The 517,954-nt window shown below is 36.8% G+C and overlaps 9 protein-coding genes and 1 long non-coding RNA gene across 22 annotated transcripts; 8 read left to right on the forward strand and 2 right to left on the reverse strand.

Annotated features, from left to right (window-relative positions):
* The first annotated feature begins 8,111 nt into the window (after positions 1-8,111).
* LOC111609359 lies at positions 8,112-73,283 on the forward strand. 2 transcript variants are annotated; one of them, XR_002753086.1, is made up of 4 exons: positions 8,112-8,217; positions 8,378-8,461; positions 56,089-56,185; positions 56,388-56,482. It is a non-coding gene; the product is annotated as an uncharacterized LOC111609359 (long non-coding RNA). The 2 variants fall into 2 exon arrangements; XR_002753087.1 differs by lacking the exons at positions 56,089-56,185; positions 56,388-56,482 and adding an exon at positions 72,885-73,283.
* Positions 73,284-85,233: 11,950 nt separating this feature from the next.
* LOC102217539 (ephrin type-A receptor 6-like) lies at positions 85,234-272,115 on the forward strand. The gene is made up of 17 exons (XM_023337586.1): positions 85,234-85,840; positions 97,784-97,848; positions 124,844-125,507; positions 175,716-175,871; positions 181,913-182,248; positions 228,315-228,439; positions 231,382-231,544; positions 235,690-235,798; positions 248,333-248,403; positions 253,334-253,459; positions 255,468-255,653; positions 260,995-261,056; positions 261,969-262,178; positions 264,788-264,937; positions 268,109-268,302; positions 268,554-268,703; positions 269,861-272,115. The coding sequence occupies exons 1-17, from the start codon at positions 85,765-85,767 to the stop codon at positions 269,973-269,975; spliced, it is 2,958 nt and encodes a 985-aa protein (XP_023193354.1). The 5' UTR covers positions 85,234-85,764; the 3' UTR covers positions 269,976-272,115.
* Positions 272,116-273,053: 938 nt separating this feature from the next.
* On the forward strand, positions 273,054-277,986 carry LOC102217790 (ADP-ribosylation factor-like protein 6). 6 transcript variants are annotated; one of them, XM_023337588.1, is made up of 9 exons: positions 273,054-273,332; positions 273,522-273,572; positions 273,689-273,750; positions 273,828-273,896; positions 273,980-274,074; positions 274,836-274,965; positions 275,367-275,422; positions 275,575-275,587; positions 277,600-277,986. In XM_023337588.1, exons 1-9 carry the CDS (start codon positions 273,210-273,212, stop codon positions 277,637-277,639), a joined length of 639 nt encoding a protein of 212 aa, XP_023193356.1. In that variant the 5' UTR covers positions 273,054-273,209; the 3' UTR covers positions 277,640-277,986. The 6 variants fall into 6 exon arrangements, with proteins under 6 accessions (XP_023193356.1, XP_023193357.1, XP_023193360.1 ...); XM_023337589.1 differs by lacking the exon at positions 275,575-275,587; XM_023337592.1 differs by lacking the exon at positions 273,980-274,074.
* A 256-nt stretch (positions 277,987-278,242) lies between these two features.
* Positions 278,243-285,516, reverse strand: fbxo47 (F-box protein 47). Its single transcript, XM_005807681.3, has 10 exons — positions 285,324-285,516; positions 284,086-284,247; positions 283,920-283,996; positions 282,847-282,921; positions 282,452-282,560; positions 281,950-282,123; positions 280,615-280,764; positions 280,355-280,497; positions 279,256-279,415; positions 278,243-278,498 (listed from the first exon to the last, which is right to left on the reverse strand). The coding sequence occupies exons 1-10, from the start codon at positions 285,514-285,516 to the stop codon at positions 278,398-278,400; spliced, it is 1,344 nt and encodes a 447-aa protein (XP_005807738.2). The 3' UTR covers positions 278,243-278,397.
* A 4,773-nt stretch (positions 285,517-290,289) lies between these two features.
* cldn14 (claudin 14) lies at positions 290,290-294,312 on the forward strand. Its single transcript, XM_005807663.3, has 4 exons — positions 290,290-290,424; positions 290,514-290,761; positions 290,893-291,142; positions 293,511-294,312. Exons 3-4 carry the CDS (start codon positions 290,909-290,911, stop codon positions 294,012-294,014), a joined length of 738 nt encoding a protein of 245 aa, XP_005807720.1. The 5' UTR covers positions 290,290-290,424; positions 290,514-290,761; positions 290,893-290,908; the 3' UTR covers positions 294,015-294,312.
* A 3,498-nt stretch (positions 294,313-297,810) lies between these two features.
* LOC102235754 (high-affinity choline transporter 1-like) lies at positions 297,811-307,998 on the forward strand. Its single transcript, XM_005807664.2, has 9 exons — positions 297,811-297,932; positions 298,870-299,124; positions 299,306-299,419; positions 300,753-300,908; positions 301,001-301,149; positions 301,981-302,124; positions 302,314-302,467; positions 304,073-304,290; positions 304,370-307,998. The coding sequence occupies exons 2-9, from the start codon at positions 298,941-298,943 to the stop codon at positions 305,021-305,023; spliced, it is 1,773 nt and encodes a 590-aa protein (XP_005807721.1). The 5' UTR covers positions 297,811-297,932; positions 298,870-298,940; the 3' UTR covers positions 305,024-307,998.
* A 26,700-nt stretch (positions 307,999-334,698) lies between these two features.
* On the forward strand, positions 334,699-360,276 carry gcc2 (GRIP and coiled-coil domain containing 2). Its single transcript, XM_014471965.2, has 24 exons — positions 334,699-334,886; positions 335,157-335,219; positions 335,998-336,082; positions 336,157-336,236; positions 336,312-336,416; positions 336,500-336,992; positions 337,907-339,678; positions 340,675-340,738; positions 340,829-340,929; positions 341,522-341,620; positions 342,522-342,641; positions 344,083-344,247; positions 344,991-345,095; positions 346,539-346,701; positions 347,524-347,624; positions 347,799-347,876; positions 348,218-348,355; positions 349,020-349,141; positions 350,052-350,228; positions 350,746-350,954; positions 353,951-354,178; positions 354,862-355,001; positions 357,555-357,756; positions 357,940-360,276. The coding sequence occupies exons 1-24, from the start codon at positions 334,881-334,883 to the stop codon at positions 358,011-358,013; spliced, it is 4,890 nt and encodes a 1,629-aa protein (XP_014327451.1). The 5' UTR covers positions 334,699-334,880; the 3' UTR covers positions 358,014-360,276.
* Positions 355,008-356,871, reverse strand: tmem223 (transmembrane protein 223). The gene has a single exon (XM_005807678.2). It carries the CDS (start codon positions 356,707-356,709, stop codon positions 355,942-355,944), a length of 768 nt encoding a protein of 255 aa, XP_005807735.1. The 5' UTR covers positions 356,710-356,871; the 3' UTR covers positions 355,008-355,941.
* A 2,749-nt stretch (positions 360,277-363,025) lies between the features above and the next one.
* LOC102236009 (LIM and senescent cell antigen-like-containing domain protein 1) lies at positions 363,026-399,610 on the forward strand. 7 transcript variants are annotated; one of them, XM_023337076.1, is made up of 11 exons: positions 363,026-363,192; positions 386,737-386,896; positions 389,317-389,383; positions 389,494-389,614; positions 391,085-391,234; positions 391,707-391,857; positions 394,117-394,209; positions 394,926-394,974; positions 395,094-395,169; positions 396,264-396,451; positions 397,964-398,051. In XM_023337076.1, exons 1-10 carry the CDS (start codon positions 363,164-363,166, stop codon positions 396,406-396,408), a joined length of 1,041 nt encoding a protein of 346 aa, XP_023192844.1. In that variant the 5' UTR covers positions 363,026-363,163; the 3' UTR covers positions 396,409-396,451; positions 397,964-398,051. The 7 variants fall into 7 exon arrangements, with proteins under 7 accessions (XP_023192844.1, XP_023192845.1, XP_023192842.1 ...); XM_023337077.1 differs by lacking the exon at positions 363,026-363,192 and adding an exon at positions 367,686-367,761; XM_023337074.1 differs by lacking the exon at positions 363,026-363,192 and adding an exon at positions 370,454-370,705.
* A 1,349-nt stretch (positions 399,611-400,959) lies between these two features.
* On the forward strand, positions 400,960-434,609 carry LOC102218559 (E3 SUMO-protein ligase RanBP2). Its single transcript, XM_023336510.1, has 29 exons — positions 400,960-401,161; positions 404,382-404,449; positions 404,536-404,647; positions 405,801-405,953; positions 406,063-406,293; positions 407,869-408,011; positions 408,758-408,953; positions 410,266-410,406; positions 411,453-411,612; positions 411,699-411,880; positions 413,179-413,375; positions 414,326-414,449; positions 414,537-414,698; positions 415,143-415,280; positions 416,401-416,532; positions 416,643-416,870; positions 417,584-417,667; positions 417,862-418,003; positions 419,680-419,774; positions 419,860-424,321; positions 428,071-428,256; positions 428,654-428,740; positions 428,837-429,012; positions 430,116-430,362; positions 430,462-430,551; positions 430,639-430,793; positions 431,604-431,877; positions 432,594-432,934; positions 433,799-434,609. The coding sequence occupies exons 1-29, from the start codon at positions 401,090-401,092 to the stop codon at positions 434,102-434,104; spliced, it is 9,084 nt and encodes a 3,027-aa protein (XP_023192278.1). The 5' UTR covers positions 400,960-401,089; the 3' UTR covers positions 434,105-434,609.
* Positions 434,610-517,954: the final 83,345 nt, after the last annotated feature.

Below are 517,954 nucleotides of genomic sequence, written 5' to 3' on the forward strand. Positions count from 1 at the left end.
AGCAAATAAAAAACTCTGCAATTGATCTTGCAGCTATTTTCATGGTCAGTGCTTCTCTCTGTCCCCTTTGTACCCCATTCTTCACACTACTCAGAGATTAGCTTTCCCTGAGTAGAGCTCACTTCAGCAAAATGGTCTCATTAATGGCCAAAGAAGCTTGGCTGAGGGCAATCTGAATCTGTCTGCGATTAGTCCACACAAGACATTTAATCTGCCTTGTGCATGATGGACACTGCTGGAGAAATTGAAACCATCTATGGTAGGACAGCCCTCTGTTATTACAATAAAGAACAGTTATTAAACTGTCTGAAGCATGGGGGAGTCAATCCTAATAAGCTCAACAGTGATGCCCCTCCTCTGTCCTACTATCTGTACTGTCTGATTTCCTCATTTTTCTATCATCCCTCCACCCACCCACGCACACACACACACCCCCACACACACACACACACCCTCTCTCTCTCTCCAAACAATTTTTTTTGTCAATATCCCACACATCTTTCACAAATCCTGTGTCCTGAGGTGTATTCATTTATGCTTTGAAGTTTCTGATCAGCAATGAATATCAAGTCAGTCGATGGGCGGCATTATAAGGTACCAAATAGGAGTTTTAGAAACAAACATTCAACCTTGTAACCAATTTCTTTGTCTGAAATGGTAACCTGAGAAAACATGAATAGTTTCAGACAGTTACTGAACATAAAAAGTATTTTAAAACTCTACTTAGAATAAATGAAAACATGAAGAGCTGAGTTATGGTGAAAAATGTAGTGCAGGTCTACCTTCAGGTAAGCATTTCTGGCTCTAGCCAGTGCAAGTCTAAGTCCAGAATATTGTAGCTCGAAGAATGGCAATTTCTCAATAAAGGTTTACACATTATAAAGACATATTTCAATGCAAAGAAATCCCTGTTTTGTATCAAAAATATGTTTATGTTATGAAACTGTTAAAGATGACTTGCATGTCAATAAATGTGTGCACCAGAATTAGCAGCCTGGCTGAAGTGTCCACCTGAAATAGCTGCTGATTCATGGGTCAGAGAGAGCATGTATTTACCAATACCTATTTGGTAAATACATGTATGTATGTACAAGTAAATACAAATAGGTATTTACCAATCCTCAATTCTCCACACATCACTCAAGGGCAACAGAGAACAAAGAACATAAAAACAATGCCTACCTTGTGCTTCACCTTTCCCGACAACAACCACTCAAAGATGTCCAAGCTACATAGTCATGAAGTGAAATTGCTTATTACACCTTTGTGTAGTTGTGTTTTCATTATTATTTGTTTTTTACATTTTAGTGCCATATGTGACTGGTTTGCTTCAGATATTGTAAACTTTTGGAGAAGCACTAGAAAATGTATTCCATAAGGTCAAACTAAATATTTGTTTAGGGTTGTTAAAGTGACTATTTAGCTATTAACATTTTAAAAAGCCAGAAACAAGTATTTTTAAAGCCACTGCATACTGTTGCTCCTCCAGGCTGCCTAATTTGTCACCAAGCGGGGTCTTGCATACAATTCATAATCACAAGGTGATTTATGGTACAAAAATCCCTGCAGGCTAGAACTCCCCTTGCTGAGGCATAGTATTACTAATGGAACTGTGTGGAAAGCATGAAGCTGTAGATTTGTTTTAAGGTTGTATCACTTGGCAAAGCATTGACAGATATACAGTTGATCACAGAGAGTCTTATACACTTTTGATCAGAGTGTCACTGTGGTCACACTCACTGATCATAGATGAGTTATTGACCCTCCAGAGAGCAGTGGCTTTTGTTAAACAACTGCAATTCATCACATGCCTCATGGCTGGAAAAGACACGTGTTTCATCACATGTGAATTCAGAAAGAATAAGGAAAGCCAAGAACCAATTTTACGTCCTTCTTTGGACAGAGTTTGCTGACATTTCATTGAAGTCTCTGTGGTTTAAAAGTAACCTACTATCCTTCCTCCAAATTTCCTGATCTGGTATTGAGACTAGATTTGCCCTGAAAAGGTTTACCTCTGCAGAAAAGATGGCACGTTGGTGGCTCTTTTAGTTTGATCATTCTTGGAGTCATGGAATGCATGTCTACTTTTGAATATAAGTCAAGCAAAGCTTTTCTTTGTCTTTTTGGCTTTCAACAATGTAACTTGAACCTTAAATGATAAATATTGTGAAGCGTACTTAATGAGTTTTAGAGATAACCACTTACTATGGTTTCGTTCAGAAATTCTTGAGTTTTAACACTTCTGTGACCTCTGCCTAAAATAGTTGTATAAAATTGTAAACTTGTCATATGCCCTCTGGTGGAGGATAGAGGAACCACAGTTGGAATCAAAACCAGTTCGATGCAATGGACAAAATTGTTTTGTGAGAATCATTACCTTTTTTCAGATTTATCGTCATTGTGTAATGTTTCTTTCAAATGTTGGCGTAATTCCCACCTAAAAATGTCAATACTTTTTTTGAAAATTGTATTTTTCTTATCTGGCAAAAGATTATTTTTTTCAACTTGCAACAAAAAGTATTTGAAAAAATACAAAAAGCTTTTGTAATCTATGAGTTTTACTTAAATTCCTTTAATTTAATAATGTTGAAGTAAATATATACTCTCCTGATTGTGTAGGAGCAGAACAGTGCAGTTTTTCAATCACAAGCACCAATAATTAATGCACCTTATTGCAACTAAATCTTTATCTGCAAGCAGGTGTGTTTCTGTGTCCTTGTGCTGTCAGACATAGATCTGCTTTTGTTTGTTGAAGCACGCTGAAATATTTAATCTGTAATGCAACTACAAGTGTGTCCACAAGGTGAACTGAGCTCAATTAGGAACCACAAACAAAATGTGTGTGTTCCTCACTGCTGTAGAAGAGAGATTCTAATCAATAACTGCCTCTCCAGGCAGAGCTATTAGCAAACAGAACCATGCCTAATAACTGAGGCCTGACCTTTTTCTTTAATGCTTTCTCTTCTGAGCCTACGGCAGTAGTGACGGTATGACAGAAGTGCAGCAAGGAGAAAAGGTGAGCGTTGTTTTAGTAGTTTGTAAATGTAATGCAGATTGATCACTGTCTTTACAATCTTGCATATAATATTCTTGTTTGCCAAGGCTGTTGGGGATAAAAAGGACAAGGTTAAGGTTCTAAAGTGAAGTGATTCATGGATCTGACAGTATTTATTTATATTGAGTCATTATATGCTTCTCTGGCATTTTTACACTTAAGGTAATCGTCATATTTCAAACAAACCATGTGCCATACATAACATGAATTTGCATAGACAAGAAGGATCTGTTTTATTACAAAAACTGCATACCCAGAACACTACAATAAAAATTACACACCAAAATGTCACTCTGCTCTGAAGTCAATCTGTGCAACAAGATTCAAACAAACAATCTTAAACTGTAACTTTCCATTCCAATGTTGCTGCTTCAGGAAATGTTTTATCTTAAGTGAAATACCCATGCCTAGGCTACTTCATCAGACTGCCTTTAAAACTCTTGTTGTCTCTGATCTTCGTTCTTCCTCCAAGTGCAGCGTTCAATAATAATATCACTTTCATGAGTTTTGTCTTATGAGGGGTAAAGGTTTGATGGTGGCACAGGAAGACTCACATTTATCTTTAAGATTAATTGACTCATGTTTAGATGACAGCTGACAAACAGACTCCACTGAGAAAAACTGTTCTCTGGTCAGAACCAGCTCCTCTCTTCTAATGCTGAGTGTTTGTCAGTACATATCCATTCATATATTTGTCTTCTTTTCTCTTGTGAGATTACATTTTATTGTATTTTCCAAGTTAAAAACAAATTTAATTATGAATGTTGTTGGACAAAATTCGGCATATAGCTGTGAATGCTGTTCAGAACACAGCTCTTAATATTTATAGGACCTTCCTTTAAGCAACTCTTGTTCTGCCAAAGTTCCTATTTTGTTGTTGGATTACATGTTGTAAGTTTAAAGTTACTCCAACATTTTCATATTAGCACTACAAAGACAGCAATCATTTTATGTGGCAAATGATGACTTGCTTTTATTCTTGTCTCTGCAGCTCAAACATTCCTATTCACTCTCTCTCTCTCACACACTTTGAAGCCCAACTCATTGGCATGCCGTCAACTTGAAGCAGGAGTGTGAGAGGCAAGGCTCAATCAGCATTAGATTTGACATTGCCCCTGAGACACTGGTGTGTAAATAGGCACTTCACAGGAGTTTACACAGTCATTCACAGCTCTATACCATAGGCATAGGCTCTACACTCCTCAAACTGACTTTCTTGCCAGAGAAGGGTGTTCTTTTCTCTTTTTTTCTCCTTAGGAGCATTTAAAATTAGGCTGATTGCAATGCAGTTGTTTCAAGAAGGATACTTTGATGAATATGCAGTGATGCCATAAACAGCTCAAAATAAAGTAGAGTTACGCATATAACAAATGCGTAACATTTTTTGTACATTTCTGGAGAACATACTGTTTTCCAGAAATCAAAACATTACCAAAATTAATTTCTAACAACATGATGATATGTTGTATAAATACTCTGATTACTCTTAGCTAGTAATCAGGATAAATGTCCTTCTAAGCAAAGGAAACAGATATCTGAGAAGCAAACCATAGCAGGGGTAATAATCTTTTGACTTGATGAAGAAGAAGAAATTTTTTACACAAGTTGGTGGGTTTCAGTTTAGTGTAAAGGCCCATGTTGGCTTTCACAATTTACAAAATCCCCATTAGCAACTGGTAAAAACTGAAATATTTGATCAGCACAAACAAAAAACAGTAACTTGGACATCCACGTTGCTCAAGTCCTGTACTAAATGAGATAGGTAAGTTAGAGCTGCTGGTGCAGGACTTTTAACACACCACACCAAGAATTGTCATGCTGCTTATGAAACCTCATGAGTCCGTACATAAAACTACAGTTTTTCATGTGGCAACAAGAAGAAAGAATGACCCGACAGTCTTTACAATGTTTAGTCTGATTTTCATTTCAGATGTGAATTATTTAGGCAATCAAAGTAGATTTTCTTCCCAATGCTCTTTGGTGGCATTTGGCCGCACCAACGCAAACAAGCCATCTTGTTATGAAGGAGGGGGAAAAGGGAGAAGCACAGGAGCATACCAAGTCAATTGCAATGGCTAAACAGAGCCAATGGTTCAACTGGAGAATTGCAGAAAAGATGAAACTGAGCTAAAGAGATGATGGATCTAAGATTTTCCAGAAAATCTTCATATTGTCACCTTCCTAAAATAATGGCCTACATCACTTTACTTGCCAAAAGTGATGGTTTTGTCTAAAACATCTTTTGGAAAAAAAAGATGGTGCTTGTTTTTCCCTTCTTTTTTTTTTTTTTGATTTTTGCCAAAATCACTTTTGGCAAGAAATGACTTAGCGAAGGTGACAATATGGTATTTTGCCCACACCACAAGATCATAAGGAGTGGTGTGGAGAACACTTAATTTTCTCCTCATGTGAGTTCCTTCATCTTTAAGGCACATATTATCAGGATGCACAAGCTTTTCCCAAGGAAGGTATGCCTAGCACCTTATCTCTGCTCGGAGTATCATCACAATTGTTCATAAATAAGAAGTTAAATCAATCTGAATGATTTAATTTACAAATTTTTTTGTTGGCATTTCCCAACCCTGGTCCTCAAGGTACACTGCCCTTGATGTTTTAGATGTCTCCCTGCTTTAATACACCTGATTCAGAAGTTTGCAGTTCAGCCAACACCTGTTAAGTAGCCATCAATCAAAATCATGAGCTGAAGCAAAGAAAAACCTAAAACATTCACAACAGTGTGTCTTGAGGACCATGGTTAGGAAACACTACTCTAGGCATATATTATAAGGACGCACAAGCTGATAATATCTTCTGGATATTATCAGTGCACTGGTAATATCAGTGTGCTGAAGAATGAAACCTCCTTTAAAGGAATATTTACCTTTAAAGTAGGTAAATATTGAACAAGTTGTTCTGGATTTGAAATGGGAAGTCAGTCTGGACAGAAGCTTGTGTTTCCCCAACATTATGATCACAACACTCTGAACTGCCAGCGTGGCTTTGGTAGATAGCAGCAAAGAGTTAACGCTTCAATGCAAGGACAGTGTTGAGGGAGAAACTAAAAACCCAGCCAATCCCAGAATGCCTGGACGTTGAAGTTGCTCCTTGGGGAAGTGGGATACAGGGGATTAATAGAGACTTGTATGATCCACCTCTCCTCCCAAACAGATAGGAGCAAAGAGTCACTTCTTACCAGGAATCATCAAGTCCCTGTCTACTGTAGCAGAAAGGAGAAACAATTGCCTGTGGATTAAATGAAGGGAAAATACCTCGGCTGTAAGATGAAACAGGAGGGTGTGAAGCTGAGGGGAATGCTCTTAGGATGGCAAGTAATTGTAATACTTTGTGTGAGTAAACAATTTTTTGTCTGCTTTCAACTAATGCGGCACTACACACCAACTTACTATGTGTCACATTATTCTGTACAAAACTCCTAAAACCAAAATTATAATAAAGAGAGAAATTTAACAGAATAATTATGTGGATTTTAATGAATCCATACCAATAAGAGAGGAGAGTGAAAGTGTGTGTTTATGTGCCTCTGTGTGTACATATCCTGATGGACATGTGGACTTGGACTTTTTTACCAAAAAGAGCAACAGATGCGTTGATTCAGAACATTAATTGTGGTATTTTCTAACAAGTATCACGTAATGTCAGCCTGACTTTTCTGCAGCAATAAGCCCTCATCTCATTGCAAACAATGCAATCCTTCTAGTTGTCCCCACTAGCATGCAGCCCCCACATTTATAATAACACGGCTTACTAATGTCTTGAGTGAGGTCTGTTTGACACAAATTATAAATTGAATTTTGTTTTTTATCTTGATATTGTTTGGTGTTAATTAGTTACCGTTCCAAAACAAGAAAATGTCCAGATCTCCCTTTCAGTAGCTATTTTTCCTACTCAGGCTAAAGACTTTATGTCTAAAAGGAAAGATGTAGAAACTAAATTGTTACTGGAAAGAAATAATGTCTTCTGGGCTCATATTTGCCCGCTGACTTTCTTTTCAAACCCCTGGCAATGTGATTTGAAAATATTCTGAGGAGAAAAATAAAAAGGAAAGCACTTTCTCCGAAAGTGTTGTTCTAGCCGGTATTCCCAGGAGGCCAGGTGCTGTTGTGAGCTCACTCACACTAGTTCAAGGTTTCATGCTCTACCGCTTACATCACTGGCATTTCTTGTTATCTATGAAGTTAGCTGAAGTTTGACTCAAATGACTACTTTTTCAGGGTTTTGCTGTCTGTAAAGTTTAGTTGTGCAATTTTATTGAGTTTATTAATTGTATTGAAACTGTGTTTTAACTTTATGGTTAATTTTTATCTTCCTGTGTTGTGCAGAACCAAGATTAATCAGTATGTTTGTAATGTTGTGATATTATTGTTTTTTTGTTACTGGTTTGTAACATTTATTTAAAAATGTTGCACCATTTGATGCTTAATTCTCAAGGCTTTTACATACATTTATTTACACACACAACACATACGCTCACACACACACCACATATTTGTGTTGATCTCATGTATGTTTTTAAAACTTAGTTATTGTTTTTTATTTTCCTTAAAAAAATCTCTTACTTGTATTATTGTTTTATTTGTGAAATATATTTAAATCACGTTAACAAATCCATATTGAAACTCTATTATGACTTGGATAAATAAAAATGATTGGCCAATGCCATAGTTCACTTCAGTGATATTTAGTGTGTTTGTCTTTAGGTGAACAAAGATGAAGGTATACAGCAAAATTACGTTCAATGCAGATTTAAAAAAGAAACAAGGTGCTATAAGGTGCAGAGCACCTATTATAGCCACAAGCTCCGCCTACAAGAAGATTAAAAATAAAAAAAATAAAAATCACTTCTAACTCAAGTAAACTCTTATCAAATATGCAAAATGAAATAACCGTAGCACTTAGAAATAAATAAATAAACAAACCTGTGACTAAAATGCAATGCTCAATTTAATAGAAAACACTCAATACGTCCTGATGACATCATTACGCCATCACGTGACTTCCCCCCCCCCTGGTGCGCCACAATCTGGAAATAGCCCTGTTCGAAAATTTGATCCCGGAAAATGTTTGACACCGAAAATTACAAGTTAGGATGGATGTGATAACCGAGGCAGGAACACCGCGCCAGTTTGACCTGAAACAAAAAAGTAAGTTGTCTGCACGGTTGTGCGAATGTTTGTGTGCTTGCATGTTGCACGTTGACACGGACATTATTTTATGACTACGTCGCAGCTCTTGACGGCTCCTCCGTCACAGAAACACAATATTCATCTGAGTAATTAGGTCATGTGTTCAATCCCACTGCAGAACACCGGCGCCAAGGCCTGGATTTGAAGACCCCTGACAAGTGTTTCAACTGTTGCGTACGACTCAAAAACAATTGAACTGAAAGTAAGTTAATAGGATTCAGTTTTAATCTCATGGGCTTTTAGAAATATCAGTCTGACCAAAGATATTAACCAACATAAATATATTCACTTGCACGTACAGTAACATCCCTAAAACTTCAATTTAAATGTTGATGAATAGGTCTACAAAGGAAAAAATATTAAAATATTCATATAAAGTTTATAGCATTTTAGTCTACAAAAGGTTGTTTGAATACCATTTCCATATATTGAACTTTTTAATTTGCCTCAACTGTCAAGGCATGGAAAGACTTATTGCCACATCAATCAAATGTCCTAAAAATAAACAGCCCAAGAACAGCTGTGGATTTGTCTAAATTTGTGCATGCATGTGTCTTCAGGAAGTAACAGCCAGTGAAGTGGGAGAGTGTAATCTCAGTTGTGGTGTTAGCAGATGGAGAGGGAAAACCACTGACAACACAGCTGGTCCTATGCTGTGCTACTCATAATAATCATCAAATTTTCCATAATTTCAAACCTCAAGGTTGCTTGTGTAAATCACAACAGCAAATCACCCCACACATTTTGATTTATTTATTTGCTGGTTACCCAGGGCAAATTTCATACAATTTGATGTGACTTACTTTCGTGGTACAAAGATGACAGCTAGCTTTCAGAGCCCCTTTAAATTCCCAGATTTAAGGTGAACTAGTTGCTGTTAATTTGTCTCTTTTAAAATAAACAAAAAAGAAAGCAGGGCTGCATATTGGCACAGTTGGTAGAACTGTTGATATGCAGCAAGAAAGACCTGGGTTAAATAAAGAGCAGGGTGTCTTTCAGCATGGAGTTTACATGTTGGGGTGTGTAAATGTGTGTTTTCTCTCGGTTCTTTGGCTATTTCCCACAGTACAAAAAATGACTGTTAGATTAATTGAATACTACAAACTGCTTTAAGGTGCGAGTGTGTGTGTGTGCGTGGTTATTTGTCCTGCATGTCTCTATCTTGCCCCATGACAGTATTACCCTAATTCTCACCCGGTGACCATTGGGGATAGCCCATGGCCATACAAGTTATAGAAAAGCGATGGATGGATGGAGGAGAAAACAACCCACAAAAACTCAGAAATGCAGAGATGCAACATTTCAGCATGTTCACACTAAAAACACTCTAAGCAGAGTTTATTCAGATATTGTCAAAACACCCTGTTACTTTGGTAACATTTACACCATCATTGCATAAGAACAGCTATAAAGAAAGAAAAAGGTTCTTGTAGAAAGAAAGAAAAAAAACTGTGTGTATAAAAGCCTGACTTTGTGGTGCAGGCATAGCAGATCATTTGAATGCTGAATATATTATGGTAAATGCAGGCTTTAGTCAGGAGCCTTGACTTGCATACATTTCATGTTATATTTATTTCAGAATGATATGTTGCTTGCATCATTTATTAAAAGCTTCATGCATAGTGATCTGAAAGACTTTAGTTCTGTTTTTTCAGCTAGGTTTTGATTACGTTCGTATTAATTCTTTTTTCACATTGTAGAAGATCCTTGTGCTTACTCAGATTCTGTTTCATGCTTTACTGTGTTTACCTGTTATTTAGACTACAGTTTCATTTATAGTAGACTCTGTAGAGTTCATTTTTCTACCCTAGTTAAGCCATTACTTTCCCTCAGTACCTCGAGGCCTGAACATATTTTCCACAACAGTCATTATTTTAACTGACTTAAAGTGGAACAAGGACACTGTTTAATCTGGCCAGAATAGTTCATACTTTATTGATAAATTTAAGCGTGGCACTCCTGGGACGTTCAGTCAGCAGAAAAGTGGTAATGACATAATCTCCTCATAAACCACAGCCACTTCAAATTTCCGACCAGTCATGCAGTCACTTTAGGACACTGTATGGTATTTATTTTTTTTTCACTGATTATATGTCTAGAACAAGTGCAAGAAGTCTCATTTTTTTTCCACATCCAGTCATTAGATTCAGCAGTTTCACGTCCAGCAATAATTCTTATCAGTTTTTAAATGGTCTGGTTGAATTCAATCACTGTCAGATCCTCCTCTTACCATGCAGTCTTGATAATATCTTCTAGTTGGACAATACATATTATTGTGCACACACGAAGGTGACTGACAGCGCTAAGACCTTCCCCCTGGCTCTGATTGGTTGTTGCTGACCGGGAGATGGCTCTAGGACCACATGGAGGAGGCAGAGGAATTCAATTTTAAAAGTCTTTGTCTCGTGCTATAGTCACAACATGTTGATAGTTTTTACAAATGTGTAAAAAAAAAAAAGTTATATCAAAGTTACCTACTGCAGTTTTAAAACAAAATTAGGTAAAAATAATTTCTTTTTTTTTTATCACCACAGCAAAACTTGATTTATAAAAAATATTTTTTTTTTTCCCCTGGGGTTTACGAAGTCAACATAACTATTCGTTTTTCAAGTTTTGACAAACTGGATGTCTTATGACCTGTAAAACCACTTGATAGTACAGGAATACACAATGTGTGCATGAGAATTAACAGGTGTGTCAATAAAAAGACAATACCACTTAAAAATAAAACTACTGACTTTTTGATTAATTCACAAATTCAACATTAAATGGTATTAATCAATTTCTTATATCCATACCATATTTCTGATTAGGTAAACAAAACTCCTGTTCCGAAAATGCTAAGATGTTAAATGTTCATAAGTTAAATTAGTCTTAAGTATAATGGTGTAAATTCAATATTATTCTGTGTTTTAGACAAATTGGATGGCACACATCTAATGTTGGAATAGTAATTTCAGGCAACAGAGTCTTGAAACTTGACTTAGGCTTGGCAAAAATAACTTGGGGAAAATCTTTGATAACTCAGAAAAAACTTCAGAAAACTGTCACTCTTATAGAACTAAAGTTGCCTTAATGCTGATAGTGTGTTAAAGTCGTAACTTTTGTTTTGTTTTTGGTATCAAAATCCCACATACATATTTATTTTTATGAAGCTCCACTACTAATGAATAAGTATGTGAGCTTCATTCATGCATTCATTTCTGTTAGCTATTGATCGAAGGAAGACCACTATTCTGCAGTAGTTCCGCAAGGGAGGTGTATCGACTAGAACAGGGAACTGCATGTTGCTACACTAAGGAGAAAAGATGAGCGTGTCTATCGTGTTATGATGGATCACCGTGAGCTTCAAAGGAGCTAATTGGGTCTTGATGAGGCTAGTGTTTTACTGAGAAAGAATAGAAAGCTAGATTAGCACATTAGCAGGGATAATCAATGAGAAAATGAAGGTGTGCATTTGGTCTTTCTCCTGTTTGCTGACCATACACATTTTTGCATCTAGAAAAACTGCTCTCAAATTTGTATCCTTATAGATAAAAAAATTGTGTATAATAAATAATGCTCACCTTTTATGAAGCAGTAGCTCAAAAAAAGTCTTTACCAGAGTGCACAAACTAGTTTGCTTGCTAACAGTTTAAAGAGCAATTGTATATTTGGGCAGGTCTTGCAGGTTAAATCTGGTAATATGTATAGATAGGAGAAAATAAGAAGACCTAATGAATATCGGTAGTTTGTATGTGGTAAGGATTTTGAATTTTATGGCAAAATGTTTACTTGAAATAGTCTTTTTGTACTTTTGCCATTTTGTCAGATGTTTTGGGGGATAAAAAGGGGAAAATTCCTCATTTCTTACCTGCTATGCATTAATTTGCACCATTCTTGGAAATTTTTTATATGGACCTTCAGTCAATCAGTGACTGAAGGCCCATCTATTTATCGGTAATGTTCCACATGCAGATATGCAAGTGCTTTTATTAAAAGCCTCAATCACCTTTTAATGTGGAGTAGCAGCAGTTCTTCTCCATGGTCGCCTGTAATTTTAGAACGTCTCTCCTGGTCTCACAAGCAGGTCTATACATCCTACAGTACACTGGAATCTCATTTCATTGCACGCAGGATCTTGTTCTTGCTGTCATGATCTTCACTTTGTGATGCAACTCTTTCTCTTTTCACCACAACAGATTGGATTAACGTCTTCAGTGATGTACACAAAACCACCGTCTGTCTATCCATCTTCCAATCCATTCTGCCATTACTTTTGAACAAGACACAAACCTAGTTTACCTCCTGTCATCGAGTCGAAGAGTGACCACCAAAGCAGAGGAAGCAATACACCTTTTTCTAGCGAAGAACTATAGCTTGAGATTTAGTGGAGCAGACTCTTATAAATGTATTTACTACATAGTTAACTGTAAACCAGTGTCTTTATGTGAGGCATGTAAACTATAGAATTGAAAGTTTTTTCAGTTATCTGCATAACACATATGCAATGCTTAAGGACTTAAGAATGCAAGTTAGTTAGTTTACATGAAATAGGGGTTGGAATTACCAATTTGCACAATGACTACAAACTAAATTAACAAACAAAAAAAAATCTGCAAAATTTCCTTTGCTCATTTTAACAAAATTTCTAATGTAGGACTGGGTTTCCTCTAATAAAAATTAAGTACAAATCTTGTTAGTTACTCTATTTTGGATATTTATGTCACAATTTGTTTCTCTCCTTCTGTCAGCAACTTGCAAGTTCTCTTAATTGCTGACAACTGTTAAAGGCTAAAGTCTAGGCATGAACAATTTTAGGTTTCAAATATTGTTACAGCCGTCAGTGATTGTAAGGTTCAAACTCTAGAGAAAACTTGTTCATCTACATTTTAATAAGCTCCACTTATTAAACACCAAGATCTACATTATTAACTGAATTAATAAACAAAACAAATCCCATTGTCATAATGTGTTAGGTGTTGATGTAAGGCTGTGACTCAATTACTAAAATTGACTAGAAAATATTTACAGCATAATTGAGTTTATTGAAATGGAAAAAGCAAATTAAGGTTGGGAATTGTGTAACTTTGAGATTCAGTCGTGTAGTTGACTGAAGTCTCCTTTCTGCATTCAGTATACAAAGCTGTGTCATGACCTCAAGCAGTACTGCTTTTCTACAAGTGCTGACCACAGCACATATTCTCACAATACTGTCAATTTCAGGTGAGAGCTATGTCTGTTTATTCAGATTAAGGGGTCCAGCCCTCATACAAGAGTCAATATTGCATCCATAATTCAGTTGCCATGAACAGGAACATTTACAACATACACCAGGATATCTGGATTAGTTTAAGTATAAGGGAGACATAGCTTGCCATAGGCATCAGGTTCTTGACCCTGAGGGAGGAGACATACATGTTGTATACTCTTCTATTCTTACCATACACGGTTGTTTTGGTTATGCCTAAATGCTTCAGACTATTAAATAAATTTTGATAACAGACAAAGATAACACACATAGATAACAATGCCTTTTCAAAATTTTAAATTCAATCGTTATGATAAAAAAGCCATCCAAACCAACACCGTGTGCCTTATTTAGTCATGAATAACTGTAATTAGCCACAATTTTTGTTTTTGGAAACTGGCCATACACAGACCTGTTTCCTGGATGAAATTCAACAACAGATTATAAACAAAGTCATTAATCTCAATCAGTTTGTTGTGGGTTAGAAAGACATTTGGGACTTTAATGAAACACAGTGAAAGCCACTATCCACCAATGGTGAAGACAGAGGGAAAGCCTACCAGGATTGACCAAAATATCAAAATTATTGCATCAACATCACCAATATATCATAAAAGAATCAATAATGACATATAAAGCACTATTGCTTTACTTGTCAAGTTAAGGTCCGTGTTTATGATTGAACAATATGAAAACAGTATGCAAAATTGCAATAATCCTAATGATCTTTCAGTTGCCCAAAATAGCAAAACAAGAGATATTTCTTTACATTTCTTCAGATTAAAGTCATTTCCACATTTGCAAAACTAATTTCTCATTTTACAGTCCACTAACTACTGTATATTGCTGACCAATTGTTTAAATATGTTTTTATTCTTGTTCATTTCTTTAGGTAAGCATTTTTCACATGCTGAAGAAAATTTTTGTATTCTCCATTTTCCAATCCTTTCAAAAGATGTGTTGTTGCATGGATGTAAAATGTTCTTATTAGAAGCATTGTTGGTATATGAATGCTGACCCAGAAAAATACGTTTTGAAGGTTTCCCAACAGCCAGTAAATAATTAGGCTGTTTAGATTCGTTTTTAGAAAGTTATAGAATGGCTGAATATGGCCAAAGTCTAACAAACCTACATGGTGGGTTTTTTTTAGAATATGAGATAATATGCTAATTTACCACAAGGTACTCGGGTCCCTAAAACATGAAACATCTAAAAATAATCTCATTAAAAGTAAAAGAAAAAAGAAAACAAAATTCTATGATGGATGAGGAGTTGCGTGTTTCTACTTTTCTCAGTGGTTTCTATGGAGAGTGTAAGATGAGCAGTGGTGCAGTATTCTAATTTAAACTCTGCCTGAACCCTGCATTTGAATTCTTTTGAAATCCTCTACAGCCTAGTCATGCAATTTTAAACGCATCTATACAATAGTAGCTGCCTTTCATGTCTATCAGCATATCCCGTTTTCCCACACACTGTGGCACATTTCAAAAATAGATTGACTTGAAATTTTCATCAGGTTTTACCCTCATTTCCTTCATGTCTTTTTCACGCATCACCTTTCAGCTGATCCCAAAATTCATCCTTTTCTCATTGTTCTCATCAGCTCAGATAAATAAATATGCAACATAAATTATTGTGTCTGTATGTATATATATATATTAGTTTGACACATACCAACTGCAGATTCTTGTAGATGAAGCAAAAGCATTTCCTGAGAGACGACTAAGCCATACCAGAAATGCACAGAAATGCTTTGAGAGATATGATAAAGATTCCAGTCAGTACAAAGACTGAAGCACCCAAACTGGATAACAAGAACACCCAAAAGAATCTGATGCAAACATGACATAGACATCTGACCATAACGGCATCAGCTGTCTGGTTTCCACAGCTAAAGAAATAGGATGTGTTGTAATAATAGTGGGGAGACTCCATTGTACTACTGCATTAATATTTTGCATTTTTATCTCAAAGGTATGCAGCTTTGTACAAGGAATGTCCAAGAACATATGTGATACAATAGCATAGTTAGATCTCTAGAAACCATCCTGACACAGATTTTTTCGATATGTAGAAAGTTTGTGTGGAATAAGCAACAGAATGTACCGCTACTAAAGTATTAAGTGAGTTCTGTTATGGAAATAACTTGATGATACCATTATGTAACCATATGCTTTCATAAGCAGATGGTCTCTTTGCACTCATGATTTGCTTAGATTAGTGTTCTGAATCCTTGAAACGGCTGACTTTGTTGTGTTATGACTACAAAATGTGGGGTTGAATGTGCTCCTACTTTGAATAGTTCACATGTATTGGGACCGGTGCTGTTGGAGTCAGTGTTCAACTACGTAAGGTTGAACACTGAACCTTACTGAACCTCACTGAACCTCACTGAACCTTACGTAAGGTTGAACTTTACGTAGTTGAAATAACTTTCAACTACATAAAGTTATTTTAATGCTTTCACACCATTCACCATTATTGTTTTTTTTTTTGGTATTTATTAATCAACTGATCATTGGACTTGGAAAGTTCAAATATGAGTGACCCACAGGGTAAGATAATTATTAGCCTATTAGCCTAATTAATCAGAAAGTAGATCATGATGTCACAACTCTTTCAGCTTGATGTGTCTAGCATCACAAGGTGAATAGATCTTTATTAAGTCAGACTTATCAGTCTTGCATTATCTTGCATATCATTTAAAATGGCAGTGGTATTATCAGGATATTGCTGCAGTATTTGAATAACAGCTGAGTAAATGCTATAGCAGTAATGTGCATGCATGATAACATGGCCAGAGTGACTCTGGGGCTCATCAAGCATAATGGTTTGGCATTATTTAACAAAAGTCTTTGTCTGGCTGGCTTATCAGGTGATGAACTTATATATGCCACAGTTAAAAGTGTAAGGAAATGATGCTGGAGCATTATTTAACTTGGGTGATATATCTTATTAGGCCACTGAAATATAAGGGATATGTGCAACAGTGTTGGGAGTATTAGTGGTCTTATGTGTACATCGTGGCCTTTCATGTAAAGAGCACCCATTATCAGTAAAATGTTAAAGGTTAGCATAATATAACCTATGATTAATTTTCTTCTCATCATTATGTTTCCAAGACACTCAGTTTAATATATACTACAATAAATGTGGATAATTTAACTAAATGTACTAAAAGATTAAAGCTCTTCTTTCCCTGGTTTTACTTAGTAACCTTCAGTTATTTCATAACTATGCATCGCCTTTTTTTCCTTTTTCCAATTTTTCAACTGTTTTTACTGTCCTCAATCTCTGGCAAGATTGACAGGATGAAATTAGCCATGTGTAAACACTTTATGCATCCATTTGCATCCCATCATCCCTTTCATCACCCATCTCCAACACCTATTCCTAGGTGTACTTTTTTACACATTACTCTTTTTCAGCTGTTTTCTGCATTTTCACAGCTTGAATAGTGAGATCGGGGAAGAGAGTATTGTGCTGTTCCAATTCAGTAATGACTGAAGGTCACCTTTGGAGATTGAGAGGTGGAAATACACAGTCTCCAAGGAGCTACTGTGAAAGTTTTTAGGCCAGAATACAGAACTGTATGTATTTAGTGAGGGTGCTAAGGTGGGATTTGCAAGCTTGCTACAAAACCTCAATTAAGTAATTGGCATTTAGCGTTCAGGAAAAATATGGTGCTTTTCTATAAGTTAATTTCTTTCTCATTTTATCTGTCTTCACAGTAAAGTATAATCCAAAAGCAGGTATTGCCAGATTTATTCATAAATATTTAGCTTCCATAGCTTGATATACTTCACCTTTTTCAAATCTTGTTTTTTTTTGTTGTTCTTACTTTGTTTGTAATTGAGTACCTTACTGTACTGTTGTGTGTTCAGTTAGCCATTTTAAACTGCTGCAGCCATGCATGTGATAAGTGTGGGGGAGGAACAGTTTTATAGTCCTATTACCCTAACTCTGGTACTATGAACAAACTATTAGTCTCACCAGCCCTGACATTAATGCCCAAATGAGCAATAATCAACACAGACACTAAACCAGATGCACGAGTATCTCAAGGTTGTAAAGAAAATTAACAATAAAATGAAAAGTTCAGGGGTGTGATGAGTGTGTGTGGGAGTGTGCACACATGCATAAGATCTAAGAAACAAACCAGTAAGTCTCTGCAAGTTCCTCACCTTTCTCTCCTTTTCTGCATTTTAAAGACCTCACAGAGGATGTCACTACAGATTAAAAGTACTTAATTACAGCCATTGTAATGGCATGTTCTGTTTTGCATTAGGAACATGGGCATTTTAAGTATGAAAGTTGAACTGTTTATCCCTTGTAGTCAGAATTTCATGTCATTAAATCAGTGTACATAGTATTATAATACAATAGGGCTGGTGTAAACGAATATTTTAGTAATCGAGTAATCTATCGATTATTCTTCCGATTAATCAAATAATTGGATTAAAAAAAAAAGATAAAGTAAAACATTGGTAAATCTAACATAACAGCAGTGTCACTATTGGATATCAACATCAGTCCAATTTTTCACATTTGAGCTTCCCTAACAATAACTTTTCTGTAGTTTAGAAAATTAACTTGTAACAATAACAGCTCACTTTCTAAGTTAACCTGAAGAAAAGTTATACAAAAATCTGAAATTATGTTCAATTCAATAATAAAGAGGCAGGCTCACAAATATGCTTATAAAAAAATGTCTATACTCCAGCTTTTCATTTATGCATTAATCTTAAGTCAATTTAATAGATGAACTCTCACGTTGCCCAGACATTTATAGCTTTTGTGTTTTTGTTAGCAACGGGACTTAACACCTTTGTTTGTCACACACAAAAATATCTACCAGCTAAGTACCGTCATGATGAGCTCCATCACCCATTTGTTGAGACCAGGATGATATGAAATAAATTTTCTGGTTTGTCCGTAAAGCTACACTGACGTTAATTATCTAATGCGCAGCCGTCCGTAGTGTTCAGTCTATCCACTCACCTAAATACACCTGCAGCGCTCTTCCCCACTGTTTTCTCTGAACACGCCACCAGGCAGCAGCTCCAGGAGGAGAAAAGCTGCCGTACTCCAGGCATCGCACCAGTCACTTTAAGGATGCTTATTGGTCCCCCGAAAAATGACAAAGACCCAGACATTATCATAAATCAATAAAATCCTCCCAGGCCGAACTTGAAAACTGGTCGTTATGCAGCTAATATTTAACTTTTGTCAACAATTCAGGCAGAAGTGAGAGCGCTGGGCAACGCAAGTAATTTGCCGGCCGGAACACGGTGCGCTAAATAATAAAATATAATTTAACAAAGCTTCGAGGCAGTTAAATTTTCCTTGAGAAATTTTCATAATCGAGGTACTAGAATCACTCGAGGAATCGTTTCAGCACTATAATACAGTGTTGTTCAAAGAAGTTATTCAAATGTGTGTGTTCATGAGTGGATTTGGTTTAATTAAGAAATTTAAATTTGACAAAAGTGAACTTGAACTGACTGCAGATCGTTATTTATGAATCAATAAACAGAGCCATATTCAAGAGCAAAAGATTTGTAATCCTTTAAGTAAAAAAAAAGTGGATGCAACAAGGTACAAATGAGGTGACTGTATGTGTACCTGTGATACTGTATGCACACTTACACATTTGTGTTTGTTGGCACTAGTTATTGCTCTTTCTCTCTAAAAATCATAGAACTTTAACTCGTTGGGCATTCCCCTTGGAGCTTCACTTTGTTTGCTTTCTAACAATTGAAACCGGAGAGTATATAAATCCAAAAACATTTGAAACATCTGTAATTGAAGAGAACAGGATAGTATTACGTAAAGAAGTGTAGTTTCTGAAAACCAATCAAAGTCATTCTCAGCAATGTTTTGTCCTGGTCTATTTGTAGTTAGAATGTATTTAATAAAATAACAATGACTGATGGGAAACAGTTCATGTTGGGTCAGTGAATTTAGCTTTAGAATTTAGCTGCACAGTCAAGCAGAAACGCATAACCTACTCCACCTCAGTGAAGAGAGGTCGCCCTAAGGCAAAGGTCATATGTTTCTGCCCTACTTAAATTTTTGCAGCTGAATATCAAAATATAGCAGCCAAATAGGGACATGATTCAAAGTTACATAGACTGAAAATTGTAAAATACATATTAGAGTTTACAAACAATTATGCAATTAAGACAACCGTTTGATTGCTGCATTGACCTGTCAGAAGCACAAACTATGTTGGTGATTTTGCATAAATAATTAATTGCAGTCCTTTGTCACCTGTTTTTGTCTTACATTCTAATTTATTTCTATTGAAGTGTGATTATTTCTTCCCTCTTTTTGCTTTTGGACTTCAGCCTTATTTCTAATTCACTTTGCTTAATTAGCTCTACTATGAGTGAAAGAAGTGCTTTATGACTGGAGCGAGAAACGTTTTATTCTAAAAGAACACAATGACAGTGCTACTCTACAAGATGTATTCTTTTTCTACTGCATTAACACATCTTTCAGTTTACACTCAGTAGTTGGTGCCAGAGAAAAGCAAGCTGCTGCACATTGTTTTCCTTTGATATGATGTTTTCTACCATGTAGGGAAAAAAGAAGTGACTCAATATTTCACTTTTAACTTTTATTGCAGTGATCATTTCACATCTACTGTAATGTTGCTGAACTCAATACACAGTACTTTTGTGCAATATTTTTTCTGATTTTATTGCAGTCTGTGCTCATTAAAGAAAATGTAGTAAGTATGGATGCTTTGAGATTAAAGATAATGTTCACTGGGACCTTCTCAACTTCCTACATTTAAAATGCAGTCTTTATGGTTGGTTTATCATTAATTACTCGTTAATTTTCTGGGGACTTGTTTATGCATTCCATTAATGTCCATGTATTGAACATTAAGCGTAATTGTTTTTGATAAATACATGACATCATATCCTAGTCAAGTGTTACTACAGGAATCAGTCCATAATTTAAACATCTGATTAATAACAAAATCTGTTTAAAGTTAAACATAATATTATCTCCATTATGCATCTACTTATGAAACATTGCATATTTTTTTCATGCGTCCTCTGTTTGCTCATAAACATGTGCTTAATTGAGTTATCTCAAGTAATAAAAAAATGGAGCAATTGAAAAGCTGTACTTTCTTCAAAATATGCCAAAGAAGAAATAATTTATTTGACTGCTATTACAGAACATGATCTGTTGGCAAGATTTAAATATTATGTCTTTATAGCTCTTTTCATTTGTGAATTTATGTCACGAGTCAGACTGACCTTTTTATTTAGAGGCTTGCTGGTTTAATTGCCAACTTCCCCAAAAGCACAATATTGAGATTCAGATTGCCCTATAAAATGACCATGACTTGTTCGCCACTTTGGATAAAGGCAAATTTTAAAAACTGATCATTATTATTATTATTATTATTATTATTATTATTATTATTATTATTATTATTATTTTCATTTCCGCTTTAATATTGATGTACTTCACAAATGCACATTTTGGATTTTAGCAGATGCATCTACTTTTCACTTCAAGTAAAATGATAAAATCATGATGCACCTACAGTTCTTCTCAGTTACTTTGGTACATTTTCTAGATCAGAATTGAAATTCTCAAAGCTACTTGTTCAATCCTCAATGCCCTTGTGCACTTCAAAAAGCTGTTTCTCATGTCTTTTACCAAGCTCCAAATGCTTTGGAAAATTCATGCAAGTGATTGTGCATTATGTACGTGACCATGCATTTTCAATTGCTTATTTTGATCATAATGTTTTATATGAGTCTTTGCTGAATAATTCCAACCTTCACATTTAATCACAAGTTTGCTGCAAGTCTTTACATGCAATTATTGAAAAATTTACGTTTTTATTGTTTACACTGTAATTTGTTGACAGACGATGCCAAAAAAGTGGTTGAAAACTGTTTAATCACAAAATCTAAATGTTTAATGTTTTTTTGTGATTTGTTTATTTTTCATGCTTTACGGCTTTTTAGCTCTTCTAGCTTTAAAATATGCTGTCACATAACCATTAATGAAGTTTTATCAGTTTCATAGTAGTACCAAATTCCTTTGCCACTTCATCTGTCCTTCTAACCTTGATGTTTGGTCCTCTGCTGTTAAGCTGAATTCTTTTGGATTTTGTTCCTTAATTGCATTTTGTACCTTTATGCTCTTGGTTTTAATTTCTTCTGTTTTCAACATGCAATTTCTTAACTGCATAATGTGTGTGAAGTGGAAATTAATACGCATTAGACAAACAGACAGATAGAATTGCTTACTTCTGCAAAAGGCAGTCAAAGACTATCAAAATTAACTTTGCATGTGCACAAAATGTGAAGTTATATACGAGTCATTAAATTAAGACTGGGGATGTAAGTATTATATGCTCCAACTAGCACTTCAGACATGAATGAACTTGTACATTATTCTCATAAACAAGTTAAAATTAAAATATCCACTTGAGTGACTTTTTGGCTGAGCATTCCTTGGTGACTTGCTTTTGCTTGTATTGCACCTTGACAAGACTTTCCCAGTCTTATCATGGTGCAGCCTTACATATAAATTGATCCATGGCCAACTCACTGCGGCTGCTTTTTTCTCCCCTCTGATATATGAGCATGACTGCACTCCTTTGTAGGGGGACTTCTTCAGCTGTCAGGATACTGTGAGCTTAAACACATCCTAATGACTGACAAGCTAACAGGATTTCATGCAAATCAGGTAGTGGTACCAGAGTTGAACCCCTGCATCTGTCTCACTAAATTTATCTCTGTGCTGCTTACATCATTAGCCACAGGATGTCTATGGTACTTGGATGCTACAGCTATAAAATACATGGAACAAGCGCGAACGACAATAGTGGTGGTAAAAGTATCCAGACCCCTTCAACTTTTTTACATTTTGACATATTGCTACAACAAACTGCAATGTATTTTGGTAGATATGTATGCATTTTTCCTTCATCTTTATCATTGTGTTACATTTATGTTTACCACATAAATTCTTGAAAATAGATGTAGTGCATTTCATAGTTGTACCATTGAAAAATGTGGAAAAACTTTTGCAAGACCCCAAAATACGCAGCAGGTTTTTCTCCAATGACTGTAGGAACATTTTATCTGTTATATATACTGATGACTGTTTATTAATCATGGGAGAGAGAGTGGTAAAAAATCTGTGTGATGTACTTCAAAACTTTGGTTTCACTCAACATTTTAAACTGGCAACAATCACACACTCTGGTCTTGAACAGATTTTTACAGATTTTTAGAATAAATCAGTGGATGGATATACCATAATTTCTCCAGCTAAAGTTGGCCTTTTATCACCTGAAGAACATTTCCAGGACAAAAGGAATAATGTCTCAGCAAGATCATGAGAAATTCATCCATGCGTTTATCTTTAATCAGATTACTGCAACAGTTTTTTCACAGGCTCATCTAAAAAGTCAGACAGACATCTGCAGCTAATCCATTCACTGCTGCTCGCATTCTCACTAAAACTAGGAAAGTAGAGAACATCACCCCAGTTCTAAATAGAGATTAGATTTAAGTTTATGGCCCAAGCCCTACCTGAACCGAACCCAAAATTTTGCTCCTGGGTTGGGCCAAAATTAATTACTTGATGGTTGCGTCATGCCGGCTCAGGTTTCTGTGGTGCGTTTTTTAAGTCTGCAATATATACAGCCCAGAGAAAGCCAAAGGAAAATGCATGATGTAAAGTTGTGTTAATCTACTTAATAGCATATTCTGTATGTTATGCCTATTCACACAGACTGAATATGTCTTGTCATTGTGGAATGATTGTGCCCTATAGCTTTTTACACATCAATGTCAGTCACTACGTAGATTTATTTTTCTAAATTTTATTTATCTGGAGCAATTTTACTAACTTATTACTAGTAAATATAAGTAAAACCTATATTTTAAAATCAGGATTTTTAGTACCATAACAAAGCCAAGAAGCCCTAGCTTTGGCAGGATAATTAGACCCAGTACAAAACCTTTCATCTATGCTTTGCAATCTGAGGGTGTCATCTTTTTTTTTTTTAACAGATGGCACAAAAAACAGGAGTGACTGAATGCTAATTTAGCTCCCCCATCTGTTTTTGCTTTACTTTCAACAGGCATGTACAAAGGGAAAGTTTTTTTTTTTTTTTAAAGGATCACAAGGACAAGCAGAAAGGCCGTCGGAACATATTTTTCTTCCATAATATATTTTGCTTAAATTAAAAGTCATATGTTTGGTAAAAGAAAAATATTGCAAGAAAGCTTAAGAATTGTGCCATGTGTGAATTATTATGGTGCTTTTGCCAATTTGTTCGATGCAATTGATCATATGACGTATTGGATTCAGTTCAGATCACCTTAGTTTTTTCTTTTCCTTTTGGTGTTTGGTTCTGATACAGCTTTTCTTGCTCATCTGCAGCTTTTAATCTATATTAATGTATACCCACACAACCTCTCCCAAAAGTCACCATTTAGGATTTTTCATCATGCAGCTCTCACCAAACCTGAAAAGGTTGTTATAATTGCATTAACTTGTGACAACTGTCAGTGATATTAAAAGAAAAAAATATCTGAACATCTACATCATAGGTAAAGTACCAAATAAAACAAAGATCAAAATAGTTGTGAGATTTTGTTACAAAAAAGAATGCACCGATGACTTTTGTGAATTTCAGTCAACAGTCCAGGAAATGTTAAATATTGGGCAATGGACCAAGAGCGTTTTAACATTGTGTTATTTGGAAACACAAGTTGTACAAAAGAGTGATTGATAATTATGGAATTACAAGCACAGATTGAACGACTCCCATCACATAATCAGTTTATCCTTATTTTTCTCAGTTCAAGCACTTCAAACGTCTGTAGAATGATGTCAATCATGTGCACAATGTTGAGTTTAATACCTTTTGTACATTTATAATATGCAGTGCACAGGTCTGTGCTGTAAACCAGTGGTTCCCAATTCCGGTCCTCAGGCCTCCCTGCCCTGCATGTTTTAGGTGTTTCCCTTCTGCTACACACCTGGATTGAATATATGGGTGATCAACAGGTTTCTGCAGCACTTGATGGTCATGCAATCATTTGAATCAGCTGCTCTGGAATAGAGGCACATCTAAAACATGCAGAGCAGGGAGGCCTGAGGACCGGAATTGGGAAACGCTGCTGTAAACAATGCAGGTATTGGAATGAGATTTCAATTGATGGCCAAAATGGGCTTTTTCTGAACTGCAATCATCTGAATGAGGTGTGTTAAATCTAAAACATGCAGGGCCGTGTGCTTTAAGGGTCCAGGATTGAGATTACATTGGGCTATGTAAATATAAGAATATTTTTAATATCTTCACCTGACTATTCGTGCAGTAGGATGATTTTGATCTTATGTAGCCAGTAAATCATGGTTTTAGGTAAAGAATGCAAATGAACAAACATCCAGAAAATTCTACTAGAACAGCTGAATTTCATTTATGAAATATATTTGTTTATGAACTTAGGATATATTTATTGTAAAGGCCTATATAATTCTCTGCAACTGATGATGGATCTTGGCCCTAAAAGACCTGTTTTGATTCAACTGATTGGAATTGAATCAAAGTTTTAATTTAAGGCTATGCAGGCTTATTTCAGTTTTCCTGTGTATCACATGTTCCCTTGAATAGTCTTGTTGTTTTTCAGAAGAATTATACTAGAAGTATATCACATTAATGTTCTTTTCATGGTTTTTGGGGTTTTTCTTTTGTTATTGCAAACATCTTGCATTTTAACAGCGGAATGTAATTTTTTTGTTACTAATGTATAAAACAGCTTTGATGATGAAAACAGCGACATTTTTATTAAAAACACCCAAACACATTCGTAACTATACGGACAAGGTCCCACAAGCAGGCAAGTGAACCAATTTGAGGAGTGGGTCCCCACTGGCCGTTAATGAGAGCTTATAAACCCGGAGAAGACTCCATCTTCTACAATCTAGGGTCAGCAGGGCTACAGTCTGAAACCAATGAATTAAACATCAGTCTATCTGTCTGGCAGGTATAAATATTTCTCTTCCATGCTGACTCTTGCAGTGTGACACAGGGCCAGAGTCCTTTTACAAAGTCCCTGACACAATTTGACATATGGGCGACAATAATGATTATATATGTAATGGGACACATGGCTAACAGCAGCTGTGGAGTAGGTTTCATATTAAGTTTGCAAAATTATGTCCTACAGCAGAGATGGAGTGGAGTGGGTGTACTTTGTGAAGGGCTGGTGTTGCCAATTGTTCTTACTGCTCATCTATTTGACAGTATATCTGGTGTTGCCATTGTGAAATTGTTACATTATGTTACATAACTGTGACATACATTACATTATTTGAGGCATTCTGTCCTTTATTTAGCAGCAACCTTTACATTTGATACGGAGGGATGGATGAAAAAGACAGTGATGAATCTACCTCCTGAAAATTGACTAAATTGCCAGAAATTATTGTAACTGATCTGATACAAAGCATTTTCTCAGATGTGAATGCATTTCGAAAGGGAGCTTGTGTTCATATGCAAGTGTTTATGGATAATGACATTTTTAAAGAAATATAATTTAATGACATTTTCTTTTATTGTCAGTCTGAATGTCGTGTGCTAATCACATTCTATGTGTCAAATCTCACTAAAAACCATTCAAATTCATGCTGTTCATGAAATTGATTAGACATATTGTAGACAACTCCGGCTTCCTCCCACAGTCCAAAAACATGACTGTCAGGTTAATTGGTCTCTCTAAGTTCTCCCTTGGTGTGAGTGTGTGCATGGTTGTTTGTCCTGTCTGTCTCTGTGTTGCCCTGCAACAGACTGGCGACCTGTCCAGGGTGTTCCCTGCCTCTCACCTGGAACGTTAGCTGGAGATAGGCACCAGCACCCCTCCTGACCCCACTAGGGATGAGGATGTTAGAAAATGGATGGATGGATATTGTAGACATATTGTTGAACTTATTGTTTAATTAGTAGATGAGTGGTGTGTGGAGCTCATTTTCAAATGACTGTAGGTTCAAGCATTCAAGGAATTATTGGAGAAATCACTCCGACTAATCCTCTAAAGCCTGGAGTTAGTTTTTATGAGTCATGGTGCAACTATGTATCACACAAGCTGTGAAAATTTCCATGTTTTTTTCCTCGTTTTCCTTAGTGCTAATAACAAACTTTATGTTTGAAAGTGTTACAGTTTCAAGTTGCAGCCTGAAACTAATCTCGTTTGGTCAGCTGAGATCCTGCATAGTCAAGCTTGGGTGCAATTTGGATGCGTGTGTGTATTTCCCCAGCTGGGAGACCAGAAAGTTACAATTTCTTTATGCAATGAGCTTCCATATGGTGCTCTGATTATTTGTTGCAGCTGCTTGGTGAAATTTTTTTGGAACGCTAATCAATGACATGACGGTGACTAATTTAAATTGAAGGGGGCTTTAGCTCTGCAGGACGGATATACTTAAACCTTTCTTCCCCATGATGCATCCAAGACCCCGAATGACTCTTGATCTCAAAGTACAGTGTTAATCTGGTGTGAATGTTCCTTAAGGTTTGAAAGGTTGTTTTCTCTTTTGTTTCCAGAAAATATTGTTCCATACCTGGTCAGTCTCAAACCAGATTGTATTCATACTTCTTATTCTCCTAACATTTTGGTTTGTTCTTGTCTCAGTTCATCCTGAGGTTTGAGAAAGAGAACAAAGGCCTTTGTTTGAAATCACAAGGTCGAATGGAGGTCAAGCCAATAGAGGATCAAAGCATGTGTTCCCAGGCGGTGAAGAGGAATGAGTGCCTTTGATCTCTACCTTACTGTGGACAGGATGGTGAACTCCTGCTTGATGCTTTGGATCTCTGTTTACTTTACCTCTAGGGTACATTTTTGAGAGAGAAATGTATATACACTATATTAGGAAGGAGAACAAGTACATGATTTTACTGAACAGAGAGACCAATTAAAAAGGAGTAAACGCAACCATGCATATGTGAAATTGTAAAAGCATTGTTTAAAGGTGTTATGTTAGCTGTTGACATCATTCAAGTCCCAAATAGGAAAAAAACATACCCTTTATGTTATGAGACGTAATATGATAGGCAATTTTAAAAACACTAAGCTCGACCTGAGCTGAACAATACACTCACTTAGCTTAGCTATAGCCGATCTTAAGAAAAAATGGCACAGTTTAAATTTATCTTCTGCGATTACTGTCATTGAGCAGGGTACAGAATAAACATATAATAAGAACCTAGCAAAGCAGGATAAAGTGTAGAAGGCTAAAATATCAAAAATCAACAGAGTAGTTAAGCAAATGATAAGTGGGATAAATATAATATTTTTTAAATATAAATATAATATTGGAGTAAAAGTGGTAGGTACATTTAGTACTATATGTTACCACACTTGTTATCATTGAGGCCTTGCAGCAAAAAAGTCCTGGATTTGAATATGTTGAGCTTACATGTTCTCCCTCTGCATGTGTACAAGCGTTCCAGCTTTTTCCCACCATATAAAAATGTGTATATTAGGTTAATTGGCTGTTATAAAATGCCCTTAGGTGATGGAGAGTGTGTGTTGATGTGAACAGGGTGTACCTGAAGGTCTCACCCACTGACCACAGGAGACAAGCGCCAATTAATAATTCTTTCAACATGATGGACTACCCAACTATTGTTGCTGGACTCGTCAATCCCTTTATGACCACAGTGTACCCTTCTTCGGAGCGCAACTGCCAGCATGTCATGGAGGTCACAAAACTCAAATCCTCTCAAAGTAGCTTAACAAACCTATGGCTGTGTGCAGAAATTTGAATATTGCAATTCTTGCTAGTCATCTCAGAAAGTAAAGCAGTCATTTCATAGAAATCCGTTACAAATTATACATAAATATTTCAAGCTTTTATTTTTTGCAGTTTTAATGAGTGGCTCAAAGACAAAGAAGACCCCAAATTCACATTAAACCAATTAAAAACAAATGTTGTAAGCACAAAAGTCAGGCTTCTGTAAAGTATGTACATCTCTACGTACTCAAGACTTGCTTGGGCCTCCTCTTTCTTGAATTACTGAGTCAATGCATCAATCAGCCTCTATGCCTCGTGATGGAACCCCAGATTGTTGCGATAGCTGCCTTCAGGTCATCTGCCTTGTTGGTTCTAGTGTCTGTCATTTCCCTCCTGATAGATTTTCTATGAGGTTAGGGTCAGGGGAGTTTGTTGGCCAATCAAAAATGTCTATCTGTCTGTTTTAGTTTTTTGTGGGGACTATTTTTTTACCTTGCACAGAAAAAAATTGAGATCATTTCATTCCTTATGTGGACGAGCCTTACCTCTGTCTCCTAAGGACAAAATTTAACCTTAAGTGTAAAGTGCAAAGCTGGTGAGTTCTGGTCCACTGAAATGACCCAGTTCATCATGAGTGTTTACAGTAATGCATGCCAAAATGCAAGAGGGAGACTGAGAAAAAATAAATTTTTATTTACCCAAACTGCTTCTGGAAAAGTAAATATTTGTGTTCCAGGAGAAGCAGTTATCTTCTACTGAGTCAAATACTCTTCCAGCTAGTGTATCCAGCAAGTTATACTATTTCCAATTAAATTAAACACTTCACATCTTGACCCAAATTCCAGCAACAAATTGTATAATCCCAAACTAGGGAATATAATTTTAAAATGGATTATTTGATAGGTGGATAGTTTAGTTATTTAACATAGCCTACATTAGGATTAGAATTTGAGATGGATATATGGTGTTTAACGAGATTAGGAGAGTTAATGGGTGTGCAGGTGTGTGGGCGTGTACGTGTCCAGTGATATTGCTTGAAAGTTATAGCATGCAGATTGCATTGTCTGATTAATGGAATCGACATAAAAATAAATGAAAAATTAAATGTCACTACAGAGTATTGGATTTTATTTAAAACTCTCCATATATTGGCTGGCAGTTTTAGTATTAGGAGTCATGTCAGATTTTTGGATCAAATGTTGGTCATCATTTCATCATTTAGCCTCATTAAAGCAATAGGGGAGAAAATGACTCTGATTATTGATAGATGATATTGGCAACAAGATACCCAGACTTTCATGAATCCAGCCACCTGCCACATCCTGGCACTATCCTCACTTTTCAGCAGCTGCAGTGCTTGACAACTGAGTACCACTGGCATTAATACGGCTTCGTTTCTGCACCACAGAGGCAAATATTGCGATGGTTTTGGCCATGAAGAAAATTTAATGGACTTGGGCTTTAGAGTTGAGCTGTAGTCTTTTCATTCAAAATACAGTTCTGATAAAACTTTTTGTCACCTTCCAACTAAAGACATCTAAGTTTCTTCTTGGCATTTCAGGCAACAGAGCAACACAAACAGCAAACACAAACAGCACACAACATTCTACCACATGGATGTGTGTTAATCTAAACCATTCCATCTGTAGCTTTGGCTCCAAGTTTAGGGTCGTTGTCCTGCTAGCAGTTGAACATCCTCTCCAGTGTTAATATCCAATATATCTTTACAATACAGATAAAAAGCTGAAGGACTACAAGTTTCAGAAGATCATTTGTACCCACAGCTATTGGAGATTTTTAGTAGTGACTGTTAACTTATGACTTAAACCAGCACAATGGGTGATGGGGGATATATTTAACACTAGATATGAGGTTTTTTGTTTTTATACTTGTGAACTACTGGGCAATTTGAACTTTCATCTTTTTGGAGATAAGTAATGAATAATTTAATCTGTATAATTTCATCCATCTAACTAGTTTTTCTGTCCCACTGAAGAAATTGGGCATCACTGGTTGGTCACCAGATTATTGCTGTTTTAGTCCAGTCGGTTAGGTTTGGTGCAGTTAAGCCACGCTCACTGCATGTTGAGAGAACAGATGTAATAGAGATTTGTGAGATATACAAAGTTTTTAATGTCTGACCAATCCTTCCTTTAAACTTCTCTATTTGTTCACATAATATTCTCTAATTTTGTGAGACCTCCACAAAATAACTACTAAGATTTAATTACCCACAAATACTCCATTAACACTATTTTATTTAGAAGAAATAAATAAAAGGGGAACAAAAATGGTTCTTTCTCAGGCTCAAAAATAATTAACCACTAAAGCTAATTGACAGCATTTAAATTTGCTACATATAAAGTAGATTAACAACAACCTGATTACAGCACTGTTTAAAAAATAAACTTTTATGGTTTAAACTGAACTAAAATGTAATTTATTACAAGTTTAGACAAAGAACATCGAGGATAAATTCTGCAGACTAAGGCAATCAGTCAAGTAGTATTGGTTGTAAAGTATTTTTTAAGAAAACCAACTATTGACTTAGGGTGTATAAATTAATAAAAGATCATTCTTTAAAGCACTGTTTCACTGACAATAAATGCATAAATTGTCACAACTGAGAACTTGCATTTATTTTTTCCAAAAATAAATACCAAAGCTGTAGCACTAGTTATATTAGTGTTGCTATTTACACTTACAGTCTTATATCATTTTAATTCTTTATTTCTCCTATAAACAGAAATGTCCCACATTTAGTTGTTTTTTTATTATTTTTATTTCGCTTTAATTTGCTGCCCATGCCTGATAGGAAAAAAATATTTATCAAAATAGCTTGTGGATATTACACTCATTCAATAAACTTAAATGTTACTAATAAAAGTCCATTTATTTCAATAACTTTATCACTAAGTGAAACACAGACATAGATTAATTGCACATAGATGGATATTTGAAAGCCTTTGTTTCTGTTAATGACAATTTTCCACTTACAGAAAACAAAAACATGACATTTAAAATTACAATATTACATCAGAACTATAAATTACTATTTTTAAAAGCAGATTTTTTGTTTTTAATACTTGCTTGAAGGTTATTTTGAAAAGGTACGGAGGCCAAACTAAGCTCACAACTGAGCATTTTTATGATAGTGAGGAACACTAGTACATGCATGGGTGAAGACCTTCATAACACATATAGATTTTATTTTTTTATTTGAAAGGGACGAGGCAATTTCCCTCCTTTTTTTTTTTACAAATTTTGTCCTACTTTGTTTTGTTCTTTGACAAAAAAAAATCCCAGTTAAATACACTTAATTTTATGATTGTACCATATCAACATGTAGAAACAACTGAGGGTTTTTTGGAGGAGAATTTAGTTTTAATAATTTACTAATTGTCTTAAACTATTCTTGCTGAATAGTTTGGACAACTTTGAGCAAATGGTGCATTATTAACTTTTTTCAAAAAAAATAAAAAGAGAGAAACAAATAACAGACAGAAGTTTTTCCTTTTTTTCACTCTTTCTTGTTTTCTACAACTTCAAAAACTCCATGCTGCACTTTTACAAATCAAATTTCTGGCACTTTTCTGCCTAAGCTCTCAAGCAGAATTGAAGATTGAGTTTTCTTTACATGGATTCCCAGACAGAAAAATGCTTCCTGGTCTTAATCAAAAGTAATTTTTTTAATGGCTTGTGGAAAAAAATCTTTCTTCACATACACAGTAGCATCTTTCCTTACAAATTTGTCTTTGCCATCCAGCCTTCTCTAAGAGAAAGTACCACAGTATGGTAATAAGTGGGATAATTATTTTTCATCTTATTTTTTAGGTAAATATGTCAATATGGATTTAATGTAGCCTGGGTTTTGGATAATAGACAGCACACTATTTAGATTCTGAGTCTGAATTGTCAATTTTTTTCTGTTCTGATTATCTTAGCAAACATAATATGGGCATGATCATAGTAATGCATTTATCTTATCAGGACAGCCATCAGGAGACAGAAGTCTGCAGACAGCAGCAGAGGACGCTCTGTGTCTTTATTCAGCAAACCTGATCCAATCTTAGAATAGAATGATGCATGCAATGAAGGGTATTGCTAAAAGCTGTGTCCATTTTTGCCCCTGATCCCTTTAGCCTGTGCAAGATTCACACCAAATTCATTCAACATTTGTTTGGCTTGCACCAGTGAACTCTGTCACCATCAGAAACTGTGACATGTGAGGATGAGTTGGGCTAAAGCACTATGCCCCTCCCGTAGAAAAGAGAGAGCAGCTAGTTAAATTGCTTCTTGTCACGCAACCCTCCTCTTCATTTTTATTTATTTATGACTCGGTTACTCAAAGGTAAGCCATTGTTACTAGTTCTTCTACAGAGTGGGTTGTAAAACTGAAAAAGCATGAACATATTTAGCAGATGTTCTTATTACTTCAGATAATTGAATGTAAATATGTTAGAATGAGACAAAATTGAACCATTTTCTTTATAAACCCAGCACATTATCTTTGGATGTAAAACAAAACTATTTAAAGATTTAGTTTTACTTCATTCAGATCATTAAATGATTATGAAAATATAATATATTAGTGTTGTCATAATGTCAATTATGAATGTTTCTAGTTGATTAATTTGTTTGTTTTTAAGCACTGGATTTAGGTAGTTATGAATATTACTTGAAAATGGTGTACAAATGACAGTATAAGTAATTTGTTTACCAAAAAATAGCACAATTTATTGTCTTGCCAAAGTGAAGCAGTTTCTTTAAAAATAGATATTTCAATTTCATATTTTAGAATGGAGCATGTAAAACCAGTTCACAGTGTTTCCCTTAAAAAATATCTTACTTCTGTAAATACTACTTTACAGTAGATAAAAAAATTGTAAATTCATGAGAAAATAATACATGCAACTCATGGCAGTGGATTTAGGAAACAGTTTGTTGAAGGTTGTTATTTTCAACACCTCGGCAGTGCAGTGTCAAAAACTAAAGATTCTAATCCTAGAAAATCAGCCAAGAAAGCTTGATCGGTAAATCTTTAATTGAACTGGCTTGAGCTAAATTGTGCATAAAGGCACTAATTGTTCATGTGAAAAGTGTGACATTAACAATAAAATTTAATAATCCATAGTTATTTTTTGTTATTCACCAATTAGTATGTAGAAAACATGCAATGTGGACAAACAAGCAAAATGTGTCACAAACTAAGATATTGGTTTTAAAAATAAATGAGTAAATTAACAAAAAATGACATTTTTTATGTGTGAAAGGGGTGCATAATATGAAGACAGACAGCAAATAGAGTAACAACAAAATTTTGTATTTTAAAATATATGGATTTGATAACAAATTTGGTTATTTCTGGAAGAGTTCTAATGTTATTCCTTAATTTGTTTAATTAGAAAAAAATAACACATTTTGTATGGAAGTAGAATAAAACTAATCCTTAAAATCACAACTTATGGCATGTTTTGTGACATCGTTATTTTCTTCCTTTTCCTCCTCCACTGATGTGTGTATTTCTCCGGTGGCATGCTTGAGGAGGTCTAGCCGTTGTGATGTAGTGATCTTTTGGCAGTTGAGCAGACTTTTTTCTTGACGATAAAGCTACAAGCAGGCGTGATATGTTTGTTTGGTTCTTCCAGATTACTAAGTAAGAAGATGGAAGGGGATAGCGGGATGTAGTCCAAAATTTGGACCTAAAAATTGTCTGAGGCGAAAATATTTAACACACCAAAACATTTGAATGAAAAACCAACACCTGATGATATTATTATGGCACAAAATATCCAAATCCATTAATGTTTTGATTTACCTTGTCATTGAAATGAATCTTAAAATGTCTGCTTTAAAACCAAAAGATATCAGTGTCCTGTTCAATGTTCAGCAGCTCACATGGATCAAATCAGGTTAAGGGTGTGTTTTCATTTTATTTTCCTTCCTCTTTCTGCCCTTCTGCACACATCTGTCTCACTGCCTGCATGTGGAAGACTGAGTTGGAAGTGCAAATTATCCTCTCAGCATGCCCTTGCCCTTGCAGCCCTGTTTTGATCGTCCACCCTCCTCTCCGACGTGTTTCCCTTACGCTTCTTTCTCTATCATAAGCACCATTTAATCTGCAACTGAAAACACAATGTACACAAATGAAAGGCTCTAATTGATTTATACAGCATAATTACTCCATTCTGGAGCGTCTCATAAAGGACAAACCTGGTCCCAGAGCCACTAATTAGAAGGGAACAGGATTCGCAGCTAATGCAATTCATTATTTCCAAATTAGAGCCTGATAAGTTGTCACAATGCAATAATCAGACAAATCTGGGGTGTTGTTTTATGTTGTTGGGGCTCTAATTTTTTTTAAAGAAAAGAAAGCAACTTAACATTCTTTTACTCATATGCCTTCCTAATTAAGATGAAAATTGCAGGTGACAGTTTGCAGACTTTCAAACAACAACTATGTCACATAGTTCCTTTTCGCCGATGCACTCTAGGAATAAGTATCCTGGTCAAATTAGAAGTAGAGCAGAAAATACTTTGGCCTTTTTAAGTAGTTCAAATATTGCTATATTTTAAGATAACATTCTTTTCATCTATAAATTAAATGTGATGTGATTTTACAAGCCTAAACATACTTAACTAACTTAATTTTATAACACATTTTTTGTTGACTGATGTTATTGTAGATTACTTATTTTTATGTAGATTTGATATAATATTAAATCAAATTCTTTTTAGCTTCTACAGCTTATATTTACAGTAGAGTGATCATAATAACCTCAGTTTTGAGTTTGGCTGCAAAGGTTAAGGAGCAAACAGATAGGCTAATGCATGCAAACTGCAGTTCCTTCAGATATATAATCATACATAATAATACTAGATCTATATCTTTTTTTATTGAAATTGAAAATCAGGAATAATGGGGCAGGCATGTTAAAAATCCTAAAAAATCTTTACCTAATTTAATTTGAAAATTTATAGGAAATACTTGTGTGTCAAATGTGACTTTTATACCCTAGAGTTGTTCATTTCAATCACATTTAATTACAAATCATTACATAAAGAAAAATGTTACACTTGTCTCTAACGAAAACAAATGAAGCCTAATTGAGCAGCAACACATCACAGCCATACTGTGTGAAAATCAAAAATAACATCAGAACATAATTTTCTCACCCAGCAAGCTTTCTCTGTGGGATAATTGCTTTTTCTTTTTACATTTGTGCATATTCATGTTCCATATTTGTGTGATTGTAAGAACCCGCATCCTCTTGTGACCTGGTTTATGAAGAGCCATCCTGTGTGTGTGTGTGCGGGCGTGTGTGTGTGTGTGTGTGTTTAAGTAGAAAAAACTAATCCATTCCATGCCTGATGTTTAGGCTATTAGAACAAGCAGCCATGGGGGTGTGGCTGTCAACACTCATTAGCAGGGCTGTCACTGCCGCCACTCCAATAATTACTGCCACTGTAAACTCACAAGTCACCACAATCAACACATTGGTACCGGAGTTAGCAGCAAAACACTGAGCTGTAACCTTCGGAGCCTGTCAATTAGAGAACTGGTAGCAGATTTATTTGAAAGTGAGCTTCCTTTTATATTTTTTCCAGTGGGACCAGAGGCCCATTCTATATAAATACGGAAGTGTCAAAGGTCTTTGATGTCTTGATATATTCATGGCAAGTATGATGTTTCTGAAACAATTTTTTTGTCAGGCTATAAAACAATAGATCTAATGTATGATTTTAAATAATCTACCCATTTCAATGGACAAGTAATCATTGATCAATAACAACAGGAACATAATTATTATTCCAACTTTTCATCATTTCCTCTATTATGCCGCTTTAATATTTTTTGTCTGATGTTTTATGGGAGTTTTTTTTCACATACAGCACTATAAATTGCCTTGTTGCTAAAATGATGTAGTATACAAATAAACATGCCTTGTCTTGCTTGACAGGTTTAACAGAAAGAAATTGATCCTTATGCTTGAAAATTATTGTTTTTGCAGAAATCATCTTTATGGCAGAAAGTAGGATCTTATAATTTAATGCTTCTTGTATTTTAACAGAATTTGACTAATTCAATCTGATTCTGAATAACATGGGATTGAAATAAATGGGATTAATATAGATTTAATTGGATCAAATAATATGGCATATATTTATGCATATCCTAATTCAGGTAATGTATGCAGTCGAGTCTGATTGGTACTGGATGATTGCATTATATTTACGGTAAATTAATTGAAATGATCTGCATTGAATTTGGCTTAAAACACAATTAGGTTCAAAATTATTCATACCTCTAGCACATTTATGAATATGAAAGAGATCTCTAATTGTTTTCTTTAGTATGTATTTCAAAATCAAGTTTGTTTTATAAAATCTTCATCAAACTTCCCTTCTATTAGCTTTCCTTTTAATAAATAGTGAGTTTCAGAATAAATAATATCTGAAACTCCAAGGTTCGGATACCTTTATATGACATCTTTTTGCCACTGTCATTTACAGTTTTTTTCTCTCCTTTGTGTTTCCTGTGATGTCTTTGTTCTAAAGACTTTATATTTTGTTTTAATTTGCTTGTTTGTAACAAGCTCTAAATACATTTATATACTTCACTCCACAGAAACTTGGAAAAGCTGTGCTGTCTTGTTTACCCCAGATATTGTTTTGAATAGGCAGGCCCTGAGCACATTTAGGTTTTGTAATTTGACATTTCTAATATGCATGTTCTCAGTTGTTTTGGAGTAATTGGTCGGCTTTAATGTGCTAGATGCTCAAAATACAGCACACTATGAATACCAATGTGGCTTTTCAGCATAAAGAGACGGGTTGATATATTGTAGCTGACAGCCGGACAATATTAGGTTTTCAGGAAGGATTAAATAGTGGATACAAATAAGGGATTTTTTTTCTTATACTAATGCCTATAAATATGTCCTTTTAGTCTTGCAAATGTTGGAAAGAATTAAAAATTATAATAAGAGGTGGTAACATATTTCATTTTACAGCATAGCACGAATCTCAGGTTGTCAGATTTGATTATCAATAAAATATACAATGGATGTAGAAGTAATAATACCTCCTTCATGCATTTTGCAAAAATGATACCCTGTAAAAACATAGCCTCAGCTTGATATTTTTTACACTTCAGGGCAAGCTTTTTATTGCAAGAAAACTTGCATCGAAGTCCAAGTGCCTTCTTTCTTTGATAAGACAATATTAGGCATAAAACAATATGATAAAGATCAAGACGTACTCTGGACAGGTCAGTGATAAAAATAATAAAAACAATATTCGAAGCCTTTTTGTAAGGAGCTGCAGGAATCCACAGCTCAGGTGGGAGAATCTGTCAACAGGACAACTATTGCATTTGGACTCCACAAATGTATTATTTTTGAAGAAAGTGGCCAACCAGAAAATTGCTGTGGCACTAAGCTACAACAGATCCAGATCCCAGTTTTCCACAAACGAGGGAACATTTTTTTTCTAAAATATTCAGAACCTTCTTCCACAATAAACATGGAAGAAGGTTCCCAGATGAGGTGAAACCAAAACTGAACTTTGTGATAAAGTCACTTTATCAACATAAACATAAAAAGTTAAATGTCAAAAAATATTTCACATTATTTAGTTGAATTCTATTTAAACATTTTCCAAAGGAAGAAGACATCTCTTCATTCTTAGCATATTAGATATGCAGCCAAATATGTCATGACATAGAGAGCAAGAGAATGACTTAAAGCAGAACTGAAAGTAATGAATGCCAGAAAGTGGGGGGGGGCACTCAGGGTAAAACAGGCCAGCAAGGCTGAATGAGAAGAACCACAGTGAGGTCGAACCAGGGTTAGTGAAGGCCCAGCGGCCATGGATCCGTTTCTGGGAGGACTGACTCTGATAAGACCCAGGTAGCTCATACACTGCTGAGGTTTATGGGGGCACCAAGATAACAGCCTGCTGATAGGACCAGCCAACTCAGCTGGACCGCAGATAAGAGGCAAGGTCTTACTGCCCTCGACATAAACAAAACTTCTAATTTTCACAGTATTTGCAACAAGATCTTGTCACTATTTTTCCTAAAATGTTCAAATTAATACTCTGGTTGTTTTTATTGTTGCTCTAACAGTTTTGGGTGCATGCAAATTGTTCTTCATATTTATTTAACTATAAAAAATACCCACTGACAGTTGTTTTTTTTTTACATTTTTATGTGGATTTGACATGTAAAACACTATCGAAAGGTAGAAAAAAATTATTTCTTAGTAGTAAAAATTTTTTTAGTTTTGAATGGAATAGAGTGGTTTCATGATAGAGAAATACATGAGGCAGTGCACCAGGAGGCCTACATTTACTCTCCATCTGACTCACTGCTTTCTGTATTTACTTTGGTTTCAGATATGCTTAGACTTGTAGCCTTACTTTACTTGTGGGTTTACATTTTGTTTGATCAAGCCAAACATCTAAACCAGGCTTTAACACTATGCAGTTTGGATTAAGACAGGCCAAGAGTGCGGAAGAGATTCTTTTCTAGGAAAGGTTCAGAAAACCTTGCTATTTTTTACAGACACTACTTGAGATGACTTGCTGACAAAGAAAAAGTTATCTTGATAGCACATTATCCATATCAAGAATATAGTACCATATTTTTCCAAAAGCTGCACAAAGCAAAAAAATATTAATGTTGAGAGAAAAGGCATGCTTTGACATAAATCATATTCTTTAATCCTATTTGTTTAGGAATTTGTCTGACTTACGTTGTTATCTTTCAGGTACTATTTGATTGCTTGGTGGTTGCAACCAAAAAAACAGAGAACTGACATTGCCTCTATTGCCCAGTAAAAAACGATATGTTAGAACAACCTACAAATTCTGGGTGGTTTCAGTTTGGATCACCCCAAAGGTTTGCTGGAAATTTGGTTGTCATAAGAAAAAATGATGTTTCTAAGTTATATTCGCAATAATTAAACTATAGAAAGCATTTTTATACTTATGTTACTGCTAGTTTATTTTTTTTTTAAAAGTGGTGGATATGAAGTGATTGTAAAATTTTTACTTTACTGTATGGAAGTTGTTCAACTTGCATCTGGAAGGGAATTGTAAAACAATGGAAATACTTGGAGCTCAACAGTGAAGATAATTCTTCAAAATAATGGTCAAAAACTGACAAAAGCTGTTAATACATGAATGTATTAGACGTTAGGATTAGTGACAAAGAGTAATAAGGTGATTTAAGTACTGTCTAATCACTGATGGGCTTATTTAAGGTGCTAATTGTGAGAAAAGAATAGACAAAAAAAAGTAAATTGGGATGTTGTTTTTCTAAAGCTATGTTATTTACAACATAGACTGATCTCTTACATTTAAAGCTGCGTTCTTTTTTTCCTTTCGCTTTCATACTGAGAATAGAACTGAAACAGAGTTGTCAAGTCTCTAAGCCCCAAGGACAAATGATATTAGGTAGAAAATGTTTTAGTTTGGCAGAAGCATGCTGGTTCTCTGATCCTTTCCATTTAAAATTCACCTCACTCTGCATGCTCCTCCTACCAGCTCTGCACCTGCTGTTTGAAGTTAACCCAGCCTGCTGACTGACTGCCTTGTTACCTTAATAGTTTGAATATGCAATCCGAGTGATTTATTACCAGCGAAGAAAATACCCCATACATGTACTTGTGACATTTGCTGTTTTCATTTTTTTTTTATGATAAATTGCAGCAAGTCGTGCAAATTTAACTTCCATGACTTGCTGCTCCTGTTCAACATCAGCTAAATCATTTCTGTAAATTTACACTGTAGACATAAGAATAAAATCAAATGCATTAGGTTTCATTTATTCACACTCTAAAAATGAATGCATTTAAGATGGATTGAATGCATAAATTTGAGCTATGTGTGTGACTTCGTGTGTGTGCCTCTGAATAAATTAATTAGACTTTTTAACAAAGTATGGGGATTTTTAAAAAAGGAGCTTTGTACTTTAAAATGTTGAATGTCAAGGCAGATTGTTTTGCTGAATTGGTTAGAACAAATATAGATGTATAATATGTCTGTTCTGTGTAAATTTGTTCCTAAAGCTGAATCCATAATATGCCTACTTGGAATGAATATCACACAATGACAAGTAATATCATAAATCTAAAATTCCCAATAAAATCAACAGAAGGAGATGTTGAAATTAAACAGTCTTCAGAGAAGTTTTGCTACTCATTGATAGTGAAGGAATAGTCCTATAATTTAATTTGTCAGATCTTTCATCAATGTTATTTAATTTGGTGAAAAAAACAACATTCTTCACTGTTTCATTTAACTTTTGGTTCAATTAATAACATAAAAAATAATAATTTTATGCACTTTGTAAAATATATTTGAAAAGATAAACATTACAGAACAGTAAATGATGAAAAACATGATTGCATGTGTCCTGTCAACAATGCATCCTACTTCCTAGTCCACATAATTTAAAAGCATGAATCAGTTTGTCTGCCTTGTTTTAGATCAAAATGCAGATTTTCGAGGCACTGTTCAGTTGAGATTGTTTTTAGTGACTGGTTAAATGTATTTAAAAGCAAACTTCTTGACAGTGGCACTACATGCTTAGTTTGAAGTTGATAAGAGTGAATGTACTGGTATGGTTAGCTGCTGAGTCACAAAACTTGTTCAAGATGAAAAGTTTAACCCTGGGTTCTGAGCCACATAACACAAATGGAGAACTGCCACTCTATCTGCTCACTCAGTGAACTCTTAGCGAAAATGTGAACTATTTGAATAATAGGTAAAGATTTATTTGTCAAGTCTAACCTGTTATGTTCATGTTAAGTGCATGGATTAATGTGTACAGGAATAAATTGTGTCTCATTTTTAAATTCTATTCCTCTGCTACAAATGTCTACTTGGATAGCTTCTTGCATTTCCATAGCTCCTCCCTCCCTGCTCCAGCACTGGGCACAACTGCATGGCTGGGAGAGTCTACTGCAGAAAAAGTCCAGTGCACTTCATTATTGATGGCAGCATGCAGCCCTTCCAGTAATGGCTACAGTAACAAGTAAACTTATGTGAAAGGAACTTTGAGCAGTTCCATATGCAGCCAAGAAGAGGAAATATATCCACAGTCGTGTGGCTGTGCTCCACTGTACAGCCTGAAGGAAGAAATTTGTGCTCAGAAAGTTTGCTGGCAGATGTTTTGTGCAACTGTCTCATTTCATGCCCTCCTGGTTTGTTTTTTGCCAGGCAAATTAAAAATTACTGAAAATTAATATATGAAAGAATAGAAAAATCATGCTCTGCATTTGAATGTTGTACCAAAACAAGACGTGGATTTAATTCGAAATGATTATGTCAGCCTCTGATAAACAACATTTTAGTTATAATTACTGGGAAATTTACAAGCTAGTAACAAGTAATGGAAATACATAATCCAATAAATCAGTCTTGAACAACTCACTTGGGAACAATGTGAGAGATCTTTAAATGAAATATGTTTTGCTCTCTTGACAGATACTTCATTCTGTGCTTTCTTAAAAAAATAGACTTCATTTTTCTGTTTGAGTTATTTTTACCCAGAACATCGTTACAGCGATTTTTCTGGCCTTCTTAACTTTTATGAATTTCCATTTTCTTGTTTTTTGCCACATCATCAGTATTAACCTGTTTTCATCCACTTCTCTTTGCCATCTCTGTCTCGCCTTCTTCTCAGTCACCTTCACTCCTCCTCCTCCTTATCCACATCCTTCTACTCTGCCATGTTTTATGGCTAAAAGCTGTTATTCCGCTCGGCTGCAGCCCGACTCCTCTCTGTAATATTTCATTCATCAGAACAATTAAAGCGGAACATTGGTTTCCAGGGTGATAATTAGGGTTTGATGAGTGAACCTGAACACCACCAGGACAAGACAGCTTGATTACTCTCATTTGCCGGTCTCTGTGCTATTCCAGGGTTATTATCCATTGTCTTGTCAAGCAAATAGAGGAAGAAAACAGCCATGAAATGGAGAGAGGTGAGACCTAGAGAGACAGATAGAGACAGAAGTGTGGAAGTGGAAAGAGTCATGGGAGAGTTTGTTTGAGATGAGTGGCTTGTAATAGGAGCAGGTCTTTCAGATAGTGATACACCACATTAATTCTGTTTCCTGCTGCTCTTCAGTGAAACACACATGGCATTTCTAAACCTCTGTATCGCAGAGGAGAACTTCAAGTTTTTGATCTATCAATTTGATTTCACTATTGTGTAAACTTTATTACATCAATACATGCATACACAGCTAATTGAATTGACTCTTATTAATTAAGTAACCATTTATCTATATATAGAGGATATATATTTACAGCTGTGGAAAAAATGAGCCCCACTGCACTGAACCCCATTGAAAACCTCCTGGTTATTCCACCAAATGTTGATTTCTGAACTATTCCTGAGTTAAAACATCAGTAGTGTTGTTTCTAAATGAATATGAACTTGTTTTCTTTTCATTGTTATTTTGACCATTTTACCTATAAAAGTAAAACCAGAGAGACTGATGTATATATACACGTATGTGTGTACTGTCTAATAATGAAATGAAATGAAATTAACATTAATTCAATTAAATTTTCCTGATTAATTGCTGAATCTGTGCTTTTCTTTATTGCACTCACCATCAGCAGACCTGTTCTTAGATTTCCAAGCTCTTACGTTCATTGATGGAAATTCTAATAATCTGTATTTTGCTCTTGCAGATTTTACAACTTCTTTTGATGAATAAATTAATTTAAAGCAAAAGCAATTGTGTTCTCTGTCAAAGATCAACCCTTTAGACTGTTTTTGTCTGTTAGTTTCCATTTTTTATATTCCATATTTTAATTTCGTCCTCAGCTGATCATATTTTGAAAGTCATTGAAGCAATATATATTCATCTATTCAAAATATGAAAGTTTTTTTTCAATTCACTCTCAAAAAAGATTAAAGTCTGCATGAACTACACAGCATTAGCATCGTTTGGTTTGCCACATGGCTGCATTATTCTGCTAGACATCTAGTGAAGTTTTGGTTGGGAAACTGATCAGTTGTATCTGGTTGTGGTTATACTCATGCATGTGTGTGTGAATGCATGTCAGAAATTTCCTAAGTCATTGTGCACATTGCATTCCTTCGGAAGAATAACCAATCTATCAGGCATTACCTATTCAAGGTCGAGGCTTTGGAGGATCAGCCAATGAAGGAGCTGTTTATTCTTGATCTATTGAATTCGAAGCAGCAAGTCAGTATGTGCGTCGTTGTCTTTTGGAGCATAAATTATCATGCAAACATGAACACCAAACTTGTGCAGTGGAAGTTAAACAAAAGCTTAAGGCATTAGCATTTGTCTGTTAAGCAGCTGCCATCTCACAACATGCAGCGGTGATGTCTAAGCTGTCGGAGATGTTTGAAGGTACAAGTGATCTCTCTGTACAAACACAAAACGTCTTTGCTGCCAAGTGGAAACAAACTGCTTCCAGTCATCCCACTTTTGTTTTGTTAAGGTCAGTTGAGTGACATTGTGTGGGGTCGTGACACTTACACCTCAATAGTAATCACTTCAAACTTAGGACGCCCCATTTGCTTAACGATTAGGCACAGTGAGGAGGCTGAAAGAATTTCGCTGCTGATTCAATGCTATAATGAGCCTGCTAATTAGAGTTAAATGCTAATGAACAGTAGGTATTGCAATTCAAAACCAAGGTAAGGATTTCCAGTTAAACCTAATAGAACGGGGCATCTAAACGTCTAGCGTATACGGCATTCAGTGAAAATTGCTATAATAGTAAAACGATTGTAAGTAGCAATGTAAAAGGTTAGCTTTTTTGGAAGAAAATATTGGTTCCACTAATTTATTTCATAGGGAATCCTAAAATGTCTAGAATATGAGAAGACGGTAGAAATAAGCTGAGAGGGGAAAAGCAATAATTAGAAGATCGAACGGAAAGGATTGGAGGGAAAACAAATTGATGTGGAGTGAGGATGCAGAGCTTTTCTGCGCATAAGAGAAAGAGAACAAGAAAGGGGGTGGCGTTTCCCCCTGCAGCAGTCTGTCGGCTCAGTGTTCACGGTGGCTGAGCAGAGTGGAAGGCACAGCCGGCCCGCAGGGAGCACTTGGCACGCCATCAGCTCTGCACCGGGCACACTCGCCGCCCAGCCAGCACAGCCCAAACACACAAGCTTTGGCGATCAAAACAACACCAAACAAACACACACCAAACACACTGATGACGTGTGCGTGTGTGGGAAAGGGTGGGGGGGCAGCTTCTTAGGGGTGGGTACAGAGCTGGCAGAAGCATAGTAGAGCTGAGGGTGAACCTCATCCTGTTCTGCTACTTAGCGACAGATGTGAGATGACCAACTGAATTATTTAATTATTTTCATTGTCATTTTAGTGAATATTTGGTCCTTAGTACATAAAAATAAATTGCTGTGTTTAAGTAAACTACTTAAGGTTTTGTGGATAAAAGGAATATCCAAAAAGGTTGTTTTCTAGTTTAAAGATTTACTGCAATTAAAAAAGAAGCTGAACTTTCAAAACCAGAAACATTTTGCCTTATGTCATTCCTATGATTTATATTTATTTTAACAATGTAGTGAACTTATTTGTCCAGCTATATAGAATGAAGGACAGCACTCCACTCCCTTAAATTGCTGCTGTGCACTGTCAGCAAAAGAAGTAAAAATCCCCTAAAGTTTCCACCTCTTTAAAGCTGCAGTATGTAACTTTTATTTTTGTTAAATAAGTTTTTTTACACATTTCTTAAAACTCTCACTATGGCGTAATAGATAATCATAGATTAGAAAAGAAAATGTCTTCTGACTGTGCTTCTATTGCCATTTGCAGAAATACACAGTTCTACCAATCAGAGCCAGGAAGGCGGTCTTAGTGCTGTCAATCACCTTTGGGGACATGTTACTCACATCCACTTTCTAATCAGAAAACCTGTAGTGATTTTCTAAATTGTCTCCCTCCATATTTATAATTCCAGCTTTCATCCTGTGTATTGCGCTTTTTGTGAAATCCCTTGTCTTGATTTCCATGTGAAACATTCTGATTTAAAACATAAATGAAAATACCTACAGTGGCTCACAAATGAATGTTGACATAAATAAATACAAACTGCCCCCAAAAAACAATAGTATTGTTCTAATGTAACAAACTATCACAAAATACAATGAGTACGGAGAGCCACATAAATCACACACAATTATTGAGATCAGTAGTATTAGATTTATAATCTGTGTTTGAACTTTGTAATTCCAGCAAATTTTGGAGAAAGAGTTAATACTTGGAGACTTGGTCATGCAGCAAGAAAACAGCCTTAAACATATTATTCCTTACAGAAAAAAAAAGAACAAAAATATTTCTAATGAGTGTCGGTGCTTTGAGAAGAAAGGATCTAAAGTACACCTTTAATTTAAATAAAATTCCCTATTCCAGCAATGTAAATAAATAGGGTAATTCCTCCAAGCTTAAGTGAGAAGACCGATCCATTAGTACCTACCAATTAGTAGTTACATTTTCTATGCATTGCTGCAAAAAGTGGATAACTTCACCTACTGAAAGCAGGAATTAATACATTTTATTCATAACACTCACAATAAATGATCCAATGATGTGTTCACTTCTGTAGAACTTCACTGGGCTGTCAAAATCTACTTTTCAAAGTTTCTCTCCATTATTTTAGATGAAATCTAAGAAGCTGTTCAGTTTTTATTAGCACATTTTCATTAACTACATTTTGAAAAGAACATTGTCCATAGGATTTTGAGGTCATTCAGAAATGTTATATGTCAAAGATTATGTGAATACACCATATTAAAGTTGAAAAACCTAAAGTCAGGTAAAGAGATACTGTTTGCTTTCTGAAGAACAAAAAGCCGCCTGCCATGACCTCCCACCCAGACTTTCAGTATAAATGATGGCATCCTGAATCATCCATGTAATTGTACAGGGCATCAATAATTTATAAATCCATTTGATATCTCTCCTAGACACAACACTTGCATCTATGACAACTCGATATTTCTAAACATTACATCATTTTAATGTCATCTGTAATTCTGAGAAGAGTCGTATATTTTCATTCCACTTGGCATCTTCTTAAAGCAACGACTCTGTGTTGCCCCTCTGCCTTCAGTCAACACAGCCTCAGCAAATTGAAAGGAGACAAAAAGCAGCACCTTCAGGAATCTTCCCTGGGGGTTTGATTGGGTTGATTTTCAGTTGATTTCAATCAGCTCCTTCACAGCACTAAAATCACTCCATCTCCAGGCGCCAGACAGAAACTCTTAAAATTTCTAAAAAAAAAAAAAAAAACATAAAAAAAAACATGCCAACACAGGTGGCAGTGGGAACCGAGACGTAGGTTTCAGGTTCCCTTTGGATTACATAGATGATGGACAGAAAATATCTCTTCATTGCAAGTTGAGTGTTTGGTCCAAAAATTGAAAATAGGAGTTATTTTGTTGCTTTTCTTAGGCAGCACTAAAGAGGTCTCAGCTAGATAATGATTAAATAAATATTTTAGAATTGGTATCAATTACTGGATGTTACACTTTGACATTTATTTTCAGCACCATTGCTTTAGTTAAAATTGATTCACTACCAATTAAGTATGTCTCATATAATATCATATATTGGACATATGTTGGATCGAGTTCTAAGAAATTTCCACAAACAATTTAAACAATTTAAAATTGTTTAAATTGTTTAAATTTAAATGTACACAATTTAAATTTAAATTGTTTAAATAAAGTCTATTTAAACTTAAATTTAAACAATTTAAGTTTAAATAGACTTTTTACAAATCTACAATTAGATTTGTAAAAAGTCAAATCTAATTTCTCAGATTTGACTTTTTACAGGTAAATGTCTGATTAAAATGAACATTGTTCTTTTATTCTATGAACTACTTACAACATGACAACATAACAAATAATGAAAAGATGAAGTGCTTTCAGATCTTAAATAATACAAGGAAAACAACAACACTAATGTTTTAACTCAGGAAGAGTTCAGAAATCAACATTTGGTGGAATAACCATGAGGTTTTCAATGAGGTTCAGTGCAGTGGTCTCTTAATTTTTTCCATTGCTGTATATAGTAACATACAGCATCCTTTTTCTATTTTCTGTTTGGTCTCTGGATCAGGTATCTGTATATTGTGGGGGGGAAACAGCAACTTAAGACAATAACAAATAAATAATTGAAACAAGCACTGGCTTCTGGACCATTTTCATCATTAGATGTTCCAGTTGTCACTGAGAAATGCAGTACAAAATCCAAGGAAGTGATTTTTGTTCATGAGTTTTCTTAGCTAATTCTTAAATAAATCTCAAATCTAGCACTATAAAATAGGCCAGGCTGAGAGTAGATAATTATGTAGCTGCTGCATATTGGTATATGGATGCGTAAGTGAATGTTGTTCTGGAGTAAAGCACTGGGTGGTTTTTGTAAGATTAATAAAAGCACTATACCATATGAATTAATAAGCACCTTAAACTCTAATGCAGTGTAATTTAATGAATATTTTCTAACAATTTAGGCTCGGAACTAGTGAGCAGAAACAAGCATTCGTGTCCTTCTGAGTCACTTTTTTCCTGAAAAGTTTTCATACAACATGTCTTCAAAGTACCCATCACCTCTCACTACCCAGAATCCAACAGCAGTCAACCATGATGCACTAATTAATTAACAACTTCCTTTTTAATCTAATTAAACAGGTTGTCAGCCCAGGAGTCCAGGCTCAGGAGTATCATCACTCACCTTTTCTTGGATCCAACCCCACGCAGTTTGACTTGTTTATAATTAGACAGGTGTGGCCATTTTGATTGCCTTTTCTTCACCTTAATTAGCAGTGGCTAATTAGAGGAAACGAATGGCAAGCAGGGTGCTACAGCACCTCATCCTCCAGAGGAGTGAGAAGTCACACAAATCAAATGTTAGAAATCTTGCTTTTTTGCAGAAATTACCACTGCAGCCACATTTTTAAATTTTAGTTTTTGCAGGTCCAGTTGCCTTGAAATTATAAGGCCAATTACGCATCATTCTCCAAAGGCCACTTTCAGGACATTTATGCATTGTGTCTGATGCATGCCTATTGGAAAATAACACTGCTGTGGTAATAAAGAATTGGCTAACTAAAAAAATATTTTTTAGCCAAACAAATGGAGTTGTGTAATAACAGACAAAAAATGTAGTGCATTAGTTCATAGGACAAGAAATCAATAATGAAAGACTGAAAAAAAGATTTTGTTTTTGTACATTGCAGTAGATAAGTGCATGAAGAAAGCCTGGAGAGTACAAAGGAAGTGGTGAATGGCAGGTTTAAAGGAAAAATATCTACATTACATTATATGGTGTGGAAAATATGCAACAAAATATACATGAGACCATGCACAGTGTAAGGGGAAGTTTGGCTGAAGGACAAGATGAGAGGAGATGATGAAAGGAGAAACCTGCCTGAAAAGTGAATGGAAAAAGAAAGGAAGACTTAAAAAAGGGAAGGAAAGGAGGGAGGTGACTGACTCTATAAGAAGAACCTTGGGTATTTCTTCAGCATTTGCTATTTTCAAGAAGCTTTTCAAGCTGTTTACACTTTTTATACTCGATTAACATCTTAACAGCAACAATAATTGTTAATAGGATCCCTTTCACTCTCGGAATAGTTACAGCAGCAGTATTTTTAAAGTAGGTTCATCATGAACCATCATCAGGACTTACATTTTGCCTCTGCTCTTAGTGGTACAAAACGGCAGCGGTATTAGGACTCATGAATTATGCAGTATATTTCAATTTTGGCTTTGCTAAAGACCATTGAAGCAGTGAGAGCTGGATAGACAAGAACTTCTTTTCCTCCATTAATAAATCACTATCTGAACACACACATACAAATACACAAAGAAGTGCTGCCTTTGAAATTGCACATACATACGCAGAACCTTTACAGTTCATTAGCAAAGAATGGTCTTTGTATTTCAAAGCTCTGTGTGCAGAGTTACACCAAACTAGGAGTGTTCATAAATTGGAATACTAATTTACTATGTAACTATCAGTAGACATCCATTTTGTAGAGCAGATTTCACCTTCACTCTGCAACCAGTTCCGCCACACTGTTTGTCTATCTGCTGACATGAGAGAAGAAATTTCTTAAAAAAGACATAAATTTTTATATGCACACACTTGAAACCACTGTTTTTGTCAGCCTACATCTTCTACATTCATGTTATTGAATTGAGAATTGGCAGAAAATGTCACATAGCATAGATATTATAATAAACCATCAGTAGTAAACCGATAATATGGTCAGATGTGACCAGGATTTAACATTTTGTTCTGCATTCAAAAGTGAAGCAGAAATCTGCCTTCAATACACAATGTCTACTGTGAAACATGGTGGTGGCAGCATCATTCTCTGGGAGTGTTTATCTTCTGCTGGACAGGGAAGGACAAGACAAGACTTTTAGCTTTGCAATTTCAGGGAAAAATTGTTCTACAAACTATTAAATCAGCCATTCTATGGTTCTTAAGACTTTTATGTAGAAATTGTAAAAAATAAAAATAACTGCATTTATTAAACAAATGTATTGATATTTTGTGCTTCTGTCACAACATATAAATATATTGAAGTTTAAATTATTAAACAGGAAAACTTGGCTGTGTATAGTTAGGTTCCATAGCTGCATTTTTTTTGTTGTTATTTTGCTCAGATTGTTGTCATAGTTCTTTTCTTATATATATATATATATATATATATATATATATATATATATATATATAAAACTCCTTCATACGACAGGGTAGTCATATGAAGGAGTTCACCATTGGATCTGCTGCAGTGAACCATCAGTCAAAATTAATAGCCTCATCAAGCATTCAGAATGGGCATCAATTAAAACCAGTGAAGCTCAATATTGTTTTATAGTATATTTACATTTTAAAGCTTGATTTAATTAGCCTGGGAGCAAAGATCTTTAACTATGGTCCTCCCTTTTTCAACACCCATATGTCACTTTCCTGCATAAAATATTGACATAAACGACAGAGTTGGGCTTTAAGAAACAAAGTGAATGCAGGACAATAGTTCAAGATCATTGTACTATCATAGGTCAGAATTTAGGTAGAGTAATAAATGCTAGGCTTTTTTAAATGCTAGGTTTTTTTGTTTGACTTTGAGTATTTTAATGATCTACCAAAGGATAATTCAAAACATTTAATTTTGAATTATTCTTTTTTTTTAATAATGTTGACTATATGGGTGATATGAATGACAGTGATCAGTGAGGATTTTCTTAAAGTTGACCACAGTTAGCTGGTTTTTGAGAAATGATCACAGGGACTCAATGGATCAAATTAACAATTATGATTCTTTAGACAACGTAATTTTAAATTTTATGTACAGTGTGCCATCAAAAAGAAAAATAAAGTCCACCAGATCATGCTTGGATTGTAGAAAGAATTTGACCTTGCAAAACATTTTAAATACTATTTATATAGTGTTCCTGGGGAGAAACTGCAGCTAACTCCTCTCCCTTTGATCACAAGCAGCCCGGCAGTTGAACTGTTGCAGGATGATTCACAGTCAGTAATACAACAGATGCTCAATTTTTTATTTATTTTTTTGTATAGACAAATTTCCAAAACAATTGCAGGGAGGATTAAATAAATAAACTCCTTCTACAATCTACTGCTGATTTTGGCACTTCTTTAAATTTCCATCTGTCCTTGATGCATTTCTTGTTAACAAGTGACCACCATGCTGCCTTTCCTTTCACGTGTCTCTTGTCTGAAAGTCTTTAGCTCGGTGTGTGTGCAGATGCAATCACGCCCACCTCCTGCCAATGTTGAGCAAACTCTACTGTCAAGCCAACACAATTTTGTGGAAAATGTGTGTTTTTTTTTTTTTCCGGAGGTGACAGTCCTGGCATTAGTTGGACTCGGTTGGATATCCTGAAGGCTCTTCCTGGTTCAGTTCAATCACTTAACTTGAAGCATTATTTAGTTAGAAAACGTTCTTTGTTTTCATCATCAGCAACAGAACTCTGGCTTTAAGCGTTTCCTGTTCCCTTTCTGTAGCACTGAGTATCTGAATAATATTGAAATTAGCCATTCTTTTCTGCTTCAGCTGTGGTTATTATAAGAGTGTATTAATAAGAATAATGATTTTTTTATTGGTTCAAATTACAACCACATTTTTTATTGTCTTTGACTCATTTGTTGGAAATTAAAGTGTTTGCAATAAATTGCAATACATCTAATGTCTTTGCAGAATAACATAAAAAAATTAAATTGTTAGCCCAAAACTTGAAGTCCTACAGTTTACGATACATATTAATATGCATCACTGTACAAATACAAATTTGTCTTGACAGAGCATAATTTCCTAAAGGCTCATTGTTGTTATTAAACATCCCCCTGAAAGCGCTATTTAAAAGTGCTACTACTAAAATATGAAGTTAATAATATTTACAAAGGTGTTTCTAGACTTGGTTACCACATAAAATGTATCATTTTTTCTATTTACATTATATCTATTTATATATGCTTATGTATTATTCTAACAACTAAGTATATTTGCATGTATAGTCTATTATAAAAATATTGCACAGTGACCACACAAGAAGATATTTCCAAATTATTACATATTACAGAAAACGACACTGCCACTGTGTATGCGGTTTTACCAGGAAAAACTTTTATAAAAGAGCTTTCTTTGCAACATGTTTCTAATATGAACACCCAGTGGGCCTCTAGATAACCACAGTGCTGAAACTTGTTGCTGCTTTTCTTCATAATATTATAGACTTATTTTCAGGACTGGGTCATTGAGTAAGTTGGTAGGTCAGTCAGTAAGACAGTCTTATTGATTAAGTATCTTTCCCAGCCAAATAATCATAATATCCCAGCAAAGAAACACCATACATATTCACCTTAGGTTGTATCATAAAAGTCTGATAAAATCAAAAGGGTTTTATCTTCATTTTTAAATGACCCTCAAAGTCAACAAAAGAAAGGCCCTGTACCGTTCAGTTTAAAGTTTAAAGCTTTGCATAAGAGACAACCAACAAATACAAAGTCTAGGAACAAAGTGTGAGCAGCAGGTTTGGTGAAAAGATAACATCCTCACATGGCCATTTCAAGCTCTGTAAGTGAGTGAAAGTACCTTAAAACCTTAAAATCTGCTAGATTATTTAAGAAGAAAGTAATGTTTCTGAGATTTATCTTTTGACCAGTGATAATTTGCTTATGCCAATTGCAACACTGTTTTTAACGAGGCAAAAAAATTCCATGTTTATAAGAACCGAGTAATCAGGTGCTTTTCAATCAAACTAGACCAGTTGATTTTAATTATATCCTAATTAAAATGGGGTGTGCTTTAGTTTTCCATTCACTACCTTGTTATCACATGTTGTCACTCGGAGAAAAGAATTTTAAAAAACAAAATTACAAGATAATGAAAAAGCAAAATGAGTTCTTCATTCATTTGGATTGTGTTTATTTGAAAGTGGATTGTCCCTTTGTATAAGATAGCAACTACAACAGACTGAAAGAAGTAAAAAGTAAAATAAATATATGGCCAAAGAATAACCATAGAGGAGGATAATGCTTTAAAGAGCAAGCACTTAGAGGGAACAGTCCATTAAAGGCCTAAGAATGAGGAGAGAAAAAGAAATGGATGAGAATGGGAAAAGGATTAACAAGTGAAAAACCAAAGAGAGGACCACTACAGGATGTGTAGTTGACATGAATTGTGAAAAAGCAATGAGAGGTGCACACCGTTGTGTGCATGAAGGCAAATAGAAGAAAAAGTGTGGCTGCTGTTGAAGGAGCAAGAGAAGCACACGTTTCCTGATGGACGAAGGAGGCAGAGGGAGACAGAGGGGAAAGCATATATTAAGTCAATGGGATAATGATGTGTCAAAGCGTGACCAAGCTGTGAAAATGGGAAAATGTCTTTCATCATCACTAAAGTGTCCTCTCCCTGACCCCTTCAGGTGAAAATTAAAATGGTTGGGACTCGATGGAAAGACTGTTTCAATTTACCTCCAAGTGGAGCAACATTGATTTGAGGTTTGAAAGCAGGACCCGGAGGCTTACAGACACAACAGACCCGTCTTCCTCTCTCTGGCTCTCTCCTTCAGTTCGTCTCACTGCCTCATCCTCTACATCTGCAAAATCAATCTCTTTATTAGGTCACATGATTCGAAATGTGTTCACCTGCCTCTGTGTCATCTGTATAACTGTACTATTTATAGTGAACTATGTAAATATTTAACAAGTGCAGCAGATATCAGAGCTGAGTCAGTGAGACAGCTGTCAAATCAGTGTGACATTCTGTGTAACGTAACAAGGCATAAAAGTGGAACAGATAATATCACAGATGATTGGCTAAATTGTAACCCCAAAGTAAGAACATGCCTGCAAAATTTGAGCAATTATTCTCCAACCTCCTGCCAAGTTTGAAGTTGAATAGATACAGTAAATGCCTGCTATAATAAAGACAAGAAAAAAATTAGGAGAAAGTTCTTGTTGGTATACTTAAAGAACACAAAAATGTGTTTCTAATTTTTAGAAGTATTACTTACAGGAAGTATTATTTCCATGGAAGTTATACTGTTCTGTAACATTTTTTTTAATTGTGTTAGCTCAAAAGGTAAATATTATGCTGTAAAACATCCCATCCCAACCTCGCATCCCAACCTCACTCTCCCTACCAACACACCCTAATCTTTGTGATCGCTAGATAACACCTAATGAGGCGAGTCATATAATAGTCCTTATAATAGTCCAAACAAAGCAACAACATTTTGAAAAGAAAAAAATACAGACTCTCTTCAGAGGTGAAAAACAAAAACTAAGTTGTAGAGCTGACTCCGATGTTTGGATGCTTTTGGACTTTGTGGAAGAAATATAATTAATAAATACAATAACTGTAGTTCTTTCATAATGTCTCCTACCTTACACACTGAAGAGGATTTTTCTGAGCTGTCTTAAATGCTTTGTCACAGGCCTTTATGTGAGCTTTAAACTCCATATGAAAAACTAATTTGTTTCTAAATAAAAAAAATAGAGAGAAACAGAGAAGAGAGTGCGAGAGAGAGAGACAAATTTCCATCTCTAAGCCAAACTTTGGGAATTCATGATGAGTAATGATTCTTGTGTTAATGCCACCATGGGTTATTCCCAACTTCTGTATTAAAATCATTTGTGTTTTTAAAAAATACAGTTAAGGTTTGACCAGTCTATAGGTCAATCTCATTAGTTATGTATGCATATATTCATTCATTCATTCATAGAGAATTTTGTCCTTCTTTTTTGCCATCAGGGAGGTGTAATTTTGCATTGGAAAGTTGATAGCCTGCCCTTACCAAGAAGTCACAGCGACACAGGACATATGAATGCTTTAAGAGAAAAGTGTGACACATATTGACTCATGGTAGGCTAGAGACAGTATTGATTTAACAGTCAAAGATCCAGAGACAGACATATTGTGAGGGACGAAAGGGCAAACGTTAGCTCCCCGACTGAATTTTAGAAAACGTACCTGCTTTTATAAACTCTTCATTGGATCACTTTTAATTACATGGTAAATATCAATTTGTTTTTATGTGTACATCCCTCTCAGTGCCACTTGGAGGGTGCGCACCTATATCCAGTGGTCAAATCTTGAGATATTGGACACACCCTGGAAAGATTACCTGTTTATCACAGTCATATTTGATAATTAATATATTATTGAATGGTTCAGTTATTTCAGGGACTCAATTATATAGATTAATTACACATATACTGATGTTCGCAGGTCTTTTTTTATTAATTATAATGATGTTCCACTTACTGCTAATTAAAAAATTACCGTTAGATTAGAAAATTACATAGGACGAATAAAAATATACTAATGCAGAAATGTGAGCTTAATGACAAATGTTTAATAGTTGCTTGGAGGTTGTGTGTTAAAGGTACATTTAATATCATAAACAAGTTTAATTGCAATGAGTATTATAATTTAAATGACAGTATACATGATTTATATATATATATACGTATATATATAAAGAAACGGTATAGAGAAGTGTGACTGACACCATTTTAAGGCACAACTATGTTGGTGTGAAATCTGAATTCATGGATTGTTTTTGACAGAGATAAACACATTTCAACTGCTCATATGTCTTGATGACACATTTGACTTGCAAGTCTTCGGTTCATTATGGTCAAGCACAGCGAGGTTAATGGCGGCCACATCAGCAGGTGACTTTGTCATGCGGTGGACAATTGATGATGCAATTACTTTCTAGGTAACACTGAAGTCGGTGTCCTCGCTGGCATCATGTCAAAGGAGTGATGTATCTCTCCACATGCTGGACTGATTTCATTTGTCATTCCTATCCAATTCTTTGTGGAATTTTCACAAAATTTAAACTCTTCTACTGTATCTGAGTAGTATACTTGGTACATGGAAAATAGACAACTTTCAGAAATACTGAAATGATTTCAGATAATGATTTAATGAAAGATTGACTTGTGACCTCATAAACCACATCAGATTCATGATGATGTTCCCACTTTGACCAGAGGACAAGACTTTTTCAGTCAGCTTGGATGGAAAGAATGTGAAAAACAATTTTACCACATCTTCTTGATTGGAATTAGTTTTTATCTTCAAGTGGTCTATTCAAAGACAGGAATATGCTTTGAACTAAACATTTCCAGTGTAGCTCTGGCTCTGTTTGTGGTTGTTTTTCTGCTAGAATGTGAACATCTGCCATATTCACAAATCTTTTTCAGGCTTTAATTGATTTTTTCTTCCAGTTTTGCCAACTATCTTCCCATTAATTCTGACCAGCTTCCCTGCCTCAGCTGAAGAAAAGCATCTGTCAACAACATGTTTCAACAATGTCTGTTGGAGGTAATATGCAGTGTTAGTTTTTCAACATACATGTGATTTTACAAATAGCTGAATACATGGTTTCATCTCAGTTTTGATCTATGCATAGCACATTCTTTAAAATGTTTCTGTATTCCCCAAATGACTCGAGTAAAAATAGAAAATATGTCCACTTATAGCTTTGTTCAATCAAAGCCCTTCTTATTGCCGCTCTTCTATGAAGGATCTGTTGGGGTCATGGCTAACCGTTGACCCCTCCTGGAGGACCAATGGCCTTTTAGCCAATTCCGAAAATGATGCTCTTCTATCCCTGCCTCAGTTCAGGTAAAAAGTCTTATCTTGCTTTACAGTTGTGCTATTCTTTTTCAATTTTCCCAATAATGGATGGTGCAGTTATTCATGGGGCTGTTTCATGGTTTGGATATTGTTTTTAATCTTCACACCTTTGCTCATTAGTCCTCATGATGTTGTTTATTCCCCAACAAACTTCATGGAACTACTTTATTTTTACTATGACTAATTTGCACAACAGTTGACTATGTTTACTAATTTGGTGACTTTTGGAGGCAAATGGATTGTCAGATTAAAAGACAATAGGTCATTTTCAGATCTTTTTTCTAAGTAAAAATCATAAAAACATGGAATATTTCCCTGCCACTATACATACATACACTATGGGAAAATGTGGAAAGACTCAGGGATTTTGAATCACTGTGCAAGGCACCGCCTCCTTATTTTGCTATCCTTATTTCAGTCACGTAACAACAGCTCACCCTCTTGCTCAAGTTCAACTTTTAGGTAAACTGGTCCAATGACAGGTCAAGAAAAGACTCTGTCTGGTCACTGGGTGTGTTGATAAGGGTTTGAATAGCCCACCCTTCACCTAATTAGAGCCTTGTGAGACCACCCGGGTGGCTGCCAGCAGTAACCTGCAATATTAGCACAACTCAGCCGTGTGAGGCTTGCGTGTGTGAGTGGAGCACTGACTTTATTTCGCACAGCAGGTGGGGACTTTTACTGTTATTACCTGTAGTCCCTTATGCAGACAGATGCCCACTCAGTTGGGGGCATTCAGCTGAGCAACACGCATTCCAGGGAGTACACTTGAATCCTCCTACATATGCATGAAAGTGTTTGTAAATCACTGTTTGTATCTCCTTCAAACAAAAGGTGGGTTTAATCTGGTCGTATCACATTGGTGACTGAGCATTTATCGTTGTCCCTTACAGTACACTAAAAACCATTTGAAATTTTAGGTTTATTTTAAAGAGCTTTCCTGCTAAACAGCTGGTTCAGCAGTTTCTTCAACCTCAAAATATAGCCTTAAAACAAATAAAACTATCATGAGTTATGAGTATAACACTAGCTAGCCAAAAAGATAAAATAATCAGCAGATTTGGACAAAAACAAGTATAAAAAGATTTATGTGTTCATTATCTCTCCAGAGATGAGGCTGTTATGCAAGAAATACTGTTTAGAAAGAGTTGGCAGAAAAAGTTAATAATGGTGATGTCTGTAGCTGCAATAAACCCTTTAGCACTACAAGGCCATTTAGCGTTCTTAATCACATGAATTGCTGAACAAGACTAACCATTGCTTCCAACCCATTGCATCTTCTCCAAATTTATTTATTACATCAAAACAGTGGACATTAGTACTGACTAACAACAGACAAGGGGAATATTGAGTTAATTGTTGTTTCATTGGTCTCGGTAATTTCTCCAAGTATCAGTGTGTTTCTGGCTGTTTGTGTCTCTTGCCCTGCGATGAACTGGCAGCCAGTCCCGTGTGTTGCCAAGCTCTCTCCTGATGGCTGCTGGAGATGAATATCACTACCTCCCACTCCTTAACCGACTAGACTAAATCCTGCAGACTGACATTTTTGTTTTTAAATACAAACAAAAAAAAAAAAAAGGAAAGGGAAAATAATCCAACTTCTGTTAATAACTCTTCAACATTTTTAAAACAGTTTTGGATATAAAACCAAACTTTATCTGCATGTAACTCAATTAATTAAAATTATATTGTTATCCATTTTACAATTCATGATTAAAAAGTCTTTATCTTTGTTTACACATTTGTTTACCCTAAGGTACAGTCTGTACTGCTGTGCACAATATTACAACTTTGTTACAATTTTAACACCAACATAAAATTTGCAAAAATACATTTTCCCCTGGAATTTGTCTGGGATGATATGGTCTCTGGTTCAAGCAAAGAAGACAAAAAAACTTGGGATGAAGAGTTTTGTCTGCCTCTCTATTCAAGTAGTTGCTATTATCTTAGTTCAGCTCTTTGATTATTTGACAGTTTCTCTTTGTGTGTGTGAAATAAACTGTGTTTATTCTAAACCTTTTTATTCTAAAATTTTGTTATTGACTTAAAAAAAACATGCAATGTTAAGAGTCAGAATGTTGTCTAATGTTTGCGTAAAATCTACAGATCTAAATAAAGATGCCAATTAATGTGTAATTAATCGGAAAAGTTAAATGAAAAAGAATCAGTGAAAAAAAAAACTATAAGTGTTGGACACAACAAGTTACATAAAAATTTGCTTGAATTGTTATTACAGTGGTGATTGTTAAATAGCCTTACTCCTGCAGAATACATATGAAAACTACTTTTTAGAGCCCCTTTGAAATTAGCCAGTAATTAAACCTCTAAAAACTTAAATGGAAATTACATGTTTAGATTGTTTTTCCAAGAAAATTGTTTCCTCATTCTTCAAAATGGCTTAGATGTAGCTCAACATCTTTGCCTCATTTATTTTCAAACCATGATTATGCAAATTGCCTCCGCATTCATATCTTCTGTTGCTCACAGTGCTGTTCACATAAAAATCTGCTCGAAGACAGCCAAAACTGTGCTACGCTACACAAAGTCAAGTTGTAATTGGAGCAACTCAGCCATACATGCCTGAAGCAGAAGCCAGCTATGAAAAGAAGGAAGGGAGAACTGGTCAGGATTGAAAAACTATTTGTCAGAGCGACGACACATCTTAAATGTTGCACCAATTTTTCTTAAAACTTCACAACAATCAAAGAGATAGGCTAGGCCTTTAGTTAATTAATATTACAGAAATGGTAACATGTTGCCAATTTAAAAAAAATACTCATCAGCTCTAATAAGTCACTTCTTGAATAATAGCTTTTTTCCTCAGCCATGTTGCTTCTTTTGATAAAACAGCGATGTAAAGACAGGATTATATTATTGAAACCTTTGACTAGAAATAGAAAATAACAGCAAGTGATGTTTATTTTTGGTGTTGAAAGTACTTCATACAGTTAACTTTGTCAGATTCCTTCTGTTACACAGACATTTGTTTGCATTTGCATAAAAAAACAACAACTTTAGAGTTACATTTTGCATCAGACAGTTCTCACAGCCTATCTGTTCTCTGTAAAATTCATGTTTGTTAACAAGAGTTGAACTGAGGTTAGAGTAAACATTTGCCCTGCACTGTCTCTTATTTCTGTTAAGTGGTTGCAGAAGATTCTTGCTGACTGAGCTCTCCTTGCTTGTAGAATGTGTTTGAAGGGGACTGTACTGTATACATGGAGGCTGTTTTTCACACACTCTGATCTTCACACTGAGATTTGCAGCCTGAATGATTATGCATGTCGTAATTCAACACCAGCTCTTAGTTATTAAATTTACTGGTCAACAAATGATATTTCTAACTAACTCAACTAAAACTGAATGTACCTTTGTAAAACACTAGCAAAAACAAGTTTGGTTACTCATATAATACTTCTAATGTTTGATGTTTTTGCATAAGAAATGAAATTCATGTTTAAGTGTTCTAGTGAGCACAAGCGCAATCCTACAGTTCTGACAATTTGGGGTATAATTTTCTGTAGTATAACTTTTAATTTTTGTATTGCATTTTGAACATTATGTTATGCTCTAATATACACGAAAGTCTCAAATGGGTGACATGCATTTGTATCCATTTCCCATGAGTCAATAATTAGTAGAATAACCTTTCACTGCAATTACGGCTACAAGTCTTTAGGGAAAGGTCTCTTTTCACACCTAGAGACTAAAGGTTTTGCATATTTATGCTTGCAAAACTTCAAGCTCAGTCAGAATGAATGAAAAATGTCTGTGAGCATCTTTCTGTTATTGTTTTTAGTCTTATCATCACACATTCTCTATTGGATTCATGTCCGGACTTTAACTTGGTCTTTGCAACACATGAGGATTTTTACTCTTTATCATAATCATACTATTGTAGCTCTCACTGTATGTTTAGGCTTATCCTGACGCACCACCACAGCCTCAGATCTTTTTTTACTTACAGACCTGCCATGTATTTAGCTTCATCCATCTGCTACTCAAAAAAAAATAATAGTAACAGCATGCAACAACCACCATTACAGTGGAGATAGGGCGATATTCCAAGTTGTTTGTCCCTGTCACATAATGTTTAGCCAAATACCCATAAAAGGTCAAGCGCATTATTTTTTAATAATTCTGATGTGAAGTTCTTGCTCTTCCTGGTGCTGTTTGTGTACTAATGTTCACATTACAATTACATGCTCAATTCCCATCGCATGAAATCTTAATAAAAATAATTTTTTTAATTTGCATTTGTAATAAAACAGAAGTGCGCCTATGTGAAAGTTTCAAAGGGCCTACCCATAAAAATCTAACATTTGAACTATTTTTCAGAAGCTCAGACATTCTTTAAGCTACTGTTGTCAAAGTCAAGGAAGTTACTAAATACAATTATTTCCTGTTGGAATTGAACATGTAATAAACAGCCATGTCCTATCTTTCATGACAGGAAGCTAAACACTCTTCTAAAGCTCACAACATGAACATTTCTGGCTTTAAAAGTGAAAACAAAACCGAGACGTGACAATTTGTCATATCAAACAGTCTAATTTTTTTGTCTTTCCCCCTGCCTCAAATTTTTCTTTCATCACTCTCTCATTACTCACATAATTCTGTTACCTAGCACCAAGATGAGACATCAATTCCTCTGCCGCTGAGAATTGCAAATTAGCTTTGAGTTAGCTCTCGAGGAGATGGGAGGAGACGGGAGTGGGAGGAGGAGGAAAGATAAGCTGATGAGTATGTTTGAAATTAGCCCTTACCCACAGAGGGAGAGAAACAATGCTGGGAAATTCGAGAGAGTTTCAGTGACAAATTAGACAGTTTTAATGTCATGAGCGACGACTTGCACCAGAGCAGCATGCTGTGTCGACTCCTTTCCAGTGTGATTGGGGTCTAGCAGAGCAATCCCCAGTCAGGAAAAAATTTACATACCGTGGAGCTTCAAACTGGTTTTCCAAGGTCAATGGAAAGGAAAGGAACACGTCGCCCCAACCCTGCCCTCCACCCCCACACTCTTATGTTTTTTCTTGTTGCATTCTTGTTGTGTTCCCTTGCAATAGTTTTTGCATGTCCTCACAATAAATTAGCAAATTCACCCTGGTCTATGTTGTATGTAGTCACGGTGATAAAATATGTTAATTTAAAATAGTATATATGTACAACTTTAAAGATCCTCAGTAAATTTATGTGCGTTTTCCACATAAGTTTGTGGTGCGTTTATGTCCTAAAGAAAAAGATGTTATAAAACTTCAGATATCTCAGAAATGATGTGTGAACATAAATGTAAAGCTTTACAAAAACCTTATATTTTAGCAGGAAGACATTCGGTATTCGAGGTGCCACATGAACTGACAAGTAAATATATAATTTTTCTATGAGAATGCAAACACATTTTTGTGAGGAAGCACAAAAACTTAGCAATGGAATGCAAAATTATTGTGAAGGAAAGCAATAGGAAAAAATATTCTGTGTCCCCCAGGATGCGTCTGAAGGAAGGAATAATGAGCTAAACAAAAAGAAAATGAAAAACAACATGTCTGTTATTGACAAAGAAGTAATATTATCAAAAAAAGTGTCTTGTTTAATGCACTAAAGTAAAGTAAGGCCGACCTAAATTAAATCTTAAATGTGTTAAGAACACCTTTAGAAACATCACACTCCTCACAGCACATTTTGTCAAACACTACCTGCTTTTGATATGAAGAATGTCCCTCATTCTTAACCAACAAAGGCCAGACAGGGACAGATTAAATTTCCAAGCATAAATAAATATTGTGAAAAGGTCACCTTTCCATCTGTTATTTGTGCAACCTCTGAAAGTAATTACACACAGAATGGTGTCAGCAAAGCTGTTTGTGCACTTCTGTTGTCTAAACAGCATATCTCCCAGGGCTCATTTCATATACACCTTTCAACTGTGAAATAGTAAACAGACCCTGTAATATATGCAAATTTTGATTGGTAGCACCCATAAAAACAAACTTACTGTCATTCATCATAAATGTGTAAAAAAAAAATAAATAATAATAATAATCAAACAAATATGTGAAGTGCTTTCTTTAAAAATGTGCAAAATTTTCTTCTAAGGAACAGGTAATTTCTTTCTTGTATTTTAATATATTTTTGTAGTATATCCAGAGATCCTACTCTAAACACTACTAGGTAAACATGACAAGCTCTTAACATTTGAATTAGCATATGTAAAAACATGCATCACAATAATGAGGTAGAAATATTCCTCAAATGCATTAGCAGTGATGCAAGCATTGTAAATAACATAATAGGCCATGTATTCCCTGCAGCGCAGCATTGCGTGCTTTCCTCCTTTTAGGGGAGGCTAGAAAAAGAGGTCAAACGTGACATCAGGAGAAAGCGAGTGATGGCACCGAAGCAACACACTGTACTTTGAGGAGAGAGAGTGGAAGAGAAAACGAGGGAGAGCGAACTTTCTCGTGGGACTGATTTTAAAGGCCAAGTGGTTTTCTTCGCTGTCTAACTTGAGATTCAAATTACACCGGCTTTTCTGACAGGCCGATGTTTTCCTCAAGCATTGCTTTTCATAGTTTTTTTTTCTGCCAAAAAAGGAACTGATATGTCAACAGCAGTTGCCAGAAAGAAAATGGGATTTTATTCAGCAATGAGTATATAGATATTAGAACTTTTGAGACTTTGAATCATTATAATTAGGCACTCAAGATGGCCAGCAGTGGATTTTACAAACATGGACCACATTTACCACCTTACCAATTTGAAGAAAAAAATATATTTGATAAAAATATATAATGGGTACAAATTTATGTGTTCCAATCCCCCACTCTTTTTTTAGCTTGGGTTTAAGAATGCCATAATTTATGTAAGAATGAGTATGAGTGCTTGAATTTAATGAATTAATGTTTTTGTCACAGGTGTATTCTTCACTGAATGTTACTTGTGAACTGAAAATGATTGGAGAAAGGAACATAACCTTGAAAAAGTACCGTAAATGTAATGTAAATGCAGTCCAACCACCACATGTATGCCAACAATGCAGTAGTAAGGCCTGCCAGTACTTTTAAGCCTTCTTTTGTGGCACCCAATTGTAAAGAAGGTGCAGTATTCTAGCTTTAACCATCTTCATGAAAATTCATCAGAGCTACACGTTACATCCCTAACATAGATAAAAACATAGAGTGTGTGTGTACACTTTCTAGCAGCAATAAAAAGTTGAAATATCCACTCTGGGGTTGTGTGGTAGTGTCTTGACACCCCAGGATTGCAGTTTTAAAACCTGAGCAATCTGTACCAGAGTCTAATGTGAAGCAGCTTGTCGTAAACTCTTTGTTGGCCTCACAGACCGGCAAGCATGATGCTAATAACATCAGTGTTGTTAAAATTTACTGTGTTTCTACTCACCAGAGACAGATCCCTCATTGATCAGAGTAAATCAACTCTCACCAAACAGTAAAAACATCATCTCAAAGTGATGCAGCTAATGATCTGCCTCAGCTGACGAGACCCACCGTCTGAAAGGCTGCTACTGCTCCTCCTGCTGTATCGAAGCCACATTGTCTGTCTCCTTCCTCCCCCATGGCCTCCTCACACTTCATCTAATAATGGGAATTTACTGCAGGTCTTTTTTTTTCTTGCTCACTTGGCGAGATAAACAGCCTGATGAATCAGGGGTAATGCACAGGCTTACGGGCACAGACAGCACGCAGCCCACAGTAAATATCTGCAGACAGGATCGGATTTCAGCATTAGCAGTGAGGAGATGCATTTATTTGCCTCTCACCAGACTCGTAACAGCACTGAGGCTCAATTACCACGTCTGAGAGGTGCAGATAATACATGCAAACGGCACCACTCCCAACCATTACCAGCACATATATACAGTTTGCTTTTCACCCTGTCTGTCTGAACTGCACTTCATTGAACAATGTTTGTAACATCTATAGTTGAGTGATTATTTTCTTAATGAGGTGTGGGTGTGCTGTATGTTTGCCTGTTTGTGTGGTTTTGAGTGTTTTTGTTTTTCCCAATGTTACTTTCAGCCACTATATATAATAAATTATGGCTGTATAACACTGAATTCTGAAACAATGCATTTTTTCTTTCAACTTATACTTTTTATTTACTTTTTATTGACCATTAAGAATGTATTAGGGCTTTGAAGATAAAGGTCAAGAAGTTGTCTGAAAATGTAATTTTCTAAATTACTTTATCTTCTCAGGTACTTACTTAATTATCATAATTTACTACAACAAATTTACTGCAAGAATTTATTGATTGCATTCACCTTTACTTTATTTAATTACAGTAAATAAAATTACATGTCAAACAACTGTGATGGAATGGCGACACAAGACAGATGGATAAAACTCATCAGAGACTCATCAGTCCTGATGAGTCTCAGTTAGGTCACTTAGCTCGACTTTGTACTGTAAAACTAAGACCGAGCCTTCACCTGAAGACAACATGCAAATTCTGCAGAAATGCCCTGGACAAAACTAAACATGACCAAATTCTTTGAGAAATTTTCACTTATCAATTGTGCAGGAGACAGAGGCATACATATTTTTACATTTTTGTTAAAAAAAATCTAAAGACACTTGTTTCTCAGATTAAAAGCATCTTTTTCAAAGGGGATATTAAATAAACTTTTTATTAAACTGCATTTCTGAATCTGTCTGATGCAGTATTCCAATTATAAAAGTGTAAGACGAAAATCACCATCATAAAAACTTGAAATATTAGCCAGTGTGCAAATCTACATAATTTGTTTAATAGTGTAAATTGAGTGAAATAAGTCATGTGTTGATGAGTTCTGCAATATTGGTTCCTACAAATTTCTATTTTATAAACGCATGCAAAAAAAATGGCAAATCAAGTTTTATGTATCTGAAATTGTAAAAAGAAAATGTTTTGCCAATATGAAAACCAAAAATGGACAACTTAATGAGTCTTTGGGTTTTTACTTGAACTGAAGGAAGAAGCATCCATTTCCTCTGCAAAGATGTGGTTGTGCAACTTGTGTAACAACCTCAGCAGTCAGTGTGCAAATATCTGCATTAAGGAGGTAAGATTTGTTATAAAAGTGCCTCTGTTTTCATCACCTATTCAATCTCTAAAACTACTCCGTTAGGAATCAGAATGTGTTTGTGTACAACTGTGGATCTATATCATTCAGATTCAAATAGCAAGAAGTTTGATTTAAGTCTTAATAAAAATTGTATTAAGCAACTTTTCTTCACTGTTACTGAGAGTTTATTTGGTTGTTTCATTCTGTGAAAAGGCCTTGCCAAGCCAATATCTTAGTCACAATGCAGGATTTGCCGCCTGGGTACATTGTCAGCTCCCTCCCCCTCCTTTGCCCACTGGATGTCAGCCCTGAATTGTGTTTTGATGTTTCCTCAGACCTACAATTGAGCTCTATTCTCAGCAGCCAAAACAGACATTTGTCAATTCATATGCATCAGGGCACTTTTTTACCCCCCACCCACTCCTCTCCTGCTACTTTCTACCTCAGCTGTGTCTTCCTTCATTTTAACTCTGCTGCACTCAGTAACTGCAATCCAGTGTGATGATTTCAGTGACCATGAGCCCCCCCGCTGCGAGCAGTGTCACATGCGATTACCATTATTTATAAAACTCACTCAGGCTCGGTTGCGCAGGCGGCCTCTCCCGGCCCCTAGTCCGTACACACTACAGTCAATATTTGCACGCAATCCTGAACTGTTGAGAGGTTCCATGGTGGTGAGAGCCTCCATTACATGAAATATTCAGGGCGCATGGAGACTCCCATGAGGCGCAGCGCAGGGTTTTTACTCCGATTTGATTATACGACATGATTTTTTCATGAGCTATGACAGTCCTGTTGAATTAGAGTCAGCTCTGAATCTTTGTGATAGTCACGGAAGCCAGAGAAGAGGAGGAGCAGGCTGTCCTCTTCCCTGACTCTGTCATTAACTCTGAGTCTGACAAACAGGGAGAACACACTTTACAAGATGCAGAGGATCCCTGGTTAAACACACAGGCTACATTACATATGGACCTGTACTGGGCATTATTCCCGTGTCATATAGATAATAGACCATAGTTTCTCTATCTAATAATTACTACAAAATCCCAATGTTTTGTTGATTCTGGAAACGATCCCATTATCTCTGATCAGAAAGTGTTTCTTATAAATGTTTTCTTATTATGTATATAAAAAAGATATATTTTATAAAATTACTTTAAGAAACAACATAAATAGCTAAGATTTTTTTATGTTCATTAACTTTTCTTTATAAATTAGGTATGCAAACTATGCATGAAAGTTTTTTATTGGAATGATGTTTATAATAATAAAATTATGTTCATAAATCAAACAAATTCACAAAAAAAGAAAAATACAGCAATTTAGAAATAAAATACAGTGCTATGTTTTAAAGTGCATTTATAAACATGATATGAATACATATTTTTACTTTGCTATGATGTGTACATTTTATAAATACAACTAATTATAACAAGTCTTTTTAATTAAGTAAATATAAGTTAATTAGTAATGTAAAAGCAAAAAAAGTATCTAAAAAAATACTTGAAGATACACAAACTTATGGAGGCAGATAAATGAAGCAATTAGCCTTTATTATTATAATAACAAATAAACTTGGTCCATGTTTTATTGCACATGAAAGACTTATGATCATAACGTATCTCTGAATGTAAATTGTAACTTTTTACCATGCATCTGTAATACAATCCTGTTTATCTGTTGCAGTTTATTACAAGCATTGCATCACAAATTTTCACTTTGCAATCATCTGTAGATGTCCATTGACTCTGTTCCTTTTGTAAGAACACTAATAAAAGTTAAGGAAGAATATGAAGAACTAAGTGTTCAGCTTGAAACTGAGAATAACCCAGAAGACATGGAAGTGGGTGAGGAGGGGAGGAAAGAAGCAGTAAAAAGTAAAGAATTCAACAATAACCCTAACAGTTCTGCTATTATGAGCATGGGAATTATCATTAAAGGCATGTAATGGCTGAATCCGTCATGCTACCACACAAAAACAGTCGATGTTTAAACGACACGTACAGTAGCGAGTCACTGCACTGTGGTGATCATAGGACTAAACAGAAAAGCCACACACAAACCTAAACCATGCTACTGTAATGTAACTGTTTTGAGACGATTATATTGTTACAGTTACTGTTTTGAAACCCCACATTTGTCTTGTGAGAGATATTTTAATGCAAGTTTTTTGGAAAATTTTGCAAATTAAATAATATTTGTGTTTAATCTAAAACTAAAATGATTAGGTAGAAATAATAGCTTCTCTTTTTATTAGTTATTTCTTTAAAATAAAAATTCAGCTTTGGTAAAATAATCAAACCTTAATAATTTTGAGCATAAAAATAACAATTTGGTCTTTGTCCAATAAATATTCCCCGTATTATAAATATGGTGGGCTGCCAGGCTTTACTTGTCTTGGGCCATGCTAAGCATTGTTTGTTTAAACTGTTTTTTATTTTGCACCAGTAACCATGATAAAAAAGGCTAGCTCTACAGGTGGTACACTGAACTTAGACTGTGTTTACAACCTTTCACTCAAAACAGGCTATGTACTAGCATTTATATGATCCTTCTGTGAAGGTTGTGTTTTGTTGTGCAGTCCGCACTAGCACATTTTTACAGATTTGACTTAAGCACGCATTAATGTGAGCACATAAATCTTTGTGAACATAGAATAATGTGCACTTACTCAATACACATTGTGGCAAACGATGTTGGTTCTGGGTGTGGTTTATTTCCTTCCATACAGTTTCAAATGCAGACAATCAGTCAGCTGGCTTGGATAATTAACCGATTACACTTGTAAAACAAAAACATTACTAAACAAAATGGGTGGATTTAGGAACAACCAAGAAAACTTGACACAAGAAATGCTTTATTTTTGTACCCCGAGAATATTTAGTAAAGCATACAAATATTTTACATATTATTGTCCATTTTAGATTTTTTGTTTATTTACTTGACTTTTAAATGTGACCAGCATGCCTTGCCACTGGCCACTGGCTGATTACTTAAATAGAATTTAACTGAAGAAAAAAAAAAAACAGGTATTTATTTTAATTGCATTTTTTAGTTTTTTCCTATTTGTCAATTATGTCTTCCAGTAACATCATGAATTTTACATTTTTAAGCACTAGATAATGGGGGGAGGGTCTGCTGATGAATTTCCATAGCACCTAAATTCAAGATTAGCGAGTTTTCGGTAATCCCTGATCTCTATTCAATTTGTTTTGTTGAAGTATTTTATCTTTTTCTATATTTGAAGAAATCTTGATCAATTCTCACCATTTTTTTGAATTTTATTTGTTTGTATTATATTTCAATAATTTTCAATGATTATTTTACAAATCACATCTTTTGAAGAATTTGTAAGACATTTAAGAAATTAAAAATTAAAATTAAGTGGGGGTGGCAGAGCTCTTTGATAAGTTTTCACTTTGCTGTTCTGATGCTTGATGAAGAGGGAAGTGATATTTTCACACACTATCTGCTTCTTACCGGAACAGCCAAGGTCATCTCAACACCTGCCTTTGGTCCACTGCACTAGATGATTGTCAGCTGTATCCAGCATTGTCGATTTGGCCTTTTGATTTTGTCTCTCTTACACATATACACACACGCGCCCGCACACGCCCGTGCACCCACATACCTGGTGAGAAAATATTGGCTTCTGGCCTTAACAGGCTAAATCTTGGCTTCCCAGACACAGACTTGGTTGTGTGTGACCCAGCTTGAAACAATGATTGGTTAGGGGCCACCAGTGTGCACAGAAGGACGGCAGTGAAGGCACATCTCTAACACGCTCTATCACATCTGTCTTTGAGAAAATTCCCCGTTCAGTACTGCTAACTTCATAACGACCCTCTCTGGCATCATATTTTCCATAATGGCCTTTATCTAATCCATTACTTGACTCTATTTCAAAATATTATCTTGAAAATTAGCCTTGGATATTCACAACATATTTCCACACAGAGTGGATCACTTTTAAATGCCCCTGAATTTGTGTAAGCTGGAAATAAATTTAAGATGAGCACAAATGGAATTACTAACAAAACAAAGCAGTCAGAAGTACAAGTTGTGACACTTTTCTAAAAACTGAGGGGTTTTTTTATCGATGCAACTATTTAGCACCTCATGACTAAAGTGAGCTGCATGTTATGAAAAATGTTTGCTTGACTGTCTCGTGAGAAGTGAAGGAAAACATTGTTGTTGCTCATGTCAAATCCAAGGGACAGAATGTTCATTCATCATCATGTCTCTGTTTTGTGAAGTCCACCAGTCCCTGCTGTGCCAAAACACTCACACTGGGAAAATGCTCTCTGGCTTTCAAGCTTCCTCTTTTTTTATCTGAGTGTAATTATGGTCACTATGGCTAAACACCTAACTTAAGTAAGTAAATATTAAGGTCTTTGTCAGTGCACTTACACATGGAGTTAAAAGAAAACAAATCTCGCCATCTTTTACAAGCAGGGAAAAATACACAGTTTCACTTAGCGTTCTCTACAATAGATTCCATCCAATTCAGCACACTGAGCTCCATCTGGGTGAATAAAAAATAAAGCAAAATATCTCTGCTTACAAGAATGTTCCAGATGTCAATAACAAAGTTTTAGTCACCTGATGATAAAACACATTTTCATCAAAACTCTGTCGGATCACTACAGCCGAACATTTGTATTATTCCACATCCCCACCTTTATTTTTCACATAATTAATTTTACAGTCACATTTGGTATTATTTAGTCAAATTTATCAACCCTACAACTGTGTTACTATGTGTGTTACTAGTGCACACATAGTAACACTTATTTAAAATTTTGTTAATGTGTTAATGGTAATTCTGAGTCTAGCTGTATTTAGTTGACCTCTTTTATTGGCTCAAAATATTTTTGGACCTTTTTTAAATTTTTGGTAAAATAAAAAAAAAAGAAAGATTTTTATTATGTCTCCTGTGTGTTCACTTCTCTGTCCCTCATGCTCAGTCTATGTCTTGGCAAAAACAGATGGAGCTCTGCTTGGAAATTCTGACATTTATGATAACCAGATATTTTCTCAGATATCAGATTATAGCGTGAAATTAGAAATGGATTGTTGTTACATAAAAGTCTTTCATAAAATATCTATATATACAGCACTACTGCTCTCTAATTTCTCTTTTTTATATGTTTAAGGTTTAATTTGAGACAATCTGAAACAATTTTTGACATGTTTTTGCACAGTTTCAAACAGAACAAGCTACAGACTATGGATAATACAGTCTTGAGCTCTCACAAAGCTTTAAAACTATCCGCCGGCCATTACAAATCTTTGATTCTTCCTGGGAACATCAAGCCTACCCATGCAGACCCCTATTAATCAATTTTGTCAGGAGAAAAAGGTCAAGTTTGCATATTCTCAATTGTTGATAGCCGATACTTACTGTTCCTCAAAGCGGACAGCGCTTTAGGCAGCCTGCTGCTCTGAAACAAATCAAATGAATTGCTTGAGATCACTGCTCTGTGTGATGACTGGAGAGACAACACCACTATGCCTGATTGTGTGACTTAAGCGTGGGTCAGAGGGAGAGAGCTGGCAAAAGGAAAATGAGTCTGACATTCATTCCCCTTACAAGCACTCTGTCATAGAGTTGCTACATGAAGTTATATTGATATATTAAAAAAAATTACTATGTACAAATTTCTCATAAATCGGTATTAGTGGGATATATGATTTATGAAAGGCCTTTTGCCTTTCATAAATCTGAAAGGAAATGGGTCAGCACCAAGATTTTTTTTTTTTGCTTTCAGGGGCTTTTTGTCAACAGTGTATTTATTCAGCAGTAACTTGATAGGAAGAAGGGCAGAGAGAGCAGTGCAGAACAAAGTGCAGTAAATGGTTCAGGGCCAGAAATCGAGCCTGGGACCGCTGCTTTGAGGACTGTAGTCTGTGCATATATATATTTACTCGACCACCGAGCTGCCTGGTGCCCATAATGTAATCAAAAAGGAATGTATTTCCGTAGTTACATATTAAAAATGAAGCCTTAGTAATGTACAGATTTATTACATGAAAAGTAATATTCTCCAAGCATTTTTCTCTGTTAATTCTGATTAGTGGGTCTTATAATTAAAACTCTTTATTTATTTCCCTAGAAAAATTGTTTTTTTATGAAACCCACAATAGATTTTTAGTTAGAAAAATGTTATGTTATGGTCTTCACAATGATCAGGAATAATACTAATCGGACAGTTTTTCAGTTGGCAATGAGCGACCCCCTTTAGAAGACATGTAACCTATAAATCATTATCTCTGAAGAAGATCAGTATTAACAAAGTGCTGAATCCAATCATATCAATGAAAAGTTGAATGGAAGGAAAAACTGAGGCAGAAAAAAAAATTATAGCAATGTGAATAACACAGCCTTGAGAGATTTATAAAGCAAAACCTATTCAGTAGTTTGGGGTATGATTACCAGACTTCATCTGGAATCGGAGCTTTAAGGGCCACCACTAATAAATATCTCTAAGCCATGGGCCACACAACCTTTGCCACTTCTGAATCAACATCTCTCCTGGGCATCAGACTGCTGCTCAGTTGTCCAAAGTCATCTTCTCAGATAAAACAAATTTTACACTTCACTTGAAATTTATTTTGCTAGGAGTCTGGTGGAAGACTGAATAGACACCGAATCTAATTTATATGAGGTTCAGTGTTAATTTTCTACAGTCAGTGATTATTTAGTCAAGGCTGATTTGAGATGCAATCTAATCATCAAAATTGATAGAAATAAACACTTGTTTAGTGTAATGAACCAAAATATGAGCTTTGCTTTTTTATTTGAACTCCTGGAATACATCAACTTTTCAATGATGTTCTAATTTATGACACATACAATGAAACATTACTCCAGAATCAATATGATATAAAGCCAATGTTTCAATCATATTCACAGGGGATTTATAGCAGAAGTAACTCCTACCTACTTCCTATGCATAAACAGTTATCCAGAGTGTAGCCAAGCAGTTTGTTAAAACTGCTGTGTTATTGCTGGTCTAATTCAAGTGTTAACAGCTTCATCACTGTAGCTTTGGGGCGTGGAAAAATGAAGAATACGGAGTGTGGTTATCTATTATGGAGCTAATTATAGGAATATGCCTTGGGCTCAGCAACTGTCCCTGGCGCCAGGCAATCTGTAATCTATCTCAAAACTTTAGAGTACTTTACAAGGTTAGAAGACTGATGAAACAGATATCATAGCAAGTGTATTTTATGTTGTATTGTCTACTAAAACTTTCAAAACAAAAAGTGAAAAATTGGTTTTGAAATTAGTTTGATTGAAACCATTTTTCCTTGCAGGTGCATTCATATGTGGCTATTTAAGGGTGCAGCTGTGTGAGTGGAATAATTGCGAGACCGCTGATGAGAAGAGCCTGACTTGGAGAACATCAAGATATTTTAAATAAGTCAGAAGCTTTCCAAGTGGTTTTCCTCTTTTTTTCTGTAAAGCTTTTACTTCTATGAAAAGTTGCAATTACTATGTCAACTGCAATATTAGAAAAAATCTCAAGCTAATTATTTACTCTTGCTCAGACAGTAAGTAAGAAGATAACTGGTAGACAGCAACATAAAAACAATGTTGATATCTACATATTGGGGGAATCCCAGGTTACAGAGTAACTGTTGCTTTTATTGGAGGAGGTCTGAGGGGGATTGACACATGATGTAGAGGTAGAGTAGACGCCCCATGTACCATGGCTGTTGGCCCTCAATATAGTACTCCTGATTCCCAAACCTTCCCCCCTTTTCACTTCCCATTTCCTGTCTGATTCTGAAAATTAAAGCCAGTAGTGCCACAAAAAACCTTCTTAAAAACATGATAGCAGCCAGCATAACATAGCATGACATATTTGTGTTTTACTGTTTACGGTTAATCAGTGTCTGTGCGTTTTTATTAAGTAATCCATTGCTTGCTGTTTTGTTGTGGTATGTGACATGACAAGCTAATTTTTGCTTAGTCTTTGAGCATCAAGGTGGAAAAGGATCCATATTCATCTTGGCACATTTCACAGAAAGCAGAATAGTAAGAAAGTTAAAAAATCATCAGTCTGTTGTTTAAAAATGGCTAGTTCACCGTCTCTGTAACATCGATTAGAGACTATCCTAAACCATCCTAAAGTGTTAATGGTAATCTCAGTACTCAGTTATTTAGACAATTGCCCTGACTTGTTTTTATTTTATTTTATTTATTTTTTCAGTTGTTGTTTGTCTTTGTTTTCATTTTGTCTTACTGGTAAGAGTATACGGCCCCTTATACAGTGATTTGTCAAATATATACGGTATATGTTTTATGCTCTTGTGTATGATTTCAGTATGTTGCTTTTTCTAAAAACTTAATAAAGATATATATTTAAAAAACATTCATTAGAGATGATCTAAAAGCCAAGGAGCTGTTTGGGATTTGTGTCAGAAAAATGCCTTTTTGTTCTACCATTACAAGCATAAACTTTTTTAGGACTTTGACTGCAACTATGTGATTTAGTCAGATGAGTCAGTTTCAAAAGATTTAAGGAGTAATAGCAATTTTAGCTCATCAAGTCAAATCATCAAAAATTCTGATATTAGTTTCCTAACAGCAGTTTATTTGGATAAAACAGAGCGGTGGAGCTTTAACTTTTATCAGATGAAACTGCTGAGTGTCAAAAACAAATCTGGATTTCATTTGAAACCCTGGCTTTCTATCACACCTCAGTGACCTTATTGCACGGTATTTTCACATCTGAAGGGACACCAATTTCACATATTTGCATGACAAACTGACCCATGGGATTGTTTTTAGAAGGAAAACAGTTCCAGTTCAATGCACAGGGAAAAAGATCAGAAATAAAACTTTATCCGAACTGCTTTTCTTAACTCCATGTTGGTGTGGCATCTTTTCATAGTCACATACCGTGTGTACCCTTATCATATGCCTAAGATTAGCTTATCATTAAGCAATGCTGTTGGTTGTTTTAGAAAAAAATCATGTTTGATTCTGCAGATCATATTTCTATTGACAAAAGGTTTGCGGTGGACTCCCAGTATTTTTAGGATTTAGGGACCACAGCCAGCTGTCAACTATTAAAATCTGTGAATACTTGACACCCCCTCAAAAGATGCTCATACCTGCCTATTTTGATAATATTTACAGGTTTTCTTTTTCCTGTTCTTGGGGTATAGCTAATCAATGCCAAGGAAAATAAATGGCACTTCTGGATTGACTCCTTTGCAATTGCCAGCCAATAGCGTATCAAGCAGCATTGCACCTAGGTATTTCAGCTTCCCAAGCAGCGTTTTCCTTTGAACATCTTAGTTGTGCTATATGAAAAAAAAAACACAGATGGGTTTTCCATGAACTGTAGGCATGTTCCACAGAAAAAATGTCTTAATAAGTGAATCCGCAAATACTGAACTGCAGTTAGACAAGAGTCCGCTGACTTCATAGTACCCAGTGAATTAGCTCTGAAATGTTTGAGAAGTATTTATCTGACACAAAGTGTGCTGTTGTAACAAAAAATGTATAACGGTGCTTCCCAGGGAGCTAAAGTTTCTTTTTTTTCTACATAATGCAGCATGAGTTAGAATATTGTAGCCAAAATGCATTTCATGTATATAGACACAGATATATAGATTCTTAAAGATGAAACATTTATAAAGTCAGTATATAACTTAATATAATTTGATCAACTATTTTCCTTTGGCTGCCTGCAGCAAAAATGTATATTTTCTTTGTATGTTGGACTATAGTGAAATTGTTTGCACGTTTGCTGCATGTAATGCAGCCTCTCAAACTTCCTACCTTCTTATACTTCAAGCATTGATTATGATGATTATAGGAGTGTTTATTACACGAAGTTCAATTGTAAAATGCTAAATATCTTGTGGGAAAACCTAATTCTTCACAACTGTGTTTTGTTTTATTTTTCGCCAAAAAAGTAATCAACCTTCAAACATTTCCTCTTGGCATATTTCCAAAAATAAATGTTAAAGTGTGTCATTTAATGTTTCTTGTAATTATTTGTGCTGAATTGGAGTCGGTGTAGTTTTAAATGTTTCAGATCTGCCTATTTAACTGTGTATCTATTCATATTTCAAAATAGAGGGTAACTCCATGGAGAGTGACGGCAAGATATACAGAATATTGGAAATAAGAAAATGTTTTTATTTCCATGATTAGAGCAGAGACTGGCAGTTGTATGAAGGTATTGTTACTATTTTGTTTATCTGGCTGCAGCAAAGCCTCTGACTTCACACAAACACAAGGACACACCTGAAACAAGATTTCTGGACATGCTTGGCATCACACATGCACAAGCTTGCACCTGTTGATGTGCTACTGCAGGTTTTTCCCTGTCATTGTTTATTTTCCTCACGCCTTTGATTTAATTGAGTTGGATGGGTCCCTCTAATCCCTCAGGTTATTGGAATTATGCTAAGGAAGAAAAGTTCTGGCTAGCTCGGGCTTTGCTTTCTCTCAAATTATTTCCAAGCACTTTGTTGGAAAACAGCTACTTCATCCAGGTTATTTTATTGAACTTATAAAAACGAATAATTTATTATTATTAATTATTGTTATTATTAATAATGTACACAATGCATAAATAATAAGGTAAAATGTGATTAAGAGATGTTATTTTGCCATTTTTAAAAGCATTTTTTTTTCTGTTATTACCTTTTCTTATATATTAAACATCCCAAATGTTTTAAATATTTTTATTTTATTTTTTTGACCTAGTATCTCAATATTGCTGATTAACACGTTGGACAAGACAAATACTAGACATTGATGGAGTTGCAGGAACATCTTGCAGCCTCTACCAGGTATGACCCCAGTCTCTAGACAAATGTAACTCTATCTAAAATATTAATTTCAAACTATTGAGGCTAAGTTATACTATTACTGGAGTTAGTAATTGTTAATAGAAATATTAAAAGTTTTTTTTAAAAAAGCTGTATGTTGGATTGACAGCACAATAAAATCTATTCGATTTATTGGTTAATACAGTAGTTCATAAATAGCTTGACAACTGCTTTAAGCCACCAAAGGTTTTGTCATTTACTTTGGGTAAAGTACTGTTAATTTGCCGCAAGTTTGCTTGAAACGTACATCACAAAACTGTGTTTTTGTTCCCACTTAGCTTGTGCTGTCAATCTTGTATTTCCTGTTATTTTATTGGTGTCCAATCCGAATGTCCAATCATATGTATGAGGTAATTAGTAATGATGAGAAATGCATTATCCTCAGTGAGTTTAAAACAAAGTAGCTCATAATTCTTTGTTTGTTGGAGGCACCTCTATAACTAAAAATCATAAGTAAGCATACCGGATCAAAACTGACTAGTTTTTGTTTCTCCTGTTTACCAGTAATTGTTTATTAGTGACATGCGAACATTCCCAGGGCCCTGCCCAGAGTACAACCATCACCTTGACAGAGAGTTAATGTCTAGCTACTTGGGTTGAATGCTACACAAAGAAAAACAGGGTGTGATGAAAGTAAGGATTACGTTTGTTTTGTTTTTGATGAGGGATAATAAAAAAATATTTTAGGGTTTTAAATATTCTTAAGATACCTTGTGGAGATCATTTCTTACGTCTAACTTAATTTCCCAATAATAACTTTGTAGATTTTCATGCATATTATGTTAAGGAATACTTGTCCACTACCTGGCTTGCATCCTGACTTTCAGAAGTCCTTTGATCAACTCTGTTTTTGAACAGCGGCACAATTTGTCTTTTCTTTTTACACTAAAACCTTCTTCCAGACAGCCAATCGTATCCTCAAACCCAGAGGGGTCATGAGAAGCACGTTCTAAAAAGGCCTGTCTGACATGATTGACTCTCCCAGGTTCCCATAATGGATGGGTTATTTTATACACCATTAATCCATCTATTTGTCAATTACAAATGGAAATTTTTGGAAAGCGGGTAAGGACAGTGACGTGCGGAATTTGGAGGGGGACAAGTTTCAGGAACTGACAAGTCACTAAGCACAACCTTGCATCACTGCTGACTGTAATTACTCAGCCTGTCTGAAAACTAATGGAAAGACTCATCCCACATGAAGGGATATTGTGGCTAAATGTAAATGATGTTTATTTAGATTACAGTAAGCACTGTTAATTTTATTTAGGATTTATTTTGTTTATGCCGTGCTGACGTGTCAGAGTGCTGTGCAATACAAACACATGGCAGACTACTCTAGTTTTTTTTGTTTGTTTTTTGTAGCATTGTCCTTCCACTTCACATAGTCTATCTGTACTCTGTCCAAATCAAATATATCAAGTCTGTGATATATTACCATTTCCCAGTATTAGCACTGGGAAATGGTAATAAGGCTAATGGTGCAAATCCTTTGGCAAGGCATTAAAGTGAAACTTTAATTTATACAGATTAACTGTATAAATAGGCTATTTGGGGGTTATATCTTTATGTTTTTGTGCAAATGTTCACACTTTTGTGCAGTTGAATTTTCCTGTTGGTTGCAGCGGTCCGGGTTGGTACAACTTGGTCACAGCCCCACGTTTGGGTATAAAAGCTCATCCCTCATCCCCTCCCCATCTTTTTTTATCTTTCAGAGGGGGGATAGTTACACTTTAAATAATGACTCTATGACTTGGACACAAGATTTGAAACATTGTCAAATTAAATGTTTAAGATGTCATAACGTTTTTTATAAAAGCCACTTGAATTTTATTTTCCAGCCATGTACCTTAGGCTGCACAGCTGAATTGCAGCAAAGTTTGCATGTTCTCCCCAAGTACTTTGGCTTCACAGTTCAAAACATCACTGGTAGACTGGCCTCTCTTAATTGTCTTTGGGTATGAGTGTGTGCACACATGGTTGTTTATCCTGTGTCTCTGTATTGGGCTGTGACTGACTGGCGACCTTTCCAGGGTGTACCCTGCCTCTTCCCAATGACTGATGGAGATAAGCACTTTTTTTTCTCATTGCCTTTATAAAATACATGTAAATATTTCCACAGGAGACAATAAGATTGCAATAGAGTACAATAAACTTTAGAAACAGGTCAGTAGCATCAAATGAATGTAGAAGGCCAAAGGCAGATGGAAAAACAACTATATCTGCCTTTTTTTCTTCTGAGATGACATTTTGGAGGTAGTGCAAAGAAAAAGGTTTACTAGAAACTATTGTCACTTTCTAGAAATTACCCCATCTTGCAAAGTCATCCCATTTCCTTTCCTCGTCTCCGAACGATGTGCGGAAGTCTCTTTAACAGCTGGAGTTAGCGACACACTGGCTCTCCGGGCTGATGAGCTGCTCTCTCTATTTGCTCTGCTCATTCTCCTGAGCACCTTGGCCATCCAGATTAGAGCCTATGGCCCATTAGGTAGCCAGGGAGGTGGGCAACATGAGTGTTGTAGCACAAGTGTGTATAAGCGTGTTCATGTCTTTCTGCTGTAATGGACGCCACAAGTCATTTTTGGGAATAAAAATATATTTTAGCACTGTGCCATACTTCATTCTTCAAGATATCTGAAATTCTCAACTCTGAAAGATGTTAGACAGAAATAATTTTATTTTAGGCAGACTGAGGAAGTTTGTGACAATTTTTTATGCTAAGTGATCTTAACAATTAAAACTGTTTTATCCAAAACTTAAATGACTTCATTTGCATATATGCATGCGTGAGGTAAGTCTTCAGACAGAATAATAATTGAACCTAGCTTGACTTTTAAGTTTCTGCCTGTTTTGTCATGCGACATTGTGAATTATATTGATACACTGTCTGGACAAAAAAATAAAGTCACCACCTGAATTTAACTGAGCAATAGGTATGAGCTAACTTGTCCTACTGCTAGGACAATTTTCTTGCAGCTGGCAACAAGTTATTTAATTCCAACTGTTGCAATGAGTAGCTCCTCATTTCTTAATTAAACAACCATGAGAAAAGACACTTTCTGTGGTTCTGGAAAATATGTTAATCTGTTTAAGACATCTGTCTCAGATCCTTGGCGTCAGGCATAGAAAACATCTAAAGAGATTGTAGAAACTGCTAAAACTGGACTGAGAACTGTCCAACACACTATTAAAAACTGGAAAGCTAGTGGCAAGTCATTGTCTTTGAGGAAGAAATGTGGTAGGAAAAAAACCCCTGAATGATCATGATTGGTGATCACTTCAACATAGCCCTGAGGTCTACTGTTGTTTTTATTCAATATGATGTCACCAAATGTTTAAAAGTACAAATAAGAGCATTTCCACATGCACAACATGAAGGGAACTCATGAGATTGAGACTGAGCAGTTCTGTAGCCGTAAGAAAACCACTAACTTGTGAGGCTAACCAGAGAAAAGGGGTGCAGTTTGCAAGACAGCAAGGTTAAATTATTTTCATTTATAACTTATATTTAGGATAGAAGTTGTCTGTCATTATTTTCTTTATGTGTGTAGAGCTTGATTTGAAAAAATGCCAGTGTTGAACTTATTCCTTAATCTGTTGTATTTAATACCCAAACATTATCAGGCAGGTGTTGATGGTCAATAACAGAGACTGAAAACTTTTTGGCTATTATGTCCTGATTATGTCCTGTGAAAGATCTCTGGTGCAATTCACTGTATTATTATTGCACACCATTTAAGACATTCTGATTGTTCTGGATATTGAGGAGACATGATGTTGTTGGTTCTCGGATAAAACATCGAATCTTCAAGTCATGTCACAGTGGCTCCATTCTCAGATAAATCAAGACATTTAGAGTTGTGTGACTTTAGTGGTTTTTACAATTACGAGTATTTCAACCAATAGGAGTTTGCTTTCCAGTTTTCATCATTCGTTGTGTGATTATCTTTAGGAGTATAATTGAAGATTAAAAATTATAGTGTAACAGCAACAGTAAAATTTAAGCTTCTTCATTAGCTGAGAAGTTAAAACTCCACTGCTGTGTGCTTAAACAGTGAAGTTTGGGTTTTAACAACTTCACTAAAAATACACCTTTACATGCACACCCCTCCCAAAGTCTCAATCCAAATGTGACAATATATGTCAATGTAAAAAAAATCCACTGAAATTCTCAATTTTTGCTCCATTTTTAGTTACTATGTAAATGATTTGGACTTTTTATTTTATTGTTGGGAGCCACTTTGTTGCTTTGTGTAGCCAGGCACTTCATTACAAAGTGGATTTTACTGAACCTATTAGTGCTATAAAGTCTCGTAGTCTTTGTCAGTTGTGCTGATGTGGTTCTGTCCCAGCTTTTTGCCTGTGATGAGTACAGCTGGATGAGGGCTGCCCTCCTCAAATGGGGGAAATCATACCTCACAGTTAGGCCTGCAATACTCTACAGTCACACCTCATTGACTACTATTACAGCAATGGAAACCAGATCATTGCTGAGGGGGTGCCACACTAAAGGACCTGTTCTCGACCTTCTAAATCATCACTCAGTCATATTGCTAGTTGCACTGTTTACAAGAATGACAGCTGATTTAGGATGTTAGCAATATGTTTATTTTTCTTTCATTTAATACCATCTTATGAGATAAGAAATACCAGTACAGAACATTACTATTTCAGAGACAATGGGTCATGAAAATAACAAGATGCTCTTTACTTGGAAAGGTTGCAGGATGCTTATCCAGTAAAGGTGGATGCACTAAAACGGAAGTTAATCCTCAAAGAAAATTAAATAAATGTAGCTGGAAGTTAAATTTCAGTTTCAAGTTGAACAAAAACCCTGAATATACACCTAAAGCTACATTGAAATGGTTTGAGTCATAGCATTGCATTGGCCCAATCAATGTACCCACATAAATTCAATCAAAATTTCGTGAACGGATTTAAAAATTTATCTTCACTGACATTTTCCAGCTAATCTTATCGAGCCTGGGCTACATATAGAGGTATAATTTATACAGTGCAACTGTTGGAAAATGCTTTGTAGACATCTGTTTTCAAGAGATTCGCAATTGTACCATTTTTTTCATAGCTGAATTACATCCAGTGTCTGACATTAATAGTTTGTTATACTTCTGTAGAGCTTGTGGCCTCTCTCCAGCTATCGTAGACACAATGAGACAGCTGTGGTCAATACATTCTAGTCTAAAACTCTCTGTCCTCCAGTGTGTTTACACATGGTGCCACGAAAAGTTGTTGGCAGCTGCTGAGCATTGTTTGGTGATTGGCTGGCAGCTAAGTGATGGTGACGGACTGTGATGTTGATGTATTTACCTCCCCTCTGCTGACAGGAAGCTGTTCCTACATCTTGATTGACTGGGCTTCATCTCAGCAGCCAGCATTGCTTTGTTTAACCGGGTCAAAGTGAGGAGGGTTTGCTTACTCACTCAATGAGATGTCCATGAAGATGAGTAGAAGACCTTCACTAATCTTGGCTGACATTGGCATGTTGGCAGCGCACTGTTGCACAACAAAGGATGAATATAAACTATAAGTTTTTCAGATAAATCTTATATCTATGAATAAATCCAAGGTGGAATGACTGATTCACATCTGCACCTGGTGGATGTTCTATTATGTGACTGAACACTTTTCATGTAAGCACGATTATACTCTATGGAAACATTCATCTGGATTTGTAATAAAGAAATGTTTCTAAATCAGAGGAACTTGAAAATATTTGATTTTAAAAACAATTAAATAAGGTGTAAATCCCTCTTTTTAAAAAAAAAAACAACAACAACATAGTCAGCCTATAGTTATATGTTCCACCATTTAAATATTCCTTGCATGACAAAATGTTTTGACAATTTTTTGTTAGCTCACCCCAATTCTAACATTTTTGGTTTGCTTTACTGGCAGCAAGTTAAAAATGAAGGTAGAATTGCTGTGCCAGTACTGCTATGATGCTAATTTATTAACAAAATCAAAGTTTATAAATCAAAGTCAAGTTGATTGGGGTTTTATTTGGTTTATGCTTGTAATCTTTTCAGCAGTTTTATTGTAAGACAGTTAACATATGCCAACTGTTTACAGAGTGGCTCAACAGATGCTGCTTGCAGTTGATTATGTCAAAGACAGTTGACATGCTCTTCTGTAAAAGCCCTCATCCACACAGACTTAGAAAATGTAAGTCAAGGAGAGAAACTACAATCTGTCTTTATTTGAGTTTAAAATAAAATGAGTGCAAAATCACTTATAAGTTCAATCCATTTTCTTGGTAAAGTAATAGAAAACCAACGGTTACAACATACATGTTAGTGATTAAGTGCAAATAAATGATTAGTTTAAAGCAGTGTGGCGTTCTGTCAGTGAGGTAATTCATTCTATTAATGAAAATCAGCCGTCAAACTGGTGACTTTCATTAAAGGACAAAGGCAGCAAATGCATAAACTGGTTGTAATGCGTTCCTGTCTGAAGATCTGAGCAAAATAAGTTGTTCCAAACATCATGTCTTTAAGTCTACAGTTACTCATAGCAGTTGTTATGTTTATTTTCTATTTTACCAAAAGGATTTGTACGAGTAAGAGTCTGTGGCCCAACCAGAAACCAGGCTTGAATTTGGCATAGAATTTGTGAAGGAAGCTCTAGATTAGGGTGATGGCAAGGAGGCCATTCCCAAAGCTAAACTGTCAAAATCGCAATAGAAGAATGCAAAAAGCTGTTCACAAATTTTGGCAAGGTTAATTTTGGATGGACTTTATTGGTGTAATGTAAATAAAGAATTTCTATTGATTCCTGAGAGTCAGTGTAACATACCATTTACAGCCAAATTGTCTCAGTTAAAATGATTTCAAGTCCTTAGAAATGGAAACCAAAGCAGAAAGTTGTTTGGGGGAAAAAGAGAACTCCTACAGCTGAAATAACTAAATTGGAAAATAACATTCCATGTCATGGATAATTAATCAATTTGAATACATCAAAACACCCGATGTATTCATAGCAACAATGACACACTCATGAAATTAATGTTTAAACAAGATGAAAGTCCGTAAATACGGACTTTCAAAATCAGCAGCTTCTGGGTTTCAAACCAACAAGAATAATCTGATGAAGTGGCCAGCCTCATCCTCGGACCTTAATCCTAAGGACAATATGTGGGATTATTAAAAACTTTACCCAAAATGAATAGAAATTGTTGAATGCAGTTTAATCATCCAAGGCTGGAGAACATGGCATATACTAATTGACTCCATGAAACACTTGAAGTTCTTCTCTGCAACGATGGTTCTACATCTAAATATTAGCTTAGTAATTCACAAAAAACTCATTCTTAAACCATTTTCTTTTTCAGTTTATACACTGAGTTTGAAAGATAAAAATGCTGATGGTACTTTTTAAAGAACCTTGTATTTTTTCCCTCACTTCAGAGTGAAAATATAATATTTTCTGTATGTTTGGATTTGGAATAAAATGTGCAGTGTTCCCACTGCAGTAGAATGTATGCAAAATTATCTTTTTTTTCTTTTAGGAATTTTGAACTTTGTTTCTTAAGTACAATTTTGAACACTGCTGTATGTTCAGTATGCAATTATTTATGTTATAAATATATATACCTACATTATAAAATAGGAAACTAACAACTGACATCTCCATCAAGATGGATACTTGATGACCGTTTCCCTTTTAAGATCTTAAGATGAGCAGAGCACTTGAAATAATAGATGTAACTACATCTCAACGTGAAAAGAGGTAAGTTCTCAGCCCGAGAAAAACTGAAACATGTTTTGATTTTAAAAAACTTAATCTATAAGTCATTAAGTATATAATTTGTCAGTGATTCCCTTCCACTGCAATATAAGCTCAGACTATATTTATTTTATGCTTTGAAACTTTTAACCCACATTACGTACATTTATTTTACTTAATCTGTACATGGCACACCTGTTTTAAGGAATTAATCAATTAAAAAAAAATTACATGAATACTTTTTATTTTTATTTTTAGACTGGAATATCTGGTGTTCCAAAACTTTGACACATCTGTGTCCAATCAAGGAGTGGAACTATTATGTAAATCATCAAATACTGAACGTAATTAAAATCCGTACATCAGCAGTGTGTATACAGGGACCCAGTTCTGCAGCTTTTTTTTTAGCTACTGCAAAGGTAGAGAGACCTGTTACAGAAAAAATGTAGCTCTTGGCATGACAGATGGCAACATCCAAAGCTATTTGAGCGCTGCAGGCGCAAATGATTAACGCATGACAGGTGTGGTAGTTGGAAGGAACAGTAGTGGGCGGTATCATAAAATGAAGATTGAAGCAAAACAAGGAAAATAAAGCATTTAACAAAATAAAACCTGAAATTGAGGGCTAGGATTAACAAAATACAACAGACCAAATTTATGTTTTTAACTTTTTCTTTCAACTTTAAGGTTGACAGCAGCGAAAGTGATTTTCTTTATTCACATTTCCATTTTCTTCACATAAACGGCCAAAATAAGGTAAAACAAGTAATTCCTGGTGACAACTTCATGAGAGATCCAGATGTCAACGTGTATTCCAAGAATTTATCAGCTTCAGATTTTGTCAACCTAAATAACATCTTACGTAACATCCGAACACGAACTATTACATTAAACTTCAGTCAAAATGGGGGGAGGGGGGATCATGTTTAACATTTACCAGTCTTTAGGAAGCTCTGCTTAAGAACCAATGAGATGAACGCGCGCACACACAAACACAAACACACATCCCATTGCCTTGTCAACTAACCCCCTCTAGTGCCGAGCATCCTGCACAGATGCGCGCAGTCCCACAGCATCGCCTCCACTGTTGCTGCTGTTCCGCTGCATCCCAATCATTCCTCTGTTCACCTTCCACCATCTCTCTGCAGCAGCGGACCGAGCTGGAGCTGCAGCCGGAGCTGGCAGTCCGCGGCGCCCTGCCGTGCCAAACACACGGTGTCTCCAGTCTGTCACGACTCTACGCGCTTTAAACTGCGTTTTAATGCCCATTTCGAAACACTAAAGAAGGTGGAGGGTGAAGTCCGTTTAGAATCTGCAAAGTTTTTTTTGTTTTATTAGCGAAGTGTTTTTAGCCCCGTCAGAAGGTCCGAGTTCACTTCAAATATTTGTGGGACTTTATTCAAAAGCTGTCAATCTAGCGACGGAGCTGCGGCAGCCGCCAGGTGAAAAGGATGAGCCACTTCTTGTTCCACCGCACGGCCGCTCGCTCCACACGGGATCAATTATAAGGACCAGAACTAGTGGACCTAAACGGACCCAGAGCGCTTCATCGCTGATCTAACAAGAAGTAAAGCCGCTGGTAAATACTGCCGCAGACATGACTTTTGGAAACAGATTCTTCGTTTCACTCTTTCTTGGAATTACGATCAGTAGTTTCAGCCGCTGCAATCAAGGTAAGACAGCGCACTACGATCCACTCAGGACCACCTGGGTTAGTTTCTGTCCTGTTGTACTTTTGGACATATGATTCAGTTGAACAGCAGCGGATGGTATTTGGAAGTTGTGGATATTTTTTGATTTACTGGTAGGCAGAAATACATCATGATTCATTCGCAGCCTGACAGTGTAACAAAGTCATCACAAAAGTCGTGCATCATACAGACTTTATACAGACTCTTATGAGCTAAAGAAAATGTCAGTCGAACAAAATAAATGGAATAATTTGACTTTTCCTCTGCTATAGTTTATATTTGAATTAAATATTGCAGTTGCCTTTGAAACTAAAACTATTAGAACATTGCTGCATCCTCATTTTAAGCATATTGAAATATTGGTAGTCTGCACAGAAATGTAACATGTCAAAATTTAAATATAAGTGAAGAGACATCATAAGCCCAGAAGGATGGATTCCCTGTAATTATTTCTTGTGGAAGTGAAAAATTACTTCACTTTTCTGGAAATTAAATGAAATAACTTTACTCAAAAATTCTACATTACACAGACACATATATGGGGGACTGCCAAAAGATCAAATCGTTAAGTAGGTGACCTGTGTAAGTTTCTTTGAGTGCACGACTTCAGTGTGTCACTTTTATAGAATCAAGTCCACTCAATTGTATTGGAGTAATATTCAATTTGTTCACAAAGCATTCATTTATGTGGACACGGACAAACAAATATAGGAGCCAATAGATTCTTAATTTACTTTTTCATAAAATATCAAAAGTGGGACAACATGTCTGTCTTTGTGTGTGTTCCTGCATATTTACCCCCCACCTTCCAGACACACACACAGCCTGCTGCATCAGAACGGTTTAAAATAGTCCTATTGATTGTGTGGAGAGAGCACTGTGGGACCTGCCCCCCAGGTTATATTTTATTGTTCTCTGTGTTCAATAAGAGCGATGCTACTCCCTGTTCTCCCAGACAGCTGCTACATAACAGCCTCACTGTGTGTTTTTCTGCGCCACAGATTGAATGATTGAACTCATGTCTGCTTTCAGCTGTAGTTTAGTCCTTCATATTGACTGGTACGAGACCTCAAGTGGCACAATTGTAGTCGCTGCCCAACACAAGGCGGTGTGGCTCAGAAGAAAAGTAAAAAGGCAAAAACTCATATGAATGGACAGAGTTTCAAAACAAGAAATAATTTGGCGGAACACAAGCGGAACTAAATTTTGAGTCCCGCAAGTAGAACTTTAATTTGTGACATCTATGTTAAATTATATCACAGTAAAGAATACTTGGAGAATATTTTAGTCGTATTAATTTGGGTTTCGCAGTCCAGTTTGTCTGGAAAAAGACAACTGTCATTCAGTTGAGGTTGTGGTAGCATGAAATGTGACTAGTTTCATTTGGACGTTCTTTAAAATCCTAAAAACAGGTCTATTTTAAATTAGCAAGAACTACAAATGTCAAAATGATCTATGCATAAATCTGAAAATGAAAGATTTATGGGTTATTTTTAGACTCATTCTTGACAACTACAAATTAAAAGTTTTGAGATAATCTGGGTGATCCTAACCCCCCCTTGGATCCCCACCTCTGCTGGGCTGCTGCTTAGTTTACTTATGCCTTAGGCCTGCTCTGATTTTTGGCCTGTGCTTTTATAAAACTCTGTTTTATACTACCACCATATTTACAATGACAATTTAAATAAAAATGCATAATACATTTAATTTAAAACAAAAAAGCAACCAGTTTTCCTGCTGCTGTCCAAATAAATAAAACATATATATTAACATATAAAATAATATTAATGATATTTAGTTATCGTTATGTTTTTTTGAAGTGAGACATGCTTACTTAGGCTATGAGTGTTTCACACAACATTCAAAAAAGCAGTGTAGAAAACGGTCTTTCAGCCAGCTGAACAGCTGTGTTCAGCAATGATTGGGAAAAGATTCCCACCTGGTTATTCTGTGTTGGAGAAAATCCCAGTCACTCTGATGCTTTCCCTGGTATTTCTTTAAAATGACTGTAAATCATTGGTATTGTATGACGCGTTATGGTTTTGTGACTTCTTTTGCCAATTTTGGGAGCAGCATTCAACTTCAAAACTGAGAAGCTTTTTCTTTTGCCTTCTTTTAAAAACCTCTAGAACACATGTCTGTCTTGTTCTGCAACAGTATTGACCGTGTTTAGTCTGTAGGTTGGGGACGAGCCCAACTCCATCACACAGCAGCAGAGATCAGTGTTTTTTGATCCGTACTTTCTGACAAAGACAAGTTGAACTACAGAGATTGGGGATTTCACTGCCAAAATGGTCACAATGTTGGCTGCTGGAAGAACAATAAAAACCAATCACTTTTTGCTTCTTGCTCGTGTGCTTCCTGACTGAACAACAAATCCGTCACCTGAACCCAGCAGGGACTGCAGACAGTTATTAACAAAGCTCTACTCACTCAAGGCTGAACAAGCCTATGTGCTACCCACTAACAGATCTTCTCTTCACATCGGTGTTTACCAGTTTGTCGTCTTGCTAAGTCAGTAGTAATGGTGTTTGTTGTAATCTAGTCTGTTTTGCCAAATTATTTATTTTTAGTAACTTGAGCTAAGTTTGGAGATAGATACAAACTTCCAACATAGTTTGTTTGCTTGTTTTAAGAGCTTTTGCACATCCAGTCAGTAGTCCTCCTCAAGTAAGTTCTCTGCGTGAGAACAAATGTTTGAATGAATTAAAAAATAAGTAAATGCTGTTTGCAATTACATACTTGCTGTTCTTCAAATATGCATTGATCTAGCTGGGAAAGCAGCACACAAATAATTATTCACCTCTCTGCATTGATTTATGCGGATGGCTGATTAAAGCTTTTGCTCTTACAAAGCCGAGTCTAGCTGAGTACAGCTATAACCATCACTACACGAAGGAGATATTCACAATTAGCATGGAGTCAAAGAAAATCAATCAACCCACAAATCCACATCAGACTGAAAATGTTAACTCTGCAACTTTCACTTTGTTAATATTCAGGTTTATATATTTGTATGGGCCGTATCACCAAATCCCCACTTGCTGTCTCTAAATTGAACAAAGATTATTTATGATTCCACTGTTTTCCTAATTTATTTTTACTTTGTAGAAATCAGATACAGCAAAATCTGCTGCTTTCTGTCATAACATCTACTTTAATAAACAGTGGTAGAATAATGCTGAGTCTCATGGAACAGTAAACGCATTTTGAAGGGTTGTTTATTTTCTTGCAAAACTTTGCTTTTGTCGCTGGTGTTTTATTTTTATTGATTTGAACTTGGAGGAACATAGTGGTGCTGTGGTCAGCTTTGCAAAAGTAGCCATTTATTATGTTGCTGGTCAGCTGGGGGGCTGCCTTTGTAAAGTTTGTATGCTCATGTTGTTTTATTTTCTGCTTTAGCTGCTCCTTCTTACTCCAGAAAGACAGAATGTGGTTGAATAGTCTTTTTTTTCTTCTTTTTGTGAAGAAAGTTTTGTGTGGAATGAGCATGAACCAAGAGTAATCCTAATTTTCTAAAATGTAGGAAACAAAAGAACATTGTTCATTCTCTTGTTTTTCTTGGAGCTAGATGGAGATTGTGACAGGACACCTCAACAATTCTTTCTTATCATAACTTTTAAAGCAGCAATTGCTTCTTTTGTAACTGTTTATCTCTATTTTATCTTATAGGATACAATATTTTAAAATATAAAAGTTTTTCTTCCTTTCTTTGACGATGTCTCCTTAAAATTTCCAACAAATTGAAGAAATGGTGCTTAATAAAAGGCCGAAATCAATATTTCTTCAATTTCTGTCTTTTTCACCAGACTCCTGCATTTCATGTTAATTTGCTATTCTAAACTGATTACATTCCATTCAAGGTTGTCTGGCTTTTTGTGTTTGTCCTTAAAGACACACCAACAAATTAATTTTTTTAAACAAATCTTTATTTTCTTTATTCATCGCTGACTTGTTTGCTGTCCTCGACCTTTTATTATTGACGATTTGATAAAATAAGTTTAGTGTTTCCACTTGTGATCTGATACTTGTGTAGCACTGTTGCATTGAGGGTTCTGGGTTCCGATTGGTCTCTAAATTGTCCTGAGGTATGAGTGTGCAAGCATGGTCCTGCCTCTCAGCCAATGACATTTTGAGGTAAGCACCTGCTTAAAAAAAAATTGACTGGGATTTTAGGAGACACACATTTTAAAGGATGGTACACTTTCCCCACTCAGCTCCACCAGACTACTGGCAACAGCAATTGGCAAACTCCTGCTGGAAATGCACATCTGCATAAGAACTACTCAGTCCAATGCTACCAAGCATGGTTAACGGCATAATGGAGTAGCCTTTTAGTGATGTGCTGAAGGTGGAGTGCTGGAAAGAGCAGGCACTTATTAAAGAGACAGAGGCCAATTTCAAGGCGTAAAATTGCAAAGTCAAATTTCTTTCAAGTTATGTTTGATACATGCAACATTTTTATTAAAACTGAAGGTAACATAGTTACCCTATTGTGCTGTAAAATGTCACTTATGTGCCTGGAGAATGCATAATACTGTACCTCCCCTTTAGCACCTGCTAAATCTTAGCCACACGTGTCAAACTCCAGACCTTGAGGGCTGGCATCCTGCAACTTTTAGATATGTCTCTCTGCTAACACATCTGAGTCACATAATGTGGTTTTTGCTATGACTCTGTTGAACTTAAGTGCATGAGAAGGTAATTCAGTCCTTTGATGCAGGTATACTAAGACTTGGACACCTAACAGCTGCAGGACAACAGCCCTCGGGGTTGGAGTGTGGCTATATATTTATAATGTGAAGCATTTTGAACTGCCTCGTTGCTGAAATGTGCTTTACAAATAAACTTGATTGATTGGTTGATTGAAATGTTATTTTCCTGTTGGGAGGAAAATAATACTAGATTTTATGCTATGTCTTAGTATCAAATCTTTTCCATTCTCTTACAGTTTTTCTTGTGGGACTAAACTATGTTTGCTTTAACCATTTTCCTGTTGGCTCAGAACAATTTTTCTGTCCCCGCTGAAGAAAAGTGACTCCACAGCATAATGCCGCCCCCACCATGTTTTACTTTGGGGAGGGTGTGTTCATTCACATATTACGCATTAGTTTTTCCACCACAAATGGCATTTTGCATGCAGGGAATAGTCATGCTGGTCTGAGGAGAGCACCTCCTTTCACGTATTTTGTGTGCTCCACATGACTTGTGCCAAATGGCATACAGGATGTTTTCTGTCTTTCTTCTACAATGATTCCCTTGCTGCTGCTTTTTTTTTTTTTTTTGAAAGGTCAGGTTTGGGGAATGAACTAATGATTATCCTGCTGACCAGTTCTCCCACCTGAGTCTTAGATATCTGCAGCTTCCCCACAAGCATATTTTCTGCTTCTCTCATTATACTGTAGATTAAGTGGATGGTATTGGTAGGTTTACTGTTATGCCAAAATCTTTTTGGATATTATTTGGACCAGGGAATGTCTCAATATCCTCGTTAAACCTCTCTACAACACCTCTCTCATGGTGCTGTTTGTTCACAAATGTTTTCTCAAAACCTCAAGCCTTCACAGAGCAGCTGTATGTGCTGAGATTTAGTTGCACACAAGTGGAGTCTACATCCGAAACTTTTTTTATGTAAGGGTACAGGGAAAGACGAGAGGAATACATATACACGCTAAAAACCTAACTTATTTATATTCATTACTTATTTACTACTTGCTACTTTTGTAAACTATTACAAGGCACACTATACCTGAACAAATCTGAGCATTTTGAAGTGAATAGTGTGGATATGTTTACTATATCAATTGATGTTTTAGCATATTTTGTCAGAATTTTAAAAGAAAAAATAAAAACAGGCCATGCTTTGTACCTAATTTGCCTTTTAAAACTATTTATGACTAGTATTAAAATGCATTTGGATGCTTTTCTCTCACAGAATACACTTCCCAATTTTAGTGAAACTGTAAGCTGTGTTTTGAGTACAGCTGTTTGCATATGTTAGTGATGGTAAAATGAAGGTTTCTGTTTCCAAACAACGTTTTTGTTTTTTTTTGCGGGGGAGGGTGGACTTAGTGATGTTAGTTATTTTAGTTGTATAAGCATCTCTTTTATCTCTGTATTTAAATACTGGTTTCAGAAGCAGTTGCAGAAATATATGCACTACCGAACCAGGTGCATGTGCAGCTCTCAGATCCCTGAAAAAAAGTGCAGGGATCTCTTAATACGCATTGATAATTCACGCTGGTATGTCTTCAAAATTAAAGGCTTCTTCTATTGATTCTTCATCCAAGATGAAAGAAAATTATTCTGACACACTATGAGACCTGCCTACTTCAATTTATCATCATAATCTTCCCTTTAAAATGCTAATTTAGGAAATAATTAAAAATTCAATGCTAGACAGAACGACAAACAGCCTCAACAGTTCATGCCTTCTTTCCACAACTAATGCTATGGTGGCTACCGGGTGATAACATTGGTGGTCGACATTACTGTCACATATGGTGACTGGACACTAAATGATAATCAACAATGGTTAAGTATTTAACTATTGACTTTTTACCAATGAGTCCCCTTTGCATGTTTTGTTTTAAACACACATCATTATGAAATCAGCCACTTTAAATGTTTTTTTTTCTTTGTCCTTTATTATGTTGTTGGATGCATCTTTTTTTGTTTTGTTTTATCACAGTGATCAGAGAGAGAGTGTGTTGAAAATTCTGTCATGCCTGTCAGATTCCCTCTGTTATGGATAGTTTTCAATTTCACAGCATATCATCTTTTCATCTGTTGAGAGCCCAGTGCTTTGTTTACACCGCTAAATGACAATGTGCAATCCACAGTGAAACACTTGTCAGAATCAATTTTCACAAGTGTCTGTTCATCAAATGTTGCTGTTTGTGTTTCAACATGGCATGCCGTTTGCTGCTTAACGGAATGAGCATGTTGTAAACAAAAAGTTGATATCAGCTGTAAATGTGGGTTGCAATAATTTTTGAGTAATATATATTTAAGTGCATCATAAGTGTGATATTTAAAAGAAATAAAATAAGAATGGCCGTCGTTGAGGCTTCTATTCCATTTAGAAAAGTAGTGATGTACACATCTGTCGATAGCGTTCACTACTGATTTCTGAACACTGAAATACTGTTCCAATTCAAATTTACCTGAAATAACACTTTGATAAGCCACATTTGCAGGAACAGTACAGCTATTTTGGGGTGTTTGTGTGGCCTGTGAGGGGTGTGGACCGGACAGGAGATGTCATCATTCTACTTGGGCTTCATATATTTATGGGCTGGCCAGCACATGTTCTATTTATATCCAACTAGAGGAAGTCCCAGGGGACCTGCAGCTCCAGGCAGGGTCTTATGGGTGCCTTGCCCAAAGATAACTCTTATGTAGTGGGAGAATGGATGGATGGATATTCACATGCAGGCAGTTTTAGGCTACACTGGCAATGTTCACAGGACCCAAATATATACACTACCAAACCAGGTGCATGTTCATAAAGACAAGTGCTTATTACTTACTCTTTTTTTTTTTTTTCTTTTTAGAAAAGTTTGTACTTTGAGTCATGTCAGTCATTCTAGCAATGAAAATTGGTGTCAACTTTTAAAAAGAATATGCCATCTTACTAAGCAGCTTACAATGCAGGAATTCACACCAATAATATGCATCAGGAGGATGTTGACATATTCTGAGCACATCATGGCTGACTGAATATTGACCCAATCTGCCAAGCAACAGCCTTTATTTCACTATTATTTAGCAGAAGATCTTGCAACTTAACTCAGCATGACAATTTAAGGAAGATAACCATACAGAAAAACTGTAAGTGGAAAATTATTTGATCTTTATGAAAGATTTGTTGGAGATGTTCCTCTATAACTTCATGGTCTTAAATAATTTAATGCTTTCAGGGTGGGAAGAAAAATGATGATGTACAAGATCAAATTCTATAGAATCCACAAAGGGGGTAAAACTGAATCATAGACTAGTAAATGTCTACCCTTTTCGTAAGCTATCATGTGCTTACGGGAAGCGCATAATAACTTTTCAATTTCCTAAAATTGAAAAGAAAATGGTCACATTTGTACAATTTCAAACCAAAAATTAAATAGAACAATCTCAACAAAAGTGCTACACAACAATGATAACTTACAATTATGTCAAAAATAATAAAAAATAAAAAGCTAAATCTTAACTTGTATCTGAAAATGTCATTATCTCCACAGCTACTGTTAACAGCTACCGTTAATAAACATATTAATTCCTGTGACCTACAGTTTCAAAAGCTAAGGCAAAGACTAAGCAAATGATTATTACAGTGAGTTTGCTAAGGACTTCACTTTAATTCTGGCATACACTTCAATAATGAAGTTCCTTTTTGAAAAAGAGTAATATCCTGTCAGTGTGATGGGCAGTCAATAATGTGGAGAGTACAAAAAGTAACACCCATTGATTAACGTTTAGATCAGATTCAAAAACTAGTAATTAATGTAAGATATTGGCATAAAGATCTCAATGGTCAGTTCTGTTTCCTTGCACTTCTGCAGTGTAGTGTTATAAATAGAGGAGATCAGCTATGCTAGTTATGATTTTAATTAAAATTCTCTTCTGCAGATTCTTTTTTGTGACAGTTATTCATTGTGATTATGAGTAATATGAGAGCAATCCATGTCACTGAGTAGATCGCCTGTGGTAGTTTGCATAAACGTCTGTTGCTCTTATAGAAAGCCACTACTTGGGTATCTGTACTCAAATTAACACAGGAAGCTCAATGTCTTTCTAGTGCAACTTTCCAGCTCCAAATCAGAAGTTATCTCTATCCTTTCAGGTCACAACAGCCTACAGTCACTTTTTTTCTGTAGCAAAGTTTACTTTATAAGTAGAAGTTATCTTATTCTGGTGTGTATCGTGGCTTATTATAAGAAATTTGGTCCTTTTCTAATAACTGAGCTGGTTACCTGCCCATAGTAGTCTATTGGTATTCATTACCAGCACTGGCAGGGTCAACTGGTCCTGCAGTCTACCAGTGATGCAGACAGGGCGCAGACCTGTCATCAGTTGGGGAGAAAGAGACGCAGAGATGCTGGAACAACCAGCCGACAGAGGAAATATTAAACTTGCATTACAGAGAGGCTGTGGCTGGAGGATAAAATGATCAGCATGAAGTCTGTTCTTTCTTCACTGGACAGGACAGTCAATCAATAGAATAATCTGTTGCAATTTCATATAGATCAATGTCCATTTTCTATAATCTCATACTGCTCTAACACAGCATGAGTCATTAAAAGCTCCCAGTTGCTGTTCCAAAGAAATTGTTCAGTTTCTAGTTAAATCTGTGCTATATAAATATCCTGTGTTGCCCATGATTTTTTTTTTGGTTTCTAATGCCTTTGTATGAAGACTACATGTAAAAAAAAAAAAAAAAAAAAATCAACGAAACATAAAATGTGTTGACAAAAGCTTTGGTTCTAAAATGTAATTTAACTGTTCAATAATCAAGAACATGAAAACTGTATTGCAAATAATTATTCATCCTATCTATGACTGGTTTTAAATTGTTAATTTCTCAGTTTGAGATTACATTGATCTTGTTTTTAAGCAATCCTCTGAAGGTCACTTCAGATATTTCATATGTTAACGTTTGTTCTTTTTGGACTATGATTGGATCCCTTTTTCTGCTCTGTATTTTCTGCATGACAATATTTATATATAAAATATTTTGTAATATATGGAAAACCTAGGGAGAACATATTTATATATCCCTATAAGCCCTGTTTATAATTTCAGTTCCCATCATCTATTCCCATAAGTTAAAATGGCCTATTAATATGTTAATGCATTCTTGGACACAACAGGGGTTCCTACTCCATTATGCAGTTTGTCTTTTCTCCATCCTGCATATGTCAAGTTTTTGGGTTGAGGAACAGTGAGAAAAAATATGGTCCTGGAAAAGGGCTTTAATATCAGAATATGTTCTTTATAGACAATTATTTATATCAAATCTGTTTTTTTTATATCTAGCATAAAATAATATACACAGACCATATTATGCTTACATCTAGCACACACCATGGGAGTTTGGACAAGTAAACTTGTAAATATTTCTTTGTTATTTATGGACAGAAAGATGGCCATTTAAAATGTTTTTATAAATGCTGGCATTAAAAATAATTAGGACATTATGTAGGTGTATTGTCGCATATACCGTGTACTTGGCTTGTTTGACAAGGTGAATAGAAGGGCCTCATTTAATATTTATACATTTTGAAAATATGTTGCGGTTTTAGTCTCCTGGTTATTCCCTAATGTTGCCACAAGTGAGGGCAAAAAATATTTCTATCAGTTCACTGGATATGCTGGCATCTAACCAAGAGTAAATTCAAGAAGTCATGTCTTCTACTTTTCACTGTACATGACTTTTCTTGAGGAGAATTGCTTTCCTCTTGAATTATTAAAATCTACTGTCCTTGAGAGCCAGAAAAAAAAGTATTGACAAGGTTGGTGATATTTTCCACACCAGAACTGCATTGTCTTCTTTTTATAAACTGTCCTAGAAAGTTTAACTTCAGCCAGAAGTGGCATAATGCTTTTGCAAAAAAAAATATATATATATATTGGATGATAAAAAGCATCTTTCTTTTCCATATCCATATTACAAACCAAACAAACATGACACTTAACTGTCTTGTGAATTGAACACTGATTATCACTTGACCTTTTGCACCTGTTATGAGGTGGAGTATATTAGAAACCAAGGGAAAATTTTGTTTTTTTTGAAGGGCCGTCTGGTGAATGCCAGACAACTGAGTCAGAGATTTTCCTCTCCTGCTGTTCTTGTGGGTTGCTCCCAGTCTGCAGGGAGCAGACCCTGTTTGTAAATATCAAACAGGGTCTTAGGAAGATAGGAAGTCAAGGTTGGAGGTCTATTACACCAGATGCTGGTTCTGATGGAAATGTGTCAAAATGCACAGTGCATCACATTTTTTGCATATATAACTGGAAAACCACATAACAAGCAAGGTGCCTATGTATGCACATTTTTATATTTTCAGTTCAGTCTGTATTGCTTCTAAAAACATCCCAAGAGCTTAAAATAAAACAAAAAACAGTCAGCCATTTTTTGACAATAAGTTAATGTTTTTTGGTGTCTGGAAAATTAGCCATTTCAAGAACCTGCTGATTGCTGAGTAACATTGCACCATTACTAAAATATCTCGTTCTTTGAGGAGCACAAAGTAGGCTTCTTTCAGAATGGTCGGATTAGAATCTCCTTACCTAAGAGTGATTTTGTGCAAAAAAAAAAAAGAGTAATGAACATGTTTTTCATAGACCGTTCCCAACCTTTTCAAGGAAACATAATAGTCCACCTTTAAAGGATCTCCTCCTAACCTTTTGGTGCCTGATACCAAAGCATACCTGCAGTGAAATCCATCCTTGATAGGTCACTGCAGTTTTGGCCATAAAGTAAGAGCGAACAGTTGATTTGGCAGGTGGTCATAATGTTATGCCTCAGCAATACATAGGATTCTAACTGTAAACATTAGCATAATGAGATACACAGTTCGACACAACAGGGCTAATACAGATGCATCTAAATTATTTTATTACACCAACAGGCAGCACAGGAAGGAATTGTTGCTGTGGAAGGCAGAAGTGGGAATAGATTTCTGACAGCAATCTGATTTCAGTCCTTCTGCCCCCAAAATGTATCACACATGACAAAAATTGTTGCTCCCAGTGTAAGTGCTGCCAGTCTTCTTTATATTGATCCAAAAATCTAATTTTTGTCAATATAAAAATGTCAACATTAACACATTCATGACTGCTATTTCAATTTCACTGCACATCGATGTCTTTTTCTGGGCTGTCAGATTGCTTAATGTGTTGTCTTTCTCTCTTTGTTTTCTGTTTCAGTGGTGTTGCTGGATACAACGTCTGTGCTTGGAGAGCTGGGCTGGAAGACATATCCAATAAATGGGGTAAGAACAGTGCCTCTGTTTGCTTTTGGTCTTACTGTACAGTTTGCCTAGTTCAAAACATAGCCACTGCAACTTTAATGAGATCAATTATAGTGATGTGAACTGTCTTAGTGGCCTCTTTCATTTATTCCTTCCTCTTGCATCAGGGTCTTCTTTTCACATGGGAAACGTTGTAATTCAGGGGTAGATAATGAATCGGTGTCCCTTAGGAAGTTTCCCATTTGTTGTTCTGCTTCTCACCTATGAAGGTCTGTCATTGGCCTCAATTTATCTCCCAGTGTTCTTTTCAGTCTTTAAATGTTGCCTATTTATAGATCAATATTTAAAATACTTTTGAAATGTTGTGTTATTAAACATTTGAAATCAATTATAATAAAACAAATGTAAATCTCACCATCATTTCTCCTCATATCATCATTTAAAAAGACAATTTAGTGGAAAAGTATGCTCTTCAATCTTGCTTTGAATGTATCATTATCTATTTTTTCTCAGTTAGCTCTAACCCCCCCAACATAATTCCCTTTATAGCTTTAAAAATAAGTGCCTCTTTCTCCCAAGGACAAAATGCTATTGCCAGCTGATAGGAAGTATTGCCACTGATTGGAAGCTGCAAAGCAGATGCTAGCTTTAGCATTTCTGGTGGTTTGCCAGTCAATGTTCTCCAAGTGCGTGCAAATGATTTGTATCCTGGCTGTCACTGTTCCCTTGCCTTACCAATGACCTAAAATACATACAAACAATTCATTTTGGTGGGCATGTCTTTAAGACTTTTGTAACAGAGTGTTGTCAGCCAACACCTCAGAGAGATCTTTCTTAGTCAACACAACAGGGTAACAAAAACATCTTCCTTTTTTACCTCATAAATAAATAGGTTGTCAAGTTTAAAGGAGATACATTTATACCCAAGGCCCAGAGTCTTGGCTTTCAATTCATTAGGGAATGTCACTTGTTGGCACAGTATGGTGGGCTTGACTTTGATGAAAAATATGTTAATGTCCCAAGATCTCATGCCACAAGCTTCCATTTCACCTCTAACAATGAGTCATTTTTTAGGTTAGCATAGGGGGATCTGTTATTTTCCATATTTGCATAAGTTATCGCTCAGAAAATAAGCAGGGCTCAAAAAGTTGGTTGATATCTTGATGAGTGAACAACTTGTTGTGTATTTGAAGACTTTTCTTCATCTTCCCTCTTTGTAAGTTGACAAATGATTACAGGTGCGTGCACGTAGGCGAGGAAACGGTACGTCTTTGCAGAGACGAGAAATAATGTTAACCTTTTGAACAAATTACACAATATTACACAAGAAACAAACACTTTCACCAAAACATTCTCTGTTTTCTCTGTACATGGAGTTGGAGTAAAAGAGACATAATGCATAGGGGTGTAAGAAGATCTCGCGTCATAGGGATCTCACAATTAGATATGTCGAGTGAAGCATTTCAAGTTGCTGTCAGCATGTGACCTTTTCTGGTTGAGTAAAAATAAGAAAATAGAAACCCTAAAAATATATGCGAGTCCAATAAACTATATATCAAGGACTCTTATTTTGAAGTAACAAAGGAAGGGGTCTTTTCAAATAGTTTTTGTGGTAGCTTTTTGAGGGCTCAAAGAAACTGCAACAGTTTAGCGACTACTGTGAATCTATGGTGAATGGCATTTATTCCGACGATGTTAACAATGTTTTGGTTGTTTGAGCATCCCGTCTGTGCTAATCTAAAGTGTCATTGAGTCTGGACTCCATTTGATAATCTGCAACACTAAATCTAAAAATAACTAGACTGGTCAAGCCATACCATAATGATTACATGTTAAGACACTGTTTGACATTTGTAAAACACTTTTTCCAAAATAAATTAATTTTACTATTATCCAAATTATTGCTGAAATCTGAATCTGTCTCATTGTGTTTTATGAGCTGGATGTATTGGCAGACCTTTAATTAAAAGGCAAGGTTTTTATTGTCATTTTTTTAACTATATAAAAGCTAATTCATATACTCATTCTAATCTAGAAGTTTTTAATGAACATTAGGTTTTTTTTCAAGAATAATAATTCAAACTAAAGAGAAAATTAAAATTACATATTGAATATACTTTTGAAATGTGGGAGAAGGGGAAATGGACTATAAACTTAATTATTTTTTGGTGATTAGCACAACTCTTGTCTTTGGGTTCAGACTGATCATATGCTGAGGTGATCGCCATCTTTCTCCCCTAGAACTTTCTGTGTTTCTGCATCCCTTTCCTCATGGCCCTCAGTGGCCCATATCAGGGTTATAGATGTGATTACATCATGTAGGTCGTGGTGACAGTCGCCCACAGCGGCAAGGAAAGGAGAGAGAAAGAGGCAACTGCCTCCATGATTAAGCTGTCAGTCGTCTCCTCTCCTCACTCATCCTCAATCCTCCAACTTACTATTAATATTTAAGCCATCGAGGTGAGAGGGCCTGGGGGAAGGTGTGCAGATCCGGAGTGGTAAAATAGTTCAAAATCCCCATCACTAACTGGGAGCCAGTAGGAGTAAGTCAATCTCCAGCATATTAGACACAGCCCCGGTATCAGTCCAATACAGCAGCCTACCTATCTGACACATACAGTTGTTGTAGTTTTGGAAACACACTGCTGTCAATCTGTCCTGCCTAGAGCACATCTTTAAAGGATTTCATAAGCAGTAACTTCTTTATTATGATGTCCTGATGATGACTGTGAGAAATTATAGATGGTCATATAATGTCAAATTCAAGGTGATGTGAAGGTGTATAGCTGCGGAGGAGTTTGATCGAATAACAGTAACTTTTTACAGTAGAAGTGTAGAATTGTCGGTGATGAACTGGCATTGAGTTTCCTGCAAAAGTATCAATACCACTTAAACTTCTTCAAAGTTTGTCACATTGCGTATATAAATTTCTGGTGGAATGTGATATGATACACTGAACAGTGGATAATTGTGAAGCTTAAAAAAAAACAGTGCATAGTTTCTTGGAAAAAAATCAGAAATATGTAGCATTTAGCCTTCCGTATTCTATGCTTTGTAAAAAAGAAATACCTCGAGTTTCTGTGTCTGGACTTTAAATAGACCATTTTAGGACTCTCTAATGTTTTGTAAAAAGCTATTCTACCTTTCTTGAACGAATACATTCAGCACAATCACATCACCATCTTTCATAATAGATAAAGTGTGTTCAATATGATTAATAATGTTTTCCACCATGCTGAATTTTATTTGTAGGCCATAGTTTAATTTTGGTCTCATATGGTCAGAACACCTTCTTTCATGTGTTTAGATGAAGTTCAGTTTTCTGCTTTGATGTGTTTTGATTGAAAAAAAGTATATATTTATATCTATAGTCACAGTATGAGCACAGGGTAAGAGGGTAAAGCAGTTAAGCTAAAAACATAATGCAATGTTCAAACAAGACAATTGCTTGTATGATCTTGTGATGGGCCAGTGACATATACACACCTCTTGCTTATTGATAGCTGGCATGTTCCATCAAAACCTGTGACTCTGAACTGGTTAAACAATGTGTATAACAGAAAAGCCAAAACAAAACTGCATGTTAGCCTTTTCTTTTTCTGCTTCCCTTTGGTGCCGGTTTTGCAAGAAGTTGTGGATAAGACAGTTTTGAAAAAGTTTATTAGCGATTCTGAATTGTAAATTCTTGACTTCAGGCATATTTGTGTGCAGTTATCACACTTGTCTCAGAAAACTTTTAATTAAAGTGAAAATTGCATTGGAAAGTCTGAAACGTTTCGGTTAATTATTGTGATTAGTGTCCCACCATCCGCACATTGTGTGTCTCTGTAGCGCCACGTCTTAGACATCAGAACCAAACTGAAAAGCCGCGAGCAGATGTTTACTTGCTGCAAACAAAATCAAACATTTTTGCCATGGCTGTATTTTGTGACAAGGTGCCCTTTCTCTGTCTTATTCCTGCTTTGCTAAGATGGTAAATAGACCTGTTTCAACTATCCGCAAGGGAAACCAACCAAAGTGGCTCACTTGTTAATGGCGTGAATGTGAGCATTTCCTCGGAGTTGGTAAACACATTCAACCTCAAAGGCTCTAGCCATTAAATCTGTGCATACTGAACAGAAATCTCACTCAAGGCTATTGAAATCTATTCTAGTAGAACTTGATAAATGTGGAGTGGAGAAGACAAAAAGAAGGCATGCTGATTTATTATTGACTAATGTGTTGGGAAATTTTTATGTGGGAAAGATCTCTGCTTTTATGATGTTTTGTGCTACCAGTTTCATAATTAGTAAATACTGTAGTTATGAAGCACAAGGTACCAGGGGGTGAACAAAAGACAAAAAGGTTGAGAATAGGAATAAGGCTGCTTTGGTATATGCATGCAGCCACAATAAGCTTCAGTCAGTGGGCAAATACAGTGCTGAAATATGCATGAGTCCTTTTCCCAGTGGTGAGTGGTGGTGTGGGAAGGGGAGTGAAGCAGTGAATGGAGCAGCTTATTTATTAAATTACATAAAAAGGCTTTAAGGGATTAGAAATGCCTAATGTTGCCTTTTGTTTTCACTAATGCACGCTGAGAAAAACAGGTTGAAGCCCAGAAAAAGGGTTGTCCATCACGAAAGCAGGGGGTAATCCTATTTTCATTTATTGTTTGAGATTTCAAGCAGTCGATAAATTCATCCCCCACAAAAAAAATACCCAAAGGCCACTTTGCAACAAGGAAAAATGTCTCATGATTATGTGTGAAGAATGTGCATCCTGTATTGCATTGTGGAGCAGTGTATAAAGTGCTGTCGCACTGTTTTCTAGATTGCAAATATAGAAATTTATTACATTCTGCATAGTGCATATTACATATTGGAAAAGCAAGCAGATTATATGGAACATCAATTCTGTCCTGTTTTTAAAGCTTCTGTGTAACTTTTAAAGTGCTCACTGTTGGAATAGTGCATATGGATTAGAATGAAGACTGTGCAGCCAAATGAGTCGTGCATTTGCCTATAAATGTCAGAGTAAAGCATAGAAATAATACGTATAATTTTAGTCGGATTAATTATCTCATCTCGTAAGTCAAGGCACCTGTTCTTGTTTTAAACATCCAGCATCCTGAAAATCCTCATTTGAACTTTGTAGCTTGTTAAAGAATTGTTGAAAAGTTTCATATTGGTTATTTTATGCTAAATTCTCATAGACCCAGTCATTTCAAAGACATTCCAGTGCCCTGTGTATTTACAGATTGAAATTTGCATTGTTTTTAAGTAGAAGAAGATTTTAAAACAACACTTATAAACAATTCTATGCCTTGATAAGAAAAGACAAAGATTGGCATGACAAAAAAACAGCAGAGATTTATCAATATTGCAATGGGTCATTCACCCTGAAATATTTTAAACTAATCTGTATTTTGTGTGAAGTCTTTTTTTTTTTTTATAGCTGGGCATCAAAAAAATTGCATTTGCAAACAAACAGAAAATGAGAAATGGATCCAAAGAGAAAAAGATGAATAGAGACAAAATACAATGGAAACAGAAATTGAGACATCCAAAACATCGTATTAAACATTCCTGCAGGCTTTGAAAACCATCTCAAGCCTCTATACTTTCCCTTAGTCCTAATCCTTAATCTTTTTATTACGATATTTAACCACAGTAATTGATTGCGGCTGCTTGACCTAAGGCTTATCTCAAAGCACTTCCTCCCTCCCTAATACTATTAGCCTTGAGAGTGAGACTGAACAACAGGGAGAAGAGGAGGGAAGAAAATCTGTATGTCAATGTCCTTCATAGCTCAGATAAACTTCTTTAATGTCTGCTGTCGAGTGGTGGCCAGCAGCTTTGTGAGAGAGAGTGAGAGAGGGAGATAAAAAAAGGGGAATAATCCGGAATCATTCCACCTCTCCCCATGGAGGCTCTAATATAAAAAAGGTATGATGATTTAGCACACCAGTGTTCATCTCAGGGACCTCTGCCATAACCAGGCTTAAGCAGTGCTGGGGGATCCCTTAATTGGCTTGTTTCTTGTCAGGGACACGCTGAGGCCAAAATCTAATGCGCTCCACTCGGCATCTTGCTGACAGCAGAACATATCCTGACAGCTTTTTGGGCTAACTCTCACCGTGTGATGAATACAGCGAGTCGAGTTAGAGAACGAGTGGGAGGGAGGGACAGCATGGATGCAAATGGAGGGAGAGAAACGGAGGGAGGGAAGACTGACGAGAATATTAGTGCCAAGCTGAATGCAAGCGTTGAATATATGAATATAGAAGGTGGGGGCAGGCAGGAAGAGAACATGAAATGTGTGTACTGCAAGACGAGCTGAGCTTAGACAGCAGAACATGTGTTTATTTTTAACAGTAAAATAGCTGAGGAATTACAAACAGGTGAATAGGAAATCGTAAAAGTCAAATATTCCCATGTTTTTTAGCTAACTAAAAAAATAAAGAAACACAACTAACCATTGAGTTATTTTTTAAAGTGAATACATCACTTTAAGTCGCATTGTTTTTAACACAAAGAACTTGACATTTTGACTGTTAAATCCACATATGGTTTTCCGTATTATAACACTGTATGTCATAATCTATGGATGTAAATGGATATTTCTTATATAGAAAGGATGTCAAGCTTCTTATTGACATTTGTGAGCATAAAGTTCATCTGTTAAAAACTGTTTTCTGTAATGGCAGTTATTACTTTTTATGTATCTGCTGATGTCTGCAGATCCTATTCACTCAGTGCCCCCTATAGTTCGATGGAAGTTGCTTTTTGTGTAGCATTTGCTCGATAATGCTTTTGAGGCCAAAACGCAGACAGCAGAGACTGACTGAATGGACAGACAGTATTTAAATTGTGCTCTAACAGCTTCATCATAGAGGAGAACCCTCACAAGTAAAGCACAGACTGATTATTTTGGGGGAAAAAACGGAGAATTGCAGAATATTGCATAGCTTCCCACTAATAAATATTCTTATGGTAGGAATGAGAGTGCTGATGCTTGTGCACATTAGAGAAACTGTGCTGATCAGAGCTGAAAATACAGCTGACCTGAATCCTGCCAGAATTGAACTTTTAAATTACATTTTCTTGCACTTGGTCATTCACTGCTGTGGTAGATTCCCTTTCATTCCTGGCAACCTGGTTTTGAACAGATTTCCAAGTTTTGAACATGAAAATTACTTGGGGAAAGTTGTACAAATTTTAAAACAAAGCAATTGGTAGCATTATAAAAACCAACACCAAAAAAAAAGCAATGGTTGTGATATGTATCACTTATTTGCATAGTTATTTAAAGAAAACTGGATATTGTTTCAACAAATCTATTTTCTGAAGATTTTGAGAAAACATTTTTTCTTGAGACTTACGACTCCTTTTGCTGTCGAAGTTAAACTATCCTGGATATTTATGTTTTAGTAGACGGTAAGTTTTATCCCTAATGCTCTGGTTTTCTAATTAATCATGGTCACCAAGAAATATCCTATTTTTCTTTTAGGGCCAAAGGTCATAATGAAGATGGATGCTGGATTAATATACCATTGGTGTTATTTGCCAGTTCATTTTTACAGTTTCTAAACTTAGAGTTAGCTGTGTATGATTCCTACATAACTACTTTTTAAATCTTGTTGTACTTCTTTAATTTGAGCCTAATACTCTCCACTGTCCCGGAGTGTACAACAAAAAAAGGTTTAAACTCTTTACAGAAAGAAAGGACATGTAGTTGTTCCAGTCTGAATAAAAAAACATTCTTGTCTCTCCTCAAATCTTCCCTTTTTACGAGCAACCATGCAGAGTTTCATCTTAACCTGCAGTGTTTGTCTCTGGATTTTCTGTTTCTACTTCCCTCCCGGCTGACATTTGTCTACAGTACTTGCAGTATTTCAGTAGAAAATTGTGTCTTTCTTTTCTTGATGTAAAGTCCAGAACAGCTGTGTATTTTAAAATCAATTATTGTAAAACTATAAAAGATGTTGATAAATATTTAATTACAATACATCTAGATCCAAGTGACTCAATTTGGCTCCATAACTGAATGGCACTCAGCCACTTGGGAACCTCTGTTTCAGAGAATAAAATTCAGAGTATTTCATATATTATATCAGAGCAGGAAATGGGGGCTGTAATTGCAGGTTAGCACTGATCTTTCTCCCAATCACCTCACAGCTCTGCTTTCTTTTCAGGTGTATGAAAGAAGAATCCTCTTTATTAGCAGCTGAACAGTTACTGAATTTCCAGTAGGAGCGATTATCATTTCCCACTGTGATTGGAAGAATTACATAAAACATGTGATTGAAATCGCCTAATCAGGCATTTATACAAATATATATCTAGTATAAACTAATCAGTCAGATACTTATGTTTAATCTTTGAAAGCTTATACCTTCACCAGTTATTGTCAAACTGGTGCTTTGTTCAAAAAATATTCTTCTTCACCAAGAATTTGCATCTTTCGTAAATTGTTAAAAGCTTCTTTTTATGTTCTGTGCACAGCAAAGGGCCGATGAGCAAAAGCTAAGAGGTGATCTGCTGACACATATTCTCATAAAAACCGCAGTTTATATGTTACATATTTACGGCAGGGTCTTTTCATATTTCTTTTTCACATGCACAAAACCCAAACTGCATTGAGAGAACACTCTTCTACATTCAGAAAATCCAAATATATATCCACACCGGCAGCAAATCTGTTGTACACTTAAAGAACAGTTCTGTGGCCTATTTAGAGGGAACTCGTCCAAGGTCACGGTGCTTAATCTCTAGTAGGCTATTTACTCCTGTCTGTTTCACTTGACTTGCATCAGAAAATATAGTGCAGTGACAATGACACATTTCAGCCGTGTTTCACACCGGAACCTCTAATCGGCTGTTCTCCTGCTGCAGTGGTCACTAGCTGATTGTAACTTTAGGGAAATACATTTTGGTACTGTCAGTATATATGACTATTGTATAGAAAACAACTGATTCACAGAATATCAGGTGCTTAAAATATGTATTTTTGCAGCAATGTTTTAGTGTCCTAAGCCTCAAGAAGCTTGTGTTCCTCATCAAGCTAAATGGCAATATGTCCTTTGACATGTTGCACGTCAGCAGAACAAAATACCTTTACAGATATTTAAAATATAATTTACCAGAGCAGCTTTAGAAATTGTACTGTGCAATTTTAAATGTAAACAAATCTGGCTTAAATTTTCTTGCCATCAAATATGAATGTGTATTAGCCTCTGATATTGCTCAGGGAGGAGACTTTTTCTGTCACCCCTAAACATCTTTCTTTGTCTCCCAGATTATACGTATTTGATTGAAACAGGATTTTCCTTTGCAGCTGTCTATATAGTCCTGTAATAGCTTTGTGCCTAGCAGAGCAATCGCAGTGCTCCATCAAGCTCTGACACATCCATTTGTCACACTGTCTGTGGTCAGATAGAAAACCAAGGAGAGATGCACACATCCACACACATGCAGAGAAAACTGCATCACTCCATGAATTGTATCTTAGTCTGTACTACAAATGGTCTTATCATATTTTGATGTCGCTTACAAAAATGAATCTTCACTGGTGATTGTGTTTGGACATGAACATGCTGTGACCCGCTGAAAGGCGTTGAAGAAAATGCAACGTGAAACTTTGAATTGAAAAAGGAAATGTTCCGAACTGAGATGGATCAGCACCCAGCCTAAAACTGATATTCAGCTGGGCGGATGGAGTCAGAAAAGAGACGAAATAAAACAGAAGGCACATTGTTTGATCTTTGCACAATTTCCCTACTATCTCCAGAGTATGGGGTCCTGTCAGATTTTTTCTTCGGTTCAGCTGACCCTAAATATTTTCTGTAGGTTTTAGGACATGTGCTTTGGGTTATTTTCCTCTTGTAATGTCCCAATCATTGCAGCTTCTCAACCTTACACAACAGCAAAATTTGGTATTTTCCTGACTAAAGAAAAAGAACTTAGATTTATATAATATTTTTATTGTGTTACCAGTCTTGCAGGGTGCGTTTAAATGTGACATGTTCTGTAATACTACAAAGAAATGAAGATTTGTGTGTTTTTTTATTTACCTAAAATTGTCAGGTGGTGAGCTTTTAATTTAACTTTGATGATCAGGAGTGGACTTATTACATGAGATTTCACTTGAACAAACTTCATATTCTGAGACTTATCAATCCAATCTTATTATGTATGTGGTAAATCTATTTTTTACATAAATAGTATGTGATTCTTGTTGGGTTTTTTTCTTGAAGCAGGAACTACACAATGCAATATTACTTTCTTTTTCTGAGTTTACAACTTTTGGTCCAATTTGTTTGTTCCACTTTGGAAACATACTTTTTTCCTACTGCTTTGATATCTTTGTGCAAAGGGTTCCTTTCAACTTGGCTAGCCTATTGTGCTGTCTCAGTTCAATATTTTCAATAATTTTGCTTGCAAAGCTTAGAAAATAAATGTTCTGATTCATATAAAAGCTCTATATCTCTTTAAATTGACCATGAACCTCAATTAAATAGCTGGTGAAAGGCATGAATCCTGGCACGTTGAAAATTGAAGTGATTTCCATATTTAAAAGGTCAGATGATTTGCTATGAATTAAAAGCTTATCCATATTCACTATTGGAATTGACAAAGGTGGGCAGAGATCCTCCACAAGTCTCTAAATCATATTTTAGAGACTTCCTTTTCTTCGAGATGTATAGATTTGGGAATGATGATCAGAAAAGTTGTAGCAATGATGTATTTATAGGGATTAAAGTAACCTTCAAAAGTGTATTAAAATACTAAATGGCAGACTGATGCAGGACACAGAATGTGTGAAGTGTACTAGTTTAATATGAGTGGGGATCAAAGCTGTTTGCTTGGAACTACTTCGAGCTGACCTCTAGCTAATATTTGTACCTCTGATAATAGGATGGTTCGTTTACAGCCGCAAGTTAGCGTGCTACATGTATACATGCAAGTAAAAGTTTGTTTGTTTCTGATTGTAATTCCCATAACAATTATTTCTGAATCCAGCAAGATTACTAATTGCACTGTTGGCTAACACTGTTCTGTCTAGATGACAAGACAGTGCTTGGCATATTGTGATGTTGTGGTTTGTATCTGAACTAATGTGAAACAACAGTGGAACTACTGGGGGCTGCTGCCATGTAATTACCAGTAAATCATTTTGGTCACTATGGAGACCAGGGAGTCCGTTATATTTCTTAGACAAGTCTCTTTAATGTTTGCTTGCTCAATGTTGTGTAGTGATGTTTGATTAAAAAAAGAACCCAACAATTTGAGTTCAAACATGTCTGTATGCAAATTCTTGCAAGTAATGAACACTTTGTCATTATGTAAATTAAAGCCAGAATCAATAAGTTTAACCATCAACTGATTCGGTCAAACTGAATGTACTTTGGATTATCTATCACAAAAAAATATTTAGTCCTAATTCATCACCACAATTCTTTCAAACTTTCCATCATTTACATTTAGAAGATAATTGACTTTATCTGGAACAAGTAATTTTAGTCTTCAGGAATTGTTGCAGTCTATGGTAGTACAAAAGTCACATGAAGAGTAACTATTGACAAATGTTTAATTGTTTTCCAGGGCTTAGAATGCATAAGAAGTTATGTTTGCAAATAACAAGAACAATGGGGTTTTGTGCAAATAAGGAAAGGTCCTCTAACACCATGCCTGTAAATTTAGCAATACTGACCTGGCTATTGTCCATGAAGTAGTGTTTATTTTTAACTATAAATTTGAAACACTGCTTTAGATTGGAAACTTTATCCCTGACCTTCAAGGCGTGTTCATTTTCATTGTCGTGTTATTTTGGAGTATGATGGCATTGCAGGTGTGAAAGACGAAACTGTATCTCTTTGCAAAGATTCACTTAAACTGATCAGTTTGTTCTCCTTTCAACAAGCGGGGAATGGTGCAAGAGGAGACATCTAGTTTAATTTTCAGACCCTCTCAGACTTGAACTTCTGTCCTGTACGAGAACATTAATGGGGATTTTGGGGTCACAGAATGGCTCCCATTAGAGGGATATGGTTTCACTGGAGATGGGTGTTTAGTCTAGCCACGTCTGTAAACCCACTTAACATTTTATACAAGTTCTTTGGATCCCGAAAGCCATACCCTCACCACATGCTTTTTCTGTCGGTGTTTTTGCTGCTTTCACTGTCATAATTGATCGAGTAGGCCAGACAATCGCATCTCGTCTCCACTTATTTCCAGTCAGGCTTAAACAAGCCTGACTGGAAATAAGTGCAGACTGGAGTCTGATGGCCTTGCAAAGGGAAGATGGATGTCTCCTGCTGTTTCCATAAAGACGGGCAGGCAGGTGAGACACTTTGCGCTAAATTAAAACTCTGGGCAAACAGTAATTTCCTGTAGGAGAAGTTGATAAGCCTTGAAAGAGCTGACAAAATCCCTATCTCCATGCAGATTAACAAAGATTCGGCTTTTATTTTAAATTAAACCAGCACAACTTTTTTCGTGGCGGATTTTTTTTTTTTTTTACTGATTTTACTCTACTGTAAAAGTATTTTCTCCCTTAGAAATTTCTTTTTACTGTGTTTTTCTTATACTTTAATAGTTTCACATCATTGGGTTAGCTTTATAATAACAGAAGCATGACCTTTGAGGAGTAGAAGCCTTCAAATGACGTTTTCATCCAAGGTATAAAAGCTTTTCAAACCACCCGTTTTTGAAAATATTGTCAAATAAGTGACATGAATATTTTCCCCTTTTAACAGTAGAAGGTAAAATTAAAGCACCGATACATAGGGAAGTCCTAGTTTCAATTAGTAGGAGAAGCATCCAGCTAAAGCTGAGAGCTTGTTCCATCAAGGTGGATGTTTTGGAGAAGCCTAGTCAAAGCCCAGATCTAAATCCAATTGAAAGTCCTAAAGGAGAATGTTTGGTTATCAGTCTGTGACCCTAAACATAAGCATACTTTAACACAGCAGCTTACACAACATGTCAGATACTTTTGGAGCAGCCTACTCAACGTCTTAATCAAAACAATTCTGTAAAAAAATGGACCAAAATTTCCTCAGCCATGTAAAACACAACTTGTTGACTGAATTGTTGGTGACTTGGGCAATTATTTTTCACAATGAATCAGAGTGGTTTGGAAAGCTTTTTGAAAATATTTTGATTTACTCAGATTATCCATGTCTGATATTAAAATCAGTCTTATCTGAAACATAGAAGTGTGGAAACAAGTAGAAATTAGTTTTAACAAGGCAGCCTAGTACAATCTCTTTTGGATAGTAAGCTAGAAACCAGAGATATTGCCTAATCTTTTCTTTGTCTTCCCTTCTTGTCGCTGTTATATTATTTCCTCACCTCCATCTTGATATCTTCCTCTCTTTTCTTCATATTATCTGGATTCTCTTTCTGCCTCTCTGACAGCATCTTCTTAACAAAAAGCAGCCGAGTGTGAAAGCAGGAAAGAAGCAATGTGTTTTGGGTGCGTTTGACTGGTATCCTGTTTGTCTGCAAAAAGAAAGATGGTATAATTAACTAAATGATAAATTTTAAATCAAGTAAGATTTGTATTTGTTTCCCTTCTTCTAATAGTACTTTGCCACTTGTTATTGTTCCTGTCAAATTAATTTTTGAAAAGTTTTTGTTTGGAAGTAGTCATCAAATCAGCAACAGCAAGGCCTTGTTTGACCTCAGATTTGTTGGCTCAATTAATTTATCATAGGTGTGGAACTGATTTGAACCTGAAAATAAATCATTTTATGTTAATTCCTAATGTACAATGTAGTGGAAAAGCAAAACAAAGCAATTTTTGTCAAATGAAATTAATTCTACGGCGTCTTTTATTATTGACTTTGCTCAAGCGTACATCCATCAACAGTACTTGATGGCAGCACATTACTGCAATATTATTCCACCTCAATCAATACAATAATGTTTCTGCAAAAAGGGTTGCTTGTGAGTCAAGCCAATAATGCAGATTAAAATTTAATTGAATTTGGAATGGGAAGAAAAAAACAATAAAATGAGAAGGCAGTGACCTTTCCTACGGTTCAGAGAGATATCTTTATCAATGACTTCAGTGCTCAGCTAAAACTGACACCAGTTAGGACCTTGCATGTAGTGTGCTGATCTTGAGAATGTGTACAAAAAGGTCAGAGACAGTTATGTGTGCAGCAGTTCCAGCTTTTGTAACATTTTTTCAATATTTCAATTTAATTGAATTCTAATTACTTTGTTGACCACAAAGAAAAATTAAATGTTGTTGTAACTCCTTTAATTAAAGTTGTTGTAGATGGTGATGGGTGTAGGCAGGAAAGGTCTACTGTAGCAGTCTGTACTACAAAAAACCTGAAGAAGCCTCTGACTGAAGACGCTGTATTTTTTTTACGACAGTCTCATGAAGAGGATGGTCACGGTTATCCATAATTTTCTTGATTTTCTGAAGAATTGTTTTTTTCACCATCATCTCCAGAGGTTCCACAGTCGTTTGCTTTTCCGGCATCGTTCGTGGCTATGCTAGCTAGCCTTAGCGTTCATGACAGGCTCCATTGTGAAGAACTAGTTGGAGTGCACGAGAGAGCAAGGGGGAGTGTGTGAGCATACAGAGTGATTGGCATATTGTTTTAAAATAAACATATCGTTCATATAAAAAAATTAATTTAATTTTACAACTATTTAGATGTCACATCTTTTTATTTTCACTTTACAGCTGTGCACTACCTTGTCTTAGTCTATCACATTCAAGCTCAATTAAATACAGTGAAACTTGTGATTGCAATGTGACAAAAGATGACAAAGTTCAAGCCATCTGAATACTTTTGGAAGGTGCTGAATTTCTGTGTCTCGTTGCCATTTTTCCACCTGGGCAACCTGTTCTTATCGAAGTTGTACATGGCTTTACCCTCCCACTTCACCCACTGGCACAGTCTGTGTATGTGTGTTCGTCATACCACTGTGTGCAGCCGTCACTGTGATCTCACATCAGTCAGAGGCTGCTGGGCCACACATTGACATTCCAGACTGCCTGCCTGCCACTCTGGCAAAAATAGATATGTAAAACGACAAGTTCCCTCCCCCTCAAGCTTTCCCACGCATAGTTTGTCTGAGCTGGTGGGGAGAAAAAGAGAGGTCTCTGGTCTGTGTCAGCTCGGATGAGAAACAGTCAGCAGAGTGTGTAGAGGAGAGTGACACATCACCGTTTAAGAAAATGAGACAGAGGAAGAGGTTGAAAGGAGACAGGGTTCATACCCTTAATCGTTGTTCGCTTTGATTGGAAAGTGGTTATGTTTTTAATGACTGGAGTTTCTGTGTCAGGTTTAAGATTTTGTTTCCAATAGGCTTTGGAAATATAAGTTGAACTGAAAAAAGAATTGTATCAGTTTGACTGTACCTATGATATTCAGGAGACTGGAAGGGTTTGTTCTCTGTGACAAGAGGTCAGGGAATGGATCCAGAAAAATAAAAAAGTTAAATTACTTATTATTTGTTGATTTACTGACTTTGTACAGTAAACATCATTTTTTGTGTGACTCCAATTCTGAAGATTTTTCACATGTAGTTATATTTCTTGCTCTAACAGAGTGGAGATGCATAAAAGGAGGCAACGAGGAACTTCACCTCAGAGTCCGCTTTCTGTAAAACAGGTCAGATTATTACACACCAATCTTAGCTTGGTGTGATTAAAGACAATTGCTTCATTGACAAATGACACATTTTGCAGATTTTTCATTTAAGCTTCTTATACAACATTAAATTATATTAAAATATGCAAACAAACAATGAAATTCCTTTTTAAAATAAGAATTTGTTTTTCTCTGAAAATGTAATGTCTTAACCAAAACATTGCTTTAGTGTGTGCTTGATCAAAGAATGCATCTGCAACTAAAGAATAATACATGTAACATTAACATGTAAAAACCTCAGCCCTTTCTGCAGGACTTAACTTTAATACAGTATATGGATAATCTATTGATTATGTTTCCGATTAACCAATTAATAATTGGATAGCAAAAGGTGATTAGGAAGAGATTCTTCTTCTAGAACTGGGTAAAACTAAAACTAGGCAAGAAGCTTTATTGACGGGAAATAACCAATGAAGACAGTTATGTACATTTATTAAACAAACTTCTTGGATGCGTTTACATTTTGAAAGTTTTGCAGACATTGAATGATTGGCTCATTCATTTAGCCCTTTGAGATTTAAAGATATAAAGGGCATTAAAAATAAAATATTTCATTATTATACTACTTATATTTTCTTTCTCTTAAACCATTATGTGTTTTATTGTAAGTATTTTTGGATCTATTGTTATTCCTGCTTGCTCTGTTTTTAGAATTGTATCCATAATAGAATATTTGTTGTATTCTCTCTCTCTTTTTGTCTCTCTCTCCATGATATTGTTAAAACACTAAAGGCAGGTAAACCTGGTCATGTAATAGAAAGATGTTTTAGTTCAGCTCGGAGTGCAGAGTTCAGGCATAGCTTAATAACAGACCCACTGGTGATGGGGCAAAGCGTCTGACTCAAGGACACTATCTGGTGGTTTCTGATATAGTTTGTGAATTAGAGCTGTCTTCTCTTCAGGGCCAGCCTTTGATTTTCTTTTGCTCCTTGACTTTACCAAATGAGACTTGTCAAAATACAAATTAGCTTTTTTCTTCTTCTTTTCGATTGAAAGGTTAAAGGTAAAGCTTTGCATCTATTATTGTCAATCTTGATTGATTTACAACACAGGCAGAGTGATCTGTGGCTGATGTAGCCGTATGATGGATTGGAACCTCTTTCAGAGGCCATAACTGTAATAGATTTTATACAGTACTAAATGGCATAAATGCATTACTGCAGCAGTTGGTGCTAAATTGAATATCAGATGCCTCGGACTTAATGTGGAGGAAAAGTAAAACATGTTTAACCTCCAAGCATGGTGCTTTAGCAGTCTCACAGTCTCCTTCTGATATACATTGATGTAACTATCTTATCATTTTTTTATTGTTGCTCTGACATTTATCATCCACCACTCTGCTGTCTTTTTAGGGGGAAATATATGGAAGATGTGTGACTTTACAAGGCAAATTCATTTTGTATAGATGTGATGTATTATGTGGGAATCAATAAAACCTTGATGGATAGTGCTTAGCATCACATGGTGTGAAATAGATGTCAAATTGCTTCCTTTTCGCTCTCCTTCAGTTTCTCTTTTCTTTAATTTACCAACCAGGGTGCTTTAGGACGTTTCATAAGATTGCATTTCTAAAGAATACGAAACTGATATCTGCTCTTTCTTAAAACCCCCTGTGTTCAAACATACATTTTCTTTCTCCCAACTCAAACAGAGTGATATGAGGAGATGGCCCACAGTGACACAGAAGGCTGTGAGTATAATAACATAAGCTGTAAGTGAGCTTCTTTGTGCGCTTTTCTCCAGCTGAAGTGCTGTGATAGTTTACTCAGTTGGCTGAAGCTTCTCATGTTGCCTGGAGAAGTATTGCTTGTTCAAACAAAAGTTTTAAAGTTGCAGAAAACAGAAAGCAAAGGGTAGCCTGTTTACAGTCACTGTGTAGACCCATAGTAATTATGGAAAACCCTTGCTGTGGAGAGTCTGTGTGTATGTCTCGATTTTTTTTATGAGCAAATAAATCATGTTAGTGAGAAGGAAGAGTTTTTGTTCCAACTCTGTTGAACCTGCAATCATATTTGTTTCAGGACAACCACAGCATCCTAAAAGGGTTTTATTATTCATGTTTCTACCAGCTGACATTAATTTTCAGGTGCCCTTGCAACCTGACCACAATGAACCCTAGAGGGAACACTTTATCTTAGTCTTCGAAGTGTTATGTTGACCTTTTGAGGTGGTCATCACACAAAAGAAACTAAATGACCCCCAAAGTGCAGTCTAACAACAACTGTTGCAAGGTTTGAACTCTATTTTCAGTGCCCTTAAACCTCTTTGACTTGACTGACTTGACCAGCATGTTTGATAGCACCACTGGGATGACTGATGAGTCCTCTGGCTCCACCCTGTTTCTACCCATCTGCTGTGATGGATGTGGGAACGAGAAGCGCACAGGGTCTTTGGATTTCATTTACTCAGTCCTGTTTACCTGCTGTTATTGATTTAGGGGTGTGTTGTTAATATACATAGGATCTTGGAGTGGTAGCGAGTGTGTGGAAGGGAATTGTGGGTTTTGCTTGATTTTAATTTTTAAATTAATCAGCAAGGGGGACGCAGACACACAGTGATGTATTAGAATGGTCTAGTTTGGAGGGTAGGTCCCCTCACAGCAGGCTTGGATTATGATTGCAGCTGGGTGATATATTTGGAAATAGTCCTTTCCTCTTGAAGGAGACACATCCTTTACTGATTTCATTTGCAAAGCTTTATTTGGGTGCACCAGTCTCAAAGATATTAAATTAAGGCAGTACAAGTCAACAGGATTTTTTTTTTTTTTTTTTTAATCGTATAAAATAATATAGAACCACCATCGTTTAGCCTTGCTCCCAAGTTTAAAGTTCTTTCCAAATCAGATATATTCAAGGTAAAGATATCTATTAAGTTGTGGGATATGGCACAATACCAGCATGCTGTTTGTCTTCCACACCATTTCTTCTCCATGCCTTTATTGGTGTTAGAATCAAGGGTGAAGGCTGTTTTCTGCTTCCTGAGCACTGACCTGTAGTGAAATGAAATTGTAGAGATGACAGTCCCATTTTTCACTGGCATGTATTAGACAACCAAAGTCTTTGAGATGAAAGCGGATTTCATTGTCAAAAATATTGCTACCTTAATTTCAATAATTTGAGTGGAAATCGGCACTGATTTGTACCTTTTCAGAATGTCGATTATAGCAATTTCCCCCTGAGGGAGATAACCTGAGAGGTATGTCTACTTTCATTTCTACAGTAGAAAAACTTTTTGCTCCTTTTTGCAAATTTAGCAAATGTAGCAGTATTTTAGATTTCTGTAATAATGGTTTGTTGAAAAGGATTTAATAACTCTCCTGGACTACTCAGGTTAGCCAGCCCCAGAGATTAAGACTAATCTAGTTAGAAAATAATTAAAGTTGACTTCTGCTTTCTTAAAAACGTCAAATTAAAAAAAAAATATAGTGGCTTTAGATAAACAGCATTTTATAATTTGATTTCCCTTATTTTGCTCATATTTGTTGGGGTTAGTGGTTACAGTTTGGTCAAGAGATTCAAAATACTTTAATATAGCTTAAGCCATAAATTGTTTCAGTGGACCAGTGGTGCTCCCATGGTCCTGCTGAGTGTGTTATCTGCTAAATAATAAGAAAAATCTATGCTCTGTTGTCAGCTGAGTGTATAATCAGTGATTGCAGTTATGTTTATAGACACTCTGTTATTTTACTAGGACGAGTGGGTTGTTTAGGATTTCTGTTTGAAAGTTTTTGTGTGACTTAGCAGCATTTATAGGTACGAAATGTCAGAAATGCTGTTTGGCATCATAAAAAGATTTCACAAACACCTGCTGATGTTCACAAATTAGACTGGAGATATTTAGACATCTGATTGTGGGATGATGAACAGATACTGGGCTCTGTGATGTTAGACTAAACAAAATTACTCATCCGCAATAAGTCGTCTGCAATAGAACAAATTAGGAATCTAAAATATAGTGAAAGAGAAACATATATGGCACTGTTGTAGCTTTTTAATGCAAATCTAGCTTAAACATCAGCTTGTATGTTTAGCACTGAGAAACAAAACTTTCAGTTAAACTCATTTGTTTTTTGTTTTTTTTATTTTGTTTTAGGTAGACCAGAAAAACACTCTGACTTTCAAGGTTGCTAAAGCCAAAGTGCACATCTTACCCATTTTTAACTGTGAACCCTGATAAATAGTGCCACAATTAAGCTGCATTGTGGAATTAATCTCCTTCTGAAATTTTTTGAAGTTAATAATGTTAAAAGATTTTCTGACATGTTCACTGTTGTTCAGTGCAGTTTTCCTCAATGTCTAGGCTTGCCAATATACCTCATCAGCAAATCGTTAGAAATTTAATTAGGAGTCCTAAAGCACTCAATGATAATTTATTTCCATAATTCCCAAATCAAAGTATTGAATTTCCTGTTGACACTCGGTTGAGCACAATGACCTGTCTGAGGTTGCCAGATATTGATGGAATCCCCATTTTAAGATTCACTAGCCCCTAATAAGATCCCAACAGACCAGCTTCTTTTGATACATATAAAAACACAAGTATACTGGGCATAATGACAGCACAGAAAAGTAGAGAAATATCTTTTATTATTCCTCGGCGGGGAAATTCAAGTCTACCAGCAGCAAAGTGACAGGCAAATGGAAGGATGCAGAGCCATGTAAAATAAAATAAGAGTAAGGACAAATCTAAAACAAAAGAGAACAAGAAATGTGCAATTAGTAAAATAGTATATTCATATTTGAAGAAGTGTGCAGGTGAGTATTATAATTGAAAAAGAATTAGGATATTCTTAATGTCATATTAGATATGACTATTCAAGTTGTACCATTTTAAAACGTGTTTAAGACCTTGATGAATTAAGTGCTTAAATTGTAAAAATGTTGACCATTTTCTCTGCAACAAATTATTTTACCTACAGTCTTCTATTGAAGTTTGCAGTTTTATATCCTTCTTGTTTTGTTTTTTTTCTTTCATAACAAAGACCTGACATCTAGTTTCCTAGTGAGAAATGATACTTCATCTACCGCAGTAGTAACGATTTGTGTATGTGACTGTGCATGCATATGCTGTTGGAAGGTAGAGGTGGTGTTTCATCATCCATCACAAACAGAAGCTGTAAGATTAAATACAAATCTTTCAACCCCAATGATAGCGGTAACACAGACATAAAAACACAGTCAAACAGAAACAGACAGAAAGCATGAGGACGACAGATAGTCAAGGTGTTGGGAGATTGCATAGAATTAACAGAGGAGACTCACGGGAACTGGAAGAGAAGGAAAACGGTAAGAAACAGTGGAAAAATGGACGAATGAAGGATGAGTGAAAAAGTGGAATATAGGAAAATATAAAATAAATTCCCCCAGTCCAGGAGAAAAATAAATTGCATTGTCTTGTAACACAAATTTTCACTTCACTGTGTGCAAAGACTTTCATTAGTATTCTGCAAATTTTATAACATGGTTTTTCAAAACCATAAGATTGATAACCATGATGAGTTTACTCCCAATACTCCAATGCCCTAGATTTTTACGTTGTCTGTCATTTTTACTGACAAGGTCAAAAAAATCCTGTCATAGTTTATTTTTACCTGACAGTTTTTAAAATGATTGCGACATATTCCATTACATTTAACCTTCATTCAACTTAATTAACAGAGAATCCAAATTGTGCCATCACACATCATCAGATGAATACATGTAACTTTTCATCGCCACAGTTATTAAAACTATAAATTGTGGCTCCAGTAACTACATATTAGCAATGAAATTAAACAAATTATGAATGATTTGCTCATATATGTCATCACCCTGTACTCTGACTATGCCATTTTAAAACACAAATCTGTTTTGCATTAAGGGCAATCCTAATATTTATCCATCCATCCATCCATTTTCTGTTTACCCTTGTCCCCAAAGGGGTCGGGAGGGTTGCTGGTGCCTATCTCCAGCTACGTTCCGGGCGGGAGGCGGGGTACACCCTGGACAGGTCGCCAGTCTGTCACAGGGCAACACAAAGACATACAGGACAAACAACCATTCACACACACACATACACCCCTAGGGAGAATTTAGATAGACCAATTAACCTAACAGTCATGTTTTTGGACTGTGGGAGGAAGCCGGAGAACCCGGAGAGAACCCACGCATGCACAGGGAGAACATGCAAACTCCATGCAGAAACACCCCGGGCCGGGAATCGAACCCAGGACCTTCTTGCTGCAAGGCAACAGTGCTACCAACTGCGCCACTGTGCAGCCCCCCTAATATTTATTCCGAGTGTAAATTTCTAAAATTTAATTTGAAATAATCAAACACATATTGCTTGCCAATTGTCCTTTACAGTTGCGACACCATTACTTTGATATTTTGATGATGATAGCAATTCAATAAATATTATATCTCTAAATTAGACTGACATTATAATTTCTTACACAAACTGACTGTTCTTACTACTTAGGTGAAATCTTATGGCAGTTGACTTCATTTACACATTTACAATCTCTTTTTCACAGTCAGTGTAAGATGAAAAGAATGATTCAAATAATATAGCACACTGTCGGTAAGTATCTTCTATTTTTTGTATTTTCTTACATTCAAAGTGACTTAAGACGATGGGAGAGCACACCTGCTACCAACTGCTCTGCTTCTCTCACAGGTTGTGTGTTTGCAGCATGCCACAGCAGAATCATTTCTTGCTTTATGTAAATCTGGGAAGGCAACTGGACATTTCATTTTGAATCTTGAATGTTTATTCCGATCGAGTTCCCGGCAGCCCAAATGAACACCTGTGACTTAACTTTATTCTGTGCCAGTTCTATGTCCTGTTTGGGTCCCTTTGGACATTTGTAATTCCTCACTGAAATTGTTGAGAGACCCCACTGCTTCCTTACTGCAGCTTGGAGAACAAACATGGCTTATGACATTTTTACATTTATTATTTTGCTACTTTTTACAATTCAAGTGTATTTCTGCTATAAAACTGTATGGACATCGTCCCGTAACACTGAAGTCACAGCTGCAGACTTTATCTTCTCTGGTTTCTCACTTTCACTATTGTCATTATACTAAAACATTTCTTATTTTTATTTTCTTTATTCTTTGAATTTGGCTGCCAAATTTAAAACTGGACAAGCACACTATAAGTTTACATAAACTTATCATTGTATGAATGCCATATGTTTTAACCTTTAATTATGCTTTTGAACTGTTATATACAGTATATATATAATTCTAATATAACATCCAAATTTATGAATTTTTGAAAACACAAATTGGACGCACAACTTTGAACTTTTATTGAAGTTAGTCAAAGTTATGGGGTGTATAAATGTGTAAACTTGAGTTATATTTTTGACTCATTTTGACCAATCGAACCAGTACAGTCAACATTTACTTCTAAAACAATTCAAATTATTCTGTGTATATCCATTTTACTCTGACATGGGAATTATTTAAATTTATCTCTAAAAGGCCAAAAAGGCGGTTTGACATTCATGTCTATGTAAAGTGTAATTCTGAGCAGCGCTATAACTGTCCATGTCATCACGTCTTCCTACAGTTAAACAGCAAATCTTTAAAAGTACTGCTCTTAAACCTGCCCTTGGTTCAGGAATATAACACTTAACTTTGAGAAAGTGGGCCATAAAATTTCAGTCATAAATTGCATTAAATACTTTTTCTTTATATCTTTTTATCCAATCAATGGGAATGTTTGGGATCACTAAATGTTTAATTCTGATGAAGAGAGGCCATTATTATACTAAAGTTTAAAGTACAAGTTTAAAATGGGCTCTGGGAGTCACAGTGTTAATAAAAGAATCCCTGCCCTGGGCAAAAGGCCAGTAAAATGGCTGACTTTCTTATATCTGTGAGATGGATTATAAATGGCTTTAACTCAGGCTGCCATCAATCATCTGCATTTTCTCGGTTTTCTCAAATATGTATGTCAAGGCAGGATGGTAAGGTAGATGGAGTGTCAAGGAAAGGCTTTAAGCTTTTTACTTTGAAACAGAAGTAAGACAACTCTTATATTACAACTTACAGCAGCACACAAACAAGAAAGTGGTCTCATGTGTGGTGGTCTACAAATTACCCCTTTATTCTATTGCCTGTATAGATAAGTTTTACTTTTTATTGCTTTGTAATATGGCAATAAAAATTAATTCAGTTTGTTACAAGAAAAATCACATGAAATTATTTAAAGTAAAATCATCATTCATTGATAGACTTTCAACAACTTCACACAATCTTGGATTTCTTTCTCTTGTGAAAGGTATTCAGTTGGGAACTGAGCGTTAGCTGTTTATTAGAGGATCCTAGAAACAATGTGTTCCTATCACACTGGATTGTTTTACTCCTTTGAGACAATTTACTCAGATGCTGCTGTCTCAGTCTTGCCGTCATTGGATGATATCCACCCTGGCATTTAAATTTGTTTCATTGAAATCTAACTTTAGTTATTACCTTGCAGCATCTGAAGAAAATTGTTTTTTGGACACAAACCTCCACACAATCTTGGAACTCTTTGTTTTTCTCTTCTCTCAGCCGCCTGGTGTCTTATTTTTCCCCCCTCGTCTCTCATCTCTCATTCAGCACTCTACTGTTAAAGAATGCAATCTAATAGGGGGAATGCATTCAATTTTAGACCAAGATATTAGCTATTATCTGATATCCATTTACAGCAGAGGTGGTGGCCTTGTGATCTATAAAAAAAGTATCTTGAATGAAATGCTGAGAGCTATCTCTGACCTTGCTTTCTGTCTGCATCCATGTGGTAAGCTTTTTTTTTTTTTTTGCTGGTTTCCTGAAATAAATTTAATGAAGTTTTTTTTCTTTTTCGATAATTACTTTTTTTTTATTTGAGAAGAATTGAATTATGTTTAAAAACACAATGAATCTCATATCTTATACCCTTCTGTTAAAAGGTTTTGCTGGCTAAAAATATGCTAAAAGCTAATTTTTACCATTTAAGTTCTACCCCTAAAATTGTGGTAGAAGTTTAGCAAACTATTTGTTGATATTGTTTACATTATTCACTGATCCATCAGATATTTTAATTTTTTTTTATAGTTTTAGTAATGAAGGATTTATTCAGTCTATCTTTGGTTTGATTTCTCCAGCCCAGATTTGTTGGACTGCTGGTTATCATTTGATGTCATGTTTTTATAAAGTATCATTGCATTTTTCACAAACACAACATCGGTAAACATGTTGTGTTTACTGATGTACCAGCTTCAGGTGAGTTAATGTGCAAAATTATAATATCTTTATTTATTTCTTCATTAGAAAACTTTTTAAGTAAATTTTTCAACACAAACTAATATAAAGTTCAATACATTTTTTTGGACAGAATGTTTCATTATTTAGTTCTTTTTCTAAAGCTATTTTAAATAGTTTTTATTAAAATAGATTTTTCTCACCAGTCCTATCCATAGAAAACAATTTCAAAGGGGGATTATAACACAACTTACCATGAATGCAATTTAATTTTGTTTCATGACATCTCAGGATATTAAAATGCTACAATATTTCCTTTCTGAAAAAACATATTATCCAGATGCGTTTAGCGTGTGACTTTGTCTGGTGAAGTAGGTTTATAAAAATAACATGACCTCCAGATATAAAAGTATGTGCTTTAGACTTGAGAAAAAAGGGAAAAGTAAGACAAAAGAAATATCTTCAATGCCTTTTGGCAGTAAGACCTTCTTAGAATGAGAAAATCATGATTTAGGACTCGCCTTTATACGCTGCCCCAGAAAGTTTTTTCTTTTCTTTTTTTATTGCAAAATCAAGTTGAAATTGGAAATTAACTTGTGTATATATTTTTAAAAAGCCTTAGTTTGTGAAATGTTTATCTGACCGGCTTATCTACTGGAATTGTTCTCCATAAAAAAATCATTAACTAGACTGTAGTTTGTAGTACTCTCTTTATATTTTATCAGTTTTTTTCCTTTGTCCTAAAAATTACAGTGAGAGATTTTAGACTAAATTTATAGTGAGCCTGGGATGGACAATATCACATCTAATCAAAATCAATTTCACTGTAATTCTGGAATTACACCTTGAGGGAAGAGCAGATTAAAGCCTGTCGCCTTTAGATGATTGAATTAGAACATGTTATTAAAAAGGATAATGAGTATGCGAAAGCAAACATTAGGCTTTGATTACTGCTCTCAACAAGAGGTAATATTTAGCTAAGTGAAAAACAGCTTATTAAATGTGCAAGCTTATCAGGCAAATATTGTTAAAATAACCAGCAGCTCTGCAGCCAAATCTCTTAACTGTGTTAGTCAATAATGGGAGCATTTTTGTGCAGTTAATTGGAACAGTCTGTTCTTCTGTCTGAGCCTCAAAGTGGAAACCTGAAGTGTGTTTATGTTTGTGTACATGTGATTCAGCCAGTTTACTTTTAATTACCGAATGATGGTTAAGGGTGTGTGTGCTTGCGTAAGGTGGTAATTAATAGCCTTGTACTTGATTCTGTGAATAAAACCTCCCAGTAAAATGCTCACATATCTTGGTAAAAACGGTGTTAATTGCAGTGTTTGGATAAAATCAAGGCATAGTGAAAGCATGACGTTTGAAAACGATGCATTTTGTTCGTCTTTAAGTTCAGTGACCAGCTCTTAATTTACATCGCGATTAGAACTTTTTGCTTTGATAAAAAGTACAATCTATAGCAATGTATGCGATAGGATGGTTTTAATGGCAACTCAAAGTTACAAATATAGTTCAGCTATAGAGCAGTGGTAGGCTGAAGTAGGCTTTGTGTAAATAAAAAGGGTACGTACAGAAAGGCAAACTCCGTAGCTTGCACCGTAGAGGGCCCGATGCTGCATTGTAAGCGAAGTGATTTGAGAATTCCTATTCCCAAACAGGTAATTTGAGTCTTGCAGGTGGATGTTTGGTGGTTATAGGGTCACCCTTGAAGCCAGTCCCAACTCTAATAAAACCAGAGAGCAATGCAGGACCACAAGGCTAAAAACCCCCATTAACTTTCTTCCCTTCAACATGGGGACAGGTAACCTAATGACCCTGCAAAGCTGCCATGCTCCCTGATCACATGACTTGGGAGTTTCAGGGTTGATGACTTGGCACCTGAAGCGAGACATCATTCTAGGAGAAAAATATGACCTGCACCTGAGGAAATAAGAGTGAAACAGATTTCAATCTTAAGAAATAAAATCTAAAGCCTAGCTACAAGGATTTTCATGCGTTATACGTTATGAAAACCATCACTTTTAATATAATTTGTAGCTTATAGCTTCTGATCTAAATGTCTAACTTATTTTCTTCTCCCTCTTACCATCCTCTTTCATCATGTTGCTTTCTCTACGCCTTTCTACTATTCTTTATGTAGTGGGACGCCATTACGGAGATGGACGAACACAATCGACCCATCCACACCTTCCAGGTTTGCAATGTGATGGAACCTAACCAGAACAACTGGCTTCGCTCCAACTGGATTTCTCGACAGGCGGCCCAAAAGATCTACGTGGAGCTCCGCTTCACCTTGCGTGACTGCAACTCCATCCCCTGGGTTTCTGGCACCTGCAAGGAGACATTCAACCTGTTCTACCATGAGATGGACGAAGCTCACGGTGTCAAATTTAAGCCCAGCCAGTACACCAAGATTGACACCATTGCTGCTGATGAAAGCTTCACTCAGATGGATCTGGGAGATCGTATTCTCAAACTCAACACGGAGGTGCGGGAGGTGGGACCCATGACCAAAAAAGGCTTTTATCTGGCTTTCCAGGACATCGGCGCCTGCATTGCATTGGTTTCAGTGAGAGTTTACTACAAGAAATGCCCATTCACATTAATGAACTTGGCCTCGTTTCCAGACACAGTCCCTCGTGTGGACTCTTCCTCATTGGTGGAGGTGAGAGGAGCATGCATTGATCATGCTGAAGAAAGAGACACACCCAAACTGTTTTGCGGAGCAGACGGAGACTGGTTGGTTCCCCTGGGAAGATGTGTTTGCAGCATCGGGTATGAGGAGATTGATGGCTCATGTGTTGGTAAGTCTTTGAAACTGCTGTATTTATATTTTATTCGCAATATTGTTTTGGGTAGATAAGCACCCACTGCTGGATAATTGTTTTTTAAACTCACAGGGAGTCTCTGATTGACTTCTCACTACAAAGAGTTTGTCCATACATTTATATACGTATATATATAATTGCTATTGATTTCCTAATTTCTCTAGATTTGTGTGTGTGGTATTTTCCCTTCACATTGACAACTTTTAAATTAGGCATTTCTTTTAGAATTAACAGCCTAACCCTTTGGGTAGCATTATTTCCTTGAATCGAAGCTTTCTGAGGAGTTAAATTGGAATATTAAGCAAGAGGAATAGAGAACTTTACACATGCTCTCAAGAGAGAGAGAGACATTTTTCATGTCTCTCTCTCTCTTGTGCGCGGTCAGCGCACTAAAACATTATATCTGCCTTTAACTTCAATCAGAAGTAAATTTTTATTTTATGAAGGTAAGGTCTTAAAATTAGCACAACCTGTACCTGTTATTCCAAGCATCACATAAAGTCTGTACATACGACTTTCAGTGTCTTATGTACATTTCCCACATGTCTACATATTTACTCAGTTATGACAAAGCACACAGAGGTTTGGAGGTAGGGTACAATGTTTCATACTACAGCAAAGACGATTGTGTATTTTCACTCAAAGTAGAGCAATTGGTTTGCATTGTGGCAACTGACATTAAAATCTTATTTTATTATTTGCTCTCCAAATTTGTGTATCTCCTTAGTAATTATACACTCCCTCCATTTTGCTGCTCTTAAACACTAAAGACATGTTCATACTCTGCTGGTATTTTTTTCTACTTTAGCTCCTGTCTTACCTTCCCATTAGCATGACTTTTCAGTTTACTACCAGTATTACTCGCCTCTCTGGAGAATAAGTTAGTAAAGTGAGAAGTTTTGCCTTCTTCTGGATCATAAATTTGCTGTCAAAGAGCTTTACTGTTGCTGAAGCTGCATGTTTATATATGTATTAGTAAATGCTTGTGCATGCACAAATACAGAAACATATTTTACAGTTTAGAATATAATCCCATGAAATTTGTTTTCTCCTAAAACATGGCATATGACCATACAGCACTTTTTTTAAATCTTGATTCAGATTTTTGTAAGTGAGGTTCTGTTAAAAGAGCATAAGCAGTTATTATCTTGCAATAGTTGCATAATGTTTTTGGTGTCTTCTTATAGCATAAATTCAGATTAGTTGGCCCCAGAGGCTGCAGCTCAGGCTGTATCCAATAAAGGCCAAGACCTTTATAGAGTAATCAACCGATAGAAAGTGTGGTAGTGAAATAATCAATAAAATGGACTTCACTTAAACTGCTACATAAATTGTCCTTTTTATAGCCTTTCAGTCTTTTTTCAGCCTGTTATCTGTCTAAGAAGTCTCTACCGAATTACTGTTGAGGCACCTTTTCCTACCTCCAGTTAACATGTAAATAATCAGTGGCTTCTAAGTTAATAACCATCAAATGCAAACATGATTATGATAGTGATTAATGAAGTAGTGTTTGTATAACCTACTAGTTATTTTTGGTTGGTGTCAGATAGTAGATGCTTGGCTTCAGCCTCCAGAATCTACTATTTGTACTGAATGAAGACTTCAAGCAGGTAAGATATTAACTGCTTTCGATCTTTGATCAAAACCTCATTTCAAAATGCCTAAATTACCCATTTTAGGTATCAAATTTCACAATTGTTTTAGTTTAAGGCTTTTGAGAACTGTTAGGATAAGTATGCACATGTTTGATTGTGCTCTTTTAGATATAATACAGACCTTCAAGAAAAGATAAGACATTTTTCTATGAATTTTTGACTCTGAGTAACCGATAAGAAAGTGTTTTAGCCAGTATGTCAAACTTTAAAACCTACGTTTATCTAAGAATCAAAGCCATTTCAGAAGGTTTTGTTTCAAAAATGTTAATCTATCTGAAAAAATGGTGCAGGGGTACCTATAATGAGACACGCTTGTATGTATGGTGTTGTTTTGTACATCAGTGTTCGACCACCAACTGTCCGAGGGGCTATCTCAGTGAGAAAGATTACCTCAGCCAGCTTGGTCGCAGTTTGATCCTGAGCCCTCTGATATGAGCTTTAGGTTATCACTGGCAGTACCACTCACTGGGAATGCTACTTTCAACAAGGAACCAATGCAACTTCTTTTTAACCAGGCAAAGGCCCGATGTCAGGTCATCAGATACACATGTCTGCAGATCTGCAATCTGCAAGGTACCTGATGTGCTTGCACAGACAGTGGCATCATAAACCTCTGAAAGATTCTTGATTTAAAGGTCAACTCCAGACTGTATGAAAACAGATATCGCACATGTGTGGACCTGGATAACTTCCTAAATTAAACAGGATGTATGATCAATATCACAAAGCTTTGAAACTAATTACCCTTGAAAGCAAACAACAGCTTTGTTCCCTGACAACAATGATCTATAAGTCCTCTGTTCTCACAAACTGCTGCCTTGCTTTGCCTACTGTAGAACAACTCTTTCTAGAATTCTCCCTGGATCTTTTCCCTCATCCAGAACCAGATGTCTTTGTTGAGCTGATTACAATTTGTGGAGTGACACAGGTCGGCTAAGCCTCCACGCTGCACCTGCAGCTGCATCGTAATCAAGAGGGCAGAGGTGAAGCTGCAGCTGTGATTAGAGTCCAACTGTTCCAAAAATGCTGCCTTTTTTCATGTGCACTCCTTTGACAGTTTGTAATATTCTGAACTGTTTGTTACAAAACACAGCGTGTAAAGGTAGAAAATCCACTTTTTAAGGAAGAAATAATTACAAATTATTTTTTGCCAATACAATTGTGTTAGATGCTTTTTCTTTAAAGTGGTGTAAAAAATGTTAAACATCTACTCTTCGTAAGCTCTGTGATGTCAGCCATGCTGAACTTACAAACTGTATTATGTAATTTCACAAGTTGTTGCACTATTTGCTCTTTTTTGTGATTAAAAAAAAACCCATCCTAATCAAAACATCAAATTGAGCTACAAAGCAAACCTTTGTCATTAACATATGAAAATATTAGCAAAATCTAAATTGTCACCATCATGCATTCCTGTTCAGCTGTATACAGTATATAACAGAATTTAAATCAACCTTTGTTTCCCCTAGTCTGTGCTCTCTCTGAAGCAGATTTCACAGTTGACTAAAGTTTAGCCCTTTGGGCAATGTGATGGCATTTTACTGCAATGTCAGCCCTGAAATGCAGCTCCCGATCATTGTTCCAGGACTCAGACAGGCTTCGTTATTAAATGCCTCCACACAAAGGAGCACTGGAGCACCTTGAGCATTGAAGGAGAAGGCTGAGGTGGCATGCTTAGCCAATCTTTCAGTCCCCACTTTACAATGAGCTGTTTTGTTAGGAATAGAGGCTGTTTAATTAGGCTCAATAAAGGAATTAGTTCTGTTTTTGTTTTGAGACATAGTTCAACTTGGTCAGATTTTGGCTGTGTTTGGATAGACAGATGACAGTTTTTGTGCTAACGTTCAATGATTTCAAGGTTAGACATTGCTTTTTTGTTTTTAAATACAAAAGATGCCAAAGTGATGATTTTGTTTTTGTAGGTTTTAGGAGATTCTTTTATTTCTTATTTTACAGCAATCTGCTTATTGTTGGTCATTTTTGTGATGAAAACTCTTTATATTAACTGGCTGGGACTTATTTACATTTCGTTGTAACTTATTTAAAAATAGTTTACGACATGTACTGAGGGTATACTCAGTACATGAGTACTGAAGGTGGAGCATTGATCCCGTTCCACCTTCTTTGCTTCTCATCCTCTTGTCGTCCACCGGCTTACTGTGCAGGAATGCACCGACCATCTGGTCTTTGTGGTTTCTCTATTCTTTCAGCATTGTTGTTCTGCCATTTCTCTAGTCAGTTTCCAGGACGTCAGTTTCCTGATTCTTTCTTAGCTGCTTTGCAGTAAGTGACTGTGCCAATATTTTGCTGGATCTGTTAAACTAGGTTCTTATATCATAGTTTTCTCTACATTCCCTTTAGATTTAGGGAGAGTAATTGCATCTCCTTCCATCCTTCGAAGCTCACCCTCATTTTACTGCAGGTAAGATGAAGACTTAAAAAATCCAAGCCACATAAGACAGACTACCGTAAATGCAAGATGTGCAGTTAAAAATACCAACTTAACCTCTTTGCTCAACATAGCAGGGCTTTTTGAGATTTAGCGCTACTGTGGCAAACAGATTTAACACTCTAGTTTTGCCGTTCCTTTGCTGGTACTGTCTTATGTCTGCTGCCTGTTTAGTATTCTGGATTTTGAACTTGTTTTTCTAGGCTAATTATTTTTGCACCATCCGATCTCCCAGCCTGCCAGCATTCACTTAAGCCATACTTCATTACCATCACACTAACAAGAAATGGGAGTTATTGCATTTGTAAAGTTTTCTGATTCCCACAACATAAGCCCAAGTTTCTGAATAAGACTGCAGGACTCTATTTGAACAAGCAAACTCTTACAAAGCATGAGATATAAAAAATAAGATAAACATTCCTAGTAAGAGCTCTGTTACAGTTTTAATAAAGGGTTCACTTCTGTAGAAAGATATTTTTCAACAAAAATAAATTTCCTATGAGTTTAAATTAGTCCTAAAGTCCACAGTAATTTTTTAAAAAACTTTTTCTTGAATACTATTTAAACTCTAAGTGTGTTGTAGAGTTGTCATTTCACTTTTTACCCAAGAGAGCCATCTGTTTATGCACATTTTCCAGTGTTAATTTGAAACCACCGCAGAACAAAGCATTCTGCAGAGTGAACTTCACACCAACTCGGTTAGTTTGACTTAACACATCAATGGTGCTGCTAACTTACTAATTTAATTAAATTTCAATTTAAAAAATACTTTACTGATCCCATAGGGAAACTAAATGTTGGTTCAACTCATAATATTCAGGTTGTAGATGCTAATGGCTGCAGAAAGTAAGGATCTGCTGTAGTGACCTGAAGAAGAGTCTGACTGAAGACACTGTTGTTGTATAACAGTCTCATGAAGACGATGATCAGGATTGTCCATGTTGTGAACAATAGACTGATGCACTCCACAAACTAGATGGCATCAAGAAGAAAGAATATGTTGAAATCCTAACATCTAAAAAAATGAGCCTGGAATTTAAAGATTGTTACAAATGGATTTTCTAAATGGACAATGATGCTAAGCATCTCAACAAATGTGCTATAAAGCTTCTTCAGACAAAACGTCAATGTTACTTAGTGGCCATCACACACAAACCCTGATTTGAATCACAGATAATTTGTGAGTACATTTTTTAAAAGTGTGTGTGTGAAATAGATGACCTACAAGCATGACTTAGAGTAAAAACTTGGAAACACCTTGAAAAACCTGTGAAATCATTTGATCCAAGTGAGATAGTGTAAAAGCAAATTCTACCATGACATTTATGTAAACATCTGAATTTTGAGAAAGTAAAAAATGTAAAAGTCTAAAAGAGTTGGTCGCTCATTATTCTGGCATTTAGCAAGCTTACCTAGTACTGAAAAAGGAAAACTAAAATATCAGTGCGGAAAAGTGTTTGTTTTGCACCAGATATTTACTGTGCAAGTAAATGTCTGATTTCAACAATATTTGACTTGACACATCAGTCAGAGTATTGACTTCCCAACTTATTATCATTTCGTTCATTTGTTGTAATCCATTCAGCAAAACCCAGTGCATGTTCCTCAATAAAGATATATCCAAAAAGAAAAGTTGATTTATAAGCTAATATAGTTTAAATCAAATTAACATATTAAGATTGGCTACCAGTTGTTTGATAATATGTTTAACTTTTTAAGGATTGTTGCTTCTCAGGTTTAGCAAATGTATTTAATAAAATTTAACTGCTGAACTAAAAGCAAATAACTCACTGTTTAAATTCTGAGCATAGTTTTATTGAGACCCCTGTTGCAATTGAAAAAGACTCGAGTCTTATAAATCCTACTTTTGGTCAACTTGGTTGGTGAAACCGAAGTTTCCTGTAAGATTTTACTTCAAAAAGAGTATGGTGTGAAAAGAAGTAAAACAAGCAATTTATCTTCATTACAAATTTTTGTCTACACTTCATTATGTGGTGAAAGAAAGTTTTCAGTAGAGTTGTCAATGCATGACAACTCTACAACTCTGTCATGTAAATTGCATGCAATTCATGCATGAATACAAAGATATCAAACATAAAAATATTTACATGTGTAAATATTTAGTGCATATACTGTAGGTTCTGCATGTGTGTGGGTGTGCACGCATGAGTCACATGCCAACACAGTCTGTCCAATCCAAAAAATGTTTTTTTATGATTGACACACACACACTCACATTTCACACATTTATTTTCTCGGAATGTGTTTCTCCCTCTCCTCCTCCTTCCATCCCTCACACTGTAAGACAATCTGGCTGATGCTGTTATCGCTCTGTGTTTACAGCAGCCCTTGTGTGTTTGTCAGGCTCTGTGGAAGAGCTCTCAGCAGTGCTATGAATAATGTAATTGCCGCGTGTTTGGGTGGGTTTATTTATATGTGAACTCCAGCGAGTTTTGTGTTTGTATCAGAGCGGATCTGCCCTGCAAAGGGTTGAGGCAAACTAGCTGCTATTTATTTACATTGTAAAATCTTTCTTTGCCATATGTTTGGAAAATGATTGCATTCCACATCTTACGTATCAATCAATACCCTGTGGAATAAAACGAACACATTTAAATAATATTTTGTGACTTGACGTTTTCTTGCCTTATCATAAACCGCAGTGCGAAAGTTGAGTTATTTCTCATTTTGAACAACTTTTCTTTGAAGCTTGCTTGTTTTCTTTAAAGTAGCCTCTTGACATTTCTTCTGGTCCTTTTTTTTATAAATAGATTTTCTGCTTTTTCTCTCATTCACTTGGCCATATTCCAAGTAATGTTTAAACTTAAATCTAACCTAAGACTCATTTAAGCAGGAAATTCTTAAGAAATTCATATTTTTTATAAACATTGTGCTGTCCTTTTCTTTATTAGAATGTATGAGCAATACTAAAGATATGTTTTATTAACGCAAGATTTCATTTCACCAGCAAAAGTGTAATTCTCAAAAATCTTTGCTAAACCTTTTCATATTTTTTGAAAATATATATTTTTAGACGCTCTCCTATCTGTTTTTGGTAGTTTTATTCAATTATTTGTTTTCCTTTCTTTTTTTAAGTACATAATACAACATATATTGTTCTTGTACGGGAGAAGGAATGGCAGAAAACAAATGAAAAATTAAAAAACTGTAAAGACCAAGACCAGCTTAAGAGATAAATGAAAGAATCCCATTCCATGGTTAAAGCCAAAACATAGGGATGAAGGTTTTCCAGGACATTTTTAAAAAAGTAGAAGTACAAAGTGTTGGAAAGAGTAGAATTTACTTAGAGACAGACATCTATTTCAAGATGTCAAATTACTTTATGTTTGATCTTTTTTATAGCTGAAGGTAACATAGTCTTGGCTGTCCTGTAAAATAGCACTATGTGCCTAGTAAATACATGCCACTCCTTAAATAAACTGATTTGCTTTCAATTTAACAGCCTTAACCACCTAACCACTCTGAAGAAGAAAACATTTGAAAAAAATCTGGTCTTCAAAATTAGTTTTTAATGTTAAATAAACTGATCCAAAATATTTACCTTAAATGTATTACATGCTGGTAATTGTGCAGATAACAGGAATAGCTGCGTTAACAGTAAGCGTTGTGCTTCCATAAACATCTTGATGGAATTTTCACTGATAAGACATTCTCAATTACAGCATGAAGACAGTCAGACAACAATTACAGCACATATCCTTCAACTTGTCAGCCATCTAAATGAGATGTCGCACACACATCAGGATGTGGTGGGTGAGGACACAGAGACGCGCATAATCAATTACATGAAACACACAGACAAAGATGGAGAAATCCTGAGCTACTAGCATTATGGTATACAACAATCATACCAAAAATAAATCTGCTCACATCAGGAACAAGAAATCAGAGTAAATAACATTTTGCTCATTGTTCTTACAAACAAACACATGGAAACCCACCAGGAGGCTTAGGTTGGCAGCAGCAATAGAGCTGTTTACAGATGGGCTACACGGCAGGGAGACGCTGTGACATTTCAGAAAAGTATGGTTTTAGTTTAACAAGGATGGCCCCTCAGGCTTAATTGGGAGAGTCTGGAGAGAGCGAGAGAAACGGAGTGTACTATGGCGGCGGGTCATAACATGTCATATGAATTTAATCCCCACTCACTCAGCATCGCCGCTGACTTGTCATATATGACAACATTAGATATTCAGCTATTTCACAGGGGAAAAGTTTTACAGCCTCACATAGCATTGTCTTGAAAATGTCACATCCAGCTTATACATTTTAATTGCTCTATATTTTTTATCCTTGGGGGGCAAACGCCACACTCTGTACAGGAAGCTGCCTTTTTTAACTTGATCTTAACTTAAAAATGAGCCTGTTCTGTTATAAAAACTACTTAATATTAATCTTTTTTTATCATTGTATGATGTGCAGTGGGTGCAAAATAGAACTTGTAATTTTACTGTTGCTGTCTATGACTTCCTGTGATGAACTAGCAGCCTTTCCAGGATCTTCCTTACCTCTCGAACAATGACTCCAGGAGACTCTAAACCGTGTTTTTATTTTACTTATTGCTGCAAAATGGCAATAAAACAATAATAATTCAAACTTATCACACAGCTAGCACTTATCTTAGCTTATCTTTGCCTGTGAAATAAATATTTAAATTTTAGTGACTTACTCTTTCAACCAGATATTGCACATTGTTTACTTCATAGAAATTTTCTTAATTTTTTTTCTAACTCAATTTTGATCACCATGGCTTTGACGTTGATATTCTTTGAAATATTGTCTTCTGATTATCCAAGCACCTTTATGTTTAGGAAAGTTATCCTTCTCTTCTTATAAACTACCTTAACACATAAACCTAATTTTCACAGCCAGAATCACAGTGATGTCAAGTGGTGCAGAGGGCTGTGATTTGCAATGCTAAAGATTTAATTACTCTGTGAATTCTTTAAATGCTATTTGCAGATTTTATTTTTTATTATTTTAACTGAAGGGAACACGTGAATGCATACGTTGCTAGGGTAAACAATAACACCTTGATTTAACCCTTAATTATTGCAACAAGCCACACTTGTTTTTAAGTTGAGCGGCATTGTAGTGGCTGCTTATTCGTTTTAATTTAAAGCCACCATATTGTTCAATGAATTTTAGTTTCTTCTTGTTTACGTTTGTTAGTTTGGGTTTTAGCTGACTCTTTTCTGTCCCACAATATGCTAATGTGCATCTGTCGATGAATTGAAGAAATACTTACAATAATCCACACAGGGTCTGATGAAATTTACTTTTGCTTTGAACAGATATCAAAACAATTCTTCAGTCTTGCACAGCAATCCACATGTAACGATCAAGAAACTGTATGGAGCCAAGCCAACTACGTCACATCCAATTTCTGATCTACTGTCACACAAGGCTTTTCATATGTTGCTTCAAGTACTTCCACCAGGTACAAAGTTCTCGATTCAGCAGTTGTCCAGGGTTCAGTTCCTATACCAAGTCTGCATGTCTTCCCATCCATTTCCTGTTTAAACACTATAAATAATGACATAAAAAACCTTTAAAAAAGATTATTTCTTTCTTTCTTCACCTCCATGGTTTATTTTGTCACTTTGAAACAGTACTAAGCGTAAAAGACTCAAGTGTTCCCTCATCGAATTGTAATTGAGAACAAATATGTAATGGGGGATTATTTAATTGCCATTGTCAAGAAGCACTGGGTTTATGTGTCACCCAGAGATCTTTTAATCTCTTTCCGTTTTTAACTGTTTAAAGAATGAATTATGCAGATAGGAGTTTTTGTGAGTCCTAGTTGAGACGTGAACTTGCCGTGACTTCTGCTTGGCTTTTCCCCCTCTTTGCTGCGAGTTACTTCAAAGCTGGAAAGTGATCAAAGACAGCTGAGTTAAAAAAAAGAAAAAAAAACCTAACATACCGGCACCCTGCTTACGTACATGTAGCTTCTGCCTGTCTCCATGCGGCAGGCTCTCTCTGTTAGAAAACAAAAGCAAGCGACACTGTCTGATGTTCCGTCTTTTTCTCTCCTCAAGCGCACTCCTGTCAGACATTGCAACATTTCAATTGATTTCCCTTTTCCTTCGTGTGTGTTTGTTCTATTTTAGAACGCAAGCAGAGAGACTGAATTAGTCATTAAAGGCTATGTATAATATGACATGGCCCAGATAAAACATCACAAGCCTTGACTGAAGAGCAGACTTGTCATAAATGAAAGTATATTTCAGGAGCTGGAGACAGCCGCTCCCAAGTTAAAAGAGGAGCAAAAAAAGAAAAAAACTGGGGTTATTGAAGGTTCAGCATCAACGATGACTTTGTGTTCAGTAACAATTTAGTTGCACCAAAAACAAAAAGTTAATTACTTAATACTCATTTGTTCTGCAATAGGAACATAGATGCATTTTATTTGCCAGATTTTGTGTGAATCATTTGAAAGTAGTCCTTGCTAGGAAGAAGCTTTGATATTGGTTTTGGAGAGTTGCTATAATTAAGACATCTGTACTTCTATCCAGCATTTCCTTTTGCATGCCGATGGGTTGTGTCCATGAACCAGACTTGTAGCTCCATTGACAGAAGAACTCAATAATGTGTTTTCAGGCTAATTTCACAGCTGCACACAGAGATTACTGCACTCTCCATACTCAGTCTAAGCTTGGCCATGCCTTCACTTCTTTACTCCAATATTCAGTTGTGTAATACTCACATGTGCATCAGACTAAGCTGAGTTTTAGCATATTGACTTTCAACCAGATATACTTCTTGGATGCCCAATTATCAACATATTTCCGGAGTTTGGATTTGCAATGACAGGTCTAATAGAGTTCCACATAAAGATAAAGTTTTTCCACTTTTTCGGCATTCTTTCATTCAGTAAATTTCTGCACAAGAAAATACTGTTTTCAGATCTTCCCATCTATATCTCTTGTTGTGAATCTATTGCATATGTAATAGTGTAGGTGGAATTTCATACATATGCTTTGGTGCCATGTTGGCATGAAACTCCAATACTTACTTTAAAATACATGTTTATTGTAAGCCTGGTGGGTTGTTTTCAATTCTTTTAGACATGGACTAGAAAGAAACCAATACGTAAACCTGTGAGATGATAAATGCTAATGCCAATTGAGTTGGTGGAGTTTTCTCAGTTGAGTCTTTGGAGAATAATGTAGCACCTGCACGTATTGAAACAAGAAAAACATTATCCAGTCTAATATTTTTATCAGGTCTTGGACCACGATGGTGTCCTGTGGCACCATGTTCTAAGTTAAATCAGGGCATTTTTACAAGGTTATACTTGGTAACCACAGTCACATTAATTAGACTCATTCATCTAAAGAAAAAATATAACTTTGGCAAAAATTCAAACTCACTTGGATAATAACATATCTATCATACCAAGACTAGCTTGTGGTTAGATTTTAGTTTCACTGCTTGCATCCGGTTGTGTCTAATAATACCAGCAGTAATGGTATCAGTGTATAAATGGATATCATGATACATAAACAAACAGTGCTGTAAATAAATAGTTTATGCCTCACAGATTTCTTCTGTTTAAATATTTTTTGAATGGCTTGTTTAAGGTATTTCCAAAGCATATGAATTGGATTAAATTTGAATTTAATATCTGGAGTGAAGTCTGGCCATTGTAAAACTTTCATTTTGAATTTCACCTGGTCTTGCTGGTATGTTTCCAAATGGACTGCATATCTCATGTTGAGGGTCTTGAAGCATCTTAACAGCCCCTGACCATCACATCATCAACAACAATCAGCATGATGTTCTTCTCTAACACGCTACTTTGATTCATGCCCTCTAAAAGGAGGGCTCATTGACAGCGTATATGAGTAGCAGCCCAGTGAGGCCACAATGTTCTAAAATCACATTTTCTAAGAAAACAGGTTATTTTATACTGAGTAAAATGCATTGCTTTCATGTTGTGGAAGTATGATCCACAACATGGAGCGTACTTCCGGGACTAATTGTGGCTTGATAAGACACACCAGTGTAGAGAGCTGGCAGAGTAGGAAAGATTGATAAGTTTGTGACAGTAAAAATAAAACAGTGGAGGCAAATAACGCAAGTAGCCTTCAGTAAAAGACCAGGAAATATAGCAAAGGTTGCACAGCCCTTAGATTTGCAAGCTTGTTGCAAATTTTTAACAAAATAGTAAAAACTGCATACCTTTTTGAAAGTGACCAATGAGTATTTAAATTTTTTTGTCTAAAAATGCACATTTCATTGAATCATTTGCATTTTTGTTCTTTTGAGAATCACACACTGAACAGTTTTGATTAAATGTTTTCAGATGAAAATTGTTTTAAGACTTGATGCAATAAAATGAGCTGTGAGCAGTTCATTTTGATAACCAGGTGATTATATGGAGAATACATGTTGGCAGTGACTTGTACAAATACATAATAATATATCTCGATTTTAGTAGCATTGTGTGAAAATTTATGTTCATGACAGAAAATAATTGAGAAGCACTGGCTTTAAGGAAGACGAACTGAGAACATATTTTCCATCCTCTATATTTGATGGTGTAAGACACAACTTTATTTTGTGTGGTTTTTACAACCATGATGGTCTGAATTTTTCTTTACAAAATGACAAAATAAGAGCATAAGTATGAAATTCGGCTTTAACAAAAATGTCAGCACAGTGACAGTAGCATCACCTCTTTTTCACCCTTTCCTTCCTCACCCTGTCATCTTATATGTGACCAGTGCAGAGAGTGGGCCAACAACCCGAGGGTATGAACGCTTTAACTAGCAGTAGGTGTCTCTCAATCTGCCAGACTGCGACAGCCAAGCTTGTTAGTCACACTGGTGGAACTGCACACACACAAACACTCGTGCACAAGTGTCCTCTGGATAGACTTAATCCAGTCATTGAATGGGGTGAGTGGTGATTGCAGAACTGGGTCAGTTCTGGAGAAAACAGCGGTGTGAAGTCGTCTCACATGGGTTGGATTGAAGCCTAAACTCTGTTTGACCCCACCAAGTTTAGTCATAAAGTGAAATCTCAAAATTTAAATCTGTTCAAAGTAATGTTTACAGCTTCAGTGATTATGCTAAAGTGTGGGCTTAAGCCTCAAGAAAAGTATTCTTGACATGGATTAAATAGAGACGCTGTAATTGGGTTTCTTCATGCTGAAATCAACAAGACGAGTGACAGTTTATGCATGAGAAACTGGTCTGGATTGTGATTTATACAACACTGGCTGTAGTAAGATATGTATAAGAGTGCTTTTTGTTTTATCCTTTAAAATTCTTTTCACTCAATTTTGAGTAAACTACCCAGATCTACAGTCTACGCCTGTCACAATAACAAATTTTACTGGGCGATAAATTTTTGATACATGATAATGTTGCTTTGAGACAATTTTCAAGCAATATGATGATAAATTCATAATAATGCAAGAACACATTCTCAAAGATGAATAAACTTTACATTTTAATGAACATTTAACACTGGAACTGGAAGACATTTTAAATATCCAAAATAAACAACAGAAATTATAAATATGAAGTCTTTGTAAACAAAATTGTCCTTCAAAAAAAGGTCTGGTTGAGACCAAAGCACCAAACTGAAGTCTTTTGTCATCCAGTTTTGGTAGAAAGAAAAAAACAATAAATCATGGAAATGAAAATTATTGAACTCATTTTAATTTATGATGCGATTAATTGATTTATTGTTTATTGTGACAGGCCTACATAGAACCAGTCATTAATGGTTACAGTCACCGTTGTTTGGGGTGTGTCTCTAGAGACACACCCCAAACAACGGTGACTATCTGTATTCTGTATTTCAGACTGAATTTTTACCCTTCCATCTTTACAAAATAGCTCAAGCTCAGCTAGATTGGATGTAGAGCATCTTTGAACTGTAATTTTAGAGTCTTATCACAGACTCTCAGTTGGATTTCAGTCCGGACTTGACTTGGTCATAATATATTTTATCCATTGTAGTCTGGTTCTGTGTTTAGGGTTATTTGACCTGCTGGAAGATGAACCTCTGACCCAATCTAAAGGCTCTGGAAGAATATAACAAGATTTCTTCAAAATTGCCCTGCATTTATCTCCTTTGGCTGAAGTCTAGCTGCCATATCTAACAACGGCTTTCTTCCTGCCGCTCTTCCTGATCTTTGTTGAGCACAGTTCTTTTGTTGACAGATTCTCCCACCTCAGCTGGGAAACAGTGGAGCTCATCCAGAGCTACTATTAGTCTCTTGGTTGCTTCTCTGATTAATGCTGTCCATGTCTGAACTGTTGGTTTAGGATGCCAGACATGTGGTGGCACATCTATGGTTGTTCCTTGTTCTTTTGCTTTTTGAAGGACAGACTGAAGATTTATTAGATGTTCAGTGCCTGCAATATTGTTTGATAAATAAACCCTGCTTTAAACAACATTATCACTGATCAGGGTGATGTGTTCCTTGGTTTTTATGATACTGTTTGTTCACTTATGGTTTACAAATTATATTTTAAATAATAAATTTGAGGTTTTCACAGGTTTGCTTTGTTTATATTGAAAGATACAGTATTTGCATGCAGATGAATGTTGCTGGCTAATCAGGTTGCAGTGGGTGTGGTTGGACTGGACAAACAAAAAATTATTGGACTAGCATATTGGATATGTTTTTGACTGAGCTTGGAGGGGGGTGGCATGGAAATATTCTTATTAAGCAAAGGGGATCCCAGCAGAAAAGGTTTGAGAACCACTGAAGCAGGTGAATTGTAAAAGTTGGTGGTATCAGAGTAAAAAGTTGTGAAATTAATTGCACCTTTCAGATTTCTTTTTTTTTTTTTTTTTGGAAGACATTATAGGAAAAACAGAAAGCCAAAGCCATCATTGTTGCTACAATTCCCAACTGTGTGCAACTTTATATTGATTTATTACATTAAATCCCAAAAGAATTGACTGAATATGTGGTTGGAACATGACAAAGTGGAATGAGGTTTAAGAGATATGAATACTTTTAAAGGGACTGTATATTGTGCATGATGCAAAATATGTTAATTTCTTTTGTCAGAAAATGTTTAAGCTTTCCTTCAAGTTTCTGCCCTCCTACATTTTGAGTTTAAGTGCTCCTGCTGGCCCACAAATCAGTAGAATGTTAGACTATTGCCCATTTTAAAACCAATTTACACAACCATTAGTCTTTACAATGAGAACACTTTGTGCCATAAGGATTCATAAATGTATCAGATAGATAGTTTTGCAGGACGTTTTCACATCTATATGTGTGAATTAACTTTTTATAAAACGGTAAAGGGCAAGAGACATAGAGAAACAAGCACCCCTTACAGTTTAATATTTTAGTAGTTGTGGTATGAAGACAATAAAAAGAGATTGTGTACATTTTCATCTTTACTCTTTATGCAAAGCTTTAAGTGTCACTTTGCCACTGGGTGTCATTTGAAATGTCTAGTAGTGCTTTCATTATGGTTTATGTGTCGTATCATTTTCTTTACTTAAACTTGTGTTAATTTATAGTTAATTATGTGTGGGGGGCTTTTGCCGTGGGTTTACTTTGTTATCTATCAACAGCTGCAAGTAGGCAAATCTTCCCACTGCTTACCTTAAAGCTTGTGTGTGTTTACTGAGCAGCCAGAGGCAAAGACTGCAGATGTGATTCATAAATCAATACAACTTGCTTTATGGGGAATTGATCTGACTGTGTGTCCCTCAGTGACACAAAATCTCTTTTGTAATTCTGAGTGACACTGGGAAACAAAGTTATGAAAGTGAAAGAGAAGTATTAAACTGTACACGTCGTATTTTAATGTCGCCACTTTTGCTAACTTTAGTGTCAGCAGAAGTGCCGACACTAAAGTCAGCCATATTATCTTCATCTTCTAGAAAAATATAATATAAAAATGTTTAAAAAAACAGATTGCAGTCTTTTGAATAATTACATTATTAAAACCTAAAGATCAGCCAGTTTTAACAATATTTTGTTTGGTTTTTTACAACCAAACACAATATTTGTTATTTGAAAACCATAAGAATTATAATACAATATGCAATGCATTCACATTCTCATCTGTTGCGAATGCAGACAGTTTTAACAGTGTAATCATTTGTCTCAATTCTCTATGTAGATGTTTCCAAAAATAGTAAAAAAAAAATTGCAGTAACTTAAAGAGAAAAAGATCAATCACAACAATCTATTTTGAAGTGACAGTAAAGTTTATTTAATTATGGTTTGTATATTTAGAAAACACAAGTCCTTTTTTTAGCTTCATCTTCAGAAAATTATTGTAAATCCAAAATTCCCTAAATAAATTTCCGTTGTACTTATGAAAACACTCCTATTATCATGTAGAAAAGTTTGATAACACCCTTGCTGGTTTGGCGTTGTAAAATATTACAAAGGAGTCATATCATTTAACATCCAAAGATGTCAAAGAATTTTGTGGATTTGTTTCTTACTGAAACAAGCAGAAAAAAACACATCTAGAAATATACTGTTGATAAAGTTTTAAATGTTGGGATCATGAATTTTCAATCACCATTTTTGTCACGTTACACGTTTGAACCAGGTAAACTAGGTATCATAATTCTTTAAGAACATATTGATGAAATTTGTTGTTTTATAAACTCAACATTTCAAACGGGTCTTTGTTCTCCAGATTAAACAATATATTGTAGACACATCTGGTTTTAACCGGCATCAACTATCATCTGTTGTACAACATTGAAATTCTTTAATAAACACAAGACATGTTGATTGATTATTTTTTTATTTTGGTGATGAAATTGGTCTGACCTTTTTTGTGCTTTGTGCTACATGTGCAAATTTTGACTGATGGAGGAAAGTGTAAAGCATGCAGAAAACCCCGACAGCCCAAAACAAAAACTATGCAAACTCCATGCAAAAAAAAAACAAAAAACACACATTCCTCTTTATGAAGTTAGTTCTGTTAAAACTAAAAATTGCTGGCAGCTGCAACTTTAAGGAATAAAGTTTCTGCAGTTCTCTAAACTTTTAAGTATAACCAAAGTAGATACTTAGTTTTTGGTTAGCTTTACATTATTTATAAATAATGATGTAATTCTGATGAGGCAAACTTTCTCTGCAACAAGTAAAAGCCTTTAGATTAAGACGGTGGTTAGCATCTGGTGGACAGCAGAAGACTCCACTGTATCAGATCTAAACCTCTCAGCCAACAGTAGTCTTTCTGGTGTGTTGCACACATACACACACTGCCCCTCTCTCTCTTTTTCTCCTCTCCCTCTCTCTTCCTCAGTTTGTCATGTTTTTCATCTTTCAATCAACCTAAGTTATAAAAGAAATGGCGCTGAAGGTGAAAAACACTTGCACCATCTGTGGTTTTCACATCTCCTGACAACAAAGAATGACAGAAAGGATACAAATTGATGCACAGAAACTCTCAGGGTCTCAATCGGGTTGACTGCTGAAATGACTGCAGTCCACTAAAGGGATGCTAGAGAAAGGATGTCATTAGTTTTTTAAATGTTGACGTATAAACAATAATGTCCCCCATGTGTAAATCTCAAGCAATTTAATAATTCTTAGAAGTAAAGAACTTAGCGGCATAAATGGTTATTTGTAAAGGCTGTACATTTAGACTCTGTGGTGTAATTTTCTTTGATGCAGTCCTGTTCTGATAAGTGTGTGTATACAAGGAGCTATGGTGTGAAAATCAGCATTCTCCTGTTTCACCATGTTTTTAAAGGATCCAACATGTCAATGTACATGAAAACTTATTCAAAACAGATTATTTATCTGAAGAAATGTCATTTGTTATTTGAGTTGCAGTGCAGCAGTTCTGTTCCAGTAGCAGACATGTACAACTTAGATGACGTGTTGGCATCACGGCATTGAGGCTGAGGAAATTTTGATGAGCGAAAAACGCGACAACCTGGCTTAGATGATGATCAAATCATGTATGCAAGTGTTGCATGCGTAGGAAAGCAATGCAAGAATGCCGTTTTCTTAGGACACAAGAAACTGTGACACTGCTCTGCCTCTCTGCCGATGGCACAACTTAATTGCCCCACTGAGGGGCAATAAAGGATGACTTTATTCTCTTTTTAACAGTAAAAAATAAACAAAGGGAAGATACAGAATTGTGTGATAGTGTATTACTCAAAACAAAACTTTGGTTAAGTTCATTAGGAATAAAATAATTCTTTGTATTAATCAGTTTAAAACTGCTGCTCACTTATTGCCAATCTCACATTAACATGAACCTAAATTATCACTCCTGTCCTTGTGTCTGTGCAGTGGCTCCAAGTTCAACTTCAGATACAGTTTAAACTGCTGTTATTTATTTTAAAGCCCTAAACAGCCTTGCACTTAGTATCTGAACTTATGAAAACCCACCAGCCCAGCAGAGCTTCACAGTCTGCTGGTCAATATCTGCTGGAGGTGCCTCACTCTAGGCCAGGGGTGTCCAAACTTTTTGCAAAGAGGGCCAGATTTGATAAAGTCAAGATGCCTGGGTGCCAATAGTTTGTTCAGACATTTTTTAACTACAAAAGTGTCATGCAAATACACACTGTTATAAAACAATTTTCATTGTCACAATTATCTTTATTTTTCAAATGACAAAATAACCAAATATAAGCCACTCAGGCAACTCTAAAAGCAGAAATTCTGCTTTTCTTTCATATCTGGAGAGTCAGATAACATTGAACAAACTGTATAAAATACCTTAAATTTACATGAGTTTAAAAATATCTTTGCCTCAAGAACATTTTAAACAGGAGTTATAAGTAATGCAAAATTGTCTGTTATTATTAAATTTTAAAACAAGTGAATTTTGCTCTTGTCATTTACAATATCTTTCAGAAAGTAATAGTTTGTATCACATCTACAGGTTCATAACCAAATCTTACTCAAGAGTTTAATAAAAATAAGTGCCATAAATCCAAGTGCATAAATGTTCTTTTGGCTTTTCACTGCTGATAGTGACAGACGTTACCGTTCAAAACACTCAGTTTTATGTCCTCAACTCTCAGTGCCACACTGTTACGTGCCAGGCAAACATTCGCAAATTCTTGCTTCTTCTCAGGGCAAATGTTCTCCACCATTTTCATAACACAGTTTTGATAAATGTATCTTCAGTAAAAGGTTTGCCATGTTTAGCTATTAACATTAACATCGTAGCTTGCTTTGGTGGTATTTTCTTTTGACCCAGGCCCAAAGAAATCGCTGTTGTGATGCCAGGGCAGCTTGGAGCTGCTTCAGTTTTTCAGCACGGTGACTCTTAGCTTGTTGTATGTGTTAGCATGTTTAGTCTGGTAGTGTCTCTTTACGTCAAAATCCTTAAACAAGGCAACCGTCTCATTACAAATTAGACAAGCACAATTGCCTTGATTTTCAGAAAAGAAGTATTGTAATTCCCATCTCTCTTGAAAGCGGCGGCCCTCACTGTAAACTTTCCTCGTTTTCTTTGCAGTGGCCATGGCAGAAATGAGTGGAGAGGGGTTCGCTGCACGGAGGCAGAGACTGATAGTATTAAAGTGGTGCTGCCACCATTTGGTGAAAGGAGGAATTACAGTTTCAAGTTTTATGATTTATTTATTCTGTTTCACAGTGCAGGCGGGCCATAAATAATACATTATAAGACCGAAGCTGCGGGCCGTATGAAATCTGACCGCGGGCCGTGATTGGCCCCCGGGCCGGACTTTGGACATGCCTGCTCTAGGCTTAAGCAATGGGGGAAAAGTTCTTTTTCTGTGGTTGGCCCAACATCCTGGAACAGCTTTCCCTACGATTTACGTGGCAAACTTAAGGCTCATTTAAGTTAAAAAGGCTTGTTTGACTTTTAGTATTTCTTTATGTTTTCTTTTAACCTGGTTGTACTTTTTGACGCTATTTTTGTTTCACTGTGTTTTGTGTTTATTTGATGTATTTTGTAAAGCACTTTAGTCAGTGCAAGGTTTTGTTGGAAAACGCTATAAAAAGAAGGTCTGAATGATGAAATGGTTCATAAAATCCAGAGTTTGATTAACAATTTAAAGGTTACAGTTTTCAGTTTGGATCACTTTTTTTAATGTTGACAAACGTCCAGAAATAAAAAGCTTACCAATAAGTAACTCACCATTTAGAGTTTTTAAAATATTCATTTCTCTTATGAACGTGGAACAACTGACACAACAAGGCAATTTGGTTATGTGTAATTTTCTCTTTAGCTGACCAGCTGCTCCCCAGTGTGTGTGAAATAGGGCCCATTTGGTCATTTGAAGTTCCTTAGAAATTAAGTAGAATTCATTTGGACAAATATAAAATATAATAATATAATAAAAAAGGACAGATATTGCTGATATTATTTTTTTATGTAACATTTGGGGTTTTAACTCAGAAGCCATGGGCAATATTTAGCATGTAAAACCTCATATTTTCTTTAGAAAAATATACACTTCCTGTGTAAATTGAACCAAGTTCCCTGGTCTATGACCTTTAGTGTTGAAATCTTGAATCTGACACAAGGGCGTAAAACTCCAAATCTTTAGCAATGAACTATACCAATGCTTAAGTTATACCCATTGCATTGTGTGACTTTTAACTGAGAGAGAGAATAAGTTATTTTTCTTTCCCAAATATTATTCACTTGCGATGACACCGACACAGATGACAATTGGAGTAGCAGACTTGGGTAATGGCCCAAATTTTTAAGAAAGGATCGTAGAGTGTTCCAGTTATTGAGGCATCACACTTTTCTGCCTCCCTGGGAATTAGACCAGAGGATTTACTTATACTTATCTACCAACCCTGAATAGGAGTATCTAGTTTATATACAATGGATCAACATTATTGGACTACGTTTTAGACTCCTGTTCTCCCAACCCAGAAATAGAATTAGACCAGAGGATACTTAGCAACCCTGAACAGGAGCACCCCGTTTACATACTTTAGATCAACATTAGATTCTTTTTCTTCTTTTGCTCTTTCCTTTGGTTTGTTATTTTGTTTTTATTTCCTTTTAATTCCTGCAAAGCACTTTTTATTGCCTTGTTGCTGAAAATGTGTTATATAAATAAAATTACCTTTACCTGTGGAATCTTACTTAAATCTACAGACAGGATCTTAAGGCACAGCTGTGGAGAGGAGGGTGTCCGGTTTGGGAACCTCAGAACGTGATTGTTTTGGCTTCTTAAGGACTCCAGTATGTACTAGAACCACTCGCTGCTAAGTGTGAAGTGGTTGAGATAAGAGCCCTACGACCCTCTCCTATTGCATAGGTCATGACTGAAAGAATGAGATCCCAGATACAAATGGCCAAAATTAGTTTCTCCCAGAGGGTGGCTGGACTGATCTTTAGTGATTGTGTGAGGAGCTGTACCAACTCAAAGTAGAGCCGTTGCTTTTCCGCATCAAAATGACTCAATTAGTGATTCGGGCATTTGGTCAGGATGCCCTCTGGCTGCAGGTTACCCATGCATGCTTGCTGGGAAAAGTTCTAAAAAAGTTCAGACTAGAAAAGCTATGTGCATACATATATCCATATAAGAGTAAACATCTACATGTATATTTAAGGTTTAGTGTGTGCCAAGTAGCAGATTATGGCAGTGGTAGGCAACTGGGAGGTGTAAACTGTCATTTGACAAAATTGAAAAAAGTGTAAAAGGATGTTTAAAGAACATTCATGCATTATTTGTTAGTCTTTGAGAAGGTTTATGAAACATACATTTCCTGTATTAAGAAATTGTATACTGAATGAAAACTTGATTCAATATTTAGCAAAGGTTATGTCTAAATAAAATGCATAAACCCAGGTAAACTGGACATTTAGTTTTCATTCTGATCACAGAAGAAAAACTGAAAAATGTGAAATATGACATCAACACAGTTTGTTAAATAATTGTTTTTCTGAAGTTTACCATCTGTTTGAAGTTGAGACTTAAGATAAAACACAATTATTAGCATCAAATCTAATGAGAAATGATCTGGTAATGAGTCTGGAGAGATCATTTACAGTAAACTAATTACACATGTTAGGATACAGCTTGCAGTACACTCATGCTGTTGCTTTGTGCCCAGTTGTCAAAGCCTTACACAGAGACCTTTTGGTTCATTGCATTGGTTAACAGCATTGATGCACAGTTCAGTGCATCTGTTTTCCCAGGAAAATGCTCAGCTGCATATCTTACAGATCAACACACAGGAAAAAAGAAGCTGTTTTTGTATTTCCTTTAGTTTGTAGATGGACAGTTTTCACAGATCTACAGGGTTGCTTGCTGCAGAGAGATTTTCTTTTGTCTGCCCAAAGAGACTAGAGGGAACACATGTCTGTTTTTGCTTTGTTACTTTATAGAAAAGAGGTAAACTTAAGTGTTTAAAGGACAACAGGAAAGGAGCAAATTTTACTCGTAGGTCTAAACATATTTTGTAAGGTATTAGACATGCTCTGAAGACCTGGATTTATATTTTATCTTACCTTTGTCATACTATTGCGTATCTGCTCTATGTTTTAGTCAGAACATTACGCCACCTTAGGTAAACAAGACTTCAACATTGTCATCCTATCTCTATAGTGCTGTTGTATTGATAGCTTAAGCAGCAGACAAGCAATGCTACCACTGACTCATTGGACTTATTGGTGCATAGGAGTGCACCTATGTATCGGTGCCGATTTCTTTAATTTTGGGAGATCGGTGATCGGCCGATTTTTACATGTGAAGCCGATCTTATCCACCGATCTTGTCTACCTCGGCAAAGGTCTAAAAAATCAACCACTGTCCTCTTCTGCTCTCCTGTGAGAATGGTGTGACTGGTAAACCGGCCCACTAGGTCATGACTGAACGTTTGCAGTTAACAATAGCTACCCCACTGTTGCCAATTCGGCAACTTTCCTGCTATATTGAGCAGAATTTCAGACAAGAAGTTTTGTTATGGGCCAAAATCTGAATTGGCAGGTGAGGCTTTTTAAAAGATTGGTAATCGTCCAGAAAATTGCAATCTGTGCATCCTTACATGTCAATAAAACATAAGCATCACAACCGCGCACTATGCAGCTACGAGTAAGACTGCAACGTTCAAAACTATTCAGGTTTTCTTCCTGCATCGATGATGTTTGACTCACCTCTGCATGTCAATTGCTTCAGTGACTAACTGAAAACAAGCACACCAATTACTTTTAGTTGTTTGACCACTAGGGGGCGCTTAGGGAGTAAAGGACAGTAATGTAAGCATAGATTATAAAATAAACCTGTAACACAAATTCAATTGCAGTAGTTATGCAACAGTAAAAGTAATGTACCCTGTCCTGACAAAATAGAACCCTGAGATTTTTTTACACTATTCATCCAGATACAATGTAATGACTTAATGTTCCACAAAATGCTTTTGATTTCCTCACATTTGGACACACACAACATTCACTGCAAGAAGGAAAACAGCAACTTTTGTGTGAAATGAATTACAATTATTAAATTAAATTAATTACAATTCTGCAAAGATGAGTGAGCCAAAATCCTTCACAGGGCTCTAAAACACTCATTGCAAATTATCGCATTATTGATTACAGTTGTTGCTGGTAGGAATGGCACAACCAGTTATTAGGTTTAGGTTTCTCAACAATGAGAAGCCACAGCGTTTGGATTTTTTTATCGCGTAATGATAAACACCTTCATTTAAAAACTGCAATTTGGGTTTACTTGGGTTGTTTTTGACTAATATTTAAATTGATTTGATGTTCGAAAGTGCGGAAAATTGACAAACATCAAACACAGGAAATCAGGAAGAGGGCAGCATTTTTTCACATGACTGTACAGAAAAATAAGGTAAAATCCCATATTGCTAAGTCCATATCTGAGTTTTTTTTTGGGGGGGGGTTGTTGTAATTCCACAGATTTCTGGCCATCAGGTTCTTGCCATGTTGAAGACCAAATAGCCCCAACACAAACACGCCACACAGAAACACACTCCATCTCTGATTTGTCTGCCTGATAGTGTTGTCAGTGAGAGTGGATGTCAGAGAGAAGGAATCTATTACCGGATCGATTTGGCTGTGCAATTAGGTGGCAATGGGAATTTCTCATTTCACTTTTTGCCTGTGACATGCCTGTCTCAGGAGCTTTGAAGAAGGGATAAAGTGATACACTAAGATGGTTGGCGGAAGAATAAAGACGAGACGGGATGTGCGTGGAGGAAAAAGAGGATGAGTGTAGTTTTGTTCCTTTGAGACACGTGGGAGGTGTTTTAGCTGTCTATAGAAGCACAAAAAAGAAAGTGGCGAGAGATGGGATCAAATTCATCTCAGAGCACATATGGGAGCAAAATTACACTTATGCCTATTTCCTTTTGTGGCTAGTTCTAATCTTTCCTTTCAGACTCCTCAGGCTCCTTCTCCAGCTCATCTTCTTTTCATTTCTTCCTGAACTTTCTATCTAATTGAACACTGAAACAAATATAGGCGGTAACTTTCTACTTGTTTTTCAAGTTTTGTGTCCATTGTACTTCATGGATTGACTGAAATTGCGAGCATTAACAATAACATTTTGAAAATAATACTTTTTAATTTACTCTTCCAAATACAAATTATCCAGCTTTAAGTAAAAGTAAAAAGCATATTAGCCTCTATATCGCTACTGAAAACAAGAAAGCCTTTAAACATCCCATAAAAATGTCTATGCTAATGGCAGCATCAAAGTGAGTAAAATACTCATCTGATGCATCTGTCACTACAGAGACTCACCTAATGGCAGTGAACATTTTGCATCAAGGCATAGCCTGGCAGGACAGGAGAGGCCAGCGGAGAGATTTAATGAAGTTTCCTCTGCCGACTAATTGAAATCTTTCTCTCACTGGTTCTGTCATTAAGTAAGGTTTTAGCAGGAAGACAGAAGAGAAGATAACCTGGGACCCTTTATTTGCTACAATGTTGTACACAGTGTAGGTGTGTGGGTGGAGAGTTTGATTTATGGACACCGTGCATGTTCACATGTAGTTTTCCTAACATTTCAAAGCAACTAACAGTTGGAGTTAAAAAAAAAAATAGGTGGAGTGGCAACTAAAACAGCCAAAACAGATAGAAAATGTTATCTAATATTCATTCTTCTCCATGCCCTCTGTGTGCCTGTGGATAGGCTAATGGGCTGCGGCATCATCTTCTGACACAGGCATTTTTCTAATATGTTTGAACTGCTGGAGGACTCCACTGGGGTTTAATTGCAAGGGAAATAAACAGATATGTACTTAATTAAATCCCCTTACAGAGCCATGTTGTTGAACATTTACATTTTATTCAGAGGTGGAGCTTTCCCCGATAACTACTCCATGATATAGAGAAGAGCCTCTCAGCTGTTATAATGAAACCTTTCAGATTTTTTTCTCTGTTGTGGAGACAGGGGCTGGCTCAAGGGAGCTTTTTGGCTCACTGAACTTGTCGAAAAGCTGCACGTTCAACAACTTTTAAATGATTTCAATATGCTTATTTTGATACACTATGTGGCTGCTTGAGGGACTACCTTGCCCAAGAGCTTTGTGACTGTACTGAAGTTTATTACATGGTATTTCAACTGCATCACAGTTGCATTATTGCTAAAGAACTTCACCTAAACTGAATAAAATGCAGCATTAACTTGTGCAAAGTTCAATATACAGTATATCTCCCTCTATTTGTCATCTCGATTGACACTTTTGATACTAAGTTTTTTAATATTTTATTTCAGACTCTTTAAAGTTCAATATTAGGAACAGAGATTGAAATTTTACTATCTCGTCATATCACTCTCTCTTTTCTAGGTTCACTGCTTTTTAATCTATATGTCAGCCTTTCTCAAAGTACGGACTCTCGTCTGGATCTGAAGCAGACAGCACATCATTTTTGACTCTGGCCATGGTGCGAAAAATGCTGGTAGAATTGTGGAATTTGAGTTATGAAAATATAGAGTATTATAGAATTTGGTCATTTGTGATTTGGTGTAACAAAGATCCAAGTGTCCCATGTGTAAGTGAAACCTTACAGCAATGTGGAAGATCAGTAAGTCTGTCCAGTGACCCACTCAACTGAAGCTCTGCTCTCCCTCAGTCTGAGACCTGATGGCACCATAACACTGTTCATTAATAACTATGACTTTAAGAGGCAGAAAGACAGATTTGTTAGAAAGTTTTGTCCACTCTAATTGAAACTCAAAAGAAAACATTTTCTGATTCTGGTCTGAATTATTAATCAAAGCAAGTCATCACAAGGAAATGGCTTGTGTTAGTCCGAAGTTTCTGGAATATAATTTTTTATGCATTTTTTTGTGTATTTTTTTCCAGGTTGACTTAGAAAGTGAACTATTATAATAAAAAAATGTAAGCTACAGTAGATCTGTTAGACATTGACATCCAATGTTAATGTTGCAAACATGGCAGTATTTACCAAAAATTATCAGAATATGTTTCCTTACACTTTCAGCTCCATGCAAAAGTGACCACACTGCAAACATTGCTTCTCTGCTTTAGAGAAGGATTAACTTCCCATAATCCTTCACTGCATCACTGTTTTTGCCACATGATTGAACAAATACCACATGTGTTTCAGGACTGGAGCAACTATCCTCTTTTTTGGGAAATCAAATAAACTCATGTTAACTTATCTACTTAGCTCACACATGTCCCTGCATTGATGATCTTAGTACAAAAAGAAATTACTCCATCATTTTTTTCTTTGTTGGACACTTATTAGTAGGAAAAAAGACAGAGTAATTCAGTTTTGTACTAAGATTATCGATGCAAGACATCCCTTCCCACTAACCTGCTTCCTACAGTTTTAACTCAGGAAGAATTAAAACATTAGAAATCAATATTTGGTGGAATAACCATGAGGTTTTCAATGAGGTTCAGTGCAGTGGCCTCTTAATATTTTCCAGAGCAGTATGTACTTTTTGGACAGTGTGATGTGCTTTTTTTCTGTGGTTTTTCTTGTTAATTTAGATTCAAAACAGTAGGTCATTTGTTGGCTAAATTCCATGAAGCAGTTGACAAGGCTGATGTGTAAATTTGACATTACTTTCTAAAATTACAAATACATTTTTATTTATTTATTTTTAATATTTAACATGCTCACATAGCTACAGTGCCTGTAGGATATACTACAACGGGAAATGCCCCATGTGGTGGATCCATTTATCCATTGGAAGCCGCGTTGCTTGGACCACCAGCATCCAGCTGTGGCAGTGACAGCTTTAATTTGGTAGCTGGCGGTCAACATGATTAGCAAACTGTGGGAAGCTTTTACAAAGTGGACCAACTAACTTTACCACCCACAGTGAGGGAGGAGAAGAGCATGCAACCAACAATGAGAAGGGCTAGAGCTGCTATTAACAAATATTATTTCCATCATTTATGAATTTCGTCAGCTTTCCTCAGTCATTTTTGACACAAGAAGCTCTCCCTTTAGGTAAAGATGAATAAACATTATAAACAAATACTGTAATGATTTTGTTTAACATACTATATGATTTTATGTATCACCATTAGTAAGACGTTACCCATTCAAACACAAGTATGCACATCATTCATGCCTTCATGCAGACTCTTTGCTTCATTTTCCAGTTGGCAGGGAGTTGATGTGTTCAGATATGATTTATTGATTATGTAGAGCACATTTGTATACCCACTGTGTTCAGTTAAAAAGTAATAACGTATTTAACGCCCCCTGTTCCATGCGAATGTAATAACACTAAACTAATTATGCAAACTGGGGACAAAAGTGTGATTTGTAAAAGCTTAAGCTACATGCTGACTCTACACCACCTTCAGATAAACACTGAGTTTAAAGCTAATACAGTAAGAAGTGATTAATTCCTTGAAATATTTACTTTTTAGTCTAATAGAGAATTAGCCGTGAGGCAGGGACACTGTTTGCATTTAATAGAGAAACCAGATACATGTAAAGGCCATTCTCTTGAGGTGGGAATTTTCTTAACACTTATTTTCACTCTTTCAATCACTCCAACTTTTTTCTCCAATAAACCAACAAAAATGAAACACAAAAGGTTTGGATGTTTGTGCAGTACAATCAATAAACAATTTTGGCTCAGCATTTCACACTGTTTCTTCACCATAGTGGATGAAATCTGTCATGAATTTCCTCCTCAGCAGTAAGCTCAAAGGACTAGATGACAATGCACCGCAATCATATGGAAATACATTTGAATTCACATTTGTAGGAATATTGATAACTACAATAAATATAAAATAAATAACTTCGTTCATGCCTGGAAATATTTGTAGATCAACTAGAAAAGTGTTTCCCAACCCTGGTCCTCAAGGCACACTGTCCTACATGTTTTAGAGGTTTCCATGCTCTAATGTGCCTGATTCAATTGATTGCAGTTCAACAAACGAGTGTTAATCAGTCATCAATTCAAATCAGCTGGACTGAAGCAAGAAAATACCTAAAACATGCAGAGCAGTGTGTCTTGAGGACCAGGGTTGGGAAACACTGAAGTAGAAAATGTTTTTGTCTGCCATAAAGAATTGTGAGAACAACCTGAACCTGCTGCAAGGAGTTATTATACGTTTTCCAAATCCTGCTGCATTGTGCATATGATGTTCTGTCATTGATGATTTTCTGCAGACGTCATTACAGAACAGTCTGAAATAAATTGGTCTGACTTTGGTGATGTTTTCGACAAATAACTAAACACCTGTTAAGAATGCCAATATTAACTTTTCATCTACAAGCTTTCATCTAAATTATTTGACAATTCAATAGTTAAACTTTATTTTAAATGGAATGAAGTAAATTAATTTGATCAGCTTCACATTAAACATAGCAAAAAGAGTTATTCAAACAAATCTGTGTCTAATTGTTAGAAACACAGCACACAGACATACCTAACTTCACAGAGTGCGGTCAGCAGATTGAAAACTTACTTTTGCTTTTTCTTTACCTTCACCACATCAGCAGTCCCTGTGTGTCGTCTGTTAAGCTGCTCATCATGCATTGTGTTTGTGTTGCTGTGCTGCATCAAGGAAAACCTACAGACCTTCCAAACCCCCCAGTTGTCATCGCCTAACTTGAAGTACTCTTGTACTTTGGACCAAGTGGGCTTTTAAAAACATCCAAACACATTTTGGACCAGGTCTATTTGACAGTGAATTTTATCTGTTATATTCTTTTTGAAAGTACAGATCAGACAGAGTGAACCAATGGCTGGAACAAAACATGACTAAGAAACACAGGGCATGCTAACACACACACAATTTTGATATAAACTTAATCAAATATGTCGATTATGTTGCACGCCTTATTATTTTGCACTTATTTTGTTTATTGATTTCATTTATTCAGTAGAAAAAGTATGGCCGGTTTTAGTTGATTCCTCAGGTCTCGCAGTAATCGGGCACAGGGGGTAAAAATGTGTCTCATAAATTACAAGGTTTGGATGATTTTTTTTTTCTGTAATAAATAAGATATTTATTTGAAAACTGCATTTTGTATGTATTGTAGTTCTATTTCTAATAAATTCTAATTAGTTTAATATACAGTATTAAAGTGTGACAAAACTTTAAGGGGGTAAATATTTTTACATTACCTTTATAAAGAGTTTATTTAAAACTTTTTATACTAGTTAGCTGTTTGCTTATCTTTGCTGCAAAGAATAAAAATTACATTCTTCTAACAGGATTGTATTTTAATCAACTAACTGTATTTATATTAATCTGTATGCTCTCTTAAATTAATGAATTTTGCACAGCAGAAAAACTAAATCTCATATAACATGAAATTTACACGTGACAACGTATTTGTATATGTTTTTCTCAGCTCTGAAGATACAGAAATACATGGATGCACTCACAAATATTCACCATCTGAATGATTCAAAGGCAACAGCTTTTTTTCCACAGTTATTTCTGCTTTAGACCAGTCAGGATTAATTTTTCTTCATCGTATGCTGTTATCGCTCCATAATAGAAAAACATATTAAACTGAAATGAAAAGAATTGCCCAGGATTTGAGGAAATGTGGCATCCATCAGCTATTTTTCCTCCTTTCTATCGGTGGTAATTGATATTTGAGGCCTCGTTTTGTGCCCAGGTCTCCTTTTCTTTAAATGGGCTTTTGTTGCGCAGAAAAAACAGCTGAGGAGGTGGAAATGGAATTGGTTGTGTGTCGGTGCATGAGCGAGTGGGATTATCCCAGTGTAATGTCAACCTTATTAAAAACGTTTATTCTTTATAGATCAGGAAATTGGAAGCTGAAAAGGATATACTCCTTGCTGGTGTCTGTATAGGTGTGTGTGCCTTGGGAGAATTGCATGGCCACAAATTAGAGCAGTCTGCTAACAGTGGATCACTAGATATTTACTCTGGCTTGGTATTTTTACAAAGTAACTTTGTAGATAATCATTCTGTGTTTGATAGCAGATTCTAACAAACATAGAAAAACATCTTCGGTTTACAAAATAATTTTAGTTCTTTTGAAATGTGCCAAAGCTACATACTGGCACACTGTCAAATCAAAGCTGGAGGCATGCTTCTGATTCTTTTTGTAAGGATTTAATTGACAGATCACCAGCTTTCTTGCTTGAGATGACATAAACAGAGTTCTGGATATAATTTTTTTTTTTTTTTAGAAAGTATGACAACACATCCTCAGTTTGTTGCAAGCAAACTGATTGATTCTTCTTTACCAAAGTCAGGAAACTTTCATGTACTGTGTAATTTTTTCAAACCACCTATAAATTATTTAGTCAACCAATGGTACAGAAATGTTTCTCTTTAAAGTGGATTTTCTCCTAATTCTTGTGTTGCTTTTTCTATCTTATGAAAGTATACTGAAACAGTTGCAGTCTCAAAACTGCCTTTCCATTACTACAATTTAAAGACCTTTTAATAAGAGACCACAGAAAGTGCTGGAGGGACCAGAGTTTTTTCCTGGGTGAATGCAGTGCAGTGCAAGATATTAGTGACATGTCTCCTCAGAAACTGAACTGCTAGCTTGGTACTGAAACAGATCGCCTGACTAATTAGCTAGCTAATATTTTCTTCTAACCTTCTTGTGTGTAGGGTTAGAGTTACTCCATGAACAGCAGATTATGTAATATTATAACATCCACATTTACTTTAGAACTGGTAGTTTTACTACTTTTTTATTATAAATTTTCCCTAGTCCTATGAGTCTTAAACAAAATCCAGTAGATTATGTGATGTATTATTGTTTAAACATTATGATGTATACTGCAAAGATTTCCCTCGTATATATCCTTCTACAAGAATTTCTTATATATTGTGGTGGTCTTTAAAAACAAAAGCATTGTGGACAAGCAGAGGACAGAAATGTTATTTTATGCCTAAACAAATAGTGCTTTTTTGTTAGAAAAATAGATAAACAAATTAATCAAAAACCTGACACAGGTTACAAAACATCCAACATACTATAGCTGATTTGTTTTTATTTATTTTTATGTGGCATGCTTTTTGCATGTTATGAATCAGGTTATTTATTTATTACATTTTGGGCTGTGACATTAACATGTTGATTTTGACATGTTGGTTTAATCAAATTTAGTGCATTAATTTTAATGCATAACTTTTACATCCAACTATCCCGAGGCGAAACCTTTGTATTTTGTTTCTGGTAAGCCTATGAATCTCACGTGATGTCCACAACAAAGCTGCTGGGGGTTAATTTTTGCTTCAAAAACTAATCTGATGAGACGCCAGATAAGACTATTGTTGTGTGCAGATTTTACAAAAGGGAGTTGGCCCATTACTGAAGTTATTCAACCCTGAAATACCATCTCAAGACATATTTCAACAAGCACAGACATAACAAACTCTCAGCGCTCACAGCACACATTTCTAAAGAAGCATTTTTTCCAAATGGTTCCATGAATGATCAGGGATTCCTGAAACACTTGAAAGTCGACTGGCCATTATAACACCTTGCATCAACTTGAGGTTTAATAACCTAAATGAGTAAAGAAACATTAAATATTTTGTCATTGAACACTTATTCAATAATTTAGCAGTAAAAAAAGGTATTTGAATTGAAAGTGTTAATAATTTTGTCAACATAGTTTTAGATTAAAATTGAATAAATTGTGACTAAGTAATTATAGATTCTGCAATTAAGACAACAAATTTTTTTAATCAAATGCCACCATAAATTATAGTCGTCTAAAACATACTGCTTAGACTTTTAAAAGCCTGAGTCAGAAATAACATCTTAAAAAAATCCATTTACACTTAGACAATTAGCAAGAACTCCAGCTCCTTGAAAATGTGCAAAAAAAATAAAAAATAAATCTGGGTGGCTCAATCCTTTTGTATTGTGCTGTCATTTTTTTCTACCTAAAGAAATAGCTAAAAAAGAAGCTGAGATGTTTATAATTTTCCCTTTTGTAGGTTCTGACTGCAGGACTACACGGGTGCTTGAGTGAGAAGCACATAAAATCAATGGCACTCAACAAACCCTTGTGTTGTTGGCTGTTATGTGTTATCACACAAGCATGACAGCCGCTGAAAAGATAACAAAGGAGCCTCAGAGCCATAAGCAATATATTAGATCAAGTCAAGCCCACAACAACCACTTGAGAGTGGCAGCACTAAACACTGATTTTAACACGTACACCCCTACACTTCAGTTTAAATATTTTGGTAAGCACAAGCTGTATTTTTATTCATCTATTGGAATAGCTTGTTGGAAAATTTGATAGAAAATATCAACGGAGATTTTTTTCTTTCTTTTGTGCTTTTTTACAAATTAACTTGAGTCAGCATGAAGCTCAATATTGTTAAAAGTTATCAGTCACACAAGACTTTCTGTTGGAACAAGTTTGACATAATTTTGAAGTGTATTTTTAACTAGTGATGTTTCAAACTGTGTGAGTAAAGAACTGATTGACGTGTATATAAAAAACAACCAATATCAGATTAATTTAATAATGTAAGGGTTCCCAAATCAAAAACGATACTTTAAAATCAGTGTTTCACAGTAAAAAAGCAGGCATAACACTCCTAGATACAGTAACTGGATACCACATGGATGGTGACGTCTCTGGATCCATGGTGTCTGATGGATTGTTGTTGTAAATAGAGCGTTATTTTTTTTTCTTTATTGAAAGATATTTATAGTCTTTCAATATGTTGACTATGTGACTAGTTATCACTACAGCAGAAAAATGATGGGCTGACCACATTTGCTACAAAGACCATATATGCAACAAATATTGGTAAGAGGTCAACAGGTCAGAGGTTCGGTTTTCTCCTCACCCAGCCTTTCTGTTGGAACCACACTGCCCCAAGACTGTAAAACCAGTGCAGTAATGATTGTTGGTACACTAACTGCAGATGAACTTTGACTTCGAGTGGTTTTACATTATGTTACAACTCCATTATAATAGTGTAGTTAAACCATGATGGATAAAGCAAATCCTGTAATGTGGAAAAAAGTGAGACTGTGGCAGAGCTTGCTAGTGGAAAATACTGTAGGCTTTACTACTGACAGGGTTGTTGCCAGGAACACTTTGACGCATTTTTGTTTCATATAACATTAATACCGGTCAGAACCAGAACAGAAAGTACTATATCTACCTGAATGCTCCCAGAATTTTAATCTTTCCAATTACAGTTACAGTTTTTGTGACAAAAAGTAACTAATACTTTAAATAACTAATGTGGACTGAAGAGCTTTCACGTTCCTTCTGAAAGTGTCGTTATGACAGCAGTGGTCTCCAAACCACTGCTGTCATATAATGCAATTTTAATTTAAAATGTGAAAATCTTGCTTTTGTTACTTTTGTCTTGAGTAGACGTTGTGCATTCCTGTTCAAGTTCAGCATTCAAAACAGTGATTTTTTTTTTTTTGCAACTTTCAGTTTCTCACTATGTTTTTTTTTTTCACTCTTTTTACTTGATTTCAGTTATAGAAATTAATGGTCATGAATAAAGCACTCAACTGAAGTAGGCAAATGTTTAAAAAAAAAGAAAAAAATGAAATCTCTTTTAGAGTTCTTCAATAAAAACTCAAACCAGCTCTTGGCAATAAAGAAAAAACCTTTTTTTTTCTTTTGGTATGTCTTTCACATTTTACTCCACCACCTGAGTCTAAGAGAATGTCACTTAATTTCAACATTATCATTGAATCCAATTTGGATTCCCATCTTTGCTCTTTGCTTTCTCTTCTCACACACAAACACCAGCTCTTGTTTTCTTTGGTCTTTCCCTAACAGCCTGTTTTGAGTCAGAACAGATATTTTAAGAAGCTTTCTCTTACTTCTCATTGACACTTTAGGAACACATTTGATTGCATGAGTGCATTTTTAATTGCAAGTCGGCTCACATTTTGTGTGCTGGGAACCTGTCCCTTATTTACTGTTGATGGTGGCAAGTCACGGGCAGGTGCAGATAATCCCCTTACATTTGTGCTGTAAGGTGGAAACCTATCATGGATATTGTGGGAGTCATCTTTTGTATTTGCTTTGAGATAAGCGCCACCTACACGTGCTTAACTTTAATGTCTCCTTACATTTTACTTTCTAAAATCCTGTAAAAGATAAGTTGCTCAGCTTACCTGTTTTAATATTTAACAGTACAATAAGGTTAGCTTTAACAATGCTTTCTAAAGAGTGTAATGTTGAACATCTCATATGTTTTGAGTGTGGTGAAACAAATTCTGTCTTTTTATGTTGCTGTATATGATTTGGTCAACTGACTGGCACATTGACTTTGAAAGAGGGGAAGATTCAATCTCCTGTTTCTGTCACTTGATAAAACCAGTTTTGATTTGCACTAAGTACTGAAGTAACCGATCTGAAACAATGTGACAAAACATTTGTCAGTTTGAAAATGTGTGTGGGATTTAAGCCATTGTACAGACTGTGTTGTCTGCAGATCATTAACAAGAGATGCTTGTGTTCCAATTGTCCTCATTCTTCCCTAATTACTGGGAAATGTTCCCCACTAGTCTCATGAAGCCCCTCTCTATCATCCCAAATGACTGCATTTGGAGTGTTCCCTGTCCTTTGTTAAAAAATATTTATTTAATACAAAAATGCTTGCGGGACCAAAAAGGAGGTGCAGGCTATCCATAACCTGAAAACAACGATTGAAATTTATGGGTCCCTAAAGGCTACATTTCAGGAAAAAAAAGGTGACATGAATTGTTTGCTGCTTCAAAGAATCGGAATTACTTTTTTGTGTTTGTGACGTTTTCTTTTCATAGTTTGTGTTTTTGTTGAGCAATCTAACCTTTCTCGGGAAAACAATGTAGATATGAAAAATGAACCTCCCATTATCTTTAAAAGTAAAGATACTGACACTTGGGGGTAAAAGGTTATTTTAGTTTTAACTTTGGAACCACTAAATAACAGGAAAGAAGACTTGAAATCCCAATTATCCTTCATGGCATCTGAACTGCAGACACCAGGATTCTGAAATTTCTTAGTGAGAGACCATCGACACGCTTAGCTTTACAGTTTTTGTTATGGTGACTAAGAGGCTGAAAGGAATCCATTACATGTGAAACTGTGTGCATATATTTTCTACTCCCTGAATGTGCAGCAGTGATCATCCAGAATGTTTTGTCAATGTACATTAATTAAGGTTTAAAGTTTTTGTTTTCTTATCATTCAACCTAGAATATCTATTGAAACAAAGCATATAATCTTAAATATCATCATCAACATTTGATGAACAGGACGTATGATCAAATAAGGCAAAAATAATAAAAGATTTCAGCATTTCAGCATTTCTTCAACCCTATAATGAATGGGTTCAATGATTTTTTCTTCTTTTTTTTCTTGTTTCGGCAAGAGGCCTATATTGCACATTTTGACCAACATCTAAAATGTCTACTACAGTTTTTTATATATATATATATATATTTTTTTAATAGCAGTGGTTTGGCTACCTGGGACATAACTTGATATACTGTGAGCTGCTATGACGCTGTTCCCCATCTTACCGCATGATAGTGTATCCAAAAGTATTTTTTTTATACTAGAGTAAGTGTGAAGCGATTAGGCTAATTTTGTGAAACATTATGTCACATTACATGTGTGTCTACAACTGCTTTGTCTGCTGCACAAATTGAAAAGAAGAGGTCAAAACAGACCATGCTGCGTGCTAACAAGATAGACTTGGTTAATTTTTTTCCGCCATCTCATTTTTCTTTATTTATTAAATTTTTCCTTCATTAGTGACTGCCTTAGTACCAGCTGATGAAGATTCATCAATATATGCAGAGCTCTGGAATGCCCCAGTTGGTCAAATAACTATTTTCTGACTTCTTCAGAAAATGGGTCATGAAAAGGCCTGCAGTCGCCTCGTCTTTCCATTGGAGCCAACAAATATAGTCTCTTGCTCAGTAATTGTTGCTTTTCTGTTATTTATTCATAACTTTTTTTGCTCGTGTCAGTTTGCCTTGAGTTCTGTATGAGAATATGAAACAAGAAATGGACCGAATTTAATAGAAGCGATTCATGCACCTTGTCTTTCACTCTCCTTTATTCGTTCTCCTTTTTGACAACATTCTTTTATGCTATCATGTATTTTTGGGTGCAAAAGGTTGATCTATTTGTGTATTTGCAATCCTTATAGTTGCATTACAAAAATCCTACTGAATTCACTTTGAATTTTGCCTATGTAGAAAGAACTATCAAAAAAAAAGTTATTTTTATCTTTTTTTTCCAATTATCATTATACCTCTCCACTTTTCTATTGGGCTTGATTGATGCTTAGAAGCCGTATCCCAACGGAAAACAAAAAGCTTTCCATGTCTGCTCATGGTATTTAATTTTCAAACATTGGTGAGTTTACTCATGCTCCAGATGCATCTTAGAAATGTTCTCCTATGCATCCACTTCATTCAGTTGGCCTGAAGCTCTCTAAAGAAGAACAAAGTGTCGACAATCATCCAAGGCATTAAGTTGACTGAGCCAGTTTAATTTCGCTCCACCTTCATTATGTGCCTGGTGCTTCTAAAGCACCACCGTGTCGTTATCTCCCTCTTTTGTTTCCACACTTTTTGAAAAGACATTTGCCGTTGTTTATTTTCCACAAGAAGGTGCATATGCTAATGCGACCTCTTCTACAGACGATTTGCTGTCAATTTAACAGCGTGTTAAAACCACAGTCGGCATCAATCAAGTGGAGGCAAGGCACACAGGAGGGAAAGGTTTTACGCTAATTGTCATACACCTTATAATAAATACATATAGCCTCTATGTGTTAAAACACAAACACTTTCTCTCTTCCAAACAGAAATATGGCTTTGAGGGAGTCATACAATCAAACTGTGAAAATTGTTAAACAAGATTGTACAGGAAGCTGTTAACGAGGGAATGAAACCAGAGTCAGTAACGGTACAAGAAAATCAAATTTTTAGTAAATGTAGCTTTAATTTCCAATCTGCCATTTTGTAAATGGTGAGATTAAATAACAAGACAATCTTGAAGTGATGTCATAAAACACCCAGCCTCAAACAATCTGCTTTCAATGAACTCGCATTCAAATAAATAGTAAAATAATATTCCAAACATCTCCACTGGATCTAGCTACAGAGATGTCACAAAAAATAAAATAAGCAATATAATGGAGAACAGGTAGCTTTGACTGGACTTTATTCTGAGTTTCTGCTCCTAAAGTCCAAATGTCAAAACAAATAAAATGTTGATGATGCCTAATTATGAAATGTTGACATATCAATTGATACTTTGACTCGTCAATGGCTGAAAATAAAAAAAGCGGTTATTTCATTTTATGAATACACTTTGTCTTGCAGAGGGATTCACACCCTCTTAGCAATTTTACACTTTCTCATGTTTACAACCACAAACATATAATTGGCAGACGCCACAAGGTATTGAACAATTGTTAAGTGAAAGTAAGCGGATGTGTGGTTTTCAAACTGCATTGCTAATAAGTCCTGAAATTTGATATTCTTAAATGAAATACCATCCAGCAATTTCCTTATGAGGTTTCCTAATTAGTAATTAGTCAATGACTGTGTAATTTACTCTCATATGAAAACAGCTACTTTATGAAGGCTGACTACAGTGAGAAAACATTAGTAAAAAGGAAGTGTCATGAAGAGTAAATAGCAACTCGGAGAGTTCACATAAGCACAAGCAAGAATTACAACAATAAGAAACAGTTTTCCCTCATATTTATAGATGTAAAAGCATAAATCACACCCGACCGATCACAACACCTTCTTTCTAATCTGTGTAGAGACACTAAAACACAGCAACAAGCAGATGGGTCAGAGGATGAGATAAAAAGCTGATATGCTCATAACTTCAGATGTGAAGAACCTATTAAAGGTCAGATATTAAATCTAAAGTGAAATGCTGCTATATACTACTGTAGCTAAGATAGAATATTAGCCTATTTCACTAAATTATTTCCAACTTTCCACTGCAAGAGCAAGGAACAGACCAGATCAGCAATAAAGTTGTGGAGAGGTTTAAATCAGGGCTAGGCTGTAAAACAAATCCAAAGCTTTTCAGATGTCAGTGAGCACTGCTTAATTTTTCATCAAAAAATAAAAAAATGCAAAATGGCAAACCTACAAAAATATAGCCGTCCACAGAAAACCAGCCAAGATGGCAGCTGTGGAGAAGCTACAACTATTGTGAACTCGTCAAATCCGTACTTTTTAGAAGAGTGTAAAGAAACAGATAGTGCAACACATGAAGACAAAAATGTTGCCATTTGTGAACCATGATAGTGGCAGCATCATGCTGTGGAAATTATTTTCTTTGCCTTGGACAGACAAGCAAGTTAGAATTGATGGGCTGATAAATTGATTGTGGTTAGAACATGAGAAAATAAAAGAAATATCACAAATGCTGCATTATTTTATAATTTTTACAATCATGATTGCAATGCTTTTCTGGTGACATTTAACATTTAATCCTAGCTCTCACTATAGAAAATTATCCGTTCCTTGTGTTAGATGTTTATGTATCTGTTATAATTCAAGACAATCTGACAATTTAAAAAAAAGGTTCAGCTGCTTTCAATCAGTTTAGAATGAAATGAAGCTTTGAAAGAAATACTACTTTTCAATTTTGACACATTTTCGGATAATTAATTTTTTTAAAATTACAATAATTGGACATACTTATCCTTAAGCCTTAAGAAATTATGTTTTGGAACCAACCTAAGCAAGAATATGCAGCTCTGGAAAAACGTAACAGCCCACTGCACTGAACCCCATTGAAAACCTCCTGGTTATTGCACCAAATATTGAATTCTGAACTCTTCCTGAAAATGAACTTGTTTTCTTTGCATTGTTTAAGGTGTGAAAGCAGGTTTTTTGTTATTTTCACCATTTCTCATTTTCTATAAATAAATACAAAATTTTTGCTTGGACATGTTGTCAGTAGTTCATAGAATAAAAGAACAATGTTCATTTTACTCAAACATGTACATATAAAGAGTAAAATCAGAGAAACTGATCATTTTTAGTGGTCTAATTTATTTTCAGAGCTGTAGCTTCAACTTTTGTTTTGCATATTTTGTTATGCATTATAAGATGTCTTTCTTCCTGTCCACAGTGTAAAAAAAACCCAACATCATCAGCAACATGCTCATTGTTTTACTTTTTGCTCCACTAACTATATTTTTTTCTGGTAAATGCTCATAGGGCCCATAAAACAACAACCACCCCTGGCAAAGATTTACTGCTGTTTCTAAATGTTGGCGATATCCTCGCAGACAGAAAGCACCATCTCTGAGCCAGTCAGAGGATTGTCTCACATATCCAGTTCAGACTACATAAACAAATCTTTACTATCCACCCTTAAGCCAGTTATAGGTTGCATTTTGTCTCTAAAGTAAGATTTAGAGACAAAGCGGACTCTCAATTTGAGTTAACTGATGGATTTTGAGAGGTTTACTACTCTGTTAGTTCATACTGCCCAGTGCTCTGTCTGTGTTGCCATAAACACGGCTATAAAGGGATCAGTGAGGCTGGGCTCTGTAAAGTTCATAAAAAGATCCGTGCCTCTGATAATGTCACTGATACAGAGTAAGAAACGTTCACCCTTGAATTCTCCCATCTAGCGCCGGTTAGACAGTCTGGTTCTTACTCCCTCCTCTATGTGTTTTCATCTTCAGTTGAATGTCAGGTTGTAAATTTGCTTTTTATCTTTTATGGAGACTTCCTTTCTCTTTTTATCTGAAAGTTCAATCTAAAAACCTGAGTTTATACTTAAATGTTTTCCTAAATTAGAAGTGAGTAGGATCATTGACTTTGGAAGACAAAGATCGTATTACACCATTGAATCAGTAAATGTCAAATAAGTTCACAGTTCTCAAATTGCGAGAATATATTTCTGGATCAATAGAAACAGTAAATATCTTTAGTTGACTATGGACTGATAAGCTTGAGAAGTAAATCAAGAGCTTCTATTTTTTTCAAAATAGGAAGATTGGAGGAATCAACTATATAAGTGTGCATAAACAATAAAGAAGTTTATAGGAAGAATATTTAAACAGCTGAAACACTGAGTTCCTTTAAATCAAGACTAAAAACCCACCTGCTAAGAATTGCTTTTGAACCATAGTAAAAGAAAAACTGACCAACATATTCGATGTGTATGATGGCTCTCATCAAAATGTAATATTTGTTGACTGCATGGTATTTTCTTTATAGCTTCGTAATTTGGGGTTTTTATTATGTAAAGCACCTTGAACCGGCTTGCTGCTGAAATGTGCTGTACAAATAAACCTGACTTGACTGAAGCCAAACAGAATGGGTGTTTGAACTATAACCAGTCACAAGATGAACCCCTCCTAAGCCACTGCCACCCCATTTAATTGACTTATACAAGATATGCAAAATTTTTGCAACAAATGAACATTAAGATATTTGTACTCCTCACAATGTAGTGTTTGACTTATTGCTATTACTCTCTTACCTCCTTTTTTGTTCACACTTAAGATAAGATGAATGTTCTTACACCATGACATAAAGCAGTTCACCAATCTCACAAACTATGATCCATTTGTCAGGTAGTCATTGATTCAAGCGTTTGTTGAAACCTCCACCTGTGTCTTCAGGAGTTTCTAACAAAGCAAATCAGGCTGAAATATGTTAAATACACTGGAGAAATCAAAGAACAATTTTGAGTTTCTTGAAGCAGGTTTCTGATGGTGTCTTCAACTTCAAATCTGCAGAACCTTCATAATGCGGGATGTCAGGACAAAAAGTCTACAGGCACTGAGGACTGATGAGTGAGTTTTCTTTAAAAATGTAGGATGTCTTCCACCAGGCTGGACTGGGTCAGGCATAGGTTAAAGAAGTGCTGCAGAATCCAACAGAGCTGCTGTGCACAGGTTGAAGTTGAAGTGCCAAGGGTTTTCTTTAAGTGAACCGATAAAGGAATGTGTTCAGTTCACTTGCTCGATCAGCTTGAAGTCTGTTCATCCCTGAGCACACATCTCTTACATTGTTGTTTGCTGGACCATGCTTTCCATCTTCTTCCTGTACACCTCCTTCCTGTCTCTAATCGTGACTAGAAGGTGCTTCTGTATACTCCTGAATAATTCTCTCTGTCTTTTCTTGAAGGTTTGATTTCCTACTTAGTGTTGATCTACTGCTTTTTTTTTAAGGGGAGGAGTCTCACTGCTCCAGCAGGAATGATGTTTCCACAAAGAAGTTTAAATAGTTGATTGCATTATATTTAGTTTTTACTCCGGTCATTTATATTTTATTACATTTGACAAAAAGCAAAATAGAAGAAATTTGTAAGGGGGAAACCTTTCTTTGATGAAGTGTATTAATTACTTAGTTCACTCTCAACCAAGTGCTTTTTGTTGTCTTTAGTAAGCTTAAAGGGCAATACTATGTGTATTCCAGCCACATATTGGCATTTTGTAGCACAATCAAGTAACTGTCACCTCCAGTTATAAAAAATGCTGTATATAATAAATATCAAGTCAAGTCAAAGTTTATTTATATAGAAAATTTACAGTCAAAGTGCTTCACAACAATCACCACATCACAGGTAGATAAATGATAAAACACAAAATAAAATTATAACTTAAAAGAAATTTGACACCTCGAAATTGGGCTTCTGTCTCTTTAAGAAATTCTTGTCTTTCCAACATGAAGTCATCACAACATCTCTCCTCTATTAACCCTTTAAAGCATTTTTACCAGCATGAGAAGTAGCTTGTATAATGAGCTAATCAGATGCACAGTTCCACCAGCTATTCGCTAATTGCTGCTGGCTGGTCTGATGGAGCTGAATGGGGAAGTTGTAGGGGAAGGCTGCTAGGTCCACCCTTTGCTTTTTTTTTCTTTTTTTTACAGCTGACTGGTTGCCATGGAGATTAAATGATTTCTCAAACATGCATGGAAGTATCAAGGCATGCTTTTGACGAGGGAATAACATTATAATATGATGTAAAGCTCAAGAAAGTCGATTTTACACAATACTGCCCCTTTAAGGCATAATTATGTTTCAGTGTTTCACCATGTTTTTGGCATAATTTCTAAAGATAATTTAAAGTGTTTTTTTCCTGGCATGATTGTGGCATTTAAGCATAGTTCGCACATTTTGAGTAGTACAGTTCAGATCTTTCCGAAAACCTAATGTTGTCCTGTAACAACAGAACACCCTGCTTCTAACCAGCAACCCAAAGAAAGCGTTATGACCATTAAAAAGGGGACATTACACAGAGTGTAGACATTTATATGTGACAGATTGACAACATAACCTTTGCGTTAGTGAAATGCTGAATATTTACTGTCACAACAGTGAACTAGCTAGTGATAATGTCTGAAGCTGATTAATGATGCTACAGTGCTGATAATGATATTTATTTTATAATTTGACAAGGAAGGGAAAAAAATCACACATTTTGTAGCTTCTGATATAGATATAAATACCTTGCTGAAGCTATCACTCTGAAGGCTGCTTTTCCTGCATCACCAACCACTCGTCACTTCAACCGAGGTGTGTTAGAAAGGCCTACTAGTGCTCAAGTGCAAATCAGAGATAGGACTCCTTGATTCAGCTAATGAAGAGAGTGTGGAAGTGTGATGAGCAGGAGAAATGGACGGGAAGGCAGAGGAGAGGATTGCTATTTCATTTTGAAGTGTTTGAGAGTGTTTTTTTTTCTAATTACATGTGAAACTATTAAGCTTAGATCTGAGAGTGCCATTGCTGCTTCTTTTTTAAGCAGAGCTTAAAAGGATGCGTTACTTTTCATCATCTCTAGTGTCAGTAGGTGGTGCATAACGCATTACAACTAGAAGCAGTGCAAATGAATGTGAAAGCAGAGATGTACGTGTTATATTTATTTATGTCAGTGACTGTCCCTGCTCCTGGCAGTCGGTCTTGTATTGTTTGGAAGTGGACATGAATGCATGTCACATGAGGAAAGAGAACGGAATTGTGATTGGTATAGAGAAAGATGGGGTGTTACTATTTCACCATGCCACAGATGCAGTATGTGTGAGTAAAACACACACCGTGTCAGCAGAGGCAAAAAGCAATAAAGACTTTACTTGGATTGCTTTATAGATTTCAAAAGGGAGCTCTGAGGATGGTAATATTTGTGTTGGAATGAAACTAAAAATAGAGCATTTCTTCCATTTTGTTTTCTCCCACATGCTCACTAAGTTTCAGGCTGCATCTCGCTTGTAACGCCACCATCTCTGCAATGATCTCTCATCCTCTGCATCGCCTCCTCACCACACTGCCTTTGATTTCAAGAGCTGAACTATTCTGCAACATTTGTTGATGTGGATCTGCAAGTAAATGCTGCAGAATTGTGCTCCTCTTGGAATTGTTCTTCTTCGCTGCGACTGCCAGGAGAGGAACCCACCATCATCTGCTGCATACCAAAAAAGGCTCAAAGTGCATACTGCCTATATCTGAGGAAATGTTGAGTGGAATGTTGTAATAATTGATGTATTAAATGCAGATATTTTAAGAGAAAATATATTCAATTTTACTCTTTAGTTTCATTCATCATCACATGATGAATAAATTTTCATCAGTCCAGATAGAACAAGTGTGTAGAGTAGAATGAAATTAGATTTTATAGACTAAACATTATATTTGTGAAGTATTTACAAAATACCTATTTGTGGTATTTTGGGGATTTGTAAGTTGTAATGCTAATTTTACAGATTTTTTTACCATGTAATCTGTAGCAGCTTGCCACCATTGGAAGTCTCATTAATACACGTTTTGCTTTTTATACACTAGAAGCAGAATGTGAAACTAAAGTCTCATGAATGTAAAAATGACAGCGGTTCTCAAATTTTTATCTACTGATAAAGCATCTTTCAACATAAGTGAAAGATGTTTGTGATCCTGAGTATTGGTTGATCGAACCACTAATTTATTTAAACAGAAGTATAACAATTGCACAGACAGCATCAGCAGTAAATATACGACTTATGTATTTACAAGTAAAATTTTTCTGTCTTTTCTACTATTTATAGCATAAGTATGTATAGTTAAGACACGGCATGTTCCAGATCAGGACCAATTTTTACACTAATTCTTGGATTCTCTGCTGTGGATAATGTACAGTACCTTACCTCTAACTCCCTTTCTTCCTACTTAAAACACCTTTGAGTAACATGTCCTTTATGCTCCGTTAGTTCAGAGATGTGCACTTCTTCTTGTTCAAAGGACATACTTGTTGGCCGTATTTAAGGAGATGAACAGAGAAACTACACATTGATATGGATTGCAGGTCTTGTTGAGACGTACAGTTAGACAGGCAGGGGCAGCAGACAGGTCTGCTGCTCATATATGATATGCCTGCCAGTTTCTCTGGTGTTGTTCAGGTCCAGTGATTATGGAGTAGAGACCTTTTCAACCAATCTGCTACCTTTGTGTCTCAGGGCACTGTCCAGTGCTCTGAGCCTTGGGCTTGGAGATGTTCTGGGTGACTTCCAGATCTCATTAACCTTGAGTTAAAGGTCTTGAATTACATCAAAGACTCAAAGGCCAGAGGGTCACGATACAATTTTCACATCCTGCTCAGCTCTGGTTAATTCTCCTCTAAGGTGTATGGTATACGCTTGTGTAACCTGATCTGTTAGTACTGGTTGTTGTCAAGTAGGTGAACACAATATAAGAAGCTGATCAACTATTATTTAAACATGTCAACAATGATTGTCTATAATGTATGTAAGTTTAAAGATAAAAATGTTTATTTTCATATAGAGGTTCATGAATAAGTTGATTTCCTTAAACACATTTTCAGATACAAGTGACCAGTAGAGACATAAGTAGATCATTTGTGTTAGTAAATCTTTTAAAGGTACTTTAGGGGTTGGAGGAATTTAAAAATGCAGAATTGTGAAATTGTTCAAGGATAAATTGTATCATAGACAAGTTTCAGGAACAAGAAACTATTTTTGTAACCTTTGGAAATGATGTGTTCATGTTCTTTATTGCTGCAGTCAGTGAACAGTTCTTTATACTTCTCTTTAGTTTAGTGTTTTGGGTAAGTTCTGTCGGTCTCGGTCTGTCCGTAAATCTTTCTCAGTTTACATTTAGGGTCATTATTGTAACCTTTTTTATTTTATTTTCAAAGTTTGGGCCTCTTTGGGACTCACCCATGAATCACTGTTTTTGTTTCAATATGCAGCTCCTGTTTCGGTTCACCTTCCTCTATTGCTCTAAGTCAGCATCAAGAACTTTTTGTTCCACAATCTTCAACAACTTGAGCATATTAGTTTTGGAAAATCCCAGAGGCCTCAGTTTTGTAACCATGAAACTTCTTGACAAGTATTTTTGAATAATTTGATTTGTTCTGCAATGCCCTAAAGCCTTTGGGACTGTCCTGTTTTTTGACTTCAAACTTTCTGATGGTGTTGGACAGCTGTCTGGTTTTATTTTGAGATAATAAACCATTCCATTTGTCTTTTCAACACTGGAATATTAAACTAAGACATCCTGTTTTTGTTCTATTTTTATTGTGTTTTTAAAACTGTTTAAAGTCTGCAATAGAGTTAACCTTTCTAGGGATGTCACAATCAAAACTTTGCTTGTTTCTGTTTGTGTTTTTAATTGAATTTCAGTTCAATATAAGCCATAAATAGTTAGTGCACTGTGAAAGATTATTGCTAAATTACTTACGCCCTTTGCATCCAAATTATGCTTTAAAAAATAACGCAACGTAAGTTTCAATGTTCTGCAAAAAAAGTGCAACATTTAAGCTAATAAAACCTTTGTCTAAGTAATTAACAAACGAATTTGTTTCACTCTGTCCTCAATTTTTATTCTGTTCTTATGCATATATCTTACATTGGTAATTTTTTATGATATTTTCTGCTCAACTGGAAAATATTGTAGTTTAATGGTAAATTATCCTCTCAATTTTAATGTCAGCAAAGTAGGTTGTTGCCTGTTGAGTAAAATCTCATTGGTGGATCAATTTCAACATTTGATGATCAGATCAACCATTTATTTTTCCAGCTACAACCTCCAGGCTTCATGCACATTCTACACACTGTCCTCTTGAGTTCAGTTTGCTGTTTGTCACAGTTCTTCTTCCACAGGTGTAAGTGTTTTTGGTGGCTCAGTAAATGCACGTGTGTGAACCCCACTTTGTACTCCAGCTCAGATGACGCATGGTCACCCACTGTACAGCATCGTTGTGGCCTTGCTGCAAAGCTCATCTAGACAGATTGCAGCAGGACACAGTGGTTCAAAAAAGGAGCATCCCCTCGGTTCAGCGAAGGTCAGGCAGAGGCATCATTAGGTTGACAGAGTCTAAAACTGGGTCTGCTGGGGTGTGGGAGTTGACTGACGGTTTTTGACTCAAGGACATGTTGGTATCAGAGGTTAATGATGGAGGCAGCCTTGATACGCCGTGGGGGATGTCACTTATCATACTAATACAGATTGGCTGTGGGTGTGTTTGTGTGCTGCACACCATGCATGTATGCCCACATCCAACTGAAGAAGCGATGACCAGTATGGAAGCAATCCTGTACACTAACATCTTAAAAAGCCTTATAATTGGCATCTGCAGCTTTCTTTCTTCTGTCCCCTGTGTGTGTGTGTGTGTGTGTCTGTGTATCAGTGTTATCCTTTCTGACTGTGTCCTAATTGTTCTTATTTGATCAGTTCAAGCCCTGGTTTCAGGCTCTTCCTTGTCCTCCCCACCGCCTCATTTGTTGCAGTTAGCAGTGAAGAAACTCCTTGTTGCTTCAAGGTGATTCCTTTCAAACAGCGGAGTTTGTGTTACCAAATTCAATTATTCTTGTTAATGAGAAAACAGCAATGGCAATGTGACCAAGGAGCATTTGAAGAAAAGTATTCTGAAGGCTGGCCCTTGTCACTTAAAAAAAATCAATATCAGCGAACTTGTTGTAGCATTTAATGAACAATAAAATATAATATTATAAAACTTCTTGTAAGCATTTTTCGGTTTATCTATCTTCTTAAATTTGCCAGTAGAAATGCCAGCGTGTTATTGAATAAAGGGCTACAATATTTTTTTTGATTGGATTATAAAGCATTAAATAATAAAAAAAACTCCAGTTGCATGCACTTAGGATAATCTTTAAATAGAAATATTTATTTTTGACAGTTTTTAAAAAATGTGTAGCAAGGACTAAAACAACTCCTTACAGAAACATGATAGATTAAACAATTGCTTCTGTTAGGAACAATAATTTATTGCTTTACTAGCATTTCTCTGGTATCCCTTACTCCCCCATTATGCTATTGTGAATCTGCTTTGCATTTCATTGTTAAATGAAGGTGCACTACCTTTAGTAAGTAATGCCACACTGTGGCTACCATATATCAAAAAATAGCATAGCATGGGCCCTCCAAGACATCCCACTTGTGAACCACTGCTACAGAGTTTATCTATGTTCTTCCTCAAAAGTCACAGCAATGACCTGACTAGTGAATCTCATGTTGCAGTGGTCCAGGAGTTTGCAACTTCCTGTCTTAATCAACTCACCATGCAGAATGTTTAGAGCAGCTCCAACTCATAGCAGTGTGACCTACTGATTTTTTAAAAAGGCTATTTATCCTCTTGGGGCATTCATAAAACCTTGCATATCCGTGTTCAGCTGGTCTATTGATCACTCAATATGAGAAAAACAAGAAGATAATGTTAAAAGTACCCTGACGTAATGCAGTAGAACATTGTGAATTCTACACCCTCTACACTTGCACTATACAAAACAGAGGCACATCTAAAGGATCTCCTGTACTTTAAAGACGTGACGAGGCTTGATGTTCCAAAAAATAACCTTTATTTCCACTAATACATGTCTCTATATACACTGGCATAGACAGTAAGATACTGTAGGTGTGTGTCAGAAGCTTAGGAGGAATAAAGGATATAGGTTGAAACATACTTTTATCTGGGAATCATTTGTAAGCTTGTTTTTTCATTTGATTCACATTCTAATTTTTTTTGGTCATTATTATACTTACTAAAATATTTATCTACCTAACATTTTCTCTGTTCCCCATTTATTCCACTCAAGGACAAAGAAGCTATGTTAAAATTGAGAGAAAAATAACTGAACAGTGTAAATGTTTTCATTAATGTTTTCATCAGTTAAGAGAAGGAAGAAGTTTTGTGTTTGTGGAAAAAAAAAACATCAATGCACTGATCAGACATAAAAGTTGTGGAGACCTGCTAATGATGAGCACAAAATAGCAAACAGAAAATAAACAAGAGAAATATCATGTTTGTTTTTGGTCATTCAAGAACTACCATAAACATTATCTTTTGCTTTGACTCTTAATTCATATTTACACTGCAGTTGTACATCTTTCCCACATCTTCAACTCAATAAACCTGTGCTAGGTCAATAAAAAACTTGTCCAACATATATGTTTGTGGTATATTTATTCATATTAAAAGATCAGTGTTGCAGGCAGTTAGTTTTTTGGAAGTGCCTGCTGTGTTTAATTGAGGAGTAGCTCGAAGGTTCTGTATAAGAAATCATTACTTTAGTGAGTGTTTTCTCTTTTGTGTGTTCTTTCTGTTTGGTTTGAAGATCCTATTACGCAACTACAGCTCATCATAAGCTACTGTACAGAGTTTCATAATTAATGTGCAGATACACATTACAACCTGTGGCCAGGTTTCTTGAAGCTCGCTGTTGGCGACCACAGAGGTTCTTTGTTGCAACATTTTCCAGGGATCTGATTATCCACTGAGAATTACATGCCAATAATAAATATAAATTGGGAAAAGAAAACCTTGACAGTTATTATCAATAGAGTTAACACTTCTTTCTGTTTTTAATGAGCGTGAAAACAAAATGGATAAGTTCTTGGAATTCAAATCAGGAAATGGATCCTTTCACCTCTCTGTAAATACTCTGAAAGTTGCAAACGTGGAAGTGTGTCCCTTTGTATCTTTCTATACTCCCCCACATAAGGTCAAAGTGCCAAGAAATTATCCTCTCTAAAAGTAGGCTGCAAATTCTGAAAGCAATTAGTTGCACTGAATTTTATTCAAGGGAGTCAGAAGAAAGGTGTCTAAATACAAATTAACTCCATACTTGCTATTATTCCAGTATTGTTTTTGTTTTGTTAAAATGATCTTCCATTATCTCCTGCAGATTAAAAGTATCCCAAAAGTATATTTACATTTTAAATTGCAGAGATAGTTTGTTCAGGTTGATGTACATAAAATTTAGCAAAAAGTTTAGCTTTAGTCTCATCTGACCAGAGGTAGTTCTTCCGCATGTTTGCTGTGAGCCCTACAGGATTGCAAAAACTTTCTTTTAACACGAGCTTTCTTCTTGCCACGCTTCCATTAGAGCCAGCTGTATTTATACTTTGACTTAATTAAACACAGGTGGCCTCTGTATACTAATTATGTCTCTTATGAAAGCAATTGGTTGCACTGGTAAAGGGGGTTGAATACAAATGCATACCAAATGTTCCAGATTGTTATACATAGAGACATTAGAAAACATTGTATACTACTCTATACAACTTCACAAATATCGCTTGTTTGTGTTTATAACCTGACAAAATGAGAAATTTCTACTGGTGTAAATACTTTCACCAGGTCCTCTGCTTGTGTTCGGCCTCTTTACTAAACATCCGTGACATGGTGTACCCACAGACTCACATTGTATCCTGTTGTCTCTTTGTTCTGCTCAGCATGCCGTCCTGGGTTCTACAAGGCATATGCAGGAAACATCAAGTGTTCAAAGTGTCCTCCACACAGTTTCAGCTATGGAGAAGGAGCTTCCATCTGCCGCTGCGAAAAAGGCTTCTTCAGAGCCGAGAAAGATCCATCAACTATGGCATGCACACGTAAGCTTGGCTTATTTTCTCTATATATTTTTTAGAACTTTTTGTGTGAACCTATATATCTGATGCTGCCGTTATGCCTGAATTTCCCCTTTGTGGTACATTAAAGGACATTTCTATTCCCTAAAACGGAAGGCTGACAATTTCCCTGTATGGATTTCCTTACTGGATGTGCTTCTCAGACAGATAAGCACCTTAGGTAATCTTTGATTGGTTTACAGCAAGGGAAATGATGAGGGGAATCGTCCCAGAAGATTTACAAAGTTGAATTACAAATCTACAGCATTGTCAGAGATAGAAAATGTCTTTATGTATTTCTGACTGATTAAGCTTTAATTATTCCAGTGTAAACTCATATTAAGTATTTCAATCTTTCTGTGTGTCTGACAATCTGGAAAGGTTTATTACTTTGTCTTAGGAGCTTGTGGATTTCGCCTGAATTTGCCAGGGCCATAAATCCAGCCTCGTCATTCGGACTTATCTGGTGTGAAGCCGAACATTAGAGAGTCTCTGGATGAATTACATGGCTTTTGTTCAGCTGCCTTGTCTTCATCGATGATTCACTGACTGTCATTACGACTTCATATTTGCATTAAATTACAGTTTAACCGGACTAATTCTCCTTTAATTAAAAAGCCATTTGGCTGTCGCCGAGATAGACGGAGGCCACGTCTGAGAGCTCTCCGGGGTGGAAGAGCGTATTTGTCTTTCATGGCAAGACAACGCAATGACACTATGGAGATGCTTTTAGTTTACAGTACTCTGTAAGTTGCACTGTTTGCAAGAAAAATGCTAATCACTAGGTGGGTAGTGATGCGTCCAGCTCAGGGGACTATTCATGATAATGCATGATATTGGGTTTCTGAAATGAATTGTCAGCAATATTTTTTGCAAATAGCATACAGATTTCACAGTATAGAAAGTGTTTTAAAGATTGTGTGCTCACTGTAGAGTTATCCAGTTCAGATTAGATTAGATATTCAGATTCTTTGAAATCCAGAGACAGAATCTTTTAGTTTCATCCCAAACTTTAGGAACATTAAGACCAATAGCTGCCTGCAGTCCACAACCATTTTTTCTAACATTGGCAGTGAATTTAAAGTGGCATATGTTAAAACCTGTTGAAAATGTAACAAAATACAACCAGTTGATCTTCCTTAGATAGCAAACTTTTTACCTACTTATATAATGTTTGGGCTTTCATTGTGTAGCATTTTAACTTGACTTGATTCGCATTGTACCCGAGTGTAACTATGCCACATCTACTGCAAATGTAGTGCTATGACCAAAAATAATGAATTTAATTTGATTAAATATTGATTCATAGCTGCAGTAAAAAAAAATAAAAATCTTTTAGGAAATGCTTAAATACAAGAAACAGAATACATGTTTAGATTTTTAAATATACTTTGCAAAAATTTGTTTATGGTGACCATTTTGTATTTATCAGTTATCTAAAGTATTTAAAAATTGTAACTTAAAAGATATAAGTAAGAAAATGTTGCCTGAAAGGTTGTTTCTTCTATTCACTGGCTCCCTGTTAAATTAAGAATAGAAAATAGAATAATATTGAAAATTCTCACCTTTCAAAGGGAGGCTATCAGCTGAGCTGTTGCTGTCAATAACTTCATATTTCTGCATTCCTTGATGTCTGTGTTCTAGCCAAAGTAATTGAATGTGTTATTGCTGTGACTAACTACAGAGAAATTTCAAAACTTAATCTTGACAAGGTTTTTTTTATCGCCCACTTTAGAAAATGAAACTTACACATTAAATAGATTCATTACAAATTAAGTGAAATATTTCAAATCTTTTTTTTCTTAATAATGTGATTATTATGGCTTGCAGATAATGAAAACACAACGTTATGTCTCAGAAAATTAAAATGTTACATAATGCCAATTAAAAATACGTTTTAAAGTATAAAATAGATGTTATGGTCATATAATAGCCCACACAAACATCATGGGTAAGTGTCCAGAAAATGTTCATTCAGACACAAGGAGGGTAAGCTACAAAAAGTCGATGAAAAGGAAGCTGCTTGTCCACATATTGCTGTATCCAAACATTATTCCTGGAAACGTGAGTGAAACAAAGACATGTGGTAGAAAAAAAAAAAGTACACCAACAAAATTAATTCATGAATCTGGGGATGTTTCACAAGGAGTCACTACCCACAGACCAATTCTACAAATGTCTCATTATTGATGTCTAGTTCAAAGTCAGGTGAAACTTCAGGTGAAAGAAAAGTTTGCATCTAATTTGGTAACAGGTCCCAGAGTTTGGTGGAAGAGCGGAAAAGCGCAGTCTTCATGATGCTTGAAGTCCAGTTTTCAGTCTGCGATGATTTGGAGTGTCGTGTCTTCTGCTGGTGTTGGTCCTCTGCGTTAGACTTTTAAATTTGTCCATATAATTGAACTGAACTGAACATGTGTTTTCAAATAATAACCAGATGTATTTGTTTTACAAAGCACCTAAAGACACAATTTGCTGTGGATTAATTTGAATCAGAAGTTTACAAAGACTTTAAAACATTTGACTTTGTGAAAAATATGACAATTGTCTTGAAAAATATTATCCCGGTCATTTATTTGGCATCTAGCAAATATTCTCTTCTATTCTCATCAGACTTATAAATAGAAGAGTTTAGCTTGATTCAATGTCAGTGAGAAAAATATCTATTTATCAGAATGTCTGTCGTCACAGAGTTGAGTCTAATGCAGCATCTACAACATTTTAAACTAAAATAGACAATTTTTTTCCTGATTGCTGACAGTTCTGAAAAGCTTATTAAAACAATAAGTGAACCCAATGTTCACTTCAAAGAACTTCGAACCCAGCTTAGTGTGCAGGGTTGTAATTAAGTATCTTGTTTATGGCTTGTCAACAGCTATTCTTCCTCAGGCGAACTCCAAGTCTTCAAGGCCACTTTTTGCCACAAGTACAAATTCTGTCTGAAAAGCCTTTTGGGGGTTTTGACAACACACAAACTAAACAGAGTTTAAACTGTGCTTGTGTAGCATATCTACTATTCCAACCAGTGAGCTCTTGTTTACTTGCAGAATGCATTTTAATTAGAGGTTAAAAAGTCAGTTCATAAACTATTTACTTGACTGTAAAGTCAAAAGACACAGAAAATGGAGATTAAAGAGTGAGAGGAAGACAAAGGCAGAGAGGAAGAAAGCGAAGATGTCACAAGAGGAAAGATAAAGGCGGGGGAAATGCGTAAGGACTGTATGGAGTAGACAGTGTGAAGAGGGGAAGGAAGGAGGGCGCTGATACCAATCTTCCCCTCAGAGGAGAATAGGGGCTGATTGATGGCAGTGGGATTGCTCTGCAGGAGGGTAGGTAGGTGGATTCTCCCTGATGGAGAGAATAGAGCAGGTGAGATAATGGCTGAGGGAGGAACGGAGAGATAAAGAGAGAGAATGGACGCACTGACAGGAGTGGTGGATCGGTAGGAGGAGCTCTCCTGTCTGCTGAGATTTTTAGCAATGGTAGAGAGAGAACATTAGGGAGGGATGTGAAGGAGAGGGAAACATCCCATTGTCCTGGCAGACAGTGAGCTTGGCAGGACGGGAGTGTTCAAATCCCTTAGGCCTTTTAACTCCACCCTGTTGACAGCTGGCTGCCTGCTAGAGCACAATGCTTGCCCTGACACACAAACACTTACATCCAGGGAGCACAAAAAAGACCACAACAAAGGCGATTGTGAGGGAGGTACTGTAAAATAACTTGGACTCTTTACTGCACTTGAAAGAATTGGGAAGAAAGTGGAATGTTATGGAACTTGTGAATACTGTGTTGGGTTTTAGTTGGCTTCTTCAGAAAGATGTTTACATGGTGTTTTGTTATTTAGGGAAGTTTGAACTTTGGTTTCCAACTTCTGTTGGATCTCAGATTGAAAGATAATGCATTTTCAATGAGAAAAACCTGGGTGTGAAAGTCAACAGAGGCCTTTCTTCTACTTGTATTTTTGTGTTGCCCTGTAAACTCTCAACCTGTCAAGGATGGAAGGATGAATGGATTGATGGATGGATGGACTTTACATTTCCAGCTCCTCTGCATTATGTGCAGAGATTTTTTGTTTTGACATTTTGCTTCCAATTCATTATACTTTCTTCTAACATCTTGCAGTAATTTTAAACAAAAGGGTGTAGATCTTTTATACATTCTTTTGTTTTGTCCTTTAAACTGCAAACACACCCATAATTACAACACGAAAACCCCTCACAACTCAACTGTTTTCACCGTCACCATTTCTGTGTACACACATCATAACACACACAGCACTAATGGCTTATTGGTGACCTCAGGACAGTGTTTTGGTGAACAGAAAGGTCAGAAAGTCCTCTCAGCACTGGCTGTTGATAATGCGAGTGGCATAGAAAAGCTTCAAAAGCTTGTGCACTTCTGGGAGTATCCTTATTGTCAAAGGTGCTGCATCTATTGCTGGTGCCGCAGATGGTGCTGCAGTTATTGCTGAAGTCTGAATTGCTTTGACCAGCCATAATCAGCCAAACATTGCTGTTTATGAGAGAGTCTTGCTCAAAAGTGCAGACAAACAGCAGAGTAGCTGTTTCGACTGAGTGGTAGTAACTATCAACAATTACCAATTGTTTGTTGAAAGCAATACTCTGCTGGTAATTTTAAAAAAGCAATGAGTTGAGATCTCTTTTGCTGAATCAGAGCCATCATACAAACACCAGAGTCACCCGTCTGGAGGAAAAATTGCAGAGTCTACAGATAGAACAGATGTGCAGCTTCACTTTGCAGATGTATACATTGACAAATCTGCAAATGTTATCAGGCAGCTGAAACATTTCAGGTAAAGAAAAGAAAATCTCATTTTCTTCAGCTTTTTTGGTTATTAGGTAAAAACTTCCTATAAAGAAAAGCTATAGACTAGCAGTTTAGGGTTGTTTCAATATCATTTGGTAAAATCAGTCAGTGGTTTGGTTGTTTATTGCTTTTGAACAGTTATGTTGACACATTGTTTAATTTTTATGACAGAATGTTAGCATTTTCTTCTGATTTAAAAAAAAACAACTCCTCTAGCAAAAACAATCAATCCATTTTCTCATGTGATCTTCAGCCAGTTTGTCACTAAACATCCACAAAAAGACAGTTCATTCCCATTTTAGGTGATAAAAAGAACCAAAGTTAACAGTCAGAAATGAAATGATATTAACACTTCTTTTTTAATCTTTTCCATACGTTCACTTTTACATCATATTTCAGATGGCATAAAGCATTTTTGATTAAAGACTTCTTTAAAAACATATAGACGATTTCCACTCAAAGGAAGGTAAAATATGAAGACACTGTATAATACTGTTAACATTTTTTTAGTATACTCTTATAGCCTGCAAGAAAACACAATGACGTGAGGTTCTTTACTAAATAATAAAATCTCTTGAGAGCGTATAAAAGGATAAAAGTGTCTACAAGGTGCTGATGGTAGGATAGAGATGAAGGGGTTTGTAAATTACTCCAAAGAAGTTTAGAGTAGATTATGTAGAACATAAAACTTATGTTTTATAAAACATAAGTTTTATAAAGTTTATAAAACTCATCTTGGAGTGATTTTTTTTCCCCAGTAATGCAATAAAACAAATCATATTCTTCCATACTCCAGAGAGGTATGGAGTAAGGCAGATAAGGTAAACGCTGTATGAGCTGTGACGTTATGCAAATATTTCAACAATTACGTTTTTAGGAAATTATTCAGTGTAAAATTCTTGCTGCAGAGAGTTTTGGCAACGTAAAATAGCAGATCTGTATAACAGGGGAAAGTTCAAATAATATAAGTTTACATGTAGAGAATAAAGCTGTCTAAGAACACGATATGAAATTACAGAAATTTTATGTGAAATATTTGAGAAGGTATCTGTTATCTGTGTTTCTTGTTATGTTTAAACCACAAACTATAGTGAATTTTATTATGGTTTAATGTAAAAGCATGTGAGCAGTAAAGGCTTGGTTCAGACCTGAACTGATGTGTTTGTTATGCATCAGTGATTTCTTTCTGTTTTTATCGACAGGCCCTCCATCTCCTCCTCGCAACCCAATGTTTAACATGAATGACACCTGCCTGATGCTGGAGTGGTCGCCTCCCAGTGACACTGGGGGTCGCCGGGATCTCACATACAACGTCCAGTGCAAACGCTGCGGCCCTGGACCCAACCAGTGCCAGCTCTGTGAGGACGAGCTTCGCTTCCTGCCGAGGCCTTTGGGCCTGACCAATGCCACTGTAACCGTCACAGACTTCTCATCACACGCCAACTACACCTTTGAGATTGAGTCACTAAACGGTGTGTCGGACATGAGTACCTTCCCCCGGCAGGTTGCCATCATCACCGTCAGCACTGACCAGGGGGGTGAGTATATGAAAGTTGCAGTTGTTTACACCAACGCAGCGCCTTAGATCTTTTCTACCGCCTTCACTCCACTCTTAGTAACCATCCTCTCACTGCCTTGCTGCATTGTATTGAAATAAGCATAAATACGAGCTGAGTTAGATTGCTTTTAATGGCTGGAGGCTGAACATGACTGCTTTATAGCTTATTTGTTTAGCTTTGTCAGTATATTTAGCTGCCTTAGCTGATTTGCTTTAAAAGCTGGGTAGATTCTGAAAACATCTAATGTTTCTTAAACTACAAACTAGTTATCACCTCATTAGTGTTTCCCGATTCTAAAAATAAGTGACAGGACGGTTTCAGATTGTTTCATGACTCGTAAACCTCTATTTTTCTTACGTTGAGAATCTATTTAACTTTTTAAATATCTTCTAGAACAGTGTATGTGACAATTTGCAAACACTACTGTCCCACACCTGAAATAGTTAACTTGACAGACACCCATTGCAAACACATTCCTGTCGGTTTGCAGTTGTATCTGAATTTAATCACTTGCATCGTAGAAGCCGTACTTTGAGATTATATCCATCTGAGAAGGGATTGTTCAAGGACAGCATATGAAAGAAATGTTCTGGGTTTTCAATATCTGCAGAAGGGCATAACCAGAGGAAAGAATTTGGGAGAGATGGTGGTAAAGATAATGAAATACAATTTTGTTTCAGTCTGAGAGTGAAATGTCAATGAAGGAATTCAGATTTCTGTAGATGGCAATCGGTTATGGAACAATGTTCGCAACTTTTGCATTCTCACTTCATGCAAATGAAATTTTCCATCATATTTTTAAATTTATCTGAGGAGTTTGTAGTTTATAAATTCAAATTAATACGGAGCCCTGAGAAAGTCTGCAAGGAGTGTACTGAGATATTTTGTGTGTACTTTCTTGACTTGGTGAAAAAGGGCAGCAATGAACATTAACTTTGCTTTTCATGAAATATTTCATAAAAGCAGCATTGCAAACCTTTCAGCTAAAGGAATGAAGTTTCATTCATCTATCTCCTGTTTAATATAAACATTTGATATAATATTAAATATTTAAATGATTTAAATGATTAAATATTTGAAGGGCTGTTAAAAAGATACAAGTTGTTAAGTTAAATGAAGTACTATTTAGTATGAATCCAGATAAACTTAAGCTAATAGTTAATCAATTTCAAGTCACTTTCAAAGCTGATCTTTGCAGCATAACAACATTTGAATCTTAAAATTTCATAAGCACTCATTTGTTTATTTTTTTTTAACATTTTTTTTAAGAAATGGAACTATACACTCACATTGGCAATTAGCCTTAGCTTTTGAAACCTACTAATCAGAATTTATACTAAATGCCAACTCTTGAAATGTTAACTGCTTATAACATTTTCATTTTTATTACTTAGAAATCCTAAATTAGCCATTTGATGCATTCATAGCCTCAAATTATTGCTTTGCAAGGAATACTTCAACTAGTAAATTGGTAGAAAAACTGACTGTATCTGGCCTCATTTCTGAATAAATCAGTCAATTGCTTAATTTACAACATTGAGAACTTTTAAACTGTATGAACTTTTTGTCTGAGGTTTTCAGACAAATATTAACCCCTTACAGTCTGAATTTGTGTAGAGTGACAAAAAAATGTGTGTTTTGTACTGTCAAGCAAATGCTAAATTGAGCAGGTTGTTGATTTTATAGAGCATATGCAAAATGTTTGGCAAGAAATGCATACATTAAAAAAATAGGCATGGCTATTCATACCACCAACTGCTAGATGGTAATTGATGTCAATATTTCCAATGCACATTCATTATTAACACATTTATAATATTATGCACTAACCAGCATTCGTGGGATACAGATGCTGCTTTGCATTTTGAGGGAAATTTGCACAATTAGTTGGGTATTTAAGAAGAAGTTTTTGACACAAAATTACCTTCATTTCTTGATGTTTGTATTGCTTAAAAAGCAATAGATTTTCTGTATGTTGCAAAATATGAAAGAGATATTTCTGTTGTTTTGGATTTTCATAGTCCAAATCATCATTTCCTGCGGGACTGTGTTTGGTTTATTGCATACTTATTAACTGTCATTTTCAAACAGTTTTTGTCCACCTCCCTATGCTTACCTTCCTTTTTCCTTGCTTGTCCTCCTCTTTCCCTCTCTTGTGTTCTGTTTTCAGACATGTTTGTTTTACCTTTCTTCTTTGTTCTCTCCTATCCATATAACCTGCATGTTTCTGCCTCTGAGAGCATCTGGGAGAAATACATTTTCTCATACAGCCAAAGTACATTAGCTGCATTATTCTGTGTCTCAAAGGACAGCTCTAGATAGTACATGCGACTCTGCGTTACACACAGACTTTTTTATTTGATTAACATGCCTTGTTTAGAACATAGTCAAAGCTGGTCCCTTAGCTGTAGACAAGACGCATTTGAACACTAATATAGCCAGCTGCTGCTATTTAGGATCCTCAGGGGAGGAGGTAGATTTATGGCTCGCTGTTAGTGATAAACAGCCTAATGCTGTACTTTTAACACTGTTACGTTTTCAGAAAGCAGAATTTGATCAGTGCTGTTAAATTTAATGAGGATCATTAAAGGGGTATTGATCACACAGCTGTTTGTGTTGGTGTAACTGAACAATGTTCTTACCAGCCTGCGTGCTGATGGATATATAAATATGGTGCATAAATATTTTAAAGTGTTTGTGTATATTTTACAGCGCAATTCTTGTGCTTGAGGAAGGGAGTGAAATGTTGGTGTTTTTTTAAATTATCTACATTTTGTCTCCTAATATTCTAAGCTCATGATTACAAAGGGGTTAGTTTAAATCCACTTTTCAACATTCTGTCAAGTTAGAATCACAAACTTTAATGTATTTTAGCAGGGTTTTAGGTGATAGACAAATGCAAAGTTGCACATATTTGTGCAGCGTGAAGAGAATGGAACAAGGTTTCTACAATTTTCTTCATTAAAAGTCAGACGTTTTGTGCATTTATCCTATGATTCTTTAAAATAAAAATCCAGCAACCAAATCTGGCTACATTCACACAGCAGCTCTTGATGCTCAATTCAGATTTTTTTTTCTTTTTTATTTGCTGAAATCTGATTATTTTTGCATGTCAATCATATTTCTTGCAGATGCCACTTCAGTCAGATTTCAGTGTGAATGGCTTACAACCTCAAAGCGATCCAGACTTGCAGAATCGCAGTGCGTTTACAGAAGTAATAATGAATGTCACCGTCTATGTATTGATTTTGAAGTTTTTCAGCAATGGGAGCTGATAGTATTGCCACAACTTTTAGCGATGGTCTTTTGTGGAGCATTTGAACAGAGAGAAGTCTGTTTGGATGCATTGTTGGACCAGGAGAGGTGGGATAGTGAAGTGATTTGCTTCAGTGACATAGCCTTCTTTTATAATCTCATAATTATAATTTTCAGCCATTATTTTCATCTGGATTTACTGTGTCTAGCGTCTTCTGGTGCAGAATAATAATGCATGTCTCACGCCAATGAGGTGAAAGTTGGATGAAAAGTGACATGACAGTACAGACTGCAAATGCTTTGAGAATAATTGTATCTGATTTAATACCATATATGAATGTAGCACAAATCAAATTTTTTTCTAGCGTGAACAAAATTGTTATTGGGCCTTCCAGTTTTGCAATCTGTAAACTGGACATTTGGTTTTATGTTACCAATGACTTTGTTCTTTCCACTCTTCCATAAAAGCCACATTTGTGGCGCGTGCAACTAATGGTCGTCCTGATGGATTTCCCTGCAGTGAATCTCTGTAGTTCCTTCAGAGCATCGACGGGTCACTTCACTGCGCCTCTGATTAATATTCGCCTTACCCAGCATGGTAGAAGTTTGTTTTTGCAGTTGTGGTTGTAACATCACAAAATTGGAAAAGGCTTGATGCATCTAAATACTTTAGCAAGGCACTGTTTGTATCAAGCATACATTCTTTAGGGCTTCACACTTAACTAAATGGATCCTAAAATCTGATGCATCCATTCCATCTTGTGGCTTGTTGAGAAATGCCAATTTGCCTCAGTGTCAGCAGTCTGAAAGCTGCAGTTGCTTTTGAAAAGGTTGAAATGAGCTAAAGTGTGCCTAAGGTCAGCATATTCATCCCAGTCAAAGATAACCATGCAAACCATCAGACGAAAAGCAACATTTGCATGCAGCAGTAATATGCATGCATGCTTTGGCACAAACAGAACTCTTTTCCCCCCCTCAACACATCCACCTAAACTGCTCTGTGATGGGCTTGTTTGGAAAAGTGCACATAAAATTCATATACACCATTAGCATAGTGTTGCCATCAGCAGAAAGCAGACAGCCATGTGAATTTCAGTGTTTTCAGGAGTCTGCTGTAATAATATACTCTGACTATAAATAAATTAAACTCTGTCATTAAAATGCAGATGGACATTTTTGGTCAGTGATTTGTTCCAGTAAAGATGTGATTTGCTGTACTGAGAAGACAATAAAGAATTATAATTCACAAGGACAAACAACATCTGAGGTTTTTAGTGAGAAGATAATGTCCTCCAATTTGAGAATGAAATAGATGGCATATTTTAAAATTTCGACATGGTTTCTGAATTTACTCATTTATTGTCAGCTTAATGGCAGAAAGGATTCTCATTTTGCAGGGTGACACTTTTTTTGGTCTGATGTCCCTGAAGATGTTGGCAAAATATTTTTACTGAACTTTGCTGAAAAGATTAGTGACAGAGGCACATAGAAAATCAACAAGAGAACAAGTGGCAGACGCGGAAAATAAATTGAGATGATGGTTAAAAACAGGGGTGCCCAAAGTCGGTCCTCTGTATGTTTTAGTTCTGTCCCTGGTGGTAGTAGCAACCTTTTCAGCATGTCAGTGTTCTTCATAATCTAATGATTATAATCTAATGAGCCATCATTGGATCCAGGTGCGTTAAACCAGACAGAGAACTGTGATGTTCTCTGCAGAATGCCGGCCCTCGAGGACCGACTGGGCACCACTGCTTTAACCCTTTCATGCATGAATTATGATCCTTTGTGTGAGGATTTTTTTCCAATTTTCCTTTTTATTTTCTTAAGTTATAAAAAAAAGGTAGGAAAAAAAATTTCTTTTTTATTTTTTTAGGTGATCAATTGCAATCTTCTCCAAATGCGAAGTTGTTATTTGAAAAATACATCAGTAGTATTGTTCTCTAGGGTTTATCTGATGTCACAATATTTTTTTTTTTTTTACCTGCAAGACTCATCGACAGTAGAAGGAGGGACCGGGTCGGTTGGCATGTTTATTGTCTGTCTGCCATTTTGGATTTAACAAAAATAATTTCTTGGATTTGCAGCTGATGGCCAGTAGCTGATAGTGTATTTTATGATGCATTAGTGTCCACTTCAGTGGTCTGTGTGGATTTATAACATAAAAATTCACAAGAAGCACAAGAAAATAGCTTTTAGATAGCTGTCCACTGTAGTGACCGCTATGCATGAAAGGATTAAAAGGAAGGAGAAAATTAGATTTAAAAAGGAAAAGTACTTTTACAAATGTGAAAACAGAAAAAGTATGGCAAAATAAGAGAAATGTGAAAGAAAACTCAATTTAAAAAGCAGAATAAAGGAAAATGATTGATTAAAAGACTAAAGAAGACAAAGCCAGAGTAAGAACCAGGATAAGTTTGCTAACATTACGTTTGATCAAGCAAATAAATTAATCCTAGAGAATACAGTTGTACCAGGCTTCTATACTGTTGCAGGCTTTAGCCAAGCTGAAACATTTTAACAAAGTATTCTGACCTTGCTTGCAAGACAGATACATGAATCAATAGCTTATTGGCAGAATAAATATGTTTGAAATAAATCACTTTGTGGGCATAAAATAACCGAGGAAAAAAAGTTTAATTTTTGATTATGTAGTTAACTGTATTTTTATATCAGCTTTTAAATATCTGTCTATGAAAGACTGAAATTGCTTAAGTTGTGTCTCTTCCACTCTGTTAGGATTTTATGCTGTTCTCCCCTTCATTGGTTCTGACCTCAAAAAATTTTTAATATTTCATAACACAAATAGTTGTGAGAAAAGTTCTAAATAACCTGAAACCATTTACCAAGAAATGAATAAATAAGTCATAGACTCTATAATGACATTTATACATTTATTTATTGATGTACCATGTAGATGTTTTGGAAAAAATGATTAAATCAAACAGTTTTAGCTGTTTTATACAGTTACATGAACTTGCAAAATTGTACTGCAGTTGTACCGGAGATAACTCTGAAGTGGTCTACTTCACTGGACCCCCTGCGGTTTGCGTGCCACTCAACTTGCTCTACAGCTGACACCATCTCCCACACACTGCACGATGCCCTGTCCTCTACACCTACGCTAGGCTACTGTTCATCAAATTCAGCTCAGCATTCAATACAATCATTCCCCAGCAGCCGGTCGCCAAATGCTTCCTGCTGAGCCTCAACACACCCACCTGTAACTGGATTCTGGACTTCCTGACAGAGCGACCTCAGTCGGCGCGCATCAGCAGCGCAGCATCACAAACCATGAGGCTGAGCACAGGTGCCTCCCAAGGTTGTGAGCTCAGCCAACTGGTGGTTATGTCGCCTGACTACACTGCATGAATCCAAATATATATTATATATATACGACACAACTGTCACGGGGCTCATCAATGACAGCAATGATGAGTTTTACAATAACCTTTTCCTGAATGTGACAAAACCAAGAAAATGGTGGTTGATCTGAGTTTTCAGCATATTATTAACGTCTCATTAACAGCTCAGAGAAAAAGAGTCAGGACAACCAAGTTCCTCAGCAAGACTAGCGATATAAACTCTGTGACGAACACACGGCAAAGTCTAGCTTGTCTGAGACGAGCGAACCTACCATACCAGACCGATCCCGACATGCAGAATTTTTGTCTTCTCAGGTCTAAAAATTCCTCCAGCTGCATCTGATCCAAAATGGTGCTGTTCGCGTTCTGACTAAACCCAGGAAGATGGAGCACATCACCCAGTTGTAAAGTCCCTACTCTGGCTCCCAGTAGCTCCGAGGATAGACTTTAAAATACTGTTGTTAGTTTATAAATCACTGAACAGTTTAGCACCACGATACATTTCAGACCTTCCAGAACCTCTCGGGTCTTCTGGTTCTGCTCTGCTCTGCATCGAGAACCAGAACCAAACGAGGAGAAGCAGCATTCAGCTTCTATGCACCACAAATCTGGAACACTGAAGTGCCTTTAAATCTGGACTAAAAACCCACCTGTTTAGAGTTTCTTTGGAAACACAATCAATGAAACATTAATAAACAATCTGATGTGCAACGACAGCAAAATGTAATGTTTCATTGTTGACTTTGTATTTTTGTATTTGTGTTCTTATGATGTAAAGCACTTTGAAATGCCTTGCTCCTGAAAGGTTCTATAGAAATAAAATTGGATTTCATGCAGTGTAGTTTGGTCTACAACGCAGTGTGAGGACAGCTGAAACGATCATACGGAGCACTTTCTCCTCCATCCGGAATATTTTTCTGACTTTGCATAGCCTCCACAATATTCACTGACCCCGCCTGCCTTCTCATAGCCTGAGGTTCTGAAGCATCAACCAGAACTGTTTGGTTCTGTAACACGTCTTTATCCCCTCAGTAATGCACACCTCTCTGTGCACTTGCACTTTAGATTGGCTAGACAGTCAGAATGAACCCTCCTTCCATCCACTGGCTCTTCCTCCGCAGTCGCAGAGTAATACCACTTTTTGAGAGGTTGACTTTTGGGTGTTCTATGAAGTATAGATTTAGAAACAGTTTTTCAAGGTGCTGTGAAATGTTTTTTCCAACTATAAACATTTTTCACTCTCGTATTTATCTTTTAGGATATAAAATAGTCAAAGTTAGATTCTACTCTCAAGGAATTCCCCCTGCCTTGAAATCAAAACAACTGTTTTTATACAGCAGTAGCATTAAATGAATAGCATTTAGCATTTAGCAGCTTCCCTGTTCGAGGCAGCCTTTCTTCTGGCACCATGCCACGCTATAACTAACTATGACAAATTAGCCACATACCTAATTACTAGCTTGGGAAAATCACAATGATGTTTATTAGGCTGGGCATCATAAAGCGGCGTGCCTGTGCCCCAAGACCAAAGCTCTATACTAGAGAAACACTAATAATAACAGCTATACAAATTGGCTGAGTGAAATGACCAGGGCCCCAGAGGTGCTTAGCTGTGATGGGGTGAAGAGGAAGGTGACTTTCCGTGGATTAATCAATATGGCTATCCAAAGTGCTGCAGCGCTGGGGTTTGGATACCGGTGTTTCCTGCCACAGACGATATTTGCGTGTGTGTGTGTGTTTTATAGCATTTCTCACTTTGTAAAGCCGTTTTTTTATTTCAACAAATACTATGTTGTGAGGACCCGTGCTCCTTATGGGCCCCAAAGCTTGGGCCCCACATAAAGAAGTGCTGTTTTTGGATTAGGTTATAGAAATGCATAAAATATGAAAGGTGAAAGCAAAGTCCTTGTGAAGAAAAATGTAATGTGTGTCTAGATTTAGCTGAGAACCTGACTCCATTATGGGTTAATAGGAAAAAGCAGCCACTGATAAAAATGCTGAATACATCATGTTGCTAACTGGGTTTTTTTCTCCTCTCTCTGGACATATAGTTGTGGGTGAGAGGGTTTTGGGGGGTCCTACATCTTCTAGCAATGAAATGTGTGTGTTTTTCTGTGGGTGTGTTGGAGTGCCGTTAGATTGCTGACACCGGCCTTGTGGAAAGAGCAGTCATAAATAGAAGCTTCATGCTTGCTGGCTTATTAACAGTTGATTTATCCGACTCTCTGCGGGGAACACGCGCCCTTGGCACCCGAGCCCAGAGATCGGCCCCGGGGGGCCTCAATTACCCGATGTCGTGGGTATTTGAAGATGTGGTGAGGGGAAATCTGGTGTCTTCGTGTTACGAGCGTCGCACGCGCCTCACATTGCTGTGTACGCCAATCCCAGGGTCATCTTCATCATCACTCTTTCTCTTCACTGGCACACTCGCATTCACACCCACTCTTTATGCCTCCTGTGGTGGGAGATACAAGGGGGAATAATAGGATGGGAAAAATTTATTCGACAGCTCTCTTTCTCTACACTGATTTATCAGAGCATTCCCTCCAATGATGTGCCTTTATCTTTCTCAGTTTCTCTTGTCTCTCTGCTCCCTGCAATTTTTCCACATTAAGCACTGCTGTGTGTTTGACTTGTGTGTTCATCACACTGTACTGACAAGTACTAACATTATACCCAGTCATATTTTACAGGGTTAAGGCTGCTGTGACGCAGTGCTTTATTGCAGCAAGACTGAAGTTTTAAGACCTATTATTTAATCATAATGTTTGGCCTTCTTTTTATTCCTTCCCGTCAAATACTGCTTTATGTGTAATGCTGAACAAAAAAATCCTTGAAGAGGTTTTTCTTGTATTCTGTGCTAATTCTTTTACTCTATGGACGTATAATATCAAGTGGGTTCACGGTGTTATATTTTTCGACCGAATTATTTGTTTAGCATGTTCTATAAATGTTTTGATTTGTTTTAATGTTTCATTCTGAAACATCTGAATGTGACAGTTAAAAACTTTTTTGATTAGATATTTTTAGTAAAACACTCAAAAATCAACAAATGAAATGTTTTGCTGTCTATACTGTGGGACAAAATTAATTTTATAATCCTTTTCTGTATTTTTGTCAAATTTCTCTATGAAATATAGTATTTTTTTGTGCCAAAACTGTGATTATGGGGAGTTGAACTGAAGCAGTGAAGTCACCAGTCTGGTTGTTTGTTCAAGCTGTTAAGAGTATTGAAGTACATAAATGATATATATTATCAGTAAATATCGGTTATTGGCTAGAACAGCAATTTTAATATTTCGTATTGATATTGGCCTAAATGTTCCCTATTTTAAGCTCCTTTTAGCACAGTTAAAAAAAGAAGTTGTAAAGTATAACATAAGTATAAAAAAAATTGCAAATGTAAATTTAAATAATTTTTATTTTTAATCATGTAATCTCACTGAAATTTTTAGAATTACTTTATTCACCTTTTTCTAAAAATCACAATTTCCGCAATGTCTTTAAGGTCTTATTGTTTAAGTAAAATAAGAGAAGTTTGGTATTTTTCCATTTTATTTCTGTGAGGAGTTTGATCTGTTTATTATGCTCTGATGCTGCGTTTTCCAGGGGTGTAAATGTCACGGGACAACTGGAAGCTATTTCCTAATCAAAGTGAGAAATACAAGAGAAAACGAAACTTGGTTCTGTGTCAAACAAGACTGAGTAAGAACCCAAGGTTATATTGTTATATTAGGGGGTAATTATGTGAGAGGAACAGCAATAGTTTTAATGGTGTGAGATTATGCTACTGAAGTTAAATATTGTATTAATTTGGAATTTGCCTTGAGGCTTTTTACCGATCTTTACCAACAGATGTCAGCTACTGTGGGGGGCGATGTTGTTCTTCTGGAATAAATCAACCTACTTGTTTGACTTTATCTCATGTAATCACATAAAATATGATAAATTAGATCTCTACAGAGTTTTCACATGATTTTGGTCTTGGACAGCACTTCAGATTTTTCATGGAGCAAAGAGAGAAAAATGTTGACTTTTTCCCAGTTTCCAGTTGTGCTGAAGTTATATGCAGTACTGAATCTACTCATTGCTGTATTTGGATTTTAAATCCTACAAAAATGACTGAAATGAGAAGTAAGTGCTAATGGAGGAAGCTGAGCATGTAAATGTTGCTAATTATTGTAGTAGGTGATGGAATTAATAAATGTTGTGATGTTTTCTTGAAATGTTAATTAAAACTTCTGTTCCTGTGAATATTACGTCACGTCTTTTATAATGGTTAACACTTACAGGTGTCAATTGTTTTAGGTAAAAATGGAAAATTAACACATTTTATGAAAACGAGTCTTTGAGGCAACACATTTAAATTACATGTCATTAAGATAAAAATAATCCTGGATCATGGTTCTAGATAAATATCCAAATATTTTAGATAACATTTCTCAATATCAATTCATATCTTTTTGAAAAGGTTATGATTTAAAATCTCCATTTCTATTAAATGTTAAATAAAAAGACCTACACTAGATTCTTTTATGCTAAAGCTGAAGGACCAATCTGGTCAATTTTGTGAATAAACTTTATTAGATTACTCGTATGTTCTCTTGTAGTGGACGCAATATTGCAACACTTGAACCGGAAACAATTTTTTTACTGGTAAAAACAATAAAGTTATCTCTCAAGTGTGAAACTGTGGTGGTGAACATCACAATGATCCTTATTCAGCATCTCAAAACTGTGTGCATTTATTACGTTGTTTAGTTTTAGTCTTTGGGGAAATATGTTTTATGGATTATAGTGTTCTGCATTCTCAGTCTATCTTTGCTGTTCTCTTGATTGTTTGCAGTGAATTGTTTACTGATAAATGCAGAAAACAATTGGTTTTGTTTTATGTAATAAAGAAGTTAAAAATGTGACTTGGAAAAAAATTCAGGATGGATAGGAATCAATCACGTCTCTCTCCTCATCTTGCTAGTCCTATGAATACCTCTGAACAGCTAATTCTGCATCCCTCTCTAGCCCTGCAGTTGACCAAAATTATTAACCAAATTTAATTTTTGGTTAAATTACGACAACCCCTGGTCGGCCTGTGATTGTGTGTCGGCCCACTGGAAATGTCCCAGTACGCCAGATGGCCAGTCCAGCACTCAATACTGGACTGAACTAGGCCAACCAGTTCTGCTAAACCAATTAAAAATAACAGACCTTTGATGGACATACAGTTAAATGCAAAGTTATTAATATTCCTGGCAAATTTATATTTAATATTATTTTGATCCCATAAGAAAATATGTGGACGCTTGGTGGAAGATAATGAGTTTATGTACAAAGAGAATGATTTTTTTTTTTAATGATTTTAACAAAATCAGCATGTTAAAATTATAGCTTTTCCCCACCAGTTTTAAATATAAAGGGTTTATGACAATCAAACATGTCCTACAATTCCTTACTATCTGAGATTGAAATCACTCTAATCTCCTTCCTCAGATTTTGCAGCAGATTCTAATCAAAATGTTAATATTAATTCCAATTATAGGAAACATATTGGTAAAATTAATTACTTAAGATTTACCTCTGCTTACTGGGATGGATAATTTTGGACTCATTTTGTACAACTAAATGAGTTAAAGAATCTGATCTAATCAACATTCAGTGTTGAACTTTCCAAAGTATTTTAACTAAATAAGATTACCTTTCATAATAATTTTAATCCATTCCAGCTACAAATGGGTTTCATATAACCAGAACAACACAGTAACACACATCCATTATTTTTGGAAGCCAGTTTAGTAATTTGAAGGAGTTACTGTAAGATTTAAATTAAGGTTTCATTTTGGGAAAATCATTGATTCCATCTTGGTTTGATTCCAGGTTGGTTTTACAGTGTATGGGAAGAACAGTGTGTTCTTTCTGTCCTATTATCATTTTGATCAAAATGCCTACTTTTGCCTGCTGAAACAAAAAACCACAAAAAGAACAGCTATTAATTAAATGGTAAGTGTAAATCTACCTGTATTTTAAATCTAAAGTATGTTGTATAACACGTTTTTTGTTAGAGTAACCTTTGTGGGTTGAGTGCACTTCAAAAGTGTCTGAACTGCCATTATGGCTGCAATTTACTCTCAGTGCTCTATTTCTGGTTGTGGCCTGTGAAGCCCTGATGAAACAGGCAGAAGCTCATGACAGCTAGGATCTCTAACCCTTCATGTCTTTTGGCTCTTGCAGCTGCTGTCAACTGTCCTGAATGATACTAACAAGCAGCTGATAAGTCTGAACATCCACCTTCACTGACCGACAGAGACCTTTCACAAAACACGACACAAAAAGAATTCATAATGTGTAATGAACGATCAGTTAACATTTATTGTTTTACAGCCAGAATCTGTCAGGTTGATGCTCCATGCGATAATTTAACTCCAGCAAGCAAGAAGAGGTAACTACTGTGCAGATATATGAGATCTTTTTAAACTGTCAGTCAGGATACCAGAAATAATAAAAAAATTGATCGCTGTAATCAGTCAGTGCTGAAATACATATTATTCTGGGCAATAAATTGTCCCAGAAATTATTGTCTCAAAACAATAATATTGTTTTGAGACAATAATTTTCAGATAAAATACTGTTGGTACATAATGCAAGAGCACATTCTCAAAAATCAAACAAACACTCAATTCTGATGAATATTTCACACTGAAAACAGAACAGAAACAACAAATAAAATGAATTATAAAGTCTTTGTAAACAAAATTTTCCTTCGGAAAAAAGAGCTGGTTGAGACCAAACCACCAGACTGAAGCTTTTTGTTATCCATCTTTTGGTGGAGAAACAGAGAAAAACGATAAATCATGCAAATGGTAATTATTGAGTTTGTTTTAATTTACAATGTGATTCATTGATTTATTGATTCATTGCTTATTGGGACAGACATACTGAATGACTAAACTGTTTAAAAATAAATTTAACAAACAGTTGATAATTTATCTCCCTATTTTTGTCTTGCATTTTTCACTTCAGATTTACATATTCCACTCTTTTTATCGCTTCCAATACTTTTTTAAAAATTCCTGCCTCTAGTATTCCCATTAATAAGATTGCTTTTATGAACGGAACTTGGCAAGTTTTATTTTGTAAAGAATTTTAACACATTCGAATTCAGGAAAATTTCATTGTATTATGCAATAGCCGTTTTCAATTTGCCTAAATTAAATGAACTGTTACGTAAAAAAACAAAAACTTCAGATTCCGTATTTAATTTCCCTATCTGTGTCATCTTTAATTTTACTATTTGCTGATGTTTTTTGGGCACTTTAGCATTTTTTTTACAACCCTGTCCATATTATCTTTATTTCATCCCAATTATATTCATGTTTTTCAATTGTAAATATAGTAAAAAAGGGATTTTTACTACATGTTGTACAGGTAGGATTGTGCCGCATTTGTAATGTTTGAACTTTGCTGACCTTACAAGAGCATTTCCTCAGAATATGTCAGCCCTCTAGAAGGTGTGTGTAGAAGAATCAACCCAATATCCTGCCGTCTCTGTGCTCACTTCCCATCCTCCCTGCCGGAGCCTAATCAGTGTGGAAGCTGAGCTCGGCCTGCTGATTGGTGGTGGATCTTTGGGATGAATCACAGCAATGAAAGGGATTTTGCTGGCACAGAAATTCTTTGTGCTTTCTGAATACTCATTTCCTTTTTTCTGTTTGAGTCATCATCCAACAATGCTATTTATTTCATATTCAGATATTTGCTTTGATCACACAAATTCCTTTGCTTTTTACAAAATGACAAAGATGATCTCTTTTATCCTATAAGGCAGTTGAGCTTTATAGCAGGGGAGTCAAACCTAATTTTTGTTTTGGACCAAATCAAGATCATGAATGCTCTTTAAGAGCCAGTTGTGACAGAATGTATTGATAAAACCTGCTCACAAACTGGTAAAATGTCAATGAATTCTTAAAATTAAATAATATTGACCATCTTTTTGGTCCCTCCAGGATTTTGTGATACTTTTTGTGATTTTAGATTTTTTTTTCTTAATTTGAAAAGATTTATGACAGCAAATGCGACTTTTTATTACTCGCTTTAAATCATGGACTATAATCTGACATCAATTAAGGCTCATGCAGCTGTTCAGAACAAGTAAAGTTTTGACAATCTTTGAGAAAAATCTGCAATAAACTGCCAATAATGTATTAATGCAAAAAAAAAAAGTGCAGGAATTTATTCCATTTGCGTGAATTTCAACAATAATTCTCAAGAAATTGGAGGGATTGATTGATATAATATGGCAGTAAACAGATAAAAACTGCATTAATTTGATTGATAATATAAAATTTAAGCACACTTGGTATTTAGTGTAGAATCTGGAGGGCCGCATAAGAAGCTATGACGGGCTGGATTTGGCCCACGGGCCTCGAGTTTGACACATGCTTTATAGTGAAGCTTGATTCCTTTATTCAGAGGAAATTAGTGTTAGTGATGTGTCTGGTGTTGCATCTCTTTAAAAAGAGTTGCAATTTTTTAGTGAGAGCTGCAAGTACAGGTGCAGATGTACAGGTTGTGAAATCTAGTGGGTTTGACAAACCTATTCTAGCTCATATATGCACAGCATCAGATCTATGCTCCACATTTTTTATAACTTTGGACAAAAGTTTACTTAAAACCATAGTCACAGTCAACTTAAATGTCATATTATTTTGGGCTTTTATTTTGAATTTTGGGTGATTAGGCAGCTTGCATCTCCAAAAAAATGTAACAATAAAATGGTGTAAGACATAAAATTTCCTGTGAATTTCCTTCTGAAATGTATACAATCATACATTCAGAACTACAAACCAACTATTTGGATAAATGTCCCTGAGTGAGTTTTACTGAAACCACACTCTTTTTCTTTTTTTTTTTTATCAGAAATGATGTAGCTCATTTGTTTATTTATTCATTTGTTTTCTTGCCTTCAGTCTACTTTGAAGTGTGTAAATTTTTAATAAGGTTGAGGTAGCAATTATTCCATGAGCTCACTATTATTTTTGCTTTATCCATCACAAAACCTGTTGTGGTGTGTTTGGGATCTTTATTCTGTTGGAACAATTTTGTCAAAATCTTAACTACCTTGCTGTTGATTTGGTGGAAAATGTGAATGAATTTAGAGATAGTGCTTTCTATTTTTCAACCTGTTATGAGTAGAGCTGTAGGATTACTGGCAAAATAAATAAATAACTAGACAAGTCGATGCTATGTTGCACTGTGATGCACTTTGCTTTGTTATTGGAAAAGAGCTTTTTAGATTTGAAAGCCTTATGTTGACTAATCCAAACAAATCTCCTCTCAGTAAAACGAGAGCAGAAAAGCTAAATTACTCTAGTAAGAGACTTGGTGTATTTGTTAAAAGTATCTGCAAATTTTAGTCAAAGTTGGCGGTGTTGATCTTGGAACATCTTTTTAGTTGACAACTTTACAATGCTTGCTACTTGACTTTGGACAGTAGCTCTGGCGTTTCAGAATCTTTTGCTTTATGATAGTTTTGAACCTTGGTGGTTCTGACTTTGTACTCAATATCCTAACTAAATGGTGGCATTTTGGATCAGATGAGTTAAACTTTGACTCAAATGGTTGTTACAACTGAATAATAACCCAAACCAACATGGTTTTGGAATGAAAAAAGCAGAGTACAGTATCATAAAGTTACTGTAACGGCCTCAACCACAACAACATTAAGTGTTAAAGTATCTTTTGAGAATTGACTCAATTTATGGTTGTAAGAAGTCTGTGGTTTTTCAGCAATTTGTAAAAGAACGTTTAAACCTGTGCAGCAAATTTTTGCTCTTAAAATTCATTGATGATGTTTTTTGTATAATCATGCCACATTTAAAAAAGGATGGTTAAAATGCAACATCAAAATCCAAAACTAACATAATATTTATGTCCCCGGTACATGGGTGTGACGTCATGACCAGCGTTTTCTGTATGTCCTTGCAAAGATTCAAAAAATGCAGATACAGTATGTATATGTTAATACTTGCTGTACATATATTAATATATACATACTATATCTGCATTTTTGTAATCTTTGCAAGGACTGCTCTAAGTTGCTTTTTATATTGACAGCATGTTATATTTTATTATTTTTCTTTTGTCTACAATTGCTACTCAGTGGTGGTTGTTGTGTGTCTTGTCTCTATGCTGTATCTGCGAAATAATTTCCCTGCTGGGATGAATAAAGTAATTCTATTCTATTCTATTCTATTCTATTCTATTCTATTCTATTCGATGTCATGGTCATACATACTGTAGTTTAGTAAGACATAAGCTGCTACTTTTTTCACACACTTTAATCAGTATGAAGTGGTTAATATCTGGGTTTTTACAAAACATTTGTCGAACGTCTGGACTGCTGCATGATGACAAAATAATGGTTGTCAAAGCAACCTTAGAAAGCATCTCTTTTCTCTTTCTGTTCTTTTATTACGGCTTAATTTTCTTAGAAAAGAAAGCTTCTGAATTGTGTCACGATTTTCACACTAGTCAAACTTTTCTGCCGGACTCGCTCTAAAAACAGGTTTCAACTGCTGCATTTAGCATTTTCTCAATAGGATCTGTTTTATAGATGTTGGCTGCATTAAAGGTGAGTCATGCACCAAAATAAAAAATGTGAGGAGACATTTCTGAAATTATATAAATCTGCGAAGACAAGGAGACACTTCTCTCTGTAAAACATGATAAAGATATTCAAATAAATATAGCTGTTAAGTATACATGAGTCAGATTTATGTCTTTGTTCATTTATCAAATTCATCACTATGTGAACTGCATGCATAATCCCTTTTTTGAAATGTCTCAACACAACGTTCTTCCATGAGAGTTTGAAACATTGGTCAGCAGTGCACAAGTTCAGATTAAATGATGGAGGATTCATAAAACCATGTATAACTTCTCCTTTTATTTTTTGTCATAGCTGCCACTTGAAGTCCGTTAATGGCATCATATTCTAAATTGCATACTTAAAAATGTGCATTTGATTATAAAGAACACAGTAAAAGAGGAATGTCTCATGAACTCATGAAAATTAAGTCAAAAACATTTTTAACATTTCCTACTCTTCTTTTATCTGGGCGTATGACCTGCAAAAGTGAACAGAAAGAAAGCTAAAGTTAGTTAAAATTTTGCTTATTCAATATTTTGTTTATATTTCTTACATTTTGATTGGTTTTCAACTTCATGATCCACATAGAAGTCTCTTAGAGTCGAAATAAAAAAATCAGCATTTGTAATCTACATCAACAATCTGAACAAAAATGCTTTTATAGTAGTCCTCAAAATTCTCCTTTAGCATCAGTTGTTTGTCAAGTCGCTAAGAAGGCGTGACTCTTCTCTAAATGTAGCAAAATATACCTGTCCCATTTACAACATGAACAAGTGTGAAATCTTTTCGCTTTGAATTTTGATTTTGACATTTCTGTCTAATACTTTACCAATACTGTCAGTATTAAAACATTTTTTTAAATAATTTAAAAATGATCAATAGTGTTGCAGTCTTCTGAGATAACTAATTGTACAACGACCCAAGAAAGAAACATTTTTCCCGATTTCTGGTAATGCTAAAACAATGAGTAACATTATTAAATATTTTTTCTGATGTTTGTTTATGTTCACTTTGGTCACCAAGCGTCTCTTGTCTTTATTAAGTAGATACGTAACTTTCAGCAGCTGGTATGTTGTACACTTTCATAAGGTTTGTAAAGGAAAACAACTTTGAAACTCTTCCATTAGTGTAAATGCTTTGAGAGACGTTGTACATGGTGTTCGGTGTGTGTGTAATCCGGTTTACTCTTTCTGGGTTCTCCTGACTTTTATTACAGTTAATTCCTCAAGGCGAGTGTGTTGACCTACACGCTCGTTATAAGCAAAGCCTGTCTTTAGCTCTATTCAAAAGACTAAAATATTTTTTTTGTTATTTCTTAACACTAGTAGGACTGGAAAAAAATGTGTCCTTGTAATGTTCTAGTAACTATAAGGCTGAAATAATTGCACCTTTTTAAGTAAAAATGAATTGATACATACTGAAAAATGTTAAATTTTTAAAGGAACAGTGGTCCTTCAACTTGTACTCTGTCCTTTTTTATACAACGGTAAATGTTTTCAAAGAAATTAGCCACAACCTTATAAATCCTTGGCCTCAAGTTGTGTAATTTCCTAGTATATTGACAAAAGCCCAATGTCAGCTGACAAAGTATGTCATTTTTTTTCTTAAGTCGTTTTCCATCAAAATGTCAGAGGTAGCTTTAGTAGCCTTTAGCTTTGATTATTACACTCATTCACAGTCACACAGTTTTAACAAGCTTCTGTAATGTCACAAGATTTATTTCCATCCAGTGTTGCAATCATTTTTGATGTATTGTATTGATGATGGGAAAGTCTGACTGTTAAATCGCCAGATTCTCAATGGGGTGAAGATCCTAACTCCTAAGTGACCAATTGTTTCTAGGTTTTGTTTGGCACTTCTTTACACAATTACAGCTGTGTTTCCACTTTCCTTAGATGGTTTCTCTGCTTGATGTATCCTAAAGATTTGAGCCCTTTTTTAAACAGACTAACATCTTTTGGTGGTGTTGGACATGATTGGTCAAGGAATAAGAAGCTACTTATTGCATCAGCTAGAGTTAAATAACTTTTTAACACCTGAATTACTCAGCAGTTATGCAGTACTTGTAAGAGTCTCAAATCCTTATGCCTAATTAAATTCAGGTGCTGATGTCTTTTAAATATTTTACTTTCATTCAAATAGCTGGATGAGTTTCTAAAGGTGATGTCATATGAAGAAGAGGCTTTGCGTCCAGCTATGTTTTTCACACAGGTTGATAAATTGTGTGTTTTCTTATCCAGACCTGCTGTGCTTATCCAGACACTTTGACCATTTTGCAGCTATTTGAAACGCGTAAACAGCACACTGTGATGAGCACTGACACCTTGCTGTCACTACAAACATGAAGACTTTTACTGCTTTAACTCCCAAGGCACTTTCTGAGAGTTACAAATTTTTTTTGCTGTCTTGTGCATTTTAGCCCAAAGCATGACAGTTTTTTTTTTGTTGTTGTTTTTTTACTATAATTCAGAAACAGTATTGGCTGTAAAGTCAAACTTAGAATGACATACAGCATCTTGCAAAGGTGTTCACAACCGCAAACATTACTGTGTTTTATCAGCACCTTCTGTAACAGACAAACGCAAAGCAGTATATAAAAGTGAGGTGGACAAAAGCGATGCACATTTCGTCAAAAAGTGGCTGATTTTCGTTCATTAAATTTTTAACCTGCCTAAAATCCAGCCAAGCAACTGCCTTCAGATTTGAACAACTTGTGGAGCATTGTTAAATCCATCACCTGAAGATAGGAGAATATATAAGCCTTGAGAGCTCTCTATTCATAGTGAGATTAAATTACACACAAGTGGACTCTTCAAAAACCAGATGGTTGCATTTGAAGTATCATAGTAAAGGGAGGTCAAAAGAATGCACAGATTTTCATTTTTTTAAAAATATTAAGAGCTTGGACCAATTTCCTGTCACAAGTATACTTCTTTGTGTTCATCTATTATATGAGGTGAAAAGAAAACACTAACCAAAAATGATCAAGTTTTAAGGGGTAAGACTACTTTTGTAAATGTTTTAGTCCAAATGCCTGAGCTTATATTTCTTGGAAGTTTTTTCTCTGATTATGAACAGATATATTTGTATGGGGAGGTTAACACAACTGTCTTTAACTTACTGAGAACAGCATTGGTCGACATCATCTTGCATAAAGGACATAAAACATTTACATTGTTTTGATTTTTTTGCCCTGTTTTGCTCATTTAATATCACAAAAGCGGGATAAATGCATTCAGCTCAAAGATATTCCACCTTGGCTGAAATATTTACTCAGCTCAGTGACTCATTACCACAACGTATGGCATAACATTGGAGTGAATTATTTTACACTTTTGTTTGTTTTTTTTTCTTTTCAAATTCATGCAATAGTTGTGACACTACTGTAGGTTTGTGTCCCATTTAACTTCAGAACTTAACAAAAATTGCCTGGTTTTGTCGGAACAAAACAGAACAAAAAATGTTACATGACCTTTCTGTTAGCATGATAAAACATATTTACTTAAAACCCCCAAATAACCTGTCAACCTTTGAGAAAAGATCAAGGAGATAAACTGAGTTTTTTTTTTCAAGAATATTGCTGCATTCGTATAAAAATTAGCATGATTGAGTGCACTTGTCAGGCGACACCGCTGTATGTATTAGAGCAGTGGAGTGCTGTGCTTGCAATTGTTCAAACAGCTCTGTATGCACAAACACACCCATGCACAAAAATGCATTAAAAGTACACAACAGAGCTGTGTGAAAAACCCCGCACCTGTAATGAAGTGATAACGCTGAGTAAGACAGATGCACACAAAACGCACATATACACCCACACAAACACAAAGCCATTATGACTACAGCTGTGTTTAACTGGCGGCGCTGAGGAGTCATGACCCTAATGGGTTGGGATTGTTGCATCACTGGTGATTACTACTGAAAGCCTGTGATATATGGTGCCTATAAACAGACAATAAGGGAACAAATTCACTCTGAATCATGATCTGAGATAATACCCTGCCAATATATTTACAAATTAAAGCCATCTACTTATCATATTGAGGACATTTAAGTTTAAAAGCTAATCTCCCACCATTTTCTTGGTCATTATGCTCCCAATGCTTTCTTTTCTGTAGTTCCATTTTTATTGTTCGGAGTCTGTTTATATCGTTTATATCGTAATAGGCAAGGCAACTCAAAGCGCTTAAGTTAACAATATGCATTGACAAATCAGATTCAGATTAAACTGATTTTGGAAATAAAATCAAGTAAGCTTTGTTTTTAACCTTGTTTTAAAAGGTTAGAGTGGGAGCAATCCTGGAAGCATATTCTACATTTTTGTTGCATAAAAGCTGAAGGCTGCATCAGTATGTTTAGTTCTGAGTCCTACAGTCAAACATCCTACAGTATGTTTGATTCAAATGACTTTAAACATCTTAATGGTTTATAGCATTGAAGAAGATTGGGGACGTAGTCTGGGCTTATACATCACCAACTTGTTTTCTGATGGTTTTGCTGCATAGTTTGGCAGGTTGTGGCATAAATACTGCCATTGTTGCCGTTTTCTGTAACAGCAACAATTTCTGTTGCATTTAGTTCTTCCCAACTAGACTTTAAATTACTGTGAAATTGTTTATGTTGCCATCAGTGATGAAATAGACCATTACTAAGTCATTGTCTGATACTTTATTAAAGCTGATAAAATCAATGCCATATAAATGCCATATTTGCTTGACAATTTGGTAGCTTGCTGCTTTTTATCAATATATCAACTAGCTCACCAATTACTCTCTGGATGTCAGGCTCTTCTTTACTTCTTCCCTCTATGACTCAAGTTTTTATTGACTTCATCATCTAAAATAATTCCTGTTTTGTGAAGATTTTAATGAGATGCTTCTTAACATTAATGATCCAAAAAAATGAATAATTATCTAAAGTGTGTGTAGCAAGTAAAGTAGTCCTGAGCTGCTTGAAAGAATGTCCCTTAGTAAATGTCAAAGATGAAAAAAGCATTTAAAAAACTTCCAAAGAAAGCCGTCAAAGCTTTACATGATTTTCATCTTACTTACTTCTTAGTTTTAAAGGAAACTTCAGAAAAGTGACCCTTAGACCTGTGCTTCTGTGCAGGAATTCCTTCCCCTGTGTGTTAATGCCATTCAGACACCTTATACATTATTGATTGAGCCCCCCGATGGCAGAGCGTCTTAATGTTTTTCTCCAAGTGTCACGTAGAAGTCACATCTATTAGTTCTTGTATGTGTGTGGGGGCATTAAATGATCATCTGATTGGTTATTCTGCTCCATGTTTGTGTATGTGTGTATAAGTTTAGCAGCTCCACAGATGGATGGCACACGAGCCTCAGTGCCAGTAAATCCCAACAGACTCTCCAGTCCTGTTAACAGAAGGTTTTCCTGTCAAAGTGTCCTTGAGTAAGACAATCAAGCTCTGCTTGGTCACTTATGATAAGTCAAATAAAACCCTCCACAGTGTGAATAAAATATTTTGTGATTATCCTTGCTCAAAGAGACTCTGAAGAAGCAGACAAATCAATCTTGTCAAACTGATGTCAAGTAATAACGTTTCCTCTAAAATGTGTCGTGACTGACAGGTAATACAGTCCATTCTTTAATTTGGCTTTGGTTCACTATTAGGCACTGATTAGCAAGCATTTCAAATTCAGTCAAAAGCATTATCCTCTATGTTAATGGTTTATCTACAATGTGCCAACCTTTAAGTGTTCTCTGAAACAATTGTGGCAAAACTAACAAACCCATTTATGGGATCACAGATTTTACTTTCTAATCTTTCTTCAATCATAAATGTACATGCAGGTTCTAATAATGAAGGAAAGGTGATATCTCCAATGTGATAACATATTGAACTATTCATTATTCCTTTGCAAGTAAGATTTAGTGTCTTGTACACCTGGTTGTCATCACCATTTTAGAGGGTCAAAATGTATCGGAACAGTAGTTTGATAGATCCACTCAGGGAAATATCACATCCTTTGCAGAGCTATTGTGTTACCATCTCCCATGTTGAGGTATCATAAAATGAATATTGCATGCATTTAAACAAAATAATATGGAATAATAAACATATTATTCCAAAATAATCAAGTCTGCCACGATTTTAAAGTATGCTTAGCTATCTTTTATTGTGCGCTCCTGTTTTGTACTGTGCATGTGTATTAGGTTAAACTGCATGGAATAAATTACCATCACAGTCTTGCTTGTTCTTTTTTCTCATACTTAAGAAATGGCTGACACTTTCGAAATAATAGTTCAATGATCTATACGCAATCTATCCATGCCCAAAGTGGTAAATAGTACCGTAGTTCAAATGAATCGTATCGCCCATGAACGTCACATCACTAACTTACAACCTGATCCCAGAAAAGCGGAAGATATTAACTACTATATGTTAGGAAATGTTTTCTTTCAGCCCAAAGAAAGCCTGACGTAAATTAGTTAGCGCGTTACACTCCACTGCTCGGACCCGACTGGTCTGTGCAGCCACAGCAGTACACCCAGGCTGGGCAGACACAGTTCTAAAACTCAGCCCATCAAAAACTGAGAAGTGTTCCTTCCTGCAGACATAAATGCCTCAAATCATATATGTTGTCCTCACCAAAGTCTTTCTGGTGGATGTTGTCATCTTCAAAGTAAGGATGGACGCCTGTTCGGTTTAGGATGTCCGTTTCCTGCCACTCTCTTACCGTTGATAAAGAATCCATCCACATGTTTAACTCTGGATAAATATTTCTTCTCTCATAGCCTTTACCAAGCAAAAGTTACCCACGCTGGCTCTTCAAATATAGGAGAGCATTTTGCCTAGATCTGTGAACAGACCTTGGTTTAGGGTCTCTTTTTCCCACAGCTTACTACAGGTGTGGGGAAAGGTGATGTGATGGAAATTAAAGTTAGCCATTCAATCTTTTTAAACTTTCCTCTTATTACAAAACTATGTAACTGGCCAATAAAGCCTGGTATGTTCATCAACTGTGACTGTTGCCCCAAACGAGTAAACGGTTCAGATTTACTCAAATCGAATTCTATTCTATTCTATTCTAAAACAAGCTGAAATCATTTAGCAAAAAGAACAAACAAATCACCATTTTCTCAGAAATGGATGGTTTTTATGGCGGTCTCATTTCTGCTGGGCCAACTTGTTTCTGCTACCACAGTTTTGGACATGTCCCAAAAAATCTGAGGTCGCCTCAGTCAGCTAAAAATAAAATTGTGCATGCTACAGTGATGTAGAAGGGTAATGCCAAGGAATTATTTACTAGCGGATCTTATGCAAGGCAATAACATGTGATATACTAACTGAGAAGAAGTTTATTTTTGGTAAAGATATGCATAACTGGCTATGTAAGGTTGTTTTAATAAGACTATTTTGAAATCTGACAATATGTAAATACTACCCCTATTTGGCAGACTGCGATAAAGTCTAGCTTCTTAAGCGTTTTCTATACTTTTCAGAATTTGGTTCACAAATGCAAAAGGTTACGCTTAGTTTATTTTTTTCATTTAAGCCCCAAAACACATTAATTGGTGACAGACAAGGCCATTAGGCTTTATGGCAGTCATGACATTTCCATAATCCTAAAATGTGAGAGAAAACTTGTCATTCATTATCTATTTATTATATTGTGTTCTTTATTATCCCACAGCTATTATTTTTAAAAACCATTGTATCAGGCTGGATAATTAAGCAAACCTTAGCACAAAACTTGAGTGAGTGAGCAGAGAAAGCTTACAATAAGGCACATTAACACTATCTCTCTTTTGGCACCCTGTGGATTTTATGACTGCATGCCATTAAGTCAGTTTCCCCAAGGGAATCATTAAATTTTCATCTAATAGGAAAAATTATTTGAGTGAAGTTTATAATTGATGGGTTTAGAAAACAGGCAGAAGCAGAGAGAGGGATCTGAATTCAGTCATGCAATGCATCTACCTACCATGTTGTCATGGACTGCCGGAAATGAAGGATACATGCTGCGCTCAAACCAACTTGTCTTGCTGACCTCATGGAAGAAAATGTGTGTAAGAAAAAAATCAGCCAAGGGACAGATTAGACAGACCCTTTTGTCTACTACCTTCACTTCCTCGTTACCCCCCGTGTTTTCCTCATGTCCCCTCGCTGGCATCCTTCTATGGATTTTTTTGGTTTGTGTTTTTGCCATTGCTTCCTGTGATTTTTGTAACTAATTCTTCATTATCTTTTCATTAAACCTCCAAATTCATTTTCCGCCTCCATCTCTGCACTTGGGTCCAACATTAACCATTTAACACATCATGACAGAGAGTCTATGACTGAGATCATATTAAAAGGCAGAAAAGATAAAACGTTTAATAAAGATATATTAAAATATACCAGAAGTGGAAATGATGGATAAGCACAATAAAAGAGGACAGGCATTATGAACTATTTTTGTCAATTTAAAATAATGTGCAGTCACATTAGACAGAATTTATAATTAATTTCTTAGTGTATTTAGATAAAACTTTTTGTCATGGTTGTTAAATTGTAGTCTTCGGTTGGTGGGCTGGATGTTTGGGGAGTTTCAGGAGCTTTGGTCCCAGTTCCAGTCAGTTCTCAGTTCCTATTGCAATCTGCTCAACTCATGCACATAAAACTTTTCAGACTTTTTTTTCTAAACAGTTGTGAAGAAAATGTGTCATTTTCTTCCACTTTTCAGTTACCTTGTGTTGGTGTTTTGCATGACTAGAGAAATGCATTAAAAAACCCATTTGTGGTTTTAATATGACAAAATATAAATTAGTTGAAGGAGTTTGAATACGTTTGTGAGACACCACATTTAGGACACAGAGTGGAAAAAGTCTGAGTTCAGAGACATGGATTTGATGAGGAAAAAAGTAATCAAAGAAAAGTTTAGGATGATCTGGTACCACCAAAGTCAGAACAGAACAGTGGATGCTCTACAATCAGCAACAGAGCTAAGAATGACCTAGAGCAAACTCCAGAGCTGCAGTTTCACTTCACAACAGCATTTTTTAGAAAGTAATAGAGATGAGAACACAGTCATGATACCTGAAATAGCTGCTAGATGGAGCACACTTCAGTAATCATTACAGCCTTTGCTCTTCCCCTGCAACATCACACATGTTGATGGATGGATGCTATCTGTGAGAGAGCAACAGCTAACCCACTCAAATCCCACTGAGCATAATATTTTAAGCACTACTTTTTTATATGATCCCCCACTGAGAAGCAAAGTTTTAAGGCGTATTTTTGTTCAGTCCCAATGGAATCACCTTTGATTGTGCTTGTTTTATGCCTGCAGAAATTTGCTGTCATAGATTTCTCATACAACATGATGTTTAGTGTACTGAAGAGTAATTAACTAAAATATTGACCTACTTGGCTACCGCTACATTTTGTATTCAAATTCAGCAACAATTCATTTGAGCTGTGTTTAGTTTGTCTTTTACTCCTTATGCAAGTTAACTGAAATCCAATGTTTGTCAAACATGATTTAGTCCTGAGGAAAAAAAGGTTACATGTTACATAGATTTCTCTTTGTAATTTGAGTAAAGGAGGTTTTTTTTAGTTGTTTCTCAAACTGCTGCTTGCTTCTAGTCATCATGACCTTGTGGTAAAATCAGCACTGAAGAAGCACTCACCCTTTTTAAATTGCTTCACTTGCAGGATTTAAAGCATACAGCAACACAGTGAGAGACAACATACAAAATACTTGCGAGGACTTTGAGCAAATATTCCTGGAAACCTGAATGATGCTAAATTTAGCATCTGATTCAGCATGTCCTTTCTAGAATTACGGTACATGAGAATTTCACAGCATTTTAAGCTGTGCATTTGGTCATAAAATCAGCCAGAGATGTAAAATAATCTGTACTCATTACAGGGGGGGTGACAATACTGGAATCACAAAAATCAGGACAGATTATAAATGGTATATATATAATGTGTGCTGAAGAATCATTGTAGAATAAAGATTCTACAGAAAAGTAAATTCTTGTCTAAATCTAGAAAAATGGATGAGAGCAACTTATTTTGCAGAATTCTCACAGTGTAAATGTGTCTCATCTGCCAACTGTTTTATCTACTGAAATGGTGGCACACTAACGATTTAAAGTGTTGTCGTCGAGTTTTGTTGACTCAATCTGTTAGCAGAATGATGCAGCTCAATAACTGTTTTTTTTTCTTACTTCAAAATAAGAATGCCAAAAATTAAAGTGAAGGCAACTGAACACACAACCAACTTCTAACAAAAAACTCGGAGTTGATCAACTGCAGGCCTCCAGATTTGGCAAAGGCTCCTGGATAGGATTTGGAATGTCTTCAAGAAAAACAAAGCAAAAGTACGGTTGCTTTCAATTTGACTCGGAAATAAACAAATAAACAAAACTGAGAATAAACAAATAGGGTGGAAAAACTTCAAGCACTTACTGTGAATCCAGGGCTTTTAATGTCTCCTGCCATGATATTATAAACATGAAAATAAAAAGATGTGCAGTCTCATTTAGACTCATGCTAAGTTATGCAGATGCTCTGTCTGCACTAATAAAGTGCAGACATGACACAGCGTTATGTGCCACATGTTTGCACATAACGCTGTTCCCACATGTGCAGCTGCGCTCAGGAATCTCATGTATAAATGTATGTGTAGATTATCCGTGTCATACAATAATATAATAGCAATTTTAGTAAACCCTGTTTTTAGTACAGCGAGATTTTTCTCAAGATTGTGGAAACATTGGCGTCATCATTTATTTGTAGCTCAGTGACTGTCATGTTTCTTTTTGTTTTTTCTTTTTGTTTTTACTATGGACCTCTCTTGTGTCTGAAATAAAGATTGATTGATTGATTGAAAGATTCTTTCACATTAACATCTCAAACACCCGTTGTGGCTCCAAATGATAATTTTGAATAATTACTTGACCACTTGAGGCATTTACATTTTGTGGATAGTGCATGACATTTCTTTCTTATATTTTTAGCTTGTCATTAACAATAAAGACATTAAAAAATAAGGTTGATACAGTTAAGCACTGTGGATTTTAAACTCTTCACACCATACAAAATGAGGGTGCATCAAAAGTTTCTCACATATTTCATAGATCTGATAGGATTGGATGCTTTTTGTTTGGACCCACATTATACTTTTTTTTAAATATACCAAAATACATTGCAAGATTTTTTTTTTAAATCTGTGCAACATCAGCTTTATGCATCAAAATAGCACATTAGACAGCGTTTAAAATGGATATTTAAAACAGCACCTGTGCCGTTTCTGTTGAAGGACAATCAGGAAGATGCAAAGCAGGAGTAATCATATTTATCTATGTTCAGCTTCGCAAATGTAGGACAAGGACATAAAATCTAGGACATCCAGCCTGATTCAACATGCTGAACAAGGCAGAAAGTAAAAACCAAACTTTTAGCTGCTGAATGCAAACATTAGGATCATAACGAATGACAGCAAAGTCAGGACGCCAGATGTGATGCGCAGCCTTAAAAAGTGTTTACAGACTATATTAAATGACCTAAAACTATAATGCTTAGCTGATTCTTATCATAGGGGCCCCACATAAGGCTCAAAGCTTGCGCACAAATTTTGATTCTGTAGTTGTTTTAGCTTTGTTTCTGTATGCATGCTAATCTCGCAAGGTATTTTTTTTCATGAGGAGCACCTGTGTGTGATGAGTAATTACATTTTCTCGTCTCATATTGTTATCCAGGCTAGAAGGCAAATTCAACCTCCACTATTACCTGCGAGTATGTGGGGATTTAGGTGTGATATTGTGCCTTGAAAATTAGTTTTTTTTTTCTTCTCTGGATGTATGAATATTAGAGTTAAATCTAAGCTTATTGATCTGGGAGTTGGAGCTGCAGTGTTCATGGTTTGACTGCATCCATGTGTTTCATTATGTTTTGACATCCTTGTGTTTTTGTAAAATTATGATGCAGATTTGTGTCATGCCCTCACATTTATTTAGGTTTAAACTGTTACTTTTGCATGCATACTCATTTGTAGGTATAAGAAATTATTTATATCCCTTAATGTTATTGATATACAAACACACACACACACACACATTGGTAGGAAACTTTTTGAGTGAAAGCAATAACGGGGATTTCTAGAAGATGGATATTTGCCAAGAGAGAAGAATAACATCTCTGTGTGTTTTTAGTGTGCACATTTGTTCACGTCTGTCTCGGTCTGTATGTGTGTGCGTCGGTATGACAGCTTTTGGATCACCACTTCTTGGTCAGCTGATTCTCCCCCATCTGAGGTCCTCAGCGTGGATTATAAAACCAATCAGCGATCCGTGATTGCTGCAGCCAACCCGTGATTGGATCGTAACCTGGCCCCTGCCATCAGATCTGCAAAGTGAAAGACTGAGAGATGAGAAGAATAAGATGCGGGGAAAGAAAGAGATGAGAGAAGAGATAAATAAAGACAGCCATCACAGAGAAGGAGGTAGCAGTGGCTGGATGAGAAAAAGAGAAGCAAGAGAGAGAGAATGCGAGAGCAGGATTTTTGGCATTTCTCATCACTTTTACAACATATTTAGCACAACTAGCAGAAAAACATCGTCTAAAGTGTTCCCTTGTTTAGTTACTGGTTTTAAATGTGTAGTTTAAAGTACATTTTTCCTCAGAATTTGTCCTCACAGCTTTAAGACAATCTCTCTCTGTGAGGAATTTAAATATGTTTATATGCAGAACATGTAATTTCCAGCAGCAATTACCTTTTGAAAGGTTATTGTGACCTGCTTGCATTTTCATCAGCATATAGAGGAAATCAGATTAATTTATGTACTCAGCAGGTTAACCTGTGTGAAGCTACTTCTTTTCAGTTCACTGCACAAACTGATTTTGTGTTTACGGATGTAGTGTTTTCCTCATTGCATGTTAAAGCTGAGTTGCCCAAATATTTCACACTGACTGAAATGAGGTAAAGAATTAGAAACTGTGAGAGAAAATATGTTTTTTTTTTTTTTTATGTTTCAAGTATTTTTAATAAACGTTCAGAAATAACGTAAAATAAGCTAAAAATCTTACAAGTGGTTAAGTGACAAATTCTGGAAATGAAAGCAGCAGACACCTATTTGAACTTTTTAGGTTTTTTCCTCTTTCTGCTTGCTATTGCTCTTGTAATAGTTAGTGCATGTAATTAAACTGAAGCTCAGTTATTTTTACCTTTCTGGTGCTTCGGATGCAGCTTCATAACGCTTTGGTTTAGAGCTGGAAGCAATCTGCACATCTCTTTTAATCCTGAAATCATCCTTGGCCAGCAGGACAGAAGGCACAGCAAAGTAAGAGAATGAAACTGCTGAAAATATTTTGCAGCCACAATCAAGTTGTGCAAACTTCTGCTCCCAGAGTATCTAGTCAAATGTTTCTTTTCTTAAAAGTTGTCAATCACATGTAGTCTCAATATGTAAAGGCTGCTGTAATGTAAGATAAAATCACACAATTATAATAAAATAATGATTTTTTTTTTTTTTTAAAAGCTCTGTTTATTCACATATATATGTTCCTGGACCATTTAAAGATGCTTTTGAGGCATTGTTTTTCCTAGTTGGAATGGCTGCACAAAATGTTGCTGTAATGAATTTAAAAAGAAAGATTTGATTGCACAGATATGGTTGATTTGTTTTCATGCTGGTAGTCTGGCTAACTGGAAGCGGTTCTAGTGCTTCGCACAAATCAGAATAGTAGAGAAGGATGATTATCTCCTAATTATTCAAAATCATCTCAAATCAATAGCTAGGTGGATTAATCCGCAGGTGTTTCAACAGGACAATCATTCCAAAACCTGATTCCAGATGGATAAAGTAGGCTACAAGTTTCTGGAAGGACTGGTCTGGGTAATGGGGTCCTCGGTGACCTTTTGGGGTCATGGAGGCGGGAGCTCGACTGGAGTCTGCAGCTCCAAGGAGGAGCTTTTGGTAAATATGCGGGGCTTTGTGAGAGCCCCGCATGGCTTGTGAAAGAATCAAGGGCAACACTCCAGGTGTGTTTTCAGTGAATTACATTAAATATAACTTGAAAGTCTGGCTCCTTAGAAGTATTCTTTAAATAATTTCAATCTCAAGCTGTGCAGCCCTGGTACAGACATACCCCAAACCTGCTAATTACAGCAAAAAGTGGCTTTGTAAAGTTTTGACTCAGGGGCTGGGAATACAAAAGTATTTCACATTTTGTTTTGTAAAAAGAACAAAACTGAAGAGTAATTCATGAAATGTATCCTCATATACGCTACCTTCTGTTGGTTATAAACCTCATACAACACATTCAGGTTTGAGATTGTTAAAAAGTGTTAAATTTTAGAAGTATAAGTAATTTTCAGATACTTTATACCTTTTTGGTCATCAGAGGTTGAAGATTATGTTTATTATCTTTACAGTAATTGGAATAAAAAAGCATCTCATTCTTTCTCGAAATAGTGCTTTAAATGGTTTGTGTCATATTCAGGATGAGCAAACTAAGTTTGACGAATTTTAAAAAAAATTATAAATCATTTTTATCCTGTGTGCTGTTTTAGTCACAAACATTTTCATGGCTAAAGCAAGAAGAGACAATATCCCCAGTTTTATAATTCCTTAAGCTAATGTCCCATCTACTATTGCAAGCATTCCCCATCTCTTTGCAAGTGCTGGACAGTAACGTTCTTTTTTGCCCTGCCTATTATTTAACCCCATGAATGGAGATGGTGGGAGGTATAAGACAACACACACAGAGGGTGTTCCCTGACCCATTTTGAATCCACAGCGGCCAGGTCAAAATTCTGCTTCCAAAGTCAAAGAGCCCCAGATGGCAGCATACCTAGGCTGATCCACACCTTCGCTCAACTGGAATTAGGACGCCATGTAGTGGCACTGGGAAGGTAATGAGTGGGGCAGTGATGTTGGGTCCAAGGTTGGCAAGGCTTGGGAGGATGACTTGCTGGCTAATAGGCAAGCAGATGGTTATATTCTCTGCAGGTTGTCCAGGGAAAATCACAACGGTTCTGAGATAAGCTTTTGTCCATCTTTTTGTCCTTGTTTGGCTGCAGATTAAATTCAAACCCACACAGCAAAAATGGGAATTTGCTAAAGTGGGGCAGCATCAACATAAAAGACACACAGGAGTTGTGTTAAAAATTTACCACCCTCATTCAGTGGAGCAGTACCAATTACACTGTCACTCTTTTAAAAAAGTTTTTCTTTAAGTTCCCTTGGTTTTCTGTGTCTAGCATGCAATACATCATTCAAAAACTCTTAAGATAATCTAGTTTTAAAAATAATTTTACTACCTACATTTTAAAAGCTGTAGTCAAAGTTGCATTTGGCACAGTTGAGCAAATATCAATAAATTGAGCAGGTTGCACTCAGTTATAGGTACTCTATGGTTACATTGACAGGTGTTCTGATTTTTTGTTGAAATCTGACTTTTTCACGATTGTTTGTGCTACTAATTAAAAGCAACCGCAATCAGACCTCTGTCCACAGAGGAAGACATCAACACAGATATCATACACTATCGTATTCAGGTTACTACACAAAGTGGCACAAATCTGATATTTTGTGGGGGTGAAAAGATTGAAATCTGCCTGTTCAGACAACCATGAAAAAGTCAGAAATGGATCACTTTTGCCTGCGGTGCTGTATTTTTAATAACAGAAACCTAGTTTTAAAGTTGTGGTGCAACTACTTTTAATATAATAAATAAATAACAGGAATCTTGCGTCAGAATTAACTTCTGTATATCTGACGTAGAGAAAAGTGTGGATTATTTATTTATTGCAGTGTTTTCAGTCCATTGCCTTATTAGGGAGGAAAAAGCTGGCAGAGCACTGCAGGAAACTTGGACCTGTAGTTGCTGCTCTCTGTGTCTCAATAAAGGTCTACGTTAAAGTAGATTAGCATTTGAAGAAAGGTAAATACTATCCATCTCAGGTCAGGCCAATGTGGTCAAAAGGACTTATCAGGTGCACTGCTGTCAGTGCAGAGACCTTTGCACAGACAGTTAAGGGGAGGATAAAGTCACATTTGCAGCACAATGCACAAGGTATTGAACTTCTGCTATAGTGTGATTAATACATCCACTGTTTTAAGTATCAATGGCCCCAACCTTGGATCATGAAGAACCGAGTTGCTAATATGACAGGGAACACAACTCGAATCGAGACTGTTAGTTTAAGCAGAGTGTGCCTCTCTGCGATTATCCTGCAGCCAGGTGTTTGCTTACTGCGCTTACTGGGAAGTTTATTTCACCTGCTTCCCATGGGGGTTCATTTCACCTGAGGCATCTGTTCAACTATGCCCATTATTTGACCTACAGCACCTCGTAATACCAGTGTCTTTGACCTGCTCCTGCAGCACATATTCATAAACTCACTTACATGGAAATGCTGAATTGGTGGTCACAAACAACAGATGCCAGGTTAAACAATCTTAACACAAGAGGGGACGATTTTCAGCTTTGCATTTTGATGAAAATGCTTGAGGAATTTCATTAGTGCAACACTTGAGGTGTGGAAGATCAAGCCGCACTTGAGCTGAGTTCAACAAATTCAAAGAGTAGGTCAGGAAGGGGCGGGTTATCGCAGCTGTGCTCAGTTGGGAGATCTGTAAAAACTGTCCTTTTACCTGTTGATTTGTATTCTGGTTTGCTGGATACTGCATACAAATAACCACCTGCTTCAGGTGGTTTTTATCAGGCAGGAGGGCTGCGGCCAAAGTCATTGCTAATAAACTGCAAGGACGTGTGTACTGTACTCAAGTTTATCTTCCAAGGAGGTAAACCTCTAAGTTCCTTCCAAGTAATCTTGGGAAATATTTTTTTCACACTATAAAAATATAAAAAACGTTTTTCTGTCAGCAATGATTACTTCTTAATAAATTTTTGGGGATGCATTGATGGATGGAGTGCCTGCTCTTCATCTTCAGAACCACACATGGAGAAGCAGCATTCAGCTTCTATGCACCACAAATCTAGAACAAACTTCCAGAAAACTGCAAAACAGCAGAAACACTGAGTTCCTTTAAATCTAGACTAAAAACACACCTGTTTAAAGCTGCTTTTGAAGCATCGTAAATGAAGCATTAATCAACATTCAGCTGTGTAACGACAACACTTGACAAAATTTAATTCTTCAATTGTTGACTGTGTTTTCTATGACTGTAGTTTTATGATGTAAAGCACTTTGACCTGCCTTGTTGCTGAAATGTGCGACAGAAATAAACTTGATTTTTAAAATCTCTTTGCCTATTACAGTAACTTGATCTACGTGACTGGAAAGTATCAACATAAATTAATCTGATAGGAGTTAAATATTAACTCGTATTTTATAGAACTGGATATTAATTGAATCTGTAAATTGTAAAATTTCTTTAGAATACTTTTGTTGTTGACTAAATTGTTCATGTAATAATAACCAATAGTTCATTGCCTCAAGGGTTGTAAATATTTTACAGACATCCTAGCAACAAACTATAAGTTACATTTTCAGAGATTTGTACCTCGCAAAGTTATCATAATATCCATTTTCTCTTAAAATACTTACTTTTGCATTTGAAGTACCAAATGAAAGGTAATGTTACTCAAAACGTTCTGATAATATTTGGTCTGTTTGAGGCGACTGGGCTCAGATAGACTGCGCTCAGTCTATCTGAGCCTCAGATAGAGGCTCAGACCCCAAACATTGAAACATTGTATGCTTCAATGTTTGGGGTCTTCACTAAAATACCTACAGCACTGTGGGCTATAGGATCATATAGTATATCCTCAGTCAGCTCCTATAGAGTCCTCCAGACATACAGTAAGTCACCCATTCACCAGTCAGTGTTAAGAATAGCTTTTCCCACAGATCGCTATTCAGCAGTGTTCAGAGCAGGTGGGGAGTTTGAAGGGATAGAGATTAGCTCTTTCTACCCCAGAAAATGATTTATGCTGAGACTTTTATCAGGACGCTTTTCCCCTCACGCAAAGATCATTTCCCCTGACTTCACCTCACAACGGGCACTATTTTAAGCATTGCCTCATTAATACAGACTGATTGGATTCATTGTTCTGCAATCCTGATGGATGTCCTCTGAAGTTTCCTCCCTCTTAACTCGCATCTCAAACTGCTCTTCAATCTTCGGGTAGAACTTCCTTTGAAGAATACCAACCCATTGTCTTCTGAGAGTTCAATAAATCAGCTGCCAATGTCTTTTGTTGGTCTGCTTCTTTTAAATGAAACTGCATTATTCGCAATCCTTTACCTAAATCATAATGGCAGAAGTTCAAACTGAAATCTCTATCTGCATTTATATAAGACTCACCGTAAAGGCAATTTGCATAAGGTCTTACAGATTCTGCTCTCCTTTCACTGTATAATCAGGTATATGCATACATCATATAATCAAGACTTCTCTTAGATTATATTTTTAATTAGATTCATCTTGGCCTATTTGACCCCTGATTGATAACTTTATGTTAAACTTGGCAAATCTCTCACTTTTATTGTTAGGATCTCTGTACTTTAACTCATTCTTTGACATGTATATATAAGAACACAACCTACCAACACATCATTTTTTCCCCCCGTTGTGACCTCTTCACCAAACTGTGTAATAGTTGAGTGTTTAACTTTAGGATGAGTTACTCTGACAGCTGGTGTGTGTATAGATGGCTCTGCTTGAAATTTGCTCCATAGGAAAGAGTGTTCCACTGCAGTAAGTCTGCTGTGTGTGCTACACCAGGGTCGGCTGCTATTTATACTGTATCTCCGCTGCTGCAGCACTTCGTTCCTCTCTCTGTGCACTCCCACTGGGAGAGGAGATGAGGGGAGAATTTGAAACTACCCAAAGTTTATACTCTGTGCTCATGTTTGATTATCGCTCTGTTTTTTATGTAACAAGTCAAAGTTGCTTTTCAACGAAGATTATATCTCTGTGTGAACGAGCGTCTTCTGAGAACACTGAAATTTTTGTTGATTTTATATATTTTTCAGGTGAAGTGTTCTTTGTATCTTCACCCTCTGAAGTTCAAATGTGAATAAATTCACTAAGCCAAGTTGGCATTCAATAATAAGCAAAATATAGCTCAAAATAATAGGGACAATCTCATGGAAGTGGTGATAAATTTGTTGGTAAACCCAGCAAGAAAAAGAACAGCTTTCAGTAAAGGAGAGGACAGTTGTTAACGTAACAGATTGAAATACCAAAATGGGTATTTTAGCACAAAATTCAAACTTAAAAACAAGGAATAATACAAATTATGAAAGTATATGCTCTCTGTTAAAGATAGTAGCTAAAACTACTGTCTCATTTCCTCTCTTCTATTGCCTTTTTATTCTCACAGATGCAGAATTATGCACCCTATCATTCTTGTCAGCCTATATTTGCATCACTTTCCAATACTGGATGCTTGGTTTCAAGGATAATGAAGCTTTTAAATAAAAGCATGAGAAATGGACAGGTTGCTGAGGACAGGGACCGGCAGGGAAATCAGCTGTCAGCAGCCAGATACGTCTGCTCTTCTCATTAATTACTTTTGGGGAAAGAGAGGTAGAGGCCAAATGAGTATTGATTATGGTGGGCCAGTATAGGACCAGTTTCACTGGCCTTTCTCACACATCATTGCCTCTCCACTTCCCCATTAAGTGGAAACAAGAGGGATCAGTGGCAAGCTGGGACCTTATTAAAGACAGGACCTGGTAGTGGTAGACAGGCTAGCTAGCACATAAGTCTTCTCAACATAGGCAACATTTTGTTCGACTTTGTATCTGTCTGTCATTTAATCCCTTTTCTCTGCCTGTCAACGACAGGATGACTGTTTAAACTTAGTAAGGTTTTTGCAAGTCAGAGGATGTCCGATTCAAACATCCCACTGGATTACTTTTTTGCTTGCTTTTGTTTTTCTTTGTAACTTTCTTGTTTTCAACCCACACTGAAACCTGGAGCAAAAAATAGTCCAAAGCTCACCGAAATACTTTTACTTCTCCCTTTAACAACAACAACCTCTGTTTTTGTTGCATGACTGATGATTTTAATTACCTTTTAACTCCCTGTACTCAGCAGATACACATAATAAATGGTGCACAAAGTTGTTAAAGCAACCATCTGGGCTCTATTGAGCTTTTCGACACTGTCATGAGAAAGGCAGCCACCGTATCTGAGGTGGATAGCAGGTGTGCCACAGGATAACATGAAACTATCTCACTTAAGATTTGGATGACAGCTATTCAGAGTCAAAGGAATCTCATCTATTTTTCTTATCTGAGGAGCAGTAAAGAGGCATCAGAAGAAGACGGTCTGTATATCCACAGAGGGGGCAGAGATTGTATGTGAGATTGCTGAACAAATTACTCAGAGAAATGTGATGCTACAATGGAATGAAATGAAAGCAGACATATTAATTAGATGTATATATAAAGTATAATGGCAAGGATAATCTTGATCAGTAACACCAAAAAAGACTGATGTAAAGAGAATATTTCAGTATTTCTTTAATTGTTTGGTAACACTTTATTTGAAGACTGACATAATACTGTCATAAACATGACATAACACCGTCATGAAGCGTCATTCACTAAATAATAGTTTTAATGCAAAGTGGACACTTTCAATGGATTTTTAATACAAATTCTAATACAACTTTGCATTAAAAGTGTCATTATTTACCGAATAATGCAAAATTGGTTATTTTAATGCAACTTTTAGTACAGCTTTGCATTAAAAGTGTCATTATTTACCGAATAATGCAAAATTGGTTATTTTAATGTAACTTTTAGTACAGCTTTGCATTAAAAGTGTCATTATTTACCACATGCCACTTCATGACAACAGTCATAGCCATTCATGAAGACGCCTTCGTGTTCATAACAGGTGTCAGTCTTATGCACACTCCTTCAAATAAAGTGCTACCAATAATTTTTCCTTATATTTCTTAAGGAAGCACAATATGTGGCATTTAGCAATCCATCCATGCTTTACATTTTCCTAATTCAAAGTGGTGAAGAGGACAACCTGGACGTCTCTCAGTAGTTTTTTGTATTTTAGTGGGGAAACCTAAGGGATCCCCAGTCCAGACAGGAAATACATGCACTCCAATGGATTGTTGTAAAAATGACTGCATTTTTAAAAATTGTATCACAAAGTCCACTTCTACATAGATTATAATTTTTTGTATTTTTCACCAAGCATGGTTCTTCTCAAATTTTGGACATTTATCTTTTTCACATGATTAAAAGGTTAGTTGATTGGTCATCCGTTGCCTTCACTACTCAAAATATTGCCATCAAAATTTTGATATCACATGAGAAAATGGCTAAAAATGGACAAACCAAAATGTGAAAAACTGAAAATGTGAACGCTTTTCTAAACATAATCAAAGAGTCACACTTCTAGTTGGGTGGCAGTATCGGTTATTGCATTTGCTTGAGCTGTCACTTGTTTGAGTTAAATTTCATAACCACTCTATAATTAAGCCCAACAGTTTATTTGGCTTTTGTCAGGCGTCTGCTGTTTTTATGTAAGATTGGAGTTTATAACACACAGCGCATGACCCACAATGCATTGGAGGTAACCTCCAGATTTAATGAAGTGTAATGATGATGCTCCCTAAATTAGAGTGCATGTCATTTCAGTTTTGCTTATCGTTTGTGTTATTAGCACGCAAAAACCCACAGGCTTACTTATACTAACAGAGACATAGCACATTCAGTAAATGTGATTTTCCTCGAGCTGATTACTTGAAGTCCCGTAGGCAACGTTGTAGATGGAGTAAGGCGTTTCCGAATCACCTCACGTACCTGACATTGGCAGGCAGTGTTGGGAATTGAGCCGAATGTTATCGAATTGAACAAATTTAAATTAAATTCAATCGAACTATAATCAAAGTTTGTAAATCTTTTAACGTTCATGTGATTGGTTACACAAACAGTATCCTCCTATAAAAAAAAAATCAAAAGGAGATCAGATTGGACCCGACATGAGAAAAAGAACCACCAGACACCTACACAAAAGAGACGCATCAATATGACCGTTGTAAACAACAGCTCCCATATGTGTTTCTCTTTAACGCCATCTCTTTATCAGCATTGAATCAGTGGACTGTTAGGACATCGTTTAGGCTCCCACACAACATCAATACTGGCTCTATTGATTTTTTTTAAACAGTTAATGGAAGCCTTTAGGGTAGGAAAGCTAATTAAAATCATATGCAGGTCAAGCTCATTTAAAGACTCCCCATTAGTTTATGTTGAACTTAACCACGGTTGACTGAAAAATCCATCCATGGGGCATCATAATTGACTTATGTTTCTAATGGCTTTTCAGTTCTCCTTCATACAGGAGAAAGATGGGGAGTTCCTTTGGCAGATTTCATGTAGCAGGTTTAATAACCCACAAATGGAATCATTAAAGACAATTGGCGTGTGTATTTGTGTCCTCAAAGTATAGTGTCAGTGCCTGAAGAAAGTGTTTACAAAAGCAGGAAAAGCAGAAGCTGCTGAGCAGTACGCCCCCTTCTCAAACACAAAATCCTGTTCTTAGAATTATGATTTATTTATGATCAATAATAGGAATAGAAAATTATCCAGGAAGAGATGAAGAGCAAGCGATGGAAGATAGATTCATTATTACATTTAATTTGGATGCATGTAGCTTTAAAAATCAGTACCACTTAACTTTTACTCTACACACTATTACAGTGGACCCTGGTTTTTGTGGCCACATCCACCCAAGAATAGCTGGAATCCATAAATTCTTGAGAAACTCTCTAAAAATGTTTATGCCCATCATTTTTTTATTATTTCAAACACTAAATGTATCTTAACATGCACAGTGGAAACTGTCTTTGCACTACCACAGAAACTAACATCTGCACTCGTCCTTATTTCTGCTTTTTAGGGTTCAGCCAATGAGCACCAAGGAAAATAAAATAAATGGTGCTCCTGGATTGGATGCTTTGCAAACACCAGTGAATAGCATCTCACGTAGAATTGCATTAATGTATTTCAGCTTCCTAGACTGCATTTTTTATCTTTGAAATATTTACATTTTTCTCTATGAAGGAATCCTTGGCAGGTTTTCTGGGAATAATTTGGAGCTACGATCCACAGAAAAATTCTTCACAAATACTGACTGGCTGTGGTCCACCCAACTTCCAAAAAGGAGTTCCTTTATGAATGTTGGATTAAAATACGTATTATACTTCCTTGAACAGTTTATTTAGGGCTATACAAACCATATTAATTAAATGTTTTGGACAAAATCATGCTTAGGTGATGAGGTCATGCCCATTTTCAGTTTTTTAGGGCGTCTTGTCACTTTAAATCCAAATAAGATGCTGGTGCCCCCCCCCCCACCCCCACCCCACCCCACCCACCCTCCCCAACTCTTTAAACTCACACGTGAAAATGGCTGCAACCAGATGCGCAATTATACAACCGTTCATCTTTGAAAAGCAGAAGTAGAGCCTCCTGAACAACCAACAAGAATGCAGCTAGTAGTTTCTGGATGGTAAGTCAACAAAACAACACTTGTCTTTTCCAGCAGCCATTGTACAGCACAAACAGTGGTGAAACAATTTGAGCAAATGTGATAGAGCTTAGCTTGGGCTGTTGGGTGATGGGCAGAGCTCTGTTGAAGTTGCTAGGTAACGGGCTAGGCTTTGCTGTTGTTGCTAGGTAAGCGGCAGTGTCTGCTGATTTATGACAGAAGGTTTTTGAAACAGTTCATTTTCCAGACACCAAGAAACATGACCTTACTGTCAAAAAACCGACTGAGTTTTGTTTTTTGTTTTTTTTTAGCACTTGGGCTATTTTTAGAAGGAATAAAGACCCAAGTGGAAGTACAAAAACATGCAAAATGTGAATTTTGCACCTTAGGTCTCCTTTAAGTGTCTAAAAATGATTTGTTAATCAGTCTTTCAGGAGTCTAAAGAAAGAGGTTTTACAGTGGAATTCCAACTTTTATTGTCTAGCAATAATCTGAGAGGGGAAAGCTAAATCTATGGCACAAAGTTTGATCACCCTTCAGGTTTCAGCAGCAGTCGCCCCATTAGGATTAAAAAGAATGCTTTGCTTTGGTCAGGCATTTGCTGTTGAATTTTCATGAAACCAGCATGTTTTCTGCTAAGCAGTAACTCACGACCATCTTTATCAACTGGAAGGTTTGTCAGCATCGTTTTGAAATGTTGCTTCTGTCTGGTCACGCTTAGCCTGGCAGGCTATCTGTTCTCAATCATTGTATATCTGAAGGTTTACTTCTTCAGATCATGGAGAGCTGGGTTGATAAGAGACAAGCCTTTAAGAAAGTCACTGACACTGAGCACACGTCCATTGCATGGGGAAAAAATAACAAATTTAGCAGGAAAATAGATAAGCAAAAACAATTAAAACAAATCTTTTGAAGTGGTAATAGCTCCACCATTTCATGTTGTGAACCAAAACTCATACACTAATAAATACAAATATTTAATTAAAATAGATCATCTTTGAATCTCCTAATTTAGACTCTAATTAAATAACATATTTTGGAGAATTGTTGTTTCTCTTGTGCTATTGTGTGGGCTGGAAAATCAAAATGTTCATGGCGAGCTCTGTTTTGAGATCCAGAGTGAGCCTCCACATTTCTACTGGCAATTATTTTCTTCCAGACGGACAATAGTCTCCAGCAAACATATTGTTTTGTCACGTCCCAGCTTTCAACTCTTGTGCGCTCTCTTCTCATGGGAATCTCTTAGCTCCCTTGTTTATTTTTGTGAATTATGTGGGAGCCACAGCGGAGGGCTCATTTGAATCTGCTAGTCAGAGGGAGATTAAACTTAGGCTGTGTTTATTGTTTCCTATCGGGAGCCAATATGCTAACAGCAGATGCCAGTGGTCTTGCTGTGCCTTAGTTTGACGGATGCACAACATGACTCTCACCACAAACCTCTGCAGTTGCGCCCAACTGGCACAGGCAGCAGAAGAAGGACAAAAAAATTCCTGTAATGTCTGGGCTTTAGCAGAGTGCTTCATTACACAGTTAGATCAGATAAAATCCCCCGAGATGAATTTTCTCTGTTATCTTGAATAAGCGAGGAGGAGTGAACTGGTCATATTAGAGGTAATATGTATTAATAACAGATAATAGCATGTCAGTAGCTTTGGCTGATTTTATTTCCTGTAAAGTAGGGAATTATTTTCTACTTCAGCTGCTTCATATTGTTTTTAAGACAAAAAAACCCTCTCGTATGCATGCATGTACGCTTACACACAGAGAGACACACTCTGCCCTTTGAGCTTAATGACTATGCTAATAATATAAGCTGTCTCAAGTCACGCATGACATTATTTTGGTCAAGTTTTGCTAGCATTTCAGACTACTTACGAAATTTTAAAAAGCCTATTAAGGATGGGTTATTAAGGAGAAGCCATGCATTAAAACACATTTAATAATGTGAACGCGGCTGTTTTTCTACTCTGGATCCTACACCTCTGTGTTGCACTACCAGTACTTTATCAGTCATGTTGACTTGCCTTATTTCATGGATATTCAGTTTATTTATATAACACTAATTCACAACATGTCATCCCAACATTTTACAAAAAATAGTCAATTGAAGCTCAGTTTATTCTTTTCTTAGGGAGTTAGGTATGTTTCATTTTTCTGTGCTTGGCAAACATTTGAATGTGAAAGTATTCTCTTTTTTTCTGTATGTTGTCTTTAAATAACCTACAAAATGACAAGCTAAGAATAATCTAATTTCAGTAATTTTGGTTCAAATGCATACTGATTGGAGGGACCTGTGTGGTTTTAACAAAACAGGGCTGGGTGGTTGACATGGGTTGTAAACCAAAACAAATTATGAAAGTCACTGCTTGGTTACAACGGAATTGGCTGAAAAGAATAACTATTGATATAAATTAATTAACAAATAACATATGGTTAAATTAATGAGATTTTTTACCCATCCTTCCCACATTTTTACCCTATTTGTCCTTGCAAAGTCATGAAGAAACTCAGTGTTTTCAAGAGACAGGTTGCATCTTGGACACAAGATAACATTGACAGTCTCACAACTGAATTCAATAGAACCAAATAAAACGTCCATAGAGTACAGCAACTAAAGAGCTACCTACTTTCTCACTTCAAATAAAAACATATATTCATATTTAATTAAAAATGGTGGCCACAAAGATCTCTAAACTAAATCCTAATACAGTATTTTAACGCACAATTGGGTAAAACTACAAAAAATGTGTCCTGCTACATTATCTCAGTTTTTGTGGATATATTTTATAAATACAGTATAACTTCTAAGTTAATTTAATTTTTTTCAAAGAACATTGAACTGCAGTTTCTTTTTGTATGCAATATATTATCTTTCAAAGGTCTAAGAAAGAAAAGCTGATTTCAGCCATGAAATGGTTGATGTTATTCACACAGCTCTTCCTGGAATTAAAGACACAGGCAGGTGAAATCCAAGGTATTTTTGAATTTATGTGAATAGCAGCATTTTTATCTAGTTCTATCCAGTTTTTCCTCATTATTTCACTCTTTTTCATACTGAACAAAAAATTAGATTTTAAACAACTCGGGTGAAAGACAAAGCCTGCAGGGAGTCTTAAAAAGATTACTTTTTTCTAATTTAGCTTCCATCAGACATAACACTGTTTTTAACATCTAACAAGCTCAAACCCAAAGCCAGCTATAACCTACCCTAACATTTCTCCACATTAATGTTTTCTCTTCATCTTAAGAGCGTACATTTCCCAGATCTCTTTGTGACATCTGCAAAACATCTTCAACCAGGCACATGAAAAATATTGACTGAGGGTTAAGTTTCCCTTTGGGTTTGCTTGAAAAAAAGCAAGCTTACATTTGCATTCACATAACAAGTAAGCTATATTTACTAGATGATAGAATGTATATTAATAAAGCTGTTTCATCTGCTGACTTGTGTCTCCTGGGAGCAAAATGCAATTATTTATCCAGAAGAAATTCATAAAGCAGTTCACTGCAAGAAAAATAAGCATGCCTTGCTCAACATATTTTTGATTGAAACTAGATTAAGTTATCACACAGAGACTGATGATTTTGTACACCAACTTAAGACTTTTTGAGACAGAAATATTGATAACTACATGATCATATGGCAATTTTCACTAAAGAGTGTCAACCATTGGTGCTTCTGATTCACTAAATAGAATCTCTGTATTTCACTTTTGCTTTTTAGAAGCTCCTCACTATTCATTACCATTTTATCACATTAAACATTCACTTTACTAAGAGACTTTGCCACAATGGTGGCTCTGTGAATCTATGCATGAAAGAGAGTTAAATGCTAACCTTTGTATGCAGTTAGACTGTGTTAGCTTGCTACTAGACAGCCATTTTGAGAGAGATCATCAAAATGTAGTCATTCACAGTGCCTTGCAACAGTTTTATACCCTTTAAACATTTTCACTTTTTGTCACACTACAAACTTCAATGCATTTTAATAGGATTTATGTAACAGAGCCACACATATTAGTGCATATGTGTAAATATGAAAAGAGTTTTAAAAGTATTTCAAAAGGGTAGTGGGAAGATGTCTTCATACCCCAGAACAACTTTGTGCTACTTTCAGTATAAGTCCGGCTGTATTGTAAAAGTTTTTGAGGCTTTTTTGAGAGCTTATTTGTCCACAAACATCATGAAGATCAAGGAAAGCACCAGAAATTGCAGAATTAAAGTTGGGAAAAAGCTCAAAGAAGGATTAGATTATTAGCAATATCCCAAACTTTGAAAATCTCAAGGCCACTATTCAAACCATCATCAAAAAATAGAGAGCAAACCAAGACATGGCTGTTCACTGAAACTAAGAGGCCTGGTAAAAATATTTACCAGCCAGCCGGGAAATCACTCAAACCTTGCAACTATACAGTGTAAATCTCCAAAGTAATGCTTTATATCTAAGCCTACTCATATGTTTGACAAAACATTCAAATCTAATTGAAAATCTGTGGCAAGACCTGAAAGTAGTGTCGGGAGTTAAAACAGTTTTGAAAGAAGAACTGGCAACAGGTATTTGTCACCTACAACCCAAGTAACACAACAACCACATAACTTTGATAGACTTATTTGGACATAAACACATTTTTAGTTCTGTTTTGAAAAAATTCAAGGTTGTACAAAATGTTTGAAAGGTAGAGAATGGATTGTGCAAATTAAAAGAAATTAAAACAAAAAGTGATTTCTCTCACATCTGTTCTAAAGGAAAAGAAAGGGAAAATCTGATCTTAGTATTTAACAAAACTTTCATAGTTGCTGTCTACCTATAGTTTTTAAAATATTAATAATTAAAAACAAGGATGACAGTGAAATGCAAAAGAGTTCAAGGTGAGTTGTACTGACAATTTTCATTTACATCAAATCACTTTCCAAATAATCCACTTATTGTTGATAAGAATAAATCGCATTGCAGGTTGCAGACATACCTTACGGATATTGAATAAACAACATTATTATCTCATTGGTGTCTCTTACTAACTCTGATCTTTGGATGTATTCTCCATCTACCATTACATTGATGGAGCAAACAGAGAAATGCCAAAAAATAGTGTTTCCTTCTGAATTTTGTGTTTTAAGTTTTTGTTTGAAGAGGCTGACTTATTAAAGTAGGTGAATTCATTAGACTGTTAAATAAATTCATTTTTGCAGCCAATATTTGCTGATCTCGCTCACGCTCTGTGTATGCTTTCTACCCAACAGCCCCGACACGCAGCCTTAGAAAGTTTTATCGCCAATGTCAATAGAGTCAGCACACAATAAATTATGTCTGCTTGGTGTGTTTACTGAACAGGTCCATCTCTGGTGGGAGCTGTAAAGAAGGACTGGGCTTCTCCAAACAGCATCGCTCTCTCCTGGCAGCAGCCCGAAGAAACAATACTTCCCATCATTGACTATGAAGTCAAATATTATGAAAAGGTAGACTGTCACACTTCTTTTGCATAACTATTGCCGTGACTTATCCCTCCCTTATGAAATGTTTCTGATACAAAGATGTTAAAAAAATAGACATTTCTTGTCTTGTCACTTGAATGTGCAGTGAAATTTGACTCCTCACAATAACAGTCCTTAAGAAACTCACGTCTTGCTCTTGCTGACTGATGTTTTCATCTAGTTTGCTAAATTGCTAAGCTAATGGTGGCATGTTTTCACGTTCTTGATACAAGTCACTGGTAATTTACCTTTAACAAATATATACATTTTAATAAAAAAATATAGTTATGAATATTATTCTCCTGCTTCATAAACCTAGTGTTTTGCACTTGTAGTGTTTAAGCTGCGCGCTGAGCAACCTTTCATAATACTGACAGCTCTCTTTTCACATGATGCAACAGCCATTACTACCTTTCACTGTGAATGTCAGCATAAAAGGTGAAAATCATACTGAATGTATAAAATAAATTCCAACTTTCTAGGAGAAACACATTAACGCACACTACCAATGATTTGTTATAGTTTTTAAAGTGTGTATACACAAATTGGGTGTAATTTTCTTGTCTTTATTTGATGCAGAAGTGAAAATCACTGACATTCTCACAATAACATGTATCCATAGCTAAGGGTCCTGAGTCAGAGATCAGGAAAGTATTGTTAAGTATTGTCAAGTATTGCTATACTTGACAATATTTTCTTCTTTTTTAAAATATATAAACATCAGTTGAGTTTAACATTATAACCACTGACTGATAAAGTGAAAAACACAGAGTACCTCTTCATCATGGCCTTTGTTACCTGCAAGGAACTATTTTTGTTCTCATGTGCTAGAAGAAAGAGAAATGGAAAGCACAATTATTTGAGAAAAGTTCATTTCCAAACTGAAACAGCTAAGCAATTGGGTCATTATTTAAAACTGCTGCTCTTCTGGGCTCTTCCCAGTCTGCAGTGGTCAGTATCTATCAAAAGTGGCCCAATGAAAGTGCAGTGGTGAGTAAGTGACAGGGTCATGGGTGAGCATGGCTCATTGGCACATGTAATCCCGTCCAAAAAGCAAGCCACTGCAGCCACTGCTCAAGCTGCTAAAGAAGATAATGCTGGTGCCGAAAGATTTTTTTTTTTTTTTGTGCATAAAAATGTCCTGTTCTGCAGCTAAACAGGGTTGAAAAACTCCAGACCAGTCAGCCTCTTTAAGCAGAATAGCGCCCTTCACCACCAAGCAAACATTGAAAAAAGTAGCAGTAGTTTAACTTGAAGTTTTAGGTTTCCAAATTCCTTAGATTTATTTCCAATCCCAAATTTTTGTGTGGATCCATTAAGACTACACCTTGAATGCTGCATTCAATAAAACCTAAACTACACTTTATTGAATTAACAACCAATTCACAATGGTTTAAACCAATCTTTAAGATGTATTAACATTTACAAACACAAATTACCAATAATAACTAAGCAACGATAATCATGTAAATGTTCTTAGTATGGAAAATTAAGGGCTTCTTGCGAAACATTGAGGTCCTTACATGACCTAAAGGTCAAATTCAATTTAAAAGTGTGATCCAGACTTTGATTAGTTTTTACAAGCCTATTTATCGCTTCACATTTTCTTTGAGATGGTTCAAGGAATGACTTCTTAGACCTTGTTTCAACACTCAGCTGTCTCATTCCCCAAATTGATGCCTAGCACTCTGAAAATTCAAATGATTAATCACTACTGTGCAGCAAAAGGTTAAAGGACTGCAAAGTATGCTCTGCAATTTTCTTACTTAATAATGTAAGTAATAAATGGCATTTATATAAACAGTGGAGATTGTACCAGCGGTACTTAAATGAGGGCTGAACTGCCAGAGAATTGCTTGAAGGATTATTTGAAATTTAGATCAAAGTTTGACTGTAAAAGGCATTCTGGAGGATTTGAAAGGATGTGAAGTTGTGATGTCCTGCTTTGATTCTGCATCTCAACAAACAGAAAACATTTTCTATCTGCTCATCATAAATAAATTGAAACATCCACTAATTAACCCATACAAAAAATATTCTATTAACAATTAGCCAAGTAATTTACTAAACATTAAGGACTGAGTTGTACACATAGATGGAAGACAAGAGCCTCTTTGAACATTTCAGAAAATCAGCTAATCATCAACACAAACATGGCATAATTATGTCATGTTTTTTAGTGCATAGAGGTGAAGAAAATGGTTTCTTCTAGAGCAGATGTACAAGTATTGTATTGTACGCATATTTCTAAAAGTTCAAGCTGTAGTTTTTGACATAACTTTCACAATGACTGATGTCAGAATCCTTAAAAAAATAATGAATATTCTTCAGTGCATGCAAAACTTATAGCTACATAAATCTCCAACTCATATAAACTCATGCTTATAAAAGAGTGTTTACAAGTAGTACCAATACACATTTCTGAAGTTTTTTTTTTCCTGTCGTTGTTTTCAATATGTTAATAAATGTGTAAAATATTGCCTAGAGGTCTAATGAAATGTGTCATCTTCCATTTCATGTCTCTGGAATGTCTTCTACTTAGCTATTCACAGCAACAGTTATTATGCAGAACATCTGGTAAAGTGTTTGTAATACAGTTTTGTGAGGAAATTATCTCTTCGCTGTCATTTTGTGTTCCCAAAAGGGATCAGAAAGCGAGCTTGAATGCAGCCTAGAAGGCACTTCTTGTTGCCACTCCCTCATTCAACATCTGTCACCGAGCTGCGGTGAATGTGACAGTAATTTGACAAAACTGTTTACCGTGATTTTGATTAGGGTAAGCGTCGCTCTAAAAGACCAGGGATTGTGGAAAAGGGCCTAATTTAAACTGATAAAATCTCCCTAAAACTGCATTCATATCTGGTCAAAACTGGTTCTTATTTGCTGAAATAAATATTTTTTATTCTTGCTCCACTTTTTCCTTTCAGGAACAAGAGCAGTTGAGCTACTCGTCAACACACACCAGAGCTCCCAGTGTGATCGTCTCGGGTTTAAAACCAGCAACCTGGTACATCTTCAGCGTTCGTACCCGGACAGCTGGTGGATTCAGCTCCTACTCACCAAAATATGAATACCAAACTACAGGTGACTGTGAGTACTCACTATTTGTTGCAAATATTAAAATGTAAACCTCTTCATGGTGCTGCTTTCTGTTCATTGGTTGTCTCAAACACAGACCTTTTTTGCAACAACACAATTGAAAGGTAAAATTTGGAGAAATTATTATTTAAAACATCCATCGCCCCTATTGCTAGCTCTTTTTGGACAATAAAAAGTTGGTCAAAGCTTTGACTAAAATTGTCATTCTCTGACAATGCTTGACTAAAATCTCAGCTTTGCTGTTTTTTGTCATTTCCTCTTTTTATTCCATAGTCAGGAATATGAGGTTCTTGCTGTAAACAGCAGCTCAGAGTCAAATAAAGTTCATGTTGCCTGGAGGAGCATCCAGGGAAGCTCACAGCCTGAAGGTCACAAATAAACAAATATTTATACAAATGCACTTGTACTGTACAGGTGCTATCACGAAGCAAATGTAACTGTTTCAACACAATGTGGGAAAGATGCTGAGCAAAGAAAACAGTTTGGTATTATTCTAACTGGTTACTATAAATGTGACATTTTATCTAGCATTCAACTATGTAATAACTTTACTTATCTTTAAATTCAAGAATAAAAATATTACATTAATATACAAAGTCACATTTACGTATATAAAGTCAGGAATGGGGAGTTACTTGGGCAACAGTCTCTAAATTTTACCAAATAATTTTTGTCTAGTTTCTAGTGCAAACATCTTTGTACACTTGAAATAAGACAAACTTCCTTAAAGGTAACTTTTCCGCAAGATGTGGAACATATCAAACAAGTGTCTGTGTCTTGCTAAAAAGTTATTTGTAAGTTAGTTTTGTCTTATTTCAAGTGTACTGAGATATTTTACCAAAATACTCGGTAAGATTTTGTGTTTTTGCAGTGTGTTGATGAATATAGCGTAAAATAATAATGTTATTTTACACAAGCAGTACAAAATAACATTGTATGAAGGAAGAAATGATAACAAAAAATAAATAAATTCAATAAAGCACAATCTTTGCTGACCTCTGCTGCAAAATCTACAGCAGAGGTTAGCAACACTGGTCCTGGACTGCCACTGTCCTGCAGGAATGTAACTTTTTGTTACCAACTTCAATCAGAAGGCTGATGCTTCTTCTTGCTGTATCCAGGTCAGGAAGTTTTGCAAAAGGTCATTAACTTTTCATTTAATTCAGATGTGTTGGAGCAAAGATGCATCCAGCAGGACACTGCCACTGGTACTGCAGGACTGAAGTTTCAGACCTTTGATCTACATTTTTGTTAATTTTCATGTATAAACCAGAGCCACTGCAGCACAGCTAGCTGCTACAGCAAGATTACAATAAAATACATTTTACATAATCTATCCTCTAAATTAAAAAAGACAGCCTAAAACCACGGTACGCACAAACATGCAGTGAATGGAGTCTATGCTCAGCATTTGTTGTCCATCCATCCATCCATCCATCCATCCATACATACATACATAGATACATACATACATACATACATACATACATACATACATACATACATACATACATACATACATACATACATACATACATACATACATACATACATACATACATACATACATAAGCCTTTCTAGAAGTGTGAAGCTGAAGGGAGTAAAAGTAAAAGGGGACAATGAAACACAGCTGGTCTGTAAACGGCGACGTATATGATGATTTATCAACTGTAGTGTTATTAACATCCCACCATACAGTTATGTGTCAAGCACTTATATCTCTAGGAATCTATCTAGTTCACTCTTCTACTAACTTCCCTAGAAGTCTCCTTCAGTTTACAGTAAGGATGTCAAACTCCAGTCCTTGAAGGCCAGTGTCCTGCAAGTTTTGAATATGTTCCAACTCCAACCCGTCTATATGAAAACATTTATCTTCTGATGTACTTAAGATCCACAGAGTCCTGCTAATTACCCAATTATGTAAATCAAGTGTTTCAACACAGTTGAGCCCTCGAGGACTGGAGTCTGACACCTGTGGTTGAGGGAAAGTAGGAATTTTTTTAATTATCAGAAACATTAGAGAATACAAACAGAAACCAAACTTTGAAGGAGGAATAATTAAATTGTTTTTGGATGAATATATTTTGTTGTAAGAGCCTCACCTGCTTCTGATACGAACTTGGCACGGGTTTGTTTCCAGTATCAAAATGTAACAAGCTTTTTTTAACATTAAGGTTTTAAAACCATACCTTCGGTTTGTTTATGTCATTTTGATGAGAAGCTACTTCCCCTCCCTCACCTGTTGCTGCCAGTTAGCTAGCTGAAAGAGCGCTACTACACTTTTCCTTCACTTAAAACATACATAAATGAGTTAAAATGTTTTCTTTAGCAAGCAGCACAGACCGAGAATGAATGTTATTGGTCATTTTATAATTGTAACAAATAATGTAGCATACTATTTTATCTCCAAATGTGGTGATATAATGATAACACTGTATTTTTACTCACGCTAATCATATTATAACTAAGTGGCTCATGCTTAATACTAAGACATGCTAATTTTCAACCCATTTGCTATTTATTTTTAACAAAGTGGGAAAAAAAATTTAAAAAACTAAAAACACCAATGTTTTTGGGGGGTATCTTTTAAAAGAAAGCCAGCAAGTAGAAAATCAGTTACAAAAATTGAAGTAAATGATGCAGAAGGGACAGAAATTTTCCTACAAATATTGTCAAACAGATGATTTTTTTTAAACAAATCTGTGCATACAATTTACAAAAATACAAAAACGTCCTGCACAGAAAATCATTTGCAAAACTGCAGATTTCTACACTGACTCTCATTTTTTATTTTTGTTTACTTTCACCTGGTGAAGCTCAAATATTTGATTTCTTGTTCATAAACTAAAGCTCAGTTTTAAAGGCAAAAGGATATTAAGAATTTTTCTACTTCTCACTAAGGAGTTTTTCTTTTCACAGCTAAAACCCTGGATGTTCTGGAGAGTGAATTTAATTTAGCGTAATTCTTTAAACCACAGAAACTAATAACTAAATACAGTCATCAAGGGAAACTGACACTACTCCTTTTCTGTTCAGTGTGTTTTGAATCACAGCGTTCCTTGTATGTTTTTGTCAGTCGTAGCTTTATTGCGTGCTCATAAAGTACAAAGGTCCAGCTGCCCTTTTATGTTGGGTCAGGTTTTATTGAGAAAGAGGTGATTTGGCTTCACAGTGGCCCTCTGCTTCCAAAGCTGCAGAGTTTGGCCTTATCTGCAGATCAGAGGCTGCACGGCCAAGCCTTTGTACTGCCTGGCCTTTTATCTAAAAGAGGAGGCAGGTTTGGCCCCTGCCGCTCTCTCCCTCTCTGTCAGTCTGTCTGTCCACCTGCCAGTCAGTGTCGCTGCACTCGTTTTTTTTTTTTCCAGCTGCATGTGTTTCTGCCACTTCTTTCTTTGTCTTTATCTCCTTTGTCTTTCACTTGTCATCTGTTTTTGCTGCGTCACCCCTCTTTGACTGGACCTCATTCCAGCACTGTCAATCTAATGCATCTGTTCAGATGTGAAAAGTGTGTTAAGCTGAGATCTGTCATTTGTGGTCCGACCGTCATCACTTTCACTCATCCTCTCCCAGGGTGCTGTGTAATTATTTTTATTAAGTGAAAGGGACACATTTCATACACATGCTTTCCATGCTCTTGGCATTACACCTACATACACCCACACAAGCCTTAATCACCATGCTCCACCATCTCTAATTCATATTCATTAAGCGTGAAATATTATAGAAATAAGTTTGGTAATAGCAATCATCTTTCAATTATCTGGGATTCGTTAGCCTTCTGACAAGACACAGAAAAGGGAAAATCATGAATATCAAATGGGCCCAATTTTAACAAATCATCATGGACTAAATCACAATTTCATGAATGAATAAAATTAATTAACCAGCAGCAGGCAAATGAATCATTCCAAATAAGAAAAGCTGACAGTTTTTTTTAGGACAAAGAGCTGATCAAACATCTCTCAATAATATCTGCTCATCAAACGAATGTGAACGGTGTTCGCGTGCTGCATTGAATTTAAAAAAAATCTTATTTCTTCTCAGTTTCCTTTGTTTTTTTATTTACTTGTTCTTTCCTAAACGTCTCATTTATCTCTTTGTTAACCCTTTTTTTCTGCTTTTTCCAAACCTTCAGCTTCTGACATGGCTTCTGATCAGGGCCAGGTGTTGGTCATTGTAACAGCAGCAGTCGGTGGTTTCACCCTTCTCATCATCCTCACGCTCTTCCTCCTCATCACTGGAAGGTAAGATCAATAACAAGCCTTAATTTATGCTAAAGAAACTGCGAGTGTCAAACAATGTGTTTCTGATATAAAAGCTTGGAAACTGTTTTTATTTTTTTACAAACTTATATGGAGAAATTATTCAGTTTTGGTTCAGTTTATATATTGATTGTTTCTTTGGTTTTGCATACAAACTCTTGCAAAAACAATTTATAGTCCTTGAACTTTTTATTCGAGAAAAACAAGTATGCATTTAATTGAAATTGTATAAGATAAATTAGTTCTGCACCCTTCATGCAATAGTAGAAGGAGGAAGATCAATCAATCAATCAATCAGTCTTATTTGTATCATTAGGTAGATCTGGTTACAGTGAGGTGAGTTAGCTTTGTTGCCAGACAAGAAACTTTAACTTTTGCCTGGATTTTTAAGTCATGTTGGAAAAAGCATCAAATTGTCTCTTGAAATTTTAACATTCAACGCCTTCTCAAACATTTCCAATGGAAAAAGAGCAAAAACTTTTTTTTAAACTGTCTTTGGAGCAAGAGCACATATTTAGCTAACACCTACTGTATGTCTCAATACTGTGCACTGCTATGCTTCTGTGTCCTGAACTCGGCTTCAGATGTAAACCTAAAATAAAATATAATGTAGATTATATTGTGTAATATTGCATTACATCAATTCCACAGCTTTCAATGCCTCTACTCTAAGAAGAAAGTGTATTAATTTATAGTGCAGGAAGCAGACAGCACAGGTACATAAACCTTGCAAGAGAAGAGAGGTAAATCTGTCAAAACACATCCAAGCGCATTCACACTCTTGCACATACAACCAATCTGTTTTCATCTATGTGAAGATGCGATGTGCAACTGTGTGAGGGGGGAAACATTTCTCTCACTTTTTTCAGAGGTGTGATGTGAAGGTATGGTGACTAAATAATGTGCCATTTCAGTCTGAACAGCTTGGACAAAAATAAATGGAATACCATCAACTCAAACATAGTTTTTCATATGATTTGCATTTTTTTTATTTCTTACACTTTAAGCATGGAGCGTAATCTGCAGAGTATTAAAATGCAGGAAAATATGCATTTACGGATGTAATTATAGTAAAATCTGTTGCATGATTCAAAAACAAACCAAAATATATTAAAAACCATTTGTTCAAACAAATAAAAGCAAAAGAAATATAATGATTTGCTCATCTTATCAACCACGGAAGATTTTCTTTTCTCTGCTGAACCAAAACCCATTTTAAAAAAACAGGAGGCAAACTTACAAAAAATGGAAATAAAAGTAGAAGAATAATCTTTGTTTCCAGTTCCCAAAATTATAGCAAGCTTTTCTATTCTCTGATTGTACCAACTCACTAAAATTACGCCACAGGGCTGTTCATTCTTTTCATTACTTTTCTTATAATATGCAAACCATTCTGCACCGGACCCTCATTAGAGAGATAATATTTCAGCAGCGATTGCATGAGACATTTTTTCATTTTCTCTGGAGAAACAGCAGAATCAGAGATGTGTCAATCAAGCCTTTTGAAGAGATCTAATCATGTAAAGAGAGCGAAAACACCTGTGTGGGTGGTAAAAAGGTTTGCCAGGGTCTCCAGATTTAGAACATGTTCAGATTGTCGAACATTCAATATTCAACATGATCCAATACTGGCGCATATGAATATTTAACATAATGAGATCAATTCTAAGAACCCTTTCCTGCCTTGTGAAAATTCCTAACAACTATTCAGTTTTATAAATGTTTGTAACTTTTTTTTAACAAAAGTTGGTTATGAAAATATGCTATCTGCTAAAACCACTAAATCACTGGATTATTGAAGCTTTTTCCTTTTCTTAAAGCCAGAGGTTGACTTCCATTCATCATGGTTATGAATGTTGTATTAAATTTGAGCTTCAAATATTTTTTTCAAACCAACCAGGATGGACGGTTCGTGCAGTTAACAGTTTTAATGAACTTTAAAAATAATAATTTTGTGTGAATTTTAGCAGCTTACGTTCTTTTTGAAATCATCAAGAAGCTTCTGACATAATTTGTAGTTAACCACTCTTCTTAGCAAAAGTTGTAAAATGTATTTGAATTAATTGGTTGACTTTGCATTAAGATTTTGAAGGTATGGCATTATCAGTATGTGGAACAATAAAAAAACAAGTATGAATACTGACAAAAATAATAATAATGAAAAACAGGTAAATACAGACATACGATGATCAAGTAATAGTCATTAACTATGACTATTAATATTAATGTAATTCATATCACCATCGTTGCTCACACACTCTCTCACACACACACACGGTTAATAATACTCACTCTTTAAAACACAATACTTTGTTTCTTTTTCTTTGTTCTGTGATAATATTTTTAGTTTTAGTTTTTTTGTCATGTATTTTCTACTTAGATATTAAATAAATTTTTATTAAATAATAAAAAAAAAGATTTTGTTGGTAGTTCTGCAGTTAAGCCATCTGCTTTCACAATGCGCTACTGCTATTAAGTAAAAAAAAAAAAAGACCCACAGCATGATACTTCCACTACCACGTTTGATAATTGGTACGTGTTTATTTGGTTGGACTTCTCCGAATATCCAAAAAGCAAATTTTTTTCTGTCATTTAACCTTAAAAAGCTTTAATTCAGCAGATATTAGACTTGTCGGAAGATGCAAATTGATTTTAATGCAAGAGCATTTTTCTCTGCACTACACTTACAAATACATCATGCATGAAATGTGACCCCAACTCAAACAGAAGTGAAAAAACAATTTAATTAAGACTAAACTGTGACTTCTTTAAACTGTCTTCTTATGCATGAAGGAATCCCTTCATGCATAAGAAGACAGTACATCTCAGTAAATTAGAATACTCATTTTAATTCAGTACCTGGGCAGATTTTTTGCCTCTTGCAAATGAGATTTAGTTCTTAATCTGGTTTCGGCCTGGTTAAATAAGGTAATTAATACAAAATATTGATCTATTTAACACAATTTGATATATTTAAAGTACTGTATTTTTGTCTGTCTGCAAACTGCACACTCAATACTTGGTCTGGGCTACTTTTAGAAGAATTACTATATCAATGTTGCATAATATGGTGGCAATTAGTCTGAGTTGCTAAGGAAGGCCAGGTTGCATCGTCTGTCTTGTTGTCTGTTGCTGCTCATCTTCCATTTCACTCCATAGATTCCCAACCCTTTCTTAGGTAGGTTGGATTTTATTCCTCTCCACTTTTCCTTCAGGAATCAGCAAAAGTCCAGTCCCTGTCTTTGCTTCAGGAGTGGCTTATCCTCTCTCACACAAATTCTTGAGCAGGCTTTGCTTCACAAGGCTGCAGTTATCCTTGTTACTTTTGCTGCCTTTTGCTTTTTACTTTCTAGTTAACTTTTTTTATCAGTATGCGTATCGCAGCACTTTGTGAGCAGCTTCTGACTTGCTGTACTTGTGGGGGAGATCTGTGATGGTCGACTGGTTAATTGTCAAGTTAGTAATAATGCCCATAATTGTGTACTCCATAAAATGACCATAGCATAACATTTACACTAAAAATGTACGTATTTGTGTAATGTCCTATTACAGCAATGTAGCAGGAAACAGTGGATATCCGCATTAACAATAGCAATTAGCTGTAAGTCATAATATTTAGAAGATGTAAATCCATAAAATGTCTATAAGTACATCTCAAAAACTCAAAAAGAATATTACAAGAACGTCCAGGGATTTATTCATTTTGCGTGAATTTCCACGATAATTCTCAAGAAGCTGGAGGGATTAATTGATATAATTTGGCAGTAAACAGATATAAACTGCATTGATTTGTTTGATAACATAAAATTTAAGCACACTTAGTATTTAATCGAGTTTATCGAGTTTGACATGTGACAAAGAACAAGCTGGCAAATAAACTTGCTGGCAGATAATCTGTTAAAAAATTACAAAGTTTTTGTTGATACTTGAAGTTGCAATAAAATAAAATTTCACACCCATTTGTAGTTTAATGCCAGACTGAATTCATCACATCTCAGTTTCTAACCTGTGTTGATTTTTTTATTGTCTGACTAAAAGTGTGAATTTCCTCTGAGAGTTTATATTTACTGGTTAACCCATTAAACCATCTGTCTACAGAAGTGCTATTTACTAAAGCCTAACCTTTGAAAAACAAATTCAGAGTTTTTTTTTTTTACCACAGAAGGATATATAATTACTATTGGAAACGTGTATAATTGTTTTAGCTCTGATGTGGATTTAATGAATTGTAAATTTTGCAATCAAAACCTATTTGTTGTTGGTAAGATTGAAAAAACTACATAATTGTAATTATTCAGCTTTACAGCCAGTCCTTGCACTGAATTTCTTATATTTTTTAAATGCACCATCAATGTGTGTTTACTTAAGTAAGACCTCACACATGCAGATGCAACAACTAGAGTCAATGCTGCAGGCTTCTTTTGCAGTATACCTTTTTATTTTTATTTTTTTTTAACTGAATCCTTCTAAAAGCAGCGTCAGTATTTGGAGTGTTATTCAACTCGCTCACCGTCTCTCATTGCTGCAATCCCTCTGCCCTGTGTGGGAGGGACTTTCACTTTTACTCAGTTTTAGAAAAGCTTCAAATGTCGTTTTGCTGCCAGAGACAGATGAGAGCTTTCACTCATCCGGCCCTGAAACGGAGCAAGAAGAGGAGCTGAGGAACGCTTTCCACCTGAAAAAAAAAACACCTCTGTTTATATCTATTTATGTGAAATGTAGAGTGCAAACTTATATCAGAGCAAAGGTGCCACAGTTGTAAAGATGCAGGCAAGGAGAGGAGGTTTACATAATGTACTGGGTTTGCTCAGAATTATGTCAGTCTCTGCAAGTGCTTTTGTTCCTTTCATGTCTTCTCCGGTTGTCCTTCCTTTTGTGCCCTTGGTTGCTACAGCAGCTGTGAAAGATAAGAGGCCAAGTGAAAAGTAGTTTGACTTGCACTGATGCTTTGATTAGGTCCCTGAGCCTGTTTGTTTTACCGAGCTCTGCAGGCTTGCACAGAACAAGCCAATATGTACTGTAGCAGTGCTAGGCAGGCCAGAGAACGCAGAGAGATGCCAAACTCTTTGAGTGTGATTGCTGTCTTTGTACGTGTGTGTGAGGCCTCTTTACAAAATGAAACCCAGTGAGACAGAGACGGATAAAGAGGATCAGTGGTGAGGACTGGAAACGACTGATAAAGGCACATGCCACCAATTCTTTAATGAACAGCTTGACCCCATCAGCAGAGGTCAACGGTTGCTTTCCAAATCCCCTTCTTTGTCCTCTCAGCCTGTGGTTATCGGATCTGTCTATCAGTGTCCAGAATCCCACAAACTTCACTTAGCCAAAACCCAATCTGGCAACCTATGGCCCGTGGCCCCTCTGACATCTACTCTAATATGGCAACCCGGATTATGCTAAGTCCTCAAAGGCGAGGCAGCCCACATGTGATGCTGTGGCCACACGCACAATCATGCAAGAAGTTCTTCAGACACTTTGTGTAGATTTTCACCTCTGACCTTTTCTATCACTGCAAAAACAGAACCTTACTGAGTACTTTTGGTCTCGTTTCTACACATAAAAAAAGACAAAACTAACTTTCAAGTAACTTTTCAGCACGAGATAAAAGCTTAGATATAGTCAATAATCTCTTAATATTGATGAAAAAGTATTAGTTCTAAGTTAAACAATCTGCCAGTGAAACAAATCCTTTTTTCCATATTATAACTTATAATAACATGTCATTATACTGTACAGCTCTGGAATAAAATTAAGACCACTTAAAATGATCAGTTTCTCTGATTTTACTTTTTATAGTTATATGTTGAAGTAAACTGAACATCGTTCTTTTATTCTATGTACTACTGACAACATGTCTTGGAAATTTTAAGCAAAAATCTTGTATTTATTTGCAGACAATGAGAAATGGTCAAAATAACAAAAAGATGCATTGCTTTTAGACCTCAGGAAGAGTTTAGAAATCAATATTTGGTGGAATAACCAGGAGGTTTTCAATCAGTGGGCTCTTATTTTTTTCCAGAGCTGTATATATGGGAACTTATATTTTCTCATATTCATGTATCTCATCAATATTAAGGAATTATTGACTTAAACTCCAATATCTTGTTGCACAGTTACTTGTAAGTTGGTTTTGTCTTATTTCACGTTTATTAAGATATTTTCACCAGAAACCAGACCAAACATACTTGGTAAGATTTTGTGTTTTTGCAGTGATAGAAAATGTTAGGGGTGAAAATGTACACATTGTGTGAGATGGAAAAACTCTTACAAGCTTTATGCAATGCTCAAAGTTACACCTTTTTCACGACTCTCCATGTTCTCTGTGTTTCATAAATCTGCTTTTTTTTTTTTAAAGTTATGTTTTCATTGTTTGATCATTATAAACGTAATGTATCTTGATCCAGAACACTTACTGAAAACGATTAGTTTCTTCAGACTTTACAGATAAATCATCTCCATATAAGTTATTCTATTCTCAGTCATTTTTTGTGGACATATGAAGTTTTTTGGATCAATATTTTACTGAAACCTCACCAGCAGAACCGCATGTCTGCACCGACACAGCTGACCTCTGTCCGTCCGCTCGTCCCCAGCAGGACAGCAGCGCGTTCGGTCTGGATCACAGTGATGTGAATCCTCAGAGCTGCGGGAGAGGCAGGCCTGTCTGCAGCAGTGACAGTGAAGACAGGGCTCTCCACTGAAGTGCCAGTGTCACAGTGGGAGCTGTCTGTTTCTGTTTCTGTCCCGTCTCTGTTGGGTGTTGGGTCAACCCTCTGGACTGTTGTCTCCTACTTGGCTGCCATTCATTTGAACGATGTCTTCAGTGATTTGTTATGTTATTCCCATTGGGGAGAAACCCCATTGAACTACAAAACAATCAACTCAGAGTTAATACCACTGTCAGCAATGGTTTGTGTTTTTAAAGTTTATTTCTATGAGCCCTTATTGAATAAATACTAAAACTTGAAATGCATTGACCCGTCTTTACTAGAAAAAGAAAGACAAATTGGCAAAGTTAACTTTTTAACGATCAACTAAAAGTGAAACTTAGATCCTCCTTATACAAAACAGGCTGTAGAATTATATGTTCTATCTAATAAATGATGAAATATGAGAAGTTTTATTAGGAGATCCACTTGTGGGAGTGAGCGTCCCTCATGCACATGGTCATTAATTAAGTCCTCTACTTGCAAAATACATTTTAAAATTCATCAGTGATACGGCCTCAGAGAGAGGGCTCAAAGCACCTTTCATTCTTTATACTATTATTTTCCATCTCACTGCCTTCCTGCAGCACTGCCACCTCCACTTCTCACAGCTATAAATACTTTATTCGACCTGCCATGTTCAAACGAAGGCATTGCGCAACCTTTAGTTAACAGGAAGCCACGTCTGAATAACAAAAATGTTTTCTTTCCTCACCTTAAAAGCTGTAACTTAGCTTAATGTCAAACTGAAACAGATATTCTTTAAACCACAGGTCGCCAAATTTGAGGTCTGACTCTATTGCGGGTCATAAATCATAAAGTGTGGTGTTTTAAAATAAGTCGATGATCACTTTTTAAGAAGTGGTTGTACTTTCTACTGCAGCAAAAAAAACAACTAAATTTAACACAATTTCAGTAAAGCATAAAAGTGTTTTAATAGCAGCAGATTGGTTGAACTTCACAGAAACATTCAGTGATATCAAGGCATAGTGTGACTGCTGCACCTCGTCAGTTTAGCTAAATAACCTCTTAACTTTATTCTAATGCAGAGCACAGTTTGCTATTTTTGCTGTTATTTTAATCTATTAGAATCTGAGTGTCTTATTTTTCAGAACTACATTTTTGTTCTTACACTTTACATTTTTTTTTATTTTCTTATTTTTACTGTTGTCGCCATCTTTGTCACTTTGCAGCTGTTGCACCTGAATTTCCCCAGTGAGGGACAATAAGGGATATTTCTATGCTGTCATATTTTAATACTTTCATATGTGTGTAAAATTGTTTTTGGCTTTTTTCTTCGTATAAAACTATTTGTCTACCTACCAAGAAACTCATTTAATTTGATTATCTTTATACTAGTTTTGTTACCATATGAGAAATGTTTAAGTTGGGAATTATATTTGTCATATGACAATAATAATAATAATAACTATTATTATTATTATTATTTGGAGTTGCATTCCACACAGACACAAAACATATTTTGTATTTTTCTTCCTATTTTACTTTACATTTGTTCTTTTATCTTATATTTCTTTTATGCATCTGTATAATTAATTATATTAAACACATTAAGATAGACATTTTTCAATATTTATATAAGACACAATCTGACTGAATTCCACAGTTGATCATAAAATAAATAAACTACCTTTTACATTATTCACTATGGCTTTAATTTCAACCCTCTGTTCAATGATTGTTAGTTATTCTGTGTTGCGATTGCAGCTTTCAAGGTAGACAGATGAAAGAAGCTCAAAACTCTGAGACTCCAAAGAGTCCAGTGATACTAAATATGTCATGACTGATTACAGTGAAAAAATTTTAAATATCAATACAGAGTTGATATTTTTTTACCTCAAGGTCCACATCATCTGTGTTAAATGATTGGCACTATTAACTTTGACGCCAGTGAGTTTATGGCAGTTACTGATCTTTGGTATAAAAATAAAGCAATCATGTGCCTCATTCACTTTCACATCTCTGTGAATGTTAGTCCAGTAACATCCCTTTTTATCTTTTAGCTGCTTGTTTCATGTTTTTGGGGGGAAAAAATACCTTTTTTTTCTAGCAGTCAGATTGCGATGTGCTTAACCCTCCTGTTATGTTCGTTTCTAGGGTACAGCAAAAATGTTCGTGGGTCAATTTGACCCAGGGAGTGTTTAATCATGCAATAGTGTCAGAAACCAAAAAATTCCTCCAAAACATTTTTGTATCTGATTATTAACTCCAATACTAACCATTTCAATCAATATTTGTGCAATGATGTTTTATTATTTCTCAGAAATTAAGGATCAATGACGACAACCTGCTCATTTACTCATTTGGACATAAAAAATGGAATTTAGATTTTTAATGTCCACTGAAAAAAACCTAGACACAAAAAAACAATAATTTCCTTGAAGTTGACCTTTGGTAAATTATTTTATATTATACTTTTTTTTTTTTACCAAAGGGTGATCTTTATAATTGAACTTGAGACACACATACTGTTCTGGGTCAAATTGACCCGCTGATTAAAATCAAGATAAATGAGTCATGCAGAGAGTATTTATGTTTTTCTCCACTTCTGCTGAGTGTCACTCAGAGTGGGTGGAGTTTGTCCACAGGAACAGAAAAGATTCCCGTCAAAGGTTGTGTGAACACCTGCTTTTTCACAGTTTCCTAGTGAAGTAAAGATAATAGTGAGAAAGTGGGCTTGTGTGTGTGTGGTTGCGTGTGTTTGTGTGTGAGTGTGTGTGTGGTGAAATATGGTTCATAACTGCAAGGAAACATATAGAATTGGACATTATAAAATCTTTTTTTGCACTTTAACCTGACTGCCAGGGTCAAATTGACCCGAACAGTATCGATGTAAAAAGTAGACCTAGGGTTTGGTACAAATGTGTAAAATGAATAAATTTTCAACTTATGTCTAGAGTGCACCTATTAAGACAAATAGAAAACGTTTCATGCAAAAAAAATGCTTCTATTTATTTTTTTTTAATTTGTAAATTTTAAAACGGGTCAATTTGACCCGGAACATAACAGGAGGGTTAAATCAGCTGAACTGAGGTTGCATCTAAACCATTTAGCATCTTTTCAGCTGAATTAAGACTATTTTGCACCACTGAATCCAAAAATGACATCCATTTTTCTCAATCAGGTCAGGTTTTAATTCTGATTTGATTTACAGAAATCCGATATTCTGACTGAATTGATGACATTTTTGCGACACCATCAGTTCATTTCCGTTAATATTTCTCATCCAAAAGAAGGTTTCAGGAGAAAAAAAATATTTTCTAACAGAGCGTATTAATTAAATGTTACAAACTTGGATTTCTGTAAATTCAGTAATAAACTCCTGTAAGGGTAAATTGTACATGCAAATTGAATATTACGTCTTCATTGTGCAACATGAACTTCCATTTCTTCGAGCGCCTCGTGTGTGTTCAGCAGCAATCAGCCATCATGGCTGCATCCCAAACTAATATGTAGGTTAGTTCAGAAAGTTGACCTGATTGAGCAAAATCAATGTGATTTCTGGATTCAGTGCATCAAAATTACCCCAAAACAGTTTTTTAAAAAACTCAATTTTTTGGCTGTTGACCAGTGTAATTACTGTTAATGCACCGTACTGTTTTTTCTCTCAGCTACTTCATTGAGTCAGTAGCTGAATAAAGTAGCTACTGCCTGATTAAAGTCAGTAGCTACTTATGACATTGATTATGACATTAATCAATGTCATACATTTCATTATGACACTGATTAATTTGAAATTTGAGAGGCCTTCACTTCACGTTGGTGCTAAAACGAAAGGCTTTGGTAAAAATTCATCTGCAATTGGATCTCCTTCCAGACAACAACCCTCCACTCAAAACATAAGCAAAGAATGAATAAAAAAAAACTGAACATTTCAAACTGTTTACAAGCCTTTAAACCACACGAGAGAATAAGGTAAGCTTGCTTCTGCAAGCTTTTGCAGCGGTGTTTTATTGCAAACAACTCTCAATAGGCTATTCAGAGTTTTATAGACAACATTTCAGCTGTGACTTACATTGCAGCCTTTATACCCGGCACCTTTCTGCAAACATGACTCATGCAGGGCACTTTTTGCTTTCTCCCATTTTAATTTCAGAGCAAGGATCTATTTGAATCAAATCTTCTGAGATCCTTTACAGATGCTGCCATCTAATCTTGTGGTTTTTCAGACTTTTCTTGGCAGCCGCTTTCTGTTTGTTGCTTCCTCGGTCTCTCAGTGCCCAGATAAACACCTCTAGCTCTCGCACACAGGAGGACGAGACAGCTTGTGCACAGTTACATATTTTCAATAAAAGTGTGCTCTGACAACATGACAGTCTTTGTCATTGTTCCTTGTGGGTAGGAGATTGGGTGTTTGTGTTTATCAAGCTTTGAGATGTTTGGTTTGCATTATCTGAAATTTGTTGAAAATGTAAAGCTCTACCTTTTGTTTGCTTTTTTTAGGATAAAGTTGAATGTGATTTTTGTTCAGATACGAAACTACACTGGTTGTATTCCATCACATTATGCTGTCTGATTCTGCCTGAAAATATTTTTTAGCAGGAAATACAGTATGTGATATACTATATAGTGATGTGTGTCATGAATGTACAGCTTATTTGCCTCTGAGATGTACTGTATTAATGATCCCCCAATTACTTCGGCTTGTTCACATCAGGTATTTTTTTTTACTTTTACTCCTCTCTAACACATTTTGGTGTGAGCTTGTTACTGCAGCTTCAAATCTACACCTGTATGGTCGAGTATGTCACTTTAAAAAAGTGAAGGCAAATTATTGATAGTCTTTGTCATGACTCTTTAGGGTTTTTGCTTCTTTCTGATTTATGATTTGAAGTGGAGATGGAAAAAAAAAGTGCTAATACACAATCTGGAAAAGTCTGTACTTGTCTGTAAATATCATCCAGGTCTGGTTAAGTATAGAGAAGTAAGAGAGTATGAAAAAATGTTTGAATATCCAAACTCTGTTACGTTTTACAACTAAGAGCTGTAACTATGTGTTCAACGATCTCTTATTTTTTAGTTTGATATCCATCCAACCATCCATCCATCCATAAATCCATAAATGTGTGGAAACACTGCTAACATCCTCGTCTTTGTTGCAGAAACCTGTCACACATTGGCAACTTGCTTTGTTACATTTTGAGAGCAACAGTCAGCAACTCCAGACCTTTATGCCTCTGTCCCACAACTTCTAGTTGCAACTATTCTCCAACATACCTGAATCAAAAGGCTGATTTATCTCCTTGGAATGATGGCATGTTTTGCAAAAGATTGGTAATTAACCATCCATTCGTTTCAGGTGAGTTGGAGCAGGTATGCATCCAAAAAGTTGCAGAGTTGTTGCACTTCAGGAATGGAGTTGCAGTCTGCTCTTTAACAAAAATGCCCATAGTGAATCAAATGACTGGATGATGGTTGTTATGCATTGGCATATAATTCACCTAATAAGGAATCCCCTTCAGTATTGTTAGGAACAGTTATGACTTCAGCAGGAGAAAGTAATAGTTGTTATTTTTGACCTGCTCTATCCTGAGGCATATGACAGCCTGACATTTTAGAGGTGTTAACAGAAGTAAAACAGAAGGAAAGTGTAGATTTATGTTTTCCTGCTCATTAGAAGGGTGTCTGATGTATTATTTCTCTGTAACAAAAATGGATCCTGTTTGATACCAACACTTAGTCTGAATTTACAGTTTGTTGATGGCATTGCTTCTTTTTTATCATTTAACACATCATTTATAATTTCCTCAACTCTTTTTCTTCTTTCAAATTGTCTGTTTTCCAGGTGTCAGTGGTACTTCAAGGCCAAGATGACCTCAGAGGACAAACGACGGACCGACTATCAGAATGGACTTGGTAAATCAATTTGCCCACCTCATAGTTTTGATTTTTAATTTGGATGGTTAATCTTTTGGTGAGACGCTGTGAAAGGACATCTGCCTGGTGAGGATTTAGCTTTCTGTGATGTGCCACTGCGGTCTGCCAGTAAACAGAAAGCAAAAGAGCTGAGAGACATTCAGTGAGTCACATTTAGTATCTAGCCACCTGCTCTTTTCTTTGCATTCAATATGCAAGGAGCATGGATCGCTTCCCATGTGGATCTGGTCCTCTGCATAGTAAGTTCATGTATGACAGAGTTCAAAATGGGATTTTTTTTCAAGGAAGAAATGCTTTTTTCTTCAAGTGCTGCAGGAAATGATTTATTCTTAACTTGCATTTACTACTATTTTCTTTTTCTTTAAAACACAACTTTTTATTGCTGCCACCAAGAGTGGCTTGCAAAAGTATTCATAGTTCTTGAACTTTACTACAAAGTAGCTAAGATTTGGAAGTAAATTAAAGCACAATTTTATTCATCTGCCTCTACTGCAATACCCCTAAATAAAATCCAGTAGAAAAAACTCATTTAGAAGTCAAAGATGAATCCAAGTAACACACCTGACAGGTCAAGGATAAAGTTGTGAGGAAGTTTGAAGTTGGTCTTGATTATGAAATAATCTCAGAAGCTCTTAAAAATTCACAGAAAACAGTTTTAAGATACATAAAATGTTTCCCACTTTATTTTCCAAATGCTTCTGGTAAAGAAAAAAATTAAACCCAGCGTTTTACTTTATTAAAAAATATATATTTAAACATACTTATATATACAGTATATATATATACATATATATATCTTTTTTTTACATATTTGTTAAATCTATGTCAAGACGGTATGATTTGTACCACTCCCAGTCAATTACAACCAATGAAAGCCCAGTAGAAGGTCTTAGCGCTGTCAATTATGCCCATGTATGCACTGCTAAATATACTAATGGCAGACAAACAACTTGCCATTCCAGGAAAACTGTTCATCAGTAGCTATGCTAACTAGCTTTGGCATTCACGACACACTCTGTCAGGTATAAGCTGTAGCGTAGCACAGAGTCAGGGAGCGTGTCTGATCAGTTCGTACTTGAGGGTGATTGACAGCGCTAGGACAATCCTCCTGCCTCTGATTGGTTGTTTCTGACTGAGTGGTATATATCTGTAGTTAGCACTGGGAGAAGGCAGAAATTTAGATTTTTTTTCCATAGATTATCTGTCTTATACCAAACTGTCACAACAAAATGATAGTTTTAGCAAATAAGTAAAAAAAATGTTTTATAGAAGTTAGATACCATAGCTTTAAACACTGTAGTTAAATCATGATTTAATTAGCTGGTTGAACAATGTCTGAAAATGAAATGTGTGATGTAATTGCCCACCTACCAGGACACGGTTGGTGTCCACCTAAACCAACAAGAGGATTATTCAGAGAAGCAGCCTAGAAATCATGGCAGGTCCAGCTGCAGAAATACACAGCTGCGGTGGGAAAATGCATCAACACGACACCAATTACCTGTTTAAGACACAACAAACCTGGCCTTTATGGATGAATGGCAAAAAGACATCAATAGTTGAAAGAAAGACTGAAGATGATGCGCTTAAAGTCATGCAGGAGACATGGCAAACGTGGAGAAATGAGACAAAAATCTAACTTTTTTACCTACAACTAGAATGGACATTTCCACTCCTGAGGACGTGTGTTTTAGATGTTCCCCTACTTAAACACAGCTGAATCAAATGGACAGGTAATTAGCAGGCTGCTGCAGAACCTGGTGGGAGGCTTAGGAGATAAGTGAGCTACTTGATTCAGGAGGGCTGTTGCAGAAACAAATCTTAACACCCAGGATACAAGCTCTCAAGGAGCGCACGCCAAATATGTTGTAGTGAAAGATGGAAGTCGATGCTTGTAATTTTCTTCAAGAACAGCAGTGAAGTTGGTCAGAGGTGACGGGAAGATGAATTCGGTTCAACACAAGATAAGAAGAATCCTTAAGAAAAATCTGCTATAAAAGACATAAGAGTGTCTTGATGCTCCCTTTCTTCAGAACCATGGTCCTAAACAAAAAATGCTGCAATGAAGCAGGTTAAAATCTGGTTTCTCCAACTCCATTTCTCCAGGACATCCAATTTTATATATGTTATATAACACCCTTGAATTTAAAAGAAGCTTATTATGCTTACTTGAACAGGTTAGGTCAGGTCTGTGAGCTTTACAAACCAAGACAATGAGATTTTTGTCCGTTCAGTTCTGGGGGGGGGGGGTTAGCTGTTTTAGGGCCTCTTGTCGCTTTACATCCAAATAAGTTGCTGCTGGCCACGACCACTAACTCAACATTTACATTCGCACATGAAAATGGCTGCAAACAGATGTGCAATTATACAACCGTACATCTTTGAAAAGCAGAAGTGGGGCCTCCTGCACAACCAACAAGAATGCAGCAAGTTGTTTCTGGATGGTAAACAGAGCACTTGTCTTTGCCAGCAGCCAGCAATACACCATGTTCCAAGTTATTACGCAAATTGGATTTAAGTGTCATAAAGATAAAATTTTTTGTTGTGCTATTAAATTTATTGATGGTATTGTGTACCAGGGCTCTTTGAAGGAGGTGGTGGAGTTATTTTTTGGGCCAAAATCATGGGGGGAGACCCCCTCAGAGTCCCTGAAGGTGTGAAAATGACCTCAGCAAAGTACACTGCTCAAAAAAATAAAGGGAACACTTAAACAGGTGTTTAACACTTAAAGTGTTCCCTTTATTTTTTTGAGCAGTATATATGGACTTTCTGACTGATCACTTTCTTTCTTTCATGATTCAAAAAGAAGAGCCATACCTTCTGTTGCAAAATCATCTTCATGACATGGTGCATGACAATGCACCATCTCATGCTGCAAGGAATACCACTGTGTCATTGGCTGCAATGGGCATAAAATGGAAGAAACTCATGGTGCGGTCACCATCCTCCTCTGACCTCAACCCTTTTGAGAACCTTTGGAGTTTCCTCAAGCAGAAGATGTGAGGGTGGAATGCAGTTCATATCAAACCAGCAGCTCTGGGAAGATTTTCTGACATCCTGCAAAGAAATTCCAGCAGAAACTTTCCACAAACTCACAAGTTCAATGGAAGCAAGAATTGTGCAGGTGACATTAAAGAAGGGGTTCAATGTTAACATGTAACTCGGTCTGTTAAGATGTTTTTGATTGAAATAGCTTTTGATTTTAAGTGACCACTTAATGCTGCACATTCAAAGAATGACCGTTTGCAGTTCTTTATAATCCATAAAATGTTTAGAAAATCTGCTGTGCATAATAATTTGGAACAATGCATTTGAGTTTTTTATTTTTGAAAAAAATACTGTTCTCATGGGGAGCTTTGTGATTTATACTGTAATAGTTCATGACTTGAAAATTGTACTGACCATCATTTGCATTGACCATTTAAAAAAATCTGAGAAAATATCACTTGCATAATAATTTGGAACACGGTGTAAAAGTTGCTGACCAAATGTGCTGGAGTTCCACTTGGGTTGCTAGATAACAGGGCAATGCCTGCTGATTTGTAACATTACATTCAGAAGGTTTTTGAAATAGCTCATTTTCCAAACATGAATGTATTACCACAAAATGACTTGATGTTTTTGTCTTTTAAGCGATTGAGCTGTTTTTAGAAGCAGTATAACCCAATGGAAAACATGAAATGTCCACATTAGATCTTTAAAGACCAAAAATTTAATATTCAGGCTGTAGATTGTTTCCATCCAACTGAGCTTGAACTATTTTATTCTCCTTTTGCTTAGAGTAATATTTATTTCACATTTCCAACTGTGATTACATTGAAATCACACGTTTCAGATTTTTATTTGAAAAAAAGGGTAAGAATTATTGCTTCATAACGCAGTCAAGCCCTTTTGTGAGCCCAATTTTACTTTCCTCATTTTTTAAAGTTACTGTGAATAACAAATCATTACAGTTATGCAAAACTTTGTGTTTGATCCATGGAATCCCAATAAAGAACATTGATGTGTGTTGTAAAGCAACAAAATTTTAAAGGTCTTAAGGGTACGAATGCTTTTTTAATTCAATATGTGTTTGAGAGTAGAGAGAAGGGTAAAAATAGGAGCAAAGTCAGAGAAGGGAAAAACACAAGGTTAAAGATACAAAGAAAAGGGTAACTTGTTTCAAAGTCAGCACATCACAGAACAAAGAGGAATGGGGAATATTTTAAGATTTGAGGCCAGAGAGCAAGGGACTTAAAAAACAGCAAGAAAAAAAATGTCAACTAAATTTTTTGCTGTACCACAGAGGTTTCATTTTTCAAAATAATTCACACTTTTTTAAAAAAAAAGATAGCATGTCTCTCAACTGCCCCTAGTTGAGATTGAGTGCAACGTTGATGCAGATGCTTTAAGAGAAACTCGGGAGCTTGTGAGATTTTTCTCCATGCGCCTGATTGTTGTTTTTAGTTTGTTGATACTGTATTGATCCCTAAAAGGAGAACAACAACAACTTCTTTCAAGGGCCTGCTCTCCTGTGGGAGGTTGGGGTCAAGGCCTGAACAGCAGCAGGCAGTAAAAAAAATTTACCTGTTTGCTCAAGGACACTTCATCAGGGCGGCTTGTTGATTGAAACAAAGTGAAAAACTTGTGCCAAGTTAAATGACTGGCTCAGCGCTCAGGGTGCTGCCCTGCTGCTTTTCAGCAAAAAGACCTGTGCTCTGAAGAGGAGAAGATATTGAACAGTGTACTGTAGCTGGAGCCCCTGCCTCTCCTGATCAATAGCAATGGTTAAATGTGTCTCTTTGTGTCTGAAATGTTTCTCTCAAGAGTGGCTAAGTCATCGTTTAGTTTCATACCATGATCCCATAGTTCATAAAGGCAAAATTAGATATTGAAAATATATAATTCTACTTCGCCTTTTCCCCAACAGTCCCTTTTCCAGGAATAAAGACATATGTGGACCCCGACACATACGAGGATCCCACGCAGGCCGTCCATGAATTCACTAAAGAAATTGACCCGTCCAGGATCCGCATTGAGAGGGTGATCGGAGCAGGTACAAGCACACGCCTACACGCGCTTCACACTCATCTGACGCTACGTTTCTGAATCACATCGACCATGTGGGCAGAAGAGTACCATTTCACACCTGCTGTAATAACAATAGATTCAAACATTCACAGAGATTATCATCTCTCTTCCACTGATAACAAACCCAACAAACTTCCCGCTATTTCAACGTAAGAGACAGAAGTTTTAGTCATATCCTCACCGCACACTGTTGGGGTATTAACACTTTAATAGACTTAAGGAACAAAAATGTGTTGGGATTTATTTAAGCCTCCTTTTTTTATACCTGCAAGAAAAAAATGTGATAAAGTTTAACTAATCAGAGAAGTTGATAGTGGAGATTAGATGGGAACTGCAACACTGCCCCCAGGTGGCAGACTTTGCTCTCAGCTCACAGTTTTGATTTTGTTATTATTATGCCTTGTTCTTTTGCCATTTGTCTGAGATTGGCTCTTTATGGTGGACAAAAACAACAATGACTGATTTAGGTTTCCCGGGGTTCAGATACTCCTGAAGTGACACACCAAAAGAATTTCAGGGATCTAAATTTATTTGTACAATCATCTCATCTTGAATGTGAACAAAGTAAAGGAGATTTTTGTATATTTCAGGAGAAACAGGCTTAGGCCATCCCTATTTCCTGGACTGGAGACGCTACAGTGAAGCTTTCTACAACAGGGGTGTCCCAACTTTCTAATTTTCAAAACTAAAATCACCAAGACGTTGTTGTTTTTTGTTTATTTTTTTACCTACTCCTCAATAAACTAAGCATGAGCTATTTTCATTAAATAAATAAGTTTTGTTTTGTTTTTTTCTGTAAGAATGGGGTTGTAGATCCAAAACTGAAAAAGACATTTAATTTATTCTCAGCAATAAAAACAGAATCTAGATCAGTCTGCCTCTGAAAACAAGTTTTAATTTAAAAAGCATAATTTAATCTGTTCTTGAACTGTGATCCAGATGCCGCACAAAATCAGTCCACAGGCAGCAAATGGCCCACAGGCCCTACTTTTAGCACCCTTGGTCTACAAAAAGGGACAAAGCAGGACGGATTTGTTGAGGAAGCGTAGCAAGATGCTGCAGATCTTCTATACGTTTAGAGCATCATGTCTTCTGCAATCATCTGCTGGGGCAGCAGCATCAGAATCAGGAACCTAAAAAGGCCCAACAACAAAGGCTGGTTCTGTTCTGGCTCTGTTCTGGGGATGACTGTGTAACCTCTGGACATGATGATGCAAAGGATTTTACATACAATCAAGACATTTATGCATCCTCCTCATGAGACTGTCATAGAAAAACAGTGTCTTCAGTCAGAGGCTTCTTCAAATGCTCTGTAGTACAGACTGCTACAGGAGATCCTTTCTGCACACAGCCATCAGCAAGAATTAATATAATTAACAAAAACTCTTTATATCTCTTTAGGATCATTGCAGTATGTTTTAATCAAATTTGAATCACTGCTTTATTTATTTATAAAGTAAATGTAATTCAACCCCAGTTACATTTCGGTGCCTTATAATTTACAATTAGATGATGCAATAATTTAACAATACGTTTACAAAGAATGGGTTAATAGTACAACTGAAAGGAAAGTTGAGAAAATAAAAACCAGTTAAAATTCAGTGTGTCCAGCATTTTGTTTTAAATGTTCAAAGTACTGAGCATTATGTGCTCATTGATTTCTGGAGGACACAAAGGAGACATAAATAGATAAAATAAGACCTAAATAAATAAATAAACTTTGGCGCTGATGCAGCTTCTCAATCAGCTTAAATTTATATTCATAGAAAACATTGAAAGAGAGCTTCAAAGCCCCTGGTGGTGCCACTGGGTTTAGATTAAAGTCAAGTTCAGGCAAAATAATTCAGTGTAATCACCTTTGAAATGCTGGAAACATGATGGGGTGTGTGTGTGTGTGTGTGTGTGTGTGTGTGTGTGTGTGTGTGTGTGTGTGTGTGGGCGTGTGTGCGCGCGTGTGTGATCGTGTTTTGCAGGTGAATTTGGCGAGGTGTGCAGCGGCCGCTTGAGAACGGCGGGCAAAAAGGAGATTGCGGTGGCAATAAAGACGCTGAAAGGAGGTTACGTTGAACGTCAACGGCGGGACTTCCTGCGGGAGGCGTCGATCATGGGCCAGTTTGATCATCCCAACATCATCAGACTGGAAGGAGTGGTCACAAAAAGTAAGAGGGTGTTAATACATTACACATGAGAAATAAAGAGAATTGTTTCCACTACTTCTGGGGTTCATCTTGACTTTAAGGAGCAGATCAATAGCTTTGTGCAACAGTTTCATCCATTTCTATTTCTATTTCAGTGCACAGCCCTAGAAGAATATCTTCTCACTTTGAGATTTTTCACATTTAGCCACATTATAATTACAAACTACATCAAATAACTCAAATTTGCATCAGTTTTTCTTTTTAAAAGATCTAAATCAGTCAAAATGGATGGAGTACATGGACACATGTTAAAGAAGCAGCTGATAGATAACTTGTTGTTTTGTATGAAAGACAATAAAACAATAACTCAGTTTCTTCAAAGTGACTGCCAACAACTAGACTATAAAAACCATCATTTTGATTTTTGTTCACTTATATGGAATTTTACAAACAAAAACGAATAATTAATTAAGCAACTTTTCTTCAAGCAATATTTGTCTGAGGCAAACGAATGCCGTGTTTGCTTTTCTTTTATTCGACGTATCTGGTTTTCTGTACATCTGTGTATCTGACATGCATGGCTATGTAAATCTATGTTTCCATTGTTTGTTTTAGGAAGAAATGTCTTGTAATCTGAAAAGATGTGCGAGAAAACAATGAGAAAGTGAGAAGGTGCAGTGGGGGAGGAGCTGGAAACTTGGTAACGAGCTTTGTTTTATGGGACTCACCAGGCGCAACATATGGTTGTATTTACAGGGGGTGTATAAACTGAGACATCACTGTGAATATAAATGTGTCCCCTGAAGGGTTTCTGCCTTTCTCTGCATGCAGATAGAGGACAGACTTCAGCTCTGACCCTCCTGATGACGACTCCACTGATAAAGGCTTGTAAAGCCAAAGATTGCCAATATTAAATTAGAGCGGCTCAATGCTGATATTCCAACAATAGACTTAAATGTGGTTCTGATAATCTATTATCTTGAATAGGACTGAGTGGGGAAGAAAATCCCTCCATGCGGCAATATAATTATATAATGTGATTATTATGGTGAAAGACATATGCTGAAGGTTGACGCTTAAATCTTTAACAACTTTAATTTACTTAATTAGAGTTGTAAAGTTCGCCAATTTCCTAAAAGGTCATAATTTAGTTTTAAAAACCTGAACATTGTCTCCTCAGTTCACAGAATATTTTCCTGCAAGTTTGAATGTAATCGAGATGTTTTGGGGTTTTTTGGCCAACATGAGGCAGGACTGTTTGTTGTTTTTGGTTAGCTGGGGTTTTGCTCTGAAACTCTTCAATACTATTGTTTCTTGGTCTCTCTTTCTTATTGTTGAGTAATTGATACCGACCTTTAGGTGTTGCTTTGACTTCACTGGAGATTTAATAGACAAGTTTTTGAATCATTTTTGTACAGTCAATCGTTGTTCCATGTTTTTCCCCCCCCATTTGTTCTTAATAGTTCTCAACCTTAGAAACTGCTCTGCAACTTTTTCTGGACTGATTGTGTTCAGTAAATATTTCTCTACTATGTATTGATATTTATTGTATTATAAAAAATGTCATATCATGATTAGAAATTGGGAAAATAGTAAATTGTCTGTCAGTCAAGTCATAGTTGCACAATTACCTAAAAATATGGAAATACATATTAAATACTTTTTATGATCACTTTTGCTATTGTCACAACAAATACCATAAAATATTATTAAATTGTAAGTTTATGTCATCCAGCAACTTCAGATTTTGTAGCTTTTTCCATTTTAGAATACAGATTAAATTGAATAAATTGGATGTTTTTGGTTCCAGGTCTGACAGTCAGGACATGATTTCCCTAAATGATGATAGAAAACACCAACCTAGAACTAGGATATGCTTCAGCATAATGTAATAACGAATGAACAATACTTTTATCACTTTACTTTCCTGGATAAAAGTCTTTTATTTGAAGAATACAGCTTATGGGACAGTGGAAAACAGCACATCATTGTTTAATAATTGTCTAAATTACACTATAGGTAGCATTTACTCTGAAACCACATTTTTATTTCGTTCTGCTTTTTATTGAACCTTGAACCTATTAAAATATTAATAACTTTTCTTGAAGAGTAGCCTGGGGGAGTTTATATGCTCGTTTATTTTAAAAACTGCAGGAACATTATGATAAATCCGTCAGTGCCTTAAAGCGCAGCCCCACTACCGTCATTAAGGAGGATGTATTTTATTTTTAAGATTTATAACCTTCATCTGTGAGTAGAGGGGGAGGAGAGTAAGAGGAGCAACCTGATTCCCAAAACTGTCTGTGGGATTTCCACTCACGGTACAATATGCACATCAAATCATGCAATCAAAAGCCTTTTGTGTTTGTCAGTGGGGCATCACACTGCATTTATTTTGGGTAAACTCTCCCTGTCAGCCTGTCTGCCTGGTTTGTCTTTTCTTCATTCTCTATCACTTCCTCCATCTGTTGTTGTTCTTTGGAGACTAATTATGGAGACTATTGTGCTGTGACTGCCTGCCATACCTGCTATGAAAAAAACAGGTGACACATTAGATTGTGGTAAACAGGTGTGTTTGTTTTTTGTTCAGGCGCTGTGCTGCGTAGCTATATATTGGTTCCAGATCTTCCTAATTAGCACAGGAAAAGCTAAGCTTGATCGAATAATTTCCTTTCTGTCCCAGCTGGATTTGTGTGACTAGAAAGCATCAACAAATTTAGGGAGGTATTGATATGATACTGCAAAATGTTTAAAAAAAGCAAGAAAGACTCTAATATTTCAGGGAAGTTACGATTTTATGACAGAACAGCGCACTTCCCAACCATCCAGGCTTATAGCCGTATCATCCTCCGACAGGTTTGGGACCTATTTTGCTTTCATTTATGTTCAAATAAAAAAATCTAAGATGTTTTCCCCACTGACAAGAACTCACTTTAAGGGATTGCCTCATCACACAAAATGCACAACATTAAATTGGAGAAAATAATGGCAAGTTACCCAGCCGACATGAGTTGGAAGAAGTGGTCAGGGATGTGTCATTGGCAGTTTACTTGAATAAAAAAACACAAGTTGCTGTTCAAAAGCTCATGCTTCCACCATCTGCTTTTATAATTATGCTGTGCTTTGAAAACTGGCAGCTGTTTTATTATGAAAAGCTTTTTGTTAGTCAGAGGTACCTGGTTATGCTGGCCTGTCTGGCATTTTCTAGTCCTACTTTCAGTTCTCATCTGCTTTTTATTAAATATTAAATAAGTTTGAGGTTTTGAAGTCCACAACTTTTTTTGAATGATTTCATGGCGAGTTAACATAATTTTAAACACCCTTTAAAATGATAAGATCAATGTGAACATAGATATAGACATAAATAAGCATCACTAAGGCAAGGTAATATTTTAAAGTTCAGAGGTAGAAAATAAATTACTAATATTAGTTACTGTTCAGTTCATACCAGAATCAGAGTTTTTGGAAACTTTATAGCAGATAGGAATCAGCTCTGTTAAGATATCTAAAGATTGTCCTTATTTAAACCCAAACAGAACAATGTAACTGGAGTAAGATGAGAAGAGAAGAGATGCTCCTTACCCTCTGCTGCCTTCTTAAATATTTAATGTGATTGAGTGGTTGAGAGATGTTGCTTTTACATTATCTGTAAACTGGAAACTTTATCTGCCCGGGAAATTTTCCAGTATATGTCATTAATCTTGCTTAATAGCAGCCGCAACCCAAAGATCCACAAACTGGGTAAATTAAACATTGAATTTTTTTATTTATTTTGGATTAAACTTATTGCTATGGATGCATTATTGTGGAAACTGAAAATGTAAAGTAGCATCTCCTAAGAATGCCTCCATCCGTTAACAATAGTTTCAACTGAACACATAAATTACCGCAGATATTTTATTGTCATAATTTTTGGCGTATTATGTACAGTGTTCACCATTAGGGAGACTTAATTTGATATTATATTTCCTCCGTTTTTCATCCCCGAGCACAAGAAATATTTACTAGCGTTTTCCTACATTGTGTATCGATATCCGTGTTAATGTTTCATCTCTCTTTCTTTGTCATTTTTACGTTTTTGCATTTGCTGAATTACACAGTCACAAATGATAAATGAATATTGTAAGTGATTTACAATCTTACTTCTTGGTCTGAAAAACGTGACATCAACTTTTTCATTTTAACTCAGACTTTTTATTTCTTGTGTAAAAGAATATGTTGAAAAAGAGGCTTTTTCAACACATTTTCCATTATTTTATAAACCAACCAATCAAGTTTTACCTTTTATAGGTCATGCTTTGAGATCTCAGTATTCCATATTTTCTTGTATTTTTAAGAAAAAAAATACTTTAAATGTAAGAGTTAAGACAATCACTTCAGAGCAGAGTTGGGTAGTTCCTAGTTAGTCAAACACATTTACTTTTAGGAGTATTTTTACTACGCTGTACCTTTTACTTTTACTTGAGTAATTTTATTATGAAGTATCGCTATTCTTACATTCACTGAATGAAAAACAAACATGTTTTAACCAAAAATTCACCAGACACAGAAACACATCTGCAGCTTTTGTTAAAGTTTCATCAGTTTTATATTGAAAGAAACTGATTTGGACAAAAACTATTTTTTTGCTTGATATTATTATTTTTTATTACTTTTGTATATTATTGTCACTTTGTCCTAAAGATACCAAATTTTCCACTTAACTTTATATTTTTGGTCCGTCTGATGATGTAACTTTTAAATATTAAATGATTGATAATTTGATCAGTTACTCAGTACTTCAATAAACTTTTTACCTTTTGACTCTTACTTCAATAATTTCTGGCTCCTTTTTACTTTTACTTGAGTGCAATTTTTGCGTACTCTGCCCTCCTCTGCCTCAGAAACAAACTGTTATTTCTATTTTCTTACAGGTTAGTGTCGCCTTATCAGCAAACCAATTTTGACAGTTTCCTTCCAGTAACTCACACCACTGGGATCCTCTGTTCAAATCAGCTAACTTTTGCTCTTCACACATGGACTAAATATTGATCAGGTCTCATGTTGCTTGCTGAATATTTTAAAAGAAAAACCATGTTTGCTTGATGGTACCAATCTACCCCCATGTCTCACTCAGATTTAAACAATATTTTCTTTAGTGCTGTATTTTCCAGTGGGATATTAGTCCATGAATGTTAAAACCTAATGGGTCTCATACATGAATGCTAAAACTAGATCACTGTTGAGATTTACATGGAAGTCTTATTTGTGTTTTGACATAGTTTGTTGCTCACCACTGCATCCTTAGTTAATAGCAGAGTAAGTTTTAAAAAATCTATTTATTTGGATGAAAATGATTTGTGTTGTTCTTGTGTGTTTGCAGGCAGGCCTGTGATGATCGTTGTGGAGTACATGGAAAATGGATCGCTGGACTCGTTTCTTAGAGTGAGTGTTCAACATATTACACCGTTATGATTATGTCCTCATGAGCATGGCCTTAACCATAAATATATTTTAGTGCCGTGGGCCTATCGTTGTGCCAGCATCATGGTTATACCTTGGATGCAGATACTTTTATGACTTATGAATAATGGAGCATATTTACTGGAGCATATTGTCATGTCATTTTATTGCTAACATAATTCTGAACAACCCACTTTCTTTCTTCCAACATATTTTGTTGGTGTAAAAAATCCCATTGAAAAATTGTTCATGCCCACGTTTGTTCTACATTTTGTCATGATGCTAACACAAGCTTTTATGTATCTTGCTAGAATTTCTCTGCAGAATTTTGAAGTGGAAGAAAATTGCTACATAATTTTAAAAATTTGGTACAATTAGAAATCTAAGCAGTGAGATGTGGATTTTTATTCAGACACATTGAATATATTAAATGGAGCCTCTTTTATCAGAGCACAGGGGGATAAAATCAGTGAAGAGGTCTGACTTTTTTTTAAATAAAAAAATCCAGTTTTTACTGAAAAACTGGATTTTTCAATGAAAATCAGTTAAATAAAACCCAGCCAGTGTCAAGATATAAATTTAATTAAGAAGTGCTACTCATTGATTGCTTACATTCAATCTTACTACCCTTTTTGCAAAGGAGAATCTGTCAAAATGCTTCCAAATACGCAAACATGGTAGAAACATAAACAAACGACAAATGCATACTACAATTTTATTTGTGAAAAAACCCTTAAAAGTATTCTGTTTTCTTCCACTTCAGCGTTGCGCACCGTTACTTAAAATCCCAATAAAGTCCATTGAAGTTTGCTGTTGTAACATAACCAAATGTTACTAGTTCCACCAGCATCTCTGTCCCTTTTAATTCTCAATGTTTCCCGTTTTGTGTGGCAGCAACATGACGGTCACTTCACAGTCATCCAGCTGGTCGGCATGCTGCGTGGCATCGCCTCGGGCATGAAGTATCTGTCAGACATGGGCTACGTTCACAGAGACCTGGCAGCCAGAAACATCCTGGTCAACAGCAATCTGGTGTGCAAAGTGTCAGACTTCGGCCTGTCCCGAGTGCTGGAGGACGACCCAGAGGCTGCGTACACCACAACGGTACTCCTGACTCCAGACACAGAAATGACGATGAGACGTTTGCATATTACAGCAACTCACATCATGAATGAGGATATTACTCTCGTCTTCAGGTTATTCCAGGGATATAACTTCTCTTTTAATCCAACTAAAACAGATTTCACCGTAAGCTAGAGATAATCCTCTAAATGCAATGTGCATATATTTTGTTTTCCCTTATTTCAGAATCTCATTATTTAGCTGGATTTACCTTTCAAAGTTGACAAGTATAAGAACTTGAAAATAGATATGTAATGTATTTTTAATCAGAAAAGCTTCTTACCATTTCATAAATAGTATGACCAGTTTTACTAGCTTTGAATATGACATAATTTGATGGCATATGTAGTAAGGCTGCGTTCACACTGCAGACTGAAGTGACCCAATTCAGATTTTTTTTTTTTTTTACGTAATGTGATCTGTATCTGATCTTTTCATGACAGTCTGAACAGCACAGGTTGGACTCATATCCGACAGGTATCCAATTCAAATGCGACCTAACGTTCAGATCACATTCATCCGAACTGAACGCCACTGATGCTGGAAAAATCTCACTATTCTGCGCCCTGATACGCGCTAGCAGGACGTATAACAACTACAACGGACTATAATGAGGATTAAGTTGTTAATATGCTGCTCCGGTCGGACAACAACTTCAAATGCTCCACCTTTAGCCTCCATGTTTACTTCAACAAACACTGAGCACTTCTTCTTTTTATGACGGTTGGCAGAACACTGAGAACGCTGATGCTATTGCGCCCTCGACTGCGGATGCGGGACACTTTCAGGTCCTTTGCCAGTTCAGACTGAAGAACACATACAGGTCGCATATGTGTGGCAGTGTGAACGGCACCGGCAAAAAAATCCGATTTGACAAAATTTTGGAATTGGGTCATTTAAGTCTACAGTGTGAACGCAGCCAAATGATGATTCCACTGAAGGACAAATGTTAGAATAAGCAAAGTGATGTGTCCTTCACTACAAGATGATCACACCTTGGCATTTACTTACATATTCTTTAAAAGTTGGTTTCCAGGACTCTTTTGCTGAAAAGAGTGTGTTTTATATATGTCCCAGAGCTTGGTGTTGACTCCCATCTCCTGGTTTGTATTGAGGTTTTTGTGTGAAGGAAATGGTGTGTTTATGGCTCAGAGTTGAACTCTCTGTTCCACAAGTCAGTGGTTAAACTCCAGAGAGGGGAAATGAAAGGCAAAGGTAAAGACGGGATAAAATCTCATGCCAAAGCAAAATCTTCAGAATATGGAGCTTTTTTGGACAACAGTGTCAAAAGTGATTGGTTTAGTGTTTTTTAAATGGCCTGATTTGTGCCCGAGTGTGCTTTAAAAACTCGCAGGATGTGGTCCATTTCAAAGGTTTCAGTTTTCAATTTTCAGCCTTTGTGCTTAGGCCTTTTCACTTTGGAATAATAACATGAATCCTACAGTTAGGTGTGCACACCGGTGTGGAAACAACCTTTTGAAGTGAAGGTTTAAAAAGAATATATCTAGTGATTCGGAAATAAAATGTCATAAGAAAAATTTTGCTGTAAATGCTCTTCAGAAGTGAGCACTTTACTGTAGGCAATAACATTAAAACGACTCACAGCTACCAAGGAACCATTTAGGATCTTGTAAACCTTTGGTCACATAATCCTTTTTGTTGGATTCATTTCACAAAGATTCTAAATATAAACAAAAATTGGGATACCTGAGATGCTTTGAAGATTTAAATTGAATATTTGGCGGTAGAATTTGAAAAATAAAAGTGCAGTGGAAATCATTATTCATTGAAGTGACAAAGTCAAAGTAGCAATAATATCTACAGTACATACTTTAGTACATTTTGGTTTGTGGCATCTTTTTAGAGACATTTAGTAAAAGTACTAATTATGTGAATATTTACGCTGCAAATAAAACCGCTAGAGAGACATTGTCTAAAACAAAAACTTGTGCCATTGTCAAAAAGTTTTTTTTGTTTTTTTACAACAAAATGAAACAAACTCTTAAAATCAGACCTGAGGGGAAATATCATACTTTTGTATATTGACATGGACCCTACTTGTCATGAAAACCACACAAAAAGAAGAAAAAGTTATTGATTAGCTCAAGCAATTTGCTGATTTTTTTAGGCTAACATTAGCATGTTTGCATTCTATTTGGATATGACTTGTTGATAATTCAACTCAACAAATTGTATACAGCTGTAGATATTCAGGTTTGGACAAAACCTTTTCACAAAGCACTTTGTTTTGAATGTCAAAAAAGAAGTTTTGCCTTGTACAGTTTCACTTTCACTTTGAAATTATGAAATTGATGAAATTGATCTTGGAAAGATCACGTTTGTTGGGTAAAATTGAAAAAAGAGCCAAAACTGTAATCTATAGTCTGTGCTTGTGAAGAATTGGCAACTTAAAATTGATTAATGCCTGACATGCAAAATACACCAGCAACAGGTATCGGATCAATCCTGATTAAAAATGCCAAATATTTAGACCCCAGGGATTGGTGTGGCACACCCCTATTTATAAGTGGTTATTATTAAATGATCAGCAACTCAACTTATGCTACTTTGTCTTATGGTTTTATCTAAAGGGAGGTAAGATCCCGATCCGATGGACGGCTCCAGAGGCCATTGCATACAGAAAGTTTTCCTCGGCCAGTGATGCGTGGAGTTACGGCATAGTCATGTGGGAGGTGATGTCCTACGGAGAGCGGCCATACTGGGAGATGTCCAACCAGGATGTGAGTATTACGCTCCATTCATGTTACTGAAGAAGTGTCAAAAATTTTATAAGAAACAGTTTACATTGTTTTTATGGTTTAATTTTTGAGATCAAATATTAAACAAGCATTTTTGTGTTTCCATTTGGGTCTCAACTGCTTCTAAAAACAACCTAAGCATTTAAATAAACACACAGACACTTTTTGGCAATAGGTTAGTGTTTTTTTGGCAACTGGAAATTGAACCATTTCAAAAACCTCCTTACTGTTAAGTCACATTCAATAGGCACTGCGCCGTTACCTAGCAACCCCAGCCAGCCCTGACCGTTACCTAGCAACCCAAGTGGAACTTTAGTTTGGTAGCTAGCTGATTTTTACCAATGGCTGCTTGAAAGAACAAGTGTTTTGTTGTGAACTTACCATTGAGAAACCATTTGTTTTATTGTTGCTGGTTGTGTGGGAAGTTCTGTCAGTGTAAACTATGAGTTGGGAGGGCGTGATTGGAGCAGCTTATTTGGATTAAAGTGACAAGAGGAAGGAGCTCAAAATAGGCAGAACTTGGACTAAAATCTATTAATCTAAGGATTTTGTGCATGAAAAATGTAATGAACACATTTTGTACGGCCCACACACCTATCCTAAGCTGTTCAAAGAAGCATAATAGGTCACCTTTAAGTAACTAGAGTTTAAAGTTTAATAATCCTTACTTTGTGTTAAAGCAGCGTACGAGGAATCCATAAAACCTGTTCAAGATATTACGTCTTGTTTATTTCAATCTTTTCAATCTCTGTGAGCACGTATTGCTCAAATGAGGACTTTGTTTTCTTTTTTAGAAATAAAGGTTGTTGCCCTTTACGCTACTCTGCAGCAGCTGGCTTACATGAAAAACCTACCTCTAAGAGGCGGGAGTTTAGGAGCAGAAATACATCCAAAAGGATAGAAAAAGATGACGAAGAGAGAATGGAAGTTCAGTAGAGGTCAGAGATTCCGAGGACTTCAGAGAGTCCAGTTTAAAGCTGCGGATCAGTGTGGCTGAGAAACCCACTGATCCCCAGGCTGCGGTCAGGGATTGGAGGGACCACGGTGGAGACAGATTCATCCTTCTCTCCGCTGAGTGTGAAAGCTCCAGCCTAATCCCTTTGACCCTTTACACACAGACTCATGCGCATCTATACGAAAATGCCCTGCATACACACACGAGATCCCAGGGTTTGGGAGGGATTTGTGCTGTTTGGGAATTGCTTAGAAGTGCTTTCCAAGGCAAAAAGGCCAGCCAAGGCACAAAACTAGCCGAACGCTATCTCCTCCTGGTCAGCCACTTATCGCTGCACCGCTGAAGGATACATGCAGATAGTCGACTGCCTTGTAGAGAATCTGAGAGATGACATATGGAGGTTACAGCATGTTATCTTCTGTGATAATACAAGGATTTACACTGAGAAGGACACGTGGGAATTGATTGATGGAGCAGTTTGAGAACAGCATCAAAAAGAGGGACAATAAAAATATAATCACCTATATAAATCTGGAAAGACATCTTTCACACACTTTTAAATGTTTCCTTAAATGCTTTTGCATCTCTTTGTTGATTGTAACCATAAAAAACAAATCAAAAATTTTTTTTAAGACTTTGCTGTCTGTTATTAGTAAAAGTGGTTGTTTTATGTGTTTAGTAATCAATTAATTGTTAACTGCAGTGTATAGAATAAAAAAAATGTCAATTGCTGAAAGAACTAAATATTCAGAGCAGTAATTCAGCCAAAACTGTACAAAAGGTATAAACATTTTTGCATTTAAGATAGAAACACCTTCGTCTATAAATAGATTTTGGCCAAAACTCCTGAATTGACACAATGTTGGCTTCACACAGTTCAGATTTACTAAAGGAATGCTGTGTTGTTGCTTTTTAGTCAATAAAATCTTTATTTTCTTATATGCAATAGTAATTAAATCGTTTGTCTATTTGAATATTTTAATATTTCTAATATTATATATAATAAGCTAAACTGGTTAAGTGAAAAATCTGTGGCATGTGCTATTTTTATATTATATTAATCAACTAATTGTCAGTGTAATTGATAGATTAATCAATTAGAAAAATAATCTCTTGCTGCAGCCCTACTTTCAGAATATATCAGTGTTCTGGATATGCATGGACTCTTAGTTTGGTTTAGTTATTTATTGAAAACATTTACATTCACATGATTATGATTAGATAACTGTCTGAAAAGGAGTTAGGCAGAAGTATAAACTTATTTGATCCTTCCCTCTTTCTTTTATGTGTCTTACTTCACACAATTTTACTTAAAGAAAAGTAAAAAGTACATATATTGAAAGTGAAATAAAGAAAATTCTGTTGCTTTTATCCTTATCTAAGACCAACTTCACCTTGACCAACGAGTTTCTTTTGTATCCTGTTATTATTTTTGTTCAAAATTCAAAGAAAGGAACGATCAAAGACCTGGGTTAGATAGCACAACTGCCTGGCTTTTTTCTCAACGTGACCTCGGGTCAAACAGAACTCCTGCTGGAGTCAAAAGGCTGACAATCCATCCAGTCAAGAGACAGAAAGATGAAAGTGACAGAACATGGTTGGTTCCAGAAAATAAGTTGCCTTTTCTTCCCAATGTTTTCTTCCAGCTGATGTTTGGCTCTCTGGTTCTCCTTTTAGGGGTAATTTCTTATTCAGAAAACTATTTTCTCTTTGTTTGGAGCAGTGAGAATGGAAAGGAAACTGTGAAATAATTAATATAATGTGTTTTATTTGCTTGATTGATCATAAATAAGTCTTCATGTAGAAAAAAATTAAAAAATCTCTTAATTTATTCCTCTTAAGATTTAACCTTGACAGGTAAAGAATGAATGTCTCCGACTGATTTCTTGATAAGTAATGGTTAATTTCGGATACTTTATCAGTGCTATGTTAAAGATTCAACTGAACATAAATTGCGTGAAAATGCTCTAAATAATTAGTAGATAGAAAGCAGCGTCCTTGGGCCTCATAGAAAGAGTGAAACAGCAGAAGAATCTGTTCTCCAGAACATGAGCTGAGTAAAGAAGGCAAACAAAAACCTCCCTCTGAGAGAACTCCAACTTTTCGACCTAACATATTGATTTCTTTAGCTAAGTCGATTCTTACAAAGTGGCCTTTTCTCACGTTAACCCTTTTATCACACCCAATTATTTCTCCAGGTGATTCTGTCCATTGAAGAGGGCTATCGGCTGCCGGCACCGATGGGCTGCCCTGTGGCCCTGCACCAGCTGATGCTACACTGCTGGCAGAAAGAGAGGAATCATCGACCGAAATTCGTGGATATCGTCTCCTTCCTGGACAAACTAATTCGTAACCCCAGCAGCCTGCTGCCGCTGGTAGAGGACCTCCAGAGGTACAGTGCCGCAGATGTCCTGATGAAACATTAAAAGGAAATCAGCTTGCTTTAAAAGGATATGTTCAGGGAAGGTTTTTCTATCTCTGAAAGTACTTTCCCCTCTGGGCAAAATATGAGGGGGGATTTGTGGTTTCAGGTAGAAAGCTTTGTGTCGTTTCTGCTGGTTTTCACATTCTCCTGTCTGTGGTCTGAATTCATGCATGATCTAACATTAACTAATCTTCTGTTTTTTTTCCCCCTCATATCAGTCTACCAGAATCCCCGGCGGAGGACATGGATTACCCAATGTTCATCTCTGTTGGCGACTGGCTGGATTCTATAAAGATGAGTCAGTACAAAAGCAATTTTATGGCAGCAGGCTTCAACACATTGGATTCTGTGGCGAGGATGAGTATTGAGTGAGTCAAAGTGCTTTAAAAAAATCATTACCTAATGACAGGAAGAAAAGCATAAAATCAAAAGCACAGATGGGGATATCCTGACTACGTTTGCTCTGTGTAAATGAATAAACCTGTATTGGGTTTACTGTGCATTCTCTTGTTGAGTGGGGTTTATATTGCCTTGCCAAATTGTTGATTTATTGTTGATTTCCCTTGAGATCTTTTAAATTTTGTCACCTTAAAACAACAAACATGAACTTTTTTATTGGGATTTTGTGGCACAAACCCACACAAAGTAATTTATCTGTGGAAGAAAAAAAAATGACTTGGATATTAAACTCTGATAATCCTCAATAAAATTCAGAGCAATTAAAAGACTAATGAAGAGTATGGCTACCAAGTGTAAGATTAACAATTAAAGACAATCTATTATGTGAAATTTACATTTTGCACGTTTTTGTATTTCCATTTTTGTCTCAGCTTTAAAAAAAAAAGTCAATGTGTTTTTTGGCCATGAGTTAATGAATTTTGGTGTCTGGAAAGTAGGGCTGAAACGATTCCTCGAGTGATTCGACTACCTCGATTAGTACTTTGCTTGCTTGTGATTCTCTGCTCACATGTCAGCAGCTATTGTTATTGTTATTTAATTAAAAATGACTAAATTAATTAAATACAACATATAAATACAATTGAAAACAATGGGTGGATAATTTTTATATTTAATGGTGCAGAAGATAATTTTTGTTTCTGCCAAAGCAACTCAAGTCTATTTTTCCTGTATTGTGCTTCTAATTACAAATAACCCTAAAATGTTATCAATACTCACAAAACATGGTAGTACAACTTATTATTTTTAATTCCATGTGTTAAAATATGATTGGAGAGATCATTCAGAATCTGTAAGTAACTCAAAACGCCCCGAGTACAGAGAATATGGTTCTCATTAGGTTGAACAAAGAAAACAAGTCCATTAAGAGACTGATAATTTAATCTCCGGTTGTATATATCAAGATGTTGTTTTAGGTGGTCCGTGAGTGTTTGTTAGATGAGTTAAATGGTCCCCAGCCTGAAAAAGTTTGAGATAACTGCTGTAGATAAATCAAAACAAACATGCCGTCATAGTTGAAGTGTTTCTCTGTTTGTTTCTTCCGTCTGTGTTTCCCGTCTTGGCCTAGAGATGTGAGGCGTACTGGAGTGGAGTTGATCGGCCACCAGAGGCGGATCATCAGCAGCATACAGACCCTTCAGTTTCAACTACTGCACGAACAGGAGAAGGGCTTCCATGTATGAGGGCGCCCATTTTTGTTGCAGACTGGGACGGACAGGTAGTCGAGACAGGAGGAAGTGAAGTCTAACCCAGCCGAGGGACGGTCTACAGCCTGTGCCTGAGTGTCAAGTCCTCATCTCATGCAGGGCGTCATTGAAAGAACTATTCCAGCATAATTCTTCCTGGTCTCCTACTCTTCCCTTTGGACTTTTTTTGTACTGAACACCCCATCATTTCGTACGCCTGGTTCTGCCAGACTACTTCGGCCTGATTGACTCCACAGACTGGCCCAGGCCCTCACTTAGGGGAATGTAATGCCTTGTTGCAACAGCCGTACTTTTTGTGTGTGGAGCAACAATACTAGAAATGTAGATTTGCAAATGTAATCTACCGAATCTTTGGACTTTGTTTTCTTTTTCTTGCTCATGTAGCTGCTATCGGGTGTGCAATCTATCTGTTTTTGTCCTTTGAAAAGAGAAATAACCTCAGTATTTTTTAGTTTAGAGTTTTATTATTTAATATAAAGGTTTATTTGGATTGTTTTAGTTACCTGATGTCCAGAGAATCTGGTACACTAATACTTGAAGGAAGAAGTGAAAAGTACGATATAGAGATTTACTGAATGTTTAAAAGTGTATAGACAGTTAATTATTATTATAACCTAATATCAATATATGTGCAGTCGTGTATGTGAAAGCCCTAGTAAATCTGGAACTTATTTAAATGTTTTATTTATTTAAAAGATTTTTTTTTTTAAATCTAAATCAGCAATACAGTATTATGCAGTCACCTCAGCATCTCCGTGGGAGATGAATCATGAAATGACAGATTTCCACCGGTTCCTAATGTCCTGCAGAAAAATCACCCTGCAGGTCTGACGGTTTTTAGTAACCAGTGTAGACACAGTTGTGTGATCAACTTTACTTGGCTTTGTTTCGCTTTTGATTGTGAATGTTAAACATTGCCTGAAAAACTCCACAAACTCCACTGTCTTACTATATGAATATTCACAGAATTTAGGTATTTCTAGTTGTTTTTCTTTATCTGGAGAGCTAACAAGGACTCACCCGGTTCTTCCTGTCTCATCATGTCGTTTTGCCTCTACACACACACTCAAACACAGCCAAAAGCCTGCAAAATTCTTCACGTTTGATTTGATTTCTACAACTAACTCGGCTTGTGAGGATAGAGGAAACAGACAATTTCTGGTAGATTTTAACAACTGCTTGTGCATACTTTGTGGTCATGTGAAGATTGTAGCAATTGTGGCAGTAAGCTTAGTTCGATATAAAGTGGGAATAGATAGGTTGGCAGAGAACAACTAATATTATGACTGTTTTGGCCAAGAAGAAAGAGAGGCACGCAACATAAGCAGCAGCATTATATTTCATCTTGTGTCATTTTAACATGAGCAGAAACACACAAACACACACGGAATGCCTTACAGTCTGTTAGCCATGCAAGCCAGAAACACTTTATAGAAGTTCACAAGTTTTAGTGCAGTCACAGGACCTAGTTTTTTTTTGTTTGTTTGTTTTTGAGTCGTATGAAAATAATTATCTGCAGCTTTTATAACTCACAGATTAAACCCAACTGGATCTGGAGATGTGTGCCTTTTGGGTCACAGCGAGGTCGGTCATGCACACACACACACATCCACGCCAACACACACACACACACACGCTCACAAACACCCACCCCTCTACATGAATTCTGAGGTTATCAGATGCTGTTTGTTTAGCATGTTCTACTGCTGAGCAATGTTAGAACGTTCTTTTGTACAAAGTACAAGTATACTTATTATAATTCTTGTATTTTATTTTTCTATCATTTCCAAAGAGATGTTGTAGATCTTGCACACTGTAAGAGGCAGTTACAGCGGATATTTATTTGCAAATAAAGATGAACGGTTCTGGTGGCTGACTGCTCATGGGATTTTGATATATTTCCAGGAGAGAGGGTGACAAATATTTTGTCAAAGTTGGCTTAGAAGATGGAAAACCATGTTTCAATAAATTTTTCAGTGAGTATATTGCGCTTAAACCAAAACCAAGGAAATTTTGTCACCTTATGACCACAGACAGAAGTGTCATAATTTTATGTGGAAGACCAACATAAAGTAATGTGAAGTGGAAGAAAACTGATAAATATTTATTACGTTTGTAATTTTTTTTATGGGCGTGTCTTTACCAACTTTTCACATCTAATGAAGTTATTCATTTTAAGCGACCCAACCTCAGTCTGATCATCTGTGATCATCACTACTTATCACCACATTAAAATGTATTGATCTCAACCATTTCTCAAGTCTTTTGCATTTTCTAAAAGTTTTTCTTATATAATTTTCTTATATCTTTGCTCCATTAATCTTTGCATTAACTTTCCAGTTTCCCTGCTGAAGAAAGTTCTCCAACAACATGTTTCAGGTTGTCAAAGAAGCAGGAAGCCTGAATATGTACGCATTTTAGGTTTTTATCTGTGAACCAATTGAAAACCACGTTTATTTTTCCTTCCACCTCATAGTTACGCTTTATTTTGTGTGTTCTCACATAAAATCCCCAAAAACCTAAATCAAAGTTTGTGGTTGTAACTTGACAAAATGTGAAAAGGTTACAGAGGTTCTATTATTTTTTACAAGTTATTGTTACTTAGTTTAATTTTTAAGGTCCACTCTTCATTTTGTCTCATCTTTCCTTCTATTATAAAGTTTATGTAGCATCACAAGTATTTGAAGCTGTTGGACATGCATGTTTCAAACATCCTATGGAAAAGTTTCATATTTGCTGCTGTGAAAAAAATGGGTCAAAACTGTAACATGTCAGACCAATGATTGTCCCAAAATGAGTAATTATTTTAATCAATATGTGAGTCAGTGGTTGCAGGAAAGAAAAGAGCTGCATCTTCTTCTGTTAGGTGCCATGTTTCTATAACAGGCCCCAGCAGCCTAAAGGGGGATCCTTCAGAGTGTTACAGTGTAATAAATCAAATGCATCAGGATTGGGGGCCTGCAGAGCTCCACACTCCACGAGCAGGCCACCGGGTGGTTCACTGGATTTAATTCACCGTAATAGGATTACCTGCCACAAGCTGGCGATGGCCAGGCAGCATCTCATCTATTCACAGCGAGAGCGGTGGAGCCTAAGTTTTATCATTAACATTCGCTTTAGAGAAAATCTGCAAACACGTCCTGATCGAATCGGGCCATCTATGGGGTAATGTGTTGAAAATCTAAATGGTGTTGCATCAAGCCGAGTGAAATGGGGCTGCTTGACAAACTGTCAGGCTGGCTTGGCCTAAGGAAGAAAGAAGTCAACGTTTTGTGTTTGGGTCTGGACAACAGCGGCAAAACGACAATCATCAACCAGCTCAAACCATCTAATGTAAGTTTTGAAATGTTATTCTAACTGCCGTTTTCTTTCTTCAGCCTCGTCTTGAGAATAAACACAATTACTTAGCTGATAAATTATCTTAAAATCCATTAAAGTATACATTTGGATGCCTATTATTATTATTTTTTTTTATTATTATTATTTTATTATTATTATTTCTTTGCAATCATTCGTTTTCAGCATCCAAATCATTTAGGTCCATTGTCAGAAGAGTGGAAACATGTTAGTCAGGTAAAGCCCACGTCATACCTCCCTTTGTTTCATAGTTGACATACTTTTGCTATTACTTGTCTTTATTTGTGTGTTCGCATGTGTCTGTGCGCGTGTGCAAATGTGTGTGCATGTAGACAGCGGCTCAAGAAATAGTCCCGACAATTGGCTTCAACATTGAAAAGTTCAAGAGTTCAAGGTAAAACGCAAAAACATTTCAGTATCAGAATCTGGCTGATGTTATGTCACTCATTGTGTTTTTCTTTCTGCATGCAGCCTGTCCTTCACAGTCTTTGACATGTCAGGCCAAAGCAGATACAGAAGCCTATGGGAGCATTATTACAAGTAGGGCACAAAAATAGACAATGTGTGCATATTCTACATGCAAGTTTTCAATTATTATATTGGTGATTGATTATTTTTAATAGAGAAAGCAACGCAATCATATTCGTCATTGACAGCAGCGATAAACTGAGAATGGTTGTGGCAAAGGAGGAGCTCGATAATTTCCTCAGCCATGAAGGTATTATAAATATATATGTATATATATATTTTTATTTAATTTTTTTACCTAATTCATAATTAGAGAGACGTTTTAGTCTAAGAGGTATCCAATATGGCCACTACATGAACTTTTACAACTAAAAGCTTACATGTATTTAATCCAAGCTTGTCTATTGAGATGATATTTGCACTGTTACAAAATTAACTGCATTTATTTTTGCTTTCAATCATTTTATAGGGTTTGTGATCAAGTCAGACTTGGAATTTTGATTTCCAACTTTAATTATTAAAAATCTTTATTAAGTGCTGTGATGCTGGTTCTCATCTGATCATTAAGAATGCAAATGTAACATTGGAAAAATGTGCATTTTATGAAATCTTTGTGTTGCTTCTGTTTTGTACAGTTTGTCTACATTTGCATCAAGTCTTTGAAATTCACAGTGTCTCACTGTGTCAGGATAGAGGACCTGACTTTTACTGCAACATTTGTATTTTGTTTAATTTCTTTTCTATTTTTAAATATCAACTGACCATTTGGGGATGAAAAAAGTAATTTTCAAAATCTGCCCTGATGCTTTCAAGCAGTTATCAATTTTCATCAGCATGACAGAGCATATGCATAGTGTAAGATGACATAAAGTAGGTAGATAGCAATCAAATTGCTTCATTGCTCTCTCAAATTTGATCCAAAGGTATTGCTGGACGGTCATTTACCTTAGGCTACAGATGCACAATGATGTGATTGAGGAATTAGTGTCTTATCCTCATCTGTCTTCCCAGATATCTGCAACAAAAAGATCCCGGTACTCTTCTTCGCCAACAAGACAGACCTGCGGGACGCTCTGTCTTCAGTCAAGGTCTCGCAAATGTTGTGTTTGGAGAACATCAAAGACAAACCCTGGCACATCTGGTAAAGTATCAATTACCCTGCTTTCACCTTGATGAGTCATCAGTAGAAAAGCTGCTATGTTGTTAATTTTATTGTACAAGGAGGAGAAAGCAGCCAACTTACTCACCATAAACTCAGAGAGTAAAGCATGTTTACTTGCTGTTCATAATCAGGGACAGACTTTCCAATTTTGCTTCAGTCATGGTTAAACATGGCAGAGAGACTGAGCCACATGGAGTTATTCAGCAGCTTGGCTCACTTGCATACATGTGTTTTCCTCCTCCTTGTTTACTCATTAGACAGGTGGAGGCCGAATGGATTAAGAGCTGGACAGCTTTAAACAGTCAGGGTCCAAGAAAAAAAAGGCTGGAGAAAGGGAATGCTCCATAAACGACTTAACCGCTACACATTTTGTTTTTCAGTGCCAGCAATGCTATCAAAGGAGAAGGTCTGCAGGAAGGGCTGGACTGGCTGCAAGGTAATTTTCCCTTTTTATCATCATACAGGGATAATGGAGAAAATGGGTCTCAGAACTGAAATGCCAGAACAGTCTGTCTATCATTTATCCCTTTAACTAACTGGCAATAAGTTGTTCTTTTTGTTGTGATTTTGTTTCTTTTAAACTCATAGATCAAATTGCACAGTAAGTACCCAAGAGCTAAAGCTTGTCAATGTGGAGTGATGTACATTTCTGTAGGTGTCTTTGTCCGAGTTAGGTAGTTTGAGTCCACTTTAACTATTTAACACAAAAGCTTTTGCTTTATTGTATATGCCGCTGCAAAAGCAATCACATAGTAACCAAATTAATACTACAAACTTCAATATATTTTGGGGGGATTTTATGTGAGACAAAGATGTGCACATTTGTGTAAGTGGAAACATATTTGTGAAAATGTTTTGTGTTTTTATTTTTGCTGTTTTTACTAAATGTTGCATGCATTTGTGTTCAGCCCTATTTACTCAGTTGCTCTGCATTTTAGTGTCCATTTAAAGTCTCTTAATTCATAAACAGAGTCCTGTGTGTAATTGGTTAATTTAATATAATTGGGGTATGTTGCTGTGCTCTGTGAAGGCAGAACAACATAGAGAAAGTTAATGAACAAACTGCATCATGGAAAACAATAAACAAACCCAACAGCTGCTCCAAGGTATGGCCGTCCATCTGAACCGGCATGCCTTTTGTGGAACATATAAACTCAGAGAAGTAGTCATTAAACCCATGGTATTGAGTGAATACCATGGGTATTATGCTTTTAACCTTGGGTTAATACCATAAATAGAACTTCCAACATAGTAGCTGTGCGCTTAAATGTAATTTTATAAATAAAACTAAAGCAGTTTGTATCCGTTTACGGCCAGATTACATCAATCAGTTCTTCCACTTTTTTTCTTTTTTTGCAATTCCACAATCGTGGAAATTCCACTTTTTGGTTTTTCAGTAAAAATGGTCAAAAATATTGAGCTTAAGAGAGTGCCAACTCCCGCCTGCAGGTGGCAGTATTTCTTACTTCTACTACTGTACAGCGCTGTCTCAGCTTTCCTTGATGTCAAGTTATAGTCGGTACGGCGAGTAACACAAGTCACATTCACCGTTATACGTGAAATTTGTTGCAATTGTTTAAAAATTAGCATCACAAAATCAGTGATTTTAATTGTAAAATTGAAAAACATTCAGAAAATCCTGTGAAAAGTTTTGTTTAGTTTTAAAAAGCAGTTATCGAATGCACACACAGTTGTTTAGATTTTAACAGTTTGATAATTGGTTTTATCTATACATTATTAAACACTTTGAGAAAATTCATGATCTTGATTTGTTAAAAAGTCTAATCAATTAGTAACTCAACTACTGAATTACTAATCCAATTATCAATAATTTATATTTAAAAATTACATCATTTTGGTCCATCTGATGGACCAAAATGGGGAAATTTTGGTATTTTATGGGCAAAAATGACAAATAATAAGAAACAATAACAGATTAACAGAACAATAGCAGAATCAGGCAAAAGAAAATTTTTCCAAATCAGTTTCTTTTAATATCAAACTTTAAAAAATAACTGCAGGTGTGTGTCTGTGTCTGGTGAATTTTTGGCTAAAACATTCCTGTTCTTAATCCAGTGGATAGAGAATCCAGAAATGTTACTCAAGTAAGAGTAGCGATACTTCATAAAAAAAAATTACTCAAGTAAAAGTAAAAAAATACAGCATAGTAAAAATACCTCTAAAGGTTTGGGTTTAAAAAAAAAAGTTACTCAAGTAAATATAATTGAGTAAATGTAACTAGTGTTACTACCCAACCCTGGTTGGAAGAGCCTCATTTCCAGCCTTAAATTTAACTTAAAATGTGTAACAAGACTTTCTATAATATAAGCTACAGAAACATAAAGTCCAAAACATTTGCAGCAGGTTGTTCAACAATGTACAGATGAGGATGCTGAACATAAATGCACTTTTTTGCCAAAAGATGCAAACTTTACATAAAAAAAGTTCCCAGTTTTTTTATTTCTCCTTGAGTAATGCTGTTGCTGTCTTACATCCCATTCTCACCACAAATATTAGTTTCCCTTCAAGAGCTTTGTGAATCCAAGCCGTCAGTAGATCATTAGACTGAAGTTCAACCAGACTCTAAAGTATTTTCCCCCTTTTCTCCTGCAGATCATATCAAAACAATGAACAAATGAATGACCAGGCGTGATCGGGACGCAGGGACGTGCAAACTGGATCTGACTCGGTGTTTCAGGTGTTTGTCACTCTTGATGTCGTAAACCTTAAACTTCAATGTCAAATAGTCAAGCACATTTTCTCTGAGCTGCACTTTTAAAGACTCAACTTCCCTTTAAAGCTGAACGCTGCAATCTGAGTCAAGTGATTGTTTGAAGCACTTGTCATCAACTCCTTATACATCACTACAGAGTGTGCATGCAGTCTGAATGTATACATAATCTGGGTTATTCTCTACATGCAGTGAAGCAGCTTTTTTAATCTATTCCAGTTTTTATCTATTTTTTTATTTTTGTTTTCTGAAGATGCTGTTAAAGTCAAATGATGCACTACTTGGAAATTATTAAAAAAAGCTTATTTGCTCAGTGTATGCAGTGTTTTTTTTATAAATTAAAACAAGCTGACAAGAAATATTAGAAAATACAATTTTATTAAATCACATGTTCATGTTTATCATGTTAATTTACTGGATAAATTAAATAAATACAATGCAAAAAAGTTTTTATGCTAACAAATAAATATTAAATACTCATATAATAACACATCCAACAGAGCTTATGAACTGCATTGTAAAATTTCAACACACTAATAGCTGAATAAATAACAAAACTGTTTAACAAAAGCATTTAAACAGCATGAAGTGGTTCGGTTTTGTTTGTGCAGTTCTTTTAATTAGACGACCCCCTTCATTATTGACATTTGTTTCCATATTTTGCCTTCTATAAATCCTTCTTATTTAAGGAACATGTGGAGCAGTTTAGTGTGAAAGCGAGCGCTGGAGTCCAGGAGGATGCAAAAGGTCTGGAAAGTCTCTCTGTCTTCAAAGTTGTTCCCTGGAGACAGAGAATTGTTGTTGACATTTTTAAATGCTTTTAGGACGTGTTGGAGCTTTTTTCTGGGGCAATGTTACTGCATCTACAACCATATAGAACCATAAGAAATGAAAAGAAAATATGTTTTAAAAATCTGCAAGCAAAGTCAGTAGAAGTTCAAGTTTACAACAACCAGCTTTATTTTCTTTTTACTGGTAGATGCAGACTAGATCTCTCTTATTTTCTGACTTTTCCCTATTATCAGCTTTCTCTGCTTAAAGATGGCTGACTTATTCACATGAATAAATCCATTTCAATGTGGCTGTCCAATTATACCATTAGGAATTAGCATGAGTGAAGCAGAAAAGAAAGGCTGGATCCAGTCAAAGACAAATTAAGCTCTTATGTAATGGCTTTCCACTGAGATAATGCAAAAGAGGAGGTGAAGCTAAATGTCGTCTGTCTGAACACTCACACACCCACACACACACTCACTTGAGCAAGGTCTAAAAACAATTCCTCTACCTTTTCTCATTTTATTTTTGTAAATATTGAGTAAATTTCTGAATACTAATCCTAAATCTGGACTTGGAACAATGGTGTAAAGGGTGCAATATTCCTACTATATATTCCAATATACATATAGGAATTAATCATTTTATCAGATATTTTTATCTTCTATTTCTATATATATAACTATATAGATATAGGAATATATAACATTCCCAGTATATATTTTAGTAGGAAATATATTCCTGTTTAAGCTGCTTTAACCCACCTGCCACAGAGGACTCGTAGAACTCTCTCGTGACTTCAGAGAACATGTTCTCCAGGTGCTGGATGAAGGTGAACCTCTCTGGCGCCGTGCTGAACACCTTGCAGATCTGCTGAACCAGCTTCACCGCCCAGCTCATGTGGTAGCCGTCCTTCTCGCACACCTGAACCAGGAGAGGAACAAACACAGCATGAGACGGAGCGATTAGCGCCTGCTTACCAACACATGCAAGCCTGCCGCAATAAGCAATCAATTAATTCGCAGGATAAATAAAATGAGCTCAATTATTTCCATTTTAAAGATTAATATTTTATTATTTTTGTTTACAAACGTCAACATATATTTTATTTAGGGTTTTGGTTGTGTGTGGGTTAGTTTTACATAAATTTTTATATAAAAAATTTATATGAATTACATATTTATATTTTTTAAATGTCTAGACATTTTATCTTGATTTTTATATATGTATGTAAATATATATATATATGTATACATATATATATATATATATATGTATATATTTTGTTTTATTGAGGATATTTAAAATGTCTTACTGTTCATGTTAAGTTAAAGGTTATTTGTCTTTGACAGACCAAACTTGCATTATTATCCAATGATCAATATATTACTTGAAAATGGTCTCAAAACAAAATTTGTTACTGTTTGTTCATGTTACCAAAGAATTTAATTATTTTCTTTTTGACACACAAAAAAGATGTTTTGTGTTATGATTTGTTTATTCTGTTTGACTTTAGTTGCTTTGTCACAAAAAGATAAGTTAGGAAAATTTACACTAAAATTAAGACACCAAAAATAAGCACTATTGTTGCTTCCAGATGGGCAGGTCTGAATATTTTAAAATCTGTACAAAAAAAAAAAATTAAATTTTCACATACATTTTCTCAGATTTACAAAAAGAGAAAATATCCAGTAGGTGGAAATAATGTGGCTGACACTGTCCTGTCATTGCCAGAGGACAGACCCTTCCGACAACAAAAAGAGCGTAGCAAGGTGTCCCGAACAAATCAGATGACGAGTGTTTGTTCAGTCCTAGTTCTCCTCTGAAGGCCGAGTTCATCTCCAGATAAATCTGTGGTCTCACCAGGATGATATGAATGATGACCCTGGAGATCTCGTCCAGTCGTCCATTGAGGGCCTTGCTGGCCAGGAAGGTGTAGCAGAGGCTGCTGCCGCACAGAACCAGCAGGCGGGCCACGTTCTCCAAGTACCACGGCTGGGGGATGACTGCAAATCAAACATGCACACGTCACCGTTTTGCAGCTAATCCTTCAATTACCTGAAATACTGTCTAATTTCAAATCAGTAATAAAATATTTTCCATAAAATCCTGATGTAAAATACCAATGAGCTCCTCCAGGATTGACAGCACTGAGTCGGTGCTCCAGCCTTTGACTTGCAGTGTGCCCGACAGCATCAGGATGCACTTGGCCAGATCCCACAGCGCGCTGTGCGGCAGACCCCGGTCCACCAGATCCTCCCAGCCCAGAACACCTGCAGGGAGGACAGGCCGTATAAACGTCACACACCACAGAAACCATCAGAACACTTTCACCTTCTGCAATGTAACTGCATTATCTAACAATCAGTGAGTACTTACTAGTTACATTTACTTCAATAATTGTGTTTCCTAATTAGTTAAAACACCGCAATTGTGAAATTGTGTTTTTTCTGAATATCGCTAATGTTATAAAACACAACTCTTCTCTCTTAAAGAAACTGATGTACTTTCTTAAGTCTGTTTCATTATTTTGTGGCAAAATTCCAAACAATTAGAAGAACTATTAGAAAGAATACCCAAATATATTCAGGGGTGGGTAGTAACTAGTTACATTCACTCAATTACATCTACTTGAGTAACCTTTTTTTTTTAAAAACATACTTTTAGGAGTATTTTTACTACTATTTTTACTGTACTTTTTATTTTTACTTGAGTAAGTTTTTATTCAGTGCGTAGAAAATCCAGAAATTTTACTCTAGAAATACTTCATGATAAAACAAATATGCTTTAAACAGAAAGACACAGACCTGCAGTTTTTATCCAAGTTTCATAAGATCTTTTATTGAAAGAAACTGATTTGGAAAAATTTTCTTCTGCCTGATTTTGTTATTTTTGTGTTACATATATGAATTATTGTCATTTTCATCCTTAAAATACCAAAATTTCCTTTTAACTTTATATTGTTTATCTCAGGAAGAGTCAGCGCTCCATCCAGCTGCAGCCTGTGGCAGAGTTCACGCAGAACTGTGGATTCACAGGAGGAGATTTACCTGGGTCTGACAACCTTCATCCGTAATGTTTCTCCTCGCTTCCTTCTGTGGGTTAACTCACTAGCTACCGGAGTTAAATTGGCTCCCACAGATCACACCCGTTAACGATCGTTCTCCTCGTTTCCACAACATGCCTGTAACATCTGCCCAGGTCAGGATTTTGCGTCTCGAGTTAAAAGTTGCAAAGGAGATATTTTTATCTTCTATTTCTTTTACTAAGCCATTAGTAATTAGAAATTTTTTTAGTGCTTATTATATTCATGGCAGCAGATTTCAGTATCTCTCATAGTGTGGATAAATTATTTTACAGCATTTAATCATTTCAGCAGCCTGAAAGAGTCTGACATGTCCTAAAAATGTCGACACCCCAACACTTTTAGTCGCTCTGCTGTCTAAAAGTGACCTCACCCTCATGCAGTAAAGGTCCAAACAGGATGAACAGTAGGTGGGCTTGGCTGACCAGCGGCCACGGCTTCAGCAGCTGAACCAACCAGAACTGTCCATCTGGCTGGTTCTGGCATGGGTCCAGCAGAACTTTACGGCAAAACAGACGGAGCTGCAGCTCCTGGTAGCGCTTCAGCCCTGAGAACAAATACATTTACTGCTTTTTTAAAAAGGAAATTTCAGATTTTGCCACATTACGACCAAATACTTATCTGTGCTTAGGCCTGTAATGATCAATTGTCCCAATAATTACTGCAATAAACAATAAAATTATTGTTTTGAGATAATGGAATAATAATCAAGTTCGTCCTCTTAAAGAGCTATAAACTTTCGTTTTTGTGAACCATACACATTAACGAACCATATGATTATTTTTAAATATAGGTAAAATTAAATGTTCCTCTCCATTGATTACACAAAACTGATCACTTATTGGCAGATTTTCCACACACTCAAGGGAACGCACCTGGTTTTGTGGTGAGTAAAGCTTCAGTCTTAAGCAGGAGGTTTGTTTGTTCACAAAGAAAGCAGAACACTCTGTGGCACTCCAGCTCATCCCATCCTGCAATCAGGGTCTGTGAAGCAATCAGTGTAAAATCACAATTATTACCCACATCACCCCATGTTTGTATTAAATTATCGACTGAATTGCTGAATCTGATTTTAGGTATTATGACACAGCACAAAAATGAAAGATGGATTATTTATTAAATGGGTAAATATGTGAAATTAAAACATTTCTGTAGCACCACGTCACTTTAACAAGCAGACTGTCTCCACAAATGTAACCTCCTTTAATTAATTTATGTTTTTATTTACATTTTTCACAGAATACCCAGCTTTTAGAAACAAGGCACTCACCTGGAGCAAGACGCCATATCGGGAGAAACCAGTGCAGTCTGGTGTAAAGCACTGCTCCAACATGAAGCAGGGTATCTAAAATGCCACATCATTTTATCAGCGACATAAGATGCTAATTATTTGTTTATATTACATTCAGGCTGAAAGGACAGAATCAGAAAGCCAGAAACAACAGAAAGAGTTGCTACTGATATGTTGCTCTCTTCTGAATACACTAAAACAAAAATACAGCAAGCTAAGACTGGAGAGCAAAACATTCTTTCAGACTTAAATAAATAATTAAAAAGCATGAGAAGAAAATAAAAAAAAGCCCACAGGGGGAAAAAACTGTTTTTCAGTCTAGTTGTTCTCAATCTTTGAGATTCTGTCTCTCCAGGTCAAGCTAGATGAAACATTTTTTAGTGCATTAAATACTTTTTTATATGGCACAAAGCTGAAATTTTGCAATCATCACTTACAGTATGTTCCTTTTCAAAAATGTCAGGATACAAAAAACAACATAAATTAAAGCATTTCAAAACTTTTCTCTCTTCATTGTAACTCTTCTGTAAAATTCAACATAAAAAGAAAACAAATCTTGTTGGCAAAAATAAAATTTCAGCATTCAGTGTATCATCATCCCACATCTTGACTTGGAAATATTTACTCAGTCTACCTTAAAAAATTATCTTCAAATCTCTCAGATGGTGAGAAAATCTCTCACCCTTGATCATCCAAAAACTTAAACCTATTATTTAGCTGTTTTTGATTTAAACTTAGACTGCTGTTGGTGTTGAGAAATGAGATCCAATTTCATTTTCACCTTCCTAGCAAACACGTCAAACGTTCTGAGGCGCCTCAAAAAAATGCTAAATGAAAAAGACTAAATGCTGCAACTGAAGTAAAAAATTTATCAACAAACTATTCACTCAAGGATGTGTGCACTTACAATATGTAACCAGGTTATTTTGCCGTTAAATGTATTATTTGTCACAAACCAGGCATTTTATTAAGGTTGTAAATAATTTTAAAATACTAATAATGAATCAGAACATTCAACTACACCGTGTCCTCTTTCCTCTTTTCATTCTTACCTGTGAAAACTTGCTAAATATGAACTTTAACCTGTCTTTTGTGGGTAGGAGAAGGGTACACCTCTTGAACAACAATCCTGAAATGTGAAAAAAAAGGCTTGAAAAAATAAAAACAGAAGATATAAAGAGAGAGAAATAAGTTTAGCTTACAAAGTGAGTAAATTACCCAGGTGTCTGTAGTGCTCCAGCGTGGATCTTTGTTCTAACAATGTGGGGTTGTGAAAGCTCTGGATGATGGTTTTATTCCTCCAGGCCTGGGAGGAGATGTAGCTCACAACACAACTGGTGAGTTCCTTTGAAACCATGCTGAACACGCTGATGTCCACCACTGAAACACACACAAGTTAAAAAAAAACATCATATTGTTTTACATTTAAAAGAAGCAAATGTTACTAATAAAATGTACACTGGTAAATGACGTTTTACAAGTCCAAAAGACTTTTAAAACATCGTTCTGGAGAATAATCTGCTATATCATGGTTTCCCCCAGTGCATTATAAGTCTGGGGGGCCACCGGGCTTTACTTGTGCCTCCACCAGGCTTAGCATTGCTTATTTATTTAACTCTTTTTAAAATGTTTGCATTTTTTTAAGATTTTATAGTTGGTATTCAGGTGTTACTCTTCCAATCTTTCAATAACACATGATTATCAAGTGATATTTTCAAATTTCCTGTCAACTTTCAACATTTTTTAACTTAAAACATAACGAGCTGCTGGAAGAATGACTGCTTTAGCACCAAACCACCAGGCTTAGCAAGTTTTTTGTACATCATAACAACAGAAACAAAGACATTAAGTATATCCAGTAAAACTTGTAAAATGCACAAATACTAAACTTAGGCATATTTTGATAAAAACTATATATTTTGATAAAACTATATGCCTAAGTTTAGGCATATCTTGATGCCTAAACTTTGGCATATTTTGATAAAACTACAACTGAATTAGACGCTTAAAAGCTAATTCAGTATCACCACAACATAATACTTTAGCATTAAATATATTACTTTTGAATAACTGAACTTGGGGCTTTAAGAGACAATACTTCAGTGACTTAATATTTAACAGTGGATGAATATTTGATTTGTGTATTATACTGTTATCTTTCTTTTTGAGTTACATACAGTAGAAAATCATAAAGAAATCAACACAAATATTAATCAGGTGAATATTTTCATTAAGTGTGTATGATTACTGTCCTCCATGAATTAAATTACTACCATAAATTACATTTTTCAACAATATTGCTATTTAATTAAACGCATTTGTAGCCTATATCTGTCCGTGCTGCTTTTCCAGGAATGTACTCATAAATGTGAGATATTCTTTTAATAATTTAACGCCATTTCTATTATAAGTCTAACGGATGTGTTAGTATTGTGGGTTCAGCGCTTTACACGCACCGGACATTTGATCCAGGATCATGTGGAACACCTCAGCAGGGAGGCCGTTGAAGAAGCCCGCGGCGGAGGTGCACTGGCTGCGGGTCATGACGGTTCTGACGGGCCGAGGCCGCTGGGGAGTCTTCAAATGATGAGACTTGCGTGTCCAGGAGCACTTCCTAGCATTGTTGGTTGTTTTTCTCACCTTTATCATTCCTGATAACCTTACTGTATTTAAACAAGTTGATCAAATTCAAGCTAAACGAGTTTTGACGACGTTGAAAGGAAGCTAGCAACGCAACATCAATAGCTCCGTAATTAAGACAAGCTAACAATGCTAACAAGACTAAAACATTACATTCAAAGTTGTTCACTTTACGTGTTGATTAAGTCTCGTAGTGACTGTCATACTTAACAGAATACACTGTTAATATTTAAAATAATCTGACCTGTTTGCTAAAAAATGTCAAATAAAATATGAAACCGGCAATAAAGTCAGCTGAGTACTAAAGTTGCTATCTAATGATACATCTCAGCACAACGGCGCGAAAATGGCTGACTTTCATCTTTGCAGCAATTAGGACAAAAAAAACATTGGGCAGTCATGAAACCTCTGTACTCTTATATAAACTAAAATCAAACAAAAATATTTAGTTATATAAGCAGATGTATATGGAAGGTTTGTCATTTTACAGAAAAAGGAAACATATTTCATAATTTAAAGTCATGACTATGGAATTAAAGCTGCTAGATTCAAAGTCACACTTTATGGAGAACAATTAGTGCCAGAAAAAACGCAAAAAGTCTGATTTTAATCTCATATTTCAGATACCATAATCCTGACTTCAGTTTCAGAATTCTAACTTTTACACAGATAAGCACAGTTGTGGAGGCAAATGCAAACAGCGAAGCAAAGCTAATTCAAGAGGAACATGTCCGATTCAAGAAATTTATTTTTTACAAATGTTTATTACCTATTTTGAGATTAAAGTCAAAATTCTGGGATTAAAATCAGAATTCTAAATTTAAAAAAATTCTGAGGAAAAAAAAGTGAATATTTTGAGAAAAAAGAGAATCTGAATTTCTAGATGTTTAGTCTGAATTTTGAGATTAAACTTAGAATTCAAAAAAACATCAAAATGCTGAGATTAGATTCAAAATTTTGAGAAAAAAGTCAGAATTCTTAGAAAGAAATATCAGAAATTCTAGATTTGAGTCAAAATACTAAAAAAAATTAGAATTCTGTCAAAATTCTAAATAAAAAGTCAAAATTTTGAGACTAAATTCAAAGAAAAAGTCATAATTCTGAGAAAAATCAAATCTGATTTTCTAGACTTGAGTCTGAATTTTGAGATTAAAAATCATAATTCTAAAAAGTTTTGGGGAAAGAAAGCAAAGTTCTGAGAAAAAATATCTGAAAGTTTAGATTTGAGTCAGAATGAATAATTTTTTGTAAGGGCCTAATCCGTTTTAGTTTATGATATTCATATTATTTATTCAAAGTGATATTCAAAGTTATTACAATTAAAATCATAATTAGGAGAATAAGATTAAAAGCACATCCTTTTGATTCTGACAGTCATAACGATGAATTTCAGTCATATTCATGATACCCATATCATGAATATGTCATTAATTGTGACTTTCAAAGTCACAATTATTAAACTGACATTCCTAATTATTAGCTTCAAAACAATAGCTGTCATTAATTGTGACTTTCAAAGTCACAATTATTAAACTGACATTCCTAATTATTAGCTTCAAAACAATAGCTGTAACACAGAAAATCACAACTTTTAAAGATTCTGAAACATACTAAATGAAAGGATCTTGAATTAATTTATGTGTTTGTTGATCAGGTGTGAATAAAGTGCAGCTTTCCCGTCATTTAAACCCTTATAAAGGATTGCCTGTCCACATCTTCGCAGTAGTGTTGCAGTGTCACCCTCAAGCGCTGAGAGAAGCAAACCCACTATATGCTCAGCTGCTAATCACAGGATTATTCTGTTTAACTAAGACTATTAAGTGTTCCACTTTCAAATGGCGTCTCCCACGGGCAGACCTTGGAGAGGATGATCCCTCCGCCGCAGGGATCACACAGACAGCCGAATGCTCCCTGAGCGACCCAGGGGAAGGGCTGAGAAAATGCCTTTGTACGGCAACAGGATGTCACGGTAGTCTACGCTCGGGACACAGACGAAGAAAGAAGGATGAACATCGGGAAGAAGACCTCATCTGGCTTCTTATACCGCACATAAATTCAATCAGGTAAACTTTCTGCACCTTATGCTGCTCTGCTCTGCTGCTGACTGTTTTTACTGTTTTAAAGTTGTGAATCACGTCTGTCGGACGCTCTTAATCTCCAAAAAGAAGTGAGGACAATTTTTCTTCTGTGTGGCGCTGCATGGCAACACTTCTCTCCAAATGTGACATTGGCGCTTTTCATCTGCTTGGGACTGTCTCTCAGGCCGTCTCTTACATGATGTAGCAGACACTGATGGACATAATGTCAGTGATCACGCTGATGATATCGAAAACTGGCCTGTCACGTTGCTGACAGTCCTGCAACTCTGGCAAATGGATATGTTGCTTGACAACTAAGATGACACAATCAGAGCGGAGCTTGTCCTGACGGTTATTTCAAACATTTTTGGGTGACTCAATCATCTGTACCCATTTAAATATGAGGTGGGTAGAGTACCCGAAAACTCTACAAGTAAGAGTAGCACTACTTCATTTTTACTAAAGTGCTGCGTAACAAAAAGAAAAATTATGTCATCAGGCTGACCAAAATATAAAGTTATTAGGAAATTTTGGTATTTTAAGGAACAGAATGACAATAATTTATATAAGTAATAAAAAAGTAACAAAATCAGACAAAATACAATTTTTCCAAATCAGTTTCTTTCAATATAAAACTGATTAAGGTGTGTGAATTATTGGTTAAAACGACCCACGTGTGCAGAAGCACGTAAATATCACACATCAGCACTCTGTTTACAGGAGCACTAATGGATGAAACTGCTTATGGGTCGATTATAAAGTTATTCTGCAATCAAGCCGACAGAATTGTTACAAAATCATAAAAAGGAAACTAAGACAAAATAAAGCACAAAATTGGCTGTGGATAAGTCTGTTTGGTTTTGAAGTCAGAAAGAGAAGTGATTTGATTGTGATGTGATGCTCTTCCCTGACTCAGATTTCTTTCATAATTTCATCATAATTTAATCTGTTAATCTGTTGAAAACTATCGGATATGTTTCCATTTTAGTGCCACATATGGAAGTATGATTAAACTCAAATGAAGGAGTCGGATATGGGTTGATTATGGGCAACAAATTTGATTTGAGTGACATTTGTCTCTGCTGTGTGAATGTAGCAACATATTTTCAATGAATTTTACGTCTTTACTTTGATTGGTCCCTTTTGATACATGAAAATGATTTGATTCAAACCATTTAATTGTAGCTTTAAATCCCTGCTCCAATGTCAAAACCTTTTCTTCCAGGATTGTAGCTTCATTCATCTTCCCATCAAATCACACCTTCTTATCTATCCTTCCCTAAAGAGGGGACTACCACAGCATAACTCTGCCACCACCATGTTTCAACATGAGGATTGTGTGTTCAGGGTAATATGCAGTGTTAGATTGGCCAAAAGGTTTTATTGTAGTCTCGTATATCATCCTTTAAGCTTTTTGGTTTTGTTTCTGACATTTCTGTTGTGATTCCTTGGTCTTCATGATGCTGTTTGTTCACTGATCTCTAAAAACTCTTAAAAAACACACAGCTGGACTCAATTTATTAATTAGGTGAAAGCAGGTGACATCACTGCAATACTTTTATGGATTTCAGAGTAAAAGGGGCTGAAGACAAACCCACACCACATGTTTCAGAGTTTGTTTACTTTGGGGGTTTTGTTGGTTTTTTTTGCAAAAATCTAGTATTTTCCTTCCATTTCACATTAATAAAGTTTGTGGTTGGGACTTGCCTAAATGTGGGAAGTAAATTAATACAAACACTCTAGCAGGAAACTGTTATGTTGTTAAACTGGGCTGAACTCATGGTGTGAAAGTGAGACAAGATTCTTGTCACAGCTTAGCTTTTGTTCCTGATGATTTCCTGTCATGCCTTCAGTGTAGTCGATCATTAAGTAACAACAAAAGGCCTTGTGTCACTGAGATTTTATCCAAGCAGTGCCAGGTCTAACAGAAAAAATAACCAGGCTTTGCAAAGAGCCTTTGTTCTCTGAGGAAGTCAAGACAATGAATTTGTTCTAGTTTCCTTTTATTTGGAGATTAAACACAGTTTTCTGTCAATATTACTCAAATAAACATGCACTTTCCTTGTCATATTTTACTAAAAACATTTAAAAGGTAACAAGAGTAAATCATTAGAGCTTATTGATAGTTTAAGGTAGCCTGGGCTACAAGTTGTATTACTTTTACTTCTCTGTTTGGAAATGTGTAACAGAGTTTCAGACCGTGCAATCCCTGGAAATAATCCAACCTGACCCAAAATTAAACCAATTTCTGTGCTTTTTCTATTATAACAGTTCTGGACCCAGCAGCTAGAATCTGTCTGCAGATAATTCAGGGATAAATCATTAAGTAAGAACAAAAGTGCTTGTGTCACTGAGATTTTATCCAAGTAGTGCCAGGCCTAACACAGAAAAAATAACCAGGCTTTGCAAAGAGCTTTTGTTCTCTGAGGAAGTCAGGACAATGAATTTGTTCTAGTTTCCTTTTATTTGGAGGTTAAACACAGTTTTCTGTCAATATTACTCAAATAAACATGCACATTCCTTGTCATATTTTGCTAAAAACATTTAAAATGAACAAGAGTAAATCATTAGAGCTTATTGACAGTTTAAAGTAGAAAGGAGCTATAAGTTTTATTATTTTTACTTCTCTGTTTGCAAATATGTAACAGAGTTTCAGACAGTGCAATCCCTGGAAATAATCCAACCTGACCCACAATTAAACCAATTTTTGTGCTTTTTCTATAACAGTTCTGGACCCAGCAGCTAGAATCTGTCTGCAGATAATTCAGCCCCTCACCTTCAAACGCCCTGCAGAGCGGTGAAATAAGTTCACCGACTTAAAGTTGTGCTCTCAGCTCAGGTGGGTTTCTGTAAATGTTTAATTTCGTCTTTTTCCTGAGGTGTGGCGAAGAGCTTAACAAATATACTGCTGTGGTTTTGGCCCTCCAGAGGAGAGAGCGTTTACCAGGTGAAGCTGAACGCTGCTCTCATTAGTCACACATGCAGCCACCTGCCACTCACCAGAGACCGACGACGCCGGAGCGCTGAAAGTTTCCACAGCTATTTCTGCACACGTTCAGAAGAGACACTGGAGGAATGGCTCGGGCTCCGTGACCGGTGGTAAGCTCGGAGGAACATGCTGCTGCTCCGGGGACGATAAGACGAGTAATCCTGACTGAATTTCTGCCCTGGGAACTGTAAGTAATCTTGTGAGTGTGTCTTATTTTTGTTGAGTGGTTTTTGCACATTTGTGAAATAATCATCACCTGCAGTGGTATGAATGTCTTCCTACTGAGTGATTTTAACTACTAACTTTGTCACTTTTCAGTTCCAGCGCTTCGATCATGGCCAGCATGGCGGTCCAGCTCCTCGGCTTCTTCCTAGGACTTTTGGGCTTTGTAGGAACCATTGTCGCAACTTTGCTCCCCCACTGGCGCAGCACAGCCTACATGGGGTCCGACATCATAACAGCCACCGCCTACATGAAAGGCCTGTGGATGGAGTGCATCTGGCACAGCACGGGCATTTACCAGTGTGAGCTGTACCGATCTCTGCTGGCGTTGCCCCCTGACCTGCAGGTACTGAAGGTTTATCCACATGACTTGATCATTGCAAAAACACAAAATCTTACCAAGTACTTTTAGTCCAGTTTTTAGAGCAAATGTCTTAGTACACTTGAAATAAGAGAAAACTAACGTACAAGTAATTTCTCGGCAAGATATATGAGCTTCTTTTAAGTCAATAATTCCCTAATATGGACAAAAAAGTTCCATTGGTAGATTTTTTTTACTTATAACAAAATATTTTCCCATATTTTAGTGAAATAATCTTCCAATGGAACTAGTACTTTTTAATTAATATTAAAGAACTGTTGACTTAAAACAAGCTCCTATATCTTGCTGAGAAATACATACATGCATAGATACTAATTGTACATTAGTTTTCTCTTATCCCACACGTACTAAGATATTGGCACTAGAAACTGGACTAAAAATACTTTGTAAGATTTTGCGTTTTTGCAGTGATGTTACTGTGAGAACCAAAGATGTACTGAAAGGCTACACTGTTTAAAAAGACAACCACTTTTTTCCTCCTCTGTCTTAAATTAAGAGTGTTTTCAACATCAAATAATCCGGTAGACTCGGTTTGATTGGGGACAAAAGTTGCAACAATTATTATGTTTTCAGCTGGTATGGTTTGCTTTCACACTGCATTGTGTCAAACAATCCAAACCCTTTGAAAAACCTCTTCCACCCTACACCCTGTGGGGGCGCTGCACCAAATAACCAAAAACCCCCAAAGAAGCGTCACTTTTTAGCGGTTGTAGGATTTCTCTTTTGACTCTGGTTAAATATTTCTCCCCGTAGAGCTAGACGTGCGCATTTGTTTTCTTTATTTACCCAGAATGCCCTGCACTACAGTTTGTTTCCTGCTTTTGGAGCGGTCTCCGGTCTGCTTGTGTCCGCATATGCTTTCGAACTGCGCCAGAGTTCACTTCACCTGAACCGAGATCTGTTCAGAGTTTGATTCACTCCAAACGAGCCAGACATTGTAGAAGCTAGAAAAACTAAAATTCTTTTGTCTGGGCGGTTAGTCAGCTTTGTCAACTTTTTTTGATTGGGGACAAAAATTGCAACATTTGTTAAATTTTTCAGCTGGTGCGGTTCGCTTTCATACCACACTGTGTCAAGACACACCAAACTCATTAAAAAACCTCACCTGTGGTGACGCTAAAGTACGAACCACTGATGGAAGCGACATGAAATCCTCAGAAAAAGACATGAGTGCAACTTCATTCTTCACAAAATGTAAACGAAAATGGAGTTGCGTCCGATTTTAAATGTGAAGTGGTAGCATCATGTTGTGTGGGCGTTTTTCTGCATGAGGAGCTGTTGCTCTTCACCAAAAAGATGGAAAGAACCTTAGTGGGAAGCATTGGAGCCAAATCGCAATACTGGATCTTCAGATTCTTCAGTGTGTTTACATCTGAAACCAGAAGTTTACATACACATAAAAAAAAAAACACTTAAACTTTTTTTTTTTACCATGTAAGGCTAAATCAGGCGAAACTTCTCGTTTTAGATCGGTAAATTATTTCTACTTGCCAATAAGACAATATGTTTATATATTTTTAATACTTTGCAAAAATCTGAAAAGAATTCACATGATCATAATGGGGTATTTGTGTGTAGACTTTTCAGAAAAGATATTAATTTAATGCACTTACAAGAATACTTTCCATATTCACTGTATTGTGAATGTTTTAGTTTAAATGGAGAAAGGTTTATCATGTCGGAAAATATTTTACATTCAGACTTTGTATATTTCGTACAATGCCTTCGAGTGCAAAGAAAAGCACTTCCAAATCAAAACTATTGTTATTATATGTTTATCAGTGAGTATTAGCAGTCAAACAACACAACTGCTTTCAGAAAATATGAGCTAAAAACTCCCCAAATATCACAGTTAATTACTTTGAGACTTTCAAGCAAATAAAGCATAAATCAAATAAAGAACACACAAAAACTGCATAATGAGTCTGTTACATGTCTATTGTTGAATTAATTAGTCCCCTAGTGTGTCTTTTCGTTTTGTTCTGCTAAAATCAGTGAAGATCTGAAGACTCACCTGATTTTATTTTAGGTATTATTACTTTGTTTAGACATTGAGCAACTGATTTGTTGTTTTTGCTCCAAAGACCGATTCATTAGCTCCATGTCAGTACTAAGAAAACACAGAAAAAACTGTCACTTAACTAAGATGAATCACACTGCATCAAATAAATAACTTCTCTTATTATATTTTGGTGTCACTACTTAGGAAAATGGTAACTTTAAATGTGAAATGTAGGTGGGTTTGGGAGGAAAAATGTGAAATACAAAATGACAGTGTCTGCTTTATTAGAGAATGAACTTTCAAACTTTAGACTTTGTTTATTTTTTATAGGCTGCTCGGGCTCTCATGGTGCTCTCCTGCATCTCCTCCGTCTTGGCCTCTCTGGTGGCTGTAATGGGGATGAAGTGCACCCACTTTGCCCAACATTCAGTGGTCAAATCCCCCCTGGTCCTCAGCGGTGGGGTCGGTTTCCTCTGCGCCGGCCTCCTCTGCCTCGCCACCGTTTCTTGGACCACCAACGACGTGATCATGGATTTTTACGATCCCTTTCTTCTCAGTGGGATGAAGTACGAGATCGGCTTGGCTGTGTATCTCGGCTACGCCTCGTCCTTCCTCAGCATGACCGGTGGACTGGTGCTGTGCTGGAGCAGCAGAGAAAGGTCGCAGGGTCGCCTCCGTGCGCAGACACATCAACCTTCAGCTCCTCCACCTCCCTTCAACAACCTAAACCCCCCTGCTCCTCTCTACAGGCCTCCTGAGGCGCTGAAGGACAATCATGCACCCTCGCTTTGCTCCCTTTCTAGCAGTGGATATCGGCTTAATAACTATGTCTGAAAACATGGAGATAATAACACATATCTTTAAAAAAAAAACACCATGTCAAACCAAAAGAAGAATACCTAATTTTTCTGCTTAAAGACTCCGTTTTGAATTGAAAGCAAAACTCTTGAATTATTGAGCTTTTAAGTAAAGGAACTGGAGCGCTTGTCCTGTTGTGATGCATCAAATTGGCCAGTAGGTGGCAGCACGTTACAGGAAACAGAGAAAAAAACGGGCTGTTGAAACTCCAGTTTCTGCAGCACTGAATACATACAGTAACTGTCCTGTCACTTTCCTCTTGTGGCCTTTTAGTCAAAACTAAAATGTTCACAGTCATTTATCTATTTCATTTACATCACAATAAAATAAACATCTATTGGTGAAGATTAACACGTTCTCCTTGATGAAATACATTTGGTTAAAAATGTTTTTTTTTTTAACAATGTCAAAAGTAAAGTTTGGCACAAGTCATGTAGAGTTAAACAGCAAACTAGACTTTTTAGGTCATGCAAAACGCTGTCATTTTCACAAATAGAGTCTTTTGTTTTCTCAGAAGTAAATGTTCATCCAATTTAGTTTTTTTAACATTTGTTCTGTTCTTTCTTTAGCTTCAGCAAATATGAAATAAAACTATGTTAATAGGTATACTTCTGCTGAGACTTTAAATTTAGAGTCAACTGGAAGAAATGGAGACTGCATCTTGTGGGGTGATGGCTTTCCTTTGTTCTTTAACTCCAGTAAGTATCACATTTGAATCCCTTTTTTGGGCATTTTCATTAAATTCGGTTTATTTTTACAGCACAAATTCAAAACATTTGTCATCTAAATGCACTTTATAAATCAAAAAGTCATTTCAAATCAATCATGCAGACAGATTCAAAGTAAAGCAGAAGCATTTCAAACCGATTGTAGTTGTCCAACTAACTTATTTGAAAATATTGTTTGTAAAAGTTAAGTTTTCTGTCATTACAAGAAAATAACTTATGAGGATGTCCTTTTACAGATGTTCTTAAATTTTATTACCATTTTGTTTCCTTAAGACTTTCTAATTCTCCTAATATCCCTGTGATATTTGCAGGAACCACTAGGTGGCAATAAAGATCTGCAGAGAGAGCAGTCTGTTACATCTCTGTACTGCATATGATGTAGCTTATGTTTAATTGTTGTTGATGTTTTTAGAAGTTTGTTTGTGGATATTGAATGATAATCACTTTATGCCTCCTTCTTCCTTCCTGTAACACTGTGGAAATGTTTCCGAGGTGTATTTGTGGAAAACCCTCCAATTAGAGGTGGCCTCTATCTGACCGACTGTCAGCCGCAAAGACAGGAAATTACAGGACAAACATGTCAACAGTCGCTTAATTTGTTTCTACCTGTCAGATGAGACTAACATAGAGAGATAACGAACAGCGAAAAAAGAAAATAAACACACCCACCCACAGAATTGTATTCACTTATGGGGTATGGTTGTTATTGAAGTTATTTATTATAAAGATTTTACCAAGATCTTCTGTCTCTATTGAGTCAGAGAGAAAGTAATTAAACTAATTATAGACTAAACATGTACGTTTATCTAATAGTCTGATTTCGTGAATAAAGACAAAGTCTATCAGTGAGCAAATAAAGGTATAGTAAACGTCACAGTTTTTAACTCAAAATATGTTGAATATTCCCAGTTGGGATATTTAATCACATCTAATATAGTTTCCATGCTAAAAAAAATAAAAGAGAAATCTGCTAAACTGTTTGAATCATGGATTAAATAAATCAAAACGTCCTACAAAGTCTATTTTATGACTGTTATTTGATGAACTATCCGTTATGCTCTATAAATTCACATTTTAACCACGTTTTCGTCTTTCCTACTTGTTTATTCACATATCCTGAAACCAAACCCAGTCCAACTCACTCCACAGGACCAAACAAGAGGAAAAACTGTAAATGGGCACCAAATTATTCTTTAATAATAGCGTTAAGGAATCATTTCCAACCCATATTTAAATATGGGTGGGTTGGACACCTCAGTGATGTAGCACACCTGGTAAGAGAGTGAAAGAACAAGAACCAACACTTCAGCAATGCATTGTCTTTCTCTGCCGTTCCACAGAGAGCGTGCAAACAGGTAGAGGTCAGAGTCAGGTCAGTCATTTTATTCAGGATGTGAATGAATTAATCTTTCAATTAAATGTTCCATTTTTGACAAAGAAAGTTGACATTTCAAGCCATCACATTGTTTAAACTAGTAAGTTTGAGAGACTGTCACCATAAACCAGAGATTTCAAAGATGATGTCAACATCAGCGCCATGCACAGCGCCGACAAATCTGCTTAAAAATTAAACTTAGGATCAGATGATTTAGGCTTGAAGCAGATTTAAAATCCAATTTTGTGAGATGACAAAAGGCTTTTCAACCAGCTTAAACTTTAAACATACTAACTAATGACTTCATTTGGACTGTTGATTAAAAGGTGATTGATATCTAACAGATTTCAACATTCAAACAGCCTAAACGTTACTATTTTACTGTAGGATTACAAGAATCTAAATCAAACTCCACATCCAGAAAAGAGACACAAAGAACCATTTGGAGAACTATCATACTTCACCATTTGTTATTTTATTTGTGTGCAGAATTTACAAGATGGTGAAAAAGACAGAAAAGGGACTGCAGCCGGTACAACATGTGGGTGAGACGGTTTGGATGAAGTTGCAACAACGTCCAGCTTCTTTGACATTTGGACTGACACAGAGGACAATAAATGTCAGCTTTACTAATGTATCATTAACAGACTTTTATTTTGTTTTGTGCTAAAGTTAAATCAAAGAAGCAAAATGTGTTATAATGTAAATTAGCTGATAAGTTGTAATTCTTTTCCAGCAAAAATGTACTTAAACTAATTTTGGGTTGTCTTTAATCTAATAACAAAACTTGCTCTAAAGGTTTATTTTCTTAAGTAGCCAATCACTAAGGCTGACATTCTGTATCTTAAGATGATATGTTCATGACCCCTGACCTCTATAATGACCTTTGACATGCAGAATTTCTCTTCAGACTTCCTTATCTTTATTTTAGGACATATTTTTTTATCATTATTATTATTTTAAACTTGCATGCTGTGATTTGGGACTTGTATTTCCTTACTTTCGACTTGCATATCTTGAGTTTTACGCAGATATCTTGACTAGACTTGAGAGTTGAGTAACTTGTGATCTCCAAATGTCTCGCTATACCAACCCTCATTAAAACCACAACTGTCTGCGGAGCTTATATTTACATTGTTGATGATTTTTTGTTTTGAAGGCAGTCCTGGTGAGTTCAAATGCAGCATCAGACGTTGTTTTTTTTTTAGCAAGATTTGCTCATGTGTTGCTGCTTACTAAAGAACAAAAACATCCCAGAAGTTTAAAGTGAACTAAAAAAACAAAAGTCCTCTTTGTAAAAGAATTACATGTAAGTAAATGCGTCTTCGCTAGGAGAGAAAACGCGAACCAGCGGCGCAATACCGTTAATCAGGCCTGAGATGTAACCTGGCAAAGTGAAGGTTTCAACCACTGCCAACATAATATTGGAAAGCTTTTCCGGCGAGGTAGTACGTCACGCCACTCTCTATTAGTTGCTATTTTTGTCCAGCCCTGGAAGACATTCATCCACCATCTACCCACCCTGACAACTCCCAATAAACCCACCACTCCCATTCATCTCCATCCCTCCAACCCAGCTCCACCCTCTTTCACCCTCCCTCGCTCCTTCTCCTCTCTGCGGATCTTACCGGGCAGCTTTGTGAGTTAAAAATAAAACTGCTTCGTTGAATCGGGGTTTGTGCGCCAGGGAGGAAAAAAAGTGCCGTTATTTTTACCAGGATATCTTTGTTTTTGTTCTTTTTTTCAAAAGAGTTTGTGTCATCTGTTTAGACCAATCTCTCCAACAGAAAGGTAAGAAATTCACTGTTTGCTTGTTTTGTTTATTTAGATTATTTATCTAAGTGGAGTGTAGTGCAACTGCATTTTGACCGTCCTGACAGATGATTTAAAGAGATCAATAACGCCTCATGGAGAAACAGTATCAGCACAAAAAGGCTTAATGCGCCGTCCTGGACTGAAACTATGGATTCACCTGTTTTAGTTCTATTTTAACAAAATGCGTGCATGTTGAAGTCGTCGTTTTGTGCTTGGGAACGACAACTGGGCTTTTACGCATGGAAGTAAAAATGTAACTGCTAAATTAAAAAAAGCTTATACATGCCAAAAGCTACAAAGAGGAACAGTAGAGAACGCAACAAGGCGCGCCGAATGAATACGTTTGGATTCATCCTTTGTTTTCCTGACTTTTAAACTTGTACATTGATAAAAAGCTTTTCAGGCGCAAGGAATAAAGATGTTCATATTTTCTTTTTTGTTGGTGTCCTTCAGGGAACTGTAGCCCCCCGCAACCACTGCAAATGGTACCCATATTTTAAACGACACTATACGCGTTTTCATTCTGAAATGCTTGAGAATTTGATCATTTTTCCTTTTGCAACCAGAAAATTGCTGAAATTAGGCAAAATTATGTACTTGGTAGTTTTTGTTGGGAAAATTCTTTTTATAATAAATAACTACTTCAATCTATAAAGTTGTTAAAACAGGTTTTTCCATATAAAGGGGTTATGCGTAAAATAAATACGCTTTTCTTCCAATACTTTAACCGCGCAAAGTCATTATAATGAGGAGGTTGCGAATTAAACTACAATGCGCAAATAGTTTCGGCCAGTTCGGACTTGGGCTTCTGCATATATTTTGTTTTTATTATAACATTTAATCAGGTTTGTCTTATTGGTATCAAAAGATCAAAACAAAGAAAATGAATTAATTTCTTTCTGTTTCCTTTTAGTTTCCTCTATGAGTTTCCAGTCCGTCCCCAGTAGCACTTGATCCCAGTGGGAAGCTGAAGAGGAGAAAAAAATGACGATTCACGTCGAGGGTCTCGTGGCCATCGTTCTCTTCTATGTCCTGATTCTGTTCGTGGGGATCTGGGCCGCGTGGAAGAACAAGAACTCTGGAGTCGGTGAAAGCGGAGACCGCAGCGAGAGTATTATGGTCGGGGGCAGAGACATTGGGCTGTTCGTGGGGGGATTCACGATGACGGGTGAGGTGAAGGGCTATGACGCCGATTCATTTGTTCACGTGTGCCTGTTTTGTCCAAATAGTCCGTATTTTACGCACGGACCTAAACGGAAAGGCCACGAATATTCCTTGGCTCTAAAAGTCTAAAATGCAAAAAAGAAAGTGTCTTAAAAATATTTTTCTTCTTTTTTTTTCTTCCTCAGCCACCTGGGTGGGTGGGGGATATATAAATGGAACAGCAGAGTATGTCTACCTGCCAGACCAAGGCCTGGCCTGGGCTCAGGCACCCTTTGGTTACGCTCTCAGCTTGGTATTAGGTGAGAATCATTGTTGTAGATTATAGTTTTGCTTTATTTTGAGCCACGTAAAAGGAAAAAATGCACATACCTTAAGTAGGTAAAAAAGGAACAAAGAAAATATATACATCCACTTATACACAAATATACAGTAATATATATACAGTAAGGACAAGACATTGTCTGAGTCATCCAATTTATGTTTTATATAACAATATGTAGCAGCTCCCCAGCACTTGAATTACTCAGCCAGTCTCAACGGGTGAATTTAGCATTTAATTTTCTTTGATGAAGATCCACCATGATCATCACAGTCACCACAGTTACCTCAGTTACCTCAGTCACCGTGAAAACTAAAACATGTACAAATATTAGAATACAAAACATAAACTTACAATACAAACAACAAAACAAAATGTACCTCTCTGCTTTCACTGGGGAACATTAAGTGTTGATTTCGTTGTGCCAAACACATCTTGACAGTTCAAGTCAATCCTTGGCGCAATGATTCTACCAGCCTGACCTCAGGGCCTGACCTCATTAGCTACCGCAGCCTGTGAGGTACATACAAAAACCCCCAAAACATTACAAAGTGCAAATACCATTAAACAAAACAAAATATAAACCACCAACAATGCTAATCAAGACAGAAAAACATCCATAAACAATCTGCGACATTCTTAATTTAGAAAATTCACTTTGAATAATTTACTCTAAATAGTTTACAAATTAAAATAATTCAGACAATTTATTTTAAAGCATTACACAATGCTTTATTTAATTGTAAACAAGAACGCATTTTGCTCAAAAAAAGAGTGAAAAGATATTTACTCCTCTCCCTATATTCATATGTATAAATTGTATAAAGTTTCATTTGCATGTCTTATGCATTCTTATAATGGTATCTGAAAAGAAAAACATAAAAAAGTTTCTTCATAGTTGCTGTGTCAGATTAGCTTGGCCATTGCCTTTCTAGAAAAAAAAGTTCTGGTTTCCGCACAGTGTGGGCTCTCTCCTTATTTTTACTCCTAAAAGTGTTTTTTTCCAAAAAGTTACTAAAGTTACTGTAATTGAGTAAATGTAACCAGCTACTACCCATCTCTGAGTACATGGGGCTGGTTTTTACCAAGCTAGTGTCAACACTACAATACCCTATCAACACTGCAATTTTTGAAGTGACTATAAAACCAACAGTTCTTATGTGACAGTACATATTCCCCACTCTGTAACTACACTGTGTGTTGCATCTTATTATCTAACTTAGGAGACTCTGGATGCTGTGATAGTGCATGATATAGTAAACACACCACATCTGAATATTATTGAATATAACTGAATTTCTGACATTCCTCAGGTGGGCTTTTCTTTGCTAAACCAATGCGATCACGTGGCTACGTCACGATGCTGGACCCTTTCCAGCAGCTCTATGGAAAACGGATGGGGGGACTGCTTTTCATTCCTGCCCTCATGGGAGAAATCTTCTGGTCTGCTGCCATCCTATCTGCCCTGGGTGGGTTTAATCTGCTCTTTAATTTGCCTTCCTGCAAATTTGAGATTTTTAATTTTTACTTGACTCTGAATGGTTGTACTGCCATCATGCAGGTGCCACTCTGAGTGTGATTGTGGACATAAACATCAACATGTCTGTGGTGATCTCAGCGCTCATAGCCATCTTTTACACGCTCGTTGGAGGACTCTACTCTGTCGCATACACAGATGTGGTCCAGCTGTTCTGCATCTTTTTGGGCTTGGTGAGTTGTAAATTAATATTTATCACAAATCAGGGATTAACTCTGCAGTGACGAATATGTTCAGGAGACTAAGTTCAGATGAAATAAAAAAAACTTTTAAATCTTACATCATATAGTGTTGAATTACTTTGCAGAACACCATCTTAATAGCTATAATGCCAAACTTGTAGTTTTCATGATTTTTTTATCTTCACGATGCTGTTGGTTCGCTGATCTTGTGTACTGGTGAACTCTTTCTACTAAATACGTGACTACAAAAGGCAACTTTTCTCATTTTTATTTGTGAAACATTTTGAAAACTACATCTCTGGAAAAAAAAATTAAGAGACCACTTTAAATGATCAGTTTCTCTGATTTTACTTTTTATAAGTTTATGTTTGAGTAAAATGAACATTGTTCTGTTATTCTATGAACTACTGACAACATGTCTCTGAAATTCCAAGCAAAAATTTAGTATTTATTTGCAGAAAACAAGAAATGCTGAAAATAGCAAAAAAGATTGCGTGCTTTCAGACCTTAAATAATGCAAAGAAAACAACAATACTAATGTTTTAACTCAGGAAGAGTTCAGAAATCAATATTTGGTGGATTAACCAGGAGGTTTTCAATGCAGTGGGCTTTAATTTTTTCTGGAGCTGTATATATTTTTTTTCTTCCACTACATCCATGCATTAGTTTGTGTTCATCTGTTACATAAAAACCCAGTAAAGTACCAAGAAGTCTATAGTTGTTGTAACCCAACATTAAGTTAAAGGGCATGAATAATTCAGCACGGCCATCGTGTACATGATGTTCTAACATTTGTATCTTGATTTTTCTAATCTTCATCAGTGGATCAGTGTGCCTTTTGCCCTTTCCAATCCTGCCGTGTCAGACATCGGGGTTTCAGCCAAGGAAGCAATCCATCAGTCACCCTGGCTGGGCAAGATCAAGCCTGAAGACAACTGGCTCTGGGCCGACAACTTCTTTCTGCTGGTAAGCTAGAGCTTTTATGAGGGAATCCATCATTAAACACTGCAACGCTTATAAAGAACATTTGAGTCATGGAGAGAGAGCCGTCTTGAAGGGAATGCATTTGTTTCAGGCTCTGACGTGAGTTATTTAGACTGCCGAATGTGACACGTTGGTGTGAAGGCTGTTTTTACGTTGTGTTTCCATTCCTAGATGTTGGGAGGGATTCCCTGGCAGGTCTACTTTCAGCGGGTTCTTTCTGCCTCTTCAGCGACCTACGCTCAAGTTCTCTCCTTCCTCGCCGCCTTCGGCTGCTTAGTCATGGCCGTCCCGTCCGTCCTCATAGGAGCCATTGGGGCTTCCACGGGTAAATTCACACACACTCATTGTCTCGGAGTAGAAGGTGGACAAATATATTTGGGTATAAACTGACTTAATCAGAAGTATGTCATTAGTTGTGTTTTTTGTACAAAAACTTTGTCGATATTCCGCGAATGTTGAAAAATCAGAAGGTAGTAGAGTACCCAAAAATTATACTAAATTACACTTGAGTAAAAATACTTTGATGTATTTTTACTCAAGTAAAAGTAAAAAGTACCCATCCAAGAAATCACTCAAGTAAGAGAAAAAACATATTTGGTAAAATAGTCTACAGATGTAATGAAATTATCAAATATTTAATATTTAAAAATTACATAATCAGATGGACCAAAATATAAAGTTAAGTGGAGATTTTGGTATTTTAAGAGCCAAAATGACAATAAGTCATATAAGTAACAAAATCGGGTAAAAGAAAAGTTTTCCAAATCAGTTTTTTTCAAAAAAAAACTTATGAAACTTTAACATAAACTGCAGGTGAGTGTCTGTGTCTGGTGAATTTTTGATTGAAAAAAAAATATTTGGTTTTTTTTCAGCGGGTAGAGAATCTAGAAATTTTACTCAAGTAAGAATAGCGACACTTCATAAAAGAATTACTATAGTAAAAGTAAAAAGTACAGCGTAATAAAAATATTCCTAAAAGCATTTTTTTTAAGTTACTCATGTAAATGAGTAAATGTAACTAGTTACTACTCAACCCTGAATATATTTGTGTATTTTTTTCAAATGTCAAAAATACACAATTTTGCCATTTCCATTATAAAAGAAAAGGATTTCAAGAAGAAATTGTGTCTGCTGAATGGATTACTGAATGGATTACTGTGTTTTGTGTGGATTTACATCAATCAGACGTTGATCCACAGATCTTCCTCACACAGAACTCATGTAAATCAAGACTGTAATGAAACATCACCGGTCCATGACTCTGATCCTTTATTAAAATAAGAAAGTGTGATCAAAGCCTGTTTGGGTTGTTGACATCCCAACAGTTTCATACGGCGTCTGGGGGGGTAACCAGAAGAGAGCCGTCAGAGCGTGCAGATTTATTGAATATTACATCTGAAGAAGAGCTAATTATTTTGGTTCTTCTGAAGATTGTTCATGTATAACCGCTGTTAAACAGTGGCTGCTTATGAGTGTCCAGGGACTGGAGGGAAAAACAGAGATCATGAAGCAAAAGGAAAGTGACGGAAAGTTGAAAATCTTTCTTTCACTGCTAAAGAAAGGTGTCCATTATTAGTGAAATTACCATCATTTTATGTTGAGTTACCATTTTTACTAAAGAAATGTGCAGTTCTTTTAGCATTGTTTTTTTTCTGTTACTCAGATTTCTTGTTCTTTTATTTTTTACCCAGCCAAACAGAGTAGAACTGATAATCTCTGCTGTATTTTCACCCACCGAAAAGTCCAAGCTCTTTTGTTTGTCTGCAGCTAAAATGCGTGCAGCAACAGGGAGGCTCATAATCAGATTTAATGGTGAAACATTTTGTCTTAAAAGCAAATGGACCAGAACAGAAATCACAAAACATTTTGTTCAGAACAAAAACCTTAGAATATTAAACCTGAAGTGCTTTTTCAAAAACTTATTTTCCAGACTGGAATCAAACGACTTATGGTTCCGTCGCTCCGAAGGACAAGGATGAGTCTGACTTGATCCTTCCCATAGTGCTCCAGCACCTCTGCCCGCCCTACATCTCCTTCTTCGGACTGGGAGCGGTGTCGGCAGCGGTGATGTCATCAGCAGACTCATCCATACTGTCAGCCAGTTCCATGTTTGCCAGGAACATTTATCAACAAGCCTTTCGGCAGATGGTAAGAGCACCAAAAGTTATTAAAGCCAGTAATAAATCAACGTTTTATTAAAAAGCAGTCCCTCTCCTTTCTCTTCCAGGCTTCGGATACTGAGATCGTTTGGGTGATGCGCATCACCATCTTTGTGTTTGGAGCTCTCGCCACAGCTATGGCGCTTTTAACTGGATCTGTATACGGCCTTTGGTATTTAAGCTCCGACCTTGTCTACGTCATCATCTTCCCCCAACTTCTCAGTGTGTTGTTCGTCAAAGGTACCAACACGTACGGCTCCGTGGCAGCGTATATCTTTGGACTCTTGCTGCGCATTGGTGGAGGGGAGCCTTACCTAAAACTGCCTCCATTCATCTATTACCCCGGATGGGTGACAGTGGAGAAGGTCCACCACATCAGCGGAGACGTAGAGTACTTCGTCCAGCAGCGGTTCCCCTTCAAGTCTGTGTCCATGGTGGCGTCTTTCCTAGCAAACCTGGTCTTCTCCTACCTGACAAAGTACTTATTCGAAAGCGGCATGCTGTCTCACAAGTATGACTTCCTGGACGCGGTCGTGTCCAAGCATAGTAGGGAGATCATGGACAAGGCCACGCTGGTAAGCAATCACGATAACATTATTCTTTCAGAGATGGCTCCGGTCAGGCAAGCCCTCGGTGCTACGCTTGCTGGGACCTTCACCAACACCGAGGCCCTGAGCGACGATGGCGAGTCGAGTCCGGAGTCCTATCATAGCGAGAACTAGATGGCAAAACGCACAAAGAAAACTTGAACCAAGGAATGTGAAAGGGGAAGAGAGAATCAGTTGGCGTCCTTCAGGAAACTTGTTACTGCCACACTGTGAGCCAGATCAGCAGAAACGCTCTGCGGCTTCCAAGTGACTCCACAAGTTATGTCGGCGAATCGGTGCCTCCTCCGTTTGTTCCTATTTCCTCTCTAGAATCTCATCTCTGACACTATATTGTACAAAGCTCACAATTGTTTTAGTTTTTCTGACCATGGCTCTGTGAATTTACAACTGTTTTAGTTTAACTGCTGCTACTGTGGTGGAGCGATAAAGGGAAATTGTTTTTCAAGGATGCTGGTCTTGAAAAATGTACGTTAGAACTAAGAAGCAGCATTAATGTCTGGTTGTCTTAGCTCAGGTTACGTGTGTTGATGCACATACAGTGCCTTGCAAAATTAGTAATTCCCCTTAAACTTTTGTTAAATATCAGTGTATCTTGTTAGGAGTTTATATGATAGACTCACATAAAGTTGGATCTTTAGCTGTTGCAGCTGCACGTTGTTCAGGGTAATTTTTGGCATTATTCTTTGCTAAGTCACTGGTTCTGCCCAGATTAAATAGAGAGCATCTGTAAACATCAGGTTTTTTAATTGACCTGCAGATTTAGGTCTGGAATTTGGTTGTGCCATTTGAACACATGAATATATTTTATCTGCATTCAGTCTACCATGCTTTACTTTTAATAATCCTTTTTTTTTTTGCCACTCACGTTGACAGAATTACGACGGAGTTTGAAAGCCACGCTAAGAAAATTACGACAATAAAATTGTACAGGAAGAAAAGCATAATATTATGAGAATAAAGTCTTAATGTTACTGCTTTTTTCTTCAATGCTATGATTTTCTTCTCGACATACTATGACTTTATTCTGGTGATAGGAGGTTATTCTCATATTACTTCAACTTTATTCTCATAATTTTATGTCTTTATTCTCGTACAATTATTTTTGTATTTTTCTTATTATGGCTCTCAAACTTTGTCGTACAGAATAGATGGATTTATAATGGAATCATATTACACAAAAGTGGACTACTTACTAATTTGGTAACTTCTAATGACATTGGGTTGCACTTGATTTTATTTAGGGGTGTCAGAATACAAATGCGTACCAGGCATTTCAGATTTGTATTTATACAAAATAAATTAAAAACCACATATCATTTCCCTTCTTTTCATAATTATGCACTACGTTTTGGTCTATCATATTCAATCCTAATGAAATACAACATGATTTGTGGTTGGATCACATAAAATGTCAAAGGCTCAAGGGATATGAACCGCTCTCCAAGGCACTGTAGGTATGCCTGTGAACAAAGCAGCTTTAAGTGACTGATCCATGATGGTTTTGTTGAGTAGTGTTAAGTTTGCATAGAAACTTTATCAACAGAGCAATAATATTTTAAGAATCTTAGTTTTATTTTCAGCCTTTTGCTGCTAAACCACTGAATAAATAGAGATGTGAGCTCAACAGTAGATGTATTTATTGTTTTTAATCTGGTTTTTAGACTATTCAACCATCAGACTGGTGCAAAGTACTATTATACCCATTCAGCTTTAAAGTGTCACAGAAACTAAATCATTCCAGTAACTGTGGCGTCTGACGCTAGCTTTGGGGACGTCTGTTTGCTGCAACACGCTTAGCATTGAGATGCTATTTTCGCCTTGTACCGTTTTAGTAATTATCAAACTCCTTTTTGCGTCAAAACAATAATTTGTTTTTGTTCTTTTAACAGAGTCCACTAAATTGTTTTAGAAGGAATAATTAATAGCCAGTGGGCCAAGAACAGCGGATTTTCTTGTCCATTGCTGTTAACGGACGACGATTGTGCGTCAGATTCAAGGGCGTACCAGAAACACAACACAAAGGTTCCGGCTTGGGACTTGTTAAGAAAACAAAATGCGATTAATTTTATTAAAATGTTTTAGCACATTCAAATCTCTTTAATTTATTAATCAAAATTAACACATTCAAATCTTGGCTTCAATAAATTACTGTCATTCAAATCTTCATTTGTTTTAGTGACCCTGTCAGTATGTAGATGAATGGCATTTATGTTTTGGAGTTTTTATTATGATCATGTATGTTGATTTTCCCCTAAAAGCTAATGAAAACACAACACTGAATATGAGAATAAAATTATCCGATCAAACAAGAAATATGTTTAATAAAGAAATGTGGGGTTAATGAAAGAAATGTTTAATTTCTGCTTATATTCAAATGGAACTAAGCTCATCGGAGCACAAATGTTCAAAATTATTTTATACATAAATTTGAATATGTGCTGTTATGAAGCACACTGTGGATTACTAATTATTCAGCAACATCCCACTCTGATTTCTTATAAAGTTTTAAATTTCATCACTGCCAGGTATATGACTCTTTCTGCAACTTTCCCTTTTTAAGATATAGTCAAGTGATCGAGATTAAACTTCACAGACAAATATCTGAGCATGTTGGAGATAACTCTGCTGACTACACCAAACTCCTAAGTTTTGTCTTTTTACATGTTTATGGAAAACATGTCAGGATAAGGTTCACTTGCACTTGCTTACTTGTTTTTTTCTTTTAAGCATACTCTTGAGTCTATGGTTAATATGTGGTTATTTAACTGAACAAATTTTCAATGTAAAAGGATTCTGAATTTGAGGAAAATGTTAAATATTGATCACTGCAGCTTTAACATGTTCAAATATTTTGAATTTCATCACTCTGGCATAGAAATATCTGCTGATCGAACACAAATCATTGTCCCAGCTGGTAAAAAAAAGTTCTTGTCTGTCTTGATATGTTGCTATCAAATCTCTTGGTGTGTGTTGTGGCAGCCGGTCCTGTCGTGTGTTTATGTTGGTGTCTTGTAAGATTCTCCTGTGCAGTTAACATAGGACAGGCCTGCTCATTTTCCATTAAAACAGAAATGAGATCGAAAAAAGGGGGAGTAAATTTCTGTCAAAAAAAACTCTGAAATTTGGAGATAAATCTCAGAAATTGTCTTTAAAAAAAAATTCTGAGTTTTTCTGAGTTTCAAACGTTGAACATTTGCTAGAAAAAAGTTCAGATTTTTTGGTTTCAAAAATTAAAAATGTTAAATTTTTTGAAATTTTCTTAGACTCAAAATTCAAATTTTTTTAATTTTTGTAATTCAGAAACTTTCACGTATTTTCTAGAAAATTTCTTAAATTCCTCTCAAAGTTTAATGTTTTTGGCAGAAATTTACTTCTCCTTTTCTCCATCTGCACTGGCCCTCCTGTAAAGACAATATACCTATCAACTCTGACTCTGCAAGTGACAACCTAACCCCACAGCCTGATACTGCCACCACCATGTTTAGCTGTGGGGATGACACTTTTTAGGGTTGTGTGCGTGGCATTTTGCCATTTTAAACAGGGGAATCAGAGCTTAATGAAACTGTAAAATCATATTTTTCAGATTTTTATTTATAGAAAAAATGTAAGTCACCCATTATTTTCTTTCAACTGTTAAAGTAAGACTTACTGCGTCAGAGTGTGAACTTAAAATCCTAATAAAATACAATAAAGTTTGTGAAAAATTGTAAAGGTTCAACAGGTTGTTTAGCAGGGCAATGTAAACAATATTTTGGTTATGCAGAGTTTTGAATTTCTATTACTAGATAGCCATTGCGTCTCTCTTCATCTGAGTGCTCCGTAAAAATGAAATTTTAATAATTTTTTTCTTTATTTGAAGTGGGAAAGAATATTAAATCACATTAGCATCCAGTAAGCACATGTAAGAATCCAACAAATGTTTGAAAATCATAAAAACACATACTAAAATAACATTTTAAGATGATCAGCACAGCATAACATCTAGCTCATGATCTGCAGACCTAAAATTCCCGTCAGTGTGTTCTTGACACATCCTGAAGCTATATTGACTCCTCAGTCACTGCAGGTTCACAGAGACAGGAAATGATTGCTCCCCCCAGGACAGTGGTAGTATTACCGGTCATTATTGATCCAGCACCAAGTGGAATATCAGTCAGGACATTTGATTTATACCACAAAGATCAGCAAAATGAAGTACAATACAGTAATACAGAAATTGTTCTTTTTACAGGTTAAATATGGTACATTACATCCTATTATCAGCTCTCACATGAACACATACTCATATTTTTAAGAAAATTAAGTTTGTCTTTAATAGTACACTTTGGTGTTACTTGTTATGCTAAGTTCTTTCTAAGCACTATTGCAATTTATGGGTATCTTTTTTAGTCTTTACCTCACCTAAGTTCAAATGTAAGTGAAAAAATATACTTTGGAAATTATTATTATTAAATTATTCTGTATTTTGCTAGATAAAACTTTTAAACAGTAATTGACTTGACTTTGTTACAGATTAGAATAAAGGTTGATTATAAAGATAATCTAAATATTCTTGAGTGACATAAAATCCACACAATATTGGAAAATAATAATATTTCTGATGTTAGCCCAACTTGGCTTTTAGCTTGTTAGCCATAACACTTTGTGCATTTCTTCCAAATTTGTTTAGATTTGATAATTCAGCTAACATTACTCTATTTGGCTTCATCTGTAAAGGCAATATTCACTTTTCAAGGTCTTTCTAAACTCTACTATGAGATTTTGTTGGCCTTGTCTGACGATTAATCATTTTAAGCGTTTTGAACATATTAAGTTTTTTTAAAGATGTTTTTTTGTCTTAAGCCATAGAGACACCTGTTGGAGAGCTTTAGGAAATGTTTGTTTTTGGTTGTTGGTGCTGGGGCTGAAGATATACTTCCAGTGAAGTCTACAGTCTTTTTTAGCCCAGATAATCAAGGTACAAACCAACCAACTCTACAGTCATGTTTTTATGCGTTAACTTTTGCTGGAGGTAGATTTGGGAAAATACACTAAACAGCTTTTAAACACCATGAATAATGACTTTATAATGAGCTATTAAAGTTTTAAATGCTATCCAATTGCTAACTTTTAGCCGCGACGAATGTAATGTGGCAGTTTAAAGCTATGAAGTTTACCAGAAATTGCTAGCGGCGTAAATAACCATCCTCCACTGCAAAGCGAGAGGTGCAGAGCCGAACAAGATGGCTGTCATTGCTAATTCAATATTTGGAATTTCCTGTTGTCTTTTTCTTCGTATTTTGCGCTGAGGCAACATCCGGATGTTGATCATGTGACTTGTGTGATGTGAAAAAAGTGTTTCCATTGCAGTTTTACAAAATAAAAAACAACCTCATCCAAGAGCCAAAACGGTTTTTTTCAAAATTGGTGAGTTTCCATTTAGCAAATTTACTATCAAAACGTCAAATTGTGCAATTATTTAGTCAATGGAAATGCAGCTGTCAATAATTCTTCTTCCTCACATTGGTCACACCAAAGCAGCACCCAGAAGAATTATAAAAGATGAATACATTTCTGCTCTGAAAAGGCTAAAAGCAATAAGACGGACATATTTTGTCTTGTATATACTCCCCTCAACACAATAAAGCCCACTTACTTACTTACTGTTGATTTCCCTCCCAAATTACTCTGCATTAACTCTTTTTAACACGGAGTGAAAATGAGTTCTTGATCGCCAGGCAGATGTAATTGTAAATGTGTGACGTCAACTTTTCCTGCTTCGTTACAGTTTCAGAATTGCCGATACGTCACTGAAACAGCAGCACCTTTATTTATGACTTCTTGCTTTGTAAAGTGTCAGGCTATCGTTTTGCACTTTGTTGTGAATGTTGTTGTTCGTATTGGCTCAGTGTGCCATTCATGTACAAACATGTATGCAGATGCACATAAAATAATCTGTGTCATCACCTGGACTGACACGTTGTAGCTCCATGTTGTTAAAAAGAATACTGGTAATAATTAACGGTGTATTTTTGTGTGATAAATGTATATACATATATAAAATACAAGAACAAACTGGTTTACTTTAAATGCAGCGCTGAAGAAGATGTTTCTCTATTTATTTATTCATCCAGTGTCTATAAGAGTACAGTTGTAAATGTGAGGTTGAATAAATTATATTAATTTAGCACAGCTTTGGTTTGAGTTCTTTTTTTTTTTACTTATACCTGCTACAAAATATGCATGCTGCAATCTGTGTTTGGCATCTAAATGTGTTCAAATGAGTGAAATGTTTTAGGTAGGAGAAAATAATTTTATTAAGAGGAAAACCTTTAAAAGCATTCAGAGAGTCAGTCTTGGGGAAAAGAAAGTTTCCATGAAACAATCTTTGGTTAAGTCTTGATATTCGCACAGGATTTATAAGGCAGAGAAGAAGCTGGGTGCTGCTATTCAAACATCTTTGATTTATTTATCCTTTGTAAAAATGCACTACCCTGAAGTGTTTACATTTTGGGTTTCATTTATGTTTTTGTTCCATTATTATTTCACAACAGGTCTTGCCATATTCTGTTATTGCCCTAAAGGTCTTCTTGTATTTTCCATTCATTTGTATTTTCTCTATTTATTCCTGGTTTTTGTTCTTTGTGTGTTTGGATTTTTTTTTCTTTAGTGTTATTTTTCTCACTTGATTTATAATTTTTTTGAGTTTGCCTCTGTGTGTTTGTTGTTCATCTTTCCTCAGCCTTCCTGTTTGCCTTTTCTCACAACTGCACCTTGTTTCCAATCAGCCACCTGCTTCTTGTCAGTCACTAAACTCCTGCGTGTTCAGGCATTTTTACTGGATCCTTCTGCCTGTTTGCATCCCAAGTTTCAAGATCTGTAAGTTATTTATTTTCAGCAAAGTTCCACTTTAAAATCTGTCAATCCTTGGATGTTACTCCAATTTCATACCTTGCAACACTCAGAAAAATTGGAAAAATTAAAAACCTCCATCTTAGGCTAAATGATGTCTTACTGACGTCATTTAGCCTGGTAAATGTCAAAGTTAATGATTTTTCAATCAGAAAAATGCGGAACTGGCTTGTACTGTTACAATGTCTTTGGGACAATAGACTGTAGTAAAGATATTTAACTGTAAAGCACAATGTCTGCAGAAAAGCAAACACAGCAGAGCTAAGTAACTATGAAGCATGGTGGGGGAAGTGTGATTATTTGACGTTTTTCCTGGATCACGAAAGAGGACAAAAATACCAAACAGCAGCAAATCTGCAAATAAACGAAATCATCACCCATCCATCATCTGCTCTCATCCAATTATTCTCATCAATGCAAGAAAACTACTTGGTGCTATTGCAGGTGTTGGATGCTGGTCTTTATCTTTCCAAATTACTGTAACATCTTTAAGTAAGATGTTGACTATACTTGTCACCTCTTCATAACACCCTTCCTCCTAAAAGTCAGAGTCCCTTCAGGTTGCTTTACTTAATAATTTCAGCTTCAACCCTCCAGTAAATACAGATCTGTATGTTTGTGAGCGCTGACTGAGAAGGTTTAATCTCAGGGCCGCCGCCTGCTAGGAGGCATCAATCAAAATGGCCGCCTCACAATTGTGTAACTATCAAAACTGTCAGGGCTGTCAGTCTTGTGCTTCCTTTCTAAACCACACACGCAACAAAACTTCAGATTTATTTCATCCCCACTGCTCTCCCATAACACAGAAGGTTGAAAATTGAAAGGTATTCAAATTTTACGTCAAGTAATAACCGCTTATGACTGTAACGTGGAGAAAGTTTCTATAAAAGGGAAGTAAAAACTTCCCCAACATGGGACAGTAAAAAACATCTATAATTCTATAAGTTAAAGCTTATTTATAATTTACTCCATGCAAAACATTTATTTGTTTCCTGAAAGCTACTACGCAATATCTTTTACCAAAAATTATGATTTTTGTACTTTAATTAATTGGAATCGATTCAATTTACAGCAGAGAAAGAGAATGTATAGATCTTGTGTTTCATGTTGTATGGTTTATGTATGGTAAGTTTTTTTTTTGTTGTTTTTCTGAGATTTTTCTCAGTGCTTAATACAAATAACAGCTAGATTGATAATCAGCTATGATAGTATGAAAACCTTACAGTACATTTTACTAACAAGGCAGTTTAAAAGTGATGAATATTTTCTTTATGTTTCCAAAGATATATCTGACTAGACGTGTTCACTATCAATAATCTGTTTGTTTCTTTTGCAGAGGGGGAAAGTATTTGGCTAATGCTAGCATGTTTGTTCTCTGTTTTGATATGACTTGTTGATCATTCAGTTAATAGAATGATCAACAAGTCATAATTATTGAAAATTTCACAATTCACCATTTGTGAAACGAGCTATAAACATTACATTTTGTCAAATGCCATTGTCAAATTCATCAAAGCACACCAAATATCTTGATTAATGTTGTATTTACTACTAATTAAAGAGAACCATAAACAGATGGGTATTAAACCCTGCGTTTAATTGCAGGGAGACACTGAAAATTGTCTTTTACTCATTAAACAAAACTAAAATAATGTGTTTTCTAAGTCATCCAGTATATTCTAAACACGAAATCCTTTCCTTCCCTCTAACTCTAAAAATAGGGTCTCCTCTTCACTAGGACCAGACTTTGGCCCCCAAAAGGCCCATCGGTCTACAGAAGGTGAGTAAATAGAAACAGGCCTGAATTTCTGAATTACATGTATTGAATTACTATAATTTTGCCTTTTAGTATCTTAAAGGCAATACAATTCAAAATTTTAACATTCAATAAAATAACCAAAGACAAGATTATATGATTAGATCTTTCTTTTTTCATGACGTCTTCATGTTTAATATTTATCCCCCACATAATTTCATCAACTTTTGATGTTTATTGTTCATTAAACCTCAAGTTAGCCTGCCAGCTGATGAAGAAAGAATTAATGCTTAAAATATATATTTTTATTTGCTTCTTTGTGTTTTTGCATATCAATGTGCATTCACAAATATATTCAACCTTCCACCATAACTAATAACTTACATGTTTGTTTTTTTTTAATGGCAAAAACTCCAGAAAACGTGAACACACTAATGTAGAGAAAAAATATTGTATATTGCAAAGCTTTAACATTCAGGAACAGGAAACCAAACTCATAATTAAACAATGGACAAATAAACTTCCATTTTTAACCAGAAAGCAATGCAGATAAAGAAGCAGAAGATTATGTCATTTGTAGCCATAAATCGTTGGTCCTTTTAGTGCTTTCTGACTAACGGCTGCGGAGAAGGGCCAGTCTGGAAAACAGTCGTCGTCGTTATTCATATTAAACTAAGTGCTTCACTTCTCAGGACAGGGAGGAGAACAATGAGGGAGGGAAGGAGGAAATTAATGGGGAGGCCAGACATTTATGTGGCACCCTGAGCTCATCTGAGAAATGGAAAGAACGAAGAGTCTCCGCCCACCAGTCGTCCTTCCGTCTCGTCCTTCATCACAGAGTCTCACAAGAAACTGAGCAAGAACTGATGTTTGGAGGCTAAGAGACAACTTTTGAGCTTAAAATTAGTTTTTAACAGCTTTAAATAAACTAGTTATTTCTCTAGAAACTGAGAATTGAAGGGATGAAAATAATTAATAATCTTAAACTGCTGTAGCATTGAGCTAAAAAGATTAGCCATAAAATTCCACGTTGTTTCTCAGATAGGTGAGTTTTGAAAATATAATTTAATTTCAACTATCTATATTCTATTGTTGTTTTCTTCTGGTTATGCGGCAACGCTGTGATTTTGAAAGCATCAGCACTTTCTTTTAGCTATTTCCCCAATTAGTAAAGGATATGCTGCCAAACAGACGCACAAACATATTTTTATTTTTAAAGTACTGATTTTTGTGTCTGGAAAATGAAAGTAAAATATCTTTGAACTTTTACTCACTGACACAAACACACACAAAAAAGTGGTATTGGTTATTAAAATGGAGACGAAGCCCTTATGGCTGCACTTATAATAATAAAATGACAGAAAAAAACACTGATAAACAGATTCCCTGAGTTTCTGTTCAGTGTGGAAATATAAAGTTAAAAAGTCATATTTACATAAAACTTTCCGTTTAGTTGCTGCAGACTATTTTTCCACTATGCAGTTTCATTTTGTGTCAGCTTATGGATCATTTATTTCTGTTTTTATGGGTAAATATTGGCGCTGTCTGTCTTTAAAAGTGATTTTAGGGGCAATTTGTTGCTAACTGCTGCTATATAAATAAACAAAATTAAATCTGTACTGCAGTAAAACAGATTTATTAAAATAGCAACGATGTCTTTGAGATTGAAGTTGTTTTAAAATGGTAAAAGTCTTTCTTTCTCTTTTCTCAAGCTAGCGATAATTTTTAGCTAGCTGAATTACAAATAAACAAAACCACCAAAACAGACATAATAAAAGATATAATAAATCATGAGCTTCTAGCATAACCTCAGTTAAAATCTCCAAATACATTGCTTTAAAGACAATATTCTTATATCTTGTGTCAAATAGTGCTATAAAAGTTTGTTGTGTGAGAAAACAAATGAATTTTCTGTGTTTAATTTGCAGAAAAAGATCCGTTGCTTAAGTAACACGTTTCATAATCCAACAATTATTCCAACAGACACACAGAGACGTATTTCAAGTTTTGACAACATGCACTGAAGCACAGTAACAACATCTAAATCTCCTGGGTACGTTAATAAGGCTTAAAGCACTGACAGCACCAAGCTCAATTATTAGAGAATTTATTACCGTCAAATAAAACTACAGCAGGAATATCACAGACTTCATCATTTGATTTGATTTATTTTTTATAGAAAATATCTACAAAAGCAACAAATGGGTCTTGAGTGGGGAAGATTTCTATACTGATATAATTCAAGTTGGTGATGTGACACATATACAACCTAATTATATTGTGATTTATATTGTAAAAACAAATTTTAGGTTATTTAAAAGATCCCATCAGAATGGCAACAGAAAAACAGCTACCTCCATTAAAAAGGTAAAACTGTAAAAAGTAATACATTTATACCAAACATATAAAACTTAGTATGTTAATTAATCTGAGTCAGGGATGTTTGGACGGTCCATATTTAGATCTGACTGGATTCAGAAAATAACTGAGTTGTATTTTAACTTGTAGTTTTTGAAGTGTGGACAGTTAGGGTTAAAATGGATTAAAAGAGAAAAAAATAAAACATGTCATTATGTGGATCCTTCTCCTGGTTGGGTTTTGCACCAGTTAGTATTATAAACTACATTTGATGGTATTATAATATATTCTTGACTTTGTATTTGTTTATGATCAGATTGACTTGATTTATGGTGTATTTCTGTACATAAAATTGGAAACTTTGTCTTATAAAATGCTTTAAGATGCTGCATATTGTTTGCTGCCAATTGGCACTGCAAAGAAACTAATTAAATTTAACTTGCAGTAGCAGTATAGAATAGATCCATTTAAAAAACTAATTTGGGTTTATGCTGCAAACAAATGACCTTCATGTGTGTGTTTATTTGTGGTTTTTAAATTCTCTGTGGGGTTTGCACAGTGGTAGCTTCAAACAAAGTTTTTGTCAACTCTTTGTCATTGTCAAGGATAATTACATCCTCTACTTCTCTGCTAAAACCAGGTTGAGTTTGTGTTGGAATGAAATTATGTTTGGTATCTGGATGTACTCTTGACAATACCTTCAGACAAGGACAACAAGCAATCCAGCATATAATGTCTGACATAATGCAGTTATTTTACAACCTACTGTATCATCATCACCTTTTGTCTCATGGATACAATAAAAAAAAGTAAATGTAAAGAGAGTTTCATGAACATTTAATAAAAAACATCAAAACCTTACAACACATTTTGTTGAAGCCATTGCTGCTATGTAGCTACACTCTCTATTTTTACCAGCATTTTAGATTTGCTTCTGTCTATATGAACATATTCTGCTACTTCAGCTGACTTACAGGAGATTCCCATCCAGCATACCAATTTGCGTGATATATTTCAGCTCCAGAAAAGGGTTTCTACCGTCTGACAGATTCTGTGGCCGTCCTTATTACTGCTGGACTAACTAAGTGCTGCAGTGGCCGCCCATGTATTGAACTGTAGTGAGTAATGAAAATGGTGTGTATCCAATGTGGGTTCTCCCATTGATCCCATCAGTGGTAAGTAGCTTGGCTCCAATTAGGCCTTAATAGGTCCAGGAGGAGAGAGAGGATGAATTATATGAGATGTCATAGTAACGTTTAGCTGTGGCAGAAGGTTATTTAACATTTACAAATACCTTTTAACCAAAAACTCAACATAATGAGCCGTGTGTTGTAGAAGAAAATGGATTGGGATACTTTATTAAATGCAGACGAAAGCCAAAACTGGCTATTCATTTCTTTATTTATTGGTAGTTAAAGCTACAGTCTAGAAAACTGATGGTCAGCTTCTTGAACATCCTTTTCTTTCCAATTAACGGCTTCATCCCCAGCTTGCTTTTTCTCCCTGCTGACAGAAGCTGCTTCTTGTCAGTGCAATGCTAACATCATCAGCTGAACCCACATAACCCTCTGCGCACAAATTGTATTACGCCACAGTTTGAGAGGGGCTCAGTGATTTAGCTAATGAACAGGAGAGGGAGGGGGGCAAATACGTGGGCTTAATTCTGCATCAGACATTTGTGAGAGTGCAAAAAACGAGGATGTGTGTTTTGGTTGACTGTGTTTTTTTATGTTTATACGTTTGTGTCCACCTGGAAATCCCCTTTCTGCTTCCCTGCTGCTGCAGCACGTCTGGCTTCATTGAATTAAGATGCTGAAAGAATGAGAGAGACGGGAAAAAATAAACATCCAAGGCTGAGATGAAAAGATGAAAGTTGGCAGGTGAAATGATGCTCATACATTAGTGTGGGGGGGAGAATCAGAGGTTTTTGTTTCAAATCCAAAGCAGTCAATTTTTATTTAATAATAGTCTTACTTGGCAGAGAGTAAATTATTATTAATTTAAGAATTATTCTATTAAGACTAATGAAACCAAAATATATAATTTATTCTGTCTGAAATTATAACTTGAAAGGTTTTTATTAAAATTTTACTGGAGGGAATAATGAAGCCTGTGCTCGTTAGCATGGTTGTGTAATTCTGCTTTGAAAGTGTCAGAGGAAACCTTTCAAAATAAAATATGTACTGACTGAAATTGTAATTGTAGCACTGTTGCCTTGCAGCAAGAAGGTCCTGGGTTCGATTCCCGGCCGGGGTCTTTCTGCATGGAGTTTGCATGTTCTCCCTGTGCATGCATGGGTTCTCTCCGGGTACTCAGGCTTCCTCCCACAGTCCAAAAACATGACTGTCAGGTTAATTGGTCTCGCTCTCTCTCTAAATTCTCCCTAGGTTGTTTGTCCTGTATGTCTCTGTGTTGCCCTGCGACAGACTGGCGACCTGTCCAGGGTGTACCCCGCCTCTCGCCCAGAAGCTGGCACCAGCAACCCTCCCGACCCCATTAGGGACAAAGGGTGAACAGAAAATGGATGGATGAAATTGTAAAGTATTTCTTTTAATTTAAAAGATGTATATGTTTATATTAGCCATAACAGGAGAGTTAAAGATTAAGTGAACACTCAGCATGCAGTTTCTCTTTAAACCGTTTAATAAATGCTGTAAAAACAACAAACCGGGGATAGCTGTGTTTACTTTGACTAAATATACCATAAAACCTTTTAAAGTCCAAGAGAAACTTTCTCAGGATAATGAAAACTTATTGTTTTAACATTAAAAAAAAAAAAAGTTTTACGGTTGTAAATACAGCGGGTGCGCGCGCAACTTTACTGCAGAAAGAACGCTCACTGGTTGCCATGGTTACCCGCATTTATCTTGCCGTTTTAGTACTAGCTAGTATGCCGTCAGTCAGCGTTTACCACAGCTGTGATAAGCTATGGATGTATGGTACTGAATTGACACTAGTGAATGAGATGCGTCTTAATGACACATAAGCATTAAATGTAGGTGAATATATAAATGACGAGAGAAAATAGCACGTCGGACATTATCGACCAATATTAAAGCAATTTGTTAGCTCTCAATAAGATATGTCGAGTCCCTCGATTGATAATAATCCCTCTATATTTACTTACAACAGAATTGTAGCAGTTTGTTTATGTAGCCGGGTATATTGTCCCGGAAGTATGCTGCTGCGCACTCGTCCCCTTGCCCATATATGGAAGACGCTGTGACAGAGCGCAGCTGGTTTGTTAGGGAGACAGGTAATCAGCATTTACATTTAAAAGCAGGTAGATCGCTGAGGAGATCAGATTCTAGGCTGTCTAACTTGATCTCTTTTGTGTGTAGGTTGGCCTGCTTCTGTTTCAGTTTTAGTTTTTCTTTCAATTTCAGTTTAGAATTTCTTTTGGGATAGTTATCATTGATCAAAAGTATTTTGTTTTGTTTTTTTATAGTAGCATATTCTCCTACTTTTAGTGTGGTCATTTTTGTACAATAAAATAAACTGTGACTATTTTTGCCCATAGGCATTTGTGAACTCAATAAACTGTATCTAATTTGGAGTAGTGCCTCTGGTAATTTTTACAAACCTATCTGTGTAATCCGGTAAAAAGAAGATCTAAGGTCCTCCACACGTAACAAAAGCTGTACCTAAGGTCACATTTATTGTGTTTTCTTTTATCCTCCCCTGGTTCATGTTTACCTGTTGCAGGAGGCAGGATGTGTCTCTGATTGGAGAGGATACCAGCTGCCAGTTAACAGGCCAGCAGGGCAGAATCATTTATCCGGTTAACAGAGCCCTGACAGTTCCCCTCTCCTCCACTCGGCTCTCCGTAATGCTTTACAGCACTGTCATTTAAAAATGACATATGACAGGAGCTGGTCTGAGCCTGCCAACACCCCCTGCTGTCACACGCACACACGAACCCCTACACACAGGCAGCCAAGAGGGGGTGTACGTGTGTGTGCATATCTGGCGGCGTTGTCTGGGTTATTTATTTGATTGTCTTTTTAGTTTTACGTCTTTCATAAATCAAGATGGATCACTGAATCTGAAAACTGGCCATCTCCCCAATTTTTCTGCATGTGTATAAGAGTGTGTGTGTGTGTGTGTGTGTGTGTGTGTGTGTGTGTGTGTGTGTGTGTTTACTTAATGTCGAGCTGAAGTCTAAAACCTTAGTGGAATAAACTGTCGTTAAAACGTTAATGATCACAAATTCAGTCTTCAGGTAAGTTTGTTAAAGGGGAAGTTTTATGCAAAGTTTATATTTTGCATGTTTTTGTTTTTTCATTTGGGTCTCAGCTGCTTCTAAAAATAAACTGAGTGCTTACAAAAAACACCCTGGCATTTTATTTGGCACTAAGTTAATGTTTTTTGGTGTTTTGGTGTATGGATAATGAGCCATCTCAAAAACCTCCAGAGTTTGTAACGTCACAAAACAGCAGGCACTGCCCGTCTCCTAGCAACCCCAGCTGAGCCCAGCCCGTCACCTAGCAACCCATGCAGATCCCCAGGACTTTTATTCAGCTGGTTTTACCGCATTATGTGTTGTGCAATGGCTGCTGGAAAAAACAAGTGTTTTGTTGACTTACCATTCAGAAACCACTTGCTTCGTTCTTGTTGGTTGTGCAGGAGACTCCACTTCTGCTTTTCAAAGATGTAAGGTTTGTGTAGTTGTGCATCTGTTGGCAGCCATTTTCACATGCCAGGTTAGACATAGCATTTTACTTGGATTTTAAGTGACATAACACCTTAAAACAGCTCATTCTGAAAAGAGATCAAAATCAGCAGAACTAACCAGACAAAAATCTTACTTTCTAAGAATGATTTTATGCAAAAAAAATTAAATAAAAATGTTTTAGATTTATGTTTAATCCATAAAACTATCCTAACCTGTTCAAGGAATCATAATAGGTTACATTTAAGGTGACGGTGGAGCGTCCCCACTGGTAAGTAAAGACAGATGCATGTGTGAATGTGTCCAGAGGCGTGACAGCTACAGTTTATGCACAACAGAAAGAAAGTACATTTGCCTTCTGTGATAATCATGATCCCATGGGTAATCACTAATTGAGGAGATTAATTACTTATCAACTTATCAATTAATAATTCATTCATTAACAAGACAAAGTGAATCCAGTGGCAAAACAAAACCTAATTATGGAACTCGGCAGAAGCACAGGAAACTAATTTCATAAATGTTAGATGGATAGTGGAGGGTCAATATGTGCACATGAAATTCCCAAAAGGAAATCTGAGACACAAATAATGATCTCCTCTCCGTTTCTCAGTTTTTGTGTTTGATCATAGTTTGCGCCAATGAATGTGTTAAGGCTGATGTGTTTCTACAGCTTAATTAGATCCAGTGGCGTCAAAATGGCAGAGAGAACATAATCCTGTTAAGGTCGACCACTTATCTGAGTAAAGAGAACAGTTTAAATTCAATCCGTTTACCACTGAGCAGGGCCGGCCCAAGCCTTTTTGGGGCCTTAAGCAGATTTTCATTCATCCACCCTCACCCTTTCTATCACCATGTCAACACCAGATTCTTTATTTTTCCTGTGTAACATGCCTACTATCACTAGCCTCATACCAGTGTTAACCGCTGTAGATTTTAACCTTACAGGAATAAAAATCTAAAAAAAGAGAGTGGTGTTTAAGTGTGCCATATTATTTTAATTACATGAAAGTACCAATGGCTGATAAACACTAAATTTACAGTAAACAAGTTAACAAGTCACCACAAACATCATTATCAGTGTACAATAGCATGTACATTAGACATTGTATAACATTACAGAGAGTGTGGTGTTGCTGGAACCCCGGTGGTTGCCTCGAGGCAGGAGGCGCGCTTCGCTGCGAGGGCCTCCAATGCCGTTTGCGGCTTTAATTTTTATTATTATTTTAATAGCTGTCTGTCCTCAGAAACACTGATTATGGGAAAACACCGTCTATGACTTCACTAAACTCTGCGGGGAAACATTAGAAGATCTGACATTTGAATGTGCAAAATAAATGGTTTATTGATCCTCTTTACAGCTTTAATCTTCAAAAGTGCAATCACTTGGGAGATATCGCTTTAAGCAGCATCTCACATATTGTAATTACTCTGAGTATCTACCAGATGTTCTCACTTAAAATGGCTCCAACTGTAAGAGCAGGGACTGTAGTCAGACAAAATAAAACACAACAATAAACGTGTTTTTGTCCTGTAATTTAACAGTTTCATTCAAAATGAAGGGAATTCACCCACATGCACTCAAATTAAACAGTCTTGGAATTATGCTGTAGCTATGACTCATGTCTCCCTCTGTTGTGTAGAGGAAGCAGCAGAAGATAACTGGGTTACAAGTTCTGAATGGGAAAAGGTAATTAAATCTTACATGAGCTAACCAATTTACCAATGTATTGCTCCTGTTAGGATTTGAACACCCTTTCTGAATGCAGGGGCGCAACTACATACTACATACTGTACATCTCCCCCAATGTTTAAAATAATGACATCTCTTGCATGGGAAATAAAGCATATAGCAATACAAACACATGCCTACATTCTCTTCAAAAAAACTTTTCAACTTTATGAACATTTGTAGCCCTTTTAAAATCAAAATGTTTTCTCTTGATATGTACAGTTTCTAAAAAGTGCTATGGTGAACAGACGATCAGAATGGACTTTGTGAAGAATCTAAAACTGCTGCAAAAACAGCCACCTGAGCATAAGAAGAAGAAGCAGATACCATTTCAGGTTTGGTTGGTGATGAAAAAATTTCTGATGAAAATACTGAAAAGCAAGATCCTTCACTGGTCACCGAAAAATAATAATAATCCAAAATAAACTCAGGAGGCAGTGACAGAGAAGAAACAGCCATTTAAGTGTAAGCGTTTCAAGAAGACACCAGTAATATGGGAGAATGACAACAATAAGAAGGACATTATATCATTTGGAAATTGGGTGTATGAACTAGGCCCAATAGGTCAAACAATTTCTCCAGAAAACATTTCACTGGTCACCAAAAAAGAATCCCCCTCTAAAACACTGGAGACTGTCCATCAACCAGAGAAGATACAACCAATTCAGTGTAAGGATGTCAAGAAGATCCCAGAAGAAAATTTTCTTTCAACATCAATTTGCATGACTGCAAAATCATCTACTGACATTGTGGATGAAAAGCGTGACAGTTCTGTGTTGGGAAAACAAGATGATGAGGTAGCTTCCTTAGAAAGGGGGTAATGATGTAAATTTATGTTAAAAACCATTATACGATCACAATCAACTGACACCTTTTTTGTTGTGTAACTGTGGGGCAGAAGCTATTGGACTTGATTTCCTGAACCTGAGTGTGTCTGTCGTAAAGTCAACCTACCAGACCTGAGACGAACATAGAAGGGTTACACATGATCTGTATGAACTCCAGCTGAACCTCTAGTTAATTACTTAAGCTTGATGTCACAAATCCCCATGATGCTAATTATATCTTATATATACTGTTCCATGTTGCAAAGGTCCGTGTTTTATGCAATAAAGTAGTGCATTTCATGTCCACATCTTCCTCTCTGCTGCAGTTCATGAGTTAAGTGCATTATCTGTGTGGCTTTGGACTGAGAGTGGAGTACAGTGAGAGTAGAAAGCTAAATGGATAAAGCCCTAAAGACTATGATGAAGGAATGAAAACAACCATTTCTGAGAGAAAACAGAAAAACACATTTTCAAAAGGGTTGTTTGTCCTACATTTCAGATATAACCTACCATAGATGCTAATGCAGTCATGTTTATTAGGGAAACAATGCACACAAAGTTCATACACCGTTACAAAAAGGATTATATGTATTGCTTAAAAGCTGTAAAGATGGAGTTATTACTTAAGTTTTTTCTTCAATCCACTTAGTTCTTACACAATTTATTCATTTTAAATCTATTGATTTTTTTTAAAAAAAACAACAATTGTGGATTGGTACATGAATCAGAAACAATTTTTTCTCTTCGTTAGAATTTAATACAATTGGCTGAATTATGATGATAATGAAGCAATGGTCTGAGGCAGTACCTCAGTAATGCAATGCTTGAAAACATTTTTTACCACTTGCTTTTGTGCCATCTTTTGTTGTCAAGAAAAACACATATTGAACATGATCAATTGGTGTCTGCAGAAATTAAATTAAGCCATCTTAAATGCTCACTTTGCCACATGATCAAACTTTTGCTTGAATTTAAACTTGTTTCATCACCTAAAGTGGACAATAGAAAGGAGGATTCTTCAGTCTTACACAGCAATATTGTTGAAACCATCTATAGTATTCACAAGATTCTGTCCTAGAAAGTTTGTCAGTCCTCTGACTTTAATGAAGAGACAATGAGTTGCCCAAGATTCACAAAAAACTCTAGAATAAAGCATTTTCTGTTGTATTAGATTATCTTTTTGACAGTGGGAAAAAATAAACAGCAATGGAAAACTCTTCACAAAAAGAATGACTAATAAATGCCAACATTAGCATGCAACCTCAATCAAAGAAAGCTTACTGGTTTTTAACAATTTCATGTTAATTTCACAGAAAAGGAAGGGCTAGGAATAAGTTGGAAGCTCATCTACTCAAGTTGTTAGTTAGCAATATAAGTTCGCAACAAGGTATTTCTCTCACAAGAAAATGCTATGAAGCTTTTTGTGTCTTTTTTAGAAAATACAACCCATGTAAAGTCAGATTAATGTAATTTCCATGAAGTTGTGTATGCGCAGCAGATGTGCTGGTTTTTAAATTTGGCCTTAATCAAACACCTATCATTTTCCAAATCAGAAATTTGGTTAATTTTTCTGACTTGTAACTTGGAAACAAACTTCAAAGTACAAATGAAGCATTTCATATTTAACTCCTATAGCTGTACAAGAAAGATAGTTGTGCTGAGAAAGTGAACTGACATGCTAAATTTAAAAATGGAAAACCCTATAGCAGTAAGTGACCAAAATATGCAGCAAACATTGTTGAACAAACTATCCAAATTTACCAAAAGCAAAATAATAATAATCACTTGCAAAATGTTCAATCGTTAAACAGTCACTAGAGCAGTGTGTCCTACAAGTTATCTCTGAACAGATCTTGAATCACAGTTTTTGTCCCGGCTACATGCAGCTGATTTCTCAAATGACATCAGCACTGGGGAGACAGCGCCACTGTAAAGTAACTCTTTCTGTCTAAATTAAATGGATTCTCTGAACAAGGCGGAGAGGCTATTTGTCTCCAAGTCCAAACAGGCTGAATCTAAATAGGAGATCAATACTGATATCTTTGGGCTGCAAACTGCTCCTCTAATATATTATTGATGTCTGGGTCTTGCTGGATTGGATTTGGGCCGCACACAACAGTTCATCATGATCGTCACACAAAAGGGAAATGCTCAGACGGAGGAATAGAAGAATTTTTTTCAGAGTTGTGGTCATACGAAAAGTGGAAGAATGTGCTAAAATACCTGCCAGGTTGAGTAATGTGTTAGACCACAGAGCATGATTCAAAATGTCCATTACAGGCCGCGTTTTTACTCGTCTGGTTGTTATCCGACTCTACCAGCTAACAAAAACCTCCCAATGGTCATGTGAAGTGCTGTCTCAGTGAAAACGAAATGACTAAAGATCTCTGTCCTTGTAATCATTGCAGATAGACAAGTAGTTCAACTTGGCTTTGAATAAAAATATCATAAAATGTTAAACCATGTAAGGAGCATGTGATAAACACACTGCGCCAAAGAGTCATGTTTTGTGCAAGAACAGCTAATGTTAGTTAGCTGCTTTGCTAGCTGCATGCAAATATTGAGTTAATTACATCAAACCAATATAACTATCTCAACATATTTTTATTAAGCTACAGCTAAATATTTTTGTAAATGAAGATTGACAAGTGTTGTTTTCTTTGTCACAACTTCACAAGCAATGTCTCTTGCAAGCTAGACGACCATTTACAAAGTTTTTTAGTGGTCTAGCAAAAACTCACTCTTTAAACAAAATATATTGGTATCAAGTTTGGGTAGCACTTTAATTGAAGGGGTGTGAATAGGAATGACATGACACTGTCATAAACATGACTTAACGTCTGTCATGAACAGGAAGGAGTCTGCATGCATGTACATGACTGTTGTCATCAAGTGTCATTCGGGCATATTTACACTTTTAATGCAAAGTTGACATTTTGATGCAAGTTTTAATACAAATTTGCTTTAAAAGTGCCATTAATTACAGAATAATGCAAAGCTGACACCTTTAATTAATGCAACTTTTGATGCAACTTTGCATCAAAAGTTTCTGTCTGAAAAACTTTGTGTGAAAACATATAAGTTTTTCCATAAGATCTGTCACAATAGGAAATTTTGCTTGATGACAAATTGTCCCAGAAATCACTGCAATAAACTACAATATTGTCACTTTAAGACCATTTTCAACAAATATAATGATAATTGCACAATAATGCAAAGACTAAGATTTAATTTTGTAAAAACAAAACACTCGACACTGGAATTTAAGACATTTTAATATCCAAAATAAAACACAATTAAAACCTTTAAATAAAATAGGAAATAAAAACCATGAACACTAAACCTTAAATATAATGAAGTATTAAGTCACTAAACAAAATTGACTTCAAGAAATAATCATCGGAATGGAAATTATAGAACTCGTTTTATTTATTATGCTGTTAATAGATTAATTGCTTATTTTGAAGGTTTATCAATAATTTTTGGAATATTAAAAGATGTTCAGCTTTCATCTGTAGATTTATAATCTTTTAGTCTAGATTCCAGAATTGAGCACTCCCATATGTATTTATAAAGCGCTTCACAACGTTACAATTCTCATTATAACTGTATTTATGCACAAATATAAAATATAAAATAAAAAGCAGGATCTAACTTTTTTCAACAGAAAAACTGTGTTTGATCTAAAGAATAACATTTGCTTGTGTGATACACCATAAAGTGGGAGAATTTAATTATCACTTGGTGATAGTCCAGAAAATCTGTTTAAGAAAATATACGCCACCACACAGAAATTAATAGTATTGCAACTAATTACATATATGGGTTTTAAAAAAAAGAAGAAAAAAAAAGGGTAACGAAGGTTCGGGCAACGTCTCACCAGGAGACCGGAATTGAGGAGCCCCGCCCCTCGCTCTTCAGACAGAGTTTGGGGAAGAAGACGGCGGTTGTCCTTTCTTTCTCTCACTGACTGTTCGTCATTACAGGTTAGTAGTGTGAAGCTGGTGAGGGCTGCCCCCCCTTTAAAAATGTGGAGTAACAATGTATATTTGGATATGATTTGTAATTTGATTGATAGATGTGCTGAAACATTGAAAATAAATAAAGAAAAAAAGGATTTGTTAGGATCGCAGCTAGCTACATTTTAGCTACAACGGTCGCATAACGGCCGTTCTGAAGATCGCTACGTGTATCTTTTTTTAGCTCCGTTCCACTCCCCGATTAAACATTGGTACCCTGAGATACATTGTGTTGTTTATCTGTTAAAAAGGAGTTATTATTATTATTATTATGATTATTGTTATTATTATTATTATTATTACTATAGACTTTACTTTTTCTCCCTTGCTATGTAATCAATTAAACTGTAGTTTATTCAGTCGGACAGTAGTTATTGAAAACACATTAGAGCGAGCTTAAGGTTTTGTCCATTATTACATCTCCCTCTTGCAGTATTCAACATAATTAATCCTCTTATTTGAGAAATGGTTTTTTTTTTTTATGTATATCGCTGCACTCTGGATTGATTGGTGAGAGTTGATACCTTTTTACACAGGTGAAGGCTGTGTGTGGTTTTTTGTAGCAGAAGAAAGGACACAGGAATGTGATTGTTCTAGGAAATGTTAATAATTTCATAATTTCCATAATTTGTAATAAAGACAGAGTTTGGGGAAGAAGACGGCGGTTGTCCTTTCTTTCTCTCACTGACTGTTCGTCATTACAGGCTCTCCAAGATCAAGGGAAAGTAGAAAGTCTTCAGAAGAAGAAAAAAAAAACGGAAAAACAAAACAAAACATCATTTGTTACATTTGTCACTATAAGTAGAGACGAGTAACACTTGCACCATATTTTTAAAAATGTCATGGCTAACCTAAATAAAAACTCAAAATGTGTAAATGACAACAAATCCATTATCTTATCGCTGACTGTAGCATTTTCTGATATAATTAATTTTTACAATTTACAGTCAAAGCTGAGTCTGTGCAAAATAACCCGAACTGCATGTGCAGGGCTGCTTGTGCTGCAGCGCAGGGCTGAGATGGGACTCGGCCAGCATTTCCATTAGCTTTGATTAAAACCAAGAGGTGCAGATTAAATTCATTCAGCGAAGGTTGGGAGTCTTCCTTTTAACCCTTACTAGACATGTACAGAGCGATAACTTGATGGGTTCTGCACCGGACTGGAAATGAATGACAAGAACTAAAAAAACGGAGAGAATACAGTGAGAAAGCAAACATGAGAGGAGCACAGAGTGAGCAGAGGCAGCATTTCCGTCACACTTTGCAAGCAGCTGTGGCTGGAGGATCCAGATGCCTCATGTCTCTCTGAGGCGTCAACCACTGCAGTATATCTCACAGCTGCTAATAAAACCAGCACTAAACGGCAGCATGCATGCATAAGTGTGAGATTGCATGTGTATCTTGGTGTATTGGTTTGTATCTTTTAAAAAAGAGCCTGCATGAAACAAGGCTGACATTTCAGGGCTGCCCAGTCAGTTTGAGTGAATATGTACATTAAATATCATGGCGACTGTGAAATGGAGTAACGTACAGCCTGCTGACACTGATGAATAGAACCACAGTAACGACCTCAGCGTGATTACAGTTCTTCAACACATGATTTATTTATGTGGAAGCCTTGAACTAGAGCAGGGATGTCCAAAGTGTGGCCTAGGGGCCATTTGTGGCCCTTGGATTCATTGTGTGTGGCCCCTAACTGGTTTTCAAGAATGGCACAAATTTGGCCATCTGAGACTTTTTGTAATTTCTTTAGGATGATATTTTCCGTGGCGAGTTTATAACTTCTTAAACAGAAAATATAAAGTGCAACACAACAAATTTTTCTTGAGCTAGCCTGTTTTCATTATTATTATTATTATTAGTAGTAGTAGTATGTTATTAGTTGTGTCACAAACATCCAGCATGTTTTAACTCAAAAACAGACTTTTCACACCCATCCCTTACATTTGCCTAAATACAGCAAAGGTTGTAAAAGAAAATTCCTACTTTTATTGCTAAAAACTTTTCATAGACTTAAAAATTGGAAAATAATCAACATTATGACTCATTATCACATGCATAACATTCATTAACAGTCTTTAAAATAAATTTTAAGTTACATTTTTGTATTTATTTTTCTTCTCACAGGAGACTATGCACCTCCAGCTCAAAGTAATGCTTACATAAGAGATTCCAACTTTGTTATTAAGAGAGGAAGCAAATCAGTGAATGCAGTGCTTGATCAGGATGCTGAATATGTATCGCAGGCACGCTGCAGAGGAGGTTCGTTCATGGGAGCAGGAATGAGGAAGGACAGTTGCAATCAAAGCTCAGCGCTGGTGTTTCTGCGAAGGATGCAGGTTTCGTCCATCCTCTGTGATGAAGCGCTTTTCTCCTGCTGAGACACCAAACTATTTATAAAGCAACACAGACAGCCCACAGGCACGGAAGAGAAAATGGCTTCTCTTTCGGTACTTTCTTCTTAAACAGCCTCTTCAGCTTTTCCATGGCATAAGTGGAACAAGGCAAGCTCTGATGGTAAAATAATTACACACCCTGTTTCAGTCGCATGTATCATTTAATTGTAACAGCAAAAACATGAATTAGTTCAATAAAACACCAACTTTCAACCTCTTAAATTCTTGTGGAGGAATCCTCTAATGTTCAACCACATTGTTTTAATCATGCTGAATTCTGCACTTTGAATAGGCCGTTGAGTCACCTGGATTATTTATTTTGTAAGTATTCTATTTCAAATATTTGCTGTACATAACCCAGTTTTAGTCATTGGACAGGCGGTGTCATACTGTACTTTGGTCTGGATTTCTTAGATAATTTTGCAAAGTATTTTTATCTAGTTCCTGTTGCAAACATCTTGAAATGAAACAAAACTAACTTAAATGTAAGATATAGGAGCTTTTTTAAAGTAAATAATTATTTTATGTTGACTTAAAAAGTTCACCCGCAGATTATTTCATATGATATGGTAAAAATGTCTTGTTATAAGTGAAATATTTTTGAAATATTGAGAAGTTATTGACTTATATCTTGCTAAAAAAAATAATAAACTACTTGTAAGTCAGTTTTGTCTCATTTCAAGTGTACTAAGGTTTACACTAAAAACTAGACAAAAACTATAAGATTTTGTGTTTTTGCAGGATAATTCATGGTTGACACAATATTATTTCATATGATATGGTATGAAATAATACCATATATTATAATACCATAAAGAGAATAGATGATTAATATCATGTCATGATATATAAAATCTTTAAACTTGAAGAGTGAAATGGGGTGTATTCTAAACAAAAGTATCAGGACATTGACAGGTACAGAGAAGATTAAAATTGATGAGGAAGTGCAGGTTTAAGCTGAACTGATTTTTTTACAAAAGCATTTGATTTTCCCATAATTGTTGACATTTTGTCTTGTGGTATAAAACATCAGGACAGTTTGAGAGTAAGATCATGGGAGAAACCAAAGGTCAACTATGTGGTGTGTTTATCAGATCAGAGGCCTGGCTGACAGTATGCAGCCCTGAAATCATAAATAATGTACTAGCATCAGCTCAAAGCCAAACACTCGCATACAAGGCAGAAAATCAAATACAAATATTGATTTATCTAATACGACCATTCTTCAAAGCAAGCGGAAACCAATTTAAAATGTGTGGAATATGAGATTGTTACTGAAATAGTTGGTAATTGAATTGACGGGAATTAATTAAAAGCTTGATCTTTAAACCCTGAATGTTACAAACATGGTATTTCAACATAACAACAGGAATTTTCAATATCTAGCAAGTTATTTCCGCAATAACTTGCTAGATATCGTCTATTAAAAGAGTGCCCTTCAGATTAATTTCACTCCCTGAAGAGGCGGGAGGGAAATTACAGTAATAACCTAATATTGACTGGAAAGCGCAACATCTCCGCTTTCAGAAACCGTTGGAATTTTTAAGATAGCGCAAAGTGTGTCATAATTACGGTACTGCAAATGTGTCTGCTTGATTCATGTGAGTTCTCATAAAAAGCTGAGCTAACACCTCTTTTTTGTACTTTATTAACTCTGCTCAACCACTGACAGAGTAGCTATTTTGGGGGGGAAACTGACACTCAGATTTAACTATTAACCTTAACATGTAAACACATTATTAACAGCAGCTCAGAACATAATGACCCATTCTATCATCTTTAAGCAGCAAACGCTACAGTCATTTATTAGCGGCCGTTCGCTCACGGCATCGGCAGTGAAAGGAACAATCAGAAAGGTTCAGTTTCCACATTAATATATTAAAATGTCAACGTTATATGTTAAAATGTCAACCCTATTAATGGCGTTGCCAGTCTGCACAGGTAAAATGTCAGGACGGAAACAAAAGCAAGACACAATGAATGAAATATGGAGTAAAGGGCTGTAAATGCTGAGTACAAATGACAATATTATCAGAATAACTCAGATGCAAATCAATTTTCTAAAGTAGGTAGATAAAATAAAGACATGCTTATAATATTTTAACCTGCATTGATACTAAAATCACTCGTTTTAGAAGCTGGACAATACCTTCTGTAATATTCAGGACTGCATACCAATCATAACTTAATTTTGATTTTTTTTTTTTTTGCCAAAAATACTAAAGGATTTTCAGAAACAAATAATTACCAACTGTTTTTCTTGTCTCCTGCTGGCTCCCCGCTGAGAAACTTCTATCACACCACAGGAGTCCCAGACACAACAACTCCTCTCTGCTTCCACCAAAGTCACCTTTCCCTGATTGGTTTGTAGGACAAGAAGAGAGGTAAAGAGAAAAATAAACAGAAGAGCGGTCCTAAATGTGGCAAAAAAAAATGTTTTAAGCTGTTATTCTGTGCATGTGCATTAACGCTGATGATTTACAGAAAATTGAACAATTGGTTTGAATAGAATACTTTTGTCAGAAGACCATTTAAAGTATCATATCTTTGTTATTTTAAAAAATCTAATTCATCTCTTTAATTTGAAAATGTTTCTTGTCTTGCAACATTTATAGAGAAATACGAAGTGATCTAAATGCTTAAGCTCTGCAAAATATTTCTGCATTTATAGCTATAGTTGTGGTCAGAGGTTAATCTATTTTCATGAATGTCATATTAAATTTGGGTTTTAAATTGCTTACTCAAGCCAGTCTTTTTTCAGGGTGAAAAAATGCAACACACAATTCTAGGAGTAAGACTCACAAGTGTGGATTTATTGTGGATTTTCCATAATTATATACTGTATAAAATTATGCATGGTCTTTAGTGTAAACATGTATTTTATAAGGGTGCAACGATTGCAGTTTTCTGGCCGATCTTTTAAAAAGCCTAACCTGCCATTTCTGATTTTGTCTGAAATGTTGCTCAATATAACAAGAAAGTTGCTGAATTGGTAACACGTGGGGTGACTGTTGTTAACTGTAAATGTTCAGACATGACCTCATGGGCCGGTCAGTACCTCTCTCACTGTAGAGCATAAGTGGTTGATTTTTATATCTTCATCAAGTTAGTTAAGATTGGTGATAAGATTGATTGGTGATTGGATAAGATTGGCTTCACATGTAAAAATCTACCGATCTCCCAAAATTAAGGAAACTGGCTGGCCGATAAATTGGTGCGCCCCTAGAATTTTTGACTGAAATTTCAATAGGGAAAGTACATTCATCGTGAATAAAAGGTATGTTTTGGGGAGTCAAAAATTAACAGAAATGCTAAAGCGCTAAGCTAAATATTAGCAGAAGTGTACCCACCTACTTCAGTTTCAGTTTATTTTCCTAATATCCATAAAATGTGGTAACTTACTGAAAATGTCAAAATGCATATTTTTTTTCTCAAAACAAAATACAGTTTTGAAAAGTCTTTTTTTTTGCCTCAGGGACAAAATCAAGACAGATGAGGTCTTACGCAGTAGGAGCGAAAGATGAATGCATCTTGCTCTTCGTGTTGGTTTGAAATGTGGTTCTTGTTAAAGCTAAACAAACAAAAGAAGCAAGAAAGATAGAAATAAAGAAAGGCAGGAGAATGAAAGTGTGTCTGCTGCTCCTCCTGATGGACCCAGCCAAGCCATTCATTACTCCCTGAACGCCAGCCGGTGTCAGTTATATTACCGCAAAGCCGTCCCTGACTGACGGCCATGAGTGGGGGGAGAAAAATGGCAGCAAAATACTGCTGGATGCCCTGCGAGAAAACAAGGGAGGGGCTGTTGATGGATGGGTGTGTTTGACCCAGGCGGGTTTCTTCCAGACGAGACAGGGAGTCAGCTGAGCCTTTGGCCCTCTGCTCACAGCATGCCAGCCTTGTCAGCATAAGAGGCATCAAGCTAAGTTGCCCCCGTTGGCGCCTCCGTCACTTGTGTCAAAACAGACGCTCTCCATATTCAACAGATGAAACTCGATGGGATGAGAATACAGAAGCTTCACTGGGTTTATGACGGCCCTGATATCAGGGTGAGGGCAAATATCCTCACCTCTCTAAAACGTCCCAAAAACAATGGCTGCAGGACACAGACCTGGGCACATTTTCTTAAATATGATCTCAGGTTGGCTAAAATACAATCAAGAAAAGTATTTTGGGCTTTCATATTTCACCTCCTTTTTCCTCCTGTTACCTTCTATGTCTGTGACTGTGACAACTAATTGGATTTCCCCTGCTGCTCAGACTAACTAGAGCAAAATGTTCAATTTAATGGCACAAATGAAATAATTTACAGTTTTAACTTACGCAAAATCCCTCATACTTTCATTTTTTCACATTGCAACCCCTAACTTTCATACAGAAACATTAAAAGAATGATTGTAGATTTGAATAGATTTAACATATTTTGGAGCAGAAAATTAAAAATTTTTTTATTGATAGCAAGGAAGCTTTCCAAAAGAGTTTGGCCTTATGTAAAAAAGTAATTGATCCTAAATCCACACCACTGGTTATGCCACCCTTTGTAACAAAATTGTGATCAAAGTTAGCTATTAATTATAATTCCTGCTTTACTTTGCTTTATGTAGAGGATTTTGGTCCACTCTTCTTTGCAGAATTGTTTTTAATTCAGTCATATCGGAGGTCTTATGAACATAAGTGGCACATTTAAGGTCATTCTACAGCATTCCAACGGGATTTTTTTGTTGCAGCTTTGTTACAGCTATAAAATGAATGTAAATACAATATATCCATCTGTACAGCCATTGTCTTTATGCACTTATCCGTGGAAAATCTTGAAGGGCTGGTGGAGTAATTGGGCCAGTCCATTGACAGAAATATATACTATGCAGTGGGTTAAATAACTATTAGATACAGTCATTTTTAAAAGTTTTTTCACTTACAAAAAAAGGAGGTGGTCATTGTCGGTACACCTCGACTGTGTGAGATAAAATCTTCACCTATATTTATTGTACCAAAGGTTCCTATTCTAAAATATTTAAATTTTTCTTACGTATCAAATACTTATAAATTATTTAAAAATTTTACGGCGAGATTTTCCATTTTTGTTGACCGACTCCGTTTGAACACGTGACGTAAATTATTCCGACGTCAGCCGGTTGACGATTGCGGAAGCGGGTCTTAGCTTTAGCCTGCTTCCCTGGAACCAAAACAGATCAAATGTTTCCTTGCTAACTCGCTACGTAGTCGATCGTAGTCTTAGATATTGATTGAAGTTCTCCTTGTCAGATACCTGCTATCTGCCTTTGTGACACAGGAGAGAGCAGAAGCTAAAGAGCCGCCAGAAATGGAGGTAAATATTCAGTATCGAGCAGTTAGCTTTAGCTAACCTGACAAGTTGGTGTGGAGCATCTTGAAGTTACAGATACCCGAACTCAGAACCATTTCGTTCATACAGTTATCTGAAATAAAAAGCTAACTTGGAAGAAAAATATTTACAAGTTTTGTGCAAAAAGTAAACATTATTGTCAGTGTTTGGTTGACATAAACGTTTTCTTTTCTCCTGATGAACCCAACGTTTTTTAATCTAATAGGGTTAATTATTTTACTTTTCTCTAAAAAGGATCCCGGTGGTTCTGCAGCTGAGGCTGGGACTCCATCCCAAGCCGGCGCTGCCAAGTCAAAGGTACCTCACAACTTTCTATATTTGTGTCTTTAATTAATCTGGACCTTTCTTTCTGATACATACAGTATGTCCGTGTGAAAATCATTGGTCATGTCTAAATATATGATTGTTTATAAACCCTTTAGAGGAAATGAGATGAGAGAATTTTATTTTTGGCTTTATTTTTGTTTACAATTTAGCTGTTGGGAAATATTCCAGATTCCAGCCATCAGTGCTTTTGTGTTGAATATTAATAGTCTGAGCAATAAGGACTTGCAAACTTCAAAATGTAGGTTTTTAATCGATTTTTTTAATTAAAAAAATAACAAATGCATGTCATGAGCTTTATTATTAGTACTGCAGTAATGTATCTGAAATTATTGATTTGACAATAATATCATGTCATACATTTTTGTTTACATGTTTAGAGAATGCCGTGAAAATCTTGAATAAAAATTTGAAAATCTTACTGTTAGGCTAAATGAACTACTTAGAGTTTGTGCTTTTTCTGATTTCCAGTGTAACAATAAAAAGAGTTTTTGCTACAATTAACGAGAATCAGAAGCTAAATTTCACATTTCTTTAAAAATGCAAATTGATTTTCGGGTGATGATATGCAGCGTCAGTGTTGGAAGGCTTTCTTAGAAGCTTACATGTGGAAAGATGATGTTAAAACAGCCCTAAAGTTTGTTCTTTGGCTTTAATCCGTTGTGCAAAGACTAACCAGCATACCCAGGTTGAGAATCATTGTTTCATAAGATTAGCTTTCTTCTTTCTTTTCTTCCCGCCGTCTGTACAGCTGGATACGCTGTCCAAAGATGACCTCATCAAATATGCCAAAAAACAGATCGCCGCCATGCAAAAGATGAAGACCAAATGCACAGGTAGATAGTAAAATCACGACTGGCGATTCTTCTCTTGCTGTGAATTTGTGACATTACTTTATTTGTTTTCCCAGATTTGGAAAAAGAAGTCGAATCCCTTAAACAACAATCCAAAAGTTCTGACAAAAGTCCAGAGGATGCCTTGTTGATACAGGTTTGTGTGTCTCCAGATCTGTTGTAAAAGTGAATATATTAACATTTTATAATTCTATTCTGTTTGCTGTTTTAGGAGCTGACTGAAAGGATGGATGTTCTGCTACTGGAGAAAGCTGAAACTCAGCAAAGTCTTGCACTCTCACGTAAAGAGCTAGAGAGAACCAAACAGCAAGCCAAGGTAAAATACCACAAACATAACAATTTTCTGCAATGTTATGTCTGTAAAGAAGCCAGATTGTTATTTTTAAAAATTATTTTCAGGAGGATCTAGCACTGCTGCAAAGTGAACATGAGCGAGTTATTGAAGACCACCAAAGGAAGATTGAAACCCTGGAGTCCAGCATTGAGGAATCCAGAAACAAACACCTGGAAAAAGTGACTCATTTCCAGAAATTACTCCAGGAACAAGAGGAACGAGACAGAGAAAGAGAGAAGGAGCGCAGAGCAGAACACACCAGTGCTCAAGAGAGCATAGAAGAAGTCAGACGCTCCTTGGAAGCTCAACTGGAAACCCTCCGAGCTGAAATGAAGGCAATCCAAGACAGAAGTTCGGAGGAGGCAGCTCAGCTGGAGGAGAAGTACCAAAAGGAGCTGACGAAGGCCCAGCAGGAGGTGGAGAACCTGAAGGAGGAGCTGGTTCAGAAAACCGTCCAGCATGAGGAGGAAATGAAAGCTCTGGAGGAAGACTGGGAGATGGAGAGGGATCGCCTCATGTTGCTCACCGAGGAGCTGACTGAGCAGCTGGCTTCAAAAGGTACAGCAGAAGGAAGGAAGTTACTGTTTTCTGGGTTTGGTTTGATTTATCTGAGGAGAAATGTGCATTAAAAAGCCTTGAAAATTGAATTTACATTTCAATTAAGCAATTAATTAAATATTATTTTACAATACAGTTAAATATTTCAATGTATTTTGTGTGGATTTCATCACTACAAAAAATTTTTTACCAAATATTTTTGGTCCAGTTTCTAGGGCAAATATTTAAGTACACTTGAAATAAGACAAAACTCACTTACAAGTAACTTTCCAGGTCAATATAGAAGCTTGTTTTAGGTAAATAATTCCTTAGTATCGATTTAAAAAGTGCTAGTAACAAGTAAAGTAATCTTCCAGTGGAACAAGACATTTTAACTTAAAATATTGTAAAATGTCTTGTTCTACTGTCAGATTATTTCACGTAGAACTAGCGCTTTTAAAATCGATATTAAGGAATTATTTACCTAAAACAAGCTTCTATATCGACCTGGAAAGTTACTTGTAAGTCAGTTTTGTCTTATTTCAAGTGTACTTAAATATTTGCCCTAGAAACTGGACCAAAAATATTTGGTAAAAATTTTTTTGTAGTGATGAAATCCACACAAAATACATTGAAATCTTTAACTGTATTGTAAAATAATATTTAATTCACTGATTAATTGAAATGTCCAGTTTGGAGTGTTTTGTATAAAATTAGAGTTTATTCACCTATAAGAGGACAGATTTGCATTATGATGCAATTATCATAATGTTAGGTGAAAATGGTGTCAAAATAACCATAACATAATTTCTGCGACGATTTATCATCCACCAAACTCTGTTATTATGACAGGTCTGGGTACGATTCACTGTATTATAGTGACTTATTTCTAACTTTAGCAGCATGTTGAGGCAACGTTGTTCTGTTTTTTGCAGACAGCTTCCTGCAGGATGTTCAAGAGGAAGACGAGGACCCCAGCCGTGGCACCGGGATCGCCAAAATGCTGGAGCTGTCCGGGTGCAAACAAGCCGAACCTCAGAGCGGCGGCGAGCAGGGCGAGCTCGGCAGACTGAGGACGGCCCTGGACGACGTTCAGTCCCAGAACACCATGCTGCAGGATGAGCTCACGCTGCTCAGCAACGTGAAGGTGGAGCTTGAAGTAGAGCTGGGGAGGGTCAAAGAGGATTTCCAGGTGGAAAAAGAAGAGCTCGAGTTCAAAATCAACGAGCTGCAGATGAATAAAGACAGTCCGACCACTGAACCCGAGCTGAACCTTCAATCTGAGCAACAAGAAGTTAAAACTCCCATTGAGATGTCAAGCAGTGACCTGAATCTGAATGAGGAGCTGACAGCTCGATGTGAGGCCTTAACCAGAGAACGCAATGACGCCATGGCCGAGTGCCAGCAGATGAGAGACATACTTCAAAGTGTGGAGACAGAGCTGGGGGAGAAGACCAAAGATTTTGTCCAGCAGTACAACGCCATGAAGGAAAAGGGTGCAGAAACAGTGCGAGACCTTCAGGAAAAGATTGAGCAGCTCACCCAACAGAGGGACGAGCTGCGGGTGAGGATGACTGAAATCACAGAGGAGAAAAACTCTCTGATGAAGAATATCCAAGACCTTCAGCAAAATTATTCATCTGAAAGCCAGAAACCTTACACTTCTGCAGAAGAAGAAGAAACCTCTTTAAAACAGGCTGTGAAGGAGCTGACTACGCAGAACGAGGAGATCTTCTCACAGCTGAAGATGAAGGAGAACACAATTCAAGATCTGAAAGAAATTGCCGCCATTTTGACTGAAGAGCGGGACAAAGCGCAACACCTGCTGAAGCTCAAAGAAGACGAAGTGCAAAGTTTGAATGACTCCAAAACGAAAGAAATTGAGTCGTTGCTGCAAGAGAAAGAAAGGGAAACACTTCTACTCAGAGATGACAACAACAAGCAGGTGCAAAGCTTGAGGAAACAAACAGACGACGAGGTGAAGCACCTGAAGGAGGAAAAGGAAAAGACGGAAGAAAATCTGAAGGAGAAGACGCTGATTTATGAGGAGACGGTTTCCGGTTTGGAGCTGAGAATCAAAGAGCTTTCCACGGAGAGGGATGATCTCCATCAGAAACAGGAGCAGGCTTTGTTGGAGCTGTCCAAGCTTCAGGAAGACGGGAAGCTAATGGCATCCAAGATGGCTGACCTGGAGGCTCACATGGCGCAGAGGGAATCTGAAAAGCAAGAACTAGAGGAAAAGGTGAAGTCGTTAACAGAGGAGGCGGAGAAATCTGGTGCTTCCATGAGGCTGCTGGAAGAAAATCAATCTGAAGTCCTCAGAAAGTCAACGGAGGAGCTGGAAGATCTCCGGACGCGAGTCGAAGAGCTCGAAAATGAGAAAAACCTCTTAAAGAGAAGTCTTGAAGGGATGGAGGCAGAGAAAAGACAGGAAGAGATCCAGACAGACTTCCAGGCTCGCATCACAGACCTGGAAAAGGAGCGAAACATGTTGACATCAAACCTCAAGGACGTAGTGAAGGATGTAGAGGGGCTGCAGAGTGATCTCCAAGACATGAAGTCGGTTAATGAGAAGATTAGCGACGAGAACCAGAAACTCCTGGCCCAAGCTTCCCTGGCTCAAGAAGAGAGGGAGGAGTGGGAAACGAAGCTTGGAGAGAAGGATGCTCTGGTTTCACAGCTGAGGAACGAAATAACAGCCCTGCAGGTGGGTCCAACATCTGATCACATCACGTTTTAGGGCTGTTTCTCAAAATGAGGGGCGCGGCCCTCTGGGGAACCGACAAAGGATGTTTAAAGTTGGAGGAAAAACAAAACTAAAAATCATTCAATCTAATATTTTTTTAAAATCAAACATAACCTGTTTTTCAATCATTATTATAAAATATAAGTTAAAATAACTTCTTTATCTTTGTCCTTTTATTTAACCTGGATGAAACTCACTATAGTGTCTTGACAACAACACATTTAAACAATTATTTACATCGAAAACCCAGTACAATATCCAAAAGATTAAGTAAAAAACACTCTCCTAAAATCAGTACAAGTTGTGACATATAGACTTTGTTTCTGCTAAATCATTTATAAATACCTTGAAGGAATAAAATGAGACCAGTTGAAATGTTATTTCTTATGCTCATCTTTCTAATTGGTTTCTAGTCAAATTTATAAAACTGCTTTACTCCTCAAGCTAGAGAAACGAGCACAAAATCAAAACAATTCTGTCCAGAAAAAGACAGAAGGAAACGTCCAGCCACCCTGCTGTGGAAGAAATTCGGCATAAAAAAACACAAGAACTGTGAAGATGAAGTAAATATTACTTGTAATCAAAAGAATTGTGTCAGGTTGTGTGAATTGTGTTACTTTATTAATCTGATGTTCGTGTCATAATATATTACCTAATAATTACATTTTCCACCGCAGAACTCACGACCAACTAAAATCCAAAGATATGAGGCAGCATTTATGTTAAAAATGAATGTAATAATTGTTATAGTGAGTAAAAATGAGAAAAAACCATCTAAAAGTTACACATTTTGTAGCATTTCTATGCTGTTTGTGAGACCATGGCATCAAAAAGTTTCTAAACTCCTGGTTTAGGATCCCCCACCTCAAAAAAGATAAAGTTGTGCTTAAAGGAAATACATTTTATTGGTGCTATTTTTACCCTTTAATATTTTTATCTTTTTTTTTTTGTTCACAGGAATCTAATGTCCAATCTGCTTCCTCTGAGGAAAGTGAAGCCAATGAGATAACCAAGAAATTAGGTGTGCTCATGAATCTCATCAAGTTTATTTCACTGAATAAGCACTCTTCAAACAAATAAGTAAAACATTTTCTTCTTCTTCTTCCCTCAGCTCTCCTAGAGGATAAAATCAAAGAAAAAGACGAGAAGATGAACAAAATCAAGGCAGTAGCAGTGAAAGCCAAGAAGGAACTGGACAACAGCAAGAAGGAGGTAGTCAGAATACTTTCATCACATCTGTGAGTCTAAGGGCTCCAAAATAATTGTAATGTAGCGCTCTGATTGGGTCTCTGTCTCTTTAAGAAGTTCCTGCTCTTTCTGATACTCCGCTTTCATGTTTTTGGCATTAAAAAAAAATTTGGGGATTGTTTCTTTGTTAATTTTTCAAACAGGGTGCTTTAATTTTAATAAGGCAAACAAGCAAAAAGTTTTGGATGTACAATAATTGACACTCTTTTTCAGTAATAAAAAATAATGTGACTACTCTATTTGTTTAATTATTATTAAAATATTATGTCTTGATTATTGTTGAGTTAGTAGAATCTTTTTTTGTTGTTGAATATTTAATTTTGGTCCCCAATTGAAATTGTTACTGTTAATTAAATTTTTATGAGCAAAAGGAATTTGTGAGTGTTGGGCACCAAACTGTCTGAAGCCCAGGGCCCAGCTCCTCCTATATGTGGCTCTGAATGAAAAACAAAACCCTTTAAACTGTAGATGAATTAAATCATTCTGACATTTTCTGTAGTTGTTATATAAATAATTGTTCATTGCTAAAAGTATAATTTATTGGACTTCTTTTCAGGTTGTAACCCTGAAGGAGGAAGTTGCGTCACTAAAAGCAGAGCGGGAAAAGATCAACACTTCAATGAAAGATATCATTCATGGAGCTGAAGGATACAAGGTAGGATGCACTAAGTATTATTATAATCATAGTTTACAAGGATTTGGATAAATTATTACAATAATGAAATTTAAATGAATGTATCAGCAGTGCTGTTAAAAGTCTGTAATAATTCAAGGAAGGGAAACTGTTCGATAATCCCTCTACCTCTTTAGTAAATAGTGTTTTACTTGATAATGTAATGAACTAAAGAAAAGTTTCCAAAGTTATTCATAACCTTTGAAGGTTTTCACATCTTGTCATGTTACAACCACAAACACCAGCGGTTTTTGGGATTCTGCCTTTGCATCTTTTTGTACAGTTAAGTGTGTTCTTTCAGCAAATGGCCTTTTTTTGGTCTGTGTACTCTAGTTAACAATTAGTCCTTTATTAAATTAGTTGGTGAGTATTTCAATAATCGATGGATAATTAATCCATTGTTTCACCCCTAATCTGTGACAAGATATGAAAATTATTGTATGCTCATTACACTCCAACCCGTCTCACTGAGCTTGAGGTGTTTAGTAAAAAATAATGAATTAAATTTTAAATCTTTGGAAAAATACGTAATTTCAGTGAAAGGACATTTTGTTTTGCAAACTCACGCCACACTTTACAAACCTTCTTCCATTTGATCACAATGCTTAAAATAAAACTTGCAAATTAGATTAATCATCTACTTTTTTTCCTAACACAGTTTTTAGCTAATTGGCGTAGCGTAATATCGCTCCCAGTGGTTTCCATAAACGCCCTGCAGCTGTGTCTCTATTACAGAGGGAAGCACTCTGCTGTATCTAATGAGAGTTTTGTCCCATAGCCAAATGTAAATGCAGCTGATATGTGTGTTTTCCTTCACTGAGTTGTTCAGCCGACCTCCAGTAATGAATATTGAGGATGTGTGTTTGTGTGGGTGTTTGTTTAGAATCTGCAGATAGATTACGACAGGCAAACAGAGCAACTGGATAAGGAGAGGGAGAAGGTGGAGGCGGCTGAGAGACAGATTGCTGAGCTGACCAAGCGACTCAGCAGTGCTGTCACACAGGTAACTGGGATACACACTCAATCACACACACACAACAAACAAAATGCTCTCAGCCTCCTGTAAATCTTAGCTGTGAGACTTTGTCCAGCGAGCATAACTCCACATGATTTACAGAGTCATTTTAGCCAGCTACACGTCTCCCAGATACATCCCACAAATAGACCATCAGATGTGTCTGGCTGTGCAAGGGAGAAATTGTTTTTTGTATATATAACTCCTTTCCTTCCCCCTCTAAGCTCATAACTGTCTGGCAGGTAAATGGAGCGAGGTATAGCCTCCATCTGCTGCGTTTTCTGAGACTCGGTTTAGTCTCAGATGAGCTGGAGGTTCTCAGTGGGATCGCGCACGCCGAAGCTAGTTAGGGATCCCTGCGTTGTTCCCGACGTCTGAGTTTACCCATCATCGGTTCGGTGTTTGGCTGACAGCTGCCTGGAGACGGCTGCAGCCGCCGCGCGTTGAGTCTGGAGGAAACCCCACAGAGCTGCTCATGTCAGATTCGCCCGGGTGGTTCTTCAGAAACGTGTGTTTGAGCAGGGTTGGTTCTTTTGACTACAAGCACATCTCAACAGCGAATGAAGTTCAGCTCCTCTTTTTAGTCTGTTTGTGTTTCTGTTTTAAGAGAAAGTTTATTCTGGTCGCTCAAAAAAACAAAACTAAACTAAATTGTCTTGGATATTGCTCAAGAAAACGAAAATCAAAACTATCAGGTTTCTTGTTTTTCTGTTCTTATCCAGACCTGGAAAATGTCACATTTAAGACTTTATTGTATTTCCAGCCTGTCCAATCAGGAATGTGTTCATGATTTAAATCTAAATTTGTCAAATAAAATTACTTCCATTTATGGTGGTTTCATGTAAATAAAACAAAAAAAGTACAAAAAGATGGAAATCCATATCGTCATAATCTACATCCATCTATCCATCCAGGCATCCATCTATCCATCCTTTTATCCATCTATCCATCACCTCTTTCATCCATCCGTCTGTCCATCCTTTCATCCCTCCATCCGACATCTCTTCCGTCCATCCATCTCTCCATCTGTCCGTTTATCCATCCATCCATCCATCTATTCTTCCATCCATCCATCCTTTCATCCACCCTTCCATTCTTTCATTCGTCCGTCCATCCGACAACTCTTCCATCCTTTCATCCAACCGTCCGTTCATCCATCCTTTTATCCATCTATTCGTCACCTCTTCCATCCATCTGCCCATCTTTCTTTTATCCATCTGTCCTCTGTCTATCCACCCCATTAAGGTTCTGTTTCTTCCAGGATCTGTATTTAATAAATCAATAAAATAAGTAAATCAAACACATTAGCATATTTATTATGTAAAAACAAAACTGAAAAAGCTGTAAATGTCATGATAAAACATTGTTTACCAACTCTGATGGCAGACTATTGAACTTATTTCAGTAAAGAGTGTGGCCCTTTGTGCAGAAGGAGACGCTGAGCAGTGAGAAGGAGGATCTGCAGGCCGGTTTGGAGACCATGAGGAGCGCGGTGAAGCAGCTAGAGGCCAGAAACCAGGAGCTGCAGAAACAGCTGGCCAGCCTGGACAGAGACCTGCTGGCCGAGAGAGCCATGAAGGACCAGAAGCTTAAGGTGGACATAAACACACATAGAAGACTAAAGGGGCAGTGTTATGAATCATCCATTCACATATTGTCATTTTACAGTGCAATCAAGTCACTATGTTGTTTTAAGTGATATATGTCAAATGTGACTTAAAATAAATTTGACTTCATAATGTAAATTGGGCCTCTGTCTCTTTAAAAGCTCCTGCTCTTTCTGAAACGCTGCCTTCAGGAAGTCAACACGACATCTCTCCTCTATTAACCCTTTAGTAACGTTTTACCAGCGCAGCACTGAGAAGTAGGTCGTTTAATGAGCTCAGCAGCTCCACCAGGTGTTTGCTAATTACTGCTGGCTAGTCTGAAGGAGCTGAGTAGTGGCGTCGTAGGGAAGCGCTGCTCTGTGTGGCGGAAGCTTGGAAGTTGCAGCTCTTAGGAGGAATTGCACCTTGAAGGCGGAGCTAGTTTCATCCAAGCGTTTTGCACAGCTGAATTGTTGCCATGGAGATTAAAGGATTTGTCAAACATGCATGAAAGAATCAAAGTAACACTCTAAGTTTATTTTTGAGGAGGAAATAACATTATAACATGATGTAAAGCTCAAAAAGTTGATTTTACATAATACTGCGCCTTTAATTTAACCAGAAAATCTTTTTTGGAAGTATTTGAATGTCTGCAAAGTAATCTTGTAAATCAATTACATAATGTCATTAAATCTGATAGAGCAGTGTTATAGTTTGCCGACAGCCTCAAAGTGTTTGCTCGCCCCTCCAGGACCTGTCATCCGCCACGAAGGAGGTGGAGGAGCTGACAGCGCAGCTCCACAGGCAGCAGCAGCAGTCCCAGCAGACCGCCCAGGAGCTGGAGCTGCTACGCAAGGTACCCAAACACACCAGTGTTTCTCAGACCCAGTGTGTCTCTTCGGGTCGACTCGAGCCGGTGATGGCCGGCCTGAAGCCACAGCGTCACGTCACAGAGAAACGGAGCAGCTTTAGCCCACAGCAGAACGAGCTGCTGTTACTTTTCCATTAGTGGAGGCCTACATAGTACACTTGAGAGCTGCCTGGAGATCTGACTTTGTCTTTTGTCCACTTTGTTAATTCAGTCAAAGAAACTGGATTTCTAATGGTGATACAGATTTGTTTTAAAGGGAGAGGGATGTTGTGTTCTAAAGAGTAGATACATTTATTTTGAATAGTCCTTATAATATCAAAATGTCTGGAATAATTTTATTTGTTTGAAAAATGAATGCATGTTAGTCTAGTTGCTGAACGTTACACTTGTTGAAGATATAAAATAATCATTTTATTGATGTGCCAATTTTTCCTTGACTGGGGATTTTTTTTTTCCAATTAATCAATGTCAGAAAACTTCCTCCCTTTTTGGTCTGTAAACACATCAGAGAAGATGTCTTTGTAAAAATCTGTTAATGGTCATAGACTAGGCTTCAGTCGGAATGAGATTCTTACTGTCTGATTATAGAGTAGAACAGTATTTACCCAAAAATGCGAAGTATAAAATTATCTAAAAGCTTTTTTCAAGACAGATAAACCAACTGTTATCCATACTTTCTTGATAAAAGCATAATATGTTGATTATCGCAGTTATCCTAATGTCATCTGTAACAGTTATTTCCTATTTGGAAACATAGACTTGAAGGGGACCTATTATCCAACATTTACATTTTATATTTCCATTTGGGTCCCAGAAAAGCATTTAAAAATGACACCCAGATGTGTTTTAGCGATAAGTTAATGTTTTTTTGTGTCTGGAAAAGGAACCAATTCAAAAACCTCCCAAATATGATGGCCACTGCAGAGTTACCTAGCAACACCAGCCAAGCCCAGCCTATCACCTAGCAACCCAAACAAAATTCAATCATGTTTGGTTTTACCACTGTATGCGATGTACAATGACTGGTGGAAAAGACTATTGTCTTGTTGGTTGTTCAGGAGGCTCCACTTCTGCTTTTCTAAGATGTATTGCCATATAATTGGGCATTTGTTTGCAGCCATTTTCAAGTGCGAGGGCAAACGTTGAGTTGGGGGGCATGGCCACCAAATTATTTGGATATAAAGTGACAAGAGGCTCTAGAATGGCTCACTCTAATAGGAGCTCAAAATAAGCAGAGCTGACCAAACTAAAATCTCATTATCTAAAGATGGTTTTGTGCAAAAAAAATCTAACAAACATCTTTTGTACACCCCATAAGCCTCAAGATAAATATTGGTCAAGAAACCCTAATTTTTAGCCACATAATTTTTCCAGACAAGTGTTGACTCTCTTCACAGTCGTGATGTAGTGTGTTTACTCTACCACTAGGAGGCACAACAGAGCTCCCTGCTGGACATGGAAATGGCCGACTACGAACGTCTGGTAAAAGAACTCAATGGAAAACTAACAGAGAAAGACGAGTGTGTGGAGGAGTTGAAATCCCAGATTAACACACTAAACCAGATGCAGGAGACCCACAGGCAGAAAATCGGTATGATTCAAATGCTTATTTGGAATTAAGTTATTCATGTATTTTATGTTTTATTTTTTTGTCCCTATAGGGTTAAGGTTGTGGCTACTACACATATATTTTTATTATAATAGCTTTGTGCATTACTCAGACTTTTTTTTAATTTCAGACGTTTTCATTAACTGTAAGCAGGGCCGGATTTAAAAGGATGTGGGACCCTGGGCTGGAGTTAGTTTAGGTGCCCTATCCACTCAAGGAAAATTATTTTACTAATGCAAATTATGGTATATTAGTAGGTAATCCTATACATCAGTGGCTGTGAACTGATGCATAGTAATTTTAATAAATACCCTTGCCAGTAATTCCATGTTTTTCCCCCAAAGAATTTCCTACAATGTCTTCATTTTAAGTATTTTTTTATATTCATATAAATCCAAAAATATGCACACAACTCCCCTGATATGGGTTTGTTAGCTTTATAGAAATTACAATCTTTGCAAAACAGGCATTTGTTAAAAAAATGAAAAGAACACATGTAGTGCCCACATAAAATCATCGGCCAGGACTTCTGACCCTAAAGTAAACACCTAAATTAAATTATTATTTGCATAATGAATCTATTGAAGTTTCAATTTTTGAAATAGATTTCTGAAGTAAATAAACTTTTTGATGCTATTCTAATTGTCTTTATAAATTGTAAACTTACTCAGTAGTAATATTCAGCTTACATGCAACTGTAGTGTGTTTAGATATGACATATTTTTTATTTTATATTTTAGCACGTTTTCTGTTTTGACTTGCTGTTAATGTCTGCTCTCTCCTGATGTTTCCACGTGTCTCCAGAGGCTTTGAAGTCTCAGCTGGACCAGGAGGAGGAGAAAACCATGAAGATGAAACAGCTGCTGGTGAAAACCAAGAAAGATTTGGCAGATGCTATGAAACAGGTCTGTGTGTGTTTCTTTTGGCAAATCCCCAAAGATTTCCTGTTACTGTGCAACACGGATGTCTGATGAATGTAAATAGAGCGATGCGGCCATGTGTAAGCATGACTGGAGAAGGCCTTGGAAGACGTTAGGAAGAGTTACTAATGTGTCATCTGCGTGTGTTCATGCATGCAGGAAAGCTCCCTCATGATGCAGCAGGCGTCTCTGAAAGGAGAGCTGGAAGCTAACCAGCAGCAGCTAGAAAGTTCCAAGGTAACACAAAAAAACCCTTTCTGGTAGGGCTGGACAATAAATCAATAACAACATGTATTGAGATAAACACGTGATCAATATCAGTGGATAATATGTCTGATAGAATATTCAATGTAAAGAATATTCACTGAACTCTGATTCAGAACTGCACAGCATTCTGGGGGATGTAGGCAAAGGAAAGGCTCTGACCACTCAACATCTCACGTTTACACTGCAAAAAACAAAATCTTACCAAGTATTTTAGTCTAGTTTTTAGTGCACTTGAAATAAGACGAAGTAGCACAAAGTAGATTTTGTTCAAGCACTTGTACTCTAAAACGTGTGTGTGTTGTTGACTTCAGATTGAGATGTGTGAGCTGACAGCCGAGCGGCACCGCCTGCAGGAGCAGCTGAAGTCCGCTTTGGAGCAGCAGCAGAGGACCAGCAGCTCCCTGCAGCAGCGCATCCACAGCCTGCAGCAGGACAGAGACACAGCAAAGGTTCACATCCTTCAATTATTTCATTTTTAGCTCTGTTCTCAGAAAAAGAAGGTGAGAAGTAATGCTTTTTTCAGCAAGAGTATAACAGTTTTAACAAATGAACTGAGCTCCTGCTCACGAGAAACGATTGATAAATGAGGCTAAAAGTAATGACTCTTTTCATAATTTATCTCTCAATTATTTTTAATTACCTCTATCTACAATGTCAACCGTGTTTCAGTCAGACATCCATCATGTTTAAATGCTCAGCTGATAGCAGCCTGTTTGTAAGACCCGCAATTAGCAATGGAAATAATTTGAAAACTCCTGGAAGTTTTTACGTGAAGTTCTGATGAATAAATCCATAATTTTCCAGATGGCAATCAATTCCAGTTGGTGGCAGCATATTTTACTTTATTGATCCCCAAAGGTTGGAGTGGAATATTTTGTGCCAGCATTGCATATAACAAAAATTAAAAAATAAGTAATAATAATAAAACATACACACACATATCACTTTCAGCATATATTTTAAATGCTGAAATATATATTCAGCATTTAAAATGCACAGCTCTAGCTTCATCTTTTAACAAATTAAATTGGGTAACCATCATCCCTTTTTAAAAACTAAAACGCTTTAGCTTTTTTTGTGCATATCTCCACTGAACCTGTTTGTTGATTTCAGGCTGAGCTTATGGCAACAACAAGTGAGTTTGAGAGCTACAAGGTTCGAGTTCACAACGTGCTCAAACAGCAGAAGAGTAAAACCAGCGCCCAGCCTGACGGAGACTCTGGGAAACTAGAGAGGTGAGAGCAAAATGAGGGAAGATGCCGACAGGATGCAATCAGAAAACTGCTTCCCGTTAAATGTCCGTAACATATTGTAAAAGGTTAAGTAGGATAAACTTCACCTCAATGGTTTTAAAATGAAATCGCAGGTCAAACGGTGAGGTACTTAACTCTGTTCTAATGTGACAAATCAATTAAAATGATCAGTTATTTTATTTTACTCTTTACTGGTATATGTTTGAGTAAAATGAACATTGTTATTTTATGTTCATTTTACACTGACATGTAGTCAGTGTTGAACTACTGACAACATGTCTCTGAAATTCCAAGCATAAGTTTAGTATTTATTTGCAGAAAATGAGAAATGATCAAAATAACCTAAAAGATGCAGAGCTTTCAGACCTCAAATGATGCAAAGAAAACACGTTAATATTCATTTAGAAACAACAATACTAATGTTTTAACTCAGGAAGAGTTCAAGATCAATATTTGGTGGAATAACCGGGAGGTTTTCAATGGGGTTCATTGCAGTGGTCTCTTTATTTTTTCCAGAGCTGTATTTAAACACAGACCTCCTACTGTGAATGTTATCTTGAAATTTATTTTAGATGGAAGTGTCTTCTTCTCCCTAAATTTGCTATTTTGTAGCAATTTATGTGTAATATTTTTTCAGAATATCAGAATTTGCACATCTGGACATTTTTGAATGCAGCATAAAATCATTTATTATGATCAGAACTCAAGTAGCCTTATAAAATACTTTTTTTTTACTCTTAGACTGCTACTTTTTATTTTTACTTGAGTAAAAATATGTTAAAAGTATTGCTTCTCTCACTTGAGCACAGTTTTTGGTTACTCTGCTCTGCGAGTATGCGTGAAATAAAAGAAATGCATTTTAAGTAAAACGAGTGTGTGTCGTCGTCTGCAGGGAGCAGTTGTCCTCTCAGGTTGAACAGCTGCGGAGCCGACTGTCTGAGAGCCAACAGAACCTCCAGAGCTGCGTCGCCGAGCTGCAGCAGCTCCAGGCTGAGCACGACACTCTGCTGGAGAGGCACAACAAAATCCTGCAGGAAAACATCACCAAAGAGGCTGAGCTGCGAGAGAGGTGAAACGTTTTTGTTTTTCATTCTACATCTACTGAGGTTTGTGCCCTCATACAGTAAAATCCTATTTATAGTTTTCCAGACAATACTGGAACACACAAAAACACTCACAAATTATTAAAGGTTTTTTTGTTCTGTTGTAACCATTAAACAATCTTCCCTTCTTTTAAGTGGAGCTGCATGGTTGATGTTACCATTATAAAATAACTTGCAATTAAGTTTTGGCAAAGATCAATGTAATTTTCACAGGTGGCGGAGTGTTGCTGAAAGTAACTAAAAAAGTTACTTTTAATGTAACTTAGTTACTTTTCAAATCAAGTAATCATTAATCTAACTAAATTACTTTTTCAAGGAGTAATCAGTAATCCGATTGTTACTTTTTCAAAGTAACTATGCCATCACTGTCTGTCACATAGAATCCCAATAAAATCCATTCAGTGCTTGGAAAGGCAAATTACAAATGCCTAATCAAACTTTCCAAATTCCTAACTTCCTGTTTCTCTCTGACCCGTCCTCCAGGGTTTTGACATTGCAGACAGAGAACGTGTCGTTAAGGTCAGAGGTGACCCAGGCTCAGGCTGACCTGTCGTCCCAGGTGGAGGCCCAGCGGCAGACCTACAGGGAGCAGCTGAGGAAGCTGCAGGACGACCACCGGGCCACCGTAGAGACGCTGCAGGGACAGCTGAGCCGCGTCGAGGAGCAGCTCTTCAACCTGCAGAGCCAGAACAGTAAGCTCCGCTAGAAGCACTTTAAACAGGCGAAATGTAACAAGTGAGCATCTTACACATGAAATCAGATATTTACATACACTATAAAACAAAAAAATAAAATCAGGGTTCATACAGGTGCTTGACATTCTTGAAAATGCTTGAATTTGAATTGTGTTTTCAAGGTTTGGAAGATGCTTGGCATTAAAACTGAATAGTTTGGTTACAAAGTTCAATCTAATGTTTGATTAAAAGTTGAAATTTAGAAAACGTAATTTACAGTTGAAAGCAGACATTTACATAAACCTAAAAGTCTGAACTGAAATCAGATTAAACTTCTCTTGTTTTAGTTGGTGAGAATTACTAAAATTGAACTTCTAGAACATTTTTTTTAGAGATTTCTTGTTTTACTTTCTTTGTATTCTTTGCCTTTAATTTGAGCAGGAAGATAATTTATTTGGATTTGTTTGGATTGTTTCAGTGTAAGGAATACTTATCATTCCTAATGGCCTACTGACTTATTGATCATCTTATATTTTATACGTTAAACGTTATTGAAATTCAGGAATTTTTTTGTCAAATTAGTTTTTACCTCTCGAACCAGTCAAGTGTGTGAGATATTTCAAAACATTTGTTATATTTTAGCTTTACTCACAAGACATTATTAATAAGTCATACATAATATCATATAATAGTGAATTAAAACTGTTATTTTTTTATTTTCTTTATCTCCAAAGTGTGGTGCTTGAAAACTTTGAAAATGTCTGAATTTAAATTTTAAATTTTACTGAAGGAAGACCCTACAAACCCTGTTTTGTCTTTAACTGGCTGACGTTAAATCAGACAAAACATTTGCTGCTCTAGGATTTCCTAAAGAGATCCTTTGAAGCATCAAGTGGTTTATAGAGTAGAAGTTTTCTGTCTTGTTTCCTCCTCCGCTTCATGAGACGAGTGATGGGACAGAGAGAGCTCACAGGGGTGAAGATATCGGTGTGTTTATCAGCAGAGCTCATTCATCACCTCCCACACAGCTGCCCTCTGCAGTGAAACACCAAATACACACAGCAAAGACTTGGAAAGGCGAGCGTATGGATGTGTGCTGCTTCTCTGTCACGTCAGCTTGGCCAGGTGTTGGCGAGGCGCCGCGGCTCTGTTCCCGCCTCGCAGTGTGGCAAACAGGCCCCTTTGGCATCTGGAGAGACTCCTCATTAGTGTCTCACACATAAAAGACCCCTGTTTTTTAGGGCGTGTTTGGCTTATCTCACCACGTATTTCTGAATTTAATTGCATGGATTGAGTTAGCTTGTGCTTGTTTTACTGGTATAATCCAGCAGTTTGATTATTTTGTGTAATCAAACTGTAAATTGCATGTGCCACACATTAAAATCTATCAATATCTTTCCTTTAGAATCTTATTTATTCTGTCTGCTGATTGGCTAATATTTTGCTTCAAACTTGAGTTCTTGTGACCTCTTAAATATATATAAATAAATAGTGTTTATTCTTTGTTAAAAGGGATTTATTATGCAAAATTCACCTTTTGCACATTTTTATTCTTCCAGTTGTATCTTAACTGCTTCTAAAAACACTCCAAGCACTTAAAAAAACTGTCTTTTTTTGCCAGTGAGTTAATGTTTTTTGGTGTCTGAAAAATGAGCCAATTCAGCGGCCACTGCTCCGTTACCTAGTAACCCCAGCCAAGCCCAGCCCGTTACCTAGCAACCAAAAGGAATTCCATCAGGTTTTTTAGCTGGTTTTACTGCCTTATACTGGAAAAGACAAGCATTTCATTTGGTTGTGCAAGAGGCGCCAATTCTGCTTTTCAAAGATTTACGGTTGCGTAATTACGCATCTGTTTGCAGCCATTTTAAACGCTGAGTTGGGGGGGCGTGGCCAGCAGCAGCCTATTGATTTAAATGTTCAGAGACCCTAAAACTGCTCTTTATAAAAGCCAGCTCAAAATCTCAGACTAAAATCTCATTATGCAAGAATGATTCTCTGTAAAAATAAAATTTAATGAACATCTTTTGTAAAGCACATAAACCCATTTTATCCTGTTAAAGGAAGCATGGTATGTCACCTTTGAGGGTGTTTAAGTTTAATTCATCTGTTTGTTTGGTCTGCCAGAATGAAATAGATTTTCAGGAGCAGAATACATTAGAATATATATATTTTTTTCTTCTTTTAAATGTTTTCATATGATCCTGGTTAAATGAGCGCCAGTTTCAGTGTCTCAACGAGGCCCTCTAGTGGTCAGCAGCCACTTCACTACAGTATTCCTATTAACCTGCTGTGGGGGGAAAAGTGAGAAAGACGGTTTAGTTCCAGCTTCATGAATCATATTTATCCTCCCACTTTCTCAAGGCACTGTGCCTCTTTCTCATCATTTTCCTGTGTGATGCTTCAACTGTTTGGCACAGTGATCTGCAGCTTTTACAATCCAAAAACCCATTTTTGCCCTGAGTCCAGCTAAATAAAACGGGTTGGGAGCCACAAATATTGCCTAACCTTTTGAAAAAATAGCAAAGTTTTTGAGAAATATTTACCATAGGAAATCTGTAGAGCACCAACTGACTCCTATTTTTAGGTTTTAATAAAAAGAAAAACATAAAATGTTTTCAAAAAGATGATGGCTACATTTTCTTATATTGGATGTTGATATTTGCACATAGTTTTCAACCTAACTATAGCAAAAAAATAAATCTAAATAAAAATTATAGTAATTTTAAATGTAATTATTCCATGAAAAAAAACACAAAAAAAATGCTAAAAGCTGTATTTGTCGCTATATCTTTTTTTCCAGTTTATCATCTTTAGTCAGTTTTTAAGAGCCAATGTGGAAGGTCCAGAAATCCACACGGGGCTCCGGAGCCACAGGGTCACAGCTAAAAGTGTTCTGGAAAACCAAATAAAAAATATCCCAACTTGTTAGGATCTATTCTACAATCAATGGCACTTTGTAGCTGAACTATTGTGTCATTTTTCTTCTATAAGCCTCTCTTATCTTCTAACCTCAGGTGCAGTGTCGGCCCAGTCCAGCCGTAAGCCTCTGGGATCAGAACTTCAGCGGAGAAGCGCCGACCAGAACCAAGCAGGGTTGGGATCGATGGGTTTGAACGACCTGCAGTCGATGGCCCGGGAGGAGGGGGAAGGCATGGAAACTATGGAGACTGAGAGATCGTCGCCAAAATCCGCAGCCCCGCCGTCCCTGGAGCAGCTGCTCACATCCCCAGACCCCAAACAGGGTGTGTTACAAAGATACACGTTTATAGATTTAATTCGGTAACAAAGGAGCTATTGACAGTGCAATTATTCTCCTTTAACTTTCATGAGACTTCATGTAGTATAACCCATTTTTGTTAAGTGGAAAGAAAAAGTTCATGCAAATAAAATACATTTATTTATTTGCATAAAAATAAAATGCATAAAATTATTTTATTTAATAATAAATAAAATCAATAAAATAATATTTAGAAAAATAAATAATATTAAATAAATAAAATTATAAATAATTTTATTTTTATTAAAATTAAATTCTTTATTTACTAATAAATAATATATTATTTCATGCACTTATTTTTGCATGAAATAATTCATGCGAAAATATTTTCAGGAGTTATTTATTTATTTGCATAATATTTTAGAATCGTGCAAATAAAAATTATTTTCACGATTAAAGTATACCAACAAGACAAACTACTAGAGTAACAAAGCTGTCCGCTTCAAAGCATCACATGTATTTTTCTTTTTTATTGTTATACCACCTAGCTAGCTCGTAGTACGAAATATGGACTCAGGTCAGATCAAGAAATCCACCACACAGAAAAATAAATAAATAAACAATAAAGTAATTAATATGATTTAATCTTCATATTTGACTGCTGTTTATTTATACAAAGCCTGTTTAATTTGCTTGTTGCATCTCCAGAGCCGTTTGTTTGGACGGTGGAGCCGAGCAAATCGGAGCTGACCGAGAAGCTGAGCACGGCAACGCGCAGCATGGAGCACATGAACGGCCTGCTGCACGAAACCGAGGCCACCAACGCTGTCCTCATGGAGCAGATCACTGTACGTATGAACATCTTATTTAACCTTGACTTTATTTGTACAGCACATTTCAGCAACAAGGCAGATCAAAGTGCTTCCCATGAAATCATAATACAGTAACCAGTCATGAAACAAGCAATAAACATTACATTTAGTCAAACGCAATCTTAAAAGTCAAGCAAATGTGCATAAAATATGTTGATCAATGTTTCACTTCTAATCAAAGACATTTCTCAACAGGTGCATTTTAGCTTTCATTTAAAGGAACAGTGTTGTAGCATCTTTGCAGTTTTCTTTAAGGTTGCTAAAACATACCAGCAGTGTCTAAATTTCATTTTGGGTCATATCAAGATCATGAATGTTTTCAAGGCCAGTTTGTGCCAGAATTTATTAATAAAACCCATTAACAAACTGTTAAATTATGAATAAATTCCTTTCTGCGTTCAATAAGTACTTAAAATTATAGAACATCTTTTCACATTCATCAGTCCCTCCAGGATTTTGTTGGGGTTTTTTTAAAATCAAAATCATAGATTTTGTAGTACTACTTTAAAAGTATTTGCAATATTTCCACTTATTTATGACATCAAATGTGACATTTTTATTACTTGACATTAAGTAAGGCTGAGTCAGCATTGTCATAAAAGTAAGAAATACTGCCACCTGCAGGTAGGAGTTATGTTACCTATAGCCAATGTTTATCACCATTTTTGCTGTAAATTAGCAATAAACTCACAGTTATACATTAGCGCTTAGAAAAGCAGATATCTGTTGATTTTGCATACATTTCTGGAATTGTGAGACTCTGTCCAGAGGGCCATATAGAAAACCATTGGCGGATTTGACACATATGGAAACATGTAGGAGGATTTTAAATGTTTTAATACAAATTGAATCTTTATGAGCTGACATTTTATTTCAAATATTTTATTTAACAGTAAATAATCCACATCATGTCGTATTAAAATGGTCTATATGCACCAACGGTGACGTCAAACAGCCTGGCGTTGTTTACGGTCCCATTTTTGTCCAGCAGAAAGTAGAGCCGGTGGCCCTTGATTCTGAGCGGGATGAACGAGGGGGACTCCTGTCTATGAGAGTGGCAGGCCACCTGATTTAGTGGCACATTAATGGTCCTGCCTCTGTCTGGTCCCAGAGGAGACTGTGTCCGTACCGTCACCATCCTCCCACCCTTATGTAGAACCACCTTACTGACCGACCTCCGGCAGAACAGAGCCCCGAGCCCGATTATCCCCGCTCCTATGGTCAGGCATCCCAGGGTAAAGCCGTACCTCCAGGCGTTTGAACCCAGGTTCATCTCGAAACTCCACATCCCGGCCAGTCCGGTGGTGGTGGGCGCCTTAGCTCGGCCTTTTCCGCCGGTGTCTCTGAGCCCGGTGAAGGCGAACTGAGCCAGGTACGTCCAGAAGACGAACTGGCCGCCGCAGAAGACCGTCAGCACCCGGAAGAAGCGGGTTCTGTCGTGCTCGAACAGGGTGACATCTTTGGCAGGCTGGGTGGAGCTGCAGTAGCCTCGACGAGCTGCTACCTGGCGGGCTGTGGGAGCAAGAATCTCCCCGTTCTGTCCGAACCAGGTAAATAATCGCGTGGATTCCCCGCTCGACTGGGTCGCATTTTCAAAGACTCGAGCTTTCTGCTGAAAATTGCCGAGTCGAAATAGCCTGGAGTACCGCTCCAGAGCTCCGCAAAGTAGGCGCTCATATCCCATTTCTCACCGTAGCTTCGTTTATAAGGTTATATGACTCTAAACAACACAGTCCGAAGCAATAGCTGCTGTTTTAAATCCACTTTTATTTCACTCCATGCTTCTCTGTCCGTGAGGGCGCCGCCATACTTGTTATGTATTCTCTTTCTGAACTCTCGCGAGAATAGTGACGTGTCACTCGCCATCGAGTCAACTCTGTGCCAATCAGTGTAAAACCGTTTCTTGTCCCTCAAATGCTTATTTTTAGCTAAGGAGGAACTGCACAAAATTATTCGTTCCGCTTGATTATACGTTATGTAACGTCACTTCCAAAAAATGTCAGTGTACTTTATATGAATTTTAACTGATGGACCAACAGAATGGATCATTTTTAAATTAAAGGATGCATCACAGAAGTACAACTTAAAATGCTTCTAAAACTGGCTCATTTTTGTATTTCTTTAAAAAAATTTTTTAAAAAAACAACCTGGGATAACAGGATATGTCAGGAAATTAATCACTGGAAGGATGCAAATTATTTGTTGGCCCACTCTTGAATGAGATATTTTTTCTGAAAAATAATACTTTGCTTTACTTATTTTTATCATCAGAAAAGTACATCCAGTTGCTATTTTGTCTCTGAGGTTCTAAGTAAATCAGCCATTTATAATAAAGGTCTGGCAAGAAAAAAGTCCATATTTTACAGAGGAGAGCATCCTATGAGACTTTCACTTGCACTTGGAAATATTACCATAGTTAGCAGTTTAAAACAAAAGTCTTAAATCAGTTGATTTCACATTAATTCAATTCATAATTACTTTTATGCTCTTGAGAATGTGTTGTTTCATGCAACTTTTATTGTCCTTCAGCTGTTAAAGAGCGAAGTTAGGCGACTCGAGCGAAACCAGGAGAGAGAGAAGAGCGTGGCCAACCTGGAGTATCTGAAGAACGTCCTGCTGCAGTTCATCTTCCTGCGTTCTGGCAGCGAGAGGCAGGCGCTCCTGCCCGTCATTCACACCATGCTGCAGCTCAGTCCAGAGGAGAAGAGCAAGCTGGCTGCAATTGCACAAGGTACAAGTCTGCGTAATTTATCCTGAAGTTTAAAAAAGCCTCATCTTTCCACTGTTGGTAATCATATTTTGTTTTATCTGTAATTTAAATAATTTCTTTAGGTAAACTGATGATGATCAAACGTGTGAAAGCTTTTAATAATCCCTAGATATTTGGTGTTTACGCTGGTGCTTTTCCATTCAGGTGAGGAAGAGGGAAGCGGCTCTCGCGGCTCAGGGTGGACCTCCTACCTCCACAGCTGGTCTGGGATCAGATAGACTAAAAACACGGGGAGCACCTTGCAGTGACATCACTGAGCCCGTCTCTGTGAGATTCTGTAACAATGATGCTAATTAAAATGGTTTTAACTGGGGCATTAACGCGTTATTGGAACAAAACAGGCAGGACCAGAGAATGTATGTAAAATAGTATTTTCTAGATAGAGATAATGGAAACAAGAATCTTTATTTACTTTTGCAGAGCATTAGGTACAAACACTGCTTCTCTGAGATGGACACAGGCTTGTTAAACTGCCAGGTTTTTGTGATGTAAGAAAAATAAGACTCATAAATAATTCTAATCTTTTCCAAATATTATCTAACATTTATGTTAGAACAGTACTTTATTGAAACACCATTTAATGCAGTTAGCATTCAGTTTTCTTTAGTAGAAATATCTGGTATTACTTACCCACTTTACCCTGCAAAATTTCTCTAAATCTACCAGATCGTGACGCTGTTCCTAGTCCGTAGCCCTGTTTAGGTGAGCTCATAGATTATCTATTGAAATTAGGATTAAATCTGGAGTCTGGCTAATTTAAATGCCCCTCTTTTGAAGCCATTTGTTTGGTGGTTTGTATTCATGGCTGGACTCACTGCGATTCTGAATATTAAAACCTTAAATTCTTAATCTTTAGCTTTACAGCCTTACTGTTTTTGGAACTGTACGTATTTCAAATAATTTAATTAAAACTCCATTCCATTTGAGAAGTAACCCCAGATCATGATGCTGCCACCACCAGGTTTCACGGTGGGCATGGTCTCCTTACTTTTGATATTAGAGTCAGAGTTATCTTCTCGAATAATAGCTTTTTGTGTCTTCAGATTGTAAATATTCTTCCATAAATGTTAGGAAATTTTTTTGTTTGTTTTTGAAGGATGCAAACATCTGGGAGATACAAGTTCAGCTAAATGGTATTATAAGACAATCACTACAAATGATAAGGATATGCTCTATAAATTATGTTAGGTGTGTACAAGAAGAAAACTAAAAGCTAAAATTGAATCAAATTGTGTTTCAACCAAATATTTAAGGTTATTTTCGGTCACGCAGCAAGGTTATTCTACCCGTTTTATTTTTCCCTATAATAAATTTGTTTGCTTTTCAGTTGAATTTTACAGGATAAATGTGGCAAAAGGAGTACATAAATTATGACGGTGTTTACATAACAAAATCTTGGCATTTTACCAGAGTTTGTGTCCAAATTCGGGAACCAAGGTTAGTCTCACACCAAATGACCCATCATAAATTTCTTTTAGTCGTATTGATTTGTGTTGAAATTAAATCTGTTGGGCATTTTTCTACAGGCATAAGTCACATCACATACATCTATTTCAAAATATTTTCTTATTTCTGGATGTAAAAAAAAATCCTGTTGCAAACAAATTGTAGATTAAGGATTATTTAAGAAGGTAAATGTAGCCTGGCATAATGTGACTTAAATGTCGGATGTTTAAATCCTTGGTTAAAAAAAGATTTGACTCCTCTGCTTATGTACATCGTACCTTACTCACTATTAACGGAGAGGTTTTCACAAATCACATTTTTATTTTCAGTTTCTTTCAATGACTGTCATCATGTATGTTGGCTGTTGAATGTCTTTCTGTATGTTATAGTTTATCACTTTATCATCTAGAAACATGTAAACAAAAAGGTGTTAATCTTCACCCATTTTTAATCTGGTTGCTTATCATATTAAAATGCCTTAATCCATACATTGTGGTAAGAAAAAAATCAACATTGCGGTTCTTTAGGTGTTTGGTTTTTTTTTTTACATTAGTCAGTGGGCAAAAATGTAGATTAAATTGTTAGTGTAGCTCAGTTAAATCATCATAACATAGAAATCTGTGTTCATAATTATAACTGGTACTTCCTAAACTCAGGTGCAGGTATTTGTGTTTTTCTACTGTAGCATTTGTAACTGCTGTTTTCATTTTATTTGTTTAATGAATATACGGCTCTGCTGTGGGATTGAAGTTGAATTTTCCATCACACACACTCAGATTTGCTTCTGCAGCATTAATGCATATTTTTTTCTCCTTGTTAATGCTGTAGAAAGTTGCTTGTTTGTCTTTTTTTCCACTCCAGTGGCAGCTCTTTTGGGATCAGTCTACCACAACTTGAATGTACTTTTACCTTTTATATTTTGTGGAGGTTACTGTTATCAGAAGCTATGAGAGATTATCAGAAAATCTTTTAAGATTTTGTCTAGATATAAAATAAAATGTGATTGTAAATGGATTAAAACCAACCAGGATGGGAGTGATCACAGAGTTGAATTGTTTATTGATAATCTTAACACACTTTCATCTGCAGGTGATACATGTGGAACTTTTTAACATTTTGTCACTTACAACCTCCAACCTTAATTTTATTTTACTTAGATTTTGGAATCAACACAAAAGCATGCAGTGTACATAACATTTTATTTTTACATTCTGAGAAGTGTTGTAGATCAACTTTTCACTGAAATTAAATTTGCAGGATTTGTGCACATCTAGAAATCTTAAAATTTGCTCTGTTTACATCAATTTTTAAGTCCTGCCACTGATTTTGTATTGGATGTGGGTCTGGACTGACTTGGCCATTTAGTTTAAGAATACCTCTGTCTTGTTTGCAGTTTTTTTTACATATGTTGTGATAAACACTAGCATAACAGGTCAGCGTCGGACAGGGGGCGGGGCTAATGACCGGGCCCTTTATACCCAAATAATAAAGCTCATGATCATTTAACTTTACAACATAGACATGCCCGCAGCAGCGGCACTTACAAGTTTCACCACTTGCGACAAAATGACATAGAGAGCAACTATGTCATTTTGAAATCCATCTGACATGAAGTACAACAAACCAAGAAAAAAACAGAAACATCAGGCTACTGGTCACTAATGATCAAACAACACAAATTCAAAGTAGTTCAGAACAGTGGTATTTTGACACTTTAACAATTTCAACTCAGAGCCGGGAACAAGTTGCAACAACTGAGTCAGGGGTCTCAAACTCCAGGCCTCGAGAGCCGCAGTCCTGCAGTTTTTAGATGTGCCACAGGTACAAAACACTGGAAAGAAATGACTTAATGGCCTCCTCCTTGTGTAGATCAGTTTTCCAGAACCGTAATGACCTAATTATTCTGTCAGGTGTGGTGCAGCAGAGGCACATCTAAAAGTTGCAGGACTGCGGCCCTCGAGGACTGGAGTTTGAGACCCCTGAACTGAGTGAAGCTGACACCCCACCCACGTCGAACTTAACTCGGCACGGACCGCGCACGCCGCCGTTTACACATACGTCCAGTTTGTGTAAACGGCGGTTACTGCTGTTTTCAAAGCCCCCCAGGTCCCGCTTTCTCCAGCTCTCATCAGAAGCGATAAAGGGTTGGATCCCTGATTTCTGCCTCCCGCTGACCCCCCTTGACGCTCCGCCCCTGGACTCCTTATGACTTTTTTTAACGATGCTTTTAATCTGGCTCCATAGAGTGCTTGCCACACTCAGATTATATTTACTAAAACTGGTGAAAACCATTTGTTTTTTCCACTTTACTAATATGTACTATTTTATACTTACCTGTTGCATAAAATCGAAATAAAACACATTTAAGTATGTGGTTAAATGTGGAAACATTTTAGGGGGTGTTAATACTTTTATAAAGCCCTGCTGTGTGTGCATGGAAGATAAATTTATGCTTCATGTTATGAAGTCATCTTCCAGGGGAAATTTTATATGGGCCTGCCTTTTAAGGAAATAAATGTGGTTCTGGAATTATGACGTAGTCGGGGGAGGAAATGACAAATAATCGCCCGTGAATACAGCTGGACGTGAAACTCAACAGTACGTTTTTGTCTCTAGAGAGCTGCTGTAGCATTTTTATCGTCAACGTGTTATATCCTTACATTTTAGGACATGCATGAAGTTTTTCTTTACATACATATGTATAAATGTGTTTAAAAATAAATGGAAAGGATCCATGAGATGTTTCTGCAAGCCGCACACCCGCCATATTGAAATTCTGCACGGATTTCCAACGCTCAAGAAAAGGGAATAAAGTCAGATTTTTCGTTTTCTTGCAAAGCAGGAGTGTAAAAACAGAGGAAGTAAAGCAGTGGACAACAACAACATGTCAGCGGAACTGCCGATATGTTCACACACACACACAAGCACATCTTGTAATTACTTTTGGCAGGTGGGAATTATAGTTTCCTGCCAGTAAATATCTCAAAAGTAAGTCAGTCGAAAAGCTCTGAGTGAATTTTTAAAGCTCCTCCTGATGTGCAGAAAAAAAATGAAATCAACTTCCTCTGGTTTTCAAAATAAAATGAAAGCCTAGATGGTACGAGGGAGAAAGTCAATCCAATCCATTCAGGATTTTTTTTAAATATTTTGTAAGATGCTACAGTTTAATTTTAAGCAGTAACATTTCTGAGCTAAATCTTAAAATTTGAGGGGGGTTTTCTAGCAAATTTTCTTATTAAACTCAGAATTTTCCACGTTTTTTCTGGAAAATTTCAGACAGTCTAAAAATGTCAGAGTTTTTTTGGCAGGAATTTACTTTTCTTTTTTTTTTTTTAGCTACAATTGCCCTAATGCGGCGCTATATTAAAATCCAATAGTTTTTGTAGTAAAACTTATGTGAGGATTCATTTGGATTATTGAACAGCATGGTCTCACAGTTTCATAGTTCACTTATTGTCCCACATAGAGCAATAACCATTATTTGAAAACAGGATTATTGTTTACATGTAAAATGTATGTATTTGATCAAATATATTAACTATTTAAACAGTGCCTTAATATCTGTAATATCTAAAAGTAAATAAATCAAATAAATAAACTATGTCGCCTGTTGATTCGTATGGACATTTTGTTTATCATATGCTCAATTTAACTTAGTCCTTGCCTTAAATTGACCTTTTCAGCGAAGGAACCAAAGCTGCATATTTCTGCTTTTATTTTGAAGGTCATCCAAACGGAAGTACAGTCCGCCGTGTCCTGTGGTTGGTGGAGATAGGCGGGGCCCGTCCTAATTATACGCCATTCTGTGCCTAAGAGAAAAAGCAGCTCTAACTGTACAGTAAATACAAGAGAGGAGCACATCTGGACGTCTGCCGCTGAGGCCGAAATACACACATCTGGTCCGAGAGAGCGAGGAGGAGCGATGCTCGGACTCACGGAGATGACTAACGGGTAAGTTAGCTGCTTAGCTTTTTTTTTTATCTTAACAATTATTTTTGCTCCGAAAAAGTTAGGAAGTTAAAAAAAAAATACGCTAGAGGGAAAGAAATTGACTTCCAGTACTTGTTTGTTTATCACAAACCAGCAATGGATATGTGTCCATGCTAAAAAATAAACGTAGGTGTAGAGTAGAAAAATGTTTAATCACAGAGTTTTAGCTAAGCTCTCATTAATTTATCTCCAATCTGAACTTGACCCTGGCGCCCCCCAGCGTTACAATGAGGGAACAGCGGCTTTATGCGGGTTAAAAAGCGATACATATTAAAAACCTATTGATCGAGAACTAATGAAATTAAAACTACAACGTTGCAAACAATAGCAATTAAATATTATTATGTGAAAAAACCTAAAATAAACATTCAAATCAGGATAATCACGATCTAGATTGACAAAAATAAGAGACTTTTAACATTATGAACATGCAAGCATATTAAATAAATTTTAGTCTATGCTAATTAAATCTGAAAACGTCATATTTGTATGGAGTGCAGCTAAAATTAAATGTGATGCTCTGAATAGTGATTAAAATAGAATTGTACATTATTGTAAATGTTTTTTTTTAGTATTATTTGAATGAATAATCAAAAAGTAATTCCCTTACAGAACTTATACAATTTTAGTTATTTCTGTATGTACTTGAAGACATAAACACTTAATCGTTTGCTTAAAAAATCCAGAGGAAGATAAATCTTTGTTTATGTCATAAATTGCAACACAAATAATCAACCTGATGCTTTTTTTCCCTCTTTTAATTGTGACACTGTTTGGTGTTGTGATACACATCTGGAGGTCTGGTGATGTGATGGAAATATCAAGGATATAGTCTTTGACCCTGTAACTTGCAGTATTCTACATAATTTTTATGGAAAAGTGTAATTTCTTTGTGTCAAGCTGCACTCCAAGATTAAAACGAAGGAGTGAATCTGTTGGTTTTCTTTTAAAAACCATCGGATCCTTCTCCTCCCTGCTTAGGAATGTCCTCTAAAAAGCAACTGGACAGTAGTCCGTGTTTTCCAAACCACTTCCTGACAGTCCGGTCTCCCGGGACGGCCACTCAAAACAGCCTTTTTCCTTCTTTCACCATTGTGAATTTCTCTCTGTCAGAATTAGCTGGAGCTCTCACTGAAGGCAAGTCTGTATAAGCCTAGAGATTGCTGCATTAATCTGATCCAGCGCTGTGTTGATACAACCCCAGCTTAAGCTGATGTCTGGGCCTCCAGCACAGACTTGTCCTTGTTTGGAAGTTCGGAGATGGGGGATTTGAGCGCGAGCGCCAACACCATAACACAGACATCGAATGAATGGTTGCCTTTATCATCTGGAAGAAAAATTAATGTGCTGATTAAGCTTTTACTGTAAAACTCTGGTCACTACTTTTTATAGATTTAGTCAGCATGTCTGCTTTTATGTTACTTTACTGTCATAATTATAAAGAAAACATGTTTTAAGACTGTAAACAATCTTCAGAAACCACAAAAATAATAATCACAGTGTTAGTTTGCATCAGAAACATTAATGTCTTAAAGAAATGTATCTGTTAGAAATAAAAATGGATCCATAAATACTAGAACAATCTACTTTTTCAGCAGGAGATTGTCCTAATAGCAAAAACACCGTAGTATTTTCACCTGCAGATTAAACATTTTGATATTATTCCAGAAAATAAATAACATGAAATAACCTAGAGATGTTGAAATTGAGTTTAGTGTTCTTGAAAAACCAAATAGATGCTTAATCATTCACAACTTAATCAGCTAAAAGTAAAACATCAACATCAATTTATTATTTATTTTTATTTAATTTCCCCTTGGGATTAATAAAGTATTTTAAAATTTGAATTTGAATCAAGTCTATGTAAATATTAACTGTGCTTACACCGCACCACCCACAGGGGGCGCCCGTTCTCATTGAATGGACATGCAGACGAGACACAGAAAACATAGAAAACAAATTAATCTGGAGTCACTCTGTGGGATTATCAAATATTGATGGCAAAATCTTTAATTTTGAGAGAAAAATAGGTCAAAAGGAACTTAAATAATTTTTCTGTAGTCATTCAGTGTGACAAACATTGACTGTTTCAAAACTCCCACAAACAAAGTTTTCTTCCTCCTCCTCTCCCTCTTTTCATCATCCGACCTTAATAATTATTGTCTACAACTACAATCAAGCAGTCTAGCATCTTTTATCATGTATCGTAGGGCTGAAATAATGACTGATTGAATCTGATTATTGAAATAATCTTAAACTAATTTAGTAATCAATCATTTACTGGAGTCAGAAAAGCCAATTTAGCTGAAAGAACAACACAATCAGAGCAGAAATTTACCCAAAACTGTCCAAAAATATTGAAAAAATCTTTGTAAATATGTTGTACCCAGAAATCCTCAAGTGGCAAAGTTTTAGCTTCACTTAGTTCAAATAATAAAATAAAATTAAAACAAATTTCCTATTTGGCACCTTTTACTGTCTAATTGTAAATTGATTCATTCATAAAATAATCAACAGATTAGCCCTATTCTGGATTAATGCTAAGCACAAAGAGACAAGCTTTTCATATGTTAAAAGTGTTTTTTTCTATAATAAAGAAATTCTATGTTGTTGCATTTTAGACAATAAATGTTCATTTCCTTATTTGAAAAAGGAATGTAATTATTTCTTAAGGAATTTTTCATATTGTATAAAATAAGTTTTGAGGTCAAATGAAAAGTTTACGGATAATAAAATTTGGCATTTTATTATCCGATTAATTGTCAGAAAAATACATTTTTAGTTGCAAAATAGTATAACAGGAGTTACTGTCTGAGTCTGACATGTTCAAGTCCTGTCGGATTTTAGAAATGTGCGTGTGTGTGTGTGTGTTTAGCTTTGATCACGTGTCAAACTCAAGGCCCAGGGGCCAAATCTGGCCCACAGTTCCTTTTTTTGTGGCCCTCTTGACTCCAAATTACATCAGTAAGTCCCTCCAATTTTTCACAAATCCGCAAAATTCACACAAAATCAGCAAATCCCCCAATTTTTTCTGATCCTATTGCAAATGTTTCTCAAAGTTGGTCAAAAAACGTTGGGTTTAAGTGACTGCTGCCTCAGCAAGTTATAGTCTGTGACCAGTATGTCGAGTAATATAAAGTCACGGTTTACATCATACATTAGCGCAAATATCATAAAAATTCCTTACAAATATTTGTATAAATCAACATGAACATCTTCTGTACATCCTGCAACATAATAATAAATAAATACTTCCCCTGTTTTTCTAAGAGGAAGAGTTTGGTCAGACATTCAAGACACACCCATGACGACAGATTTAATCATTATCCCTTCAAATGAATGTTTCCAGCTGACGCGACTTTCCTGAGAATAACTCGTTTGTTTAGTCATTGGATGATTTTCTTTTCCTCCTCGTTTTCAGCTCCATTTAACTCTTTAAAACTCACCGGAAAAACAACAAATGGCCTGAAACAAAACCACACACAACATCCTTGAAAAGGATTGAATTTCAATAAGATGTTTTCAATCTAACATTTGAGTAAAAGGCTAAATTTGGAAAACATTAAAAACGGATTTATAAAGATAATTTTAAAAAAAATCCTCACTGTCTGAAGTTAAATCGGACAAAATTTCTCTTGTTTTAGGTCAGTTAGAAATACAAAAATTATTTATTTTTGCTGAATAGCAGAAAACATATTTTTATTTGTTATTTTTTGTAACTTTCTCAGACCAGTCAGGTGTAAGGTGAGACATTTCAAAACATAAAATTTTGTTATGTTTTACTTCGGCTTTTTACAGGATTAAGTTATATAAAATAGTGTTCATAGTGGTGCTGGAAAAGTTTGAAAACTTACCTTGAAAATGCTTGAATTTCAATAAGATGCTTTCAATCTAACATTTGAATAAAAGGCTTACTGTTGATGACAGATATTTAAAGATTCTTTTTTTTTAAATATCGTCACTGTCTGAAGTTAAATCAGACCAAATTTCACTTGTTTTAGCTCAGTTAGAATAACCAAAATTATTTATTTTCACTAAATGCCAGAAAACGTGGTGAGAATATATTTTATTGTTATTCTTTGGTAACTTTATCGGGCCAGGTGTAGGGTTAGACATTTCAAAACATAAAATTTTGTCATATTTCCCTGCTGTACAATGTAGAATACAGGAAAAAGTTGTATCATAAAATAGTCTTATTTTATTCATTGTGGTCCTGGAAAAGTTTGAAAACATACCTTGAAAATGCTTGAAAAAATTGTACTGTGGAAAAAGTTTACAAACCCTGAATATGAGACATTTTTGTCTGGATTCTTTGCCAAGATATCTTACTCAGACTAACAGAACTGTTGGGTCAAATATTACACACACGCACACGCACACCCCCACACACACGGCCACACACACACACCCCACTGCAAACAGGAAGTGATGTGGCCATGCCAGATAAATGCAGTGGGAGTGTTAGTGGTGACAGCAAACAGGACTGTAGAAGCATCTGAAACATCTTTCTGAAATTCTGACAGATTACAGGTAAGAAGTGAAATTCACCGTTTTCTCTCTCTTTAAGGCAACATTAAATCTCTTTCACACACACAGATCACGCTTATTGAACTGTTTGAACGTCACTTTTAAAACTTTTTATGCTTTCGCACTCTTGTGTGTACTTCCTCTTAGTGCAACAGCATGGTTTGCTTTACGCCTGCAGAATGATGATTGCAAATGGCTGCAGCAGAAGATCAGTAATCCAATTTCAGGTTAAAAGAGAATAAAATCTAACTCAATTTGCACAGAAAGTTTGCAAAACAGATATATCTGTGGTTCTAGATTAAGTAAATACAGAAATGTCTCAGTTTATGTGATATTTTACTATCTTTCTAAGTGCACAATGACCATAGTAAAAAATTTTTGGGATGTTTTAAGACAAAATATTGAATTGGATGCAGTGGCTGTAATACCAGTGATGACCACATAGGGGCAGTAAGCTAAAGGAAATAGGGTTGTTTTTGATGTCTGGTTATTGATAAATGAGATTTATCACAGATTTAAAATTTTAAAACAAAATGCAGCATCTTTGTTTTCACCTTGTAATTCTCTGCAGAGTACATAAAACGTTCTAATTTTAACATCTCATTTGATAATATTTACAGATGATAAATTAATTAATTGCCAGTTTTCTTGCATATTGGAACATGTGATTTGCTCCAGGATGTTAATCTGGCATTAAAGTTGAACTTTCTCGCTGCGTGTCAGCGACATGTGGAATCCTGAGCAGGTCAAGGCAAGCAGGTGAACGGCAATGTGTTTATTGGCTACATACCTGTCTGCGCATACCAAGGTGATGCATAGTGAAACTCTGACAGCAGCAATTTAACAAGTCTGCCCACCTGAAATTATAGGTTCACTTTAAATCTGCACCGTCAGCAGAGATGAACTGCAGGAAAGTAATCGCAGGGATCATGAGGTGATTTCCGTCTTCAGGACGAAAAAGTTTGGTATTAAGATTTTAAAAATGTTCATACACACAACAATCAGTTTGAATAAAGTAAATAAAATAAACCGCTGCTCTTCTGTTGATGAGATGTTCTCTGTCGCAATTAATCACATGATAAAATTAGAATGAGCTTAAGTGGTTAAATGAAAAGTGCGCAGAACGTGCCCTTTTTTTTTTAGCCAACTATTTGATTAATCATCAGAATAATCAATTACTAACATAATAGTTGCAACCCTGGTTCTCATATAAATGAACATTCAGCTGTCTAGTCTTTAGAAAAGTGAAAGTATTGTGTTGCCTGTGAGTGAAAGAGGAGCAGTTGTTCTCAAAACGTTGCGATGAATTATTCATCAGTTGACATTTTGTATTTCAGTCTTTTATTGTTTCTGCTGAGACGTTTTCTCAGTTCACAAGAGGAGCAGATGGCAAGTTTTTAACACTTGGTTAATTTATCTGCTGCTTCTAAATGTTTTTAAACAACATCACCATGGTTACTCAGAACGCCCGAAGAAATATGAGTAAAATAATGTAAAGATATGTATGATGGCCTATGAGGGCCAATGTAGATAAGAATAAAATAGGAATAAATTTCTGCTAAAAAAAAAATCTAAAATGTTTAGATTAATCTCAGAAATTTTCTCCAAAAACAAGGGGATTTCTGAATTTGAAAAGTCCAAAATTTGCTAGCAAAAAATCTAAAATGTTTAGATTAATCTCAGAAAATTTCTAGAAAAACGAGGAAATGTTTGCGCTCCAAAAGTCAAAAATGCATTAGAAAAAATTCAGAAATTTTGAGATCAATCTGAGATATTTTCTAGAAAAATACATCGACATTTCTGTTTCAAAAGTCAAAAATTTCAGAAGTTGTTTGAGTTTGAAATGTTGAAAATGTTTGACTTTTGAAACTCATTAATTTTCATGTTTTTCTGGAGAATTTCTGAGATTTACCTCAGAAATTCAAAGTTTCTGAAGTTTTGAGATGAATGAGAGTACATCAATTCATCAAATCTCAAAATTTCTCAGGTTGAGAAATTTCCAGATGAATTTGTTAGAAACTCAAATTGAGTTTCCAGCAAATTTTAGATTTTTTTTTTAAACAATGACATTCTCTCATTTCTTGAGAATAATCTCAACATTTCCCAGTTTTTGCTAGCAGTGTTTTGACGCTTCGGACTCAGAAATCCTCTTGATTTCCTCCCCTTGAGATTAATCTAAAATTTCAGATTTTTTATTTTTCCATAAATTCTTTGACTTTTCAAACTCAGATATTTCCTTATTTTTTCTATAAATTTTCTGAGCTTAATCTCAACATTTCTTGAGTTTTTGCTTGCAGATTTCTGACATTTCGAACTCAGAAATTCCCTTATTTTTCTACAAAACCTCTGAGATAATCTAAAAATTTCAGATTTTTTTTCTAGCATTTTTTTACTTTTGGATCTCAAAAGTTTCAGTCTTTTTTTTTGGCAGAAATCTAGTCCTATTTGGATGATTCAACCAACTTCTTGACAGTTTTGGAAACTGTCCACTCTGCATTTTCTCTGCCTTGTTTTTGTTTTTGAGAGAGCATCATAGCAGAGAGAGAAGTAGGCGGTGAACCCACACAGCTGAGGCAACAATCCCTTTCTCTGTCTCCTTTTCTGCGACTCCTTCCCCCTCTACCTGCTACAGGTGGGTGGGAGGAGGAGCCAGAAGTAGCTGATAGGTGTTCGGTGTTCGCGGTGCGAGCCCTGGGGTGTGTTTGAGGGAGGGCCAGAGAGCAGCAGCACAAGACCTTGCTTTATCATTTGGATCCAACATTTACGTTGGTAGTGTTGTTGTTAGAGCGGACAGGGGGTTTCAGCTGAGGAAGGAAGGGAGGGAGAGGCAGAGCGGCGACGGGGAGATGAAGTCTCTGAGGCTGAAGGAGTTGTCCAACTCAGATTTGTACAGGCGAAGGCAGGAGAGGCCAGACAGCTATGGAGGGCTGGCCAGAGACAGCCTCAGGTGAGTGGAGGCCTTTAAGAAACTTCATTTTCTGCCAACAAGAGGATGAGATCCAGTTAGAAATGCTGCTATGACCCGTCAGTAATGATTATTTTCTTTGCATCTGTTTAGAAATAAATGTGGAGAAAATGAAGGTCTCCCAGTGTGTACCAACATGCAGTAAGGCAATTAATCGAACTCATCGTGATTAATCGAGTTTTGAAATAATTGTCAACTAATTTAGTAACTGATTAATCGCTAACTGTATTGTACAGACTCTAATATTCAGTTTATTTAATAGGAACAGACACATGTTAACATAGACAAACTGAATAAAACAGTTTGTATCATGGTTTTTATAGCGTAATCTAATTTGCAGCACTTGTCCCTAAACAATATATTTAAAAATGAATAAGAAGTTACATTTTTAGTAGTAATTTAAAATGATAAAACATATTGACAACATGTATGTTTTCAGTAAATATGTGATTTGCTGAAAAAAAAACACTTTTAAAGCAGTAATTAACCGAAAGCTGAACAAAAAAATATAAACATTTAGCATTTTAGATGAAAAACTTTCCCTATGTTCTGCCCATAACTTCTCAAACGTCATAGTTTTAGCTCCACCTGGTTCAAATTCTGTTAAATTCTCCTATTAAGCACCTTTTGTTGGTAAGTTGCTTATTGGTTAATTGGAAAAATAATCAACAAATTAGCCCTACACTTTAATGATGTTAAATGAAGCAAATATGGTTTATTTAAATAGTTATTTAGCTGCAGAGTCCAAATTAAAAGAAGCTGCAAAACATGTAAGATGGTAACTCTGAACTATGGAAACCAAAGGAGTAAATTGGTGAAAAAAATCCAGATTTTACAGAAATTAAATCCTCTAAAACAGAAATTTTAGTTATTACATAACATTGATTTATTGCCTCATTTTACTTGAAACCTTCACCTGTTTCTAAAGTCAACTGAGTTGTTTAATCATCTCTCAACATTATCTTATTGTTTCAAATATAATTATCATATTTTTATTTTAAGAAATTCACTTAATGTGTCGGATGAATCTGTCCAGCGTTTTGAACCTTAGCGGTCGCTGGCCGTCAGTTTTGCTTTTATTAGGTTGAGCTGATTGAACAATTGAGTTGTTTTTATAAATCATTGAAACATCCTTGAAGATAAGTCCTTACCTGTCTGCTGCGTATTGACCAGAACTGATAAGTTGCTACCTGAGTGGAGGGTTTGATCAGTGAACACCGCAGCTGATGGTTGAACTCTCCTGAATGGAGTTCAGTAGTGTCAGAAGACTTTTGCAATATTTGTTTGCACAATATGATACCGTCAGCCTCTCTCTGATGTTCTGTTCGTTGTGAAACCCCCTCTCTTTCGCCACACCTTTCCACCCCTGTGTGTGTCAGAGACGGATCCTGAAGAGGCCTGAGGAATGTTGTAATTTCAGGAATGTGGACATAAAGATGGAGCTCTGCTCCAGGGTGTCCCCGGTTAACCCGCTAATGCTTTCTGGTGCATACGCAGTGATGAGGAAGTTTTATTTTTGTTTGTTTGTTATATTTTTAACAAGTAAGTTTAACATGGTGTGCAAAAAGTATTTCAATACTTTCAATACCTTAGTCAGTTGAGATAATGTATCTTTACACGAGCACGTTATAAAGTAACTAAATTATTGAGATCTAGCCTAAGTAAGACAGGGTTGATGGGAACTACTTTTTCTTCCGCCTGGTAAGTGTAAGGACGTGCTGCTGATACTCAGAAATGAACACATTGGCATATCATAAAAGAAGTGACATGGAGCTATTTCAGCTTTCATTTTATAGTAGTTCTTAATAATAAAACAATAATTTATTTAGTTGGGTTATTTCTTTACTAATTGCCTTTTTTTTTTACTTGTAACACCATTTTCACATATTTTGTATGATTTTTCTACTGAATTAAAATAGTTTAGCTATAGCAAACGAGATTGCTGTCTCAATGTCCTTCTGGGGTTAAAATGAATACATTAGAGTACATTGTGTTCTTTTTATAAAGCCAAAATATGGACTACAACATTTTTTTGTAGATCTAAAACAAATTAAGTGTCTTTGCACATAGTATGGCATCGGTATTGCCGACACCAGCTTAAATTTTACTTGATATTGGATCGGAAAGAAATTCTGTTGTATCGAACGTCACTACTACTACAAAAATTTAAATATTAACCATGCGATTGAGTTAATCAATGTAGCTGATTCTAATCTCATTGTGTGAGATATCAGCCATTTCAAGTCACACTTTAATAGAAATGTCATGTCAGCATCAGGTCCCACAGCTTGCATCTTTTGATTTAGCCATCTGACCATGGAAGATCAAATTAAGGAAATGTTTTCATCCATAGCAGAGGAAAACATGCCAAGAATTATCTGGATACACAAACTAGTATTGTCTCTGCAATTATTACATGTGCTACATGTCAACTGTTTAAATATTAAATTATAATTTCCAGTACACTCTGCCAACTGTACAAGTATATAAGTTCATGTTTTTTATTCTTTCATTGACAATAATCCATTTGGACATAGTCTGTTTTAATTATGTGAAGAGATTTTGTTAAGCAAGTGATTTCTTTTTTTGTGCTTGAAATAAGAAAATTTTACTTAGATAAATAAGTTTGCTTTGTAAATATTTATTATAGTTTCTAGTATATATTTACTCATAATAAGTAATATTTTCTTAGTATCAAACTTTTATATCTTACTGAGATAACTAAGAACAAAAACACTTAAAATAAGAAAAATATTCTAACAAAAAAACCTCTTGGTGAGAAAAATTGTCTTGTCAGAAAAAAACGAGCATAAATCTTAATTTAAGATATTTAATCTTACTAAGATTTCACTTTTTGCAGTGCATAATGTATTGATAAAACTAATTAAACTGTTAAAATATCAATAAATAGCTCTTTGTTTCAGCATTCAATAAGTGATTCTTTAAATTAAATAATATTAATCATCTTTTCACACTGATCCATCAAGGACTTTGATTATTTTTGTGGGTTTTTTGTAATCAAAATCACAGATTTTGTGGTGCTAATTTAGAAGTACTTGTAAGGAATTTGTACAAAATTTGCCTTAATGTATGCTGTTAAATGTGACTTATTATTAATCGCCGTATCGGCTATAACTTGAGATCAAGTAAGGCTGAGGCAGCAGTCACTTGGACCCAATTTGGAGTCTAGAGGGCCACTTAAAAAGCTATGGCGGGCCAGATTTGGCCCCCGGGCCTTCAGTTTGACACATGTGGTCTATGGGTTTAGCTGATTGGCGATGTTTTGGCAAACTCCTTCTATTTTGAAATGTTATTGTTTTCTAGTCAAACTTTGTTCTTTTCTGACTTGCCTGCTGTCCTCCTTGGTTTTCAAGATACTGTTTGTTCAATAATGTTCTCCTTTACAGTTACGCAATACTTTGTTTTTGTCCATCACATACGATACTGATAAGGTTGCCTGTAAAATATTAAAAAAACAAAAAAACTCATCAGCGTTAGGAATGTTTTTCCAAAGCACTGTATGTCCAAGATTTGCTATTGAGAAAATAAATTCAGGCAGTTTAAGCTTTTTCTGATTTTAGTTTAATCTGTAACAGAAACTAAAGGTTAAAAAGTCCGTAAACTATTAAAGATAAAATAAATCTAACATGAGATGTTGTTATCCTCTGATGCACATGATTTCCTCCCCTGGAAATGAAATAGAAGTGGACCGCTGATGGTGCGGGTCAAAAGGTCCCTTGAGACCGATGTGCAGAACAATAGAAACATTAGTCATGTGTTGTGTTTGCCCAGTCACTGGTTCAGTATGTGGCTCAGTTTTTTACAATCGTGTAGCTGTCCATGCTCGTGTTAGCGCAAACGTACTTGATGCTCTGCCAAGGGTAGGAAAGTTTTGCCCCTGCAGCTCTCGTGTCTGTGTTGCCATGGCTGCTGTTGACTCTGGGAGAACAGGTGTGTGTGACCTGGGTGTGTTTGATTTGTGAGCCTTCAGCAGAGAAAAACAGACCCGTGACTTGAGTCTGCACACTTCAATACGCTGTATGCATGATCAAATCCATTAGGCCATGAGATAAGCTTCGATGAGAGCTGCTTTATGACGCATTTCAACTGGTTTGTTTCCTATTCTCTCCTTGCATTTTGACAGGAAATTATTTTTTACATTTTTTTTTAAAGATTGTTTGAAATTACAGCAGTATATGTGAAGGTTTCATACCAAATAGCTTTTCTAAAGAGCTTCAAAATGCATAAAACCATGATTATATTGATTTTTATCTTGCTTTTGTTTATTTTAGGTTGCACACTTGATTTCACTAATCCTTAAAATATGGCTGGAGTTTATATAGTGTGTTTATTTGAAAAGGCTCAGGAACCTGATCAATTTCTATTCTTAAAGATTAATGTAAAATGTCTTCCATCTCCACTGATAGAAGTTTATTAGGATTAAGATTTATTAATCTTTGAGAATGTGTTCTTGCATTATTATGCCATTAACATTATATTATTTGAAAATAATCTCAAAACATCAGTAGTATCATTTATCACAATCACTTCTGGGGCAATTTATCGTCAAGCAAAATTTGTTATCGTGACAGGTTTACCAATAATAATTAAAAATAACTTAAATTTCATGTTTTAAAGGGTGTAATGCTCCTGTTATTACACTGAGTTTCAATACATTTGGTTGTATCCACTCCCTGCTTCACAATCAATCATTGAAACTGTCGTGATCCCTGCGGTCCGGCACATTGTGCAGCTTTAGTTTGTTTTGTTTTTTTTATTGACTGGATGTCTAAGGAAATTATTGCAGAAAATGTGTCTCCTAAATCAGAAATGTCTGAAGAAGAAATGGCAGCGTTCCGAAGTAGTAAAAGTTTATTGCACCAACATTTTTTAGTAAAGTGTTGCAGGCCTGAACTTCAGAAACAAAGTTAACAAGACAAAACATGAAATATCTTCAGCTCACACTTGCTTCAGTAAAGTGAAAAACTGTTTTTCTATGACATTATTATCTGTCTAACGCTGCTTGTTAGTAATAAAGACAATCCTGGTTGATGGTATTCCCTGTCATTCCCAAAATGTGACATGGATGACCTGACCTTTGACCTGCATTGACTTGGAGAGAAGCCTATCTTGCAGAGGGAACTCCCCAGAGATGTTTTTGACCGTTGCTGGAGCTTTTTTAAGCCAAAGTTGACAAACATATTAACACATTTTCTCCATGTGTCTTCGTCTCAGCAGCAATAATAATCACATTGCTTCCCCTAACCATTTGGATTCTAAGTCTTTGTTTACAATTCTTCAAGTTCTTGCTAAGAAATGTATTTTGGTATGATGGACTTCACCATATGTTCCTACAGTGAGTATGTGGATTAATGGAAATACCGTGATTGCAAAATTGTGATTTTTCAATATTGGCAGAATATCGAAAAAGTTAATTTCTAACGGAAACACGTCTAGTTTTGGTAAAACCATCTCATCCTAGCGCAAAAACGTTTTTTTATCAAAAAACATAAACCCTTTTCGAAATTGCAGTGTTTCCATTAAACAAATTTATTTTCATTATTCCAATTTGCGCAACTTTATGGTGAATGGAAACACAGTTACTCACTCCAAGAGAAACAAAATGAGCTTTGAGAAACCCCATGCAGGATGTCACAACAACATGTAATCTGTTTTGCGGTTTGCGTGTCTCAAAGGGCCCGGACTTAAAGACTAATATGAATATCTTTGGTTTGTTTCCACTTTCGGCAGAGCGTGCAGCATTCAGAGGAAGGATGGAAGCACATCAAATGTTAATAATAGCTGCATTTTCTGTGTGGTCTCATCCCTCTCATTTTGCTAAACAGTCATTTAAGTAATAACAAAGTCTGCATGGGGAGTCTGGTTTAGGCGAATGCTCAGTCTGCTTTTCAAAATAGTCCTATTTAAAGTAATTTTTCGCCCAGTCGTAAACAGGCCTTGCACCGATGTGAGAAAATCCACTTGAACAATACGGCAGGGTGGACACCCGATAACTGCCTGCTGGACCTTAGGGTGGAGTACTGAGCAGAAATCAAGCTTCCTGTTAAGTACCCACCCTCTGCCCATTATACCCCAGTCAGTCATCACTGGTTCCCAGTAGGAAACCATTTAATGTTTAGTCCAGTGTGGGTCAGAATGGCCACATTTAAATGTGTTAGAAACTGATGTTATCTCAATTTTCATAAGAAAAGGAGAATTATTTACATTTACATACACTTTCCTTCAGGTTTATTGAATGCAAGTGTTATTGTGCTACTGTTTTATTTTCAGTAACCACAATGTCTGTAGGAAACATTAAAAAAGGGTAATACATAAAATTATTGATAGATAATCCAATAAATTACTTGCATAATATTTATAGATGAAACAATGAATCAGATTAATAGAAATAATGAACTAAGTTAGTAATCGATTAATCATTAATTGGAGTATACAGATTCTAAAATATGCAATTTGCTGAAAAATAACACACTCAAAGCAGTAATTAACCCAAAACTGTACAAAAAAATATACATTTTGCATTAAGATCCTTCTTTGTTTGTAAATCTGCTCAACCAAAAGCTCCTCAAGTGTGATAGTTTTAGGTTTACCTGGATCAAATTCTGTAAAATTCTCCTAATAAGCAAATTTTTCTATCCAGTTATTAATTGATCAATTGAAAAAAAATAGTCAACAGATTAGCCCTACACTGTGTTCATGTTAAATTAAACTGAAAATGGCTTAATTAAGTATTTATTAGCTGCAGATGTGTCCTTTGCTATGTTATATTAAGTTAATAAGATGCTTACTGTCTTATTTTTTTAAAAGTTATTGAATTATTTGTTTATTTTTTAAGTGGTTACACAAAAAATCTGCAGAATGTCATTTTCTATCCAATTACTTGATTAATCACTAGAAAAAAACGATAGAATGATTGATTACTAAAGTAATCAACTGCAGCCCTGAAACTATTTATTACTAAATCAGTGTCAAACTATTTTAAGCGATATTAAATCAAATCAATATTGAATCAAGCTGTGACCAAAAGGAACTTTTTAATAAAGCAACCAATATATATTTTTTAATACAACACAAAACTTTGGTGTTTTGAAATAAACTAAACAAACAAATGTTGAATATATGATGAGTATATGTAAGTTGTTTTTTTAATACATTTTCTCTGAATAAAGACAAATATCAGAGGTGCAAGAATGTATTCTGCCATCTTGTGTTGCTGTGGCAGCATCAACAACAATGACTTAAAAGGATAAATAATGTGAACATTACAGATAATCTGAGCATCCTCTTCAACAAACTGCTAGACATCAGCAGTCTTCAGTCAGAGGTTTCTTCAGATTTGCTGTAATACATACAGCGATAGGAGCTACAACTCTTTAAAGAAACTTGGAAAATATGAGTAAAACATTAAATTTTCTTCTGGGATTAAAGTATTACTGACATAAATGAGAGGAAATTGTCTGAAATTGTAAATATTTAATAATTCAGCATTTTAGCTGAAAAAATAGTTTGTTGACCCCTTTCGATAGAGACAGCCGGCCCTCTATGTATACAATCTGACATATATACACAAAACAGCAGCTGCCATCACCTAGTTTGGAGTTGAGGCTCCAATGAACATCTATTTGTAGAATGGAGTCATAAAGATACGCAGAGATACGTCTCAGCTGGACACACGCACACACTCACACTCTGGGTTTGGACATTATGATGTAAACGCCAGCTTTCGTTAATAAATCCTTCGTTCTGCTGTAAAATCTTGTTGGCTGTTTCTTCTCCGTTTGAGCGTCGAGCTTGTTTGTCTCGTTGGAGAGTATTTCCGGATCTGGCCTGGAGTTGTTTTCATGTTTTGCAAAGTGGTCGTTAATTAGTGGAGAAAGTTGAGCACAACCGCATAAAGAGCTGTCTATCTACCCAGATTTTAGGGTTTACAGGAATGCCGATGCTTAGAGCATTGTGGGATTTTGAAGGATTAGAATATTTTATAATTGATCCAAATAGTTTCCCTGTTGGGTTTTAGACTTGTATTCAAGCTGAACCGGCTCTGACTCTGGAAATAAACAGCTCATAACTAAGCACATTAAGCATGAGGTTAAGTTGCTATTAGAAAGGTGAACATGAAGTTGAAGTTTACAATTAAAACTGATCTAAATAGGTGCTACTCAGTGAGAGCATTGCAGCCAAACAGGTCACATGTTGAACTGTTTTGAATATCCTGGTGCTTGTGCAACAGCAATTTGTCTGAATAATGACAAAACAAAAATATAAGGTTCGGCTAAACTTGTGTAATAAATACAATTTACACTAAAGCTGCCTCTTTTATATTATTAGAAAGAGATATTGTATGGGGGAATTTTTTCTGTCATAATCCAAGAGCACACATTTTCAGTCTGAAAACAGGATTTCATCACTTTTGTTCTTAAAATTTTTAATACTTTTGCTTACATTTTCAGTTTGAAAGCAGGCCTTCATGTCTTTCTTCTCAAAACGTGTAATTTGTGTACTCAAAACTTCTGCTCTCTTTCAAATATTCACTGTGGTTTCTCAAACCTTCGATAGTAGCCACACAGGCGCACCCAGTAGAAGGAAACAAACACACCCCGTACAATGCTTTAATTCTATTGGCTGAGTGGTTGCCAGGCAACGGTGCTCTATTGTTCCAAGTGAGCAGAAAATGATTCTCAAGCAAGCTGAGAGGTTTGTAAGCTTGGATTTGAGCCAAGCAGAGACAAGGTTTGAGTGCGAGGAGAACTAGAAAATACACTAACCTTTTTAGGAACTTCTTACACCCTGCTGTGAATCTTATGACTTTACTGTAGCAAGCTTTGAGTCTTCTTCATTCAACACCGACTTCCACACTGAAGAGTGCTCTTGCCACAAAGATTTTTCTCTTAGATATGGTGCATTTAAACTGGATTTAGGATCAATGTCGACTGGTCTCTTGTCAAAATGAAAAATCTACTATTTTATCACTATTTATTTTAAAAGTAACGGTAACACTTTATTTGCTGGCTCTTTCACAAACATGGAAGAGTCTTTATGAATATTGTCATCATGAAGTGTCATTCGATAAATAATTACTCTTTTAGGTAATTTTATTTATATGCCACATTTTCAGCAACAAGGCAATTCAAAGTGCTTTACATGAATTAGAAGGAAATACAAACAAAACAACAAAACCAAAAGAAAGACAAGAAGGTAAAGGTACATATCGGTTCCCTATGTTTAATAAGAATAAAAATAAGTAATCCGTAATTTATAAACTAGTAAGGGTTTCTCTGGATTCTTGTTCTGATAAAACTAAATATTGGTTCTAGATGTGTATGATGTAAAGCTAAATGTTGGTTCTCCATGTTTGATTCTTGTTCTGGGTCGTTAAGTAGACGTTACTTTCTAAGTTTGATCTAGATTTGTAAAAATAACAGGAGTTTCTCTATGTCTAGTTCCAATATTAAAAGTATAAATCTAAATGATGGTCTAAAGTAATTAGTACTCCACAGTTTATAAGCTAAATGTTGACTCTTTTAATCGACTTTTATACATTTATGCATAGAAAATGTCATTATTTACCGAAAGACACTTCATGACAACAGCCGTAAACATTCATAAGGACTCATTAATATTCATGACAGGTGTTATGTTATGTTTATGCCAGTTTCATGTCAGTCCTTCATAAGTGTTACCAAAGTTATTTAAAGTTTTCCATCTAAATCAGAACGGTGAGCTTGATTGACGTTATCCGGCTCGCAGCCCGAAACACTTTCTGCAGTTTTGTTTTGCTCTGTGATGTCAACCAGATAATGAAGCAGTCGTAGTGATTAGTTTGGCCTGTTGCTCTTTTGTTAGTGTCTCACTTGTTTACCCCAAGCTCCAGCTGCTAAACACCAAAACTTGAATGAGTTGAGGAAACGGTTGAAAAATGAAACGAGGACACGTGTTTGTGTGCATCATTGTGACACAGTGACCTCTGTCAGCACAAGCGTCAGTCAGGGTGGGCTCTTTATTTCAGTATCCTGCCCAAGAATAGCCACCGAGTGACAGGAGGGGAGGCTGATAGTGTGGGTGTGTGAATAAGAGAGCAACAGGGGGAATGAGAGAACGAGGGAGTGTTGAGTCCATCAGTGACGGAGTCAGTGTGTTTGAGACAAGTAGAGAGAGAGGGGGAGAGATTTCCCAGCACAGTTTGATCGGCATCTCGGTTCTCCCTCCCGCTGCGTGAGTTACGGCTCCAACACTTCCAACAATCACAGAGGATTTTACCCTGAGCACAAGGCTCAATCTGCCAGAGATGAGCGTGGAAATGAACGGGCGCGCCGTGCCACCTTCCATACCTGAGGATGGCGAAGCCCCGGACCACATCCGCCACGGAGAGATGAACGGCTATCACCAGAGGCTTCAGGCTGGGGATGGGGGCGAGGCTGAGCTCCCGGTGTCCAAGACTCAGAGGCGGAAGAGTGATGTCAAAGTCTATAGAGAGTTCTGTGACTTTTATGCTCGCTTGTAAGTACTGGTTGAAAATTGGCACAGAAATGCAACAAATCTGGTGGTGAAAGTTGTATTTTAAACTGCAAATGTGGATTAATATGAGAAGTAGTAACTCTTTCTGGTATTACATTAAATCCAACATTTTCATATATTTAGAAGGTAAGGAATGTTGAGGTCATATTTGCCGTCACGTTATTAGTTTAAGTGTGATCTGACTGCAGTGTTACAGAATGTGAGGAATTCCTCCGTGGAGCTGAAGCGGACAGTCTGATTAGCTCAAGCTGCTGTTTGTGCAGAGATGCCTGTGAACGCTACAGGAGAGAACGCACAGGGTGGACTATTTTCGTGCCGAGCAGGCGGGGAGTTGTTATACAAAATGGCATATGCCAGTTGGCATTCAAAATATGTGTGCTTGAGAGACAGCAGAGCTAAATATACATTCTGTATTTCTAAGCTGTCTGAGTTTATCACCTGATGTAGGAAAGCATGGGCATTAGGTCACCTGCAGGATTTGGATCAAAGCTTTTTGAGGAGATAATTTTCAAAAATGAGTGAGGTAACTACCAACAGGCACTTAATTAGTATTATTAGTTAGAAAATTGGTAATATTACTAATTTTACTAGTAGTACAAATAATAAATTTTTACCTGGCTGCAGTAAAAAAAAAAAAAAACTACCATTACAAAGATGACTTAACTTAAAAATGAGTTAAGTTATAAAAATAAAATTTTTTATTGTAAGTCAACTTGATGTAGTGTACAAACTTTTGTAAAATTCCTCTTAACTAGTTTAATATAATTTCTAAAGACAATTAAAGGAATAGCTTTTATTAAGTGTTTTGAACTTGACAATTAAAGTTACTACAACTTAACTGAGTCAAAGCAACAAGACAACTAGCATATTTTTACAGCGTGCCGTTTTCTGTTATGATACTTATTTATAAAGTAGTCCAAGTCAGTTGCCCATATTATTACATCACATTAGAAACCATAAGTACAGTTATTCAAATTAATGCTATGTATATTGTTGACACGTCAGTTGCAATAAGGAAGTTTGCTGTGCTTAAAATGATTGTTTTCCTGCCTCAATATTCTCATAAAATGTTCTTTTCTCACTATGCCATCTGCTTTTTAGAGTGCACCGCTCCCTCCTACAGCAAAACATAATATTCCCCTACTGATACTTAGAGTCTGTGACACAATAAATCCAAGACCTCATTAGAAAAACAAACTACTGTGCTTTTAACAATATATATTTCTCACAAACTATTACAAAATGCATGGCATTGTAAAATTGGGTCATTTGTGATGTAATGAGGGTAGCTCAAAATGTAAACAACCAATTATCTGCAGTTTTGGAGGAAGAAGTTACATCAAGTGATCAAGTGATTATATACAGTAATTGTGGGCAGTTGTAGATTTTTTTAAGAGCAGTATTTATGCTATTTTGGGTTATGTTTGTTCTGACATCCTGAACAATTATAGTTATCTAAACAGACGGAAAAGAAATTACTTTTTGCACTTTTAGCAACATCACAACAGTACCTGAAATAAAAATTTATAATTTGCTGAGGTAGGCACGCTAACTAAAGGTTAGTTGCGTTAACCCTAAAGCACTAATCATAAACTGTAATGGCACTAACGCTAAAGAACTACAGCCACATTTAGTGGGAGCTAATGCTAAAGCACTAACTTCAGTTCAAATTATATCTGCCTGTTTAATGTTTGTTTAAAACATTAAACAAATGTTTTAAACAAAAAACATTTGTTTAAATGTTTTAATTAAAATAAATTAAAACATTTAATTTGTTTTAATGAAACAAATTAAAAGTAATGTTTATTAAACATTACATTTATTAAACATTAAATGTAATGTTTAATAAATTAAACATTACATTTAATTTTTAGTTTATATATTATACTCTATTGTATTTATGTTTATATTTTGTTTTATTGTGTTGTGTATGTTTCGTCATTGAAATAGTGTAAAAAAAAGAAAGAATAGTGAGGAAACAGAACTGCTCCACGTACTTCAAAATAAGAGCATGAATATCAACATCTAACTACCAGAATAATTTTTACAGTCAATAATCAAAAACACAGATTTTGACCTTTATTAAATTAAAAATTTACAAAACAGCAAAGGAAATCAGAGATTTAGAATTTATCTGGAAAAATTTATTTAGGTGAAGCTAAGTGCGCTAACAGTTAGCGCTGTTATTAGCCCACTGCTGATGATTTCTAACTGCTGAAGGTATTTGGTTTATACATTTTTTTTGGACCCCTGGAAATGCGTTTCAGCTGATATATAAATCTGGAGGAGCAAATGTTCACACACACTGTCTTCACAAAGCAGAAAAGCAGCAATTACAAATGGACAATGTGCTGACTTTACTGCAAATCAAAAGTTCAAAGCGTAAAGAATGACATACTGATGCCATATGGGAATTCAGGCTGAACAAGTTTATGCTTCAAGAAGATGCTTCTCTCATACTTTTTCTTGCTGGCTTCATCTATTTTTTGTTCCTCCTGTTGATACAGCACATTATTTATACAAATACATGAACCAAAAAAGAAAACACATGGATACGTTACAAAGCGAAGCTCTAAGCAGGCTTTTTACTTCCTGTTACCTTGTAAACTCTTTCCAGGTGCCAGTCTTTAGAGTTGTGAGCACATAACTCTTTGCTTTCTTTCTCTACCTCATGTGTGAATTTAATTTAGACTCATGAAAGCAGCTTTTGAGCAGATCCCAACAAAAACAAAGCCAAGAGATATGGAAAATTGGATTAAATTTAATTAGAAAAGGCCTTTCTTTCCCAAGCTATATAAATGTGTTCAGTTTGGCTATGGGTGCTGTTAAAGGCAGATATGAGGGTGGAAATGCCTGAGGGATGTATCACTTCCTCACACAAATCCTTCGGACAGGGCAGGGCTGTCAGTGTGTTTGATATCAGTCCAAACAGGCCAGAAGAAAAATGTGTATGTGATAATCCCGCTGCAGACTGGACACATCTTGCCTCAATGTGGTATTTTTACAGAGCATGCCAGCTAAACACCATTTTAATACAAAGTGTATGATATAAATGCTTCATAAAGCTGCCGTTGTTTACATGTTGATGTTTAGAGCATAACCCAGAAATGAGAACAAATGAATTGTGCTGTTGGACTTCTTTGAGATAAAGTCAGCATAACTAAGTAAACATTACCAGATGGTTTCACGTTGTGATGATCCTCCGTGGTCTTGTGTGTTTATGTGTGTTGCCTTCACACACTGTGCTATTTTGACCTTTTAGAAAGCAGGAAAGCCAGGATTGTTCCTCCAATTCCCCTTTCTCTGTGTTTTTCATATCAACATCTCTCCCTGCTTCATATTTCTGCCTACATCCAGTTTATCGGGTATTAAACTGCAGAGCAGGGACATCTATCTGGATTTTTTATTCTTATTACAAGCGTTCAAGTATTTAGATTTAATGTCACCATTATCAAAGGTCATCTCTTGTTTTTTAATGGAAGTACTTATAAGAAATGAGGTTTTACAGCCCTTTGTGCTCATGATTGACATTGCAGTTGCAAAATTTCCTAATATTATGCAGCTGTAATCAAAACAACTACTTGGGCAACCATATTAGCATTAAAGAGCTGTGAGAAAGCACAAAGGCAGTCCAATAAATGATATTGCACAATATCTGTTGTTGATGTGAAGATAATTAGTAACTGTTATGATGTTATCATCAGATGTTTTTAAAAACAGTTTTTATTGCCTGATGGACTCCAGTCAAAAACTCCAACAGTTTTGATTTCACATCAGTGGTAAGGTTTTGATTTCACATCAGTGGTAAGGTTTTGATTTCACATCAGTGGTAAGGTTTTGATAAGTTTGTCATTAAATGCGATAAAATTCAAAAGAAGAAGATGAGCATGGCTAAAGCACTGCTAGGCTAAAGTTTTTCCAAAACAGTTGCAGCTTCAGTTTTCTTTTACATTCTATACAATTTTTTCTCAGCACACATTTTCACATTTTAAAGTAAACGGAGTCAAAACTAATGGAGACAAATGCAAAACAAATAAACAAAAGAACCACTCCTGTGCTTTAGAAACCTTGTTTTCTTTCATGAGATAAAATAAAAATTTTCATCTAGATGGGAGACACAAACTCAGAAAAAATCCCTCCTATCTGGATTAGCATTTACATCTCAAAGATTTCTCAGAACGATGAACCATATTGTTAACATTTTGCTTTTGTAACAGAGTTGGGCCAATCAGAAACCTCCCCAACACTGAGAAAATCCAAGGCCTGTTTTTCTTTTTTACAGTAATAAAATCAAAGTTTTTTTTATTTGCTTCATCAAGATCATCATTGATTCATGTTATTGTTTTATCTATGTTTGATCTGTTGATCTTTCTGCTCTGCTGTTTTGGCATTTCAAATTTTTTTAAATATAATTTTACCACCTCTTTACCTCCTTAGAACATTCAGCGTTGTTACACAACTAGTGTCATGAATTATGTTACAGGCATAGAGTCTGAGTCCATGTTAGCTAAAAAACATTAGCGTAATGAAATTAAGCTAATGTTTTGTGTAGCGTGCTTGGGTAGAGTGATATTGTGATAGTAAATTCAAAGCCATGTAAACAAAAATCTTAAGCGAACAACAGTCATCCAGAGTTGTTTTTATATTTCTATTTTTAATTATTTATTTCAAACAGGTTTTAAAAAAAACAAAAGAACAAGCAACCAGTATGTCAGAGAAAAACCTGTTCATGCATACGCAAAAACAAAATGCATATACCAGGACTTCGATCTGGAATCCTTACTTATTTTATTCTAGTTTAATATTCTACTTCATCCACTCTGCTTGTTTTATTACAGACTGAAAAGAGTCATAACTTCCAATCATAAAAGTTCATACTTGTTGGGCTTGTTTCTTGTGTGTCAGATTTTGAGATTTTTTTTTCTAAATGTTAGAAAATATTACACCCATCCCTGTTGATATATTACCGAACATATTTTACTGTGATAAAAATATTTTATCTGATCAACGTTAATCCTACACATGTTGTTTCTTCCCTGTCATGTAATCTTAAATCCAATTTAAAAGCCAATGTTTGTCCTCATACCTCAGATTTGATTAGCAGCAGCTTCTTGCTGTGCCAGAAGGACAACATGCAGGTTTTACTCCTCGCTGAGCCTCCCACCCTGATGAACCAGAACCAAAATAAACCTGGAAACTCTTACATCACATGTTCTCTCTCTCCTGTCTCTCTCCGTTTAATCTTCCAGCTGTTATCATGCTGTGGGAAATGTGGCAACAACTTTTTAAACAATGTTTTATGTGTCCTGGCGTGACCCAAGTTATTGTCCTATCCAAACTTTTACGCCTGGGTTAAATCAACTTACACCGAACCTATAAACTGAGATAAATCATTCATTTTTATTTAAAATTATGTCCTTTTTGCATGATTTTAGTGCATTTTGCCCTGATTTTCTTTTTTTCATGTTTGTCTTCAGCAACATGGCCAATGCCCTGGCCAACGCCATGTGTGAACGGTGCAAGAGCCGCTTCGCGCCAGCGGAAAAGATAGTGAACAGCAACGGGGAGCTTTACCATGAGCAGTGCTTCGTCTGTGCGCAGTGTTTCCAGCAGTTCCCAGAGGGACTCTTCTATGAGGTAACTTTATATGCCCTGATAAATTAATAAAGACATGCATGAGGCAATAACTCTTAGATGTAAGCTCTCCCTGAGGCTAAATCACCAGATGCTGTGTAGCACACTTCCTATCTGCTCTGCATGAGTGTTTTTATAGAGCTGTAAAATTAAATGGATTTATGTTTTTGCTTTTTTTGTCACACTTAAATGTTTCAGATCATCCAACAAATTGTAATATCAGATAAAAGTAAATACAAAAAGCAGTTTTTAAATCATTTCATTTAAAAGTGACCTATTATTCATCCTTGAACATGTTACAATAGGTCTATGGGGTAAACAAAACATGTTGTTACATTTTACACTCGTTTAGACAACGTTTACACTCGCATTTGAAAATGTCTGTAACAGATGTGCAATTATACAACTGTACATATTTGAAAAGCAGAAGTGGGGCCTCCTGGACAACCAAGAAGAATGCAGCAAGTGGTTTCTGGATGGTAAAATCAACAATCAAACACTTTGCCTTTTCCAGCAGCCGTTGTAGAGCAAAATCAGCCGGCCAAATGTTTTTGGGTTGCTAGTAACAGGCTGGGCTTTGCTCGGGTTGCTAGGTAACTGGCAGTGCCTGCTGATTTATGATGTTACATTCTAAAGGTTTTTGAAAGGATTCATTTTCCAGACACAAAAAAAACATTAACTTATTGCCAATTAACAACTGAGTGTTTTTTAAGCACTTGGGTTGTTTTTAGAAGCAGTAGAAACCCAAATGGATGTATAAAAATAAGCAAAATGTGAATTTCACATGATTTTCCTCTTTAAGGTAAAGAAAGTCATGTGAAAAAAATCTATTTTACACTAAACACAATTACTGGTTTTGTGTTTGGAATAACTGGACCAGTTTTCTTCCACATTGAATGATTTTTAAGCTTTCATAAACTCTGAAACTCTGCAAAGTCACTCTTCATAAACTAAAATGTGAAACTTGAATACCCCTTTTTTCTTAATCAATGAAATAATCATTTTGAAACTGCTTTTTGTGTTTATGTAGGTTATCATTGGCTACTATTGAAATATTTTGGATTGTTTTAATTACAATGTGTAATACGAAGGAGTATTAATGCCAGGGTAAGAGAAAAAAATTAACCATTCAAATAAAGTCATGATATTACATTAAAAAAAACTCAGAATATAACAAGAATAAAGTCATTCCCCAGTAAGTCGAAATAATACAAGAATAAACTCAGAATATTACCGGAATAAAGTCACAAAAATACAAGAAAAAGAGTTGCAGTAATACAAGAATAAAGTCAGAATAATATGAGAATAAAGTTGCAATATTACCAGAATAAAGTAGTAATAATGCAAGAAAGAAGTTGTATGACAAAGTGGAAATAATACCAGAAAAAAACTCATAATATTACCAGAATAAAATTGTAATACTCTGAAGTGGTAATTTTATAACAAAATAAATGATAAATAATAAATTATAATAATTATAATAAACTGAAATGAGGAATTTTGACCATATTTTGAGGTTAGAATTTGGTAATCAAAATTTTGCTTTCATTAAAACAACTTATTTCTAGTAATTTGAAAACTTTCTCTGGTATTATTGTTACTTTACTCTCATAATATTGTTGCTCTGCTCTCGTAATTTAAAATATGATGATAATATGTGCAGTTAGTATAAAACAACATGTAGAAAACTCTTTGGCACACAAATGTTCTGCAGCAAATATAAACCAATGCTTAGTTTTCACCTGATAGGCTGAGAAGTAAACCAAGGTGATCACAACCTTTAAACAGTGTTGAATTATTAACAGCTGCTTTTCCAATAAACTATTTCTGCACAGATGTTGAAACAAGGCCAGATGTTTCTCAGATTCCCCAAACAACACAAGGCCTCTAATGCGAACCACACAACCTGATCAATAATCAATACACAACAAAGACAAGAAGATCAGTTTTCCCTTCCCTTACTGTTCATGTTACTATAAGTACACAGAGATAAAATGACATCCAGGAAACATCCACAGCTGCAGTTAATCTAATGACAAAGATCAAACTAATCATTTCCTTCTTCATGTTCAGATGTTTTGCTGTGAAATTATTCACTTTTTCTCTGTAATTATCCCCACTATTTGTATTTTATATCACTATTTTGTGATTAAATATCGCTTAAACCCCATGTATATCGAACATTGTCTATATCCATATCTGACTATATATTTGCATGCCATCATGAGTGAACATCATTAACTTTTAACATGTTAAAATGCATATATATATATATAGTATATACTGTATATATATATATATGTGTTAAAAATATTTAATGTAACCATTTTGTTCCCTGTTTAAAATACACTTCAGCACTTTATGCCGGAGTTAAAGTGAGAAACCTTTGAATTATAACACCAGTAATATATTTGTTTTGACAGTTTGAAGGCAGGAAGTACTGCGAACATGACTTCCAGATGCTGTTCGCTCCTTGTTGCCATCAGTGTGGTGAGCATAAACCTTTCTCCTTGTTCAGAACCAAATGAGAACGGACCTGGATTTTAAGAGCCAAATCGCTTCATTGCTGTTGTTTCTGTAAACGTTTGTTCTCCTCTCAGGTGAGTTCATCATTGGCCGTGTGATCAAGGCGATGAACAACAGCTGGCACCCCGAGTGTTTCTGCTGTGACCTTTGCCAGGCCGTTCTCGCAGATGTTGGATTTGTTAAAAACGCCGGACGGTCAGTGTTAGTTCAGTCACTAACTCTCATATTTAGTGTATATTTAGCTTGGTGGGTGTGAATGCTCCCATAAAAATACCTCTGTATTTAAACAAGAGAATTTACCTAAACCTTATAACACAATTCAACTTTTTATTTTAAAAAATCAGAAAAGCTATAATTCTTTCTACTGTTGCTAAAATAATGGTTATTGATATTTACATTTTGATTCATATGGTGAGGAAGAGAATAAAGGTGTTGAAAATCAGTCCTGTACTCAGTTCAGTAAGTAATTGATTTAATCAGTTTATTTTAACTGACATAAAGTTAGTGCTCATGTCACGTCACACGGTGAACTTTGTCTTTGCTGGCAGTTGCCATGGAGTTGCTATGACAACAATAAACAAGCCACAAACTTAGAGCTAGCTTTCGCCTCGTTCTTAACTTATACAAATAATATAAGTACATGACAACTATGACTCGAACACAGTTTGTGAGTACTCCACCTCTGTGTAATATTAAGAAAAATATCAGTCATATTTACTGTAGTACTTACTGCCGAACTAGCAAAATTAGCTTAGCTAATGTAGCTTTTAGCTGCTAGCTAACACGTACGTGTAGCCTACGTGTATGTTACTATTTTATACATACTCTGCCTGTCACCAGAACTTTGTTATTCACACGAAGACTTCGTAAGTCCTTTACAAATCCGTTTAAACATTGTTTGTATGCGTTCGTGAACTTCAGGCTGCGAAACTCATCCATGGTCAGAAAAGCTATAACGAAGTAGTTAACTAGATCGGCAGCTTGTCCACATCGTCTGATATATTTTCCTTCTCTGTCTCATACGGGTCGATCCCGACAGCAGCGATTTTGTTCATGTATCCTTCTCTTGCACATTGGTCAAAAGTGTCCATATATTTTCTTTTTGTTGGTCTAGTAGCCATGCGTCCGCTGTGCATTGCGCATGCGTGTGGGAACTATGTATAGATTGTTTTTAAAAAGTAACCTGTGCTGGAAGATTACAGCTAATTATAGAATAAACACCCCCTAAATGTATTGGTAGTTTTTAATAATAGGTGCTGATTGCTTTGAATATTATACTGTTTATACCTTCTGGATGCTCAACTCTTTATAAACAGAAACTGTTTTAAGATGATCTTAGATGAGCTTAAGATGAGACTATTATGTGCTCCAAAAAATAGTCCAATTAATCCTTAATGTCCGCCACCACATTAACTATAATGACTTTAATGTGTAATTAACTTTTAGTGGCTATTAACTGTATAAAACATTGGTGTACAAAGTTGTTACTTTATTACTGGTTTGTATCCAGTACTGACCGTTCTGCTTGAAATGGCCCCTGACTTTCATCTGATATCGCTCTGTACGTCAAATAACCTTTAGAAATTAAAGTTTTCAACCTTATTGATCCCACAAGAGACTGAGTTTCTAATCAAAATCGCCCCTCTATTTTTCTTCTGTCTGTAGGCATCTGTGTCGCCCCTGTCACAACAAGGAGAAAGCCCGTGGATTGGGAAAATATGTCTGTCAGAAGTGTCACGCCATCATTGACGAGCAGCCGCTGCTTTTCAAGAACGACCCCTATCACCCAGATCACTTCAACTGCACCAACTGCGGGTAAACACACAGTCACAAGCAAAAATGAGTGAGAGGGCTGTAGGATGCAAGAGACAATTAATGTGAATTTCATTGAAATTTCTCATGCATGCTGGCAAATGTCAAAGTTTTAGCATTTAAATACAAATTTTAGAGGATATTAACCAAGATTTTAGGGTTAGTGTCATAAATCTTTGCTTCGTTTTTCTAAAAATATATTTTGAAGAAAATCTCAATTGATTGACTAAAACCTCAATACTGCCATCTAGTGGAAAGGTTGGGCAACTGTCTTTGTAGGCATAAATAATGTGCACCCAAGTACCAGAAAATAGTTGAAAATCTTGGTAAATATTCTACTTCTTTGAACTTAAATGTGACTATTCCTTACAATTTATGTCAATATTTTTTTTCTGCAATAGAAATTGCATTACTATGTCAGTTCAGCTGAGGTTTAATACCATTAAACCTCCTGAATTGTTTGAAATCTCTGCAGTAAGGAGCTGACAGCGGATGCTAGGGAGCTGAAAGGCGAGCTCTATTGTCTGCCCTGCCATGACAAGATGGGCGTCCCAATCTGCGGGGCCTGCAGGAGACCCATCGAGGGCCGCGTGGTCAACGCCATGGGCAAGCAGTGGCACGTCGAGGTGCGAATTTTAAAGAATTATTCCACCTAAAAATTCAACAGGTAGCAAATAGGGATGCAAATTATCGATTAACGAGTTAATCTAAAGATGACTGGTCTTATCAGTCGACTTACGATTAATTGATAAGCGTCAATTTTGTCTTGTATGAAAAGAGCTGATCGTCTTTCCATAACCTGAAGGGCTTCATTTTTCATAATGTACTGAGTTTGAAGAGGAAAACATTAAATTTTAACATTATTTTGTGTCAGATGTATTAAATAGTGACTAAATAAACAGGAAATTTTGCTCTATCACTTTACTAAACTTGGACATATTTATAAAATACAACAAAACACTAATCTCTTAAGTTGCTGAAAGGAAAAATAAGATCAAAAGTATAAAATATGAACAGATGTTCATACAGAAGTACAATTTGTGGTTGCTCTTGCAGGAAAGTTAAAACTTTGCTTGATGAATGAAATTTCTGAAAAGTTAAACACTTTCTACTTTAAAAGCTGTGGAAATGTCCACCTTTTTTCTAGAAAGTATGCAGACTTATTCTAAAATTTTCTGAGTTTTTGTTGAAATTTATTCCTCTTTCTTTTGTTTCTATCTACAATGGCCCTAATGTGCCATCTTTGCTCCGCCATGCAGCTGAATCCGTGTAATTAAAACTACACTTAAAGAGCTTGTCATGTGTTTATATTTCAAAACAAAACCTCAAAAGTTGTATTTTGCATCCCAAACCGGACTGTTTTTCTTTTCTGTTTTGGAATAGCTGCCATCTTTAATTCCATATGGTTAATAATTAGGTTTAAGAATGACCACTGGCGCCCTCTGCTGGATGGCGGCCAAACTACAACACTAAAAGAAGGTCTGAGCAAACGCTTTTAGTTAATCAACTGGAAGTCATTTTAATCTAATAAACAATTAATTGACAATTAATTATAACTCGATTAATCGTTTGCATCCCTAGTAGTAATATAGAAGTTGGAGAATCATTCACATTGTACTACGAAGTCAATACTTATTAAAAACAGATTTATGTCTGAAGGCTTTAAGCGTCTGTCATGAAAAATTAATCAACTTAATTCTTTTTCCCAGTTTTTCACATTCACAGTCCGCTTCTCTGTTTTCCTCAATGTTTAGCATCATGTGTGTACTGTGTGTGAGCGCCCGTTTCAGGGCCACCCATTTTACGAACGAGGCGGCCGTGCCTATTGTGAGAGACACTTTGACATGGTGAGGGAGGGGCTGTGCGCCTGTTTGAATGTTGAATGCTGCCCGTCTCCCTGCCTGACTGAAATTAACCAGCCTTCATGCAGGGTTTACTGTAGATAGAATAGAATAGTACTTTCTTAATCCCACAGTGGGGAAATTTACTTGTTACAACCATCGCAGTAAAAACATATGCCCCAGTAAATATCAAAATATCTTAAACAATATAAACAACTGTATATTAATAAAGTACTTACAGATAAATTATAAATTTAAATTAAATTGAAACCTAAAAATCTGTGTGATTTTTAAATACAAAATAAATACAGAAATACAGAATATGTCCTTTTGTATTTTCATTGCACAACTTTATAGAGCTCACATGCAGTGACATAAAGGTCACATGTGATTTATTTCACATTTATATTTTAGGAAAACATACTGGTTCATATTTGTTGTAAAGAATAAAAAGCTGACTAATATTGTCTACTTTTTATAACTTAGGCACTTTTTAAAGATTTAATTGGAGGTTTATTGTTAGAGGGATAATCCATTGACGAATAAGTCACTAAGGAAAAAATTCTTTATACCAAAGTATTGCTCACATAGATAAATTGTACAACTTTAAAACTGTTATGGGTCTTAACTAAAACTGTAAATCAAAACTAATATGGAGAATGTTTCAAATAAAGCAAATGTAGATATAAATATCTTGTACAAAATAGATTTTTAATGTATTTGTTGCTTTTGTTGTTTTTATTTTACTATCTTCCTAGGTACTGTTAAGTTTTCCTTTTTCCTAGTTTATTTATTCACAATTTATTAGTCAGCAGAATATTTTAAATCGTAGGTGATTTTCTCATTTTGAAAGAACAATTTACAACTTCTATTATTAATATTTCTCCAGTCCCTGTGCGGATGCATCAGCAGCACATCTGGAATGAACTTTGTTGTTTTTTGGCCTCATAGTGTAACATAATAATAATGTACTGATGAGTGTGATGATGTCACTGACTGACTTATGCACTAACCATGTGTGCTGGCCTTGGGTTGTGCTTGCAGCATTTTGTGTGTGCTAAGTGTGAGAAACCCTTCCTGGGTCACCGTCACTACGAGCGCAAGGGCCTGGCTTACTGTGAGACGCACTACAACCAGGTAACAAACACAAACAACCAGGTAACAAACACACTAAACCAGGTAACAAACACAAACAACCAGGTAACAAACACAAACAACCAGGTAACAAACATACTAAACCAGGTAACATATACACTATAACCAGGTAACAAACACAAACAACCAGGTAACAAACATACTAAACCAGGTAACATATACACTATAACCAGGTAACAAACACAAACAACCATGAAACAACTATAAACAACCAGTTAACAAACACACTATAACCAGGTAACAAACACAAACAACCATGTAACAACTATAAACAACCAGGTAACAAACACACTATAACCAGGTAACAAACGCTCTATAACCAGGTAACAAACGCTCTATAACCAGGTCAAATTAAACCTATTATAAGAACTGAGAACGTTTTAAACTGAAAAAGTGACTTTTTAACATGTGGGTGTTTTGGGATACAATCTTTTCTAAGCCATAGCTTTCTAAAATAATCATAAGAATTGAACCAATAATAAATCTGTAATTAAAACTAATCTGATTCTGCCATTTTATCATCAATAATTGAAGTTTAATGTTACTGTAATTTCTTGGGTTTATTCTTTCAGATGCATTGTAATCCAGCACCCTTTTTTGTTTTTAAGTTTTATGAAAACAGCATGTTGGGTGAACCATGACAAAATAAATAAACAAACATTTTGCTACGTTGCTAATCTTCTGTTTCTGCCTCTTAGCTTTTTGGAGACGTTTGCTATCACTGCAATCGTGTCATCGAGGGAGACGGTGAGGAAATTCTCTTTAACACTGTCATTCTGAATCGATGTGTTGGATCAAATTAGTTATAGTTTGTGCAGTAAATCAGAAGAATGTGTTTATAATCTGCCCTCTGTGTTTATTTCCAGTGGTGTCTGCCCTCAACAAGGCCTGGTGTGTCAACTGCTTCGCCTGCTCTACCTGCAACACCAAGCTCACTCTCAAGTAAGTTACACGTTTTATCGACACACAAACCGTTCAGATGCTCTTTGTTCAGAGGTTTATATAACTGTTAATCACTGATTAATGATCAAAACAGGAAATAAACCGCATCTCAATAAATTTAAATTATCATCAAGTTAAGTCATTTTTATCTGCTTCAAAAAGTGACACCCTTATGTGTCATTGCACACAAATTATACATTTCCATCAGGGTTGAAACAATTAATTGTATTAATTGTGATAAATCAATTATTGAAATAGTAACTAATTTATCAATTGATTAATCATTAACTGCATTACAGAGATTCAAAAACAAGCTAAAAGAACAACCTATTCAGAGTAGCAATTAAGCCAAAATTATGGGAAAAAAATATAGACAGTTTGCTTTTAAAATTAAACAAAAAAACCTTAAAGTGGCAGTTTTTGTTTAAAAAGTATTTCGATTTTTTTAATACAATATCAAATTTGTCTAAGAAACTAAACATTTAGTATTCCACTATAAGCCATGATCACCAAAATATAACAGAAATAAATGCTTTTAATGTTTAAATGCTCCGTAAGTAATCTATATAATTTTCACTCATTTAATGGAATTTCTTAATTGTAATATATTTAATGACATTTCTTCTAAGTTATTCAGATTCACCTATGTTAACAATAATCTTCACCATATTTCTGTACATTTATAACTATGTTTTATTTATTATTTGTAGCAATAAATGAAGAATGAGCTTTCAAACCAGTATTATTGTTTTATTTAATTTGACTTTGGAGCACTGTTTCCCATCCTGATGTGACCCTCCCTGGTTGCATTTGTACTTTTTGACATTAATATAAATATAAGTTCATGATTTACGCCAGGGGTTTTCTTCTTTGCATGCTCTTCAGTTGTCAGTCTTGCCACTGAGACTTATTTTGCTGCTTTGAATCATTATTTTCAGTCTTATCTTTACTGATTTCTAATCTGTCTGTTGTCTTTTCTTCCATCTCTCCTGTTGCTTATTTCTCTTTGTCCTCTCTGCTGTCTCCAAACACTTCTTTTTCCTCCTGAACTGCTTTCTCTGCCGTTCATCTCTCTATCATCCCTGCTCTGTCAGGGATAAATTTGTTGAGGTGGATTTGAAGCCTGTGTGCAAACACTGCTTCGAAAGACTCCCAGACGATTTGAGACGTCGGCTGGCCAAGCGTGAACGTGACTCAAAAGAGAAGAAGAAGAAACCGCTGATACCCATGTGTCTTTGATACTCTCTTGCTCTCTGTCCTCCTGGCAGCTGTTCCTCCTTTGGTCAGTTTTGATCTTCCTTCAGTTTTCTGCTTTTCCCGCCATATTTAACCCTAAAACCTCTCTAACACTTATTGAAGCAGAGATTTGGCTTAGTTCAGTGACGTTATACTGAAATGTTTTTCCAGCACGTGACCGCCTCTAAGCAGGAAATGAAGATCAGCATTTGGACCAGAACTTGATGTGCAAACAACAGAATCAGAATCAGTTGCAGGCTGAAGGGAATGCTTTGTTTCCTGGTTCCCCGGTTTGTCTGGTGTTAGGAGTAAATCCTTAATCACATCCGGCAGCTTTCTGCCATCATCTGAGCAAATCTAAAGCTTCCTCTTGTTGCTATGCGTGACCCAGGCCTGACAGCGTAAATACTGTAGGAACGGCTGAGTGAAAACAAAAGCTGGAAGAAATCAATCCAAGTGCCTGAAAACCACCCCACCGTTTTTTTTGATCATTTATTGCCTTTTAGTTTCTAGAAAATGAATTGTTTCAAAACTCCTACTGTTTGTTAAATCACATTTCGTTCCCTAGCAACCCCAGATCAGTCCAGCCCGTCACCTAGCAACCCGAGCGGAACTCTAGTACATTTGGCAGTTGGTTCTGAAAGGAGCTCAAAATAGGCAGAACTGTTCAGACTAAAGTATCATTATTATAAAATATTTTGTTCAAAAGATGTAATAATCATGTTTTGTGAAGCTCATAAACCGATCCCAACCTGTTAAAGGAAAAAAATGTCACCTTTGGGAAAAGGAGGAGAATGATTTTGAGGAAGCAATGAAGACTGCTAATCTTAAAACACAAAATGTTGCCATGTATTTTTGGTCTAGTTGCTAGTGAAAATATCTTAGCACACCTGAAATAAGACTAAACGTTTCAGTAACATAAAGGAACTTGTTTTAAGTCAGCAATTTCTTAATATTGAGTAGATTGGCAGATTATTTTACTTATTGCATGGGAAAATTGTACTTTTTTATCAATATTAAGAAATTTTGACTTAAAACAAGCTCCTATCTCTTGCTAAAAAGTTACTTATAAGTTAGTTTTCTCTTAGATTTAGTTTTTTTCTGTGTATGTACTGTAGGTGCTAGGGCTAGGCGATGTGGCTTAAAAATAAAATCCCCCTTTTTTCAGACTAGATCCAATATTTGATTTAAAATAATTTTTTCCTAACTTTCTTTACTAAAAAAATAAATTTTAAATGACAGAAAATATTGTCAAAAAGTGGTTTTTATTTCAATCATGTGTGTTGAACGATGGAATATCAGAGCCAGGCTACATTATTTTTTGTTGAATTACAAAAACAAAAAAAGTCATAGAATTAAAGACGTAATTTTACGAGAAAAAAACTTGTTTTAATGAAAAGATTTAATTATCATTTATTAATTCTTTACAATAATTCCATTGCTTGCCAAAAGATTTACTGAATGTGCCAAAAAAGCAGCCAAAACCCACCAACGTTTTTGTACCACTAGATGCTTTATTGCTACAGGGACTTCAACTGGTTATGTTTTCACCCCGCAGGAACAAGTTTGTGGAGTTCGACATGAAGCCGGTGTGTAAGAAGTGCTACGAGAAGTTCCCGTTGGAGCTGAAAAAGCGGCTGAAGAAGCTGTCCGAAGCTGCTGCACGGAAGTGAACCGACGGTCAAGCAGCTGAAGGAGATGAAACCCTGAGGTGGCCGACCCCATGACCCCCTCACCTGTAGCCCCACACCTGCAAAGTGCCTTGATTTCATCCTCCTTAAACTGGTTTAGCTTTGCTCGTCAAGTGTCTTCTTGCATAAATTCTGTCTTTATACATTCACTTGTTTCACTGCGATTTACATTATATGTTCTATATTTAATAAACTAGAGAGACGTGGAAATAAGACTGAAAAGCTGTTCTGGCAGGTTGTTTAATCTGTTACCTGAAGCCAAAATTGCCTCCTGTTAGAATAATAACAATACATAAACTTAAAACAAGCTAAAGAAATATGTTTTATTAAATGTTAACACACAACACAATAAACCGTTACAGGCGTTTTACTAAACTAAATGTGTATTAAGTTTGAAAGGTAAAATGACCATGTAATGAGAATTTGTGCTCCAGATAATGATTTTGTCTAACATGCATCTGGATTGAACGCAGTATTTTAGATGACACGTTGCAGTATTAATTTTAATTTTTCATATAACATGTCAACAGCTCTTAGTTTTATACTCACAGAGACATAATGACAGTTGTTATTGTAGAAAAAAGTAAGAAATATTTAATTATTAATTTATAAATTAATAAGAAATGTATAAATACTTGATTAACATGTTATCAAGCGTTTCTTAATATTAATTATTCTTGGTTATTAAGTCATACATAATGGACATTCAGTGACCTAATTCTTATTCGGCAATGAAAAATGCTTTGTTGCTGAAAAGTGCGATACAAATGAACTTGATGATGAAAATAATATCACAAATATTATAGTAATGAAATAAATCCCCAATTTTTTACCCACTCTTAATTAGTCGATACATAATGCTAAAGCAGAAACCTGTGACTGTGCAGTCCACTCCAACATCTGAACCTCCACTTGTAAAAATCAGTTCTGTTGAAAACAAGTGCTGGACACATCGGGTGTCGCTGTGACAGGATTTAAGTTGCAGCAACTGCTGCCACATGGGTCTGTGTGCGCGTGTTGCAACTTGTGGCATGTGCAGAGACCGGATGTGAGAGTCATGTTCGATGTTAAGAGCTTTTGCCTGTAAATCCAGTGAATGAAAGCGATCCTCTTAACTACTTCCTCAGCTCAGACTTGCTTTGCAAAATAAAGCAGCAGCCCTCTGTTTCAAAATAATTATTTATCCGTCGTATTTTACCTTGCAAGGCTTTGCTCTTCGTATTTTGATTCACTAGTAAAAAAAAAAGAAACATTCCACAGTTGTTTTATGCAGAAGCACCCAATGGACTCGTTGTTGTTAGGCAGAACTGCAGCAGCACTATAAATACTCCTGGGTGTAGTTTTATTTGCCATGTTGTACCATGTGTCAACTAGATTATGTTTTATGGAAAGACGCCTGTGTCGTACTGTATTTTTCCTCCGAAGACACACCAAAGTGCATGCTTTATGTTTTCCTTTACTGCTACTTAAAGTCCTTTACTGACACAATAAACACAATTTGCCCAAGCTTGAAATCCGTGTGGACTGGTATTTTCTAGTTAAGAGCTTCTCATAATTTTTTAATTAGGATTATGGATTTATGGTGTACAGAAATGTGGCTGATGTTCTTGAAACCTTTTATAAATAAAAGATGCTTTCTTAAAAAGTAAAGTTTCTGACAGAAATCGTTTAAAAGGCCATTTCTAAGCAGATTTACTTCTTTAAGTTACATTTTAAATTATATAGCTGCTAATGTCAGTGCTTCTAGAAACTCTATCTTGGTTTTACTCGATGTTAGTGCTGTGTTTGAAATAGCTGATCATATTATAAATACACTGGAAATGTGCTAAAGACAGAGACAATTGTGTTATTTGTTCATTATAAATCTGGGCAGATGAAATTCTGTCATGGTGTTCCTCTGGGAGCCATTCTCGGACCACTTTTTATGTCTAAATGTAGAATAACACATCTATGATGATGACACTCAGCTTTGAAGAAAAAAAAATTTCTTCCAATGGAAATAAATGAAATATTTAGTACATTTAATTTCCCTTTGGGATCAACTTAAATTGAATTTCCATAAACCACACTTTTTGCCTTTAACTTCAAAGTAAGTACAACCACATCCATCCACTGACTTTTACACAACAGCAGACTTTTATGCTCCAAAATCTGCTTTTTATTCATTTATAAAACTAAATAGAGCAAGTATTTTCAATCTTATTGCTGTATGGACAATTTTACTAAATCAAGTCCAAATTTGCAAGATGAAAGCATATGTTTAGTTTTGGGTCTACAGTGATTTATCCATCTCTTTCTAACAAAATAGACGGACTCTTTCATTTGCTAAATCAAATATATTGCATGTTTATGTAACTGTGGTGCAAATAAATAAAAATCCTATAGAATTTTGTGATTTTATTCTTTTGTCCATATATAAGAAGATGGAGGCGTATTTACATATTAGAATGGCACAAAGTCCGGACCTAAATATATTTCAAGACTAGAATTGCAAAAATGACCAAAAAAAATATCCAGAGAGGCTGGATACATAATTATGCTACATATGAACTTTTAATATTAATAAAATTTATGAACATGAAGCAGCAAAAGTCTGAACAAGGAACTCATAATAAAACATTTTAAAAGTAGGAACAGAAACATGTATTTGTTTAATGTTTCTGACTCTTTTATTGCTTCTTTTTTTTTTTAATAAACAGAAACACTCATAAATTTAGTGCAGGTTACTGAAATGTCTATTTACTTTATGTTTGGACTTCTACAATCTCAAACCTCTTTTAAACTACAGTGCGTCAGCGTGCGTAAGACCAATCTCGGCTCTGATTGGTCGGAAAGTCTGTTTCAAGTTTGCGCATGACAACGTAACGCGCTCTGCCATTTGACTGCGCATTATCACTATGGGGAGTTAACGTGATGTTAATGTCAGTGTTTCTTTTACATTTCGTGAACTGTGGTTAGGTTAGCTCTTGTAGAAGACTCTGACATTTGAAGCCATGAGGCGGAGTAAGGCTGAAGTGGACCGCTACGTTTCCTCCGTACAGAGTTCCTCTCCTTCACTCAAAGAGGTAAGGTAGTACCAGCGGCTAAGCATGCTAGCCTGCTCCCCCCGCTAGGTCTGAGCCGCATGTGACAGTCAGTCGGCGTTTAGCTTCAAACTTGGCTGTATTTTATCCGAACACAGCTTGAAGTTTTGACTACGCGATCTTGTCACCAGTTTGTGTTTATGTTTGTTGTCGGTTGAACCTCTGCTAGCCGTCTCCGGCTAGCGGCACATGCTATCAACCGGCTTTATGGCGAAGAAGTTAGCTTCAGAAACATAGCATCTGATTCGACGCTCAAGTAAGTAGCTAGTTTTCTGGTTTTAAACGAACTAGGGGTACCTTTTATAAACTCCAATTGAACAGTGTAAAACATATAATGATTTTAAGTCTCGTATTCTCTAAATTTCAAACGTTGACTGCCTAATGTAATCATAGTTATACATTATACAACTTGTTGACTAAGAGTCCTTTATTTACAGATCACTTCCTATTTATGAACATTCATTATTTCAGTGTAAAATAGTCCAGTTCAGCTTTGGCGTGTGCCAATTCTCTCAAATTTCTAACTCGAGCTGGGCAATCATTGTCTAACTGTTGTAAAATAAGTGTAATAGCCCTTTATTTACTCTCCGAATCGGATACCAACTTCGGTGTTATCGTCCTGCCTTGAAATGCGCGGTTGCCCGTAGGTTTCATAAAATAGCGCCAGCTTGTCACGCATCACATTGATGACATCTTTACTGTTTTTTTAGTGACCTTTTTGAAATATTAATTGATGCTGTAAATAACGACGATTTACTCACAGTTAAGCTTCACACAGGACGATGCAAAAAGCAGATCCAAAGTCCATCCCGGTGTGTGAAACGAAACTGGGCCTGACCAAGTTTTTCGTTTAAATAGTAAACCAGATCAAGACGAGCTAACAACGTTTGCTTCCTTAACATCTACTGTAGAACAAACCAAAGCAATTTATTTGCATGTATTGGGATGCCTGTTGGAGTCACTTTACTCTTCATTTTTAATTCTCAAAATACTTATAACTACAGTTGCATCGGAGTAAAATACTTTGTATTAATAGTTACAATAGCTAAATTCTGCATGATGATTGAAAACGTGCTTTAACTGTTTAAAATAAACTGCAGCATTAACCTGTCCATTTCTCTTTTAGCTCTTTTAAGAGGATACAAATATTTTCTTCTATCCTTCCTGTTTGGGTGTTATTTAATTGGGATAGAGGTGATGTCACACTGTGTGTGGGTTTAATAACTTTAAAACAGATAAAATTAGTTAAAAAGGACACTTTTATTACAGCAATATCTGATATTGCTGATTTTCTACTAAGACCTAAATAAATAAGTCTTGTTTTCCCTTCTCCACATAATGATCAGAGAATATTCTGAATTAATTGGTTTATATATATATATATATATATATATATATATATATATATATATATATATATATATATATATATATATATATATATATATATAATTTTTAAGTCATTGTGATGGATTCAAACAGGAATATTTTATGAATTATTTTTATTTGATTTATTTTGGTTTGATTCCTCAAATAATTTGTGTAATTAAAAAAAAACATTGCAACATTTAATAATGCTATCTTCTGTCTCAGAGCTTATGTGTCAAACTGATTATAAATAATGCATTAAAATATGAATAAAAATCTTTAAATTATTTTCTGTTAGAAACTACAGTGTTGCTTTACTGTTACTATTTTTATGGGCTTACGAATCTTTACTTCTCAGCTGACTGACTAGTTTTGTGTTTTCTTTTTCAGAATCAATCTGAAGTTATAGATTCTCTTTGTGAGGCCAGAAAGAGTCCTGATTAGACTCTAAACAACAAACTAAGTCTGCCTGAAGCAGAATAAAACACATAATATTCATGTACTTATTCATGACAGATAAAAATCCAAAAGAACAGGGATTATTGGTTTTCCTAGATTTAGTGAAATGACTCTCAGGACGGGTTTAATTTGGCACGGTTGTAATTCTTCATGGATTAAAGGTCGACAGCGATCGCATGAATGACATCAGCTTATTTTGAACAGGGAGTACTGAACGGCGAGGCTTCGGTTACGTAAGGAGATCAGACTATGCGTACAATAAAATATGTATGTTATCAGATGAGTCCAGATTAACTCTTTATTATATGGAGTCACTAAATGCAAGCTTTGACAAATTTGGCATGTAAATAAAGCTGCACGCGGCTCTGGGTGTGTTTGTTTTGTGAGTCAGGTGGTGCAAGCAAAAGATGTGACATCAGTGTGTAAGCATGCACCTGTGTTCAGAGTAGTCAAAAAATGTACGCATGTAAGAGTAGTACTACTTCAACATACATTTACTTCAGTAAAAGTGGAAAGTAGCTATCCAAGAAATTATTCAAGTAAGAATAAAAAAGTATTTTAGTAAAAGGTCTACTCAATTACTGAGTAACTGATCAAATTATCAACCATTTAACATTTCAAAAGTGGAATTTTTGGTATTCTTAAAGATGAAAATGATAGTAATTCATATAAGTAACAAAAAATAACAAAGTCAGACAAAGGAAAATTTTTCCAAATCAAGTTTCTTTCAATAAAAATTTTTATAAAACTTTAACAAAAACTGCAGGTGTGTCTGTCTGGTGAATTTTTATTTAAAACATGTTTATTTTACATTCAGTGGGTAAAAAATCCAGAAATTTTACTCGAGAGTAGAAATACTTCATAATAAAATTACTCAACTAAAAGTAAAAAGTGCAGTGTAGTAAAAATACTCCAAAAAGTTGTTTTTTTTCCTTTTCAAAAAAACTACTCAAGTATATATAACTAGTTGCTGCCCAACTCTACTGACTTCAGTCTAGCACTTTTAAGCTACAATCTAAAGTAGCATTTCCAGTTCTGTGTCAAGGTTTCCCCCAGAAAACTTGCTAAGCCCGGTGGTTGGGGCGCTCGGACAGTCATTTATCCAGCGGTCCGCATTACTTTTGAGTTAAAAAATGTTTAAAGTTGACAGGAATTTTAAAAATATCACTTGATAATTATGTGTTATTGGAAGATTAATATCTGAACACCAACTGTAAAGTCTTCAAAAATGCAAACATTTTAAAGAAACTTAAGTAAATATGCAACACTAAGCCTGGTACTGGCACAAGGAAAGCCTGGTGGCCCGCCAGGCTTATTACACACCTGTGTTTTTAGATAATAAATGTTTATATATTGTTTTTCTTTTTTTCTACAGAAGCCGGTCAAAGGATTTCTATTTGCAAAACTGTACTTTGAAGCAAAAGAATATGAACTTGCAAAACGGTAAGCATCTTTATTGTAGGGGGAAAAAAAAATCTTTTGTTGTCCTTGATGTTGTATTGACTGTACGCATCTCATGCTCTCCCCAGGCATGTATCGGAGTATCTCAAAGTGCAGGAGAGGGATCCCAAAGCACACAAATTCCTTGGACAGCTCTATGAAAGAGAGGGAGAGATCAACAAGGCAATCGGTTGCTACAAGGTAGGAGGATTGTGTTGCTTTAACTAGGCTGTAGCGACTTGTTGAATGATTCAAGTACCTCGATTACTAACATTTCTCGAGGCAAATTATCCACCTTGAAACTTCATTAAATTATGTTTTACTGTTTAGCGCCTTGTGTTCAGGCTGGATGATTATTTGTGTTGCTTGTCGACGAATGCTAAGTGCTATTAGCACAACAAAGAACTAAATGTCCTTTTTTCATGTTCTATCTGGCTTTGGTTGCTAGGTAACCAAAGGCTGATTTAAATTGGTTTGTGAGCCTGCTGTTTTTTCTTTTTTTATTATTAAATTGAATATACTTTCAGACCTGTTTGAAATTTTTGTCCAGATTGACTTAAAAAATGAGCTACTGTTAGTGAAGCAAAGATATGAAAATTTTGGTCTATTGATATTAATCTCCCTGTTATGGTAGTATTAACTAATATTTTATCAAATTTTTCATTAGATTACTTGATTAATCGATAGATTACTCGATTACTAAAATAAACGTTTACAACAGCCATAGATTTAAAGGGAAAACTGATAAATTAGGCTGGACAATATGGCTGAAAAACGTATCTATATCGTGGGTGAGCAAGTAAAGCCTGGTGGCCCGCCAAGCTTATAATATACTGGGCGAAACCCTGCGATTTTTTTTCGACCTAGACCACTGGCATAACCAATACGTATCCGATCTTTCCAAATGTGATCTGAATCTGAACAGCCAGATTGTACTCATAATATTATTCTGACTATTCGCGACCTGAAAAGTGCAAGAAAGAAGAAAAACAGCAAACATGGCGGACAGTAATAACTTAACACTTATTACTATAAGTGTTAAGTTGGATATCAACTTCAAAATCATAAGATATGGTTCACCGTCAGCATCCATGTTTACTTCCACACACACTGAGCACTACTTCTTTTTTTAATGGCGGTTGGCAAAACACTGAGTTCTCTTTATGTGTCGTTATTGCGCCCCCTAGTGCGCATGCGTGACACTTTGCAGTTCACACAGGAGCTCACATACAAGGTGCACATATTTGGAAATATGAACGACCACGGCAAAAAAATAATCCGATTTCATAAAAAATTCAGAAGTGAGCATTAAGGCGTGCAGTGTGAAGGTAGCCTAACGTCTGTTTCCATGCAGCGCTCGGTGGACTTGAACCCGGTGCAGAGAGACCTGGTGCTGAAAGTTGCCGAGCTGTTTGTTGGTAAGGGAGACTGCAACAGCAGAGCCGAGTTCTGGGTGGAAAAAGCTGCAAAACTCTTGCCTGGAAACCCAGAAGTCTTCAACTTAAAGGTCAGAGCTGCTCTTACCTAGTGAAATGTCTCCATAGCCCTTCAGCTGTGCAAGTGCTCGTCCAGCATCAACAGCTGCCTTGTTCTCACGTCTGTCTGTGTCCGTTCAGGAGCGCCTATTGAGCCGTCAGGGCCAGCAGGGTTGGAATCAGCTGTTCGACCTCCTCCAGGCCGAGCTGGCAGCCCGGCCGGCCGACTCTCTGGTGAATGTAAAGTTGGTTCAGCTGTTTTGCCAGGACGGTCGGCTGGATGAGGCCGTCAAACATTGTCTGGCTACTGAGAAAAAGGGCTTTCTGCGCAACAGTCTGGACTGGTACAACGTGCAGCGGAACACGTTACAGGTCAGGACTTAACTTTCTTTTCTTTTTCTTAGTGTGGAACATCTATAATTTAAAATTTTCTGTTGTTTTTTTTGGATCGTTTAAAAACCTGAGACTGTTTCAACTTACAAAACAAAAGAAGAGGGCTTAAACGGGGTCTATATTTATATTTTGCACATTTTTGTCATTCTGAGTCTCAGCTACTTCTAGAAACAACCTAAGCTCTTAAAAGGAAAAAGCAGCTGTTTTTGGTGTCTGAAAAATTTGCCATTTCAAAAACCTCCCGAATGTTACATCACGAATGAGCAGGCACTGCCGTCACCTAGCAACCCCAGCAAACCCCAGCGGCGCTCCAGCACATTTGCTTTGGTCAGCTGGGTTTTCAGCTGTTTGTGCTGTACAATGGCTGCTGGAAAAGACAAATGTTCTCTTGTTGACCTGCCATCCAGAAGCTCATTGCTGCATTCTTGTTGGCTGTGCAGGGGGCTCTATTAATTCTTTTCAAAGATGTTGGGCTGTATAATTTTGCCTCTTTTGCAGCCATTTTCACATGCAAGTGTAAACTTTGAGTTGAGGGCGTGGCCAGCAGATTTTTTTGGATTTGAAGTGACAGAAACCCTATAAACTCTTTATACAACTAATGCAATGGTTCTTAACCTTTTTTGAGGTACCGAACCCATCAGTTTCATATTGCCATTCACCGAACCCTTCTTTAGTGATAAATAAAATAATTTTTTTTTCAAAATTCAAGACATAGGTATATGTTTTTTTGCTGGTGCACAAAATGAGCAGTGCATGAACGTCACCTTTGCTCAAAGAACAAAACCATGAACTCACAGCAAGTTACAGTATTACTTCATTCTGGCCCCCAAAAAATATTTCGGCCCCATAAAAGAATTTCAGCCCCCAAAAATATTTTGTTACTATTTTACTAATTAAAAGTAAATTTGGATTTTTTTCAAAGAATTAAATTTTTTAAAAATAACTTTATTGTTTTTATTTTAAATGTAATTTGTTTTTTGTTGTTTTGAATCCACAAAATACTTTTTTTGAGGCCAGAATAAAGTATTGCACAAATGATATACCTGCAAATCAGTGTGACTTCTGCTGTTGTCTTTGGGAGACCAGTTCAGAGAGGCGTGGCTTCACCTTGGCAAGTGCATCTTCAGAGCAAAGTCTGTTCATTTTCTTCTTTTTTTGCTCGACATATTTAGTATGGATTAAAATATTAAGAAAGAAACCATGCGATGTACAACTACGACAGCCGCTGATACTTTGCGCACTAAATTCCCCGCAGCACTGATTGGCTGAGCAATGAAACATGATCCTCTGCAGCAAGTGATGGCCAAGCGGGGCCTGTCATCACGACTTTACACAAGTGTGTCTTTACCTCCGCGGCAGAGGCTCCGCCAAACCCCTGAGACCGACTCATCGAACCCCTGGGGTTCGATCGAACCCAGGTTAAGAACCACTGAACTAATGCCAGAAAAAAAAATGTAATGAACCTGTTGTGTATCGCACATAGACCTTCCCTAACCTGTTCAGGAAAGCATATTAGGTCACCTTTAAATATAAATGTGTTCTTTTTTCCTTCAGGAGTATCTGGCTCAGCCCAGCGTTTTAAATAATGAGAAGATGTGTCGACGTCTCCAAAGAGAAGTGCTGCTGGCGCACTGCAGCCTGCTGCGAATCAGACTGTCTGAGAGCGGCGTGCAGCCAAGCCTTGAAGCATTCAGAAGGTCGGTCAGGCCCAGTGGTTCAAATTGTCTCAGAAGTTATTATGACATACAATAATATTGTTGTTTTGCGATCATTTTTGAGTAATATGATGGTAATGGCATGATAAAAGATCAATAAACTTTAAATTCTGTTGAACATTTGACATTGGAACTGGAAAACATTTTACATATCCAAAGAAAGGAAACAAAACAAACCAAAAAGTGCCGGTAGACAAAATTTAACTTAAAGAAGGAGGGCTAATTGAGACCAAAGAACCAGATTAAACCTTTTGTATTCCAGTGTTACAAAAGGGACAATAATAATGCAAATGGAAATTATTTACCTGATAAACATGATTGATTTTTTTGCTTATTGCAACAGGCATCTCTTTTTCAATTCAAATGAAACCATTTATACTGAAACTAAATAAAAATCAGGTGGTCTTTCACATAAAAAGCTGAAACGTTTGTGGTTCTAATGTGAGAAAATGAGGAAGTTGAAGGGATCTGATGCATTTTAGCAAGGCTTGGTTCATTGATCTTTTCTAAAATATTATTTCCTTGTGTCATAGTTATTGTTGTTTGGCTCCAAATTATTTCATAGAACATGAGACCAATATTATGGGGTTATGTAATAAATATGTTCTCAGGATCAGTGAAGTCTATAAAATGTTTCAGACTTGAGACAACTGTCTATGAATGTTGCTGTTTAATAAAGTTAAAACTAGTATTAGTACTTACAATAACTTTAACAAATTTTTGTTCAGTTTCGACCAAGCTATGCAGGCGCTGAGCGTAGTCGCCGCACGCTTTGCCGATGAACTCTTTGAGGTGTTTGTGGAGATGAGGGCTCACCTGTACCTGCATGCCGCCACGCTGCTGCTGAAAATGGCTCAGGACCAGCAGCACGCCTGGAGAGCCGTCATCGACCTGGCCGCGCTCTGCTACCTGCTGGCATACCAGGTACCCGAGTGTCGCTCCGGTACCGACCAAAACGTGAAGATGACCTCAAGCAATTATAAACCATTTAAAGTATCATTTAGATTAGATTTTAGCATTAGAAGAGGAGCTAGGTGTAACATTCTTAAAAACTATCTGAAATATTACCTAAATGTAGCTATTCAAGAAAAAAAAATCACATTATTCACATTTTTGTGCTACCATTTGTGACTTTACTGCTTCTAAAAATGACCTACCGTATTTTTCAGACTATAAGGAGCTACTTTGTTCCCACGCTCTTTGAACCATGCGGCTTACAGCCCAGTTCGGCTTTTCTCTGGATTTTTCTTCGGCCACCAGGGGCTCTTTAGCAGGAAGTCAATCATTGGAAATCAAAGAAGAAAGTGCTGATTTTCATTTAGCACAAGCACATGCTAGCAGCAGGCATGATGGAGAAATGTTTTCAAACTCATACCCCCTCATCATGGAAACCACACGAAGAAGTTCATATGATGCAGCTTTTAAGTTGAAGGCTATCGATCTGGCAGTACAAATCGATAGTCGCTGCACGTAAACTCCGCATGAACGGATTCATGGTTCGGCGTTGGAGACGCAGGGCTGCGTCCTTAATAGCAGATTTATTAAGAAAAACCGAGAGCGGCGGAGATTCCAGCGGCTCGTAGCCCGGTGCAGCTCGTATATGTACGTTTCCAGTTTTTAAAAAAACTTTGTAGGCGTGGCTTATAGTGAGGTGCGCTCTGTAGTCCAGAAAATACGGTAGGTGTTTTTCAGCAATTAGTTAATTTTTTGTGTGAATCTGAAAGACTATTAATTTCAAAAACCTTCTGGATTTATAGACTTTAAAATGAAGCTGCTCTCAGTCCAGATGCTATAAAAAACATGAAATGATCCTTTATTACATATTGAATATTGAACACTCACTTTTTTTATATCTTATGTATACATCACATAAGTTACTATATTTATTTAGTTTTATTTTTGCCTTTTTTTATGTTTATTCTCTTTATGTTTTGTGATTTGTGGAAAACAAATGTAAACAGATCCAGTTTGTTCAATATTTATCTCTAAAATATTTTGAATGCATTAGTAAAATGGTGATTTGAACCTATGTTTACCTACATTCTGCTTATGATCAAGATATAAAATTATAATAGTAATATTTTCTTCATATCTACTCAAATTTACTGTATTTTACAGAAACTTACAATATTTTGGCATCATATATTTTAATAAAAAGCTTTTAGACGGGCTTTATACTTAATTGTTGGTGTCTTACTTGGCTAGAAAACATTTTCTTCTCTTTGTTTTCCACCAGGCTCCCAGACCAAAGACTAACGTGACCAAAAGAGACCAGTCGGCGCCGCAGCTGCTGGAGCTGCTGGCCAGTGACCGGCAGAGTCAGGCGGGGCACATGCTGTTGAACCTGAGCGCCGACGCCTCCACTTTGATAAGAGAGGTCGGCTTATTTCTGTCCTGATTTATCGTAAAGTCCAAATGTATGTCTTCAAAAAATGTGGAAAGAAGTTTTAATTTCACAGGATTTTACTCCTGACATTAAGACAAAAGTGCAAAAGCATTCTATTTGCGAATTATTGTTTTTAATTATGAATATTTCCAGAAATATTGTGAAGTCCTTGAAAGTGTTTACGTTTAAGTTGCACAGTTTTGTAATAAAGTCCAATCTAACATTTGATTAAAAACGTTATTTCCAGTTCAGACTAAGTGTAAAAAGACAGACTTTTTTTTCTCGCCGCCTGAAGTTAAATCAGATTGAATTTTTCTTTTTTTAGGCTAGCTACAGTTACCAAAATAAGTTGTACAAAAATCTGCAAGAACAGTTTTTATTTATTTTTTAAAATATTTATTATTCCTATCGGCTGAATGACTTGTACACAGCTCCCACAAGTCTGAACCGGAAATGATCTGCTCCACTGATCCGCCATCTTGGTAGGCAAACATTAAAGCATAGATGAGCTAACAAAAATAAAGTATATTGACACTCTGGACCAATTTGGACGATCAATAAATCAATAAAAAAACCTGCTGTCAGAATTGCCCGTATGAGACGGAGAATGTGACTTGTTGTCACAGCAACTGCCATGACAGTTGGTTAAGGATCCCTACCAAGATGGCTGTCAGCTATAAAGTTCCTAGGTGTGACGTCACAAGAGAGCTATATATTGATCTGTGAGATTGAAATACTTGTTAGCCTGTAATTTAATTTTTATTTATTTATTTATTTTTTTGTTAAATTAGTGTTTTGTTCTCTGACCAGTCAGAGACATTTCAAAGCGTAAAATTTTGTTATAGTTTAGTTTACTTTGTCCCTGCTATAGAATGTAGAATACTAACAGAAAACTTATAACTAACATTAATAAATGATATTATGTAATAGTGAATTAAACTGTTTTTTTCTCCAAAGTTTGGTGCTGGAAACACTCTTGAATTTCGCAGTGGGAGCTGTGTGCGCCCCCTGGTGGTAGTGACTGTGTTTGTGTGCAGGTGGTGGAGGCGTTTGGGAACCGTATCGGTCAGGAGTCTCTGTTTGAGCTCCTCTGGGGTCCGCAGGCTTCCTCCGCGTCCTCGTTTATCGCCAACGACGACATTCACTCGCTCAGCTCTCTGGGTCCAGAGCTCTCCAAACTGGCCAAGTGGGACTCGGGTACAAACCTTTAAAATCTGCCTCCAGGATCAAAGCATCCAGAAGAAATGGTCTTCCTGTAGAGTGATAACTTCTTCTGTTCTTAGGCTCCATCTTGCTGCACGGCGGGGACCTGCAGCATCTGAGCTGGCTGGGGCTGCAGTGGACGCTGCTGGACCAGAGGCCGCCCATGCGCGACTGGCTGCAGCAGCTGTTTCCCAGGCTGACGCTGGAAACGTCCAAGCTGGACACCAACGCGCCGGAGTCGATCTGCCTGCTGGACCTGGAGGTGAGAGCCGATCAGATCTAAATCAGATTGATTATTGATTGAGCAATAAGTGAAGTGGGAGAAAGATCACACATCTAGAGTTTGTTCAGTCTTTGCAAAAAGAGTTCAAGCTCAGTCAGATTGATCTGTGATCAGACTTATAATTGAGATGCAGGTCTGGACTTTAACTAGGCCAAGCACTGCAACCATGTGGCTCTGTGGACCTTCCACAATGTCTCCTATTAACTGTAGCAAAATGTAATGAAGAATAGTTTTAATAAGATATGACAAATAGGCCTGTCACACTAAACATTTTTTTCATTTATTTATTTCAAACAAGTTTTTAAAAACAAGAAAACATGCATACATAACAAAGAACAAAATAATTACTAATAAATACTAATTAGCTGTTTGAAAAAGAGTAGAAAGAAGTAAACGCTTATTTAATCCTACTTAACTCATTTAATAAAATATAACATAGCGATTAAATAATTATCAGAAATTTGCAGTTAAAACCGTGTTTTCATATTCATATGCCTGTTAATACACTGGGCCAAATAACCAGCAGATAAATTATATAAACAAAATGATTAAAAATGGACTCTCGTGAAAAATCTATGAAGAATCAGAATAATAACCAACTTTTTATCAATTTACATTCTTTAAATTCTTCATAATCTGTGTTTTATAACAAAAAATAAAATAAAAAAGACTGAGAAATATAAGAACAGTTAATGACAAGTATGATAGCAAGATAAAAGCAATACTCTACTAATAATGGTAATAGTAACAGAAGAAGTGAAGGGAAAAAACTCATATTTGTGTTAATTTCCTTCTTCCCTGTACAATCTGAGTAATATAGCTTTGTATTTATTTTCAAAATAAGTACTTATACAATATGAAATTAATTTTTAAAAATGAATACAAAACTATGGTCTACAATAAATCATCGGCATGATAAATTAAAACCAGTTTCTCTCATCAGGTCGCCAGTTTGATGTTTGGGGCTCAACTAAAACACCCGCCTTTTTTTGTTGTTTTCAATTTTGTTTAGAGAGACTTCATAATTCATTATGTTTGTTGTTCTGTTGTTTTATTTACTTTAGACATTTAAAATGTCTTCCAGTTCCAGTGGTAGTGAAAAATGTGTTTTTGCATCATTATGCTATGAAAATTGTCTCAAAACAACAATATTATTGTAACCGGCCTCATAACAATGCAAGTTTGAGGAATCTTTAGACTTATTCTCTTCTTTTTTTTTTGTCAATTAACTGGGAACTGTGTGTTAAACATCTCTGTCCTCCGTTTGCTCCGTTCAGGTGTTTTTATGCGGCGTGGTTTTCTGCAGCCACTGTCAGCTTCAGGACACGGCGAAGATCAGCCGCAGCCTGAGTCCGCGGCAGCAGCAGCTCTTCGAGCCTCGCTGCCTTCCTCTTCCTCTCCTCCGCCTCCTCGCCACGCAGCGACAGAGGGAGTGGTGGGACGCCGTCTACAGCCTCATCCACAAACGAGCCCTGTGAGTGTCAGAGAGGCAAAGGTCCGGCGGCTGCTGGGCGATAAATTGATTTTTTTAATGATTTTTTTAGAGAAGATTTCATTTTTAGAAATTATTGTTTATTTAAGAAGATTTTTTTTAATAAATAAATTATAGTCCAGGAAATGTCAGGGCGGCCTTTTTTATTTTTTTGACCAGCGAGTTTTACGGTTTCTACTTATTTGGACTGAATGCAGGTCAACGCTACAAAAGAATATTAGTGTCAGGCTAAGATAATAAAGAGTATAAAGTTGGAATGTTACAAGAACACAGTTATAGTAATATAACAATAAAGTCCAAATAACACAAGAAAAAAGTCTTGACAAAAATAAAGTTTTAACATTAGAAGAAAGTTGTTGGTTTATAAGAACTCCAACATTAAAAATAACAACTTCTCATTAAATGCACTTTTTATCGTAATTTTGAGACATTCTTTTGGTAAAATTGTGTTTTTATTATGCTTTTATTTTCATAGCGTGGCGCTAATACTCCCGCTGAACAACACACAGAAGGAATGTTTGAATTTGTACTTTTTATTTCAGGAAGGAAAACAAGAAAATAATTTGATGAAACTCAGATTTGGTTTGGGAAAAAAAACATTTTAAGCCATATTTCCTAGCCCTGTTTTGCTCTAAAAACACAGAAAATTACATTTTTATATTTAAAATCAGCAGATGGTTCAACTCGTTTTTGTTTTTAATTGGCTAAATATTTAATTATATTTTCTTTTTTTTTCTTTTTTCAGACTCTTTACGTATGTTTCTCTAAAAGGTGTTAGCTGTTTTAAAGATAAACATTTCTTTCCAAAGAAGTGCATCACTGCTAAAGTAGCATTTTAAAAACCAGTTCTTTCCAGCGCATGAAGAGATTTTTCCTTAATTTACATTAAGCAGTATTCAAAGAGCTCAGTTTTAATATTTGCCTCCTTGCAGTCCTGGCACGTCGGCCAAACTGCGGATGGTTGTGCAACATGGCCTGAACACGCTGAGGGCCGGAGAGAAACACGGGCTTCAGCCGGCGCTGATAATCCACTGGGCTCAGATTCTGAGCCAGACGGTACGTTCAGTTCAAACGCTTTCAGGTTGAGCTTATTGGACAACTCAACATGCTTTCTTAATGTTTTCACAAATGCAATTAATACAGGGCGATGGAATAAACTCGTATTACGACCAGAAGGAGTACGTCGGCCGCAGCGTCCACTACTGGCAGGTTGTGACTTTACTGCTGGAGAAAATAAAAAGCCGACGAAGCATACCAGAACCGCTGGACCCTCTCTTCATACACTTCGCCTCTAAGGACATTCAGGTCGTCACTAAACTCAGAATTTCACTTTTAACCTTTTATGACCTAAGTTTCAAAATCTCCGCCTGAGTATTTTTGCTTATTTTAGTTGTACAAAGTTCTTTAAATGTCCTGTGAGTAAATATTTTTGCCCATCCAGCTGTTATGAAAGGGTCATAACAGCTGGACCTTTCAATATGTGGCAGTTATTTAGAAATTTACCATCTGTTAAGAGTGCTTCATCAGAGTAAACCGAAGTAAAACAAGCTCCCTTCTAGGCGGGAGTGAAATTACCGTAATAACCTGATATTGGCTGGAAAGCGCAAAGTATCGCAGAGTTACGGTACTGAAAAGTTGGCTTGTAAAAATGTGTTGTCGACGACACCTTTAGCTCGATAAGAGTTAAACAGGAAATGCTTCAAATGCTGACTCTTATTGCTGATGTTAGGTGTGTTTTTATGTTCACAGATTTCCGCTGTGAAAGGTTATGAAGACGAAGCGAAAATCGCGTTCGCCGTTCTTCTGGACATCGAAGGCAGAACTGAGGAGGCGATCGCGACTTTAGAAAGCATCAACAACATGTCATCCATCTGGCATTTAGCACAGGTAAACCACTGGGATCAATTCTTAACCTTTAATCAAAAATACATTGGATCCCTTCCTGTAGAGTTGAGTTTCTGCAAACTTTGGCTTCCAGTCAGAAGTTGGCGATAATCAATTCTATTTATTTTCCCGGATTTATTGATAATCACCTCTTTCTGTGCGATTTTAATGACTGGGTTTCGCTCCAGATCGCTTTCAGAGTCGAGGTTCTGACACCCAATACTTTTCCGTCTGGCAGCAGAGACACAGTAATGATCTGCTGTTGGAAACATCAACAGTGTCTGTTTTCATATTTAGTGTTTCCTCCACTTTTCGACAGGGTGTTATTATCCAGTGAAACTGTCAGTAGTGAATAACTCTTACCTGTTATTTTTGAGTTTGGAATAATAAAACAGCTGGTTCTGGAGGGACAAAACTGTAAATAGATTATATCTCAGTTTATAACCTTTTTTTTATTAGCAGAGTCTTTTATTATGGAAGTCTACCTTACTGGTAAAGATGCTCATTCACAGATTGGACCAAAACCTTAAATATCAGTCTGAAAAATTATGACATTTGAAGATGGAAAATGTTAAAAAACCCTCTTAAATTTTTTGTTTGATGGACTATTATTATTTTTATTACTTACAGATTATTTAAACCAGTTCTTATTACAGTTTACTGGAGTGAAAAAATTGTACTCAAGTAAGAATAACGCTACAAAAACATATTTTTTCCTCAAATAAAAGTGAAAAAGTATTTCAGTCATATAATAATTAAAAATTACATTATCAGATGGACCAAATTATAAAGTTATGTGAAAGTTTTTGTAATTTTTGAAGACCAAAAAGAAAATAACAAAATTGGGCAAATAAAATATTTTCACCAAATCAATTTATGTCAATATAAAACTTATAAAACTTCAATAAAAACAAGTCTGTGACTGTGTTGGTTAAAACATTTATTCAGTGAAGTTAGTTAAGTATCCAGAAAGTTTACTCAAGTAAAACAAGTACAGCACAGTAAAATATATTCCAAAAAAGAAAAAACAAAAGTCACTAAAGTAAGTGTAACTGAGTAAATGTAGTTAGTTATTACCCAACACTGGTTATGAACAACTTTTATTTTTATTATTTTTTTGCAGATTTATCAGCGGCTGGCAGAGGAGGCCAGCAATGGCGTGGAGGAGACCCAGGACAGGTGTTTAACTTTCCTGAGGAAGTTCAGGAACTACTTGTCAAAAATCTACAACGCCAATGCAGACGACATCGAAAGGGTCGGTTGCAAGTTTGAGCCATAAAATTTCCACATTTGGATTTTGATAAATATACCCTTGTTATTTTTACCCCCGTGTCCGAGTCTCGTTGCTAACTTGTTGCTCTGCAGCTTCCCGTGTCCATGGAGGAAGTGGTGGACCTCCTGAACGACGTAAATCAGCAGCTTGGTGAAACTCAAGAGGACATGGAAGAGGAAGAGGAGCAGGAAATTAACCTTCGGCGAGGACCGACTCACTCCAGCCCGGCTCGTCTCACAGAAACCAGCGCCACCATTTCGCACATCAAGTTTGCTTCTCCGTCTCCGAGCAAAAGCATCGTTTCTCCTTCCAAAAGACTGGTGAGTCCGTGGATCACACAATTTGATTCAGGTTCTTCAAATCCTTAAAAATTATGATTCCGTGTCTTCAAGGTTTGGAAATGTCTTTATATCCAGGCTGCACAGTTTTGTAATTAAGTTTTTAAAAAATTATAATCTTTTATATTGCAGTCTGAAGTTAAATCAGACTAAACTTTTCTTGTTTTAGTTAAGACAGAATCACCAAAATTATTTCAATTTACTAAATCCAATAGAATTTAGCGAGAATATTTTTTAAGAGATTTTTTTTGATGACTTTGTTTGTATATTGTGTTTAAGTATTTAATTTGAGCAGAAAGGTTGTTTATCTTAACAAAAGTACTTAGGATTGTTTCAGTGTAATGAATATTTATTAGTCCTGATGGCTCGAAGGCTTATTGAGCATTTTTTTTTTTATACTTTAAACAAAGTTATTGAAATGAGGGTATTTTTTTATTAATGATTTGTTTTTGTATAAAGTGTGTGTGAGAGAGACTATAACTTAAAATTTTGTTGTATTACCTCGTTGATAATTGAAATGGTTTTCTTAAGTTCATTTGTTTTGCTTTTATCTCCAAAGTGTAGTGCTGGAAAAGTTTGAACTCTTTGAAAATGCTTGAAAAGTGAATTTTACTTTTGGAAATTAACAAGCTTTGTTGTTTGTGCAAATAAATGTCTTTTAGTTTATTACATTCTTGTTATTGTTTTTTGTTCAGATTTCACCAAAGACGCCGCCTCATTGGATTGAAGACCAGAAAAGTCTCCTCCAGATGTTATGTCAGCAAGTAGAAGCCCTCAAGGTAATTATCTCAACCTTTTAAACTTCATCCACTCCAGAGTGGGACAATATATACATACAGATGATTTTAATGGCAGATTATTCACTAGATTTTTTGGAGAAACGTCTTCACAACTGCAAATAGATTTATTTAGAGTTTAAAACATCTGCTCTACACCAATGATTTGCATCACTGCGTTTACCTTTTTCCCCTAGAATGAGGTTCATGATCTCAAACACAACGCATCAGGGAACTCCGGCTCGCCTCACCATAAGATGTATGGAGACACCTACAGAGCCGAGAGCTTGCAGGAGCCGTTCACCCCGGTCCAGTCCTACCACGGAGCCCCACTAACAGGTTAGGGGTTCACACAGCTCCACACTCCTTTCAGAAAGTATTCAGTCCTGGAACCGCTTCACATTTTGTCACATTCTAACCACAAAAACTTAATTGATTTAATGCAAGTTATATATGCAAGATCCACACAAAGTTATCTCTTATTGAAATACAGAGCAACAAACTGTCTTAATAAACAATCTAATTAGTAAACAGAGATAATCTGTGTGAATAAAACCCAGAAAAATGGCAGATCAAGAATAAAGTTGTATTTAAACATGAGAACTTTTGGCATAAATGCAAATCAATGCGTTAGTGGAAAATTAATGCAACACACTATCACCATGGGGTTGCATGGTGGCGAAAGTATCATACTAAGAAGCAGGAAAGTGACCCTTAACATGAAATGGAAATATAAAAAAATATAACTGGAAGATTAGCCAAGAATCCTCATACTAATGAACAATAAACAATGTAATGTAGGGGAATTTTTTTAAAAATTTTTCAGTTGCAACTTTTCACCAAAAAAGGACAAAAATAGGGGAATGTGCAATTCAACACCAATCAAGGTGGAAAAAATTTTCTTCTGGGTTTCTGTGTATGGACACCCATTTCTGCCATAAAAGAATAAATAAAAACCCAACAGGGAGTCTTAATTTCAAGTTTTAATGTCATAAGTTTGAGATTCAAAGTTCTAATTTTGATTTTCAAAGTAATAATTGAGATATAAAGTAATCATTTTGCGTCTTAAAATCCTAATTTCTACTTACAAAGTCATATTTATGAGATATAAAGTCATGATTACAAGATACTGGAACAAACCTCAGCGAAACAGCACGCCTTTTTATCTCATAATCATGACTTTAAAACTTGACATTTCGACTTTTAGTCTCATAATTGTAACTTTCAAATTTGAAATTATGACGTCCTTTTGTGCTTTTATTTGTTCTTTCTTGGTACAAATGGACTTTCATACCCGGGAGATGCTAAATACTGAACAAAATTGTGCTATGAAGAGCAAAAAGTTAAACTTTTAATTTATTGTTTGCTCCTGTTAAGAGTCTGGAGTAGGTAAATCCCCTGTTGCTGTTTCCTTTTTAGCTTAAGCAGAAGCCTCCCTCCTAGATCACATGATGGCCTCACCATCTGACTGTCTTGGTTGCTTGGCAACCTGATGATCACCATGGTGATTTCCAAGGGGTCGCGCTTCCAATAAACATCCCTCAAAATCCCATACAGTCTGTTACTGGTTTTCCCCATGCTTTATGACCAGTAAACAAACATTGCTGGTCTTCTTCCTTGGTTAGAAATAATTGGTGTTGGCTCTCATTACAGGACATTATTGCCACCTAGTGTAAGGAGAAGGAATAAGCATGGTTACACTTTTTTATTATAAAAAATATTGATTATTTCTCAATATTTTCTGATTTTTTTATTTATAAAGCCATGTCATTTTTCTGCCACCAGGAAGAGACCGATTGAAGATTGGTCAATTTTTCTGTTGGTAAATGTCAAACTCTCATTAAAATACATTTGTTTGTGGTTGTAATGCAACAAAATATGAAATGGTTCAAGGATATCATAAAAACCTAACGAAATACTTCAAAGGCTATCAATATTTTTGCAAGGTACTGTACGTCATTGTTTTAAATAAAAGCATATTTCCATCAGTTTATTAAACTGTTTCTCTCTCTTAGTTGCCACCACAGGCCCTCCTGTTTATTACAACCAGTCTCCTGCCTACAGCTCCCAGTATTTACTGCGGACAGCGGCAAATGTAACCCCCACCAAGGTGATTATCAGCATTTAACATCAATTCATAGAGATAAACTTCTCCCAACTGTTGAGTGATTATTATTTTTTATCTTTTCACACAGGGTCCAGTGTATGGGGTGAACCGTATGCCCCCACAGCAGCATATGTATGCCTACCAGCCGCCCACGCACACGCCTCCGCTGCAGACCGCCCCGTCCTGCATCTACCCTCCGCAGGAACAAGTCTTCGGTTCCCCTCTTCGGTTTGAATCTCAAGCCACAGGCCTTCTCTCTCCATACAGTGAGGAATATTATGGCCAGAGCGTCACCCAGCAGACTAACCCCACTCTGCCTGAGCCTGGCTACTTCACCAAGCCCTCTGTCGCCCCCGTTCAACCACCAAAGGCCGTCGAGGGGAAGCCTGTGGACTTTGGGAAGCTTTCCTTCAGCCAGCAGGCTGCAACTGAAGTACCCAGAGTGCCAAATTTCGGTGCAGGGTCAGTTGGCCCGGCTACAACTTCACCTGCTTTTAAATTCAATTGTTTTCCGAAATCCTCTGAGAGAGATTTAAATTTCTGTTCACCCCAAACCAAGCAAAGTGAAAGTTTGCTCGGCCTCCTCACTTCAGACCTCCCCCCAAAACCCGACTCGTTTCCAGAGAAGCCACCGGCCCAAGAGCAGCCCCCAGGCCACCAGAGCATCTTCACCTTCGGGAATAAAAACATAAGCAGCTTCTCGTTTGTAGATTCCACTCCAAACGCATCAGCTGGAGGTCTGTTTGGGAAGCCTGAGCAACCGTTTAAGTTGGGTGAAGTAACAGCGTTTGGCATCGGCAAGACATCAGAGCTGGAGAAGGCCGCAGAGAGCGATGAGAGCACACATGTTGAGGAGGACGAAGACGGTCCTCACTTTGAACCGATCGTCCCTCTTCCTGATAAGGTAGATGTGAAAACAGGTGAAGAAGAAGAGGAGGAGATGTTCTGCAACAGGGCAAAGCTGTACCGATTCGACACGGAGACAAAAGAATGGAAAGAACGAGGAATCGGAAATATTAAAATCCTGAAACACAACACTAAAGGGAAGGTCCGCCTCCTGATGAGAAGAGAGCAGGTCCTTAAGATCTGTGCAAATCACTACATCACCGCAGACATGCTGCTGAGACCTAACGCCGGCTCAGACAAATCCTGGGTGTGGAACGCCATTGACTATGCGGATGAAGAGCCTAAACCTGAACAACTGGCGATTCGCTTCAAAACTGTGGATGAGGCGGCTCTTTTCAAAGCCAAGTTTGAGGAAGCCCAAAAGGTGACGAGCAAATCGCCAGAAAAGCAAAAACAGCAAGAGAAGAAAGAGGAAACCTCCAAAGACTTGGGTTTACTGGCGTCTCGGTTTGCTCTTAAAGAAGGCGAGTGGGAGTGCGCTGTGTGTGATGTTCGAAATAAAGCAACGGCTGTGCAGTGTGCAGCATGCAACACTCCCAATCCACAGTCTTCATCTAAACCAGAACTTCAGGTTACTACTGAAGCCAAAACCAGCCCATTTAACTTCAAGTTTGGTACAGATACATCAAAGCCCAGTGGTTCAACCCCTACATTTACAGGATTTGGTGCTTTTGGAACTTCAGTACCCTCCTCTTTTACATTCGGGATGAGCTCCTCAAAACCTACCGACAAACCGGCTGGTCCATTTGGTTTCAGCTTTGGTTCACAATTTCCCACAAAGCCAGAGCAGTGGGACTGTGGCAAGTGTTCTGCAAAGAATGAAGCATCAACAGACAGTTGTGCTTCTTGTAAAACTCCTAAAACTACAGTCAAAACAGCCGAGATAGCACAAATTGCTCCAGCACCGGAAGCTCCTGCTACACAGTCTTCTGTATCTGCAGTTGATGCTGGATTTGCTGCACGCTTCAGCAAAAAGCCAGGACAGTGGGACTGTGATGTTTGTGAAGTGAGAAATGAAGCCTCTGCAGACAAATGTGTTTCCTGTCAAACTCCAAACCCAGCTTCAAAGTCATCCACTGTGGCTCCAGCAGCACCAGCTGCACCTGCAGGGTCAGGTTTTGCGGCAAATTTTGCCATGAAAGACGAACAGTGGGACTGCAACGTCTGTTTGGTCAGAAATGAAGGGTCAGCAGCTCAGTGTGTTTCCTGCCAGTCTCCAAATCCAAATCCTTCTTTAGAGGCCATGTTTGGCAAGAAGGAAGGAGAATGGGACTGTGACGCTTGTCTCGTGAGAAATAAGGCCTCTTCTAATGAATGTGTGGCCTGTAAAACCTCAAACCCTAATGCTAAAAGCACAATCACATCTGCTGCTTCTGCCTCGTCTTTCAGTTTCAACATTGGAACCACAAGTTCATCCAACCAGGCTGCTGGATCTGCATTTACTTTTGGGAGCAGTGGTGCTTTTCAGTTTGGACAAAATAAAGACAAAGCTTCAGCATCTGCATTCAAGTTTGAAGCTCCTCAGGCTGCGCCAGCCACCACAACCTCCTCTGGATTCTCTTTTTCAATGCCCATCCCAGCTGGTGGCTTCAAGTTTGGCGTTCAGGACTCAGCAACAGGTTTGGCCTCATCTAATAATCAAACTTCGACAGGGTCTGCTTCCAGTATCCTCAAAAACATGGCTGACAAACACAAGGAGAAAGAAAATGTGTCTACGCCTTCCATAGACCAAACGGAAAAAGATCAAAATCCTTTAATTGCTGGAAAAGCCGATACGTTTAGTTTTGCAGACTTGGCCAAGTCCTCCGAAGGAACCTTCCAGTTTGGCCAGAAAGATCCCAACTTCAAAGGTTTCTCGGGAGCAGGGGCGCAGGTATTCGCAACGCCACAGACGACCCCTACCAAGGCAGAGGCCTCAAACGAACTGGAAGACGACGGCATGTATAAAACGGAAGAACACGACGACATCCAGTTTGAACCAGTGGTCCAGATGCCTGACAAAGTGGACCTAGTGACTGGTGAGGAAGATGAACAGGTCCTCTACTCCCAGCGTGTCAAACTCTTCCGATTCGATTCCAGCACTAGTCAGTGGAAGGAACGTGGTGTAGGAACCCTGAAGTTCCTTAAAAATAACGCAAATGGCCGGCTCAGAGTGCTAATGAGAAGGGATCAAGTTCTGAAGGTTTGCGCCAACCACTGGATCACCACCACCATGAACCTTAAACCGCTGTCTGGCTCAGACAAAGCCTGGATATGGATGGCCAACGACTTCTCTGATGGAGATGCTAAACTCGAACAGCTGGCAGCCAAATTTAAAACCACGGAGCTAGCAGAGGAGTTCAAAGAGAAGTTTGAGGAATGTCAGAGACTTCTTTTGGATATCCCTCTGCAGACGCCCCATAAGCTGATGGACACTGGTCGAACGGCTCACCTCATCAAGAAAGCAGAGGAGATGAAGTCCGGTTTAAAAGACTTAAAATCGTTTTTGACGGACGAGAAGACGAAAATCCAAGACGAAGAAGTGCAGGGAGACGTTACTGCCGCAAGCGAACTTTCCAGTTTAGGGATCAGGCCTCATGGGGAAACAGGCCCTACCTTGGAGTGGGATAACTACGACCTACGGGAAGAAGCTTTGGATGATACTGCTGACTCATCAGTCTACACCACCCCCATTTCGAGCAGCCCCCTTAGGAAGAACCTCTTCCGCTTTGGAGAATCCACAAGTGGGTTCAGCTTCAGTTTCCAACCCGGCATCAGCCCGTCCAAGTCTCCTGCGAAGCTCAACCTGAGCAGAGCATCAGTGGGTACCGACGAGGAGCAGGATACAACTCAGGACGAAGAGCGAGACGGACAGTACTTTGAACCTGTCGTACCTTTGCCTGACTTGGTTGAGATTTCTACTGGAGAGGAAAATGAGCTGGTGGTCTTCAGCCACAGAGCCAAACTGTACCGTTATGACAAAGAGATGAAACAGTGGAAGGAGAGGGGCATTGGAGACCTCAAGATCCTGCAGAGTTATGAGACCAAACGTGTGAGGTTAATAATGAGGAGAGATCAGGTGCTCAAGCTCTGTGCCAACCACTGGATCTCAGCCGCCATGAGGCTGGAGCCCATGAAGGGGGCAGAAAAGGCCTGGGTCTGGAGTGCCTTGGACTTTGCCGAAGAAGGAGAGGGCAAAGTTGAGCAGCTGGCTGTGAGGTTTAAGATGCAAGAGACTGCAAATACATTCAAACAGGTCTTTGAAGAGGCCAAGGCAGTGGAGGAAAAATCGGAACTCATGACTCCGGTGACGCCAAGACTCTCAGCACCATCAGAAAGTGGATCGTCAGCAACATCTGAAAGCACAACTACATCTCTTTGTGGGCAAGCAGCTATTGCTGTTCTGGAAGAAACAACACAGGAACGTACGGCAACGTCTCCGGCCGTCAGGTCGACTGCAGCTGGATCTCAGAGTCCTGTCAATCCCCTGAAGACCGTGGTGTCTCCCCCGAAGTTTGTGTTCGGCTCTGATTCTGTTCAGAAGATTTTTGGCTCTCCTAAGTCAGAGTCCCAAGCATCTGCATCTGTGTCTGGTTTGACGGCCAAAGATGGTGGAAGCTCAGTCAAGCCTACTATTCCTGCTCCAGCATTCAAAATGCATACAGGTAAAAAACAAAGAAGTTTTTATTTTAATGTCCCTTTTGCATTTCGTTGGTTGGTCCAAGTTGACACTTAATCCATCACCAAAGTCTGTTCACAGTTCTCATAAGATTCGGTTCACTTTTTTCTGCCAGTGCTGCTTTTTAAAATGTGATAAGACAAGTGTTATGTTTTAGATGTATTAATCAGTGGCGGCTGGTTGTGGAGGAGAAAAAAGAAATCAAAAAATTGAAAATGATCTATAAACATCTTTAAAATTTGTATTACCCTGTGTTCCTTAATAGTGTTTACCTAAATGTAATCAACATTTCCACTAACTGGAAATGTTGATTACATTCAACACTGAATTTTAGTGAATTTATAGATAATTTTCCTCGACAGACTCCTTTTGGGGGCGCTACTGACTAGCTTTCCAGAAGTGAAGCTAAAGAGCCAATCACTCGTGGTTGCTAGGGAAAAGGAATAAACATTTGGCCAATCAGAATAGCTGATTGGGTCCTCAGAATTTTGCTCTTGCCAGAGAAGATACCGGAATGGTTTGGGTTGCCATGGTGATAAAGTTGAGGGAAAGAACTCCTCACTTTGCATGACAATGCAGAGGATTTTACAGATAGCTGGTAAATTACAGCTTCTGTCCCTCTGCAGGTTTGTTAGTTTTAGCTTCAATAATAATCTGCTTTTTTTTTTTTTTTTTTGCTTTATTTTACTTTTTCTTTCCATGAGCTACTATCATTTGTTCTCTGCTATGAATCAGTAATGGACGTTGCTGTGGTTTTATTTAATGCTTATGTTACTCTGGTTAGCATAAAGCTAATGCTGCTCTGGATAAATGTTTTGGATTCCTGTTTTTTTTTTTGTTTGTTTGTTTGTAGCTGTGATTGTTCCATCTGATATCGGCGTGTTTTAGTTCTTTTAATTGGGAAGGCTTCTGCTCTCTGGTGTCATTTGATTCTGTTTAGATTTAATTAAATTTAGCCTTTTTGTTCAGAGTTAAACTTCTAGGCAATCATACATTAGTTTACCATTTTTCACTGTTTTAGTCTGATTCAGAGTTAGCTTTTGACCCAAATTTTACCCTTCATATCATTGTGCTGTATGAATGATTGTGATTTTCCTTGAGCTCATTTGAGTCTTTTATTCTGGACAAAGAAGGACATCTATTAGCAGAAGTTTATTCACCAGCCGCCACTGGTATTAATGTATACAAACAAAACCAAAGTAGTCAAAATTTAAAAATCCTGCGTACACGCTCCTGTTTAGATTACATTCACTCATCCACAAGAGTGACAAACAGTATTGTTTTGGGGCTTTTGGTGACAAGAATTAGGTGCACAAATTTGAATTCTTTCTAACCAAGAAAGAAGCGCTACTCCAAAATCAGAACCTTAAGACGCAGCTGAAATTTGGAGAAAAGGTTTTTGGTCACATGAAGCATAAACTGAGCTGAGAAATCCAGGTGAAGCTTTAAATCCTAAGAAAACTGAACCAACTGTCAAACATGGTGGTGTAAGCATCATTCTGGGGGTTTGTGTTCCTACCAATAGTGTAAACATAATGAAAATATTGTAGGATGATTTCCACATTATTCAATTTAAGCCAGAACCTGAACACAGTTGGATGTTTCCAGTCAATTGTATTGGACAGTTTTAGCTTAAAATTTCTAAATTAGCTTTTCTATTCTCCATAAGAGAATAATTAGCCAATAATTATGCCAGATGTTTATTGGTGGATACACAGTGTAGTTTCCTACATATCAATGTTTGTTGAAAATCAACAATAAATTTAAATTTGTGCACTTAACACTTACTTTTGAAATAAATCCTAAAAAGCCAAACAATACAGTGAGTGTCACACTGATGATGAATTTTAATTAAGAGGAGCGCTCAGGGATTTGTTTAAGACTCGGTTGTTACGCTCTATAACACTTTCTCCCATTTCAACGATCTTGGCATTGTTTTCTGAACATGGCAGCCTCATATTTAGTGTCTCTTCACCAACAACAACCCATCATCCTTTAGGGCTGGATTTTAGGCTTTTCAAAGATAACCCAATGGCCTTTTGGACCAGCACATCCACCGTCCAATTTGAGAGCCCAGGTACTCTAACTATTGCAGTGTGTGTTAAAACCTCTCAGCTGTCACCTGGCTGGCCCCGACGTCAACAAACAATAACCTGTTTGCACGGAGTGGACAGACCAAACAGACTGAAGCTAACATGTTGCATGTCGTGTGTTGAAGTTCAGTCCTTGGTATCTAACTTAGCAACTGCTCAGCATCAGGATGTAAACATCTTGTTCAAAATAAGCTGTACAACTAATTACATTTTTTACCTTGTAGGCACTGTATATGCAAAAGTAAATAGCAGATTTTTTTCCCCCTTCGTTTTACCCCAAATTATTTGAATTCTTCACAGATAATATGCATGCAGTTTTACTAAAAGTGAGGGAATTTAATATAAAAAATGCCTTTACTTTTTAAAGAATCTGTTCATAAGTAGCTTTGTTTCCATTACAAATGTGAGCAAAACTTTAATAGTCTGCTAATGTCAAATAAACACAATTTTATAAGAAGCGTCATTAAAAAACATGGCACTACTACTTCCTGTTGTTTTCTTTGTGCTTTCTGCCAGCAGTAACATCTGGTTGTTGATCACATAACTCGTGTGATGCGAAAAAATATTTCCATTGCATTTTAGTTCACAAACAAGCTGTAAAACTGACAGTTTTTACCTTACAGCCACTATATATGCAAAAGTGATTTTTTTTTCTCTGTTATTTTAACCCAAATTATTTGGATTTTTCACAGATCCTATGCATCCAGTTTTATTTAGACTAACTGAAAATAAAATTTAATATAAAAATGACTTTACTTTAAAAAATCTGTTCATAACTAGCTTCATTTCCATTGCAAATGAGAGCAAAGCTTTAATATTCTGCCAATGTAAAAAAAAAAAATCGCAATAAGAAACACAATTAAAATCACATGTGAATAAGTCATTAAAAAACACGTTATTCTACTACTACTTCCTGCCGTCTTCTTCGTGTTTTCTGCCAGCAGTAACATCCGGCTGTTGATCACATGACTTGTGATGCCAAAAAAATATTTCCAGTGCAGTTTTACGAAATACGCTAATTTTGATGCATCCAAAAAAAAAAAAAAGCCTAATTCTAGCACAACTTAGTGAAAAACGTGTTTGTTTTTTTTATTTCAAATTTGGCATGTTTCCATTTAAGGAAATTTATTTTCATAATTCCAGTTTGTGTGATTATGTGGTCAATGGAAACGCAGCTATTGTCCTGTAAATATCCAGGTGGTTTTGCATGAAGTGCAGTGTTGAAGCGCAGCAGGAGGCAGTAAAAGTAAAATGTTTCCTGAAAGGTGATCTGAAGGCAGAGGATGTTCCTTCAGGGAGGCACGCACTGACATTTTTCACAGAGCCATTTTTAGTGCTGGATCTGCAGCAGCAGCACGAAATGTAATTTGCTGCCTGGCGAGGTAATTGCAGATGATGTGGATATCAGCAGAAGCTAATTACGGATTAAGCTCAAATGTTTGTGTAGTTTAATGTCATCGAACTACCACAGGTAGTTTCTCACTGCAGTAAATCACATGCATGTGTTTCATTGTTGTGCATGTGATTTTACGTTACTGTGTGGATCTAACACTTGCACTTAAAGCTGCAGTAAGTAAATATGAGCTATGAGTCCCTGAAGTAGTGTTGCATAATGTTCACTGCTGCTGTATCTGTATCATAGGTTCTCCTCAGGCGGCGGCGGCGGAAGCTTCCAGCTCGGGTTCGGATGACGACTCCGATGTGGAGATTGTTTTCGTCAGAGAGCCCACAGCTGAGCAGGCGGCGTTAGCCAGGAAGCTCCTGCTGCCTCTCACCTTCTTCTGCTACAAGAACGAGCCAGGCTACACCAGCGATGACGAACCCGATGGTGAGACCTGATGTTGATTTATGAAAAGTGCAACACAAACTAAACTTTGATTGTGATGCATCCTGTACAACTCTACTAAACATCAAGCAAATCTATTGAGGAAAAGCATAATTTTCCACAAATATCAACATCTAATAGAGGAAAACGTAACCACACTCATTCAAGAGTTTTGGTTTTGCTTGCTTGATCAGCAGATTTAGAAATGCAGTCCATCTTTATGTTTCCTCATGGTTTTGTGTTATTCGGCTTATTTTTACACCGTTATTAAGGTAACGTAAAGATGCAAACCGTTAATACCAGGTAAATCAACGGAAAGCAGAATTGTGAGCTAAAATTTAATATGTCAACTAAACTTATAAATGGCAGATCTTTACAAAATTTCTTTTTTTATGGTTAGATGAGGACTTTGAGGCGGCTGTAAGAGCCTTGAATGGAAAGCTCTACCCAGATGCTCCTGGAGCAGCAGTAGCAGTCTGTGCTGAGGGTAAGCCACTCAAACGTTATCACACTACCGTCATAACAGCAACTAAAACACATTTGAGTAATTCTCTGTCACACCGAACCTCTGTGCTGCTCTCAGAGCCAGACTGCCAGTTTGTTTGGGAGAAGAAACCAACGCCAGAGGAAGAGGAGCGGGCGAAGAGCCTCCAGCTTCCCCCGACGTTCTTCTGCGGCCTGAGCGCCACAGACAGCGAACCGGACAGCGAGGAGCCTGAAGACTTTGAGACGGAGCTACGCAAAGCCCAACAAGACCTGGTAATGGGTCACGTGGGAAGAGTTTTATTTTTCACCTGATTTTCCCTCTTCTGACAATCTTTAAGGAGACGTGTTATGCAAAATTCACATTCTGTGAGTTTTTATATTTGCTTTTGGGTCTCAATTGCTAATAAAAACGACGCAAAAGCTTAAACAACCAAACGTTTAATGCTTTTTGGTGTTCAGAAAATGAGCCGTTTCAAAAGCCTCGCCACTGTCAAGTCACGTTCCATTGGCAGGTCTCCGTTACCTAGCAACCTCAGCAAACCCCAGCTTGTTACCTAGCAGCCCAAGCGGAGCTCCAGCACATTTTCTCAGCTGGTTTTATTGCTGCGCAATTTCTGCTGGAAAAGACAAGTGTGTTGTTATTGACTTGCCACCCAGAAACTACTGGCTGCAATCTTGTTGTTTGTGCAGGAGGCTCAGCTTTTGCTTTTCAAAGATGTACGGGTGCAAACAGATGTATAATGGTGCATTTGTTTGCACAGATGTGCCATTATACACTCACATTTTCAAGTGTGAGTGTAAAGGTTGAGTTGGGGGTGCGGAAAGCAGCAGATTATTTGGATTTAGAGTGACAGGAGGCCCTAAAACAGATCAAAATAGGCTGAACTGAGCAGAGTAAAATGTCATCTAACAATTATTTTGTGCAAAAGAATTAATGAACATCTGACTTACCATTCGAGAGGTTTTTGACACAGCTTCTTTTCTAGACACCAAAAAACAGCTGAATTTTTTATTTAATTTTCTTTTTAAGGGCTTGGTCTGTTTTTAGAAGCAGCTAAGGTCCAGATGAAAGTACAAAAATGTTCAGAATGTGAATTTTGTCCCCTTTAAGTATTATTTTTCAGCCAAATTAACTCTGTTTTATTCGTATATTGCCACATTAACATGAAAAAATTTTAAATATTACTTTTTAGAAGTATTCATCAAATACAGAGAAGGTTATAGTATTTAAAGTTTATTTATGGATAGTTTTATTAATACTCCACTGTCTGTTGTCAACTTTAAATCTACTGTCAGTTTGTCAGCTTTTTTTTTGCCTGCTACTTTTACAGCAACACTCTGATCAGAACGTCATTAAATAATGAAACTTTCTTCAGGTTGCCCAGTTAAACAGAGGTGAGCCGGTCTCCACCGATCCTGCAGAACCCTCACAGGCCTCGTTCTCCGGCCCGTCGACCAGCAGAGCAGAACCTGCAGACGGCAGACCCACACCAGGTGATCAGCCAGGAGAAAAACCCACAGACACTCAGAGTGAAACTCCCAGCAGCAGCAGTTCTCCTATCGACCTGTCCACCAAGAAGAGCACAGAACCAGAGTCCAGAACCGACACCACAGCTGCTCAAGGTACAGACTTTAGTTTTAAACATAATCTGATTTTCACCACCATTTTTCTGGTCAGAATGAGAATAATTTAATTAAAAATCCCGTTTATTTTCCCCTCAGATTCTTCCTCCTTTGGCTTCGACTCAGTCGCTGGGTTTTCGTTTGCTGAGCTCGCCAAAAACACTGATGGATTCGCATTTGGATCTAATGGTTTGTTCTAGCAGAACCTTCGCCAAGCTTCTCTTTTCCACTGTTCTGAAATAATTTAATTATGCCTGACGCTCTGTCCTAAATCAGATGCCAATTTCTCCTGGGCGAATGCCGGAGCGACTGTGTTTGGAGCTGCGGCTCCCACTGAGGCTAAAAACATGGCCGCCGAGGAAGGAAGTGATGAAGAGGAGGCCTCCAACAATGTGGATATCTACTTTGAGCCCATCGTTTCTCTACCTGAGGTACCTTTAAATACCCTCCTAATTTTTATGGTTAAAATATTTAAGATCTCAGCGCTGGAGGATATTATTTAAAAATTTAAATCTCCTCTTTTTTTTCATTCCAGATCATATTTTAGTTTGGGTTTTTTTTCTGAGTTTTCTCTTCTATAAAAATAAACACTGAGAAAATTGTGTCAAAAAGTGGCTTTTTGACACAATTTCACCAGAAGAACATCTTAAAATCACAAAGAAGAAAATTTTTTTAATGAGAAAAAAGCTGGGATATGTTTACGGTCTGACCAGTTAAGAACTGGTGTGATTCTTTCTTCGAAAAAGACAAAGTTGTTTGTCCAATTGTTTCAACGTCCTGGTAATTTCATGCAAATTTGTTAAAAAAAATTAATATTTCTATTAAGTATTAAATGTAAAACTTACACTGGAGTTTAACTTCACAAGATGCTCAACATTCCTGATTTTAATTTTTCATTTTTTTGTATTGAAATTCTCATAAAATTACTACTTTTTTCTCCATTGTTGTACAGCTGTTCTCTTGTACTAGAATTACCTTATTCTCGTAATTAAAAATAAGAAATGTTAGTTTGCTCTGAATATTCTGTTTATGAGATGATCTGAACTCAGAGTGTAAATAAATAGAAACTTGTAAAACTCGCTTGTCAAACTAAGGAAACTCAAAAAATTCCTTTTTTGGGGGGGGGGGGAATCCAGATTTTCTCAAAACTAAATATAGAAAAAACAAAATTTCAATTAATCGAAAAGCTCAATTTAACGCTAGCCCTTTCTCACCTCTAAACGTTTTTTTACTCTTTTCAGGTGGAGACGAAATCTGGCGAGGAAGACGAGGAAATCTTGTTTAAAGAGCGAGCCAAGCTCTACCGATGGGACCGCGACCTCGGCCAGTGGAAGGAGCGCGGCATCGGAGACCTCAAGATCCTCTTCCACCCGACCAAACACTTCTACCGGGTCCTGATGCGAAGAGACCAGGTGCTGAGGGTTTGTGCCAACCACACCATCTCAGAGTCCATGGAGCTGAAACCCATGAACACCTCCGCCAACGCGCTCGTCTGGACCGCCACCGACTACTCGGGTAAACACACTTAAATGGGAAAACTATGATTCAAAGTTCACATTTTGCATGTTTTTGTCCTTCAATTTGGGTTTCTAAAAAAGCCCAAGCGCTTTTGTTTTGTGTTTTTAACTTGCCATTCAGAAACCACTCTCTGTATTCTTGTTGGTTGTGCAGGAGGCTCTACTTCTGCTTTTCGAAGACGTACGGTTGAATAATTAAAAACTGATCAAGCGAACCGTACGCTAAGGGAATGCGATTGTTTTTTCATTTTAAGCAGTAAAATGTTTTTCTTACTTAGAGAAGCATTTTTTATACAAAATAACCTCAAGTGGGGCGTGGCGTGGTGGCGTAGCGGTTAGCGCGACCCGTATTTGGAGGCCTTGAGTCCTCGACACGGCCATCGCGGGTTCAACTCCCGGACCCGACGACATTTGCCGCATGTCTTCCCCCCTCTTCTTCCCCGTTTCCTGTCAGTCTACTGTCACATAAGGGACACTAGAGCCCACAAAAAAAAAACCCTGGAAGGGTAAAAAAAAAAAAAAAAAAAACTCAAGTGGTTAAATGAGAAATTTGCTAAATGTGCCTCTTGTTTTTTTGATTCGTAAGTGATTACTAAAATAATCGTCAGCTGCAGCCCTATTACAAAATGTGAAAAGGTTCAATGAATATGAATACTAATATACTTTGTGTTTCTAATAAGGAGAAAATGTTGGGGGTTTTGCTTCCTCCTTCAGATGGTGAAGGTGAGGTGGAGCAGCTGGCAGCGAAGTTCAAAACCTCAGAGATAGCCGAGTCGTTCAGGAAAACCTTCTGCGAATGTCAGAGCCGCATCGGTCAAACCGGCGACGACGCTTCGGTGCTGTCCAGAGTACAGGAACACTCCAGAGACACGAACCCGCTGGTGTTCCTCAGGGTGGCAGCCGACGGCGAGCCGCTGGGCTCCATCACCATCGAGCTTTTCTCTCACATCGTCCCCAAAACGGCGGAGAACTTCAGAGCGCTGTGCACCGGAGAGAAAGGCTTCGGCCTGCAGAACTCCGTCTTCCATCGGGTCATACCGGACTTCATGTGTCAGGTGAGAGAATTACAGCTTGAAGAAATTGTTTAATTCACTGATAGTATGACCTAAGGCTGAGAGGATTAACTGAATTTATCGTGATGAGTCAATTATTGAAATAATCATCTAATTTAGTAATTGATTAATCATTAACTGGAGTATACAGACTCAAAATAAAAGGCAGTTTTCTGAAAGAACAACACATTTAGAGCAGCAATTCAGCCAAAATTATACAAAAAATCTATACATTTTGCATTTAAGATAAAGTTCTATGTATAACTCCTTAAATGACAGAGTTTAGCTTCACCTCGGTCAAATTATCTAAAAAGTTTTTATATACACCTCATGTTATGGCTGGGCGACATGGCTTAAAATAAAGTATTCAATTTTAAATTTCAAGCTTTTAATTTAATTTTTTTTTTTTTTTAAATCGCTTTCTTTTCTGAATGAAAAATATGCCATATGTGCCAAAAAATGTTTTTAATTAATTGTCAGAATAGTCAATAGATTCATGAATATTTAGTTGCAGCTCTAGTGTTTAGTAAAAATCCTATTTTTAGTCATTTCTAGAGAATTCTCTTGCTTTTCTTTTTACATGTTTTATTAGATTTTGTCCTGTTGTAGTCATACAAAAAAAACATAGAAAAAAAAAAAACATACTTTGCAATCCAAAAACCCAAAACTCACTCCGTCCACACACATAAAAAAAGTTTAAATGTCACTGTGTAACCAGATACACCAAATAGATTTTAAATCTCAATCAGATTTTTCTGGTAAAATAAATGTTATTTACTGATAGTCAGATGATTTTATGTTAAACAGCTTGCCATACAAGGTTTATATTCACATGTTTGATCAGTCTTCTACTTCCTGCCGTTTCAGGGAGGCGACATCACCAAAAGTGACGGCACCGGCGGCAAATCCATCTACGGCGCCGCGTTCGAGGACGAAAACTTCGACGTCCGGCACACGGGGCCGGGCATCCTGTCGATGGCGAACCGTGGGCGGGACACCAACAACTCGCAGTTCTTCATAACGCTGAAGAAAGCCGAACATTTGGACTTCAAACACGTGGCGTTCGGCTACGTTCGGGACGGGATGAGCGTGGTGCAGCAGATGGGAGAGCTGGGCACGAAGGGCGGGGCTCCCGCCAAGAAGCTGGTCGTCACGGAGTGCGGACAGCTGTAGCTGCTCGGGTGGGAAGGTCCGGACCGTCGGCCTGGTTTGGGTTGGAATGAAGTCGACTAGAAGCTGGGAAAACTGCGAGGTCCAATGCACTTCCTGGATGATTTGGGAACCTCAGTGGAGGCTTTCGAAGCAACATCACTGCATCACTGCTGTTGCATTTTAATAATTTCTCAGATGTTTATTTTTCGTGTGTGTTTAATTGTAAATGGAACATTTCTTATTGTTTTTGGTTATTTCTCTCTGTGTGTTGTCCCACTTTTTTATTGTTTTGAGGGATTATTAGACATACTTTAGCTTCGTTTGGTTTGTTTCCACAATCACAGACGTACATTTTCCTGTTTGTTTTTCTTTCAGTGAAATTAATTCACAGTGCAGATAATTGGACTTTTCACTGCTGATTGTTTGGGGATTCAGCATCTGTACAGATTGAGATTACCAAGAAAAGTTGCTTGTTCTACTGGAATAATTTGCTGATAATTGAGAAATAAATTTGCTTTACATGTAATGCGTGACTCACGTTTATATGTAATTATAATTTTGGGTTAATTACTGATTTTCATCAGTGAAAACATTTTGATGTCTGTGTTTTCCACTACAGTGTGTTCTATCACAATCAAATAAAAATTTCATAAACTGATCTTAACTGTGACAAAATGTGAAGGACTTGGTGGGGTATGTAGACTTTTAAATGGTAATGTTCAAGCATAAGTCAGCCACAATTTTTCCTCTCAGTATTCCAATTGTAGTTCATGTGGAAAAGGATTATAGCTTTAATCTGACATGCAAAATTCAACTTTTCTAACTTTGTGAATTACTCACCCTATTGGCTCGTTGACTGACATTAAGGCTTTAACTACACATTTAGTTGGAAAGTTGTAATTGATTAAATATAGAAAATGGTGTAAAAAAACCCAAAAAACATTGGTTGGCTAAATTTTTTGAGAACGGTTCCCTTAGATGATGTTTTAGGGATTTGAAGAAAATATTAGAATTTTAACTTTTCAGTGGCCCTAATTCTGTAAGTTAATCTTTTTGTTTTGGAAATGTGAAATTTCACACACATTTGGCTCATGGGTCCAAATTGGAACTTTAACTATACCTTTAGTTGTGATGTAGTTGAATAAATATTTAAAATAGTGTAAAAACTGTTTTGGGGACATTTTCCCAGAGTGATTCCACTGGAGGTTGTTTATGGGACTAGCTTGAGAAAATGTCAGATTTCTGAGATTAAAGTTGTTTTTGTTCTACTGGCCTTAATGGTCTTCTGTAAATTCACCATTTTGTTTTGGAACATGGAAATTTCACATTTCTAAATTTGTAAATTACCCATCCTTTTTGGATATAAAAGCTTTAACTACACTTTTAGTTGTGTTTTTGGATAGCTGTACTTATAAAAATATATATTATTGTGTCAAAAACAATTGGTTGTGTTTTCCCTTGGATGATGTTAGTTTAAGGGGGGAGGGGAACCAAGAACACTTTTTGTGGCCCTAATTATCTTCCTTAATTTACAGTGAGGAAGGCCAGAGTCCAGCTCTAGCAGATGGCTGAAGGCATCTGATCCGCTTCAATCTCAGTACCTGTTCGCTCTAAGGCAAAACTTTGGTAAGATTAAATTTAATCGGCTAAAGAAAGTCAGACGGTTCGTTCTCCAACCTCAGAAATCCCTTGAGGTAGTCAAGTTTCTTGTTTGTTCAGATCTTGTTAGTCATTTCCATAGTGTGATTATTAATTATCGATTCTTTTGTGTCTAGAGGCAATCTAATCGTTCAGTTCACAATTTAAGCTTTATTACCAGGATTCTGCAAATTAAATATTTCATAGCATATTTCAATCATTCCGTTCATACAGTTTAGGCTCCATTACTCACCTGTTTTTTCTTGTACAAAATGCGTCCCACCAGCTTTCACGCACCCAGTGAGACTTTGTCTCCCTCATTCTTCCTCTGGCTGAGAAAGACTTGGTCTCTAACGACGGTTTCTACGTTGTTTCCCGAAAATAACCTTAAAGACCTGATGCAGGACTCGTTGAAAATGTTTCCTTGCTTGTCGTTTTTACCTCAGATTTTGGTTGATAAGGCAAAAATGACTCAAAAAATGTTTTGGGTAACGGGTTGAGTTCTTCTTCTTCTTTTCAGTTTTATTGGCGGTTGGTCAAAAACGAAAACAAAAAAACGATAGGTAAGCATTACCGCCACCTGCCGGTAAGGAGTGTGAACATCAATACAGACATTAGTGGCGTCTGTATTGAGGTACACATACGTATGTGTATACATACACATACTTATAGGTATACATACTTTTAAATAAGATTAAACACCCTGGTATTTAAAAATAAATCTAATTAATTGATTTCTAATAGATTTTCACTTGTCTCGTAATAGATTGATTATAGAAAGTAACTTTTCGTCTTTGCTTAGAGCTGAATATAAATGCTGACGTTCCACTACTTCTGCCATTATAACACAGTTTGTTTGTCGGAGGTTTTCTCCAGCTCTACATCATCAGGGTGGCGCCGGCGTCATGGCAATCATGTTAGTGTGAATTTACAAAACTTGCAGTCTGATATAAAGGTAGGTTGTTAATCAAAATGAGTCAGAACTGCTTGTAACACAAAACATAAATACAAATCCTTCACCTGCTTACACCAGACAAAATATATTTAGAATAGTTAGCCAATTATTAATGTCAGGTGTTTTTACATTGTACATTTTTGGGGCCGTATTTCTATTGCAATAATTTATAAGTAAGTCAAATGTTCAGTTTTATGACAGTTTATGTTTTTGTGTGTGTTTGTTTGGTAGAGTCCTGCTCTCACATGTAAACTGATATTTTAATTTTCCTACAGCAATAACTCATTCAAAACAGAATGACTGGAGGCTCATTTGTTTGCGACATGCAAAAACCACTTGGACTTTTGTTTCAACATTTCATATAAATACATCTGAACTATTTAGCAGATGAGGAATAATTTTACAGCTGTCTTTAACTCTGTAAGAGAAGCAGGAGAAAAACATCCAAGAATCAAGGTGGGTCATTTTCATGTTTAAAGTAAGACATTTCAGAAGTAAATATATCTTAAGTAATAAATGTACGAATATTAAAACAGTTTGTTTTTATGGCATTATCAGCGTCTCATTAAGAGACCAATATTTTATCAATATTATTTATAGTTTAATACATCCAAGCAATTTTATGCAAAATATAACATTTTGACAAAATGTCTTGTGTCACTTTTCTCAGTATGTTTAATTTTGTTTGTTCTTAATCAGCATGTGAGTTGATTGCTGAAAAAAGGCTACTCTGAATTATTTTTTGTTGAACTTTAACCTTTACAGTATTAGCTGTTTAGGTATTTAGAAATGTGGGATTAGTATGAAATTTAAAACCTGAATCAGCAGAAATAACAATTCCTAGTTCAAAAATTTATTTACAAATCTATTTATTCAAATGTTTACACATTTAGAATATTTTGTGCCACTGCTGATTACGGTACACTGCAAAAACGCAAAATGTTACTGAGTAGTTTTTAGTAGTTTATAGTGCAAATATCTTAGTACACCTGAAATAATAAAAACTAACTTTTTAGATATTTTCACTCTTCAATATCTAAAAAGATAGATATCTTTATCTAAGATATAAGTTAAAATTTCTTATTCCACTGGCAGATTTTTTCACTTATCAATATTCAGGGATTATTGACTTAAAACAAGTTTTAATATCTGGATAAAAAAATTACTTATTGCTCAGGTTTGTTTGATGTCAAGTGTACTAAGATGTTTTCAGTAGGAACTAGATCAAAAATACTTGGTAAGACTTTGTGTGTTCCTTTTGTTTAATCCATTTGTCACGTATTCATGTTCAGCAGAAATATCCGTGAACGCCTCTTCGTTCTTCAACAACAGCCTTTCGAACTCCAACATGTCCTCCAGCTTCTTCCTCAACTCTTTCCACACACTCTGCCTCAGCACCAGCCCAAGCTCCTCCATTTATACCACAGTCAACATCATCCGAATATTCCTCATCCTCCCTCTCTGCCTCTTTATTCTCAGCCACGCTCTTCAGCAGCAAAAGAAAAGTCCATCCTCTTCCTCGGGGACAATGAGTCACACCGACTACTTCACCTATCATCTGGTGACCATGGAGCTCATCGATGTGTTGGGATATATTTTCTCCTTCATTGGCATGAATAACAATGATTTATATCTGATTTACTGTGGGATCCATCTGATGTTCTTTGTGTGGTACGGCCAGATGTTCTTCCATGTCCTGACGTGCGTAGAGCGCTACCTGGCTGTGGTTCATCCCATCGCCTACGTGGGATTTAGGAATGAAAGAGGAGTCAGAATCAGGAGCCGCATCGTTGGCTGTGTTTGGCTGCTTTCCATTATTGGAATGGGTTTAATTACTGTGCGGAATCTGGTTTTCCCTGCCTGCATGTTGATCATTTCCCTGACGAGCGTTTCCTTCTGCAGCCTGTCTGTGCTGTGTGTCCTGATCCGGCCCGGTCCCGGGGAACAGGCTGAAAACCGGGACCGGGTCGTCCCGTCCAAGCAGAGAGCCTTTTACACCATTTCTGCCATTCTGGCAGCTCTTCTCCTGAGGTTAACATGGGGCATTCTTTACGCTTTCCTGTTCCTAAGACAAGGAGCTGATGATTGCATCATAATAGTGTCCTGTGCCTGGTTCACCATCCCAAGCAGCCTGGTGTTACCGCTACTGTTTCTACACAGGGCAGGAGAACTACAGTGTTGTAAGCTGCAATGTTTGATAGAGAAGTTACACTTTTAGGGTTAAGTTAATGATATTTAAAATGTTTATCTAGGAAAATATTTATTTACTTTACTATTCTTATGAATTTTAACATTTTACTTCTTCAGTTTTTCCTTAAAGGGGATGTATAATGCAAAATTCACATTTTGCCTGTTTTTGTTCTTTATTTTGTGACTCGGGATCTCGGGATCTTGTTCACGAATGAGGGAAGAAGGGAGCGGGAGATCGACAGGCGGATTGGCGCAGCGTCTGCCGTCAAGCGGGCGCTATACCGGTCCGTCGTGGTGAAGAGAGAGCTGAGCCAAAAAGCGAAGCTCTCGATTTACAGGTCAATCTACGTTCCCACCCTCATCTATGGTCATGAGCTTTGGGTCATGACCGAAAGAACGAGATCGCGGATACAAGCGGCCGAAATGGGTTTTCTCCGTAGGGTGGCTGGGCTCTCCCTTAGAGATAGGGTGAGAAGCTCAGTCATCCGGGAGGGACTCAGAGTAGAGCCGCTGCTCCTTCACATCGAGAGGAGCCAGTTGAGGTGGCTTGGGGTCAGGATGCCTCCTGGACGCCTCCCTGGTGAGGTGTTCCGGGCACGTCCCACCGGGAGGAGGCCCTGGGGAAGACCCAGGACACGCTGGAGGGACTATGTCTCTCGGCTGGCCTGGGAACGCCTCGGGATTCCCCCGGAGGAGCTAGAAGAAGTGGCTGGGGAGAGGGAAGTCTGGGCCTCCCTCCTGAAGCTGCTACCCCCGCGACCCGACCTCGGATAGGCGGAAGAAGATGGATGGATGGATGGATTTTGTGACTCTACTGCTTCTTAAAACAACCCCAGCGCTTAAAAAATCAGTAGTTTTTTAGCAATAAGTCAATATTTTTAGTGTTTAAAAACCTCTAGACTGTAACGTCATAATTCAGCCGGCTATAGTGATGGGACTTTCGGCTCCTTTTCGAGATGTGGCTCTAATGGCTCTTCTTACTGTGGAGAGCCGGCTCTTTCGGCTCCCAAACGGCTCCCCATATATATTTTTGACATTATTAATTAATTAATAGCTTAAACCTAATTTTATAATATTTTGTTTCATTATTGACATTGTTAAGCACTTATGATGAGTAAAAATGCCGCATAACAATGCTATAGCAATACCGATGCGTGTGATGTCCGTATGTGCAGGTTGTTTGTCGAGCCTGCACGATAGGAAATGCTGACTTTGCACAGTCTGCACTCTGCCCTGGAGCTTGATGTAGCATTAAAATGAATCCAAATCTTGCTCCGTTTTCTGTCACTCATTTATTTTCACCTATTCAGTTCTCACACTGACTCCCCTTCTTTCTGTGCTTCTTGACCGCTGAGTGAGTGTCTGTACATAAACACCTGCCGACGAAGCTATACAGCTTGGCCAATTGCCTGCCGTTTCCACAAAAAAAGTGGAGATAAACTTTTTTTTCAGCGTTTTCCCGCCACATTATTAATTGAAACTATGTGTGATTGGTCAGATGTGTGGAGCACACGCTTGACATGAGGGCAGTGGACCGACCGAGGGAAAAAAACTCTCCGCTGTGGCACTGGCAGAAGAGCAAAACGAGCAAGGAGAGGGAGAAGGAGGGGAGAGACAGCGAGGCACCGCAGGACAAAAAAAAAAAAACGATGTGGGGAAAAACTATCGGCTCTGACACTTGCAGAGAGCACTTCTGGATAGATGCAAACTACATCTCGTTGCTTGTACTTGTGACAGTGCAATGATAATAAAGTTGCATTATATTCTATTCTATTCTAATTCTGAATCCTGATATGTTTTTATATATAAAATGTATCGTCTCTCACAAAGAATGCATGGATTATCTGTAGATGTTGAAACTTTTATCATATAAATAAGAGCAGTGGATTAAGTGTTTAAACGCTCTTCGCTTTCGCTGGTCAAGTTTCTTCTTGAGTCCAGATTTTTCACCTGGACCAGGACGGATCATACCTGCCTTGTAGGGAGAACATAATTGGGATCCAGCTTAGACACAAATGTCCTGAATCCAACGTCATCCACAATAGTGAAAGGCTGGGTATCCTTCACTATCATGGAGATTAGAGCTTCATCCAGCTCTTGTTTTCTGGTGGCTGGTTAAAAGGGAATAAATACAGTGTCTGTTACCTGTCTTTATTTGCACAACAAGCAAACATCAGCATGCAAAGATTGTGATAGTGTGTTTGTAATATAGTAATGAAATACCTTGGCTGGGTGAAGCTCCAGTTTCCTCCCTATTCTCATGCAAGGCACAGTAGTGCCTTAGGATGGATGAGGTGTTATTATTGCACCCCAACTCCTTGGAGCACAATAAACACCTCACCTTTACAGAAAATAAGAAACAGTGAAAAATACAGTTCCTCATAAGCAAACCTAATGCATCTGCAAATGTTCAGCTCACCTTACCTTGTTAGGGCTTATCAAATCGAAATGTTCCCACATTGGGGAAATCCTCCTCTTTCTCCACTCTCTCAACTGACCGCAACTCGCCTACAACAACCCACATTTTGAATGGAGCCTGTGGGGTTTCTAAAGCTGTCAAACCCCGCGCCAACATCGGAGCCACTTCCCGAAGCAGTCACGTGGTACAGCCGGGCAGCGAGGCTTCGGACGTCATCGTTTTCGGCTCCTCCCCTAAATGAAGCAAGCCTCGATAGCGCTTTACGGAAACGCCCCCTCCATTACTCGACACACGCCTCGAAGCCTCGGCACATCACGTGACATCACTAGTAATTCCTTAAAATTGTGGGGAAAAGTACCAGTTCCCATGTTGGCCATTAAGTCCCAGTTAGCTTTTCATCTGGACACTTAGTAAAAAAATCATAAGCTTGAATTTTTTAACCACTAACCACTTGCTACATGTCAGAATTGGTCAAATATGTAATGATCCAATATGCATCAGCAAATCAACAATTCAGGTCAATGTAAATAGAAATTAAATGTCGTAATATCCAGTATCAAGCAGTCGTCTAAAGACAGTGTTGCCGTCATGGCCTGCTAACTGTTCCAATAGCTAACATTGGAATATTCCAATATTCCAATATGACTTTTCTATATCTAAATGTGACTGTGCGGTGAAGCTAAAAATTAAACTACTTTAATAATTGGTGCAACAACAGTTACATTTTGTCAGAAATATGTACAAATAAAATATAAATGGGGCATATGGGATCATTTCACCTCCTCTGGGTGTCACAGACACAGAATCTGAGCACCGGCAAGAGGAGCGTTCATATCTACGAGCTGGGGTTTATTTTACTATTTTCATGATTTACTTCATTTGTAAGAAATAAGCTATGTAGGAATATATGTGTGTACCTGTGTCGCATTGTGCGTCTTTGTGTTTGTGTGGGTCAGACACACAACGTGTCCACATTTGTGTGGCTCATAAGCATCGTGTTGATTTTGTGCTCCTCTTACATGAAGAGCATTAGGGTTGTGTTTGTGTGAGTCGTGTGGAAATTAGGGCATAAGCAAATTATCACTGATATTTAAGATAAGTTATAATTTGCTTATCTTAGAGATAAGTGAATTATCTCTAAGATAATAAGCAAATTATTACATATCTCTAAGATAAGTAATAATTATCTTATTAATTAAGATAATCATTATTAATATGCAAATTATTACGTATCTCTAAGATAAGTAATAATTTGCTTATTATTATCTGTAATAAGTAATAATTTGCTTATTATCTTAGAGATAATTAAATTATCTCTAAGATAATAAGCAAATTATTACGTATCTCTAAGATAAGTAATTGTGTGTCTGTAATAATTTGCTCGTCTTAAGCAAATTATTCTCAGGTAAGAGAAGATCCTACATCATGGTCCTGCTGCTGGCCTCTGGTCTGTTGTCTCCTCCCCGACTCTTTGCTCCTTCTATTGTGACAATAAACATTTCTTTAAAATATATCAAAAGCAACAGTGAGAACAACTTTTGCAAATAAAAAAAACAGGACTGGGTTTATTCCTGGCAACAACTAGCTATCAAGCAATGCAACATGGCTCAACAGCAACAGCAAGGGCCCCTCCTTTTCCAGTTCAGGCATTCGCCTTGTTAGGCCTACGACAAAGTTTATTTGCCCACAGCTGATGAAGCCAATAGGACCTCATCACATCTGCAAGAAGCAGAGACGAGATGCTAAGGCCACTAAAACGGATCCCATTAAAAAACCTTGACTGCATCTAGAAACTGGTGGGAAAGAGCAACCTGTGGAGGGCAACCTGTGGAGGGCAACCTGTGGAGAGCAACCTGTGGAGGGCAACCTGTGGAGGGCAACCTGTGGAGAGCAACCTGCGGAGAGCAGTGGAGAGCAACCTGCGGAGAGCAACCTGTGGAGAGCAACCTGCGGAGAGCAACTCTCACTATGTTTCTCTAATCTGAACCATTTGCAAATTCAGTTTTCTAGAAATTAATACCTTTTTGAGGACAATGTACATTATAGTCAATCACCCCAATTTATATCATTTTTGAAATCCTGGGGGGAACCGGAGCACCCGGAGAAAACCCCACACTAACACGGGGAGACCAGACAAACTCCCACAGAAAGAGGCGCCTGGTTGAGAATGAAGAACGCTTTTCTGTGAAGATGCAGCGCTAACCACTGCATCACCGTGTTGTCCTTTTTTGTTTTTTAGTCTAAAATGTAATTTGGGGTTTTGAAAATGGTTCAGGACTGACCTGGACTCTTTAACTAGTTGCTTGTTTTAGAGGTTTTCTTGCTTTTCTCACCACAAATGTTTCTCCAATCGGAACCGTTTGCAAATTAAATTTTCCAGAAATCAATACTACCTTTTTTGAGGACAATTTACATTGGTCAATAACAATAATTTATATGGTTTGGAAATCTGTGGGAAACCGGAGCACCCGGAGAAAAACCCACGGTCATTTTTTTGGGGGGGGATCTAAAATAAGAAATATATTTTGGGGTTTTGCAAACGGTTCAGAAATTACATTTTTTCCTAATCGCTTTATTCAGAGGCTTTCTTGCTTTTCTTCTTGAACATTTGTGGTTTTCTGAGCCCCAAACAGTGTCGTATCTTCTTAAACAATGATTTTTCCTTGGCGACTGCCCCCACTGGTTCCTGTGACAGATTTTCCACAGAGCGGTCCGTCACGTCCATGGATTCCATGTTACTCTGCATGTTTTCCATAAAGTCATTTACCTGGTTGGGAGAGGCATCAGGAACATCAATGTTTTCTGACAGGGTTTCCTCTGTCAGACGGTCCTGATCCATGGACGCAGTGTCAGAAACCTTGTTTTCCGCGGTAGTGTCTTTCTCGTTTGGTTCTTTTTGTCTCTCAGGTCCTAATTCGTGTTTGAGTTGATGATCAGTTGTCGTGTTTTCCTGCTGTGAGTTAAGCTCACAGCCGGAGTGAAGTTGTTGAAAAGCAGTCAGTTGTTTTAGGAGACTGTCTTTCTCAGCTTTAAGCTCGGTGATAATCTTCAGGTCACTCATCATTTGCTCTGAATAAGTTTTAACCTCTTTATGTACATGCTGCTTAATTGTTCCTAACTGCTGTATTAGAGTCAAAACCTTTCCTTCATATCTGGCTTTTAGTTCTTGGTAAGTCACTGTTGCGAATTCCAGAACAGATTGCAGATGTTTCATTGCCTTCGTTGATTGCCATTGCAGGAAAGAGATCTCTTCTGCCTTTCTCTGATTGAGGTTGTCCTTCTCTGCTCTGAGTGCCTTGATGAGCTCAGTAAGATCATGCTTGGTTTTTTCCAAATTAGCTTCTGTCATATGCGTCACTTCTGCTTCATACCTCGAGTTTAGTTCTAGGTATGAACCATTAATCTGTTCCAGTTCTCTCAACAGGTATTTCTCGGTTTCCTTGAAGCTGCTGATCTCCTTGGACATTTTCTCTATTAAATTTTGGTTCTGTATGATCTTGTCAGCCTGACGTTTCCTCTCACTAATGTCTGCTTCAGATTTGGACTGAAGCTCCTCGTATTTAGCCTTCATGTCGTCCAGCTCTTGTTGGAGTGCACTGTTTTTGTCTTTTAATTCCTCAATCCTTGACATGAACGCTCGCTCTGTGGCAATATGATCTACCTTCACTGTGTGTAAGTCCTTTTGCAGCTGCAGTTTTGTTTCGCTGTCCACCTCAGAATCGATAACAGCTGGGCTGAGAGTCTCTGGATTGTTGCACATTGCCTGTAGTTGTTCCTTCAACTCGATGTTCCTGCTGAGGAACATCTCCTTAAGAGCTCTCTGCCTCTCTACCTCAGCTTTTGTTTCCTCCAGTTTTGTTTGGGTGTCGTCCAGCTTTTGGCTCTGGTCAAATAATTTTGCTTTCTCCATTTTCAAAAGAGAGGCAAGTCGTTGTATCTCTATGTGGAAATCAAAGGGAGGAGGTCTGTTCCCTACCCACCCATACTGACGTCCTTTGGCTAAATCACTGATGGAACAATTTTGGCTTTGTTGTGCCATGTTTGGACAAAATAATACTTGTTCAAATCAGTCTGCTAACAATCTCACTGTAAAAGCGCTTTGCGTGCGTCTGAACTCCTCAGTTGTGCAGCAAGCAATGACAAGAAGGTAGAAGTTTGTTACATAGATAGAGTGCTGATGACATCACAAGCATGACTCTAGTTGTGACATCACAGAGTTTTCCTTCATCTTTGGAATGTGTTACCGTTGGTTACACTGTCTATGTTGTTATACAAGCAGTTTATGGAGAGACGTTTTTTTGGCAATATTTACATAAAATGTGTGAATTTAGATTTCCAGATTTGTTTCATTGTGTCCAATGAAACATAAAACCTTTCAAAAGTTTTCACACACTCACACTTTTACAAACCTGAAAGTTGCAAAGAAAAATGAAACTTTTCTCCTTTAAATCTTTGTTTTAATATGTAGCGTCGCTGCTGGCTATCTGTTTGTATTGGGACTTTTTTGTCCTCCTCTGTGATTCTGTACATTCATTTTCGCGTTCAGATGTTTTCCTGTTGGCCTTTCTTTAAACCCCTCAAGAGGCTCGGCAGCACAAACACTCAGCGATGATCGAGATCAGCGGGAGCTTACATCCATCAATCAGTTCTTGGTCCATTAAGTCCCCACAGAAATATTATCTGTTTCTTTTTGTCTTTTTTTTTACTCTTGGTTTTGTGCTGCTTCTGTCTGCTGTCTCTCTTTAGATCCGTTTGGCCTGAGGTACCGGCTCTCCAGAACTAATCTAGACAAAAGTTTTCTCTTTTGTGATGTGATTAAAAAAAATGCCTCAAAGTCTTTGTATTATTATTATTATTATTATTTGCTCTACAGAGCTAAAGCTGGTTGAATAATCTGTTGGTCTCCTTTCTTCCTTTTGTAGAGATATTTGATATTTGAGAGATCAGACACGCCGTGTCTTCCATTTTGCTGACCCCAGTAAAGGTTCCTCATTTCTGCCTGCTACTATGATTGAAGTCTGAGTTCTCCAGCAATCAGTGCAGAACGATTACCAATGAAACATGCAGCAGGAGATCTCTCACCTGTGCAACAACACCGGTTGTTTTACCTGGAGGTTGATACTGATGGAGCTGACAGTCTATGAAGCAACACTGACCTGAAACATAAAATATGCTGCTATAATTGGAACTCTATAATGTAATCTCAGTAAATATGTTTTATACTCTGTCTGTTTTTATAAACTATTGTATCCGTAATAAAAACAGATAGGTTGCTGAATCTAGCTGGTGGGTCGGTCCTGAATGTTTGGGCTGTTAGAGTCGGTTCTTTGAATTGAACCACGGGAACCGGCTCCTAGAGCCGTTCTTCATTATGAGGGCCGGGGCTGCAAACACAGTTCCTACCCAACTCTTCAAACCGCACAGTGATCGATCTGCACAGGTGCTGTGAGGAACAAAAGACAATTTTAACTCTGTTTCTCGTCCAGTAGCATAAACACTGAAATTAAGAAACCACAATCCCTGAATTAGGAGGGAATGTGGGGCAAATGTGATGAAAGATTTGCATTATTACTAAACTTCTATCACTGCTGGATCAAAGAATTATGGAATATTATGTATTTATTCATATTTTAAAGGTATGTACTTTTAGGACTGCCATCTAGTAAAAGCTGCATGAGCTGGCTACTGGTGTCTAAAACTCAGTCACCATGTCTTCTCATCTTCTGAAACAACCAGGAGGGGTATTGTGAAGCACCGCCTCACAGGGCGGGTATCAAAAAGGCTAACATGAGGTGCAAGTTGGGCGGGTTAAAGTGAGAGAAACCAGATACTGCATTCAAAGCATGATGAAGACCAGCAAGCAAAACATTCACAGAGTGGATGTAGTAGAATATCAGAGTTCAGGAGACACAGGATAGAAGATTTGACTGAATCAAGACACTGTTCACAAGTTCAGACTGGGGAACTAACTGGAAAATTGCTGGCTAAGCAGAAAAATAGACTGTATTTACTTAAATTTATACAAACCAATTTCCTCAATTACTGCAACATATAAAAGACAAGTAAAATTACATTGTGTGATTTAAGTATTGCAATCCTAAAATAACTTGAACAATTTTGTTTTTAAATGTGTTTTTTTAAATGCATTTAGTTGTACATAAACTAAATAGTAAATCTTGACATTAAAAGTTAAATGCGAATAATCTATTTGGTCAAGACTTTTCCATGGTACAAAATATTCTTAAACTCATCTAAAATATTATTCTCAGCAACATTTCTTTTTTTTCTGCCTACAACAGCAGCAATATATTTACTACATACATTAAAGATTCATGGTCTCATTTTCCGTTTGCTTCAGCAGAAATGGCGTAGTGTCTGGGTTTGTTAAAATGTTAAACTTTTACCACCCGAAATCCTCACCACTTTCAAATAATTCACTATTTATTTTATTTTAGTTGTTGCATGGACTCAATTTAAATAGATTAACTTATAAAGAATTACTATATTTGTTTTCTTTATCCAAAAGTTTCTGCCACTTGTTTAAGATTAGTACAAATAACAAGTTGATGAGAATTAAGTGATGCTCACTTAAACTTTTTTTTTTTTAACCAGAATGTTTTATCCTCCTGAGACCCTGCGTCCTCATATGAGGACATTACATTTTTGTAAACACAGATGTAAATAATAACATTGATTGAATGGTGTTATCGTCACACAGATAGACCCAATGTCCTCAGAGGACATTGGGTTTTGAGATAACCACTTATTGTAGAAAGCTAAAATTTCATTTTTAGGCTAATTGGGTCCTTATGATCCCAAATGACCAGTGACGTGCGGTCAGGGGAGGCAGGTGAGGCAGTGCCTCACCAGCCATCATGGAAAGAAAGAAAATATGTAATATATAATGCCTGGTTCACCATCCCAAGCAGCCTGGTGTTACCGCTACTGTTTCTACACAGGGCAGGAGAACTACAGTGTTGTAAGCTGCAATGTTTGATAGAGAAGTTACACTTTTAGGGTTAAGTTAATGATATTTAAAATGTTTATCTAGGAAAATATTTATTTACTTTACTATTCTTATGAATTTTAACATTTTACTTCTTCAGTTTTTCCTTAAAGGGGATGTATAATGCAAAATTCACATTTTGCCTGTTTTTGTTCTTTATTTTGTGACTCTACTGCTTCTTAAAACAACCCCAGCGCTTAAAAAATCAGTAGTTTTTTAGCAATAAGTCAATATTTTTAGTGTTTAAAAACCTCTAGACTGTAACGTCATAATTCAGCCGGCTATAGTGATGGGACTTTCGGCTCCTTTTCGAGATGTGGCTCTAATGGCTCTTCTTACTGTGGAGAGCCGGCTCTTTCGGCTCCCAAACGGCTCCCCATATATATTTTTGACATTATTAATTAATTAATAGTTTAAACCTAATTTTATAATATTTTGTTCCATTATTGACATTGTTAAGCACTTATGATGAGTAAAAATGCCGCATAACAATGCTATAGCAATACCGATGCGTGTGATGTCCGTATGTGCAGGTTGTTTGTCGAGCCTGCACGATAGGAAATGCTGACTTTGCACAGTCTGCACTCTGCCCTGGAGCCTGATGTAGCATTAAAATGAATCCAAATCTTGCTCCGTTTTCTGTCACTCATTTATTTTCACCTATTCAGTTCTCACACTGACTCCCCTTCTTTCTGTTATGCTTCTTGACGCTGAGTGAGTGTCTGTACATAAACACCTGCCGACGAAGCTATACAGCTTGGCCAATTGCCTGCCGTTTCCACAAAAAAAGTGGAGATAAACTTTTTTTTCAGCGTTTTCCCGCCACATTATTAATTGAAACTATGTGTGATTGGTCAGATGTGTGGAGCACACGCTTGACATGAGGGCAGTGGACCGACCGAGGGAAAAAAACTCTCTACTGTAGCACTGGCAGAAGAGCAAAACGCGCAAGGAGAGGGAGAAGGAGGGGAGAGACAGCGAGGCACCGCAGGACAAAAAAAAACAATGTGGGGAAAAACTATCGGCTCTGGCACTTGCAGAGAGCACTTCTGGATAGATGCAAACTACATCTCGTTGCTTGTACTTGTGACAGTGCAATGACAATAAAGTTGAATTCTATTCTATTCTATTCTAATTCTGAATCCTGATATGTTTTTATATATAAAATGTATCGTCTCTCACAAAGAATGCATGGATTATCTGTAGATGTTGAAACTTTTATCATATAAATAAGAGCAGTGGATTAAGTGTTTATTGTTTAAGTGCAACCCTTAACTGTTTTGTCAAACGTAATTTTAGCCAACATTTATCGACACCAGAACATAATTCTAGCTTCATAGCCGACACTTATACAATACTAAATAAATTGTGTGATTTTCTTCCCAATTAAGTCATATCATTCAACGCTTATGAACAGGTCTGTCAAATCATTTACATTTATTTAAAAAGCATAAAACAAAGCAATGCAAAATAAAATGATGAAGTAAAAGTTACAACAAAACTTTTAGTTTAAATCCAGAGAATCTGAGAAATAAGTTTCTAATCCAAAGTAATTTGCATCTTCATATAGTTATCCACTAAATCTCTAAATAAACTATTTTGTTAAATATTAACAATCTAAAATCTTTTATTTAGTCCAACCATTCTTTGTAATTTAGTTTTTCTGGAGTCCGTCTTGAAAATCCTGCCCTTATTTGGCATTTTTGTGACGTTTCACTGCTTTGTGCAGAAACAGCAGAGGAAGCATCAGACTCCCGGGCAGCATGAGAAACATGGTCCACGCCAAGACTAAGCAGTAACGGTTTGAGTCAGACAGGGGCATGGCAAACCAAACTATAGTCATAGCACATCGCAGCAGCAGCACCATCAGGATCGATACAATAACGATAAACGCTCTTCGCTTTCGCTGGTCAAGTTTCTTCTTGAGTCCAGATTTTTCACCTGGACCAGGACGGATCATACCTGCCTTGTAGGGAGAACATAATTGGGATCCAGCTTAGACACAAATGTCCTGAATCCAACGTCATCCACAATAGTGAAAGGCTGGGTATCCTTCACTATCATGGAGATTAGAGCTTCATCCAGCTCTTGTTTTCTGGTGGCTGGTTAAAAGGGAATAAATACAGTGTCTGTTACCTGTCTTTATTTGCACAACAAGCAAACATCAGCATGCAAAGATTGTGATAGTGTGTTTGTAATATAGTAATGAAATACCTTGGCTGGGTGAAGCTCCAGTTTCCTCCCTATTCTCATGCAAGGCACAGTAGTGCCTTAGCATGGATGAGGTGTTATTATTGCACCCCAACTCCTTGGAGCACAATAAACACCTCACCTTTACAGAAAATAAGAAACAGTGAAAAAATACAGTTCCTCATAAGCAAACCTAATGCATCTGCAAATGTTCAGCTCACCTTACCTTGTTAGGGCTTATCAAATCGAAATGTTCCCACATTGGGGAAATCCTCCTCTTTCTCCACTGACCGCAACTCGCCTACAACAACCCACATTTTGAATGGAGCCTGTGGGGTTTCTAAAGCTGTCAAACCCCGCGCCAAACTCTGAGCCACTTCCCGAAGCAGTCACGTGGTACAGCCGGGCAGCGAGGCTTCGGACGTCATCGTTTTCGGCTCCTCCCCTAAATGAAGCAAGCCTCGATACGCGCTTTACGGAAACGCCCCCTCCATTACTCGACACACGCCTCGAAGCCTCGGCACATCACGTGACATCACTAGTAATTCCTTAAAATTGTGGGGAAAAGTACCAGTTCCCATGTTGGCCATTAAGTCCCAGTTAGCTTTTCATCTGGACACTTAGTAAAAAAATCATAAGCTTGAATTTTTTAACCACTAACCACTTGCTACATGTCAGAATTGGTCAAATATGTAATGATCCAATATGCATCAGCAAATCAACAATTCAGGTCAATGTAAATAGAAATTAAATGTCGTAATATCCAGTATCAAGCAGTCGTCTAAAGACAGTGTTGCCGTCATGGCCTGCTAACTGTTCCAATAGCTAACATTGGAATATTCCAATATTCCAATATGACTTTTCTATATCTAAATGTGACTGTGCGGTGAAGCTAAAAATTAAACTACTTTAATAATTGGTGCAACAACAGTTACATTTTGTCAGAAATATGTACAAATAAAATATAAATGGGGCATATGGGATCATTTCACCTCCTCTGGGTGTCACAGACACAGAATCTGAGCACCGGCAAGAGGAGCGTTCATATCTACGAGCTGGGGTTTATTTTACTATTTTCATGATTTACTTCATTTGTAAGAAATAAGCTATGTAGGAATATATGTGTGTACCTGTGTCGCATTGTGCGTCTTTGTGTTTGTGTGGGTCAGACACACAACGTGTCCACATTTGTGTGGCTCATAAGCATCGTGTTGATTTTGTGCTCCACTTACATGAAGAGCATTAGGGTTGTGTTTGTGTGAGTCGTGTGGAAATTAGGGCATAAGCAAATTATCACTGATATTTAAGATAAGTTATAATTTGCTTATCTTAGAGATAAGTGAATTATCTCTAAGATAATAAGCAAATTATTACATATCTCTAAGATAAGTAATAATTATCTTATTAATTAAGATAATCATTATTAATATGCAAATTATTACGTATCTCTAAGATAAGTAATAATTTGCTTATTATTATCTGTAATAAGTAATAATTTGCTTATTATCTTAGAGATAATTAAATTATCTCTAAGATAATAAGCAAATTATTACGTATCTCTAAGATAAGTAATTGTGTGTCTGTAATAATTTGCTCGTCTTAAGCAAATTATTCTCAGGTAAGAGAAGATCCTACATCATGGTCCTGCTGCTGGCCTCTGGTCTGTTGTCTCCTCCCCGACTCTTTGCTCCTTCTATTGTGACAATAAACATTTCTTTAAAATATATCAAAAGCAACAGTGAGAACAACTTTTGCAAATAAAAAAAACAGGACTGGGTTTATTCCTGGCAACAACTAGCTATGAAGCAATGCAACATGGCTCAACAGCAACAGCAAGGGCCCCTCCTTTTCCAGTTCAGGCATTCGCCTTGTTAGGCCTACGACAAAGTTTATTTGCCCACAGCTGATGAAGCCAATAGGACCTCATCACATCTGCAAGAAGCAGAGACGAGATGCTAAGGCCACTAAAACGGATCCCATTAAAAAACCTTGACTGCATCTAGAAACTGGTGGGAAAGAGCAACCTGTGGAGAGCAACCTGTGGAGAGCAACCTGTAGAGAGCAACCTGTGGAGAGCAACCTGTGGAGAGCAACCTGTGGAGAGCAACCTGTGGAGAGCAACCTGTGGAGAGCAACCTGTGGAGAGCAACCTGTGGAGAGCAACGTGTGGAGAGCAGTGGAGAGCAACCTGCGGAGAGCAACCTGTGGAGAGCAACCTGCGGAGAGCAACTCTCACTATGTTTCTCTAATCTGAACCATTTGCAAATTCAGTTTTCTAGAAATTACTACCTTTGTGAGGACAATGTACATTATAGTCAATCACCCCAATTTACATCATTTTTGAAATCCTGGGGGGAACCGGAGCACCCGGAGAAAACCCCACACTAACACGGGGAGACCAGACAAACTCCCACAGAAAGAGGCGCCTGGTTGAGAATGAAGAACGCTTTTCTGTGAAGATGCAGCGCTAACCACTGCATCACCGTGTTGTCCTTTTTTGTTTTTTAGTCTAAAATGTAAGATGTAATTTGGGGTTTTGAAAATGGTTCAGGACTGACCTGGACTCTTTAACTAGTTGCTTGTTTTAGAGGTTTTCTTGCTTTTCTCACCACAAATGTTTCTCCAATCGGAACCGTTTGCAAATTAAATTTTCCAGAAATCAATACTACCTTTTTTGAGGACAATTTACATTGGTCAATAACAATAATTTATATGGTTTGGAAATCTGTGGGAAACCGGAGCACCCGGAGAAAAACCCACGGTCATTTTTTTGGGGGGGATCTAAAATAAGAAATATATTTTGGGGTTTTGCAAACGGTTCAGAAATTACATTTTTTCCTAATCGCTTTATTCAGAGGCTTTCTTGCTTTTCTTCTTGAACATTTGTGGTTTTCGGAGCCCCAAACAGTGTCGTATCTTCTTAAACAATGATTTTTCCTTGGCGACTGCCCCCACTGGTTCCTGTGACAGATTTTCCACAGAGCGGTCCGTCACGTCCATGGATTCCATGTTACTCTGCATGTTTTCCATAAAGTCATTTACCTGGTTGGGAGAGGCATCAGGAACATCAATGTTTTCTGACAGGGTTTCCTCTGTCAGACGGTCCTGATCCATGGACGCAGTGTCAGAAACCTTGTTTTCCGCGGTAGTGTCTTTCTCGTTTGGTTCTTTTTGTCTCTCAGGTCCTAATTCGTGTTTGAGTTGATGATCAGTTGTCGTGTTTTCCTGCTGTGAGTTAAGCTCACAGCCGGAGTGAAGTTGTTGCAAAGCAGTCAGTTGTTTTAGGAGACTGTCTTTCTCAGCTTTAAGCTCGGTGATAATCTTCAGGTCACTCATCATTTGCTCTGAATAAGTTTTAACCTCTTTATGTACATGCTGCTTAATTGTTCCTAACTGCTGTATTAGAGTCAAAACCTTTCCTTCATATCTGGCTTTTAGTTCTTGGTAAGTCACTGTTGCGAATTCCAGAACAGATTGCAGATGTTTCATTGCCTTCGTTGATTGCCATTGCAGGAAAGAGATCTCTTCTGCCTTTCTCTGATTGAGGTTGTCCTTCTCTGCTCTGAGTGCCTTGATGAGCTCAATGAGATCATGCTTGGTTTTTTCCAAATTAGCTTCTGTCATATGAGTCACTTCTGCTTCATACCTCGAGTTTAGTTCTAGGTATGAACCATTAATCTGTTCCAGTTCTCTCAACAGGTATTTCTCGGTTTCCTTGAAGCTGCTGATCTCCTTGGACATTTTCTCTATTAAATTTTGGTTCTGTATGATCTTGTCAGCCTGACGTTTCCTCTCACTAATGTCTGCTTCAGATTTGGACTGAAGCTCCTCGTATTTAGCCTTCATGTCGTCCAGCTCTTGTTGGAGTGCACTGTTTTTGTCTTTTAATTCCTCAATCCTTGACATGAACGCTCGCTCTGTGGCAATATGATCTACCTTCACTGTGTGTAAGTCCTTTTGCAGCTGCTGTTTTGTTTCGCTGTCCACCTCAGAATCGATAACAGCTGGGCTGAGAGTCTCTGGATTGTTGCACATTGCCTGTAGTTGTTCCTTCAACTCGATGTTCCTGCTGAGGAACATCTCCTTAAGAGCTCTCTGCCTCTCTACCTCAGCTTTTGTTTCCTCCAGTTTTGTTTGGGTGTCGTCCAGCTTTTGGCTCTGGTCAAATAATTTTGCTTTCTCCATTTTCAAAAGAGAGGCAAGTCGTTGTATCTCTATGTGGAAATCAAAGGGAGGAGGTCTGTTCCCTACCCACCCATACTGACGTCCTTTGGCTAAATCACTGATGGAACAATTTTGGCTTTGTTGTGCCATGTTTGGACAAAATAATACTTGTTCAAATCAGTCTGCTAACAATCTCACTGTAAAAGCGCTTTGCGTGCGTCTGAACTCCTCAGTAGTGCAGCAAGCAATGACAAGAAGGTAGAAGTTTGTTACATAGATAGAGAGCTGATGACATCACAAGCATGACTCTAGTTGTGACATCACAGAGTTTTCCTTCATCTTTGGAATGTGTTACCGTTGGTTACACTGTCTATGTTGTTATACAAGCAGTTTATGGAGAGACGTTTTTTTTGGCAATATTTACATAAAATGTGTGAATTTAGATTTCCAGATTTGTTTCATTGTGTCGAATGAAACATAAAACCTTTCAAAAGTTTTCACACACTCACACTTTTACAAACCTGAAAGTTGCAAAGAAAAATGAAACTTTTCTCCTTTAAATCTTTGTTTTAATATGTAGCGTCGCTGCTGGCTATCTGTTTGTATTGGGACTTTTTTGTCCTCCTCTGTGATTCTGTACATTCATTTTCGCGTTCAGATGTTTTCCTGTTGGCCTTTCTTTAAACCCCTCAAGAGGCTCGGCAGCACAAACACTCAGCGATGATCGAGATCAGCGGGAGCTTACATCCATCAATCAGTTCTTGGTCCATTAAGTCCCCACAGAAATATTATCTGTTTCTTTTTGTCTTTTTTTTTACTCTTGGTTTTGTGCTGCTTCTGTCTGCTGTCTCTCTTTAGATCCGTTTGGCCTGAGGTACCGGCTCTCCAGAACTAATCTAGACAAAAGTTTTCTCTTTTGTGATGTGATTAAAAAAAATGCCTCAAAGTCTTTGTATTATTATTATTATTATTATTTGCTCTACAGAGCTAAAGCTGGTTGAATAATCTGTTGGTCTCCTTTCTTCCTTTTGTAGAGATATTTGATATTTGAGAGATAAGACACGCCGTGTCTTCCATTTTGCTGACCCCAGTAAAGGTTCCTCATTTCTGCCTGCTACTATGATTGAAGTCTGAGTTCTCCAGCAATCAGTGCAGAACGATTACCAATGAAACATGCAGCAGGAGATCTCTCACCTGTGCAACAACACCGGTTGTTTTACCTGGAGGTTGATACTGATGGAGCTGACAGTCTATGAAGCAACACTGACCTGAAACATAAAATATGCTGCTATAATTGGAACTCTATAATGTAATCTCAGTAAATATGTTTTATACTCTGTCTGTTTTTATAAACTATTGTATCCGTAATAAAAACAGATAGGTTGCTGAATCTAGCTGATGGGTCGGTCCTGAATGTTTGGGCTGTTAGAGTCGGTTCTTTGAATTGAACCACGGGAACCGGCTCCTAGAGCCGTTCTTCATTATGAGGGCCGGGGCTGCAAACACAGTTCCTACCCAACTCTTCAAACCGCACAGTGATCGATCTGCACAGGTGCTGTGAGGAACAAAAGACAATTTTAACTCTGTTTCTCGTCCAGTAGCATAAACACTGAAATTAAGAAACCACAATCCCTGAATTAGGAGGGAATGTGGGGCAAATGTGATGAAAGATTTGCATTATTACTAAACTTCTATCACTGCTGGATCAAAGAATTATGGAATATTATGTATTTATTCATATTTTAAAGGTATGTACTTTTAGGACTGCCATCTAGTAAAAGCTGCATGAGCTGGCTACTGGTGTCTAAAACTCAGTCACCATGTCTTCTCATCTTCTGAAACAACCAGGAGGGGTATTGTGAAGCACCGCCTCACAGGGCGGGTATCAAAAAGGCTAACATGAGGTGCAAGTTGGGCGGGTTAAAGTGAGAGAAACCAGATACTGCATTCAAAGCATGATGAAGACCAGCAAGCAAAACATTCACAGAGTGGATGTAGTAGAATATCAGAGTTCAGGAGACACAGGATAGAAGATTTGACTGAATCAAGACACTGTTCACAAGTTCAGACTGGGGAACTAACTGGAAAATTGCTGGCTAAGCAGAAAAATAGACTGTATTTACTTAAATTTATACAAACCAATTTCCTCAATTACTGCAACATATAAAAGACAAGTAAAATTACATTGTGTGATTTAAGTATTGCAATCCTAAAATAATTTGAACAATTTTGTTTTTAAATGTGTTTTTTTAAATGCATTTAGTTGTACATAAACTAAATAGTAAATCTTGACATTAAAAGTTAAGTGCGAATAATCTATTTGGTCAAGACTTTTCCATGGTACAAAATATTCTTAAACTCATCTAAAATATTATTCTCAGCAACATTTCTTTTTTTTCTGCCTACAACAGCAGCAATATATTTACTACATACATTAAAGATTCATGGTCTCATTTTCCGTTTGCTTCAGCAGAAATGGCGTAGTGTCTGGGTTTGTTAAAATGTTAAACTTTTACCACCCGAAATCCTCACCACTTTCAAATAATTCACTATTTATTTTATTTTAGTTGTTGCATGGACTCAATTTAAATAGATTAACTTATAAAGAATTACTATATTTGTTTTCTTTATCCAAAAGTTTCTGCCACTTGTTTAAGATTAGTACAAATAACAAGTTGATGAGAATTAAGTGATGCTCACTTAAACTTTTTTTTTTTTAACCAGAATGTTTTATCCTCCTGAGACCCTGCGTCCTCATATGAGGACATTACATTTTTGTAAACACAGATGTAAATAATAACATTGATTGAATGGTGTTATCGTCACACAGATAGACCCAATGTCCTCAGAGGACATTGGGTTTTGAGATAACCACTTATTGTAGAAAGCTAAAATTTCATTTTTAGGCTAATTGGGTCCTTATGATCCCAAATGACCAGTGACGTGCGGTCAGGGGAGGCAGGTGAGGCAGTGCCTCACCAGCCATCATGGAAAGAAAGAAAGTATGTAATATATAATGCCTGGTTCACCATCCCAAGCAGCCTGGTGTTACCGCTACTGTTTCTACACAGGGCAGGAGAACTACAGTGTTGTAAGCTGCAATGTTTGATAGAGAAGTTACACTTTTAGGGTTAAGTTAATGATATTTAAAATGTTTATCTAGGAAAATATTTATTTACTTTACTATTCTTATGAATTTTAACATTTTACTTCTTCAGTTTTTCCTTAAAGGGGATGTATAATGCAAAATTCACATTTTGCCTGTTTTTGTTCTTTATTTTGTGACTCTACTGCTTCTTAAAACAACCCCAGCGCTTAAAAAATCAGTAGTTTTTTTAGCAATAAGTCAATATTTTTAGTGTTTAAAAACCTCTACTGTAACGTCATAATTCAGCCGGCTATAGTGATGGGACTTTCGGCTCCTTTTCGAGATGTGGCTCTAATGGCTCTTCTTACTGTGGAGAGCCGGCTCTTTCGGCTCCCAAAATATATTTTTGACATTATTAATTAATTAATAGTTTAAACCTAATTTTATAATATTTTGTTCCATTATTGACATTGTTAAGCACTTATGATGAGTAAAAATGCCGCATAACAATGCTATAGCAATACCGATGCGTGTGATGTCCGTATGTGCAGGTTGTTTGTCGAGCCTGCACGATAGGAAATGCTGACTTTGCACAGTCTGCACTCTGCCCTGGAGCCTGATGTAGCATTAAAATGAATCCAAATCTTGCTCCGTTTTCTGTCACTCATTTATTTTCACCTATTCAGTTCTCACACTGACTCCCCTTCTTTCTGTGCTTCTTGACGCTGAGTGAGTGTCTGTACATAAACACCTGCCGACGAAGCTATACAGCTTGGCCAATTGCCTGCCGTTTCCACAAAAAAAGTGGAGATAAACTTTTTTTTCAGCGTTTTCCCGCCACATTATTAATTGAAACTATGTGTGATTGGTCAGATGTGTGGAGCACACGCTTGACATGAGGGCAGTGGACCGACCGAGGGAAAAAACTCTCTGCTGTAGCACTGGCAGAAGAGCAAAACGAGCAAGGAGAGGGAGAAGGAGGGGAGAGACAGCGAGGCACCGCAGGACAAAAAAAAACAATGTGGGGAAAAACTATCGGCTCTGGCACTTGCAGAGAGCACTTCTGGATAGATGCAAACTACATCTCGTTGCTTGTACTTGTGACAGTGCAATGACAATAAAGTTGAATTCTATTCTATTCTATTCTAATTCTGAATCCTGATATGTTTTTATATATAAAATGCATCGTCTCTCACAAAGAATGCATGGATTATCTGTAGATGTTGAAACTTTTATCATATAAATAAGAGCAGTGGATTAAGTGTTTATTGTTTAAGTGCAACCCTTAACTGTTTTGTCAAACGTAATTTTAGCCAACATTTATCGACACCAGAACATAATTCTAGCTTCATAGCCGACACTTATACAATACTAAATAAATTGTGTGATTTTCTTCCCAATTAAGTCATATCATTCAACGCTTATGAACAGGTCTGTCAAATCATTTACATTTATTTATTAAGCATAAAACAAAGCAATGCAAAATAAAATGATGAAGAAAAAGTTACAACACTTTTAGCTTAAATCTAGAGAATCTGAGAAATAAGTTTCTAATCCAAAGTAATTTGCATCTTCATATAGTTATCCACTAAATCTCTAAATAAACTATTTTGTTAAATATTAACAATCTAAAATCTTTTATTTAGTCCAACCATTCTTTGTAATTTAGTTTTTCTGGAGTCCGTCTTGAAAATCCTGCCCTTATTTGGCATTTTTGTGACGTTTCACTGCTTTGTGCAGAAACAGCAGAGGAAGCATCAGACTCCCGGGCAGCATGAGAAACATGGTCCACGCCAAGACTAAGCAGTAACGGTTTGAGTCAGACAGGGGCATGGCAAACCAAACTATAGTCATAGCACATCGCAGCAGCAGCACCATCAGGATCGATACAATAACGATAAACGCTCTTCGCTTTCGCTGGTCAAGTTTCTTCTTGAGTCCAGATTTTTCACCTGGACCAGGACGGATCATACCTGCCTTGTAGGGAGAACATAATTGGGATCCAGCTTAGACACAAATGTCCTGAATCCAACGTCATCCACAATAGTGAAAGGCTGGGTATCCTTCACTATCATGGAGATTAGAGCTTCATCCAGCTCTTGTTTTCTGGTGGCTGGTTAAAAGGGAATAAATACAGTGTCTGTTACCTGTCTTTATTTGCACAACAAGCAAACATCAGCATGCAAAGATTGTGATAGTGTGTTTGTAATATAGTAATGAAATACCTTGGCTGGGTGAAGCTCCAGTTTCCTCCCTATTCTCATGCAAGGCACAGTAGTGCCTTAGGATGGATGAGGTGTTATTATTGCACCCCAACTCCTTGGAGCACAATAAACACCTCAACTTTACAGAAAATAAGAAACAGTGAAAAATACAGTTCCTCATAAGCAAACCTAATGCATCTGCAAATGTTCAGCTCACCTTACCTTGTTAGGGCTTATCAAATCGAAATGTTCCCACATTGGGGAAATCCTCCTCTTTCTCCACTCTCTCAACTGACCGCAACTCGCCTACAACAACCCACATTTTGAATGGAGCCTGTGGGGTTTCTAAAGCTGTCAAACCCCGCGCCAACATCGGTGCCACTTCCCGAAGCAGTCACGTGGTACAGCCGGGCAGCGAGGCTTCGGACGTCATCGTTTTCGGCTCCTCCCCTAAATGAAGCAAGCCTCGATAGCGCTTTACGGAAACGCCCCCTCCATTACTCGACACACGCCTCGAAGCCTCGGCACATCACGTGACATCACTAGTAATTCCTTAAAATTGTGGGGAAAAGTACCAGTTCCCATGTTGGCCATTAAGTCCCAGTTAGCTTTTCATCTGGACACTGTTAAGGAGGAAAGTTATTAGGTTAGCTTAAATTTTGGAAAAAGCATGGCTCTCCTTTTCCTCCTGTTAGCCGGGTCTCGAGCAGATGTCGTCACAGCTGGCAAGGCACAATGACGTCACAGATCACAGAGTTTAATTCATACAAAGCAATCGACAACAAAGCTGCAGAGATACAGAGATATACATTTTATACAGACAAGGGTAAAACAGACAACACGAAACACATAAGACAGACAAAGGCGCCCACGTGGAGAAAAAGATGAAAAAAAACTCTCTGACTCTCCGGTGCTGACCTAGAATTTTAACTAAAGAGGCGTTTCCCTATTTAATATATGCAAAGAAGGCGGTCTGTTTTTCGACCACTCAGAGGCCCCCGGAAACTCCCCTTTTTTTCAGCCCAGCTACGAGGGTGCTCTGTGGTCCATCAAGCCAAACCGGAGAGAAACCCCCACCGAAGTCCTGCTATAAATCTCGCCGACTCCCCTGGAGTTTCTCCTACATTCCAGTTGCCGTTTCCATGGAGATGCTAATTTTATAGCTTTTGTATGCTCTTAAACAAACAGTGGAAGGGGTCTGCTTGTCTCCTCGGGCCTCTTTCGAAGGGTCACACAAAGCCTGTTTTTTTCAAATACGAGTGATTAACACATGTTGGAAGATTAAGTGTGTTTTTTAACATGAAATAATCATTTTCCTTAGCACTACATGTCAGAATTGGTCAAATATTTAATGATCCAATATGCATCAGCAAATCAACAATTCAGTTCAATGTAAATAGAAATTAAATGTCGTAATATCCAGTATCAAGCAGTCGTCTAAAGACAGTGTTGCCGTCATGGCCTGCTAACTGTTCCAATAGCTAACATTGGAATATTCCAATATTCCAATATGGACTTTTCTATATCTAAATGTGACTGTGCGGTGAAGCTAAAAATTAAACTACTTTAATAATTGGTGCAACAACAGTTACATTTTGTCAGAAATATTTACAAATAAAATATAAATGGGGCATATGGGATCATTTCACCTCCTCTGGGTGTCACAGACACAGAATCTGAGCACCGGCAAGAGGAGCGTTCATATCTACGAGCTGGGGTTTATTTTACTATTTTCATGATTGACTTCATTTGTAAGAAATAAGCTATGTAGGAATATATGTGTGTGCCTGTGTCGCATTGTGCGTCTTTGTGTTTGTGTGGGTCAGACACACAACGTGTCCACATTTGTGTGGCTCATAAGCATTGTGTTGATTTTGTGCTCCTCTTACATGAAGAGCATTAGGGTTGTGTTTGTGTGAGTCGTGTGGAAATTAGGGCATAAGCAAATTATCTCTGATATTTAAGATAAGTTATAATTTGCTTATCTTAGAGATAAGTGAATTATCTCTAAGATAATAAGCAAATTATTACATATCTCTAAGATAAGTAATAATTATCTTATTAATTAAGATAATCATTATTAATATGCAAATTATTACGTATCTCTAAGATAAGTAATAATTTGCTTATTATTATCTGTAATAAGTAATAATTTGCTTATTATCTTAGAGATAATTAAATTATCTCTAAGATAATAAGCAAATTATTACGTATCTCTAAGATAAGTAATTGTGTGTCTGTAATAATTTGCTCGTCTTAAGCAAATTATTCTCAGGTAAGAGAAGATCCTACATCATGGTCCTGCTGCTGGCCTCTGGTCTGTTGTCTCCTCCCCGACTCTTTGCTCCTTCTATTGTGACAATAAACATTTCTTTAAAATATATCAAAAGCAACAGTGAGAACAACTTTTGCAAATAAAAAAAACAGGACTGGGTTTATTCCTGGCAACAACTAGCTATGAAGCAATGCAACATGGCTCAACAGCAACAGCAAGGGCCCCTCCTTTTCCAGTTCAGGCATTCGCCTTGTTAGGCCTACGACAAAGTTTATTTGCCCACAGCTGATGAAGCCAATAGGACCTCATCACATCTGCAAGAAGCAGAGACGAGATGCTAAGGCCACTAAAACGGATCCCATTAAAAAACCTTGACTGCATCTAGAAACTGGTGGGAAAGAGCAACCTGTGGAGAGCAACCTGTAGAGAGCAACCTGTGGAGGCAACCTGTGGAGAGCAACCTGTGGAGAGCAACCTGTGGAGAGCAACCTGTGGAGAGCAACCTGTGGAGAGCAACTCTCACTATGTTTCTCTAATCTGAACCATTTGCAAATTCAGTTTTCTAGAAATTAATACCTTTTTGAGGACAATGTACATTATAGTCAATAACCCCAATTTATATCATTTTTGAAATCCTGGGGGGAACCGGAGCACCCGGAGAAAACCCCACACTAACACGAGGAGACCAGACAAACTCCCACAGAAAGAGGCGCCTGGTTGAGAATGAAGAACGCTTTTCTGTGAAGATGCAGCGCTAACCACTGCATCACCGTGTTGTCCTTTTTTGTTTTTTAGTCTAAAATGTAAGATGTAATTTGGGGTTTTGAAAATGGTTCAGGACTGACCTGGACTCTTTAACTAGTTGCTTGTTTTAGAGGTTTTCTTGCTTTTCTCACCACAAATGTTTCTCCAATCGGAACCGTTTGCAAATTAAATTTTCCAGAAATCAATACTACCTTTTTTGAGGACAATTTACATTGGTCAATAACAATAATTTATATGGTTTGGAAATCTGTGGGAAACCGGAGCACCCGGAGAAAAACCCACGGTCATTTTTTTGGGGGGGATCTAAAATAAGAAATATATTTTGGGGTTTTGCAAACGGTTCAGAAATTACATTTTTTCCTAATCGCTTTATTCAGAGGCTTTCTTGCTTTTTCTTCTTGAACATTTGTGGTTTTCGGAGCCCCAAACAGTGTCGTATCTTCTTAAACAATGATTTTTCCTTGGCGACTGCCCCCACTGGTTCCTGTGACAGATTTTCCACAGAGCGGTCCGTCACGTCCATGGATTCCATGTTACTCTGCATGTTTTCCATAAAGTCATTTACCTGGTTGGGAGAGGCATCAGGAACATCAATGTTTTCTGACAGGGTTTCCTCTGTCAGACGGTCCTGATCCATGGACGCAGTGTCAGAAACCTTGTTTTCCGCGGTAGTGTCTTTCTCGTTTGGTTCTTTTTGTCTCTCAGGTCCTAATTCGTGTTTGAGTTGATGATCAGTTGTCGTGTTTTCCTGCTGTGAGTTAAGCTCACAGCCGGAGTGAAGTTGTTGCAAAGCAGTCAGTTGTTTTAGGAGACTGTCTTTCTCAGCTTTAAGCTCGGTGATAATCTTCAGGTCACTCATCATTTGCTCTGAATAAGTTTTAACCTCTTTATGTACATGCTGCTTAATTGTTCCTAACTGCTGTATTAGAGTCAAAACCTTTCCTTCATATCTGGCTTTTAGTTCTTGGTAAGTCACTGTTGCGAATTCCAGAACAGATTGCAGATGTTTCATTGCCTTCGTTGATTGCCATTGCAGGAAAGAGATCTCTTCTGCCTTTCTCTGATTGAGGTTGTCCTTCTCTGCTCTGAGTGCCTTGATGAGCTCAATGAGATCATGCTTGGTTTTTTCCAAATTAGCTTCTGTCATATGAGTCACTTCTGCTTCATACCTCGAGTTTAGTTCTAGGTATGAACCATTAATCTGTTCCAGTTCTCTCAACAGGTATTTCTCGGTTTCCTTGAAGCTGCTGATCTCCTTGGACATTTTCTCTATTAAATTTTGGTTCTGTATGATCTTGTCAGCCTGACGTTTCCTCTCACTAATGTCTGCTTCAGATTTGGACTGAAGCTCCTCGTATTTAGCCTTCATGTCGTCCAGCTCTTGTTGGAGTGCACTGTTTTTGTCTTTTAATTCCTCAATCCTTGACATGAACGCTCGCTCTGTGGCAATATGATCTACCTTCACTGTGTGTAAGTCCTTTTGCAGCTGCTGTTTTGTTTCGCTGTCCACCTCAGAATCGATAACAGCTGGGCTGAGAGTCTCTGGATTGTTGCACATTGCCTGTAGTTGTTCCTTCAACTCGATGTTCCTGCTGAGGAACATCTCCTTAAGAGCTCTCTGCCTCTCTACCTCAGCTTTTGTTTCCTCCAGTTTTGTTTGGGTGTCGTCCAGCTTTTGGCTCTGGTCAAATAATTTTGCTTTCTCCATTTTCAAAAGAGAGGCAAGTCGTTGTATCTCTATGTGGAAATCAAAGGGAGGAGGTCTGTTCCCTACCCACCCATACTGACGTCCTTTGGCTAAATCACTGATGGAACAATTTTGGCTTTGTTGTGCCATGTTTGGACAAAATAATACTTGTTCAAATCAGTCTGCTAACAATCTCACTGTAAAAGCGCTTTGCGTGCGTCTGAACTCCTCAGTAGTGCAGCAAGCAATGACAAGAAGGTAGAAGTTTGTTACATAGATAGAGAGCTGATGACATCACAAGCATGACTCTAGTTGTGACATCACAGAGTTTTCCTTCATCTTTGGAATGTGTTACCGTTGGTTACACTGTCTATGTTGTTATACAAGCAGTTTATGGAGAGACGTTTTTTTTGGCAATATTTACATAAAATGTGTGAATTTAGATTTCCAGATTTGTTTCATTGTGTCGAATGAAACATAAAACCTTTCAAAAGTTTTCACACACTCACACTTTTACAAACCTGAAAGTTGCAAAGAAAAATGAAACTTTTCTCCTTTAAATCTTTGTTTTAATATGTAGCGTCGCTGCTGGCTATCTGTTTGTATTGGGACTTTTTTGTCCTCCTCTGTGATTCTGTACATTCATTTTCGCGTTCAGATGTTTTCCTGTTGGCCTTTCTTTAAACCCCTCAAGAGGCTCGGCAGCACAAACACTCAGCGATGATCGAGATCAGCGGGAGCTTACATCCATCAATCAGTTCTTGGTCCATTAAGTCCCCACAGAAATATTATCTGTTTCTTTTTGTCTTTTTTTTACTCTTGGTTTTGTGCTGCTTCTGTCTGCTGTCTCTCTTTAGATCCGTTTGGCCTGAGGTACCGGCTCTCCAGAACTAATCTAGACAAAAGTTTTCTCTTTTGTGATGTGATTAAAAAAAATGCCTCAAAGTCTTTGTATTATTATTATTATTATTATTTGCTCTACAGAGCTAAAGCTGGTTGAATAATCTGTTGGTCTCCTTTCTTCCTTTTGTAGAGATATTTGATATTTGAGAGATAAGACACGCCGTGTCTTCCATTTTGCTGACCCCAGTAAAGGTTCCTCATTTCTGCCTGCTACTATGATTGAAGTCTGAGTTCTCCAGCAATCAGTGCAGAACGATTACCAATGAAACATGCAGCAGGAGATCTCTCACCTGTGCAACAACACCGGTTGTTTTACCTGGAGGTTGATACTGATGGAGCTGACAGTCTATGAAGCAACACTGACCTGAAACATAAAATATGCTGCTATAATTGGAACTCTATAATGTAATCTCAGTAAATATGTTTTATACTCTGTCTGTTTTTATAAACTATTGTATCCGTAATAAAAACAGATAGGTTGCTGAATCTAGCTGATGGGTCGGTCCTGAATGTTTGGGCTGTTAGAGTCGGTTCTTTGAATTGAACCACGGGAACCGGCTCCTAGAGCCGTTCTTCATTATGAGGGCCGGGGCTGCAAACACAGTTCCTACCCAACTCTTCAAACCGCACAGTGATCGATCTGCACAGGTGCTGTGAGGAACAAAAGACAATTTTAACTCTGTTTCTCGTCCAGTAGCATAAACACTGAAATTAAGAAACCACAATCCCTGAATTAGGAGGGAATGTGGGGCAAATGTGATGAAAGATTTGCATTATTACTAAACTTCTATCACTGCTGGATCAAAGAATTATGGAATATTATGTATTTATTCATATTTTAAAGGTATGTACTTTTAGGACTGCCATCTAGTAAAAGCTGCATGAGCTGGCTACTGGTGTCTAAAACTCAGTCACCATGTCTTCTCATCTTCTGAAACAACCAGGAGGGGTATTGTGAAGCACCGCCTCACAGGGCGGGTATCAAAAAGGCTAACATGAGGTGCAAGTTGGGCGGGTTAAAGTGAGAGAAACCAGATACTGCATTCAAAGCATGATGAAGACCAGCAAGCAAAACATTCACAGAGTGGATGTAGTAGAATATCAGAGTTCAGGAGACACAGGATAGAAGATTTGACTGAATCAAGACACTGTTCACAAGTTCAGACTGGGGAACTAACTGGAAAATTGCTGGCTAAGCAGAAAAATAGACTGTATTTACTTAAATTTATACAAACCAATTTCCTCAATTACTGCAACATATAAAAGACAAGTAAAATTACATTGTGTGATTTAAGTATTGCAATCCTAAAATAATTTGAACAATTTTGTTTTTAAATGTGTTTTTTTAAATGCATTTAGTTGTACATAAACTAAATAGTAAATCTTGACATTAAAAGTTAAGTGCGAATAATCTATTTGGTCAAGACTTTTCCATGGTACAAAATATTCTTAAACTCATCTAAAATATTATTCTCAGCAACATTTCTTTTTTTTCTGCCTACAACAGCAGCAATATATTTACTACATACATTAAAGATTCATGGTCTCATTTTCCGTTTGCTTCAGCAGAAATGGCGTAGTGTCTGGGTTTGTTAAAATGTTAAACTTTTACCACCCGAAATCCTCACCACTTTCAAATAATTCACTATTTATTTTATTTTAGTTGTTGCATGGACTCAATTTAAATAGATTAACTTATAAAGAATTACTATATTTGTTTTCTTTATCCAAAAGTTTCTGCCACTTGTTTAAGATTAGTACAAATAACAAGTTGATGAGAATTAAGTGATGCTCACTTAAACTTTTTTTTTTTTAACCAGAATGTTTTATCCTCCTGAGACCCTGCGTCCTCATATGAGGACATTACATTTTTGTAAACACAGATGTAAATAATAACATTGATTGAATGGTGTTATCGTCACACAGATAGACCCAATGTCCTCAGAGGACATTGGGTTTTGAGATAACCACTTATTGTAGAAAGCTAAAATTTCATTTTTAGGCTAATTGGGTCCTTATGATCCCAAATGACCAGTGACGTGCGGTCAGGGGAGGCAGGTGAGGCAGTGCCTCACCAGCCATCATGGAAAGAAAGAAAGTATGTAATATATAATGCCTGGTTCACCATCCCAAGCAGCCTGGTGTTACCGCTACTGTTTCTACACAGGGCAGGAGAACTACAGTGTTGTAAGCTGCAATGTTTGATAGAGAAGTTACACTTTTAGGGTTAAGTTAATGATATTTAAAATGTTTATCTAGGAAAATATTTATTTACTTTACTATTCTTATGAATTTTAACATTTTACTTCTTCAGTTTTTCCTTAAAGGGGATGTATAATGCAAAATTCACATTTTGCCTGTTTTTGTTCTTTATTTTGTGACTCTACTGCTTCTTAAAACAACCCCAGCGCTTAAAAAATCAGTAGTTTTTTTAGCAATAAGTCAATATTTTTAGTGTTTAAAAACCTCTACTGTAACGTCATAATTCAGCCGGCTATAGTGATGGGACTTTCGGCTCCTTTTCGAGATGTGGCTCTAATGGCTCTTCTTACTGTGGAGAGCCGGCTCTTTCGGCTCCCAAAATATATTTTTGACATTATTAATTAATTAATAGTTTAAACCTAATTTTATAATATTTTGTTCCATTATTGACATTGTTAAGCACTTATGATGAGTAAAAATGCCGCATAACAATGCTATAGCAATACCGATGCGTGTGATGTCCGTATGTGCAGGTTGTTTGTCGAGCCTGCACGATAGGAAATGCTGACTTTGCACAGTCTGCACTCTGCCCTGGAGCCTGATGTAGCATTAAAATGAATCCAAATCTTGCTCCGTTTTCTGTCACTCATTTATTTTCACCTATTCAGTTCTCACACTGACTCCCCTTCTTTCTGTGCTTCTTGACGCTGAGTGAGTGTCTGTACATAAACACCTGCCGACGAAGCTATACAGCTTGGCCAATTGCCTGCCGTTTCCACAAAAAAAGTGGAGATAAACTTTTTTTTCAGCGTTTTCCCGCCACATTATTAATTGAAACTATGTGTGATTGGTCAGATGTGTGGAGCACACGCTTGACATGAGGGCAGTGGACCGACCGAGGGAAAAAACTCTCTGCTGTAGCACTGGCAGAAGAGCAAAACGAGCAAGGAGAGGGAGAAGGAGGGGAGAGACAGCGAGGCACCGCAGGACAAAAAAAAACAATGTGGGGAAAAACTATCGGCTCTGGCACTTGCAGAGAGCACTTCTGGATAGATGCAAACTACATCTCGTTGCTTGTACTTGTGACAGTGCAATGACAATAAAGTTGAATTCTATTCTATTCTATTCTAATTCTGAATCCTGATATGTTTTTATATATAAAATGCATCGTCTCTCACAAAGAATGCATGGATTATCTGTAGATGTTGAAACTTTTATCATATAAATAAGAGCAGTGGATTAAGTGTTTATTGTTTAAGTGCAACCCTTAACTGTTTTGTCAAACGTAATTTTAGCCAACATTTATCGACACCAGAACATAATTCTAGCTTCATAGCCGACACTTATACAATACTAAATAAATTGTGTGATTTTCTTCCCAATTAAGTCATATCATTCAACGCTTATGAACAGGTCTGTCAAATCATTTTACATTTATTTATTAAGCATAAAACAAAGCAATGCAAAATAAAATGATGAAGAAAAAGTTACAACACTTTTAGCTTAAATCTAGAGAATCTGAGAAATAAGTTTCTAATCCAAAGTAATTTGCATCTTCATATAGTTATCCACTAAATCTCTAAATAAACTATTTTGTTAAATATTAACAATCTAAAATCTTTTATTTAGTCCAACCATTCTTTGTAATTTAGTTTTTCTGGAGTCCGTCTTGAAAATCCTGCCCTTATTTGGCATTTTTGTGACGTTTCACTGCTTTGTGCAGAAACAGCAGAGGAAGCATCAGACTCCCGGGCAGCATGAGAAACATGGTCCACGCCAAGACTAAGCAGTAACGGTTTGAGTCAGACAGGGGCATGGCAAACCAAACTATAGTCATAGCACATCGCAGCAGCAGCACCATCAGGATCGATACAATAACGATAAACGCTCTTCGCTTTCGCTGGTCAAGTTTCTTCTTGAGTCCAGATTTTTCACCTGGACCAGGACGGATCATACCTGCCTTGTAGGGAGAACATAATTGGGATCCAGCTTAGACACAAATGTCCTGAATCCAACGTCATCCACAATAGTGAAAGGCTGGGTATCCTTCACTATCATGGAGATTAGAGCTTCATCCAGCTCTTGTTTTCTGGTGGCTGGTTAAAAGGGAATAAATACAGTGTCTGTTACCTGTCTTTATTTGCACAACAAGCAAACATCAGCATGCAAAGATTGTGATAGTGTGTTTGTAATATAGTAATGAAATACCTTGGCTGGGTGAAGCTCCAGTTTCCTCCCTATTCTCATGCAAGGCACAGTAGTGCCTTAGGATGGATGAGGTGTTATTATTGCACCCCAACTCCTTGGAGCACAATAAACACCTCAACTTTACAGAAAATAAGAAACAGTGAAAAATACAGTTCCTCATAAGCAAACCTAATGCATCTGCAAATGTTCAGCTCACCTTACCTTGTTAGGGCTTATCAAATCGAAATGTTCCCACATTGGGGAAATCCTCCTCTTTCTCCACTCTCTCAACTGACCGCAACTCGCCTACAACAACCCACATTTTGAATGGAGCCTGTGGGGTTTCTAAAGCTGTCAAACCCCGCGCCAACATCGGTGCCACTTCCCGAAGCAGTCACGTGGTACAGCCGGGCAGCGAGGCTTCGGACGTCATCGTTTTCGGCTCCTCCCCTAAATGAAGCAAGCCTCGATAGCGCTTTACGGAAACGCCCCCTCCATTACTCGACACACGCCTCGAAGCCTCGGCACATCACGTGACATCACTAGTAATTCCTTAAAATTGTGGGGAAAAGTACCAGTTCCCATGTTGGCCATTAAGTCCCAGTTAGCTTTTCATCTGGACACTGTTAAGGAGGAAAGTTATTAGGTTAGCTTAAATTTTGGAAAAAGCATGGCTCTCCTTTTCCTCCTGTTAGCCGGGTCTCGAGCAGATGTCGTCACAGCTGGCAAGGCACAATGACGTCACAGATCACAGAGTTTAATTCATACAAAGCAATCGACAACAAAGCTGCAGAGATACAGAGATATACATTTTATACAGACAAGGGTAAAACAGACAACACGAAACACATAAGACAGACAAAGGCGCCCACGTGGAGAAAAAGATGAAAAAAAACTCTCTGACTCTCCGGTGCTGACCTAGAATTTTAACTAAAGAGGCGTTTCCCTATTTAATATATGCAAAGAAGGCGGTCTGTTTTTCGACCACTCAGAGGCCCCCGGAAACTCCCCTTTTTTTCAGCCCAGCTACGAGGGTGCTCTGTGGTCCATCAAGCCAAACCGGAGAGAAACCCCCACCGAAGTCCTGCTATAAATCTCGCCGACTCCCCTGGAGTTTCTCCTACATTCCAGTTGCCGTTTCCATGGAGATGCTAATTTTATAGCTTTTGTATGCTCTTAAACAAACAGTGGAAGGGGTCTGCTTGTCTCCTCGGGCCTCTTTCGAAGGGTCACACAAAGCCTGTTTTTTTCAAATACGAGTGATTAACACATGTTGGAAGATTAAGTGTGTTTTTTAACATGAAATAATCATTTTCCTTAGCACTACATGTCAGAATTGGTCAAATATTTAATGATCCAATATGCATCAGCAAATCAACAATTCAGTTCAATGTAAATAGAAATTAAATGTCGTAATATCCAGTATCAAGCAGTCGTCTAAAGACAGTGTTGCCGTCATGGCCTGCTAACTGTTCCAATAGCTAACATTGGAATATTCCAATATTCCAATATGGACTTTTCTATATCTAAATGTGACTGTGCGGTGAAGCTAAAAATTAAACTACTTTAATAATTGGTGCAACAACAGTTACATTTTGTCAGAAATATTTACAAATAAAATATAAATGGGGCATATGGGATCATTTCACCTCCTCTGGGTGTCACAGACACAGAATCTGAGCACCGGCAAGAGGAGCGTTCATATCTACGAGCTGGGGTTTATTTTACTATTTTCATGATTGACTTCATTTGTAAGAAATAAGCTATGTAGGAATATATGTGTGTGCCTGTGTCGCATTGTGCGTCTTTGTGTTTGTGTGGGTCAGACACACAACGTGTCCACATTTGTGTGGCTCATAAGCATTGTGTTGATTTTGTGCTCCTCTTACATGAAGAGCATTAGGGTTGTGTTTGTGTGAGTCGTGTGGAAATTAGGGCATAAGCAAATTATCTCTGATATTTAAGATAAGTTATAATTTGCTTATCTTAGAGATAAGTGAATTATCTCTAAGATAATAAGCAAATTATTACATATCTCTAAGATAAGTAATAATTATCTTATTAATTAAGATAATCATTATTAATATGCAAATTATTACGTATCTCTAAGATAAGTAATAATTTGCTTATTATTATCTGTAATAAGTAATAATTTGCTTATTATCTTAGAGATAATTAAATTATCTCTAAGATAATAAGCAAATTATTACGTATCTCTAAGATAAGTAATTGTGTGTCTGTAATAATTTGCTCGTCTTAAGCAAATTATTCTCAGGTAAGAGAAGATCCTACATCATGGTCCTGCTGCTGGCCTCTGGTCTGTTGTCTCCTCCCCGACTCTTTGCTCCTTCTATTGTGACAATAAACATTTCTTTAAAATATATCAAAAGCAACAGTGAGAACAACTTTTGCAAATAAAAAAAACAGGACTGGGTTTATTCCTGGCAACAACTAGCTATGAAGCAATGCAACATGGCTCAACAGCAACAGCAAGGGCCCCTCCTTTTCCAGTTCAGGCATTCGCCTTGTTAGGCCTACGACAAAGTTTATTTGCCCACAGCTGATGAAGCCAATAGGACCTCATCACATCTGCAAGAAGCAGAGACGAGATGCTAAGGCCACTAAAACGGATCCCATTAAAAAACCTTGACTGCATCTAGAAACTGGTGGGAAAGAGCAACCTGTGGAGAGCAACCTGTAGAGAGCAACCTGTGGAGGGCAACCTGTGGAGAGCAACCTGTGGAGAGCAACCTGTGGAGAGCAACCTGTGGAGAGCAACTCTCACTATGTTTCTCTAATCTGAACCATTTGCAAATTCAGTTTTCTAGAAATTAATACCTTTTTGAGGACAATGTACATTATAGTCAATAACCCCAATTTATATCATTTTTGAAATCCTGGGGGGAACCGGAGCACCCGGAGAAAACCCCACACTAACACGAGGAGACCAGACAAACTCCCACAGAAAGAGGCGCCTGGTTGAGAATGAAGAACGCTTTTCTGTGAAGATGCAGCGCTAACCACTGCATCACCGTGTTGTCCTTTTTTGTTTTTTAGTCTAAAATGTAAGATGTAATTTGGGGTTTTGAAAATGGTTCAGGACTGACCTGGACTCTTTAACTAGTTGCTTGTTTTAGAGGTTTTCTTGCTTTTCTCACCACAAATGTTTCTCCAATCGGAACCGTTTGCAAATTAAATTTTCCAGAAATCAATACTACCTTTTTTGAGGACAATTTACATTGGTCAATAACAATAATTTATATGGTTTGGAAATCTGTGGGAAACCGGAGCACCCGGAGAAAAACCCACGGTCATTTTTTTGGGGGGGATCTAAAATAAGAAATATATTTTGGGGTTTTGCAAACGGTTCAGAAATTACATTTTTTCCTAATCGCTTTATTCAGAGGCTTTCTTGCTTTTCTTCTTGAACATTTGTGGTTTTCGGAGCCCCAAACAGTGTCGTATCTTCTTAAACAATGATTTTTCCTTGGCGACTGCCCCCACTGGTTCCTGTGACAGATTTTCCACAGAGCGGTCCGTCACGTCCATGGATTCCATGTTACTCTGCATGTTTTCCATAAAGTCATTTACCTGGTTGGGAGAGGCATCAGGAACATCAATGTTTTCTGACAGGGTTTCCTCTGTCAGACGGTCCTGATCCATGGACGCAGTGTCAGAAACCTTGTTTTCCGCGGTAGTGTCTTTCTCGTTTGGTTCTTTTTGTCTCTCAGGTCCTAATTCGTGTTTGAGTTGATGATCAGTTGTCGTGTTTTCCTGCTGTGAGTTAAGCTCACAGCCGGAGTGAAGTTGTTGAAAAGCAGTCAGTTGTTTTAGGAGACTGTCTTTCTCAGCTTTAAGCTCGGTGATAATCTTCAGGTCACTCATCATTTGCTCTGAATAAGTTTTAACCTCTTTATGTACATGCTGCTTAATTGTTCCTAACTGCTGTATTAGAGTCAAAACCTTTCCTTCATATCTGGCTTTTAGTTCTTGGTAAGTCACTGTTGCGAATTCCAGAACAGATTGCAGATGTTTCATTGCCTTCGTTGATTGCCATTGCAGGAAAGAGATCTCTTCTGCCTTTCTCTGATTGAGGTTGTCCTTCTCTGCTCTGAGTGCCTTGATGAGCTCAATGAGATCATGCTTGGTTTTTTCCAAATTAGCTTCTGTCATATGAGTCACTTCTGCTTCATACCTCGAGTTTAGTTCTAGGTATGAACCATTAATCTGTTCCAGTTCTCTCAACAGGTATTTCTCGGTTTCCTTGAAGCTGCTGATCTCCTTGGACATTTTCTCTATTAAATTTTGGTTCTGTATGATCTTGTCAGCCTGACGTTTCCTCTCACTAATGTCTGCTTCAGATTTGGACTGAAGCTCCTCGTATTTAGCCTTCATGTCGTCCAGCTCTTGTTGGAGTGCACTGTTTTTGTCTTTTAATTCCTCAATCCTTGACATGAACGCTCGCTCTGTGGCAATATGATCTACCTTCACTGTGTGTAAGTCCTTTTGCAGCTGCAGTTTTGTTTCGCTGTCCACCTCAGAATCGATAACAGCTGGGCTAAGAGTCTCTGGATTGTTGCACATTGCCTGTAGTTGTTCCTTCAACTCGATGTTCCTGCTGAGGAACATCTCCTTAAGAGCTCTCTGCCTCTCTACCTCAGCTTTTGTTTCCTCCAGTTTTGTTTGGGTGTCGTCCAGCTTTTGGCTCTGGTCAAATAATTTTGCTTTCTCCATTTTTAAAAGAGAGGCAAGTCGTTGTATCTCTATGTGGAAATCAAAGGGAGGAGGTCTGTTCCCTACCCACCCATACTGACGTCCTTTGGCTAAATCACTGATGGAACAATTTTGGCTTTGATGTGCCATGTTTGGACAAAATAATACTTGTTCAAATCAGTCTGCTAACAATCTCACTGTAAAAGCGCTTTGCGTGCGTCTGAACTCCTCAGTAGTGCAGCAAGCAATGACAAGAAGGTAGAAGTTTGTTACATAGATAGAGTGCTGATGACATCACAAGCATGACTCTAGTTGTGACATCACAGAGTTTTCCTTCATCTTTGGAATGTGTTACCGTTGGTTACACTGTCTATGTTGTTATACAAGCAGTTTATGGAGAGACGTTTTTTTGGCAATATTTACATAAAATGTGTGAATTTAGATTTCCAGATTTGTTTCATTGTGTCCAATGAAACATAAAACCTTTCAAAAGTTTTCACACACTCACACTTTTACAAACCTGAAAGTTGCAAAGAAAAATGAAACTTTTCTCCTTTAAATCTTTGTTTTAATATGTAGCGTCGCTGCTGGCTATCTGTTTGTATTGGGACTTTTTTGTCCTCCTCTGTGATTCTGTACATTCATTTTCGCGTTCAGATGTTTTCCTGTTGGCCTTTCTTTAAACCCCTCAAGAGGCTCGGCAGCACAAACACTCAGCGATGATCGAGATCAGCGGGAGCTTACATCCATCAATCAGTTCTTGGTCCATTAAGTCCCCACAGAAATATTATCTGTTTCTTTTTGTCTTTTTTTTTACTCTTGGTTTTGTGCTGCTTCTGTCTGCTGTCTCTCTTTAGATCCGTTTGGCCTGAGGGTACCGGCTCTCCAGAACTAATCTAGACAAAAGTTTTCTCTTTTGTGATGTGATTAAAAAAAAATGCCTCAAAGTCTTTTGTATTATTATTATTATTATTATTTGCTCTACAGAGCTAAAGCTGGTTGAATAATCTGTTGGTCTCCTTTCTTCCTTTTGTAGAGATATTTGATATTTGAGAGATCAGACACGCCGTGTCTTCCATTTTGCTGACCCCAGTAAAGGTTCCTCATTTCTGCCTGCTACTATGATTGAAGTCTGAGTTCTCCAGCAATCAGTGCAGAACGATTACCAATGAAACATGCAGCAGGAGATCTCTCACCTGTGCAACAACACCGGCTGTTTTACCTGGAGGTTGATACTGATGGAGCTGACAGTCTATGAAGCAACACTGACCTGAAACATAAAATATGCTGCTATAATTGGAACTCTATAATGTAATCTCAGTAAATATGTTTTATACTATGTCTGTTTTTATAAACTATCGTATCCGTAATAAAAACAGATAGGTTGCTGAATCTAGCTGATGGGTCGGTCCTGAATGTTTGGGCTGTTAGAGTCGGTTCTTTGAATTGAACCACGGGAACCGGCTCCTAGAGCCGTTCTTCATTATGAGGGCCGGGGCTGCAAACACAGTTCCTACCCAACTCTTCAAACCGCACAGTGATCGATCTGCACAGGTGCTGTGAGGAACAAAAGACAATTTTAACTCTGTTTCTCGTCCAGTAGCATAAACACTGAAATTAAGAAACCACAATCCCTGAATTAGGAGGGAATGTGGGGCAAATGTGATGAAAGATTTGCATTATTACTAAACTTCTATCACTGCTGGATCAAAGAATTATGGAATATTATGTATTTATTCATATTTTAAAGGTATGTACTTTTAGGACTGCCATCTAGTAAAAGCTGCATGAGCTGGCTACTGGTGTCTAAAACTCAGTCACCATGTCTTCTCATCTTCTGAAACAACCAGGAGGGGTATTGTGAAGCACCGCCTCACAGGGCGGGTATCAAAAAGGCTAACATGAGGTGCAAGTTGGGCGGGTTAAAGTAAGAGAAACCAGATACTGCATTCAAAGCATGATGAAGACCAGCAAGCAAAACATTCACAGAGTGGATGTAGTAGAATATCAGAGTTCAGGAGATACAGGATAGAAGATTTGACTGAATCAAGACACTGTTCACAAGTTCAGACTGGGGAACTAACTGGAAAATTGCTGGCTAAGCAGAAAAATAGACTGTATTTACTTCAATTTATACAAACCAATTTCCTCAATTACTGCAACATATAAAAGACAAGTAAAATTACATTGTGTGATTTAAGTATTGCAATCCTAAAATAACTTGAACAATTTTGTTTTTAAATGTGTTTTTTAAAATGCATTTAGTTATACATAAACTAAATAGTAAATCTTGACATTAAAAGTTAAATGCGAATAATCTATTTGGTCAAGACTTTTCCATGGTACAAAATATTCTTAAACTCATCTAAAATATTATTCTCAGCAACATTTCTTTTTTTTTCTGCCTACAACAGCAGCAATATATTTACTACATACATTAAAGATTCATGGTCTCATTTTCCGTTTACTTCAGCAGAAATGGCGTAGTGTCTGGGTTTGTTAAAATGTTAAACTTTTACCACCCGAAATCCTCACCACTTTCAAATAATTCACTATTTATTTTATTTTAGTTGTTGCATGGACTCAATTTAAATAGATTAACTTATAAAGAATTACTATATTTGTTTTCTTTATCCAAAAGTTTCTGCCACTTGTTTAAGATGAGTACAAATAACAAGTTGATGAGAATTAAGTGATGCTCACTTAAACTTTTTTTTTTTTAACCAGAATGTTTTATCCTCCTGAGACCCTGCGTCCTCATATGAGGACATTACATTTTTGTAAACACAGATGTAAATAATAACATTGATTGAATGGTGTTATCGTCACACAGATAGACCCAATGTCCTCAGAGGACATTGGGTTTTGAGATAACCACTTATTGTAGAAAGCTAAAATTTCATTTTTAGGCTAATTGGGTCCTTATGATCCCAAATGACCAGTGACGTGCGGTCAGGGGAGGCAGGTGAGGCAGTGCCTCACCAGCCATCATGGAAAGAAAGAAAATATGTAATATATAATGCCTGGTTCACCATCCCAAGCAGCCTGGTGTTACCGCTACTGTTTCTACACAGGGCAGGAGAACTACAGTGTTGTAAGCTGCAATGTTTGATAGAGAAGTTACACTTTTAGGGTTAAGTTAATGATATTTAAAATGTTTATCTAGGAAAATATTTATTTACTTTACTATTCTTATGAATTTTAACATTTTACTTCTTCAGTTTTTCCTTAAAGGGGATGTATAATGCAAAATTCACATTTTGCCTGTTTTTGTTCTTTATTTTGTGACTCTACTGCTTCTTAAAACAACCCCAGCACTTAAAAAATCAGTAGTTTTTTAGCAATAAGTCAATATTTTTAGTGTTTAAAAACCTCTAGACCAGGGGTGGGCACTCCTGGTCCTCGAGGGCCGGTGTCCTGCAACTTTTAGATGCATCTCTACTTCAACACACCTGAGTCAAATAATGAGGTCGTTAACAGGACTCTGGAGAACTTGACTGCACTTAGGAGGAGATTCAGCTGTTGGATTCAGGTGTGTTGGACCAGGGAGACATCTAAGAGTTGCAGGACACCGGCCCTCGAGGACCAGGATTGCCCACCCCTGCTCTAGACTGTAACGTCATAATTCAGCCGGCTATAGTGATGGGACTTTCGGCTCCTTTTCGAGATGTGGCTCTAATGGCTCTTCTTACTGTGGAGAGCCGGCTCTTTCGGCTCCCAAACGGCTCCCCATATATATTTTTGACATTATTAATTAATTAATAGTTTAAACCTAATTTTATAATATTTTGTTCCATTATTGACATTGTTAAGCACTTATGATGAGTAAAAATGCCGCATAACAATGCTATAGCAATACCGATGCGTGTGATGTCCACATGTGCAGGTTGTTTGTCGAGCCTGCAGATAGGAAATGCTGACTTTGCACAGTCTGCACTCTGCCCTGGAGCCTGATGTAGCATTAAAATGAATCCAAATCTTGCTCCGTTTTCTGTCACTCATTTATTTTCACCTATTCAGTTCTCACACTGACTCCCCTTCTTTCTGTTATGCTTCTTGACGCTGAGTGAGTGTCTGTACATAAACACCTGCCGACGAAGCTATACAGCTTGGCCAACTGCCTGCCGTTTCCACAAAAAAAGTGGAGATAAACTTTTTTTTCAGCGTTTTCCCGCCACATTATTAATTGAAACTATGTGTGATTGGTCAGATGTGTGGAGCACACGCTTGACATGAGGGCAGTGGACCGACCGAGGGAAAAAAACTCTCTGCTGTGGCACTGGCAGAAGAGCAAAACGAGCAAGGAGAGGGAGAAGGAGGGGAGAGACAGCGAGGCACCGCAGGACAAAAAAAAACAATGTGGGGAAAAACTATCGGCTCTGGCACTTGCAGAGAGCACTTCTGGATAGATGCAAACTACATCTCGTTGCTTGTACTTGTGACAGTGCAATGACAATAAAGTTGCATTATATTCTATTCTATTCTAATTCTGAATCCTGATATGTTTTTATATATAAAATGTATCGTCTCTCACAAAGAATGCATGGATTATCTGTAGATGTTGAAACTTTTATCATATAAATAAGAGCAGTGGATTAAGTGTTTATTGTTTAAGTGCAACCCTTAACTGTTTTGTCAAACGTAATTTTAGCCAACATTTATCGACACCAGAACATAATTCTAGCTTCATAGCCGACACTTATACAATACTAAATAAATTGTGTGATTTTCTTCCCAATTAAGTCATATCATTCAACGCTTATGAACAGGTCTGTCAAATCATTTACATTTATTTAAAAAGCATAAAACAAAGCAATGCAAAATAAAATGATGAAGTAAAAGTTACAACAAAACTTTTAGTTTAAATCCAGAGAATCTGAGAAATAAGTTTCTAATCCAAAGTAATTTGCATCTTCATATAGTTATCCACTAAATCTCTAAATAAACTATTTTGTTAAATATTAACAATCTAAAATCTTTTATTTAGTCCAACCATTCTTTGTAATTTAGTTTTTCTGGAGTCCGTCTTGAAAATCCTGCCCTTATTTGGCATTTTTGTGACGTTTCACTGCTTTGTGCAGAAACAGCAGAGGAAGCATCAGACTCCCGGGCAGCATGAGAAACATGGTCCACGCCAAGACTAAGCAGTAACGGTTTGAGTCAGACAGGGGCATGGCAAACCAAACTATAGTCATAGCACATCGCAGCAGCAGCACCATCAGGATCGATACAATAACGATAAACGCTCTTCGCTTTCGCTGGTCAAGTTTCTTCTTGAGTCCAGATTTTTCACCTGGACCAGGACGGATCATACCTGCCTTGTAGGGAGAACATAATTGGGATCCAGCTTAGACACAAATGTCCTGAATCCAACGTCATCCACAATAGTGAAAGGCTGGGTATCCTTCACTATCATGGAGACTAGAGCTTCATCCAGCTCTTGTTTTCTGGTGGCTGGTTAAAAGGGAATAAATACAGTGTCTGTTACCTGTCTTTATTTGCACAACAAGCAAACATCAGCATGCAAAGATTGTGATAGTGTGTTTGTAATATAGTAATGAAATACCTTGGCTGGGTGAAGCTCCAGTTTCCTCCCTATTCTCATGCAAGGCACAGTAGTGCCTTAGGATGGATGAGGTGTTATTATTGCACCCCAACTCCTTGGAGCACAATAAACACCTCACCTTTACAGAAAATAAGAAACAGTGAAAAATACAGTTCCTCATAAGCAAACCTAATGCATCTGCAAATGTTCAGCTCACCTTACCTTGTTAGGGCTTATCAAATCGAAATGTTCCCACATTGGGGAAATCCTCCTCTTTCTCCACTCTCTCAACTGACCGCAACTCGCCTACAACAACCCACATTTTGAATGGAGCCTGTGGGGTTTCTAAAGCTGTCAAACCCCGCGCCAAACTCTGAGCCACTTCCCGAAGCAGTCACGTGGTACAGCCGGGCAGCGAGGCTTCGGACGTCATCGTTTTCGGCTCCTCCCCTAAATGAAGCAAGCCTCGATACGCGCTTTACGGAAACGCCCCCTCCATTACTCGACACACGCCTCGAAGCCTCGGCACATCACGTAACATCACTAGTAATTCCTTAAAATTGTGGGGAAAAGTACCAGTTCCCATGTTGGCCATTAAGTCCCAGTTAGCTTTTCATCTGGACACTTAGTAAAAAAATCATAAGCTTGAATTTTTTAACCACTAACCACTTGCTACATGTCAGAATTGGTCAAATATGTAATGATCCAATATGCATCAGCAAATCAACAATTCAGTTCAATGTAAATAGAAATTAAATGTCGTAATATCCAGTATCAAGCAGTCGTCTAAAGACAGTGTTGCCGTCATGGCCTGCTAACTGTTCCAATAGCTAACATTGGAATATTCCAATATTCCAATATGGACTTTTCTATATCTAAATGTGACTGTGCGGTGAAGCTAAAAATTAAACTACTTTAATAATTGGTGCAACAACAGTTACATTTTGTCAGAAATATGTACAAATAAAATATAAATGGGGCATATGGGATCATTTCACCTCCTCTGGGTGTCACAGACACAGAATCTGAGCACCGGCAAGAGGAGCGTTCATATCTACGAGCTGGGGTTTATTTTACTATTTTCATGATTTACTTCATTTGTAAGAAATAAGCTATGTAGGAATATATGTGTGTGCCTGTGTCGCATTGTGCGTCTTTGTGTTTGTGTGGGTCAGACACACAACGTGTCCACATTTGTGTGCTTGTGGCCTGTATTTGTGTGGCTCATAAGCATTGTGTTGATTTTGTGCTCCTCTTACATGAAGAGCATTAGGGTTGTGTTTGTGTGAGTCGTGTGGAAATTAGGGCATAAGCAAATTATCTCTGATATTTAAGATAAGTTATAATTTGCTTATCTTAGAGATAAGTGGATTATCTCTAAGATAATAAGCAAATTATTACATATCTCTAAGATAAGTAATAATTATCTTATTAATTAAGATAATCATTATTAATATGCAAATTATTACGTATCTCTAAGATAAGTAATAATTTGCTTATTATTATCTGTAATAAGTAATAATTTGCTTATAATTATCTCTAAGATAATAAGCAAATTATTACGTATCTCTAAGATAAGTAATTGTGTGTCTGTAATAATTTGCTCGTCTTAAGCAAATTATTCTCAGGTAAGAGAAGATCCTACATCATGGTCCTGCTGCTGGCCTCTGGTCTGTTGTCTCCTCCCCGACTCTTTGCTCCTTCTATTGTGACAATAAACATTTCTTTAAAATATATCAAAAGCAACAGTGAGAACAACTTTTGCAAAGAAAAAAAACAGGACTGGGTTTATTCCTGGCAACAACTAGCTATGAAGCAATGCAACATGGCTCAACAGCAACAGCAAGGGCCCCTCCTTTTCCAGTTCAGGCATTCGCCTTGTTAGGCCTACGACAAAGTTTATTTGCCCACAACTGATGAAGCCAATAGGACCTCATCACATCTGCAAGAAGCAGAGACGAGATGCTAAGGCCACTAAAACGGATCCCATTAAAAAACCTTGACTGCATCTAGAAACTGGTGGGAAAGAGCAACCTGTGGAGGGCAACCTGTGGAGGACAACCTGTGGAGAGCAACCTGTGGAGGGCAACCTGTGGAGGACAACCTGTGGAGGGCAACCTGTAGAGAGCAACCTGTGGAGGGCAACCTGTAGAGAGCAACCTGTGGAGAGCAACCTGTGGAGAGCAACCTGTAGAGAGCAACCTGTGGAGAGCAACCTGTGGAATGCAACCTGTGGAGGGCAACCTGTGGAGAGCAACCTGTGGAGAGCAACCTGTGGAGAGCAACCTGTGGAGAGCAACCTGTGGAGAGCAACTCTAACTATGTTTCTCTAATCTGAACCATTTGCAAATTCAGTTTTCTAGAAATTAATACCTTTTTGAGGACAATGTACATTATAGTCAATAACCCCAATTTATATCATTTTTGAAATCCTGGGGGGAACCGGAGCACCCGGAGAAAACCCCACACTAACACGAGGAGACCAGACAAACTCCCACAGAAAGAGGCGCCTGGTTGAGAATGAAGAACGCTTTTCTGTGAAGATGCAGCGCTAACCACTGCATCACCGTGTTGTCCTTTTTTGTTTTTTAGTCTAAAATGTAAGATGTAATTTGGGGTTTTGAAAATGGTTCAGGACTGACCTGGACTCTTTAACTAGTTGCTTGTTTTAGAGGTTTTCTTGCTTTTCTCACCACAAATGTTTCTCCAATCGGAACCGTTTGCAAATTAAATTTTCCAGAAATCAATACTACCTTTTTTGAGGACAATTTACATTGGTCAATAACAATAATTTATATGGTTTGGAAATCTGTGGGAAACCGGAGCACCCGGAGAAAAACCCACGGTCATTTTTTTGGGGGGGATCTAAAATAAGAAATATATTTTGGGGTTTTGCAAACGGTTCAGAAATTACATTTTTTCCTAATCGCTTTATTCAGAGGCTTTCTTGCTTTTCTTCTTGAACATTTGTGGTTTTCGGAGCCCCAAACAGTGTCGTATCTTCTTAAACAATGATTTTTCCTTGGCGACTGCCCCCACTGGTTCCTGTGACAGATTTTCCACAGAGCGGTCCGTCACGTCCATGGATTCCATGTTACTCTGCATGTTTTCCATAAAGTCATTTACCTGGTTGGGAGAGGCATCAGGAACATCAATGTTTTCTGACAGGGTTTCCTCTGTCAGACGGTCCTGATCCATGGACGCAGTGTCAGAAACCTTGTTTTCCGCGGTAGTGTCTTTCTCGTTTGGTTCTTTTTGTCTCGCAGGTCCTAATTCGTGTTTGAGTTGATGATCAGTTGTCGTGTTTTCCTGCTGTGAGTTAAGCTCACAGCCGGAGTGAAGTTGTTGAAAAGCAGTCAGTTGTTTTAGGAGACTGTCTTTCTCAGCTTTAAGCTCGGTGATAATCTTCAGGTCACTCATCATTTGCTCTGAATAAGTTTTAACCTCTTTATGTACATGCTGCTTAATTGTTCCTAACTGCTGTATTAGAGTCAAAACCTTTCCTTCATATCTGGCTTTTAGTTCTTGGTAAGTCACTGTTGCGAATTCCAGAACAGATTGCAGATGTTTCATTGCCTTCGTTGATTGCCATTGCAGGAAAGAGATCTCTTCTGCCTTTCTCTGATTGAGGTTGTCCTTCTCTGCTCTGAGTGCCTTGATGAGCTCAATGAGATCATGCTTGGTTTTTTCCAAATTAGCTTCTGTCATATGAGTCACTTCTGCTTCATACCTCGAGTTTAGTTCTAGGTATGAACCATTAATCTGTTCCAGTTCTCTCAACAGGTATTTCTCGGTTTCCTTGAAGCTGCTGATCTCCTTGGACATTTTCTCTATTAAATTTTGGTTCTGTATGATCTTGTCAGCCTGACGTTTCCTCTCACTAATGTCTGCTTCAGATTTGGACTGAAGCTCCTCGTATTTAGCCTTCATGTCGTCCAGCTCTTGTTGGAGTGCACTGTTTTTGTCTTTTAATTCCTCAATCCTTGACATGAACGCTCGCTCTGTGGCAATATGATCTACCTTCACTGTGTGTAAGTCCTTTTGCAGCTGCAGTTTTGTTTCGCTGTCCACCTCAGAATCGATAACAGCTGGGCTGAGAGTCTCTGGATTGTTGCACATTGCCTGTAGTTGTTCCTTCAACTCGATGTTCCTGCTGAGGAACATCTCCTTAAGAGCTCTCTGCCTCTCTACCTCAGCTTTTGTTTCCTCCAGTTTTGTTTGGGTGTCGTCCAGCTTTTGGCTCTGGTCAAATAATTTTGCTTTCTCCATTTTCAAAAGAGAGGCAAGTCGTTGTATCTCTATGTGGAAATCAAAGGGAGGAGGTCTGTTCCCTACCCACCCATACTGACGTCCTTTGGCTAAATCACTGATGGAACAATTTTGGCTTTGATGTGCCATGTTTGGACAAAATAATACTTGTTCAAATCAGTCTGCTAACAATCTCACTGTAAAAGCGCTTTGCGTGCGTCTGAACTCCTCAGTAGTGCAGCAAGCAATGACAAGAAGGTAGAAGTTTGTTACATAGATAGAGTGCTGATGACATCACAAGCATGACTCTAGTTGTGACATCACAGAGTTTTCCTTCATCTTTGGAATGTGTTACCGTTGGTTACACTGTCTATGTTGTTATACAAGCAGTTTATGGAGAGACGTTTTTTTTGGCAATATTTACATAAAATGTGTGAATTTAGATTTCCAGATTTGTTTCATTGTGTCCAATGAAACATAAAACCTTTCAAAAGTTTTCACACACTCACACTTTTACAAACCTGAAAGTTGCAAAGAAAAATGAAACTTTTCTCCTTTAAATCTTTGTTTTAATATGTAGCGTCGCTGCTGGCTATCTGTTTGTATTGGGACTTTTTTGTCCTCCTCTGTGATTCTGTACATTCATTTTCGCGTTCAGATGTTTTCCTGTTGGCCTTTCTTTAAACCCCTCAAGAGGCTCGGCAGCACAAACACTCAGCGATGATCGAGATCAGCGGGAGCTTACATCCATCAATCAGTTCTTGGTCCATTAAGTCCCCACAGAAATATTATCTGTTTCTTTTTGTCTTTTTTTTTACTCTTGGTTTTGTGCTGCTTCTGTCTGCTGTCTCTCTTTAGATCCGTTTGGCCTGAGGTACCGGCTCTCCAGAACTAATCTAGACAAAAGTTTTCTCTTTTGTGATGTGATTAAAAAAAATGCCTCAAAGTCTTTTGTATTATTATTATTATTATTTGCTCTACAGAGCTAAAGCTGGTTGAATAATCTGTTGGTCTCCTTTCTTCCTTTTGTAGAGATATTTGATATTTGAGAGATAAGACACGCCGTGTCTTCCATTTTGCTGACCCCAGTAAAGGTTCCTCATTTCTGCCTGCTACTATGATTGAAGTCTGAGTTCTCCAGCAATCAGTGCAGAACGATTACCAATGAAACATGCAGCAGGAGATCTCTCACCTGTGCAACAACACCGGCTGTTTTACCTGGAGGTTGATACTGATGGAGCTGACAGTCTATGAAGCAACACTGACCTGAAACATAAAATATGCTGCTATAATTGGAACTCTATAATGTAATCTCAGTAAATATGTTTTATACTCTGTCTGTTTTTATAAACTATTGTATCCGTAATAAAAACAGATAGGTTGCTGAATCTAGCTGATGGGTCGGTCCTGAATGTTTGGGCTGTTAGAGTCGGTTCTTTGAATTGAACCACGGGAACCGGCTCCTAGAGCCGTTCTTCATTATGAGGGCCGGGGCTGCAAACACAGTTCCTACCCAACTCTTCAAACCGCACAGTGATCGATCTGCACAGGTGCTGTGAGGAACAAAAGACAATTTTAACTCTGTTTCTCGTCCAGTAGCATAAACACTGAAATTAAGAAACCACAATCCCTGAATTAGGAGGGAATGTGGGGCAAATGTGATGAAAGATTTGCATTATTACTAAACTTCTATCACTGCTGGATCAAAGAATTATGGAATATTATGTATTTATTCATATTTTAAAGGTATGTACTTTTAGGACTGCCATCTAGTAAAAGCTGCATGAGCTGGCTACTGGTGTCTAAAACTCAGTCACCATGTCTTCTCATCTTCTGAAACAACCAGGAGGGGTATTGTGAAGCACCGCCTCACAGGGCGGGTATCAAAAAGGCTAACATGAGGTGCAAGTTGGGCAGGTTAAAGTAAGAGAAACCAGATACTGCATTCAAAGCATGATGAAGACCAGCAAGCAAAACATTCACAGAGTGGATGTAGTAGAATATCAGAGTTCAGGAGATACAGGATAGAAGATTTGACTGAATCAAGACACTGTTCACAAGTTCAGACTGGGGAACTAACTGGAAAATTGCTGGCTAAGCAGAAAAATAGATTGTATTTACTTCAATTTATACAAACCAATTTCCTCAATTACTGCAACATATAAAAGACAAGTAAAATTACATTGTGTGATTTAAGTATTGCAATCCTAAAATAACTTGAACAATTTTGTTTTTAAATGTGTTTTTTAAAATGCATTTAGTTGTACATAAACTAAATAGTAAATCTTGACATTAAAAGTTAAATGCGAATAATCTATTTGGTCAAGACTTTTCCATGGTACAAAATATTCTTAAACTCATCTAAAATATTATTCTCAGCAACATTTCTTTTTTTTTCTGCCTACAACAGCAGCAATATATTTACTACATACATTAAAGATTCATGGTCTCATTTTCCGTTTGCTTCAGCAGAAATGGCGTAGTGTCTGGGTTTGTTAAAATGTTAAACTTTTACCACCCGAAATCCTCACCACTTTCAAATAATTCACTATTTATTTTATTTTAGTTGTTGCATGGACTCAATTTAAATAGATTAACTTATAAAGAATTACTATATTTGTTTTCTTTATCCAAAAGTTTCTGCCACTTGTTTAAGATTAGTACAAATAACAAGTTGATGAGAATTAAGTGATGCTCACTTAAACTTTTTTTTTTTTAACCAGAATGTTTTATCCTCCTGAGACCCTGCGTCCTCATATGAGGACATTACATTTTTGTAAACACAGATGTAAATAATAACATTGATTGAATGGTGTTATCGTCACACAGATAGACCCAATGTCCTCAGAGGACATTGGGTTTTGAGATAACCACTTATTGTAGAAAGCTAAAATTTCATTTTTAGGCTAATTGGGTCCTTATGATCCCAAATGACCAGTGACGTGCGGTCAGGGGAGGCAGGTGAGGCAGTGCCTCACCAGCCATCATGGAAAGAAAGAAAATATGTAATATATAATGCCTGGTTCACCATCCCAAGCAGCCTGGTGTTACCGCTACTGTTTCTACACAGGGCAGGAGAACTACAGTGTTGTAAGCTGCAATGTTTGATAGAGAAGTTACACTTTTAGGGTTAAGTTAATGATATTTAAAATGTTTATCTAGGAAAATATTTATTTACTTTACTATTCTTATGAATTTTAACATTTTACTTCTTCAGTTTTTCCTTAAAGGGGATGTATAATGCAAAATTCACATTTTGCCTGTTTTTGTTCTTTATTTTGTGACTCTACTGCTTCTTAAAACAACCCCAGCGCTTAAAAAATCAGTAGTTTTTTAGCAATAAGTCAATATTTTTAGTGTTTAAAAACCTCTAGACCAGGGGTGGGCACTCCTGGTCCTCGAGGGCCGGTGTCCTGCAACTTTTAGATGCATCTCTACTTCAACACACCTGAGTCAAATAATGAGGTCGTTAGCAGGACTCTGGAGAACTTGACTGCACTTAGGAGGAGATTCAGCTGTTGGATTCAGGTGTGTTGGACCAGGGAGACATCTAAGAGTTGCAGGACACCGGCCCTCGAGGACCAGGAGTGCCCACCCCTGCTCTAGACTGTAACGTCATAATTCAGCCGGCTATAGTGATGGGACTTTCGGCTCCTTTTCGAGATGCGGCTCTAATGGCTCTTCTTACTGTGGAGAGCCGGCTCTTTCGGCTCCCAAACGGCTCCCCATATATATTTTTGACATTATTAATTAATTAATAGTTTAAACCTAATTTTATAATATTTTGTTCCATTATTGACATTGTTAAGCACTTATGATGAGTAAAAATGCCGCATAACAATGCTATAGCAATACCGATGCGTGTGATGTCCGTATGTGCAGGTTGTTTGTCGAGCCTGCAGATAGGAAATGCTGACTTTGCACAGTCTGCACTCTGCCCTGGAGCTTGATGTAGCATTAAAATGAATCCAAATCTTGCTCCGTTTTCTGTCACTCATTTATTTTCACCTATTCAGTTCTCACACTGACTCCCCTTCTTTCTGTTATGCTTCTTGACGCTGAGTGAGTGTCTGTACATAAACACCTGCCGACGAAGCTATACAGCTTGGCCAATTGCCTGCCGTTTCCACAAAAAAAGTGGAGATAAACTTTTTTTCAGCGTTTTCCCGCCACATTATTAATTGAAACTATGTGTGATTGGTCAGATGTGTGGAGCACACGCTTGACATGAGGGCAGTGGACCGACCGAGGGAAAAAACTCTCTGCTGTAGCACTGGCAGAAGAGCAAAACGAGCAAGGAGAGGGAGAAGGAGGGGAGAGACAGCGAGGCACCGCAGGACAAAAAAAAACAATGTGGGGAAAAACTATCGGCTCTGGCACTTGCAGAGAGCACTTCTGGATAGATGCAAACTACATCTCGTTGCTTGTACTTGTGACAGTGCAATGACAATAAAGTTGAATTCTATTCTATTCTATTCTAATTCTGAATCCTGATATGTTTTTATATATAAAATGCATCGTCTCTCACAAAGAATGCATGGATTATCTGTAGATGTTGAAACTTTTATCATATAAATAAGAGCAGTGGATTAAGTGTTTATTGTTTAAGTGCAACCCTTAACTGTTTTGTCAAATGTAATTTTAGCCAACATTTATCGACACCAGAACATAATTCTAGCTTCATAGCCGACACTTATACAATACTAAATAAATTGTGTGATTTTCTTCCCAATTAAGTCATATCATTCAACGCTTATGAACAGGTCTGTCAAATCATTTACATTTATTTATTAAGCATAAAACAAAGCAATGCAAAATAAAATGATGAAGAAAAAGTTACAACACTTTTAGCTTAAATCTAGAGAATCTGAGAAATAAGTTTCTAATCCAAAGTAATTTGCATCTTCATATAGTTATCCACTAAATCTCTAAATAAACTATTTTGTTAAATATTAACAATCTAAAATCTTTTATTTAGTCCAACCATTCTTTGTAATTTAGTTTTTCTGGAGTCCGTCTTGAAAATCCTGCCCTTATTTGGCATTTTTGTGACGTTTCACTGCTTTGTGCAGAAACAGCAGAGGAAGCATCAGACTCCCGGGCAGCATGAGAAACATGGTCCACGCCAAGACTAAGCAGTAACGGTTTGAGTCAGACAGGGGCATGGCAAACCAAACTATAGTCATAGCACATCGCAGCAGCAGCACCATCAGGATCGATACAATAACGATAAACGCTCTTCGCTTTCGCTGGTCAAGTTTCTTCTTGAGTCCAGATTTTTCACCTGGACCAGGACGGATCATACCTGCCTTGTAGGGAGAACATAATTGGGATCCAGCTTAGACACAAATGTCCTGAATCCAACGTCATCCACAATAGTGAAAGGCTGGGTATCCTTCACTATCATGGAGACTAGAGCTTCATCCAGCTCTTGTTTTCTGGTGGCTGGTTAAAAGGGAATAAATACAGTGTCTGTTACCTGTCTTTATTTGCACAACAAGCAAACATCAGCATGCAAAGATTGTGATAGTGTGTTTGTAATATAGTAATGAAATACCTTGGCTGGGTGAAGCTCCAGTTTCTTTCCTATTCTCATGCAAGGCACAGTAGTGCCTTAGCATGGATGAGGTGTTATTATTGTACCCCAACTCCTTGGAGCACAATAAACACCTCACCTTTACAGAAAATAAGAAACAGTGAAAAATACAGTTCCTCATAAGCAAACCTAATGCATCTGCAAATGTTCAGCTCACCTTACCTTGTTAGGGCTTATCAAATCGAAATGTTCCCACATTGGGGAAATCCTCCTCTTTCTCCACTCTCTCAACTGACCGCAACTCGCCTACAACAACCCACATTTTGAATGGAGCCTGTGGGGTTTCTAAAGCTGTCAAACCCCGCGCCAAACTCTGAGCCACTTCCCGAAGCAGTCACGTGGTACAGCCGGGCAGCGAGGCTTCGGACGTCATCGTTTTCGGCTCCTCCCCTAAATGAAGCAAGCCTCGATACGCGCTTTACGGAAACGCCCCCTCCATTACTCGACACACGCCTCGGAGCCTCGGCACATCACGTGACATCACTAGTAATTCCTTAAAATTGTGGGGAAAAGTACCAGTTCCCATGTTGGCCATTAAGTCCCAGTTAGCTTTTCATCTGGACACTTAGTAAAAAAATCATAAGCTTGAATTTTTTAACCACTAACCACTTGCTACATGTCAGAATTGGTCAAATATGTAATGATCCAATATGCATCAGCAAATCAACAATTCAGTTCAATGTAAATAGAAATTAAATGTCGTAATATCCAGTATCAAGCAGTCGTCTAAAGACAGTGTTGCCGTCATGGCCTGCTAACTGTTCCAATAGCTAACATTGGAATATTCCAATATTCCAATATGGACTTTTCTATATCTAAATGTGACTGTGCGGTGAAGCTAAAAATTAAACTACTTTAATAATTGGTGCAACAACAGTTACATTTTGTCAGAAATATTTACAAATAAAATATAAATGGGGCATATGGGATCATTTCACCTCCTCTGGGTGTCACAGACACAGAATCTGAGCACCGGCAAGAGGAGCGTTCATATCTACGAGCTGGGGTTTATTTTACTATTTTCATGATTGACTTCATTTGTAAGAAATAAGCTATGTAGGAATATATGTGTGTGCCTGTGTCGCATTGTGCGTCTTTGTGTTTGTGTGGGTCAGACACACAACGTGTCCACATTTGTGTGGCTCATAAGCATTGTGTTGATTTTGTGCTCCTCTTACATGAAGAGCATTAGGGTTGTGTTTGTGTGAGTCGTGTGGAAATTAGGGCATAAGCAAATTATCTCTGATATTTAAGATAAGTTATAATTTGCTTATCTTAGAGATAAGTGAATTATCTCTAAGATAATAAGCAAATTATTACATATCTCTAAGATAAGTAATAATTATCTTATTAATTAAGATAATCATTATTAATATGCAAATTATTACGTATCTCTAAGATAAGTAATAATTTGCTTATTATTATCTGTAATAAGTAATAATTTGCTTATTATCTTAGAGATAATTAAATTATCTCTAAGATAATAAGCAAATTATTACGTATCTCTAAGATAAGTAATTGTGTGTCTGTAATAATTTGCTCGTCTTAAGCAAATTATTCTCAGGTAAGAGAAGATCCTACATCATGGTCCTGCTGCTGGCCTCTGGTCTGTTGTCTCCTCCCCGACTCTTTGCTCCTTCTATTGTGACAATAAACATTTCTTTAAAATATATCAAAAGCAACAGTGAGAACAACTTTTGCAAATAAAAAAAACAGGACTGGGTTTATTCCTGGCAACAACTAGCTATGAAGCAATGCAACATGGCTCAACAGCAACAGCAAGGGCCCCTCCTTTTCCAGTTCAGGCATTCGCCTTGTTAGGCCTACGACAAAGTTTATTTGCCCACAGCTGATGAAGCCAATAGGACCTCATCACATCTGCAAGAAGCAGAGACGAGATGCTAAGGCCACTAAAACGGATCCCATTAAAAAACCTTGACTGCATCTAGAAACTGGTGGGAAAGAGCAACCTGTGGAGAGCAACCTGTAGAGAGCAACCTGTGGAGGGCAACCTGTGGAGAGCAACCTGTGGAGAGCAACCTGTGGAGAGCAACCTGTGGAGAGCAACTCTCACTATGTTTCTCTAATCTGAACCATTTGCAAATTCAGTTTTCTAGAAATTAATACCTTTTTGAGGACAATGTACATTATAGTCAATAACCCCAATTTATATCATTTTTGAAATCCTGGGGGGAACCGGAGCACCCGGAGAAAACCCCACACTAACACGAGGAGACCAGACAAACTCCCACAGAAAGAGGCGCCTGGTTGAGAATGAAGAACGCTTTTCTGTGAAGATGCAGCGCTAACCACTGCATCACCGTGTTGTCCTTTTTTGTTTTTTAGTCTAAAATGTAAGATGTAATTTGGGGTTTTGAAAATGGTTCAGGACTGACCTGGACTCTTTAACTAGTTGCTTGTTTTAGAGGTTTTCTTGCTTTTCTCACCACAAATGTTTCTCCAATCGGAACCGTTTGCAAATTAAATTTTCCAGAAATCAATACTACCTTTTTTGAGGACAATTTACATTGGTCAATAACAATAATTTATATGGTTTGGAAATCTGTGGGAAACCGGAGCACCCGGAGAAAAACCCACGGTCATTTTTTTGGGGGGGATCTAAAATAAGAAATATATTTTGGGGTTTTGCAAACGGTTCAGAAATTACATTTTTTCCTAATCGCTTTATTCAGAGGCTTTCTTGCTTTTCTTCTTGAACATTTGTGGTTTTCGGAGCCCCAAACAGTGTCGTATCTTCTTAAACAATGATTTTTCCTTGGCGACTGCCCCCACTGGTTCCTGTGACAGATTTTCCACAGAGCGGTCCGTCACGTCCATGGATTCCATGTTACTCTGCATGTTTTCCATAAAGTCATTTACCTGGTTGGGAGAGGCATCAGGAACATCAATGTTTTCTGACAGGGTTTCCTCTGTCAGACGGTCCTGATCCATGGACGCAGTGTCAGAAACCTTGTTTTCCGCGGTAGTGTCTTTCTCGTTTGGTTCTTTTTGTCTCTCAGGTCCTAATTCGTGTTTGAGTTGATGATCAGTTGTCGTGTTTTCCTGCTGTGAGTTAAGCTCACAGCCGGAGTGAAGTTGTTGAAAAGCAGTCAGTTGTTTTAGGAGACTGTCTTTCTCAGCTTTAAGCTCGGTGATAATCTTCAGGTCACTCATCATTTGCTCTGAATAAGTTTTAACCTCTTTATGTACATGCTGCTTAATTGTTCCTAACTGCTGTATTAGAGTCAAAACCTTTCCTTCATATCTGGCTTTTAGTTCTTGGTAAGTCACTGTTGCGAATTCCAGAACAGATTGCAGATGTTTCATTGCCTTCGTTGATTGCCATTGCAGGAAAGAGATCTCTTCTGCCTTTCTCTGATTGAGGTTGTCCTTCTCTGCTCTGAGTGCCTTGATGAGCTCAATGAGATCATGCTTGGTTTTTTCCAAATTAGCTTCTGTCATATGAGTCACTTCTGCTTCATACCTCGAGTTTAGTTCTAGGTATGAACCATTAATCTGTTCCAGTTCTCTCAACAGGTATTTCTCGGTTTCCTTGAAGCTGCTGATCTCCTTGGACATTTTCTCTATTAAATTTTGGTTCTGTATGATCTTGTCAGCCTGACGTTTCCTCTCACTAATGTCTGCTTCAGATTTGGACTGAAGCTCCTCGTATTTAGCCTTCATGTCGTCCAGCTCTTGTTGGAGTGCACTGTTTTTGTCTTTTAATTCCTCAATCCTTGACATGAACGCTCGCTCTGTGGCAATATGATCTACCTTCACTGTGTGTAAGTCCTTTTGCAGCTGCAGTTTTGTTTCGCTGTCCACCTCAGAATCGATAACAGCTGGGCTAAGAGTCTCTGGATTGTTGCACATTGCCTGTAGTTGTTCCTTCAACTCGATGTTCCTGCTGAGGAACATCTCCTTAAGAGCTCTCTGCCTCTCTACCTCAGCTTTTGTTTCCTCCAGTTTTGTTTGGGTGTCGTCCAGCTTTTGGCTCTGGTCAAATAATTTTGCTTTCTCCATTTTTAAAAGAGAGGCAAGTCGTTGTATCTCTATGTGGAAATCAAAGGGAGGAGGTCTGTTCCCTACCCACCCATACTGACGTCCTTTGGCTAAATCACTGATGGAACAATTTTGGCTTTGATGTGCCATGTTTGGACAAAATAATACTTGTTCAAATCAGTCTGCTAACAATCTCACTGTAAAAGCGCTTTGCGTGCGTCTGAACTCCTCAGTAGTGCAGCAAGCAATGACAAGAAGGTAGAAGTTTGTTACATAGATAGAGTGCTGATGACATCACAAGCATGACTCTAGTTGTGACATCACAGAGTTTTCCTTCATCTTTGGAATGTGTTACCGTTGGTTACACTGTCTATGTTGTTATACAAGCAGTTTATGGAGAGACGTTTTTTTGGCAATATTTACATAAAATGTGTGAATTTAGATTTCCAGATTTGTTTCATTGTGTCCAATGAAACATAAAACCTTTCAAAAGTTTTCACACACTCACACTTTTACAAACCTGAAAGTTGCAAAGAAAAATGAAACTTTTCTCCTTTAAATCTTTGTTTTAATATGTAGCGTCGCTGCTGGCTATCTGTTTGTATTGGGACTTTTTTGTCCTCCTCTGTGATTCTGTACATTCATTTTCGCGTTCAGATGTTTTCCTGTTGGCCTTTCTTTAAACCCCTCAAGAGGCTCGGCAGCACAAACACTCAGCGATGATCGAGATCAGCGGGAGCTTACATCCATCAATCAGTTCTTGGTCCATTAAGTCCCCACAGAAATATTATCTGTTTCTTTTTGTCTTTTTTTTTACTCTTGGTTTTGTGCTGCTTCTGTCTGCTGTCTCTCTTTAGATCCGTTTGGCCTGAGGTACCGGCTCTCCAGAACTAATCTAGACAAAAGTTTTCTCTTTTGTGATGTGATTAAAAAAAAATGCCTCAAAGTCTTTTGTATTATTATTATTATTATTATTTGCTCTACAGAGCTAAAGCTGGTTGAATAATCTGTTGGTCTCCTTTCTTCCTTTTGTAGAGATATTTGATATTTGAGAGATCAGACACGCCGTGTCTTCCATTTTGCTGACCCCAGTAAAGGTTCCTCATTTCTGCCTGCTACTATGATTGAAGTCTGAGTTCTCCAGCAATCAGTGCAGAACGATTACCAATGAAACATGCAGCAGGAGATCTCTCACCTGTGCAACAACACCGGCTGTTTTACCTGGAGGTTGATACTGATGGAGCTGACAGTCTATGAAGCAACACTGACCTGAAACATAAAATATGCTGCTATAATTGGAACTCTATAATGTAATCTCAGTAAATATGTTTTATACTATGTCTGTTTTTATAAACTATCGTATCCGTAATAAAAACAGATAGGTTGCTGAATCTAGCTGATGGGTCGGTCCTGAATGTTTGGGCTGTTAGAGTCGGTTCTTTGAATTGAACCACGGGAACCGGCTCCTAGAGCCGTTCTTCATTATGAGGGCCGGGGCTGCAAACACAGTTCCTACCCAACTCTTCAAACCGCACAGTGATCGATCTGCACAGGTGCTGTGAGGAACAAAAGACAATTTTAACTCTGTTTCTCGTCCAGTAGCATAAACACTGAAATTAAGAAACCACAATCCCTGAATTAGGAGGGAATGTGGGGCAAATGTGATGAAAGATTTGCATTATTACTAAACTTCTATCACTGCTGGATCAAAGAATTATGGAATATTATGTATTTATTCATATTTTAAAGGTATGTACTTTTAGGACTGCCATCTAGTAAAAGCTGCATGAGCTGGCTACTGGTGTCTAAAACTCAGTCACCATGTCTTCTCATCTTCTGAAACAACCAGGAGGGGTATTGTGAAGCACCGCCTCACAGGGCGGGTATCAAAAAGGCTAACATGAGGTGCAAGTTGGGCGGGTTAAAGTAAGAGAAACCAGATACTGCATTCAAAGCATGATGAAGACCAGCAAGCAAAACATTCACAGAGTGGATGTAGTAGAATATCAGAGTTCAGGAGATACAGGATAGAAGATTTGACTGAATCAAGACACTGTTCACAAGTTCAGACTGGGGAACTAACTGGAAAATTGCTGGCTAAGCAGAAAAATAGACTGTATTTACTTCAATTTATACAAACCAATTTCCTCAATTACTGCAACATATAAAAGACAAGTAAAATTACATTGTGTGATTTAAGTATTGCAATCCTAAAATAACTTGAACAATTTTGTTTTTAAATGTGTTTTTTAAAATGCATTTAGTTATACATAAACTAAATAGTAAATCTTGACATTAAAAGTTAAATGCGAATAATCTATTTGGTCAAGACTTTTCCATGGTACAAAATATTCTTAAACTCATCTAAAATATTATTCTCAGCAACATTTCTTTTTTTTTCTGCCTACAACAGCAGCAATATATTTACTACATACATTAAAGATTCATGGTCTCATTTTCCGTTTACTTCAGCAGAAATGGCGTAGTGTCTGGGTTTGTTAAAATGTTAAACTTTTACCACCCGAAATCCTCACCACTTTCAAATAATTCACTATTTATTTTATTTTAGTTGTTGCATGGACTCAATTTAAATAGATTAACTTATAAAGAATTACTATATTTGTTTTCTTTATCCAAAAGTTTCTGCCACTTGTTTAAGATGAGTACAAATAACAAGTTGATGAGAATTAAGTGATGCTCACTTAAACTTTTTTTTTTTAACCAGAATGTTTTATCCTCCTGAGACCCTGCGTCCTCATATGAGGACATTACATTTTTGTAAACACAGATGTAAATAATAACATTGATTGAATGGTGTTATCGTCACACAGATAGACCCAATGTCCTCAGAGGACATTGGGTTTTGAGATAACCACTTATTGTAGAAAGCTAAAATTTCATTTTTAGGCTAATTGGGTCCTTATGATCCCAAATGACCAGTGACGTGCGGTCAGGGGAGGCAGGTGAGGCAGTGCCTCACCAGCCATCATGGAAAGAAAGAAAATATGTAATATATAATGCCTGGTTCACCATCCCAAGCAGCCTGGTGTTACCGCTACTGTTTCTACACAGGGCAGGAGAACTACAGTGTTGTAAGCTGCAATGTTTGATAGAGAAGTTACACTTTTAGGGTTAAGTTAATGATATTTAAAATGTTTATCTAGGAAAATATTTATTTACTTTACTATTCTTATGAATTTTAACATTTTACTTCTTCAGTTTTTCCTTAAAGGGGATGTATAATGCAAAATTCACATTTTGCCTGTTTTTGTTCTTTATTTTGTGACTCTACTGCTTCTTAAAACAACCCCAGCACTTAAAAAATCAGTAGTTTTTTAGCAATAAGTCAATATTTTTAGTGTTTAAAAACCTCTAGACCAGGGGTGGGCACTCCTGGTCCTCGAGGGCCGGTGTCCTGCAACTTTTAGATGCATCTCTACTTCAACACACCTGAGTCAAATAATGAGGTCGTTAACAGGACTCTGGAGAACTTGACTGCACTTAGGAGGAGATTCAGCTGTTGGATTCAGGTGTGTTGGACCAGGGAGACATCTAAGAGTTGCAGGACACCGGCCCTCGAGGACCAGGATTGCCCACCCCTGCTCTAGACTGTAACGTCATAATTCAGCCGGCTATAGTGATGGGACTTTCGGCTCCTTTTCGAGATGTGGCTCTAATGGCTCTTCTTACTGTGGAGAGCCGGCTCTTTCGGCTCCCAAACGGCTCCCCATATATATTTTTGACATTATTAATTAATTAATAGTTTAAACCTAATTTTATAATATTTTGTTCCATTATTGACATTGTTAAGCACTTATGATGAGTAAAAATGCCGCATAACAATGCTATAGCAATACCGATGCGTGTGATGTCCACATGTGCAGGTTGTTTGTCGAGCCTGCAGATAGGAAATGCTGACTTTGCACAGTCTGCACTCTGCCCTGGAGCCTGATGTAGCATTAAAATGAATCCAAATCTTGCTCCGTTTTCTGTCACTCATTTATTTTCACCTATTCAGTTCTCACACTGACTCCCCTTCTTTCTGTTATGCTTCTTGACGCTGAGTGAGTGTCTGTACATAAACACCTGCCGACGAAGCTATACAGCTTGGCCAACTGCCTGCCGTTTCCACAAAAAAAGTGGAGATAAACTTTTTTTTCAGCGTTTTCCCGCCACATTATTAATTGAAACTATGTGTGATTGGTCAGATGTGTGGAGCACACGCTTGACATGAGGGCAGTGGACCGACCGAGGGAAAAAAACTCTCTGCTGTGGCACTGGCAGAAGAGCAAAACGAGCAAGGAGAGGGAGAAGGAGGGGAGAGACAGCGAGGCACCGCAGGACAAAAAAAAACAATGTGGGGAAAAACTATCGGCTCTGGCACTTGCAGAGAGCACTTCTGGATAGATGCAAACTACATCTCGTTGCTTGTACTTGTGACAGTGCAATGACAATAAAGTTGCATTATATTCTATTCTATTCTAATTCTGAATCCTGATATGTTTTTATATATAAAATGTATCGTCTCTCACAAAGAATGCATGGATTATCTGTAGATGTTGAAACTTTTATCATATAAATAAGAGCAGTGGATTAAGTGTTTATTGTTTAAGTGCAACCCTTAACTGTTTTGTCAAACGTAATTTTAGCCAACATTTATCGACACCAGAACATAATTCTAGCTTCATAGCCGACACTTATACAATACTAAATAAATTGTGTGATTTTCTTCCCAATTAAGTCATATCATTCAACGCTTATGAACAGGTCTGTCAAATCATTTACATTTATTTAAAAAGCATAAAACAAAGCAATGCAAAATAAAATGATGAAGTAAAAGTTACAACAAAACTTTTAGTTTAAATCCAGAGAATCTGAGAAATAAGTTTCTAATCCAAAGTAATTTGCATCTTCATATAGTTATCCACTAAATCTCTAAATAAACTATTTTGTTAAATATTAACAATCTAAAATCTTTTATTTAGTCCAACCATTCTTTGTAATTTAGTTTTTCTGGAGTCCGTCTTGAAAATCCTGCCCTTATTTGGCATTTTTGTGACGTTTCACTGCTTTGTGCAGAAACAGCAGAGGAAGCATCAGACTCCCGGGCAGCATGAGAAACATGGTCCACGCCAAGACTAAGCAGTAACGGTTTGAGTCAGACAGGGGCATGGCAAACCAAACTATAGTCATAGCACATCGCAGCAGCAGCACCATCAGGATCGATACAATAACGATAAACGCTCTTCGCTTTCGCTGGTCAAGTTTCTTCTTGAGTCCAGATTTTTCACCTGGACCAGGACGGATCATACCTGCCTTGTAGGGAGAACATAATTGGGATCCAGCTTAGACACAAATGTCCTGAATCCAACGTCATCCACAATAGTGAAAGGCTGGGTATCCTTCACTATCATGGAGACTAGAGCTTCATCCAGCTCTTGTTTTCTGGTGGCTGGTTAAAAGGGAATAAATACAGTGTCTGTTACCTGTCTTTATTTGCACAACAAGCAAACATCAGCATGCAAAGATTGTGATAGTGTGTTTGTAATATAGTAATGAAATACCTTGGCTGGGTGAAGCTCCAGTTTCCTCCCTATTCTCATGCAAGGCACAGTAGTGCCTTAGGATGGATGAGGTGTTATTATTGCACCCCAACTCCTTGGAGCACAATAAACACCTCACCTTTACAGAAAATAAGAAACAGTGAAAAATACAGTTCCTCATAAGCAAACCTAATGCATCTGCAAATGTTCAGCTCACCTTACCTTGTTAGGGCTTATCAAATCGAAATGTTCCCACATTGGGGAAATCCTCCTCTTTCTCCACTCTCTCAACTGACCGCAACTCGCCTACAACAACCCACATTTTGAATGGAGCCTGTGGGGTTTCTAAAGCTGTCAAACCCCGCGCCAAACTCTGAGCCACTTCCCGAAGCAGTCACGTGGTACAGCCGGGCAGCGAGGCTTCGGACGTCATCGTTTTCGGCTCCTCCCCTAAATGAAGCAAGCCTCGATACGCGCTTTACGGAAACGCCCCCTCCATTACTCGACACACGCCTCGAAGCCTCGGCACATCACGTAACATCACTAGTAATTCCTTAAAATTGTGGGGAAAAGTACCAGTTCCCATGTTGGCCATTAAGTCCCAGTTAGCTTTTCATCTGGACACTTAGTAAAAAAATCATAAGCTTGAATTTTTTAACCACTAACCACTTGCTACATGTCAGAATTGGTCAAATATGTAATGATCCAATATGCATCAGCAAATCAACAATTCAGTTCAATGTAAATAGAAATTAAATGTCGTAATATCCAGTATCAAGCAGTCGTCTAAAGACAGTGTTGCCGTCATGGCCTGCTAACTGTTCCAATAGCTAACATTGGAATATTCCAATATTCCAATATGGACTTTTCTATATCTAAATGTGACTGTGCGGTGAAGCTAAAAATTAAACTACTTTAATAATTGGTGCAACAACAGTTACATTTTGTCAGAAATATGTACAAATAAAATATAAATGGGGCATATGGGATCATTTCACCTCCTCTGGGTGTCACAGACACAGAATCTGAGCACCGGCAAGAGGAGCGTTCATATCTACGAGCTGGGGTTTATTTTACTATTTTCATGATTTACTTCATTTGTAAGAAATAAGCTATGTAGGAATATATGTGTGTGCCTGTGTCGCATTGTGCGTCTTTGTGTTTGTGTGGGTCAGACACACAACGTGTCCACATTTGTGTGCTTGTGGCCTGTATTTGTGTGGCTCATAAGCATTGTGTTGATTTTGTGCTCCTCTTACATGAAGAGCATTAGGGTTGTGTTTGTGTGAGTCGTGTGGAAATTAGGGCATAAGCAAATTATCTCTGATATTTAAGATAAGTTATAATTTGCTTATCTTAGAGATAAGTGGATTATCTCTAAGATAATAAGCAAATTATTACATATCTCTAAGATAAGTAATAATTATCTTATTAATTAAGATAATCATTATTAATATGCAAATTATTACGTATCTCTAAGATAAGTAATAATTTGCTTATTATTATCTGTAATAAGTAATAATTTGCTTATAATTATCTCTAAGATAATAAGCAAATTATTACGTATCTCTAAGATAAGTAATTGTGTGTCTGTAATAATTTGCTCGTCTTAAGCAAATTATTCTCAGGTAAGAGAAGATCCTACATCATGGTCCTGCTGCTGGCCTCTGGTCTGTTGTCTCCTCCCCGACTCTTTGCTCCTTCTATTGTGACAATAAACATTTCTTTAAAATATATCAAAAGCAACAGTGAGAACAACTTTTGCAAAGAAAAAAAACAGGACTGGGTTTATTCCTGGCAACAACTAGCTATGAAGCAATGCAACATGGCTCAACAGCAACAGCAAGGGCCCCTCCTTTTCCAGTTCAGGCATTCGCCTTGTTAGGCCTACGACAAAGTTTATTTGCCCACAACTGATGAAGCCAATAGGACCTCATCACATCTGCAAGAAGCAGAGACGAGATGCTAAGGCCACTAAAACGGATCCCATTAAAAAACCTTGACTGCATCTAGAAACTGGTGGGAAAGAGCAACCTGTGGAGGGCAACCTGTGGAGGACAACCTGTGGAGAGCAACCTGTGGAGGGCAACCTGTGGAGGACAACCTGTGGAGGGCAACCTGTAGAGAGCAACCTGTGGAGGGCAACCTGTAGAGAGCAACCTGTGGAGAGCAACCTGTGGAGAGCAACCTGTAGAGAGCAACCTGTGGAGAGCAACCTGTGGAATGCAACCTGTGGAGGGCAACCTGTGGAGAGCAACCTGTGGAGAGCAACCTGTGGAGAGCAACCTGTGGAGAGCAACCTGTGGAGAGCAACTCTAACTATGTTTCTCTAATCTGAACCATTTGCAAATTCAGTTTTCTAGAAATTAATACCTTTTTGAGGACAATGTACATTATAGTCAATAACCCCAATTTATATCATTTTTGAAATCCTGGGGGGAACCGGAGCACCCGGAGAAAACCCCACACTAACACGAGGAGACCAGACAAACTCCCACAGAAAGAGGCGCCTGGTTGAGAATGAAGAACGCTTTTCTGTGAAGATGCAGCGCTAACCACTGCATCACCGTGTTGTCCTTTTTTGTTTTTTAGTCTAAAATGTAAGATGTAATTTGGGGTTTTGAAAATGGTTCAGGACTGACCTGGACTCTTTAACTAGTTGCTTGTTTTAGAGGTTTTCTTGCTTTTCTCACCACAAATGTTTCTCCAATCGGAACCGTTTGCAAATTAAATTTTCCAGAAATCAATACTACCTTTTTTGAGGACAATTTACATTGGTCAATAACAATAATTTATATGGTTTGGAAATCTGTGGGAAACCGGAGCACCCGGAGAAAAACCCACGGTCATTTTTTTGGGGGGGATCTAAAATAAGAAATATATTTTGGGGTTTTGCAAACGGTTCAGAAATTACATTTTTTCCTAATCGCTTTATTCAGAGGCTTTCTTGCTTTTCTTCTTGAACATTTGTGGTTTTCGGAGCCCCAAACAGTGTCGTATCTTCTTAAACAATGATTTTTCCTTGGCGACTGCCCCCACTGGTTCCTGTGACAGATTTTCCACAGAGCGGTCCGTCACGTCCATGGATTCCATGTTACTCTGCATGTTTTCCATAAAGTCATTTACCTGGTTGGGAGAGGCATCAGGAACATCAATGTTTTCTGACAGGGTTTCCTCTGTCAGACGGTCCTGATCCATGGACGCAGTGTCAGAAACCTTGTTTTCCGCGGTAGTGTCTTTCTCGTTTGGTTCTTTTTGTCTCGCAGGTCCTAATTCGTGTTTGAGTTGATGATCAGTTGTCGTGTTTTCCTGCTGTGAGTTAAGCTCACAGCCGGAGTGAAGTTGTTGAAAAGCAGTCAGTTGTTTTAGGAGACTGTCTTTCTCAGCTTTAAGCTCGGTGATAATCTTCAGGTCACTCATCATTTGCTCTGAATAAGTTTTAACCTCTTTATGTACATGCTGCTTAATTGTTCCTAACTGCTGTATTAGAGTCAAAACCTTTCCTTCATATCTGGCTTTTAGTTCTTGGTAAGTCACTGTTGCGAATTCCAGAACAGATTGCAGATGTTTCATTGCCTTCGTTGATTGCCATTGCAGGAAAGAGATCTCTTCTGCCTTTCTCTGATTGAGGTTGTCCTTCTCTGCTCTGAGTGCCTTGATGAGCTCAATGAGATCATGCTTGGTTTTTTCCAAATTAGCTTCTGTCATATGAGTCACTTCTGCTTCATACCTCGAGTTTAGTTCTAGGTATGAACCATTAATCTGTTCCAGTTCTCTCAACAGGTATTTCTCGGTTTCCTTGAAGCTGCTGATCTCCTTGGACATTTTCTCTATTAAATTTTGGTTCTGTATGATCTTGTCAGCCTGACGTTTCCTCTCACTAATGTCTGCTTCAGATTTGGACTGAAGCTCCTCGTATTTAGCCTTCATGTCGTCCAGCTCTTGTTGGAGTGCACTGTTTTTGTCTTTTAATTCCTCAATCCTTGACATGAACGCTCGCTCTGTGGCAATATGATCTACCTTCACTGTGTGTAAGTCCTTTTGCAGCTGCAGTTTTGTTTCGCTGTCCACCTCAGAATCGATAACAGCTGGGCTGAGAGTCTCTGGATTGTTGCACATTGCCTGTAGTTGTTCCTTCAACTCGATGTTCCTGCTGAGGAACATCTCCTTAAGAGCTCTCTGCCTCTCTACCTCAGCTTTTGTTTCCTCCAGTTTTGTTTGGGTGTCGTCCAGCTTTTGGCTCTGGTCAAATAATTTTGCTTTCTCCATTTTCAAAAGAGAGGCAAGTCGTTGTATCTCTATGTGGAAATCAAAGGGAGGAGGTCTGTTCCCTACCCACCCATACTGACGTCCTTTGGCTAAATCACTGATGGAACAATTTTGGCTTTGATGTGCCATGTTTGGACAAAATAATACTTGTTCAAATCAGTCTGCTAACAATCTCACTGTAAAAGCGCTTTGCGTGCGTCTGAACTCCTCAGTAGTGCAGCAAGCAATGACAAGAAGGTAGAAGTTTGTTACATAGATAGAGTGCTGATGACATCACAAGCATGACTCTAGTTGTGACATCACAGAGTTTTCCTTCATCTTTGGAATGTGTTACCGTTGGTTACACTGTCTATGTTGTTATACAAGCAGTTTATGGAGAGACGTTTTTTTTGGCAATATTTACATAAAATGTGTGAATTTAGATTTCCAGATTTGTTTCATTGTGTCCAATGAAACATAAAACCTTTCAAAAGTTTTCACACACTCACACTTTTACAAACCTGAAAGTTGCAAAGAAAAATGAAACTTTTCTCCTTTAAATCTTTGTTTTAATATGTAGCGTCGCTGCTGGCTATCTGTTTGTATTGGGACTTTTTTGTCCTCCTCTGTGATTCTGTACATTCATTTTCGCGTTCAGATGTTTTCCTGTTGGCCTTTCTTTAAACCCCTCAAGAGGCTCGGCAGCACAAACACTCAGCGATGATCGAGATCAGCGGGAGCTTACATCCATCAATCAGTTCTTGGTCCATTAAGTCCCCACAGAAATATTATCTGTTTCTTTTTGTCTTTTTTTTTACTCTTGGTTTTGTGCTGCTTCTGTCTGCTGTCTCTCTTTAGATCCGTTTGGCCTGAGGTACCGGCTCTCCAGAACTAATCTAGACAAAAGTTTTCTCTTTTGTGATGTGATTAAAAAAAATGCCTCAAAGTCTTTTGTATTATTATTATTATTATTTGCTCTACAGAGCTAAAGCTGGTTGAATAATCTGTTGGTCTCCTTTCTTCCTTTTGTAGAGATATTTGATATTTGAGAGATAAGACACGCCGTGTCTTCCATTTTGCTGACCCCAGTAAAGGTTCCTCATTTCTGCCTGCTACTATGATTGAAGTCTGAGTTCTCCAGCAATCAGTGCAGAACGATTACCAATGAAACATGCAGCAGGAGATCTCTCACCTGTGCAACAACACCGGCTGTTTTACCTGGAGGTTGATACTGATGGAGCTGACAGTCTATGAAGCAACACTGACCTGAAACATAAAATATGCTGCTATAATTGGAACTCTATAATGTAATCTCAGTAAATATGTTTTATACTCTGTCTGTTTTTATAAACTATTGTATCCGTAATAAAAACAGATAGGTTGCTGAATCTAGCTGATGGGTCGGTCCTGAATGTTTGGGCTGTTAGAGTCGGTTCTTTGAATTGAACCACGGGAACCGGCTCCTAGAGCCGTTCTTCATTATGAGGGCCGGGGCTGCAAACACAGTTCCTACCCAACTCTTCAAACCGCACAGTGATCGATCTGCACAGGTGCTGTGAGGAACAAAAGACAATTTTAACTCTGTTTCTCGTCCAGTAGCATAAACACTGAAATTAAGAAACCACAATCCCTGAATTAGGAGGGAATGTGGGGCAAATGTGATGAAAGATTTGCATTATTACTAAACTTCTATCACTGCTGGATCAAAGAATTATGGAATATTATGTATTTATTCATATTTTAAAGGTATGTACTTTTAGGACTGCCATCTAGTAAAAGCTGCATGAGCTGGCTACTGGTGTCTAAAACTCAGTCACCATGTCTTCTCATCTTCTGAAACAACCAGGAGGGGTATTGTGAAGCACCGCCTCACAGGGCGGGTATCAAAAAGGCTAACATGAGGTGCAAGTTGGGCAGGTTAAAGTAAGAGAAACCAGATACTGCATTCAAAGCATGATGAAGACCAGCAAGCAAAACATTCACAGAGTGGATGTAGTAGAATATCAGAGTTCAGGAGATACAGGATAGAAGATTTGACTGAATCAAGACACTGTTCACAAGTTCAGACTGGGGAACTAACTGGAAAATTGCTGGCTAAGCAGAAAAATAGATTGTATTTACTTCAATTTATACAAACCAATTTCCTCAATTACTGCAACATATAAAAGACAAGTAAAATTACATTGTGTGATTTAAGTATTGCAATCCTAAAATAACTTGAACAATTTTGTTTTTAAATGTGTTTTTTAAAATGCATTTAGTTGTACATAAACTAAATAGTAAATCTTGACATTAAAAGTTAAATGCGAATAATCTATTTGGTCAAGACTTTTCCATGGTACAAAATATTCTTAAACTCATCTAAAATATTATTCTCAGCAACATTTCTTTTTTTTTCTGCCTACAACAGCAGCAATATATTTACTACATACATTAAAGATTCATGGTCTCATTTTCCGTTTGCTTCAGCAGAAATGGCGTAGTGTCTGGGTTTGTTAAAATGTTAAACTTTTACCACCCGAAATCCTCACCACTTTCAAATAATTCACTATTTATTTTATTTTAGTTGTTGCATGGACTCAATTTAAATAGATTAACTTATAAAGAATTACTATATTTGTTTTCTTTATCCAAAAGTTTCTGCCACTTGTTTAAGATTAGTACAAATAACAAGTTGATGAGAATTAAGTGATGCTCACTTAAACTTTTTTTTTTTTAACCAGAATGTTTTATCCTCCTGAGACCCTGCGTCCTCATATGAGGACATTACATTTTTGTAAACACAGATGTAAATAATAACATTGATTGAATGGTGTTATCGTCACACAGATAGACCCAATGTCCTCAGAGGACATTGGGTTTTGAGATAACCACTTATTGTAGAAAGCTAAAATTTCATTTTTAGGCTAATTGGGTCCTTATGATCCCAAATGACCAGTGACGTGCGGTCAGGGGAGGCAGGTGAGGCAGTGCCTCACCAGCCATCATGGAAAGAAAGAAAATATGTAATATATAATGCCTGGTTCACCATCCCAAGCAGCCTGGTGTTACCGCTACTGTTTCTACACAGGGCAGGAGAACTACAGTGTTGTAAGCTGCAATGTTTGATAGAGAAGTTACACTTTTAGGGTTAAGTTAATGATATTTAAAATGTTTATCTAGGAAAATATTTATTTACTTTACTATTCTTATGAATTTTAACATTTTACTTCTTCAGTTTTTCCTTAAAGGGGATGTATAATGCAAAATTCACATTTTGCCTGTTTTTGTTCTTTATTTTGTGACTCTACTGCTTCTTAAAACAACCCCAGCGCTTAAAAAATCAGTAGTTTTTTAGCAATAAGTCAATATTTTTAGTGTTTAAAAACCTCTAGACCAGGGGTGGGCACTCCTGGTCCTCGAGGGCCGGTGTCCTGCAACTTTTAGATGCATCTCTACTTCAACACACCTGAGTCAAATAATGAGGTCGTTAGCAGGACTCTGGAGAACTTGACTGCACTTAGGAGGAGATTCAGCTGTTGGATTCAGGTGTGTTGGACCAGGGAGACATCTAAGAGTTGCAGGACACCGGCCCTCGAGGACCAGGAGTGCCCACCCCTGCTCTAGACTGTAACGTCATAATTCAGCCGGCTATAGTGATGGGACTTTCGGCTCCTTTTCGAGATGCGGCTCTAATGGCTCTTCTTACTGTGGAGAGCCGGCTCTTTCGGCTCCCAAACGGCTCCCCATATATATTTTTGACATTATTAATTAATTAATAGTTTAAACCTAATTTTATAATATTTTGTTCCATTATTGACATTGTTAAGCACTTATGATGAGTAAAAATGCCGCATAACAATGCTATAGCAATACCGATGCGTGTGATGTCCGTATGTGCAGGTTGTTTGTCGAGCCTGCAGATAGGAAATGCTGACTTTGCACAGTCTGCACTCTGCCCTGGAGCTTGATGTAGCATTAAAATGAATCCAAATCTTGCTCCGTTTTCTGTCACTCATTTATTTTCACCTATTCAGTTCTCACACTGACTCCCCTTCTTTCTGTTATGCTTCTTGACGCTGAGTGAGTGTCTGTACATAAACACCTGCCGACGAAGCTATACAGCTTGGCCAATTGCCTGCCGTTTCCACAAAAAAAGTGGAGATAAACTTTTTTTTCAGCGTTTTCCCGCCACATTATTAATTGAAACTATGTGTGATTGGTCAGATGTGTGGAGCACACGCTTGACATGAGGGCAGTGGACCGACCGAGGGAAAAAACTCTCTGCTGTAGCACTGGCAGAAGAGCAAAACGAGCAAGGAGAGGGAGAAGGAGGGGAGAGACAGCGAGGCACCGCAGGACAAAAAAAAACAATGTGGGGAAAAACTATCGGCTCTGGCACTTGCAGAGAGCACTTCTGGATAGATGCAAACTACATCTCGTTGCTTGTACTTGTGACAGTGCAATGACAATAAAGTTGAATTCTATTCTATTCTATTCTAATTCTGAATCCTGATATGTTTTTATATATAAAATGCATCGTCTCTCACAAAGAATGCATGGATTATCTGTAGATGTTGAAACTTTTATCATATAAATAAGAGCAGTGGATTAAGTGTTTATTGTTTAAGTGCAACCCTTAACTGTTTTGTCAAATGTAATTTTAGCCAACATTTATCGACACCAGAACATAATTCTAGCTTCATAGCCGACACTTATACAATACTAAATAAATTGTGTGATTTTCTTCCCAATTAAGTCATATCATTCAACGCTTATGAACAGGTCTGTCAAATCATTTACATTTATTTATTAAGCATAAAACAAAGCAATGCAAAATAAAATGATGAAGAAAAAGTTACAACACTTTTAGCTTAAATCTAGAGAATCTGAGAAATAAGTTTCTAATCCAAAGTAATTTGCATCTTCATATAGTTATCCACTAAATCTCTAAATAAACTATTTTGTTAAATATTAACAATCTAAAATCTTTTATTTAGTCCAACCATTCTTTGTAATTTAGTTTTTCTGGAGTCCGTCTTGAAAATCCTGCCCTTATTTGGCATTTTTGTGACGTTTCACTGCTTTGTGCAGAAACAGCAGAGGAAGCATCAGACTCCCGGGCAGCATGAGAAACATGGTCCACGCCAAGACTAAGCAGTAACGGTTTGAGTCAGACAGGGGCATGGCAAACCAAACTATAGTCATAGCACATCGCAGCAGCAGCACCATCAGGATCGATACAATAACGATAAACGCTCTTCGCTTTCGCTGGTCAAGTTTCTTCTTGAGTCCAGATTTTTCACCTGGACCAGGACGGATCATACCTGCCTTGTAGGGAGAACATAATTGGGATCCAGCTTAGACACAAATGTCCTGAATCCAACGTCATCCACAATAGTGAAAGGCTGGGTATCCTTCACTATCATGGAGACTAGAGCTTCATCCAGCTCTTGTTTTCTGGTGGCTGGTTAAAAGGGAATAAATACAGTGTCTGTTACCTGTCTTTATTTGCACAACAAGCAAACATCAGCATGCAAAGATTGTGATAGTGTGTTTGTAATATAGTAATGAAATACCTTGGCTGGGTGAAGCTCCAGTTTCTTTCCTATTCTCATGCAAGGCACAGTAGTGCCTTAGCATGGATGAGGTGTTATTATTGTACCCCAACTCCTTGGAGCACAATAAACACCTCACCTTTACAGAAAATAAGAAACAGTGAAAAATACAGTTCCTCATAAGCAAACCTAATGCATCTGCAAATGTTCAGCTCACCTTACCTTGTTAGGGCTTATCAAATCGAAATGTTCCCACATTGGGGAAATCCTCCTCTTTCTCCACTCTCTCAACTGACCGCAACTCGCCTACAACAACCCACATTTTGAATGGAGCCTGTGGGGTTTCTAAAGCTGTCAAACCCCGCGCCAAACTCTGAGCCACTTCCCGAAGCAGTCACGTGGTACAGCCGGGCAGCGAGGCTTCGGACGTCATCGTTTTCGGCTCCTCCCCTAAATGAAGCAAGCCTCGATACGCGCTTTACGGAAACGCCCCCTCCATTACTCGACACACGCCTCGGAGCCTCGGCACATCACGTGACATCACTAGTAATTCCTTAAAATTGTGGGGAAAAGTACCAGTTCCCATGTTGGCCATTAAGTCCCAGTTAGCTTTTCATCTGGACACTTAGTAAAAAAATCATAAGCTTGAATTTTTTAACCACTAACCACTTGCTACATGTCAGAATTGGTCAAATATGTAATGATCCAATATGCATCAGCAAATCAACAATTCAGTTCAATGTAAATAGAAATTAAATGTCGTAATATCCAGTATCAAGCAGTCGTCTAAAGACAGTGTTGCCGTCATGGCCTGCTAACTGTTCCAATAGCTAACATTGGAATATTCCAATATTCCAATATGGACTTTTCTATATCTAAATGTGACTGTGCGGTGAAGCTAAAAATTAAACTACTTTAATAATTGGTGCAACAACAGTTACATTTTGTCAGAAATATTTACAAATAAAATATAAATGGGGCATATGGGATCATTTCACCTCCTCTGGGTGTCACAGACACAGAATCTGAGCACCGGCAAGAGGAGCGTTCATATCTACGAGCTGGGGTTTATTTTACTATTTTCATGATTGACTTCATTTGTAAGAAATAAGCTATGTAGGAATATATGTGTGTGCCTGTGTCGCATTGTGCGTCTTTGTGTTTGTGTGGGTCAGACACACAACGTGTCCACATTTGTGTGGCTCATAAGCATTGTGTTGATTTTGTGCTCCTCTTACATGAAGAGCATTAGGGTTGTGTTTGTGTGAGTCGTGTGGAAATTAGGGCATAAGCAAATTATCTCTGATATTTAAGATAAGTTATAATTTGCTTATCTTAGAGATAAGTGAATTATCTCTAAGATAATAAGCAAATTATTACATATCTCTAAGATAAGTAATAATTATCTTATTAATTAAGATAATCATTATTAATATGCAAATTATTACGTATCTCTAAGATAAGTAATAATTTGCTTATTATTATCTGTAATAAGTAATAATTTGCTTATTATCTTAGAGATAATTAAATTATCTCTAAGATAATAAGCAAATTATTACGTATCTCTAAGATAAGTAATTGTGTGTCTGTAATAATTTGCTCGTCTTAAGCAAATTATTCTCAGGTAAGAGAAGATCCTACATCATGGTCCTGCTGCTGGCCTCTGGTCTGTTGTCTCCTCCCCGACTCTTTGCTCCTTCTATTGTGACAATAAACATTTCTTTAAAATATATCAAAAGCAACAGTGAGAACAACTTTTGCAAATAAAAAAAACAGGACTGGGTTTATTCCTGGCAACAACTAGCTATGAAGCAATGCAACATGGCTCAACAGCAACAGCAAGGGCCCCTCCTTTTCCAGTTCAGGCATTCGCCTTGTTAGGCCTACGACAAAGATTATTTGCCCACAGCTGATGAAGCCAATAGGACCTCATCACATCTGCAAGAAGCAGAGACGAGATGCTAAGGCCACTAAAACGGATCCCATTAAAAAACCTTGACTGCATCTAGAAACTGGTGGGAAAGAGCAACCTGTGGAGAGCAACCTGTAGAGAGCAACCTGTGGAGGGCAACCTGTGGAGAGCAACCTGTGGAGAGCAACCTGTGGAGAGCAACCTGTGGAGAGCAACTCTCACTATGTTTCTCTAATCTGAACCATTTGCAAATTCAGTTTTCTAGAAATTAATACCTTTTTGAGGACAATGTACATTATAGTCAATCACCCCAATTTATATCATTTTTGAAATCCTGGGGGGAACCGGAGCACCCGGAGAAAACCCCACACTAACACGAGGAGACCAGACAAACTCCCACAGAAAGAGGCGCCTGGTTGAGAATGAAGAACGCTTTTCTGTGAAGATGCAGCACTAACCACTGCATCACCGTGTTGTCCTTTTTTGTTTTTTAGTCTAAAATGTAAGATGTAATTTGGGGTTTTGAAAATGGTTCAGGACTGACCTGGACTCTTTAACTAGTTGCTTGTTTTAGAGGTTTTCTTGCTTTTCTCACCACAAATGTTTCTCCAATCGGAACCGTTTGCAAATTAAATTTTCCAGAAATCAATACTACCTTTTTTGAGGACAATTTACATTGGTCAATAACAATAATTTATATGGTTTGGAAATCTGTGGGAAACCGGAGCACCCGGAGAAAAACCCACGGTCATTTTTTTGGGGGGGATCTAAAATAAGAAATATATTTTGGGGTTTTGCAAACGGTTCAGAAATTACATTTTTTCCTAATCGCTTTATTCAGAGGCTTTCTTGCTTTTCTTCTTGAACATTTGTGGTTTTCGGAGCCCCAAACAGTGTCGTATCTTCTTAAACAATGATTTTTCCTTGGCGACTGCCCCCACTGGTTCCTGTGACAGATTTTCCACAGAGCGGTCCGTCACGTCCATGGATTCCATGTTACTCTGCATGTTTTCCATAAAGTCATTTACCTGGTTGGGAGAGGCATCAGGAACATCAATGTTTTCTGACAGGGTTTCCTCTGTCAGACGGTCCTGATCCATGGACGCAGTGTCAGAAACCTTGTTTTCCGCGGTAGTGTCTTTCTCGTTTGGTTCTTTTTGTCTCTCAGGTCCTAATTCGTGTTTGAGTTGATGATCAGTTGTCGTGTTTTCCTGCTGTGAGTTAAGCTCACAGCCGGAGTGAAGTTGTTGAAAAGCAGTCAGTTGTTTTAGGAGACTGTCTTTCTCAGCTTTAAGCTCGGTGATAATCTTCAGGTCACTCATCATTTGCTCTGAATAAGTTTTAACCTCTTTATGTACATGCTGCTTAATTGTTCCTAACTGCTGTATTAGAGTCAAAACCTTTCCTTCATATCTGGCTTTTAGTTCTTGGTAAGTCACTGTTGCGAATTCCAGAACAGATTGCAGATGTTTCATTGCCTTCGTTGATTGCCATTGCAGGAAAGAGATCTCTTCTGCCTTTCTCTGATTGAGGTTGTCCTTCTCTGCTCTGAGTGCCTTGATGAGCTCAATGAGATCATGCTTGGTTTTTTCCAAATTAGCTTCTGTCATATGAGTCACTTCTGCTTCATACCTCGAGTTTAGTTCTAGGTATGAACCATTAATCTGTTCCAGTTCTCTCAACAGGTATTTCTCGGTTTCCTTGAAGCTGCTGATCTCCTTGGACATTTTCTCTATTAAATTTTGGTTCTGTATGATCTTGTCAGCCTGACGTTTCCTCTCACTAATGTCTGCTTCAGATTTGGACTGAAGCTCCTCGTATTTAGCCTTCATGTCGTCCAGCTCTTGTTGGAGTGCACTGTTTTTGTCTTTTAATTCCTCAATCCTTGACATGAACGCTCGCTCTGTGGCAATATGATCTACCTTCACTGTGTGTAAGTCCTTTTGCAGCTGCAGTTTTGTTTCGCTGTCCACCTCAGAATCGATAACAGCTGGGCTAAGAGTCTCTGGATTGTTGCACATTGCCTGTAGTTGTTCCTTCAACTCGATGTTCCTGCTGAGGAACATCTCCTTAAGAGCTCTCTGCCTCTCTACCTCAGCTTTTGTTTCCTCCAGTTTTGTTTGGGTGTCGTCCAGCTTTTGGCTCTGGTCAAATAATTTTGCTTTCTCCATTTTTAAAAGAGAGGCAAGTCGTTGTATCTCTATGTGGAAATCAAAGGGAGGAGGTCTGTTCCCTACCCACCCATACTGACGTCCTTTGGCTAAATCACTGATGGAACAATTTTGGCTTTGATGTGCCATGTTTGGACAAAATAATACTTGTTCAAATCAGTCTGCTAACAATCTCACTGTAAAAGCGCTTTGCGTGCGTCTGAACTCCTCAGTAGTGCAGCAAGCAATGACAAGAAGGTAGAAGTTTGTTACATAGATAGAGTGCTGATGACATCACAAGCATGACTCTAGTTGTGACATCACAGAGTTTTCCTTCATCTTTGGAATGTGTTACCGTTGGTTACACTGTCTATGTTGTTATACAAGCAGTTTATGGAGAGACGTTTTTTTGGCAATATTTACATAAAATGTGTGAATTTAGATTTCCAGATTTGTTTCATTGTGTCCAATGAAACATAAAACCTTTCAAAAGTTTTCACACACTCACACTTTTACAAACCTGAAAGTTGCAAAGAAAAATGAAACTTTTCTCCTTTAAATCTTTGTTTTAATATGTAGCGTCGCTGCTGGCTATCTGTTTGTATTGGGACTTTTTTGTCCTCCTCTGTGATTCTGTACATTCATTTTCGCGTTCAGATGTTTTCCTGTTGGCCTTTCTTTAAACCCCTCAAGAGGCTCGGCAGCACAAACACTCAGCGATGATCGAGATCAGCGGGAGCTTACATCCATCAATCAGTTCTTGGTCCATTAAGTCCCCACAGAAATATTATCTGTTTCTTTTTGTCTTTTTTTTTACTCTTGGTTTTGTGCTGCTTCTGTCTGCTGTCTCTCTTTAGATCCGTTTGGCCTGAGGTACCGGCTCTCCAGAACTAATCTAGACAAAAGTTTTCTCTTTTGTGATGTGATTAAAAAAAAATGCCTCAAAGTCTTTTGTATTATTATTATTATTATTATTTGCTCTACAGAGCTAAAGCTGGTTGAATAATCTGTTGGTCTCCTTTCTTCCTTTTGTAGAGATATTTGATATTTGAGAGATCAGACACGCCGTGTCTTCCATTTTGCTGACCCCAGTAAAGGTTCCTCATTTCTGCCTGCTACTATGATTGAAGTCTGAGTTCTCCAGCAATCAGTGCAGAACGATTACCAATGAAACATGCAGCAGGAGATCTCTCACCTGTGCAACAACACCGGCTGTTTTACCTGGAGGTTGATACTGATGGAGCTGACAGTCTATGAAGCAACACTGACCTGAAACATAAAATATGCTGCTATAATTGGAACTCTATAATGTAATCTCAGTAAATATGTTTTATACTATGTCTGTTTTTATAAACTATCGTATCCGTAATAAAAACAGATAGGTTGCTGAATCTAGCTGATGGGTCGGTCCTGAATGTTTGGGCTGTTAGAGTCGGTTCTTTGAATTGAACCACGGGAACCGGCTCCTAGAGCCGTTCTTCATTATGAGGGCCGGGGCTGCAAACACAGTTCCTACCCAACTCTTCAAACCGCACAGTGATCGATCTGCACAGGTGCTGTGAGGAACAAAAGACAATTTTAACTCTGTTTCTCGTCCAGTAGCATAAACACTGAAATTAAGAAACCACAATCCCTGAATTAGGAGGGAATGTGGGGCAAATGTGATGAAAGATTTGCATTATTACTAAACTTCTATCACTGCTGGATCAAAGAATTATGGAATATTATGTATTTATTCATATTTTAAAGGTATGTACTTTTAGGACTGCCATCTAGTAAAAGCTGCATGAGCTGGCTACTGGTGTCTAAAACTCAGTCACCATGTCTTCTCATCTTCTGAAACAACCAGGAGGGGTATTGTGAAGCACCGCCTCACAGGGCGGGTATCAAAAAGGCTAACATGAGGTGCAAGTTGGGCGGGTTAAAGTAAGAGAAACCAGATACTGCATTCAAAGCATGATGAAGACCAGCAAGCAAAACATTCACAGAGTGGATGTAGTAGAATATCAGAGTTCAGGAGATACAGGATAGAAGATTTGACTGAATCAAGACACTGTTCACAAGTTCAGACTGGGGAACTAACTGGAAAATTGCTGGCTAAGCAGAAAAATAGATTGTATTTATTTCAATTTATACAAACCAATTTCCTCAATTACTGCAACATATAAAAGACAAGTAAAATTACATTGTGTGATTTAAGTATTGCAATCCTAAAATAACTTGAACAATTTTGTTTTTAAATGTGTTTTTTAAAATGCATTTAGTTATACATAAACTAAATAGTAAATCTTGACATTAAAAGTTAAATGCGAATAATCTATTTGGTCAAGACTTTTCCATGGTACAAAATATTCTTAAACTCATCTAAAATATTATTCTCAGCAACATTTCTTTTTTTTTCTGCCTACAACAGCAGCAATATATTTACTACATACATTAAAGATTCATGGTCTCATTTTCCGTTTGCTTCAGCAGAAATGGCGTAGTGTCTGGGTTTGTTAAAATGTTAAACTTTTACCACCCGAAATCCTCACCACTTTCAAATAATTCACTATTTATTTTATTTTAGTTGTTGCATGGACTCAATTTAAATAGATTAACTTATAAAGAATTACTATATTTGTTTTCTTTATCCAAAAGTTTCTGCCACTTGTTTAAGATGAGTACAAATAACAAGTTGATGAGAATTAAGTGATGCTCACTTAAACTTTTTTTTTTTTAACCAGAATGTTTTATCCTCCTGAGACCCTGCGTCCTCATATGAGGACATTACATTTTTGTAAACACAGATGTAAATAATAACATTGATTGAATGGTGTTATCGTCACACAGATAGACCCAATGTCCTCAGAGGACATTGGGTTTTGAGATAACCACTTATTGTAGAAAGCTAAAATTTCATTTTTAGGCTAATTGGGTCCTTATGATCCCAAATGACCAGTGACGTGCGGTCAGGGGAGGCAGGTGAGGCAGTGCCTCACCAGCCATCATGGAAAGAAAGAAAATATGTAATATATAATGCCTGGTTCACCATCCCAAGCAGCCTGGTGTTACCGCTACTGTTTCTACACAGGGCAGGAGAACTACAGTGTTGTAAGCTGCAATGTTTGATAGAGAAGTTACACTTTTAGGGTTAAGTTAATGATATTTAAAATGTTTATCTAGGAAAATATTTATTTACTTTACTATTCTTATGAATTTTAACATTTTACTTCTTCAGTTTTTCCTTAAAGGGGATGTATAATGCAAAATTCACATTTTGCCTGTTTTTGTTCTTTATTTTGTGACTCTACTGCTTCTTAAAACAACCCCAGCACTTAAAAAATCAGTAGTTTTTTAGCAATAAGTCAATATTTTTAGTGTTTAAAAACCTCTAGACCAGGGGTGGGCACTCCTGGTCCTCGAGGGCCGGTGTCCTGCAACTTTTAGATGCATCTCTACTTCAACACACCTGAGTCAAATAATGAGGTCGTTAACAGGACTCTGGAGAACTTGACTGCACTTAGGAGGAGATTCAGCTGTTGGATTCAGGTGTGTTGGACCAGGGAGACATCTAAGAGTTGCAGGACACCGGCCCTCGAGGACCAGGATTGCCCACCCCTGCTCTAGACTGTAACGTCATAATTCAGCCGGCTATAGTGATGGGACTTTCGGCTCCTTTTCGAGATGTGGCTCTAATGGCTCTTCTTACTGTGGAGAGCCGGCTCTTTCGGCTCCCAAACGGCTCCCCATATATATTTTTGACATTATTAATTAATTAATAGTTTAAACCTAATTTTATAATATTTTGTTCCATTATTGACATTGTTAAGCACTTATGATGAGTAAAAATGCCGCATAACAATGCTATAGCAATACCGATGCGTGTGATGTCCACATGTGCAGGTTGTTTGTCGAGCCTGCAGATAGGAAATGCTGACTTTGCACAGTCTGCACTCTGCCCTGGAGCCTGATGTAGCATTAAAATGAATCCAAATCTTGCTCCGTTTTCTGTCACTCATTTATTTTCACCTATTCAGTTCTCACACTGACTCCCCTTCTTTCTGTTATGCTTCTTGACGCTGAGTGAGTGTCTGTACATAAACACCTGCCGACGAAGCTATACAGCTTGGCCAACTGCCTGCCGTTTCCACAAAAAAAGTGGAGATAAACTTTTTTTTCAGCGTTTTCCCGCCACATTATTAATTGAAACTATGTGTGATTGGTCAGATGTGTGGAGCACACGCTTGACATGAGGGCAGTGGACCGACCGAGGGAAAAAAACTCTCTGCTGTGGCACTGGCAGAAGAGCAAAACGAGCAAGGAGAGGGAGAAGGAGGGGAGAGACAGCGAGGCACCGCAGGACAAAAAAAAACAATGTGGGGAAAAACTATCGGCTCTGGCACTTGCAGAGAGCACTTCTGGATAGATGCAAACTACATCTCGTTGCTTGTACTTGTGACAGTGCAATGACAATAAAGTTGCATTATATTCTATTCTATTCTAATTCTGAATCCTGATATGT

This window comes from Xiphophorus maculatus, chromosome 7, assembly GCF_002775205.1.
Source record: "Xiphophorus maculatus strain JP 163 A chromosome 7, X_maculatus-5.0-male, whole genome shotgun sequence".
NCBI classification, from domain to species: Eukaryota; Metazoa; Chordata; class Actinopteri; order Cyprinodontiformes; family Poeciliidae; genus Xiphophorus; species Xiphophorus maculatus.

What these genes read in the sequence shown, in the direction of transcription:
- LOC102218559 (XM_023336510.1), top strand. Translation starts at nt 401,090, where the DNA reads ATGAGGCGGAGTAAGGCTGAAGTGGACCGCTACGTTTCCTCCGTACAG. An exon ending in CTCATCCACAAACGAGCCCT is followed by an intron (nt 413,376 to 414,325) that starts GTGAGTGTCAGA and finishes GCCTCCTTGCAG; the next exon opens with TCCTGGCACGTCGGCCAAAC. An exon ending in AGCAAGTAGAAGCCCTCAAG is followed by an intron (nt 417,668 to 417,861) that starts GTAATTATCTCA and finishes TTTTTCCCCTAG; the next exon opens with AATGAGGTTCATGATCTCAA.
- LOC102236009 (XM_023337072.1), top strand. Translation starts at nt 381,030, where the DNA reads ATGAGCGTGGAAATGAACGGGCGCGCCGTGCCACCTTCCATACCTGAG. An exon ending in CAGAGGGACTCTTCTATGAG is followed by an intron (nt 386,897 to 389,316) that starts GTAACTTTATAT and finishes TTGTTTTGACAG; the next exon opens with TTTGAAGGCAGGAAGTACTG. An exon ending in TCCTTGTTGCCATCAGTGTG is followed by an intron (nt 389,384 to 389,493) that starts GTGAGCATAAAC and finishes TTCTCCTCTCAG; the next exon opens with GTGAGTTCATCATTGGCCGT.
- gcc2 (XM_014471965.2), top strand. An exon ending in AGGACAGAGACACAGCAAAG is followed by an intron (nt 348,356 to 349,019) that starts GTTCACATCCTT and finishes TGTTGATTTCAG; the next exon opens with GCTGAGCTTATGGCAACAAC. An exon ending in TCCTCATGGAGCAGATCACT is followed by an intron (nt 355,002 to 357,554) that starts GTACGTATGAAC and finishes ATTGTCCTTCAG; the next exon opens with CTGTTAAAGAGCGAAGTTAG.
- cldn14 (XM_005807663.3), top strand. Translation starts at nt 290,909, where the DNA reads ATGGCCAGCATGGCGGTCCAGCTCCTCGGCTTCTTCCTAGGACTTTTG. An exon ending in CGTTGCCCCCTGACCTGCAG is followed by an intron (nt 291,143 to 293,510) that starts GTACTGAAGGTT and finishes TATTTTTTATAG; the next exon opens with GCTGCTCGGGCTCTCATGGT.
- fbxo47 (XM_005807681.3), bottom strand. Translation starts at nt 285,516, where the DNA reads ATGATAAAGGTGAGAAAAACAACCAACAATGCTAGGAAGTGCTCCTGG. An exon ending in TATTTAGCAAGTTTTCACAG is followed by an intron (nt 282,922 to 283,919) that starts GTAAGAATGAAA and finishes GTGGCATTTTAG; the next exon opens with ATACCCTGCTTCATGTTGGA. An exon ending in TCATCATTCATATCATCCTG is followed by an intron (nt 279,416 to 280,354) that starts GTGAGACCACAG and finishes CTCCTGGTTCAG; the next exon opens with GTGTGCGAGAAGGACGGCTA.
- LOC102235754 (XM_005807664.2), top strand. Translation starts at nt 298,941, where the DNA reads ATGACGATTCACGTCGAGGGTCTCGTGGCCATCGTTCTCTTCTATGTC. An exon ending in CGCTCTCAGCTTGGTATTAG is followed by an intron (nt 299,420 to 300,752) that starts GTGAGAATCATT and finishes GACATTCCTCAG; the next exon opens with GTGGGCTTTTCTTTGCTAAA. An exon ending in CCGACAACTTCTTTCTGCTG is followed by an intron (nt 302,125 to 302,313) that starts GTAAGCTAGAGC and finishes TTCCATTCCTAG; the next exon opens with ATGTTGGGAGGGATTCCCTG.
- tmem223 (XM_005807678.2), bottom strand. Translation starts at nt 356,709, where the DNA reads ATGGGATATGAGCGCCTACTTTGCGGAGCTCTGGAGCGGTACTCCAGG.
- LOC102217790 (XM_014471973.2), top strand. Translation starts at nt 273,210, where the DNA reads ATGGGGCTGCTTGACAAACTGTCAGGCTGGCTTGGCCTAAGGAAGAAA. An exon ending in ACCAGCTCAAACCATCTAAT is followed by an intron (nt 273,333 to 273,521) that starts GTAAGTTTTGAA and finishes ATTCGTTTTCAG; the next exon opens with CATCCAAATCATTTAGGTCC. An exon ending in CTATGGGAGCATTATTACAA is followed by an intron (nt 273,897 to 273,979) that starts GTAGGGCACAAA and finishes TATTTTTAATAG; the next exon opens with AGAAAGCAACGCAATCATAT.
- LOC102217539 (XM_023337586.1), top strand. Translation starts at nt 85,765, where the DNA reads ATGACTTTTGGAAACAGATTCTTCGTTTCACTCTTTCTTGGAATTACG. An exon ending in AGGCTGCGTACACCACAACG is followed by an intron (nt 262,179 to 264,787) that starts GTACTCCTGACT and finishes TTTTATCTAAAG; the next exon opens with GGAGGTAAGATCCCGATCCG. An exon ending in CTGGTAGAGGACCTCCAGAG is followed by an intron (nt 268,303 to 268,553) that starts GTACAGTGCCGC and finishes CCCTCATATCAG; the next exon opens with TCTACCAGAATCCCCGGCGG.